This window comes from Adelges cooleyi, unplaced genomic scaffold, assembly GCF_023614345.1.
Source record: "Adelges cooleyi isolate 19-005CV unplaced genomic scaffold, UGA_ACOO_1.1 ACOO_flye_CR_arks_rails_tigmint_CR_PRNA_2, whole genome shotgun sequence".
Classification (NCBI taxonomy): Eukaryota; Metazoa; Arthropoda; class Insecta; order Hemiptera; family Adelgidae; genus Adelges; species Adelges cooleyi.
This window is the reverse complement of record NW_026095860.1, coordinates 1,604,613-2,116,543: the sequence shown is the minus strand read 5'-3', so window position 1 is coordinate 2,116,543 and position 511,931 is coordinate 1,604,613. Positions and strand designations below refer to the sequence as shown.

The 511,931-nt window shown below is 32.4% G+C and overlaps 21 protein-coding genes and 1 pseudogene across 30 annotated transcripts; 12 read left to right on the top strand and 10 right to left on the bottom strand.

Moving 5' to 3' along the window:
* The first annotated feature begins 27,802 nt into the window (after nt 1-27,802).
* Nucleotides 27,803-37,378, top strand: LOC126833978 (phosphoenolpyruvate carboxykinase [GTP]-like). The gene is made up of 9 exons (XM_050565604.1): nt 27,803-28,097; nt 28,885-28,999; nt 30,306-30,451; nt 34,243-34,692; nt 34,771-34,903; nt 34,994-35,406; nt 35,671-36,022; nt 36,794-36,991; nt 37,063-37,378. Exons 1-9 carry the CDS (start codon nt 28,069-28,071, stop codon nt 37,174-37,176), a joined length of 1,950 nt encoding a protein of 649 aa, XP_050421561.1. The 5' UTR covers nt 27,803-28,068; the 3' UTR covers nt 37,177-37,378.
* Nucleotides 37,379-38,714: 1,336 nt separating this feature from the next.
* LOC126833408 (uncharacterized) lies at nt 38,715-55,512 on the top strand. The gene is made up of 11 exons (XM_050564732.1): nt 38,715-38,947; nt 47,474-47,536; nt 48,891-48,977; nt 49,445-49,605; nt 50,365-50,470; nt 52,173-52,261; nt 52,339-52,489; nt 52,653-52,721; nt 52,826-52,944; nt 53,329-53,413; nt 54,496-55,512. The coding sequence occupies exons 1-11, from the start codon at nt 38,830-38,832 to the stop codon at nt 54,609-54,611; spliced, it is 1,164 nt and encodes a 387-aa protein (XP_050420689.1). The 5' UTR covers nt 38,715-38,829; the 3' UTR covers nt 54,612-55,512.
* A 492-nt stretch (nt 55,513-56,004) lies between these two features.
* On the bottom strand, nt 56,005-167,092 carry LOC126833286 (potassium voltage-gated channel protein Shaw). Of its 2 annotated transcripts, XM_050564530.1 has the most exons (7): nt 166,796-167,092; nt 144,172-144,315; nt 89,424-89,843; nt 83,660-83,777; nt 71,582-71,776; nt 66,178-67,186; nt 56,005-57,574 (listed from the first exon to the last, which is right to left on the bottom strand). In XM_050564530.1, the coding sequence occupies exons 3-7, from the start codon at nt 89,687-89,689 to the stop codon at nt 57,474-57,476; spliced, it is 1,689 nt and encodes a 562-aa protein (XP_050420487.1). In that variant the 5' UTR covers nt 89,690-89,843; nt 144,172-144,315; nt 166,796-167,092; the 3' UTR covers nt 56,005-57,473. The 2 variants fall into 2 exon arrangements, with proteins under 2 accessions (XP_050420487.1, XP_050420488.1); XM_050564531.1 differs by lacking the exon at nt 71,582-71,776.
* A 4,565-nt stretch (nt 167,093-171,657) lies between these two features.
* LOC126833350 (potassium voltage-gated channel protein Shaw-like) lies at nt 171,658-297,468 on the bottom strand. 4 transcript variants are annotated; one of them, XM_050564621.1, is made up of 14 exons: nt 297,233-297,468; nt 265,279-265,331; nt 230,044-230,117; nt 219,459-219,579; nt 200,266-200,572; nt 199,366-199,498; nt 197,555-197,734; nt 184,768-185,019; nt 183,758-184,069; nt 182,854-183,063; nt 182,498-182,684; nt 174,884-174,994; nt 174,571-174,683; nt 171,658-173,534 (listed from the first exon to the last, which is right to left on the bottom strand). In XM_050564621.1, the coding sequence occupies exons 5-14, from the start codon at nt 200,457-200,459 to the stop codon at nt 173,418-173,420; spliced, it is 1,809 nt and encodes a 602-aa protein (XP_050420578.1). In that variant the 5' UTR covers nt 200,460-200,572; nt 219,459-219,579; nt 230,044-230,117; nt 265,279-265,331; nt 297,233-297,468; the 3' UTR covers nt 171,658-173,417. The 4 variants fall into 4 exon arrangements, with proteins under 4 accessions (XP_050420578.1, XP_050420577.1, XP_050420579.1 ...); XM_050564620.1 differs by lacking the exon at nt 219,459-219,579; XM_050564622.1 differs by lacking the exons at nt 230,044-230,117; nt 265,279-265,331; nt 297,233-297,468 and adding an exon at nt 225,182-225,277.
* An 897-nt stretch (nt 297,469-298,365) lies between these two features.
* On the bottom strand, nt 298,366-321,905 carry LOC126833927 (mucin-2-like). Its single transcript, XM_050565519.1, is given in 10 exon segments — nt 298,366-298,777; nt 298,877-301,282; nt 301,285-303,403; nt 303,471-303,606; nt 303,936-304,114; nt 304,175-304,351; nt 304,450-304,618; nt 305,074-305,342; nt 316,115-316,183; nt 321,709-321,905. Coding segments are annotated over 9 exon segments (5,679 nt in total). The 5' UTR covers nt 316,163-316,183; nt 321,709-321,905; the 3' UTR covers nt 298,366-298,601.
* A 15,272-nt stretch (nt 321,906-337,177) lies between these two features.
* Nucleotides 337,178-339,950, top strand: LOC126833807 (fatty acyl-CoA reductase 1-like). The gene is made up of 7 exons (XM_050565352.1): nt 337,178-337,405; nt 337,909-338,173; nt 338,661-338,850; nt 338,939-339,060; nt 339,092-339,194; nt 339,501-339,758; nt 339,827-339,950. The coding sequence occupies exons 1-7, from the start codon at nt 337,217-337,219 to the stop codon at nt 339,912-339,914; spliced, it is 1,215 nt and encodes a 404-aa protein (XP_050421309.1). The 5' UTR covers nt 337,178-337,216; the 3' UTR covers nt 339,915-339,950.
* An 8,129-nt stretch (nt 339,951-348,079) lies between these two features.
* On the bottom strand, nt 348,080-358,027 carry LOC126833806 (uncharacterized). Its single transcript, XM_050565350.1, has 8 exons — nt 356,287-358,027; nt 355,842-356,041; nt 354,269-354,379; nt 353,865-354,019; nt 353,583-353,759; nt 351,570-351,723; nt 348,992-349,207; nt 348,080-348,851 (listed from the first exon to the last, which is right to left on the bottom strand). The coding sequence occupies exons 1-8, from the start codon at nt 357,968-357,970 to the stop codon at nt 348,708-348,710; spliced, it is 2,841 nt and encodes a 946-aa protein (XP_050421307.1). The 5' UTR covers nt 357,971-358,027; the 3' UTR covers nt 348,080-348,707.
* An 8,284-nt stretch (nt 358,028-366,311) lies between these two features.
* LOC126833758 (zinc finger protein ZFP2-like) lies at nt 366,312-372,573 on the bottom strand. Of its 2 annotated transcripts, none has more exons than XM_050565273.1 (4): nt 372,370-372,573; nt 370,290-370,501; nt 368,613-368,879; nt 366,312-368,299 (listed from the first exon to the last, which is right to left on the bottom strand). In XM_050565273.1, the coding sequence occupies exons 2-4, from the start codon at nt 370,466-370,468 to the stop codon at nt 366,826-366,828; spliced, it is 1,920 nt and encodes a 639-aa protein (XP_050421230.1). In that variant the 5' UTR covers nt 370,469-370,501; nt 372,370-372,573; the 3' UTR covers nt 366,312-366,825. The 2 variants fall into 2 exon arrangements, with proteins under 2 accessions (XP_050421230.1, XP_050421229.1); XM_050565272.1 differs by lacking the exon at nt 372,370-372,573 and adding an exon at nt 371,376-371,619 and having other exon boundaries at nt 366,313-368,299.
* Nucleotides 371,943-375,389, top strand: LOC126833759 (ring canal kelch homolog). 3 transcript variants are annotated; one of them, XM_050565275.1, is made up of 9 exons: nt 371,944-372,152; nt 372,936-373,040; nt 373,250-373,481; nt 373,563-373,689; nt 373,863-373,948; nt 374,031-374,345; nt 374,431-374,580; nt 374,733-374,976; nt 375,047-375,389. In XM_050565275.1, the coding sequence occupies exons 2-9, from the start codon at nt 372,973-372,975 to the stop codon at nt 375,235-375,237; spliced, it is 1,413 nt and encodes a 470-aa protein (XP_050421232.1). In that variant the 5' UTR covers nt 371,944-372,152; nt 372,936-372,972; the 3' UTR covers nt 375,238-375,389. The 3 variants fall into 3 exon arrangements, with proteins under 3 accessions (XP_050421234.1, XP_050421232.1, XP_050421231.1); XM_050565274.1 differs by having other exon boundaries at nt 372,933-373,040; XM_050565277.1 differs by lacking the exon at nt 375,047-375,389 and having other exon boundaries at nt 371,943-372,152; nt 372,931-373,040; nt 374,431-374,573; nt 374,733-374,969.
* A 1,937-nt stretch (nt 375,390-377,326) lies between these two features.
* Nucleotides 377,327-379,578, top strand: LOC126833637 (uncharacterized). Its single transcript, XM_050565079.1, has 6 exons — nt 377,327-377,488; nt 377,605-377,658; nt 378,456-378,485; nt 378,549-378,581; nt 378,936-378,960; nt 379,221-379,578. The coding sequence occupies exons 1-6, from the start codon at nt 377,425-377,427 to the stop codon at nt 379,342-379,344; spliced, it is 330 nt and encodes a 109-aa protein (XP_050421036.1). The 5' UTR covers nt 377,327-377,424; the 3' UTR covers nt 379,345-379,578.
* A 2,520-nt stretch (nt 379,579-382,098) lies between these two features.
* On the bottom strand, nt 382,099-387,747 carry LOC126833439 (zinc finger protein 160-like). The gene is made up of 2 exons (XM_050564772.1): nt 387,690-387,747; nt 382,099-383,713 (listed from the first exon to the last, which is right to left on the bottom strand). Exon 2 carries the CDS (start codon nt 383,614-383,616, stop codon nt 382,267-382,269), a length of 1,350 nt encoding a protein of 449 aa, XP_050420729.1. The 5' UTR covers nt 383,617-383,713; nt 387,690-387,747; the 3' UTR covers nt 382,099-382,266.
* A 1,727-nt stretch (nt 387,748-389,474) lies between these two features.
* Nucleotides 389,475-403,589, bottom strand: LOC126833778 (kelch-like protein 2). The gene is made up of 17 exons (XM_050565306.1): nt 403,578-403,589; nt 397,392-397,492; nt 396,306-396,537; nt 396,059-396,234; nt 395,878-395,986; nt 395,628-395,781; nt 395,388-395,482; nt 392,904-393,004; nt 392,220-392,451; nt 391,973-392,148; nt 391,790-391,898; nt 391,540-391,693; nt 391,303-391,394; nt 390,883-391,200; nt 390,653-390,802; nt 390,248-390,494; nt 389,475-390,183 (listed from the first exon to the last, which is right to left on the bottom strand). Exons 2-17 carry the CDS (start codon nt 397,439-397,441, stop codon nt 389,996-389,998), a joined length of 2,583 nt encoding a protein of 860 aa, XP_050421263.1. The 5' UTR covers nt 397,442-397,492; nt 403,578-403,589; the 3' UTR covers nt 389,475-389,995.
* A 5,926-nt stretch (nt 403,590-409,515) lies between these two features.
* Nucleotides 409,516-510,818, top strand: LOC126833902 (kelch-like protein 2). 2 transcript variants are annotated; one of them, XM_050565483.1, is made up of 11 exons: nt 409,516-409,866; nt 507,289-507,424; nt 507,974-508,205; nt 508,280-508,455; nt 508,531-508,639; nt 508,728-508,881; nt 509,020-509,111; nt 509,219-509,536; nt 509,606-509,755; nt 509,924-510,170; nt 510,238-510,818. In XM_050565483.1, the coding sequence occupies exons 2-11, from the start codon at nt 507,375-507,377 to the stop codon at nt 510,423-510,425; spliced, it is 1,716 nt and encodes a 571-aa protein (XP_050421440.1). In that variant the 5' UTR covers nt 409,516-409,866; nt 507,289-507,374; the 3' UTR covers nt 510,426-510,818. The 2 variants fall into 2 exon arrangements, with proteins under 2 accessions (XP_050421440.1, XP_050421438.1); XM_050565481.1 differs by lacking the exon at nt 409,516-409,866 and adding an exon at nt 506,562-506,823.
* Nucleotides 412,433-413,826, top strand: LOC126833805 (kelch-like protein 2). The gene is made up of 4 exons (XM_050565349.1): nt 412,433-412,624; nt 412,703-412,852; nt 413,017-413,260; nt 413,324-413,826. The coding sequence occupies exons 1-4, from the start codon at nt 412,433-412,435 to the stop codon at nt 413,509-413,511; spliced, it is 774 nt and encodes a 257-aa protein (XP_050421306.1). The 3' UTR covers nt 413,512-413,826.
* On the bottom strand, nt 414,464-416,239 carry LOC126833906 (uncharacterized). Its single transcript, XM_050565487.1, has 4 exons — nt 416,110-416,239; nt 415,425-415,439; nt 414,931-415,109; nt 414,464-414,553 (listed from the first exon to the last, which is right to left on the bottom strand). The coding sequence occupies exons 1-3, from the start codon at nt 416,174-416,176 to the stop codon at nt 414,943-414,945; spliced, it is 249 nt and encodes an 82-aa protein (XP_050421444.1). The 5' UTR covers nt 416,177-416,239; the 3' UTR covers nt 414,464-414,553; nt 414,931-414,942.
* LOC126833899 (zinc finger protein 883-like) lies at nt 419,411-423,254 on the top strand. The gene is made up of 2 exons (XM_050565478.1): nt 419,411-419,577; nt 420,888-423,254. The coding sequence occupies exon 2, from the start codon at nt 420,926-420,928 to the stop codon at nt 422,831-422,833; it is 1,908 nt and encodes a 635-aa protein (XP_050421435.1). The 5' UTR covers nt 419,411-419,577; nt 420,888-420,925; the 3' UTR covers nt 422,834-423,254.
* LOC126833804 (zinc finger protein 501-like) lies at nt 426,331-430,423 on the bottom strand. Its single transcript, XM_050565348.1, has 4 exons — nt 430,061-430,423; nt 429,323-429,488; nt 427,764-428,252; nt 426,331-427,636 (listed from the first exon to the last, which is right to left on the bottom strand). Exons 2-4 carry the CDS (start codon nt 429,478-429,480, stop codon nt 426,838-426,840), a joined length of 1,446 nt encoding a protein of 481 aa, XP_050421305.1. The 5' UTR covers nt 429,481-429,488; nt 430,061-430,423; the 3' UTR covers nt 426,331-426,837.
* LOC126833905 (uncharacterized) lies at nt 441,057-446,582 on the top strand. Its single transcript, XM_050565486.1, has 7 exons — nt 441,057-441,207; nt 441,290-441,334; nt 445,188-445,217; nt 445,281-445,310; nt 445,372-445,398; nt 445,773-445,797; nt 446,351-446,582. Exons 1-7 carry the CDS (start codon nt 441,141-441,143, stop codon nt 446,487-446,489), a joined length of 363 nt encoding a protein of 120 aa, XP_050421443.1. The 5' UTR covers nt 441,057-441,140; the 3' UTR covers nt 446,490-446,582.
* On the bottom strand, nt 452,598-453,545 carry LOC126833802 (52 kDa repressor of the inhibitor of the protein kinase-like; annotated as a pseudogene).
* On the top strand, nt 462,378-469,840 carry LOC126833801 (zinc finger protein 766-like). Its single transcript, XM_050565347.1, has 5 exons — nt 462,378-463,151; nt 466,912-466,945; nt 467,350-467,425; nt 467,554-467,700; nt 469,002-469,840. Exons 1-5 carry the CDS (start codon nt 462,378-462,380, stop codon nt 469,717-469,719), a joined length of 1,749 nt encoding a protein of 582 aa, XP_050421304.1. The 3' UTR covers nt 469,720-469,840.
* On the top strand, nt 471,989-477,125 carry LOC126833901 (zinc finger protein 782-like). 2 transcript variants are annotated; one of them, XM_050565479.1, is made up of 6 exons: nt 471,989-472,159; nt 472,686-472,853; nt 473,017-473,133; nt 474,138-474,242; nt 474,897-475,043; nt 475,808-477,125. In XM_050565479.1, the coding sequence occupies exons 1-6, from the start codon at nt 471,999-472,001 to the stop codon at nt 477,009-477,011; spliced, it is 1,902 nt and encodes a 633-aa protein (XP_050421436.1). In that variant the 5' UTR covers nt 471,989-471,998; the 3' UTR covers nt 477,012-477,125. The 2 variants fall into 2 exon arrangements, with proteins under 2 accessions (XP_050421436.1, XP_050421437.1); XM_050565480.1 differs by lacking the exon at nt 472,686-472,853.
* Nucleotides 495,693-500,431, top strand: LOC126833800 (uncharacterized). Its single transcript, XM_050565346.1, has 10 exons — nt 495,693-495,822; nt 497,946-498,009; nt 498,103-498,189; nt 498,265-498,294; nt 498,799-498,849; nt 499,081-499,110; nt 499,185-499,214; nt 499,356-499,403; nt 499,899-499,942; nt 500,378-500,431. Exons 2-10 carry the CDS (start codon nt 497,952-497,954, stop codon nt 500,429-500,431), a joined length of 432 nt encoding a protein of 143 aa, XP_050421303.1. The 5' UTR covers nt 495,693-495,822; nt 497,946-497,951.
* Nucleotides 510,819-511,931: the final 1,113 nt, after the last annotated feature.

The following is a 511,931-nucleotide window of genomic DNA, read 5'->3' as shown; positions in this document are numbered from 1 at the left end:
GGCAAAACGCTTTAATGAGCTTTATTAATAACAATTAACACATTCCAGTAGTTTTGGGGCCCCCTTAAAAGCCTCGAGAATTCAGTCTAAAGGTAGATATTGTACAAAGTGGAGCTGTAACATCATATAATAAACAATGTTATGGAACTGTTAAATTTTTATTTAATTTTTTTACAGGTTTTATTGCCTGAAACGTTGGCCGGACTACTTGGTCAAATATTGTGTTATAAAAATATATTTTCTATTATATTTTAATATAATTTATATTGTAGTATTCTATTAAATAGTATGCGTGTATATCTGAAAAATATCTATCTATTTCTGTTTAAACGGTTGGTAAATAATTATTATTATTTTCGCTGCGGTTAGATGTAGTATTATAAAAATATAATAGTATTATAGATAAATATTGGTTTTGTCGAAATGAAAAAAATAAAAAAGACAGACAGAGGTACAATAGCTGATAATAGTGCAATTTTTTTTTTGCAGCAGTATTAAGCACAATACACAGCAAAAAAAAAAAAAATGTATATGTTTCTGATGCTTTCGGTCGGCAGGTCATAGTCCGGCAATTTTCCGTTAATTAAACACACATACTATTATAGAATAAGATAAAAAAAAACCCGGCGTGTATTAGATTAGAATGAAGAAAAAAATAGTTATTAGATGAATATTTGATTTACATATTATGTACAGTTGGGTCAAGCTGACGCTTTAGTACAGTAAGGTTAATTATATTACAATCATTTTAACTGACAACAAAATACTAATGTTGTGATATTATAATTTTGTATTTTTTTTATTTGACAAAACTTATTATTTAAAAGTAAAAAACATAAGAAATCTTATTACGCAGAATGGCTACATAACAATATTTATTTATAAATAAATATTGACTTTATACCACCATTAAAATATGCATTTGTTGAATTTCATTTCTTTTTTTCAGAGGAATGCAATCATGAATGCAAATTGATGGAATTCCAAAAAAAAAAATTCAATTTCAGAGTTATGATCTATTTAATCACAATTCTTACTTGGCCAAAATTTGAGTAGTATCAATATTGCGCTGGTTATCATTTTTATCTATAAACTGATGGACCTCGCGGTTATCAGTTCTTCATTATTGTGTTATCATTCTTATTGATAACATTCTCTGAAGGTTAAAAATAGTAATATTGTTACGAATAATCAATAAATTATTAATAATATTATATTAATTATTATCCATAAAAAGTATGAGTATTACCGCTTCAAAACTGATTATCAACCAGTCAACATTTTTAGTAAAATATTCTTAATTTAAAAAGTTAATGAAATGTAGGTATGCGCTGTCATTTAAGTTTTTAATTTTAATTTTTTTTGCAATGCACCCGGAATGCTTTTCATTTTTTTTTTTTTTTTTAGAATGTGATGGGAATGCATTACTTTTTAAAAGGAATTTTCCAAACACTGCAACTGTATATCATATATTATATTATAATCAAAACAAATGTTTTCGATTAAGATGTACAATACACTCCACAAGGACTTAAAAATCCAAACTGTTGAACAACTAACCAAACAATATTACACTAAATTTCACAAAAAACTACAGAACCACTAAAATCCTCTCATATCCCACCTATCCTCGCTTACACTACCTGACAACCCCCCTCGTCGCCTTAAAAGGCGCTGGTGTCGAGATCTTTTATAAATTATAAAAATCAACAAATTAAATTAATTTAGTCTGAAGGGTCCTATCATTATATTATGTTATTGTTTTGTTGTACATATCATCTCATTTACCTGTTGTGTTAACTAATACAGATTGTTAATTTTCAATAAAAAAAAAAAAAAGAAGATTAACATGTACCTACTAGAGTCTATGGTGCAATCATTGTATACCAAAAATACAGTTTTGTTCTTAAATGTATGACATTATAGTTTATTCGAATAGAAGTTTAAGTGTGTGTATTTTATAAAGAACAAACAAAGAAACCTAGTTATTTTCTCCGGTCCACGGGAAAACATTTAATCGTGGTTATGTTATCTCTTATCACTTATCTCGAATTTCTTATCAGTTAACTCTAACCTCTCATCAGTTAACTGTAATATCTTATCAGTTGACTCTAATCTCTTATCAGTTAACTGAAAGTGAAAGTGTAACGCAAAAATGGTGACATGAAATTATGTGAAATGTTAAAATTAAAACCGTACAACAAATCACTGATCACAGCAACATATCTCAATTGAAAAATAACACCTGTGCATCCGGTTTATTATTACTACAATATAATAATATTACAATATTGATGTACCTGCCTATTGATGAAACCGATAAAATGTAATCAAACGACATTGCTGGCCAGGTAAAGTGGCTTGGGACGAGTCATTTAGTGCCAATAACATGCGCTAATAATAATCATACCAATGAAATTCCCGGTTGTTTTTTTTTCATTAAAAAGTCGTCGTCAGCACTGTTGGCAATATCGAGAAAAAAAAATTCTAAGAACTTAGAACACACCACAGCAATAGATCATGGGAAATGAGAAGGTATTTGTTTTGATAACGATATCTAAGGTCTTATCATCGACACTCGCCGTTTATTAGGCGGGCACTTAACCATAAATCACTCGAAATCAAAATTTTGACATTTAACGACAAAAGCCGACTCGCACAAGAAAAATAAAATGAAATTTTGCTTATAATGTATAAGTATAAAATAATATAATGAAAAATAAATTACCCGACGTTAAATCGGCCGTAAGGTCTGGTCGTAAAAAGTGTTGAGTACAAAATTACAATACAATATTACAATGTTGCAAAAATAATATCATAACTCTATATTATAAAATCGATAAAAAAACGAATAAAAAAAAAAAACATTATTAAATATAAAAATATAGATAGATAAAAAAAGTTTGAAAATGTTGAAAAAAAAAATCACATAAAATCGGATTACAAAAATCGAGATAAAATTATAATACAAACAAATGGGTATTTCTATCAGTTTGGAACTTCACAGAAACTTTGCACAACTGCATTTAAATACCTAATTGAGAAAAAAAAAACAATTTTGCTTAGCTGTTAAATGCATCCTGAACGAATTTCTTTCAGCACAACCTGTTAAATAAACCGCTGTAATGAGTATTTGAATTGGTTTAATTTTTAGGTTAGTAATGATAATTTCCTTGTCGTTGAAAATTGTACTCTCTGCCAAAAAAGGGAGAAATTACCCTTTGAAACATTTTTTATTTTATTTCAATTAATGAGTTAGTTTCTCTGTTTGTTTGATTAAATTTTGCCCAACTCTGACTGTGCGACGTCTCATTTAGAAGACTTGAACTTTCGGTTGAATATTATTATTTCTGACTCGACCCAAGTCTATAAGACGTCTACCGGAAGTACTTTCGACCTCTGGAAGTGAGTTCAACTCTCAGAAGATAAAAAAAAAAAATTACCCGTTTGTTTGCCCAATCGATCAGGTAGGTAAGTAGTGGTTTTTTTTTTTTGCTTAGTTTGCAAAGATAATGAGAATAACATAATATTTTTCTCACACAAATTCAATAACGTTTCGCTGTAGAAATACTCAAAGTAAATACTTGGATATAATCTTGACCTAAAGACCTATCGGGTTTCCGGTTTTTTTTTTTTTAGCCGAGAAGGTATTGTTTTTACAATATTGTGTTTTTATTATTAAAACTTTTTTTTTTTGTGTTTGTTATCTTCTAAGCCACTGAACCGACCACTTCGTGTGGGGACGGACGCTGCAGATCATCAATCTTACCTGTAAGGTAATTTATTGGGCCAAAAATTTAAAACAATTCCACCCATTCCTCTTTATAGTCTAGGAAAACACATGCTCTATAACTTCTGACAAAAACATTGTCGAATTAGTTCCAAATTTGTTTTAGTCAAGTTAAGTATACAATTTAAAATTCTAGTTTATATAAAAAATACATTGCTTCTTGGCTAACTTGCCGGTCCGAGACAAATCGATATTTCAACGTTAAATATTTGTCTAGATTTAGTTTAGTTTATTAACCAACAACAGCATTATACATAAAATAATTTTGTTGGCCTATTCACTAAAGCTGGCTGTGGCTGTGATGTGATGTGAAGGAGTGGGAGGGCAACCGGTTATGCAACTCATATAGCAAAAAAAAAAAATGATATATCATTGTTTTTAATTGTTTGAATATTATTGAAACAAAATTAATATGTGTTGCCAAAAAGCGATTATTAACTATTAACACATTTTTCGACAACGTTATTGTTTCATTGGCTTTGTTGAAAGTTCGAGAAGACTTTATTCATGGTTGTACCTTTGTATTTTTTTTTACTGTAAAAGGCGCAAAAAAATGCCCTATAAAGGATTAAAAAAAACACGCTCCTTTAGGATAGGCAAATTAATATAAATTACAGTACATTAAGTTGCCTACGTCGACCGCCGGCGAATCTTGACTATAATATAAAACGGCCACCGATCATAATATTATTATGTATACATTTTGGTTTTTTTTATGCGTTCCACACAAAACACATATTTGTTCAGTTCGGTAAAAAAATATGTATACTTCCACGCACAAGATGTTCCAAAATGATTAATCGATTTTTAATGTAATAAGACATTCGACGGAACGTCATTTGAAATTTTCATACAACAAAGTAAACCAATCGATAATATTGTAATATCCGTTTATCAATTTGCATTTACATTGTTTGCGGCAGCCGGCGGCATGTCGGAAATAACACAGTGAAATTTGATCAAGTACTGAGACATAAATATGTTGTTGGCCCGGGGCCAGCGTTAAAAATTTATTTGCGAACAATAATTATCATAATGTTTTGAAAACAGTATCACGTTGATTAAATTGGTTGGGTACCCAGGCAGCGTCTGTTGCGGCCAAGACCATTTGTAAAGTTCATTGGCCGATGAGTCTGTCCCCGAGGGTAGCTTTTAACGTTAACAATGTTATCAGGACACTGCCGACCGCCCGTTTGATTACAACATGCATTAGACTAAAGCTTTTCCAAAGGACCCCCGGGGCAAAGGGCCCGACCTATTCGGTTGAAACTTAAAAGTAAATGTGTAATAACAACAGTACAACAGCCACGGACCACGTCTTTGGTCCGATAACATCTACACTCGGCGGATCACACCGCCAGTTAAAAACCGGTATGAGGCCGGATTTAAAGCAACAATAGATTAACGGTGAAGTATAGTTTTAATTTTAGCTTTGATGTACGACCCACCCACGTTTTCTTAACCGGCTGAACCTGTTTATTCGTCCGAATCTTTACAATTATGTTTAAGTCGAATAGGACCAATCCATAATGCATTTTCACGGTTGAAATGCCAAATATTTGATCGACTGGTGGGCCGGGAAAACACTGAAGTGGTCATAACTCGCTCAATTCTTATGCTAGACGGCTCAAACTTATATGAAAAGTCACAGAAAGTTCTATTGCGAGTTGATTAGTAGGCGCGAGTCGTTAATAACATGACTATTTGTGTCCAGACACACGTTTTACGGCAAGTTTCATATTTTATTTACTCCTTTATTCTATTTGATTACCAGCTTGCTCGATTCGTTAGCTCATTTACTCGATTTATTTACTCTTTTTTTCGATTTATTTACTCGTTTACTAAATTTGATTACTCATTAACTATATTTATCTACTCATTTATTCGATTAACTTACTAATATACTCAATTTGCTAATTAATTTACTCGATTTGCTTATTCTTTAATTCGATTTATTTACTCGTTTACTAAAAATTGTTTACTCATCAACTAGATTTATTCGATTAATTTACTAATATACTCAATTTGCCAACTAATTTACTCTTTTTTTAAATTTGTTTACTCATTTACTTGATTGGTGTACTCTTTTATTCTATTAATTTATTCGTTTACTAAATTTGTTTACTCATCAACTAGATTTATTCGTTTAATTTACTAATATACTCAATTTAAAAACGCTTCGACTAGATTCATTTACTCAACTGATGTACTTGTTTACTCGATTCTTTAATTCGTTAAGCTGGTCATTTACTCATTAACTCGATTCGTTACTCGTTTACTAGATTCGTCTGTACATTCACTAGATTAATGTACTCTTAAACTTGATTCGTTTACTTGTCTATTCGATTAATTTACTATTGTACTAAATTTGCTAACTAATTTACTCGACTGATGTACTCTTCTAGTTGATTTATTCACTCGTTTATTGGTTTTTTTTTTTTACTCGTTTATTCGATTTATTACATTGTTTGTTCATCGTAATTTACTCACTAACTAGATTTGCCTACTCAGTTTATATATCCCTTAACTAGATTCGTTCACTCATTTGAGTCTAGTGATTGAAGTCGTACTCGTATACTTGCCACGTTTATTACATTTATTTACTTGATTTAACGACTAGTTCGCTCTTTTTATTTACTAGTCTACTCCAGTTGTTCTTTCGTTTATTTAATTTATTTACTCGCTTACTCGATTTGCCTACCGATTTACTATATTTGTTTACTCGTTCATTTGATTGGTTTACTGAATTTATTTACTTTTTGTATTTACTTACTTTCTCTACTCATTTACTCGATAGGGTGTACCTCGACAAACTAAATAAATATCATTAAACTTCCCCCAGAAGAGTTGGAAACTTCTTCTTCGTTTTTCTTTTTAGGTCTGAGAATAGACCCGATTTCAAGGCCGAATGTGGATCAAATATAAAATTTACTCGAAAATCTGTTGTAAAACTATATAATTTTGTTAAAAACAAAATGGAAAAATCACACTTCAAGACGTGTGACACTTGGCATTCGGAAAATATTTTCATTGTGCTGTTGATTTGCCAATTGGTATCAATGGCGGCGATCAACCCCAATCGTTTCCACCCCCAAAACAGTTGTATGCACATTTCTGCATTAACAACGCTTCTATCGATATTTTATACTCAAAAACATTTATTCGCGCGTTCGTTAAAAAGTAGTTTTATCGCTTTCAGTTTTAATAATTTCCAAGATACGTGACCTGCCCTATCTAAATATATTTGTCTTCAATTCAATTACCCCGCAATTGATTTTAAACACTGAGTGCAGATTGATAATTATAATAATATATACTATTATCGACATTTAGATAAAGCTTTAGATTTGTTTACACACATTACTATAACATTATAATCAGTAGCCCACTTATTATATAAAAAAAAAAAAAAATTATAATTCGATTAAGTATGTTTTTATAATAGAAATTGGTACGAGGTCGTTTACTAAGTAATCTATAATTGCAATTAATCAAATTATAATTACAAACAATTAACGGTGTATTTTTTTTTTCAGCAACGTTTAAAGTAAATTTGTGTTTTTATTATTTTTCTTCTTCTTATAACTCAGACTCAGAGGTTGAGTCACTTTTTTTTAATGATGTAATGTTCGTAAACAATTTCTTATGCTATTTAAAGTAGGTTTTTTTTATATATTCTAAAAACGTTTATCTTTAAAATTAATGTTGATTTATATTAGTTTTTATAATATCTACTATTTGTTTACAAATTGTTTTGGAAAATAAAATCGTTATTATCTAACGATATGACACCAATGTTGTTTGTGGAATGTTAATTGTACATAATATGTACATAATCAAAACCAGCGATGACTACACAATAACTGTTTTAGTATTTTTGCAACTAATACTTTTAGGGCGCAACAGTTTAAATTTTTAACGCGATTAACTAGTAGGCAAATAAAAATTTTAAAAAAATTGTACAAATTCCAAATATTTTTGGAATTAAATAATCTTTCGAGGATAAATGTTGGTGTAAAAACTGATTAATAAGTACACAGGTGTGATTTGTATTATGAAAACGATCCGGTACACCCTTGTGTCATTTATTTATGTGTATGGCTGTATACACATAATAGGCAACCGGTGTCTCGGGAATGTCTTGGCAAAAATAATTGGGGTTCAGCGGATGTCGTTTTGTAAAATTCATACAGATGTCTTGTCCGGTGTGTGTTCTGGGCGGAAGAGCAGAAGGAAACATAGTGGTGGTCCCACGGGTAGAGCTGTGAAATTTCTCGGCATTTTCTATGACAGTTTTTCACTGTCGCCAAAAATACAGCGGAATTGACAAAAATAATATTGTCAACGGACGAGGTCCATTCGGGTCTGTGTCATAAGCTGTTATGTCCACCGTGATAAAAACACCCTTATAAAGTGTACACGTTTTTCTTCTTAAAATTAAGGGGCGCTTTAACTTACCGTCTACTGGCTTCCAAATGTATAATATGGGTCATTTGATCGACTGATGGGCCGGAAAAACACTAAAGTGATCATTACTCGCTCAATTCTTATGCTAAACGGCTTAAACTTATATGAAAAGTCACAGAAAGTTCTATTGTGAGTTGATAAATAGGCGGAACTCGCTAATAACATGACAATTTGTGTCAAGGCACACGTTTTACGTCAAGTTTCGTATTTTATTTACTCTTTTATTATAATTGCTTAGCCGCTTACTCGATTCGTTAGCTCACTTACTCGATTTGTTTACTCTTTTACTAGATTTATTTACTAGTTTACTACATTGGATTACTCATGAACTAGATTTATCTACTCGATTAATTTACCAATATACTCAATTTGCTAATTAATTTACTCGATTGATGTAGGTACTATTTTATTAGATTTGCTTACCGATTTGCTCGAGTTGTTTACTCAACTGATGTACTCGTTTATTCGATTCTTCAATTCGCTGGACTGGTCTATTTACTCATTTACTATATTTGTTTGTTTTATTACAAAATATGTTTCCAAAACCTAAAAAAAGTACCTTGCTTCTAAATTTCTCAAGCCTTAGCTCAAAATCTCTCTAATTTTTTAGATGTAGGTTTAGGACTATTTATTGCCTTTACAATGATTTTTATCGATTTTTGTACCATCTACAGTTTCGCATCGCATTTTATAATTGCCGGCAATTTAAAAAAAAGAAAATCAAATTAATATCGCACAAAATCTCAGCTTAAGTGTTAAACGACGCCTTTCGACTGACAGATGACTGACAGCGTTTGGCAAACGTTTCGATCGTTAAATACACAAACTCATAGTTGATTATTTATTACATAACATTATACTTGCAAATTGGTCGCGCTCTTGATCGCATATAATTAATAATTGTAATACAACTAGGATTTAAGTTAAACGCGGTTAATTGCTAACAACAGGGTCGTAGCTGACTCGAGTCGATCTCGTTTTGAAATATTACAAATATTTTTAAAAACGTAGACAATGTTACAAACCAAGAACGATTATGGTAAAGAAAATACAAACGGTTGAAAATAAAATAAATCGTCTCGCTTGGACTCGTTTATTTGAATTAATTCGACGGAACAACAGTAATTAACCCAAGCGGTTTCTCATTACAGAGATTATAGAATTATTGAGATCAGATACCGGTGTTGGAATTTAATTTGTTTAATAAAAAAAAAAAAAAAATTCAAGAAACCTAACCGCACTATATTGGAAATGATGAAAATAATAATAATTTAATTTATCAGACCGCAGCGGGACAACACCGTCTACAACCCAAAGTTTAAACTCATTTCCAAGTACAACAATATTAATATATTTTAATTTCATGTTTACTCGGTTTATAATATAATACGGTGAAGAATAAATATATAAAACGCCACCGAGCTTTATTAAATCCGCCAGGCCAGCAGCGGGCTCGTCTTGTTTTCGCCCTAAAAAGCATATTTTGTATTATTATCATTATCATTTATTATCATCATCTATTATTATTATTATTACGCTGCTCGGCTCGCTTTTCACCGGGTTTTCTGTAAGGGAATTCGAAAAGGGTTAAGCCGGCCATTAGGCAGGCTCAGCCGGAATTTATCGGAGGCCAACACAAAAATATTGCCTAACGTTTTTCATAAGCCGCTTAATGAATGAAAATTCAAGACAAATGAAAATATTTTCGGTACCTTCGGTCGAGACTATATATATATATATATATATATACTATACAGATAACATTGGCCTAATGTACACTGAAGTACAGTGTTCGAAAATTCGAACGTGGCGGTCGAAAATCAGTAATTTTATGATGATCAAATATATATAAAATGCGAAGTGAAACACAGAAGGGCTAAGATAAAGTCCTTACTGTTATCGTTGATAACAGTATCACCACGATATACTGAACGATATTTTTGTTTCATCTAATGAGACAGACTGACTTTAGTCCTACCGATCGCGTCACATTCAAACAACTATTGCTACCTTATGGTATACCAAAAAAAAAAAAAAAAATACAACGGTATAGACTAAAAGACAACAAACTTATAGATAAGTCAAACATAGCCCAGCCAAATGGAGACTTGGATACCACTAAAGCCAAAAGAGTCTGTGGTGATAAAAAAAAAATCAGAATCTGAATCATGGATTCGTATTCCTCCTCCTCTCCCTGACCTTTCCCACGGTCCATCCATCCTCTTCTTTTCTACCCTCTCTGATCTATTCAACAGTCTTCTCCTTCGTCCTGACCTAAACTTAACATAACCTGAACTATTTAATTCTAATCAAACTCATCTCTTATCAACTGTCTCCCTTCAGGAGCTGTTATCAGATGTCATTAACTTCTTATCACCGATCGCTTATCAGCTATGTCTTATCAGTATCGGTCATTTCACTATAATATTTTTCGATATTGGCATCGAAGCTAAAAAAATCATACAAATGTATTAGGTTTTGATATTCTATAATAAAAGTTGATCTTATTTAAAAAAAAAAAACACCCCAAACCTCCCTTAAAGGAGTTCAAAATTAAAAACTGATGTCAAACCTACTATTTGACCTTTTTCACAATGTAGTCGGGTAAGATTTGATTAATTTTTCGATCGGTTTGTTTCTTTTTATTTGCGTTAATATAAATGTTATTATTATGTTGCGTCGAAAACTTAAACAAACTGCATTAACCGTCTTTGTTGGAAAAATAATATTTTACCAACAACGAGGTGCTTCCGAGTACTCGACGAAATGTAGTTTTCAAGTATAACTTTTCTGTGAATTGCTGATGGAGCAATTTATTTTTGAATGGATACGGTCTTGATTTATCGACCCAGTCGACGTCTTAAAAGATGTTTGGACTTTTTTAAACTATGCTTTTTTATTACAGTTATTATTAAGCCTATAACTTCAATCTAAGCAATTCCATGTGAAGTTATTTTTATATTTTAACAAGTCTAATATCTTCTAAAATACCGACTGGGTCAGTAAGTTGAACGATTGCGATTCGATTACTATATACCAACTCTCCATGTTCTCCAATGGGGAATTTAAATAGTATTTAGATTGTGTGATTGTCATAAAACGGTAAACGGATGTTACATTTTTCATTTATGTACAAAAATGAACTTGTTTTTTCGTTTAACGATATCATATTATCGAAAAAAAGGAAACAAAAATTAAAAAGCAATTAACGTCGCTTGTGCACACCATATTATGCTGTTAATGTACCTAATAATGTTCACAATGGTATCTAATCGTTTTAATAGTTAATACGGCCGTACACACAAACAATACTGCTTCCGAAGAGTTAAAGTCTCAAAAAATATAATAATATATAAAAATAATAATAAATAGTAGTATATATAGTTTATTTGTTTACTTCTTTGGCAGCACAAAAGCGGAGTAGTCGTCCGTTGTGTAATACTATGTTATTATCATAATATATATTCATATAGAATGTACCGCCTGGTTACCAGGCAGAGTTGTTTATTAATTAGTATATATTTTTTTTTTAATAATTTTGGTCGATAATATTTTCAAAATAGACGGTAAATCGTTTTTTAGTTCAAAATGTTTTCAACGTGCACGTCCAGAACGCTGTGCAAGATGCAATTCATTAGGTAAGAATTTCGATATTTGCTTGAAATGTACTACTTACTGCTATAACTACCGGCACTTAAATGGACATATTGTATCATAAGGGATTGCATGCAGTAGATCTAAGGTGGGACTGAAACATGATCATACAATTTTCTTAAAAATCTGTAATCATATTTTGTTCTTTTTTGGTAAAAGGAACATTACACTTTGACCGAAGTGAACTTTTAAGCTGAATCAATGTCAAAATCCAAAAAACAAAATAGTATTAGCTCATTCCCCAATAAGGGTTAGAAACTTTTTCTTTGTTTCCTATTTTTCGAGCAAAGTTTTGTGCCTTTTTGAGGTCTGGAAATTAAACTAAAGGCACATCTAAATTCAAATCTGATTGTCGACCAATCGACATTTTCAGTGGTCTGTTTTTAAAGGAGTTATGTGTAGGCAATATTTAAGAAAAAAACGGTTTTAATAAATTTCGACCATGTCGCATTAATCTAACCGGTTGGTTCGTATAAGCTTCGAGGTACTATTTTTAATTTAAATCATTTTTTTCTATTAGTAAAAGTAATTTTAGTTTATTTTAGACCAAAAAGCCTGACAAAATGTCGACTAGGTACATAAGATGGTTCAATTTCGATTCTATAAATATAATTTTGCTACTTTACTACGTTATGTAGAAAGAAGATTTGCATTGATAAATTTCAGTTTCTTATAATTAAATTTGCAATTTTTAATCTTTTTCCTGCATAACCTAGTAAAGTCAGGCCAAAGAACTAGTATATCTTCACAGAATTGAAATCAGACATATCCTAAGTAGTCAAATCTCAATTTGAGAATTGGCAGAATATCGCCTATACTCTATTCCTCATGTAAATGGGTGAATATTGAGACAATTATTCCCTAGTTAGGTTCTCTCATCGTTGTGTGTCCTTTGGGTGTTCTGACCTCAGTCGGAGAGGTGTTGTGTAATTTTGTGAAATTATACTTCTAGAATTGAATACCTACTCATAATAGTATAATATGGTCGAAGGCCCAGTTTGTTTAAGTCCCAACAACCGTTACACGACTTGGGACACCAACTGTTGGCGTGTAAGTGATAAAAACGTGGCAATGTCACAACGTTTTAACATATCATCAACAATAAACCATAAAACAAAAATTATATTTAGATTTTTTTTTTTTGTATGAGGAGTACAAATATTTGTTCAACCGTGCCTACAATATAATACTGAATACAAATAAATAAAATAATAAAAACAAATAATGAGCACGTGTCCAGATTTTTATTTTTAACTGTCTGAGAAAGATAAAAAAATTAATATCTTTGTGGTAATTGAATAACAAACTTTATCAAATATATCAAATACAGAATAATATAAGACGTCGATAAGGTCGTGGACTTTTATGCGTTAAATTACTGTAAATATTAGGAAAACAACGTTGTGTTATAGAAAGAAGTAGTTTTAAATATTATCAAACAAATGTAATCAAACATTATATAATGATAAACGCTAATATGAGTCACAAATATTATTATATTTTGTTTACATTGTTAAACAATACCTTAAAAAATCTATATTTTAAATTACCTTTAATTTTTTCTTGCATCCACCGTTTCGGTTATTATTATTATTATAAAAAACACAAATTGTTTCAAAAATATAACTGTAAAGTCGGTTGAGGAATACATATTTGCCAGTAGCTTTAAATATTTTATTTTACTTTCTAGGATTAGTAATAGCGAGGTCTATGAACCAGCGTTGAAGTGGAAACTTAACAGACTTCTCACTTTGAAATGGTTTTAAACTTGCGGCTTGCCTAAATTTGATTATTCGGTGGCGATACTTGAGAATTTTAATGTTTTCAGTTTTTTGTCATTGAGTTGTTACTTAAAGGCTTCGACTTATGCTATTTCGGCGTTGATTTACAATATATTGTGGAAATCACATATTATTTTGATATTCAATAATCATGTTTTCAAAAAACGAGCTACTTTTCTGGCACTTAAACAGCAATATACTGGACAAGCTCTTTTTCTGTATTCTTTCTTTCAAATATGGTTTTTGAACGCTCATAACCAGAGTTGGGCACTATTTAGTTAATATTTAATTTAAATGATTATTTTATAATAAATGTTGATTATTCAAACAACTATACGAATAATGGTTTAATTGACTATTACAAGTGATTAATTTCATTTACTCATGACTAATTTAAATATTGTCCACGATTAACTTTTTTAATCATGACTGATTCAATTGTTATCCATGATTACATTTTTCAATCATTATTAAGTTTGTATTCGAAATTAGTAGTTTGTTATTTTATATAATACTCGTTTGATTAGGATAATTAAATTAATTTTCAGTAATCAAGTAGTTTTAGGGCAAACAAAAAAACGTACTTAAGATAATAATGTCTTATTTTTAAATCCGTTTTCTCTATTATTTTTTTAAAAACAAATTGTTATGCTACAAACAAAAATTCCACACAGTTGTTAAAATTTTTGTTTTTCTTTAACATATTTTGTATATTATAGATGGATGGATAATTTTATTTAGCAGTAATAACAATTAAAAAAAAAAAAAATGATTACATTTATTGATATTGCACTGCTTCGTCAATCACTAAGGATAAAATCCTTGTTTCGATGGACGATAGTCTCTAAAATTAATAATAATATTTTAAATAATAAGCACTAAGCAGCATATAATAATAGGCCTAATAGTAATAGTACAAAATTAATAGCAAATAAATTTACGTGTTTCTACAAATTATTAATCAATGATTAGAGAAAAAAAAAATAAGAACATAATAATAACGCTACTAAATAATAATAAAATGAATAATAAATAATTAAAAATATACATGGGTTATAATATTGATATAATTGTTTTATACAACTAGTTTATAGTTAATAGACCACCTCTTTATTTGCAACTTAATGGTAACCAAAATTTTTGATACTTTTTTTATCTGAGTATGGAGCTTTTCGTGCATTCTTAAACCATATTATCAGATGGCTATTGTAATATTTTGAGGTGTTTATTTTGTACATATTACTCAAGTTTAGTTCAGTACAGGCAATAATAAGGTAACTAATAAGTGCATAATTGAACAAACAAAAAACAATTTTTAAATCACCAATAACTTTATTCGTGTGTACCCATAAAAAAGTTAATTTTTCAATCACGACTAATTATTTAAATATTAAAATGTTGTTCATATGAATTTTGTTTATAGTGTTTAAATCGTCACTAGACTACAATAACACAACACTTCTAGTATGACGTTAAGTGAAATCAAGTGCAATAACAATGTTTATTGCGCAGTAAATATTGTCAATTAGGAGTAGACAAAAAAAAAAAAACACCAAATATTTATATTGTAATATACACTATTGGGTGTTTTTTTTTTTAAGGACAAAATCGTCGAACCGTTAATACGTTTACAATGTCAAAAGGTATTAAATTCATCGACTTTACATATTATTGGCCGTGACGACTTACATATGGGAGTTACTGAAAATTCGGTTCTAATAAGCAATTCATTCTATAATAATGAATTCCTTTTGCTTGGATATACCTATTTTTTTTTTTTTTTAATTTAACAGGCTTCAACTCCGGTAAAAAGTTGTTTGCTTATAGCGTTCTTACATATTTTACAGTGTTTCAAAAGCCTAAAGCTCTTTGAACTTTTAGATTACCGCGAAGAACGCGAATAGATTTTTTCATCAGTGACGAGCTTTTTAATACTTAAAAGACACGATATAGCGCAAAATCGCCAAATAACAAAATAGTTTTATAAGTGGTGGCGGACGTGGCTTTGGAAAAAATTATACTCATCTTATATTTTCTCTTAGATCTTTGTCGCCACAATGTGTAACCACGAGTGTCTTGTAGTATAGTATATAATTATGCACGGAATTATATTATTACGTATGACAATTTCGTTCACATAAATTATATTGCATTATCGTTATTATTTTCGAAAAATTAGTTATCTCTACAAAAATCTTTTTTTGGGAAAAATAAACACATTATTTTATCTCCTCCCCGACCTTTCCCACGGATCACCCATCGCCATTCTTTCCAACAGTCTTCTCCTTCTTCCTAACCAGCTAACCTTGTCTATTTAATTCAAATGTAACTTAAACCTAACTGCCACTTACCCGGAGCTATTGTCAGCTGCCCTTTATCAGTAGCTGTTATCAGATGTCTCTTGATACCATTTTCTTATCACCAATTCTCTCTCAGTTTACCTATCCAACAGTCTTCTCCTTCCTGCCAACCTAAACCTAACCTAACTTTACCGATTTAGTCGAAAATCTAACGTAAACCAAACTGATCTCTTATCAATTGTCACTTATCAGGAGCTGTTATCCTCTCTTATCTCTCTTATCAGCAACCATAATCGGCTGTTTACGAAAAACTTGGAAAAAAATTCAAAAGTCGTTTTCGACTTCAAAAGCGTTTTACCATAATATTTGGCTAATCCGACTAGCTTCAAAGTTGTATTTTGGGCGTTTTGAGCAGGCAATAAATATGTATTATTTTTTTTATCCAAAGTAACAAACGTTATCGACGTACAACGTCTTATTCTAATATTAAAAACACAAAAGTATTCTCATACAACGGTTATCGGCGGCGGCATTTTGTGTTTACTCACACAAATATTATATTATAATGCTATTTCAAAAGGTTAACGCCCTACGTAGCAGATCACAATGTAAAAAGTTCATAAAAAAAAATAAACGATGAACAATTAAAATATATATTAACAAAACAAATGATAATAATACAAAAAAAGTATCATTAGCATATATCAAAAGTCAAAACACAGGAACATATTAAGTAGATGTGTGTATTGTTTTTTTTCTTTTCGAAATTTATATGTTTTTAACCGATTTTAAATGTTTGTCACACGCTACTGCGATAGTAATTACTGCATGTGAATATATATATATATATATATATATATATATATATATATATGTATATTATACACCTGCCGGTTTTTATTATTTATTAATTTTTTTTTTTACACAAAAGCAGTTAACAACAAAAAAAAAGTTATTAATTGTTTTCGGGCCGACAGTTAGCTGACATGTCAGTTTTAATTTGAATTTCCATTGTTTTACAGCCGTACAAACGACAAAGAAATAATGAAAATGGAATTTTTTTCCCTGCCAAAGGTGCGCGCTTTATTGTTATCTTGTGGTCTTTATTTTCATACCGGTTTTTATAAATAAATATACATATATATATATTTGACTTTCGAAGGCGACCGAATAGCTTATAAAGGTCTTTTCGTTCACTGAAAACAGTCAGGTTTAAAAAGGTTTACCGAAAAAAAGGTCTATTTCGCCATATGGCCTAAAAGAAAACAAAAAAAAACTCCATCGCAATAATGTCTAATTAAGAAAAATATATTACGTTATCCAATTAAAAAATGTTTCAGTTTATTATTATGTAAACAAAACTACTTGGCAATCGTGTAGTTTAGTTTATGTCTTTTAAAATCTGGTTTTAATGGTCTTTTTTCTGTTTTAATTAAGCCGTTTAAAAAATGGCTCAAACGCACGTTTTGTAGTCTAACAAAGGATGGTCTTATTTTCGTAACAGTTTTAATGTTAGACGTTTGAAGGCGACCAAAGCTTGAGAAGGAAGGTCTTTTCGGTCCCTGAAAATAGTATAATTTATAAAAAAAAACCCTACCGAAAAAATAGTCTAATTGAAAATATATGTACATATACTATTATTTAACCTGTTCAAAAATATTTCATTGTATTTAAACACAACTATACATAGCGTGTACTTAGTTAAGTTTATATGTTTTGAAAATGTGTTTTTAAATACGATTTTAATGATTTTTTTTTGTTACATAAAAACCGTTTGAAAAATGACTCATGATGTTTAAGTGGAAAACAACATGGTTCAAAATAACCAGGAATTAATGAAATCGATAAATATTTTGAAAGCTGCAAACCGAATTGTATTATATTGTTTTATTAAGATATATTAATTAAGTCCATTAATGTACAGGTTACATTCAGTTAGGATAAGACACTCGTTTTCTTTTGAAACTTTTGCTAATTTCGGAGACACTTGAGTTGTCATATTTTACATTATTAGACATTATTCAAATATTTTTTTTTTAATTTATCTCCAAAGCTCTATCACTGCTATATGCCACCATACAGGGTGATCGTTTTATCGTCTACCACTCACACATATTTTTTTTCATACCGTTTAAGTTTTCCGAAGTTGCTATATTACAGTTTCCAATAAAACCCTAAGGAGATATCGAGCGGTTCACGATAAATTGATCACCCTGTAGACGTACCTATAGACATTTAGAGGATTTTTCATACTTTACTTTGTGCACATAAACAACAAAAAGTGATCACCTTAAGGCATAAATTTCCCAGTACGTGGCTGCGGCGGCCGGTTCATAAAATATAATTTAGCCTATATGCAGCTGATGGAGGGATGAAGTTTATCCGTGAAATATTTGTCTGCAGTAAAGTCACCCCCGCCGGAATTCCACAAGTCAAGAGTGGTGCGCGTTATAAATTAATAAAGCATCCGCGTGAAATTTATTTCTATTAAAACACATAAAAAAGAAAGAAAAAAAAGCTCCAGGAGCAAAATGGGATGAATTATTATTATATACACAAGTGTATATACTGTATACAGGGTGATCGTTTTACCGCGAACCACTCAACATATATATATATATACCTTCAATGGTACCTTCTGTTGTTCTGCTAAGTAGATTGTTATGGCACCAAGTATGTGTCCAATTACCTTGGCTCTTCTTGTTTTTGAATGTTTTCATTTTTCTTGCTCTGAAATGCATATTTAGCTCATTTAGCCCATTTAATATATTTTACAATATAAGACAACTGGAGTGTCTCCAAAATTTACGATAATTTCTAAAGAAAACAAGTGTCTTGTTATCATCGAATCGTCGTGTACAAAAGGTTTACTAGTAAAAAATGTCTACCAATAATAAATCTTAATGAAACAAAATATGCAATAGTGTACTGTTATTTTTATCTGCACGCACTCGCCCTGTTTGCCCTGTATATATTGTATATTTTTTTGAAAATTTTTATCAAAAAGCCTCTAAATCGGTATTGTTCCACAGTCCGTTTGAACTAGTTAATTATAATATGCATTGTTTCGACCGGTGTATTAAATATTGTAACAATGATGAAAAAAATTAAAAATACTATAGCCTTTTAAACACAATGAATTACAACAATTATAGTATTATTTTATTGACGTACACATGGAGGTGCGTGGATTGAGCAACGAATCATAGTACAACTATTTTATCTCAAAGATATAGTTTATACTACATTATTATGTTACAGTTTTGAAAATATATAGATAATGCAAAAAAAAAAAATGTTTTTTACAAGCTATGTATTTGAATTCTTAAATAACTTTTCAGTGTTCAATTAGCTTTTGCAATGCGTTTAACGTTGAAAAAAAATCTTCCACCGCTTGCATTTGAAGGAGGTAACGAAAAAAAGATTTTTTTTTTTAGGATAATTTTAAGAGCATGCTCGGAGAGAAATACTTATAAATCGTTTAATCTGACCCTCGTGTTGAGTAAGTGTACGATTTACAGATGTAATCCCACGAGTGCTCTCCGATTGGATTTGTTTGAGCTGATTAAAGTTTATTTGAAGTATTGTTAGCTGAAACAAGACTTATGGGCAAAGCGCGTGGCGTTTACTCGTTAAATAGATTTATTATATTTATGCGATAAATCTTTATGTAGAGCTGATATTTAGCAATAATGATATAATGGGGAATCTATATAATAGTATTATTCATTGTTTTTGAGCTCTTGACGAAACGCTTTCAAGGCGAACAATAAATTTGAAACAAAAGTGGCAGTGTTTTCTTTTTTTTTTTACTTGACCCTGAAATTTAATTTACAATACCTGGGCTAGTATTCTTTCAGTGTACAGCTGAAGTAGGTTCTGCCTCCATCAAATATTTAAAAATATTTTTTTTAGTAATATCATAAACTCTCCGGTTGGGGTTAAGTAACTTTTTTTTTTTGGTAATTTTAATAGAATTTTTTACAAAAAAAAATGTTATCATTAACAACGGTTTTACAAAGCTAAAAAAGTTATTTTTGCATTTAAGGTACTTTATTTTAACCGGTTTAAAATCCGGTTTTCCGTGTCTTTAAATATTTCAAGTCAAAACGAATTTGTACACTTCATCAAATGATCACACTCGAAGAGATATCGCAAACATAAGTTTTGAATAATTTTAAATCCAAAAAGATAAATCCGATCAAGGTTAAGCAGTAGAATTTTGTTTTCAAAAAAAAAATGTATACAAAGTATTTTATTTACTAAAATCTATATTAAAATCATTGCAAACAGTTTTAACCTTTTATATATTGTACACAAGCATTTTTGATCAATACTTAAGATTAACGTACAATAATTTAATGATTTTTTTTTTTATAAATAAACAAGAAAAATTAATATTATTGTTTCTTAATTATATCTTTCAAACTGTTGAATCGATTTTCTCTTGTAAGAAGTTTAAAGATCAGGCCAAGTACCTGAAAGATGAGTTTGTATGGAATATTCATTAGATGTAATACTATAGATAAACGTTAAAAAAATATATCAAAAACCTACCCCCTCCCCCCAGAAGGGGTGGACATTTTTGCTTTATTTCTCTTTTTTTTTTTTTTGTAAAATCTTAATTTGAAGGTTAAAATGTGATGTGCGTTTAATAGTTAATAGTAATAAGGATTTTTTTTTTTAGTTTATTTATATTAGATAAAACACCTATGAAAGGGAAGTTCATATTATGCATTATGCTTTATCTAGATAATGGTCAATCTGATAAATGCTTGGTTTATTGAAAATAACTGTTTTTCACCTACACATTTACAAAATGATACAAATGTTTTTAATTCCTATACTTATTAAAATTTGTGGATACCAATTTTTCATAATTATTTTTTAACCAACAGTAAGGGTTTTAATTGAACGAACTTGACCCTTGTTATTAAAAAAATGAGTTACTCAACAGCTCTTTTCATTCTCACTAAATCATAAACGGGATTGTGTGCAATTGAGTGATTTAAACCAAAACTACTTTACCAATATTATTTTGTTATGACAATATATAAATCAGTTCATACATTTTCCCGACTTCACAGTTTAATTTAGTTTAAGCCTCCAAACGCTATTATTAAAAAAAATTTTCTTATTGTAAAAATGGTGTAATTACCAATTTTCCAAATATCCATATTTTTGCTTTATGCACTAAATGTGACTCTATTAATCTGTTTTCCAAATTTTAGTATTTATTTTTTTTTAAGTGATTTTTGCCACTTTCGGATTTAATAAATCTTCACATTTTTTTATCTCTCCCATTCTAAATTTGCTGGCTTTTTATAATGTATTTTAAATGCGTTTCGCGCACATACTTTTTCTTATATTTCTCTCATTTAAATATGTGTTTTAAATTATTTTTTTTTTTTATACATATAAGGTTGCTCGTGTAAATTTCGAGGACAAGCAAAAGTGATTTTTAATTTTTTTTCCGAGAAAAATAACAACTAGTATATAAGATAATAATAAAATGTAATTAAATATGCGAGTCATGCGTAAACGATACGATACGACCGAAAGTAAACACGGTTCGGTATAAATCAATCGGGCCAAAGTCTGCCGGGCCAAGATCAAAGGTCATAGCAGGGGAGGTAGCTGGGTAAAAGTCCGTTTTTATGAACGCCTAATAAATTTCATAACGCCTAATTTCCCCTTTACCGAGATACTTTTAATGTCCGGGTACAAAAATTAATATTAAACTTTAATTCAAGTTTTTTTTAAAAACTATCTATAATTATCCTAGACCTACAACCGAGTACACGACGCAGTGTAGGGTACACCAAAGTGTCGTTGTATGTGGATTTTATTAATATATAGTTTTGGTAAATTTTCTATTCCTTATATTAACCGCAGTGTATACCTTTCCAACAAGGAGTAACAACAAGTTTCAAAAATTGCTATCAAAAGTACTAATTTGGGGAAAGGGTTGGAACATGGAAATTTGTGGAAAATTGAGATCACATTATATAAAAACAATATGAAAAAATAAAAAAAAATAAAAAATTAAAATTACACCCAGTGAGATATTGAGTGGCTCAAGATCAAAAACGTCACTCTGTATAAGCAACAATACTTAAAAAATAAAATAAAATTTTGTAACTTTGGAAAAACCGACCCAAGAATATTCTACAACAGTAGAAACAGTATTAATGACAATAGTATGCTAAACGGTATTTGTGGTAATGATATTGGTGACGATGAATTTGGTATGTTTAAAAACATAAGGGTGGTTTGGTTAAAAAATGCATTTTTTCTTTTTAGTATTTATTTTCAATCCGGCAACTGTAAAAGCAAATTAAACTACTTAGTAGGTACTTTAAACGAAAAATAAGAAATTTGAAAGAATTGTACAACGTTACCCGAATTTTACTATAACTGATAATACATTTATTCAATAGCTATATTGGACAAACGTTTTTAACAATTTTTTAGACAAATTATTCTCAAAACTTGATGTTGTGTTAAAAAATGTGCGTATTATTTATCGCCAATTGCTTTTGTTTACACAAAGAATAATATTATTGAAATATTTTAACATTAGTCATTAGTCACTTGAAATGATTAAACGGATCAAAATATTAAATCACTATGGGAAACAAGTAATAACAACTTATCCACATGTATATAATATAACCGCATATCTGTGTTTATGTCATTATTTATTCATAAACACCTAACACTCGACGATTTGATAAAATTCGGTAAAAATATCAAAGAGTACCTAAATGTCCATCATTGACCTAATAATGTCTACATATTTATGTATACAAGTAGAAGTCGGTCACTTGCACACATTAAGGGCGACGACACTTAGAAGATATGAACATAATATTTATTATAAACCTATTATTACGGAGAGTTTCAAATTTGAAGTTAAATAAACATTTTTTCAATAAGTTTTAGGGATACAAAATTTATAAGGTAATTTTTTTATGCTCGAGTTGGAAAATTAGTTTTAAATAGTGCAAAAAAAAATGGGTCTCATTAATTTGTAACTGTTAGTTTAAATGTTGAAATGAAATTAAAAAATAACAGAACACTAAAAAAAAAATACCCTAGCAGAAAATGTACCTAAGAATTTAAGTATAACTCTCAAAATGTGTATTTTGTACTTGAGTGTACTTAAAATTTATTTTTTACAACATTTTGGGATGACTGTTGTATTTATTTACTAACACACAAACAGAACCGCTGAGAAAGTAGGTATCGTTTAAGTAATTTTTTTTTTGTGCTGTCATCTCAATTTAAGTATAATGCTTGCAACGTCAGGACAATTGCATACCATTTTTAAAATTTTTTTTTTAGCTGTTAAGCTATATTTTTTTTCTAAAAAAAGGCGACGCCCTTTCTAAATAGAACTAGATTGAGTATTTTTAGAAGACATTTTTTAGCAGCTGCCACAAGTCGTTCGAGCATAAGTGTGTGGTCCGATCGGAGTTATAATAAATTAAAAAATAAATAATGATAATAATAGTCGTGGTATGACCCCAGGACAATTATTGGTATTAACTAGTCTATTACATACAATCGAGGCGCACAATCAGGAGGTCGTCGATTAATGATAATAATAATAATATGGCATCGCGCAATAATTATCCTAAAGACTAATTATTATTCGATTTTTTTTTCCGCATCTTATAAATATTTATCGATAACGGAAGCGACGGATAGGGACTTTGCTTCGGTTATGTTACACACAGAATAATAATAATAATATTATGATGATGATGATGATAACTACAACGGGAATAAGATTATATATTATTGTTAGTATTATTGTCTGCCTCGGTGTAGTAAAAACAAAAACAAAATGGGTTAAAAACCAACACCGCCTATAGGTACATCCCAATTAAAAAAATATATATCAATAAATGGGATTTGTACCTTTCACGGTTAACTTTAAACAATATTAATGTATATCAATTTGTCTGTTTTATAATATATGGCTGTGAATAAGTAAGTAATAAGTTATTATACATACAACCAATCAATCAAATAATTTAGGTATAGTTGACGTACTGAGTAGAATAATTTTCCGGATCTAAAAACTTAAAAGACTTAAGTATATAAAAAAGCAACCGCTAAATCGCGCCACTATCGCGCTACTTTCGTGACGCTATTTTGTGTCGTGTTAGAGCTGGGAGGCCAAGGCTAAAGCATTTGCCGTGCTTAAATAAATACATGTTCTAATATGTGTACAATTATACAAAAGTACACGAGGCATGGGTTTCTCAGTATTTTCAGCGTTGGGGTGGATACGATTGGGGTTGATCGATGGGGTGTGTTTTTTTTGGAAAATTTTGCCCGTTCAAGTATCTCTCAGGTACTGATTTATACATTGGCCACTTGAAGAAATCGGTTCTGCGGTGGATCCAAGATCATATTGTAAAAAACAACACCAAACACAGAAACGTGAATTGTCTTATTATAATATTGTCTTATACATTATATTCTGTCGGTGCACAACGACACGGTCGATTAAATTACATAATACTATTGGGTTGGCTATAAAAATTGATTGGACTAATTATTGAAATATTGCCGTCCAGTAAAAAATAAAATAACAAGCATATTAAAATAGATGTATTGCTATTAAATCTGTTCGGTTAGGTTAGGTTAAGTCGACGACATAAACGTTACAATCGACGGACGATTATGATAATAATATTATTATTAATATATTATAATTTGCTCTGTTCTACTTTGTCCAATGGTTATGTATACTTTGTAACAGCGACGTTAATGTATAATAATTATTAGTGTACAATATCTAATAACTAATATCGTTATGTTGTTATGATTTCCAAGTTTATAAGCAATAAAAATAATCTTTAATTTAATTTAATCGATTGTTTAACGGTTAAATATTTTTTTAATCCGTTTACTATTAAACAGTATGGTTTTTGTCATATTATTTTAATATTGTGTGTGTGTGTGTGTGTGTGTCAAAACCAAGTAATTCCGACAAATATACTTAAAAAAAAAAAAAAAATGGAAAAAAGTACTCCAACTTTTTGGTATAAATATATTATTGTAATTAGATGTACAGTAGAGTTTCGTTGATCCCAATTTCTACATAATATTATAATATGGACTGATTTTCGTTTCTCAAACGATTGTTTACAATATTATTATTTACACAGAACACTGTGGATTTAATTAGGTCCCATGCCATTACTTAATGATAATAAATTAGTATACAATATTATAATATATACTGTACTTTTTTTTTATCACGTGAGAATCGTTTGATAACAACAATAATAAAAATATACTTACACTACGTTTCTGATAATAATTTATTATTTCACAAGTATCACACGAATGCGTTTGAAACAATAATAAATATTGTTTAAGTAGCTCCGAACAAACAAAGACAGAGCTGTCAATTGTGTTTGTGTGTGTTTATCTTAAACTACGCATTATAATGTGTTCACGAGTATAACACTATTGCGATTGCGACATAAGAAAAGAAACTGAGCCAAATCATGCGCTTGTATTGTTGTTGCAGATACCAAGTTGTAGATATTGGGTTTAGTAAGAAATTAAAATTTTTTTTTCATATTGTACTTCTACAATGTGGTCTCACTCGGTTTTTTTTTTATAGCAAATTTGAAACTCGGTTAAAAATTATACTACACTCCACCTTTCCTCTTGCAACTTTAGTAACTTGAAAAATAGTCATCAAAAACATGTTATTTACCAGTCAATATTTTTTTTAAAGTTGAAGCAAAAAATTTGGAAGTGTGGTAAAAAAAAAAAATTTAGATCACATTGTATAAAAATAATAAGAAAAAAAATGAAATGTCTTATTAAACCCTATTGGATATAATGAGTGGTTCACGCTAAAAAATTACCCTTCAAGTACAATTTTTTGAACGATAAAAACTATTTCTCATAATTTATTAACGTAAAGACTTTGTGTGAAGCTTTTATGGCTGTAAAAAAAATAATAATATTTCATTGAAAAAAAAAAAGATGTATCTTAAAATTCTTGCCTTAAGTCTTCTTTTGAAGTCCTCGAAAGTACAGGGTGATTACCAAATCATACCAACTAACTTTCATTGGAGTTTATTGCAAGTTCTAGTGTACTTGTGTAATCACCCTGTACTCTAAAGTTTAAAATGAACGAATAAATTGTATTGTTGTGCATATCTTACCGTTTTTTCTTTTAGTCCAGTTTGTTTTGTACACTTGAAAACGACGACAAGAGATCGGATTTAAATTTAATTAAATTAAAAACAAATCTAAATAACAAATAAATGCCCGTAAATCAATCGGAGTTACAGATTAATATACGCCTATAATTAAAACGTATTGCCCACAGTGTGTCACGTGAAATCGTCACCATTGGCACTATGTTTTTGTAAAGATTATCACGGCTGTATAATATTATTATTGTTTGTCATAACAATTATAAGATTTGATGTCATTAAAAGCAAAAAGAAAAATACATCTTAGATACACAAATATAATACTTATTATTATCTGTTTAAAACTAAATTTTCCAATTCGAGCATAAAAAATTACCTTGTAAATTTTGTACCCCTAGAACTTCTTGAAAAAAATGTTTATTTAACTTCAAATTTGAAACTCTCTGTAATAATAATAGGTTTATAATAAATATTATGTTTATATCTTCCAAGTGTCGTTGCCCTTAATGTGTGCAACTGACCGACTTCTATTTGTATACAATAATTATGCTAAACGGTATTTGTAATGCCAAGAGTGGTTTGGTTAAAAAATTCTTCATTTTTTTTTTTTAGGTATTTATTTTCAATCCGGTAACTGTAAAAATAATTTAAATTATTTATTAGGTACTTTAAACGTAAAATAAGAAAATTTTATAATTTTACACGATTATCTAATAATAAATGTATTACATTATAGCTATATTTTATATGTAGGCATTATTAGGTCAACGATGGACATTAGGTACTCTTTGATATTTTTACCGAATTTTATCAAATCGTCGAGTTTTAGATATTTATGAATAAATAATGACATAAACACAGATATGCGGTTATATATAAACGTGGATAAGTTGTTATCACTTATTTCCCATATTGTTTTAATATTTTGATCCGTTTAATCATTTCAAGTGACTATAATGACTAATGTAAAATTTCCATATTATTATTTTTTGTGTAAACAAAATCCATTGGCAATATATAATATGCACATTTTTATTACACAACATCAAGATTTGAGCAAGCCACAATGTTAAACGTTTGCCTAGCGAACATTATTATGCGTGTTAAATTCTAACGTTTAAAGTACCTAATAAATAATTTAAATTATTTTTACAGTTACCGGATTGAAAATAAATACCTAAAAAAAAAAAATGAAGAATTTTTTAACCAAACCACTCTTGGCATTACAAATACCGTTTAGCATAATTATTGTTGTTCTTGGCCTTGTCAACTTTTCACTGAAATGTTTGACTGGTCGATAACCAGTTTTAAACTTAAATAACTTTGATAATAATTATTATTCACCCGCTGTGCGGTAAAATTCAGTCGTTTTCTTCGAGAAAACCATAATATTATTATTGTGTCTTGTACCCAAAACGGATCGTCTTCGCCATGCACAATACACACACACAAGACAAATGCGGGTATGGCGGTGGGAAAATATGATAGTAACTAATCGGAGCAACAATATTATTATTAGTACAGGGAAGGGGACTCGGTAGTAAATTATTATGTAAACGTCGATTACACACACGCTTGTGTATCGTTCAGGATTTATATATAAAACAAACGGTGCCGTTCATCAGTCATCAGTTTGCTCTGCCAGACCGGTGTGTGTGTGTGTGCGCATATTATATTCAATTCAATATTACCCACCTGTCGACGACCTAATCCAAAGACTGTTGCTGCTGCCGTTGCTTACAAACAACACAAATACGTACCGTATATTTTTTTTAAAACAAATTTTTCATCTCCGTCCACTTTTGTTTAATTCGAATGAACCCATTCGTTTACCCATCCGCGTTCATCTGTTCGTTTGAAGAAGCAGCGAGTCATACAAAATGCCCGATTTCGACGTCGGCGATGCTCAGTAAGTACTTGCCAAGAAGTACAATTATTATACACTTATGGTGACCAGATATAAAAATTAAAAAAAAAAACAGTACATTCCAAAACTTGGCCTACCCGTTTATCCTATGCCATATCCTCTCATAGGGCCGTATCTCCATCCTACATCCGATTACTCTATTATTTCTCTGTATTTATTATCAACTATAGAAACTAACGATTTGCAATAAATATTTTCATCGCAATGTCAACTTATTAGGTGTGTGTCTTTATGGCGAAAATACTTAATGAAACTTGGAATACATTGGGAAATATAAGAAATATTTTCCAATGCATTGAAAAGTATAAAATATATTTAAATTAATTTTTAAAGGTAAAAATACCAAGTATAAAATTGAAATATTACGAGTACAAAACTTTATCAATATATGCTTCTCCTTCGTGATCAAAATATAATTTTAATTGCGTTTTTAATTTTAACATAACAAAAAAGTCAAATATATTTTTGAGATCTATGAACCACTTTTAAGTAACTTAGTATCCGATTTTAAAGTTTTAATAGTTTTTTTTCAATTTATGCCGTTCATTTTATTTATTTATGTCAATAGATAGTTTAAATAAATACATTTTTTTATTAGAAAAACATTTAATGTGATTTTTTTTTGTTCTTATACACTTGGGTATAACCATGGCCTTTAACGTCTTAATCCGTGTGGTCTGTCTTGTCCGATCTGATATAACCTAACCTAACCTGACCTGACCTAACCTTACCTAACCTTACCTAAATGTATTTGTTTCACTGTCCACAGGTACGTGCCCTTGCCCAGGGACTGCTTGCGCCAGTACCAACGCAATTTCGTTCGCATGCAATCGTCTGCGAACGAGACCAAAAAATTGACCGCCGTCTCTCTGCTGCCCGCAAAGGTTGGTAAATCTGAAAAGTATTTATTTAAAATATGCCTACCTTACCTACGTCCAAAGGCCAAAAGAGTACACGGGATAAAAATATATAATCTTACGAAAAAAAAAAAAATGTTCCATAAATCATTCAACGACATTATCTAGAAATCCAAATTATAATATTATTTATTGCTATATTTGAAGCCTTTGACTTAGGTGTAATAACTATAGTTCTGTTTGTATGGGGATATTGTATAAAATGTGGTGTGGTTTGAGAAACAATATTTCAGCACAGTCAATAGTATTGTATTAATTAGACCACAAATCTAATTATAGTAACATTGCAACGACCGGGGAATTTCTTGCAGGAAGCTTGTAAAAATAATTAAATTATAATATAAGGCGTGTCCCGGTTAAAAAGCTCTGAAAACCAAAGCAGGTTTTTTGAGCATTTTTTTCCAAAATTTTCTTGGACATTTTCAATTCTACTTACAATGTTGCCGACACTATGATTATTTTTTCTATTACAGCCGAAGAAATTTACTTATAATTGTCTTTTGCTAATTTAAGGATAAGCAAATCATTATTAAAATTAAAATTAAAACAGCAATATATGTATTTTCTTTAACCGCCAACTATTATAGCTATAATACAGAAGCGGCAAACACATATGCGTTTCTAAAGTAAAAAAAAAAGTCTGTTTTTGTGTAAAAATCCCATTTTTTAATTATTTATTTTTACTATTATTATTGCCTCGTGTCGCCTGTTTAAAACACATGTGCAATTTATTTCCATAACAGAAAATTACAACATTGACTCATCGATCAAGTAATTCATCACATTTAGTCTTTAAATACTTTGGAGTTTTCGTTTTAATACATTTTTCTATCATTACCTTGGTTCAAGTAGTTAAAGGAAAGTATTTAGAAACATTAGTAATAGGTACATTAAAAATTCAAATAAAAAACAATAATGTAGTTGGGAAGAATCCCATTAAAAAAATATACATAAACGAAAATTGTTAAAAAAATTCAGTTTTTTTTTGTACTTTTATCACAAAATATGTTATAATAGAAACTTTGAAAATATTAGCGACCTTTCTTTGTAGTTATCGGTAATTTTTTATTTATCACTATCGTTTAAATCCGTCGAAAAACGGTTGTTAACCTAACCTACATCCCTTGTTCTTATGATTTTTTTTTAAATTCATTTTTTTTAACTAGTTTTTTATTATCAAAAAAAAATTCCATCAAATTGAACACGCCGTAAAATCTTCCTAAAAAATTGTTTGCAACAGCAATTAACTGTTTTTTTTTAACTATTGTTTTAGCTTAGGGAATTTGTCGAAGAGAACGTACGGATCTGTTGTCCGTCTAACGTGCAAGTATGCGACGGTTCGGATGCCGAGAACCAGTTGCTGGTCAACAAGTTGATCGAATCGGGCACAATTGTGTCCTTGCCAAAGTACAAAAACTGGTGAGTGCACAGTAATATACTTAGGTCAAGAAAATACATATTAAAATATTATCTTCAATGCATTTTTTTTGATTGGTAAAATCTTATATCGTGTAGAAAAAACATAAGACAAAATGCAAAATTTGGGTGTGTTTAACATATATTATGTCTTTTGTTTTTTAATGATTTTCAACACTTAAGCGCCTCTTGCATGTTATTTACCGACTTTGTTCGGTATGCAGAACGCCATTGTGGATAAAATATTAACACACGTGTAGATTTGATTTAAAATGTATAAAAAAAATGAATAATCATAATTATCAGCATATGGTAAAATATCATAATCCATCGGCCCAATGCTCAACGTATTTGCGTGCCGCTATTGCTAGTATTAATAATAATGTGTCGTTATAATAATATCATTGTTCCGTTTATTCCAATTATGTGCATGCATTTCAATGTATACTTTGTGTACACCTCCCCTGCTGGTGCCATCGATTCATTGTGGTTATCATACGCTGTTTATTGTATTATTATATTGTCCATCGCCGGCTTTGTCGTTTAAAGCTATGCCCGGCTTGCGATAACAGCACAATGGTGGTAAATAATAATATATACTATAATAATATTATCTTCATTTTAACGCCATTGTTCGTATTAGGCCGTGTTAAAAGGCCATTCGCAATTACTACACCAGTCCAATGTGCGTTGTTTGAGCTTATACAAATAACGCGCTTTTACCTAATTTGCCTTTGTTTCACCATACTACTTTGGGTTAAAAAAAAAAGGTTAGGTTTGGTCGGGTTTGGTTTGGTTAGGTTGGTTAGGTTTGGTTAGGTTTGGTTAGGTTTGGTTAGGTTTGGTTAGGTTTGGTTAGGTTTGGTTAGGTTGGTTAGGTAGTTGGGTGAGTGTTAGGCTATGTTGGGTTAGGTTAGGTTAGAAAGATTTGGTTTTTGACAATGATGGGGTTGTGTTTTTTTTTTTATTGTGTCCGGATATCTCCTGAACAGCTAAACCGCGACATCCTATTGTACGGCTATAGATCAAAAATCGTGGGGGCAAAAACTTCAACAAACCATCCCTTGGAAATTGAGAAAACCGCCCGAAAATGTACATGTTTTTTATTTTAAGTTCCCCTTTACAAATAACCGTAAGAACTTTGGAAAAGAGTGTAGATGCTAAGAGCAAAACGGTCGTAGAAAATAAAAAATTTGGTATCCTTAAAAAGAGTAGAACTTTACCCAGGTTCTCTGGTCGGTACTTTAGAAAACTTGAAATTTTAACTTAAATAAAAGGACTTAAAAAAATGTCAGAATTAAAATATAAATTAGTATTAATAAGTTTGATTATAATAATATAAAAAAAAACGACGAGAGAAAATCCAGATAAAGTTCTTATTATTTTAAATACATAATATTGTGAACATAATGTTGTAAAAATACCTAATATCTTCGATTATTATTTAGTCAATAAAATAGAATAATATGCGTAGCCATGTTTAGATGAAAAAATTACCAAAAAAAAGAGTCCCAATTACCGAACGAATAATTACACATAACACATTACAGTTTAACGTTCAAGTTCAAGTTTGTAAGAAATTGCCTATACTCAACTCCTTTAAATTGGATGGATTGGTGTGTTCTTAGCATGACACGCTCTAATTAAAAAATAAAAAATGATATAGCCGGTTACAAAATTTGATCGGATTATTCTTTAGACGTATACCTAATCGTTATACATTGACAAACCAAGAACCCTCCCCCCCCTTATCAGGGCTGGTTAATTTTACTTTATTGCGGTTTTTTCGAACGTGTGAAGTGTGCAAATTAGATTTAAAATCTAGACAATTGGGGCAATAACATGATAAAATTATAATTATTAAGAGACTTGCACGGGGTCTACTTTTTAGGAGTTTTATAAAGGAAATATTTAAGAAAAAAACGGTTTTGACCGATTAATTTGTATAATTTTCGAGGTAGTATTTTTTGTTTAAATGATTTTTTCTACGAGTAAAAGCCGTGTTGGTTTATTTTAGACAACATTTTTAGTTTCTAGTAATAGAATAAATAAAATTTGCAATTTTCTCAACATTAAAACCAATTTTTTTTTTCATAAAAAATGCAAAAACCCTAACCTAACCTATACAAATATAAGTATTGTATGTGGTTTTCTCAAAAATATTTAGTGAAACCTAACTTAACCCAACCTAACCTCCCCATTGTACTTGGTTTTTGTTTTGTCTTGTTGACCGTTAGAACATATTTTTATCAGCGGTAATTATTTTGCATAAACCTGAGAACATAATGTTATTAACATAATATTACTGCGGTAAACGGGGTGATTGCCAAATACAAATTCATCGTTGTTTGCACCGAGATTGCGTTTAAACAATTTATTTGTTAGCTGTTTAGTTACGCCAGAGGCTTTATAATAATAACAGCATGCAATTCTCGACCGCCTGACGCAAACAAACGGTTTGCAATAGGCGTCGTGAACAACGTCCAAGGCCTGGTTTGTAATATTTTAAAACGACTCTAATTGATGTATGTGTAGTGTGTTTACAAAGTTAAAAATCGTTTAAAAATGCGTATACCATATTATGAGTAGCGCCAATTATAGCTATTTATACTTGTGTGTAATAGCTGTAACTGTTGTAAACACAAAAGTCCTTAAAAACAAAAAAAAACAAAGTGCTATCATAAACAATTAATAAGACAACATGAATTATTTACAAGTCGTTCGGTTATATAATATTATTTACTACAACAATAAATTGTGATGATCAGAATTATTAGTAGGTATGCCAATATTTTGATAGCTTAACCGAGTTTGAATTTGTAGAAAAAAAAAAAGTGAATAAAAAACATTTTGGTGTATTGAATTTCTTCTAAAGGTATTCGTTGTACCTAGTCATAACAAGTTTTGGTAACATTTTCAATCCTCAATTGTATATGTTGAAGTTACTTTGTGTCCGTATTGTATTTTTTAATACAAAAAATATATTAAACGCAGACGAGTAGAAGAGTGTTATTAAATTCTGTAAATGTACTCGTTTGTCAATTGTTTAAACGCTCAGTTAATTAAATACAATTACAATTACAAACGCTGGTATAGTGTTGCTGTTTTAACAATTGCCATCGAATCGACTTGATAATTATACTTAGCAGTTAAAAAAAAAAACCGTTTTTATCTGACCCGATTTAGATGTAAGTAAAAATGAAAAGTAAAAATGCTACGTTACTTTTCCATGATCCTACATATCAGAATGTTAGGTTATGTGATGATAACATGGTGATAACACCTTCAAATATTTGATAAACCATAGAAAATGCACAGATTCATATAATAAACAAGATTGTGTACATGCCACAATTGAACTTACCATTTCCCGCCATCTTGAATTAGAACCATATCACGTGCTTATAACTATTATCACTGTTTAAAACAATTACAAGTATATATATATATAAATATTATTTTATAATACACATAAATCCCATAAAAATGGCCGACGTCGACTTCAATTCTTATCAGTAGTTAGCAATCTAGTGTATTTTGTACATCTGTGTAGAAATGCTAGGTTAGGTGATGGTTCTATGATGATAGCGCGGTCATCTATTTATTATGGCAACCTTCTTTTAGTGGACATTTTCATTTTCAAGCAGTCTACTGTAGGCGATAGGCGTTCCATATTAAATTATTGTGTTCAATGACTTCTAAACATAAAATCTAAAACCTCAGAATTGAATTTTTTTTTCGCTTTTGCTCACAGTCATTACGCGTAAACTGTATGATAATTTTCCGGGCAATAGTTTTCTAGCCAGGAGCAGCGTCAAGGATGTGGCCAGAGTGGAAAGCCGGACGTTCATATGCACCAGGAACCGAAGGGATGCCGTCAACGTTCCCAGGGGATCGGCTCTGGGGCAGATGGGCAACTGGATGTCGCTGGAGCAGGCGGACAAGGCGATTGAAGAGAGATTCGTCGGTTGCATGGCCGGTCGTACCATGTACGTGATACCGTTCAGCATGGGACCGTTGAACTCGCCGTATTCGAAAATCGGCGTGCAGCTGACCGACTCGGCCTATGTGGTTTGTTCCATGAGAATAATGACTCGGGTGGGAACCGAAGTTTTGGAAAAACTCAACTCGGACCAGGACAGTTATTTCGTAAAAGCCTTGCATTCCGTGGGAAGACCCGCTTCCGGTCAGGTGGAACATCCTCATTGGCCGTGCGACCCGGAAAGAACTCTCATTTTGCACAAGTGAATATGACTTTGAATTAATTTCCGTTTTTGTATTGACAGAATAAATGTAATTAAACGTGCCATTATTATTTCTAGACCCGAATTCGATGAAATAGTAAGCTACGGCAGCGGATACGGTGGCAATTCATTGTTGGGAAAGAAGTGTTTCGCCCTCAGAATTGGTTCGACAATCGCTCGTCGCGAAGGATGGCTAGCCGAACACATGCTGGTTAGTACATAATGTGGTTCAGTCATATTAGTTACTAATATCACTAGGATTAGAAGGTATCTAATATTCCGATATTGCTTGTGTTGGCAGATTTTAGGCGTGACCGACCCGAAGGGAAGAAAACGGTACGTGGTGGCGGCTTTTCCCAGTGCTTGCGGCAAGACCAACATGGCGATGATGCGACCGTCCCTGCCGGGATACAAAGTGGAATGCGTGGGCGACGATATCGTGTGGATGAGGTTCGACCAGCACGGACAGCTGAGGGCTATCAATCCGGAGTTTGGCTTCTTCGGCGTGGCCCCGGGAACGTCTGGTTCCACCAACCCCGTGGCCATGGAAACGATTTTCGAAAACACCATATTCACTAACGTGGCTCAGACCAGCGACGGCGGAGTTTACTGGGAAGGCATGGAAGATCCGGCCCCTGGAGTGACGGTTAAGGATTGGCTGGGAGAACCGTGGGTGCCGGGGTCCAGCACGCCCGCCGCTCATCCCAACTCCAGGTAATCGTCTCGGCCAAGACAAGTGCTGGGGGAGGTCAGGATTCAGGCTTATCGTCACGAAATCTGTTGGGCTCAATTTGCGGTAGCCTGGTAGAACCTAGTGACTAGAAGCCTTTGATTGAGGGAAGGGGAGGGAATCGGTGGAATCGAGAGCAACTGGCAAGGGAAAAGAGCGAAACGAGGAAGGAGAGGTCCATTTGTCAAATGCAAAAAGCATATCCAACGTGCAGCAGAAAAAATGTGTGATTTCTCCATTTGTTTCAGGTTTTGCACACCGGCCGACCAATGTCCCATAATCGACGAACACTGGGCATCGCCGGAGGGCGTGCCGATAGACGCTATTCTCTTTGGGGGCCGAAGACCTCAAGGCGTGCCTCTGGTGTACGAGGCGTTCGATTGGAAGCACGGTGTGTTCATCGGTGCTTCCATGAAGTCCGAAGCCACGGCCGCGGCCGAGCACAAGGGCAAAGCCATCATGCACGATCCGTTCGCCATGCGACCGTTTTTCGGTTACAACTTTGGACACTACTTGCAACACTGGTTGTCGATGGCAAACAAGGCCAACGTCAAGTTACCGAAAGTTTACCACGTCAACTGGTTCCGAAAGGACAAGGAGGTATGCCACATTTAATATTTAAAGGTCAAAATCCCAAAAAGGTCGTCATAGAATGGTTATGTTTTAACGTGTATATGTTTTTGGACCGGATACAAGAAATCGTATAACTTTCACGTGATAAGAGATAAGAGATAGAGAGAAGTGATAAGTGATAAGTGTTAAGAGAGAAAATATCAATGTTATTCCGTGGAGCGGAGCAAATAACTAGTTGTTATACTTCATTTAGTCCACTCAACCCATAAGTCTAATTCCAGGGAAGTGAAGCTTAAGGGGAATTGTACAATCCCAACCCTGGCGGTGTATTCAAAACTTGACATGGTAGTGAGGTATGAATGTTGGGGGCACGCTTAAAATGTGATCGCCCTAGTTTACTGATGATTAAATGATAGTTTTTCAAACTAGTCTGTCTGCCACACTATACTAATGTGGCTTTTATCAACCGACCTACCACAATGTCAGTAGTGGTCTTGATAGGGTAAGCCATAAACGATGGGGGCTAGCCAGGAATGTGAGACAATGGCTATTGATTGGTTGTTTCAATTATTTTGTTACCATAAGCATATTGTTAATGATTCTGATTGACACGTTTTGAGTCATTTTTGAGACATGCCAAAAACAATGGCATAATGACTCACGATTTAGGACACTGAAAAGGATATGGGTATGAGATAAGTGTGAATAAGGTTGGCTACGATGGTGGGAAACCGATAATTCTGACTTGTCGAATAATCCCTTTCTTTCAAGGGAATGATAGTTGGTTTTTTGATCCAGGGTAAATTCATGTGGCCGGGATACGGAGAGAACTCTCGTGTCTTGGATTGGATACTGCGCAGGGTAAACGACGAACCGAACACGGCCCAAGTGACTCCCATCGGATACGTGCCGACCAAAGAATCGTTCAACGCAACCGGACTTAACGTGGATTTCGACGGGCTATTCTCTGTGCCCAAAGAGTTTTGGACAGAAGAGGTAAGGTCGACGACGGATGACCGTGTAGATTAGCCGGTTGTGTGTAATGACACAGCTGTTTGTCGTTTCAGGCCAAAGAAGTAGCAAACTTTTTGTACGAGCAAGTAGACCAAGATCTACCGCAAGACATCCAGGACCAAATCAAAAATCTAATTGACCGTTTGAATTCGTATCAGACCAACTGAACGCTTAGTAGCTAATAACTCCGTTGCTTTTAAAAATTATATTACCACCCCTCCCCCTCATTCCCATTACCATTTAAAACGTTTAACAATTATTATTAGACTTTATTATTATTATTATTTGTATTATTATTATTATATATGTATTTAGTGTAAATGTTTATTGCAATCTGTTTAAAAAAATAAACTAAATCAACGACGAATACTGACTGGGTTTTTTCTGGATAAATTTCTTAATAACATACATATATTATATCTATATATATTATGAACCATTAAAAAACATCAAAAGTAATCGCCATGAAAGTGAACCGTTTATGTGGAATATTACATTAATCGTGTCCGTCTAACGGTTTAGAATGTTATTTCCTTTTTATTTAACGTACATTATGTTAAGCAATGCTTATATAGGAATACACATTCGAGTTAACGACCTGGTACTGTGTGGACCGACGACCTTGACCGCGGTTTTGAACAAGTCCGGTTTTCTGTGCGATTAGTTATCGACGATATTATTTCCGGCTATTCTTTGCTTTCTATTTGTCGTGGAACATATTTAAAAAAAAAAAATAATAATAAAAAAAAAGCCAGCACAGTGACGGATCATTTTGGAGTCGGCGAGGCAATCTGCAAACGATGGACATTTGAAACATCTACAAAGTTACATATTTTATAGCAGTAGGGTAGTAAAATGATCAGGGCTGCTCGTCTTTTGATAACAATTCTTCGCCATTTTTACCAATTGGTAGTCAACAGACCCACTCTGCTAATAGACACCCACTCTAGATATGCATTCATTCTAATTTTCTGACCTTAATTGCCGAAAAAGAAAGAAATAAAGAAAAAAAAATTCCACCGTAATAATATGTTTTTTTCCAATATTTTTATACTTAAAACTTCTTACTTCTAACACTTTGATGATACTTGTCTTTAGAAAGCAAAATTTCTCAAAATCTAGGTTAGGTAAGATGTTTTTTTAGCAACTATTATTGTGTTGTATTTAATTGAATTTTTACTTAAGGGAGTATTGCACTTTTTTTGTTTTAGCTTAAACAATTTTTTTTTTTATAAACAAATGTGTGACATAATAAATTGCACTCAACTTGTAAAAAAAAAAACATAATTTGAAAAAATGTTCATCTCGCAGGTCAGTAGTATCTCGGTTATTAGCTGCATAAACTTAGGTCAGTCGATAATATTACTTTAAGTAGGTAAATAATTAAACGTTTGTATTCTTGAGGCGATTTTTCGGGTAATTTTATTTTTTTTGGACGCTTTTTTTTTCCAAATATTTTTTAGTCGTTTTTTGTCGATTTTATGTGCGTTTTGTGCGATTTTCAGGTCATCGAGTCGCCGACCCCGAATTAATGCGTGCTAAACGGGGCGCGTAGACGTTTTGTGTGTACTTTGGCCTAACCATATCGCCAAGACGAATGACTTGAGATGTGCGGGCAGCTGTGTGTGATGGTGTCGGGCAAAAGGAAAAGCATATCCGCAGGAACCGGTATTCCCACCGAGCGGGTTCGCCGAGCCCGTGTCATCGTGTCTCTCAGTTCAGTCCGAGACGACCGTCTGTCACGTGTGGTGTTTTTTTTATTGTCGGTGGTAAAAAACTCATTTCATTTCATAAATAATTCAATGTTAATGTGATAGAAAATGAATACAGGTGTGTTTGCTGCAGTGCTGTTTACGCTGAGCACGTTGACGGCGACCGCCAATTGTTGGCCGTGGCCCAGTTTGTCGTGGCCGGGTTCGTCGAAGAGCACCGGAAAAGGTATGTTAAAACCCATTTGGAAAATAGTTTTCCATCAAAATATATATTGCTAAATCCTTCTAAATTACTATTCAGGGATGTTTCGATTTTGTCACTGCGCTTGTTATTTCCAAAAAAAAACATCTCAATATTATGTTGCTTTTATGCTCAGCTTAGGTTTTCATCTCAATCTATCTCTCAGGACTCGACGACCGCCTGATAATCCTTTAGAAAAACTCCACGAACAAATAATGTTAAATTGACTAAAACGCAATCTTCAATAATATACACAGATTTTTTGAGTATGAAAACACAAGTTGACTTCTTTGGTGCAGCTCTTCCAAAAATTTTCCTGCAGCAAAGTCACTTGTATCGTTTGAAAGCTAAGCAATTTATTTGTGTCACTAGGACTATTTTTTTTCTAAATAAGCTGATCTGAAATTTTGCTTTGTCATAAAAAAATACCCGCAAAAATGAATTAAATGCAATTAAATTGGAACAAAAAAAAAGCTGATTTTGGGATAAATGCCAAGTAAAGGTTGCAACTTTTTAATTTTGAGTTGAGAGAACGGTGAGTTACAAATCAAATTAATACAACTTTAATTAATTTGACATATAACTAAGTGCAACTCTAAGCATTGCATTTGCAAGGCCATGCAATCTAAGACTTACCTAACTTAACCTAACCTAACCATTAAAACGTCTTAATATATTTTACCCTCTTGTCGAGAGAACGCTTTGGAACAAATATAAAGTTGTACAAATATAAATACTTTAAATGTGCTTAGGCGTTTCGTACGGGTGTATAATGTCCATAAATAGGTAAAAAAAAATTAAATTTCCAAATTCATTGTTTTTCTTTTTCTCATAAAATTATTTACTCACAAAATGTGTAAAGTAAAATTGTATACTGTTACAATTGAACGAATACCGCCTATTTAAAAAGTCAACGACTAATTTCTGATGAAAAGAATTTGTTTGGATTTATTTTTTAGATTTTTTTGGCCATAATCATAAAAAGTATTGTTGTTTCTCGACACTTCATTTTTATAACTTTTTTTTACAGTATCTTCGGCTTAAAAATCACTTTTTTATGTAAAATTATCTCAGCTTTCTGGTGATGCTGTTCAAACAAATAAAACACAGCCGAAACGTGTGGCTTGGAGCGAAATTTTTTTTTACCTTCTTCTACACACCGGTTGGTCCGATTTAAACACACTGATCGTTTGCACACACTCCACTCGAAAGGAAGGAAGTACCTTCACGATAATAATAGTAATAATAATAACATGCAATCACTGTGGCTACTGCTGCTGCTGACCCGTCGCGGTACAATGATGATAATAATATGTGGGGCTCGTGCGTGCCCAGCTGCTGTATACAGGTCATTGCCGGTTTACTATTCCACATAGCGGTGTTATGGGTTTTAGTCTCCGACACACTCAGACCTAGCTATATAGCTGCTGTGTCCGAACACCAAAACAAACGCTAACGGGCAACACAATGATACCTAATGAAATGGTAATGAAATAAATACAACCGATAGGTTGTGTAAGTACACAAGTGGCAAGGCCGCTGTTGGTCGATGAAACTCAGTCGTTTATTCTCGGTGCGCGCCGGCCAAGTTCAAGTTCAAGTACAACAGTAATAATTATTATATGATGCGAAAATCTCAAACAATAATAATAATAATAATGTTATCAAAAGATATTAATCGCGAAACACTTGAAAAAAAATTGTACATATACAGGGTGATCCAACTGAAAATAAAAAATTCAAACGCTAACATATTTTTAAAACAATTTTTTCCTACAAATTTATGTAATTAAAAACATGTGTTGCCATTTAAAAAACTCAAAAATCCCCCTTTTTGGCTTATAAAGATTGGCGATAAAAATTTTCAAAATATTGAAAAATGTGTACCTAAAAGTTTAGGGAGAAAAAAATTCTCAAAATATTCATATTTTCAGAGAAAATGAGTGTCGTACGTTAGTCGGATCACCTTGTATATATAAATGGGAATTTGTTAAAAAGGACCTTGGTCACACATACTTGACCAAATAAGTTTTATGGCAAACGATTTATTTGCCGTATAATGTTGTATAATATATGTATATGGTTAGTATTCAAAGTTTGCTATTTATTTTCATTGTTATATTATACTCGATTAGATAATATAATAAATGAAAATGTACTATAACGTTATTTTCAAAGACAATAATTGTATATTGTTTTCAAATTAACAACTATTAGAATTTGTTATAAGTGTTCACTTATGTCACAGAAATTGTTTGGCTATTTAATCGAAATCGTGACAATTGATCTGAATATGAGAATTTATAAACAGCAAAATAGTTTTTCGTTTCTGCTGAAAAGTTACATAATATTATGTTCCTTTTAACAAATTCCCATTCATATAGGGTGAGCAAAAATGTAACGAAAACGATTTCCGGACACCTGTTGATGACTCGGCCACACGATGCGACCTAGAAATGTATTATTATAATTTATGTTATTTATTAGAAAAGTTAAAGTGTAATTCTCATCACACACACACACACACATTTTTTGGGGTTTTTTTCATTAAAATAAATAAATAATCTATGACCTCTTCACAAAGTAAGGCAGTTAGTTTTTCTTTTTGATAATATTATTTTCACTGATGTAATTTTACTACAGTATATTTACCCTTTTACTTTTACCCTATTTATAAACTTGAACGGTATTCACTGAAAACGTTGACTGGTCTCGACAATCGGATTCGAACGACTACTTTTGAACCTATTGAGGTTTAAAATACCTAATTTAGGACAAGAGAAAGGGCGCGGAATGAAGTATTATACTTTTAATCTGCTCGACCGCATAACTTTAAAAGTAAACATCCAAAACTGGTTATCGACCGGACGAAATTAAAAAAAAAAAAATACTTAAGTAATTACGTTCTGGGAAATATTAAAAAAAAGTTCAGTACTTGGTAATTTTCTAGTATTGTTAAACGACAGGAAAAAAAACGTTTGTAAACCTATGTTATGTTTGAAATCAAAATATTAAACTAGTAAAATAAAATAAGCAATTTAAACATGTCTTGAAGTCTATTGGTTTATCTGATTGAAATTCAGAGTTATTCTGTAGTAAGTTATATATCGTATGGGTGACCAGGTATAAAAATCCCCAAAAAAGTACATTTTAAAACTTAGCTCCTCCTCTATCATAATTGGCTGATGTGTATATACTTTTCTACCCGTTTAGCCTATGCCATATCCCCCATAGGTCATCTCCATCTATATAAATTGTTTTTTTTTTTTTTTTAGCCGATTACTCTAATATTTATATTTCTAGTACTGCTCCAATAAAAGCCCCAAACCGTTCTGTAATCGTTTACAGTGATTTCAATTGCGTTGAAAACAACGACCGGAAATTTATGCTTGGCAATGGCTTTACAGCCGAAAGGTATAATATCTTCTTGTGAATGCTATTCTGCCATTGGATTCGGTCGAACAAATGGTACAGAAGAAATGGTACGTTTGTGAAATTATGACCTACACACGAAGAGACACACACACACACACAATGAAGAGTTTGATCTAATAAAGTTTAACGTGGCATTGTCAAAAAATAGGCTTTCTCTTTTTTTTTTTTGTTATTGTCAAGTTCATACACAATTATTACAATAATGTTATTGTCGGCGAATAAAACACAATCAAATATGCAATTGATGTTTTCGATTAAAATAGGTATATAACGCAGCAGATGTATTGTTTGACGAAACCCTGCACAGTATAAACACAGATATCATAATATAGAAAAAAACAAATAAAACACTATTCATAAGTAATATTAGAACTGGGCACAAAGAGTTAGCTGTAGGTGTTAAGAACAAGCATATTACTTTTCGGTAGCGTTAAAGTAAAAAAAAAAAAAAAACTCAAAAATAGCCAGACAAATTAAAAAACTATTTGAACCAAGGACAAATACTTGTGACCGAGTAGCTCGTTAATGCGCTAAAGCGTTTCCTGTGTTTCAAAATTATTAACTGTAAAAGAACAAAAAAAGAAAAAAAAACATTTTTCAATCAAACGAACAATTTTTTAAAAATATTATTTTGCACATAATACACTAATAGTGTCGTTATGTATAATTTAATAAAAACAATTCATCTGAGTGAGCATGGAAATTATTTTATAAAAATTGTTTGCCCTAAAGCATAATTTTTTTACATAAAATATTATAAACGTCTTACTTTATTTATTTTGAAAATTAGTCAATTATCTGATAAACGGGTTGACTATTTAAATAGATACTGATTAATGGCACACTGGTAATATTATCGTTCATATAGCTTTTTACTATAATAATACTACTTGGTGTAAAAATGATAAAATTTAATCACTTTTAGTTATAAAAGTAAACTAAATTAAACATACAATACACTTATAATTCTGTAATATTCTGGCGGGTAAATTGAAAGCAATACAACAAAAGTTTTAATTAAGGACCGAGAAAAGTCTTCAAGATAAATAATTTGGTCGAATTCAATTCCTCAGGAAATAAGTTTAGTAGTGGGCAATTAAAAAAATATTTTAGGACAGATAATTGCATAGGTAATTTACCCAAGTATAGAATAGTTTGCTTTAAACAATTATCTACAAATTAATAAACCTTGAGAATGAGAGTGGTTTTTCTATTTGGAGACACTCAAAGTCCATGTTGTTGTACAATTATTATTAGATAACAGTTAAACATTATCTTTTTTCCAGTGCTCTGTCGATTTTTAAAACTTGATCTCACTTAAAATTACCCTCCTAAGTTTTAAACTTAAAAAACTTTAAAATGAATTACTCAAAACCGGTTATCGACCAGTCGAAATGCAAGTGCTTTTCCATTTAAGTTTCAAAAGTCGACAGAGCTCTGGAAAACCTTCAAAAAAGAGGTAAATATTTATTGATTTTTATAATATTGTAAAAAAAACCACAACAATTTTAATTGATTTAAGAAAAAAAGACTTAGTGAAAACGTTAACACCTTTTGTTAAATTTGTCTAGTTCAAAGTGTAATACTCACATGTTGATCGAACAAAAAAGCCAATTAACCGAATGATTTTAACTTTTTACAAATGATAAATGATATTCTCCAGTCGAGTGTCTAGTCCGGTCGACTCCTAGTGACAAAATGTTAAAATGTAAAAGAATCATCTTGTGTATGGTCGTGAATAGAAAAATTACATTAAGCCATTCTACTTCTACTACAACTATGATAAAAAAAAAAAAAACATAACAAACTAATTTTTCTAATAGATATTTTGACGGGCATGTTTGTTGACCGAAACTGACAGCCCGTCGATTGACAATTTGTGTATTTTTAAAATTATTTTTCCACTTTGTTATAATTTGTCACGCGTGAGAAACGTTTGGGCAAATTAACCATTTATAAAAAAAAAAATATAATAATTTATCGGTTTATTTTTTTTTTTTGTTAATAAAAAACGCGACACGTTAATTAATATTCAGCTTTTGGCATAACCAATGTGATATTTTTATTTTTATCGGCTGGCCGACAATAAACAGAATAAACGCAGTAAAGCGTTTCTGAAATATTTTGTTGTCCATAAGAACGTGCAATTTCTCTGGAAAAAAAAAATAGTTTATAACAAAATAAATACATAAACTATTAGGTAGAATAAAAAGTTACAACAGTATCCTCACTTTATGCAGATAAATCAATACATGGGGATATGTCCTGCAATCTAGTATCTCTAATTTATTATCTCAAATCCACTATCTCTAAATCATCTCCATAATCATCTTCCATATATCCTCCATACTCCTCCATAATGACGTCAGCACTGTGCCATAAGACATATTATTCATGTCAAGTATTTAATTTCTAGAAAAAGCTGTCATCTTTGTCTTTTAAACTTACTCTAAAACAAAATCTACCAAAATTTGATGGTCTAGTTGATGGTTTCTATTCGGTAAGGACATGTTATTAGCAAAAGTGATAAAAACCACTCTCAAAGGGTAAAAATATAAAATACGGCTAAAAAAAAAAACGCTACTTAGGCACACTAAAATTGTGTTTTGAAGCGACGACGGATTTTTCAAATTAAACATTTTTACTGTATACTATTTAAGTATACTCAAGATCCACCTTAAATCTGATTACTAAAAGGCCAAACTAGATAATAGGCAACGTTTATCATTGTGTTTTTGGCTAATGTTTTTACCGAAAAGTCAGTGTGTTAAACAGGAAGAGATGAATTTTTTCAACAACTAGTCTTGCACAAAAAGTAACTTTGGTATACTATTTCTTAGGTTTTCTGTAACCGTGTACACAAAGAAATATTGGTCCATATACCTTTTGAGCTGCGCACCAATGCCAAAAAGAAATAACCTTTTGAACATATGTATGTTATATATTTTTTTTTTCACTATAAGATTTAGCTTTGACCGAACAACTATGTAATCGTTTTGGGATTTTTGTGAAGACATTTCATTTTGTCTTGTGTTATTCTCGACTCGTTCTGTACAATAATTTGTCTTATTGAAAAGAAAATATACCATTTATATTTCTTTAGACCGGAAAACCGCAGTTAGCTTATTGGAAAACATTTTTTTTAAAAATAGGAGTAAAATTGAGCGTGCCTTTTTTTTATTCCTTAAGCGTAGCAAATAATAAATTATCCCAATAAAAAACGTTGTAAACAAGCGGATCGTTATTAAAATAATAATAGCATCCGTTCGATCTCAGTAATAATATTAACTATAGTTAATTAAATGTGTAGCCTTCTCCTATTTTTTTTTGTTTGTTCTACATTCGTTTGTCAATGATAAGAAACTTCGGACAGGAACGGAGTGCGATGGGATTTATAGAAAAACTTTGAACTTTTTAAAACACTTTCTTAGAATTAATTTACAGTATTGCATGTTCATAATGTCCTGTCAGTTTGTAAATAGATTAACAGTACAATACTAACGATAGAAATTTCCGAGAAAGTTCAGAAAAATATTTTTTGACAGTTTTTTGACAAGTCCAAAACCGATTTGAAAAAAATGGGAAAAAAAATTGAGGTAGACATGACTTCTTAGATTGTATTTAACATTAATGAATACCGAACGTTACAGTTTGTCAATAATAATTGTTGATAAGTTGCCAAACTGATTTTTCTGTTAAACGCTACAGATCTAGTGGTTCATTGCAAAAGTGGTGTAACTCGAAATTTTCGAAATATACATATTTTTGCTGAATTCAGTCTTACTTCTTTCATATCTTTCGTTGTGGAAGAGAAGTAACTCCGAAAATAAATAAAAAAACACTGAATGAATATTTGTATAATGTATTGTTTTCCTTCGCATTAGTTCACAAAAAGCTCGTTATTTCCTAATTCAATTACAAGGGGATCATTCACTTTTACAATGAACTTTTGCACTTGTGTAACTTGTTTTCGGCCCCTAACTCAAAAAATGATAATAGAAAAATGATTAGAGACCAGAAATAAATGATAAGTGATAAAAGATAAATGCTAAGACATAATTGATAAGAGATAAAAGAAAAGAGATAATTGGGTAAGAGATGAATTATGAGAGATTAGAGATAAATTATAAGAGATAGGTGCTAAATGATAAGAAATTAGAGATAAATAATTAGAAACAAGAGATAAGAAATAAATAATAAGATATTAGTGGTAAGAGATAAATGATTAGAGACTAGAGGTAAGAAAAAATTGATAAGAGAAGAGTTAGGGGCTGAAAAAGACTGAAAATGATGTGACCCATCTTTTAAGGTGAGTTCTTTGCACTGAATAACAGGGAATAATTTTTTTTTTTAAAGTCATTATTTTTTTACTTAACTGTCGAAATCTTCAATTTTTGACTTGTCGAAAAAATGAAAACGGGGGGCTTATTTGGGGTTCCCCCATATGTCCAATCACCTATTACTTACCTTTCATGCTGGAACACCCTGTATAATACCACTATGACTCGTTGTGGGTTTACTACCTACGTGAAAAAAAAACACTTTTACAAAATGATAACAAATCGGTATAGGACTCTACGGTATTATGTAAACCTATGCTCTGTATACTCTTGGGCCAAGGCGATGCCATCGCATTAGCCATCGACTGGAAAAATAATTATTTAGGTCACTCGAATGAAACGTTCAAAATTAACAAAAAAAAAAATAATACTCAACGCGGTGGCCGATGGATTTTTTTTTGTAAAATAAAGAAATCCGCCCTTATTTTTTTTTCTTTTTGGTGTGCGTGGAGTTAAAATACAGAACCGTGAGAGTAAAAATGAATAATTATTTTATATATATATATATATATATATATACAATATTATGTTTCTTGTAAATTAGTCTGAATAGCGTGTGCTGCCGTTCCAGTGGCATCTAATTACCATGTCGAATCCGGTCCTCTCCACACGCGCTACTCCCACACACCGTAATATTGTGCTGTCGTTAATGTATATGTCCTTTAATATTATTATTTTTTTTTTATCGACGCTATCACCGATGTATTAATCATGTTTTGGAATTTGTTGTTGGCAGTGTTGAACTTCTTTCCAGTGCCCGTAACCGAAGAGTGCTTGTCCGACGATTCCCGGAGAACAGGTAAGCGCTAAAAATTATTATTATTATTTTTTCTCTCTATACTTAAGGGATAAATATAAAAATACAGGAATAAAATATCCCAGTACAAACGTTACACCTTAACCGAAAGTGTAGTAAAGACACTCTCGATAGCTTTTAAAAATAATTGCAGTTTTGTAGGGTTTCTTTTTCAAAATCATTTTTGTGTATGTTATTTTACAATATTATTAAAAAAAAAACACTAAAAGACTTTTGAAATTCATACGGTAATGTATGTATTTCAATTGAGAACAATTTGCTGACAATTGCTAACTGGCCAATAACCAGTAATTAAAATTTAGCTCGACAGTGTGGGTTTTAAACTTTGGCAGTTATCTAAAAATTGGTCGTCGACCGGTCTACGTTTTCGGAATATTATTCTTAATTTTGTTACCATATTTTAAGTTTCAAATGTCCATAGAGCTCTGAAAAATACTAAAAAATGCGAGTATTATTAGTGTTCTTATAATATTAAAAAAGATAAAAATTTGAATATTGTCTAATATCGGAAAACGTGATAAACTCTAAGCGTCTCCAAAAAAGAACAACTACAAAACTGCATTTGTTTTAAGAGAAATCTTGTGTCTAATTAATTATTATCCTTATATTGATAGTAATTAATCCTGAGCTATATACCTACTTTTATGTCCACGCGTATCGACCTTAACTTTATCTGCAATATAATAACATAACTGTTTATAAACTTTATATTTTGTGGATTAATTTTGCCGAACACTTGCTATTTGACAACATTATAAAAATTATCAAACATTTGCCTAAATTACTGAAAACTGATTATCGACCAGTGAAAATGTTCAATAAACTGATTCTTAAATTGAAACGTTAATTAAATATACATTACCAAAGTTTAAACTATAGAGTAGTAATACAAAGAGAACTAACTGTAACGATAGAAAAAACTAAAATCAGTATGACCACACAAAAGGAAAAAAAATGTCTTTGTTGTTGAGCGGTGGGTACTCGATGTGATAATATAAGTTTTTACTTCTTATTTTAAAATATTATTGTTTTTTTTCTCAAGACACTGTTATCATTGATAACCGTATCACCGCGATATTATCACAGATTAAATAACAACAGATAGCGCGCTATAAAAAAAAATTAAAAAATGTAAACAAACTTTAACAACCTCAGGTCAGTGTGACCAAGTGATGAAAAAACATCCGTCCATCTGTTGTACAGTGTGGTCTAAAAAAATATATCAAACATCTCTAATGTTTTCACCATTAACCATCGTTAATCGACTACTTTTTATCAGTTATCGGTTATAAACGGATATTATGTTTATATTTTATGTTTTTTCTTCATATTACAGGGTTGTGTCTGAACGCGTACGAGTGCAGGATTCAAAATGGAGAGTCACGCGGTCCTTGTGCTTTGGGATTCGGCGTGTGCTGCGTTTGTAAGTCTTGTATTTTATGTTAATATTATAATTATTGTTATTTTGTTCGTATTCGATTTCCACTACACACACGAACCGATCGGAGACGTTTAGTTTTTAGTTAAACAAATAAAACAACGCCCTGTATAAGACATAATTGTATAAGATCCGTATTTGACCATATTTTTCAATACTTTAAACATTATCTGAACTTTATAAGACCACTGTGATTCAGTCTAACACGAAGAACGTCTCCAACAACCGTTTACTTCTGCAAAAAAAAAAAACACTCCCCTTCCATCAATGTGGTCTTAAGGCATCGCTCTCTGGGGTGCCACAAAAGCTTCAAACATTTGGACAACACAAGCGTTCCAATCCACACGTCCCCACGCGAAGACCTAAAAGTCGCAACTGCCAAAAAGACAGTGTCTTACATAGGGTGGATCATTCTGTATAATAAAGTGTGGTGTGTGTAATTTTGTTGGCAGTCACATCGTCGTGTAACGCAGAGGTGGCTAATAACGTCACGTACTTTGTCAACCCGAATTTTCCGGGGCTTTTGAACGACGTGGGCGAGTGCACGATCCGCATCAAGAAGGTCTCCGACGACATCAGTCAGATACGCTTGGACTTTGTGCATTTCAATCTGGTAAGTCTGCAAACTGTCAACACGATCAAATCAAAGCAAAAACCGTGTCACGCACTGTCTCAGTCAATATCTCAGAACACGTTACACTGTTTTTAAAATTAACCTTTATTATTATTTTTTTTTTTGAGCAGTAGACAAAAAACTAGTGAAAGCAGTGTGTAGCGGAGATGAGAATGGCAAGGAAGAGGTAGCTTAAGCGAGGCTTGGATAGCGGAAGAAAAAAGGAGAGAAAATAGATTGAGACGGTTTGGAAGAGAGAGGAATCGAAAACAGTAAGAATGTTAATTGAAAATAAACATACACGAAAAAGGGGCAAGAGAATGAGGACTGCTGCTGTATGCAAAGATGATGTGAGAGATCTCAAACAGTTGGGATGAAGGCTAAGGAGGAGAAGAAAATACTTTTATAGCTGATAGTGAACCCCATCCTTTGTGCGGTCAAACCCTTATGAACTTGAGCTTTTCAACTGGTAACGTGTATATTTGTTTAACTTTTTAAGTTGAGAATAGTTTACTGACAGTTTTATAGCATTAAAAATACCTAGCCTAACTTAACTCATAGGGTTTTCGCATAATGTAAGGAATGGGATTATATTGTTGTATCGAATTTAGGCAAACTATTAACTATAAAAGTGTAAAGAAGAATAGTTTGAAAAAGTCTAATAAGTTCTATGTTCTACCTTCTCGGCCTCGTATCTAAGATGAAATAATAGCAATATTTTTCGTTTAACCTAACTTAACTTAACCTAACCGTTTGCAGGCACAGCCCAACAGGAAAACCGGAGTGTGCGAGACCGACACGTTTGTAGTGAGCGGGGCGAGATCGAGCAATTTGAAATTTTGCGGCCTCAACAGTGGTCAGCACGGTATGTATCTACTTGATTTTGTCCATAGAGCCTTTTCGTGGGTTAAAAATGCTTGAAATCCAGTATTGAATTGGGCCGAAACTGCCTATTGCACTAATATTCATTCTGTTTGTTCTACATTTCCTCCAAACCCCAATATAACGTTGACTTTGTCTGGCAGCCAGATTGTTATCATTAAAAATGTGGCTCACTTCACTCTGTCCCGTAAATCACCTAAGTACCTCTAATCACATTCTAAATGTACATCGGAATAAGGCGTTACCTGCCATTAGAGATCCGCAATCCACCACCAGCCGTTGTTGGAGAGCACACGGGTATACAATAGTGCTGTTATATTAGGGTCACCCGTGTATAATATTATCATCAGTTGATTTATGATGCGTCGGTTCTGGAAAACGGTTAAAAAAAACAATACAATATAATAAATAGGACGTGATCAATTGACACACAACGCGCTGACGGTAGAGAGACAAACCATGTCCTCGTATGTACGTTTGTTGCGGGTTGGTTATGTTTTTTTTTCCACCTCATATTTTTTTTTTATGCGCTTTTGATGCGCTCCCCCAAGTTCCGAAATCGATAAACAGAGAAATAAAAAATACATAACACATTATACATTGTGTGTACGAAAACGCAGCAGCGTTAACGATAGATGCAATAATAAGATATATATATATATAGAGATAATAATACACACCTATAAAAAGGAAATCGTCTCTCTCTCTCTTGTATAGCTTTATACACACAAAACGGTCTAATGTAATGGCACTTTGAGTACAGAAGCGTTCCACTAGACAACAGCATAATATACCTATACCTATGTTAAAAAAATATCTCTCCACGTTCAAGTACAGTATATATTATACATATACACATGAGCTATTATTTTTAAAATCCAAAAACAAATACCACTCTATTATTACAGCCCGTTCGCCCGTTAATAGCCGGCCTCCCGTACCACATGTACAGGGTGATCCAGTTGACAAAGTTAATTTTATATATATATATATGAAAAACACCTAAAATACTTGATACATATTTCATTAACTAATGAAATATTTTTAATACACTCCATTGGTTACTTAAATTTGTTTTCCAAAGTCGAATAGGTGATGTTTTTTTTTAATCTTGAACGATTCGATATATTTTGAGACACCTTTGCAAGTAAACAGTTAATTAAGTTTGTACGTTATCGTTTCAAAGGTAAACAAAAAAAAGAACATAAGCAAAGTGATGACTTATCGTGCACCACTGATGATATCTCATTGGGTTTAATTGATAATTGGATTTTTATTTACATAGTGTTTTTTTATATAATGTGATCTCAGTTTCCCACAAATTTTTATGTTCCTATCCCATTTCCCAACTAATAATTTTTACATCAACTTTCGAAACTTAAATGGTAACGCATACATTTAACGAACTTTTGAGAGATTTGTTGAAATAATAATAAATGTAGCACTAATTACAAGTTGTGCTCACCCTGTAAAATCGAAATTTCTTTTAAGAGGTATCGAGAAGTGTCTTACACGTTAAACGGATCATCCTGTACTGCTATATAATAAGTGCAGTGTGGTTTATCTGCCAGGCGACACACGTCGGTTTTCTTCTTTTGTTATCCATTATTGTGGTATTGTTCTTGTGGTATATCTTTTGTGCAACAAGGCAATGTCTAAGACATGCGTTTTTTGATTTACCGCAGTGTACTACGACGTGGACGACGTTAAAGATGCGGTCACGATCAACATCCGACTGACGAAAGCCAACTACAACCGAATGTGGGAAATCAAAGTGAGTGGAAAACCGCAAAAACGTCAACAAAATGTACCTACATTGTGCGCATAATAATTGTGCTGCGTTGTTTTTAGATAACCCAAATAGAGTTTGTCCAAAGGGCGCCGGCCGGATGTCTTCAGTACTTCCAAGGCGTTTCGGGCACGATACAAACGATGAACTACGCCATCAACGGTCGCCATCTGGCCGACCAGGATTATGTCATTTGCATGAGACAAGAACAAAGTAAAAACATTTTTTTAAAATTATAATTAAAAAAATCCAAGTGTGGCCGGGTCCAGGAGGGGAGGATGTGGACCATACAGGAATTATTATTAAATGAAACATTGCCCCCCAATTGAAGCTCCGCTTGTGTGGGTTAAATTTCTTACTAAATATATTTTTCCAGGTATGTGTTCAATAGTGTACGAACCCTGTGACGAGAACTCTTTCAAAATAGGACCGCCCATTACGGAAGGTAAATGCGCTTATGGCAGTGTACTGTGGCTGGCAATCGGTTAGAGATTAAAGGAATAAATTAAGGATTAACATTTTTTTTTTCTTTTCTTAATATTTGTCTAGACAGCTCTGTCGAAGGATCCGGCGACGGCGGCGGTGGCAGCCAAGTGCTTTCTTTAAACGCGTTCAGAGAGTGCAGCGACAGAGTGATGATGCCCTGCGATTCTGAAGAATTCCTGACAGTAAGTATGAATAGCACACACAACCCATGCATAATTATAGTACATAATAATAACAGTAATAATAAGGTGCGCTCTCCACCACAACATTCTTGTCTGTTATCGTTTATGTTTACATTTTAAATATCAGTCAAGTGGTTTTCAACAATCGCAGTGGCGCGTCCAGGAATTTCATAAACCGACGAACGTGATAACACACAGCTAAATTAAAAAAGAATCTAGTTATTTTCTCAGCTTCACAGAAAAAATATTAAATTATGCATATGTTTATTATCTCTTATCACTCAAAACTAATCTCTTAGCTCTTATCACGTATCTCTTATCACTTATCTCGTGTATCTCTCTTCGAATCACTTTGTGACATTCTATTTGATGTTTGTCTTGCAGCCTCAAGGCGGACCTGGAATTTGTGACCTGTTGCATTGCGGAAATACATTTTGCTCGGACAAAGAAACGCCGTGCCGAATCGAAAGTATGTATGGCGGATGTGTAATCATCCGTTTACTTATAGTTATTATCTTCAAACGGCCACGGATTGGTCGACAACACAAATTAAAAAAATAATAAAATATCCTTATCGCATATTACTTTTTACAATTGAAAATGGAACTATTTGAAAACCAAAGATTCCGTTAAAAATATTTCATACTCAAGTCATGGACGTCTTTGAGTTCGTTTTGACTTGATAGAATTTATTTTATCACATATAGTACCAACTGCTAAACAACAAAGACTTTTTATTCATTTGTGTGGTCATACTGGTTTTAGTCCTTCGTTTTACTTCACTACTGTGTTAGAGCTAGTATAATATTTGTTAGTTCATCTCTTTGTATTTCAAACTCTATGGGATGTACAATGAAAAAGTGGCTAAATGTGTAGTAGCCTATGCATTATATTGACCTTGAAAACTGTTATATTTTTTTTGGCATGTTTCAAACTAAAGTAAGGATTTTTGATCAAACTAAAATTTAACCAACAGTGGTAAACTATGCACCCGGTGTCCCGGACGTTCAGGCATGTGTCTCACACAGTGTTACCTCGATCTGATCAGCCACAGTTGTTGAATTTTCCTTGCAACTGCATTCCCTCCAACAGGCAACCATGAGACGTCGACCTTATCTGTGTCGCACCACAGTTCCTCGATCTTCAGTCAGTATTGAATTCCGAGCGTTAAGGCACTAGATAGGGTTAGTTTATGATAACGGTTTGCACTCAACTCACTCACTTGTGAATCATAAGTACACCATTACCTAAATTATTTTATTGTAAATGTACAGGGTGTCTCAAAAACAATGGTGGGGTTTCAAACGGCAGGCGTTCGAAACTTGACAACTCTCTCTTTCATTCAAGCCCTACCAGAGCGCTGTAGGTCCAATATTTCACAGCCGTTTGAAACCCCACTATTCTTTTTGAGACACTCTGTAGATTAGAATAAGCGGTTATCCGTATCATTAAAATTCGAACCTTTTTCGAATTGTGACCATTGATGTGACTAACGGAGAGGATGATTGGAATTTGTTTTTTTTTTTTTTTAATATTTTTATTCGATTACAGGTAGTACGACGCCTTTTGTGATGCGCGTCCAATTCGGACCCGGCAACAGAGAGGAGAACCCCGAAGACAACTTGGGCATGTGCATCAGATACGAACAGCAACAGTGCATGTCGTAGGGAAAAACAATGGTTTTCCACAAAGCGTACGGTGTTGCCAACTGCAGCGGTTACACTTGGCAAAATCGTATGCAACGAATAAAACGCTCTGTCCGTCCGACGACAACAACTGAGCGAAACGACCAAAGATAGTATTCTAAACACAGACACGGCCAGGATCTTACACTAGTATTAAAAGCCCTGAAGAGGGATGTGTTGAGAAAAGAATATATAAAAAAAAAAAATACCAAAAAGTTTGAACGTCAATGGTGTAATAAAAACTTAATAGAGAAATATAACATAATACGAACAACCTTAAAAATCACAACCACGGAACGTAAAATAAACAATAAACAACATTAAAACAAAATAATAGCAATTTCTAAAAAAAAAAAAAAACATACATACATGTAATATTATACGGATAAAAAAGAATTGTTCCAATAAGAACACACCGACGGATGCCGGTACATTTTATACTTACGGCCAAAAAAATGAAAATAAAAAAAATAAGAGTAACTATTCGATTAAGTATAGTACAATGATAATATTAGATAATAGAATTTCCATAATAACACACGTCTCGTATCGATGGTAGGTAATATAACATTATTTTTATTGTATATAATTGTTTAACGTTTATTTTCTAAACGAGTAGGTATAAAATATGTAATTTTAGTACAATATTTGTATTTAAGTGTAATTTTTCAATGCGTTTAGCTCAAATTGTTTTTGTAAATAGGTATATGTATTAAAAACGACGTTTTATAAATATTACGAAGAGAGTATTTTGTTATAACATTTTTTTTTTTTTGTTTTTGTTTTTGTTTTAAACAAAGCGTTGATTGTATAATATTATCTAATCAATTATTTTTCCTTGGTGCTTTCGAAAAAAAAAATGATCGTAACCGACAAGCTATACACGTATAATCTAGCATAATATTTTTATTATGTACAAAAAAAAAAAAAAGTTTTATTAATAAAAATACAATATAATGAAATAAAACAATTATAAATATATAATTATGTATGTATATACTTACTGTTTCTGTTGTTTTAACAATAAATAAAATAAAAATGTATTACCAATATTTTTTTTTTATCAATAAGAAAACTATAATAAACATTAAGTTGTACATAACTGCAGAATAGAAACGAAATGTATAGTATATAATAATATAGTATACGCTGTGCGACACGAGTAGCCTTTTTTATTAATTTTTTTTTTAAAAACATTTTAATTATAGTTAATTTAATCGATAAAGTGAGCAAATTTTTCGCCGTGGAAACAAGTATATTAGTACAAAAGTAGTTATCAAAAAAAAAAAAAAAATGAAAAAAATTGTCTTTAAAAAGTTTTAACGTTTTTTTATTTTTTTATTTTACTATTTGGTCGACGTTATGGCGACCGATAATAATAATAATAATGATATCAGCTATTGTATTGTCAAAAACAGTAACAATAATAATATTATTATAGCTGTATAAAGAAGCTGTCGAAGGACGTACACATTTTTTTTATCTGTTTAAAACTATAAAGGCTCACGTACACCGGAAACACTATGACCTAGGACTATCTAATATCACAACATGAAAGCGACGACTTTCAGTAAAACACAAGTTCCTGCACTGATATTTTTGTTATGTTTGTACCACTGATTTTGTATTATCATTATTAGACAACAACTACGAATTAAGATAACAGGATAGCCAACGGCCCATTTGTAAAGTGTCTCACAAACTGATATTGCAGTTTCACTACAACTTGGGCAAAATTCTTAGTGCCAACCTTAACAACATCTCAGCACAGTGTGACCAAATAACGAAAATAAAAATTATCCTTCTGTTGTATACAAAGTGGTCTAAGAAATGTTATCAAACATCTCTAACGTTATCACCATCGACCGTCGGCAATCAACTACTTGTTATCAGTATTTCTTATCAGTTTACGTTATTATTGCGTTAAGGTGAGGCCAATCAAAAATAGTGATTTTAAAATCTATTGTTTTTCTATGAAGTTCACCATCTTGTTTTATTTAAACCAATAGTAATATGTCATTTCATAGTAACTTGCCACTAGTATGATAGATGGTACTAGGTGCCTTTTGAAAGTTCTTGGATATTAATTTATGGGTCAATACAACGGTATTGGCTAGCCAGCTATCTCAATTCGTCGTCTCAAGTCACTACTACTCGATGGTTACTTCGGTTTAAATCAGCTTATGGAAAATATTATATTGACTCGACAATCTACGTTTATCTACTATTTTAAGGTATCATAATACAATTTGTTTACCATGGTTCTGGTCTGAAACAACGAACAATAATATAGAAACTATTTTACTAACGAAACGACGTTATATTATTATTATTGTTATGTCCGGAAAATGGTAATAATAAAATTTGTTTAAATATTATAACAATTTGGTCATATTTTGAGGTGAATAATTTGTTTGAAGAAAAACATAATATTATGTATTTTGTACACCGTGAAGGAGCGACGGAGCGGAATGAATATATATTATAATAACATGCTGTATTATATTATGTAATGAAGTAATGACTAATTATAAATGTAAGTAATGTAAGTAACGATATTGGAGAAAACAAGTAAATCGGTCAGCTGCAGCGTGAGAAAGAATAATAATATGATAGAAAAAAAAAACATGATCAAAAAACGAAGAAACAAAAAAAAATCGAAAAAGATAAAAGTAACGACGACGACGATTACTCGACGGCAATCGTCTTACGCTAATATCGTTTAGAATAACAAGTTTTCGTTGACTTCCGGTCGTCCGTTTGGAGTTCCGGTCTACTTCCGCCGTGGTCCAATTATTGTTTATTTATTTGAGTAAATATTATCATCAACGGGGTCGTTGAGGTTTACGTTTTGGTAGCCGACTGTTTCCTCGGTCCGCCGGTGGACAAGACGGTCTCGGCTTTGACCCCTACACCGTTCGGATTCAACGTCATCGCTACGCCCACTGAAAAAAAAACAAAAAAAATATTAAGTATATTTTGAAAATTATAAAGTAAAAATATTTCCGTTTAGCGACGGCAAAGTTGTGCCACAAACAATACAACTAAAATTGTAGCACGTGAGAATAAGTCGCCATAACGTTACACAGATATAAAGAAATCCGGGAAGTTCGTTGTAAGTATAGACAGGCGCACGGTTTTGTAAGCCTGAAGTAGTCCTAGAAGTGTAAATTACCGACTGGTATCACAATTGTGATTATGTCTTTTATAACAATATGTTGTATGGTTTAGAAAAAATTAGTTCATATAAATTCAGAATGGAACCAAATGCTTTTAATGGGGAGAAAGCACAATATAGCAGTCCATAGTTCCTTTTTCGTTTTTGTCTCTTGCTCGCACTATTTAGATATTCTTCACTTAAGCAATATTGTGGTTTGAGATACATTTTGAAACATTATGTCTTTAAATGTTAACTGGGCGATAGTGCACATTCAACGGAATAGGTTTGTTTGTGGGGATAGTGTGTGACCGTTTCAGGCCGGGTTCACTATCCGACAATTAAATAACACTATTAATGTTTGCAAGGAACACTTCAATTCAATATGAACAGCGGCGATCCTTTAAAGTGATCTTAAAGTACGGCTAGTTTCGTTGGTCGTTTCGACGATGACCAAAGATCATGTATTTTAATTGTTTCACGGTAACACCTGGTTTACATAAATCACTTTCGTTGATCAGTTTCGGGCAGATGCGCATGTTGCTTGATTTTCGACAAACGTTCAATTCATACATGTTCTGCACTTGGTGCAGTGTCGTTTGATTGATGATTCGTTCAAAGAGTGATTCGTCCAAAGCGTAAACACCATTTACACCGTTCAACAAAAATAGAATACGGTTTTGATGTTCGATGTCGAGTCGTTGGAAGCTGATGGAGTGATTCTATTTTTTACCAACAACAAAATATAAGCTGTTGAAATACATCTATTTGTAAATCCCAGCTGTTTTTTCGTGTATTGTGTGTTTCAAATAGATTTTAAAATACTATTTTGTAATAAACTCTGACGGACAGTGGTTAGTATATTATTAACCACTTTTGTGATGACCCGTTAGGAGCGATAGTTAAAGTAAATAACCACTTAAATATATTATGTTTTTTTAACGTTGGTTAGAAGTGATGATCACATAAAATAGTCAACTAAACACTCCATTGTAGAGCAATGCGGTTACTTATAATTTTGACTTCTCAACTGTACAGTTGTATTTTATATATAATTTTTAACTCAATGGTTTTGCTAATTTTATTATTTTTTTTAACTTGCCCCTCGATGGTTTTTTTTTGTTGTCATTTCTTTCCCCCAAAAGAGTTCGAAATAAATAGGTATTAAAGTCTAACCTCATCGCCGTTAAACCGTTTTAGAAAGATTAACGCTATTAAGAGGATTGTATGCCTACTTCTATTAAGAAGTTTGGTATAAACAAGTTTTCCAAAGGGGGTCAAAACTAAAGTTCACACAATATTGTGTAGCTACATTTTACTTTGTGTACATCTTATAATAATTACAGCTGCAAATGGTCATTGGTTACATATGATGTTTTATATTTATCCGCATAAATATAAACAAGAGTTTTTAATTGTTTAAATATTTTGTTGTATGAATTGGTTATTACTGTGTCAACTGATTTGTGCGACAATTATAATTATTTTATTGGTAATTATTATTATTTTTTTTATTAGACCATAAGTGCGACCATGTTGTTGGGCTTTTTTCATTGTTTTTTTTTCTACTAAAAATTAGCTACGCACATTGCATTTTACATTGCGGTCTGTGTTGGTTTTAGAGCAAAATCTTTGGTGTTTTTGCTGGTTTTATCACTGATAACGAAATAATTGAAACGCGACAAAGGCTTTGAGGAGACACGAATTCGCCGCAAGTTGTCTCCGGCAAGAGCAGTGTACACAAATCGCAAGACGGGCGACAAAAATAATAGCTTAACTATTTTGCTGGGAAACTTCAATAAACAGGACTGAGAAAATCGCGGCGACAACACACATCTTGTGCGAACATAATGGAAATAATTAATGAAAATAGCGCTTGAACGCGACCGACAAAGTCCATAGTATCTCTTATCCCCGTGTATGTACAAACAATGTGCTGCTGATTATAACGTTTTAGGCGAGTTGATGTGAAGGGTTTGAGTGTATATTTTATATATATATATATAGAGAGAGAGAAAGAGGGACAACTCGGAAAGAGACCATTGTCTCTTTAAACGTTGTCGCCAAATGAACCGTCAGCGGCACAAAGGCATCGTATCCTCTTTACCGTCGAGACCACAGAGATTTATTATCCCACGACAAGTTCTCTTTTATTCTCATCTCATCTCATATATATATTTATATGTATTGCTCTCGGTTTTCAACGATTGTCGACCGATAAGGAGAAAGGATCGATTAATAATTTTAAAAAGCGGTACGACGGTTTTAAAAAAAAAAATCCCTATATTATTGAGGTACAGGTCTTATTTGGAAAAAAATACATTAATGTCATTGAGGTTTCTTACATTGTCAAATCGATTTTCGGTATTGGATTTCGCAATTTTGAAAATAGCAAAAAAAAAACAACATAACATATTATTTTTCTTAGCATTTCTGTATATGCGTATGTATGCCAAATGGTCTATGATATAAAATCGAAAGAGGATGACATTATGGAGAAAACGTTATACCAGATTCTTCATAAAAATTATGGCCATCTTTTAGTTTCATAATTGGTGTTTTGCTCTAAAACCAACACAGACCGCAATGTAAAATGCGTAGCTAAGTTTAAGTAGAAAAAAAAACAATGAAAAAAAGCCCAATAACATTATTAATGATCGCAGTTATGGTCTGATAAAAAAAAAAAAAAAAATTACCGATAAAATAATTATAATTGTCGCACAAATCAGTTGACACAGTAATAACCAATTCATACAACAAAATATTTAAACAATTAAAAACTCTTGTTTATATTTATGCGGATAAATATAAAACATCATATGTAACCAATGACCATTTGCAGCTGTAATTATTATAAGATGTACACAAAGTAAAATGTAGCTACACAATATTGTGTGAACTTTAGTTTTGATCCCCTTTGGAAAACTTGTTTATACCGAACTTCTTAATAGAAGGAGCTATACAATCCTCGTAATAGCGTTAATCTTTCTAAAACGGTTTAACGGCGATGAGGTTGGACTTTAATACCTATTTATTTCGAACTCTTTTGGGGGGAAAGAAATGACAACAAAAAAAAACCATCGAGGGGCAAGTTAAAAGAATAATAAAATTAGCAAAACGATTGAATTAAAAAATATAAATAAAATACAACTGTACAGTTGAGAAATCAAAATTATAAGTAATCGCATTGCTCTACAATGGAGTGTTTAGTTGACTATTTTATGTGATCATCACTTCTAATCAACGTTAAAATAACATAATATATTTAAGTGGTTATTTACCTTAACTATCGCTCCTAACGGGTCATCACAAAAGTGGTTAATAATATACTAACCACTGTCCGTCAGAGTTTATTACAAAATAGTATTTTAAAATCTATTTGAAACACACAATACACGAAAAAACAGCTGGGATTTACAAATAGATGTATTTCAACAGCTTATATTTTGTTGTTGGTAAAAAATAGAATCACTCCATCAGCTTCCAACGACTCGACATCGAACATCAAAACCGTATTCTATTTCTGTTGAACGGTGTAAATGGTGTTTACGCTTTGGACGAATCACTCTTTGAACGAATCATCAATCAAACGACACTGCACCAAGTGCAGAACATGTATGAATTGAACGTTTGTCGAAAATCAAGCAACATGCGCATCTGCCCGAAACTGATCAACGAAAGTGATTTATGTAAACCAGGTGTTACCGTGAAACAATTAAAATACATGATCTTTGGTCATCGTCGAAACGATAAACGAAACTAGCCGTACTTTAAGATCACTTTAAACGATCGTCGCTGTTCATATTGAATTGAAGTGTTCCTTGCAAACATTAATAGTGTTATTTAATTGTCGGATAGTGAACCCGGCCTGAAACGGTCACACTCTATCCCCACAAACAAACCTATTCCGTTGAATGTGCACTATCGCCCAGTTAACATTTAAAGACATAATATTTCAAAATGTATCTCTCATACCACAATATTGCTTAAGTGAAGAATATCTAAATAGTGCGAGCAAGAGACAAAAACGATAAAGGAGCTAATGAGTTTTATCTGGTGCTTTCTCCACATGAAAATCATTTGTTTCCGTTGTTTGTCTTAATTCTAAAACATACTTACTCAAGGCAAAAATGTTGCCAGAGACACAACGCAATTAAGTGATTTAGAAACGATTCATTAATCGACTGAACTGAATAAATACGTTTTAAATGTAAACGGTTATTGTTATTAATACGGTATTGTTGTAATACACAACGTGGATCTTCAAAATTGTACATGGCTATACAAATACAGTAGCGGTAACTATAAATGTAATTGGACCTATTTAAATAATATGTATATATTTTTTTTATAGCTCGATTTAAACTTTAATGTATGAATACACACAAGAACAAACCCCCCCCCCTCCCTAGGTTTGGGTAACTGATATAATTGGCTGGATACATGCACAAATAAAAAAACCGCAGTAAAGTTTAACCGTTTAACTGTGTACACATGAAATATCATGAAAATAAATTATAACAATTATTATGTTTTTGGTGGGCAATAAAAAACAAACATCAGAAATGAGTTTTGAGTGTATTTTGCCGGTGAAAATAAACATTTCGCCGTTTTATTATGACGATTTAAATAATATGTATAATATTACTATTGTTCGGTGAACCTTACCGATGAATATTTTAATAATAACGGTTAGCCGTATTCTTTAAGTACACTCATAAACGTCCGAGTTTGGATTTCAATAAACATAGTTGGGACCAATCACTGTGCACGTTTAAATGTGTTTTTTTTATTTAACCATTCGAACAAAGACCGTCAATTGCCCGCGAAAAATATATATCTTATTCATAAAAAAATAATATATTTTAATTGTGTAGTTTTTAGACAGCCTTTTTTTTTTTGTGTGTGTGTGGTCATATCGATTAAACCAGTTAAATGTGTTGCATAAAGCCCCATAATTATTGTTACAATACAGTGGTGATCCATCCAGATCATGGATTAGCCTGTATGCACATATAGCTGGTTAATTATATATTATGTGCCGTGACCTAATTTTTTTTACACGGTTTCGACTTTCAAGTAAGTAAGTTTCAAGTCGTTTTACTATTTGAACGCGTTGAAAATATTTTGTAATAATTACCATGCGCAAGTAGCAACAAAAGGATAAAAGTTACAACACTTAGCAAAGACAGGGGCAATGTCGATAGCTAATTAAAACCTGTACATGCGAATTGAACTTGTCAAAGCATTACTTAGCGTTGTCGTTAATCGTTTTTTCTAACAATAAAAAAGCCCAGCGTTTTTTTTTTCTATTATAAAAAAAGCACCACGTTGCCGACTTATTCTCATATTATTTATGGTACACTTACTTGGGTGTAACACTGTGTTGTGCGCTTTGGCAAAGCCCAATCACACTTACCAGACTACACTCGGTGATTGTACACATCAAATTATAATGTAATAAATAATCACAGTTGTGCGACATATTAGACACGGATGCTTATAAAGTGTTTCTGATGAAACGTCACGTATAATATTATGTGCCATGCAATTGTTTTATTATTGTAATATAATAGTAAAGCTATTGTGATTTGCTAAACAGGAACAATTGAAACGCCCTGAAATACATTTTCAGCGGTCCAGTGCGTTATTGGAGATGGCCAAGCCAATGTGTTGCTGAGATATCTCTACATTTTGTGTTTGCAAAATTTTCCACCAAAAAAACCCATTATAAATTGATTAGTTTTTGGGATTTTTTTTTTTTTTTAATTAAATTTTTTCAAATTATTTACAAAAAGTTACCTTGCGTAACGACATGCTATAATTACAATATTACCATACTGCTGCAAATGGACCCCTTGTTTGGTGTATACATATAAATTGTACGTTGAATCGTGGAATATTATAAAAGGCAATTTCAATGTCATTAATAATAATTTACTCGGCGTCTCCCGAGAATTATCAGAGCCCTCGTTAAAATGTACAAACGAGACAGGCTTATTGTTAAGAATATCGTTTTAACGTCTCGTCCCGTTGGCATTGCGCGTAGCCAAACCCAATTAACATAATAAATATTAATATAATAAGTGAAAAAAAAACCGAAGAGATTTTAAATTAACCACTAATTATAATATGCCCGGAATCGGATGGCTTTTTAAAAAAAAAAAAACCATTTTAATTAGCCAAACGCGCAAAAAACGGATTAACCGAAAATCAAATAACGCAGAGTAGGTATGTATATGTATAATATCCATTATGGGAGTTTGTTCGGTTCGGATTCGTTTAAACGTGCCACAGATCAAAATATAAAACCACATATCGCAAAAACTTTAACAGTATATTTCAAGTCAGCGTGACCATTATATGACAAAAATAATCAACTACCTACTTGTTATCAATATTTCTTATCAGCTTACGTTAAGTTCGGGCCAGTCAAGTTCGGAAACGCCTTTGAAAATAAAGTAAGTAAACAAGCTACATATTGTTATGTAGCCGCTATAAATAATGCACTGTGCTTGAGTGACAAAGTTATAAATTGCAATAATCATACTAATAACGACAAGTACCGTACAAATTGTTGTTGATCTAGTTATAATAATATATAAACCGTGTCGGTAAATTGTATAATATAATAACAATATATTATTATGTAATAATTTATGGTGTTTCTCGGTTAATACTTGTTTTGTAGGGGATTTTTTGTTTTCATTTATATTATGTCCAGAAGATTTATTGTAAGTCTGTTAGTATCTCATGACGGGTTCGGTTTCTGTAAGCATCACACACACACACAACAAGCTTATAATTTATTAGCTGCAACACATTCGGTCGGACTGCCAAACAAGCAAACGTTTCGACACTCTTATAACAAAAATATGGTAATTAAAGCGCAACAGTTTGTGTCGATATCATATTATTATTTTGTTTTTGGCGCGTGTATTTGAGAAAAATGTTTTTTGTTGTTGTTGTGTTTATGGCGGTCGAAACGTGTGCTTAAACTTTGGCCGCCCGATTAGATGATTGATGATGCACAAAGCATTGCGACCGGCAGACCTTTGGAAAATCACACACAGCTGACGTTATCCGACAATAAAGTTTATCGTCTGTGGAAAATGTCGAATTAATCGGCAACGGATATCGCATTGGGGGGAAAATAAACGGTTTTGGTCGAAAACACAAAACCGAAACGGGATGTACTCGTGAAAATGTAACGAAAAGCTAATTTTGCGAACCATATTAATTATTAAAGTTGTTATCTAAACGAGATATCGGGTAATTCGTTAAAATTTTACCTGGATAAAATTATAGATGCCAAATGATTCATTTTATCTGGATAACAGACAAAATTATACTTGGGTACAAAAAAAAAAAAACAGTTGTAATGACAACTTGTAATAACAATTCCTAGAAAACTTAGTAAATATCAATGAATTGTAATTCTGGTAAACAAATCGAGTATACATTATACAAGTAAATACATCTGGTTAACAACTCGAGTAAACAACCGAGTATGCTAGTAAATAAATCGAGAAAAAAAAATAGTAAGTAAGTAAAGAAATTGATTTAATGTGTAAAAATATACCTAGTGAATATATGTAGAAAAACTAAGAAGAGTTACTGAGTTAAAAGAAATTAAGTATACAAGGAAATAAATATAGTTCACAAGTAAAAAACTGAGTAGCCTAGTAAGTAAATCGAGTTAATAAGTAAATTAATCTTGTAACGAGTAAATCGTTATAGTTGACAAATAGAATTAACGGGAAAATAAATTCAGTAAACTAGTAATTGAATCTAATTAATAAGTAAACTAATCTTGTAACGAGTAAATCGTTATAGTTGACAAATAGAATTAACGGGAAAACACGCTGAGTAATTTAGTAAATATATATTGTGTTAATAAGTAAATTAATCTTGTAACGAGTAAATCGTTGTAGTGGATAAATAGAGTTAACGGGAAATTGAATTGAGTAAACTAGAAGACAAATCGAGAAAAAAAATATCAAATAAGTAAATAAATTGATTTAATGAGTGAATATAATATCTAGTAAATGAGTATAGGTAAGTAGAAAAATAATAATAGTAACTGAGTTAATACAAATTGAGTGTACAAGGAAATTAATCTAGTTAAAGAGTAAATTATTAAATAATGAATAGAGTAAACGAGTAAACTAGGCAAGTAAATGAGTAAACCTTGAGTAAAATCCCAGGAATTTTTAGACTCCCATACTGAAAAAATGGTAAATCCATTGGAAAAACCGGTCTGCCGACCGCGCGCACATAATAATACATTATGGAAGCTCGGTAAAAGCTAAAACAAAAACCAAAAGCAGTCGAAAACTCGCGTTGACACATCCGAAGCTTACGACGTATAACAGTGTGGTTGGTTCTTACCGACTTTTGGTCCCATCCCGTCTTTCGGATGATTACTTTTGACTGCGTTCATCCGCCGGTTAACGGCCGGCACGCCGGTCGTGTTGACCGGCGCTCCGGCCACGTTGGGCGGCATGCCGCCCGGGCCACCGGTGCAAGGCCCGTGGCCGCCGCCCGGCTGGTTTATCTGCAGCGGAGGCCCTTGGCCCGGCAGCCTGGGCCCCCTGGGCTGTTCGACGGGCAGCACCCGGCGTCTCTTTTTCGGCAGCTTGGCCCGGGCCTGCGTGTGCGAATAGTACATGGCGAAGTTGGACACGATAACGGGAACGGGCAGCGCGATGGTCAGCACGCCGGCCAGCGCGCACAGCGCACCCACGAACATGCCCACGTACGTTTTGGGCGCCATGTCGCCGTAGCCCACGGTGGTCATGGTGACCAGCGCCCACCACAGGCCCAGCGGTATGCTGTTGAAGTCGTTGTGCGGGTTGGCCTGGATGCGCTCCGCGTAGTACACCAGGCTGGCGAATATCACGATGCCCAGCACCAGGAAGAACACGAGCAGCGTCAGCTCCTTGGCCGACGCCCGGAACGTCTGCATCAGGATCTTCAGGCCGGACGAGTGCCTGGTCAGTTTGAACAGCCGCATGATCCGGATGATCGAGAAGAACTCCAGTATGTCGGCGTTCTCCAGGTGGGCGGCGAACTTCTGCAGGATCAGGTCGATGTAGAAGCTGACGGTGGCTATGTAGTCGATGATGTTGACGGACGCCTTGACGAACTCGCACTTGTTCGGCGACGCAATGAACCGGACGAGTATCTCGAACGTGAACCACGCGTTGCACACGTACTCGATGTAGAAGAACGCCTCGTGCGCGTTCGTCTGCGTCTTGTCCAGCACCCACGCGGTCGTGTTGTGCGACGTGTTCACCGTGATGTTCTTGATGACCGGCACCCGCATGTTCGGATGGGTCTTCAGGCAGAACGACAAGATGGACACGCATATGAAGAACACGGAAACGATGCCGATGATCTGCAAAACAAACAATAACAGTCGTGATTATTACATATTTAAAATATGTAATAATATATAATATATGTCGATATATATCACCCTGTATACATATATATACAGGGTGATCAACTTATCGCGGACCACTCAATATTTCACTGGGTTTAATAAGGAAATTACATTTTATCTTTACATAGTGTTTTTATGCAACGTGATCTCAATTTCTCACAATTTTTTTTAATAGCAACTTTTGAAACATAAAATACATCAATTCGTTACATTTTCAAATTGAGAATAATGTGCTAAAAATTTGGACTGATCGATAACCAGTTTTGGGTAATTATTTTTGAAGTTATTGAAGTTTCAAGTTTAGGGCAGGTTCCAAAGGTGGAGTGTAGTATTATTTTTATCTGCGCGCATTTCCCAACCGCACTTCCCCTCCCATCGTTACTTTCAAAATCTTATTATTACTCGTGAATGATTTTTGAAATTATAATTAAATTAACCTTTTCTGTTACTTGTTATCGCCTTATCCCGTGCAGCAAATGGGGTCGAAATTGGGTTTATATTAACTAATTATTATCCATGATTGATATATTGTAAGCATGATAAATAATTCAACTGTACTTCGCGACTAAGTTTTTGATTAATATATAATAAGTATACCTACATAAGTTATGCACGTTTAAATACTTTAAATGTGTAAGGAACGGAAGCGTCAACAGAATATCGAATAAATAATTCAATTGCACATGTCAAGGGTTGTATATAGGCAATATGTTTGACATTTGTTTTAAACTTTATTTTCAGTGGAATTGATGCTTTAATCGTCGACGCGACTCTTTCGAAGTAATAATATTTAAGAAATACTAATTTTAGACTGGCAGTCAACCAAGAAGGGTTTTGAAATTTTTTGCTAAATACCTAACTTTGTGGCTAAATTTACAAAATTAATAAGCAATACAATAATCTCTCAATAAACAATAGTACGCCTCTAAATTACTAGTTCTGGCTTTACCTAAAAAAAATCTCACTAGGTTTTTGTCCAGTTCGACGGAAAATAAACGAGGGGTGTAAAACAACTTGAAAAAAGCATCGATTTTTTGGGTTTTTTTTTTTTTTAGGGTCAACTCGAGTCAATCGACGTCGGTCCACTCGCAGTCTGGACGACGTGGCTGTCTGCAAATATAATTATTATCAGTTTGCGGCCGTCCAAGAGGAAATGATAAAATGTGAGTTGACAAAAAGTTCGTTTTCCAGCACGAGCAATCAGTTTGGCGAATTCGAAAGCGCCCCGAGAGACCACGTGTGGTCGATTGGCTGCCACTCGTGGGGAGGGTTGTTTTAACACAAACAATTCGGTCGGGAAACTAATAAAAACTTAGGGCCGGAAGGAAATCCTTATTTCGTGCGGGTTACGTTGATTGGGGTTCGTGACAGACGCAGATTTGTTCACACAGTAATGTACATAGAAAATAATGATAATATAACAGCAGTACTACCCCCGGCAGGGAAATTAGTTTTGGCGTTTAAACTCCAAAAAACGATTTATTTTTGTACGCATTTATTTCACTGTATTCGATTATTGCAACCGTTTCGGTAAATAATGGCAAGTAAACGAGATTAGCGGCAAATGTAAAAACTGTTGAAACAAAGGCGACCGAGCGATTTAATGTAAATCCCAACAACACATTGGACGTATCGTTTTTCTTTTAAACCACAAAATATATATTTGATGTACAACCACAATTTAAAAAAGTCAGCACAGTTGAGCCACACCAGCCCTTAAGGGAATGCTTCGAATGATTGTTAAACTGTAACTACAACAATGAGCTTAAAATTGTATTTTAAGTATTAGGGCGGAAACGGTTAGGGTTGTCTTTGATAAGTCGTTGCAATGAACATGGAAATAAATTGTTTTCAGATACTTGTCGATTTATTTACATACAGACCCCCCTCCCCCCGTAGATAACACTGTGTTTGAAAAATGTGCAAAGTTTTGGAAAATATAGTAAAAAATGTGCCCACAACTAGGGGTAGGAAAAAAATACCTTCATAAATGAGTGTCTTACATCAGATGGACTATCCTGTATATTTATGTGACGTTAAACTGGTCCAAATACTGCAGGTTTAAATTTCTGTCGACGAGTTACACATCCACACACCAGCTGTGCACTTTGAATTCATCCGGTAGTTTTTCTAGAATAGCGAATCTCCGCTTGTTAGGCGTTGCGGTACAAAATGATATGGGTTTTATCCGTTTTACGGTTTTATTATACACACACCGCGGGTCAGTCCCGTATATTATAAGCGCTTGTGTATACCTACTCCATCAACATAGCACAGTAGTGTATGTCCATAACATAATAATATACCGCAAAAGAAAAGGCCGTAATCTATTGTGTTCTCGTCCGTTCAATCTGGACGGCGTCTGGAAATCCATTTTAGCCGAGCCGACAACAATGATCGCCGCCGGACCGGAAGGGTTTTTTCTTTTTATGAGATGGATCTTTCCGGTAAAAAAAAAAAATGCCAGAAAAAAACACATTATACACCCGTAAGACGCGTTATCCGGCCTAACCGTATTGATGGCAAGTGATTAGAGATTAGCCACCAATGTAAAAACTGTCGAAACAAAGGCGACCGAGCGATTAAATGTAAATTAGTATTAATTATGATAATAATAAGAAAATAATTTGGCAAAAACCTGGCTATGACACTTTAGACGGTTGCCTCCCCGGTCAAACCCGCCCCTCCCCCCCAAAAAAATACCCTTGTTGAGATTATGTGACATATTTTTTATACTGTAAAAGAGTTTTTATCTAAACACCACGACCATCATCAAATAATATGTAAAAATTATATGAAGTAAATTGTAATATATCACTGCGTAAGAAAGTAAATAAAAGGTTATTTTTGTCCATCTGTTTGCACATTTATCCAATTATTGAACATTTTATTTCGTTATGAACATTGTAATATTATTTTCTGAAACTGAGTTAATATCTTATTTATTATTTTGAGTATTAATTATTGGTTAATCATGCTCAATACTATTTGGTACTAATGGTATGTCCAGTTTCTAAAATATGTTTAGCATATTTATTTGATTGAGGGTTTCATTTATTTAATCTATAGAATAAAAATATAGAGAGCAGCTGTAACATCATGAGTTCCTAAATGAATAAAATTTTTTTAATAATATAAATGTTTCTCCATAAATGTCATAAATTTTATTGTTTGACTTTTAGCCTAATAACATTATCGTGTTAAAATATTATAAAAACAAACCAGGGATGTTTATTTTTTTTGTGTTTAAAGGTTGTTATAAAAGTAACATTTGTGTTTTCAGCAAAATAAAAAACGGAGCACGATTTAGCGTGGAATATCTCCTTTATTGTCGGGGTGTTATCCCTTCGAAAAAGTTGATAAAGTTTTTTAATGCATATGGGGTTGGTGTTTACCACATCCCCATAAGTTTAATAGTGAATTCTCGCACACACAGGGTGATTCGTTTAGGATAAGACACTCGGTTCCTTTTGAAATAGTGGCAGCTTTGTAGTTTTACTTTTCTTGGAGACACTTAAGTTTCCTTGTTATAATTTTACAATTCCAGACAGCATTCGATTTTATTAGTTTTTTATTTCCAGAGCTTTGTCAACTTTTATAACAATAATTGGCTTACATTTCGACTAGTCCATAACCGGCTTTGGATAATCACATTTCAAGATTAGTCTTTGATAAATATTCAAAACTGTCTCTCGACCAGTCAACGTTTACGGCAAATTATCATTATTAAAATTTTTATATTATACATTAATAACATTTATTTTTATTATTAAAAAAGAAAAACTCCAAAATCGCAACTATTTTATAGATATAAAATGATTAGAATAAGGTTTTCCTGGTTTTATATGTTTTGGAAATTTTGTTGATATGATATTTATCCGAAATAATGTTTTGAAAAATAATTACTTAAAAAAAGCAAATTTTTTCATCAAATTTGCTTAATGTACTTACTGTATAGATGGTAAATATATGTTCTGATAATAAAAAAAAAGTGCACTTACAAACTATTTAAATAATAATAATATGTTTGAAAATTACTGGAATCATATTTTATTCGAATAATTATGTTTAGGATTATTTGAATAACACATCTAGATAACACATTTTTATTCAGATAAAGTTTTGTTCGAGTCGTTTTTACTCGAACAATGTGTTATCTAGACAATAATGTGCTATCTAGATAACACATTGTTATTCAGATAACGTTTTGTTCGAGTAAAAGTTATTCGAACAATGTGTTGTCTAGACAATAATGTGCTATCCAGATAACACATTGTTATTCAGATTACATTCGTATTCAAACACCGTATACAGTGTGTGCTATAATTGTGTGGCAACCTATCCTACCTTGGCGGTATTCGACGAGTACGGTTCGTCGAACATGGACCACAGCTGGGGCTTGAACCGCTGCCACCAGGTGAGTCTACCCTGAAAGAAAGCCTCCTCGAAACCGAATTTCCGAGCCATTTCCTCGTCGCTTGGCTTTTCCGTGTCCAAATCCAGCCGGTCCAAGACGGCCAGCGTTTCTTGCGTGTCCCTGTGCTGTGAACAGAAAAAAACCCGGAGGGGCGAAAACATTTATTAAATCAAATTTTAACAATGATTTTCCAGTCGCCCAGTGATGTGACGTGTAGTAGTGTGCAGTTGTACACGTTATTGTACCCCGATAACCCGGCCCGTTTTGCCGGCAACATCTGCGTTTGAAATATTATATTTATTTCCCGCTCGTATCGTTTGTTCGGTCTAATACGCGTTGGGAAATCGTCCGAAAGCGGTTGCAAACAAATTGATCGCAACTTGATATATTGTCGTGCGTACGGTTTTGAAGGCACGGATGATTGCCGTGGTAAACTAGGGGGCTTAGCGCGGGAAATTCGCTGCAAGCGTTTCTCGTCCAACGGGTATTTATTCAATTGTTTGCCCCATGCCATTTCCCCAGCGCATATTTTATGTACATTTAAGAAGAAAAAAAAACCCCGTTTTGTCAACGTTAACGGCCCCCCCCCCCAAATTACATTAATATAGACAATTCCCCGACTTCCCCCGCCACCCCATACGAAAAATAACCGCTTCGATGCTTAAAAGCAATTGCCGTAACGAGGTTGAAATTGTAGTTTTTTAATATCGAGGTGGACACCATTGAGGAGGGGCTACACAGGGTATCCCGCACAAAGATTTGATAAACGCACGGAACCTAATGAAAAACCTTAAAAGTATTCATTAGAGCGAAAAGGTGTTTCATTTTTCAAATCTTTGCGAAACATCCACCCTGTACAGAGTACTTTGTTGTCGATATTACCAATAGGCAAATCGATAACATAATAAAACTATTTTTCAGCCACCCGTTGACTTGTGAAGCGACCATTAGCCCACGCGTAGCCAGAGTTGTGCACCATTCAAATTTAATGTTATCTGAGATAACACACTATTCGAGTAAAAATTATCCGAATAATTTTTAAACGTATTGTTTTTAGCCGTTATAGTTGGCAAGTGTTCATTTAAAGTATTTATATTTTAAATCATTAATTCGTCTAAATTGAACATATTATACTGCATGTACAATTAATATATATACCACAAGTGGTTACACACAAGGAGCCAGACGAGGATTTGTCCTTATCGTTATCTCATAACGAAATTGAAAAGTTTTTAAATGAGGTTAGGTACTATTTTTTTTTTTATTTCCTGGTTCATAATTAAAAAAAAAAAAATAAACAAAATAACATTCCAAGGAACAAAATCCAATTACAGAATATTAATTATAGAGGGAAGGTAGTACATAATGCATAATGCACAAAAACCTATTTAATGTAGGTAGTACAATAATATTGCCAAAAATTCTATTAGGATTACTGTATATTTTACGACGTTGACTTTGCAGCGTCTTGTGTGTAGCTTCCACGCGGCTCCACTTCCCCGACCGGATATCCGCGCAAAGGTGGCCGTATAAGAAACGCGTATAAACTCACCGGTACGGTACGTTAAATATGTATGGTATTTAATGTACAAAAGCGTGTTCTATCTGTTCAAGTAGGTAATTAATATTAATATAATGTTGATCGGTGGTTTGTGCGAGACGGGCGAAATGGTTCGCTTTAATTATTCCAATTAATTTCGGTTCCGGATTTCAAGCGAGTCGTGCACAGATAAACGGTAATCGAATTTCATCTGGGTCACATGTACTAAGTGAAACTTTAGATTAAATTGCATTTCTGATGTGTTATAATAATATTCTGAATGTTTTTTTTAGTTTATCAATTTTGCACATGTTCTCTTCAAATAATTATTGCAAATTGTTCTTTTTGTAGTCACTTTAATTTATGTTGTTTTAAAATAGTAGACTTTTTGGATCTTTTTCTTATTTTTTTTTTCTAGGCCTCTATCAAATCTCAAGACTTAATTGGTAAAGTAACCATTTTATTTCCCTTCCTCAATCTAAGCTACTAGGACAATACTAGGAGGCTATCGACTCAAGTGTCCACGTGAATAAAACATATCGGTGTGTTCAAAATAAGAATGGCAAGATTTAAATATACCTATACACATACCAAACATTTTTTTTTTTTTTCAAGAGACATAAAAGTTTGGTTGGGTGCGATTATCGAGTCAAATTTATTTCGATCTCGGCTTGGACTTGTTAAAACACTTTAAAGCGTCTTGTACGTTGAAGTGATTTTAATATGCACGCCTCGTGGGGTTGACAGGGAGGCCGAGGTCACTGCCTCGGGGGGGGGGCACTATCTCGTGTGACGGTTTTTGTGCGACTGACATGTTGAGCCGATTAGATTTATTATTAGAACCGTACACCGACAATGCAAAATACACTCTCGTCGGGTTTTTACCGGCATAAACGTACATACGGTGGTATACGACATGCGAACTTGGTATTTATTGAATCCCGGGGCGTCTTCGGTAAAGCGAATCCCGTCGCCGTTGTCATAAAGGACGGTGCTCGATAAATTACTGTAAACCCACGTGATCCAATAGGACAGCCTAGCATTTCGGTCGCCGATCGATGAAATCCCATTGTGGAAGGTGCCAAAAGGACGTGTCTTGTTGTAGAGGGTGTATCAAAAACAATGGTGGGGTTTCAAACGGCTGTAGGTTGTGAAGTATTGGACCTACAGCGCTCTGGTAGGGCTCGGATGAAAGAGGAAGTTGTCAAGTCCAATACTTCACGACCTACAGCCGTTTGAAAGCCCATCATTCTATTAGATACACCCTGTATTCCCGATTCGTCCGACTCTTTGATCCCCGAGCACTACTAAGGTTCACGAACCACCTTTTGACTAGACTTAAGTGAATTTCACGAAATCCGGTGCCCGGCTATAGCGCGCCAAGCGGTAAAATCTTGTCAGGGGTTACAAAAATTGAGTATAACAACAAAAAGGGCGGGCGTTGTGTGGGAATTTGCACAAAAAGATGGTCAAAGTCAGTGTGACCATATTCTACCAATGGTTACTCCCAGTCAGAAGAGGTGTTTGGTTTGCTTATGTTTTTGCGAATTACATTGCTCGAATAGGAAGTGCACCGTACGGTTTTATCTAATCTGTGATATTATAATGGCATCACGGAATTTTACATCACTAGGAGCGCGCTGGTCGCTTCAAGATGGCCGCTAGAATCGAGACAGACAAGAGCTAATTGCATGTACAGTGTAGGAAATGATTTATAAAACAATCAATAAAAAAGGTAGAATTTTGTTTGCTACTATAAAGCGCATGACCTTTTATTGCGTCTGATTACATTTGCTGAGTGCACCGACTTTTGAGTTTTGATGTCATTAGAAATGCTACAAAGCAATATATTTTTCTCCCTAATGGAACATACATATTACATTGTTAACAAAAGCCTACATCACGTGTTCGATATGTTATTACTTCTTGCTCTCTAACGGCGGGTATCGTGCCTTTTTCGCCGTTATGACCGTTGAAATGAAAAATAATAATTGTCAATATACTCTTTGCCGGCAGGACCTACTCCCCGGAGACACGTGTGTAGTGTACAGACTATAGAAGTATTGCGACGGTCTCTTATAAATCCAATCATTCTCTAAAGAAAATTGATAGGATCCATTAGATGTATTCGAAACTGTTATAAAAGTAACTAATCGAAAACCGCAAATCCACACAGCTCACCGTTACGCGAAGGGTTCTACAAGACATTTATTTTCCAATTAGCAGATACACATTCAGCCATCTCATCGTAATGCCGTTTTGACGGTGAAAAGTACATTTAAATTGAGGAATGATTTATTTTTTCCAAACGGCCTACGGCTGAACTTTTAATCAGTGTATTGTTGTTTCCCGTTTGATCGGTCCGGGTTCGGGTATATCCCTCGTGGATAGTATCCTCAATTCAATTGGAATACCCCGGGAGAAGATTTTGAATCAATAGCGCACAATGATTTCGTTGTACCTACACTACCGAAGAATACCTTGGGAATGACTTAAGACGGGTCGTCCCGCTGGGGCACAACGTCACGGTCCATTATACCGACTCGTTGTCGGTAAACAGTCTATTTTGGAATCTTGAGTATTGCAAACGCAGAAAAGCACTCTGGAGACCTTTCAAATGACAAAAAAATAATCATCGACCCGAGTGTGGCTGAGGGATATATCGAATTAAATGCGGTTAAGGTACCAACGACAAAATGTCGTTACACAAAGTGGCAAAATATTATGGGATTGGTCTGGGCGTTTTCATCGACCACCTTTGGTTACCATTATGGAAGCTAATACCTTATTTTAAAAGTGCATATTGATGATGTGTTAAAACAAATTGATTTGATGGCAAAAATTATGATAATAAAATAATTCTATGTACAATAACATAAAAAAAAAAATGTTTTTAAAATGACAAAAAAATGAGTGTCTTCAAGTGAAATTGATCACCTGGTGTATGAACGTTTAAATATGGTTTAAAATTATCCAGATTTTTCTAGCTGTCTCGGACCGAGTAAATAAATCGAACAAACGAGTAAAAAAAAAATTTCAATAAAAGCATTTAATTAAAAAAAATAAATAACGCGTGAAATACAGTTTTAATGCGACAGATATGGGCCTGAAAAATAAACATATAGAGTAAACAAATCGAGTAAATAATTAATATAATATAAATATAAATAAACAATAATAATATATATATATATATATATATAGAAAATTTAATAATAAAGCGTGAAGTCGATAAAAGCATAAAAATGTTTTAAAAAGACCTAGTTATTTTCTCCACTCAACGGAAAGACATTAAATCGTTATTATCTTATCACTTATGTTTTGCCTCTTATCTCTAATCTCTATTTTCTTATCTCTTATCACTTATCACTATTTCCTTATCTCTAACTGAAAATGAAAGTGTAATGCAAAACGGTGACATGAAATTCCTTGTAGCCCAAGGATAACATATTATCCATGTGAATAAAGTACAGAACAATATTTTAATGGGAAAGATTTAGGTAGACCTTACTGAAAAGTGTTTACTCAAATTTCGAACTCTCCCCCAGAATGTATGTGAGTTAAAATTAAATTTTTGGGTTCACATTTCAACGGAAAATTAATAATTAAAATATATAATTTGCTAAATGTTAAGTAGACCGAGCTTGTTTTTTGAGAGTTTATGCGAAATCGATAAATGTATTTGGCGACAATGGACTTCAAGACAAAACCGGTGTTTCCAAAGGAATCTTGTTTCAAAAAATCTGCGACAAATGTGAAACCGTCGAAAAGCTGTTGTTCGCTTAATTTTCAGCGCCAAAATAAAGTAATGGTTTTCTGAGAAACCAAAAGACGTCCAACGACGTTTTTCCTTTAAATTAAAATCCTTTTTAATTTTAAGCGAAAGTAACGGTTTAAGTGCGGGGAAGTGAACATTTTTAAGCGTCAGCCTAAATTGAAGTTAAAAGCTTGTACCAGGAAAGCAAGCTATAAATAATATTTTCGTTTGTTGTTGTTTACCAACTCACTGTAAGATTGAACATTAGTCTACTTTATTGTTTTCATAATCTCAAGCATTTTATAATGTGAAAGTTTTTCATATTTTTCAACTTTATTATAATATACAACGATACGTTTTAAAAGATTCATTGTTTGACTTTAAAATATATTGTCTTGAAAATCAAACTTTCTGATTTTTTTTAGGACTATTCAATATAATTTTCAAGTTGCACCAACTGTTGTATAACCTAATAAAAATAATGGCAACATTAGAAATTCTTTACTAAATGTGTAAATATTACTGGTATTTATCTAGTTAGGAATTTCTTTTTGTTATTGCTACCGTTATTCATAATATTATTTTAAGCAATGCCTCTGTACATGTTTTACTCTATTCAAGTAGCCTATTTTAAAGATAAAATTACAGCTGTCAATAATTCTGAGACATTATAATAAAACCATTAAGCTTTCCTTCTTCCCTTGCCCCCTTGCCTATAGGCTCATTACTCATTGGAGTAATTTAAACGTTATACTTCAAAGTTCAAACACATACCTTTTGTACAGTAATATCAGTCAATAGTAAATTCAACAGCAGTTACTACACTCGTGTGAATAATGTATTAATTATTATGGCTATTATGTTGTCATGAAACATTTACTACAGGCTATTGGTTATAATCTATTTGAACATTTGACACTGATTTTCGATAATAACGTCACGCAGTTGATATTACAAACGGTTCGATTACAATGATAAATTATAACGAGGTGTGAAACGCATATAAATCACACACTACAACTTCCTTAAGCTTCGGGTGTTTAGTGGGTAGGACTCATGTCAGCCATCTAAATAGTGATTAATCGCATTACTATTATTATTAATATTATGTTAATAAACACCATAACAATATAGGTCATACGGAATGGCTAATAGTCAAGCTTTCGACAATGTCAATTGGAAAACATCAATTTATTTAACATAATGGCTATAGAACAAAAACTAAAAGAGAAAAGGATAGGAGTAAAGAACAGGAGGTATCCTAATATCGATGATACGATTTACAGATAATCAATCAGACTTCAATTTTTTTTTAATATTTGGGAAGCATAATAAGCACTGAAGGAAGATCAGAAAAGGAGATGAACAGTAGAATAGGGCAAGCAAAAAAGGCATTGCTACTTAAGAGTAAATAACTAACATAAAAAAATGGAGATCTAATAACAAGAAAACGAGCAAGTGAAACATGGAGTTTGAACGAAAAAGATGAAACCACTCTAGAAGCTTTAGCAATGTGGTGTTGGCGAAAAATGGAGAAAATAAATTGGCCGGAAATGAAGACAAACGAAGAAGTGTTTGACGAGTTAGTTAAAGAGCAAAAAAGCCTTGCTAAGTAGTTATTAAGATCAAGGCGATGGCATGTGATAGGGCACACGCTAAGACACAATAAACAACTCCAATGCATCATACTGGTAGTCAAGTAATCAAAGATGCAAGAGTCGATTCGTATAAACATCAACAAGGACAAAGCACAAGATAGGGAATCACGGAGAGGACACTTATTGTAGACCAATCTACGGATTGAATACTAAAAAAGAAAAAAAAAACAGGGTAGTAGGTACTGTCTGAGAGGAAACGGCGTGTTATTTTATTTCAAGCAACAAACGTTGAGTGAATTTTGTACGTGCACTTCATACAATATCATACACACACGTTTGCTCGCAATGCAAGAGGCAGAACGACGTTAAATCTGATTGTTAGGCACACCAGTGCCATCAAATACAAATACACGGTTCAAAACGCAAAAACCGTTAATATATCCAAAACGAGTGGGTCGAGTATGTTCATTTAATTTTGTAAATTATTCATAAATTCATAATCCACTCAGGTTGACGTGTTTAATGTGTTCAACTGTTTTTAATGGCAAATTAAATTTATGTATATATATACAATATTTAACCCTAAACCGTTGTTGAATAATTCGCTCTCAACGAAACTACTACTCGATACTGTTGTTATATATATATATATATATATATATATATATGTTGTGTTGTTTGCAGTAATATTTTATGCTTGTTTTGTACGAAAACTCCAACACTTCAACGACTCAAAAGTACTAATAATGTTACTGAAAATATTTTGCTGGCCAAGAGTGCGCAATTGTTGACTAATTTTTAATATAACTTGTACGCTTACAAAACCAAGTACACGCATGATTTCTTAGCCACAAAATTAGGCATGTTTTCAGGATATATTTTCCAAACAATAGTAGTACTTATCGAGCCACCGTCGACACACGTTAGAAATAATGTCAACCGACATTGTTGACAACCGAATGATTGATACGACAACAATGGTAGTAGTAGTGCATTACCTGTTAACGTGAAAAAAAAAAAAGAGTGTCTTAAAAAAAGAAAACACTTCAAGTTCCATTGAAAGTTATAAACGAGTTGAGACGATTGAACGGTAATCGAATTGCGTTTTCAGTCTGTACGTTTTTTACAGCCCGTCAAAACAAGTACTAATTTTTTTAACGTTTTGTCTTTGGAATTCAGTCGAATATTTTTAATAATTTTGTAACAAGATCAATTTTCCAGTCGGCTGTCAAACTGCTGATTTGAAAAACAGTTGCTAATATTAATCAAATTTTACTGTGTCTCAGTGTGTACTAATACTAATAAAATTTGCACTTTTTAATTTTAAACTTTCTCACAGCTGCCAAAACGCTAATAATCGTTTTTCTTGTTGGTTTTAGTTTTTTATAACATTCACCAATTTCATCTGTTTACTGTACATTGTCGTTTATCGCGCGAATTTCACCCTTAATCTCTATTTAATCTATCACAAAGGGGTTGTTTGTTCGGTTGCTCTCGTCTAGAAAATGCTCCATTCGAAGAATTCTTAAAATACTCTTTCTAAAACTTTGTTAGCATTTCTTCTCTGCGTTGCACTGATTTCTCGAATTCTCGGAAATTATTTTCCTCGAGTTTATAAATTACTTATTTTTACTCGTTTGGGGCTAATCGTTTTTCTCTCTCTCAAAAAAAATTATAATTAGATAGGATTCTAATTAGCTTTATATTTCTTTGTGCTACACTTGATATTTTTTCGAAATCTTAACTGTTAATTGTTGCTCATAATTATTTATGCGAGTATTTAAATACAGAGTTTGTGCCTGAACAACCCATACCCTTTAAGCATAATTAGCTTTAACGTTTTAAGAAAAAAAAATATCCCCAAAAATAAGCTGATTTGGTAGAGGAAAACTCTCGTTTAAAATGCCAGTTAAACTTTTAATTGGAGTTCATAATTATTTTTTTTTTTTTACTTTTTTTATGACCGAGTCTAATATTATATCGTTTCATGGTTAATTGGAAAAGTTGCGATCACCTAATCAACCTTTATACAGTCCATTGATGTCGAATTTATACTTGATACACACCTAGAACGGCTAAAAAATTACGACGAAGTCACATGACCGAAAATGAAATCAGTGTGACCACAGATTCGAGCATAAAATTTCATAATAATAACAATCTATTACAGATTAGAGGAAAATACATTCTGTAACCTGCGGTAATATAGTCAGTTATCATTGAAAACTCATAATTGATAAGGATTTGGTAAAATATCTGCATAATAATTTTGATGCGGCCACACTGATCTCCTCGCGACTGATTAGAGAGTCTTCAAATATCTATTTTCATATAGTATGTGGCTATTATAACATCTTATTTATAATATTGGACTATATTATGTTACTGACTGAACCGATTTCTTTGTATAGCAAGTCGGATGTTCGGAAATCATAATTAAAAGGTATTACATCTATATTTGTATACAAACCGTCCCCCCCCCAATCGGTAGTAAAATTAAACTTAAGTGCTTCCGTCGTCTTTGGGGCCAATAGGTTGTATTATTGGCAAACCCAATATGGCTCTACTTTATTTATTCTGTGAATATTATTATCATTCCGAAATATTATACTTAATATGCGAATAATAAATTATATTGTATAGTATAAAATGTATAATAAAAAAAATAGCTTACAAACTTCAAGTAAAATATAAAATGTGATTTCCCATTCGGGTCGTATCGGCTGATGTAAATCATTGTTGTTGATTTTAAATGATTTTACATAATTGAATCTACATAAAAAACCGGAAATATTTTATTACTTTACATCAACCGTGCAGTTTTTTTTTTCGACAGAACGGATATGAGGAAAGGGTATAGTTTTTTTTTTTGTTTGTATATTGAATAATCTCTTATAATAGTATCCCTGCAGAGATAACATGGTCAAGGAAATTGGACAGTAAGATATATATAGTGGCCTTTTTGCTTTCATATTGAACAGAACTAAAAAAAAAAAAAAATAAACCATCCACTTACAAAACGACAAATGTCATTGATTTTTTTTTTTATAAAGACTTTCCGTCAAACTTAATACTTAAAAACGTAGTGTGTGTTTTAGATTAAAAAAAAAACATGTTTTATTAGGTGATTTACTTAATTTTGAAAATAGGATGTGCTTTCCTTGACAAGACAAATATGTTTTAATGACCAAACGTTAACACACAACGTTCTCAGATTGAAAAAATGCATTTATAAATAGGTAAGTGTTATTTAAGCTAAATTTTCACATTCCTCATCACACTTAAGCCGTTTTCGAAACGACATAGGTCAGTCGAAGAACGTCAATATTGAAAGTCTTATCTGTTCCTTCCGTCCCAAGTTTAAAACTTCAAAAACATTATCAGTGCAAACTTTCTGCAAATTCTTCTTCCTTTAAAAAGCCAACCAAGCATAATAATATGCGGTTCCGTATGATATTCAAAAGTCAATAGCGCCGAGGAAAACACAAAAAGAAAATAACCGAGTAAAAAATTACACATTATAAATACCCTTTTTCAAAATGTGACCCACTAGAACCGTTATGTATGCTGTGAAACCCACGAAACGTTATATTCTTGCTAAACAAAACGTTTTGGGAAAATAAAATCGATGGCTTTTGTATTTTACCGCTTTACTTTTTTTTTTAATTGTAAATATTATAACAGTGTTTTTTAATTTTTCCACTTCTACTCCTTTTGTTTACGTTCAAAAGGCAGCCGATAAAAAATGGTTTACGACCCTTCCAACGGTTTTACCGTGTTGTGTACTTGACGTTGGCAGTGCACCCTTTGGACCGGCACAGCTTATACAACCTTAAATAATTACTTGGATTATATTATTATATAAAATTAAAACGTCCTCGTGGATTTCGGTTTAATGGTGTTTCGTACTGAGAGAGACATTATGGCCGGAGTCGACGACTCAATTAGGTTAAGTTGAAAACGTTTCAAACGAATCAAAGGGAAAACTTTGCAAGTCTCTGCTGATTCGAAATAATTTATGACAACAAAAAAAAAAAGAAAGAAATAAAAACCGTAGAGGTAAAAGTTTAACTTAAGCTTTAAGTGACTTTGCGCAGTGTTTCAAAATAAAAAAAAAAGTGGCCAAAAAAAAAAACGGATAAAACGTAGAAGCTATTATATTTTTTTCATGTTGTTACAACAATACTTGAAGTATAACATTAGAATTCAATTTATTTATTTGAATTCTTATTTATGATCTTTTAAAGTTAGAAAAGTCGAACATACTTTGGTATTTAGCTTATAAACTTTTTTTTTTGTATGAAATAAATTAGCATTTATATATTTTACCACGAATCATATTATGTGATAGTTTTTTCGTTTAGGTTCTACATTTATTTATTATCTTTACTGTGGCTTTAATACCTCTAACTAGACTTGAGCAATTTCATGAGTGTGGATTTTTGTAATAAAAAAACATTTAAACGATAAAAATTCTGATTTTGACCTGTGTGACCACTGGCCACAGATACAAATAAAGTGAATAAACACCCAACAAAGTACCCACCGTCTTAATTTACCGAGCTGACAGTCGGTTCAGGTTAAACGAAGACTGTAAATTCCCAAAGGCTATGGTGTTTCAACCATAGCAATAACATGACCTGTAACCACACTATACTAATAAAACAGTCGACCACTTTAGGGGATCTATGTTACCCATTGTCTACAATGCGGCGGAATACCGACTGAGTTATTATTAAAAAATACAAAATAAATTCAAATACATTATCCGTTTTTGCATAATACCATAACGCTGGCTTACAGAAGAAAAAGAGAATTGCAGACACTGTCTGGGGATCTATCTGGAATTTCGTCATTCATTTTCCAAGACAACGATAAGAAACAGCTGATAAGAGATTAGTAGTGATAAGGACTACTTACAAGAAATTGATGATAGCAATTCAGTGTCAAAAAACTATATTAGGTAACTCGGAATGAAAGGAGACTTGTTTCTCGTGGAAAAATAAAATGGCGAAAAGAAGAAAAGTCACAGAAAGAGTGAGTTTTCTTTGTAATACACTCATATTATCATATTTAATTACACTAGTGTTATGAATCTGGCTGATCAATTTACCTGAGTGTAGGTCATCCAGCAACAGGGCTCTACTTGGTTCGCGTCTAGGCCCCAAAATTCCAATTCTTCTTCGAAAAGCGGCCCGCACACGTCTGTCGGGTAATGTAGTTTGCCGGTCCTGGTAACATAAAAAAAAACAGTTGAGTGTGTAACAATTAAACACAAATCGTTCTGAGCCAACAAAAAAAAGTGTGCATACATGTTTTGTGTTTGAATGTTTGGCGATTAATTAAGATTGAAAAATACTTTTTTTTGAAAATTGCTTAAAACAGTAAAAATAATAGTAACGTTAGTGATGTATTTTGTTTAGTTTTTAAACTTAGATACCTAATACTAAACGCTGTCATGTTGTTTACCATTTCATGGAAAGTAAAAATACTACGTTAATTTTCCATGATAAATATTAAAATGTTAGGTTAGGTAATGATAACATGATGATAACTCCATCATTTGTTTGTTAAATCATAGGAAAACAATAAATATCATGGAAAAACCAATAGCTGTTTACAATAAAGCAGCATATATTGAGTTCAGTTGTTTTGACTGACTAAAATTGTATAATACTCTGAAATGACCAACAATATAAGCTATAATGCGCTTAAAAGTATGTTTTTTTAATATAAGGGCAAAACGATTAGGGTTGATCGTCTGTCTATAAGAAATTGTTACCCAATTAATTCGATGTAACTATTTATCAGATAACTGTTAGTTGACTGGCGATTCACTCCGACACAGTAACCTAGAAATTTACAAAGTGTGACAATCCATTTGTTTTTGGTTTTTCCTTGATAAAATAAAACTGGACAACAGGGTTTTAGGAAAATTATATGTGTTATAGCTCCATTCTACCTCCAGTCTGATTGACTACACTTAAAAGAACCGAAAAAGAGGACTTTAAATAAAAAAAAGAGGAAAGTACACTCGGACCGTATTGAACTTCCAGGCTTCTATGTGTGTATTATTTAACAGTCAACAGGTATCAGGAAAATATGAAATGTTTTCTTAAAATATTTTTATCACGTTGTTGATTTGTCTGTTGTGTTGACATTAACTCTGATCGTATCCACTTTACTACTAAAAACATAATTTTATGCATAAATTTGCCTTTAAAATAACGCCCCTTCTCTCACCTTCCCAATAAGATCTGTTGATCCCACTATGCCCGGTTCCAACCGAGCTGGCTTTTTAAAAAATAAATATTCATCAAGCTATAATATTCAATTATGAACGTTTCAAAAGTTGAAAATTACATTAAAAACATTTCGGCTGTAGACTTTTATTTAGATATTTTATTTTTTAATGTATTATCCGAAACGCGAAGATTCGCCGAATTGAAATAATTTTGTTGAACTTTTGTGTAGACTTGAATGAACAGTAAATGTATCACTTAAAAAGTTCTCGAACCAAAGTAACTTTTGCAAAAGATAAATAAACCTGATTCAGTGGAGTTTCCACTTTATGCACCACCCGAATTAAGGGTGACCAATTATCACTGTAAAAGCGCCACGGAATGGATCAAAACAAATTTGGTGTACTTAAAATAGTACTAAATTTTTTGAGGGGTTCAAGTTTAAGTTAACAGTTTATACGTTGTGCCGTAAAATCGTTATTTATAATGTAAATAGACGACGAGTTGGGAAATATCTGTAGCTGTAACTAGGTACATATTTTTAATTTTATTTGTGAATTTCATAATGTTATGTTTTAGCACATTTTTGTCCTTTGATGTGCATGGTTCATCTTGTAAACTGTATGTAAACATTGGCCTGTTTAAATCAAACGGATAATTATTGTATTATCAAAGGTCATCAATCATTCTAGCTTAGCGTGGAGCTGATAAGGTATTGTTTTCACAATGGTGTATTTTTTTGCGCTAGAGGGTCTGCTTTTACATTTCATATTGGTGTACTAACTAAACAATGATGTTTGAACTTTGAACATAAGTTTTAGATCAATAGGCAAACATTTTTATTTGTGGCTTTCAGTTAAGAAATGACATTTTCATATAACTATCCTAAATAAGTTCAATAATTTGAAAAGTGTAAATAATTTATTAACAGGAACCCTATTGCTTATAATTAATTGAGCTTAAAATTATGTCTAAAGCTTTTTGTGGTTTTGTAAATTCATTTACACCTCTTGTGTTTTATACAAGTAGGTACAATTCTTCGAAAAATAATGGCCAATTTCCTAAAAGACATGATGTTTGTACAGATAAAAAATCCTTTTGACGTCAGTGAAATTATCTAAATTAGTATTGCGTTCTACTTTTGAGTAATAATAATTATAAAAATTGATAATAATAGTTTTATCGACGTATCAGATAGAATAACAAGTAAAATATTACGAAGCAAGCGAAAAGGCGTGCTACAGTGTGATCAGAATGACAGAATTACAGAATGTCACTGGGACATATTTTGAATTTTGTTTCACTATTGCAATCATGTGGTACAAAACATATGATTTCAGACAATCGCTTCAGTCTACAGGCACCAGCGGAGCAAAACAATTTAAATATAAATAGAACTGTAAACTATGTAAATATTTAATTTTTTCTTTTTCTTTTAGGTGCTATGATTTGATTGGAAATCAACGTCTGCAAATGAGGCTAAAGGTTGATCTATAATGGGACTACAAAAATTGCACAATTTTCTCATAAAATTTATGCAACCGAGCAATTTGTAGCTTGGGAAAAAAATTATTATATCCAACGATTAACCGTAATCGTACGCACCCTAATACCTGCTACTATACTATTTGAAGCATATTTTTTCTGAAAGTAATTCCTATAGTGTTCTACGACCTTCCCCGACCCAGTATGCTCGGTTCCCATTATACCCCCGACCCCTCTGTGCCGGCTTTTATTTTTATTACAGTTTGGTCGAGTTGCCGGTGGAGAAAAATTATACAATGTAACCGCCGATTTATCCGCACACGGCGGCGGCAACAACAAAGTACACGGGGTTTTATAGCTTTAGAAAAAAATAATAATATATATATATATATTATATAGAGGGACGACGGTGTGCAACTGCTGTGACTCCGGTGGAAAACAATAAAGCCGGGCAATTTTCGTCGCCCATGTAATGTCGCTAATAATAGTGGAAAAAACGGCTTGGTTTTTATGTAACAGACCGAGATATAAAAATGTCGCGTCTCCCACACACACACACATATGCTGCTTTAGGTTGTACTATTGTTCTTTCTCTGCGATTCCCCCGGGAGTTTTTATCCAGACAACGTCCACCGGTAACCGGGGCCGCCTTGCAACTGCCACCTTTTTTGCCGGGATAAACCCCAAAGTCGGACGATAGCCGTTAAACGTTTTTATACTGGCCAAAAGGACAATTTCAAAGAGACACACACACGAGAAACAACTCACTCCCGCAACTAATCCAGTAGCGGATTTACAAGAGGAAATTAAACACATGGGTATACAACAACTCCCCGCATAACTTTAAGTTTCAAACCTTCTTTTCATGGCAAATCAGATGGTAAATTACAAAATTGGTATAAGATTTTTTCCAACCGTCCTTGTCGCGGTGGAGCAGCTCTTAAGTGAGTCCTCGCTAAGTTGTCCCAGGCGTATAAGCCAGCGCTTACTTTAATTAGTTGGGGTCGGCAGGTTTGATTCACCTGCTAGCATTTAGCAAACGGACCAACCCACGAGAAGGACACTCAAAACCTCTGATCTAACGTAACCTTTGACAAAACCACATGCACACATATTCACCCTATCACCACAATTTTACTGATAAGAAACTGCTTCCCAGACAAAGTCAACGTTAAGCCTTCCCTATACTGACGGTAAATTAAAAAGTTGACATGGAAGTAAGGTACCAATGTTGGGACACACCTGAAATGTGATCCCTATAAGTTCACTGTCGATTGAATGGTATTCCTCCGAAATTTCTGCTTTAGCCAGCAATGCTGTCATAGCAATCCAATGTCGCTCCTTAGTGGTCTATCACAATGTCAGGAGCTGCTTTAATAGGAGTGTCCGGAACTAGCTATTGACTGATTATTTACCTTTATTGTTGAGGCATATTAACGTTATTGATTGACACATTCTTTAGGCTGATTACACTTTGAATGGAAAATGTTTAAGACGTGCAACGATAATATCTAAGGACACAAATGCTCCATTTTCGGCTCAACGACCCTTATACTATTCTAGGCTTATTTTATAATTTATCATGTAGGTATATAATAATCACACGAGGTCGGGGTTCAGTGCGAGTAAGTTGACGTGCCAAACAAATACTAACAAGATTAAAGTAAACGAAGTGAGTATATTATTATTTGAGCGAACGATGAAAGTTTTCGGCAAGATTGATGGAAATTAAAGGGATGTTCCGACAATAGTCTACCTCCTTGCCGCTATAGCGATAAGAACACTAAATTGCTCTGGGCGATGACGTTACCGGATTTGCAATGCAAATAACATTTTCTAAGTCATGCTAAGAAACTGTAATTTTATCATTTATTTTCTAGATAGGTATGTCACCGCCCGAGTGGTGTAGGAAGAATTGGAGTCTGATAAAGCCCGTCGCCCCATTACAGGTTCTAGGCAAAATGGATTAGGACTTAACGGCTAGAATTTTACATTTAATTTGCATGCATTGAAACAATTGACAACTATAACACTGTCAACGACCCAATCGTAAGGCCCGAGGACTGTAAGCAATTAACGGCAGTAATTGTTTAGGATAAAAACGCCAATTGAAAGATCTCTAAGAAATATACTATTAAACTAAATTGCACCATTCTTCGTGTTGTTGCGCAGTGAATGTGTGTAGTAGAAATGTTATTCATTCGAGACGTTTAAAAGGATAATATAATTTAGGACTCGACCACCGTCGCTTAATATTCAAATGTATTTAGGGAAAGCGGATCAACAAACATAAGTCGCACTAACCCTTTTTGCAGCTACGACTAGGGATACAAAGAACAAAGCTCATTATCATACATAAACACATAATGTTTATGAACGATTGTATATTTTTTTTTTTGGACATCAAGTATTGATCATTTGATTTTCATTACCTTTATTTGATTACTATTATAATATTGACTAGATTTTTTTAATTAAATGTATATCTTAAGATTTCATTTTACGAGTGGTCCTGACTTCTGACTGTTGCATAAAATAGTGTAATATTTTATTGAGATTGAGTCTGGCATGACTAACAAATGTACGACCAAACATTTGTTTTTAGAGAATCAGGTAATACCAGTGAGAAGTGGAATAGTATAGGGGTAAGTGTGGATAAGCCGAAATGGTGTGATAATGATAAGGGGAAATGGATAATTGATATGATATTGTCGATAATCATCTGATAAGAGACAGCAAATCAGCTGATTTTAAGACATATTTTAGTCATTTCTCGAAAAGTGCACACTTTCAGTGTTGAAATTGTACACGAAAATTTGAACTTGCTAAATTGTATGTTTGATTATCCTATTTTTTTTTTTTGGCATTCAAAGGATCCCTTTGTCATTGAAGCATAATAATGATTCAAATTGACCTGCGTACAGCCCAAGGCCTAAATGGACAATTGTTGAGACATGCCAAGTAATAATGATAATGACTACTCCAGATTTCCACGTGCTCAAATGTACCCGAGCCCCAACGGCTTTCCTTAGAGGAAAATATTGAATTTTCGCTACTATTTCACTTTGCCCCGTCTCGAACTTCGTTTTACATGCCCATTTCAGCATTCCCCCTCGCGTTCCTTTCACCGCTCTTAGATTATTGAATTACCTGTAGTAGTTGAGGACCTGGGCGAACACACCGGGATGCCTGTCGAAGAAGTATTCGTTGAGCACCGGATCGTAGTTGGCCAACGCTTCGGTCAGCCTACTCAATCGGGTGGCCGGTATCTTCTTGAGGGTGGCCTTGTAGGTCTCGTGTCTTATGCCGCCCACGTTGAGCACCACCCGGTTTTCGGCGTCGACGTTTAGCATGTTCATCATGGTGCCACCGCAGATGGGGCCTCCCTGGTTTTGCTGCTGGTGACTGCCTACCATGTTTACCAGAACGGATTCGTCGTCGCCACTAATTCTGTGCAGTCCGACGGCGACGAGGTCCTCTACCTCAGCATGCCGTCGCGCTCATGACTGACGGCTGGATTGCACCACGACCGCGTACCTCCCGGCCCGTTCGCTGGTATCCAACCCCATTCTGAAAAAAAAAAAAAATAGAAAACACCATGTCAAAATTGGTACAAATGCAGTAGTACTCGATAGATTTGACCCGTTTGTAGCTTTGGCCATCCCCTCGCTCCAGAGCCTCTCCCATCCCATCACCTTGAAAATATACCCATTTTCAAACATTTCTAGTAAATTTGGATATCACTCAGATGCACTCGCTCAGAAACGGACTGGACAGGGTTCTTCGGATTTGTTAATTTTAATCATTCCTGGATCTAAATTATCACAAGAGAAGCTTCTCTAACATGCAATTACCCCTCCGAAAGAGAGTTGGATTATATTATGAAGTTTAGCTCCAAGCCGATTTAAAAATGAAATTTCAACCTCTTGAAGTTCCTCTCTAGAAAAGATCCGCCTACTATTTGACAGTTGCCAGGTTACAAACGCAACTACTTGTCATTCTACCAGTTCCAATTGGACAATGCGCCTGAGTTGAATTTAATTGTGCGCTTTTAGTGTTTCGCACTTGCTCTCACCGTCCCAACGAATTTAGCTGGTTTATTCTAGTTGGGTCATCAAATTTCACAGAGTACTTCTCACCATCGAGGCATAGGCTTGTTTGGAAACAACCTACTGGCGAGTTCTCGACTTTTATGACCGGATTCATAACGGATCATTACATTGGTCTCTGGTGGATGTCAGAACACAGTTTTCTACAGAGGTGAGTTAGATGTGCCTTTAACGACTCGACGTGTCGTCGTCGTCGTCGTCGCTGTGTTTTATGCCTCACGTTTTTATTTTAATTACTATGACCGCGGCCACTCGCATCGACACTCTACGGAGTTTTTCACTTCACATGACAAAAGAGCTTTTAAATAGGTGTTTTCATAGCGCGGCCGGGACAGATGATATTTTATACTCATCTCGGTCATCCCATAAACAAATAGCGCCCCCGCTCTGCTCTCCGGTATATTATTATATAGGCTGAAGAGGTCGGGGAGAACCAGAGGTCGTGTGACTCTTGCACGCTCGATAACGACTCGGTAGTCTCGTCTAGACCCACAGGACATTATATACATGTATATAATATTACGGAAACACGTACTAGCCATATCTCAGTGTACGGAATAGGGGAGCAAAAAAAAAAAAAAAATGGGTAGAAAAAAAAAGGATTTTGAAACTTTCGTCACGTCAAACGACCATCGACGTGGCATATTTTATAATTTCCTTTATCCGGATGTGATCTGATATTCGATTTTACCCTACAAGGGTACGCCGAAAACTTCTTAAAACTATCTTTCCGCTATCTCGGCATCAGCCAGTGAAATAATAATGTAGGGTGAAAAATGGAGAGATTTCACTTCGGGATACAATAGCCGCAACTTTCTTGGCATACACCATACGATTTATTACATTATCCGGTGTTCAAACTTTAATATATTATATTTTATCAATCGCGTTATCCAGAGCGTGACTGCTTTTCGTATCGCAAGTAAATTATTATTATTATTACTACGGTAAGTCCGTCGTCACAATCACAATAACCCCTTGGCAGCCACTATACGTTTGGAATATAAATTGGTTATTGATTTTCCAAATGCAGAAAACCACCTGCCAGCAGTGCGATAACAGACGGATGAAATTTTTTACTAAGCAAATTATAATATATATATACTTAAATATGAAATATTAGTAGTGATTATGTTCAATATCGATTTAACGAACACGGTCTAGCAGGGCGAGGAAGCGGCCACGCCTTGGCTTATATACATGACTGGAAATGCTTTATCAGAACCACAATAACAAAATTAATCACACTCGGTTTGATTTCTATTTAAATTAATTAAATCGGATAGGCCGTATGAAAAAAAACGACAATAAAAGGCGTTGTTCTTACAAAAATTACATTTTGTCCGAAAAAAATGTGGTATAATTTAAAAAAAAAATGTAAGTCATTCAGCCGTTTTCACCAACATTTGTTAAGTATTTAACTTGTTGTTAATTATATTTAACTACTAATAATGAAAATTGGATTTCATCGACATTTTTTAGCCTTAACACATTGTTAAAACGATTGTTAAATTAATAACCCGAAATCGGCTTGTTAAAAAGTTAATCGGAATGTTAAAATGTATTGTAGTACTTATATTATATAATATTTATATTATTATGGTTCAGAAATTGTTTTACAATTTTTGTTGACTGAATATACTAGTAATATATAATAATAAATTACACATTTAATGAGGAACTTCTTTATGTTGAGTATTTAAATTCGATAACCCTTTATTAGCAGAAGTTATTTTATGTAGGTAGATTAGGTAAAAAGGAATGGAACAGACTTATATTATAGGTTCAAATATCATAACTTATTGTGCTTTGTAATTTAGAGTAATATTATTATGTCTTGCCTGTTCTGAGTATAACAATGGAAATAGTTCTTATCACTATCTACTTTTTTTTATGCCTTCAAAATAGCAAAAATTATTTTAATGATCTCGATGACAAAATATTTTTAGAAAAGCATAGACTATCTAAACAATGTGTTAAAAATATTATATATAAATTATTTATAAAAAGTATAAACCGAAACGTTAAAAGAAAGTAAAACAAAATGCCAAATAATAACAAACTGACTAATTAAATAATACAATCACTTATCAGTTATCACATACTTAATAACCAATGAGAACTTTGGAATCGCGGTAACCGCTTTGGTAACCCGACTAACGTTTTGTTAACTTAACAAATAGAATTTATTTATATAAGTGATATTGCTTGTAAAAGTGATATAAGTCAAGTGTGTTTTATTGAACTATTGTCGAAGGTAGACTATTTGCAATTATTAATAATTTTAAACACCAGATCCTAAAAATAACAATAATAAGTTTATTTTCTGGGGTAAACAAATGATTGAGTTAATTTCATCCCAAGTATATGATATAATTTGCTTTTACTGAACTCTTGACTGCCCGGGCGGTATGTGTAATTTCCTTGAACGTTTTACCGTTCGAGCTTCGAAAGTTCTACGGAATGTATCCAAAGTGTTTACGGACAAAATTATACTAATTTGGGTCCGGAAATCTGTAGTAGGGTCAAAGTTAATTACCGGTCCTCGTAAGTACGGAAGTTGAATTAAACAACTTAGGAACAACGCGAGCACCGCCACCGGCCCATGTGTGGACCAGGTTTTGTTTTAAAGCCCAGCAGGACAAATAATGCAGTTAGTGAATATGTGCGCTTGGAAAACAAGTAAGTAAAATTTATTATATCGACATAATATTTTTAAAAAAAAAATAGGCCAAATTTTAATTTTCGTCTCAAGCAATCCGGTAGATTTTAGTTAAATTGCCATATAGAGCAAGGGCATGAACTCAATACAGCTCAAATGATAAAATATATAATTTTCAACTCTGTTTTGCAAGGAAACATGGACGCATTGTGCAATGAACTTAACTAATAGCTAAAACATAATGAAAAATACACGCTTCAGTTAAAATCGTTCAATTATTTTTGTCCACCGGAGAGGCTGGGAAAATTAATTGGTTATTTAAAAACCGTACTGGCCCGTGTAGTTTTATAATTAAAAACGTATTCCCTTGATTTTTTTTTGCATAATCCCTCCTGAAGAATATTATCTTGTTTCGTGGGCAGAATGAGTCAACAAAGGGAAACGTCTAAAACTGGTTTCTTAGATTTAGAAATTAATTGTGTCTAATAACTTTTGTTTTAATTATATTTACTATTCTTATGTTCATTTTTAGGCATGCAGTCGTTCTGGAAAATTCGTTTTTAAGCAATTTAAAAAAGTTTTATATTTATATGCTACTAGAAAGTCAATTCAAAACGTCTCAAACGTCCCAAAAAAATACAATCGGATTTTCATGATTTTGTATGACAGTAAAAAAGTACCAGCGACATATTTTTACATACATATTTATTTTCAGAGCCGTTTTAAAATGGTTCCTGTCTATTTTTTTGGGTCACAAAATTTGTATTTCATTTTTATACTTGTTCACCATTGGCCAATTTTGGAGCTATGAATAATTTTGTGTAAAAAATATTAAATCAGTTCAAACTTTATAGCGTATTAAGCTGACATATTCGTCTTGGTTCTATTACGATCCTTTTCAAAGTGTTTCTCGGTTGGAATTGACAAAACTTCTTGGCTGTCGTTGTTGTCGTTGTATACCTGTCACATTGTGTACCTGTGCACATCTACCGTACGCTATAATATATTATGAGTTTTGTGTGACAATGGAAAGTTTGATTCGCGGCCGACGTTTACCTCGTGCCAGAATGGCCGAGACGAGCACGCAAACCGCGAATTTTAATATTATCTTCGTCGTGTCTATTGTATTGCTCGTCTTATTGTTGTAATATATGTGTGTGCACACGATTATTCGTTTGTTATATTAGGTATAGGGGGTAGCACGGCCCGTCCGCACACGATCATACCTCTCATTATCTCTCTGGTCTTTATTACTTTCCCGTGACGTGCGATTTCCACAAAATAATTCTCAACAGTGTGTGTGTGTGTGTGTCATGTCCTCGGCTAATATCGATCTTACCGCCGTATATCTCGTGTGTATGTGTGTAGTGTATACCTACCTATATTATTATTATATCTATCACACTCTGCCCAAGGATGCAGGCAAACGACGGTGTGTGTGTGTGTGTGTGTGCCGCCTTTATATCGATTCGCGAGTGCTGCCGTCGCCCCTTTGCCGCTACACGCCACCGGCACCCCAGGGAAGAGCTATATGCCTGTATTCCCCTCTTGCACTCCAGACAACACATCCGTCACGTCTCCCTGAGCTTTTGGCGGTCGACGGTCTACGACGGACAAAACCACACGATCGTCACCCCTCGGAATCCGAGTCTGAACGATCCAAATGGGAATATCGCCAACGAGGTGCAAGGAGTCTATGAAATGCTTGTTTTCCTAGAGGTCTCACCACAGATATCCGAGGCGACCGGGTTAAGGTCAATGGGTCAATCCGCAAACTTGACAGGGTAGTGCGAGGTGCCAATGTTGGTACACGTGTTGAATGTGATGAGCAATGGTTAACTGTTGATCGATTGGTATTCCTCGAAAAACAGCTGATAGTGATGTCAGGAGCGGTCTTGAAAAGGTCAGCCACATTGACCTTGGGCAAGCCAGGGTTATGAGGAAATGGCTGTTATTTACGTTTTTACCTTTGTTATTGAAGCATATTAACGATTCTGACTGACACGATTTGTGGATCTGAACACACTCTGATTGGACACTACTCGAGGTGTGTCGATAACAGTAAAAATGGCTCTATGGGCACAATATTGTGCCGCTTTCGATGAAATGACCGCTACACGTCGGTTGGAACGACCGGGATTTGTTTTCAGGGACGCCTCTGAATTACTGTTAGGCCCAGAGCTTAACTGTAAGGGTTTCCCGTCAGTGAATTTTCATACATTATAATCTACACCGACACCGATTCGCTGAACGCATACTCAGCAGCATTCGACTTGGACCGTATGGGGAAAACTCCGGATTTGCCACGACCCTTCCAACCGAAATACAATAGCGTTATACGCGGCAGTTAAAAAAAATAGTTTCGGCGTCCCAGGAGAGTGGTTAAGGCGTTGAAAGCATATTAATATACCTCGTACATGACGTATGGCCGTGTGAAGTGTTTTATTCACTTGAAAAAAAAAACCTAAAACATTTTTCCCAAAGAAGTTAGGTGTATTATAACATACCAGCCCTTCCAAGTTATCCCACTCGTCTATTAAACTTCACGCTGGCCGTGGCGGAGAGGCGCAACAGGCGGTCGTCGTAATGAGAGATCAGGTGCATTTTTTTTTTTGCATTACCTTTTATTCCCAGTTTGAATAAACCAAAATGATTAACGAGCGCCGACGGTAGGAAAAGGCGTTGACGTTTCGAGCGTTCATTAATTGTTGGATCCAAACGACTGGTCAAAACGTACCGCGTAGGCAATGTAATAATAGTATAATATATGCACGGCATTAATTTAACCGTGAAATTCCGGACCTAATATTATATTCCGCCTGTAAACTGACTGGGGGGCAGATAAATCGATTGTTTTTTATTCATAGTCTTGTAGCGACCCTGCTTTATTTCACTTTTCTGGCGGCAGTCGATAAAATCGAATTCTGTATAAAATACAAAATAAATACAGTTTTTTTTTAACACTGGAAAAGTCACGTATTTACTATTCGTTCAAACCCAATCGTCACATACGAGCAAAATATACTAAATAAACTTATAAGCATTATTTTAAAATGGAGTAGGTACAAGGCAGTTCAAAAAAATAAAAAAACAAACAACTTTTTGTCGAATGTGGAGGAGATCCAGTTTGAAATCACAATCCAGACAAAAAAATCGTTGGCCTAAATAGTCTTCTGACATTTTATTGACATGGTTATTGTACTTCAAAATTATAGTTTTTTTTTATGATTTTCGGTTTTGGAATACAATCTTTAAACGGTTTTTAATGGTCACAGTTTAGATTAAATTATAACGGATACTTCTATTGCTTCAAACGTTAACAGAACTTATCTATATACTAAAAAAACCATCAATAATTTTATAACAAAAAAAAAAATCTGGTTGAAAAATTGTTATTCAATTTTATCTTTTACCTTCTTTTTATGGCATTTAATTTAATTATAAGTAAATAACGTTATTTTTTATCTTATAACTCAACCGCACTCCACCTGTCGCCATAAATTTTAAACTTCAATAACACTAAAGTAATTATTCAAAAACTGGTTATCGACCAGTCAACGTTTTCAGCAAACTATTCTTAAATTAAAAAGCTACTTTAAGTACCTAACTTTACCATTTAAAAATCAAATATTTTTGAAACTACCTACGGCAAAACTGAACTATCTTATAACTATAAAAGTTTGATATACACATAATTTTTCAAGTAGGAACGCATGTTTTTAATTCTATAAATATTTTGACAATACATTTAAAAAAAAAAAAGCTAACGTTTCGAATTTCAACTGTCATCAATCTGTCTGTTTGCTATGATGACTTTGTAAATATATTACATTTTCCTTTTTTTTTTTATATATAAAACGGATATTACAAGTACATCATTGAAACGGAAAATAGTTGTTTAAGATTTTTGGCTCGAGTGTACCACACACACACATACCGAAGTCGGGTAGAACGTCCAAAGGTAAAGTTAGAGAAGGGTCTACACGGGTGATTGATGGGCTTGGCGCCGATACGTTTGTGCAGACATTTCCGTCTCATTTGCTTGAGGAATTTCCAAGCAAGTCTCGGGGTCTGACGTTGGTCACGTACATCAGCACCGGGAGAGTCTAGACGGAGAATGCTGGTATCCTTACCATAGTGTGTTGTGAAGTCTTAGGGGACCTACGTAGACGTCACTCGAGACTTTCGTGATTTCGCAAGAGAGTTTTCGGGAATTTCGTCAAACGACATTTTAGCCGTCGGCGAGGTTCTCCCTTTTGTTGTTGAAAACTTCCCAACTCCAAAGTGCTGTTTACCCTTTCGGTTCGGTCGATAGGTATTAAACGGGATTGACATTTTCACCTTTTTATCGACACACACACACACGCGGAAAATTAACACAAAATAACGCCATAAATCAATTTCAAAAGGCGTCCATTGAAACATATAAACATAATATTATTATTCATAAAGCGAGCGGGAAAAATCGAAAACTGACGCCAAAAACGTAGTAGAACTATTTGACCGGTTTTGGAGATTTTCATAGTAAACAATTTCGAAGAAATTTATTTTTAAAAATGTATCAAGCGGTGCTGAGAAGGTATTGGTATTAAAACAAGGTGTTTGTCATGAGTAGAATAAGTCAACTCTTTTACCGCCAAAACCGGAAAGACCCGAAAATAATGTTTTTCAATCCTCAACAGCTATGACTTTCTCTAATTTCTCATGAAAAATTGGTCGGATAGAGTTGGAATTCTTGTAGAACCTTTATAATATATAAATTATAAACCAACATTCTGATAACCAGGGTGGTTGATTTATTTTTATTTTTAGGCATGATTTTAAGGCTTATACTGAAGATAGATCAGCCGATTTTTACCTTTTATGTAAAAAACCATAAAAAGTCATTCAACAACTATAAAATTCGTGGATTTTCAAGCCGACATTAGGTTTAAAAATTAGAAAAATAACCACATAAGTGTACCAATGTATTTTTGGACTGAGGTATAGTCACCCCTCTCGCCTCGACACTCGAATAAGGGGGGGTTCTATCGACGACTTTATTTTTTTATTATATATTTGGCGACCAACACACAGAGCGTTTGGTACGATTTCCCAAGTAACACTTCCCCGTCGATGACGAAACGTTTACCGGGGCGTGGTCGGGGTTAGGTATTTTTTAATACGCTCAATGAAAATATATTGAACCTCTTTTTAATGAACAGTCGGACTCAGGTCCGGTCGCAGGAAATATGCGGCCAACAACAAAGTGCCGGCGACGGGTCACACCCAGAGAACTTTTGACGTTGAAAACCTAAGCGCATTTATTCACCGAACATAAAGCCCTGGCAGTTCGGGAATAACGTTTCATAGAGCAATATTAATGGAATAATAATATTTGCGAGATGTACTTTTAATGAACGCGTTGCGTGTCGGCGGTATTCTAGTAATTTGTTAGAGTGATATTTTAAAATTTCATTTAGTAAGTTTACAGGATGATTCATAGTAAAAATGGACACTCACTGTCTCTTATGATATTTTGGGTAACACCTAAGTCATGTTACTTTATAATCTTGGACTATATATTTTACATTTACATAATACTTTTTGAACTTAAATGAGTACCATTAACTTACATGCATATTTGGTAGAATTTGGTGAAAAATTATAGTTTAATAAGTTTGGCAGGAAGGATAGAGTTTATTTTTGTCTGTTCGCATTAACCAAAACTGTTCAACTGTTATATTCTAAAAAGCAATTACTCAAAACTGGTTCTTGGCCAATCGAATTTGCCAGCAAATTATTATTAATTAAGAAAGCTTGTTAAATTTAAATTGTACCGTTTAAGTTCCATACTGTTAAAGTTTAGAAATATACTAAAAAAAATTAAGTCATTTTTATAGTTTTATTATTGTAAGATAACATATTATTAAACAAAAACGTTTTCAAAAAGGAAAATTTTAAAAAAATCGCTATTATTTTAAGGGAAAATGAGTGTCTCACGTTAAATGTATTGTTCACCTTGTATTTAAAAATTGCATTTAATAAATTTCGATTTCAATAACAACCTGTTTACTGGCCTCTAACCACGTTTTAACAGTGTAACGGTGATATGTTACACTACATTACAATTGAATATTTCATTAAGAGTAGCTGCTTAGTTATAGGCAGAGGTGGGCATTATTGAAACGAAAAGATAATTAATTAGTTAGTAAAATATCACTGATAATTTTAGTAAAAAAAAATGTTATGGTTAGTTTATTGGAATTCGATATACGTTTGGCATAATATTATTACTATTATTTGATTTGCCCGTTTATTAGTTATTGAATTAGTTTCAACCAAGCCCTAACTACTGATTAGGAGTGTTTGGTTTAAGTAATTTTATCGCCAAGGATTTGTTTCTTTCTACTTTATGATCATTATACGATGGATATTTATTTATAGTTTTTCCGATTCGTTTCGTAGCAGTTAAAAGGAGCGAACGAAATAATAATAATAATCGTCGAACGAAACGTTAGAGTTGTATAATATTATTTGGCGATGAATGGGAAACGGAGCCGAGGCGGAATCGCTTTTTTAATATTTCCATATTAATAATAAAAAAAAAAAAAATAATATTCATGCCTGAGTGAACATCCTGAGTGTTTCTTTTGTCGTGTTAAATAATATAATTTTACAGCCTGGCAAAGTGTGTTTTTGTAGTCCATTAATTGTCCATTTTAACTGCACCCTTCGAATCGACATTTTTTATTATTGAAATGTCTTTTATTTCTCCTTCTCCCTCTCACACACTATTAATAGCTCGACCTCGACCCGACCGAAGGACGCTAAGTGAAAATTTGACATTAAAAAAAAAAAATGACCGCATGTGTTGGGGTAGTTTATTCAATTTAGTAAGAAAAATTTTTTATTTGTACTTACATATGTTTTTAGCGTCCCTACTTACAAAATTACATACCTTTTACAGCTGATCAGAGTCGTGATGCTTTGTATGGTTAATTTTTTTTTAGTTTATTAAGATTTCTCATGATGCATAAAGATCTAGAGTATAATAATTTGGGCAATGCTGAATTCAGATTTGATATCTGCTTTGAAATCAACCACTATTTTTAGAAGGTTAGGAGCATTTGCGCAACTAGAGGAGGGGATGGGGAAGTTCAAATCCTTCTAAACTCGTTGACGTTCTAAACAAATGGTTTGTAATTTTTACAGAAGTTCTGAGGGTTTTTTTAAAAGGCTCCGAACTACATTAGCTCCCCCCCCCAATCTAGTTGCGCCAACATAAAATAAAAACCTTTACAATAAACAATGAAGTTTATTTTTAATCGTACATTTCGTGTGAACATTTTCAATATTAATAAGGTGTTTTGCGCTTCAGTTAAGATCTAACAGAAAAAGGCAAAGTTAGTTGAATTTGAATATACTGCAAAATTTGATCAACTCTTTCAATTTTCAACGACATACAATTGTCATTAATCGAACAAATGGGGATAACAAATATTAAAAATCAGCAAACAGCAAGACTAATTGAAAAATAATTCTGCAACTACTCGTCGGCGACACGATAACATGATCAATTGCACATTTTCATGAACACATGCGCAGAAACGATCCGAAAATACAATATCAGTTTTTTACGGTTTTGCTTCAGACAAGTGTCGCGCCGCGTGTCGAGACCGTCTCTTTTTCTCTGCTCCACCTGACACTAATCCTTCGGGATACTCTTCGGGAAACCCATATGGTGCGCCTAACCGAATGAAAACCCACACGGCGAGTTTGGTACTTAAAAATTTAACACAGCCGACGGATTTCCAACGTAACGAGCTCGGTCGTGTGTGCGTGTCTTTGGAACGCCCAAAGTGCTGCACATATTTACAATGTAAATTCTGAGCGCATAAATAATTAATTTGCCCGGCGGTTGCAAAAGCGAGATCTCCACGTTCGCTTGTCTGGTCGGATCGCAGTCCGGCGGCGACAATACCGTCGTTGTATACAATTTTGAATAATTTATACCGATATTATTATCAACCCAATTAAATCTGTCGCCAGCCAGCCGAGTAGTTTGGGGGATTTTTTATTTTTTTATTAAACAGTGCCATTTTCTGGTTATTTAACATCCAAAAACGACAGCGCGATGAAAAGCACTACCGTGAAACACTAACAATACCTCTGTGGATTTACTTAATAATTGAATTTTTTTTTCCATAGTGATTTCATATAACGTGATCTCGATTTTCCACAAATGTTTATGTTCCTACTGTAAAGGACAACGAACAGCTTGACCTACAAACGCGAGTGGATCGTTTCATTGAAAGTGGTAGCAAATCACGAGAGAAGTTATTTTTGGCATGTCTCCAAAATTGTGCGTTTAGGGTGTACACCAAACTTGTCAATCATAACACATTTTAGTAATTTCTTTCACAACCCTGGCTTGTCCTAAGTTCTATGGCTGGTCCTTTCAAAACTGCTCCTGACATACAAGCTTGAAAAATCCATATTGAAATAGTACGGCAACATTGTCAGACTTCTAAAGGATGATTTTTAGAGAAATACCATTCAACTGACAGTAAGCTAACTCCCCTCCCAAACCAAAATTACGCTTGTACCAACTTTTGAAACTTAAATTTCATTAACTTTTTAATTGAGAATGATTTACTAAAAACGTTCACTCGTTCACACGTTTAACCAGTTTTTGAACTTATGAAAGTTTCAAGTTTAGGCCAGGAGGAAAGGTGGTGGAGTGTAGTATTAACAATATCTGCGCTCACCTCCCCACCCATCCTAATTTTTAAACTATTATAACATTAAAAATTGTCGTTCAAAACTGGTTATTGACTAGTCAAAACTTTTGGTAAAATATTCTTTATTTGAAAAGTAAATAAAATCTTATATTGGTATACGTTACCAATAAAGTTTCAAAAGTTGATATAAAAAATAATTTAGTTTTTCCTATACTTTTGTATGTTCATATTTTGGAATACCTTGAAAATGTTCTCCTTTAAATGCAATAGAAGTATGGACTTAAAACATATGTTTTTAATTCCATGAATATTTAGGCAACATATGTTTGATCTTCATTTTTTAAACTTTTACAAAATCTCTGTGCTCTTTACTCTGTCAATGTGTCCTTTGCAAATATTACACATCTATAATGATTATTGTTCTACATTGTAGTAACAGATTGTATAAATAAAAAAAAAAACGTTTAATTGCAAAAACAATATCTTTCCAGATGCACATCGATGCTAAACTTATCCGAACAAGTTGTTGTCATTCAATGTAATGGAAAAACAATATGAGCTCGACGTTTGACAACGGTATAGATACACATAATCTTAGGTTCCTAAGAAGGAAGGATAACTGTTGCCCGACACGAGATAAGCCTTTTCAGATCCAAAGTACAAACATATTATTATACGAATATATGGAAGTGGGCGGTGAGGACTAACGTTAAACGCGGTTAGGTTCCGTTTCGTGTTATATACATTACAAGTAGCTGATATACCATTATACAACAACGTTTACTGTTTTCTGACGGTCGTTACCGGCGTTTCTTAAATTCGTTTGGGTGTGTACAATGTACACCTCCATAACGTCGGAGTTGGATTTGCAATTAATTTGAGATAGGGCGTGTCGCTGGTGTCGAAAAAAAACAATAAATCGTTTTGGCCGGCATTTAAATTTGACACGTCGTTAATATTCCACGCCGCAATTAGTGTTTGAATTCTGAAATATTTCACTAGTTAGTGACATATTTCACTAGCAAATTGTGAAATATTGGATTTTCATTAATTATTTTACTATTTGGCCCTACTGCCTTACAATTAGTAAAAGCTCTCCGTCAATTCATGAGATAATTAAATAGCAGTACTATCATTTTTGAATGTGCAATCACTATCACACCTAAAAGTAATTTATGCCACAAAATAATTACAAAATCCCCTTGGTATACATTCGCTAAAACTGCAGCAATCTTCTACCAATGATTCCACTCCAGACTACAGTCACGTGCAAATAAACTGGTCTCCCAACTTGCATCAAAAACTCTCCCTGAGAATTCTGTAAGGTGACATAAAAATAAACTGGCCCCGAGATCTTCTCAAGAACAACTTAAATTAATGTTCTTTTATCTTATTAGGTGTCTTAACTGTGAGAGTCCTCATATATTATAAGATGTAAGAGCTGATTTTTCTCGCTCCTCAGCTTACGTCCAAAATACTACAGCTTCTATAGATTTTATACTATTCATCAACTCTGGTTCTTTGCCTATTGCTCTTAAAACTTCTCAGTTTGTGGCTTTGCGATAATATGTTGAGGATCCTACGGGAACACCACATCTCAATTGCTTGGATTTCAACATCATAGTTCTTAAATCCAACGGTAGATCTCTGGTCGCCAAAGGTATACAAAAAGTTTAATCACCGTGTCCACGTTTGTCGGTGGAATTAATTGAATTTTCGTTCATGCTGTGACTTGTGGTTAGAGAGAGAGAGAGAGAGAGAGATGGAGTTTTATATATTTTACCATCCAATCGTAGTTATAGCTGATGTGTACATGCGATTTGGTTTGGCGGATGATTAGTGGTGGCTGGCAATAAACGGGACAGGCTTCGGTGAAATCAGATCCGGAAAAACGGCCAATGAAAATCTATCGGAACCGCGTCTCGAGTGAAGTGTGCTCGAGTGGTTAATGGACGGACTAAACAGTCAATTGGTCGTGGTTATTGCGTTTACGGTCGTACGAAAGCCATAAACCGTGCCAAAATCATATTGCCGGGGGGGACATTTATTATACCCTCCCTCGTATCGGCGGTAACCGTATATGTATATGGAGTGTATGGTCAGCGCAGAAAAATCATTTGGAAACGTGCCCGAAGAGACGGCAATGATTTCTGCTCCGGCTATCGGTGTGTATTATTATTGTTGTTGTGACTTTAACGGATTAACCGATGAGCAACGATAGAATAGGCGGCGTCCTAATGGCAATTGAAGCGCATCGTGCACATGACAGCCAACAGCTTAACCTACAAACGTGAATGGATCGTTTCATTGAAAGTAGTAAGCAAATAATGAGAGAAGTTAGCATTGTTTTTGGCACGTCTCCAAAATTGTCCGTTTAGGGAATACACCAAACTTGTCAATCAGAAACAATTTTAACAATTTCCTCTACAACCCTGGCTTGTCCCTGAAAAATCTATACCGGAATAGTATGGCAACACTGTCAGACTTCTAAAGGATGATTTTCAAAGAAAAACCGTTCAATTGACAGTAAACTATGTCAATATCACACTTTGGGTTTGTCCTAACACTAATACATCACTCAATATCCCTCAGTTATCCAGGAATGGATTTTCCTTATCATCATCATCCCATCCGTCAGAAGAGACCGAAAAAGAAATGGGTCGATATGATGAAATATAAAGATTTAGTGTGGATTGGATTACTGATTAGAGAACTTTAATTAGATAATCTTAGCTGATCATAAGACATGATCATCATCCAATGTCTTTCCTTTAGGGGAAATAATGGTTTTTTTATCATTCTAAAATAATTTCGTGTATCCAATACTTTTAGACAACAACGATATGTGAATATTAGTTTCAACGATCTATAAGTGTATCTAAAAATATAAAGAAAATGTAAAACTGTTTTTTGCGATGAATGAGGGGTTTCTATTTTTACAAATTTGTGGACTTATATTTTTGGACTCAAGTATATGTTTTTAAAAACACAACATAACGCTCCCTTGAAAAACTCTCACAACAAACTTGCTTTGTATTTAAATTACATTTCAACGTGTTTATTTAGCTTTATGAAAATATATGTGTATAGAAAACAAGTTTTGTTTTAAAAACAAGAAAAGTGGCTTTAGAAGTTAATCTACAAACTTCGTTGAATAAGGTTCTACTGTTTATGTTTAATAACCATTAGTTATAGACACGGTAACGACAACATATTGTGACTTTAACAGTTCCTGTAGTCGAGTATCTAACCTTTAATTCAAAAATTAAACCAGGAATTGTGTATACAGAGTAGAAATTTACAAACTAAAAAGAGTGTTTTTTTTTATTATTTCTGAAAAGAAACCGTCACCGCGTTTGTAAATAAAGTACAAAGTTTTAAAGAAAAATTATATTTATTAACATAAATAAAAGAAATGAATATTATTAAAACATTTTTATCAGTAGCTTTGTCTATTATTTTTCATATTTCTTATTTTTTTCAGAAAGTTAACAGTTAGAATTTAGTTCAAGTGATTCGAACATAAGGCTTTTTTTCAAAATCAACTAAACCATTTTGATTCAGATGGTTTCGTTTTGTAATTGATTTTTCTTTTTGTATTTTTCGCAATCTAAATATAAGCTGTACACTGTACAATAGACTGTAAAAAATATATTCATTTTTATTCTAAACTGTATATAAATAACAAATTCTTAAATTTCAGGTCCCTTAACTCCAAACCCGTCTAATTTCCTTGTAATTTTTTTTTGGATTTAACGTGGGAAATTTTAGTTTTTTACTTAACATATTCAAAATCGATTACTAATCAACATTTTTGTGTATTTAAAAAGGTATTCACGAGGAAGTACTTAGACTCGAACAAAACAGTCTACTGTACAGTGTCGGATGGCTTTCAATATCAGCAATGAGTATAACATAATGTGAGATAGATATAAATACAATTTAAAATTTGTAAAATAAATATAATATTACATATAATTCACACAACAGGTAGGCTATTTTGAAAGTTCATAGATGACTTTGGGTTTTTATGGTTTGCCGAGTGCTACTAATTAGAATATATATTTGAATCGTCGTTTGAACAGCTCTCGGGAAGCAACACTCGATGATTAAGTCGTTTCCTGCACCTCCTATCTAAGTTTACGATTTACTTCCTGCGCAATATGCAAATAAGATTACCGTGCAAACACTACACGTACATATATTATATATTGTATAATTAAAGCACAGTTGACAACAGTCAACAGCTTGGCCTGGCTACAAACGTATACCAAGTAATGCGATTGAAATATTATTATTAAGTCGCTTTTAAAATAAACGCTAGATTTTTGAACAAATCGCACATGTTCTGGTCCCACGTCTATTTTTTTCCCCCAAAACTAAACAATAAAATTGTATAGTTTTCACCCCTTCTAGGGGGCAAAGGGTGGTCGATTCACACTATTCGTTTGTCAAGGTATATCAACGGTACTACATCCGAGGAATATATTACTTATAGATTTTACAACATGGAGAAATCGGTATGGGCAATATCGAGGGTTCAGACATAAAAATAAAACCACATCGTTGTCGATGAAACTGGAAAATATACTATAAACAAATCCAGAGGTATCTCGTTACAACTGCAACTTTATGGATCGTCATAAGTCATAACGCGGGAAAATTGGCTTTCTTTCCTTTCAGTATTGAAAAAGACCATATTTTCTTGGTTAAAGTACAGAGCTTATCCTGAACCACGAAAATGTAGAAATACAAATTTTTCACGTGACTTGCCATAGTAAAAATAATACCTATATTTATTTTTGTTCAACTTTCACAATTGTATTTTTTTAGAAACGTTCATTCCAAATAAAACTGCTCGCAATGAATTGGAAAGTTTTTCAAGTATACTTACTTGAGAGTTCTAAATAATTTGTTTAAGTACACTAACCAAACTAGTCCAATATGTTTTGACAGTTAAACGGCAGAAAAATATTTTACGGTATGTTTAAAGTTAATATTTTATAAATAGTGTTAACGCGTGAAACGTTTTTTCAATGTTCAACACATTCTAGTAACCTTTCGACACTATACACAGCTGTAAGCAATTTTAATTTAACTAAAAAAACCCGCCTGTTTGTTGATACACTTAAAATCTGTTATTTTTTAGACATTTCTCTGTTGCGCTCACTTTGGATATTTCCAACAGAATATACAAATCAGAACAAAATTGCGCATATTATTATTTTGGAAAATATATCTTTTCGACCTTTGTCAAAACGTTTTTGTTTTTCCAATTTGTATTAAGATAATAACTGCGCCGACGTTGCCCCAGACTCTGGAACCAGTGATTTATTTTGTTTATGTGCGGTCCATTACTCAAAAACTGCAAAAAAAAAAAACCCACTATTGTTCGGTCGTTAAGTAAAAAGCTACGAAGCGAAATCATGAATTACACGAGTAAAATTCAGTTTCACCAATTTCAATTAGAAAGAAAAAGAAAAAAAAAACGCTTTCCGTAATACCGTTTTAAAAGCCGTCGAGCACGTGTGAATTCTTCCGTTAACTGAACTTTACCGTTCACTAAGTATGGTCGAGCACCACAAAGTTCTCCTAATAAGTTAGAAGTATCTGACGCGCTCAAAACGTGCACCTATTAAAATGCTATTAACGGTATCCACGGCCACTACGACTCCCGGTTAAAACATATTATATTCTTTGATGGGAACAATTTATACAGCACAACTCAAAAGGGAGATGTACCGACACGGACAGTGATGGAATATAATATTTTGTTGGAACGCTTTTGTAAATAGCAGATCAAAAAAAGTAAAAAAAAAAACACAGGATTTGTGCTTGATGCAAACTTCATAAGCGAATCGCAAATTTTAACGAGCGCTTTAGGCGGGCACAAAAAGAAAATCACGCTGGTCTTAAAAAGATCATTCATTATAATTTTTTTTATATTTAAACAGAAAATGCCACAAAGACTTTTCAATCAAAAGACATTTGTGCCTCCTTTTGGAGATGAACGTTCAACAAATTTTTTTCCAGGCTCATATATTTATTTAGTTAAAAACAACGCATGGGTCAGTACTATGGGAAAACCCTGAAAGAGGTAGACTGAAATATCTGTACTATATGTAAAAAAAACCCAATTACAAACATTTTTTTTTTTCATTTTTCCTATCTTTTTTTTATTTATAAGTGAAATCGTTTTAAAAATTGCGGCCTTTAAATGAAATTCTGGATTACTAAACAATAATTTGAAATTCTAAGAAATAAAAATGAATATGTCGTAGAAATGATTTATTTTGTTAGTATTATCATTGGTAAAAAAAAATCCTACTAATATTAATTGTTAGCAAGTGTTTAAGAGTTACTCAAAAATGACATATATTTTTCAGGTTAATGTTTTGGTTTTTATCCCTCAAAAATTTGTTCTTTATCAACCCAAAAACCTCAAACATCATATTTTTCTTCTAAAACACTTATACTGTCATAACTTATACCATTTAAAAGAACTATCTGTCTGATTTATATTCGTGCTATCCAAAAAAAAAAAACATTTTCTAATAGACCGTTTTATTTAAAAATTGGCTGAAAAAAAAATGAGATTTCTCTCTCTCTCTCAAAAAAAAAAGGTACTTTAGGCCGACGAAGCTACCATTTGCAGAGTCCATTATTGTCCACGGGCCGACGCTGATCTTTGATTATTTGGATATTGGAATCGTGGCGATATTAAAGTACAGATCCCGTTGTGGTGTTCCAAATACGGTTAACATTGTCAACAATGAAAATAATATAAGGTTGGCGTTTAAAGTCTGCATATTTCACCGACCAGACGGGCTCAGACAGGGATTTCGATTTGGCAGCACGGGATTACAGCGGTCTGCCGGCAGCCAACAATGCCGAGTAAATCAGCGAGGGCCTAAGGGTGGTGGAAGCGGTGGGCAGTAGGGTGTTTCTATGCTGTTCCTTCAGACGGTCGCCCTTCTAGAGAGAATAAACATCTTGCCAGCGGCTGTAAGTCGATCCGATCAGACGTCGCCGACGCTTTGAACGCTCTCGGCCTTAGAAAAATTCGAATTTTCTACTGTGTTTTATTTAAATACAAAACGTAAAACCCGTCCTTTAACCAATTAGTTCGTTTGCCAAAGGACGAACGTATCATTACAAGAAAAAAGTTTCTACTGTGACAGAACGATGAAATCGTTTAACAACATCGGTTAGGTTTTCTAGACTTTTTTATTTTGTTTCATACGCCCAAAATAGCAGAGAGTGTACATTATAAAAATTTGAACAAAAACAGATGACATTATTGAAACTAAATATGTTTTAGTTTAACAACATTATCGTAAAAAAAATCAAAATCAAAATTCATTAACATATTATTACTATAAGTTAATATTCTATTTATGGGGCTACTATTAAGAACATAGTTTTGCTTAGCGATGGGAACGTGATATAATTTATTCTGCCTAGTTCCAACCTGGGGGGCCCATAAACCAATATCAGACAGCAACTCCGGGCAGTCAATCATATAATTTACCAGTTTATTTACGAGGTACAGAACATTAAAATATGCTCGCCTGGACTTTAAAGAAATCAGGTTGCAATGCTTTTCGACTTCATTTATTGGCTGATCGGATATATTTAATTTTAAATTCTAAACGGTTGAATTGTGTGTCGTTATTGTTTATTAAAAAACAAAAAATCCTCATTATAAAAAACAAATAATAATAATTGACTCGTGTTTATTCGGTACGCCCTCGTTTATGTCCCCGCTTAACGTTATAAATACTGTCTGTGCATTTTTAATATATTATGATTGCAATCAACAATTCGCGAAAATACAATATTTTTGGTTTTATAATATAAGTTCATTATAATTATTATTTCTATTTATACGTCCATAATGAACTAACAATAATCAGTTGTTTATATATTTGATAAAAATCACATAAATCCTATTAACGTTTGTCTTTGAGACGAGAGCTAAATCAGTTTTTTTTTTAAATTTTATAACTTTTTAGTTTTTTAGAGTACACTAAACAAATATGTACAACGCAAATAGTTGGCTAAATGTATTTTGTATTTCAGCTGTGTGTTTCATTATAACACACATTGGTAGTTGTGTTGCAACTTGTATTGTAACTATAATTATGCCAATTTCGTTATCACATATTCTTATTATATAATTAGTTCTCAAAAAACGGTTAGTATGCGAACGGCTTCTTTGGGTTATAAGCGATAAAGAAAACAGTTTATCATTTCTTACTGAGTTCACTTTGGTCAGTGTTTACAAATACAAACATGAGACGACTAACTTACTTAATGAATAGTACGTGTGATAGCTTAATACCTAGTCGCAGTAATTTATAACTAGTGTGTATATTTACTTTTTTTTTTTTATTCTTATATCGTTTGAATGATCTGCCGCTGACAAGTGACTGCGTTAAGAACTACGTTACTTTTCGATTGTTCGTCGATATTACTCGTGATAGTCTTTACCTAAAACCAAACAGTGCAACACATTATTAATATTAAATTTTTCGATAAAAACATTATTATTATCACTATTTATAAAATATTTTGTGACATTCGAACTAGTGTAACTATCATATAGATGAAAATATAGAGGAATTTATATCAGGTACAAAACTTTCAAAAACTTTGAACGCATGCATTACGGTCGAACCTAATAATAAATAGGTATCTCATCGTGTGGTGCGAGACAATCAAAGAAATAGTATAGATTTCTAAATGATAAAATCCTCGTCTGTTTTATACTTTGTGTATTTCTTGCGAAATCAACGACGGCTGTACACTTTAGCTAGATGTAGAGTACCAATAAAGGTCGGCCAATAAGCCTACCCTGTTCGGTTAATTGTTCGCCCAAACAAACGTGTATTTAAATTGAAAACAACACGAGGAGTGTTTTTAAATAATGGCGATACGATAAATTACAGCCGGGAAGCGGCCACATAATATATTACACACACGGTTCTCATTGTTTTCAAGTGTATTAAAATGTAAACGTACACGATTTAATGTAATTTATACACATAACTTCGGGTAAACAGCTAATTCAGATCCTTGCCTTGTACTACCCTAGATCGTGTGAAATATATTATGGACCTTTCGGTTGCCCTTCTCGAGCCAAAGACCATAACGACGATAGAGACAAACTAGCTGTACTCAAGCCCTGTTACGCCGAAACTAACGCCATAGTAAATTTCTCTGGTAAATCTCGTTGGCTCGTTATTGTCCAACACCCGAGAAACCTTTTTTTAGGTACCAAATGATCTCTTAGACCCAAACAAACAATTGTGTATAATATGAGCTGTATTTTGGCTCAAAGGACAATTTCGATAGTATAATTATTGGTCTACACAAATCATAAGACGTTTTATGTGGAGCAAAGATTGTTTGGACTGCACCTAACTTTAATAATTTCTTACTGTGCTTGGTTTGGACTTTACTTGTTTAAACATACTAACCACTGATTCGCATCGAAGTGTTTATTTAAAAGTAATTTTATCACTTTTAGTTGTAATAATTTCAGTAAACCTGTGTGGACCTCTCCGTCCTCCCTATTCCCCCAGCCCGCTTTTAAACTACAGCTCTCTATAATACAAAATAAAAGTATGACGTACCAATACCAATACAATAGTAGTGAATAGTTATCATAATCATATTATAAACGACCGAACGTTGAATATGTTTTACTCGAATCGTGATGGATATTTTATTTTCATCAACAAACGACATGCGTTAAGTTGGATTAGTTTTTGTACGGTAATATTATACTTTGTGTCATACTCGTCGTTTACCTATATGTATGTTGTATAACCGTTTTAAGCGGTAAACGTTTACACTATATTATAATAACACACACGCGACGGTTTAGTATAATCGTTTGTTGTCAAAACGAGTCACGTAGTTCATAATATTTCGACATGTACACATGATTGATATACATGGAATTAAAAGGACTAAATTATACAGAGATGCGAATGTAAACTCGGTCTGGTTATTTTGCATAATTTCAAGCACACGAAGGGTGTATATTTTTTGTAAAAAATTTTTGCTGTAACGACAAGGACATCGAGGAAAAAACAAAAAAGGGAAAAATCACATTTTCATCTTATAACTATGGATTGTTTTTCCAGGCAAGAAGTTTTGCAATGATCTGGGGCCAACGACGGGACATGCAAATACTAAACAAGATCCTTTCAGCCCTAGCATACTGCTAGACTAAGAGTATCTATCGATCAGTTGATTTCCCGTCTTTTATCTCTGTTATCCAGGGATGATTGGTTTCCTCTTATCTTAACTGCTGGTTCTTTTATTATTATTCTCTCATCCCCTTACTATTTTTTTTCTTGTTCAAAAATTGACAGTTTCATTTTACCGCCACCCCGTCATCTCTTCCTCCTCCCGAGCTCATTCCCGTCCACACTCAATCGCCAGACAGGTTTTTGGACACAGACTTTCGGCACTTTGGACTGGTAGATGGGTAAGACGACCGGGGTTCTCCTAGAGGGACTTCGAGAACGAGATGCGTTCGAGTGAGGAGTGTGACATATTATAGCGTTTGACAGTAAAGCTGGTAGAGATCTAATCCGGGACCGAGGCGCCCGATTTCCCATAACGACTTAATCGACCGTGTCGGTCTTGCGAAGACCCTAAAAACCGACGGGGAGGGTGTCAGGACGAAGACGTGGGCCACCATTAATTACCGCACGAATACTAATCCCAAACGACCTCCTTTGGCATCCTAGTTAATGCCGTCGATGTCGTTCGGGTTATCTCCGGTAATTTGTCGCCAAAGGATGTCCGCATGGTTTCCGGCTGCCGAGCAGAGAGATAAGACGAAGCCGACAAAGATGGTGTAGAGGCGTGTGGACATTTTCCGGACCGCAAAAATGATATATTTTGTTCGTCCGAGCTTTTAAAATGATTAACACGTCACAGCCTGGACATAGTAAGAGTGCCACGCCGTAGTACCTGTTGTACTATGTTTTTCAGAACAACTTGTCAGTTTTCTCGGTGACCTCATTCGCAGTACAACAGAGAAGAGTTAAACCGTCATTTATGCAACGTGATAAGTCACAGTTTGATTGAAAATTGCTTTTTTTATAAATATATGCTGTGACTATTGACGGATCGTTAATACTTTTGAAAGGAGCCAAATTCGTTGGACGCAAACATATTTAGTCATAACACAATATATCGGCAAAGTAATTTTGGTTAACATCAGTACACAATTTATGATTTAGTAGTTTTATTTATGAATTTTCACAGCGAGCCGGTCAACAAGATTTCTCTTTTCTAACATAGGTGCAGTGTTTGAAAACGCACAAAAAAGATTTGCTGACAGAAACAAAACTTATGGCTTTGACGAAAGATAGGTAGACATAATAGCAAAATCATATTACATACTCTGCTCCAAGTGAGAAGATGATAAATAAGATTGAGCGTGAAAGAGGGCAACCCCCTTGCAAGACCTAAAAGGCAAAGATCTCATTGAATTACCACAGTGAGACTGATCTGAGTGATACATCTAATACAATTTATAATGTAAAATGTATTTTTATTTAATTTTTTTAAATTGTCACGAGGGAATAATCTGCAGCTTGATGGAATATTAGTTTTGTTGTAACGAGAAATCATGTCTAACCCTTCAAGGTTGCAACTCGAAATCAATTTTAACCGAATCAACGCTTTAGTACATAAGACAACTTCGGTCCCAAAGGACTTAACTTTGTGTAATACACGGTATCATAACTGAATTTTGCGGTTTAACAGAGTTGCCGAAGTCAAAGCGCTTTGTATGAATTATTCTGGGAATCCCGACAACAATACCATAATAATATTATTATTATATTGTACTGGGTATAATGTGTTTGCGTCGTGTGAAATTCATCAACAGCAGCTCGTGTAAGATTAATTAGATTATGTGGTTCGATATAATATTGTACACTAGTTGTACTAGTTGATCGTGTTAATGATGGCTAATGGAGAATAACCGAGTTATTTCATTATAGCAAATAGTGATTTCTTTCAGTAATCAAATTTTACACGTAAACTTTTTTGAACAAGTGATACCACCAAAATAAACAATTTTTAAGACATGCCAAAAATAATATTAATGCCTAACGATTTGCTATGGACACAAACATTCCACTTTCGACGGAATGACAACATATTATATAATATATACTGTTTATGTATAATATGTACATAATATAAGCACGCGTGGATATTCTGACGAAAAATGAAACGCACTGAAGAATAATTTAGAACACCTTTTAAAACATTCAGGCGAATAAGTAAATATTACTTTTTGTATAAGACATTTTTCGTAGAAGCCGAATCTGGCTTTGTATTTTGCATACAATCTAAATAAGATCTCTAAAAGATATTTTCCTGTTCATCCGAACTGGTGTCAGAATAAAATATATTCTGACAACGCAAAAGAAAATATTATACAAAATTCCAATTTCGGTTATGCCATACGTGTAATGTGAGTACTGTAAAAATTGAAAAGATTTATTTACAAATCACAGTAAATACATTATTTTATTACTTGAACCTCGAGTACATTTCGATTGTCTTTGTATATAAATAGTTTTTTACAAAACCAACCAATACAATAATATGTAAAAATATTCAAAAATTGTAATCTGAATTTTTATTCTGGTATATTTTATTCAAAATGATCCGTAGTGTACTTTTAGGTGGAGATCGTTAATAAGAAACATTGTAGGCACTAGGTAAAGTGATACTGAAATAATCAGTGTAATTTATATTATGTTACATACAAACTTTTTGTGTTTGATAATAATTAATATATTTCGTGGGGTTCAAAGAAGATTAAACAGAGTTATTATTTGTACTGCAAGTCACACTAGGTCGGACGTTTAAGCAAACCTACATGGATATTCACAGTTATATATAAATAATAAACTAGATTGCTAACTAGTGATAAGAATGAAAGTCGACGTCAGAATCTGTGATTCTGTGTTATCAACTTAACTTATAATTATTGTAAACATATTTTCACGTGTTAAGGTTCTAATTCCCACAAATATGACGGAAAATGGTAGCTTCAACTATTATTTTTATGGCGACGGCGTGTACACTTAGCAATCTATCTTATTATATACAGATATCCGTGTGGATATGTTATCTCTTATCTCTTATCTCTTACTGAAATTGAAAGTGTAAATTGAACATGGCGACATGAAATTTCTTGCATCAAGTATATAACATATCAATGGTAATAGAATATAAACCTATACACAACGTTAATGCATGATCATTTAACAATTTTGTATTATTGTTATGTTAGACTACAGCATATCCGTGTGGATATGTTATCTCTTATCATTTATCACTTAGCACTTATCTCTAACTGAAATTGAAGTTTAACGCGAAAATGGCCACATAAAATGTATTGTATCCAGTTTAATAACATATCAATGGTAATAAAATATATCATTCAACATTTTTATATTATGGTTATGTTAGACTACAGCGTTATAGTAATAAAATATATTGTACCATTTGACTACGATTGCCGTTTTAAAGGAAAAGAAAAAATAAACGACTACAGTACTTTTTTTCCAATATTATCGTTGGTTTATCTTAATGTTTCCAAAAATAGTGTTTGGGATTTGAGAGTGTGTGTGTGTTTTTTTTTTTGCAGAGCTGCACGTAGTCGATACAGTGGATTATGAGAGGTTTTACGGTAAGGATTTCGCCACGTGTTAGGCATGGTTCGAGTTGAGCTTTTTTTTTGGGTTTTTTCGGCGAAAATCCGTCCCGTGGGTGTAGTATTATTTTTCTTTGTTTACACGCTACAATAATATTCCAAGTCCGTCGTACGGCTGTTAAACAGTTGTAAAACGGATGTTCTACAATTTCCCACCTGACGGTTTCTCGGTCTCTCGAAAAGTCCGAATCGTGTGCTAGATAGTTCACAGCCAAAGTGGTTGAATTCGAGTCACGTCGGCCGGAAATTCACAATAATAATAATTGAGAAACGATTTTTTTTTCACCTAACCGAACAATAATTAACGGCAACGTCGCATTTTTGTTTTTAATTGCGTCAGCAATGGCAATTTACTGTGCTCCGGTGAATAAAAAAAAGGCAATTTTAAAAATTTACCCACTATTGTCGTTTAACCGAAAAATAATTCTCTTAAATTGCTGGCCAAACGGTAAGAAGAAAAGGCAGAGAAACGGTAGAGAGAGGAAAATGTATAATATAAATTATTCATGTAGCAGCTTTACATTTTTTTTGGGATAAAGGAGATGCCAAGACAAAGAATAATTTGTCTTATATAGCTAAGATTTTGGTGTCGCCTTTGTGACACAAACGGCAGGGCAAAGAAAGACAAAGGGGAGGGAAATGCACAGTGGTTAGTGTGGATGAGATGGAAATGGGATGGTGATAAAGGGAAACTCATAATAATTCCTGGCTAACTAATAGGTAGGGCCTGGAATTTGATGAACTGAAAATGTACTGAAAAATCGTCAAAAATGTATAAGACGTACGAGTGGAATGAATAGGGAGGATAAAATAAGAAATGAATACATAAGGGGGCGTCTAGGAGTTGCATCAATTGTGGGAAAAATTAGAGGGAATAGGTTGAGTTGGTTCGGTCATGTTAGGAGAAGTGATGTGACAGAAGCAATGAGAGTTGTTATGAATATGAATATAGACGGAAAGAAAGGAAGAGTGATATGAGGATAGCTGGGGTGATCCTACGAGACGTAGGACTAAGGTGGCCAACCCCATGTAGCTGGAAGTGTAAGGCGAGAGGTAAGGAAAAGAAGACTGATACGAGATGACTAAGAGGGACGAACAATTCAGCTGGTCCAATGTGTTTGGTTTGTGGGAGAGATTGAAGATTCTTGTTTGGAAATTGAAAAGCTCGCATTAATCTCTCGCCGTGGATGTTATCGGGACGACACATGAAAAATATATTTCACCACCGCAACAACGGGATGAAAATCCTGCGGGAATTGCCGGCAGAAGCTACGGGCGACGTCGGCTTTGTGTTAACTTAATTGAGGGTAAAATACCGAGCTTATTATCCATAATCAATTCTGACGATGCGGTTTTACCCAAGCCATGGTACACAGTGGCGCAGAGCACCAGCGGTTAGGCGGACTTACCCGGACTCGGGTTGTGTTTCCCGTCGATTATTATTGAAAGAGTAATAGCCATTGCGTCACAATAATAAATGGAATATTCCACCGAAAGTGGTACACATATTTTGTGTCTGCATTTTGTTTGGCACGTTTGAAAAATTGCCACGGACGACAGAATGTGTCAACCAATAACGTTAATATGCTTCAGTAACCAAGGTAACCAAATCAATTAATATTCATTTCCTTACGCCCACTGCTTGTACGCCAAGGTCTATAAAATTGACCTTTTCAAGGCCGCTCCTGACACACATAATGATAGGTCGCTTGAAATGGTATGACGGCATTGTCTGCTAAAGGACGGGGTTTGGAGGAACGCTATTCAATGGACAATAAACTGTGAAGCTCATATTTTAAGTGTCTCCAAAACATCGGTGCCTCACTCTCCCGTCAAGTTTGGAATTTGCCGCCAGGGTAGGTTTGAGAATTATAGAGTTTTAAGGAGTTGGCTACTTCAATGAATTTCCTATAATTTCACAAGCACAGCGCTGACAAAACATGGTTTGTAATTTGCTCTCCTATAAAGTCGTTTCAGAATCGCTTATACCCTCACTTGTACCAATCTTGCTTATACTTGGCAAGGACAGTTTGTTTTTTCTTTTATTAGTCAAGTTAAACACAAATATTTGTAGTCGACCCGGATGGAGTGTAATTCGAGACGGTCCGGGCTTCAACTCAACTTTGCCTCTGCAAAGTAGGTCAGTGTCGTTTTTACAAGATGTGAGTTTCGAGACGGTTTTTTTTTTTTTGTAAAAGCTGTTAAGCTCTCTGAAAAAAATATGACGAAGCCAATCAGCCGTGTACGGGTTTTTCACGTCGTGCTGGCGAAATTCAAAATGATAAAAAAATCCCCTACTGAAACCTGCGCCATTAGGCAATATATTATTATATAATAATAACATAAAGGGCAACATCTGTTCGGACAACTCGGAGCCGACGAAACAAACACGGTCGTCCGTTATAAACCTCTATCCTTTCCGACCTGTGACCATAGAGTTTCCAAGACGGATATTGCATAAAAAAGATTTCAATTTTCTCAGGATAAAGAAAAGAAAATACTGGCCGCCGTCAACACCAGGTTTTCCTACGTAGAGATTTTCCTTTGCCAATCCTCTTTTCACAAGATCAAACTGAAAAAAAAAACTGACCTGGCGTTATATTATTTTCATAGGACATTATATTCAATTTTTGGTAATTCCGAATTCCCTGGATAATTTTACACTTTTGGAAATCAGACTCTCTTGGAAATATACTTACCGAAAGTTTCCAAAAAAAAAAAAATGTGGAAAAATGCTCAAAAAAAACCGTGGAAAATTGAAAAAGAAGTCCCATAAAAATTGTATTAATTATTTGAGTATTATTCAATTGCCTCAAGTCAAGTATGATAATATCAAATGTGAACTCTTAAAAATATTAAAATTACAACCGATATTTGAGTGTTGAACCACTTAAATTGTTTTAACCAAAACATAATATGTAATAAGTTCTACTTCATGATTAAAACTTTGTATAATATATTACATTGTGTTGCGTTAACAATGTTGTTTCCAATGACGGAAATCTTAAAAGAAATTTCTAACAAACAGTAATATTACTTTTTTTTTAAATTATTATTAATTATTGAAACATTTTGTCTATTTACAATCTATACAGAATAATAAGTATAATAAGCAAGTCTGATTACAAAGGCACAGTGACATTATTGTAAAAATAGGAAGGCTCTCAGCAGTACCACCTAACCAGAATAATTCATATTTTATGCATTAAGCAATGTACCTGAGCCATTGCCTTTTTAGTCTTCTAGGAATAAATGAGACAGCAGATAGTTTTTTTAATTAGCGGATTGGAATGGGAGTGTAGTTTTGAGTAAAATTTGGTATAGTGGGATTTGGCCAGTTCGTCGAGGGTTGGTAGTTGCAAGTCTTCGTGGAGGTTTTTGTTCGTTGCATACCAAGGGGCAACAGTATACTCTGTAATATATTTTATAAAAAGTACATTTAAAATTTTATCTGATCTGTTTCACTGAATTCGCGGATAAGTGGCTGACACTTGGGACAGGAACAGTGTAGGTAACCACTCTCTTGTCCGGCAAATAATCAAAACCAATGCGGTATCAATGATGTTCAATTATGAGTTCCACGAAATAATGCAATTTGGCGGTTAACTCGATTTGGTATTTCTATTGATTTATTAGTTTCTATTTGATCGATGACAGAGTGGTAGACATCTAACGTCTAATGTAACGTCCCCTAAGGACTTGGCGAGAACCTCGATTTGTCGGTTAAACCGCGTGGCCTTTGTTTGTGTAAGACCATTGGGGGGGGGGGGGGGTGGACTCTGGGGACTTGTTTATCGAGAAAACTTTGAATCGCCAGCAGAGTGTGGTCAGATGGAATTTCGTCTAAAACAAGCCGGACGTGTAAACTATAAATCTGCACAAACGAACACAACAATTTTGGTATAGTTTTTGCAACTATTTTTTTTTTTTTTTTTGAACAATTTTTAAGGCGTTTCCAAGACAGACCGCATCGGACATATCGTTGATATCTTCCAAAAAAAAGCCGGCACTCCATCACTGCTATACGTCGTTAACCGGAGATAGTCAATGATTTTCACATGCCATCGATAAAGAGATTATTTGCAATTTTCCGACTGTCTCGTAAGTGGGACTTACTCGAGACGAATTCATTTTGTCCAACAAACCCGCGTGGGCGCTCCTAATCTTATCGGACCACTTCACCTCTTGTCACTGTTGTCCTTTCCAAAGATAGTGCATCTGCGGTGTATGTCTTAAACAATTATTTCAACTATTATATGTAATCACATTTATTATACGATGCGAATATCCGCATTGAGTAAAAATATAAAATATCGAAAAAAAGGTTATACCAGTATTATGCTTAAAATTGTTTTTTTTTTTTTACTATTTAGACGAATACTGCTAGAACTGATTATCGGCCTTTAAAAATATTATTATTTGTTATGTTGATACCCAGTAGTGTATAGTAATTAACAATAAACGTTATCGTTGTTTTATTGTTATTTCTAGAAAGTTTCCTAGTCATTTAAAAAAAAAAAAATTATCGATCCTGGTATTTAAAATTGTAAACAACTCTTTAAAAATTATAATAAATACTAAATAGTATCTCTAATACACGTGTTACGTTTTACAATAAAAGTTATCAATATCAAAAGTGGTGTAAATTAATGTAGTCGTTACTGTGAAATTAATATAATATTTAAAGTTATTAGAGTATATTAGAGTTAGATAGTATTATAGGTAGGCTGCTAGAGTTCTAGAGACATCCCAGTGGTTGTATTGACAAGTTTTAATTTTGTGGCAACATTTCTACCATCTAACTGGTCTAAAGCCATGGTTTTCGTGGGAAGATTGAGTTAGAACATAAAATAAGCAGCATTTTTCACTCCAGAATGGGAAGCTACACAACTGTTATTTATTTATTTAAAATAATTGACGCTCCAAGGGCATTTAGAGTTCAGAATAATAATTATGAAATTGATTAGTTAAATATATTCACATTTGAAAACAAAGGGAAAATTTAGAATAAATACATTAAAAAAAAACATTATTTAAAACACTTTTTAACCCGGCTAAAGATAATATAAATAAATCATAATTTTAATATTATTATTATAATTGCCTTATTTGAAGCCATTATCATTTGGCTTACCTAATTAACATATTATTAAGGTTTGGCTTGAAAGTAATTAAAAACATATTTCAATGTTAAACTGTTATTAAATGTATAAAAACAAAAAACAAATTTTTTTTTGTTTTTAGTCTTAGGATGTTTGGGAGAGGGAGAGGGGATGCACGGTAACATCATGATCAGCAAAAAAATTCCAAATGCAAAGGCTTTGAATTAAAAGTCGGTTTTTGTACAATTTATTTTTTCTCAACAATTTTTCCTATTTTCTAGAAAAAGGCAAAATTTTACCGGTCGTTTGATTTTTGATATCATTATGCGGAAAAATGTAGATAAACAATAAGAATTTATACTCACCACGGTAAACCGTATGTGAATATTATATGAATATATATTTTTTTTATATGTCAGCAATTTAGTGTACAAAGCTGTCTATACATTTGCATACATGAAAGTTCAATGAGATGATGTACATGGTTGTTGTCGTTTCCGCTTCTGCAGTTTTTACGCTAACGTTGTACATTGTTGTCTTCTGTGTGTTTTTCATTTGCATAAGAAAATAATTATGCACCGTTTTTATACCAAGAATAAATTAATGGAATATTTATTTTTTTTTTATTAACATCGAATCGGTCGCGTTCGTGTAAATAAAAAAAATAAAAAAGTGCTTGAGTCCGGAACACGGTTAAAAAAGAAAAACTTTTTAACATATTCGAAATATTTAAAAAAATTTGCATAAAACAACGCCTGCGTTGGAAAAATTTGCATTGGGTTCATTTCGGTTTGGCAAATGCGAATTTCGCATAAACACAACAATGAGTCGGTCTAAATTAAAACCGGGAAAACCCTTTCAAGAAAACCGACCTATCAAATACATGGAAACCGTTTGTAGGCTTTTGTCTGAGTTTCTTTTATGGGAGCAGTTGGGCTTTTTCGTCATTTACCGTTCTACCGTTGTATATATATATATATATATATATATATATATATATATATATATTTGTTTTCAATCGACAGACAACCGAATAGATTTATCACTGCGGTTGTAAAGGCAACTCGAGATAGCATGAAATAGAAAAAAAAATCAATTAAAACAGATCATTATTAACGTGAAAAACCCAGTACAGTGGGGACGGAGCATACTGAAGATGGGAGGTCACAGGTCTAAATAATTGATTACAATCGAAAGTGATAAAATCACTTAGAAAATCAATTACACTCTCGATGCGAACCCATTGAAGCCGTTCAATGGAAAAAATGTATTTCTAATAAGTAAAATTTATGTATTTCTAATTGTACCTTTAAAGTACACTATTGGGGCAAAAATTCAAAAAGTTCATCCCTTCTCCGTAGAAATGGAGAAAAACACCAAACAAATTTACATATCGAATCGGTTATGTAGTTTAAATGACGTTGTGGGTTCAGACACCCCCCCCCCAAAAAAAAAAATCACATCATTGTAAAAATAATGTGCATCAAAGTTAAAACGTTAGTCTAAAAATGTATATTATTAACAATTTTAGAGTAGTCACATGGTAGAAGAATGTATGTTATCTTAAGTATACATTTTTGAAAACTATATTTTTTTTCAAACGTAATCAACTGTGGAATTTATAATGAATAAAGTTTCGAAAAATATTATTAATAAGAAACTTCCATCATAAGTCAATACGGCGAATTTAATAAAACCTAAGACGGATTTTTCATTAACCGAAACATTCGCCTCGGCATAAGCGGTCCGATGAGTTTTATTGTAAATAAAATATATTTATTCGGTATAACTCGCTTTGAAGTAATATTTTTAATTAAAGGTAATATTTATAACTTAAGATTTATCTTCAAAGTTTCGTTATCTAACGGATACTTATTAATGTATAATGTATTATTTACTGATGGTTCTTTGAAAGCGATACAATACTGAACAAATACCCTTTTAATTATTACCATAAATTATTATACATATATATTATTCATTAATTTCAAAAGTGTTATTTTGCATGAAATCTGTATGAAATTTTTCTGTATAATACTTTCGATAGTAGAAATTAAAAAAAACTAACATATATTTCAAACCAATTACGGTATAGTTCTGAATAAACCAGCAGAGGTTAAACTAGAACAGTCTGAACCAGCACAGTCCAAGTTCAGTATACATCAGTACAGAGGAGTTCAGCAAAGATGGGTCAAATCAATTTTTAAATCTGAAAGTGATTTCAGATTTTTTTTCTACTTAGCTATATTACATTGAGTTGTCTCGTTTTAACTTACACAATTGTGATGGAACCCATTCTTTACACACACATGCGAAAAAAGCACCACTATAAAACCAATACTTTATCAGCTCAGCATCGAAGCCAAAAGCCATTAAATGAAATCTGGATTTTGTTTCGGCTGTTTCGCATCGTTGATTTAAAAAGGTTTCAAATAAATGTTATTGTTTAACAACCCCTCCGACATATTTTGGCCGAAGAAGCCCGTGGCGTTTATTTTATTGGTATTTTAATAAAACTACCACTTTTTTCTTGTATTTACCGAAACCATAATACAAAAGGGTGACCATAAAAAAAAGCAACGGAAATGCCAATTAACGCATTAAGGGTTCCAAGCGTTTATCGTACTTGAATGACTTTGAATAAACTGAGTTGCCAAAAAAAAAAAAAAATGATTTCCATTTTTACTTCGGCGCCTCTACTAGATTTTATGATCAATTTAAACTTATTCTACAGACCGCATTATATATTTGTTTTCGATAAGTATAAAATCAGAACTTTAAAATATTTTAAAGTATCTCTTACCACTTATATTTTGTCTCTTATCGCTTATCTCTAATCTCTAATCTCTTATCTCAAAGTGAAAGTGTGACGCGAACATGGCGACATACAATATCGTCTATCCAGCCCGATGACACATCCATTGTAAAAATAGAACATCAGCACAGGTATTAATTACAAATAGATAATGTGGTAGTATGAACCAAAACACTGCGTTCCTAGGAATTAAAATTGATGATGATGAAATAAAAATCTAGAAATTATAAAAAGGAAAAATAGAAATTGAAAGTAACTCGTCGATATCGTCGAGATTTTTTTTTAGAGACACGTCGGTGGCAGCCACTTAACTTCGGGACGGACGAGGACCTAAACATCCCTGGAGGGGGGGGGGTTCAGTGTAGTATTTATAGGGGTGCGGGGGCAGTCGTGGCTGCCATCGATCAGCAGGAGCCCGGCAACGTTTGTCGATGGATACCGGAGATTAAAGTTACCGAAGCGTTTTGTGCCTTTGTCGCCCCGGTGGCGAGGCGATGCGAGGCATTAATGAATGTCTTTCCGGCCCTGGTGGCCCGAACACTATACACTGCTATTCGCGCACTAGTAGTGTATTATTATTATTTTTTTTCTTAAAGGCTACAGTCGCTCAGAATGCGGATGCACCGGCGGAATGCTTCGCGCATTCCTCCGTCAGACGGGTGAACGAACAACAATGATGTACTGCGAAGAATGTTAAAAATGGCCGAGATTATTTTTGAGTCGGTAAAACGTCGAAAACTACAATATCCGGGGCACGCGATGAGAAAAGATAAATAGGTTGTTTCGCCAAAAACTGGTACGTTCGTGACGATGGCAAATCATCAAGCTATTAATTGTCATCATTTTTGCCATGTCCCAAAATTGTCCATTTAGATTTTACGGGTCAGCTAAACGTGTCAGTCAGAATCGTTACTATGTTTCAATAAAAAAGGTAAAAAAAGTAAATTAATATCCATTTCCTCACACCCCCGGCTTGTCCCAAGGTCTATGACCGACCCTTTTAAGGCCGCTTGAAAACAGTGACATTGGAGGAATGGTATGGCAGCATTGTTTGCCAATTGATGACTTTTGGAGAAACACAATACTCCAATGACAGTAAACTATAGATCTCCCATTTAAGGTATGTCCCAGCATTAGTACTACCCTGTCGAATTTTCTTAAGGAGTTTGCAATCTTTCTATGTTCACTCCAAAAGCAGCCATAGCTTTGACTTTGTCTGGGAAACAGTTAATTGACAATAAAAACGCTGTGATATGCTGAACTTGTGGACTCACTCCCTTGTCCAGTATAATAGTCACATTATTATTTAATTCTGCCTTAAATGTACATTAGAATAAGGCGTGCAGCGGATCAGCATCGTTAAGATAATACATTTTATCATTCCCAAAACAACCGAGTCAATCACAGTTTTCCAGGAAGGGAACGAGGCACGGCAAAAGGATAAGAGAAAAGGGTCGAACGAAAAAGGTAGAGTATATATATTTAAAATATACCAACCTCCGACAAAAGGTCAACGGTCCCGAATGGCCGAGAAGTTAATTACAACGGCTCTTAGGCGATGATTTTCACCACGGCCGAACGCAAATACTTGTTCAACCGTGTTAGGTTAGGTTTATTAGGCTATTTTAAAGTTTTAAGAGTTTATAAGTTAGGGTGGGCAGGGGAAGTGCGGTTGGAAAGTGCACACAGATAAAATACATACAATACTACACTCCAACTTTCCTCCAGCCTTAAAACTTCAATAACTTCAAAAATAGTTATCCAAAACATTCAAACGAGTATTGTTATATACTTAAATGTTCAATATTGTTACACAACAAATACAATTAGACCGCGGTAAGTTTAATCACACACTCGAAAGCCATTTAATACAATATATTTTAAAGATGCAGTTTATACAGATTGTAATCTTTTAAAATATTGAATATAGTTTTTTAGTGACCTTTTCGATGTGATAAAAATAATGAATAATTACAATTTAATGTTTTCGACTTTTAAGAAGATAAAATATATATATATATATAATTAATAAGACGTTAATGTAATTTCACTTGAGCAAACAAAAGTTATTGTAATGTCTTTGACATTTTCATAACGAATTTACATAATTAAAACAAAAACTTCCAAGTAAAAACCGTTTACCGTTTGAAATTACTTTCATTTTTATACAAACAATAGTTATGCTGTAATATTTCATCCGTTTCATGGCCGGTTATTTTTTTTTTAATTTGCATTTCATTTATTTGTTGTTACTTTTCATCGAAATGTATCAAAATCAGTTCGAAAATTGTTGTGCAAACTCATCATTTGAACGAATAACCCTTTAACGTTCAACCCTAAAATCGTAGTTGCCTTTGATGACGGCAACATAATTTATAGATTATATTCTATTGAACTGCTTCAATATTATAATAATAATAATAATATGTAACCGCCTATTCGTAATGCACCCGTTTGCACGCACACAGCTTGTAATTATTGCGGGAGCTTGGGGAAATAATCCTGCGTAGTGACACCATGTCAAATATAACCTCTGGGGATATGCAGTGTACGACGAACATTGTGCGCGTTTCAGATGTAGTCCCTGTACAAATTCGCCTAAACCGCTTTACGCGGCTTTTAATTAATTCTAACGTCATTTAACGAGACAGCTGATCCGTAAACTTTAAATCCGCGTCTCGACGGCAAGGCGATTATATAGAGAGAATACAGCGATAATTACATTTTCGCCGCCGTAACGGAACCCTTTTTTTTCACTGCACATCTCACACTTCACAGAGCACACAATACGAGCCGCCTAGAGCGATGCGACGACATTTAACCAATCCAAAGCATCATATACGGGTAGTTTCATTGAAATTGCTACATTTGTGTCCGTGGCAAATCACGAGTCATTCATTTTGCCGTGTATTTGAAACATTTTGTCTGGAACACTTTAATCTTGCCTTATCAGCAGCAATGATATGTCAGAAGAAATTAAAAGAAGAATTATGGCTGGCAACCGCGCATACTTTGCCAATATCGCACTCCTCGAATCTAAAGTTACTAAGATGATGCTATTCAAAACCCTTCTTAGACCCGTGGTCTGCTATGGATCTGAAGCTTTGGCATTGTCAAACTGTTGGCATCTGCTTGGACATTGTCAAAAGCAGATGCCAACAGGTTTAAGATATTTGAAAAAAAAAGTGGAATATGGAAAATACGAAGTAAGAGCGAAAACATGCAGATTTCAGAAAATGAAAATATTGTGAAATACATAAAGTCATGCAGGAACATATGGCTAGGTCATGTCGAAAGAATGGATGAGGAATGAATACCCAAACTCGCAACGCTTGCAAGAATGGAAGGAACTAGAAAACAAGTAGTAGATGGCTGGATAAAGTAAAGAAAGATCTACAACAGAAGAGCATACGGAACTGGAGAAATTCTGCTAAAGAACGGGGACGAGTGGAGTGGAATTGTTTTGGAAGCCTAGGGCCACTATGCCCACATTTGTCACAAGGGTATGAATGATTTGAGAAATATTTTTTTAGAGGAGATGTCAATCTTTTGCTACATGCAAACTCCTTTCCCTGTTAAGTCACACTACGTCGGTAATTTTACTTAATGCTATCTGGCAATAGATCCATATCATTAAAAATTATATTTTTTCATTCTCAAAACGACCAAGGCTATCACAGTTTTCACCGAAATGTTCACACCCCAGCAATTGGGCTTACGGGTTTATTGGGGTAAATGCAAAACAAAACGTTTTTACGACGACCTTTTTTTAACTCAAGCCTTTGATCACTTAATCCACTATGGCTGTGTGCGGTTATCGGAACGTTAATCCCCAACACTATCTCTGAACGGTTGGAATATTAATCCTGGACCTAACCAAACCCACGCAGTATGCGATAACACGTCTTCGTGTCGTTAATACATCATTGTGAAATAAGCTGCATGCGATTGTAATATTATGTTGAAGGTTCCAGGAAAATTGAACTTGTTGAATGCACCGCGCTGTGTAAACCTTGCTGTAACGTCACGTGACCTTTTAAGTTTATAACTGAGCATTTTAGGCTGTCAATTCAATATACTAGTATACTCTGTAAGAGCTTATTCATTAAAAAAATATCCATACACCTACACGGTTATAATTATTATTAATCCTATAGACGGTTTTTAATGGCGCTACAGTGAAAATACCAAAGCGCCTATTCCGTCAAACATTGTATACACATAACGTTAACGTCCTTTTAAACCATTAAACACAACGATACAATGTGTAATGCATTGTTTTTTTTTTTTATACATTTATGACACGATAATAATAACGTTATAGTTGTTGTAACGCGTAGTACCTGTTGCGTTTTTATGTAATGACAAAAACTTTTCCATCTTATAATAATACAACCACTGAATGATATACAATATAGCTGTTGTACGTTTATTTCAATAATCGCATAAAAAAATAATTTTTTATTTATTTTAGCGAAATCACAATGGCATTACTACATAAATTATTAATTTGATAAAAAAAAATACAATTAAGGTAATACAAATACCAACTCAGCAATGCTCGTATCTGGTATTCGGAATTATTGTTGTAATAAATTAGGTTGTATATTTTTCCTAATGTACTAAATTGTGTCCAAACAAAACGTATTAAGAGTACTATTTAAGATTATAATTTTAGTTGCGTCATACGGACGAATACCACCCAAATAACCAACACTATACCTATTTGCAAAGGTCTTATTTATGTATAATTTGAGGATTTTAGTACATACTCATCTAGATCATTAACTGCGTTTATTTAAAGTTACATCATTGGTAAAGTGTTACAATATTTGTATTAAACAATAGGCTAAAGAGCAAAGTAAGTTGCGTTTCTGGAGTTATACTTTAGCTGTTCTAGATGGCTAGTGTGAAATTACAGTTTTGCCTTTGTTTCGATTGAAAATGTTTTGTTCGGCATAGGCAAGACGCGTAAGAAAACCATATTATGTCTTAACGTAGTGTTGTACTTTGGTCGTGGTTAATCGAATTTCGGTTTTGCACAAGAAGGTGTCGATTAAGAGTGTTCGTCTTGAATCTTCAACACTAGTGTTTTAATTAAGTTTTGGCCACTCGAGACGATACTACAACAACAACAACAACAACACCGACAACGATATGTTTTTGCTCGTCCGTTTTGGATAAGACCCCTTTGAAGGGTCGCCGGTCGGTATAGTGTCGAGTGACCGATCGGTTTAAACTAACTCGGTGGCCAATTCAAGTGGTCGAACCTAACCGACCGGTGTGTTTATTGTCGGTCGCCGCCGGTCGTTATTAATGGCGACAACCAGGCGAAAAAGGGTCTTGTCTAAGATTAAAGTATATAGAGACTTAAATGGATTAACTGTATCGCCAGGGCCGACGGCCCAAAGTGTAACGATAATAATAATAATAATAATAATATAACGCATTTAGTAGCGACAACATGAAGCGTTTGCCGAACCACACTTATTGTATTTGTTTATCGACTCGACAAGATAAATAGTCGGTATTTCGAAGACGATCAGCTATGAATTATACAGGGCGATTCGTCTGATATACTATTTGTAATTTTCAACTATCTGTTGGTTTGCTATGCCTTTGAAAATATTTGAATTTAAAATCAATACTTGTTGGGCTCTTTAAGACAGTATCACTTCTATTTGCCATTAAAATAATGATAATAATATCGATCCCTATCCATTATATATACTGTCACCGATAATCAGCCATAAAATTCGCTCCAATTTTCTTTTATATTATTTTTTACAATCGATTCTTTGTGTCAGTGTGTACTGTGGTCGATAATATTATTATGATTTTAAATCGAATATAGTAAAATCTAACGGACTCGTGTAGGGGTTCACGCGAGTGGCTTAATAGAAAAGTTGTGTTACACGTGTACACGCGGTGTGATGTCTGCACACTTTAATGTTTTACCTTGATAAATGCGCGACACCGTGGTAATGGATCGAGTGAGCAATAAGTCCACCCGAATAAACACACACATTATCGATTAAAAAAAAAACCACCCCCCCCCCTCAAAAACTATAATCAAGGTCCAAAAGAGCAGCTAGCTTTTTCCTGTTATTTATTTTGACACATTAAATTCGATAGGATTTTTATCCTAACAATCATGTTTTATTAGCTGTAACAGGTATTAGTATAAGCATTTGGTACTCGATCCTAATTTACAAAACGGTTATATAAATGATAATAATAATAAAAAACCAGAATAGTCTAAACCGAGTACAGTCTTGACCAATAATTACAGCATGAGTCAGTGCAGTAAATTAACAATGTTGGATCAAAGAAACTAATAAATCTAAAAGTGATTTGAACACAACCAAAAATGCTCCTACAAATATAATTATAATTGATGATGCTCGACTGATGTAGTTTTTTAGCATATATACATCAAAAAATAATATGGCTATGCTACAAAAAAAAAAAAAACAAGTACAATACAACTTTGAGTCATGTAGCCGTTGGTTTATCATAATTATATAAAATGAAGTTATCCATTTCCACTTTGCAAAGTTTTGCCGTACAAGTACGGTTTTAATTGAAAACTTATAACGAGCCAACTTTAGTTGTATTGTCTTTCGAGTAGCTCTTTAAACATGTTTTGACCGATTATTTCAGGTCCAACGAGAATAGTATCTTAGTTAGAATACTCTTCTTAGTTTTCAATCTGTACTCATGACATTCCTGTATTCGTTGAACCCGCCATTCAGAGATACAGTCTATAAAAATTCACAAGCTAATTTCAACATCAAACAATAGGTTAAAAAATAATGAATGGATTAAAAAAGAGAACACCTATGTTGTTTTCTCTAAAATTGTATCATCTTTCGATTTGATAGCTAGTTTATTTGCTTTAAAACTACTTAATGTTTTACGGTTGTTAAGCTTAACTACGTTTAGCATAGCCATACTTAGCGTAGCTAAACAAACGTTGCCATGGGCACTGTGGTGGTTTGATAAAACAATCAATTACCAATTAATCCATTTACCTAATTGTTTTAGATGTTAATTCATAATTGGCAAACAATTGTCTATACAGTACAGTGTTACAGTGAATAGTCGGTGCCACAAAAAGATATTCATGATTCAAAAGTATATATATTTTTTTAATTTAGCTACTGGGATTCTATTTGATAATTACTTAGTTGAAAACCTCATAAAAATCTTTGGTTTTTTGGAAAGCTAGCGTAGTCTTAAGGAATTGAACATAAGATTGAATTTATGTATACTTTTTTTTCAAGTAGAACTGTTATAATATATTTTTAAAAAAAAACCCAAATGTTACACATTCACTGGGGAATCGATTAAAAAACGTAACGTGTGCTATACTTTTTTTTATTTCAGTTTGTTCCACGCGACTTGTTTGAATATTGTTGTTTTATTTTCAACAGTATAAAGCGGCACCACATTACATTAACAGCTGAAATAAATAAAATATGAACGATATATTCGGTTTTGTTTGTTCTGTACGAATACACAATAATAAAGGAGAGAATAATGTTACACTGCTGATATGGAGAAGCGCGTTTGGTATAAAATTACAAATATTAATGCCCTACTTATAATAATAACGCGTGCACAGCTGATGATTTTGTTCCGTTTCGAATGTAATCCATTTCGGTGGTAAAACCGACTTTGGTTGGTTCAATTTCAATTCTGTACACAAAAAATTACAACTTGTTGGCCTCTTTATTGGGTTATACCGGAAACCGTTTTTCATTTGAAAAAAAAAAATGAAGTTTATTGTAATATATAAATTAAGTACAAAATTTTGAATGATCCACAATCACTTTTGGGTTGCTTTTAATTGGATCCTGGTACTTATCAACAATAATATTATAAGGCTGTTTTATATTCACTTTGGGTTTTTTACATTTTCCAGCTAATACATTAGCTTTGATAGAGAGGAGTGCACCGTCTGGTTAGGTTAGGTTATTATTCCAAATTTTTTTATGGAATATTCTTAGGATAAAGTACTATTGAAAAACGTTTTATTTATTTCTCTTATTTTAGACAAACATTTAGGACTTAAGTCTGGATATTAGACTGTAAATAGATCTAGAGTTGGGCTATGACATTTACGTTTTCCTTTAATATTTGCAATTAGGCCTCTTTTGTTTTTGTGTGTTATTGGGTGAATTAGATATCATTTTTTTGAACCGGTGACCTTTAAATATATATTATTAGTTGCAAGAAAAAAATGTGTTGCTCCGTGTTACCCGTGCAAAACACTGTGATTGGGTTGATCGTTGTAGATCATTTCTGTTGCTTTGGTGACCTCGATAAATACATGGTGATTTTTTTGTAGTGAACCAATCATTGTCTCCGTGGGTTTAATTGATAATTCTATTTTTATACTTCTACCCCCAATTGATTATTTTTTTTATCAACTTTTGAAACTTTAATAGGCGACGCATACATTTCACCAACTGTTTGAATAACGTACTCAAAACATTTTGACTGGAAAATAACCAGAATTGGATCATTATGCCACCGTCGCGTGCCGTAAAGTCTAATAATTTTCGAATTTTGGCGAATTTCGGTCACTCTCATAATTATTATTATTATCGTACACAAAAGCTGATAAGCGGCGGCGATAAAAAGCGACGGGGACACCTTCGTGAGAACCGAAAAACGTGCTGCGAGTAACAGTAATAATTTAAAAAGGCGTTTCGACCCCCCGACGATTAGGTAAGGTCAGACGGCCACAGACAACCTGAGAAAAACGATATAAAAACTCCCTCATATCTCGCTTAATACTGAAGCTTGTCACGGGGAAAGCTTTTTTTCCACCACCGGAAAAGATTTTAGTCATTGGAAAAAAATTGGAAAAGTCACTGTAATGTATTTATGTTCATTAAGTATAACGAAGCGTAACACTGGACAATCGACCATATCTCAGTTGACCTATGGTCTTTATTTTTAAACATAATATAATATTCGCACAAACAACATTCAGCTCGCCAAAACAGCAATTTAGATTGGAAAACATATTTTATCCAAAGATGAATACTTCCATTTAAGTTTTGAAAAAACATTTTAATGCTTCATAACATTTTCAAGGCATCGACTATGGCACAGTTTTACATTCATTTTAAGTTACTTAATTGTTTCTGAAGTTTTAATTTATATAAACTGAACTTATATTAGCTTAACTTAACTGTTCTACTCGGGTAGACAATTTTTTTTTAAAAACTTTATAACTTCTTTTTTTAACATAATAGTCGTTTACTAGTACATACTGGTTTAATATATTTAAATATATAAATAATTATACCTACAATATACCTGTATATTATTGTGTGTTTTCCTCTTAATGGTATCTATACATTACTCCAAAGCGGTTATATCAGTTAACCTATGGTCTATACCTTGAAACATACTATAATATTCGCACAAACAACATTCAACTCGTCAAAACAACAATTTAGATTAGAAAACATTTATCTAAAACGGTCAGTCTTCGGGCAGAACACTTGCGTATACACCGTGTCATATTTTCAACGGGTCTTTTTTTCTCTAACCGACTCTCATATAAAATAACATTATACACTGTTATATACCTAGGTAAGTTATATCATAACAACATCCATGTAATACACCATAATACATGTAGTATAGTCATTAGCCCTCAGTAGGTATACCGAGTGGTTCTTTTAACGCCCTACACTAATATACTCTTAAAATAATTGCAATTTTGTAACGTTTATTTTTGAAAACACATTTTTATTTATGCTATATAATAGATTTTTATACGATGTGATCTCACTTTTTCACAATTGATTTTGTTATTACTCCCCCTCCCCCCCACCATAGTTTTGTTGATACACAAATTAAGGGGACGAAAATGGGACGAACGGAGAAATAAGATTCATTATCCAAATAATGTATACAATTCGTTTTGTTTAAAGAAAAATAACCGTAATATTATTTTGTTTTTATTTCGTTCCAGGATGTTTAACACCAATCGGGATGGACGGCACTTGTGTTAACATAATTAATTGTTCTTTAGACCAGTTGGTGTGGGAACAAGAGAGGAGTGCGTCCTTCGTTAACATGGCAAATTACCTTATGGATTCGCGCAGAAAATGTAAAAACGATCCGAGTTATAAAGGTGTAATTTGCTGTCCGTTAGGATAATATGTAGAATCAAATGAATTCAATGAAGGAAATGACGAGAACAACGTTAGCTAAGCTGTCGCTAAGCACATCACACAAAGTAACGCCACCCAAATCAAGATCGTCGGTGGAGAGGCTGTCGCCGTAGGTTAGACTATTGTTTATAGCATATAGATACAGATAAGCGGTGCTGTACACAATAACGACGACCGATTTAATGCGGGATTCCCGCCTCACTTGTTAGAATTCATCTCTATTGTTATTAAATACAGTTCGTTTAAAATGTCTACCTACAATTTTTTATATTTTATTGTTTTCAACTAAAAACGCATCACGGTCGAGGTGTTAAATTAACAGGGGAAAAAATGTGCAAAAAGTAATAATTTATTATTTGACATTACAATAGTATAAGTTATAGCCTATGTAAAATATCTAAAAGCAATTTTACAATTATTGTTATCGTAATAAGTAGCTATAATTTTTTATTATTATTAAGTATCCAGCTGCGAATGATGAAGACATTTTTAGTTTTTGTTTTTATGTCAGGTAGGTATTTAATATAATTTAATTAATTTCGAGTATAGCCTAACCCACTCGTTTGAGTTAAGTTAGTCAATTATTAGATCGGTCTTTAATAATAATTAGAAAAGCATTCAAGTACAAACGAAAAGTATAGTGTAATTTAACAAAGTAATTAATTGAAACAAACCATCAATAAAAACATCAAAATGTACATTACGGAAAATATACATTTGGAGGTGTAAGGTATATTTTTAAATCAATTAACACGGTCGAATTTTGTGTAAACCTTTTTTCTCTCTCAAATTTTGCCCATATAAAACACCATAGAACAGACCGCAAGCAATCCTCTTAAGTGGCGTCCGCCTTGTACACTAGCATTTATTAAGGCACATTGTAGAGGCGATTTTTGGCCAAAACGTCAAGGGTATAGGGAAAAAACCAGCAAAGTCACTTTTTAAAAATGACAATTTTTTTTTGTCTTAAAATTCGTTTTGATACAAATTGAATCCGATCTTTATTTTATAAGCACGATTATCAACAAAAATTAAATATTTTTTTAAAGTTTTGAGTATTTTTTTAACATTTTAAAACATTTTTTAGCATTACTTAAACACGTTTTTCTTGGATTAGAAAAAAGTGACTTGCTGGTGTTTTCCCTGTACCCTTCAGTCATCAAGTTGAATTTTTTAAAAATGTATACCGTAAGAATAAAAAAAAAGGATCCATTTAGATGTTTCATTTTTTTTTTTTCATGTAGAATTTATTTTCAGTACAAAAACATAATGTTATGTATCTACTTCAAACGCATATGTGTTCTTGATAAATACTTTGATTTAATTAAAACATTCGAAATCGACCGTGGCGGAATTGCTGAAAATTATTTCCGGTTAATATTGATAATAATATATCGATGGAAAAAAAATTGCAATTTTTAAAAATCTATTTAAATTGAAACAAACAATTATTGACAAAGAAGACAAATCGTCGTATAATATTATGCCACGGCCAAATCCGAGTATTTTCAACAAAACGAAAAAAAGTACGATACCTATTTTAATTGAACTAGAATAAAAAAAAAAAAAAAAAAATGCTCACCCCCGTCCAGAGGGAAGGGCAGTGTTCCCTATACCCCGTCCCTTGTTCCAGGCGGGAAGAGAAGAAGACCAAGGAGCCCGCCGCCGCCGCCGCCCCGTCGCGTATTGATTTTACGCCCAGTGCGTGTCCGTGGAAATAATACGCCCGTTGCCGTTGCGTTGGTCGCCGCCGCCGCCGCCAAAGTCCAAAACGATTATTATACATGTATATATATGCATATACACTTGACGCGTACGATAATATACAATATATACCGTCCTACCTAAGTATAACGTGAAAAATATCGCACAAGTATAAAATATAAGCACCCCCCGGGAAAAGGGCGGTACGCCGAGACGGACACCTATACTGGCCGGCGCGCCGGAGTCGACAACCGTCATTTGGCATTCCGTCTGGAAGCCGGGCCGAGCCGAGTGTGTGACTGAATATCCCGTGGGATTCCCCACACGACCGGAAACGATTATGGCCCGGCACTTCCGAATTCGACGTGCTCCCCCCCCCCCTCGCACCCGGAAACCCCGGAGATTTTAAAGATTCGCGGACGAGGCTCCGTGGGAAACGTTGTCTTCTGAGTAGTGGGTTTTTTTTAAATTTTTTTTTATCCAAAACCACCAACAAAGGGTGTTGAAATAATATTGTTTTTTTTTTTAACTAGCCGTCGAGGCTGTTAAAAATCCAGGGACGACTACTTAACTTTCAACAGGCATGCGCTGTTAACGATGAATCCACGCGTGAAGTGTTCAGTTGGGAAAATTAATTTAAAAAATACTAACAACGTGTAATATTATAGGTCTATGGTGTGCACGTAATAGGATAGTAAAGGTGTAAAAATTATAAAACAATTTTAAAATATGAAATTGAAAAATATTATTATTTAACTAACATTAAAAATTATTGTACACCCAATGGATCGTACTGTCTAAGAAAATTAAAAATTTCAATAATAGTACAGTCATTGTTTACAAATTACATTTATTCAATATTTTTTTTGTTTATTCTTAAAACATACTTTTTTCAAAAACTCGTATCTTGAAATCGGTTTATCTTCTTTTTTTTGTCACTTTTCGTTAATAAATTTGTATTTTTGCATTGTTATTTTACTCCGTTGTTATATTATTACACCTTCTTCTGCTTTTCTAATTTTTATTTATGTGTCAACTTGAACTGAGCTGAGAAGGTATTGTACTTACAATGGTGTTTTTAAAATTTTTTTTTTCGTGTCTGGACCCACGATATCTTTTCTGAACCGATTTCTTTGTGTAGCAACTCTATAAATAAAAAATTCCACCTGTAAGGTGCTTTATTGAACTAAAAATTCACCCCTTCAATTTCGAAAATTGAGAAAACGCCGAAAAAATGTACACATTTTTCAACTTTAAACGTAATTACAACGCTCTATAATTTTTTATAAATAGTAGACATAGTTCTAAATATGTTTATGGAATATTATTAAAAAATTTTACTACCGATAACTATATTGACAAACCAAAAAAATACCATAATCCCTAGAATGGATAGAAATAATATATTCTTTATTTAATTTTTCCGAAAGGTAGGTACAATGATTTTATTGATATATTTTTTTTTTATCTGTAAACACTGGACACCCGTGACTTATTTCCAATTCAAATGGACGAGCCTATGTTGACTTTAGACGGCATAATATTTTAATTAACGCGTTACAAACTAAATCAATCGCGCTAAATTAATATTCAATCAACGTCCGAATGCCATCGTCGCATGTCGTTCGTTTTAGTCATTCGGTGGAGATAATTACATTAGACAACAAAACATAGGAACTCGCAAAAAACAACAAAACTCAAGCCACGTTATACGGTCGATATACACAAGCGTTGTTCGAGGATCATCGTACAGGTAGGTATATTAAATGTCTCACCAAATCTGGCGCGTTAATCTTTAATTAAAAATCACTTAATTGGGTTTTTTTTCTTCTCAAATTGCAATTGTTTTATTTTTATTCCTACCACGTTTATAACAGCTAATGTCTTCAAAACAAACAATATATTATTATAGTGTGCTGCGTCCTGCGGAAACTCATAAAACGGGCGTCTGGTTTAAATGCAATAAAGCCGTAGTTATGCCGGAAAAAAATTCAACGAAACAAACACAGTGTGAGTATAAAATTCCAAGAGGTATTGCAGCGCTGTTACCGTGTGGTGAAAAATGTTACTGCGCACAAAATATACAATATTTTAACGTCATTCCAAAGACAAGTTAAACCTTCTTAATGTCAAAATATAATAAATTATGACGTTTTTCAATGTTTGCGCGTAACGATCACTCTATATTATTGTAAGCATAGTAAGCTATCAGTGGGATCAGAAGTGAAACGCAAACACTTTGCCCGAGTCTGTCGGTGAATACAAACACACACAAACAATGTACAATATGATATATTAATGGCGTCGGATCAATTTTTATTTATCATTTTTTTTTTTTGAAACGGTCCTTTGCAATATCGACTCGAATACAAGCCCAGGCTTGTACAAGGTAGGTCGCACAACTTGCATTGGCCCAAACGAAAACGCTTTATTGCGAAATTAAAATATAATTCCAGTGAACATTTTCGTTGTCTTCCAAACTTGGCGGCGTTTCGTTATTGTTTAGCGTTCGATCAATTTGGTTTAAGTTTTCTTATTAACATTTGCACTGGCTTTTTAAACGTTCGAGTTTTAAGTAGCTGAAAAGTAGCAACTAGAGTTGTTCATATTGGTCGAGTCAATTGGAAGTACCTCGATGATATGGCGGGGTTCAGTGATTCCAGAATCACCATGAGTACAGATTAAAAAAAGTAAGAAGAGTACACTATTCTCGCAATACTTGATATAATTGATAAACACTTTTAAAGAGCTACTCGAAAACCATAGCTAAAGTTGGCTCGTTATAAGTTTTTGTAGGTTTTCAATTAAATGCGCGCTTGTACTGAAAAACTTTCCAAGTGGAGATGTATAATTACATTCTGGATGACCCAGAGTTACTTGAAACGTTAAAAAATAAAATGTAATCAAAGCGTTTGATTGTGATAAAGTCGAGTTTAGATTTATCAATTGCTTTGATCCAACCTACTGTACTGACTTGGGCTGTACTCGGTTAAGACTGTACTCGGTTTGGATTATGTTGGTTTTTTTTTAATGTTGTTATAATTTATAAGAACGTTCTGTAAATTGGGACAAGCGAGGCAACCAACTGCTTTTGCTATAAAGTCTACAGGTCTTTTAGTCCGGCTCCGAGGCTTGTCATCGTTTATTCAGTGTATACCCTCGTGTCATATGAAATGTCCAACGCCAACCGTTATCGATTAGAGTGCAAACACAAGGTTGAGAACAAAGAAAAAAAATATATATATATATATAAATATATAGTGCAATTTTTGTCGTTTACTTTGGTAAAAAGTAATTCGAAACGCGATGGATTTATATTTTATACGTACAAGAGTGCATTACCTAATAATAGTGCACCGTGGTGTACACTGTGTGTTGTGTACACACTGTGTGTAATACATATTATTATAAAATTCATAAGCACACCGTATAGTAATAATGTTATAATCAAAGTTTGGTCGGCCCGCTTTGAAACGCGTTGAGGTTTTTTTTGACTCCCAGTCGGATATAGACGATGTAACTTAAGTGAACGTACACGTTATGTGGGTTTTTTAGCAAAAAAAAAAAAATATATATATAAAAATAAAAAAGCAGGAACGTTAAAGCGTGGCACGGTAAACGGCTGTCGCCTCGAGGTTGTTGGACTCTGGGGGAAAAATAAAAATAATAAATAAATCAATGGGTCACGCGATAGTACATGACTGCAACTGTCGATAAGTGGTGAGTGGAAAAAAATAAATTTATTTTTTCGGTGTGCCGCCAAATCGTATACTTAAACAGCTATAAGTACTATAATTTTGGGCTGTTTGCAATGATTTGACGGCGTGCATACAGAGTGATTGACGTGTTACTCGAGAGCACTTTTGTTTTTCTACGAAGGCCGTGTTAGGGTAGGCGAAAACATTTTTGCTGGATACATTTTTCATTTCATAAGTAACACAATGGATTAATATAATAGTATGTTGTATCGAGTCGGAGCTGTTGGTTTTATAATGATGTGTATTTTTTTTTTTTTTTTGGCTTACCTAACCCATCCGAAATCGTACGAGATCAATAGGTCAAAAGTTGAAAGAGTCGACTAGCTACTACTTCACCAACAAAAGAGGAAATAAACCGGAAAAAAATGTTGCCAGCTATTCAACCGTCAACTTTGAGACTTGGTAAAAGTCTTGGAAGTCGGACGTTTAGGATTTTTTAGCTGAAAATAACCCTCAAGATAGATCTAACTTTAATCTAAAACACACAAAAATAACAAACCAAATATAAATACAACCCAACACAGTTTAAACGTAACACACTGTAACATATGATACATATGATAGCATGGGTAGTAAAACCTTACATTTTTTTCATAGAACAATAAACGGTTCGGTAATATTTATATCACAACCTACAACGCCCACAACATATGAATCGCTTCATGCAAAAAGGGCCTTAGTCCTTAGCTTTAAACTGTTGGAAAAATGAAAAAAACTTTTGATATGTTTCAAAATGCATAAACATATAAAGGCTTTATCAAAGTTAATAGATATAAACAGTAAAATTACATTCTGTAAAACAATATTTTTATTTTCAAACGCAGTCCAGATTATTAGCATTTAAATATAGTGGACTTAGACCCTTTTTACAAAAACTGATAATTTTCTTAGTAATTTCTGGTCATGGGACTTATTTTTTTTTTTTTTAACATGAATCGATGCGTCTAAGTAGAGTGATAACGAATCTGTAATAATCACGTTTTTGATCAAATGGTGACTTAGACCCATTTTGCACGAAGCGATTCATATTATGTTGCACGATGCAATCTATCTCTTATCACTTATACAAATTAAAAAAAAAAAATCTAGTTGTTTTCTCAGCACTACGGAAAAACATTGAATCACGGATAATATGTTATCTATTAAAACTTAGTTCTTATCACATCTCTTCTATTATTTATCTCTTCTTCCTTATCGTTTATCGTCTATCACTTATCTTTAATCTCTCATCATTTATCATTTATCACGTGAAAGCCAAAGTGTAAAGCGAAAAGTGGTGACATGAAATTTCTTGTATCCAACATAGATACCAATTTGAATGTCGTCTAATCACAATAATAGTACACTCGGGACAGTCACTGTGTTGTAGCTCCATACACGGTCCCTGTCGGTAGTGGACAGACGACTGTCTAGACAAAGAGCCGGCAAACCCTCCCCTAACAGGGTGTATAATATAGAACTTCAGTGTGTGTGTGGTGTGTGTATACAATACAACGGACAACCCCGAGTGGGCGGCAAGAAAGCAAAAAGGGTATCTCGCCTACATTCGTATGAATATCCGTCATTTTGGTAGTGTGGTAAAAAAAGGGACGGGATCGAGTCCATTAATAACATAACGGCGGCCTCGCGGTCGACTCACGGGATATAAATGTATATATATATATATATATATATATATATATATATATAGGTATATATACTATAAACTACATTAGAAGTATACCCGGTTATTTCGCCACCGCAGTGATCGTTATTACTATTATTATATCTGTCAAAAAAAGTTTTTCCCGAAAGTTTATTCATATTTTTAGACCCACTCGAACATCCCCGACGGGGGACGCGTCAGATTTGCATATTGTATTAACAATGCCCCGAGCGATTGAATTGAAAACGGTGAAACCGCGTGCAATCGAAAATTCAACAATAGAATGTTTAAAAAGTACATCGACGCAACAGTTAAAAAATATTGCAAAAAAAAAAACTTAACAAGTGACACAAGCTTATGATGAAACATAAAATACAAAAGCACCAGTTTGAAAAAAAAGTACATGTTTTACAATTATTTAAAAATACTGCGTATTATAACTATTTTTTATTTAAATAGCCGAATGGGTTCCAAATTTGTGTGTAACATTATTTAGATATAGTATGACTTTAACAAAATATTCAAAAAAAAAAAAGAAACTAGTTATTTTCTCAGCTCTACGAAAAAAACATTGAATCGTGGATATGTTATCTATTATAACTTATCTCTTCTCTCCTATCATTTATTTCTTCTCTCTTATCGTTTATCTATTATCATTTATCACTTATCTCTTATCAAGTGAAAGTGAAAGCGTAACGTGAAAATAGCGACACGAAATTTCTTTTATCCTGCCCAATAACATATTAATGTTAAAAAATGCCATAAATCATCTCCCTCAGAAGCGCTAGAAACATTTTCTAATTTCGGTTTTTTTAGTGTTGTTTTAGAGTTTAATGTCTGAAAATTAGACAGAAGGCAGATCTAATAAATGGGGTTACTACATATTTTATAAATGTCTCAAAAATATGTTTTCAATTACTAATGTTTTGACCGAATCATTTGCGACCACAATGTTTTTCACCCGAAAAATAAAACTACCCCAGACTGGATTCGACTGGTCTTCTACTCTTAACCCGTCAAACGGCCGTAGGGTAAAGGTTATCGAATTTATCGCATCTTTTATATTTTTAACGTCCGGTAATAGAAACGAAAAGCCGGACGTCGATTTGGCTTATTACTACTCGGGCACTCGGGATCGATTTCAACTTTAAAAGCCAAACCCTGGACCACCGAGTCGGACCACTTGAAAGTGGACCGTTTCGCTTTCCGGGTCCCGCGGCAAGAGAGGATGGCAGAGACTATTCAAAAGAAAAGAAAAACTATTAGTATTTCAATTTTGCAGTCAAAACAGAATACTCCAAAGCCGGCCGGGAAACCTCTCTTTAGAAAACCCCTTTACCGAGTACCGTCCGGGTTCGGAATACAAATGGTGAATTTATCTAATGACCGAACGAACGACATGGAATTAGGTCACCGTACGGTTTGAGACTCGAACAGTCGATAAAAAAACATTATTTTCTTTCAAGTGCCCACAAGTGTCCCTCTTTCGACCCTCGAAGAGATAGCGCGACGCAACAGGGTGGAAAAAAAAAATCGAAACCGCTGTTGTTGTTTCGCCCTTTGACCATCAATCGGTTTTGATAATATAATATTATGCACATACATAAACAAGCCGTATAAACCTTATATGTATACTGCGGCGATATATTATCGTAAAATAAACTACTTCAAATGCGATGCAAAGCGGAAAGAAAACAACTTCCGAGAAAAACGCGATAAATATTTATTAAATTCGTGTAAGACCGCCTTTTGAATATGAAAACTTTCATCTATCCGAAAATTGTTTATTCGGCTATTGCCATCCCCGGCCGAGCAAATCCCGGAAGCGCATAATACATTATAATAATAACAATATATGAAATATTATTATAATAGTGAAACCCTATTGGAATTTCGCAGTATATTTTTATTTGTAGATTTTCAACCAGAAAAATAGCCTTCGAATACAGGGTGATCCGTTCGATGTAAGACAATCATTTTACTATATTTTCCAAAACTTAGAAAATGTTTACCTTCATATTTTATACGCTAAATAAAGTATGTAATTCGTTTTGTCACATGGGGAAAATATCATGTTTTTAATTCCATAAACATGTAGATAAAAACATTTAAAAAAACAAACCCAGTTTTGTATTATAGTCATTGTACCATGGACATGTTATCTCTTATCGCTTATCTTATCTCTTATTTCTAATTTATAACCTCTTATCTCAAGTGTTAGGGTAAAGCGATAATAGCGACTTGAAATTTCTTGTATCCAGCCCAATAACGTATGCACGTTAAAATGTTAGCGTTTGAATTTTTAATTTTCAACAATCTGTTCGGTTACTATGACTTTGTGAAAATTTGAATTTAAGATCAATATTTGTACGGTTTTCACAACAGTAATAATAATATAATACTTCCCGTCGATAACACTGCCATCGTCACTGTGTTTGAATAGATAGATAAGGTCCTCCTCTTGTCTATCAGTACCTGAAAACATTTTATTCTAAGCGGTTACCTTGGTCCGTACTACTTTAACGTATAAGGGATAAAGGTAAACATTTGTTATGTATTGAAAACAAGTACAGGAGAAAACTATTTTCAATATATTTATACTTTCTGAGAAACCGAGTGTTTTACATCGGATAGATCACCCGGTATTATTTAATGGACCGACCCGAAACGTATGTACTTACTTTCAAAGGAAATCGTTCTCCGATCATATTTTATGAATACCGCACGGACGGCGATTAAGCGATTTCGATTTAAGATTTTCACATTAACATTGTATTTTATTACCGTCTGGTTGGGCGGATGCCAATTATTATACTAGTAAAATAAAAAACGAAATCTTCTTGGGAACGTGTCATAACGCCAAAAAAAAAAAAAAATGATTTGGCAAGCCTACGTTAAACGGTTTTATGCGCTACACATTGTAAGATTTCCATAATACAATAAAATATCGCTTTATCACTTTACTTTGTGTTTCTTAACGCTTTCATGAAATATTGTTAAGTATATTTTTTTTTAGTGTAAGATATTAGTATACATGTGTGTCCACGGCAAACCATGTGTTGTTATCATTATACTTGGCGTGCTCGAAAATCATCCGTTTAGGGTGTATTCAGGTCGGCAAAATGTGTCAATCAGAAACGTTCATTTGTTTCAATAACAAAGGCGTAAAAATCAAATATAGCCATTTCCGTACACTCCGGGCTCGTGTGTCAATGCCTATGGCTAAACCTTTCAAAGCCGATCCTGACACAGTGACGGGTCGCTTGAAAAAAGAGACATTGGAAAAATTTGACAGCTTTGTCTGCTAAAGGGTAAACTATGACGAAGATCACATTTTTGGTGTCAAGTTTTTAAATTTGCAAATCAACAATAGTTGATTGATTCCGTTTGTTAAAACAACAAAGCTAATGTATACACACCTGTTAGGTCGGTGGTCACTGGCGACGTTCAGCGGTGTCGGTTTTTCACGGCGATGCGAATCGCAGTTCTTAATGCAAGTTCAACCTCGTCCCCGAGGAAGAGTCGACGTGACATGTATATCCTTCTGCGAAATTCCCGGGATCCTATACAACACAAACAAGGTACAACGAGATTAGTTATGATTAGGATAAAGTGCCTGCACATGAATTATACCCGGTGTAATAGTATTAGAGCGCACGAACACTCGCCTCGTGGTGATTTGAAAATATTATTGCAAAGATGTGTTCGTTAGACGAACCGCCAAACAAATTTTGGCTAAAAGAACACCGTCCTGAGAGTCTTTTGCTTACCTAAAATAGTATTTAGCTTGAACAGATTCTATTGAATAAATTTATAATAATCATAACTATCCGCCGGCCAACTTGTCATACACGCGTCCAGTACCGAAACCTCCAAAACCTTCCTCAACTCAGAGTAACCACCGGTGAAAAAAAAATTCTTTATGAGAAATTACTGTTTCCAGTTTTACAACTAAGCATCGCTGATTTTATTGATTGTCGTCACCGATATGTTATAATAATTATTTGATAGCATATTAGCATAGTAAACTATTTTGTACAATACTTTCATTTCTAGAATGTGGTCACACTGATTCCAGAAGGGTTACAGCTATCAGTAAATGTGATATGATATTAAAAAAAATTAATACCATTGAAAGTTGCCATGCATCGAAAACATTATATTATCATGTTAAATTCATGTTATTGGGCTGGATACGAGAAATTTCATGTCGCCATTTTCGCGTTACACTTTCACTTCCCCGTGATAAGTGATAAATGATAAGCGATAATAAATAAACGATAAGAGATAAATGATAAGAGATAAGTTATAAGAGATAAAGTAGCAATGATTTAATGTTTTTTCCGTGGAGCATTTAAAGTAGTTAGTATTTTTTTCGATGCCATAACCGTTTTTCTTTTTCAAATTGGACTGGACTGGTTTTTACACTCAACCGGATACTTGTTGAAGGAACGTGTACCGGCAAAGGATAGGGTAAAGCACGGTAAAATTATATAAAAAAAAACAGCACTGATCCAGTGCGAGTAATATTAATGTGACCTAAATTGTTTCCGTCGTTTACCCGAATATGTGTACATTATTATGCCCGTTGACGAGACACTTTAAGTTGACGGGTGGCGCACGCGAATTATATTCGTTATTTTTTTTATAATATACTATACGCAGTTCGGTGTTGCTACGAGACAGTTTTTTTTTTTTTTTGTATATTTTTTTCGCGTTTTTAACTTTTAAACACAAAAAAAGTGTTCAAAAAGAAAACCATTGAGCCACCGGTGACCTTTGCGGACTTAACGTTATTGTGCTGTAGATTAGTTTGAGTGTGTTTTGTACAGAGTACGGCGAATGAGGTCAAGATGAAAGGTATTATTAAAAAAAAAAAACATTTAAAAACAATTTTTTTATCGTTCCTTTTTTTTTTTTGTCCTTAACGGGCACACGTGACGTTATATGCATATATTTATTTTTTCCAATGCCAACCAAACTTTTATTTTCATTAAAAGCTAAATATTTGATTGAAAACGTTTTCAACGGCCGTAAGCATATCGTAAATTCGATAAAACGGTATTTATTATATGTTTTATTTGCCAATGACGTCAACGGAATTAATGACCGTCGTCAGGGCGAATTTTCCAGTTTTTCATTTGAGTTTTCATTTTCAGAATATACAGACTGACGTAGTGTGACTTATAATAATTGATTGGGAACATGTTTACTGGAGAGAAATTGCTATTAGGATAGGATAAGTACCTAAAATGTGATCTCCGTAGTTTACTGTTGATCGGATAGTTTATCTCCAAAAATCATCCTCTAGCAGATAATCCTACAATCTAATGGCATTTTTTTTTTCAAGTGACCCAACACAATGACAAGAGTGATCTTGCGAGAGTCAGCCATAGACTTTGGAACAAGCCAGGGCTGTGAGAAAATGCCTCACCTTAATTACCTCACCTTTATTATTGGAGCATATTAATTATTCTGATTGACACTCAAAATGGACAAATTTTGAGAAAAATAACGAAAATTAAATGACAATTATGAATACATTCTTCAATTTCTCAAGCCGTTTGTTTGAAACCAAATTGACTTAATTCGTCATGTTAATCGATGGCTTAGGAATAGTGTGGTAAGTGTTGAAAAACTTTGCCTGGCGCAGATGCTAATACGGATCATGTGTTGTAAATAAATTACTGATGTTTACAACAAGACCAAGAGCGAAATGTGTTAATGAAAAGCAAAACAGATCCGGTCAAACACAGATATTATACTAAATTACAACGCAATTAGGTCAAAGATGTAAAAAATATTTAATTTCCATCTACGAAAATTGGCAAGAATTAAAAACGCTTACATGTGGAAAACGTCATATATTCGCATGAGTCATTTGCTAACAGTGATATCATAAAGATCCTTTTACCCATAGCATACATAAAAAACGTAAATATGTTGTCGACAATTTAACTTAAGAATGTTGTATGAAAATCAATGTGTTTGTTTGTAATGTAACAAGACAAATATTAATAAAACAAGTCAAAAACAAATTTTTGAAAATTTTATATTCCATTTCAAATATTTTTGCTAACGAATTTTTTTCGCTAACACTTTATTTTACGAAGAAAGAAAAGAAAAAACCATTTTTTTTTTTTCATTGAAACAATGAAAAATGGAGTTTTTCAGACGAATCTTGGGTGTTCACGCCTAAGGCCAACAACGGCAGTGTCGGTCGAGCAAGTAGGCGATACAGTTATTATTGTTTTATTCTCAAAGTTTCAGTCCTACAACTAAAACCGTATTCGATGAGAAAACTTCAGCTATTGTACATGAACACTAGCTTACACAGCTCACTAGTCGTTATGCCTTCTTTGTGGAAAATGCAATTTGCCGGCACTAATCGACCGAGTTAGGTTATGTATTACAATTTAATACAATATATTATACTCTTATACACGAGCACGACGGCAACCGTCTCGGTTACCTGGAATCGGACAGCTTTACAAAGGCGTCACTACTTTACTGCATCGTCGCCCGAAAACTTCTTCAATCTCGTTAACGAGTCTTTGTGGTAGGTTTTAATGGAGCACGTCTTGTGGTCGGCAAGAGGTGTGAGCACCAGAGTATGGCAATGCAGTCTGTTTCACAACCGTATTATATTCATCGTCCACAAACTATACCAGCTCTCGATTACTCCCCTCGTTAACGCTGTGATCCATTATTGCATTATCTCCTCTGGGTGCGGTTAGCGCGTTGAAAATTCTGGCGCTTTACAAAAGTCGGGAACGACCGTACGACGATACAGCAAACGAATATTGGTAGCAAAAAAATAGGCAACAATTCTCATAAATTAAAATTATGGAACGACTATCGATGCATTTAGGTACGATCTCCTAAACCATTAAGCTAATTGCGTCATGAAGCAAGCCTATGGATTGAAACTCTTAATTAATTTAGAGCCTAATCTGTAGTGTAACGATAGATTCTCTTCGAAACAATTTTGTGCGAATCAAAAACAATGTGCCTTTGAATCGTTATGAAATCACCAAGTTTTCACTGCAAATAGGTAGAGGAAGACTTTATCTAATTTCATCAATCTCAGTTAATAGTCTTCCCACAGTCCTGTGTGGCACCATCACGGCCCTCGCTTAGTTGCTGGTTTGTTTGTTTTTTTAGTTTTAGTTCGACGTACAAACCTGACGTTGACGTTTGACGAATTAAAAAAATAACGCCAAAGGCGAAAATTCAAACAAAGTGAAATTTGATTACCGTCGTAGGTATAACAATATGCCTGTAGTGTTTATTATTCCAGCAAAAGTCAGCCAAAAGATGTGCAGAGAAAACCCGTTTGACAGAGCACAACGATTCGAAATTATTTTTGCATTGAATTTTGATCATTTGTGGAAATTAAAGTCTACCGTGAAGTTTGCCATCGACACAAACGGTACGAAATAACAAGGCAATATTATTGCGTTTCTTATATTTGGAGACAAGGTGAACTCTTAAATTGCATTTCGCTCCAATACAGTCACCGCGTGTCCCGTTTCAAACAGCATATTATTTTTCAACGAAATTGTTATTTGATGCGCATATTTTCGAGGATTTTTTTTTTGAAACCATTAAATTTATATCTATCGAGAATTAAAAACGATTTACGGGAATCTCATTGTTTGAAAATGACACTTGGTTCCAAGTACGCTCCGGGCAGATTTACCAAATGAAATACTATTGTCGTTTGGAAAATTGAAAATGTATGCTTATCAGCTGTTATCGACCAACGAAATATTAAATACAGCATACAAAACGAAATGGAATAAATTTAGAATTTTTTTAAGTTGGTAGGTAACGTACATTTTTTATACAACCAAAATTTTAATCCACAACGTGTACTTTGTGCATTGAAAATTTGAACATTACAATATAAACATGGATAAAATGTTTTAAGCCTGGGTTTTAACCCAACGGTGATTGGAAACAGCTGATTACGGATGATGATAAGAGATAGCGGATAATGTATTAGTGATAAGAGACAGCTGATTGTATGGCTTTTGACAAGAGACAGTTGGTAAAATATCAGTGACAAATTGTGGGTAGAGTAGGATATTGAAGATAGAGGAAGAGGAGAACTTTGTAGATAAAGTGAAGGTAGGATAGGGTGGGAAATACTGATAAAGTGATGAGAGCGGGGTAGGTAGGAAGAAGTAAGGAGGATATTTCACAATGCTATAAGACTTAATTAATTATTTTGAACCATTGTAATTAATAATTTAAAAAAAAAGCCCAAAATGACATCCTGTTATTTAAAATATTAAAACTCGAAAAATTCTATCTTACAAACATTTTTTGGAGAAGTTCTGAGAGGTTATGACAGTGTGTAGTATTTTTGTTTGCGTCCCAACGCATGTGTGCCACACAAAAATAATCTAGTCATAAAAAAAATTAGGTTTTTTTATTCATGTATTATTTTTTTTGCATTATATTACAATATATAAAATGTTTCTAGTTCGCTTGGCTTTACAATTGTAAACCTAGGTAAAGAAATCCTGAAAAAGTTAATTGATGAGTCTATTTTCGACACTTCCATTTTATTTTTAGACCACCGAACGAAGCCTTTTGTCATAAGGTTATTTTTTATTTTTATTTTTACAGTGCAGTAACGCAAGACAAAAAATTTAACTGAATAACAGTAGCTCAACACAGTGTCGACACAATGGTACGGTTTGGAGATCCGATACGGTATTTGTGATGAGCGATGGCGTACCTACGGTTTGGTGCTCTTATCTTCGAAAAGGTTTCATTGTAAAAGACAGTCACGGCAAAAGTGGTCATTAATCTTCGGTTCATACTTATTTGGTTTTAATGAATAGTGTTTCCCGTTGAACATAATCGATGCACCGAAATGGCAACCGTGCGGGGCGTAACGACTAGGGCAATGAATCAATGTCCGTTAAGAAAATTGACAACATATCAGAAAGATGTGAATCATCAATTTATTTTAACTAAAATTCAACATACCTATTAACAAAATATGTTTTAAATATATGTTTATAATAATTACCAAACAAGGTCGCAATAAATAAAATAATATTATGAAGTAAGCGAATTGACTAGCTACAGTGTGACCAGAATGACAAAATTAAAAATCACTCTGGTACATATTATTAATTTGTTTCACTACTGCAACCATGTGATACACAGCACATGACTTATCAGTTGTACGAGATTCGAATTTATCTATTGATTTGTATAGTTGATAAAAATAATTGAATGTGCAGTGTTTAATAATTTGGAAACAAAATCATCGATTTTCACTTAAAGTGGTCACACTGCCGTTCGCCATCTCGATTATCATCGTCATAGATGATCCGTTGATGAGATTACAGTTAGACAAAATAGATTCACTGATTTTAAGTCGTTTTATTTCAATAAAAAACATAACAACTAAACATTTTTTTTCATATACAAATTATCGAAAATTGTTTTTTGTTGTTTTGCCAAAGTTTTTTGGTCAAAAAACAATTTTTAAATCACTCAAGTCAACCGATAAAAGAACCCGTTTTTTAATATACAGTGAATATTTGAAGTTGATTGATTGATCTGTATGAATGTTAGTATGTCAACCGTGAATCAAAGACACCAATAAAGTCTGTACTAAATATATTATGTTAAATGTTTACCACTAATATTTTAAAACAAGAGTAATATCAGCTTTCAAACTTTTTTTTTCCATTTTGAAAAAAAACCTAAAATTATAAACGCATTTTAAAGGCCATATTTTTTAAGTTTTCACTTCAAAACGCTATACCTTCACTAAAATTGGTCATTGCACGTATAATTATTTTTAAAAGTGTACATAAATATTTTAAGGTTATTTTGGTTTATCATAAAACAGTTCAATATTGAGTCACTATCTTAAAAATTAAAGTCTGTAAACACAATTATAATATAACATCAGTAAAATAATAAGCTCAGTAAGAAGATTTTCAAAAGTATTAAATTTTGTTGATCCTTAAGGTACAGCTTTTCTATATTGCTAGACTTTTTTGTTTACTGAGTATTATTTTTTTTTTGAAATTTTTTCCCATATCTCGAGAAACAGAGTAATAATTATTGTTAACAAGGTTTAATTACATTAATCGTGGAGTTTCCTATTCCAAGTACAAAAAGATGAGCACACAACAGCGTGCCAAAAGTTGAAGTATAATTAAAAATATAATTATACAAACTGTAGTTAATCACCCTAATTGTGTTCGCTTAGTAATTCTAGTTAAAATGTATGTCGCGTAACGTCAATTATAAAACAAATAGAACTTGGCACGGTATAAGTTTAACGAAAATTAAACTAAATTATAAGAACTTTAACATTAAAGCATGTTTTGGTATTACATTGCACGTTATAACAGTTTGATTGGACAGTTGATAACGTCTTGTTAATCAATTTTTTATTTTCAACATGGTTATAGTTTTGGGCTGGAGCTCGTTCAATAATATTAGTGTCACAGAATGAGGGGGGAATAAGATTTCCGGTAGTGATAAGAAACAGCTGATTACGGATGCTGATATGGGACAGCTAATAAGAGACAGCTAATATTGGATCCAGATAAGAAACAGTTGATAAGAGATCAGTTAGATTTGGATTAAATAGGTAAAGTTAGGTAAGGATTAAGTCCAAAAGTTTCTAATCCTTCCGATGAAAGGTTTTTTTAAAAATATTTTTCGGTTTTCTAACGTATATTGACATAAACTGTGTACCAAAGACATTTTATGATGAAAAACATGTATTTTTTTTCCCTATGTTAGCCTAATAAAGAATCACTTCGGTAAGATTTCTGATCTATAGACTTTCCAGTTAGTCTATGGAACACAAAATTGTAAAGTCGATGCCTTCTCAGCTCCGCATGGAAACTGACAATTTTTTTGAAACATTTTCCCTGCGGTGACTGACCTTTGTAAGAGGTGAAAAAGTTTAACGCGCAAACCGCCCACGGGGATACAATGCAATAATAGATCATAATTATACTGTCGATGGGGGGTAATCGAGTGGTATAGTTTGTGGAAAATGAAATAGGGTTTAAACAGACTGTAATGCCGCGACCTCGATCAGACCACATGACGTGCTCCATTAAAATCTACTACAAAGGCACGTTAACGAGATTGAATAAGTTTTCGAAAGGTTTCTAATTTGTTCAAACACACATCAATTATATTTCTTAAATATACATCTATTTATAATTTAATATTTTTTTAAAGTAATAGTGAACGAACAGTTTCACTTTCACTTTCACGCGATAATAGAGAGAGATAAGTGGTAACAGATAAATAATAAGCGATAAGAAAAAAGTGATAAGAGACAAGTAATAGGAGATAACATAATATCCATGATTCATTTTTTTCCGCGGAGCGGAGAAAATAGCTAAGTTTTTGTTTTTTTAATGTTTTATCTACTTACTAATGGAATTAAAAACGTATGTTCCTATTTGAAAAAAGCTACTTTGATACTAACGTTTTACATACGATATAATGGGTGAAGATAAAAATGTTCAAAGTATTGAAAAATATGTACCTACAAGTATGAGGAAAAAATAAATCTCAAATTGTTCATGTTTACCGAGAAAATGAGTGTCTTACGTCATCATCATAATAAGAGATAAGTGATAACATAATATTAGCAATGATTTAATATTTTTCCGTAGAGCAAAGAAAATAGCTAAGTTTTTTTTTTTTTCTTAATTAAACATGAGCTGGATTTAACACGACCCCGTTCGAATAGGTGACTGTTGTTGTTGTTGTCTCACGCGAGGTAAACATTTAATGTTTCATCGCCGCGCTTTCCATTGCAACGCCCGGCTAAGGCGGAAGCCGACACGATGGCTTTCCGGAGATTACACCCCACGCTTCCGGCCCACCATATTATATATATATATATATATATATATATATATGTATGTTAGCCTATACTCAGGTACTTACACACTCGGCTTGCCGATAAAAACATCGGCCCCGCAGAATATTATTACAAGTCACATTATACAAGAAGACGTGTTACCGCACCAGTACCATTTGTCATTGCCAATTCGGTCAGCATTCGGTTCGGTATTTTAATCAATCTAACAACCGCAGCTACCCTGTACACGACTTTCGCTGTAAAACGCTTTTTCATGTGGCGGCTTTGTGTTTTGTCTCTCTCTCTCTCTCTCTCTCATTCTCTTATATATCTAGTACACTCGCCTCGCAAAAGTGTGGTACTTTTCAACGAATCAATACAGTACACGTTGTGAATAAATTCTAGACGCTCTCCAGGTTTGTAACGTAAGTAGCCTGTCTAAAGGTCAGAAATTTTACCTCCCTAAAGATAATGAAGATTTTATTGGCGCGGAAATTTAAAACGTTCTCCCACCCCCTTGAAGTATAAAAAGAACCTCTAAAAATTAATTAACTCTAAATAGTTCAATTGAGTTAAAAATCGTATGGAATGTTCCTTAGACACTATTGATATATTATGTTTGAAACCTTTGGAAAACTTCTTCAATCTCGTTAACGAGTCTCCGTAGGAGATTTTAATGGCACACGTCTCGAGGTGGGATCGAACAAAAGCCATTACAGTGTGTTTCTAAATATTTTTCACCGTTCACAGACTATACCCCTCGTTACCATTATGATCTATTTTCGCAAGATCACCTCTGTGCGCGGTGTTCTCGTTAAACCTTTTCACCTCATTCGAAGGTCAGAAACCTTAAAACGAGACAACAACAAAATATTAGACGAAAACTGTATCTTACAAAAACTATTTTAAATTGATTAAATACCATATCTTTTTACTGTTTAATTGTTGAGCCAAATATTTTATAGTAATAAAGGCTATAAAAAAAAAAAAAAATACCATATCATAAATCCAAAGCTTTATTACTTACTGATATTTATTATTTTTAAAAATGTAGGTATTTTTATTTTTATCTAAATAAAAAAGTTTTTGTTTTTTAGCTTCGATGCGGAGCTGAGAAGGTATTGTTTTTACAATGATGTTTTTTTTTTTTTTTGTGTGTCTGGACCCACGATGTCTCGCAAACCGCTGAACCGATTTCTTCGTGTAGCAACTCTATAGATCAGAAATCATACGTGGAAGGTACTTTAGAAGGCCAAACATTAAAAAAAGTCACCCCTTCCCCATCAAAATCGAGAAAAACTCCTAAAAAATGTACAAACTTTTCAACTTAAAATTACGATGCTCTATAACTTTTTTAAAAATAGTCAAAAATGTTCAAAATTTATATGAATTGTTTTTCAAACATAGTACTATCGATAAACATTAACAAACCAAAAAAATATCATAAGCCCTTTCCCTTAGAAGGGATAGAATTTTTTTCTTTATTTCACTTTTCAAGCAAATTTTTAAAGATTTAGGTCTGAAAATTAGACTAAAGGTAGATCTAAAATGGAACTATAACATATACAATTTTCTCAAAAATCTGTAGTCAAATTTTGTTTTTATTAAGGAAAAACCCCGAAAATAGGGTAAATTTACACTTTGGCCGTAGTCAGTTTCTTGGTTGCTATGTGTGTGTGTGAATCAACAGTCAACAGGTAATGAAAATATTTTCATTATATTGTTTATTACGATATATGGCTATGACAGTACATTTTTATAGGCAGACGATCAACCCTTATCGTATCCAACCTGCACAAGACTAAATATTAAATTTTTAGTACATTATTGCTGGTCCCACGATATCTTCTAAACCACTATAACTATGAATGTGTTGAAACTTTCGCGGATTGAAATATCACATAACTGTTTGAACATACTTTCCACAGATTCGCATCGAAGCGTTTATTTAAAAGTGATTTTATCACTTTCAGTTGTAATAAAATCTGTAGACTTGTGACCTCTCCGTCCCCACTATGCCCCGACCCCACTGTACTGGCTTTTTTTTTTATTTGTATTGAGATAAAAATATAACCTTTCGTCTCATTTAGATCATGTTATTTTAATCTGAACCCTACTCTGTAAATTATTATTGTATAGTTTTTCGTAGAGTAATTGTTTTCTTTTATTGAATTTATTATTTCTTTAACGATGAAGAAAGAAATAATAGCTGTAAAAGTAAGCAATAACAATTATCGATTAACCGGCCAGAGTATGATATTTTTTGATATCTGAAACAAACTCAAATATAATAATATAGCGTCTGACTATTTACAAAATGGGCTAATAGCCGTTATTTCTGCGATGCCTTTGTAGATAAAAACAAAAAAAAAAAAACACACAATAAAAGCTTTCCCAAGGACTATAATGACACAAACTGCACGAACTATCATTTCTACTATAAGTGTTCGAATGAAAAGGGGAGTAACTCAATTTGTGATAAAATCGAGTTACTCCCCTATATAAAAGTGTTAAAAAAGAAAGAATTTGGTATAAAGCTGAAACTAAACGCCATTATAACACTTAGGCCAAAGTGCAGTGTCGTCACAAATAAAATAAAAAAAGCGTTGACGCAATTACGAATAAAATGGCACGAATGAATAATAATATATATATATATATATATATATATATATATATTATAGGTATTTCACAAAATGTATATGGGAGTATAATATGTGAACATTATAGTGTCAAATTCCGACGCTAAACATGACAACAAACCATATGTATAATATATTTTTTTGTACACTTTTAATGAAGTTTTACTTGTATTTCATTGACAAATATTTGACCTCTTTTCTGAACAGAAATCGCTTGGAAAAGCTCCTTCACTCAGAAAATGTGGAAACTATCACTCTCCAAATGGTCACAAAGTAATCAGCGACAGTTAGCATTAAATTTTGATGTTACTTCATCCATGTATACATATATTGTTTATAGAAGTCTATCCAGTTTCTGGACGAGGAACTACCGATCAGACTCTTCAGCTGATATTGTTTTTGATTGTACATATTAGTAGACTGTGTATTGTATGAAATTCGGGACTTCTAATGGCCGGACATACTTGAAAATCTATTGACTTGACCGCCTAACCAGATGGAGATGAATGAACATGGAAAAACCTGCACAGGGATTGCGACTGGAAGAGTGTGTAGATAGAAAGGAATATTGAAAAAGTGGAAGCAGACGCCAAACGGGATATAAAAAGCTCAATACTAAAAGCCACCGATTGTTTTGTTGGCCACTTTCAATGCGGCACAAAAGTGATTATTTCCGCCTCTTCTTATAATAATGTCTTATATTTATTTTACCACGCTACCGCCGCGTGGACGTAGTACACAAACAACTCTGTCCAATATTTTAGAGCGTGTAATAATAAACGATGGACATATTTGCTGAAACATGACGCAAATGGTCAACCCGACGACCCCCAGACCTTGAGCCCCGACCTCGTGCACTGAAATATAATATTATGTGTATAAATCTCTCGACTTACTCGGCCCTTGGCACAAAGCAACGAATATTATTAGACTAATTGGACATTTCTTTCAACGAAAATAAACGGTTTTGAATCAATTACATTCTGTATCAATACATTTTTAACAAACCGTAATCACGATATTCGGTTAAATAGAGTTGTAACAATACAACGTCAACGTTTACAATAAGTAATGCTTCTAAGAGAGATAAGTTACGGTGTTGTGGAAAAAATTTCCCTAAAAGACGACACCGGGCAAAAGACGGTTGAATTTTAAATTATTTTTCTTATTTAAGTAACATACGGTCAGGATTTGATGTGTTTTTATACTGCTCGAAAACATCACCCACGCGTAAAAAATATTACATAAAATGCGATAAATAGTTTCATAAAAACTTCCTAAAAAAAAAAAAAAAATGTTTATGGGATATATCTTTTTGGTGTGGTACAAGGGTTTTTTTTATGTGAATTTGATAAAAATAAACGAACGAGCCATAAAATTAGATAGAATGTAGCGGACACGTGCACGTGATTTTTATTCCTATAAAAAAAAAAATACATTGGGCAGGGCTTTATAGAGACGACAAATAGTGTGTATCGGACGAGTTTATTGATATTAACCGGTCATGCGTTTTGGGTGTAGACAGCACAGCCAAGTACACCAGTACGGTATAATAGTTGGCTCGTTTTCAGCATTTTATTGATAACTTCTTTACGCTGTTTACGCACATTTCATTATCACTATGATTAACTATACTGTTTAGCACTTCATTGGTCGTGTTTGCCCAATTCAGTAACTACAATAGCCCCACGATTCAAATGAAAAAGGGCAGAAGAGGTATTGAAAAATAATTTATATATATATATATATATTTTGTTAACATGGATATGTTATGTTATTGGGCTGGATACAATAAAATTTCATGTCACCATTTTCGCGTTACACTTTAACTTTCACGCGATAAGAGATGAGTGACGTGATAAATGATAAGTAATTAGAGATAAGTGATAATAGATGACATATCCACGACTCAATGTTTTTCAGTGGAACGGAGGAAACGACTAGGTTTCCTAGATAATGCACTTGACGGTTGGCTAACGATCGGTTTTGTTATTATTATTATTATTTCTTTATAGTAATCGTGTTGCAATAATTAATGTCGATTGTATACAGTTTAAAACAATACTTTTTTTTTTATAAAATTCCGGTTCCGTTTCCTCACCAACGGGACAAACGTCCCATTTTATTGTACCTAATAGAGATAATTATAATGATAATAATATAGTCCTTGCCAGTATACCGGCACTTTGTGACATAGCGAAAGCATTAAGATTTCAGTAATGCGACAATGAAAATGAAAATTAGTTTCGACTTTTCGACAAAGTTATTTTTCTCTCACAAATTTGTGCTCGGCTGAAGTTTGATAATAATACAATTATATTATTATCAATTAGAACAAAACGAATTACTTTTCCGAGAAAACTTAATTGACGTCACTGCTTATAATTGTACCTATACCAGGAAGAGAAAACAATTCTAGTCTTCAAACACAGAACAAATTGTATTATTAATAAACACACTTGTTATACGAGAAGGATTTGTAGATTACATTCGGATTAAATAGCTTATAATATACTCAGTTTACACTTATATAATACCTTGATAAAAAATATAATCAACTAGAGTTTCTATAGTGAGAATAATATGTTCCATCAATTAGTTACATTAAAACGTACAACGTCTTGGTACTTAATATTACCAAGTGAAAATATTAAATTCTAAAGAAAATATAATCCTTTGAATATACTTTAAGAAACTTAATTTTATCATAGCTAATTATTTTTTTGGTTTTGTTAGAAATTTAAATTTCTAATATTGAATCACAATTAACAAACTTAAGTCATATAAATGAGATTACTTACTAATATACAAATGTAAAACTAACAAGAACTGAAAACGTTTTTATCGTTCCAAAAGGCATATCCTAACAATGATTTATTTCAATTACATTTAAAATTAGTTAAACTATCAAAGTATCATACTATTAATCATCTACTCAACATATTTTGTTGTAGTTATAACGAATGATAATGGCTCGATTACGTTTTCTATCCCTGAAATTTATAAATCAACATTTATGTATCTATGAATTAAATTAAATTTAAAATCTATAAAAAAATAAAAACATACAATTTGTCAGCTGACCTCGGGGCAAGCCAGGGATGCGAGGGCTGATATAACCCAATAAAATCTAAAGTGGCTATCAAATGATTTTCTTGGTTTTTTTTTTATTAAACTATATCAACGATCTGATTGATACATTTTTCACCTGAATACACTTTAAGTGGCAAATTTTTGAGACATAAATAACGACATTGAAGTGACACAATGCATAGTTATTCCAAAACCATAACAAACCATAAACGAGTGGATAAAATCGATTAACAAGTATTAATTTTGAATTCAATTGGCTTGTTTTCCAGTACATTGTAATACGCGCTAAACGTATTAAGGGCATAAAAATCAATTTTGTACAGCGCGTACTCAGATTTATTATACACTTTTGTTTGTTTTTCGGCCGACTTGCGTCCAAACGAAAGTATAATTAATGACGTGCAATGTGCACTCTAGTAAGAAAACGCACCGATACGGTCACATGTTTTATGTAGGTCCCAGCTTTTTTTAACGGTATATCTTGTTTCTTCCAAGTCCAAGTGTGCCGTATACGAGCTGAAGAGCAAATGGCCGAAGAATAAAACATAATGACATTCAGCAGCAAACAGAATAACTGTTGCTATGGTATTACATCGGTGCGCGCATAGGCGGTCTTTATTCGAATTTTATGATCAAATATAAAAAAAGAAGAAAAGATAAAAAACTAAACCCACGATAGAAATTCATAGAACCGCGCATTTAACGGCTGAAGTTCCCAAATGGACGTCCATGACTATTTTGCATAATATTATTAATAGTCATCAGCGGCATTACAATACTGGCTCGTGTCGTTTTGATGGATATATTATTTATATTGTTAAGTTATCCCAAAGACAAATATATAGGTTTGCACTGGGACGACATTTATTACAAAATGTCATTTTTGTCTAAGACGCAGTTTGACAAATACCATACACAGATTAAATAAAACCAAATAGTACGATCTAGAAAAATTGAAAAATTTGAAAAAAAACTCTAACAATCTCAGATCAGTGTGGCGGAAAAATGAAACAAATAATCTTTCTGTTCTACAGCGTGGTCAAGGTGAGTTTATCAGTAATTCTTATCGGTTTACTAGCGTGTACAATATTTTTGGCCTTTGTAATTTGGCCCTACACTGCATTAAGTTAAAACCAGTACTCTGGAGCGCACTACCGGGTTTTATTTAATCTGGGCTAATACTATCTGTTGTCTTCCATCTTCGGATGTGTTGTGTTGTTAAAATCTTACTGTCTTTCAATCCACTACCACTTGTAACACCAAACGCTACTCGTTGGAAGATCCAAGACACTCTTTAGAATCCTTAGCAGACGAGGCGAGCTATGAGAGTGTAATGTCATGAGAGACATGCGTGGTGGTAACACTGAAAAAAAACCTCGTATAATTGTAATACTTCAAACAAGTGTTTTGCATTAGGTTATTTGATTTGCACGACGGTATTACATAATGTTTTTCTTCAAAGTGATCTACGACGACATTAAAAGACCTGTGGCGTTTTCGCTCCAACGAACAGAACGCTTATCTCTTTGGCAAGTTTTCAAATGAAATGCTAAAACGCGAAAATGGAAAAAAAAAAACATAATTCGACAAACCGTTCAAGAGGACTTTTTACGAGGGAGTATTATTGTTATTATTGTATTTTTTTTTTTTTACAAAAGATATTCTAGAAAATATTAATTACAGTCGGACGGAAAAGACGCTGAGGTTGACCAATCGTTATTTTCATTACACTGTTCGGATATTTTATAGGTAAATAAAATAATATGCTGGTTAAATTTAAAATTTAAAAGTGACCCACTTAAACTACCCTTTTAAGTGATATTCCAAACGGTATTTTTGATACTTATTCAGAGTGTTAACGCAGCAGTTTGACGAGCTGTGGCCGCAATTTTAGCAAACTCGTTTAAACAGAATATTACGCCTTTGATGTGTGGAAAAACTACAATGTAGAATGGCACGCTCTAATCGAGGATAATTATCCTGGCTCGTTTAATAGGATGGATGTGTTGAAATTCAGACCGGGTTAATCGTATAATATAATATCTTAGAACGCCGCGAGTTTCTGTTTCTCACATACATTATCTTGATTAACAGTGCTTATTGTATTTCGACTACAATCCTAATGTGGAAGATGAAGGGGGTGCATTCAGACCCTTAACCCTTACAGGCAAACCAAGTGTTACCAAACCCAAATTACCACCGGGGCCATAACCGCAGCTGTGTACAGGGATATTGGAACTACCAAATAAAATATAATATGTAGAACGCCCATGTATACAGGGTTATCCAAATATTCAGGTGTTACAGATATTTTATCAACAAACAAATTGTTAAAGCAAACAGATCTTCAAATAAAATAATTATTTTTTTAAGTTATTAAACATTTGTTTTGTTTGTGTTTAATGTAAAGTACCTAATAGTTTAAAGGACAGCTTTAAATGGCAACTTAAAGAATAACTACAAAACCACTCTACATACACAACTGCTCGAATGTATAAATTAAAAATATATATATATTTTTACAACTAAGTCAATATTACTTCTAAAAAATTATATCTCATAAAAAATCAATTTGCATATTTTTAGAAGAAAACTAAAATACCTACAATATAAATTTAGTAGCCAGTAATTTTGATAGTGAAAATATGATATCAAAAAATAGTAGAAATAAATGTATTAATCAACGTTGAGACTTTTTCAGATATTATATTTTACTAGAATAATAACACACACAAATAAATGATCTTATCTGGATAGTTGTTGTATTAATTTTAATTGTAAGGGTTATATCATAGAAGAAAAATAATTACATTATCTATTACTATTAATCTAATATAATAGTAATAATATGTGCACAACAAAAAAACAACTATTTTATTAACTTATTAAACATAGAATGCTATGTTGTATCGATCACAAGTATATTTTTGTTTTTATAATGAAATTAATAAGCTAGAAAATGTTTTGTTATCTTTTATCTGGATATTATACAATGTATTTATCTATTAATACAATCAATTATATTTATATATATTTTCTACTTGATATTTTTAATTTTCATGTGATATTTTTGGTTAATTTGTTTTTCGCTATTAGGTTGTCGCTGTTTTCAACGCATCGTCCTGTTTTTGGTTACACTTTAAAACACACTTTTTGTTTTTACTCAATAATTTTCGAAATACCAACATACAATAACGTTTTTAGCCGCGCCTTTCTTTTTTTAGCTAACTCGATTTTTTCATGGAAATAATTAGTGTGACATAAAACTCGGATAACCCTGTATCTCAAGCACATTGGGATCCGTCCAAAATAGTTTCCCGTGGCATTTGTGTACGGCGCGGCGGCGGCGGCCGCCATCGGTGGTAATTAATTTAAATTGCATTCTGTCCCTCGGCTAGAACCTTATAGTGTATAACACAACAATAATATGTGCTGCACAACACTAGGAATTTCCGCCGAGAAATCTATAATTAATTTTCACCGACGGTCTATCGATCCGTTCGCCGTGGACGTTATCATCCGTCCAAATCATTTCGACACCTGTCAACCCGCAGCCGTACAGGTGCCCGTCCATAATGGCTTGGACACATGCCAGGTCTGTGCTGTGTGTGTGTGTGTGAGAGCTAAACACACGTGGTCGAATAATAATTTAGAGGCCTAAAAGTCTTTTTCCAACGTAGGACTACTTGCGAGGTTCGTGGAAATCGTCATACGAACCTAACCGAACCGTCCACCTGAAAAACCTCGTCCAACCTAACCTAACCCCAGAGGTAATCCGATTTCCAAACAATTATGTCAGTCTAATGCTATCGGGAACGCAGTTACCATTTTCTCCGCTTCACTGGAAAACATTTAATCGTGGACACGTTATCTCTTATCACTAATCTCTTACCTCTCGTCTCTAGTGTCTTAAATTTTATCTCCAACCTCTTATCACTGACTGAACGTTAGTTTCACTGAAAACACCTAGAGTCGTGGACATGTTATCTCTTATCACTTCTCCCTTATCGCTTTTTATTTATCTATTATCACTTATCTCTAATTACTTATCATTTACCACATTACTTGTATTTTATCACTGACTGAAAGCGAAAGTGGAACGCGAAAATGGTGACACGACATTTCTTGTATCCAGCCCAATAACATATCCAATTTCCATGTCAAATTTAGTGTTTGAATTTTTAATTCAGACACAACAGACAAGTCTTTGAATGAAAAGAAATAAATCAACGTTGTAAAAACAAAAAAAATGCTCTCGAAAATTACGTTTATTCATGAAAAGCATTAGGTCTAATTAAATATTATAATTATTATGATTAGATTTTTAGTTATGATTAAACAGGTCAATAATAAAGTTCTTTACAATGACTTTATTTTATTCATTCAAGTAGTTTTATATTTTGGTGTATCTTATTTTGTATCATTTATTCCGACGAAAAAAATACGTTTGCAATACAAAACAATATGATTTAATTTATTTCAACATAAAACGTTATGTTTTGTCGATCGAAAGAAGAATTTTTTTTTTTGTATATTAAAATAAAAAGATAAAAAAACTATAAAAATGCGTTTGTTTTGTAACGATTATTACTTTGTTTGTGTATCTTTTTTTTTATTTTATAAAATATAAAGTGAGTATTTCATCGAGAATAAGACGTTTGTCTTTTCATAAAATAATTGCAGTTTTGTAGAGAACATTTTTCGTTATTATGTTTTATAATGTCTTACAGTGTTATGAAACTACTAAATATCATACCTCTTTTAGTATTCTCCAGAGGTCTATCAACTTTTAAAACTTATAAATAGTAACGTATACATTTAGTTAAATTTTAAAATTAAGAATAATTTGCTGAAAGTTTTGAGTGGTCGATAACAATTGTTAGATAATATTACTTTTAAAATGATTAAAATTTAATGTCTAAGCTGTAGGAAGAGTGAAGTGTAATATTATTTTTATATACACGATGCGTGTATGAACATAATACATACTTACTATAGGACTCACTTTTTATTGTATTCTATATTAGTTTTGAGTAAATTGTATTACTAGTTTACTTGTTTTTAGTTACGTCATCAATACTTTTATACATATGTTGCTAACTTTTGTTGTCGAAACTGTTTTTTTTTTTTAATAATTGGTTGTACAGATTTAATATTTCAATACTAAATGGGTAAATTGGAAAAAAATTATCTACATTATCTAGTTGATTCGTTTAAACTCTTTTATCTAGGTTTTTAATATTGTTTTATCTATTGAAGTAATCTAGATAAATAACTAAACGATATAAAATTAATAAATTAAAGTTAATTATATTTTATCCTCCTCTAGATAAAGCCAATATGCTATCTGAGTTTAATCCCGAATAATCTATAATACTATTATGATCTATCATAGACATTACAATTATTTTAAGACTTACAACAATATGTAAGCGAACAGGTACAGTTAAATAATTCTCAGACATTTTTTGTTAAATACTTTGAGTTGTTGAGATTTTATTTATTTGTTAATCAAGAATAATCATTTCTATAAACATAATACCTTTCATATTATATTGTATAAAATGATACATTACAGCTTATAAGATTAAACCTAACACAGTAGTCGCCAGTTTAAGTATTATACAAGACAGATATATAAATATGGTACAATTCTCATATTTCCATAAAAGAGTTTTGAGGAAAAACATTCATACATGCAACAACTATTTCGTACAAAAATAGAAAAAGTAAGCGTGACTGCGAATGTTGTAGTATTTTTCATAGCAATATCAGAGAGGAATATTACAATATTATAATACAACAACAAAATACACTAAAGAAATGAAAAATAAAATGAATTTAAACTTCATAAACGATTTTTGGCTTTGTTCTTTTTATGTAAAACGTCAAAGTAAATGCACTGCATAGCGAAAAAAAAAAATACTCAATTTACTTTGACAAAGAAAAACAAGTTTTTGGAAATAATGGCATATTCATAAACGTTTGCTTTGCGACAAAACAAATTATTCGCAAAACGTTATTGCCAATATTTTATTACTCGAGTCGTATACAAGAGACTAATAGTTTTTTTATAGGAAACAATTTTTTTGTTATTTGCCCGTCTATCTTGTATTTGAACAATAATAATGTGAACGTGTGGGACTTCAAGGTCCACGTTAAACCCCTCGATGATGATTAATAAGTGCCAATATTATTTTAGGCCGGTCGATTAGCCGAGTTGTTTTATGTCCATGCAATGATATTTTTTTGTGTTATTCATCAATTGCCCGCTTCTGAGGCGTTTTTCTTTATAGTGCGTTCGGTTAATGTACTTGGTTAAATAATTGAACTATAGGTGGTGCGCAACCGGCGGTAAATATAAAATTGACTCGATATATTATTATTATGTTTTAAGCTTCGATGCAAAGCGAGAAGGTATTGGTTTTACTCTGATGTGTGTTTTTTTTTTATCTGTATACAATGTAACTTCTCGGTGCATAGTGGGGACGGAGCATAGTTGGGTCGGGGCATAGTGGTGACGGGGAGGTCACAGGTTTACAGGAATTTTTAAATCTGAAAGTGATAAAATCACTTTCGAAAAAACGCTTCGATGCAAATCGGTAGTTAGTATTTTCAAGCCAGTACAGTCCAAACCAAGCACAGTATAAACCAGCAAAGTTAGAAAGTTTTAAATGAAGGTTCTGTATTTACAAATGAGCATCAAAGCGTTTATTTGAAAGCTATTTTATTCAATTTTATCACTTTTATTTATAATAATTCTTGTAGACCTGTGACCTCTCCGTTTCCTCATTGCTTTGATTACATTATGCCAATACTCTACTGTACTAGTCCTTTCGGATAAAATCACTTTCAAATTAACGCTTTGATGCTCATTTGTAAATACAGAACCTTCATTTAAAACTTTCTAACTTTGCTGGTTTATACTGTGCTTGGTTTGGACTGTACTGGCTTGAAAATACTAACTACCGATTTGCATCGAAGCGTTTTTTCGAAAGTGATTTTATCACTTTCATATTTAAAAATTCCTGTAAACCTGTGACCTCCCCGTCACCACTATGCCCCGACCCCACTGAATTGGTTTTTTTTTTTTATGGAAGTACCTAAACTTAATAACATAGTGTGCGTACGGCGGGTTAATCCGTGCGTTTTCGGCCGCCAAAACCGGCGATATTATTATAATGCATAGTGTTGTAACGGGGCGAACAGGGAATAAAGATTAGAAATTCCATTTTCAGATAGTGCACGTGACCCTTCGAAATGGCGAACCCGGTCGTTTTAATAATATATTATAGACTTATAATGCGAGCGCGTTTTATTTTATAGTGCACGCGGGCTATTGGCCGGACACGGGTTTTTTTAAAATTTTTTTTTAACCGTGCTGACGCCCTCAGACCGGTGTGTAATGCTACCGTTGTTCTTGAGTAGATAAAAAATAAAATATAAAAAAAAATAAAAAAAAATAACTATTGCACACAAGAACTTGTATACGCAGTTCCAAGTTGGCTCAAATTCGGTATATGTTTCAACGATATTCCATCCACATCCCCTATGTGATACAACCCTTACGACTTAACCCTTTACAGCCCAAGACGGTATAAATTCAAAACAATAATTGTGAAAAGGGATTGGTTTAAGGGTGGATTGGTTTAATGTAGTACAAAAATTTACTTAGTGCGACGTCTAACGTGAATTTCCCGGCTCGTCACAGAACTGTCACATGAGGCTATAAAAGGGTTAAGAGTTAAAAAACCAAGAACAACTTGTTGGAATTTCGAATGATCGATGTAACTAGTTTTGGATAGTCACTTTTGTAGCGATTAGAGTATAAGATCTAGGACGGTAACAAAACGGTGGATACCCATCTTCTGTCCTGGAATTTTTAAACTTTAATAACTCCAAAAAGTGAGTGTCCAAAATCGACCATTGACCAGTTAAAAATTGTCCGAAAATGATTGACAATTTAATAAGTTACAATAACCTACATACAAAGGACGTTTCTATTTAAGTTTCAGAAGTTGTTGGAGCTTCGGGAATTACTGAAAAAGCACAAATACTTATCACAATAAGCAAACGTTTTCTTAAAAAAAAAAAAAGCCACAGAGTTGCAATTTTATTGATCTTGGATTCAAATCTTTACAATGCCGCAGAAGAGATCGATGAAAATTAAAAATTCAAACCTCAACAATAATTTTTTATTTTTTTGTCTACATACTATTATGGCATTTAAAACATAGTCCATATTATACTCCTTTTACGTACAACCGATGAAAATGGAAATTTCCTAACTATTGAAGTACACCCTCTTCCCCCTCCCTCACCCCCAGACATGGACTAGACAAAGTACGGCTCGGTTTTAGCGTAGGAAGAAAGTAAAAAAAAAAAAATATTATAATAATATTATATTCTTAATAATAATATAATATTCCAACGTACTTTGGGTTTACGCATCGTCGCCATGCCGTCTCGGCTTGGCCGCCTTTGACCGTGGGAATTTGCCAAAATTTCAATATAATATCCACAACGACGACCGGAAGTACGATGACCGCCGCCGGGCGGCAAAACGGAAATGCCGGGAAATAAATTAAATTATATTATATTTTCGAAGGAGATAAAATATGTAAATCTATAACGACAACGGCAAATATTATTATTATTGTGTACGGCACGACACGAAGAGGCGAAAAGTCGGTTTTGCGGTAATTAAATAAGTATTAAAAAAAAACCCAAAAAAAAAAAAAAGACACCACCGAAACCAAAAAAAACCCAAACACGGACGCGCTTTTGGCTGGTAAACTACACCAAGCACACACAACACAACACACGAGTGTATAACAATAACGTTGATGTTATAGTACCGCATTCGACGGCGGCTGTAACGGCACTGCGCTCTTGTTGGGACTTGCGCTCGGCTTTCGGGCCAAAAGCACCGACAGCCGCAGCCAACGACGCGCGTAACCGTGGTAACCGGTACCGCGGTACCGGTAACCTCCGGTCGGTCCGTACGATTTGCTAGCGTATTCTTCGGCGACGATCTCCGGATAATTGTCGAAAAGATAATAATAATAATAATCATGGACGAAAACTGTGTTCTAAAATGCACGCCTACGTTTTTAATATTTCCAATAAAGGCTATGAAAAAAAGAAAAAAATACATACAATTTTTTTTAGAAAAACAATCGAATTAGTTCCAAAATTTGCGCCGAGTGTTTTATTAGCTAAGGTACACTTAAACCGTCCCCTTCCAATCGAGACGGTTAGGTTACTTAGAATTTCGTTTTCCAGAGTTGGCAACGTTGCTGGAACGCCGGCACAAAGGTAACATTGACTGCATTTGGCTTATTTCATTTCTTGCTGATATATTTTTTTATCTGCAAGTGTCTTTTCTTTGAAGGTCCTTTAAGAGCCTTGTCTAAGGCGAACCCTATGCTTAGTCATAAACCAAAAAAAATTGACTTTTTTTTAAAGTGAAACAATGGATGTCAATATTTCTAGGTTCCAGAGACAAAATTGAAATTGTTGCAGAGAAAATTGGTGTCTTACGTGAAATGGATCACCCTGTTTAAACAATCAAAACAAATCAAATAACACGTGAATTGAAACAGAGATAGGTATTATGTTATTTTTTTATTCGAACAATTATCATTTGTCAATCGAATAATGTTCGACTATGTAATTGCCATAGTTGGACCTCGGGGTTTAATCTCGGAAGGTTAAGTTATTTTACCCTCAAAAGAACTACATCTAAAATATTTATAGTATTCCCCTAACCCCGCTGATAGAGGTAGCGTATAAATAAATCAGTTCAAAGACCAAAAAAAAAGAAGCCTACCTTTTTTTTTTAGCCTGTAAATAAATAACACCGTAAAAGCAATACTTTTATATATTATGTTTTGCTCGTAGGTTTCATTTTATTTGTCGGCCTGTGAAGTATTTATCGACAAACCTTCATGGCAGCAACACACATATTAAACCGATCTGTGTTGTTGTTACATGACCGCATGGTATTTGGGCAAGTGGCCCGTCGGAATGTGTCCGGATGTTGACCACAATACAGGGTGATCCGTTTAACGCGAGACACTAATTTCCTCTTAAAACTTGTGAGCAGTGCATTTGCTTTGGCGTTTCACATAAAAATAACAGAGTATAATTCACGAGTCGAAAACCGTTCGTGAAGTTTAAATTCGTTTGTATTTTCATTTCTTTACAGTATTTTGTTGTTGTATTATAATATTGTAATATCCCTCTCTGATATTGCTATGAAAAATACTACAACATTCGCAGTCACGCTTACTTTTTCTATTTTTGTACGAAATAGTTATTGCATGTATGAATGTTTTTCCTCAAAACAGTTTTATGGAAATATGAGAATTGTACCATATTTATATATCTGTCTAGTATAACGCTTAAGCTGACGACTACTGTGTTAGGTTTAATCTTATTGGCTGCAATGTATTATTTTATACAATACAATATGAAAGGTATTATGTTTATAGAAATGATTATTCTTGATTAACAAATAAAAAATAAAACTCAAATAAATAAAATCTCAACAACTCAAAGTATTTAACGAAAAAATGTCTGAGAATAATTTAACTGTACCTGTTCGCTTACATATGGTTGTATGTCTTAAAATAATTGTAATGTCTGTGATATATCCTAATAGTATTATAGATTATTCGGGATTAAACTCAGATAGCATATTGGCTTTATCTAAAGAAAGATAAAATATAACTAACTAACATTTATTCATTTTATATCGTTTAGTTATTTATCTAGATTACTTCAATAGATAAAACAATGTTAAAAACCTAGATAAAAAAGTTTAAACGAATTATATAGATGTAGATAAATTGTTTCAAATTTACCCGTTTAGTATTGAAATATTAAATCTATACAACCAATTATTAAAAAAAAACAGTTTCGACCACAAAAGTTAGCAAAATATGTATGAAAGTATTGATGAAGTAACTAAAAACAATAAATTAGAAATATAATTTACTCAAAACTAATATAGAGTACAATAAAAAGTGAGTCCTATAGTAAGTATGTATTATATTCATACACGATGCATGCATATAACAATAATACTACACTCCACTCTTACCCCAGTCTAATGAATAAATTTTAATCATTTTAAATGTAATATAATCCAAAACTTGTTGTCGACCAGTCAAAACTTTCATAAAATGATTCTTAATTTCAAAGTTTAATTAAAATCATACGTTTTGTATAAGTTTCAAAAGTTGATAGACCTCTGGAGAATACTAAAAGAGGTATGATAATTGGTAATTTTATAATAATGTAAAATATTATAAAACATATTAATTACATTGACTTTTGAACTTTTACAATTACACTGTATAACACTACTAGGGTCAGACTTTTCATTAATCAATGAAACTTGATCGTGTGAGCTTCATTTCGGATATGAACAGAACTCTGTGACATTTTATTTGTATTGCTGTTAGTCTGTCTGGAGACAATCATTATTAGTCATATACTAACAGGAGTTGATGCCAAAACGAAACCCAATAAAGATCCCACTTCATCTACGCTGAAAATGAAAAGGAGTATTGTTTTGTCGTTGTAAGCGAGATAACGATAACGGATAAAGAGCTCATTATGTGATGTTGTTATTGTTCAATTTGACATCAAAGTGTGTTCAAACCGAAACTCTATCCCTCTAAAATACCGCTGTCAACGTTCACAAACGAACAAATGTCTTAATGTCTAATAAGAGAATTGTCAAGCCAACATGGCGGATGTAATAAAAAAAAAAAACATTTTGAAGACATTTTAATTTATGTTATTTCACTGTATTATCTATTTGAATTAAGTATCAAAACACATCATTGCAATAACGATACCTTTTCAGCAGCGCTTTGAAGTTATTATGTGTGGCTAGCGAAAATATTAAAATAAACATAATATTGTTGACGGAATTATTAAATTTTTTTTTTTTTTTTATCTGCATGTGCATCTTAGAATAACTTGCTTATGGTATTTTGTACCTGTTGAACTAAAACAACAATGTAACGTGATTAGTATTTACAATGATCGTCATTATTACTCATAATCCCTATGACTATTCATACATATAATATATTCTTATAGATACTTAAATTCTTATATTATATCCTTTGATATAATTATAATTGATATATAATTTGAATATGTTCGTTTGATTTGGCATTCGGATAATATTTCACAATATCAATGTTTAAATTCTGTTCAAAACAGTTTTTTAAGATATTTATGCTATAATTATTGTGGTCTTCAAAGACACCCTCATTCAGGATATGACGATGTAAGCAATTCGTTTAAGATTATGTCATTAAATAAAAGATTTCGATTGCTTAACTTACATTTTTTTATATATATTACTTATTAATCAAATTGATTGTCCTGAACTTGTTGAAAGTTTAAATTTCAAAATCAATTCTTTTAATTCTAGAAATAAATCCCTATTTTACACCTTCATTTCTTCTAATACATACAATATGCACTCTCCTGCAAATAAACCTATGTTGGCTGGTAACTCTGTGTGCAATATTGATTTATTTAATACGCCACTCTTTGAGTTAACAAGTGCATTATAAAAAATATAAATTAAGTATATTTTATCGAATTTTCTTTTCAACTTTATTTTACTTGGACATGTACTTATATACTTGGATTTACAGTTATATATATTTCTTTTTTATGGTTTTTGAAGTTGTTTTAAGTCGACCCGCTCGTATTATTATCACTTCATATTATTTTCTACATTAAAACAAAAACAATGCATTTAATTTTAGGTGTTAACATTGACACAAGTAGGTTTTCTTCGAAAAGTCTAACGCACAAGTATTTTTGTTTGAACTAAATAAATCTTGGCACAAATCACCGGGTTTAGCTTTATATTGAAGTTCGTTGTAATAAATAACCAAGTCAACAATATAGTTGACAAAACAACACCAAGCACATGATCTCTGCTTATTGAGGGGAGCGTCATAATTTAAAAAAACCATAATAATTTGACACACAAAAAAAATGTCAAATTGTTTTTTATACACAACGATTCGGTAAAATAATTTTCATCACATTATATTTATTTACAACATTTCAACTATAACAAAGAAATACAAAGTATTGTACAACGATGAAACTAAAACTAATACATCACGTGTACAATAATTATTTTGTGCTTTAGGCACGAACAAATTTATATAGCGAAAAAATAACTTGAATCATTACATTTTTTTATACTTGTAAAATTGACAAAATTGACAATTTAAAGGGGAACAACGTTGCAAATGCAATGAAACGTAACAACTTTACAGGTAAGAACGATAAACCGTTTATAACTAAAATTATATAGTATAGTTTTAAATGACTTCCCGTTAAATTCTCAAAAATAAATGCGAAATTTAGATTTTTTTTTTTTGATTAATTTTAACAATATACACTTACGATTTAATAGTACAATAATAATGAAAGATATTAAAACGTTAAAATACTACATTTTTCAACTAAATAATTATAATATATTATTAAAAAAGAACATTTTTAAAATATAGGATGCTTAAAAAACTGTTTATAACAATAATAATTTTATACTTGGAAAAAATATCACAGAACATTCAAAGTCAATAATAGTGTGAATCAAACGATGTAGATAAATAATTAACTATACAACAGCTATACGTGGACCACTACATCATTGTAAGCAGGTACTCTTATTGTTCTTGTCCGCTTTATCCACTTTAACCGGATCTTATGTCCATGTACATGATAACTTTATGATTTACAAAAACACAAAATAGCAACTGAATATAGTATTTTATAAGATATACATGTATATTTTTTTTTTTATTTAGAACATTTAAGGTGTTTATCTTCTCAAAGTGTATATTTAACAAGAACAATATTATGGTACTAGTAAAACAGTATAGTATATTATAGATGTATGGTTCAAAACAAAGATGTGGCCTTTAAGCAAATCTGAAGTGGACGTTTTTGAATGTGTTGATTTTTTTATTGAAACATTAGATATAAGGTCATTGAAATCCGTGCCTGTATTGTTTTGCAATAGTTAAGTGTGCCAACAACAAAGGTCTGCCTTGATGAACTCTATTATTATAATAGTGGTTTTATCTAGAGTGTGATGGGACTTTGGTCGTGCGACGTCGCACAGTAGTTCAAAATCAAAAATTATCTGCCAAATTTTTGTTCTCATTTAAAATAATAGAAATTAGAACTGGGGTTTTGCCCAGTTATTTTTGATTTGAAACCAATGCGCGTCGCCATCTAACTTGATCGGGTCGACCTTTTCAGCGGCAAACAGTAACAGGTAGATAGCGTTAAGTGTACAACAAACGGTGCCGACATTTTTTTATTTTGGTGCAATAATAATTGAATAGGTCATTTCAAAATCGACACGAGTGATTGTTTTTACAAAAACGACTTTTTGCAGTTCTGCAGGGTCTGCACTTGTGCTTAAGAAAAACAATTCACGAGGTTGTGCAATAATAGCAATTACATTTCGGTGTTTGTTTTTTCAATTTTTTTCAATTTTTTTTTTACTCTTTGTATTTTTTATTTACCAAAAATCATTGCAGTCAAGCATATGGTAGTCTGCTTACCTACACCAAAGACCGGGCATTGTAGAAGAAATAACGAAGACTAGAATGAAACAGGCTGGACATGTATGGCGCAAGTGTGATGTACCTGATTCTCAATATTATCCACGCGCAGGAAGGTATTTCCTAAGAACAGAGACCTTTGCATTGGGATGGCGAGATAAAGTTAAAAACTAAGAATGTGAAAAACTTAAGTTTGGAGTTGATAGGACAACGTCTGCGACCAACAGCTAGGAGTGGAGAGACTTATGCTTGTCGGGATGGTCTTCATATTGGTCGTTCCTACACCACAAAGGACAAGAAGTAGCTGGCCGTATCTTAAGCATGCATTTAAGAATTAGCGAAAGCGACTTGTGTCGTTTTTGAAATGACCCGTTCAATATTATTGTTATAGTAAAGTACATGCACGAGACATTATCGTGTGAGCAAAACGTTTATGAAGACGAAGGGTTGACCGAGTCGATCCCGGACGAGTTGGGCAGCGACGAAGTCCTCTGCATGACGATGTCGTGAGGTTTGGAGTCTTCGCCCAGAGACACTAATAGACTTGGCTGTGAAAAAAAAAAAAACCATTACCAATTAACGTTATTCATTATACGCCTCGTTGTAAAATACTGCCAAGAAAATGAGTATTTTTTTTTTTTTTTAAGATTTTCACGTATAATTTTCTAAGAAAAAAAAACCTCTCTCCGTTTGATCTGTTCTACACGCCCAACTGACTGAAAATAGTTTTCAAACGTTATTATATGCCTAAAAGTCGTACGCCCATATTTCTACAGAGTGATTCGTGCGACGCAAACCGCGAAAATAGTCACATGTGTAATTTATAATATTAAATGCCACGTCATGCCATCATTTTGTACACGATCAGATTGCTCCTGACAAAATATTAACGCGTTAATTATATTGCAAACACTGTAGCTGGTATATCTGTAGCTATGCAGTACACATTGTACTTGTGCGATTATATCAAATGATAATACACTGACATTGTATTTTTTTGTCGGTCGAAGCTCGAATTAAAATAATATACACTGTTAAGATGGGAGCTGTAGATAACTATTTTGCATTCAAGTCAAATGTGTTGAAAATGCCAAACACGAGTGAAATATTATCACAAGGTATTGTTACCTTAAAAATATATTCCGTTATTCACAAGCATACATTAACCTTTTTTCGGTTGATTTGTTTATAGCCATTTCCTCTATACTTGTGTCAATGTCTATGGTTGATCTTACAATGATTTTGGCATAAAGATAAGTCACTTGAAAAAGCGACATTGGAATATAGTGTTGTATGCTAAATGATGATTTTCGGAGAAATGTCATTTAATCCTCAGTAAGCTACGAGGATCACACTTTGGTGTCTCCCAACATTGATACCTCACTCTTCTGTCAAGTTTTGAGCTCAGACGGGGTAGGAATGATTTGGGAAATATATTTTTAAAGAGTTGACAACCAAGACCAACCATAACGTTGACTTTGTCTGGAAAGCAGTAGTTTATTATTAGTATAAACGATAGGCGATAGAATGAATTTGTGAATGTGGTTTCCAACTACTTTTTACTTGACTCGGTTTTTTTTTTACCTGTAATGGGAGGAAAACCGACTCGATGGTAGCTGCTCGTGGCTGAAGCGGTGCTGGGGCCACTGTTCCACCTCGACCGTTCAACACGCTTCCAGAAAACGTATCTTGTGAACCTGATGTGGAAAATCAAAGATAATTAAACATAATACTGTAATTGAAGTAATTGAGATATTAGAAATTATAGAAATTCATTTATCTCCTCCCGTTGAACTTTGTGTACGAATATATTGTTGTGTTATTTTGGAAATTCGATTAAAACCCAATACATTATTCATTGTGCGACTCGAGTTTATTACAAATAGTAAATACTTGCCCGAAGAGGATTTCGGCGGTGAATTGTACGGCAAAAACGACGGCGAAGGTATGCCCGGAATTTGAGGCGCTTGAAATGCTAGACTCAGTACGTTCATACCGTTCATATTACCTGTTAAATTAAAAAACCGTTGATAAAACATATACAACACTCGACAAAGTAATATAGTACAACAATATATTATGTAAATTCGATAATATGGTTATGACTAACATAGTAAAAATATATAACTTAGTATAAACGCTCTGTACCCTGCAACGAAGTAATCAAGGAGCCCAACGACAGTGTGATCACTTTTAATAATAATAAATAATTTCGTATGCACAGTATTATAATAGATCAATAGATAAGTTTAAATTTACAATGATATTATGATAATGTGATAATATTAATATTGTTGAGTCATGTTATGTTTTGTATCACATTCAGGTTCTAGAAAAATGTAGTTTCGTTTTTCTGGTCACACTGCGGCTCGCCTTTTCGTTCACTTCATAATATAATACTCGGTAAATTGTCTATACGAGACGTTTAATTTAATTCATTCTGGACTCCTGAAAAATAGTACAATACAATTTGAAGAAAAAAACAAACATCTAATAAAAGTTCAACAGAATGATGTCCATTGGTTTTTTATCAGTCAGACTCTGTTCTCGGCTAAGTCTGTTTGGATGAATTGTTTTTTCAATCAAAATGTTTAAGGTATTATTACAAACGAGGATTTTTTCCATTTTAACAGTAACCTGACCAGTATCTTAGCACCAACAGACTATACTGTAGTGAATTTCTCAATGTTCTTAGATATTTTAAATAAATTGGGTATATTAAGTTATTTTCTGCCAAGGTCCAGAATACAACAATACACTAGTGGACCTATCGTTTAGGAAAAAATAATCCTCCATTAAGGAGATAAAACGGATACACAATTTATATTTGTGGAAGTAAAATTGGAAGACCTTCGGCGAACTCATTATAATAACAACGTCCATTATAGAGTACACCGTTTTTGAGCCCAACAAAATAATATGCCTAAGCCGAGCACGTAACAACGAAAATCGATAGGTATATATTTATTTTTAACAGTCGTTAAATGTATAAAACTGCTAACGACAAGCAAAATTGTTGTCTCTTATGCGAATCTGCGGATACTGAACTCACCTGTGGTATTGTCGGTATTATTGAAAACATCTGTTTCGATTAACTACTAGCGCTCCTATCCGTGGATCAAGGTAACAACCAATCGTAATGCGGCATTATTTTGTAACTGTAGTTGTAATCAAAATGTATGTAAATGTTGTCCGCTTGGAACGCCACTAGTCGGTACCTTCGAGATTTCGACATTTTTATCGAATTAACATGGAAAAAACTATTCGCATATTCGCGTCGAATCGTTTGAAGGTGACGAATAGATTAAATTCAACACTTTACCGAGCTTTAACGATTTATACCGGACTCGTTTTAAACTGCACTGTGTCGGGGCTGTATTATGGGGCTCAGTTTTTAATAATAGCCACGCAAAACGAAACGAAGCAAAACCAACACAAAGTTGCTATTGAAATGAAGAAATGAAAAATATTTATACGTATATAATATGTTGAAACATACATCGTGGCTTTTTTATAATTTTTTTTTTTTTTTTGAGAGTTCTCCGAGTGGTTATCTCGAGTGTGATTTTGTCCGGACGGTCGCTTAGACGCATGAATAGTGAAAAGGGTCGTTTAATAAAAATAAAAATAAGGTCGCAAAATCTCCGGTCGAGCTCATCGTCGTCACCCCCGGAAAATAGTGGGAAAATAAAATACACATTGCTTTTAACAGCAATCTCTCTGGGAAATGCCCTAAAGCAATACTCCACAACTGCTGCTTTACTATACACAGTAACAGGCCCGGCGATAATAATATTAATTAATTCTATTTTAATTTCAAAACGAATCTAATCTGCGCCGATGAAACGGTAAAACCGGTAGAGTACTTGGACTTTATGTGAAAACACGATTTTGGTATCAATAAAATATGTAAAATCTCTTTGTGGCTATTCTACAAGATTACCGTTTGTCAGCATAAAAAATTGATGTTGATACAATGCGAAACATTTGAATTTTAAATATTCCAAAATTGATCTGACTTTAAGACGTATAAAACCACAGTATTTTTAACGTGTATCGAGTAGTTGATTATTGTATTACTTTAATGTGTTATTAGAAATGATATTGGATTTAGAAATAAAACAGTTGTTTGTCTCTCCACAACAACAACCGAAATAAGGACACGTGGTACTACCATTTTATCGGCGAATCTGTCCGATTTCTCAAGCTCTTGTTTGTCAAGCAGAGAGAAAATGACAGTTGAAATTTAATGAAAAAAAATATGTTATGTTCATAACACGTTTGTTGACATGATTCATTTTATGTGCGCATGTAAATATTGAAGAAAATGTCTGTACAAACAAACATCATTATTTGTTAGTTGAAAATTGAAATTCGCATATTTTTTTAACGCTACCAAACTTACTGAATAGTTTTGTACGCAATTTTCTGTTTTAAAATTTAACGGAACACACACACCGATATACGATACCTGCATTTTATATTTTGTACAAATTATAGTAATTTCATAATAAGTAGTTACTTGAGTTTTTAACCGTATTCGTGTAGCATTATGATAGATGTTAGTTGGATACATTTGATAATAGTGTAATTATTTAACACCTTTTGGTTATCTCCTCGTTGATATTTGTAGGTACATCTACATGGCATTACAGAGTACTGTTATAATATTTTATTAAGTCAATATGAAATTAAAAATATATTTATGTTTGTTTTGTACACATTTTGTATTAGTGTAAAATAATAACATTAAATACGAATCGGTCAAACAATCCTCTCGAGTCGTATACATTGCATCATCTTAAAGCCTAAGGTTTAAGGGATTAATCAATATCCTGAAGCTTATCGAGGGTTTACCTAACCGTCGCATACATAATATTATGTACAATTATTATTAATTATGTACAGAACAATTAGTTTTGTAAGCGCTTATAAGGTAAGATTAAGACAAATAAAATCGATCGACTAAATTTATTAAAACGTCGGGTATATTATTTTTATTTATTTATTCGGTATAATAAGAGTAAAACAGAGCGATTAATCGACACAATAAAAAATGAAATAAGATTATTATTACATTGAGGCGTTATGCAGATGTCAGCGCTGAAATTTATTCCCAGGTTATCTGAGTAGATAACTTGGGATACCATTAGAAGGTACTACTAAGTGTATATTTCAGAACAACTTCCTGTTATGAACATTAGCGTTTCGGATGTTTTGGCGAAATGTTTTCCTGTTAAGACATAAAATTAATTTTGTTGAACAAAAACAATCTACTGGTATTTGGTTTGCTTGACGTCAGTAATACAATGTAAAAGAATATTACAGTAGAGTTTCAGTCAAAAAGGTTTTAAATAATAATTATTAACGCTCTGTTGCGTGTATTTGCTATTCAGACATTTTATGTTTATTATTCAACCAACCGACTATAAATTATTATTACGCTATCATCGCGTACCAAAACGGCTTAAAACCTTTTCGGTAAGCAATTAAAACGATTAAGAAAAGAAATTGCACAACCATTTAAACGCATTAACATTATACGGATTTATTCGGTGAGAACTTTCTGAAAGAACTATTGCTCCGCTACAATGAAAACCTTGACTGAAACTTGTAATTTACAGTATTTCACGTGACCAGGCGAGTTAACGGTTTCAACCACCGTCTACATTAGTCGAGTCGACGGAAATGAATTACAATCTAATAAGTTACAAGTTAAATAATTAAATTTTCAGTTGATACTCGGTAGTTTCGGTCGGGCTATCTTCGGTCACGCCCACTTACAATGGCAAAAGTTTTCTTTTGTTCAAAGATGACCGTACATCTTCTATAAAACTGTTAAGAATTAGATGCTCCTTAGGTTAATTTTATCATCCGTCCATTGGCCACTTTAAGTTATTACCAATACAAGTACAAACAAAATAGAAAAGGGTGTTTTATTGATTTCGAATTGATCTTGGCCCCTCGCTAGGAGACTAATGCGGAGGCTTGTCACGTTGAGCTCCCATCAGCAAATACATAACGTCAAGTCTCTTGGAGATAATTATGTTGCACACGATAAGGGAACCCGATAAATAAACATACTTATCCTCTTTTCGCGGTTCACTGAGCGAAAATACGTTGTAATGGCAACACTCAAGCTACTACACGTCTTGCATAAACACATTCAAGTCGTTTGGTACATGTCGCAGCCACGCCGGCTTTGTTTTTTTTTTAGTCTTACTACGGATAGAGTTCCACAAGCGATGTTTGTTGTGTGAAAATTACTAAAATAAAACTAAAGTGACAATATAACAGTATTGAGTTTCGATTTGTGCGATTGAGATTAAAATATTCTATTAATAACTATTAAAAAAAATATTTATCTAAAGGGAATCATTTTTAATTTCTAATCATCTTGCTCAGTTGGTTTTACGAAACGGTCGAAATCGCACTAACAAAAAACAAATAGAGAGAATAAAACGAATATTTACCGAACATTAAATCCGTTATTAATATTGTGAAGTAGATGGTAATAAATAAATGAAATGTTTTTCCTTTCCAAACGTATATTATTAAGAAAAAAGTATTTACATATTATTATAGTTGTATGTTTTTATTCCATAAAACACAAACTTTTTTTATTCAAAGCACTCACTTTTACAAGGAATTTAACTGTTAAGGAAGATATTTTTTAAACATCAAACCGAACCGTTAATATTATATTTTCTAAATATGTATTTCGTTGTCAATTATAGTTAGATCCGGTCTAACAAATATGACATTTCAAACGGTTTCATTTCTACATGATGCACACTTGAATTGGATTCCAACAACAAATTGGAGAGTGTCCCTCTTATTCACTGCTGTGACAACATGGGCAATCGATCATTAAGCGATTCCATCTGTCTGGCAAACTACCCTACTTGCTCAAATTAAATTACTCTAGTTAAGAGTTAATTTATTTTTTTAATAATATTTATTGTAGATGATAATATCTGAAAAAAATGGCCGCGTTCCCCCCCCAAAAAAAAATATTAAAAGATAAAATCTAAACAAACAGAAACCGGGATTGATAATAAACTATTTACTTGAAGATTTCAAAGAGAACTCCCAAAAAAAATCTGAAAGCGGTTTTAGTTACTTTGAGAGATTTTATAAAGTTAAAAATGTGTCATTCTGAGATCGCCATGTTGAGTATAAGTTTTATTATCTCTGGTATATTACATATAAATCGGTGACTTGTTTTTTTTTTAAAGTCATGAGCGTTTAGGGTTTATTTTGACCGTTCGGTTTGTTGCTGTACAAATGACTTGTGCAACTTGAATAAAACACGAACCCTATAATTTCTAGCACGTTGACAAGTTTAGTTTAGGCAAATACATTTGACGAGTTAACGGCGCTCATGTGAAATGATTCTCTGTTGGCAAAGGCCTGTGCACGTAATCCGACATGGTCTTGGCACGGTCTGTAATGCGGAAACCCTATTCTTCCTTTGGCAATACCTACCCAATACAAGCCTGGCGGTATTTTCCTTTTAAGGTTTTACATTAACTGGATTAATTCGTGAAATTTAGGGTCAATGTTGTTGAGTGTATAATTATAAAACAAACATTTTAATATGGTACTGGTAACGCGTACCGAAAATGTGAAATTTTATTATCGAGTTTGCCAGGCAGATGGAATTGCTTATGTTGTCACAGTAGCGAATTTGAGGGACACTCTGCTAATTGTTGTTCGAATCCAACTCAATCGCGCATCACGTTTTAATCACTAATGAAACCATTTTGTTCAATATATTTTGTTAGTCATTATATCATCTACCCACGTTACAATCAAAACATATGTTATAAATTAATAATTGTTCATTTTCACACAATTTAAGTCATATTCTAAGTTCTCCTTGAAATCTTCAAGTAAATAGTTCATTACCAATCCCAAATTCTGTTTATTTAGATACTTTTTAGTATTTTTTTTTTCGGGCACACGGCCATTTTTTCCAGATATTATCATCTACAATAAATATTATAAAATAAATAAATTAGCTATTAACTAGAGAGCTTGGTCAGTGGTGGAGAAAATCATTGATAACACATAACCCTATGCTGTATCTACTATCTACCCACGATACAATCCACACATATGTTGGATATACATAAATAATTTTTAATTTTCACATTATTTCAGTCATATTCAAAATTATTAACTAATATGATTTAACTTAATTTGTGCGAGTAGGGTAGTTTGTCAGACAGATGGAATTGCTTTATGATCGTTTGCCCATGTTGTCACAGTAGTGAATAAGAGGGACACTTTCCAATTTGTTGTTGGAATCCAATTTAAGTGCACATAATGTTGCAATAAAACCGTTTAAAATTTCATATTTGTTAGACCTGATCTAACTATAATTAACAACGAAATACAAATTTAGGAAATATAATATTAACGGTTCGTTTTGATGTTCAAAATCATCTTCTTTAACAATTAAACGTCCCTGTAAAAGTGAATGCTTTGAATAAAAAAAATGTGTGTTTTATGGAAGAAAACATATTGTTTTAATAATATGAAAATACTTTCTTCTTAATAATATCCATTTGAAAATGAAAAACATTCCAGTTATTTATTACCATCTACTTTACAATATTAATAACGGATTTAATGTTTGGTAAGTATTCATTTTTTTTCTCTATTTGTTTTTTGTTATTGCGATTTCGACCATTTCGTAAAACCAACTGAGCAAGATAATTAGAAATTAAAAATGATTCCCTTTAGATTAATATATTTTTTAATAGTTATTAATACAATATTTTAATCTGAACCGCACAAATTGAAACTCAATACTGTTGTATTGTTGCTCACTACCGTGGATGGGATATGTAAAATGCTCTATAAATTACCATTACTCTTGTGTACTGCTATGGACAATTCTAGATCAATAAACAATAATATTTTTACTGTGCAGAAAAATAACTAAAAAAAAAATTTTTAATTTATTATTTTCAGTCACGATATACTTTTTTGTTGACTGTTGTCTATTTAAAAAAAACACTTAAATTAATCGTATTAATATAAAATTGAAACAAATCTATACTGGAATTGCAACGTTAAAACTCATAAAATAAAAAATTACATAAAAAAAACATGTATGAAATTCAACCATCGTATAACAGAAATCAGCGTTTTTATAGCATTTTCCACGATTTTATTTTGTAGTTATAAAAAATAATAATAATAAAAGAAGAGTATCCATTATTACGACATGGAAGCAATAACTTTTTACATAATTTAGCCGTCTTCGAGGAACACTCATATTTCTATACAATAACATATTATTATTTTCTCTGCCGAAATTTCATAACTTCTTGTATTCGGAGAAAAGGAAATATACATTTTTATTGTTATTATTATATTTATATTAATATACAAAACGGTATTCATAATAATGTATTCCGTGAGTTTGCCAGAGTTTTGTAATTTCAAGGGTAGCATCGTTGTATAATATGTTGATTTAAGAAAGAAATAAAATTCTCACCCAACTTGGGCGGTGTAAATGTGTCTTTGAGTATGGCGCCCTGAGCGGTGGTCACAGCCATTCTCCTGTTGCCGGGCAATAGTCCAGCAGCACCCATCACTCCTGCGCAAACAGCATCACACCGTTTAGGACGGGGTTGTTCGACCGGAAGCACCCTTCTCCTCTTTTTGGGTAATTTCGAACGAGCCTAGAAGTGTACAAGTTCAAATTAAAAGCGATAAAAATCATTATTCGTGATTTGGGAATCGACGGACTAGAAATGTGGCGTTTAAATGAGAGTTTATGGAATTAATGACTTGGCCGTAAGATGTATGTATTTAGAGCTGTTATACTGTATTTATTTAAGTCCAACGAACCTGCGTGTGCGAGTAGAACATTGAGAAGTTCGACACGATGACAGGAACGGGCAGTGCAATGGTCAGCACGCCGGCCAAGGCGCACAAGGCTCCGACGAACATGCCCATGTAAGTTTTCGGTGCCATATCACCGTATCCCACTGTGGTCATGGTCACGATAGCCCACCACAAGCCCTCGGGAATGCTTTTGAAGTCGTTTTGCGGATTTGCCTAAACGCATGCAAACGGGTGAGTGAGTTTGAAAACATTTGGTTTTTTTGTTTTTACACGGATAAGTTTTTAGCCTGCAACACTTCAAAGAACAATCTCCAAAAATGGTCGTCTACGATACGGATCTATTGTCAGATAACGCCTTGTTTCAATGTGAAATTGGGCAAAATTAATTTCATGATGTGACCTATGATTGACAGCGGAGTGAGTGCCTAAAACCCACATCAACGAATTCACCCTTTCATCATGTTTTTACTGATACTAAGGTGCTTCTCAGACAATGTAAACGTTATGGTTGGTTCTGGACAGAATGCAGCAAGGTTGCAAACTCATTAAAAAATATCCCTACCCCGGCTTTAAATTTAACTTCACACTTTACAGATGAGTGAGGTACTAAAACGAGATCCCTATAGTTTACTGGCGCTTGAATGGTATTCCTCCAAAGTTCATCTTTCAGCAAACAACGCTGCCATACCACACCAATGTCTTTCTTTTCAATGTCAGAAGTGGCCTTAAAAGAATCATGATTAGACTTTGGGACTAGCCGAATGTGCAAGGAAATGGCTATAAGTCAATTGTTTTTGAAGAGTATATTAATGATTTTGATTGGAACATTTTGTTGACCTCAATACATTCTAAAGTGGCACAAATGTGGCTAAAAACATATCCGCGATGCAAGTCCATTGCAGAATACCTGTAACCGTTCGGCGTAATACACCAAGCTGGCAAACACCACAATACCCAGGACCAAGAAAAACACGAGCAGAGTGAGTTCCTTGGCGGACGCTTTAAACGTGTGTATGAGTATCTTGAGTCCCGGCGAATGCCTGGTCAGTTTGAACAACCTCAATATCCTGATGATGGAAAAAAATTCCAATATTTCCGTATTGTCGAAATGTTGGGCTAATGTGTTTTGCAGTATTGTATCGGTGTAGAAACTTAACGTGGCCACGAAATCAATGATGTTCACCGGCGACTTGGCGAAATGCACGAAATTCGGAGTGACCTATAAAATAAAATAACGAGCTGTAATAATAGTCTCCAGCCATATCATCGTTAAACATTAACGTTAAAATGCAAATCATTTTTATTCTATGTTAAGTAGTAAAACTACAGTTTAGATCCCCTATATTTTTACCATAAACCGTTAAACTTCATTTTGGACACTCCTATCATAATTTAAGTACATCAATTTCTTATGATGTCAACAGTTTATAGCTGAACCAAAATATGGTTTTAGATTAAGATTATATTTTATCGTTGGGATGACTGCAGGGAAGGATATGTCCTTTTTGGGCTGTCAATTCAAACTATTTATTTTGAAACATAAGCAAAATTTATTTTTAAATATTAGCTTACATATTGACAACCATAATTCAGACATGCTCATTCATGAGATGGCTGTTGAAAACAAATAGTCAAACAAAGTTGAAACAAGTGAGTGCCGTTAACAAGCCAAATTAATTGATAGTTGACGTGGTTGGAAATGTCGTGAACGATATTAGGAATGAAGATTGGACAAAGATCAAATTCGGATATTTTTGTTTAACCCGGAACCGTTTCACTCTATCTGTAAAACACTTTTTTAGCATATTATTTGAATACGACCTGTCATTATTTGTAACGATATTTTTGCTATGTATACTATTGTCAAACTGTTTTACAAACTCTGCAGAATATTATATTATACATATATGTACTTACAATTGACCTAGCTAAAAGTTCGAAAGTAAACCAAACGTTGCAGACAAGCTCCACGTAGAAAAACGCTTCGTGAGGATCCGTCCGGTCTTTGCTGAGAACCCATTCCAACGGCGGGTTTTTCCCCGGAGCCGGTGGTCGATCTTTGGGCACTGTGACGTTCCTAAGCGTGGCTACCCTCAGGTCCGGATGTGTTTTCAGCGCAAACGACAACACGGAAACGCATATGAAAAATACCGATACAACTGCGACTACCTGTGATAAACAAAAATTAAATCTCATATTAATAATCCCAATTTCAGAAAAAAATTATATCAGGACAATTTTTTTTAGTTATTTTAATTATAGCTAAATTCAAGGTTCACAATTTTATTCATTTAGCGTCCAACCAATATAATACAGGGTGTTCCAAAAAGAATGGTGGGGTTTCAAACGGCTGTAGGTTATGAAGTATTGGACCTACAGCGCTCGGGTAGGGCTTGAATAAAAGAGGAAGTCGTCAAGTTTTGAATGACTGTCACTAGACGTCTCTTATTCAGTTACGACCGTGAAACATCTAGTGTCAGGTACATCTAGTGGCAGTCATTCGAAAATTGACAACTCCCTATTTCGTTCAAGCCCTACCAGAGCGCTGTAGGTCCAATACTTCACAACCTACAGCCGTTCGAAACCCCACCATTATTTTTGGAACACAATCTATTTAGTTTCGATCTGGAGCTGAAAAGGTATTGGTTTTACAAAGGAGTATTTTTATTTTATTTTCGGTGGCTAAATCTACAATGTCTTCTAAGCAGATAAACCCAATATAGAAAGTCTAAGGATGACAAATCGTACCTTAAAGATAATATACAAACAAAAACATCTAAAAAATTATGGTGTGCTATACAATTAGAAAAATGGACGAATTAGTTCCAAATTTATATGGACTACTATGCTTTAGAGATAGTATTATTAATATACGTTAACAAACCAAAAAAAAAAAATATCAAAACCTCTTTCCCCTAGATGGGATGTAAACTTTTTCTTTATTTCACATTCTCAAGTGTAATTTTAGAGTTTAAGGTTTATAAAAATTAAACTGAATAAAATATAAGACACTGTACTTTCTCTTAAAATAATTGTTATTTCATAGTCGTTCTTTTTGGAAACTCTTTAGTTTACAAGACAAGATAACATAAGATGTTATAAATGTATTAAACATAAGAAGTTTTCTTGCAAATCCCTAGTAAACATTTTTTTTTTTATTAATAAAAAATCAAAATTGGGGAATTAAACTTTGATGTTTGTACATTTTTAGGTTATTATTGTGTTGTAGAACACAACTGTTCTTGGTACTCGAAAATATAGTATATGTATAGCACAGATGTTGATTTTCGTGTAATGCTTTGTAAGCCTTTACAGCTCGTCTTTCCCGAAAGTTTAGAGTTTCAAAATAACGACAACAATATTATTATTATTACGCGTGTGGAGTGTTGTGTTTACTAATACTCGTTTTGATTTGCGTTTGTTGCACTCACAGTTGGCCCAACCGTCTTTTTGAAATACGATAGAGAGACACGACAGGGTCCGGACCACACAAACGACAGCTGCGTTAACGAGTACTCTGGGTTTCGGGTTGAATTAGTTAAGCGGAAATCGACGGTGAAAGGTTGTTTGGAAAACATATTTCGCGTGACGGGCGTGTAGTGAAATTGCCTAAGTAAAACGCCGTCCGATCGAAGCTTTCGTGCTAGTCGCTCGAAACGGCTGACGGCTGTTTGTTAACATTTAGAATAAATTCTATTTGATTTGAAAAGCGTTACACATTCACTTCCAGTCGGAGATAAAATATTAGGGATAAGAGATTAGAGATAAGAGATGAGTGATAAGAAATAATACATGAGCGATAAGAGATACGTGATAAGAGTTAAGGGATTAAAGACAAAAGATAAGTGATAAGTGATGAGTGATAAGAGATTAGAAATGAGAGGCAAAATATGGACGATAAGAGATAAATGATAACAGGCAAGTGATAAGAGATAACATATCCACGATTCAATGTTTTTATGTAGAGCGGAGAAAATAACTAGGTTTTTATTTATGCGATTCGTTCGGGTCGTTTTAGCTATAACTTATTATGAATTGGTCAGTGGCACAGAGCGTTGTGTTATGCTGTATCGTTTTTAGTTTCAGTGTCCTTTTAAAGTGGACACGATTTAATTCTACTTCCAATTATACGAATATTATTAGAATCACCTGATCAAGAAAAGGATATAAGTCACAATTTTAACGAAATTGATTTTTCAATAGCAAAACTTTCTGAAGAGTGAGACGAACAAGTTTGTTATACAAATAAAACAAACCAACGCTCTAAAAAATAAACTCACAAAAGTATTTTCGCAATGAGTTATAGCTAAACGTTCCAATAGGTTCCTTACAACTACATTTTATTTATTCGTCCAACTTCTTGGATTTTTTTAAACATTTTTAAAAGTATACAGTTTGATAAATAAATCATTATTAATAATTATTATAATATTAATGGGTGAGCATCATAGATTGTACAGTGCAGATTGAAGTATAACCAAATAGGCTTAGATGATGCATACTTTGATTGTTCTATTAGGTTATGAAACAGTTTGGCTTGGAATATAAGTAACGGGCACTTGTATGATTGTATATCGTTTGATTATTAGATAAATATTTTGATAGTTTATTTAAACGAATAAGTCTGTTATTTCCATCTAAGCGCACCCTTCCTGGATGTAGTAGCATCGAGATTGGAATAAGAACGCTTTATAGTAAAAACAATAATATCTTGCAAAAAATATTCTAGTTCTCTTCCAAACGGATGGTTTGGTTAACGGCTTTGGGTCAATTTCAGCTGACCCCGCCAACCTAATGCTTTCGAAATAAGTTCACGACCCACATTTATATGGAATAAAGGGTGTTGTTATCATCAATAAACAGGCACAGCTTAGCGAAAAGAAACAGTCAGCGATCGAGAGTCGAACCGGGCTTAGACCTTTTTGTCATCGCCGTCACCAACTTAAACAAACTACTTGTCACACTTAAACGGAACAAAGCGACAAATCCCAATATTAACTTTGAGAAAAATCCATTCAAAGCCGAATCACTTGAAAACAAAATAATATATATTTCAGCTTTGTGTACCTCGTATCCCCACAGTAGGTTATGCTTAAACGTCATGCCATAAACACTACATTTTTTTTTTTTGGTTCGTGGTGCTATTTATAAACTTTAAATTCACTATGACAATAGATAATATAATATTTTATTACCATGCCCAACCCTTTCTGAAGACAAAGAAAATATTAATTAGGAAAACACTGCATATTGTGTTCTACATTGTTTCATGCTGTTATATTACGATTATTATTAGATGAAGAAATACAAAAAATATAACGCTAGCTAAAAATTCAAAAATATGTACTTCTGTAACTCTTTAAAAAAGGAATTGAAAAAAAAAAAATTACAAACAAATGACTCTGGTTTTTTTTTTTTGAAACTAAACAAACTATTTATAGTTTTTAACTACACGTCTTACTTTGCTGTTTTAGCAATAACATTAAAAAATTAGTAAACATTCATGTGTTCTATATATGAATCTCGTGTCAATTTTATTTTTTTTAACGTTAGAAAATCTGCTCTCTTACAATAGTTTGGCCAACAAATTTGCTTTAAATGTTTCGCAAACTCCGTTAAAAAAAGTCAAATTTTCACAAAATACAAAGTACCTAACAGAGAATTTTTTTTGGTCAAATATTAATTTGTTGTACTGACAAGTAGACACATTCTACTTCAAACAAATCGTTGAAGACATAATTTTTTCTTTGTCAACATTGTTGGGACAATCGTCATATATCTTACCATTGTTTGTGTAATTGTCTGGCCTGTTACAAAATAGCCGCAACAATTTCAATGGGAAATCTCACTGCTCGGTTATTACAATGTGTAAAATATTCCACTGGGAGACGCCAACCGCACTTACCTTACCTCCCAAGGTACCACTCTGAAATGTTGGCCAGACATTATGTTAACAACAATAATTAATCACGTTATGTTTAACTGTAAGCCGCGACAGTGACTTAACCAGCTGGTTCGCGTGTTTAGCCAAACTTTTAAAGTCTCATTTTTCATGTTTACTCTACTTCTACTCAATGTATTATGGTCGTGCAACGTTTCTCGGTCGACCATCGGAATTTCATTATTTTAAAACGGTACAGCCCTGTCAAACTTGTAGCCGGTTAGCATGCAATCTTTCCACATGTTTACATACTCATATATTATAATATAACCTACATATATGTGATATCTTCTAACGGTACATTATTATTCGTTATTATACTGTTATGGATTTTTGTACTATCCCAATTGTTATAAAAAAATGCACTACTCATGCGTTGATTCTCGAAGGCAAAGATTTCAGTCTCATTTCATTGCTAATACCAAAACTTCCAAGAAGGAACCACACACATAAAAACAACAGGCGTATAGATTGTGTGCCAAAAAGAATGGTGGGGTTTCAAACGGCTGTAGGTTGTGAAGTGTTGGACCTACATCGCTCTGGTAGAACTTAAATAAAAGATGGAGTTGTCAAGTTTTGAATGACTGCTACTATAGATGTCTCTTATTCAGTTACTACTGTGAGACATCTAGTGGCAATCATTAGAAATTTGACAACTCCCTCTTTTATTCAAGCCCTACCAGAGCGCTGTGGGTCCGATTCTTCACAACCTACAGCCGTTTGAAACCCCCCATTCTTAACCCCGCCATTACTTTTGATACACCCTGTATAATATAGCAAATTTGCGATTGACACGTGCGTCCGAGGTCTAAGCCCAACTGTTTCGTAGTAATAATTATGTACATTTTCAACATACAACTCGAGAACCCACTAGTATTTTGACCTTCTCGGTAAATTTATAATTTATGGCAACGTCCGCGGTCCAATATTCGTCAATAAGTAACACGAGTGTATCGATTATGCTAGCCAAAAGCTCGCAAGTGTTGTGCGAACAAATTTTTATTACTATTTTTTTAGATGTTTTATCTACAGCAAGCACGTTATGATTTATGCACGAGAATATCGTAACGCGAGAGAACATAATGAACACAGTCCTCCCGGCGCAGTTGAGTCAACACAAATTTATTAGTGTACTCGGATGAATACACATGTAGGTATGTTATTACTTAGCATATGTTATGCACGAACGTCAGAAATATACCGAGATCGGATGAGACAATTTATATGATATATTATAACTATCGTGATGGACAACACGTTGTTAAAGAAAACAATTCCCCTAATCGCAATATCTATGTTAAAAATAAAATAAACACATTTTTAATACACTCGAGTCATTTCACCGAAAGCGCTACGTTTGTGTCCGCGACAATGAGTCATGAGTCATTAGAATTATTTTTAGCGTCTCTCAAAGATTGTTTATTTAGGATTTATTCGTGTCAACGAAATGTCACGATCAGAACAATTAACATACTTTAATATCAAAAGTAAAATATCGATTTGTGAGCACATCCTTGGCTTGTCCCAAGGTCTTTTGCTGACCCTTTCAAGGCCACTTCTGACATAGTGATAGGTCGCTTAAAAGGAGGGTTTTTGGAGATATACAATTCGACGAACAATGCAATTTGGGGCTTACATTTCAAGGGTCTCCCATTATTGTATCTCACTCTTCAGACAGAACAGCAAAACTCGTTTTGTTAATTTCACCACATATCTTGCTAGTAAATCCCAAAGTTCCCAGGGAATAAGATTAGTACCGCAAGAGTTGCTCCGGTTAATTTTCCACTAACAAACTTCTTTTAAACCCTTTCTGCCCCCTTCGAAAATTAGAACAATAAACTTGTCCATACCAAAAAGTAAAGTACACATTAAACAGTTGGCAGGCTAATTATACACTGATGACTGTTGAAACGTTCTTTAAAAATGTTATTTTAAAAAGCTAAAAAAAACTGAATAAGTAAATACAATTAATTTTAATTTGTTCTAAAAAGGCGGGTATAATACAAAAAAGTTTATGTACAAAATGCGATTAACGGCCATAATTAAGAAAGTCCGAATTCTTTTATAAAATATTATTGTAAAACAAAAAAAAAAATACTTTTTTAAAAGTTCTTGTTTTTTTTTTAACGAAATAAAAATACAAAACTGATGCTTCGTTAAAAGCAAGTTTATATCCAAAAGAAATATTTATCATGAGAACAATAATTATAAAATGTGTAATCAGTGTTATTATTAAAACTAAAAATTTTAACTGAAGGTTGTTCAGAATTTTATACATGTAACACCTCATTCTTTTTAATGACAAATTGAAATTAAAAAAAAAATGTCAGGTAAAACATTAAACAATAACAGTTTAAAGTTTTTGTATTTTTTTTTCAGACAGAATCTAGATTTAGGGAGGAGGGGTTGAATTTTCAAACATCAAAGAGAGTGTATACATTTAATTATTATTTTTTATTTAAAAGACAATTTTTACTGTTCAGTAACCAATTTTGGATCATTGCTTTTAAAGTTTTTGGAGTTTAAAAATATCAGTCAGTTTTTAAGTTAGAAAAATATTTTGGACAAAGGTTTTTCGAAAAATAATAGGTCTTTCCATATCCGGTGTCAAAAAGGGGGTTCTACATGAAACAAAATATGAAACTATGAAATAGCAATAAAAGCTTTCATTTTGTCAGTGAAAAATGTTATATTCCAGAACTTATTTCTTAACTTTTACAAAATGATCTAAATAATATTTACAACTGATGTATATCCAACGTAATGACCCTTAACATCAATAAATATCAAAAAATCTGTTGCTCCAAAACACCCAATAATTTATACTTATTTAATTATAAAATATTCAATCATATATTATCAAACTTCTCATAAATTATAAAAAAAAGCTCTTTCTGTTTTTTGGTATAATTTAACGCAAATGTTGAACAAATTTTAAACATCTCAATTCCTTTAAAATGCCTTTATTATTCTATTATTCGTCCACATCTCGAGTATGTTTGTATTGTTTGGGGAACAAGAACTGTACCAAATTGAGAGAGTACAAAATATATTTTTGGTTTTGCATATAAAGATAATATTTTTAGACTACCTCACTCTGGTTATCATTATATGCTACAAGTATTAAACTTGAGATCTTTTTCTCGTCTCTCATTACTCCAAAAATTATTTATCATATTCCTCTGTACATATTTTTCAATCCACCCCGGTAATACTTTGCGTAATGAACAGTTATTATTTATGTAATTTTTCATTTTATATTCACTTGAATATTACCTCGTCGCTGATACTATTCTGTGCAAATATTTTTCGCAGTATTCAGATTATATTGTTACTATATCAAACAAACTCTTCTACCATAAAATTGTAATTTTACCATTGTTTTCAATTAATGTATTGTAAATTGGACTAACGTTATAATTAATATAAAAATAACTACAAAATTTACAAACTCTAAATTTAAAAAAAAACCCGTTCGGAATTCATTTAACGCATTACTTCAGTATAAATTTTTGCCTTATTTATCATTATTATTTTTGATTTTTTAGGATTCTTGAAATAATTTTAACCTCAAAACCAATGTCTCTACTCATATAGCAAACAATATGTAACAAAACTTTTATTGCAGTCACTTTTGACTGGGAAACACAAGGGAAAATAATTAACTTAATAGTGAAACAATAGATTTTCAAATAACCTTTTCTTTATGGCTTAAACTAAATGCAGTAGGGCCAAATAATAAAAATATTGTACACACGGTTTACGATAACAACGTAAACTGATAAGATATATTGCTTGTCAAATAGTTGTAAACGACGGTTGATGGTGATAACATTAGAGATGTTCGATACAATTTCTTAGACCACGCTGTACAACAGAAGAATAATTTTTTTTCATTATTTGGTCACACTGACCTGAGGTTATCGAAGTTTGTTTACATTTTTCTATTTTTTTTTTTCAGAGTGACAGTGGACATTCGGGTTTATTCCAACGAGGCAAAAAATAGTTTAAATTAACGCATGTATTTTATTGAAATAATGAAAGAAAGAATTTTATAAACTATAGCATATTATATGTTAACATGTTTCAATGAGTTTTATTGAAAATTAAACTGCAATAATGTTTCTTTGTGTACGATTCAACTGACAGACCGATAGCCACTATGCACCAAAGGTAGTCGTTTTATCCGCCGCGTTATAACGGAAACCCATTTCGGTCAAACGATCACTTATGTATTTCGAGTTATCTTCCATTTGTTTCACATACAAACCGTTGACGTGCAAGTAATTTTCACTCTCGCACACATGTAACACTTCCGTCGGATTGAACGGCGCCAGGTACACCGGTCGACAGTGATAGATCAAAAACTCGTGCAAGACACCAGCAGCGCCGTTCATCGAATCTGACATGCCAGGAAAATCCGCTCTTGCCTCTGACCCCGGAAGTGTTCTTCCGATCCAGTCCAGAGCCGTGTGAAACGCATCGAGTTCGGTGTTTCCACCGGCAATGAGTGTCAATGCGCTTTCCACTTGCGCCACAGCGGACAAACCTCTTCGGAGACCCACGTCGGTTTGTTTCCAGCATTCTCCGGTGAGGTCGCTTTGGACATAACGACCGGTAGGACCGCCCAGGGTCTGTTGGTCGTTTTGCGCCGAATAATTGCACCGGTCAATAGCAAGAGCCGCCGCCGAGAAAAACCGATTGAACCTTAGCCCGTAATCGCATCCCATCATCACTGGGATCATTTGCAACTTCTCGGCCGTCTCCAGTCCGGTCGCGCCGAGAATTGCACTCACAGGCATCCAATCTTCTCCGTCGGCGATGGAACCGAACCACATGTCAGGCCAAATCTGTTCTTTAAGTACACCGTTGGCCAGGTCGACTCGATCCGGTATCGGTTCTGCCATCACAGTATGATGTACTCGTGTAAACGAGGCAAACGCGGCCAGTAACGAAACGACCGAACGGCCGGACATTCCAAGTCGTTTGAGAATTTTTTAGAATTTAACGAAAGTCACAACTCGCTCAGTCTACACCGAAAACCAGAATGTCTAAATATCATAAAAAAAAAAAACGCGCAGACGATCAGCTAACCGCACAAAGCACATTCGTTGTTTGCTTAAAGACATGACGCGGCATAACATCTCAGTAAACATCATAAAATAATGAAACGTCGAGGTAGTTAAATATTGCTAAAAATACATTTTTATATAATCGGTGCACAGGGTGAGCCATCTGAAGTAACACACTCATTTTGTGTCTGGTTATCGGTGTACACGTATTATTTTAATGGACTACTTGAATTCAGAAAAACCTAAGACATATCTTCTACGGTGTTGACTGGGTCGGCATTATCGGTCACCCTGGTCTTCAAGTTATTTCTAACGACAAGTAAGAGGGGGTGGGACCACGTTTGAGTAACTTTCACCGACCGACGTGCAGAGTTCAGCAGATAAAAGATATTTCGTTTTGCGTTATGACAAAACCAAAATAAATGTACGGTTACTCGGAAAAGTTGCCACGCTTTTGTGTTTGTCGACTTGTTTGTAAACATTATCCGAGTCGGTGTAAGCGGGTACAGTGATAAGCGTGTGTGTGCGGAAAAACCTGTGCAAAAGATCACAACGCCTGCCAGACGTTTCTAAAGTTCTTGACTCGCTGTACTCGCGCATAATCGTCGGAAAGTTCACCGTGGCCCTGGTGTATAAGAAGTTTATCCGATTAGGTGTTGGTCGTGAGAGATAGACACATACACGCACAAAGGTCGGATGGATAAAGACGGGGTCGACAAAGTTGCGCGGGCAAAAAGGTTCCAAACTTTACCATTCGTCTGAATCCCTCGGATACTACGACAGGGCGGACTGCGGTTCAGCTACTCCGGCAGTCACATTTCACGTTAAATTAATTACGGCGAGACATGCCGAGGCCGCAATAGAGAGAACGTTGTAAGAGTTATAACAGTCCGTTCGCTTTTCCATTCGACTATAAAAATTGGTTATACACAAATTCGAAAGTCCTGGAAGTCGGACGTGACAACTGAAAAGTGATACAGCTTCCTGTGATTTGTACCCGCAGGGTAGGCGCTTAAAAGCATAGAGTTTTTATAAAGCTGTAACATCGTACAACGCCCCAGCACTCAGCAACACAGTAATCAAGAAGGCGGTCGACAGTGTGACCACTTTAAAGTATAATTTATTTTATAAGCTGTTAAACACCGCACAGTAAAATCATCAAGGTCGTAATATTGCAATTGATAAATCGTATATTTTGTTCGGCATACGGTTGCAGAAATGAAATAAAACTACAAAATTGTAACAAAGAAATTTAATTTCTTCATTCTGGCCACACTGCAGCTCGCCTTTTCGCTTACTTCGTAATATTTTACTCATTGCGACCCCTTGCTTAATTAATATTATCCAACCTACTATCAGTACTTGTAGATAAGTAATTTTATACATAATCTATGTACCTAACTGTACTCTGGGTCTAAATAGTATAATATCCATTAAAATTAAACTTGTACGAACATGTTGCCTGACTGGACATGTATATATTTGGATGTAAATGTATTTAGGCCTCGTTTTATTAAGTGTATCGTGTACAAAGCTAAAGGAATTTCGACACAGCTTCGTTACGAAACGAGCTTTAACCAATTAAACTCGATCACAACCCATCCGAATAAATTATACACTGTAATTGACTACACTGTAATATGTTTGTTGACTTTAATCAATTACACGGGTCTAAGTTTTGACTTTAACTGGGACGCTGCACATCAATGAGATGAAAAAACAATTGTGAACATGAGTTGGCAGTTATCGGCGTAGAACTTTGTAAATACACTTGGAAGCGAAATCTATCTGTTGTAAAACGACATAATATGTCATCTTTATCTTAGTTAAACACAGCATGAATTTGGAAAATTTAAATTATGAAAATCCCGAGTATTAAAATAACCTTTTAAGTATACCCGTTACTGTACACGGCCTGTGCCAATTGTATCGACTATAAATTTTGAATATCGATTATTAATGGTCAGAATTCAAAGCACAGAGAGCGATTGTAGATAGGAACGACTGGAATAATGCATGACCCCTGTTATTGCTTGCGGTCGCTGTATTGATATTTACCCTGACCTGTTGGTTGTATTTGTTGTTATTAAATAGCTACAGCTAGACCGAACCGCACGATGATTTATCATATTTTACTTTATCCAAATATAAAATTAATTAAACAGCTGGTGCTATCTTGTCATTATTTATCATATGGTGCATGGTTGATTTTTGTCATCGTAACGGCCAGAATTGGACGAAATTTAATTGAACAACAAATAACTACTAAAATAAAATGTCGAAACGTTTAGAAATTGAAATACAAATTGCTGGTATTTACTATGGTACATTTAAATCAACATTTTTTTGGCAACTCACAATTGTAGGATCACATTGCCCATACAGAGTGGTCCATTTGACGTAAGCGGTAAGACACTTTTACCCTTTTTATAAAAATGAATGAAATTTAGGGTTTCCCTCGGCGAGGATTACCTACCACAGTAGTTGGGTATGGTTTACAATATTTGTTTCACAAAAAAAAATTCCTACTTTCACCGAAAAGACCATCGATCAATATCAGGTTGACGTGGCCGACGGTCGTTAATCGCAATAATCCTCAGCTGTTGTCCTGGTTTCCTGTCGGGAGCGATTTACCCCTCTTGTGCGTTTTGGACGCAAATTAATTAATTAATGCGTTACGTACACCGGAAACCACCGCCGACACCTAGACTTGACCAACACACCCTGTATGGTGTACGGTGTATACAATATTACTATGGGTATACTGCAACGGAAGTGCAGGAAGTACAGCATAATACAATATCACCGACAACGTGACCCCTGGCATCCTGGTTACCATTCAATTTCCAATAGCACTATATATTATCTGTCTTGTGTATTACATCTACAATAATATAAAGGTGATTCGTCTGTTTTGCGAATATTGGTATTAAATTCGAATCCTTACATCGAGTCATAGCAAGCAAACAGACTAAAGAAAATCAACACTACTCGTCTAGTTAAAATAATAATAATACTCGACCGTCTTTCTTGTCCAGCCTTAGCGATAACGAATTCCATTGTCAATCCCCTCCCTATTTTTTATACAATATAACAAGCGACCTAGTTTAACACAACAATAGGACACACACACACGGCGGCTAGCTAATGGCTATTCAAAGGTTTTTATGCACTTTCAAAGAACACAGATAAACCGATTGGGGTTATTTTATTATTTCGTCCACTTACATTTTCCGACTACTTGGTGGTAATTTTTTTGCCCTACACTCTAAATCGGGTCGAATCTTTTATACTTTTACCGCAGCAATGGTTCCCACGACCGTACAGCTTTGCTCCTCTGCTTCCTGATCTTTAGTAACTTATATAAGTTCCAATAAATACTGGTGTCGCTGGTAATTGAAATAAAAAAGTCCCCCTTTTCTACTTAAAAAACGAGAAAAACACCCAAGTATGGACTCGTAACCATCCAGTCCAAATCGAACCCGTTGTGGTGATTAAAAATAAATAATATTTTCGCAGCAATTAAAGTCAAACAGTGTTTCCAATGAAAATGTAAATTTCATTAATCAGCATGGACACTAGATTATATCGATTTTAAACAGGGCACCCTGCGTTGTTATATATGAATAATTGCGTTTCATATTATTATTATTATTATTATGTAAATTCAATAGTTGTGCTGCGCACTCACTTTGGCCGATAACGACGAATGGGGCTCGTTGAACAGCGCCCAGAGTTTCGGCTTGGTCCTTTGCCAACAGGTCAGCGTGCCGGCAAAGTATTCTTCCTCGTACCCGAACATCCTGGCCACTTCCTCTTCGTTGGGTTTCTCCGAGTCGATGTCGAGTTTGTCGAGTATCGCCAGCGTGGCCTAGTTATGGACAAACATCATTATAGTAATCAGTGAGTACACGATTTGGTGTTCGGGAAAGTGAAAGTGAGGGTAGATGCATAGGAAAAGGATAGAAACGAGAATCAGTGTGAAAAAGACTGCTGATAATGGTTGTCATCGATGGTTTTCAATGGTGAAAACATGTTTACACAAAACAGAACAGATAAAAAAAGTTTTTTAAAGTGATTTTAGAGATAAAACAGACCAGATTTCCGAGCAGCGACCCTTGTTGCGTTTTTCCATATTATGCCAATAAGAAATAAAGATTTATGAAAGGTTAAAAAAAATATTTGCATTCATCAATATTACTTAAACGCAATGTAGATAATGCAAAACGCAGACGAGATTCCCTTTGGAAATGTTTCCTATCTTTTTTTATTACGAGTGTATCACTTTTACCTTTTCGTGGTATGCGTGAACATGTTTAGATGATAATACATTTTATAAATACCCGTCAAGGAAACTGCGATAGCCCCGAAAAACGACCAAAAAACAGTCCTAATCAATGAAATAATAATAATTGCACATCACAGTTTAACCTTTAAATTAAGACTTTGCGAAAAATCGCATCACCTAACTCCTTCGTAAGTAGCCTATCCCCTTAGTATGACTTGATCTTAAGGCGCTGTGGGTCTATCTGGAATCAGAGTTGTCATGGCGATACTGGAAATGAAAGTAAGGGCGCAGAAATGAAGAAGCAAACGAAAGTGTGGGCAGGAGAGGAGTAGGGTTAGTGAAATAGTAGAAATAGGGGATGGGCAGGGATATTTTAAAGTATAGCCTTTGTCTTCTGACCCCAAAAACAGATCTACACGATAATATGTTTTTCTGTGTAGCCGAGAAATGAATTCCTATTTTCACCAAAATCTATATCAATGACGGTGTTGCGCCGCGTCGGGTTGGTCTTGTGCAATCTTGGCTTTTGTCAAACGCACACTAGCCAACTCGAACAACGCCCGTGCCATTAATCAGCAACAACACCACGTGTGTATACCGAACTCCCCCCCCCCCCCAAAAAAAAAAAAAAAGAAAAACTTGTCAGTCTCTCGTTGGTCGCTTTTCAAAATTCAACGCTTTGCACGCTTCTCGAGCCATTTCATCAATTTAGCGACACACGTCAAGAGAACGTGACGGAAACGAAAATGAAAAAAAAATGCCCTCGTCCTATACTAATAATTTCCCCGATGAAAGAAGTCAGCTGCTGCTACTGCTATTCAGTGTGAACTGCTCGTTTTTTATTTAAACGGCCTGTGCACGTGTAATACCAACCAAGTAGTAAAACCAAACTATACTACTTAATTGGATCACATAATAATACGCTGTATCTGACGTATTGAGAAATAGACAGTGATGCCAGATACTCAGATACCTCCTTTTTTTAATTTTTCTATGATTCGTGGCTATACTGTTCATTTATTAAATTGCCTACACCGACAACAGCCGGTTCGAAAGTTAATAGCGCTCTGAAAAATACCAATAAAGGCAAATATTTGATAACTGTATTTTATCTTGCAAAAAAATAAACGAAATTTTTTTTATAAAATTAACTACAAAATTGTAGTATTTTCCGTGACAACGAGTGGACCTATGTGCTTTTCGAGTGGGCTTACCTGTGTGTCTCTGTGAATGCTGTACGTGGACCAACAACACGGTTCCACTTGATTCGAGTCCAAACCCCAAAATTCCAATTCGTCCTCGAACAGCGGACCGCAAACGTTTGTCGGATAATGCAGTTTCCCCGTTCTAGTAGATAACATATAAGTACATTAAACTACACCACGTGGGCGTAACAAGGGTTTTTCGTATATTGTTTTTACTTCTTCATCATGTTCTCCTTACACTCCCAACTAGTTGGGGTCGGCCATCCTAGTCTTACACCTTCATAGAGCTCGATGTTCTACATCTCTTTCAATCACCCCAGCTATCCTCACATCGCTCTCTATTCCGTCCGTCCATCTTTGGTCTGCCTTTTCCTTTCTTTCTCTTGAAATTCATTTTTACAACATCTATCACTGCCTCTGCCTCGTCTCTTTTCATAACACAACCAAACTATTTCAACTTATTCTCTTTCGTTTCCCCACAACTGATGCAACTCCTAGACTCTGCCTAAATCAATCCTAGTCACTCCACTCATTATCTGTTCAGTTGTCCTGGCTAGTGCCAAACATTCCGACCCATATAGCATTGCTGGTCTCAGTACCGTCTTATAAAATCTACTTTTCAATCGTATAGGCATCCTTCTGACACACAAAACACCTGAGGCTCCCCTCCACTTCATTCATCCACAATTTATCATACTTTTCACATCCTTCTCATATCCACCATTTTTTTTTTTTTTGCACTACCGATCCTATGTACTCGAACCTGTCAACCTCAGACATTTCATCGTCGCCCATCTGCATTACCTGTCTTGCCCTATAACTCCTTTACTCCTACTAATCCTCGGTCCTTTCTTTCGAGCGTTTCTCTTTCCTCCACTGTTCAAGTTTTGTTGGAAACAAGTTACCTACCTGTAATAATTCAGCACTTGGGCGAACACGCCCGGATGCCGGTCGAAAAAATACTCGTTGAGCACAGGATCGTAGTTGGCCAGAGCCTCGGTGAGTCTGCTGAGCCTCGTGGCCGGTATTTTCTTCAGCGTCGCTTTGTACGTCTCGTACCGGATGCCGCCCACATTCAATATGATCCTGTTCTCGCCATCCATGTCAACTGCAACCTCGGTGGTCACGCATCGTTAGATCGTGAACTGCAACATTCGTTGAAGATGGCCTCGGCGAAATTGTATTGAGCAATCCGCGATAAACCACATTTTTTCCGCTGCACAGAAAAAAAACATTGAATCATAAATATATGCGTTTTCGGCGTGTCTGTGGTGGAGCCCAATGTAGACATATTATGTCTTATAGTACACTTTACACATAGTACCCTGGTACCGACATTCATGAGTTGACAAAATCATGACCTAGATCCTATGACCCGCGAGGTCTAGATCATATTAAGCGAATCAACAACATAATGAAAATTTTTTTCGACCGTCTGTTGACTGTTGATTCGTTGAACACACACAAAGCAATCTGGGAATTTATTGTGCGACCAAAGTTTAATTTCCCTTTGTTTTTTCTCATTAATAAAAAATGTTAAGTACATATGCTTGAGAAAATCATTCATTTTATAACCCTATTATAGATATAATCTTCAGTCCGATTTCCAGAGCTTCAAGTCCTGAGGAAAAGGCCTATTAATCTTTTCTAGGGTTTTTCAATGTATGTCGATAGTAGCATATTATAGGAATGGTCCCATTCAAATTTTGAACAAATTTGAGTATTCTCAAATATAATTAGACTTAACTTAAAACTAACCTAATTTTAATTAGGTTAGGGGGGGGGGACTGTAATGTCATGTTTATAGCCTCACGGACTACTTACCCGCAGGTCGCAGTGTAAACTTAAATAATATATTTTTATTATGTATTTATTAAAAACTGGTTATTGATTAGATAATATTGTTGCTCCGATATCATTCTGCTTTAAAATAGATAATGCAAATGTGTAATTTTCTATTTTATGTTTAACAACAATTACCCTTATAAACTACACTTTAAAATAATATTTTTTTGAGAAATATTAAATGCAATTTTTTTTTAATTTAAATTAAATAAGGATTTATTTCGAAGCTCTTTTAGCTTGCTTAATTTATTATTTCCATGTGGAAAAGTCACTGGAACACAAAATTTCGGATAACCCCGTGTTAAGGTCACTAGCAGTTTGTTTCTTGTGTCTGCTGACCGGTCTAGCAACCAACTCTAATCCCAACCTTCTAAATCCGCTTAAACCGCCTGTCCGGTCCAGCTATTATTATGTTAAACTCGAGTGGAAAAAATCCGAGATGACATTTAAATACTTTCGAAATTTACATTTTATTTTTTTACACGCCGGTATGTATAGGATGATTTTCATAGCAAGGCATTTGAAATAACTTACTATATTTGACTTCAAACAGGTTACACGAAACTGTTACATGTGCAAATGTATTGGAATAAAATATTACTTTAAATTATAAACAATAATCTATTTAAAAATAATTGATTATCTGTTGTCAAGTCTTACTTCATTTTTTTACTAAGCCGATAAGAACGGTCATGAGAGAATGTTTTTGTGGAGAATAAATAGATGTTCTTGAAAATGTTTGTTTTAAAGGGCAGCTGGTCAAAAGGGGGCATAGTAGATGTATACAGAAACGGCCAAAGGGTGACTATTTTTTTTTTTAATGTTTCACATCAACCATCGTTGTTGGTGCCCGGTTGTGTTTACTTGGGCGTTTTTAATGTTATGCAAAATATAGCGTACTCATAAATAACTAATTGCAACTGCGAGGTTTCCGGTAGTCTTTGAACGTTGTACAGGAAATGAGTGAAAACACTTAATATCTCTAAATTACATATTTACAATTTTGTTGTTTTCCTTTTATAAAAAAAATATTGTTTATATTATTTTACAATACAATTCAATTAATAAGCTGATACTAATTTTCTCTGAAATAAATTGCCAATGAAATTATGCCAGCTATTTCGCCGAACACCGACCGGTAACTTTTTCACTAACGAGCTAATTGGCTAATTGATTGGCGAATTGGTTAATTCTCGGTACACGGTGATCTAAAGACAATTTATCAAATGTATCAAAGCTGTATTGTAATTATATTATCCGTAGAAGCGCCACGGTATTAATCAAATAACATCACAATATACAATATTAATACCGCTGTATTAGAATTGGTGATTCAGTTCGTCGATTAAAAACGTTTGCAAAAAAATTGCACTGACGTACCTACACAATATCCAATTATTGTAATGTCAAATACAAAACTAACCATACAGCTTATTCCAAAAGCATAACCAGCTATACTGTACAACGAGAACTAAAACACAATCATTCGTGAGAGCTTTCTTCTTTAAGCGAAATCCTTCTTTAGATTAAATATGGATTTCAAACGCAGAGTAAAAATATAAAAATGTATTAAACGTTCATAATGCTTTGTACTCGGCGCAACAAAGTAATCAAAAAGACTAGCGACAGTGTGACCACTTTAAACGAAAATAAATACATTTTTTTTTTATATGCTGTTAAACACTAGGTACACAATATTATACCCGTCAGCTATAGCTGATTTATCTATTGATCTATATAATCAATAGATAAATTCAAATAATATGATAGATTAGCTGAGAAGTTGTATGTTTTGTATCATATGATTGCAATTTAAAAATGTGTACTAGAGAAATTCAATTTCGTTATTCTGGTCACACTGCAGACGAGCCTTTCGGTTTACTTTTTAATAATAATTACAATGCCCTGATTTTAAATGATTATGTCTACCAAATTCCGAACTCGGCAACTTTATGTCAACTTTTTAACGAAAATACATTAATTCCAAATAATTATGAGAGGATGTGTACTCTTGTGCTGCTAACGTTTTGCTTTAATTCAAATATACTGTAAATTATTTTTAAATTTTAGTAATTGATAATAATCATGTAATCGAATCTAAAGCGAAACGTTTCTGTCCTTTTATTTGCGTTTTTAAATTGTCGTTATCTTTGACTACTTAAGTCGATCAAATTAATTGCGTTATTAGTGGCAAGAGGAAACGAGGCGGTTTTCCGCTTTGGTCTTATAGAAAATAAACCTATGCCTTAGCGGAAGCAAAGCCGGTTAACAGTTTACAGCTGCTATTATTGGAATTCCATGAAAAACCATTTTCTTGGAGAAAGAAAATAATAATAAAAAGCTAAAACTAGTTATTTTTTTTTCTCGTCGCCGTTCGTTTAATAACAGCTAAAAAAGGATAATTATTTTCTCGGTGCTCTATTGTATAGCCGGACAAATATTATATTATTCGGCAAAGAAACTTATCAAATAAATAACTGTTATATATATATATATATATAGTTATAGTATATGAGAGTTGTTCATGTGATATTACAGATTCAATTTCTTTATGCACCGATACAAGTACTTTACTCTCTTTCCACGAGTATTCTCGACAGCAACGATTTCAATAAATAACTGTGATAATATAAATTTATTTTGACATGTATAATATGTTTTATCGCCGGGGGCACTGAACTCAGTATATTACGGAACGCGTATTCAGATTGAAAAATGTCCCCACCTAGGAAGCAGCCATTTTGTGTACAATTTCGTAGAAAGTAAAAATAGAGATAAGTGATTAGAGAGAAAATATAAGAGATTAGAGATTTTAAATAAGAAAAGTACCCAAAAGTACTTCAGGGTATTATACTTGAACATAAAGACATACAAACACGTGCCTATGGATCCGGTTGTAGTGTGGATACTTGTTAGTTTTTTTATTTATATTTACAACGGGTGATCCATTTACGAGAAACGCTCGTTTTTTGTCGGAATATAAAATACTATTTTGCTGTTTTTCTTTTTGAAATTATTTTTCCTTTTTTTTTTTTGTTATTTTCCAGAGCACTATGGACTTTTAAAACTCAAACGTTAACGTACATGTTTAACCTGAATAGTAAGATTAAATTGCTGAACATTTTACCCCCGGTCTATAATCAGTTTGGAACATCTATTTTAAAGTTCTCAAGTTTAAAAATTTAGGACGCGAGAATGTGCAGGGAAAAGTATTATTATTTTTATGTTTTCAAAACGAAAAGCTATAAAATTGTTTTCCCAGAAAACCGGTGTTAAACGGATCACACTGTATATCGACCATTGAAACGGGTTAACACTATATCGACACTGACAGTTTTTATTTTATTTTATATTAATATTGAACACATTATAATATATGATCTAGGTAATTTCTTCTTTTATTTTTTATTTCTTTTTTATTCACATTTGTGTTCTTTAACGTTGATTGAGAGCCTTATAACCCGGTAAATTGTTACAAAAGATTCTTTTTCGTCCCAGGGGATTTCCCAGCGGACTGACAGGCGACGGAACATCATTTATCATCGGAGCACTTGTTATGGGCGAAAATGATAAGAAAAACGAACCTTTGACGCGCGAACACATCCAGCAGAAATAAAATATAAAAAAATGGAGAAAATCAAATAAACAGCAGTAAATAACTTGCGAGAAAACTCTTAGTGGGTTTCTACGTTAAATACTAAAAAATAACATCCTCGAGGGTGTATATATATATATATATTTTTTTTTTTATTACTATTATTTTTTTTTTTTTGACTTGCCATTTCCAATTGAACACACCGCGCACAGTGAATGACTTGTGGCAAAAGAGAGATAATGCGAAAAATAAAAGCGGGCCATGATAAATGAACGAGAACCCGACGAACGACTAACACTGGCTAAGTCCTTTTCGGCCGACGAGCAATTTTCGCGGTACCCCAAACCCTGTACAGGAATTTATTCAATGCAATTTATATTATATTGGACATTCCGCGACCGTGCCCCAAATTAATACAAACTCACAAACTATTTTTGACGATATATTTCATTTCAAACGTCTGGCGGCGCATATCCTGATAATTAATATCCACGGTCCGCCCCGTTTCGCTGTGAACAACGTATGTTAGCTGTTAGTAACGCAATGTAATAATGATAATAATTAAATACTCGAGTATTCGGGTTAAAATTACCATAATTATCAGCATTGAAATTTTACCAGAATGTTTGAATTTGTTTGAACCCATAAGCTAGTTCCAGGCAAGTGCCACTCAGTGGAGTGGGAGTTTCCAAGGAAACTCTGATTGTCACGGTTGCTTTGCGAATGGGAAAAATCGAGTTTTAACGATACCAATTACTGTCGGATAACGCCTAATTCTAATGAACATCTAGGTCAATTTAGTTTCATGATGTGGCTTATGATTGACAGGCTCACCGCTTCCCAGTCGAAGTCGACGTTATGGCTGATTTTGGAGGGAACGTAGCAAGGTCGCTTTTTCCTTAAAAACATATTATCTCGAATACCATCCATACTCTGGAGGCGAATTTAAAACTTGGCAGGGGTGTGAGGTGCCAATGTTGGAATGCACCTGAAATATGATTCCTATGGTTTGACTGTCGATTGAATCTGCAAAAATCGTCATCTACCAGACAACGCTGTCATGCCATTATTATGTCTCTTTTTTTTTCGCAAGCGACCTATCGCTATGTCAGGAGTAGCATTTAAAGGGTCAGCTATAAATCTTGTGACAGGCCAGGAGTGTGACGTAATGGCGTTTAACTGTTTATTTTTACCTTTGTTATTAAATCATAGAATGGACAATTTTTGAGCCACGCCAAAAACAATGACAATGACCACCCCCCCCCCCTCCCACCCTAGATAACAAAAGTTACTGCCCGTTGGGACGATAAGCGGCAAAATTGGAGTAGAATAATTGTGTTAGGCTCAGAGGTTTATGTGGGTAGTAGTTAAGATTTCAATTTTGTAGCTGATTCGACGAAACGATCAATGATAATATATTATAATAACCGTGGTCTGCGGTGCTTTTTGTTCTCCGAACTCGAGACGTCACATCCGCCGTTTAATTATTCCCAGTAACACAGCCCAATGGTTTAATTGATGAAGCTTTCGAGCTCAGAATTAGAATGGCTGATTAATTGCGGGGTTCACTTCAAAGTCAATGGAAATCATTAAGACGCGACGGAACGCCTTGTTTAAATTTCATTTCGTAAACTACGATGTTCGAATAAAATTACAAAAAAAAAATAATAAATAAATAACCGTCGTATTATTATTATTATCTCTGATTGTTTTGTCTTGGTAATATTTTGCTGTAATATACAATTATTATTAGCTTTGATGCGGAGCTGAGAAAGTATTGTCATTTTCGAATTTCCCCTTTGTGCGTTCAAATAACATTAACTGTTCGTAAGTAAATACTTACATATAGAGAATAAAATCCTCTTTGATACAACATAATCTATACACATAATTATATACAAACAAAACCATAAGTTGGCAGTAGGATTAGTCACCGCGAGCTTAATAAATTTCCAGAAAAATCTTATAAAAATAACTATATAATATAACTTTGGCATAATGGCTATATGATAGAAACTTTCGCTATCTATAATTACCACGGATGAATCTATTTGTATTTTTCCCAGGTTAGTTGTTAGCCGTGTGTTTCCCCTAGGACCTAGGCTAGTGTGTCTGCAGAACCTATGTGTTAATCTGCACCTGCGGGTGTCGTATCAATTATAAACTTAAAACCATACTCTGTCGAGTGAATTACTTCCTATATAACGTTATGTATTAAAATAATAAAATAAGACTAATGTAGTTTATTTGCACACGAGCCAGACCCAGATTATTCTAATTATATTTCTCGGAAAATGTTTCAATACCATTTCCGGTAAACAATGAACGCTTACTACATTGTTGTTTCGTTTGCCAATTACACATAAAACGTCATACTTACAATTACTTACGTTTATTTAATTGATCATAAATCGTGCTTAATACCATCGACATAATCGTATAAGCCCATTTGAACGCGACATGCACAACAAATCGTATTATTCATAATTATAAAGCTTACCCGGTAGTTAATGAATATTATGTTCTAACGCGATGATAATAACGCCAGTTATATTTTTATCAGCAAGTATGCAGTACTGAAAAGGTATTATTTTTACAATTATGTGTTTTTTTAAAAATAGTTTTACAATATTCCTACTAGGTCCTGACACCAGAGTTGTACGCCGTTCGAATAAATCAACTAGAATTTTTTTAACTAATCAACTAGATCCGTAGCACATTACTCGTGTAGAAGTCATTGGCATAATTTCCAATTGGATTGTTCGAATAATTATCAAACATATACATTAAGACCGTTTTTTTTAAATAATTATTTTAACATGGATATATTGTTGGGTTGGATACAAGAAATTTCAAGTCGCCATTTTCGCGTTACACTTTCACTTACAGTCAGTGATAAACGATTAGGGATAAGAGATTATAGACAAGTCATAAGAAATAAGTGATAAGTGTTTAGAGATCAGAGACAAGAGATAAGCGGTTTGATATACGAGTAAAAAGATAAATGATAAGAGGTAAGTGCTAAATAATAAGGAATAAGTGTTTAGACATCGGAGACAAGATAATAGGTTAGAGATAAGGGACAAAAGATAATTGATAAGTGATAATATTCCTGATTGAATGTTTTTCCGTGGAGCGGAGAGAGTAACTAGGTTTTTTTTTTTTAATATTATTTTGTAAAAATATATAATATATACCACATTTAAAAGTTATATAAAACATATAGGAAAAAAATTGTTTTATTCGAATAAGAAGAATGTGCTCGCGATTCTGCTCGTGGACTACACCGACATCGCATGCCACGTGTCCACTTGTGATCCTTCAAATGATCAGTAATTAATCTTGTAAACTAGCTATGTACGATAATTTTGGGGATGCTTCAAAAGAACAGTAATTACCCTCGTCTTGGGATAAACTCGATTATAGTTTCCCACTTGTGTGTGTGGTGTGTGTGTCACCTGTCTCCGGAAATTTCCACGGGTAATTGAATCGCTATGGTCGTCTCGGCTGTCATCGCCGTCGGTTCGGTCGACGTTTATTCCATAACTGTTGTGGTTGCCAGACTGTCAGCGTTGTGTCTGGCAGCAAGACGGGATTCCCCATTGTCCGGGAAACTCGGGCGAGGGGCAGGGGGGTGCCTGGGAAAGTTGCCCATTTTGCGTTTGAAGTGATTAATGAACCGCGGATGTCGTTGATTTTTTTTTATTCATCGCCATCGTTTGAGATTCGATCAAAACGGCACATTTTCTTTGGTCCGGGCTAATGGCGAAAACAACATCCGGCCTTGTCGTTAAATGTTCACAATTATTATTAGCGTAATTATTATCATAGCCGACGTGTATTATATTGTCATCAAATATGAAATGGGGTGGCGACGAGCGCGGTACATCCGCCGGACATGCTGCTGCCTCGACCGAACGAAAAGGCTTCGGTTGAAATGGTAAAATGTTTATTCGTTAAGAACACAAGATAGTAATTTTCTGATTAGTGTTCAAAATACACGGTAGACGGTAGAAATGATGGAGTTTAGCATTAGGTACTGACCCATACAGTGGCATACTGTTTAGCAATTCCACAGAAGAGTTATAGTCAACTTTAAAACTGAATTAATTTTTTTAGCTTCGGTGCGGAGCTGAGAAGGTATTGTTTTGTACAATGATGTGTTTTTATTTTTTCCAAGTTAAGGACATGAGGAGTGTTAAACGTTTCTGGAGTTCACTGGATTTCGACACACAATACAAGAGTGAAAGCTCAGTAGTTTATGTTGGGGATAATATGTTATTTTTTTTAGATTTTAAGGAAGGGGAAGGGAGGGGTTACTAAATTTTGATAGAGTTTTTTTTAAATATTTTTAAGTGCTTTAAACGCTGGATTACGAGTTACGTCGAGTTACTGCGTTGGTGTTTTGTATAATTTCTCGACGGAAAACCCATTAAATCATATTCAATGAACCGTTCCCGGGTCCAACGAAGGCACAAGACGTGTTACTCGGGAATTCCCACGGAGTCCAGACAGTTTTTCAGGGAACGCTTGTGCTGTTATGGGACGTGACCGACGACTGATGGAATAAATGAACGCGTCGCCGTTGCACAGATCAGTATATATATATGTAGTTGTTATGAAAATATGTTATTTATGAAAAGTTCTCGCGAGCATGACGCTATGTCTACATCAGCAACTGTCTCGTTATTTCAATAGTTGTGCACATTTCTATAGCCGCGCCACTAGCAAACTTTTGTACGGGTTTTAACTGTCACAATCTGTGCACGCTTATCCGGCCCAAGTTTTAATTATAAACTTTCGAAAACGGGTCACTTTTTTTCACCGCTGCAAACACGAACATTGCATTATACACTCGAACCGAACGAGAGTTCCAAGCGAATTGCGGTTGTGCGACATAAGCCGCACTGTTTACATTGGTACCTCACCGTTTTTTTATTGTGTGTGTGTGTGTAAAAAATTGATAGTAATATTGTTTTGTACACATCACAAAGAACGTCGATTGTAATTCAATAAATATTGTAGCCGACGGCCAATAGCAGTCGGCGTGTACAGTAGAGGCTTACTTGTAATAAAGTATCAGAAAAAAAATTGATTTTTATGTAAAAAAAAAAAACGGTTTTTCTAAGCTTAAAAAATGAAAAAAAAAAAAACAATGACATTTAATATTTTTCGCCGCACAGAACGGATAAAACTTGTTTTTATAGATGTATATATTTTTTTAGGGCAATGTTCACTGTGAATTACAACAATATAATTCAATTGTACTGACACGACGCGAATACAAAAAGTAATAAATAACGATAAAAGCGTGAAACATAGAAAATAATATATTGAACGGCGTTAACGCTCTTGGAAAATATTGTTAAAAACTGGTGTGTCAAACGTTATTTTAACTGTGTTGTTTTAATCCGTTGAACGCGGATTTAGTGTTCGCACGTTTATATTGACAATGTATTTTTACAAAACGAAAATATCGTAAGCTTTACCGGCTGTACTGTATTTGGTAAATCCATAAAGTTTTGTTAATTATTATATTACTATATTACTATTATGGTAATTCAGAAAGTTTGTGTTTACGGACAAAGTAATTGTTAAACAAAATACGGAATTCTCAATATGTGTTTTCATAATAAAACAATTACACACGCCGGCGATATTGTACTACTTAAGCTCTCGGTTGTGTTTGTCGAGCGGCAAAAACTTCTCTTGTACTCGTCGAAACCGTTATTGCCAAAGTTTTGTCGGGAAAACGGAATTTTATTAATGCAAAACTTGGCGCAACTGCTAGCGGCGGGTACAAGACAGCTCATTAGCCGAAAACAATTAACGTGGACCAATCCTATCAGTGGTCTTGACTGCCGTACCGTTGTATGTTATATTTGCTACGGTTTAAGAACTTTTAATAACAATGTGTACTACGCAGCTTCGATGCAAAACTGAGAAATCCAATCTGAGTGCTTAAATGACCACAAACTCTTTTCTGTTTAGGTGGGAACTAACTGTCCATTCGGCTGCGGTATGTCTGACTTCTCTAAGTTTGTGGTCTCTTAGTCTACGCCATTTTGCACGGTTCTGTTCCGTTGATTTATGTAATGTGCTCTTTTGCTAAATCAATAGCTTTACAAATAGCTCTAATCCTTCAGCAGTAAGAATGCTACAGGATGGGTGGATTTTATATTATATTATTTTTATTTGTGTATTAAACAATTTTCTTCTTCGCAATCGACGGGGAGACTACCTCGTTCTTTTGATTTTTTTTTTTGTTTCAACATGTCCAAACGGCATATTAAAACCAGAACATTTAATAAACGCTCAAACTTTGGTGAACAAACACAATATGACAGCTAGAAGTGATCGTTGTAGTATGCCTAAGACGCATTGGGAAAATGTATAAATTCAATTTCGGTATACTTTCTTTGGTAAAGCTGAAAACTTCGGTACAAAAGATATACATGTAGTCACGGTACAAATGTTATGGGCTCGCACTGAAGTTATAATAAGTTATGCCATAGAAGTTACATGTCAAACTTGGCCACCACACATTCGGGTGAAATGTAATACACAATGATCCGTTCCAAGTAATGCACTTTTCTGGGAAAATAATATTACAATTTTGACTAACGTTATGGAACACTCCGTATATCGCCATGATATAAATGTTTTGCCCGTGGATGGTTGCATATTCACTTAATACGTGTAGACTATTGTGTTTGTGTCCTTGTAGACAAACAGACACGATTGTATGGTGTATGCACGTAATATTATGTATAGGAACAGCAAATATTTTTTACCCGTAGTTGCCATCAAAAGCTGTGTAACCGTGTCTGGAGGCGTGTCACGTTTTGGAAATCCAATTTGTTCGCGAGGAAAATAATATATTATAACCGCGTTCTATCTTTGCAGACAAATATTGATTTTTTTTTTCTCAGACATTAAAAAGCAATGTTAACGTTTTCGGATTTAACATAAAATTCCCCTAACATCAAGGCAGAACGAGCAGCTAAAATTAGAGCAACGTGGCGATATGGCAAACTGACACCACGCGTCAACGTCACGTCGGGCCATACAGCGTAGTCTACTGACTTATAGAACACGATTTATGTTCTTACTTGCCAAACGGTCGGATTATGAGTGAATAAACTACACAGAAACGCACAACTGGCGTTTCACAAACATTAATCTATTGTGACTTTTAACGATGGATCCAATCAAAACCGTACGAAAGGGAACATATTTTATTGAGTGCATGTCAAGCCGCCCGAAAGGGTAAGGAATGGCGTTATTTCCACGTCGGCATGTACGCTTTCAAAACGTTTGAATTAAACCAATTGGAACGTTGGGAAGTGATATTTTGTCGTGCATAATAATCATCACGCAAATGCCATTAATTTGTTTCAGATTGTCCGGATGTCGATAAAACGTTGTAGCTCGTAGGCACGTTACCTTGTAATATTTTCTTCGGGTCGCATACGGTGTAATCGTTTACCGAAGGTACATTTTTAAAAGCCCAAATTACCAAAAACCTAACCCTTCGATGCCTATTTTTTAAAATTTTTTTTAAATTTTATATTACAGTATACAATTGTTTTAAACAGATTTAAACTATCAAGAATTAGTGAAAAATAAGTAAAAAATAATACATCTAAAAAATAAAATCCATTAGTAATAATTATGGGGCGCCACATAAATTAAATGCATTTTTTCCATCAAATTAAAATAACATGTTGCATTTCTACTACAACGGGCACTAAAAACAACGCTGTACGGAAAAACATTGATTCGTGGATATGTTATCTCTTATTACTTGTCTTTTATCGCTTATAATATTTTATCTGTTATCACTTATATCTTATCTCTTTATCTTTCTTTCATCTTAAATCTCTTATTTGTTTTATAACTTATCTCTTACAATTTATCGCTTATCGCTTTCTCTTTCTCTTATCTCTTATCAAGTGAGAGTAATAATGTAACGCGAAAATGGCGAATGAAATTTCTTGTATCCAGCCCAACAATATAGCCATGTTAAATCGAGTAAAACACCAACATGGTCGACATTATTTTCTACATAATAATGACACTGATTACTTTGAAACTTATGCGCAGACTACAAAAAATAAACCGGGCTGGCCGGATTTACGGCTAAACTTGTTATCAAAAGTGATTAATATCAATAAAACGTACACTGCCTACTAATGAAAAAATAACATAGTGGGTACCGTCTATCGCAACTGTTTTGATAAGCTTTTCTTAAAAAATATAAAATGAAACTTTTGGTTTATTAGGAAATAAATCAAACCGACTTAACACACACTAAGTATACAGTTCTATTATATTAATTTATTACACTGTTTCATATAATATATATATACTGTTATAAAACAATATTTCACAATACAAACAACAACTTATGTACCGTCTCAGCACAACATAATGTATTTAATAGTTAATACCTAACTGTTTTCATCATGTTATATTATTTTATACAACGTATGCTCTACCGTGAACGGATATTTACTCGAAGTATCAAATATAAAAGCCCGCCGATAAAGCAATTGGTTTTACAGTGAATAGCACATTTTTATATGCTTGGAAGCACTCTTTTATCTGATTCTCGCGATCGAAAGCTTTTATACTAAACCCCTAAAAACCCGGAAACGTGCTCACGTGGTTTTTTGGAGGTGAAAAGTGTATGAAACTTTTCATCTTTTACTTCCCCAATACCACATTATATATATAGAGGAAAACGCTGCATTGTGAGATTATTATATTAGCAATTGTGAAGTTTGCGTTAAAAGATATATATGCATAAATATACCCATGCAAATTAAATATAAGGAACAAATACTCAAAGAAATGTTCGTACATAGCTTTTATTAATTTAGTTTTTATTATTAAAACCATCGCGCTTTTAAAATAAAATATATAAATGTGAATATTGATAAAAAAAATTACAACATAAATAGTAGCTTAATTAATTAAAAATAATTATCTGAAAGTAATTAGTTTTCCAATAGTTTCAGTTGAACATTTCAGTCCACGTTCATAACATTTTAAAGTTTAAGAGTAATTATCCATTTATGGTTATCGACCTGTCAAAACGTTCAGAAAATCTTGCTTAGTTAAAAAAGTTAATGAAATATATAGGTTACCTTTTTTATTAAGTGCTTGAGTTTATACGGGTTTTAATACATAAGAGATGTGGCTATTACATACAAAATACCATTTTTTTTTTTTTTATGAAAATAAAATAATTTTTAAATTTTTAAAAAAGTCCAGTATCTTTTAATCACCCTGTATAATATATTTTAGAGGCATTTCACTTGGCCGACCCGAGGGATCGGTTTAAAGAACGACCCTTTGCGGGATACATTGGAAGCACGGCCGGAAGATAATATAAGCCGGTCGCTGAGGTTAATTCTATTAAGTCCGCGGGTACGGCAATAATTACCGTGCGATGCCCGACCCGAATAATGAATAATTTCATGTATTTAGTTGGCCAAAACAAAACGGACGACAAAATTATATTATAACCATAATACAATTAATATGTCAGCACAGAGTAATGATATAAAACGTTTCACGAAAAAACATTGAATCATGGAATGTTATTATATTTTATCACTTATATGTTGTCTCTAATCTTTTATCACTCGTGTCTAGTCCCTAAACCTTATCAATTAATTCTTGTCCCCGATCCCTCGACTCTTATCATTTATCTCTTATAACTTATCCATTGTTTCTTGTCACTAATCTTTTATCTCTAACTGCAAGTGAAAGTGTAACGCGAAAATGGCGACATTTCTTGTATCCGTGTTAAAACGAAACGACTATTTTGTCGAGACGATATTCAAATAGACTTAGTAAGATAAAACGCGGTTCATAAAAATATAATGTATACATTTTTTTATTGCTCTTTCCGATCGAGAAGTGAGTTTATATAATCCCATAAGTCATTATTTTGCACCCCATTTGGACCAATAATGATTTACAAAACTTTTGTACATTATTTTGGCAGCCGCGGCTTGTTTGCTGATGACTTTCGCGATTTGCGTTTCGTTCGGACGACGTTTTTAAATGCCACACGAATAATTTCCACATTAAAATAACAATTTACATTTACAGTATAATAAGTAGGTATGCCGTTTGAATAAAATAACGCATAATCTCTGGCGAAAATATTTGTACAGAATTTAGCTGGATAAAATTATTATCGTGTGCCGGGGATTTAACGGAAACGCAATTCTATGAAAAAATTTAATTAATTAAACGTCCATGACAAGACGGTTTTATTTGATCCCTTCAGCTACCTAAGGCCTAAGGGTCATGATAACATTTTGTTCAATACATTTAGGTATACCTTTTTTGAAGATCGCTTTTAGAAAGACTGTTTCGGGCGATTAATTGTCCCAAAAGGGTAAAGCAAAAAACTACTAAAAACATAATTACCCCCCAATCATTGATTTTAGTACTTAATATTAAGGATATTATCAATTTTCTTTGTTAGGTATAAACAATATTAACCTGTAATGCTATTAGCAATAAAGTACACACAAAGGATAACGTCCCAAATTGTTGTATTATTGTATAAAATATTATGTTATACATTTTATAATAATTTGAATAAATTAACAACATTATCATAACGTCGAGACAGTCAAACCACGAGTTGACTCTAGGTTAGAAACGAACGTCATGAGTTTGATTAAGTTTTTGAACAATCTTCCAGAAATTACAACTTTAAGCGTGTAAATATCAACGCAGCTCATTCGCTATCTAGAATAATAGATTTTCTATTACACAACTATAATGATAAAAGACTCAATGTTCATGAAGTTTGTAAGCATTAGAAATATAATTTAAGGAGAAAAACATTTTAAAATACCATTTACGGCTGATACTGTGGTCTTTATACAAATCCTATGCATTTTTTCTAATTTAATATTATGTATTAAAATAAGACTGATTATCAGGCTCTAGGTTTTCTACTAAGCTATACGAACAATGTTTGTTGGGCAATTTGCAAATTGGTGTTTTATATGGCATAGGTTTAATGATATTAAATTATTTCTCAGTATATTGTAACGTGGTCGAAAATTTAAATTACTGGAATTATAAAATTTGTATACAAATAAATATGTACGAATAATATTATTGAAAGCATTTCCGTTTATACGGTATGAATAATCTCGGTGACGTTTATACGGCAAAATCCGCAGTGGATTTTAATCTCTTACAATAAACAAACCGGAGCACTCAAATCCGTGTTGTTTTATCGACGATAACGCGAATAATAATATTGCCAGTGAAATGGAATGATATTGGTGTAACGACTTTGTTGTGTAATACTCGACTTCATTTTTTTCTTCTAAAGGTTAAGACGTTATTGAAAAGTAATAGCGCGTTGACGCCAGAAAAAAAAAAAGAAACGCTACCCGGCAGATAATATTATTATATTAAATTTGCATATTCTTATCTTGATCGAGACTGATAGTTTAAAAAAACGGTTAGCGATAATCAGATAACTTAATTACATCTTATTAGGAATCGACTGAAAGTACTTATCCGTAATGAAAAATCTCATCGACAACTATTCCCAAAAGGGGTGAGGACTTTTTCTTTTTAAAGGAGTTTTAGATCGCTTAAGAACAGAAAATTGGATTTAAAGAAAACCCAGTTATTTTCCCCGCTCCACGGAAAAACATTTAATCGTGGTTATGTTGTATCTTATCACTTATCTCTTATCTCCTATATTTTTATCTCATCTCTAATCTCTTATCACTTATCTCTTATCACTTATATTATATTATTTCTTATCAATTATCGCTTATCATTTAAATCTTATAACTTATCACGTATCTCTTATCTATTATTTCTTATCACTAATCTCCAATCCCAAATATTTTATCCCTAATTGGAAGTGAAAGTTTCACTGTGTAACTGTAGCTAGTGGAAACGATTTTGAAATTACCGTAGCACCGTTCTCAGTATATTTCATACGCTTAACGAGGTGATGTTGTATGTGATACGGTGGACACTTAATTCACGACGAGCACTACATGTCAAACGGAGCCAACAGATATTAAACCGAATGATGCGCCTGGGAGTTTACGCTCTGACACTTAGCCGTTTCACCTTTCATCGGTGACGTACCCCCGTCGTCGTTGCCGACCTTCTAATCTCATTTAACGTCTCGGTCGGATTAGGGCGGATGGCGAGGTGCAAAAAGGCGAACAAAACATGCCCCCCCCCCCCCAAGCAAACGTGGGAATTTGGCCGAACTCCTTTTCATTTTTCAACGTCTAACTGTGCGGTGGCTCTCTGGGCGATCGATTTCAGGCGAGACGCTCGTTTTCATTGAAAAAAATTATGGTTCAGTTGTTCTTCTTTTAAGAGATATTGATTATATTCTAATGGAAAATTATAAAAAAATATCGAATATTTACTTTTTTTAGTATTTTCAATAGTTTTAGGTTTTCGATAAAAAAAAAATACTATATTGTAATAATTTTCCAAGAAAATTAATGTCTAGAGATCCTCTAGATACATTTTTTAAACATTAAAAATAATAATTGTCCCTAAAGGGAAAATAAAACTACTAAAAATCGAATTACCCCATTGACAAAGTAATTTCCAAAAAGAATGTTCAAATAAAGTTTTAATGTTCATTTTCTGGAAAAGAACATTAACAGAAGTGTCTCATTTCGTCAACCATTAATATGATTGAGCCGACGTGACAGGACGTTGAAAGCTTAGGGCTAAGATAAGGTTTAGAGTAAATTTGTTCCATTCGGTTATAATTTATAATTACATTTTGGGCAATACGTTTACTTAGAACCTCTTACATAAAATATATCAGGCAAAATTATAATATTTTAATTTAGGTGTATTAGAATTTATGAAGTCCTAATTTTGGTAGTTCCGTTATCTCTCGAGTACGGTTTATACTTAAATATTATTAAGAAGGTAAGTTCATTGTTAAGCTAAATAAAGATAACATACTACGCATTATTTCAATTATTGCTACCATAATATCCTAAATTATAGTTATTACGCTTTATCATCCTGCAAATAAAGATACTCTGTAAGGTATTCATTTTGGTAACCTCCCGATTCCGGCCAATGTGCCATAATATTTATATTGTTTACCTTTGTATGTAATATTAACGTGCAATGTTATCAGTAATAAAACGCATACAAAGGATACCATCCATTGTGCAAAGGTTATACATATACATATAATAATACGAATAAATTAACGATATTGTTATTACACCTAGACAGTTAAACCATGAGTTGGCCCTAGGTTAGGAACGAACGTCATCTTATAAAGATTACTATATTACACAACTTTAAACGTATATTCTCAACACAGTTAATGATAAGATGATGGATTTTTCTTTGGATTAAAATTATTCGGTGTATTATTAATGGACATTGTAGCCATAAAATGATATGTACTATAATATGGAAACGTTATTTTCGGCGGGCGGTATTTATCGATCATCGTTCTATATAATATGTTTGTATAGAATTTAAATTAGCAGCACAACGGTTGGATTTTATATATATATATATATCATACCCAAGTATACCGCAAAACCGAAACGCGGTCGCAAATAAATCAATTGCTCAATGGTACTCGCCGGATAATTAATGATTAGCGTTACGAATAGAGTGTTGTCGCGATTAACATATTTTGCGGTTACCCCAAAATGCCCGCACATTTTACATTCAACGTGCGAATTAACCGAAATAATTTATAGTGTATTCGTGTCTTGGTGGCGGCCTTTTGGCGTCATACAATTTGACTGTAACCGTTGGAGTGCATGATAAGTGCAGTATAGAAGTCGTGTACGGCCATAAGTAATAGGAAAATAAACGGTGGGAAATCCGTGAAAAGTCCGATTTAAATATCTTTGGAAGACTGCAAGACTTTGGATGGAGTCAAAATTTGAAGAAGAAAAAAAATCAATAACCGCTCTGAAAATTGCCCGTTTTCGAACACCCTGTATGTGTTGTTATACACCGTGATTACAAAGCGGTAAAAATTGAAAGTGTCACCGTCAACAAGCTCAGAACTGTCAAACTGAAAGTCCAAAAAACAGAAATAACACTGTGGTTTTGAAAGAACGGACAAAACAATGACCACTCGACCGGGAACACGACATAACCACTTAAAAACGCTTGTGCCTTATCGCTAAAGAGCCTTGACCAACAGAAAACAGAAAACACACTCAAGAAACCAACTTCACCACAACAGGCCCTCGACGAAGAGAACACTGCAAAAGTAATCCGTTCGTTTTCCCATAAAACTTGTGAAAACACTATTGTTGTACGATGCCGGTATGTATTGTACGGGTTAGGTTAGTCTCCCATACAATAAAACAATTTACGAACCTTACATAAGCCGATGTTAAACGGATGTGGAATTATTAACGATGCGATGTCATGACCTCGATGGAAATTCCTGAAATAGTCTTCCACTTAAACACGTTACGCAAGTTTTGAAAATCGGTGTACACTTTTGTTAAAAATATTTCATAACCAACAAAATCAATTTCCTCGTATATAATATTCATGATATTCATGCGGCCAAAATGATTGGATCAGTTTACTCATTTATATTGCACAAAAATAGTATAGTAATAGCAATATGTACCAGCCATTAGAGTCCTAGAATAGTCCTTGTATTGTGTTCAGTATAATTTCCATTGCAAAGACTAAAACGCCCAACAATTTCAGACCTCAATTATTTTGACGGTCACGCTTGCTTTGCCCGACTGTAAAAACAAAAAAATTAATGGCGACACAATCCAAAGAGGTAGTTATGCTAGTGTAAACAAAATATAAATTATTCTGTAATATTTCCTGCAAAAAATCATCTCATAAATTGGTAGGTCACTCAAAACTTTCACGCTTTCAATTTGACAAAAGTGTGAGACTTTGGCTGGTCCAATTTGGATTTTGCCTGCAAAAAGATAAGGAATTGTTGGAGACCGATTTTCATTTAAAAATTCAGCCCGTTGTAATTAAATAAAATAAATAACATAACATAGAAAAGTAGCCTGACGAATCGTAGTCACATCCTACAGAATTTGAATCTGACCATCATTATAAGTAGTCAAAATTTTGACAGGCTTTTGGGGTATTGAAACAGGCCAATTTCAATGGGATAATCTTCATTATTATTAGTTTTTTTTTTTTTTTGCAAAGAGTCATAAAAACATTTTTTATTGTGTAAGTGCAACGACGAACGAGTTGGTATAATACATTTCGGATTTGAAATTTTAGGGAACTTTTTTTTTTTCTTTCTATTTTACCTAAATTATATATAATATTGTCAACGAATGGGCTTATAGTTAATTAATTGATGGGTTCGTGATTTGTGATTTCCAATAGGCAACTTCGAATAGATGATTCAATGTTTGTTTTCCGGGTAATGCGTTAACAGACGTAGCTCATTTTGAAAACCATTAATATGATTGAACCCCGACAGGCCGGGGAGGGTTGAAAGCTTAGGGCTACGATACGGATTAGAGTAAGTTCCCGGCAATGGCATTTTAGGGGATCGATTTCCCGTCTAGTATTATGTTCTATCCGGCTAAAAGTCATAAAATAAATATGACCAAAAAAATATAATAATAATTGGTTATATTGTTTTTTTATTAATAGGAAACTTTCTAAAAAATACAATTTCCGGCTACTCTATTATCTGGACTGCGGCAAAGTATTTATACTTTATAGGTTATTATTCCAAAGGCAGGTTCGAGGCGAATAGATTATACACACAAATGACCCTTCTTGCAAACGAAACAAAGTCAAGCGGTTTGCTTTACAAACGTACCGTATTTGTATATTAGTTATTATTCATCTGCTCTTTGTGTGTAGAAACAATATCAAATGTTATTTGTAAAAAAAGTCTAACATTCATAAGCTCCGTAAATAATAAAAATGTAGTAAAATGTAAAACATTTTTTTTTTAAAGATACTATTCTCCGCCAGTGTAGTTTTTTTATTTTTCCAACGTTAGCCTTTGGCCCCGTGCCTGTAGTGGTTATGAGTTAATTTGACATTGGCAGTCGTTGCATCCAATATAGATCCTAATTGGGTTCTTTCTCATCGAATACTATGCAATAAAACAATATTATAAAACCCATGTAGTCTGTTTGCACACGAGCCAGATCAACCGCCGTAGCCGTTTGTCTTAGGGCCTACGTTATTTGCTCCTAAGCCGGATTATGTACAATGTTTATTGAATAATCTGCAACCGGTGGTTTATTTATAGTCTAGTCACAGGCACAAATGTATCTACTACATGTTATACATGAATGTATTGTGTCCACACGATAGGTTTATATATGCACATTGTGGCCGTTGTGTGAAATAAAAATCACACACAGCCGACAGAACAGTATACTATGGAAATTGTTAAGACTAACCCTGTTTGTTGTGACATATTCCCGTGTTCTTTCTAGTCACTTATTTCATTTGCAAATTCTGTAATCAACTATCCTGTAAACTATCTGTATTTTTTGTATTTTATTCGTATTCCTTCGGTGTCGGACAGAGTCGGTTATCTGGGGCGAAACGATTTCCAGTAAAATGTATTACCATTAATGGCCTATGACAGATGTATTGTGCACATTTCCATTTGCCACGTGCGCGTTTTACCAGCGTAGACACTTCAATCCGACACACACACATATATACAAAGGACAAATAGCTCACACTTGAATGTTGACGGTGACGGAACTATTTAACCGATTTCCATTAGCCGACACACAAGAGGTCGCCAACGTGTCGATACATCACTACACGGACTGACGCTCTTTTCTTATTTTATTTTTTTTTTTTTGCACCGGAAGAAGACACAACGTGCGCCGTTTTTATATGTTATCAATCACTGCGAGACAGGACAATCGGACGAGATTATCCGAGGGTAAAAAGAACAGCAAAAAAAAAAAAAAAACCTAAAGAAAAATGTATCGGACCAGACAAAAGCGCAGGCCCCCGGCCGAACAAGAACAACGTTTAACGGCGCTTTGTACCCGAATCGATTATAATGTTCCAATAGTTAGTGTTTATGTTAGGTTTTTTTTATAGGTAAATTAAAAAACTCCACCCCTCCTCTTCTTACTCCTCCGGAATTGAGAAAAACGCCGAAAAATTAAAAAGGAATTAAGACTCAAACGTTTTGACTTTTAATTATTATAGTATCTACACTGATTATTGTCCAACGATTAGCTGTCATCGACCGCTGTTGATAATCGAGGCGCTCAGAAGCCAAACCGACTATTAACTCTATAAAATGAAATTTTTCAGGACAGGCAGTCAAAGTTATTTGAAACAATGTATGTAAATACAATATTTCCAACGTACTTAGCGCATTCTAGTGGTGACAAATTCAACTATGGAGTTATTTATCTTGGCCACTGAAAATTATACACTTTTGTAATATCAAAAATGCTATTATTCGCAACATGAAATAAAGTTTCAATGTTAATTTTATTTGTTTTGTTGGGCTGTCAGATATAATTACATTTTGTTGAATACTTTGACAATTATTATTAATGATATTTAAATATCTCATTGTTAATATCATACTTTATAAATTACAAATTTTGGTAATTCCATTATCTCTCGAGTACGGTATATATTTTTTCAGTAAATGTCAAAATATTGTAAGAGATGGTCCAATTGTAAAATAGTATAGTACCTACTTGTACATGGTATTTATTTGTCTTTTCAAATAGAGCACAGGGAAAAGTTTGTATTAATTCCAAGATTAAACGTTATCGCCGAAGAACAGAAAAACGAGATTTACAGAATTGTATTATAAAATCGTTGTAAGACCTATTTTTTTTTTATCTCTTAGAATACTACTTAGACTTGTCAAACTTTCGAGTTAAGACCTGAGTCGTATTAAAGACTATTGACTTATCTGGTGTTAATGAACAAAAATTAATAAATCTCATTTCCTAAAATTATAGAACGGATAGCAAAAAGTATGTACATATATTATATACTTTGCTACTCACAAAATGTAATTTAATTTTCAATAGCGTTGCCTATAAAAAAATTAGAATCATAAAAAAATTAGACTGATGTAGTTAACATATTGGTAATTGCAAGTATGGTGTCTATTGAAATGTATAGGACAAGTTGATTGTTAGATTATACACAATAGCATTAACAACAATATCCTATGTGCATAAATTATGGCTTTTTGAAGTCGAACAACTTCAAAAGTGAAACGCTTTGCCTCTATCCGTGTAATGCTAATAGTAGTTAAGTACATAAAGATGATTATAATATCCTCTGTGCTGTAACTACACATAATATTATATACATATATAATATACTTCTGCGCAGTAGCGGTCTGAGCTGAATTAATCATTCTGAACTTATGAAGCTTTATATTAACCTACTAGCAAAACGCAAGATTTTTCCATAACGGTGCCTGATTTTTTTCTATAAGTTGTAAACATAGTTTCTTATTATTTATCTAGGTACCCCATTTTGTTTAATTCACACCTATGACTTGTAAATCCGCTTCTTAGTGTGGCAATTTTATAGATCAGAAATCAAAAAAGAAGTGCTAAAATACTTCATCCGACTAAAGATTAAAAAAAAAAAAAATTACACTAAAAAATGTGAAGTTTTTCAACTTAAAATTGCGGCGCATTTTAACTTTTTAAAAAATAAACTTATTAAATACTACTTTATTTTCATAAGTATTATATATAATTTATCACTTTCTCAATATTTTATCTTTTACCAATTTTTTCAATTTTGCATCTTATATCTTATTACTTATCTAATAATCACTAATCTCTTATCTCTAATCACTGATATCTTATATTTAACTGAAAGTGAAAGTGTAACGCGAAAATAGCGTATAAATGTGTTTAATCTTCTATCACTTGTCTCCTACCCCTAAACCTTATCAATTAACTCTTGTCTCTGATCACTTTACTCTTATCATTTATCTCATATCACTTATCTATTGGCTCTCGTTCCTAATCTTTTATCTCTAACTGCAAGTGAAAGTGTAACGCGAAAACGACATGAAATTTCTCGTATTCAGCCCAATAACAAATCCACGTTAAAATTAATAATATTAGACTCGTTTTCCGAATTAAACGCTCTATTTATTCAGTTCAAATCAAATCAAATGCATCGTTGTATTCGCATACCCTTAACGTTAGCCATTTCCTTGGCACGATCCGGTCGCCTTAATTATTGAGACGAAACTATATTGTCGTTTTTTGGAAAGATTGAACAAGGCTTTGTTGTTACTGTTTCCGGCGACCATAAACGACAGTGTTGAACGTCATTGAACTCTTGCTGCCGCGTAACCCCATTTATCGGGCTGTACAAAACATATAAGATATATATATATATATATATATTACCTGTATTAATAATTTATCGTCTGAACTTTGCGTGGCTCCGAAAGGAACGACGAATTGCTGCTATCGTCCAAGTCGAGCAGGAGGAGAACGTGGTCCCTTTTCGCCCCTTTGAAATCAAACCTTGCTTGTCAGACGCACGCCTACTCTGGCGAAATCCCCGAAACAAATATCGAAACACTACCCCCATATTATGTAACTTCGAATACACACAAAAACACTCTTATAGATTTTATTTGCAATACTTAAACTTGTAGCACGAGTTTTCCCGAGAAAACTTACTTGGCGATATTATAACAGCTCTGGGCCGGCTGTGTCTACGCAACCGTCCACAGATCTTCCCACTGCCAATTCACACAGTTCTCTGTGTCTGTGCATTTTGCAGTTTCAGGAAATTAAGGCACACCGCGCTTCAATATTGTCATGTCGTATTTTATACCAGAACGTTCCGAGAAACGTAAAAAAACGGTTTATTTGATTTTTAAAAATCAATTTTTATATTAAGGGGGGTGGGAAAATACACAACCCGTTGCAAACAATGTTCTGTTCGTTTGTTTTACATGAAATGAGGCGCTCAGATGCCAAACCGATTAACTGCACTTTATCGCGAATAATAGCATAGTTGGGAAATCAATGTACTACTGCTGCAAGAACCGAGCCAACTTTGATCTTAAATTCATATCTTTACTTAAGTCATAGCAGACGAACGGATTGAAGAAAATTCAAAAATTCAAACGTTAAATTTCCCATCAAACTTGTTGTCTACATATTTATGAAATTAACAACTTATGTTTCCACTCGAAAAAGCCGGTGTTCATACTTGTGTTTTACGTTTAAGAGATGAAGGTGAAAATGTTCCAAGTATTGAAAAATACAGAAAATAAGTGTATGAATACCAGTATCAGGTGAATCACTCTCTATATATTATTAATTAGATATAAAATTGTTGTTCTTATAAATACGTACGTACCGATTCGGCGTCGCGACTTGTGTCTGAAGTAAGGTAATATATTTTTTTTTAATGATAAAAGTTTTAGTTAAAAAAACTTGCTCCACGTTTGTCGGATAGTGCGGACACACTGCGGACCGCCGCCCGAGAAATCACATACTGCACACGCCGTAAGAATGTATGGTAATAACATCTCTATACTAATATATGTACAAAAAATATATATATATACATAGATATGTTTTTTTTTCATTTTGCACGAATACACCATGGCGGCTGTCGATGATGATTATTTTTAGATGATATATTTTTCAGTTTGCCGGGTCTATTAAGATTTTTTTTACGATCCAGTCGGTGGTCTACGCGGCGGCGAAATGGCGGCAATGTAAAAAATAAACAGATATATAAATTATAAAATCGTAAAATAAAAAAATAAACACCAAACGGTAATCGAATAAAACCACACACACACACACACGCCAGGCATGTCATAAAATACAGCAACAACAGCTGTTGTTGGCCGCCACCGAAGTCTCGCGTTTTTATTATTATCACCGTCATAGTAATAATATTTAAGTACTCTGAAAACGGCGAACATCATATACAATCGTGTTGTCGATGAAGAGCAATCGTAAAAAACAGAAAAAATATTACTAATAGATAAGTTGAAAGGCTCGTGACGGACTGAAAGAAATGTTAGAACGCAATAGGTCCCAATAGGGCCATTATTATTATTATTTTTTTTTTAAGTCTTCTGCCGGCTTTGACAGCGAGACCTAGGTCGGAGCTGTTGATTAGAATGATAGATTTGACCAGAATGGATAGTTTGACGGTGGAGGTATAGGACCCTGGTACTTTTTGGTACTATCTAATATCGAATGTATTATCTCTAATCTCTTATTTCACCTCCAGCATCCAGCTAGATCATCTCATAACCCTTTTCTCCCTCTTCTAGCCTCTAGCGTCCAGCTGAGCCATCTCTTATCTCTAATCCATTATCTCTATAACTGAAATATATTTTCGGTGACGTTCAGCGTAACAACGTTCACGGATTATACACTCATATGCGATAAGTTTATTGGAAATAGAGATTGAAGAAACTAATAATGCAAACGCTAAGACTTGAAAATAAATTTGTCTACATATTTATGGAACACATTCTGGTTGAAAACACATTTTTTTTTTAATCAATTTTTTTTATTAATGGACATCCACTATTTACGAAGCTCGACCGAAACGTAAACAGCTCTCTTGGCAACGCGATAAAATTTATTTAACAACACAAATCTATTAACGACTACTCGAATAACACATTAGTTTATTGTTTGTAGAGCGAAAAAAAATATTGCTCAATATTGCGCTGTCCCACGCAAAACGGCATTATTGTCTAAACGTTTTGTTGAGATTTGGTGGAAAATATATTTTGTGCCAGACGACAAAACCGTAAAGCGGCGAACAGTTTCCAAATCGGCTAATCTTAGCACATAGAATTGAAACACATTTTGTGAACAGCTTTTGTTGTTTTGTCAATGGTATTTATTGTTTTTTTCTATGATTTATAAAATATATGGCGGAGTTACCGTCATATAATCATCACCTAACCTAACATTTCTATGATTTATCAAATGTATACAAAAAAATCTACGACCATTATGTGACGGATTATTTAGTATTATAATTTATATCTATTCACAACAAATAATAATAATACATAGATTACAGATAAAACATTATAAAACGGTGTAGTCTTAAGATGTTGTCCTGGTTTTATCATCATGTTATTATCACCTAACTTGACATTTTTTAGAATTTTGCATGGATAAGTAACGTAGCATTTTTACATTCCACGAAATTGGAACACAAAATGGCTGCCTCATAGGTCGGGACATTTTTCAATCTGAATTAGCGTTCCATATATTGAGTTCAGTGCTATAAAATGATTAAATATAGTATCATGAGAGACAATTATTTAAGATAAAAAAAATGTATATTTACCTAGTTATTATCTAGAATTAAAATAATGAAGATGTCTAATTTCTATATTTAATTTTTCTTACAAAAGATTTTATAAGTTTTTGTAGGAAATATTTTGCGTATTTCTTATATTTTCTCAAAGAAATCATAATTTTTGATTTTTTAGAAGAAAAAATCAGTGTGTTTTATTGATTTAAAGAACATTGTTCTCTTGCTTGCTAACCGTCGTTTTAACCTTATTTGTTTTGGCAAAAAATTATGTTGCCACTAGTTCATGGCGATGAAAACTTTTAACTTAAAACGGCAGCGTACACGGTTGTGTAATGTAATTGTGTTTTCACATAAACGAGGTAAAAGTTTAAATTGGGCTAAACAGTGGAGTTAATACAAAAACGTTACAACTTGGTTACTTAGTTGTTTGTTATCAACTTAAAAATAGCAACATTAGCTGTGTCTAAAGTTTCTAATCAACAGACGGCGGACTACAGCCATCCGTACGAGTAAGACTTTTGATTATATTATGTTTTTGTTTTTATTTCAAATAAATCACAACAACGCAAATGTATTTAATAGTTTTAACGCTCTTGTTAATTATTATTTTAATTTATATTTATTAAACGCGCTTTTAAATCGTATTAAGGTATAATTATTGTGATCTATACACGACCATATCAAACACTTTGGACATTTTTAAAAATTAAATCGCATTGTGGTAGTACTTTTGGATTCTAACCTAACTAAACCTTACCTTCACCCACGCCTGAAAGTGTACCTTATAAAGGCAAAAGTAGACAATGTTCACCTCTTTTTTCCTACAAACCTTCCAAAATTGTTTGAGGTACTCTCCGGGTAATGTACCTACTTCAGGCGCATTCCCTTGATTTCCTATCTTCGAATTGATCTAAGAAATTTGTAATATTTTTAATATTACTTTCTTGCACATCCTTTCAAGATAGGATAGCGATACCGGCGAAAAATTTCTACATAGATTTGATAGTCTTTGAGTCATTGAAATCATTGAAGTGAGTGAAATCGAGTAGGAATGTTGATTGAAAGCACCTACAAGGTATGGGTTACGGTGTTAGCATATGAAATAAGGAAGCCATCCGTTTACTGTCGAGAAAAAAAAAATGAAATACCGTTAAACTTTTTTCCTCGGGTACTCGAATGATACTTGTATCGAGCAATAGGACGCGACAGACTATGATTTGCTTCTGTCAGAATGTGTAAATCGCAAATTGCCGTACCTACCCTTCATAATATGATAGTGTATATTGCATTTTGTCGACTGGGCTACATTTGGCTGTTCACGACCATAATGTCCATCTATGGCCATCTGGCTTACTTCGGTCGCTACCCGAAGTGTAATGAAATCACGCATTGCCTTCGTGCGTATGGATCCGTCTCCCCGATCGTTCAATTTAAAACGTGACCGTCGGTTTTTATCTCTAATTTTACTATCCTAGACACACTTTCTTTCTATCTATATTTGTTTTCGGCTTTATTTATTTTACTACAAGCTGCTAACAGAGTTGTGCAAGTTCTTATTCGAATAATTAAACGAATAGAAATTGATTCGATTGGAAAATGTATTTGATTTTTTTTTCTTCAATTTATTCAATTGAAAAATTATTGAAAAAAGCACTTTTTAAATGATATTTTTAAAAAATGATTCGAATAAATTGGGAAATAATTATTTGAATAAGTTTTATTCGAATAAATTAAAAAAATTATTCAGATAAATTGAGAAATAATTATTCGTACAACGTTTTATTCGAATGAATTGAAAGCAAATTATTTGAATAAATTGTTATTTGAATAAATTGAGAAATAATTATTCGAATAACGTTTTATTCGAATAAATTGAAAGCAAATTATTTGAATAAATTGAGAAATAATTATTCGAATAATGTGTTATCTAGATGTAATTTAGATAACGTTTTATTCGAATAATGCACAACTCTGGCTGTGCTGTGAATCCAGACCGTTGCAGTTTAGTCGTGTCGGTGGTGGAATTCGAGGAACTATCATTGTTATGACTGTGCGAGACTGATTTCCAAATGTGGAAATCCCACAAGAAAACCGTAATTATTATTAGATTGTTTTCAAAGGTGGATTTCAACGGTTGTCGCGGGAGATTAGTCAAATGATATTCCATAAGTAGAGTTAAATATTTTCGATTATTTTATTTTTATTTTTTCAATAACTGTGTTGTTTTTTTTTATACGAAAACGTTGATTGATACAAAGTTAAAAGCGAGAAAAAATAAATGATTTTTCTCGCGGCCACAATGACTGTTATCAGCTCTTGAGGCCGAGGTTTACTTTAAAGAACATTAGTAAAAGTGATTTTTTTTTTTTTTGATGGATATTTCCACTTTGGTTTATTACCGTTTTCTATGAATTATCATACTGGCGCTATTGTAATAATTATTTATCGTTCGAGTTGTATATTATATTTAATGTAATATGATAACATAAATTTATCCATCACTACTACAAAATACAAAGCCGTTACTTTGCATGTTTTGTAGTCTGATTTGGTTTATTTTGTTCACTTTCAAAAGTCGGTGATCTTTTGAATTACATTTTTCCACACACATTATTCGAGTAATAATTTTCCAAATTATTCGAAAAAAAAAAGTGTTCGAATAAATTTTACTTGAAGAATGTGTCACTTAGATGTGTGCACAACTCTCCACACAACACAAACCTTTATTGATGTCTTGCTATATTTATGTATACTTATTCAAAAGTGTTTATTTTTTTAACAGTTAATGTACTCTACATTATTAATTATGTACGGACTACTCTCGACGGACACCGAACCGCCATACTTAATAATTTAAAGAACCTAATGGAAGCCACTCGTGAATAATTGTGATTTTAAAAACGTTAAATTTTATTTACCTAAGCGGAAAATTCCAAGTCGGTCAGTAGTATGCCGTCCGTTTTATTTTTTCCACGCCGGGTTGTTTCGGGTTCTGAAAAAATATAATAAAAATAATTGAATTAGTTGAAAAAAAAAAGTAAACGTGGTCAACTGCGAAACAGTTTAACGGAATAGTAATATATATATATATATTTTTTTTTATTAAATATTCACACATACAATTTTGCAGGCTTTGTAGATTAATTTAATTAAACAAAACGTTTTATTACATTTTGTAATTTTTTTTTCAGCCTTTGTTTTAACAATATCGCAATTCGAAAATATTAATCAATTTTCAATAAAAAAAAAAAAAAAAAATACATTTTCCACGTTGTCGTTGCCTCGTGTTGTGTGTGTAATATTTTTTACTGGTATTTTATTCCAGGTGTTTTATATTGTTTTTTTTTTTTTTTTGTTAGAGTTGAATTTTTACGGGTTGGTCGATATTACCCGAATCGGTAATTGAATCTAATAATTTTTTTTTTTTTTTTACAATTCTCTCTCTAAACAACAGTCCTATCTAAATAATTAATGTAGTGGATGTTTGTCAATGCGATGCCATTGAAAACAACGCCCACTACCGCAAAACTCTAATCTGATGGTTTTAATTTAACGGCCCTAAACTGTCTAAACCGTTGACGCCTTGAATATTTTATTTTATACCTAGAAAATTATTTTTCATAAAATTACACTTCTTTTAGTTGACAAATAGACAGGATAACAGGAGAGTCTGTACTGATAGATAGTGGACCATTTAATAAATGTATACCTAGCATCCTTCTACGGTCAGCTGAGAAAACTAAATCAAGGTGATTCGCAACAGAAGCGTAGTCATGTGGAGGACATGGATTATGCAAAAAACTTACTCTGGACTTTCTCGAGCTGAAGCAAACCATTGGCGGTGTGTGGGTTCCAAGTTATTGAAGCGTACTGAAAAATAGGTCGAACTAGGGTGCAAAACAATGTCTTAACCGAGCTTTTTAGGGTAAAATCTTTGGCTAATCCCATAATAAACCCAAAAACTTTGAAAGCTTTACAACAAATCATATCAACGTGGGGGCTGGGATCGAAAGAACTGCTGAGCTTAAAGCCAAGATCGACGGGACGTAACCATCGGCACACAGGAGTTCAGAGTCCAAGAGATGAATACGGATATATTATTTGGGGAATCGGCTCCAATTGAATGTCATAATTGAATTTTAAATCAAATCTAATTAATCATTAGATTAGATTCATAGATTCATAGATTAGAAAAAGACATTAGAGATAAAAATGGAGATAATGGATTAGAGATGATAGAGTTTGGGGGGATTATGGAGGTAAATTAATAGAGATAATGGATTAGAGATAAGACACTAGAGGTACTAGATTGCTGGACATATCCATGTATTGATGTATCTGCAAGAAGTGTGGATAGTTTTGTAATAATATAACATGAGGACATTTGTTTTCCACAAGAAACAATAACAAATTGCAATTATTTTAAGGGTATTTTATCGAACCGCCGGTATTTGAATCATTTGCATAACGACTTCTTTATGGCCACAATATTCCCGTGTGTATAAGGTATTTGAAAAATTCGGAAAACCAAAAAAATGTCTCAAAGAATTTCCAGCGAAAAAGCTTTCCCGAATTCCTGGTACAAATGTCTATTAAACATCGTGTCATTCCTTCGACGTTTCCAAGATCAAAGACCTCTGAAATATAATACTTAATATCCGAGCAAAACAAATATTTGTACATTTTACAAGACGTGGTTCTCTTATTGCAATAAACTCTTCTCGTTTTTGAATCACGTTTTTTTTTATTATTATTATTTTTATATGAGACAACGCACGTTTGAAATACAATTCTGTCAAAATACTTATATCTAATATAAGCACTCATGGCCGTGCGGAAACGGCTTTAAGTCGAACTCTGCCATTGCGAAGCGCATAAATCATATTAAAATTTTTTTTTTTTTACTGCGAGTATTCCATGTACTTTATAAAACTATATTTTTTACATATACATCTATACTGCTAATTATAAAGTTTACAAAAAAAAAAAAACAGTCGTTGTGACCCGCAGTAGTTGTAGGAATAAAAAATAATAAACTCATTTCTAAAACTTTTCCATCAATCACAATAATTCTGTACCTGTCGCAGGGGAAATAAAAAACTCACATGCACCTTTATTTAAAAAAAAAAAATCGTTCATTCCCAGCGAACATGGCTTCAAAATATTTTAATACTATATTTCGGTGAAAAATTATTATATTATTTCATCACAGCCGGATTTCATTTACCGGATGATCAATTTTGTAGGTTTTCTTCGTGGAAACGTTTGAACGGGATTCGTTAAATAATCCGTTATCATATTCCAGAGCGATATTATCATTTGAAACGTAGATAGACAATATATTTTAGGGATAAAGTAGTTTTGATAAATTTCGATCATGTCAATCATAACAATCAAAGATCAATATTGGTCGTAACTCGATTCTATAACAATTTACGAAAAGAAACCCAATCATTTTTCGTTAATTAACCGAGTGTTTATCACATAATATTAGCAATCTATAATCGTTTTTACTATTTTATTGGGTATACTATTCGCTTTTAAATCTTTGGATCATTTTGGCTTGTGCGATGAGATTTGGGAGTCATCGCCGTTCCCACATCAGCTTTGGCCACAGCAGAAATTTGTTTTTACTTGCCAAAATAAAACATGTCGAAAAGTTCTCGGTAAGGCGCTTTGTGTAAGTAACAACTTGTTTATCCTTCATTGTACAGCTTGCAGCTATTGTGTACCGGGTACACTATGGTGTTCTCGAAATTGTCGGTTACCGCACTTAAGATTCAAAAGCGTTTTTACTGTAACAGCATGTAGTTGGCGGGGCCGTTTCGAACTTAATGCCATTGTGGGTTTAGTGTTTCTGGGGAAAATGTCGTCATAGTCTTAAGTTTTAGCGGTGACTTGCGGAAGCAAGAAGAATTTCCCGGTAGTTCGGCAGCCAATGAAGGGCTTTCATTGTTACCAACAAACGGTCGACCTTTAATGGCGGCAGTTAAACCCAATCTGTAAACGAGCCAATATAACAAGCACGGTTTTGTTGCAGTCTTGTCGGTTAGGTTCTTAAGCTCGGTGTCTCCAATAAAACCGTTATCAAGTATGTGCAATAGGTCTGACAGAGCTCAGAAGGTGTTTACAACGGTGTGAGTATATGTTCGTTTTACAAAACTGAAGCCACTGAACCGATTTCTTCATGTAGCAAGCATATAGATAAAAAATCGTGCCTGCAACTTACTCCAATTGACAATGTATAAGTTTCACCCCTTTCACTTCCAAATCAAGACAAACGCCTAAGTATACAAATATTCTTAACCCTTCCGCCCAAGAGGAGTGGTCAGTTTTTCTAAATTTTGTTTTTTCACATGCAACTCTTTAAGACTTAAGGTCTGGAAATCAGAATGAAGGCAAGTCCAGAGTTCTCCATATCTAGACTATATAACATGTACACAATATGCAAGTTTTTCAAATATCGGTAGTCAAACAGTCTGTTTTCTATTTACTTGTCCACCACAATATTAAAGATGCAATTTTAAACACTTCTTTGCCTTCACAACCCATTTCAACTATATTATTAATATTCCTGTCATCTAAAGATTCACTTCGGAACGTTATTTTGAAAGTCACCCAAATAACAGCTGATGTTTAAATGCCGAATTGGCGATTTGAACAAAACTAATTAGTCCAACGGCAGAGACACTAGCAGTTGTTGGTTTTTTTTTATTATCAAATGACTGGGTTAACCGAATAACAGCTCAATACGGCGTAGTCAGATACATAAGCTCGGACAACAGTGCGCTTTGATAGAATTGCCTTAATTAATATTGTCCTAGTTCCGAATCCATTAGTAGCCCCATTGGTCCCCTTCGGCAAACTTCTAACTTCCAGCAAGCCATCTAACTTGCGCAGCCAGGTGTGACGCGTTTTGGTTTCTGCGCAAGTACGTTCTCTCGCGGTACGGTAACGTTTTTGAATAAAATACATTATTTATAAGCTTTATAGCGTTCAAATGTTCCCTGTAGTGTACAGTTCGTCTCACATATTGTAATCCACACAATAGGCTCTAATAGTTGTATACACCATACAAATGTACGGAATAATATATTATTATATAGTGCTTGCGGTCAGGCTGGCATTTAATGGCCCGTTGGAAAATGAAAACAAAGCAAAACCCGACACAGTTTTTTTTTTTTTTTGTATGGAAAAAACCGAGTTCACTGAAAGTGAAATAGCGCGTGTTAGAACAACAAGACAAATCGATAACGATTGGATACGAGGAAGTGTCCGTACAAACTACATAATATATAATACAGATTCGGACCGTGTAGGGAAAAGAGGGAAACAAAAAAAAAATCTGCGGTAGCCTTTGCAGCGATAAAAATATAATAAAAGATTCGACCCGATTGATTTTTCTAAGTGTAGGGCAAAATAAAAATATCACTGAGTAGTCGAAAAATGTAAGTGGATGAAAAATAAGTAAAAATAAATAACAAGAATTGGTTTATCTCTCGGTTCTTTGGTGTGCACCGGTGAACGCATCGCGCTGACAGGGTAAAAACGTCGAATAGCCATTAGTACTCGAACCTATTGTTGTGTGATAAACAAGGCAATTATTGTTACACTGTATAAATGGGGGTTTCTGTTGACAAATCGAAAACGGTGTTCGTCCGACGGATATCCGCCGGACGGGATGCTTTGTCGACGAGGCTGATTAATATTGTACCTAATTATTACAGTTTAAATTAGTTTTAAATTTACTCAGTGGCTGCTTGCATGCACGACGGGTCCGTATGACCCTAACGGTTTTATTTGTATGAAGTACATGTCGCACTTCTAAAGTACCAGGGTCCTATGTTGAGTTTGCTATGCATTGCTCAGCAGCTGTTGTGGATGATAATTTATATGAGTCACATACCGTCAAAACAGTTTAACCTATTAACAAGATTGTGAGTTCATAAAAACGTTATGAAAACTAAATTTGTATAGAATAATATAAAAGGCCAAACTTGCCCAAACACACCGCGCTAGAATGTTATTTTGTTAAGAAAAAGTACTAGGGGTCTGTGCATGAAATGTGTGTATACTGTTCTAGAACCCTGGTACCCATATTTATGTCGATGGCGGTGTTTATGTCCATTACATCTTTATCATCTTTATGTCGATTACATAAAGTCGTAACACTAATTTCAGAATGACACCCAGCCCAAAAACATATCCATGTTAAAAAACAATAAAATAAATCTAGCACAGCGGAGAGGTCACGGCGAGCATAAGACACATTTATTTGTGAAAGTAAAATACATTATACCATAAGAGGGGTTTTCATTGATTGAAAAACAATTGCGCAATTATTGGAAATCTAATTGAACTAAATATGTTAGTTTGTTTGCAACTGAGTGAGTAAAGTTAGACTTTGAAAAGCATGTAAACTTATTGAGTGTTTTCACAATTTTGAAGGGATGAACTTTTCGAATTGTTTGCTCAGTGACATTTTTATATTAAAATATTCTTCCTACTTGAAGGAATCGGTTCAGCGGTCTGGAAAATACCGTGGATTTAGACACAAAAAATAAAAGACATTATTTCACCTCTACACGGAAAAACATAGAATAATGGATATGTTTCCCTCTCCCCTCCATGACCTTTCCCACGGTTCTCAAATCCCCTTCTTTCCTCCCGTCTCTGATCTAATCAATATCTATCTTCTCCGTCATTTTAACCAAAACCTTGCCTGACGTTACCTATTTAATCCAAATCTAACCCGAATCTAACGGATCTCTTATCAACTGTCTCTTATTCTCAAATCACTATTCTCCTATCAGGAGCTGTTATCAGATGTTTTTTTTCCCCACAGATATTTATAATAAACTAATAGATTGTCAACTATTGATAAGAATGGAAATCGATGTCCACCATTTTTGTGGGATTTATGTGTGTACAAAATATTATATAGATATATGTGTGATTTTGTGTTGTCAACTTAACTTATAAATATTACAAAAATATTTTCTTTTGATAAAGTTGTAACTCCCACAAAGATGGCGGGAAATGGTAATCTCAATTATCTCTATTGGGAGTATGTACCTACACCAATCAATATAGTTTATTATACATATATTTGTGCTTTTTACTATTTTCTTATTAACTGTCTCTTATCAGGAGCCATTATTAGCTGTCGCAGTGATAAGGTTATCACTGTTTTCTCATCATGAATCTTTAATCAGATGTTTCCCATCACTGTGTTCCTATCAAACACATCCATGTTACAACATATCGTTGTAAAAAACAATACCTTCTCAAGTTCTCATCGAAGCTGAAATAATTATATTTATATATATATTCTATGTTAGGTAATAAGCAACGGCAAATAATCAAGTCTTTGTCCGATAGAAAAACGTAGAATGATTTTGGGCGGAACAATGAACTTTTGGATTATCCGGAAAACAATTATTTATATGGACAAAAGAAACGGTGCACAGCACACCGTTCGGTTTTCTAAAAGTTCCCGGAAAAACGTCTCGTGAGATTTTCCGGTCATTATATAATAATATATTATTGTGTAGTTTAAAAAAAAAGGCAAAAAAATCAAGAACAAAATCAAAACTAGTAAGAAACATGAAAGAAAATAATAATAATAAACTAAGAAAAAAACGCAGACCATTAGAGTGCGGATCGACAAAAACACAAGCCGTTATAGTAGGAATTTCCTCGTTGGAAACCGCGAAAAGCTCTAAACATAAATAAATATAATATATATATATATATATATATATATATATATATATATATATATATATATAGTATATATATATATATATATAAATAGACATATTTTACATGCAGACACAAACCCCTGTGGAAATCCATTAAGCGCCGAATCTGCACTTGAATAATATGCTAGCCGGCAAATAGCCTGTTGGCCATAAAAATAAATAACAAAATAAATAACTCGAGTAATGTATAACGTTTTATTGATAATTTTTTTTTGGAAAGTTACTTAATTTTCCTAAATATCCAAGTACATTATAGTGTACAGGGTGATAATTGTTTTTAGAGTTTTTAAAAGTTTTAAGTATCATACACAAATAAAACTACACTCCACTATTCCTGCCGTCCTAAATAATTTTAATCTCTAATAACTTTACGAGTAATTAAGCAAATTATTCTTATATTGAAAATTGTAAGTCTTAAAACTACACCTAAAAACCCGAAATAAAAATTATATACTTGTTTTGGCTTCCCGTAAGAGTTCCACCGCGAGACGGTGACTTTTTATTTAGCTCTGTTATATACATATACAGGGTGATCCGAATAGCGTAAGACACTAGTTTTCGCGGAAAACATTCATATTTAAAAAAAAAAATGTTTCTATTTTTTATGGTTCATATTTTACTTTATTTTTCAACATTTAGAATATTTTTATCTTCAAACCTTATATTACGTAAAACAATTATTGCATTTGGTATTTTAAATATGGGAACGTATATTTTTAATTTCATAAATCTGTAGACAAAATTTTTAAAAAAATGTTAGCGTTTGAATTTCTAATTTTCATCAATCGGTTCCCTACTTATTACGTGGTGTAAGGACTTGAAATTTTGTTACATATTCATTTGAGATTTCAACACAGGTAGCATATTACTTTCTATTAAATAATATTATCGACCCCGTCTTCCGTTGGTAAAACCGATCACCAGATAATAATAATACTCCTTACTTTTTTTTTATAATATACTGTTATTTATGTCTGATTATCGGTGACAGTATTACCGATAGGGGATCAGTATTATTATTTAATGGCAAATAGAAATGCCACTGTTTTATTTAACCCAACAAAATATATTGATTTTCAATTCAAATCTTTATAACGTCATAGCAAACGAACAGATAGTTGAAAATTAGAAATTCAAACGCTAAAATTGTTTTAAAAATGCTATCTACAGATTTATGAAATTAAAAACATACGTTCCCATTTAAAAAACCAAATACGATACGTCTTGTTTTACATACAAGGATTGAAGATAAAAATATTCTTATTATTGAAAAATGTAGTAACATGTGTACCTAAAAGTTTAGGGAAAAAGAAATTCTCAAAATATTCATATTTTCAGGGAAAATGAGTGTCTTACGCTAGTTGCATCGCCCTGTATAATTTATACAGAGTGTTCCAGCATGTAAGGTAAGTACTAGGTGATTGGACATCTGTGGGACCTCCATATAAGCCCTCCGTTTTCATTTTTTCGATGTGTCAAAAATTGAAGGTTTGGACAGTTGAGTAAAAAAATAATGAACTAAAAAAACAAAAAATGAATCCATGTTATTCAGTGCAAAATGCTCACCTTAAAAGAGGGGTCATATCGTTTTCAGTCTTTTTCAGCCCCTAACTCTTCCTTTATTATTTATTTCTTACCTCTAGTCTCTAATCATTTATCTCTTATCACTAATCATTTATTCCTTATCTCTTGTTTCTAATTATTTATCTTTAATCTCTTATCCCCTATCGCCTTTAGCCCCTATCTCTTATCATTTATCTCTAATCTCTCATTATATTTATCTCTTACCAATTATTCCTTATCAATTATGTCTTAGCATTTATCTTTTATCACTTATCATTTATTTCTGGTCCTAATCATTTTTCTCTTTTCATTTTTTGAGTTAGGGGCCTAAAGGGACTGAAAATGATGTGACCCCTCTTTTAAGGTGAGATTTTTGCACTGAATAACAGGGCATAATATTTTTTTTTTAAGTCATTATTTTTTTAATTAACTGTCGAAATCTTCAAATTTTTACTTATCGAAAAAATGAAAACGGGGGGCTTATTTGGGGGTCCCCAGATGTCCAATCACTTAGTACTTACCTTTCATGCTGGAACACCCTGTATATATTTTTTCTTACAGCCCATGCAAATACACTCATCTCCCACCTCTGTTGACTATTTTCGTATTGCCTTTTTCCAAATGATTCGTGTATGTATGTAATGTAGGTAATGGCTGTATTGCGTTTCGACATTCGAGAAAAATGCATTTTTGCGTGCCGTTTTTTTTTTCTTTTCCATTGAATTCTCTCCTCACTTGGCCGTTATAATAATATACATACATAATAACATTATATACCACCAGCCGGGTAAGCGCATTTTTATTCGATTGGTTTTTTTAATATCGAAATCGTTGACGGAGACGTTCGCTCTGAAACGTTAAACGCGAGACATTTAACAATCAATGTCTTATACTACACAAATCCAATAGCATAAAAACAAATGTCGTTTCGAAATTTCAATTCAAATTAAATATTATGCGCGCTATTGTGATTAGGTTCAACAGTCGTCGCCCTATTCGAATATTTACTTGTACCACTTTAGTTCCAGATTCGTTTTACTACATGACAAGTTATCAAATAATTAAAATGCACAGGCGGTGATCCCTTTAACGTCCTACCCCAGGTTACTTTAAATAATATTTGAATTTTTTAATTTTTGTTCATGTTATATTAACTACACTATTAGACAACACTCAAATGTGTTTACCTTTTCTAGTATTTTCCAGGGTTTTATCGACATTTGAAACTTAATAGGCGACAAAACATAATGCTATTTAATTGACTTTTTAAATTAAGAATAATATTCCGAACATTTTGACCGGTCCATAACCAGTTTAGGATAATTATTACTTTTTGTATATTATAATATTTTATACTTATTCTAATAAATTTAAATGTAATGATTGTTAAAAAAACGGCTGTCGACCAGTCGGAGTTTTAGAACGTTATTTGAACATAATTTAAAAGGAGTATAATTTTTTTTAAATGTAATAAAACTTAGTATCTAACTTTTCCTACTATTATGTTTTCATCGCCCGTTTGCCGTTGAAGGTTCAGCGCCATAAAAATATGTACAGAAGACTATTACAGATAGGACTGATTAATATAATATTTTATGGCTCCATGTTTTATCACTGATAATTCAGAACGGAAATTTATTCATATTGTTAATACTTGTAAAATATTATATGAGGCAATTTGTATATATTTTTTTAATAAAGGTACATTTTTACACCAATAAATTAGACAATTGTTTTTTTTTTTCAGGAAATTAGTGTAAATAAATAACCATTCGGTTTAGTGTATTGTTACATGCAATTGTGATAAATTACACAAATTAAGAATTTTAATGTAAATTTCACTCCAAACGGTTTGGGCAAAAACCGATTTGAGGAACACAATAATACTATGTCGATTGCTATTGGACATTTAAATGTTACCTACCATCGAAAACAGCTCATGTACTCATCAAACAAATATGTTATACCTAAATATTATATATTATAATTTTCCATCATTCAACATCAGAATAATGTTATCCGTTTAATTTTTATACACAAAAATATTTCAGGTCCAAAACAACCGTAACGTGGAATTTTTTAATAATCTTGTATAGGTATAAAAATAATATTATGTTTCCTTTTGTAGGCACTGATATACACAGTATAATATATTTTACAAGGTCGTTATAGCTCAACATATGAAATCCGTTTCTCCCCCCGACATTATTTACTCTATTACCGGGTTAAACGGTAAAACAAACAATAATGGATTTCGTTGGTTTTTTTATTTTTATTTTCAATCTAGACGTCTATTGACGGAGCAAACTGTATATATGATTTTTTTAGACAATATTATTATTGTATAGTAGGCGGTAAAAAACAATTTTCAACATGTACACTGTCAGGGGACTGCCGCCGGTCCTGTAAATAGTGTTTAGACGGCCAAGGCAGTTCGGTAGTTTGTTGTACTTAAGGGAGAGAAAACGGATTTTTTTCGCTTGGCCGTCCGACAGTGTACAAACGAGTGGTTTTTTTTATTATTTTTTTTTTTCTAACAAAACATCTCGAAACCAACATTCTCGGCGTGCCCTAGCTACCTGAACGTAATGCACTTAACCCGACCGTTGTTTTGGGGTTTTTTTTTTTTAGTTTTACCAATGCTTTTAATTTACTCCTCCTTCGTGCATCCGGGAAATGGGGTTTTATAATTGTCCCACTGAAAATAACATACATGTTAGTGATACAGGGTGATTTTTGCTGTCGTGGGCCAGTCAATATCTCACAGAGTTCAATATTAATTATTGAATTAAACACTGTGCAAAAAAAAAAGAAATTCAATATTGAGAGGTTCGTGATAAAAGAATCACCCTGTACAATTAAGTATTTCATCAAATCCGGTGTTACCTGAAATTTGGAACACCCCGTATAACCGAACAGTGTCGTCAAACCGGATGTGAAGACTCATCGTCAACACGTGTTTTCTACAAACTTTATAAAAAGTTTTGCAATGGACTTGACGGCCATTTTAATGAATTTTGCTCATTTTTTAACATTTACTAACCTAACCTAACCTCCCTAATATAAATATCCTTGGAGCTATTTACATTTTTAATGCCAAGTATATTATACACCACATTCACCACAATCGCTTAATATGGACTTACTGAATAGACTGTAAATATATTTTCTGATAAAAAAAAAAAGAAGAAAATAAAGTGGTTTTACTGACTTTGCGCTATGACTAGTATCCAAAAAGTTATTGCCTTTTGATTGTTACTTTTTGTGGTTAAGAGATTTTTTTTTTTTAAATTATATTCCTATTGGAAGTGTCACTAATGAGTGGTTTCTTCCATCAAAATGTATTCATGTAATTTATCTCTACTTTTATCATATATGCTTATTGTGCTCATTGTACAGATTGTATATTTCTGATGTAAAAAAAAAAAATTATATTTTTCCAAGTAGAAAATTGTTAATTACCTTCATCCCTTATACGTAAAATTAGTATGGGCTTGTGTTTTTTTTTTTGCAAATTGAAACATATATTTTTAATTTCATAAATATGTTGCCTAAATTTTTTTAAACATGTAATTGGCGTTTGAATTTTTAATTTTCGTCAATCTATCGCTCTGGAAAATACTGAAAATTATATTAAATATTTAATGTTTTCAAAAAGAAAAAACTGTTAAATCATTTTCCGCGAAAACGAGCGTCTCGCGTTAAATAGATCATTATATTATGTATATTTTATATAAAATATGTAATATTACTCGACGCCGAAATGGATTTTTGACTGTGCGAAGAATTTCCGAAATGATAAGGAAAACGAAAAACAAGATTTACCGTATCCCATTCCAAAGATTCAGCTACAAAACCCTTCTGGTGCAGTACGCCTGTATAATATAATATATTGTATAAACAAGCGCAGAGGATATTTCCTCGTTATAACGGAATCGAAAAACGTGGCATATTTAATATTCAGCTGCAACACTACCATGCTATTGTGTTGGTTATTATTTACATTCAGTTAGGATGTTATTGTAAGTACACGAATAAAATATATTATATTAAATTTTGTTTTTTCAAATAACTATAGTCACCTAAACTTATAAACATTAAAAAAAACCCGAACATTTAATTTTATTGTAAGTATGTTGTACCTGTTATGTTTGAGAGTGTAAAATATTTTTAAACTCGGCTATGATGCTGAGAAATATATAAAAAAATATACTATTTAATTACCGGCCCCGTTATGCTTAAGTCATAATTATTATTTATCCACTGATGTCAGTTTAAAACGAATCCTTCAGCCAAAGAGTTTTCATAAAAATAGGTTTAGTTATCTTAATTTTTTTTTTTTTAACTAAACATTAAACAAAATTATTAAATAATTTTTTTTGGTATGGTTGTTAATTCTGCAAAATAAAAATTATTTATAGTACTGTTATACTGTAAGTTTAAGTACCTAATATACGGTTTAGCCTTAGAAAAAATTATATTATCATTAAAAATAATTGCATGTTGTTTACCTAACTGCGTATAACATACAAACAGCATGACAGTTGAACAAATTTATTTCATATGGAAAATTTACAAATCACAAAATATAGTTCTTGAAATTAGAAACTCAACTAATTCACCACTTGCCTTTCAAAATTTGAGAAAACACCGAAAATATGAACATATTTTTAAAATATGCTCTGATGTAGTTATGTACGAATGAATGTCATTAATCAACAGGTGTCTGAAAAACAGCATTCTCGACAGCGGGTTTAAACATTTATTTTTCATCTAAACGTAGCTGAGCAAAGTGCGTTTTTTTAGGTTCTTATAGCCGCGTTGGAGTAAAATTAACACCTATCATGAAATTGAAAGACGGCGAACAGATTGGAGAGACAATTGAATGGACCATCCTATTTTTACAATCGTTAATTATTACTTAGCTTGATAAAAAAACAGGTATTACAATATTATTGTATACTGTTAACATTTGAGACTTGTTATTGTTATTGGGCTTGATACGAGAAATTTCACGTGACTATTTTCACGTTACGCTAAAAGGTAAGTGATAAGAGATTAGAAAGATAAGAGATAAGTGATGTGTAACTACACGAAATAAACCGCAAAAACATAGCCGTGATTTAATGTTTTATTATTATAACTGAGTGGGTAAACAGTTATTATTATTATTTCCTTCTTAAGCTATTTAAGCTCAACGGAAACGCCGGATGACGTGGCGTTATATGTATTTCCTTTGATCTCGACGGCTGTGTAAGGTTTATTATACAATATTATGTGCTTTATATTAACTTCGTCGGGTTCGCTTTGATTTTCAGCTCGGATTGGCTCGTTTACGTTGTTATGTTTCGCATTTGGAAACAGATTATGCGAGGATGTTTGTTATGCAAGCAAATACTTGTACCTACACTGTGCGCGCTCGTGCATTAATCAAAGAGGTAGCACGGAGAGAGCATCCTTATACCTAAACATGGTAATAATTCCAATTTCCCATGGTAAAATTGAAATTGTACACTTAACCTGTTGCTTTAACCGGCGGAAATAAATAGCACATATTCAAATAAGAATTTTGAACAACTCTGGTCCAATGGTAACACCATTTTGGCAATACCGGGTAGGTTAGGTTAGGATAGGATCTCTTTAACGTGAGACACTAGTTTTCTCAGAAAATAATTATGAATCGGTAATTTTTCTTGTTGAAAACATTTTTATTTTTAATATTGTACAATGTTATATTGTTTGAGTATTTTTCCAGAATCTATCAACTTTTAAAACTTAAATAAAACAATTCTATAACATTGAAATAGTAATTAATTGTATACATTAACTATTTTAACATGGATATATTGTTACTGGGCTAGATACAAGAAATACCATGTCACCATTTTTGCGTTAAACTTTCATTTCCAGTAGGAGATTAGAGATCAGAGATGCGTGATAAGTAATAAGTGATAAGAGTAAATAAGCGATAAAACAGCTGCAACTAGCTATGTAAAGTGATAAGAGATTAAAGATTAGATATAAGTGATAAGAGATAACATAACTATGATTCCATGTTTTTCCGTGGATTGGAGGAATTACATTTTTTTTATATTAAAAATTAAAAAAAATCATTTGAATAAAGTTTCATTATGATACAAATTTTTATTCGACTAAGACTTGGTACAACTATGCACGCTCATTATCCACTATTCGATAAGCTATTATGATAAAGCTGCAGCGCCAAAAGTCATCTCAACAATAATCGATTTTACTATATTCCGAGCTGGGTTGCAACATTCACGTTATTATTATTGTGATTATCGTGGAGCTCTAATATTGTATTACCGACAAAATAACGTATAGATACTAGGTAGTCGTTGTGTTTGTATATTGTTATGTACTTATCTGACGGCTCAGTCATGGTCGATGCGATGATAATATTAATAATGATTTAATATTAATGATTTCGTCTTGGCCGCGCTGTGTACTTCGGCGAAAAGGGCGCTGACGAAAAACGATAACGTTATACCGTCAAAGATAGTTGGAAATAATTCCTGACGGCTTAATATATACTGGATTACACCGAAATAGCTATAATTCGTGAGTTGTGCACACCACCGACTTCCCAAGAGATTAGACTGTACTCAAATAATATTACAGTGTAGTAATAATAATACTAGTCAAAAACGTGGCACTCGACTACGATTGCTTGGCCGTCTTGCTTGGCAAAAATCGAATATTCCACGAGACCATATTCTCCCTTGACATTAACGTTCCTCGAAAACTAACGTCCGGGTCATTTATTTTTATTGTGGCGTTCAAGTATAAATGGTCTCTCAAGGGTTCAAACTTATATAAGGTGGGTAGCTTCGCCACAAAATGGTCACTTGTTTAGTATTAAAATTGTACAAGAAAACATTGGATATGTTATCTGTTATCGCTTATATTTTATCACATATCTTATCACTTTTCTCTTGACGGTAACAGTCATGAAAAAGCTTTTAAAAAACAAGTACAGTGATTGCCCGCTCGACAAGTGAAGAAAGATGTGCAATTTCTATCTCTTCTAGAGAAAAGGGTTTAACTATTTTAAAAAATTATTCCATTGAAATTTGGAACTAACTAATTGGACTATTTTTCGAAAAGTCACAGAGCATCTTAATTTTAAGTTAAAAAATATGTACATTTTTTTGGGTGTTTTTCTCAATTTTGAAGGGGAAGGGGTGACTTTTTTTAATTTTTGTCCCAATGAAATACCTTTAAGTTATGAATTTTAATCAATAGAGTTGCTACGCCAAGAAATCGGTTTATTGGTTTAAAAGATATCGTGAGTCCATAATGCAATAATAAAAACACATCATTTTAAAAAAATTGTATGCATATATAAGTACATGCTTAAATCGCTTTGTGGGTAAGTCGTTGTGGAGACAATTGCGGTCGGAAAAAGCGTCGAAAACCATTTACTCGGAAAACATGCTTATTGACATTACATACCGCATACGCTTTTCGTTTCAGCGAATATCATTTGTATTCACTGTTTGTGAGACTGTTGACGTGCGCCTATACCTGTACGACACGTACAACTTTTCATATCTAGTGAACAGCTAACCGGATCTTTGGGTTCTCAGTGATTCGTTTGTGCGTCGTGTTATAAGTCCGTTCGTGTAGGCCGTTAAATTGAAATTTAAAGCGAAAAATAAATATGACAGCTCGATGCGTTTTAAACGGTTTGGCGTATCTCGTGTTGTGCAACAGTATGCTGCTATTCAAGTACACCGCGGCCAACCCCGTGAACCAGATGACCAAACTCTTTAGTTATCCGGCGTGGCGCGATTTGAGACCCCTGGAAATCCTCGACGACAGTGGACGGTACCGAGGCATAGATGTGCTCGGATTGGGAGATACGGTAACGGTGACAAACGTAGACGCTAAAATCCGGCAAGCCCATCGCTTCCTGAGTTGCCAGTACACTATTGTCTATCGAACGTACGAAAAGTATTTGTACACCCTTGGCAAAACATGCAACGAATTTGACCGTTTAACTAGTGACAAACGGAAATGTCTGCATAAGTTTAAGCAGTTATTCGATCCGGAATTCTTAGTGTCGCGCATGCGAGGTGCACTATTCTTTTTGACTACGTTATCTCCGCAAACCGCTTTCGACGACGACGTTTTTAAATTGCTGACAAGTTTCGGCGAAATGTACGAAAAACTCGAAAAATATGGCGAAACCGAATACGAGTCTCGTTTACAAGCAACATTCAATCATTTGGACGGTCTAAGAACGAGCGCTATTGAATTTTTCCAGACCCGCTGTGGCCCGCAGACGCATTTAAACGAACAGAACTTTGGCAGTTCCACGTACAGTTGGGTCGAAGATATAATAAACCAATTATTTGGAAATCAAACGCACGACAAGGTCTACCAAGTCGAACGATTGTACACTACGGCCTTGTACGCAACAGACGAGTTATTAACATTGAATTACACTGTGCTAGGTTTCGAGTATAGCGCGGAATTAAAAGCTTCCGTATTGATCGGAAATCCTGACTCTGTTAGAGTCGAGCAAATAAACCGGTTGCTGTTAACATACTCCGACGCCTGGTCACGTCACTTGGGCCACTTGACCATTAAGGTCGATTCTAGAGAATACGGCGTCAAAGAACTTATGGCCACGGAAGTCGACGAGGCTAATGTAGACCAGAAAATCCGTCAGGTCTACGGTTTGCTGAGCTGTTTTTACGTTAAAATGCTAAAACAGTTACTGTCGTACAACAAGGCTATAGCACAATTCTTCGATTCGGGCAGCGCCGAGGACAAATTTTTCTTTCTCGAATCATTCGTGCAAACGGTCAAAAAGAGCCGTCCGGTTATAGTGTGCATGAAAGCCAGCTTTTTATATTTTCTACGCATATCCCCGCAGACCTTGGACGTGCACTTCACGAAAATCCTAATCTTCTACAGGAGTTATCTTGACATACTAAATTTCTATGAGGTAGACTTTTGTGTTGAAATGTGCGAAGAGAAAGTGTATGTAGCCGACAGGTTACTCGAGCGAATGTCAATTGTCCTGGACAAGTTATTACAAATTGAAAACGAACTCGACACATACAGTCAGACGTCTTGCGTAGTACGTCCGAAAGCACAAACACAGTGGTCCTCGGAATTTCGCGAGAAGCCATTGAGAATCGACTCGATGGAGATATCAAATGGTTTGTGCACACTGTGTTTCCGGAATTGGGGCTAAGTTTTACAACGTTAGTATAACACGTTTTCAAGCTCGATGACAACAAAGAAGTGCGAAAATTCGTGCTAAAACAATAACTGGAACATGTATAATAATTCATATTTACAATAATAAAATAAAATATTTCAATTCATTCAAATCCGAGAGTAATATAATATTATTGAATTGAACACAATAAAACGATTCTACCATCAAATTCAACAATAATTTGAGTGTATTTATTTTTTTATCATCGATGCGATAGTTGAGAGGTATTGAATTTGTCGAAATTTGTATTTTTTGTGTGTCGTAGCACCTCGAAAGATCCGAAATCGTATGCGGTTGGTACATTAGTCGGTTATAAGTAAAAAAAATACTCCTTTATCTTAAGAACCAAGAAAACCCGAAAAATATAACTGATTGGTAAATAGTTAAGTCGCTGTATCAATTGCAGTTCATTGGTTTTTTCGTGTGTAAATGGACATATATTCAGCTGATAATGTCAATATAAAGTGGATCTAAATAGATAGGAATTGACATAATACTATGCCAGTCATGACCATGACAATTTGTAAAACGGTAACAATTAGTTTCACTTGTTTGGACAAATAAAAGTATATTTAATACTAAGTAGTTCCACGTATAATTCACTTTGTTGTTTTATGATAAATTACACTAAAACCAAAAAGAATCTAAATAAACTGGTAATAAAAACAACTTATATAGGGAAAAAAACTATGATAGTACTTCAAGTTTATTTGCTAGTGATTTATGACATTTGGTTATAATAGCTTTGAATGACTTGTGATCGCTCACCCCCTAATTTGCTCAGACCTCACTAATCTAGCTCATTAAAAAAATTGTATACCTATATATTTTATAAATTTAATTTTATCAAATAAGTACTGACATATGTAATGTTGAATTAACTTTTAAATTAAGCATGCTTGTTTTGAAAAATAGTGGAATTAATTAATATTTATTCCTAAAAGTGATGGAACATTTTTATTTAGGTATTTGTTTTTTTAACGGTAGTTTTTGGAATTAAAATTGGACCTAAAGTAGATGTAACGAAAGTACCGTTAAAATATATTGCATGTAAAATTGGTTTTATATTCTAACAGAAAGATAATTTTCAAGGACAAAAAATACCGTGGAAATTTGAAAACAACAATATGCATAATGTTATAAAGACTAATGTAGTATGTATATCAAACGGAAAAAAAAAATTGTTTTTCTGTGAAACATTTTCATATTTGAAACATTTGTACAAATAAGAACACTTACAACGATTGATAAACCCCAAAATCCAAAAAAACGATAAGCAGTATGGTGTATTGTAAGAAAAGTCAAAATGCTACAAATAAAATATGTTTTTCAACGAATAATAGAGTATATTTTAGTACATCTTTTTTTCTATTAGGATTATAATTTTAAAAAATAATCAATACAACCTATTTAATAATAACGGCCTTCGACGTACAAGAGAACCGGGACTGATAAATTATATTTTAGTCATCATAAAAATATGAAAAACACGATAATAATTATTATATAGCCTTAATAATTGGACACTGCCGTTGGATGGAATAAAAAATAAACCAATACTAAATAAGTGTCGTATATTGTTTCTGTATTATTGTCGTACAGTTGATGGAATTAAAATAAATTTATTACATGACTTTTTTTATGCCCTGCAGTTTTAGACGGTACGGGCACGTTGTTATAAAGCAAGCGTAACGTGGGTATCTCGATAATGTTTACAATATTTTGAACGAGCAAAAAAAAAAAAATGTATGTACATTTTAACGATTACTATTGTTTCATTTATGTAAGCCGTGGAAATGGAAACGCACGATTTAGCACACAAGTGTTTTTCTAAAGTAAAAAAAATTGTGTTTTCTAGTCGAGGCCGAGGGCGAAATTCGGCAAAACAATACTTAAAAAAAAAAAACATTTTTTTAAACTTTCGTTTACTTTGGAACTAGGTATCACTTTTGCAACATGTGCGGTGACGTGCAAAATCATACAAAAGCCTCACTTTCCAACGGTTAAAACAACTTAAACAAAAATACAGGGTGATTGGTTAACTATGAACGGAGATCACGTGTGTCAACGGTACTCGTACACACTTTTATGTAGGTGTTACTGGGAGATATCATAATCACTGTTGGAATATTTACAGAATACATTTTCCAGCCACTGGTCATAAGTTCCATAGTCGCAGGTTCTCTCATAATACCTAACATATCAGGGATAATGTGGCGGATGCATGTACAAGTACAAGTCTTAGACAACAGATTTTTACCTTTAATGTTATACTGCTTAAAGTGACTCCAGGTAATTTAGATAAAATAAATTCTTAGTGAAGAAAGGTTACAATTGTAGGTAAAGGAAACACGTCGTACACGTTTACATGCAGTTGACGCAATACTGCAATTTTTAGTAGTCGTACAAATTGTGAATTTTATTTTATTTAACTTGAAATAATAGTTGCACAATAAATGATGTCGCATAATAATAGTGATCAAGTAGACATGTGAACGTGCAAAAAAAAAAAAATTTGTTAAAAATATATACATAATAGCTGTTGCATGAGTACCACGATTATGGTTACTGCGGTTAAATCGCTATTCAACAGGTATGATACCATATAATTTACGGTCAACCGTCCGAAAGTATGTTTGCATAGCTAGATAAAAACTGCTTATAAGTAATATGACAATAATTGTATGGTGAAAAGTAATATCTTTACCAAGTCATAGCTAACGAACGGGTACATGAAAATAAAACTGTCAAACGCTAATATTTTATTTAATTTCTTCCCTACTAATATAAGGAATAAAAAATAGGCGTTCCGAATTAAAAAAAAAACACATTTACATATTTTTTACGAATAAGGGATGTATTTAAAAATATAGCACAATATGTACTTTGAAGTATTGGAAAAAAATAAATCACCCTGTATATGTATATATATATATTATTAAATCGCTTTGTGGGTAAGTCATCGTGAAGTCAATTGACGAAAAAAAAGTAAAATCGAAAACACGCCGTCGGAAAAAACATATACTCGGAAAACTTGTACATTGACATCACATACCGTATACGCTTTTCGTTTTAGCAAAACGTATCGTTTGTGTTCACATTGATTGACTGATGACGTGCATTTATACCCGTACAGAAATATTAGTATCAGTCCGACACGTACAACTTTTCATACCTAGTAAACAGCTATTGCCAGGTCTTTGTGTTCTCAGTGATTCGTTCGAAAGTGTTTCGTGTAAGCCGTGATTGAAATTTTAAGCGAAAAAAAATAATCATGACTGCTCGATGCGTTTTAAACGGTTTGGCGTTTCTCGTGTTGTGCAACAGTATGCTGCTATTCAAGTACACCGCGGCCAACCCCGTGAACCAGATGACCAAACTGTTTAGTTTTTCGGCGTGGCGCGGTTTGAGACCCCTGGAAATCCTCGACGACAGTGGAGGGTACCGAGGCATAGATGTGCTCGGATTGGGAGATACGGTAACGGTGACAAACGTTGACGCTAAAATCCGGCAAGCCCATCGCTTCCTGAATTGCCAGTACACTATTGTCTATCTAACGTACGAAAAGTATTTGTACACCCTTGGCAAAACATGCAACGGTTTCTTATCTACCGGCAAACGGGATTGTCTGAACAAGTTTAGACGGATATTCGATCCGGAAATCTTAGTGTTGCGCCTGCAAAGTGCGCTATCCTTTTTGACCTCGTTATCTCCGCAAACCACTTTCGACGACGACGTTTTCGATTTGCTGACAATGTTCGGCGAAGCTTACGAACACTTTCGAGAAAATGGCGAAACCGAATACGAATCTCGTTTACAAACAACCTTCACTAAGTTGGATGATGTCGGAACGAGTGCTATTGAATTTTTCAAGAACCACTGTGGTCCGGAGTCGCATTTTAACGAGCAGAAATTCGGCAGTTCCGCGTACAGCTGGGTCAAAGATACAGTAGCCGCAGTACAATCGGAAACGACAATCGCCACCGACCAATTTAACGAAATATACACTATGGCCAATAAAGCGATAGACGAGTTCTTGATATTGGATTACACCCAGCTAGGTTTCCAGTTCATTTCGCGATTAAGCGTTACCGTTTCGATGGGAAATGCGGACTCTGCCGATAGAGTTAAGCAAACAAACCGGTTGCTGTGCACAGACCCTGACGCCTGGTCACGTCATTTGGGCCAATTGAGCATTAACGTCGATTCTAGGGAATACGGCGTCAAAGAACTTTTGGCCACGGAAGTCGACGAGGCTAATGTGGACCGGAAAATCCGTCACGTCTACGATTTGCTGAGCTGTTTTTACGTTAAAATACTAAAACAGTTATTGTCGTACAACAAGGCTATAGCACAACTCTTCGATTCGGGCAGCGCCGAGGACAAATTTTTCTTTCTCGTATCATTCGTGCAAACGGTCAAAAAGAGCCATCCGGTTGTAGTGTACATGAAAGCCGCCGTTTTTTATTTTCAACGGTTATCCCCTCAGACCTCGGACGTGCACATCGCGAAAATTCTGAACTTCTACAAGAGTTCTCTTGAAATACTAAGTGTCTACGAGACAGAATTTTATATTAAAAGGAACAGAGTGAAAGTGTATTTCGACGACAGGTTACTTGAGCGAATGGAAATTATCCAGGACAAGTTGTTAAAAATTGAAAACGAACTCGACACATACAGTCAGACGTCTTGCGTAGTACAAAGCACACAGCCAGTATATATTGAAAATTCGCGGGAAGCAATTGAGAATCAACTCGATGTAAAAATCAAATGGTTTTTGAACACTGTGTTTCCGGAATTGGGACTAATGTTTACAATAGTATAACACGTTTTCAAGCCCGATGACAACAAAGAAGTGCGACAATTCGGGCTAAAACCATAACAGGAAAATGTATAATAATTCATATTTACAATAATAAAATAAAATATTTCAATTCATTCAAATCCGAGAGTAATATAATATTATTGAATTGAACACAATAAAACGATTCTACCATCAAATTCAACAATAATTTGAGTGTATTTATTTTTTTATCATCGATGCGATAGTTGAGAGGTATTGAATTTGTCGAAATTTGTATTTTTTGTGTGTCGTAGCACCTCGAAAGATCCGAAATCGTATGCGGTTGGTACATTAGTCGGTTATAAGTAAAAAAAAACTTCTTTATCTTAAAAACCAAGAAAACCCGAAAAATATAACTGATTGGTAAATAATTAAGTCGCTGTATCAATTGCAGTTCATTGATTTTTTCGTGTTAAAATGGACATATATTCAGCTAATAATGTCAATATAAAGTGGATCTAAATAGATAGGAATTGACATAATACTATGCCAGTCATGACCATGACAATTTGTAAAACGGTAACAATTAGTTTCACTTGTTTGGACAAATAAAAGTATATTTAATGCTAAGTAGTTCCACGTATAATTCACTTTGTTGTTTTATGATAAATTACACTAAAACCAAAAAGAATCTAAATAAACTGGTAATAAAAACAACTTATATAGGGAAAAAAACTATGATAGTACTTCAAGTTTATTTGCTAGTGATTTATGACATTTGGTTATAATAGCTTTGAATGACTTGTGATCTCTTACACCCTAATTTGCTCAGACCTCACTTAGCTAGCTCATTAAACAAATTATATCTATATACTTTATAAATTTAATTTAAAAAAATAAGTACTGACATATGTAATGTTGAATTAACTTTTAAATTAAGCATACACTCACGCTGTGAACGTTGCCCGCATCACACGTGTTAACTTAACTCCGCATTAATGAAACTATCTCAGCTTTTTCTGATTTTTTTGTGTTCTTATGTTGTACTAAAAAAAAATCACCAGACAGTGCTCTTTAAGATACGCTAATCACAACTTTGGTTGGACCATCTTCGATCACATTAAAACAAGTAAACTGGTAATTATAATTACAAATATCAAATACTGCAGCGCGCTGTTTATCGCTAACGACTCTCCTGCTATCGGTCGGCGGCAGTCATCCGTTTATTAAATCCAATAATTTATCCATAACGACTTACAATGTCATATACTTTTAAATCACCAAAAGACCGCACCTCTAATAAGAGTACAACAAAGCCAAACCATATTATCACTTAAAAATGGCCAAAGCAACACTACTTATACAGCTAAACTGTCAAGAATACATGCATACTAAATCCTTCTGTGCACACCCAGCTAGATGCGTCCGTTGCTATATGCCTTATGTAATGAAAATCACCCAGCATCCTATAAAGGCTTTAATGACAAATAATTCTCCAACATCAAAATCACTACTCATACTTCTCTGGAGTGCCAACGGTATAAAAAACCATCTAGTTGAACTACAACAAACCCTTCACGAAAAAAGAATCGACGTAGCTTTAATATCCGAAATACACTTAACTGAATCAATGAAAATTTACATATCAGGCTATGAAATAATCCATACAAATCATCCGGATAACACATCTCACGCTGGTGCAGCAGTTCTTGTCAGATCTTCTTCAATCTGCAACTATATATTTAACATTGGACCACTCCCCTATCACGTTGACCTCCTGTTATTGCCCATCAAAGCATAAAATAACTGTAACCACTAGCGATGAAGAAATCAACCAGTTTTTGCAATCTCCACTGCCCATGGACAGACCACCAAAATGCTTCTCTCCTAGAGAAGTAAAGGCAGTAATGCAGAAATTCCCTCTGGGTAAATCTCCCGGATTCGATCTAATAACAGCCGAAGTAGCTCGAAATCTTCCACCAAAAGCAATCATTCGCCTAACACACTAACTTACTAAACGCAACTCTAAGTTTCTCATACTTTCCAATCTCATGGAAGTTCTCATTAATAATTATTTTTCCAAAGCCCAACAAATCAAGCATCATCTTACAGACCCATGAGTCTCCTACCTTTTTTCTCCAAACTATTCGAAAAACTAATTTTGAAACGATTATATTCAGTTATTAAAGAGAAATAAATTATTCCTGATACCCAATTTGGATTCCGAGAATCACACTAAACAATACATCAAATCCAAAGTATTGCAATTTCCAGCTCGCTGGAAAAGTAGCTTTATACATCTGCATTATTCCTAGATGTCTCGCAAGCGTTCGATAAGATACGGCACCCAGGGCTCTTATATAAATTAAAAACCTTCCTACCGCAACCATATTACGTCTTTTTCAAATCTTATCTCAGCGAAAGACACTTTGCTGACAGATATGGAGCAGAGCGTTCCGATATTTCTAATACAAAACTATGATAACAATTATGCACAATCATTGGCGGCAACAGTTATATTCTGTATTATTTCAGCAATGTGTTGACTAAAAAAAAAAAATTTGTCAAAAATATTTACACAATAGCTGTTGCATGAGCACCACGGTTATCGTTACCGTGGGTAAATCGCTATTGAACAGATATGATACCATATTATTTAAGGTCAATGACCGTCCAATACGACGCATCGAGAGTACGGATAACGACGGTCCGAAAGTATGTTTAAATAGTTAGATAAAAACTACTTACAAGTAATATGACAATTATATGGCGAAAAGTAATATCTTTACCAAGTCATAGCTAACGAACGGATAAATGAAAATGAAACTTTCAAACACCCTGTATATATATATTATTAAATCGCTTTGTGGGTAAGTCATCGTGAAGTCAATTAACGGCAAAAGAGTAAAATCGAAAAACGAAGTCGGAAAAAAAATATACTAATATATACTCGGAAAACTTGTATATTGGCATTACATACCGTATACGCTTTTCGTTTTAGCAAATATCGTTTGTATTCACATTGGTTGACTGATGACGTGCATCTATACAGGTGTATTAGTATCAGTCCGACACGTACAACTTTTCATACTTAGTAAACAGCTATTGCCAGATCTTTGTGTTCTCAGTGATTCGTTCGGAGGTGATTCGTGTAGGCCGTTAAATTGAAATTTAAAGCGAAAAAATAAATATGACAGTTCGATGCATTTTAAACGGTTTGGCGTTTCTCGTGTTGTGCAACAGTATGCTGCTATTCGATTCCACCTCGGCCAACCCCGTGAACCAGATGACCAAACTCTTTAGTTATCCGGCGTGGCGCGGTTTGAGACCCCTGGAAATCCTCGACGACAGTGGACGGTACCAAGGGATAGATGTGCTCGGATTACGGGATACGGTAACGGTGACAAACGTTGACGCTAAAATCCTGCAAGCCCATCGCTTCCTGAGTTGTCAGTACACTACTGTCTATCTAACGTACGAAAATTATTTGTACACCCTTGGCAAAACATGCAATGGATTTGGCCGTTTTAGTACCGGCAAACGGGATTGTCAGCATAAGTTTATGCAGATATTCGATCCGGAAATCTTAGTGTTGCGCATGCAAAGTGCACTATTCTTTTTAACTTCTTTATCTCCGCAAACCGCGTTCAACGGCGTCATTTTTAATTTGCTGACAAGGTTCGGTGAAGTGTACGAAAACCTCGAAAAACATGGCGAAACCAAATCTCGTTTACAAACAACATTCAATAAATTGGACGTTCTCAGAACGAGCGCTATTGGTTTTTTCATGGAGCGCTGTGGTCCGGAGTCGCATTTAAACGAACAGAAATTCGGCAGTTCCACGTACAGCTGGATCAAAGAAATAGTAGCCACAATATGGGAAACGCACAACGTTGCCGACAAATTTAATAAAATATACATTATGGCCAATAAAGCAATAGACGAGTTCTTGATATTGGATTACACCCAGCTAGGTTTCCAGTTCATTTCGCGATTAAGCGTTACCGTTTCGCAGGAAAATACGGACTCTGCCGATAGAGTTAAGCAAACAAACCGGTTGCTGTTAACATACTCTGACGCCTGGTCACGTCACTTGGGCCAACTTGAGCGTTAACGTCGATTCTAGGGAATACGGCGTCAAAGAACTTTTGGCCACAGAAGTCGACAAGGCTAATGTAGACCGGAAAATCCGTCACGTCTACGATTTGATGAGCTGTTTTTACGTTAAAATGCTAAGACAGTTATTGTCGTACAACAAGGCTATAGCACAATTCTTCGATTCGGGCAGCGCCGAGGACAAATTTTTCTTTCTCGAATCATTCGTGCAAACGGTCAAAAAGAGCCATCCGGTTGTAGTGTACATGATAGCCGCCGTTTTTTATTTTCAACGGTTATCCCCTCAGACCTCGGACGTGCACATCGCGAAAATCCTGAACTTCTACAAGAGTTCTCTTGATATACTAAATTTCTATGAGACAGACTTTTATGTTTTAAGGAACAGAGTGAAAGTGTATTTAGACGACGGGTTACTTGAGCGAATGGAAATTGTCCAGGACAAGTTGTTAAAAATTAAAAACGAACTCGACACATACAGTCAGACGTCTTGCTTAGTACAAAGCACACAGCCAGTATATATTGAAAATTCGCGAGCAGCAATTGAGAATCGACTCTATGGAAAAATCGAATGGTTTTTGAACACTGTGCTTCCGGAATTGGGACTAATGTTTACAACGTTAGTGTAACACGTTTTCAAGCTCGATGACAACAAAGAAGTGCGAAAATTCGTGCTAAAACAATAACTGGAACATGTATAATAATTAATATTTACAATAATAAAATAAAATAATTCAATTCATTATAATTCGAGTGTAATATAATATTATTTAATTGAACACATTAAAATGATTTTACCATTAAATTCAACAATAATTTGAGTGTATTTATTTTTTTATCATCGATGCGATAGTTGAGAGGTATTGAATTTGTCGAAATTTGTATTTTTGTGTGTCGTAGCACCTCGAAAGATCCGAAATCGTATGCGGTTGGTACATTGGTCGGTCATACGGAAAGAAAAACTGGTTTATCCTAAGAACCAAGAAAACCCGAAAAATATAACTGATTGGTAAATAATTAAGTCGCTGTACTCAATTGCAGTTCATTGGTTTTTTCGTGTTAAAATGGACATATTATTCATACCATACGTGTAGATATAAAATGGATCCAAACGGATAGAAATTGTCATATTACCATACCAATCATGGAGATGACTATTTGTAAAACGGTAACAGGGAAAAAAACCATGATAAAACTATGATAAACTGTGTACTAAAAATGTTGACTGGTCGATAATGAGTTTCGGATAACTAATTTAAAATTATAAGAATTTTAAAGTTAGGATGGGAGGGGAAGTGCGGTTGGGAAATGCGTGCAGATAAAAATAATACTTCATAATATGTATGTGGTATTAATTAATATTTATTCCTAAGAGTGACGGAACAATTTTCTTTAGGTATTTGTTTCTTTAACCGTAGTTATTTGGAATTAAAATTGTGTGACTAATGTACAGTGAAAATATTTTACAAGTAAAATTGGTTTTATAAATCTTCTAACAGAAATATAGTTTTCAAGGACAACCATGGAAATTTTATAACAGCAATATGCATAATGTTGTAAAAACTAACGTAGTATATCGAACGAAAAAAAATGGTTTTTTAGTGAAATGTTTTCATATTTCAAACATTTGTGCAAACAAGAACACTCACAACTTACTGTAGCAAAATTACAAGTATACAATTTTGATGATAAAACCTTAAGTCCCCAAAAAAATTATAAGTAGTTTGGTACATTGTAAGAAAAATAATAATGTTACAAATAATAGAAAATATTTTAGTACATTTTTTTTTTAATAGGCCCGTAATTTAAAAAAAAATAATCAATACAACCTATTTAATAATAACGGCCTTCGCCTTACAAGAGAACTGGGACTGATAAACTATTTAGTCATCATAAAATTATGATAAACAATATAATACAAATTATTATATGCCTTAATAATTGGACACTGCCGTTGGATAGAATAACAAATAAACCTATGCTAAATAAGTGTCCTATTTTGTTCTGTAAAATTGTCGTACAGTTGATGGAATTAAAACAAATGTATTATATATATATATTTTTTTTTTTTTACTTTAGTCCAATAAGTGTACATTAAAGTGAATAAAAACGGAGAAGAAATTTTAAAGACCCTGTAATTGTAGACGGTTGGTGCACGCTATTATAAAGCAAGCTTAGATACCCATATCTAAATATTGTTTACAATCCTTTGGACGAGCAAAAAAAAAATGTACATAAACGATTACTGTAGGTTCATTTATGTAAACAGTGGAAATGGGAACGCACATCTCAGCACACAAGTGTTTTCCTAAAGTAAAGAAATTGTGTTTTCTAGTCGAGGCCAAGGGCAAAATTCGATAAACAATACTCAATGTATTATATTATTGTTATTGCTCTAAATGTAACATGTTCATCTGACTGCTGGACATCACTGTCTAAGTTACTACATATCAGTTTACCTTGTGCTGCATATATGTGCTACAACGAATTATTAACACAGGACACTGCAGCTAGAAGAAATCAACAAAGTAACCCAAGATAATAATAGTTATATCGTTGGAAATTTCGGAAACACACTAACGCAGTTAAACAAGGTTTTTTATTTTTCATTTTGACCGCTCTTTGAAGTTTAACGAATTAGCTTAGTAAATAAGTTTACCCTTATCAATAAAGCCTACACAGTAAAAAACATAGTAAAAAACGTGCAAACGAGTAAATAAATCTAGTAAATGAGTAACCATATCGAGTAAATGAGTAAACGAACGGAGTAAATCAGTTATTAATTCTAGTGAACAAGTAAGCAGACCTTGTAAACTGATTAATAAAATTGATTTTAATATTTTCCAATATTTTGGTTTTGCGCTATTTTTTAATACATAAACCTTTATCAATCCTCAATACAATACAATAAACTACTTACTAAACACTTAATAAAGTTGTTTATATAATAATAATAATAGATAACGTGACGCCAAAACGTCCAATCAAATATTTTAAGATTGACATTGTTAATAATATTATGTCATGTTTGCATTGCCGTTTCCTTTGCAGTGTCTACTGCAGGTAAGGTAGCCGTCCATATTTTATTCGGTTCAACGATGATTTTTCATTGAAACCCAATTACTTTGTTCGCGTATCAACTATCATATAATGTTCATAACGTACACTGCACTGTGTAAACAACCGTCCCTGTACAATGTAAGTGTTCATAATATATTATTATACTCTTATTGTATACAAAACGACGTGAGCTTTAGTGTAGTTCATCGTGGCATGTACTGTTGTTTGTGATAAAAAATTGTATAATATTACATTAAATATTTGTATTGTAAAATTTGAATTCCTATTATTATGCCCTTTTTATGCGCGATATTTATATGAAAAATCCCTCGAGGGCCACACGGTGTCATGTCGACTGGAAACGTTTTTTTTATCTGTTAGTTTTTTTCTAAAAGAGCCACCTTCGGTTTTTGCAAAAATTTAACTCTCTGTTTAACTTATACATATATATATATTATATATTTTTTTTTTCAGCGTTGGTTAGACGTGTCTATCACTTTTTTTTTTTTGTAGCCATTATTAAACAACATGACTGTTCAGCAATTGCGCATAATAACAAAGTTAACAAATCAATTAAAGATAATAACAAATTAAGAAAATAGTAGTAAATTAAACACACATTTATTTACAAATTGAAAAATGAAATAAATAAGTGCAACCAGCGCTCAGAAAAATATATCCATAACAGCGAAGTTAATTGAAACTTGATTCGCGTTTATTGTTACTTAAACAAAATGTCAATTACTTTCTTCGATGAAATCCAATTTATTTTTCTCAATTGCTGACATAAAAGTTAAAAAAATCGTACCTGCTTAATGTTTTTTTTTTTTTTTTTACAAACATACTCTCTTGAGTAATAGAAAAGAAGTCTTTATGCGAGCTACGTGTACAAACGTTTACCCGAAATCGCCGTTTGCAAAAAACTCGGTTTTAACTGGTTGATAACGATGCTCCACGATAGCAGTGTATAAATTATAACAATAATTGGCCGGATTCCGAGTACCGTTTTGGGAGCCAAATAATGCCGGGGCCGTCATCCTCAGCTTCGGTAATGGTTTATGAAAATCGGTGCAATTGTCTTGGTTTAAGTTAATTAGTTTCCTGGCGCTTTCAATATCAAATAAATAACGTTTTGGTCGACTTGGCCACTACACTATTATACTATTGATTATTTAATGTTGTTTAATATGTGATTTCTATTGTTTTATCAATTGTTAAATCAATCAAATTGTTATGTTTGAAACGTGTCGTTATGGCCACCCACTTGCAGGGCAGTTTGCCTAAAGGTTGTTGCTCTCTTTGAGAAAAAAACAATTACTAGTTTCATCCAACAGAATCATTTGGAAAATAAATCTCTATTGATCATAATATTGTCTATATGACATTAATAATGCCTTTGGCTAAACTTAAAAAATAACAAGAAACAAACTGTTTGTTAGAATTACATGCATTTTTAGGATTTTTACAATTATTTATATTTTATATTATTTTATTCTTGTTCCGTCTTCAATTTGTTAAACGCCTAGCGAGATGTTCTGTTTTCGAGGTGAGGGGAAGTGGGAGAATACATCCAATATAGTTTAAGTGCAAAACCGTACGTGGACGGTTTTGAAACCGAGCAAAAGTTTAGCAGTTAAACGAAATTGCTAAAAAAAAAAAAAACTGCGCTTCAGAAAAAACTAGGTAAATAAAATGGTAAAGCGCAATTTATCGAAATATCGAAATCAATAACCGTTTTAGCCGAAACCATTCCAGTCGACTTCAATAATAGCCCCGTACTTAAGCTATTCAATTTTAAATTATAGTGTACTTGGCGGTAATTTCAAAACGTTTTACATAGTATGAGGCAAATCGAGTGCAGAACGATACAAGTACTTAACATGTATTTTTTTTATTAAATCCAGGTATATATTTGTATAAAGTACTAACGTTGTACACGAATACTATTGAGATTAATAAATCAAACAGCCGTGGTAAGGCAAAAATAAAAAAAGCGTTCTTCGTCAACGTTAATGTTTTCTTTTGCTCGGCTCAAAAAGAACAAAAAAACACCATAAAAAGACTTTTTGAGCTAGAAGAATTGCATTAGCTCGGATGATGTAAATAGGGCGCCGAGTAAAATATTCCATTCAATGTTTTCTGTTCGAATTTTCGGTCTGTGAGTGAATAATAATATATTTTAACATATTCCTTTCTGGAGAGGGCACACGTTAATGGTATTTATTTAATTGACTTTCAACGTCGACTAAATTGATAGGTTTTGCGATAATTTGTTTTCCATGTTCACCGAGGGCAAAACGCTCAGTTTCTTTTAAAATCTTTGCAATGATTTGTCGACCGTTTTAGCTTATATTATTTTAATATATAAGGCAACACGTTCGTTACATTATCATTTCAACGGTTTTCATCTTTTAGATCTTAAACGGTACCGCATATATTTAGTTAACTATATTTAAATTGAAAATAATTTTCGGAAAACATTGACCGGCCGACAACAACATCCAAGTTTTGGACGAGTACTTTTTGAGTTACTAAAGTTTAAAATTTAAAACGGGTGGAAGGGTGGAGGGAAGTATTGTCTTACCTGTGCACATTATACCTAAGTTTTAAACTTTAACAACTACAAAAGGAATTATCCAAAACTAGTTATTGGCCAATCGACATTTTCAGGAAATCATCCTTTGAATTTAAAATGACAATTAAATGTATATATATATCATCATTTTCAAGTTTCAAAAGTCGATAGGTTTCTGGGGATATTATAAGATCTAAAAAAAATTCAATAAAATATTTTATGTTATTGACACTTTGGAGAATTTTTCACATTTCAACAATGCCATCAAACCCGCCGGTTGTATTTGCTTATCTACTTTTCTTTGCACTTGAGAATTTTTTTCCAGACAAGTAAGTAAATAGTTGGCTTTGAAGTAAGATTTAAAACGGCGGAAAACTGAAAGAGAATTTTTTTTTCTAAAGTGATGACAATCAGAGCTTATTGATTTTGTCGCACAAAGGGCAGTTTCGATTGTTTCAACTCGTTTTACAAAAAAAAAAACAGTTCAATCGCACTTCAATATTTTTTAAAAGCTTTACCAACAATTGTACTCTTGTAAGTAGTGCAATTCACGACTCTGGTCTAATCTTGAGTATGTGTTGAATTTTTACTTTGTGATAATAACAATAAGCAAGATATTAAAAACTAGAAAAAAAATAGCCGTTGTCAGAAAAGGCCATCCAGCTGGCGAATTGTCAGAACAATATCAATAAGTTACAAACTCTGTATGTAATAGGTGCTAGTTGAATTTTTAAAAATTTTAAGCTCAACCCAAAATGAAAACAAAAGCTGGTTGTAAATGACTAAATGAAAAGCTCGAACCACGAAGACCCACTAAAACTTTTACAAATATTAAAAAAATAACTTATAATTAATATATGCTGTATTCATCTAGAAATATCATATCAAATGGAATCTCCTTATTGAAGCTCATCATAAAGTAGTCACTATCTAATTGTTTGAATTAATGTTGACAAGAAACTCAAATGGGATTCAAATAGATCTTCAAATGGGATTAATTAATTTGAAAACGTTTTTGCTTAAAATAAATTATGTTAGGTAACTTTGTTTTAATATAACATATCAGTCTTATGCCTAAAAGCTTATGGAATAACATGTGTAATTTCCAAAGTTTCAGAAGATTGGCATCTTTACACAATAATATTATATTAGCCGCTTTCTTGTCGGCCACGGGCAGAACCACAAGTTTCGGTGTGGCCATCATCAAAGTAACTTTTTTTACTAATTAAATTATTGTAACGATTGCGCACACAAAACAAAAAACTCAACACAAACTTACTAGTAAAAAAAAAAACTAGTCAAACGACGTTTTGCACTGACTGTAAAAAATATGATCACTACACAAAATACTGTGCACAATATCTTTTCCAGAATACCTTGCAATATTGGTTTGACGAATCATGTTATTATTTTACTTGTAATAAATAAGGGCGAAACATTGGACTGCGGTGAAAACTTTTACCACTGGCGGTATTGTAAAACTTGGAAAACATTTATGTAATAAAGTCCGTAGGGAGAAAAAAGTCATGACGGATTTCGCGTAACGCGTTAGCTATGATGTTACATAAAACGAATAATAATCCACCGAAACTCTACTCGAAATTGCATTTTTCACATCATTCGTACGCCAACACCTGTTGCGGGGGTGTAATTTTCGAAATTTAATCGACAGCAGAAATAATTTTTCCAGGGCACATCAAAATCAAATTAGTCACCGCCTCGTTCGCTCGATTGAGGAAAACCTATTAAAAAAAAAATCATAACTCTAAAAAAAAAAAAAATACCACGATACAAATCCGCATAAACGATAGAAACGTGGTGTAAACGCAGGTTGACCGTCAGACTGTAAAACTAAAAAAATTGAATCGATATTTTATTGAATGATTTAGACGATACCTATGTTTCAGCACGATTATTGTGGGACAATAATGCGAGCATAATGAATTATGGTACTGTACAATAAAATATTGTGATATCATTAAACATTTAGGTATAGTTTGACATTTTTGTTCTCATCGTGAAATACAACCCAACCTACGACTGAATGAAATAGAGTAAATACAAGGTGATACATCTGGTGTAACTCACTCATTTTCTGGGAAAATATGAATCTTTTGAAAATTATTCAATTTCCTGTACTTGTAGGTACTTTCTGGTACTTTCTAATACCGAATGTTTTATCTCTAATCTCTTACCTATTACCTCACATCCAGCTGGACCATCTCAGCATACAGCTGGATCATCCCTTAACTATAATCTCTTTTCTTTAATCTAGTATCTCTTTTCCATTATCTCTAACTCTTCTCTTATCACTTATCTTTTAATTTTTTTCTTACCTCTAGTCTCTAATCATTTATCTCTTATCACTAATATCTTATTATTTATTTATTATCTCTTGTTTCTATTATTTATCTCTAATCTCTTATCATTTAGCCCCTATCTCTTATCATTATCTCTAATCTCTCATAATTTATCTCTCACCAATTATCTCTTTTCTTTTATCTCTTATCAATTATGTCTTAGCATTTATCTTTTATCACTTATCATTTATTTCTGGTCTCTAATCATTTTTCTCTTATAATTTTTTGAGTTAGGGGCCGAATAGGACTGAAAATGGTCCCTCTTTTAAGGTGAGCTTTATGCACTGAATAACAAGGAATAATTTTTTTTATGTCATTATTTTTTTACTTAACTGTCGAAATCTTCAATTTTTTACTTATCGAAAAAATGAAAACGGGGTGCTCATTTGGGGGTTACCCAGATGTTTAATCACCTATTACTTACCTTTCATGCTGGAACACCCTGTATAATGTATACTCGGTAACGTTCGGCTACTGGTTTTTTTTAAACCAAAGACATATAACATAATTATAAAGTCAAAATATGTAATATCTTTGCAATGCCATAGCCTTTGAACAGACATTTATTAATAATTGAAATTCGAACATTGTCTAGTATTATTATAAACTAAAGTTATACGAGTGTCTAAATAAGTTTTAGCACAAAGCTATCGATTGAATTTGAATCCAAAATACTCACCATCACTCGTCACTCGACTTAACTTGAATAGACACCTTGCTTACATGACTCATCTGAAAATAAACAGACATTAGGTTAGTTTTTTTTCCGCGTTTAAACTGTTATTGTTTAACGCACACACGGTGGAAAATTTGCCAAGCCTTAGCATCATATTAATAATAATAACATTTTGATGTTCTTCAACACAAACATAACATAATATTATTATCATCATAAACTTGTCAGATTTTACGCGCACTTTTTACGATAATAATAATAATAAAAAATATATAATATTATTCATTTTCGAAACTACCCTATCGATACAGCGCATGCACACAATATACATAATATATAATGTCTGATCGCCCGATATTTATTATTCAAGACCCAGCGACGTCGCGTAGAAAGCATAAACGTCAGCCATAAAAGTTTTGTTTTCACACTATATCCATACAAAAACTAAAATACAATAGGTAGGTGCATTACAATAGGCCAAGTGACATTTTAAAAATTTAACGGCTGACCCTAAGTACATAAGTAACGAGCGCGTGTGCCGGGTACACCATAGAGCACACTAGACGCCCTTTGTGTACACTCGAGTTCCGGGGATTTATTTTGAATTCTAAAACAAGCAATACACCATGTATATAATATGCTACTACGTGCTCCAGCAATTTGTTTACAAACAGATTGAATCTACCTACTTGGGTACATTTGAAATGTATGCTTTGAAGAAGAAAAAAAGGATAATTCCAACAGAACGGGGTCGATCAGTGTTCATCGCTAAGGAATATCATCCAAAGAAAAGCACTAAAGATAATATTATATTACTTAGTGTTATTCAAGAGAGGATTTGTCAAAAAAAAAGAGAAATAGGAATATTGATGTAACTCAGTTTGGTTTCAGAAATGGGTTTAAACGTTCCAAATCAACGATGTAGACACTTTCATCATTTTCACGTGTCTATATGTTTTGTAACTTTGAAGAAGAAGCCATCAGGAGACCATGAAAATGCTACACTTACTATTACAATTACTAATGCAGTTCTAGAGAAAATAGAGGCGTTTGGAAGGTGGACGTACGGGCCTAATACTAATGCACAAAGAGAAAGAAGATGTAAAAACAGTAAAAAGTCTGCAAATTTAACAACTTTGGTACAACTGCCACTAACACGATCAACCAATGCCAACTTGATAAAACCATAAAATCCAGGGTTTTTTTTTTTTCTAGCTAGTTATCACGTTTATTTCAGACTTGTAATATTCAACACTGGGTTTCTCAAGACGAAATCGTCTAGGGAATGTATGCACACAGCAATGGAACTTGCAGATGGTTTTAAATATTTATGGTTACGTTGAAAATGCACAGCACGTATCCATGCGCCGCATTGAGAACGATTTGAATAAAACTTTGCTTTTGAAAACTTTTTCTTGTTTATTTTACGCGGATAAACGTTTTAAATTTTCAATTCGCCCCAAACCATCTGGACTTGAGATTTTACAAAAGTCGCAGGTAACGTTCGAATACATACCTCTATAGCTTTTGTGCTGTTTATGATTAAGATAATTATGATTTATACTAACTGTTGGGTGGGTTACATTAGCCGTTACCAAAAATAATTACCACAGTGTTATGGTAAAAAAAGGATTTATTTGTTTTTCTCGTTTAAATGCGCTTCGAGTATGCAAAAATAGGTACTCGCGTGCACGGTATAACGTTTAAGTTTATTTTGTCGGTTAGGTTAGGTTAGACTTCAGCTAAGAAAGCCAAATAAAGAATAAGTGTGTCGTGAGTACAGGCACAAAAGTAAAAACACGCCATTGTACAAATGAATACCTTCTCGGGTCCATTACAAAAACAAAAAATACATGCAAACGAGAAAAATTATAATATGTATTTCATTTTTGTTGTATATTTAAACAATCATAGTATATCTCTTGTGTTTTATACGACACACGTTGTCCCTAACCCAGCCAACGGCCATTGCTTTGTGGTACATAGTAATCGAGGCGTTTATTCGAATACACTTTACTTGGCGGCGAACCGTGTAATATACAATGTTACTATACTATTATAAAATATCGTTTGTACGTGACAAACTCGGATCTACTCAAAACACAACCGACTAAACGGAAAGCCCAGCACTAGGCGCAGCCCGGCAAACGGTATTTTTAAAAAACACATTTTCCCGTCGATAAAAAAAAAAAAAAAGGTGTGCACGTACAAAACATTAAAAGCCTTTGCGGTGTTTAATACTTACAGTAACTGTTATAAAAATAACATTTTTACAACACAAGATTTTTTACTAACCAGACTCGTGTCTTATTGGCTGACATCATTAAATGTATTTGTTTTTTTTTAATATCTACTAAAAAAGTCGACTGGTCGAGAACTAGATTTATGAAAGCATAATTACATGCTAAAAGTTTAGTCTTACACTGGATGAGGTGTAGGGTTTCCTAAATTTGTCTGTGGGTTCATTACTCAACTGTTGTTCTCCCCTTACCTGTTAGTTATTTTACCATTAAACGCAATTAACTCAAAAAGTAATTATTCAAGCCAATTATTATAGATCAGACGACATTTTTGTATAATGCCGTTTTGATCTGAGAAGGCTGCAAATTGTGTAACGTTCAAAAATAGACAAATAACATAAATAAAAAAAAGATTTAAAATAATATTACAAATTATAAAGTAAACTTCACATAAAATTAAAATAAACCTTTCATTTGACTACCAACGTGTGACACTGATCAGTCTGATGTAAGACACTCATTTTCTAAGAAAGCTGACATAATAAAATGTTTTGAGATAACGATAGACAAGCGGTTCTTATCTAGGTACATATAAAATCACAGCCATGGTGACAGTGTTATCGTCACAATATTATTATTTAATGTAAAAATACTAAGCTACTGTTGTAAGAACCGACCATACATTGATCTTAAATTCAACATTTTTCACAAATTCATAGCAAACAACAGATTGATGAAAATTCAAAATTTAAGCTTACATTTTAAATTTAATGTAAGCTTACATTTTTTTTGTCTATGCATTATGTTTTAACTCTATAAATATGTAGACAAAAACTTAACAAAAAACCTAGTTATTTTCCCCGATTTACAAAAAAAAAAAATATCAACCATGGATAAAACGTCATCTCTAATCCCTTGTCACTTATATATTTTCTCTTATCTGTTACAAATTGTTTTTTTTCTCTTATTTATTATCACTTATCATTTATATCTTGTCTCTTATCTTTTATCAATTATCTCTAATATCTTACCTCTCATCATTTATATACTATCTCTTATCTTTAATTTCTAATTACTCCTCTCTGAACTCTTATCTCTAACTGAAAGTAAAAGTAAAAGTAAATTTTGTACCCGAAAACATATCCGTGTTAAACACCTTGTCATATTTTCTTCGCTCCACGGAATCATGGTTATGTTATCTCTTATCGTTTATCTCGTGATTCTTACCGTTTAACTTTTTAGCTCTTATTTCTTATCGCTCGTCCCCAATACCTTATCTCTAGCTGAAAGTGAGAGTGTAGCATGAAAATGGCGTCATGAAATTTGTTGTATCCGGTTAGGACTCGGATATTGCTACAAGAGTTTCGACATTTTCAAAACTGTTACACAAATTCAGCGTTTGACAAAATGAACGAACCGTCAAATATTTACACAGACAATTATTTTCACGACGATGTAAGGTTCGTGCCGATCGCGTGTTGTCCCGTGATAGGTACAGTCAACGTCACTGAACGAAACAAATTATTTGCACTGTACCGAGGTCGGCACCTAAATCAACATAATGGCAAGTCTGTAAGAGTACAGTATTGTTCAGTGTAATGTAATCCATACTTTGCTTTGCTAGATAGATAACTAGTTGAACTCTACTGAAAGTGACTAGCGGAATATTATCTTGCCTACCTAACATCAATTTTTTTTTTTTTTTGTTTCGAAAATGCGGTTCCGTATACTGCCGGTGAACATTGTTCTGTGTTTGGTGATGCTCGTTCGTCGGTCCACACAAGTACAGCATTTGGACACCGGCTACTTGTATGCCGTCGGAGACGAAGGCGATGGCCGCTACTTGAAATGCGCCTTTTGGTACAGCGGAAAAATTCACATGCAATTGACCAAACTACTGTTGAAATTAGACGGGTTGGCTCCTTCGACTTTGGACGTGATTTCCGGTTTCGAAAAGAACACCGTAATACATTTGGCAGTGTTGTACAAGCTGAAATCGGAGCGCATCGGTGCCTTGTGGCTGGTTCATTTGTACGTCAGCAAGGTACAAACTTACTTTGGTTATTTAACTGGCTCAGGCTATTCGCACGCGGATATCGTTGAAAAAATGACAACCGTCCACGATTATATCGTTGAAAAGCTCGAATCCGAGACGGCGGCGTATTGTCCCGAAGGCAACGACCGTTTCGACTGGAGAAAAAGACAGTTTGCCGGAGAGGAAATGACTTTGGACAACGTGAAAGCGATGATCGAGCAAAACACCAAAGAAATGTACGACATTTTAGAAAACAACAACCTAACGCGGCACGGCAACATCGGCCATTTCAAAGTATGTAATATTTTATTGCTAACCACCGAAGTTCGGCAAAGTATTGAGAGAGCACTTACTAGACGCTTCAGCGTTCATGTGGACTGGAGAGCAACCAAACAATTGTTTGCTAATGAATGGTCCAATACTAGGGACCTCGATTTTGCCACGAACGAGCTCAGAAATATAAAGTCATACTTGTTGATGGTATTGGACATATTGAAAGTGATCATCATGCGGATGTCTTGGAAACACTTGGAATGTACTGAACAGGCTACTCTCAAACAAAGGCCTTATTATATGGTAAAATGGATCTATAAACTTAAAGATTTCGCTGCCATTTTTAGCTTACAGGACACGGATACACATATCCAGTACTTGATCGAAGCTTTTGGTCACACAAATATTGGAAATATCGAGTTTATCGTACCTTTGATAAGACACATCAGGGATGAACTGAAAGTATTGTCAGCTCCTCTAGGTTGTGATGCGATCAGACCATTCCCGCGAGTAGTTGGAAATATTGCCAATTATAACCCAGAAAACCCCAACCACGTCGATCAGATGATAAAATTGGACAGTCTGAAAACAGCCAATATGTTTAATGAGTATATAAAAGAAAACATAGTAAAATATAACTTCGGTATCACGCTGGCGCTGTTAAGGTACATTGATGAACCCGAACCGTACAGCCTATTTGAAAATATCAACAACTTGAGAATATCTACATAGTTATTGTTTTTCTATCCACTGTATTGTCTTAAGACGTGTTTCTCTAATTAAAATACATATTTATCGCAATGACATGTATACATATTTATTTTCTATAAAGCGGTTATAGTTAACAACGATGTTATAATGATTGAAATTTGTCCCAACTAATAACTATAACAGTATAAATAAAAAACTGTTAACCAATCACCCGGTATATTAAATTACAGTCTATTTGGTTTTTGTATCCAATGCAGGTGACAAATGATCATAATATACCATTGCATTGCGTTTAATATAATATTACATTTTTTTTTTTTCAAAAGCAAAAAACCGATAAAGCGTACCTACCTACGTTTCATGTACAGTCACGTTAAAAAACGAATATCCACTGTCGAACCGGATCGGTAAACAGATAAACGTAAACATTTTTTTTTTACAATAAATTATTTTTCATCGATAAAGGCATAAACGACTTAGAGGGAAAAGTCGTCGTCAAGACAGTGTCGGGTAGTTTGACTTTTTTCTGTGAGCAATAATATTAAGTATAAAAACTTGCTCAGTTGGGCCAGGGCATAGTGGTACTAATTTTTTTATATTTTGTAAACAACTTTTTTAAAGGCCACGAGTATTCTCAGTAGACATCATATTATGTAAACCAACAAGACAGTTTTATACATGATGGATAATTCAATAGAATCTGGTTTGATATTTTGTAACATAAGCAAACGGATTCATCCCTTTTCTTTCACAATCGATATAAACACCCTAAAAATGTACACATTTTATAATATCTTAAAACTACGGTATGGTCACTTTTAATTTTGAAAGCATAGTAGATACTACCGATATATTATCTTAGCAGACCAAATAAATTATGATAAACCCTTTACTCCAAAAGGATTGAAAACTTTTTCTTCATTTCTTATTTATGAGCATAGTTTCGAGATTGAAAGTCTGAAAATTAGACTAAAAGTAGACCTGGAGTGACACAAAAATTTGAGATAGAGACATGCCTAATCAATGTTCCATAATTAATTATAAAACCAATACCTTCTTAGCAGAATAACTAAATTCGCAAAACAATCAAAATCAGTTTCCATGGAAATGATGTCACCAACGACGGACTTAGATGTGATCGAGCAAAATGATAATTATTAAAAAGAGTTGAAGAATGTGTGACAATCATCCAAAAATTCACCCCATCGTCACGTTTTTACTGATAATTGTTTTCCAGACGAAGTCAAATTATATGGTAAGTTTTTCAAAAGAACGTAGTATGGTTGCCAACTCACTGAACGCTTATTTCTCAAACAATCCCTTACTAAGTGAGGTCACTGTCTGGATCCACCTAGAATATTATCTCTATAGTTTACTAACAATTAAACCGTTTTTCTCCAATAACCATCCTTCGGCAAACAACGCTATTCCAATGGCACTTTTTTCAAGCGACCTATCGCTATGTTAGACGCTGCCTTAAAAAGGTCAGTCATATACCTTGGCACAAGTCATGAGTGTGAAAAAATGGCTGTTCATTTATTTTTTTTTACCTATTCTATGAAAATAAAATAATGATTCTGCCTACATAAAAAATGTCCTATAAATGTATATTTTATTTTATTATCCTCCAACACACAGTATATAATTATAATATAATCGGGTCTTTGCCATTACTCATATTTCCCGTTGGTATTTTGCTGATCGTACATATTTTACTGTTAACGATATTCTTTCAGACATAATATACAGCGAATCAGCATTAGACATTCTCAGGGACATCCTAACGTGTTTGGAAACGATTTGAACACGACGGGAAATAGGTTCAAGCACATCAATCACAGCGTAGACGGCGGTATTGTTGCCATGGATAATTTTTTTTTCGGGCTACACGTTGTTATCACTATCCATCGCAATCTATGTACGGTCATTATTTATTTATTTTTTTCTCTCTCTTCCGTCTCATCAGCAGAGCTTCTCCAAACTACCTGCCCGCGCCCACAACGTCAACGACCAACCAAACACCCCTAGACCGTTTGTCCGTGTCGAAAAACGAAATTGCAATATTACGAGCTGCTGACAATTATTTATTTATTTAATGTCACATAATCTTATAAAAGGGAAGGGGACGGTGAAAGGAATGGAAAGAATGGATCTACATTTTTCCCATCGAGGGAGTTATTCAATGGGTTTTTATTCAATTTATTATAATCATAATATAATTTGTTTTAACGGTAGTTCAGTATTTGTTCCAACGGTTGCTAATCCCCATATCGCACATAAGCAATAACCAACGCAGCTTAGCACTGTTAAAACATAATTTAGTAATATTCAAAATATTTTTTTACAATCGATCGAACACATCATTGTACATATTATATTGGCCAGTTTGGTTTGATCACATTTTGTGTCTCTCGCAATATTTTTAAATCATATTATATTGACAGAAAACCAAATATTAACTAAACAAATTGTTTGAATAATTCATAAAAAATTTTTTGTTATTGAAACTCGTACTTCAATTTAATAAACTGTACTTTAATTTTACCGTTTTCTTAGCTCTCTGATGAATATAACATTTATTTTTGTTATATCGCTATATAAATATGTCGTCGTCTTAATAACGTCTTGTATATAATTTCTCATACGGTTCAAGGGACTTAATCTTTCAAGCAAAGGAATTTCATCTTTCACTCGGCTAACGTCTAAGGTCATAATCTCCTCGCCTTACTCAAGATCTCTAGCCTCTTACCATCCCTTATCGTTCCGTACATAATGAAATTGCCATCAAGTGTATACAAGATTATAATCTCTTATGGTATTTTTTTTCCTCGTTCAAACCGCCCTTTTCTAGTATAGTTGATCTCGACTCAATATTGCGTTTATTATATTATACCAAAAAATTCCAAGGGAGCGACGCCCAAGGGTGGGAGAATTCCCGTGGAAACTGTTATTATGTTATTGTTAACTGTTATCATTAACTACTATTATTAACTGTTTTTACAGTTTTCCAGATAAAGTCAATTTTATGGTAAGTTCTCAAGTGAATTTAAAACTTGACAAGGGAGTAAGGTCACTGTCTGGATCCACCTGGAACATTATCTCCATAGTTAACTAACTGTTTTTCTCAAATAACCATCCTTCGGCAAACAATGCTATTCCAATGGCATTGTTTTTCAAGCGACCTATCACTATGTTAGATGCTGCCCTAAAAATATCAGTCATATACGGATATACCTTGGCACAAGCCAAGATTGTGAGAAAATGGCTATTATTGATTGTTTTACCTTTTTAATTGACACAAAATAATGATTTTGATTGACACATTTTGCTTTGTCCGAATACACCATATAAATAGGTAATTTTTAAGACATGCCAAAATAATGATGATAATGACTCATATAATATTTGCATGGACACAAATGTACTACTATCAGTGAAATGGGTAGTATATAAAATAAAATCAGACTCCTTATTGTACCGCAGGAAACTGCTTGGTGTGATCTGTTGACCCTAAGCCATTCCTATGCTTCAGAAATAATTTGTAACTGAAGTGGTGATAAATAACTGTACAAACGATAATTTCGTTATAATTAAGTTATAATTTTAGTATTATAAAGTTACTCATAACTGATTTCATACGGTTTTTGTGTGTGGAAACAAATTAATGATTCTCAATGAACTGTTAATTTGTATTAACACCCTAAATGTACATTTCTTGCCAAAATGACTTGCCAAAAGTAATGACAATGACTCGTGATTTTCCATAGATACAAATGTACTAATTTCGACAAAACGGTCCAATATTGTAGTATTCAGTAGAAGCGTAATATAGAAAAACTTCTCGAACTTGCACACGAACCATTCGGCCATTCAGGTACACGTGAAATATAAAGGTTTGAATCAGTCTGCACTACTCGTGTCTAATGCCAATTGATCTCTCCATCCCACAACATCCCTTGCGTTTCGGTCAGACCACCCACACGCACATAAAGTGTAGGATAGAAGTTATCGCGTGAAAGATTGAATGTGTTGCGCGTTCCGTCGGTATAATTTCGTGTGTTCCATTCCCATAATGGCAAACACATAACTGTATATACGGCCAGATGTACATCCAGATAGAATTTCGGTAGGTCCCGACGGATTAAATTACAAGAACTTTCGGCCTTACAAAACGCTAACCCCGCGGTCTCGGCCGAATAAAAATTGCGGTTTCCAATAAATTTCTATTAGCGTGACTTTATGCTATGAACATAATTTAATGGCGAAAATTGGTTTATAACACATGTATTTCTAACAAGACACTCTACTAATAACTGTATTCGTTTGTCGTTTGTACTAACCGTGATCGTTTTGAATAAGGTTCAAACGAATTATTCGGTTTGTTGTAAAATAAATTTATTTTTTCTTTAAAACAAGATCTAAACAACAATTGCACCTGTTTTTTTTTAATAACTTATACACAATACGTACAATGAGTTTTCTACCTTTATAGAAGGTAGAAAACTCATGCTTGTGTCGAAGGTAGAGAGTTACAATTTACTTAAAATAATTATATTATTCGTGTCGCTCGTGTAATTATCGAAAAAATATATTCGATTAATTGATGTGCACACAAAGGTTTCCCGAAAAGATAAATTATATATTAGTAATTTGTGTGTTGGTCAGGTTAGGTCTATAGTGCTTTATATATATATATAAACAAAGGGCCAAATCAAATTAAGCCCTAAAATTATTACTTACACACTATTGGTAGATACTAATCGGATTTTCGTTTCCAAGCCGGAATTCACTGGAATTAAAAACCTCTCTCGCAGTTTGACCCAGATTAAATGTGTTATGTCGATGATATAATATTATTTTCATTGCAGATATTATATTATATAACACCAACGCATGGGAATTTTTTTTACAAGCTACGAATATCACACGGTTACCCTAAATATTGTACTGTATAAAAAAAAAAAAATGTCAATGAAAACAATTATTATGCATTTATTTAGTAAAATAAAATTTAAAATAAATCGTACGTGTTCGAAATGTATCTAGTAATGAGTATACTGTATATTGATCAAGGGCCGTTATAGTAACACTTGGCTGGCTGTACATAATTTAGTATAGTACATTTCAACCAGAAATAATTAATAGAACGTACAAGAGTAAGAATTTTTTTTTTTCCTAAACAGTCGGGACGTTTTACAATAATGAAAGAAAAATATTATATTTTATCCCGGAAGTTTATTGCTTGTAAGCATCTTCGCACAACGACTTAATGTCCAATTCATCCGCAAGCATTATGACATTGTACAGTTTGTCTGGTTGCCATTTGTTCTGGATTTCAACACCGCAAGCCCTATCGTTCCTTGGAATACTATTTAATATCCCAGGCACGTGCCATACGAGAACCGACATTTCATAATACGTCATCGCCCTACCCTCGGATTCAAATGGAATAGCATGCCAGAATTGTTTGCCAAAAGATCATATTTTAGGTGTCATTTCAGCTGTTTTGTATTTAGGGTGCATTCAGGTAAAACAAAACGTGCCGATCAGAATCAATATTTTGTTTCAATAGAAAAGGTAAAAAAAAATAATTAATAGCCATTTTCTCACGTTTGTGCCAAGGTATATGACTGACCTTTTCAGGGCAGCATATAACATAGTGATAGGTCACTTGAAAAACGTGCCATTGGAATAATAGCATTGTCTGCCGAAGAATGGTTGTTTGAGCAAAACTGTTTAACTATTAGCAAACTATGGAGATAATATATGGACGCAGACAGTGACCTCACTCTCTTGTCAAGTTTTAAATTCACTTTATAAGAAAAAGGCGTTTAACTGAGGAAAAATAATAATACCGTGAGAGAATATTGTAATAATTACAATAAACATATTAGCAGTTTAATATATTAAAAAAAAAGTACCCTCTTTTCAAAAAAAATTAATGAATGATGTATTTTGTACATCGTTTATTCCAAGTGCATGGCTTAAATTGTGAAAACCCCACAAAATGTTATGTAATAATCTGAATACTTGTGTGATAATAATGTAGTGGACAATAAACGTCGACTTAAATTTACATAAAGATTTTGAACACTTGCTCGGAAGGACTTCTTTCTTTACGTTGACGACAATACACACTTCAATACGAGTACTATAAAAAAAAAATGTATACATTATTTTTTATACTGTTGCAAAATAAAGTTTAACGATTTTTCTCAGAACCGTCGCTATTTAGACTGCGTAAAAACTTTAACGGGTTTAACGTTGTTCAATTGAAAACGTTTATTTATTTGGTTAAACATTCAGCAAAACCGACCTTCGACGAATTCTAGTTATTTTAATACGTTTCTCGACAATTCCTGTTGTTGCTGTTCAGCGATTTGTACACCGAGAGGTAAAAAAATTAGCCGATTTGTATTGTACTTAAAGCATTCGTTGCCGATGCGCGTTAGACAACCGGTGGAGCATAAAATTTTCCATCTTTACACATTCACGATAATTGGCTGTAAAGCTAAGACAATGCACGTTGACGGTTCAGTCAAGTCAAAAATAGTAAGTAATCATTGTCACATCCGTTACGTTTTGGCGGTACATAAATATTTACACGGTATCATCCATTATTCATGTAGGTTGTGCTTCGTGGCTAGTGGAAATTTGTACCTAAAACTATTTATGTAACGAAAATCGAACAAGAGTTTTTACAATGCAGCCAAACACATATTGGAATGTTCCATTAAGACATCCGACTCAACCAACGGTATTATTGTAGTATGGTTAGAATTCTTTTCAATCAAGGTTAAGTGATAAATGTAGATCGTCGGCCTGAAATTGCCACCCTGTGCATACTTGCCTGGATCCCGTTTGGAGATTGGAAAAATAAAATAAACTACATAATAAATATAAACATACCGGTCGAATACTAAAAAGCCTATATTAGTATATACATTATAAAACCATCGTTATTTATTATGACACAGTAGGTACCTAGCGAATGTATTTGCACTTGAATTAGTATTCTCGACTCGTTTCAATGGGGCATTTAGTATTCAGTATGCATATTGTGTACTTCATAACGCTATGAATTACCCCAAATAAGTTCTTAAGAACAGGTAAAATTGATTTTCTTTAAAAATAAAATAAAGATGCCGATAAAATACGTAGGTATAGCGAATGTTTTTCGATTAAGGTTTTTGTAAAACCAATTAGCTAATTTACTTTTTAAATTTAAACCCATTACAAGGCTCGGGATAATCTTGTTATTTCAGAACGAATAAAATAACACCTACGGTAGTTGTGGTAACCATAGATGTAAGACTACTGATGTAAATAATCGTATAATACAATTTTTATAAAACAATAAAATACAAGTGTGGTATAAAATTTAAAAAAAACCACATGATAACTAATATATTATTACAATTTCTTTTTAGACAATGTTGACAATGTTCGCCAATTACCATCCTTTGGCAACCAATGCTATTCCAATGGCGACCTAATTTCAAGCGACCCATCACAGTATCAGAAGATTCCCTTTAAAAGCAAAACCCTTGACTGACATTGGCACAAGGTAGGTGTGGGATGAAATGACTATTAATTGATTATCTTACCTTTTTTTTATTGAAACAAACTAATGATAGCGATTGAACCGTTTTGTAAGACATTCAAAGATCTACAGTTTGAACAAGCCTGCTCGTCAGTGGAGGTGACGATAATTCGGTTTTCGCGCGCAGTACCGTTCTCTGGTGAGACAGAGTATAGCTGCACCTCTGCTACGTTGTTGTGGCCGAAATTAAAAACGTGTGTCAGAATTTTCGCAGTGTACTTTGTGTGAAAAATAAATCAATCTTGAAAGTTTTTGTCGGCGAACTAAACGGTCGGGAAATAAACATTTTGGTGGTTCTCGCGCTGTTTACAGTGTATCGTATATCGCGGCCCAAAGAGTGTGGTGTAAGTTTACAGATGATAATATAACAATGGGGGAAATTCTCCGGGGTGCAAATGTCACGGAGTGGGCTTACTCCGACGAGAAAATGGCTTTTCGACCAAAACTTGTATCGTCTGGAGTAATAATAATAATACATTTTTTTTCCTCGGGATTAACTCGGACCATTAATCGTAAATGATTTGCCTTCCCCGAAGGTGGGGGCGGGAGGGATAAACACTATTAACAGTAATATTATGTTTTCAACGACCATTGTGTTTTTGGGCCTTTAAGCCATTTAGGGGAGGGGGGGGGAAACCGCACATTCAATAGGTTTTTGAATTGACTGGGAAACGATAACTTATCACAGCTGTTTACAGCAGCTCACAATAGCAATTTCGCAGAACAGAAGACATTTATGTAGTGTTACTGCTGTACAGGAGAGTCCATTGAAAATATTCGAGGGAAAAAACGTCAACGTCCTAAAACGGTTCTTGGACTGGTCGGCTGAGAAATAATTCTTATTTTTAATTACCCAACTGGCAGTCGTCAAGTCGACAACGACTATCTCGAATGCAGTTTTAATAATTACCGTCATCTGGCAACGTCTTGCATCAAAATGCCGTCCAAACTAGTGCCACAGATTGGATAAAACCAGAATATCAACTATTAAAGCAATGTAATTGCTAAACATTTAAACAAGTATTTGAATTTTCCTCAAATCAACTGGTTGGATAATCAATTCTTTATGAGAAATTATAATTTCAGAACTGAGCGGCCCTAAACTTTTATAAATTGTTATCACCAATTTATTATAAAAGCTATTTGAAAACATAATATAATGTTCTCTACGATAATTTCATTTCTAGAATGCGGTCACACTTAATTGAGAAATGTTTCAGTTTTCAGTACTTACCTTAAGAATAAACAATGAATATGAAATATTGTCATGTGAGATTTTTAGTGTGCTCCAATATCAAACTATTATTACAAAATCAATAAAACACAGTTTAACACACTGTAGATTTTTATTACATTTAACTAATACATTTAAAAATATTTATTAAAATAAATTTTAATTATTGAAAAACAAAATGTAAAACGAACTATACTTCATAAATCATAAGTACTAACAGAGTAACACATTAACATGACACATTTAACGCATTGGATTACAATTTTTAAACGAGTTAAAAATAATATTATATTAAAAAAAAAATGATGTATAAATTGTTATCTTATCTGTGTTTTAGTATTGCTGAATTTACAGTGTATTAGTCACTTTCTATAGGAGTAGTATAGTACATTTTCCCTTTGGGCGCGTTCCAACGAAAACCAAGGTTGACCAAGTGATTGTCTATGTACGTTATGAAAGAATTCAATCTGTCTACGAAAAATTCGTAGAGATATGTTGTTTGGTTTGCATGTTGTTCTATTAGGTTTTCCTCGATGAAAAATTGGATTTCTGGCTGACAGTTAGCGTTGAAAATTTCACTCAAGGCATTAGCGAGAATCATGATTTGCCTTGGCTCGTCCAATACTCCTTCACTGGAACTCAGACGAGGCTCATATGCGTTGAGAAAATGTCGAATCGACGACAGAATTCCGTAGTATGGACTTGGCGTTATACTTTTGTCAGAAGAATGTATCAGATCAAGCGTGCGCATCAGTTTGGTTACAGTGCCCGCACAATTTTCAATACTAGCTTTGAGCTCACTCCAACAACCGGCAGCGCCTGTCGATTGTCTTTTACACTCATCGCCTGTAATAATTGTCAACCAAAGAAAGTCAAACAATTCTTGTCCGTAGCCGCACTGCATCATGTATGGTAAAAATTTCAACTTATCTTCTGGAAGTCTACGCGGCATAGTAATCTTCTTTGCACAGCCCGTTTCGCATTTGACCGCATCGAACCGCATGTTTTGCCAATGTTTACCTTCACATATATAGTCGACGTGATTATAGTAGAGGACATCAGAGAGATTGTCGTTGCTCTTGGCCTCGTGTCTTATGCACATGACAACTAACACAATTAAAAGCTTAAGGGTAAACGGGTTTTTCATAATAAACCGTGCAGACATTACGATTTTCACTGCGAAAACGAAAACGTCTAAATTAATTAGATTCGTGCCGCGTAATGTGGTTCAGTATTGCTCGCACTAGTAAATAGACACGTACCTACACGTTGTTTGCCCGAGACAGTTGTTTTTTTTTTTTTGGAAAAAACAAATGTCATACTGTCACGGATTTAATGTACTCACGTGCCACTTGTAACGCTTATGAAAATTCACACGAGCCACACGGTATATAATAACTAGATATTATAAAAAAAAAAAAAAACAGCACAGTGGATTCAAGGCATAGCGGGAAATAAGCACAAAGGGAACGGCCGAGTCATAGGTCTCTAAGAACCTATTAAAACTAAAAGGGATAAAAGTCACTTTTTTTCAGTCCTAACTAAATAATTAGTTTGGTATTTCTAAATAAAATTGTGTAGTCGGCGCAACCATATTATTATAGCAGGGGGTCCAACTAGAACAATATGCTTTCCAATTATTTACTACAGCCAAAGTATTTTTTCCAGTGTGGTAAAATGTTTTTTTTTATACTAAATCGTGTGGACATCACTGTAGTTTTCACTTGACAAAATTAATATGACCCGTCTAGTCGATGACAAAAGCCAAAATGTCCAAACTAATTATTCAGAACTATATCTTCAGAACTGCAAACTTTGAACTCAGACATTTTTTTTAACTACAACAGTGTGGTTTTGGTGAAAGTAGTAAAACATGCAAATGATTTTATTCATCTGGAAGGGAAGAGGGTGTACTGTTTAAATACGATGATATTTTTTAAAGTTTGTAAAATAAGACCAAGCAATATTTGAAGTATGCTTGTGAATTGCATTGCTATCAAACAATTCAATGCGATGTTTTTAAATGTGCCTAACCCTAAAATATGATTACCTCTTGAGAAATTATAAAATCAATAAAACACAGTTTATACGTTACACTGTAACACTGTGGATTTTTATTATTACAATTATTAAATACATTAAACTAATATATTTAAAACATAATCGTTTAGATAAATTTTACTTATAGCAAAAAAAATCCGACTGGATATGCTCGACTTGGTCACGTAGCCTGATTCACAGTGGAACGAGTCGAATCGCATCTCAAGCCAATGGTGATCTTCGCACATATAGTTCACATGATTCGCTAGATCCACAGGGAGTGCGTCGTCACTGTCGGTCCCGTGATTTAGGCATACGACCACCGTGGCGATTAAAAGCTTAAAGGTAAAAATATGTTTTTTCATACTGAACCCTGTAGACGTGTCATCGTTTTTACTGCGAAAACCAATACCATCTGCCCAGTCGACCACGAAAAGCAAAATGTACAAAATAATTAGATTTAGGCTGCACAATGTGTGTGTGTGTGTGTGACAGTATTCGGCGACATAACAAATGAACGCCTACACGTTGTTTGCCTAAGACGGTTGTTTTAATTTAAGAGCCGTTTAAACGTCAAATGGCATAAAAAAAAAAGTGTACACGTGCAACACAAATATTGTCCAAAATGTGTATAAATTAGATATTATTTTTAAAAAAAATACAGCTCATTTGGGGACGGCAAGTCATAGAAATTATTAAAAAAAAAAATTATAATAAAAACGCTTTGCAATAAACATTTCGATGCGAATGTTGAATAGATAAAAGATTTTTCAATATAATAATTATCCTAAATAATTGTATTTTTACATTATTTAAGTGGATACTAATAGGGTCGATTGTCTGTCTGGTAATAATATTTTGTCGCCTTTGGTACCCAAGCGATACCTTGCACACTTTGAAATTTTGGCTTAAGAATTTTGAAGAAGCCTTGAGTGTTATAGCCCCACACTGCAGATCAGTAATTTATAAACCTTAAGTTCTGACAACTACTTAAAAAAAGAGAAGTATAGGGTTTTAAAGTTAAGTGAAAGTTTGAATCTGTTCGGATAGGAGTATCATAGTATATAGAGCTTAAACTCAACAAATTTTTACTTTATAAGAAATTTCAAAATCAATAAATCCACAGTTTCTATTTAACACGCTGTTGATTTTATTGCATTTATTAAATGCGTTAAACTAATTTATCTAAACACAGTTGTAAACATTCATTTTACTTATTGCCAAAAAAAAAACGAATTATACTTCATAAGTTATAGCACAAGTTAACAAGACACATTTAATGGATTTTATTACACTTTTGATACTGGTTACAATTTTTGTATTAACAAAAATAACAAATTACAATTGTTATTTTATCTGTGCCAGTATTGCTGGATTTAGTTAGTGTTATTCACTTTGAGTAGGAGTAGTGTAGTACATTTGCTCTTTGGATGCGTTCCAATGAAAACCGAGTTCCTCCTAGTGCATCCGTCTCTGAACTTCCTACGAGGGTCGCGAGATATCTCGTGAGAAAACTTCGAGTCGACGACAGAATTCCGTAGTGTGGACTTTGGGTTACTTGACCCACTATTGTCATAAGAACGTATCAGATCCGGTGTTCGCATCTGTTGGAATAATGTAAACTCACCGTAATCGAGAGTAATTCATAGCGAACTCCAACAGTCGTCAACGTAGAACTGTTCCGATTGTCTTCTACACTCCTCGCCTGTAATAATTGTTAACCGAAGAAAGTCACACAACACTTGTCCGTAACCGCACTGCATCGTGTAAGGCAACGTTTTCAACTTATCCGTTGCACTTGCACTAGATACATTAATCTTCTTGATACCGGCCAATTCGCATTCGACCGCATCGAATCGCATCTCATGCCAATGTTCATCTTTGCAAATATAGACGACATGATCCGGTAGAGCATGTGCAGTGAGCTGGTCGTCATTACTTTTCGCCTCGTGTCTTTCATGCACATGACAACTAACACAATTATTACAAATTTAACGGTTTTTTCATACTAAATCGTGTGGGCATCATGATTTTCACTGAGAAAACGAATACGACCTGCCTGGTCGTTAACGAACACCAAAGTGTCTAAAATAATTAGATTTGTGTCGCCTAATTCCTCGCACTAATAAACAGACACGTACACATTGTTTGTCCAAGACAGTGGTTTTTTGTAAGAATAACATTTTCATACTGCCTCGAATTTGACGTACTCACGTGGCACTTTTAACGATTATAATAATTCACACGAGCCACACAATATACTATATATTATTGTGGAGTCGAGGCATAGCGGGGAATAAGCATAAAGGGAACGGCCTAGGTATTTAAGAATCTGTTAAAACTAAATGGGATAATGGTCGCTTTCCAATAAACAAGCGTATTGATTTCGACTTTTTCAATCCTAACTAAATAATTAGCTTGGTGTTTCTAAATAAAATTGTGTAATAGGCGCAACTATATTATTATGGTAGGATGTCCAACTAGAATAATATACTTTCCAATTATTTACTACAGCCAAATTATTTTTTCCAGGTAGTAAAATGTTTTTTTTATACTAAATCGTGTAGAAATCATAGTTTTCACTTGACAAAAGTAATATGACCGATCAAGTCGTTGCCAAAAGCTAACATGTCTAAATTAATTAGATTCGCACCGCGTAGTGTGCGCACGCAATGTTTAACAAGACAGCTGTTTTAATTAAAAGTCTTTTAATAGTAAAATAAAATCATACTGCCACAAACTTTATGTACACTTAAAAAAAAGGTACCTACACGTGCCACACGATTATTACACACAAGATGTACAAAATAAATACTTTTAAAAAAAAATAAGCGGTGGACTTTTTACATTTTTAGCCCAGACAAATGCCTAAAAAAACGTTCTACAAATTTTGTTTTTGTGTGTGTATGTACTCCTGATAAAATATAACTCAATATTATAATAATTTTAATATTAAAAAATCCATTGTCATAATGAATCTTTGATTGGTATAAATGTGTACGCAGATGTTTTAATGTATTTCTTAGCTTCGAACCGATTTTTTTGTGTGGCATTTCTATAGATCAGAAATTGCACCTGTAACGGGCCAACAATTAAAAAAAAAAAAAATCCTATCCCTAAAAAATTATCGAATTAGTTCCAAATTTGTATGGGATATTCTTTAAACATAATATAAGAAGTAAGATAGGTAAATAAAAGAGACATTTGACATTGGATAGCCATTTTAGGAAGTCGGGATTTGGCTGAACTAACAGACTTGCCTGTAATGTATCATATGGCAATAAACAATATTAATACCAAGTGACTCGTATAGGGTCTAGCACGATGTATTGAGTACCTAATTAACAACTAAGATGGTGTTAGCATAAAGTAATAGAACAGGCGCGGCCGTTTCCAATCTCAAATGGATTTTAATTATGGAGGGTGCAAACTCATCATGTTCTAACGGCTGGAAATCTCAATTTACATTATGTAAATCGGTGCAGCAAAAGTCCCGTGCTTGGTCTGACGTCGTCAAGAGTACATTATTACATAGGGTTCACTAACCAAGTCACCTGTTAAGCGCCTGTTTTGTACTACTACGGTGTGATCAATTTTAAAAATAACACTAGACTTTCCCATTGTACCCAACGTTAATAACTGTTCATATAATAAATGGTAAAATTAAATCAATCGAAGAGATTTTGCAAAATATTTTCCAAGCTAAAATATGTCATAATAAGACTAATATAACCAATATTTGACAATCGGTATATTGTCAATAAGATTTCAATCTACTATATCTATAATTTCATTTCAAAAAAGTTGAAACTTCATCATTATACTCATTTTTAAATTTGTAAAACTCAGCAGACTGTTAACACTTACAATTTCTTGTTGGTTTGTTCAAAAGTCATTTCAGCACTTTTAATTCGACCGTCGATAAATTGTTTTGAAAAAATAGGCAAAGTAGTAAATAATATTTTGTATGTTAATTAAACATGAATGTATTATTTATGTGTATTTAATATTCTCCAGTGTATACGAAACCTAAATCTAAATAGTAATTGTACATAGTGTTTTCAACGAGCTCTTGAATTTGCATTGCAAATGCATACATCATATCCTTTCTTTCTTTCTTTGGAAATTCATTTTTAAATATCCTTAATCGTTTTTTGATTTTTTGGCTGTCTTTCGTTGGAAGTATGCAATGTTTACATACAAACGGCTTCAACTTGTAGCGATTTCTGCGTTTAATGGCAACGGACAATTGATAGGAAAACTGACAAACTTTCGACACGTTGTCAACATCGTATTCACCGGTGTATTCTGGAAGAAGGAGTTTTAAATTCTTATATATGTCTTTGTACCACTTTACTAACTCCAATAATTTTTTCATGTCTAGCGTGTTAGGATACAAAACAAATTCCGGTAGCTGAATTAAGCTGTACAAATAAACTAACGCGTCGTACATGTACTCAAACATCGGTTGACTATCCAATAGTTGTCGATACGTTAAATTAAAAATGTCCCAAGAACTTTCATAGGCAACTAAATGGTCTGAAAGCGGTACACCATAATTTTCTTCGTCGTGTGGTTCATCATGTTGCACTTTGGATTTCGATCTCTTACTTTGCGTTTGTTTTCGAGCCGTATTTTCCATAGGGGTTTTAGCAGATATTCTCCTGGACTTTTTACATTTATATAATACTCTCTTTCGCGATAATTCTCTCTCGTTATAATTTAAATCTATAAGGTCATTAATGAACTTTGTAAATGCATCTGTCACGTGCGCGTATGCACATGCTAACAATTGAGTGACCATGTAGTGTTTTTTACACACATTATCCACACAAACATTAGAATTTACAGTGTTTTTCGCACGAGAATACAAACCTCTGTAAATGAATAAATCCTTTCCTGAATACGATACGAACTCGTTTGGAAAATCTGGATGTTTGGCTTTTACATCGTTCATCAGTGCCCATTGCGGATGGGCTAATAGTGCGTAAAGTACGTCAGACGCATTTTGTTTTACCGGGTTAGATGCTAATGTCGGTTCACCGTTATAGGTTATTGCGCAAAAAACGAAAAACCCGATTAACACTTTGGCCGACATTTTGTTTGGGCAAAAACTGTGTACTGAAATTTAAAATGTATATACCAACGGGAATTCAGGCGCTTACGCTTGCATACTGTTCAAAGCGCTAGTTTGTGTAAAGAATACCGTATTAAGCACTCTGCCGTACAGCCATACGAAGTATTGCAGAACACTCGTTTATAAAAATCAATAAAACAACAACATCATAATATAATGTAATATCATAGTGTTTTTTGTTTTCAATAGATTTTGCAACTTCAAACATTTCACGAGCAGGTATGGTGACGTCCTTTACAAAAATCACAGAATTTACTCAAATAATATCTAATGAGTAATTTGTATATCAAAATCTTAATTAATAACGATTGATGAACACATTTCTTTATCAATAACATTACAATCTAAATAATCTCTATCTGACTCTGTAAATTCCGAAGTAGATCTTATATTTACACTTTGGTTATAAAAATAGTATTACGAAGTATAGAATCATCTTTTTCGGTTTTCTTTTTTTTTTTTTATTAGTTGTTATTGTACTACTGACAATAATTATTTATACTGCATATTATCATGCTTAGCTACAACCGTTTGAAAAATAGCATATATTATGTTATTTCTATATTTTGTTATCAGCTAACTGACGAAAATAACTATTTTGTATACTCTTTGGATTTTTTTTCCAATTATTAGTTTAAACCCCATTTTTGTCGAATATATTCCTTAATTTTCGGTCGTTTTGAACTTTACTTTTAGCTGCTAATAAAACACATAGTAGCTATTGGTAAATAAAAAAAAAATGTTTAGCAGAAAAAATATGTTTTTGAACCCGCTAGTTATTGATTAAAAAAAAAACATTCAATCTTTTTACATGGTTGGCACACATTATACGGCGTTGGTTTTTTTTGTGGTTACCCGTCGTCGAATAAAATATGTACATAACATAGCGATGACATAAACCAAAGGCACGACTCTTGCAAATGAAAATAAATGTACTAGGTATTTTCCTTCTTTTTTTTTTGTTGTTGCAAGGTCTAGCTGGGAATGTCATCAATGTTATTTATATGCTTGTCTAACATAAAACAGGTACGTTTGTGTAAAAAAAAAAAAAGGTGTCCTTTGAGAATATATTTTCTGGTAAGCGAATAAAGGATTTTATTTTCTTGTCATTCCTATTTTTGCTATTATAAATATTTGTTTTAACGAGTTTAAATATTTTTACAGAAATAAAATCCGTTCAATCTAAGTAGGCGTAATTTTATCAGGCATTTAGGTCTACGTCGGTTTCTTGTAGGATCATTTTAACATTAGTTGTTCATGGTGTACTTAAGGCCATAACATAATAATGTGTTTTTACAGTGGTCTGGGAAGCGTTAAAGAGGGTGTAAATAAAAGATAAGTTAATTTTTACAAATAATATATCAATTTATTAAAAATTCAATTTAAAATTTTCCTGATTAGTGCTTAATGTAATACTATTAAAAACTGGTCGACTACCAGTCAACATTTTTAGCAAATTATTCTTAATTTGTCTCTACAATTTTCCCCCGAAAAAGATGAAAAATTTGTCAACTTTTTTGTTGTCAAGTAACGTCAACTAAAATGTGTTTAACTTTATAATAAAAATACAAATTGTTGAAATCAGTTCGGTAGACACTTGAGAAAGTTTATATTGGTTTGTATAAAACGTGGGGCTTTGCGTTTCCCTCAATCTGTACTTTATTGAATAATAATTATTATTTTTCAAACATTCGTTCGGGGTAAAACAAAGTTACAAACAAAAATACTCAGCTGCGGTGAAAGAAGAGACTTTGGTTTCGATAACGTTAAATAAATTATTGGGTTTCAACTCGGTTGGTCGTCCAAAACTAATATTATTGTTTGTCCGTCTCTAATAAAATCCTCTGCGGTGTTAATTAATGACTGTCGAAAAACCTTGGCCGAGGTGTTGCTTTTCGTGAGACCATATACGGCATGATCAACAGAGACGCTCATTTTGTCTTGAGATAATATTATTGCGGTTTTGTAGTTTTTCCAGAGCACTGTCGACTGACTTTAAAACCTCAACGGTAACGGATATATGTGTATAATTACATTTTTAAATTAAGAATGTTTTGCAATAATTAGTACAAATATATTCTCGTCTTTGTTCCACAGAAAAAAAATTGAATTATGGATATTATGTTTACTGTAATCAGTCGTCTTTTGTCTTTTATTCTTTATCTCTTATCGCTTATCACTTATATCTTATCACTTATCTCTTATCTCTAGCTGAAAGTGAATGTGTAACGCGAAAATGGCGACATGAAATTTCTTGTATCCAGCCCAATAACATAATATCCATGTTAAAGTAAAATAAATCAAACCTCTAAAACACTCTAAACATGTGCGCTGCCTTATTTAGAGTGAAATTAAAACGTTTTGGTTGATAATTTAGGTATTATCTAAATCGTGTACTTTAGAGAAATCTAAAGTCAACATAGGCTCGTTCATTTTAATCATTAAATATATAATAAATAAATAAACAAAATTAATAACGACTACCGGATAATGATTGATATTATTCCGCAACATTGTTCATCCGACCAAATCAACGAATTTTCCTAATTAAACGCTATATGTTTTAATCAACCCGGTCAACCTTTGACAGCGATGTATTCTTAATTTAAATAAAGTCAGTTAAATATAATATACGTCCCCCTCCCCTTTCGATATGTGATAAGGCTCTGGAAAATGTTTATAGTATTTTTCAACATCATAAACAAACATGTTTTCAAAACACAAAAACTACAAAATCGTTCTAGGTTACAAAGTTCTGGGTCACGCTCGGCACGTGGTTTAAACCAATAACCGAAAATAGCACATCCGATTGGCTATGAATAAACAGGTATACAAATTTATATGTATGTATTTGGTTTTCATCCGAACACGTTTTCCCTTTGATGATTGAATCAATATTTTCTATTTCAGAAGCCTGTACTTCTATTTCGGTATGGTCGCAACAAACGCATTTATAGGCGAAAATAATTTCACTGCCTTGGATAGCTAAGTATACTGTATATTATATATATGTATAAATATAGATATTCACAATAGTTTTATTGTCCACGGAAAGTGCTTTTAATAGCAGTCCATAAAAATGTATTGTTTATATTTCTCGTTTGCCAGTCGAGAAGTCCGCATTGTCCACTTTCGAGTGAGTTTACAATAATAGTAATATTATTTCCTTTTAATCCGTAAATGGTTTTCGGTTTATGTTTTCACAAAACGTGGTCAAACTGGGGGTTTATCATAGTTTTGGATCTCAACGAAAACGCGGTTCATATAACAGCCCATCAGATAAGATAACAATCATAAAGTACCATTTTCCAGACAAAGGAATATACCACCCGAGTTTACCGTTTTAGCGTATAATTTCAATTTTATATAACTTTTAATAAGTAACTTACTGATATAATTTAAAAAAAAAAACACCAAAAGTATATTATAACTTCTTCACAGTAAAGAAAAGAGTAGGTGTGTAAAATTGGATTTTTAACGGAGTGGCTCGGCACGTGGCAAGATGTATACATAACATTAAAAACCGAAATAAATTTCAATTATAATATAAAATACTAAAACTTTTTGTTCGTTATGGCTTAAGCAATGGAAATTTTATAGCCAAACGAAAAACATAATAATATAATCAAAATCTTCTCGGATAGTAGTAAACAAACGAACACAATAGATAATAATGAAAAGTTAAAAGCACCGTTGCTGTATGGATGTCAAACTAAAAAACAAAACACACTATTCAAAACTATTATCCGACGATACTGTTTTTTGGGAGCCATAACATAAATTTCAATTAGTCTAAATATTAGCGTTACAGTATCTAGTCCGCTTTTATATTTATGTAGTTCATTTTGCAGAATTAAAACGCTCAATTTAGGTAATAAATATTTAGCCTTTTCGCGATAACAATGCCCAAGTGAAAAGTGTATTTTTTTGAAAACTGTATTTTTTTACTAAAAAAAAAAAAAAAAAGGACCATAAATATAATTTTGTAAACATAAAAAGCGGCCGTATGACCGTTTAAGTGTAATTTACATGACCGTTTATGCCATAAACTTATGCCGGACGAACGTTAAAACGTCGAGATAAGCTTAATTTTGGAGTTATTTAAATTAAAAATTCATACATTTATTATGTAATAGATGGCGCTATTATTTGTTGTTTTTTATTACGTTATTAGGTTTTCGGTTTAATTTTTTTTTTTTTATGAAATAAAGTGTTCTGAACTTCACTGGACCGCAGTTCTGGTGTTTACCAATAATAAACGCGTTATTAAATTATTATTTTCTACAAAAACAAGTACACACATGTGTGCAATGGTATTAACTGTATGTCTGCGTTGTGCATAAATATTTTATTACTCGCGGAAGGGGTTGGTTATGACCCTCTAAACTATTCAGATTAGCCTCTAATGGCCGTCGCTGCTTACTCGTTCATAATTGAATTAAAAATGTTCTGTTACCCGTGAAAAATGTTATTTTTCGACCTGATTTCAGTGTGACCTTTTCGAAAAGTCAAGTAGACTATGTAAAACTATGCACTATTAAAAACCAGAGAGGCGCGAAAAATTTCTAAAGTAATTAAACCGTTCGCGGTTAGTGTTTGTATTCAGTTTTATTTAATATCTTCGGATCCAGTGATTTCATACTTATAGCTGGCATGGTTTTCCCAATTTGTATTATTATTTATACTATTTTGGGTAAACACTTAACACGGTCACGCGGTAGATACAATAGATATTAATAAAATATAACCCTACCGGTGTTTGCACGGCCATTGTAACGGCAGAAGCACTCTTGTCGGGTGTTACTACCTTCCGCGATAACCGAACAAATACTAGAAAACGACGATTTAACAATTCCTCTGGAACTACTCGTCGACTCCAACGCAATTTGTTGTAAGTAGTTTGCTTTTGAAAAACACTTATCCGAATTTCGGGTTTTTTGCGCGCCGAACGAGTGGTTTGTTTTTAACCTAACCGTGTTTTTGTGACTATGAAATTATTATTTCGCAGTAATATTGTCAACAAACAAGGAACATGTAAAATATGAATCACTTATTCCACGAAGGGAGTATTATATTCTCATCGAAAAATCTAAAATGTTGGGACACACAATAACACATTTTTTCTGCCAAACACCAACGTTTAAAACTCTTTCCCAAAATTATTTGGTACTCATTATGAGTCTATTTTAGGGACTCGCAGCTGGCAGAACAGAAATTAAAAGGCTTCAACCGATCAAAAACGGTTCATTTGCCTAATAGTACACCCTTAAAAAAAAATAGAAAAAATTGTAATCGTAAAGAACATCACTATTGACACACAACTTTAAGTAGGTATAATTATAACTAATTGCTAATAGATTTTTTAAAGCATATTTTATAGGATTTACAGCGTTGACTTGTAAAATTTGATTGCCTCACTCTCTCCCCATAAATGGTGAATAAAGTGAATCTAGAATAAGTAATTCTAATGCAATGTTGTAAAATTTTAATATTGAATACGTTTGACAGGAAGCTGTTAAAACATTTTAAAGTTTTAAGTCATTTCTAAAAAAAAAACCCTGCATTTCCATTGGCCCCTTTTGTTTACAGTTAACTTAATTTTACCTTAAACGAACGACTAATTAAATATAATGTTATTTTTATTCGAGGCTTGAATTTAATAAATTTACTTTTGTTTCGAAAAAGTAAAAGTAAAGTATTATATTAAGTATTATTTTAAAACGGCTTCGTTTTTAAATTACAACGAACCTAAGCTATAACGCGACAATAAAAAATAAATGACCCGTTATTTTTTACACCGTTAAAATAATTAAAAATAATTGTACACTATAAAACAAGTATAGCTGACATTTACTAAAACATTTTTGAATGTAACAAGTGCTGGGCTTAACTTTTACATAATTTTCGGTAGTCCACTATTATAAGCGGTAATGGTTGCATTAGTATGATCCGTTTCGACTGAACAGAATAAGAAAACTGTCTTATGCTTTCAAACAATTAATTATAAGACGTATTTTGAGCAATAACCAAATTAAAATGTGATATCAGTCAAAAAACTTTTCTACAAAGCTAAAAAACAATCAGCAAAAGCGGAAGGACCAATATACCACAATTTTGGCACCAGATGTATACTTAATAATACTATTACCTCACAGCATTTCCCACACAGTCTTCTTTAATAGCCTCCCTAACGTATTATAGTATACTTATTCAAATTGAAATACATTTAAAATTAATCTGACTAGTTTGCTCAAGTCGCTTTTACTCTGCGCAGCCTCGAATTAAATCTTTCCCACAGCAAAGTTAAGTATCTCGGCCTTACTTATGTCAAAACACTCACTTGGGGCCTACATCTAAAACTTAACCTTAAACAGTCAACTCTCGGTTTTATCTCCTCAGGCCACTCGTTTAACCATAAGCTTTCTCCCTACAATAAACTAATCTTAAACAAACCCATAATCTGTCCAATCTGGTCCTATGGCATACAACTCTGGGGCGCATCCAAACCTTCAAACACCAAAACTATTTAGACTTTTCAGTTTATCTGCTTGCGACTAACAACCTCTGTCTCTTGGTATATATCACTAATAAAAATGTACACAAAAACCTACACTCGACCAGATAGCTGAAACTGGCTACTCATATTTTCATTCTAATCTAAGCTATCATTTTCATCCCCTAATGAAGCAACAGCTATCCTCGGCCTCACTTCCTGATAATGCTCCCAGAAGATTCAAAATATAATGGCCTGGAAACATTTTAAATTGATTTATTTAATAAAATAAAAAAAACCATGAATTTCCCAGTTGGGTGATACTGCTGGCCATAAACGCTATTCCAACTGCCATGTTACACTTTTATTCTTGTATATACTTTATGAAAAACTAGTACATATTAGTTTTAGCTAATTATAATTTATGTTTTTAAAGGATTAAATGAATTATGATAACTCAAATATATTTAGTTATCATAATTCATTTAATAAAAGGTTATGTATGAAACAAAATTTTTATATGAAATAAAAACTCTCGGAAATTATTATTTTTTATTTTTCGAAACGGCTATAAAAACCACAAGGGTTGTAATACATATGAATAACATTTTTATTTTTTTTTTGTGTTAACCATCGACGTTCCTATGTATTTTCACGAGCAGTCGTTTAAATTTATCGAGCGTGAATCCTATTTTTTATTCTTTTAGAACCATTTTTGAGTTTCCAACGAAAAGCGTATAAATCATAGTCTAGCGTCGCGAAACCGGCCAATCAATTTGTATGCAAAACTCGCGAATAGCGTGTCGGTACTTTGTTCGTCCCCGGCTACACTGGATGAGACCATTTTCCACACCCAACGGCTCCCAGTGGAATTTCTGAAATGCATACATTGTTCAAATATATATATATGTATATCGAGGGAAATCAGTAATGAAATATGTTGCGGACCTATTTGGAATGTGTTTGAAAAATTACAACAAAAAAAAAAGGAAAAATTGAAAAATAAAATCCAAAGAGAATAATAATACTTAATATGACCACAATGAAAGTGTAACACTTTGAAATGAACAGAATAATGTTATCTCTTATCACTTGTATCTAATCACTTATCTCTTGTCTCTTATCTCTAACTGGAAGTGGATGTATATAGCGAAAATGGCGACATGCAATTTCTTGTATCCAGTCCAATAACATATCCATGTTAATATGTACAGTAAATACTACAAGACTTGTACTAAAACAATTTATAACTTTTAACTTTTAAATATCATCATACATTTATTGTGTTCCTGTTTTATTATCTTTTACTTGTAAATTATTTTGGTAGACAATTTGTTTAATATATTACATTGTAACGCGACAATGTTATAATTTCTAATGTCATGTAGCCTAAAAGGTATTTTGTAATATTAATTTTATTGATTTATTGTTGTATTTCTAGCGTGTTAGCCAATTAATTAAAAATAAGTATTTTCCCATAACCAAAAACTGTTAAAAACTTATCATTTATACCTATTTGATATTTTATACGACTTAAAATGATAACAAAATATGTTACTCAATAGAATCGCACATCTAACAATAATAGCTAAATATATTATGAATATTATGTAAAATAATGTTTTCAATGTTGTCAAATTGAAAATAGTTATAAATAAAATGAACCCAATTTATTCATTTTTTCTTATTTTGGAGAAAACGTTTTTTCTTTACCAGATTAGGCAATTTTTAGGAAAATTTTCAATCTCGACAAACTGTTGTGCCGGGCACAATATAATATTATGTAAACACAACATGATATATTGTTCCAACAAACCCATCCTGTTGTAAAAGGCTCGGTATTGTCCGCGGCTGTAACAACAATATAGTTTCGTTACACGACCCCACAGGTGTCCGATAAGAATATTATGTACCGCTCTTTTGTCCTGAAATCGTATCCCTCTGAGCTGCTAAAATGTAATGTGTCCATCAGAATCATTAATTTGTCTCAAAAATAAATCAGTAAGAAAATCAATTAATATCCAGACCGCTTAAGGCATAAGGATAGGTCACTTGAAAAAAGGGAATTTAAAATAGTATTGTCTGCTAAAAGATGATTTTTCAAGAAATACCATTCTATTTACAGTGAACTATGAGGATCACATTTTTGGCGTCTCCTCCAACATTCGACCTCACTCCCCTGTCAAGTTTTGGACTTATCGCCAAGATTTTATTTATTAGTTGGAAACCTTCCTGTTCACCCTCCAAAACCAACCACATCGTTGCCTTGTCTGGGAATCAGTTAAGTATCCGTAAAAACGTGGCGATAACACAGATTAGATAAAACTAGATTGTTTACTTCGTCATATTTTACTGATAACTGAAACCCTCCTAAACTTGTGACCACTTTCTAGAAATTCAACTATTATACAAAACGTTTTACTATAAAATGTTATCAAATAATTTGCATAACGTTTCCATGATAACAATGTATTTAACAATCTAAATTCAACGATGCTCAATTCTGAAATTATAATTGCTCATAAAGGGTTTTCTTTTCTACCAGTAGTTTCTCTGGGTTGAAGAGGGTTTTGGTTTGTTTACATTTTCAGCGATTGCACTGCTTTAAATGGGAATGCACTATCTGATTTTGTTTAATCTGTGGTGATAGGGTAAATTTGTGGATGTGGTTTTCACTTGCCTCACTCCCCTGACAGTCATAAGTGAAGTTAGTAATTTTATTCTATGTATACATTGGAATGAGCCGCTATCCGGCAGTGAATCGGTATCTTTAAAGTTAATTTTTTCCATTCACAATACAACAAAGATAATCACAGTTTTCGTGGAAATTCTCTCACATCTCTGAGCCTTACACCCCTGGAATTGAGCTTTATGAGTTTATTGGGTAAAGGACGACCTTTTCGTGGAGTTTTAGTCCCCAGAGCGTAAAGAAAGAAGAAGTTTGAAAACAATTTTTTAAAAAAGGAACAATATTGTTCGATGAATTTCAATCACTGAAAGTGATCTCTAATGTTTGCACGGTAACTATAATTATGGTAGGGGATTTTCATTTTGAAACCGATCATTAGACAAAGCGTCCAGATAAATTTAGACCGAAAATCCAATTCGAACGGGACAGTTCCAAATCTTTGAGACTTAGTGTAGGTACAGATTTATCCGGCACCGGTCCGCAGAGACAGCAACGTCGCATGAAGTTTAGTCCCCAAGTCCCAAATTGGAATTTCCAGCCGATTCAATTATCGAGACCCACTTGTAGAGCATACCGTTGAAATGTCAACAACAACGCGCAGATAGACAATTCATCCGGGACATTAGGTAGGTAATATGTTTAACTAATATTCTATGTGTGTGTACCTAGTGGCCCGTGAACGAAAAGACAATATTTTCCCGAACTCGGTGGTTTATTTAAACGAATATAAGGTTACAAGAAATGGTGAGATAATGTCATCCCGCGGTATAACTTTGGCAAAAATAGTCTAATTACTTTCAAACTTGTGTGAGATATTCTTTAGCCGATTTAGGTATTAACGGTGTACGGTGAAAATCCAAGAAAATATCATTAACATTGTTTCCCGCGAGGGATAAAACTTTTCCTTTATTACCCTTTTTGGAGCGCGGTTTAGAACTTGCGGTCTGAAAATTAGACTGAAGGGGTAAATCTCAAGTGTGGCCATAACAAGATGAAATATTAAAATATTATGATTTTGTGGAACTTGCTTTTTATTTAAAAAATAAGAGGGAGTGGGAAATAATTGAACGAAGCAACAGTCGACGGATATGTAAAAAATACAGTTTCATTATACCTGTTGTTATGAGTTATGGGTTAAAACAGTAACAAATTATACCCTTAGAGGAAATCCACCCCCCCCCCTAAAAAAAGGAGGGAATGTGTAATACTTTGACCGTAGTAAAATGATTTGTCGCTATGCGAGTATGAATTAACAAACAACAAGTTTATGAAATATAGTATATTATTTATGTTGTTAATTGATAGATGGATAAGTTACTATAGTTTTTTTTTTTAAAATCAACCCTAACCGTATATCAACGTGAAAATACAATAGTGATTATAACCGCGTTACAACGCTCAACAGTGCGTTTTTTCGAAAGTGAGCCCATCACTTTTAGTATGCCCCGACACGACTGGAATTTTTTTTCAAAAATATTTTCAAATGCGGTCTATGTACTTACCCTTGGACGTATCCCAAACAGCCGTACAATGAGTTCAAACGCGTATCCGGAACGTTTTGTTTGATCCGTGTGTTACTCTACATTAGCGGTAAATTACAACAACTAAACGCATTTTTAAAAAAAAAATTTTTTATGTATAGTTATTTTCTTACACACACCACTTCAGGGGATCGCACTTTGGCCGCGCGTACTTAACTTTGGAAACTTAAATAACGCAAGCCGTTGCTTCGGCCTGCCGTATCCGTACGGTACTGACACACGGAGAAGTCCGCGAGGACCGCCAACGCTCTCGTGGTCCAATCGTTCGGACCGCGGTTACCATGGTAACGTGGTCGACGTGACCGCCGCCGACGCCGGTTTACGATGTCTTTGGCACCGGCAGTGTGGTATATGTCGCGGGCTAAGGGTTCTAAAGTGCATTTATAATTGAAATTATAAAAAATTAGCTTATTAATTAGGAAGATACAAAAATACTGGTCGGGTAACCCCGAGACGTAAATTCAACTCCTTTTGACAGTCAATGAATTAGAGAAACGAAATGTGCCTCGTCAAAATTATTTCACCGACGACACAATAACATAATATGTTTCATGTTTTTAGTCTCAAAACGTTCCAAACACCGTACGCCTAAAAATGTCGTTAACAGATAGAAAGGTTAGGAACTTATTGGTTTGACAAACAATTAATACCTCATCATACATTATGACATTCTGGATTTAATGGCATAATACAAACAAATAAAATCCATTCGGTGAAAGTATGAAATAAATGTAATCAAATATTAAAAAAGATCTCCTGAACAATTGTTTAAAGTCGATGTAGGACCCTTCTAGTTTCCAAGCCCACGATATGTTGTCGGTTATTGGTGACTTAACTCGACGGGTTATATATAATTCAGATTTCAGAGACACATCTAATTATGCATTATTTAGATAATGCAAAATACAAGTTTTAGATAGCCGTAGTATTAAGTTGAAAAATATGTAAATTGTTTGGGTACATTTTTTGGATTTTGAAGAAAAGTGGATGAAAATATTATATCCTGAGTGATATTACACATGTATATGTAAATTTAATTCGATATCAGACAATATTTGACCGAATGAAGTCTAAAATAATAGTAATAGAAGTATGTTTAGTTTAATAAATACAAAGTATCGTTTAATATTACAATAAAAAAACGTATAAAAATGAATGCATACCTTACGCACATAATGTTAATACTTAGTGGTAACAAATGATGGTAACGAAATTTTGTCAAATACATTTTGAGCAATTAAAATTAACTAAGCATTTTTACAAATTACGAATAAAACATAACCACATTTTTGTAGACAAGCAAATCACAATCTCTAGACACTACATTTGATTAGGATGACCGTTTCTTATTAAAATTCGGTTGCTGTTGTAACTCGAACAATAAATCATCTTCTAAGTTGTCAAGAGCAGCCAAGTTCTCATTTCCGATTTCATTTCTTAATTCGTACTTTAGATGTTCAAATCCAGAAGAAATGTCTCGCCTTTGTACATTGTATCCAATGAGTGCTAAAACAGTTGTATTCATTCGTTAGTTAAATTTACTCTCGTTTAAAAAAGAAATACATTTAAAACATAAATCACTAAGACATTAATACACAATAGTACCTTGATTGAAAAGATCTAGTTGATTTTGACCGGAGTTTTCATCTGAGGCCGAATAAGATGTATATTGTGTCGTTATTTCTTGATTATATTGAGGTTGTTGGTTTTGCTCTTGTAATTGTGATAGCTGTTCTTGTGTTGCATCTGACTCTAGGGGTGGCAAATATGTAGGTGGTTGTTGAGTAGATGACGGATACTGAGGACACCTTGGATCTGGGGAGCCCGGATAACAAACAGGAGGTGGTTGAGTAGGAGGAGGAGTTGGTTTTGGACATCGAGGATCGTTAGAACCTGGATAACAAACAGACGGGGGCTGAGTAGGAGGAGGAGTTGGTTTTGGGCATCGAGGATCGTTAGAACCTGGATAACAAACAGGCGGGGGCTGAGTAGGAGGAGGTGACGGTTGCGGACATCGTGGGTCTGTAGATCCAGGGTAGCATACTGGTGCTGGAGTTGTAGGTGGCAATGTTGGGGGAGGTTTCGGACAACGTGGGTCATTAGAACCTGGATAACAAACAGGCGGGGGCTGAGTAGGAGGAGGTGTTGGTTTTGGGCATCGAGGATCTGTAGACCCCGGGTAACAAATAGGAGGTGGTTGAGTAGGTTGAGGGGTTGGTTTTGGGCATCGAGGATCGTTAGAGCCCGGATAACAAACTGGTGCTGGACTCGTTGGTGGTTGAGTAGGAGGAGGTGTTGGTTTTGGGCATCGTAGATCAGTAGATCCAGGATAACATATAGGAGGTGTAATAGGTCTTGGTGTTGTTTGATTACAGATACATACAAAAGGTGTTTGCGTAAGTGGGATTTGTGTAGGAGGTTCAGTGGGTTTTGGACACCTAAAATCAGTAGATCCTGGGAAACACTGCGGAGGAGGTGGTGATGGATATGTTGTTGGCGGGGGGGATGGTTTTGGACACCTTGGATCGTTAGAACCAGGGTAACATACAGGTGCTGGAGTAGTAGGTGGTGGAGTCGGAGATGGTTTAGGACATCTAGGGTCACTTGATCCGGGATAGCATATTGGTCCAGATGGAGTTGGCGGTAAATATGTAGGATAAGTTGGAGAGGGTGATGGTTTAGGACATCGAGGATCATTTGAACCAGGGTAACATACTGGTGCTGGAGTACTAGGTGGCAAAGTAGGTTGAGGTTTAGGGCAACGTGGATCATTAGAACCAGGGAAACAAACAGGTGGGGGCTGAGTAGGAGGTGGTGTTGGTTTTGGACAACGCGGATCAGTAGATCCTGGATAACAAACAGGTGGTGGTTGAGTAGGTGGAGGTGTTGGTTTTGGGCATCGTGGATCATTAGATCCCGGATAACAAACAGGTGGTGGTTGAGTGGGTGGAGGAGTTGGTTTTGGGCATCGTGGATCATTAGATCCCGGATAACAAACAGGTGGTGGTTGAGTGGGTGGAGGAGTTGGTTTTGGGCATCGTGGATCATTAGATCCCGGATAACAAACAGGTGGTGGTTGAGTAGGAGGTGGTGTTGGTTTTGGGCATCGGGGATCTGTAGAACCAGGGTAACATACTGGTGGTGGTTGAGTAGGTGGAGGGGTTGGTTTTGGGCAACGTGGATCATTAGATCCTTGATAGCAAACAGGTGGTGGTTGAGTAGGTGGAGGTGTTGGTTTTGGGCATCGTGGATCATTAGATCCCGGATAACAAACAGGTGGTGGTTGAGTGGGTGGAGGAGTTGGTTTTGGGCATCGTGGATCATTAGATCCCGGATAACAAACAGGTGGTGGTTGAGTAGGAGGTGGTGTTGGTTTTGGGCATCGGGGATCTGTAGAACCAGGGTAACATACTGGTGGTGGTTGAGTAGGTGGAGGGGTTGGTTTTGGGCAACGTGGATCATTAGATCCTTGATAGCAAACAGGTGGTGGTTGAGTAGGTGGAGGTGTTGGTTTTGGGCATCGTGGATCATTAGATCCCGGATAACAAACAGGTGGTGGTTGAGTGGGTGGAGGAGTTGGTTTTGGGCATCGTGGATCATTAGATCCCGGATAACAAACAGGTGGTGGTTGAGTAGGAGGTGGTGTTGGTTTTGGGCATCGGGGATCTGTAGAACCAGGGTAGCATACTGGTGCTGGTGTGGTAGGTGGAGGACTTGGAGATGGTTTTGGACATCTAGGGTCACTTGATCCGGGATAACATATTGGTCCAGAAGTAGTTGGGGGTAAATAAGTAGGATAAGTTGGAGGGGGTGATGGTTTAGGACAACGAGGATCATTTGAACCGGGGTAACATACTGGTGCTGGAGTTGTAGGTGGCAATGACGGGGTAGGTTTTGGACAACGTGGGTCATTAGAACCTGGATAACAAATAGGCGGGGGCTGAGTAGGAGGAGGTGTTGGTTTTGGGCATCGAGGATCTGTAGACCCCGGGTAACAAATAGGAGGTGGTAGGGGGGGGTTGGTTTTGGACATCTTGGATTATTGGAACCTGGGTAGCACACTGGTGCTGGAGTTGTTGGTGGCAATGTTGGAGGAGGTTTCGGACAACGTGGGTCATTGGAACCTGGATAACATACAGGTGCTGGAGTAGTAGGAGGTGGTGTTGGAGACGGTTTTGGACAACGTGGATCACTAGATCCCGGATAGCAAATCGGAGGTGGTTGAGTAGGTGGAGGAGTCGGTTTTGGGCATCGAGGATCTGTAGAGCCCGGATAACAGACAGGTGGTGGTTGAGTAGGTGGGGGGGTTGGTTTTGGACATCTTGGATCATAGGAACCTGGGTAGCACACTGGTGCTGGAGTTGTTGGTGGCAATGTTGGGGGAGGTTTCGGACAACGTGGGTCATTGGAACCTGGATAACAAACGGGCGGGGGCTGAGTAGGCGGAGGAGTTGGTTTCGGGCATCGCGGATCATTAGATCCTGGATAACACACTGGACTAGGAGTAGTTGGAGGTAAATAAGTAGGGTAAGTTGGAGTGGGAGAAGGTTTAGGGCATCGTGGATCGTTAGAACCTGGGTAACATACAGGTGCTGGAGTAGTAGGAGGTGGTGTTGGAGACGGTTTTGGGCAACGTGGATCACTAGATCCCGGATAGCAAATCGGAGGCGGTTGAGAGGGTGAAGGGGTCGGTTTTGGGCATCGAGGATCTGTAGAACCCGGATAACAAATAGGAGGTGGTTGAGTAGGTGGAGGTGTTGGTTTTGGGCATCGAGGATCTGTTGAGCCCGGGTAACATATAGGGGGGGGTTGAGTGGAAGGAGGTTTAGGGCAACGTGGGTCGTAAGAGCCAGGATAACAGACCGGTACTAGTGTAGTTGGTGGTTCAGTTGGTGGTTCAGTAGGTGGTTCAGTTGGCGGTTCAGTTGGCGGCTCAGTTGGAGGGAGAGTTGGTTTAGGACATCGTGGATCGTCTGAGCCTGGATAACAGAATGGTATTTGTGGTGTGGATTGTGGAGGGTATGGTGTAGGACATCGAGGATCAGTAGTACCTGGATAACACTGAGGAGTTGATGGTGATGGATATGTTGTTGGAGGAGGTGATGGTTTTGGACATCTTGGATCATTGGAACCTGGGTAGCATACTGGTGCAGGAGTTGTAGGTGGCAATGTTGGGGGAGGTTTCGGACAACGCGGGTCATTAGATCCAGGGAAACAGACGGGTGCTGGTGTAGTTGGTGGTTGTGTAGGAGGTGGTTTTGGACATCGAGGATCATTAGATCCTGGGTAACAAATAGGAGGCGGTTGAGTAGGAGGTGGTGTGGGTTTCGGGCATCGAGGATCGTTAGAGCCCGGGTAACAAATAGGTGGTGGTTGAGTGGGAGGTGGTGTTGGTTTTGGGCATCGAGGATCGTTAGATCCCGGGTAACAAATAGGTGGTGGTTGAGTAGGAGGTGGTTTTGGTTTTGGGCATCGTGGATCGTTTGAACCTGGATAGCAGACCGGTGCTTGTGTAGTTGGTGGTTGAGTGGGCGGTGGAGTTGGTTTAGGACATCGTGGATCGTCTGAACCGGGATAACAGAATGGAATTTGTGGTGTGGATTGTGGAGGGTATGGGGTAGGACATCGAGGATCAGTTGTACCTGGATAACATTGAGGTGTTGATGGTGACGGATATGTTGTTGGAGGAGGTGATGGTTTTGGACATCTTGGGTCGGTTGAGCCTGGATAACATTGTGGTGGCGATGGTGAAGGGAATGATGTCGGCGGTGGAGTAGATGGCTTTGGACATCTTGGGTCGGGTGAGCCTGGATAACATTGGGGTGGCGATGGTGAAGGGAATGATGTTGGCGGCGGAATAGATGGCTTTGGACATCTTGGATCGGAAGAGCCTGGATAACATTGAGGTGGCGATGGTGAAGGGAATGATGTCGGCGGTGGAATAGACGGCTTTGGACATCTTGGATCCGGTGAGCCTGGATAACATTGAGGCGGATATGTCGTAGGGAATGGTGTTGGTGGTGGACAACGTGGGTCTCTTGAACCAGGATAACAATCTGGTTCAGGTAATATTACTCCAGGTGATGGTAATGACGCTTGACATTGTTCTTCAGGACAACTGCCCAAACATAGCTAAAATTTGACTTAGTATAAGAAAATATGTGTTTATAAATATTCAATAAATAAAAATAAAATTTACCTCTACATTACATGTGAGAAAAACTTGATGTTTGTCAGGGAACTTAAAGGCAGTAACATTAGTATATCCAATTGTAGTTATTCCATTTTCATCTACATTTTGCTGTTTCTTCCAACTTGATATTAACTTTTTTCTCCTTGAATATAAAATATTTAATATTAATAAATGAAGACATTATGTGATAAGAGCACATAAATTCAGATTTTACAAAAAAAAATGTACCATTAACTATTTATACCATATAAATTCTAAGCATAAGTAAAATATGTAGGTATGTATCTAAATAAAAAATGTTATAAGAAAAGAAGGAATCCTTATTTTTGGATCATGATATTTTCACTGAATATAAATATTTATTTTGTATTGTTATGTTATAAACTAGGTAATTTAGGTAATCAGTTTTTATTTATTATTTTGTTATAAACAATATAATGTGTTTATTTTTTAAAATAGTGTTAAACTTACTTTGGACATCCATTAGAATCGGTTAACTGTATATTTGTAGTAGTTGGTGCTTCATAGTTATCGTTGTCATAAGCCCAACATTCTTTGACTTTAACATCGTATGGTTCGTCTGTACTTTTCACATAAACTAATAACGATAGTTGTTCGCCAATTTTGATTATTTTATCTACCGGTGTCGTCTAAAAACATACGTTTCTTAGTGTTTTAATTGTTTGCTTTTTAAATAATAATTTACCCACATTTGGATACTGGCCTCGCTGTATGTCCATCCAACATTGTAAGGTTCCTTGATTGCCGGACGGAACAGACACTACTTCCAACATGTCGACTACAATGGGCTTAAAGCGTACTCTTTTGCCAGCACCTGGTTTGGTCTCTGACGGACATGACACTTTTCTGGCCAAGTCCCACGCTTCCTGTAATAATGCATTTGCATTGACATTAAAATACGAACACGAATAGCCGAGTGTATATTTTTATTTGTTTTAATATGATTCAGTTAACCACTGTTTACCTGGATTGCATCATCTGTTTGAATAATTATTGTGTTTTCTATAGAACCCAAATCACAATTTCCACTGTCTTCACTTGACGAACCGCATGAAGTATCGACAGGCGGACGGCAACCTTCTACAGGTATTGAAAACTGGAACACGTTGTTTCCAGAATTGCTTTCCACAAACCTGTGAACGATACAAAACTGTCCAGTTAACGAAGTATATTAAGCAATATATTAACTGATAATAATGAACATAATTATAGTTATAGTAAAAATAAAAAATCAATTAACGAAAGTGTACGAGTTGGTTGGCTTCTTCATTATGTAATTTTCTAAGGTTTTTTGGTCTAAAATGAAAACCGAATAATTGAATAATTTGGCATAGAAAAAACTCTAACCAGCTCAACTTTCCTTCAATTTCTGTCTACCTCACCCCAGTTGGGGGTTACGTTAGTCTCTAAACACTCACGACCCGAGAGGTATTTATCCAAAGCAGTCATAATTATTCTACTTCTCATAGGTAAATCTAGTATAATACGATGGTGCTTTTGGATCAACGAGGATTTCAAACGAAACTTTTTCTGCTGCAACGTTAAATCCGAATAATCCTGTCTATTGTGAATATTACATACTGCTCACCTGCATTTTGGGTCATCGTGACGGCCCTTGCTGTATATGACACCGTAAAACGGCTCAAGGAATTCGATTTCTACAAAAATGGCATTGTCCGAGGACACAGCGCCGCAGTCCACACGGATGCCTTTGAGCAGCACCTTGTGATCCACGCCGTTGTCGTGATCGTGACCGTCTTGGCGCACAAACCGATTAGCCATGGCCACAGACGACGGGTTCATCATGACTACCCCGGATTCATCTGAATCGTTGCCGCTTATAATGACTCTGCCGGCCTGAAATCAAAAAACATATTAAATATAATATTTAACTGTCGGTATTTTAGCTTTTTTGTCATGTCTCAAACGTTGTCCGTTCAGAATATTTAAATCGCTCAACACCAAAGGAAAAATAACCAATTAATAGCCGTCCCTCACACCCCTGGCTTGTCTTGGGGTCTATATAATACGAGAATATTGTACATTGTTTTTTTTTTATGGTTTTAACAGCTGTCGTTTTATCATTGAAATGTTATTAGACTGAATACAAGAAATTTCGTGTCACCGTTGTCGCGTTACACTTCCACTTTAACGTGATAAGAGGTAAGAGATAATAAATAAGTGATAAGATACTAGATAAAAATGATAATAGATAAGAGAGAAGCGGTAACAGATAAGAAATAAGCGATACGATATAAATGACAAGATATTATAGTAATAACAATCTAGAATATTTCAAGATATATAGCGTTACAAATTGTTGAGTTCTAGGAGTAATTTTTTTTTGTAATTGTACTACAAATTGGCTACCTAAACAAATCGGTTCAACAGCTTAGGAGACACAAACATAGAGAAAACAGACATAGTGGAAACGGAGCATATTGGGGTGGAGGGGGGGAGGTCACGGGTCTACAGGATTTATAACGACTGAAAATGATGAAATCGGTAGGGTGAATACGTTTAGGATTGAACGCCTGTTTTTTAATGATTTGAAGCCGTTGTTTTCAAACATCTGTTGGTTCGCTTACACATGTAACGACTTAGAAATTGATTACGGTAAAAAAGTTAGAAAATTGTGACAGTACCTACAGACTGATTTTCAGATCTCAAGAGTTCCAAAGCAACGCCTAAAAACGCGCAATAAAGACAAGGTGGGTCCGGACACAAAACCAAAAAAGACATATTCTTGTAAAAAAAAAAAAAAAAAAACAATGCATTACCGTCGAAACTAACAGTACTTACGGTGATAATAATATTATTGTTATGTTGTCGCTGTACAGTTTGTCGACGACCGGATTACATGGCACTAGTGCAATAGTGGACGTGCCTATTGTGTTTGGTCACGACGTAGGCAACCGCGGCCGTGCCCTCCCGTGTACCTACACAATATAACCTTGGTGCCAACCGCACGTTTAGAGATCTATATTACGATCCAAATGATGATCTATATTCGGATCGAGCGCGCTATTGTTTCCGGTCGCCCGGAGAGAAAGTGACGGCGGAACCGATCAAAGGCGCGCAAAGTTGTGTTACATGAACGTTGTTAGACGTTTCCGCTAGCCGTCGCCTGCGAACGGGTCAAAGGTCGTGTGCAGATAGACCGTGTGAAAGGTATAATATACACGGCAAACACGACCGTGTATAATATACCTCTTCACTTGTACGGTGTCTTGTCGCGATTATTATTATTCTGTGTAAACGCTGGAGATAATGCTAGAGTATCATGAATATTATCATAGCCCATAGGCCAGCCCGCTGAACATTATTCGCCACTTTGTTTACTCGCCTGTTGCATCAAAGCTAAACGAATTTTTTCTCATTTATTACAAAACCGAAAAATAATTCTAGTGGAAATTAAAAAAAAAATATATACAAGGACTGTTTTTATTTTTTATCCCCTTTGGAGGTATCATTATGGTCATTGTCAACAATTTATCTGATTTTCGCGCCATATTATGTTTGTTATATTATTATATCTTCATTTTTCGGACTGATTTTCAACACATTTTATTTGCAGTTCAAAACCAAATATTATTGTATTTAATTCGGCTGCTGCAATCTGAACGTGTACTTGTAAATATTGTGTTAATGTTAAAATAAATCCAATCACATATTTAGTTATTATCAAAAATATAAAATGTAATTACAGAATATACTATGTACAGGCTAACCTGTTCATTTCACACTTGTAAAAACTTCTAAGCGATTCTTAATTACCTAAAATTGACGAGAATATTATAATATTGAGCCCAGATGTTGTTTCCAGGAATTCATGATAACAGTCCAGCCGAAATTATATTTTATATATGAGTAATATTTAACAAAATCATACTAATTTAAAAAAAAAAACGACCACTATAAGATATATGTTCCGCGGTTCGTTGCGCAATAAACTTTGGATTTTGCACGATTTCTATTTTCAAATACTTCTTTTTTTTTTAATTAAACTGTTTTGGCGAAATAAAAAGTATAAAAAAAAAACAATTATTTCGTCCGCCCAAAATTGCTTTTCAGTCAGCTACGCGAATGAGACTTAAACGACAGAGGAGAAAAATATTATGCAATCCGGTTAGGTACAATATCGGTTAGAGACGATCGTCCATATAAATTTATAGCTACTTATTATGAAATAAAAGAAATATATAGTATTTTGAAAACCGGTTTTTTATTTTTTTTTTACACTTCAACGGTGAAGATGATACTTTGACCTCCGTTCGGTGAATGTGGGATGAATAAAAAAATAAAAAACAGGTATAATAATGATTGATGGAGAGGACGAACGGTGTACAGCATGTATAATAATATAATATGTAAAAATATATCCACTGCACTGCGGTAGACGTCTGAACAGGTGTAAAACGTTATCGGTATTACATTTTCGTTTTTGTTTTTAACATCTACAAATCGTTAAACCTAAAAAAAAAAAACTACAATACACTAGGTACTCTGTAATTACTGTGAGTGGGTTATGCAAGTATAATATCAAGCATTACAGGTAAGCCGAGCGGCCAGGACCTGACCTAACCCAATCGCCAATGACCCATGTACAATACACAACTACTGCAAATTGAGTCGTTTAGACGGCATTATCCTTTTTGTAAAATCATCCAACATAACAGCTCTGATAGGAGGTACATAATAGTAATATGTATTATACAACGAGGCCGTGTTTGGTAGTGCTGAAAGGTATTGGAAAGGTTTTTTTTTTAATTTGCTGTACAGCTGGAAAAAGAATCTTTATATAAGTACACACAAGTCGAGATGATTATAATATGTCACTTTTATCCGAAAATATCGAGATGATACAATAATATTATTAAAGTGTTTACTTCTAGTGCAATTATGTTGCAATAATTATATTCCTTATGGATAAGTACCAGCAATTAATAGCTGAACCAAAACTGTATTTTTTTATTAATATAATATACATGCCAACAGGATGGATAGAAAGACATATTGTTATCTTTTTTTAACATCAGATCAAGTTATTTATTTTGACACACTGGCAAAGTGTATTTTAAAATATTTAGCCAAACTCAGAAATATAATATTAGTTCCCTCGCCTTCCCATTGGAAATCGAGTAAGATAACAAACTAATTAAAATGTGTTTCAACTTGAAATTACTTAAATATAATTTGTTTTAAATTTGCCGAAAATGTGTTCACAAATCTTGGTACAGGAATTATTATTGGTGCAAGATTGTGCTACAACTCAAAATACATAGTTTTGAGGAAAGTCAATTTTGGGATTGAAACTGTTCCAAAATGATTTGGTTTAAAAAAACCTTTGATTTTAATACTTTGCAATTATTTATGTTGCCCGTTGTTTGTTATTTTTATTTTTAGGCCACTTAGTTAAATCTAAACCAGACACCAGAAATTGAGGTTATGGCGATTTAGCAAAACTATTTATTACTAAAGTAGCAAGCAGTATTAATTAGTATTATTATTTTTATAAATTCATGACAAGTTGATACTTGTTTTTTGTAGTAATTTTGTATTAGAAGTGATATAGTGTAAAATGTTTTTAAATGTCCATACTATATTGTTGTTAATTAGTTAATTAGTTCATTTGAGTTTACAAACGAAATACCTAACGTCTAATACTAATCGATTTATTGAAAGCTTGAAATTAAATTAAATTTAAACAGATAAACGGAGTGAACAAATATAAAAATAAAGTGATTATTTAAAATCCAATATTTACTGCACTGAAGACTGATGTGTTATGCGTGCAACTACTATTACCAAAAAGTCTTCCCGTTCTCGTATAATTTGTTTTGCGCATATATTATAATATCATTGTATTACTGTGTATTTTTTCGTCCAAGTAAAAAACAATCGCCTCGGGGCCTTATCCCCGGATGGGTGACCTAACCGAGCCCAACTGCAAGTACAGAGACACATCGTTTGGTCACAACAACACTCAAGACAGCACTGACAATCTCGACCCGTTCATCTAGCCCCTCTGGCTATTTCTATAAAGACAACCACCAACCGTTTAACGGAGTTACTCATTTTTTTTTTATACTTATTTTTTCACACCGTGTCTGTTAGATCGTTAAACCGTCGTCGGTGCACGCCAACCGTTTTTTGGGCGAAGACGTTTTATTTGAAAGTGAAACCACTTTGTTTGCCGCGCACTTTCCCGTTCTTAACGACTTTGGCTTTAGCGTCACACCTCTGCAACCGCTGCTGTTGGTTTTGCCAAGAAAAGCCCTCTCCTAAGGCGGATTGTTAGTATGACATAACGCATGACAGTCCCTTCGCGCAATTGTCCCCTCAGCCTAATGTACTGTTGTGAGATTTGAGGGTGCAGTTTCGCCGTTGTTCTGTTTAAATATCAACCGATAAGAAGATTATTAAGGGTCGCTGTTTCAAAAAATAGTAGTCGACACCAAAAAAAAAACAAATTGCCATTCTACCTTTTATTTTGAAAAAAATAGATTCTGAATAAAAAAAAAAAATGAATCGGTCATCTCATAGAAACTAAACAGTCACAAAACCGAAATTTTACACTAACCATAATACATATAACTTTAGAAATTAATCTTATTTTTTTTTAGCTTTCGCCTATTTTTAAAATTCGTATTTAAATTATAATTAAACGTACATTGAAATTATTAATTTGGTAATAACAATTATTCCTAATTTTGAGCAATTTAAAATATAAGTATAAGTTATTTTGTGTGTGTTTTTTTTTAAAGAAACAGCAATTTAGTATAAACGAATATTTAAACTAATACAACATAACGCAGACATATTATGATGTATACATTTGCACAAACATGTGAATTTTTTTACAAAATAATTATAAAGTGGCTTTGATAAGTGACAAACTGAAAAACGAATAAATATAGCGCTAAGCAAACACAGACAATATGTTTTTAATATAATTGCACAAACATCAAAATTAAGTGTACTGCATAATATAACACTTTGCTTAAAATCCTATCTTAACCATCTTACAAAATTTTTAATAATTATTTTATCTATAATAATATATAATTTGACCCAATTATTATAGTCTCACAAAACTGTGTAGGTATTTCATTAAAATAATAATTTTAATTTAAAACGTACAAATTGTATAAATTTAACATTTTCATTTCTTATGAATGTATTTTTTTTTACATTTTCTACAACAAGCACAATTTCTGATTATTAGATGACTAGTTTTAACACGAAACTTATTCATTTAAATTGAAGCGAGACGTTTATTGTTTTAGTTGTCTGTAAATGTATTTGCAATTAAATTAATGTGATATTAATTACAAAAGTACAGAAAAATCCATCAAAATATTTGTATTTTACAGTTTTTATTTGATGAAGTATAAACTACCAACTTTAAAATATCAATCCAGACGCCTTGGCCGCATTCTAAATAGATTGAGAATTAATCGCGCAAAAGATCATTGAATACTATGATTTTATTGCTTTTAGCAGTTGTTTATTACTTCATTTTTTCTATAAATAAATAAAAACCGATTTCCTGTCGTTTATATTCAAACCATTTGGCAGAATTACAAGTCGGTAGGTACAGTAGACACATTATGGGATATTAATTATTATTATTGTTGGACACACTCAATGTTACCTACTCGAGTGTATTACCAATAACGAAAAAAAAAACTTGCCATGACACAGTTTGAGCCAAACTTTGCAATCTTAATGTAAATGTTATCGAAAATTGATTTCACTCTCCTGTGAATCTGCCAACGGATTTTCAATAACGCCGCTCTGAGATGATACTATAACCAGTTTGTTTAGGTTGTCCAGCAACTTTTTCTAACCCGCAATTACTATTTACCGCGATTAAATTATGCTGAATTCGATAAAACTTGTTTGGGAAAAATTGCAAACGCTTCTGTTTACACCAGACTAATGTCCTCATAACACATATTGTGTCTGTCGGCGGTTATGTTTGTGTCGGACAACTCAACAAGGTCAACCTTGTCTCTGAATGAAATGATATAATATGTTTGTGAAAATATATTACATTAAAAAAAAAATAATGATAATAAATTACCGATAAATGCAAAATACGTCGATTCGTATCGTTTGTGAGCAAATCAATTATAATGTGTGTTTGAATTGTTATTATTGTAATGGACGAGCCGTTTAAGTTGTTTCTTAATTGGTAAATTTCTAAACTCGGCTACCATTTGGCAATATTGTAATTTTATTCATGAATTCGATGGCAACTCAAAAATAAAAAATACAAATAATAATAACAAAATATGTGCTGTAGCTTTGTCGGTTTTAGTTTATAACGCGCGCCGCTCTTTTTTTTTATATTTTGTCTTTGTATACTATATCACGTTGTACCCATAAAAACAAAAACAAAAATCTAATAATAAAAAAAAGTTATAAAAACTTTTAAAAGTAACAACAAACGCAGAGGCGAACAAATGGTTTTTGGATTTTCAATAATACATTTTTGCCCAAAGCGAAAGAGACGCTTGCACACTTATTTATTGCGACCACAAAAACAAAAAATAATTTCACCCTCATTATTTTTTCTGTATTGATTTTTAAATATTTTTTTTCAAAACTTTCATATTTCTCTTTCTTTTATTTATCAAAAAAAAAAAAAATGTAATTACTAAAAATATCCTTTCGCGGTGGAAGTTTTCACAATTTAATTTTCCCGGTGCGTTTGATAGACTTGTTTTGTTTTTAAATATAATATATAACAGATTGAGAAGTTTCAGCCAACGAGCTAAATTTTATAAGTATTTCTTAACTGTCTCGTTCGGTACAGTTCATACGTATAAAATTCGAATTAGAAAACTACTTCCAAATCAAATGAGTGCTAAGCGTGATTTGTCTACACAAAATTGTGTATCAACACACAATTACATGGTACAAAATTATATTTAAAATCCTTGTAATTAATATTATTTACCTCTAATAATATTATTCGAAGAGTGTAATTTGAAATTTTTGAATATTGTACCGTTTTTAAGTAAAGGCAAAAATTGTATTATAATAAAAGTACCTACAGGTCAGAAATTTTTTCAAAAAAATCTAAAAATAACTATCAAAATTTTGAGTATAAAACTACCATTGATGGTGATTTAGAATTTTCTCATCGGACAGTAGTTTTAACTCATAAAATGGATGCCCGTTTTCACACAGAACAAGGATGACCTTGCCAGCCCGTTTACCATTACATAATTCGTGTAGTTCACGGACCGATTCAATGTGACTTTCACGATTCCTCCGATAGAATAACAACAAAGTCAATATAGCACACACCGGAAGAGTTGTTCAAACGTGACCCTCGAGGCGAAGTCTGAGAAGTTAATAGTTTTAGAAATGATGTATCTTTTTTTTAAATTTTTGTATCTTAACCAAATCCCTTGAACCGTTTTACACGTCTATAGATAAGAAATCGTACATGAAAGGAATTTTATTGGGCCGACAGTTCAAGAAGTCCACCCACTCCCTTTCAAAATTGACAAAATAATCCAAAAAAATGTGTGAATGAATCAACAGTCGACTGGGTCTAGAAATATATTCTCAACTGTCAACTAGTTGATAGTGACAATGGCTTTTATATTGTGATATGCACCCAGAATTTTTTTTTTTTTCCAGTTTGTCCATCATAGATGTGCACAAAGTTTGGTTGAAACTGCTCCAAGCGTTCCAGCGTTGTACGCTTAGACTTCCTCGCATACATACATATCTATTAACAAAGTTCTAAATTTTTTAGATACTCCCCTGATCCATAGCTTATACTCCATACTCCCCCATATCTCCCTCATACCCATCCCTCACCAACACCAAATTGAAAAGCTCTCGAATCGCTGTTCATTTATAACTCAACTGCAATTTTTTGTCTAATTTTTGCATCCTGGCTGTCAGTTGTGATAACAGTTTATTGTAACTGTCCCGAGACTACACCGAGTTCACTATGGTCCGTCCCCGTTATGCCTCGACTGCATTAAGCTGTTTTTTTCAACATGGACATGTCTTTGGGGCTGGATACAAGAAATTTCATGCCGCCATTTTCGTGTTACAATTTCACTTTCAGTTAAAGATGAGAGGTAAGTGATAAGATATAAGGGATAAGAGATAATGATAAAAGATAAGGGATAAGAGATAACGGTAAGTGATAAGAGATTAGAGATAACAATCCATGATTAAATGTTTTTCGGTAAAGCTGAGAAAACAGTTAGGGTTTTTCGGTCTGAGTGTAATTTTTCATAATATTATTTTGGTCAACAGCTGCTGCTGGGTTCGATGATTAAAACAGTTTGTAAAATACAATAACAATATGATACAAATGACGGTGACGAACCGATTGACGACGACACGGCACGCATACGAAATCGCCGTGACATTTACAAACGTATTGAATTATTATTAACAGAGGATTTTGCAATAGCCATTATATTTTTTACTCAAACTCGCCGAAGACGAGTCAAATGTCACCCGACTGTCTTTCTGCGCCAATCCCGGTGGCGAGCCGACGGCCTTGGTCGATAACAGTATTATCATCACTAAAATATCATAATATTAAAACGGGCACTCTGTTAATAACCGTTCGGTCCATCCATCTGCGTGGAATGCAATATCCCCAATAATCGGCGTGACGCAAGACCGTGGTCGGTTTTGGCCGGATCCGTCAATAGGCCAGCTAAAATTATTACAGTGTTATTGTGCAACGGTCTTGTCTTGAATGATTAATGCGTAGACCGGCGGCGGGATAGCGGATACGACTCTAAGGCAAGTTCGGTTTCCGGTCCTGGGCAGGACTCTAAAGAAGTTATTAGCCCCTATCCTATTGAATTCGGGACTTTGTCGTTGTAAAACTAATTACACTCTACCGGCATTTTAATCATTGTCGTCCGCGGATTTTTATAAAGCTATCGCGCGTCGCAGCTAAAAAGTTTGATGTTGATAAAATGAAGAGTTTTCTTTTGAATGGGAAAAAAAAGCAAAATGCTACACACTAACAATGAGATTAATATAAGATAATATACGCGTAGATCGGATTGCATACACATCTTATAAAGGCTCAAATTTCTATTAAACTACAAGAGACAGAAAGTTGATTCCAAGAGCCCATTAGAAAGAGCTTGCCATAAAAAATACAAAATATGAATTGGAAAAAATGTGTTCGTTTCCTTTAAGGAGTAACCTCGTTTGTGATAATTAATGTTAACAACCTTCTAGCGACATCATTTCTGACAAAATAATTATAATGTCCGGTTGAAAATGCTACAAACGAAATAAGCAAGAAACCACCGGGAGTTTTGACAAGAAAACGCCTTCGGTTCGATTTGTACCGTACTATATTAAAGTATAAATTATGAAGTTCGGAGAAATATAGAAATATATTTAGCGAGACGATATTTTTAACGTAAAACCAAAACATTAATATTGAATTTTGGGGTTATGTTTTACCACGTGTGCATAATAATTAAAATAGTGTTGTTACCGACTATATTATTAATATTATTATACACTATACAGAAGTGTATCGGGGCGTGCATTGTGACGGAAAAGCGAAAGCAAAGAGGTAGGTATTTTTTTTTTAATAACAACAATTAGTACCAACAATCGTACAAAACGTCTTCGGATACGCTTTGTACAATACAATGCAATGTACCTATCAATCGTTGTGTAACACGTGCCGTTAGAGTCGTTGATATCGTTATGTGTTTTGGGTTTTTTTACGATGGTAATCGACTCTCGTTAACGCGCCAATAAAGGCACGGAGAGGTCATCGAGTTAAGCCAGAAAAAAAAAACACAGAGCGCCCAACAATAGAGCGGAGATTATTTCGCCAAGTAAATTGTAGAAATCGGCTAAAGGTTTGCATTTTTAGTAAACGGCATTGTGAAGTAGTGGACATTTCCTAAAAGGAAGAGAGATAGGTGAATTATGTACCGATTTTGTAAATTACTTATTAAGAAATTCACAGACCGCGTTAGTGTGTTTGTTTAATGGAGTTTTACAGGTTAGCAAAACGCTGTTTATATTTTAGTTTTGCACACAAGTACATATTTTTATTTGCTCGCAGAACTTATTGTCGGTATTTTTTTTTTTCATAATGTATTTTATCCGAACGAGTACAATAACAGAATACTCTGAAAAAAAAAATGAACTTTCCGTTTGACGTTCGATTGTTTTCAAATATTGACAAACGGATAAGCTCGCAAGACATTTCCGCTCTTACGAAATGAATTTTTAAACAGAACTTGCACAAAAACATTCCAACCAAAATATAATAAAGCAAAGTTTAACATTCGTACTTAAACCGTGACCGACTCGTCCTCTACTGTTTCCTTGGATAACCGTTATTGATATCGACGAGGAATATAATTTTGTTATTGAACAAACGTGACTACTATCGCTTTATCAATAAAAATAAAAAACGGTCGGCAAAAGCTTTTAATATCTAAAAACCTTTATAAAATTCTTTTATGTTGTCGATGTTCAGTTTTCAACTATAACCATTAATCGCAAGACATATTATATTTAAGATTTTCGTTTTAAAAGCAAAAACACTACCCTTTTAAACTAATGCTATGCTAATGTACCGCATATTGACTTACCTGCACGAAAGCCGCCAGAAAACAAACGGGCAACCATTTCCACAACATTGTGGACGTTTTGAATGTCGCCTGGAAAAAAAAAATGGGGAAAAAAAGTTAATAACGTCACCTTTGTAAAAATGTATTGTTATTCGAAAGACAGCACAGGAATAAAATCACTTAAAAATAAACGCTTCCATGACAGTCTGTTCAATGGTTTAAATATAAAATATCAATAAAAGCGTTGTAAAGGCAAAAAACGTGTGAAAAATTAGAGAAAACTGCAATTTTAAAAACGACTTAAATTTAGGGGGGGGGGGTGCGATAATTTCAAGATGGAAAAATTGTACATTTTTCCTCTCGGTTTTAAATGGGAAGGGATGATTTTTTTGGAATTTTTTTTTATCTAAAGACACATCATTTTTAAAACAACACCTCCTCGGCTCCACATCGACTCAACCTAAACGGTGGCCTTCGACAGACATGTTGTTGGCAGCTCTGACCCAACAAACGAGTATCGGAGCTCCGAAAACGGTATTGGGCTTGATAAATATTTCCATTTGATCTTATCGAAGGCGGCGGTGGATAAACTGCAAATTGTTTCCGCTCAGCGGTCTAGCCATTGTTGTCGGGCACTGTTGCTACCGGTTAAATCGTTTGTGTGCTTTACCTGCGCCTCGACTAGTTTGCTTTGGCATTTAACCACAGCCAACCGCGGGGGGTTTGTGTATACGACATGCAGCGCGGCCATTACAACATAATGTTTACCAAACACCTGTTATAGCACCTGCTAGAATATATATATATATACATATCCACTAGGTATATTATCTAGATATATTGTTATTATCCATAACGGTAGCCGGGAAAAAAAAATAATCAAAATTCCAAGTTCTAATTCGTCGGTTTTTTCAAATGTACCCACAGATAAACCGTGCTGTACACAAAAACGGCGGCCACAATTATGCGGGATTCCCGCCGTCAACAGAGGTGCCCTCGTCATGGTTTATGGACGGGCGGATGGTAAACTACGGCGAGGGTACCTCCGTCGAAGGCGGGAATCCCGCATAAAATCCGCCGCCGTTCTAGTGAATACCGTGACTCGTCTGTATGGTAGATTTCAAACCGACGGTCAGGTCTACAGCATAGAGAGTAATAATATAAAGAGATGAACTAACATAATAGTGTACCAGCTTGTGTGCGATAATGAAGTAAATAGCACGACTATAACCAGTATGGCCACACAAAAAAAAAAAAAATTCCACATTGTGAAAAAAGTTGTTACCCTTATCTTAAAATATTTTTTGTTTTCTTCTAACTGGACAGACCGACTTTAGTCCTATACAGACAAAGGAGAAGTATATAAAAAAAAACCTATTTAATCTGATCCCGCTAAAAAAAAAAATGGGGGGAACTTATTTTTAATGTTTTTTTTTTTTTAGCTTAATGGTACGTAACGCATTATAACAATAGGGATCTAGTTTGTGAGTGCTGGCGGTTAACTGGCACAACAATTGAAAACGATAAGTATGCATTCGTATGCAATTTGTGCCGTTGAATTACATTACCATATAAAGCGAACCGCCCTCGAATGTACACGTTTTAAGTACGGATAAATCGGTTGAACGCTTTATGCACACACATTGCTTTGAAAATTACTCGAGACAGTTTTGCGATGGTGACGGCACAGGACGATTCATTAATAAGATAACACACCAATTATTGTCTAACATTCTTAATTTAAAAAGTTGAAATAATATATAGGTTACCACCGGTAATACTATATACAATATATTATTATACCTACTACTGTTTACTACCATTTAAAAGTCTTAAGTTCATCGTTGGCGTTCAGCAGATCTAGGGGATTGGGTTGTATAGTAAAACAAATATAATATCAAATTCCAACTAGCTAACAACTGTGAACTAAATATTGTAAACACTGTCGTTATACCCTGTATACTATATATATATATATATATGTGGCAATTATGTCTTTTGACAAAATGCAACAATGAGAAGACTTTGAACACACAGCCGCTTGAAACCCCGCCATTATTTTTGAGACACCCTGTATAGTAACATTAAAAAATCGTCCAAATATCGAGAAACCAGGAACGAATATTGTTCACACGTTTACCCGTACAAGGAAACCGTTACAAGGAGAATAACATATTCGACCATTCTGTTGGCGAACAATTAGATATTCTAATTATATGTTATTCTAATATGTAGCCGATTCACTGCGACTGTCGCGGTCGAACGACGACCAACAATCGCTTTGGAACACAAACATGACAATCCAATTAGAATAAGTTTTGATGTTGTCTGGAATAATAATAATAATCATTGTTTGATCAATACGCCTAAACAGGAAGAAATGCGAATATCGTTTTCGACGGTACACTCGGTGTAAAATATAAATAACAAAATATAATAAAATAAGACCTCATTTAACAATATTGACCCAAAGGTTTTGTTTTTTTATTAAATCATTCATTGTTGACGTTATTTACGGTCTTGCGGTTATGTCAGATAAAGGCAAAAACGGAGTACAATGAACTCTAAAGGAAAAAGTCGTAGAAAACGTCAAGTTGAAATTCAGCAAAAAAAAAAAAAACAAACAAACAAATCTGTTTATTTAAAAAGATTCGAGCGAGCGATTAGTGTTTTGTTTCGGGTTCGAATCACCCCGGGATGTTTATTTTATTTTTTCTTTATGTCAAAATCAGATATGACCCGCGTGAGCATGAAATCTTGGACATAAGAAGTCAAAGAGAAAAAGGTCAAAGCCTTAATTTATGTTTTTCTACGTGGAGTGTATTCGTTCCCAAAAACTCCCAAAGACTGAGGAATTTACAGTATTCTAACCTTTTGGACCGAAACCAGCGCCGTATAGATTTTTCACAGAGTCCGAAACGCAACAGTGTGCCGGTTAGGTTAGGTTAAAATAATAATTTAAACATACAAAATAATACAATAGCCGTCTGTGCGGGTGGTTGGTCTAAATTAAATAGTTGTACACATCAACTTACAACAGCGTTATCTTTTTCGGAATGAGGATACGAACGAGGACCACAAAAAGTCGGTCAGAACTCGAATTCACACACACGACTTTTCGACAATGATAGTGTGTGTAATTAGCTGTCTACAATAATTGTGAACACAACAAGCGCGCTCGCATAATCAGGTGGTTAATTTTTTTTAATTTATTATTTTTAATTAACCGTGTGAACTGCGGACTAGTTACGTGCACGCGAATATGGCCCGTTGAGTATAATAAAAAATATTGTATCACAGCCGAAAATCCGGTAAAGAAAACAACAAGTAAAATGGCAATCCGATAACACGTTTTTGATGTCGATTTCAAAACTATGAGAAAATCTTTTTACAGCAGCGGCCGCCTGTAATATCTAGGTGGAAATTTTTAAATATTTACCAACACCGAGAAACTAGGTAGGTACACCAAAAAAAAAAAAAAAAAAATACACACAAATGCATGTCAAAGCAATTCGCTGTCGAGAACTGCATAAGACTATTGCAGTTAAGTAATACCGTATGATGGTACAGGTGGATCACCAGCTGTTGTCAAACACTCACTTTGGGAGAGGAGAGGGACAGTATAAATATTTTGAAAGTTATTTATTTTCTCATAGGTACATGATGCACCACCCTTTAGTGTGTACAATGACTTGTTACTAAAAACCTTTTTGAGTTTAAAAAAAAAAGGGGGGGGGCCAAATTTTAAACTGAGAGTTATTGCAAAGACTGAGTGATATAATTTTGGATCTTAGCCGATGACGGTTTTCGAAGATGGACACCGCACTGGAGAAAACGTATAGTACATCTAATACTCTAATAATTGCAAGGCGAACGGAATTTAAACGAAAATTATTATATTAATTAATTAATTACACTTTTTTTCACGTAATAACATGTTCAATTAGACCGAACGTCGTGACTTAAAAAAAATAACAATCATAACATTACCGCAAGTTAGATAACAGTCTTCTTCTTTATTTTTTTTCATTAAATTATTTTTGCCCAACACGACCGTTTTAATAAAAATCAGCCACTCGATGGTTATTATGTTTGCAAATACAAATTTCAAAACAAATCCGCCATGTTTTATCGCCAAAATTGACAAATTTCACTTCAAATTTTGTGTTTATGTTATAAATTGTTATTATAACAATGTTTTGTTTTATTTAAAAAATCGTGTATAAACGGCTGAGAGGTACGCCTCGATATTTAGAAAAACTACTTTGATGCAAAATTTGTTTTTTTATAAAAAAAAATGTTCTCTTAATAAAGGTCAATCTTTTTACAAAAAATAAAACGTTAACTATTATTTGTATAAACATTTTTCAAGTCGTTTAGGTTCGCCCGAAAGAGATTGTTGTACTATAGTTAAACGTTAACGAAAAAATGTCAAAAGGCAGCCAGTACAGCTGTTTCCTTTAATCATTTTTTAATTAAAATTCCCCTTTAAGTTTAAAATACGAAAAATTATTAGACGGTGGCCATTTTTTATGGCCCTCAAAAGCTAACAAAAATACCAAATAACATTTCAGAGGTTTGTCTTTTTAATATTATTAATGAGAAGTAATATAATTTCTTCTTACACCAACGCCTCCCCTTAATTTCCAAAATATTTGTGGCTGAATTCGAATTTCTCGTTTTCCATTTTAATATAAATATGATAATTTAAAAGTATGTGTATACGTTTTTTTTCCTCTTTAGTTTCCATCGAAAATATGAATTACAATATAAATATATTGTAAAATTTCATTAAGATTGATTTTAAGTTTGGACCGCAAAGGATTTTCAAAATGTACCAACCTATAATATTTTAAAAGCTTGCCACAGTTGCACATGTACACTAGACCGACAAAATTTTTTTTTTAACCCAAAAAATCATTGACTTGTCAAAATTTGAACTTGATCGGATAATCTTTTATAGAGTTAAGTCAAAGCTATTTGGTCCGTTTGATTAATACGTGCGAAGATGATTGATATTTTGTTCTTTTGACTATATTATCTTCTTTCATTTTGAAGCTACCGTTGGAAAAAAAAAACTTTAAACAAAAAATATAATGAAAAAAACAGAATATCAAATATTTTCCTTAAATTTTTTTTGAAGTTTGTTGAAAATATCAACTTTACACGTGTCAATCATAAAATAATAAGAAAAAATAACTTCAGAACTTTAAAATCTTTACCTTAAATTAATTGTTTTCTGGTAAACAAAAAAAAAAAATCTTTTTTCGGTCGGTTTAATTTACATCCCATGTTTAACCGTTTCGGGATGGCCAATTATTGTTCTTCTTGGCTTTTTTTTTTTTATTTTGTCTTGAAAATAAACCAAATTATCGCACCGGTCTTTGGTGTACACACAAATTAGGCAGTACCCGTTGAGAAGAGAATATTGAAAACAAAGCCAACCGAGCTTAGAGCCTCGATTGCCGGAACGGCTATAGTTTTTTGAACGGATTTAACGCCTTTAAAGGTTTTTTTGTTTTTCAAACGATTCACAACTCGGTCGATTTTAAGTACAGTCACTTTTTTGTTTTTACTATACAATAATATCATGAATAAACCCTTTTTTTACTAACCTTTCGTCCGGACGCTCCGAATGGTGGCTGGCCGATTCGCGATTTTTTTTTTTAATTAATAATAAAAAACGATTTTTTTTCTTCTTCTAAAAAACCCCCAAAAAAATATACAATACTATCAATACCACGGGCGGCACATCACAGACAGATTCGCGGTACACGTGCACTTCGGACGGCCGAACGCACATAGAAGACGGTCCGGACCGGACGGTGAAAGTTTATATATACCGCGGGCGCAAGATGAGAGCAACACACGGTATACGGTTTTTTTTTATTTTTATTACTATTTTTTTTTTATTATCATATTCGTCTTCTGTGGTGGAAGGTGGTATACCCACCGATACAATACCGTGTTCGCCAATATTCCACACTGTCGCTTCCCTACCCACGACTATAAAACCGAAAAAAAATCACTCGAATAATAAACAACATATACACACGAATCGATCGCCGTCGATCGGTTTTATAGCATTATTATTAATCGTTCTGCACACGCGGTCGACGGATTCGGTTAACACCGCATAATAAACCTCACGGAGAAAAAATGTAACCCCCCCCCCCCCCAAAAGACTAGGAATTTTTTAGAATTATTTTTGATGAATAAAAATTAGGCCCACCGCCAAGTTCACGTTTAATGGCGTTAATGCGCTTAAAAATTTAATTTTCCAACAAGGGTGGCGACACGGTTGGGGTTGATTGTCTGTCCATAATAATTGATTACCATAATAATAAGACGTTCCTAGCTAGTGCTGTCTACTTTGGCTGAGGATATACTAGATGCAGTTTTAAATGTTTAAAACATGATATTATTACAACAATAATAATAATTTAAAAAAAAAATAAGATAATAATAAATAATACAAGGCAACCGAGTGGTTATGATTTACCCTGATTGACAATAATAAAATACAAACATTTTCAAATACTTGTTCACTCACGCTTAGCGACCTATAGAAATCGACTATGGCCAAAGTGTAATTTCCCCCCTCCCCCTTTTTTTTGGTGGTGAGTGGGGGGGGGGTTAACCTAAATAAAAATAACGTTAAACTACATGTGTACACCTACCTTTGGTTTAATTTCCAGACCTTCAACCCTAAAGCTACACATAAAAAAGCGAAATAAAGAAAAAATGTCCACCCCTTCTAGATGTAAGGGTTTATGGTATATTTTGTTTTTTTGTTTTTCAAGATATATATAAATAAATTAAAACACATAATTGCAAAATCAATACCTTCTCGGCCACGCGAAGCTAATATTGTGTGTGTTTTTATTTTAACAAAGATTCAAAAACCAAAGGGGGTTGGATCAAACGAGGCGGGGTCGGTTTGGTCGTAGGACTTCCGAAGTGGCCGGGAACCTCGTTAAGAGTAGCCCAAGTCAAGTTCAACCGTTAGCACGGTTGTGTGGAATTTATATTTTTTTTTCATAATACGCTTTTGTCCGTTTTTAAATGTAGTTTCTGTCCGCTGTGGACTATGAGAGTTGTTTTCAACTGTCAGCGTTGAAAATCACTTTCAAACAAATAAGGAAAACATTTTTTTTAGTAGACTCCAAACACGTATGGTCACTGCACTTGCACCCTCCACCCCCACCTCCCTAAAAATTTGTTTTAAAAAAATTAATTATTCAACACACAAACTGTTTGAGACGACAAAAATTATACAAATGTGATTGGAACATATCTCGACTCGTGCGGTATAACATACAAAATATTTTTTAACTTGGCCGTGTACACCGGTAGTAGTATATTTTTATTTTAAAATAAATAAATTTTTAAGTACCTAATTCTTTTTATGTTTTTTTTTCTTTTTTTGCATTCCGTGACACTGAAGGATCGTTCACATAGTTTTATAAGGTTTTTTTTCCGTTTCGGACGTTTTTTTCGTTGAATTAAAAAAAAAAACGATAATTTATCGTATGGCGAATCGATCATTTAAGATTTACAAAAATTAAAATCAAACACATTGTGTACGTCATCTTAACATAGGTCTTGGCCACTACAAGCACTGTGCAATTCATTCAACATACTTTGACGTGCAATAGAAATATGTAAATAAGTTACAAGACTACGTTTGTCATACAACACAGGTGTGTAAGTTTTTTTTTTTTTTTGTGACATCATACAAATTATAAAATCATCGTAAGTAGACAGCTGATATAATTAAAAGGTCATACTTTTTTTTGAAATTTACATGAGGAATATAAAAAAATGTTGAACGATCAACGGTCCATTTGTGTGTGTGTGTGTGTGTAGTTTTTACCAATCAATCTCTTACAAGGATTTATGATTTTTACCCAACGATGACTGTTAATAAAATAAAATATAACGTATTGCCGCATAATCGTAGAAAACTTGATAATATCTCTGACGGTATTAATATTCACAAGTGATCAATTATAATATTATATTATATTGTTTAGGATTTCGTAGCCCAAGAAAAATAAATAGTCATCAATCAATTATTATTATTAAAAACTATAATGCTTTGCTGTACTTTGAAAATGGCAACCCACAAAGTCCGTCGACAACGCGAACCATTTATAAATAATTTTTTTCAACCACAATGAACGCGTTTTGTCGGAAATAAAATATATATAAAAACAACTTGTGACTTAAATTGTGTGCCTTTAAAGTCGTCACTGCAATTTGACCTGTGACCGCCAAGCATAAAAAGTCATGGGCTTTCTCGGTTGTTACTAACGTTGGGTTAACCATACAATCAATAACAAAGGGGGTCGTCCCACGTAGGTAAATAAAAAAAATATATATATATATTAATATGCTACAATACAATTTAACTGTGTTCAAATTATAACACCGATATCCATTGTGAATGGATAGCTCGACAGCTCGTTGACAATATATGTTAATCTCGAAGCCGTGTAAGGAGATTGAAAGCCGGTAATAGCAATAATTACTATGAGGCGAGTATTGAACCGTGAACTAGTTGGTAAAATTGTTTTGATGATTATATTGTTTTACATAATCACACGACGGATGATCTAACATGGAGAATTTCTATTCAATGTAAATTTACTGGTTTTTTTTTCTTGCCTGCATTCATTGCTTACATTTACATATATATATATATACATTTTTTTTTTGAATACATTAAATTGAACGGGGAAAAAAAGGTAAGCTTTAATTAAATCTTATTTGGCGACGACATCAATGCGATTGTGTTATCATGAAAACTTAGCCGAATGTATGGTTATTATTTTATAGTGATACGAAATGTACATATTATAATATACAAGTCGGTAACCGTAAAATTAGTATTTAGGTGTTACACTAACAGACACGCTAATAATGTTCAAAAGTTAACGCCAAGTAAATTTAATAATAACTATATTTTGTTGAGTCAATGGTCTTTAGTTAAAAAAATATGCATTACATATTTTTTGTTTAATAATTATGGTTTGTGTCACTCGACAAAGACCTTGCCGGTACTAAAATAACATGGTACAATGGCAATACAATTATGTGCGTTAGTTAATATTATTACAGTTACGGTTTAACGTCGATTCAGTTATATTATATGAAATCCACAAATTCTCTGTAAGTAGCTGTTGTGACTAAAAAAATTATTGTGTCATTATGTTGACCTCGAATATTGTGGTACCGAGTTGACTATAATATTGCGGGAAATGTATTTAGTATTTACTTAGCTCAATTAAATGGTAACATGGTAACGGGCACGTGCAAAAGTGTGGTACTAAGCGGTTTACATATTATTATGGTCTGGTTTGGCTTTGAATCATTTAACTACAAAACGTTTGGGTGCCTAAACTATTTAGTTAACGAAATAGTTTCTAGTGTATTTTGATGTTAAGTTTCACGTCTGATTCGTGCGCGCACTTGTATACACATTAAATTCCTATAGCGCTTCTAGTTCTCAGAACGAAACTGTACAGAACCGACCAATTTGGATTAGCACTGTAATTTATAATTATTTAGTATTAACCGTGAATATAAAATTATGGTAGAGTTTGTCCATTCGGGGTGTGTTCGGGTCAGCAAAAATGTGTTAATCACAAGCATTGTTATGCTTGAACGACTAAGGTGAAAAAAATCAAAATAATTGCCATTTCCTCACATCCCCGGCTTGTCTCAAGGACCATTGTCAAAGCCACTCGGTCAATTGTAAACAGCTACGAGGATCATATTTTTGCCACCAGTATAGGGATAATTTGAAGAATGTTTTTTTTTTAAGGATTAGCTATTTAAACGCGGTGATCAGTCATATAATAGTCATACATATTAAGTGACGTTGACTTGAAATACGACGTACATTCGAACATGGTCATTACAAAACAAGTAAAATAATCACAGCTTTTGATGGAAATTCTCAGACCCGTGGATTTTGGACCTTTGCGGCCACAAGGAAGACACTGGCAGCGAGCACTTTTCGCGAAATGACCCGAGCGGGTCGTGTAAAAAATAATTAAGGGCCCTAGGTATCGCCGTCGGAGAAAACAACGGACTCCGGCGAAAATAAGAAAGACAGCGGGAGAGGCTGAGAACAAGAAAAGAATACACACACGGTTAATGTGGCCGAGCGTAGGTCGCATATTGTTCTCCGGTTGCTTTCACGAGATGATTATACTGTACATACAACGAGGCTTTTATGGCGGCGTCATCCGAGATAATTGACGGTGGTTCCTACCAAGGGATTGTGTTCGGACGAGGGCACAACAATCGTGAAAAATAATAACACCAAGCCGACACACACGCTATACGTATACATACGTCGCATCTTGCAAACAGATCCTATTATCGAACGCTAGCCGGTTGGACTTAAGACCGGTGCAAACTTACTAGCGACTTGCTAGCTGTCAGCAAGTTAATTAACTGTGACGACTCGACACAGTCACGACCCTAGATCGAAAAAAAAAATAACCAACGACCTCTATGCAACAACCGCATGACACTTGTTGTGTTCTCGAGAATAAGACAAGTGGAATTGTTTGCTCGTTAAAAACAATTTGTAACGTTCGAATAGACTTTGAGTGGCGACTTTTAAAGAGAAAAATTACCATATTGCTACTCAAAGGCCGGTATTTAAATTTTTATCAAACACATATCGAGTGTCAATTTACGTTGAGTGAAAAGAAAAAAGGAAAGTTCTCTTCGAACAGCCTTGTGTTAAAATGGCCTTTAAAAACCACCCCTAAAACGCGGTACTATTTATTTTAACGATTCACCGTCAATTTTATCTACTAAACCACAACATATATTTTTTTTCCAATGCTCTTTTTTCGGATGTACCGCACAAAGTGCAAACGTTTAGAACTCATTGGCGTAGAGGTGTAGCGAAAAGTCGATTTATAGGGTTGCGATTCAACAGCAAAATAAAACAGACGTATAAATCACAGTTATACACATAACACACAACATTGTGTCCGTTAAAGTGAAACAATGCAGCAACCAAATAAATGGGCCACTATATTGCTATTTTTACACCTTAGGTAGAAAACAAAAGAGAACCTTATAATAACAAATCGAGAACAGCTCTAGGGCTCTAGCTGTTTCGTTTTAAAATAATATTACTCTGTGAGAATGAATCGAAGATCAAAAGGTATCTGAAAAAAACAACATTACATTGATTCATTTGAGTGGTAAGCTTACAATTCAGTAATAACTTCACCAAAAATGTAAAAAGTTCACCCCTTCCCCTTGGAAGTATATAAAAACACTCTCCATCTGTTCTCAATTATTGTTTTTTAAAACATTGGCACTACACAAAACATCATGTTAAGCGGTAGAAATCATAGTAGACATTTATATGTTCAACTATAGCAAATCGTTTCATAACGAGCGTCATCAAGCATAGTATATAATATGTAAGTAAACCGTTAATCGACGGATTTCACTTTGGCCGTTTATTTTTGGTCGCTCTAATGAAAAAGACACACCCACACTAATCGACAAGATTATCTGTAAACTAATATATTATGTACACAATATGTATTTCCAATGCAATCGATGAGTTGGTAAAATTTGACGGTAAAACGGTATACCTATTATTGTATATTCCAAGGATTTCAGTTATAGGTGTCACTATGTTAAATCATCAACCTTTTTTCGACCATTTACTATTATAACGATATAACTCTTTGTTTGCCGTCGCAAACACATATGCCCGTTGATAGAGTTATAAATTATGCAAGCCCTTAAAGCTCTTGAAGTGTTAGGTTAATCAGTGTTTTTAAATTCGGCGCCGACTTAAAAATTAATCTCAAAATTATTATAATAAATATTTTCTATGTGCATAAATTTTAACATCTCATTAATTTCATACGATTCGCCGTTGCACAAACTCGATGCATTCGGATGTAGCTGTAATAATAATATAATGTAAGTTCATAATATTCTACTTTCACTGTGTCAACTCGATACATAATATTGTAATGATGCGGCCGTCCTGAATAAAGATAAGCTTGTCGAATTGTATGTACACACCAAGGTAATAATATCATATCTGCAAAACCATAAATTATCCCTTTTTTATATTATTATTGTGTAGGTACGCCAAACAACCGTCTCATCAATAAACGCCCGCGTTCAATCGGCCACTTTCGTTTTTATTATTTTTTTTTTTTTATTATTATTATAAAACATTCAGCTAATCTAAATGATGACATTCGACCAACGTCGCCGGCTGTGCGAATACAACATTTTTATTGGCACTAAAGCTGTAACTATTAGTTTTGAATAGCCGTTACAGAGCTATCATTCGGAAAAGGAAATAATATGCTCGGAAAACGATTGCGAAACGAACCGTTGCATTCGAATTAGATACTACTCAGAGCAATAAAAATATGATATGATGGAAAACCTACACGCATTGGTCACGGTATGAATATGTTTTTTTGCCAAGTTTTATTTATAACGTAAAATAAAATTATAAAAAAAGCTATGTGAAATTTATCGCCAACTTAATACTATTATTGACATAATAATATGGGCTCGGTTGATAGCAGTCGAAGTACCCACTAATAAAGAAATTTAGCAATAAAAAATACTGTAATAATATGTTAAAGTTTAATACACATCAGGCGATAAATTATTACATATTTTATAGAATATAAATTTTACTTATATAATAAACTTAATCTGTACAACTACTCCAACCGTAACCGTGAATGGGTAGTTAATGTAACGACCACGGCTGATTCTACATCACCTGAACAGCCTGAAATTAATATCAAGTTAAAACAGATATTTAATGTTAGTATAAATACTATTACAAATTAAAATCCTTCTAGTTGTCTCGACCATAACAATGTACGGTTGTGCGAACGGTGCCTTTTTTTTTGTATCCGATAAATAAAATAATAATAATAAATTAAAGCCAAGTAAATTTAATAGTTATACTTTGTTGAGTCAAAAATCGTCTTTAGTTAAGACACGTGTATAACGATTTTCGTTTCATACATGTAGTTATGGTTTGTGTTACTCAACAAAGACTAAACCGGTACTAAAATATGGTACAACCACAATGGAATTATTTGCACTAGTTAATATTATTACAGTTACGGTTCAACGTCGATTCAGTTGTGTATAAAATCCACAAATTGTTGTTGTGACTGTAAAATTATTATGTCATTATGTAGATCTCGAAAATTGTGGTACCGAGTCGACTATAACATAGCGGGCAATGTATTTACTTAGCTTGATGAAATGGTAACATGGTAAGTGGTACGTGCAAAAGTGTGGTACTAAGCGGTTAACATATTATTATGGTCTGGTTTGGCTTTGAATCATTTAACTACAAATCGTGTGGGTGTCTTAACTATTTAGTTAGCGAAATAATTTCTAATGTATTTTGATGTTAAGTTTCACGTCTGATTCATATGTGCGTTTGTACAACAGCTATACACATTAAATTCCTATAGCGCTTCTAGTTCTCAGAACGAAACTGTACAGAACCGACTAATTCGGTTTAGCACTGTAATTCGTTATTTAGTGTTTACCGAAAATATAAAATAAAATTAGTGTCGAGTTGAACAAGTTGACAGCTGTGTGTAGTGTGTAGATAATACATGGTTGGCGTATACACTTGCAAGTTATAACGTGGTACTAAGCGGATTATCTTGTTTAGTATTTACGTTAAATAAATTATACACAAAAATTATAATATGTTTAAACATACCCGAATGAAAAATATAGCCGAAGCTTCGCACTTACGGGTGTCATACTATTATAAACAATAATACCTTACTTGGCTCCTACGCAGGATTTATTATTATAATACCATATTACGATTATTGTTTAACTCTGTTATAATACCATTAAAAATAATAATTGCACCCTCGGATTTATGTAATTTACCACGTGTGTCAAATTATTAATAATCCTGTACTTATACAATATATATATATATACATATTCTCAATAGGTCATACTTGATAGCATTAATATAATTTCACCGTGTACCACGACGCATGTTTCTGTGAAATACCTCTTTCTCAAAAAACCGCAGTCATTTCCTAACCCGTTGAAATGAAAAAATAAATATTAATGTTAAAAACGGAAATGTTCCTGTGGGAAATTCCCAATCCCATCATATTAGATTTCAAACAACAAAAATGTTAATATATTTTTTAAAAATGTTTAACTATTACTATAACACTGCAAATACTTTGATAGGGCAAAAAAAAAAAATGGTAATTATATTTAAGTCTAAAATGAATAGACAATATAAATCGTACACATCCGAAAGGAACGCTTCACCCGATGGGTTCAAAACCTTGAAACGGAATTTAAATTTCAAAATACAGATTTCAAAAGTAAGATAGATTCTGCCGGCCTTGAAGACGTCCGGTGTTAATGTCAAACGCGTCACTAAAAATATATATTATCACAAAAAAAAAAAAAAAATATACAGAAACGAATATTTTTGTCCGAAAGCAACGCCCAAAGCGAGTGATGTTGGATATTTTTATGTTCAGACACAACGCGGTCAGACGAAACGACGGCACCGAAGTCATATAAAAGCCAATTAAAATATGGCAAAAACAAACAACGGTTATGTTAGGACAAAACAAAGTAATTGAAAATAGAAAATATTGGCTTCGGCAAGTATACGGCGAACGACGGTAGTAAATAACAGCAAAGACTTGAAATAACAATTATCGTGGAAACGGTGAAGTCAACGGTTCTAACTTGAATAATTGTATGAAAATAGGTCATGCGAACACAATTTGAAGAAAAAAAAACCCTTAATAATGCTCCGTTCCAAACGGTCGAATGCGTTTCAATAAAAGCAAATTGCAATTCCGGACAACTTAAGTAAATATAACAACATTTTTAATTTAATTTCAAAGGTGAAACTCATACCAATACAATATAGTATAATATTCGACTTTGAAAATACTTTGGGTTTGAATTATCTTGCGAAAAATATTTAACGACTTTGTGTACTTTTTGGTTTTAATTAATACTTGGTTTTGTGTCTAACTGTCAACGTTTACAATAATATGAACTTGAAAATTACAATAATGACTCTACTTTATTTTTTTTACCATTTTTAGGTTGCATTTAAGCAATTAATACAATTATTGCTTTTATTTACAATAGCTATTAGTTGATACATAGATAAAGAATAAAAGACCATATTATTCAAAAAGCTTTTTCCGACTATTTTCCGGATAATCCGGAATAATAAAGATTTAGGTTTTCATAAATAATACATTATTATAAAATATATTGAAAGTATTTCAGAAAACAAGAGTTAGGTTGACCTCTTGACCAACTACCCAAAAACAATGTTTAAACTTCAACATACACTTGTAATAATTATTGGCGCATAAACCCATTATTACTTTTCTGTGCATAAATGATTTCTCCAAGATCAAAAAATAATCTCGTTTATTTACATAATAAACGGTATTTATTATGGGGGGAAAAAAATTGAAAAAAAATAATCTTAAAAAAAAATAATAAAAGGTTCTATCAATTCGATTGTTCGCAACGCTTTTCAATTAAATTTTAAAAGTATTTTTGTGCTTGAAATAGTTTCAAAGAAAAAGTAATGGTTTTTTTTTTATTCGTTTGAATTTATTAATTTAACAAATCTTATCGATCGTTGTAAAACATAATATAGCTATATAATAATATAATATATTGAAAACAACTACTTCAGTTTAACAAGGTGTAGAAAAACTTACTTAAATTAAGCTGACCCGAACGACTCTGACAACCACACTTGGGTTTTTCGAGGCAAATCTAGTTTAACTGTTTTAAGTACAATTTTCTGATTTTTTTTTTTTTTTTTTTGATAGCTCCTGAACCTGACACAAGCCAGCTACAGTAAAACTACAGCCGAACAAAATAAAATAATTTTAACGTTACTCACTTGCTTGGGGGTGTCGACGAACGCCTCGGCTGAAAATGTCACTCGCGAATAAAAAAAAAACTTATTACTAAAAAAACTTATTTAAAATTTAAAAAAAACCTATACCGACAACAACACCACGACAAGCGCCTTCGACGTTTTGGGTTTACCAATTGACTGTTTTGTTTTTTCATCGAAAATGTGTTACTGTTTGCGGCCACGGCGTTATGTGTGTACTGCTAATGCGATTATTTCTCCATAATTATCATTTCGGCATTCACGGATAATAATACCAATAATATTCCGTTATAAAACGCCCTTGTCCGGTCATGTTGTACTCTGTTGGACTATCGACAATAATGACTGGTGTAGTGTGTAGCTGATCTACAGTAGGTAGAGGTACCCAATTGTTGAACTTCCAACGACCCGAGATGATGTAGCATGTTAATACCTATATATGTATCTAAATTAAAAAAAAAAAAAAATCTTCATTTAAAACTCCAATAAGACATTACAAAGATGATACTACCGTCCAAACCTCTTAATCTCACATATAGATAAAATATCTTAAATGCTAAAAGCCCAAAATGACAAAACTCAAGTTTATGAGATTACTGCTTAAGACTTTGCACGTTATTTGCATGCCTATCCATTGACCGGACTAGGGTGGGCCATATTATAATGTTCAAAAGTTTAGCTGTTTAATGCCAAGGTCGTATGTTACACCACACGTGACGTAACGTGAGAACAGATATAAAATAATTTTAAAAAAATAAAATAAAATTTCAAGTTTGTAAATCTTATAGGTACACATACCGCAGTCGGATCTACCTTTAGTCAAGCTGTTTCGACTTTTGACCCACCAAAGTACCAATGGGATACAATTATTTAAAATCAATTGACATGATCAGCTTGATGGCTGATGCCAGACGAGTAAACCGGTCAAACAAGGGAAAAAATATTATAGTGACCATTCAAAGTTTAAAAAAAAACACATCATCGTCATTATTAAACCAATACCTTCTCAACTAAACGATTTTTCAAGACCATCAGAATACGGTTGATGATAATATTATCATAACACAGTGTGTACATTATTGTGTTATGTATTATTAATATTTAATAATATTATAATAGCCCACAAATCTTCTTTATACGTAATGGATTTGCCAACCGTTTTGAAAGTAATAATAATTCTAATTACTCATTTTTTCATACAGTGTAAACGTTTCTTTTATTACGTTGGGTAATTATTAAAAATTAAATTTATTCGATCGAGTAGTCGTGCCGTTTTTAAGTACGTATTTAACGAATCAGTTTTTTGTCAATTCACAATAAGCCGAGTAGAATAGATTCAAAATAAAATCAATGAGATTTCTAAATAATGATAAATTCAATTAAAACCAAAGACATTTTCTCATTTCAACGTTTTTTCCAAGATGAGTAGTAAGTATGTTGTTTCATGTTTGTGTGTACAATAAGAATTTTAAACTTCGAAATGATCGACAAAAATGATAAATAAAAACAATCATTTCCTCTTCTCCGGGGAGAAATATGTACAACATGAGTATGTTTTATGGCACTCACCCACTCCTTAGCTTGACTGTACATCTTACACAATTGAAATGGTTCTCTTTGTCCAGGAACCAGTAAACAAATTGAGTAAACGAATGAATGAATTGAGTAAATAAATCGAATAAGCGAGTAAATTAGTTGAGTAACTGAGAAAATTAACGTATAATTAACTGTTCATCAAATCAAGTATATTAATCAAATAGACGAGTAAATGATTTGATTTAACAAGAGAGAGAATCGAAATTACAAGAGTAAATAAATATAATAAACCAATCTTAGACTTAAATTGAGCAAACGAGTAAACAAATCTAGTAAACGTGTAAATAAATTGAGAAAATAAGTGAATAAACCAGTAAATAAATCTAATGAATAAATAAATCGTACAAATGAGTGAATCAATTAGGGAAACGAGTAAATAAAACTTATAAATGAGTGAACCAATAGAATCAATAATTCTAATGAATAAATCGAGTAAATGAGTAAACAAATCTAATGAATAAATCGAGTAAACGAGTAAATAAATTGAGTTAACGAGTAATAAAATCCAACGAATGAGTGAACAAATAAAAATAATGAATAAATAAATCGTATAAATGAGTGAATCGATTAAGGAAACGAGTAAATAAAACTTATAAATGAGTGAACCAATAGAGTAAATAAATATAATAAACTAATAAACGAATCTAAGATTTAAATTGAGCAAACGAGTAAACAAATATAGTAAACAAGTAAATAAATTGAGTAAACGAGAAATAAAATCCAACGAATGAGTGAACAAATAAAAACAATGAATAAATAAATCGTATAAATGAGCGAATCGATTAAGGAAACGAGTAAATAAAACTTATAAATGAGTGAACCAATAGGGTAAATAAATCTAATGAATAAATCGTATAAATGAGTGAACAAATCTAATGAAAAAATATAACGTTAATGTTTTGTCAATGGTATAATTTTTTTATCTTACTGAAAAGCCTTACACCATTTCTAACCCCCCCCCCCCTATCCCTCCTCGCAATAAAACGTATACTCGGTGATTATGATTGTCACTCTCTGCCAGTGCATACTCTTAAAGTATCTTTACACCAGTAATTATTTTCAGTTTAAATACTTGTAATTATTATTAACATGTTTTACGGTTCGACACGACGCGTACAAGGGCGCTGCTCCCGTGCTTGTGATACTGAAAAAGGACATAGCAAAATCGATTTCCCATGCAATATCGGCGATAGAGTGATCGGTTTGGTAGCCGGAGGGTATTTTTGTTTTTTGTTTTTATCAGATCCAAGACCTCTTTCGACCCCAACTCGAGGTTATTTCCGTTAGCGGTCTAAGAATATTGCCGTTCGGCCCAGACCTTTCACTGAAAACACTCTGCTGAAGTTGTACAGCAATGATAAAATACATTAGGTACTTACTTATAGAAAAAAGTATGAAAAATATTTACGCTTTTAACTTCAAACGTAAAATTATACATTATTCAAATCGTTTTAGTCGCACTAGAACAATGCAAAGCCAAACGCATTAGTGTTTATAATGTTGGTCGACATAGCATAGTACCTACCTCTATTATGTATAGTTGGGACGATTTAAATTAACATTGTTGAAACGACATTGGCACGATTATATATGCAAAAATTAAAAACATGTATTTTGCATTTAGGGACAGGCATAGATTTGCATACATTACAAGGTTGTATGTTAACAGCCATCAAATGATCCCATTATAATATGTAAACTGAACTTTTGTAATAAAACTAAATAACTACATTTTACTATTTTTTATTTTTTATGTACACTAGTGGCATTCAAGTAAATTTGTTATCGTCCTATTAATTCCCAGTTAATATAGCCGCTGGATAGGATCTAAGTATCAGCTCTAAAAGTATTTAATGAGCAAGATGCAAATTTATTTGATGTTTTCTACTTGACGGGTAAAAAACCTTGAAAAACTATAATACTTACCGACAATGAACGGTATTATATCGTTTTTATTGTATAGCTGTAAAATGTCATAATAATATTTCCTCCTACTTGAATACATTTAAAACAAATAAAATTCATTTATTATGTGTATTTGCACAGTCATCCCTGTTATGTTTAGGCAAAAAAAAAATAGAAAACAGTTACACTCCTTAAATCCTCCTACGCATAAGGAAATTACTAAAAAAATAAAGCAAGTGTAATAAATAAACACACTAATATCGTTTATGATCCCAAAAAACCGAACGCTCTTCAAAATAGAGATATTTATTGTGGAAAATTAATTTAGATTTTCCAATACATACTACATACGATTGATTATTATGTACTTTGGATATTTTATTACTGTCAGTTAATATTCCAAACCAAAAACAGTATGTAATCCAAAACGCTTCATTCAATTTTACACCAGTCCAGTGGTTTATATATTGCATAAAACCCTTTTAACATTAATAAATATTAATTAGCCACCTTTATTACTATTTTTTTTTTATCGCCCAACAGTTTTGTTTTTAATATCGTTTTTGTTTGACCTGTATTATTGATTGAAATCAAAATATGGTTGCCGCTATTTAAAATACCTATATCGTGTAATAAACTATACCGTAATGCACTTTTTTTTTGCAGTATCATTTGTTTAACAAAACTAGATTGTATGTGGATGTCACTTTTTTTGCCAAATCAATTTATTTGTACGTCAAATAATAAAGCAACAGAATTTCTGTTACGCCAAATTGGATTTCTATATGACACGAATTCCGGCCGAACTGGTTATCTGTTAAACTTCAATGCGAAGAGCGATTTTCAAGTCACGAGCTATGCCCGAACATGTTGAGTTGGGTCGATTTTCATAATCGTTTTTGTCAGGAGTAAATATGCAATTATTTAAGTAAGTAAGTAAGTAAGTGTTAAATACCAAATTCGATAGTAGTTGCTCGTCCGACGTTTAAAACCTAAAAAACGGGGAAAGTCGATCGGTTTGGAAACAAATTGCTTTCGTCTGCACGAAAATCGTTCAGAAATCATAATAATAATTATAATAAAGAAAGGTTCGTTGCAGAAAAAAAAAAATTTCTCTTAAATTTGATTATGGCAGATTCATGATTATTTGAATCTGTCATATCTGATTGATAGATTTGCTAATTGTAATCGAGTAGGCGAAATTTTAGGAGTTTAAAATCCTCCCCTTTTACAGTTTGATCATGTTTACCTTCCTGGGAGAAGTCAAGTGATACTAATTAAACGATAATTGTTCTGAATCCGTTCAGGTGTACCTCGATGAGGACATAACATGTAATACTCGACTATTATTTTTATTATGTTGATTGGATCTTAAACAAAAATAATAATAATAATTTGTTGCTTTAACAATAATTGCTATTCGAAGGAATCGGTTCAAAAAAAGTTCACACCATTGTAAAATCAATACCATGTCAGTTCCGCATTGATGTGAGAAAACTTAAAAATACCCAACCTTGAATATTATAGTGAGGATGTTATATATCTACGAGAGTTGTATTCATTGTGTTCAAAACGTGGGTAGTAGCTGTTTAACCCTAGCACTACTAAAATAACATAAAAAAAGTTTTTATTTTTTTTTAAATCACAAAATGGGATCGAATATTGTCGATATGTTTAATGGCGGTACGGTTTTAATAACCGGAAGCACAGGATTTCTAGGAAAACTTCTTACGGAAAAGTTATTGCGGTCCTGCGAAAAAACAAATATTGCTATTATAGTAAGAAGTAAAAAGGGTTTGACGGCTGAACAAAGGACTACAAAAATGTACAACGAAAATGTAAGTATACAGTCTACATTGTATGATAATATTTTCTTAATTGCCTCAGCGCTCTCCTTAAAACGATACAAATAGTTCTTCGATGAAAAAATATTATTAAAAAAACAAACCCCCGTCATTGTAAAATGAGTATGAATGTTCGCACATTCAACTATTCAAGTTGTACTTATAACAAATAATAAAAATAAATTAAGTTTTTACCACCTACTGTAATTTTGTAATTTTTACGCATAACGGCGGTTCTCATAATGACAATAGTAGTTTTGTAATTAATTATTTTAGCACAATCACTCCTTAATTTTAGTTTACCTACCTAACCTAACCTAACCAAACCTAACCAAACCTAACCAAACCTAACCAAACCTAACCAAACCTAACCAAACCTAACCAAACTTAACCAAACCTAACCAAACTAAATCAAACCTAACCTAACCTTAAGGGTATTTTAGTCGAGCCAAATTTTCGGTTTTACAAAAACACTTGTCCGGGTGCTTAACTTACAGCTGTTCGATCGGTTACGAAAAGAAAGGCCAGGCTTCATGAATTATATTAACGTTATTGTTGGAGATTTGACGGAATCACCGTTGGGTTTATCGACCGTTGATCGTGACTGGATTGTGAGAAACGTTAATTATATTTTTCATTGTGCTGCCACTATAAGATTCGACGAACCTATTGAAATTGCAACTAAAATTAACATTGAAGGAACAGAACAACTTTTGAACATGGCCACACAAATGGAAGCGCTGAATCCTCTTACCACATGGCGTTAGTATGATAAAACCAGTGGGTGTTAAAAATTATTTTATCTATAGAATTATACTTAATAAATATCACCTATTCAGCTATGGTTTCAATTTTTTTCAACCTAATCAACAGTACACACAGCTCATTTTGGTCATAAATATTTCGTCCGGTGATGACATTGCTATTATGTGGTGGTTAAATCAAAGGAAGAAGATAAATTGAAAACGCAGGAATTTTTTAATTTGATATAATAATATAATAATACTAAATAATAATAGTAAAGATATATGAAATAGTAATAATAATAGTATAGTAATTATGAATAACAATTCAAAATATTCAACATTATTATTAACATAAAATAACAATATGATATTAAATAATTAATGTTAAAAACAATTAACATATGAGAGGATGTTTGGCCTTTGACAGAGTCTCTGTAATTCGGGTTTATGTCTCCTTTCAGACCGATATAATTAAGACATTTTTCCCGAATTTGTTCTTTTAGTTTGCAGCACATATTTGGAACCGGACCCTGGGCACTTGGAAAACATGAACGGCCCAACAGGGATACTTGCTGGATATATAGTAGGATTTCTCAGAGTAGTCCCGAACAGAAGAGATAAAATAACAGATTTAATACCCGCGGACTACACAGTGAATGCTTTGATATCGACCATGTGGGATACAGTGAACAGGTAATTATTACTACTGAGGGTTCATCTATCATAGGTGATGTAATAATTTGTATTATCCGTAATTTAAAATTGATTTTTGACTTTTTAGGTTTAAAATGTCATACCCGGAGAAGCCGAAAATATTCAATTTTGTGTCGTCTGTTGAAAGCCCGTTAGTATGGCAACAGTTTATGACTGTAGTGTTTAATTCCTACAAAGCTGCACCGCCATGTAGTGCCACGTGGTATGCGAGTTTGGCTACTTACACGCATAGATTGGTTTGGAATCATATTGAGGGTACTTTTACATCGTATACCCGCTATAGTCTTTGATTTCTTACTTATTTTGACGTTAAACGAACCGAAGTAAGTTTAGCTTCTCAATAATCACAATAGATTTTTTTTTAACATGTTTTCGGGATGGGGGTCATTCTGAAATTCGTGTTACGATTTCGTGTAATGGACCTAAAGATGTAATCGACATAAAGACCGTCATCGACATAAAGACCGAGATTATATTTTATTGAATGATAAATATGGGTACAGGGGTTCTAGAACACACACGTGTTCAATTAGTTTTAGTTAAATTTATTTTGGAAAAAAAAAACCAAGCATTATCTATAGTGTATGCCCAATGCCGGTAACTAAATTTTAGTATTGGACTTATTTTAGATTTTGGAAACTCTACGACAAAGTCGGGAAGTTAATACACTTGCTTAGACCATTTACCCTGAACGAGTGGAAATTTAATAATAACAATACACGAAAATCGTGGTGTTCGCTGAGCCGGGAGGACCAACAATTATTTCCGTTTAGTATGCACTACTTTGATTGGAATCAATATATAAATGTGTTTTACCACGGGATCCGCAAACATATTCTCCACGAAGAAACCGATAACATTCCTATGGCTTTGAGAAAAAATCAAATGTATGTAATCATGTTTTACCGTCCAACTATACAAGTATCTTTAAAATATGTATTTACTAATTTTTCAGACTGTTCCGGTTGAATCAAGTTTTCATATTTTCAAATGCCTACATTGTGTTGAGAATACTTTGGAATCGATTGTTTATGTCAAAATGAGTTTTATATTTTGTTTTAATATTAATAATAAAAAAAGGGTTTACTACATTTTTTATCACTTGTATCCACAAGAATAATGTCTTATTTGATTATTATAATAAATCTATATTCCCTAGAAGGGTTTCTAGGGGAAAGGGCTTGCGATATTTGTTTGTTTTGTCAATGTTAGGTCCCACGTGTACTATTACTACATGCTATTTGTTATAAACACTGTTGACTGCTCGCTTTCCTACACATGGCAGTGTTGCTTAACCGTCGGAAATAAGTAAATTAGTTTTTCTTAGTCGGAGGAAACAAAGCGGACAGTGTTGTTTTACAACATTGGTGGCATACGAGTGAATAATCGAAAAACGACTGGTATCTGGTACATAATAATAATATTATGGTGCATAGTAATATTATCGTTTCAATGCAAACGATACGATCATAACGCCTGGTAATTATAATTGAGTAGTTTTACCGGGTGAAAAAAAAAAATATTACCATCAACGACTAATAATAATTTATCATTTATACCGCAGTGATCGATTTAAACGAGCGTTAACAATTAACTACACGACTACCGGACACCGAATATAATATATAAGTCTCGTTAGTAGTCGCAGTAGGCAAGAGCCGTTAATGATTCATTTATAATATGTATAAACCAAATGACCACACACACACACACACACACGTCTTGTTGCATAAACTCTTATAAAACCAACAAACTAAAAAAAAATCGTAGATTGTGAACAAATTATTTAATCGTTTAAGAACCAGCATGAAAAATAATATTATACAAACGCGTTATGTACCGCTATTAGAAGCAGGCAGGCGAAAATAGTACATAAGTGAGCGTTATAGACAAGTATTGACAGTAAATATCATATTTTCAAGACAAACTATAAAAAATTGTTTATGAATAACCATAACAAAAAAAAAACCAGCACAGTTGTAGTGCTCGGCTCGGCTCGAGCTGTATGTGTTACAATTAAAAAAATTGTTTAAAAAACTTAAGCGGTTCATAATTCATGGTCTATTTTTGCAGACATCACATTATTATAGCTTGTCTCCATTCAGGACGGACGCATCATTATAATAATATTCAAGTGGCCGACTCGGTGAAAGTCGGTGATTATTGTGAACTTACATTATACACAATCGAATTTGTACATACACTTAGAAAATAATATCTATTCTACTTGTTCGATAAATTATAAATTACACCACCAAACCGAATAGTCGGTTCTGTACAGTTTCGTTCTGAGCTTCTAGAAGAAGCGTTCTTGGAATTGAATGTGTACAGTTATACCAATGCACACACAATGTGAAACTTAACACATGCCAATACACGAGAAATGATTTTATTAACTCAATATTGTAAACACACGGGCACGTTTTGTAGTTAAACGATTTTAAGCGACACTTAATAAAATATGTAAACCGCTTATTGTTGTTACCACACTTTGCACGTGGCCGTTTAACCGTGTTACCGTTTCAAACCATTGGTAGTCAAATCGATACCACAGTATTCGAGGTGAAAACATAATTTAATGACACAATAATATTGTACTTGTAGTCAACAACAGCTACTCATAGAGCATTTGTGGATGTCGTACACAACTGAATCGACATTAAACCGTACCTGTGTAATAATAATATTGACCAATGCAAATGCCTTTAAACCGCCAACAACAGTAAAACTAAAACCGGTATACCAATAGTTAAAAACGATTGACTCATCAAAGTGTATTTATTACATTTTTTGGTGTGAATAAATTATATCGAAAAAAAAAAAAAAAAAGGTACGTTCGACCATATCACTACAGTATTTACAATTATTATTATTTATTTTTGCCAACGCCAAATAGTTTTTTATCCATCTACTCTAATACCTACCTTGCTAATTAAACGGCTTGGTCTTTTTGCCAAAACGCTGTCCCCTTTTTTGCGTGACACTTGTCAACGTCGACCCTTAAGGCTTAAGGGCACTAAATGATTTTCACTGGACCGTATACAGCCGACCCGCCACTTTCTACAGCTTTTAGGCTGTTATTCCATTTACAAATGGGATTATATATATATATATATATATTGTTTTTTTATAACATTAGACCAATGAATTACCCAAGTACGTTACGCGCACTTAATTGAAATGTCCGTTTTATAGTTTTTTTTTTTTTTACCCGTCGAGTGCCAACTTTTACTTTTATTATACATATTTATAAGTATATATATATTACTATAATTTAATAACTAAAATAATTATCGCCGTTCGCCAACGCGTTACGCGCACACCTTAATCGCGGTAATAAGGCGGTGTAAAATGCATATTAGACGCAATAAGGTGATAAAAATTTGAAGACACAAAAAAAAATTGCCGATGTTCGCGATGAGTTCCATTAGGTATTATAGTTTTGCAATCCTATTTAGGCTATGCGACTGGAACGGTTGCAATTTATACACAACAAATACCTGTTTTATTTATGACAAACAAAAAAATCATCTAAAATTACACAAAATTCTCCTCCGAATTGATAACTGGTCGTTTGGTGGTATAACCGGTTTTAAATAAAATATACACTATTCGGGTTACAGGTCTTGTGTAGGTATTGTTTCGATGAGTAAATTCAAGCGGATAAAAAAAGGTATTGCACCCAACAGAGGGGCCTAAACTGTGAGTATAATATATAATATATTATTTTATAATTAAAATATTTCCATTTTTAAATCCGTAGAAACTAATTGCACATAATATTCAAAACGATAATTATTAGACTCGTGTTCAACAAATCGAGCAATTGTTATTCCTTAATTTATTTAAGTGAAAATTACAATTAGTATAAAATGCGTTCCTCGCATGGCGCCTTGTACAGTTACATTCGGACGGTTCTGACTACTAAACCAATTACATAATTAACAGCAAGCACAAAAACCAGAGACCGAAAAAATAGCGAAAAATAAACAGTCGAAAATTATATTATTTAAAAAAATTTAGCTATACAGAATGATTTTGATTTAGCCTTTTATTTAATTGGGTTTTAAAATTTAGAATAATTTGCAGAAAAATCTGACTGGTCGATGATCGGTTTTCAAAATAACAGGATATCCTTTAAAAAATGTATATTGAACAGTTATTTTTAGTAACTATTTTTGTTTCCTTAGATAATTTCCATATATTTTATTTATCATCTGTGCACTGAAGTATTTAAATTTAAACTTTAAAAGTAATTATTAACTATACTAGGCCACTCAAATCGTTCAGCGGGTTATTGTTAATTTAAAAAAGTCAAGAAAATATTAAGTTCATAGGGTCATAACACTTAAGGACCGGGTGCTTATATCGGTGCTAACCAATAGTCGCTAAAGTATGTGAAATGATCTCTCATCTCTAATCTCTTATCACCCTTTCACTTATCAGATAAATCAGCTGATATTTTCGTTATGATAAGAAATTAAAAAAACTTGTCGATTTTCCGTGTGCGTACCAAAGCAAAGACATAAAAATATCAAAAGAATAATAATTTTAAAAAACAGTCTTAATATTTCTAAACATATCGATTGGGTCACATCGGTTACAGCTGTACAGCGCCTTAAACACGAGCATTGGATATAGGTATTTTCCTTTTGCTTTCAATATAGTATTTTGTTTCAAGGGCAAATATTGTTATTATGTCGGAAAAATTAAGCCGTTATTAAGTCTACAAAAATGTAAACGATTGGTTGAAAACGTCTTGACGACAATACACGCGGTTCGAGGATTGGCCTCGTTTGGGATTTCTGTTTACAAAACATTATCATCATTATTATTTGCACAAGCTCCTTAGCTTAGTACGATAAAATATCGGCGATGGCGTGTGTTCGAAGATGAACTGCACAAGACATAAGACATTATTATTATTATTATCGTGCCGTCGGGTTTTGGCGTGCCTTTGACGGGCGAGAGTGTTTAATAATAATAATGGTAAACATATTATCTCTGCGACTTGTTATTCGACTACTCTTGCAGTCGGTTTTCTTTATTAATGCGTTATAATATATCAAAGGAAACCAGAGGCTTAAACATATTGTGTGAGGTCGAGACAACGATCGTTAAACATACTATAGAGTCCTACCCATGGAGTCCCCCAACTGTTGCATCACGGGTCAACGTTGAATACCCGCTATTTAGTACACCCGACCATTATAATAATATCTAATATATTATTATTATAATAATTTATACACGCCGTCGTTTATCATTAATGTTATATTACCATTTTTTTTTTTTGCTGTTGTTTGTTTCGGAAAACGTTTTAAGTAATCGCGGTCAGAAACGCCTGTAAACCTAGGCCGGAGATGTTCTCTGCAAACGGTCAACATATTGCACAAAACGATTAATCCCAGCCGGCATATTATTATACTTGATCGCAGTCCATTAAAAGGCCAAGGTTTCCAGAGATCTGATATACCGGGTGATTGTTTTAACGCTCTTTCAATTTTTATTCTTCTTTGGAAACATTTTTGTTTAATATGTTATACAGTACAATGAGTACTTGAGTATCAATTTTTGACATGGGTATTATGTCTTATGGCTGGAGGTCATTCTGAAAATTTGTCCGTCACGTTTTGTGTCACAGTGCTGACGTCATTATGGAGGTGAATTAATAGAGATAGTGGATTAGAGATAAGATATTAGAAATGCTAGACTGCAGGACATATCCATGTATTGATGAGTCTGCATGAATAGTGTGGGTGATCTTATTTTTTTTCTCCTACTTCTACTTTTTCTTCGATTCCATTATTTAAATAACACCTCGAAGCCTCATACAAATCGACCGAAAGTTTAATTGGCATTGGTCGAAATTGATTAAAACCATCTTTTTCTCAAACGTTGCTTGTATAAAGCTCCTTATTAAACCGACCGCTTCCAATCCTCTTTAGGATACAAAGCAACATTTGATTACTATTGCATTGATAAAAAATGTATAATTTTTAGCTCCTATCCTAGTTACCAAATTTTCCTTGTGCATCCTATCTAAAATAAAAAAGGTACCCCGTCTTTCGACGGCCATCGTTTCTAAAAAAAATTACCTGGTTTAAATGGTAGTCAGGCTTATAATTTACACAGTCGTGAAAGAATCCATTAGGTATTATGTGGGGTAACGACTGCCAGTTGTCTTATTTCCTTCAAATGCTATTTATACTTCTAAACCAGACGGTCTCTAATGGTGGTCCAACTCCGTTATACTTACCCTTTTATTATTATGTTGGTTTATAAAGGAGCCACACGATTAGAGAATGGTTCCTATTTACAGAATCTTTTGTCATGCATTTAGCTGTATAGAATTAGCTTATTCAGTTCTTCTAGACCTATGTGATTTAGAGGTAGTAATAAAATTTACATTGGAGAAAACGCTTCTGTGGATACTAGACTCCACTTTGGCAATTTCTTACTGTGCTGGTTTGGACTGGGCTGAACTTTGCTAACTGTTTGGCTCGGTTAAACTGTACCGGTAAATACTGTCTATGGTTTTTGATGTTCGCAGTTAAACTAATGAACGGAGTGTCATCACCCTGTATGGCGTTGTGTCGGCGGATCGTTCGCATAGCTCACCGGTCCTGCATAAGCACTGCAGCGGGCCATTAAACGGATATGTACACAGTTAGTCGGTACAAAACGGCGGATAATCGCCAAACGCTCTGTGGCCATAACGATAATATCATTATCTACATTTTTACATTTTTTTTTTTTTTTTTTTGCCATCATCATCGTCCACGTATTATATTGTATAATAAAGCATGCGAAACCTTATTGCATCATTGCCGCAATTACCCACCATAATCCGACACACGACCGGCGTTATAGCCCGGATTCACACGCAGAGCAAGATCATAATAGGTAGTATTATAATATGCATATTATTATTATAATTCAGTGTAGTCCGTGCACACAGCGTGGTTGGCAAACAGCTGTAATATGGTCTGTTTTAAAAAAATATTAGACTATTTTCAGTACATTTTCTTCATGCCGTTTGTAGGTGCCATTAGTTGGTTCAAATTTGAGTTTATCTTTATAAATACAACCAATTTACAATACAACCCCGTCCTTAATGTGTAAATCCTTATACTGTGAACTTGAGATTTTAAAATGGTAACATGTATATTATTATTGATTGTTAACGATTACTTGTGAAGTTGTCAAAACTTAAATTCAAATACTATAGTGTATAGATAATAAATAAATACGGGAATGATCTAAGTTGATATTTTAACATCCCGTATCCAACAACAGACTGTCCCATTCAACGCAAGACACTCTCAATATCTCTTGAAATAATTGCATTTTTATAGTTTTTATTTTTGGTAAAATGTTTAGTTTATGTTATTTTACACAGTTAAGACTAAACAATTGTATATTTTTTTAGTATTTTCCCAGAACCCCGTCGAATTTTTAAAACTTAAACGATAACGCACATATTTAATTGAATTTTTAAATTAAAAATAATTTGCCGAAAATGTTGACTTGCTGCTATGGAGAATCGGTTTTGAAAAATCACTTTTAAAGTTATTAGAATTTAAAATTTGTCGCCAAGGAAGATAAAATAATGATATTACACCTTTTACGCACAATTACTTAAACAATTGTGTGTTAAAAAGTAAATGAGTGTTACCGCTTGCGTTAAACGGATCACCCTGTATAATACAGATGTACCGGTGTCTGTGTACGCGCACTTTATGTATATATATACATTTTTTTTTCCTTTTTTATAAACAGTAATTTGTTTTATACTTTTATTTCGGTGAAAAAAAAAATACCACCTCGAGCTATACGGTTGTGGCCGTTATAGACGTGCCGGGAGATCTAAGGAGAAACTGCGGTTGACAAACACACGTAATATTAGTGTCCAACAGCTAACACACACACACACAGTAAGGTACACAATAATGCACTGTGTAATGTACACTAGCAGCTTTTATGACGATCGTGCGCCGGCATTGTTACAATGAATAACGATAATATTGTTATAATATCCGAGCCGACGGCTAAAATCGTCTCGCCCAGAAGAACGTCACGTGCTTCTGTAATACCGAAAAGATATAATATAACGCCCGACTTACTCGATTGATAAACTCGATGAAATAAGAAAGATTTGCTGAACATTTCTATTGGCCGACAACCAGTTTGGGATAATTAGGTACATATATCGCCATTATTTTAAGGGAAAAAAAACCAAGTTATTTTCTCCGTTCTAATCATGGATATGTTATCTCTTATCACTTATATCTTATCACTCATTTTTTTATCAATTGTCTCTTATCTCTTATCACATATCTATTGATCACTTATCCCTTATCTCTAACTGAACGTGAATTTCTTGTATCCAGCCCAATAACGTATCCATGTTAAAACTAGTGTATTGCCTTTAATGGATCACCCTGTATCAGGATCGGTATGGTCATAGACCAATAAATGGATGTTCAGGAATATATTGTAATAACATTAAAAGTGATAAATTTTACAGGCCTCAGTTTTTAACTTTGTTGAACTTTAATAATTGAAAGGAAATAAAATTGACGTTGATAACTTTAAGAGCTTATTGCGAATAGGAAAAAACACAAAACGCTACATGCTAGTGATGAGAAGATAATTAATATTTGTCTAAGCTTTAATATAAGACAATATACAGGTTGATCGGATTTCATAACCATGCGGTATAATGAATTGAATTTGAAAAAAGCCTGTGCCTTACATCTTTTAAACGCTTAATTTTCTTTTAAACTATAACAGATAAAACGTTGATTCCAAGCTCATCAGAAAGAACTTGTCGAAAAGATACAAAATATGAATTAAATAAACTATTTAATATTTTTACTATTTATAAAATTCTAAGCTTTTAATTAAATATTTTCTTTAGTCACACAGAACTCTGATACCGATGAACGGATTTTGCTGATGAACTGCAGTTTCAGACTTGAGAACTACATTTGCAAATTATTCAAACAATATTATGTTTAAATAGTTTCCCATTGAATTACCTAGATGATTGTTTAGATAACGTTTTAGTCGGTATATAAGACATGATATACACGCTATTAAACAATACATTAATATTGTAATTTTAAAACTAAAATAACAACAACATTAGTTTCGACGCTGAACGATATTATATATTTTATAAAATAACAAATTTAAGCTCGACAATATTTTAACGTAGTACTATATTCTTGTCGCGGGTTATTATTTTTAAGAGTGTACACTAGATTTCCAACAAGTGAACAAAGTAAACTTGTTAATTTGGCAAAATGCGTTGCCCTCACAAATATTACAAGGGAAACACGAGTAAAATAATATAGTAGCGTTGGCTAAATAAATATTTACCAGACTCCGGTGTTAACATCAACGGGCTACAGCTGTATATTAAGTGCGCGAGCCGGTCGAAAATCAACAAAGAAAACTAACGTGTAAAATATCAAATACACCTCAAGTAGTGCCTATGCCGTTTGTACGTTGGAAAGCGATAACGATAACGTTGTAGTCTGACGATGGACATAAAAAAAAGTTCTCTTGGCCGCTGTTAAAAACCGCGATTGATGTTTGCCCAATCATTTACTCAACTCGTGTAACGTTTACTTTTGCAGTCACTGTGCTCTGTCGCAGCCGTCACAGGCGATCTGTGTTTATTTAAATGTTTGATATTATATAACTGTGATTGAACACAAACGATTTCCTTCGAGCACTAATATTGTTCGGTTGGATAACAATAAAAAAAATGATATCGTTATCGAACCCCGGTACCCTTCTCGGGAATCCCGACGGATTGCCAAAGACTATGTCCGTCCGGCCAGCTTGTCGTCGACAGATGTGTTGTCGAATTCGGCACCGAGTCTGTTGGACAAAAAATCGTGGTGTTTCTCAGCCAAACGTTCCATGTAATCCGCATGGTCGGTCAGACGGAAATCGTCCACGGAGCCCTGTAACAATGTGCGACCACGCTTTAGACATGAAATTATTTCGCTGCAATACGCTATCGAAGGGTCTCCGCGTACCCCCTCCCCCATAACTGTGCTGTGGGTTTTCCCTCTATTTGTCTGCAGTTCAAAAAGTTTCATACCTGGATAACGGTTTCGCGAAAACCGTCCCGGCCGAAAGCCTCCAACCACCGACGTTTCTGCGCCGCGGCCAAACAGATGAAAAAATACGCCCTATACTCGGCCGGGTACATGGCGACCAGGCAGAGCCATCTACACACTTCGGGCCATGGCAAACGGCCCAAGAAACAGTCGACCGTCCATCCGGAACACAAGAGCCACCACGAAACGCCCGACATCTGTAAACACGCCCGACATTGTATACTATTAGTGTACTTCTGGAAAACAAATACTTAATTTTAGGCATCTTTGTCCAGTCAAAGTATAAGTTGTCAATTTTCTAGCTGAATACAATTGCTATTCCTATTTGAAAATCGTTTAACCAATGCGGCTACCGCCGTGCTTCTTCGGACGGTCTTTATTTTGGTGGATACACTTCTAAGTTAGCTCAAAATGTATAACTGATTCATTTTCATGCTGGCCAATATTTGTCTCGTCCCAGTACTGTATTTTCTTTGTCGATTCATTCGACCCAATCGAGAGGATGACAAAAGAGGGCAACAAGTTAATACGATTTGATTGAAAAACATAATATATTATTAATTATCAATATAGTTGTGTATTTTATATTTATTTTATTTTTTGTTCTCTTCATACCTCACCCGTCATCACGTCTATCTATTAATTATATAACCGTTTCTAATAATTTCATTCACATAATATATGTACTGTACTTGATGCTCATAGGCGTTAATATATTTGTTTTATTGGTGATTTGGGCGCGGAACAGCGTGTGTTTTATAACGATTGCAATGTAATACAATCAAAGGCGAGTCGAAAGTGAAAAAAAAAAATAATATTATTATTATTATTATCGCTCAAGAGTCGTCCTAGGATTACGGCATTGTTGACGGCATGTGACCTCCTCTGTCTGGTCTTGGAGTACTTTCTTCTATCATAATATGCTTTCGTGCTCCCACGCCGAAATTCGATACGAAAAACAAAAACCCATTAACTAAATTAACTAGTTGGACGTGACAAGCCACGCGAGTCCCCTGCACGTCTCAGTCTTAATCACTGTCGTACACCGTGAACCGTCCAAACGATAAATTATCAAAGGCACAAAAACCAGATAAGCGCAATGCCACGACCTTTAAGCTTTCGTCGACCTCTTACCGACGAACATCTCGCCCTCTAGAAATCACAATGAAAAACAACAGCTGTCTCCCCAATTTTATCTGTTCAAACTACTAATACATAATATTGACAATACAAAGCTGTGTAAATCGGTAACTGTAAAAGTCTTGTTGGTTTATGCTATTCTTGGAAATAAATAAACGTCTAAATTAATACCGGAAAACGGTAGTAAAATTTGTTATGCAATAATTATTGTATTACATAATCACAAAACAAAAACATTACACAACAATACAGTCTACTGTATTTGTCTTATTTTTTTATAATTGGTATTAATTTTTTCTTAATTGTTCATTATCGCCTAGAATTCTCGGTAGGTATGTTTTCTAGTACTGTAGTAACTGTTTTTAATTATTGTGGGCTTTATACAAGAGTTTTATAATAGCAAATTAGGAGTCTTGGTCCGATAGTTCAAAGCAAGTGTTTATTTGTGGGGTTTTTTTTTTTAACTTAGATATGCTATTGGACTGGATACAAGAAATTTCATGTCACCATTTTCGCGTTACTCTTTCACTACCAGTTAGAGATAAGAGATAAGAGACAAAATATAAGTGATAAGAGATAATATATTCACGATTCAATGGATTTGTCAAATCGGCTTAAGTATAATATAAACCGATAATGCATAATACGAACGCGTTAACGTTATTGAAATTTGAATAACACGTTAGATTTGAATAGTAATATTATTACACGGTTAAATTAGTGGCTGTTGCAAAACGCGTATCCGTCTTGTACAATAATTTATCGCCACCACAGCTGTTATTATGCTATAATTATCAAAAATAATATAACGTTATAATCGTTTTGGCCGACATTACGACGAAATTAACATTACCGCCGTCGAAGCAGACCGCATTGGCAATCTGTTTCTAATAGTAATTAGTATCGCCCCCGTCGTACCCTACATGTGGCGCCCCTGTCAATTATGTAGATAAATAGATTCAAATTTAAATTTCATATGATAACGTGATAGTATGATAACGGATAAGTCATATGTTTCGCATCACAACGATGGTGCAGTAGGAACAATTTTGAAAATATTATTTACCAGAGAAATTATTTCTCTCTTAATTTCGTTATTCTGGTCATACTGCAGCTCACTTTTTTGCTTACTTCGTGAAATGTTATTTATGTCACCTCTGGGTTAGGGGTCAGGTGCCCTGTCCAAGTTCTTAGGAACGTTATAACCCCTCTCGTTTTAGCTAAATTGCGCCTCCTAACCTAACCTAACCAAACCAAATCTAACCAAACCTAACCAAACCTAACCTAACCAAACCTAACCAAACCTAACCAAACCTAACCAAACCTAACCAAACCTAACCTAACCTAACCTAAGTCAAGTCCGTTTTTGGATGTGGCGCACTTGTTAAGAACACAGCTCTTGCACTGTCTCGCACCTACCTTGAACGCGTTGTACACTTCCGGTTGTTCTTTTTGCAAAAGCCCTTCGAGCAAATGCCCGGAAATCGACTTCTCGTCTTCGTCCTCTGCCGGCGGCCAAAATCCTTTGCTCGATTCGACGGTTTTCGCTAAAACTGCACACGCTTCGAGGCACCTGAAACGATCCACAAGCTATTCATAATATATTAACATCTTCAACAACGTCTTGTGTCTTATGTAGGTACAGTTCATATTTATGTATCCGAAACACTACCCGAACGGCTCTGTATTAGATCAAAAATTTAAAAAAAAATTCAACCCAACGCAGTAGTTATGTTTTTCCATCTTAAACAAAAAAAAAATAGTCCAGTTACTACTTGTATGAGATATTATAGTGCTAACAAAATACAAAAAAAAACCTGGCAAAAACTTAAAAAAAAAAAAATATATCATTAACCCTTTCCGCCAAAAGGGATGAAAAAACAATTCCTTTATTTCTCTATTTTAAAACTTAACAGAAAACTGGATTGAATTATTTCAACTGTATTTATCTGAATTTGGGCCCAATACTGTTTAAAAATAAAGTAAAACTGTTTGCTAAAAAATACATAATGTCATGACGAAGCAAGGAAATAATAAAACCATGAGAGAAATTTAACAACATTCTTTTATATATACTATATAGAAATGATAACTATTTTGTTTATACTTTATTTAAATTATCGATGTAAAAAACATCCCACGATTAAAATGTTTTATTTAAAATTAAAAGTTGTAGATTGTTTTTATATAAACAAAAGTAAAAGACTCTTTTCAGTAAAAGAAAATATGTTATAATAATAATGCCTTAAAGAACATTTTTCTATAAACTTACTTTTAGTAAAAAAACTTTTGTCCAAAAAAAAAAATTGTATAAAAGCTTTTATGTAAAAATGATTGAATAACCGTTAAAAAAAAGTTCCAGCATTGTTTCATGTCTTGATATATTTTACAATAAACTTATTAGCATCGAGCAAACCCCAAAAGGTATTGGTTTATGATTGTAACGATGGACTATGACAGTGTGCTTGGTTTGTATTGTATTTTGGTTTATTAAAAATTGCATCACATATATTTTTATCGGGTACACACATCCTAACACTTACGTCATGCAATAATAATTATAAATGAACATAAAATGATCTAACAAGTTGAGTAGGCACTATTTGAATACCAAATGTGGTAAGCTAGTATTGATATGATACTTACTCAAAACGTCAGACACTAAATTGTTGTTCTGGCAGTCAACTTGTCAAAACTTGAACGAAAATTATTTACAAAAAAAGGCCAGAAAAAATATAATATATTTTATTTATAAAATAAATTGGTTAGACAATTTATCGGCTAATTTAAATTATTTATTTTTATTTTCTGCGACTGAGTGAAGTGAAAAGTACGGTCTCGCCCAATTTTATTGGTTTCCCGTTTGCCACAAATTTATCTACCGACACTTTACAGTTATTGTGGTAATTTATTTTTGTTTATACAGTTCAGATAGCAACCGGGATTCCATTATTGTATCATTTCATTACACTGACCGACAATATATATATATATATATATAAACAAATAATATTTTCTGGCGCCAACAAACTATTTTTTTTTTTCAAGAAAACCTCTTTTAAATTGACCTTAAATTCAAATCTCCACAATGTCATAGCAAACGAACGAATTGATGACAATGAAAAAACTTTAACCCTAACGATTTTTTGACTACACAATGGAATTAAATACATGTTATGTACTCATATGGAAAAAAATTTAAGTCCATACTTCTTTTGAGTACAAGCGGTAAAGGTGAACGTTTTCTGAGTATTGAAAAATATAGTAAAATATATACGGCTAAAAGTAGAGGAGAAAAATTATTTCTCAAAATATTCATATTTTCCGGGAAAATTAGTGTCCGACGTCAGATGGATCACCCTGTATACTTATAAACACCTAACCTAACCTAAGCGGATCACCCTGTATGAACAACGGTACAATGGGACTGACTCTTTTTCGGATCCTCGAGCCGCCAAGAACAGAGCGTAAACGGCGGCGTAACCCAACGACGACCCGGCTGGGCCTGGACACCGACGCCTAGCCGCGCGACCGTAGACCCGTCGGAATCGCCTTTCCACGGCCTCCTCGTCGCGCTCTTCCGGCAGCAACCGCAAACCGACGGTCGACCTGAACGCAAAAAATAAAAAATAAATGCACAGCCGTCACTACTACAACGAGTTGTCGTAACGCGGCGCAACCCGCGACGACGACGTTTTTTTGTTTTTTTGTAACCTCAGCGCCGAACGTATTCCGTCGACCTCGGGTCCGGTCTGTCGCGGCAATAATAGCTCTTCGTCGTCGTCGTCGTCGTCGTCGTGGCCGTCCGTGAACGATTCCCCAAAACGAAGCCTGCCGTAAGCCATTATCGATTCGACGGTTTCGCGTTCCTGCGGTAAAAAAAAAACCACCACGGCTTATTATGTCGTTATGATAATAATAATAATAATAATAATAATCGATAATTGGTCGTTAACGACGTTATCGCCACAACCACTCACGGTAATCCGTTCGGTTCGCGTTATCGTATCGCGCGCGACCCGCGACAAATCGCCGCCGACCTCCCGGCCGTGTCGGCCGACCTCCGACGCCGGCGGCGCGGCCGTCTCGGTCCGTGTCCGATCCGGTGCGCGGCCCACGGGCCAGTCGACGGGCCTCCGCCGCAGTCGACGAATCAACTCTGTCGATTCGTCGACAACGGCCGCGCCGTCTTCGGTGCGACTCTCCGAACACAGTTTCGACAGGGTGTCCTGTTAGGGGGAAAAAAACCAATAAAATATGTTGAGCTTTAGTCAGCAAAATAATATTATGTAAAGGCATGGTCGAGAAGGGTGACCATTTTAGACTGTGTCCACATGATTGAAGTATACAAATACGCAATTCTATTTCTAAACGTAAATTATCTCTTATCAGGACCTGTTATCAATTGTCACTCTTCACCACAGATTTATATAGATGTAGTAAACTAGATTGCTCACTAGAATTCAACGTCGGCCATTTATGTGGGATTTGTGTGTGTGTGTGTGTGTATAAAGTAATATTTTAATAATCTGTGCTGTGCCACATAACTTATAATTATTGTTATAAAGATTTTATAAGGTTCTAATTCCCACAAAGATGGCGGAAAATGGTAACTTTTATTATCTCTATTGGCGGCATGACGTACACTTGGCAATCTAGTTCATTATATTTATATATCTGTGCTTTACACTGATCTCTTATCATATTTATTTTGTTAAAAGCTGTCTGTTATCCCTAATCCTTTATCGTCTGTCTCTCATCACTAGGTATTGGAAAAGTCGTCAGTGAGAGCTGTCAAAAGAAATACTTTTAAATGTCATTTTTTAGGGTTATTAAATATATTATATAAAAAAAAATGTAGAGGTCTTTTCTTAGAGTTCGGACAACATTGTTTGTCCCGTTATTATTTTAAAAATGAAATGCAACTTAATTAACCTATGGCGGATTTAGGCGTTGTTAAAATATAAATCAAGAAGAGAGTGTTATTCTTTATTTTTGAAACATTACTTGCACACACTTAGAGTGATGGGGAAAATGTCTGAAAACATAATCACGTTGTCAAAAAAATCGTATACGTTTTGAAATTTCCATTACAACCTAGTTCGAAACGCAAACAACGAACGTTAATTAAACGCTTTACAGTGAATAATATTGTTATTATTATTATGTGATTATGACAGGTGAACCCGACCGAGCAGGTCACCATGTGTGTGTGTGTGTGTGTGATCTATCTACCGCTCGGTTCAAATAATAATAATATGATTGCACAACCGGAGAGGAAAAAGAAGAATAACATAATATATTAAACGTTTAATATTGACTTTCTCTGCTTGCCGTTTAGGTTTGGTTAGGTTGGCCCGAGGCCGAGACGATCGTTATGAAAAATGACGATTCCTTCGGAGATACTTAATGAGTATCATAATCGATAACCATAATAATAATAATAATATGCAATTGTTTTGCCATAAACGATTAACGTGCCCAACGACGGCGACAAGAAACATTACAAGGGTTCGATCAAGAGGGTTCATTGCGCCCGTAACAAGCCTCGGCCGTTTGTCATTTGTCTCAAGTTGTAATGGAGCTTTTAATTTCCAGAAGAAAGTTGATTCTACGCTCATTAGACTAAGAGCTTGCCAAGAAGATACAAAATATGTATTAAAACAATAAATAATCAACCGTTAAACGTACTTGATAGCGTAACTGCGATTCCGCAAAAGCCTCCGACACAAACGAGTGTGTGGCAGCTTGTATTAAACGCAGCCACAGCGCTACCAGAACTTCTCTCGACGCAGTGTACTTATCGAAGTCCTCGTAAGTCAACAAGTAAATTTCCGACAGTCTCGTGACGGCCCCTTGACTTCCACCGTCGGCCAATATGAACTGTAAACCTGCAAACGGCAAACCGGTATCGTTACAAGGCGACTCGTTAAAGACAAGACGTGTGTCTTATCCTTAACGATTCATTTCTTTTCAAAGAAATCGCTGCCAATCAGATGTCATAAACTTAATTTTTTACAAATGTATACTTTTTCCCCTCAATTTAATCTTTAAAAATTTGGCTTTAAAGGGATCGATAACGGTAAACTTCGTTCCCAATTGATAATTTAAACAGCTGTTTAATACATTTGCTTACCTTCGGTGGTGGCACAAATCGATTGAGCCACGCGAACAATTGAATCGATCGTTTTGCCGTCGTCGTCCGGTTCGAACAAGTTTTCCGTCGCCTCGGTCCATCGAGCCTCCACAAATCCGTCGACGGAATCCAGTAGACCCGTTCGCATCGCCCACCGCCTGCCCCGGTCGGTGCTGCAGATCACGCTCAGCGCCAACGTTTGTTCCGGGTCCGTCCAGTCGACACCGTCTGTCGGGACGTCCGCGCGCAGGCCATAAACGGACGAAGCCAACGGCGTGCACAGTATATTACGCATTAGCTGACGCGCCGCTTGCTTGTCGGCGACGGCTTCCAGAAACTTGCTCTTCCTCGTCGCCAGCCACCAAACGCCTTCGCTGCGGCCGCTTATCGCCGTCGCTATTGTCGTCAGCGCCTCCGCGGTTCTTTCTACCCGCCAGTGTTTTTTCTTGAACAGTCCGTCCAGCTGGTCGATGCCGTCATCGCCGCGGTCTAACAACGCGCTGAGCGCTTCCGGCCAGCGCGCCGCCACTTCCGCTAGTATGCCGGCCGCGTGCTCGGACCCGTTCTCGGCGACGGCCCGCACGATTTCCGGGTGAAACGCCGCCAGCACGGCGACCAGTCGGCGCAGGCCGACGGCCAACGTGGACGTCCCGTGGTCGCGGACGGCCGACAAAAAGCCGAGACAACAGTTGGCCACGGCGGCCGGTCGCACTCGGGCCGTCTTGGACGCCTTGACCGGAAACAGAGCTCTGGCCGGCTTGTACGCGTACATCTTGGCCAACAAGTACACGGCGTGCACGCAACCCGCGTACTTGGTGGCGTCCACGCCCCTCCCGTCGGCTGTGGTTTTGGGTATTATCGGTTCGGCCATCCAACCGAAAAAGCCGGACACCAGCGTTTTCAAGAACCGCCGGTCGCTGCGCAAACACTCGAAAAACGCCGTCCTGGTAAGGCTACTTCTGGACAAGTGATCGAACCACCGGGCTGTCGGGTCGGCCCGGCACAGAATGCCGTACACGCCGCCGTTGTCGTGCCCGTGGTCGTAGGTCACGGCGGCCACGAACTCCACCACGGCCGGTTTGACGCTCTTGCAACTGGCGCCCCGGCGGCACACCACGGCCAGACACCGGAGCATCAGACACACCGCAGTAATGGTGTTGTCGGCGTCCGGCGCGGGTCGGCGGCGACACCTGAGATGCGCGGCCTCGCACAGCGAAGCGAAACTCTCGACCGCCGTCTCGCAGTCCGGAGCGGCGTCCACCAGTTTGGCGTACACGTGGGCCGCGGGCTCGAAGAGCGCGTCCACCGAGACGCATTGCTCCAGCCCTTTGGTGAGTCTCTGGAAGTAAGGGCCCGCGTACGTGTCGTACGTGAACGGCAACCGGCAGAGCGCGCTCAGGTTACGCGCGGTCTGCCTGGGGCCCGACTCGAAGTCCAGCAAATCGGGCCACCGTCCGTCGGCCGACTGGCCGATCAGCTGGACCTTGGCGTCCCGCACCAAAGCGTCCAGACGTCCGTCGATGTCGTCGGCGTTCAACTCGAGCAGACGCTCGGCGATCTCGCGGGCGTCGCTGTCCTCCAAGTCGGCGGCCGTCACCGACGACTTGACCACCGAATCTATTACCGTGTGCATCTCGTTCAACACGCCGCTGTCCAACAGAAACTCGTGTAACCCGTCGTCCATATTGTTCTACGCGTTGCGCGTCCACAACGTAGCACAACGCAGTTTAATAAACGTAAACGGCGCGGCGTTCACCACTCTAGACAGACTATAATATTATTATAGTTATTACACGTTTGTGATGCGTGTTTTTGTTTACACCGTCGGCCGTTACTAGGACTCGCAATCGATAGTCGGTGCCCAAACATTGCGTAACGGGAACCAATACGAGCACAGCGCGGTTACTAGTTTTAATGGTCTCCAAAAAACACATTGAGCTCACACGGTATTACCTCAAAAATACAATTTTAACACTGTAAAATTAATATATTTCAACAAATAAAACGGGTTGGCCTAAATATTATTATAATATTTAATTACGCCTAATTTAAATTTAAAAAAAAAACATGTGTTAAATCCACCAAAGAAAAAAAACTATTCTGAGCTTAAACTATAAACGTTCAAGCATCAATATGTTTTTTGGCTTAACGAAAAAAACAGTTCTCGCGTTAATTAAAATATCAATATATTTTAAATAAAATTAAAAAACATTTTATTTATTGCAGTTTTAAATGTATTAATTATAACAATAGAAGTAGCAGTTGACATTTTTAAAATTAAAAGTTGATATCGAGTTTTCGTGTTACACGAAAGAGTATTGATATATTCTAAGTTAGTATTTACAAAAAAGATATTAAATCATTTATTCTTGTTTGTTTAATTTTTATCTATGCAGTCTCTGTTACAATGCAGAACAATAAGCTGATGTAGTATATTTACAAAGCTAAGATTGACAGAGTGAAGAGGCATCTCAGTGAAGGAACTTCGACAGAATTAATGATATTATTTACATATTTTTTGGTTTGCCATTGAACTAGCCGGTCACGACACAATTGACGTCTAATCTTTTTTTTTTGTGGGTAACCAAGAATAGCTGTTATTGATGAGAGATCAGAGAGAGGGGATTATGACAGTCCCAGTTGGCAGTTCTAGCCACGGTGGAAATTTTTAAGTATTTGTGAATGGAGTGATTAGAAATACAAATATAGTACTTAGCACTTTGGATTGGAATCTCTGGATACGGTACTTAGTGTTGGGAACATATATTTTGATATCTGGCTTTCGACTGAGGATTGTAAATGTTGAACCGAGGCAATGGGCCGAACCTGTTGCAGTGCTGTCATAATAAATATAATTATTTTAATACAAAACCCGAAAGAAGATGCGAGTATTATATTTCTTGTACGGTATTACACATAAAGTAATAAAAGTTTATAATAACCATGTTATGTCGAGATACAAGCCTTGGTCCTACGCAAAGAAAAATTATGCCAATCGACAACAACCAACGTTAGTTTCAAATTGCCAATTCAAAAAAATGGGTAATAACATTGATTTTTATCGCAAGTCCAGAGTTAAACTTAAAATTACAAATTAAATACACTCAAGATATATTGCTATACCGGCAATATATAAGGAACAATTATTACTATTATTATTATTATTATTATTACTACTATTACTACAACAGGAGAAAATATTAAACGGTTTAAGGTTATGTTATGTCGGTTCGAACGCCTGTCGTTTTATTATTTTATATTCTACTTGTCTTTCGGCCAATTCTATTGCATAACTTTGGCTTTACACAACAGTTAGGAACGGATGTATTTTTACGATGGCAGTTTATATTTTAAAAGCAAAAGACGATTTTCCACTGTAGCTAGTAGCAGTGTTATTATATGAATAACTTATATGGTGGTCATTTATCTAGTGTAGTATATGTTGTCGGGAAATTATAAAACATTTTCAATTTAAAGGCGTGGTTATAAATTTTAAACTATAAACATTTTTTTGTTAAAACAAAAACCCTAGCTCGTTTATACGCTTAACGGAAAAACATTAAATCATGGATATGTTATCTATTATCTCTTATCACTTATCTCTTATCTCAAAGTGATACTAATAATGATAAAAAGAAACAAAGCAATATTTACAAAATGCCGGTCTTATTCCTTATTTTACTCGATGTGCACGTCTATGGTTAAAACGATAAACAAAGAAATTGAATTGAAATTAAATCAAACAAACCGAGGTATAAATTAATGTTGCCCGTTGTATATATATAACATATTAAGTACCTACTATATATTATATAGTATTGCCGGCGTTTGATAATAATTAATGGACGCGTTTCGGTTAAACCGTTTCCGGTCTAAGCCGAAAAACAAGGGAATAACTCACCGGAACGGAAAACATACCCGTATAATATTATAATGGAGTGCATATTATTTTTTTTTTTTTTTGTGGCGCCTAATTGCAGTCTCATATTTTATAATAAACGTCCGACTGCCGACTTTTATAAAATATATTTCGGGTTCAAACGCCGGAAATCGAAATCCTAATTTATAAAATTATTCCACATCTGTATTGTTTGCCCAAAAACCGAGCGAACGTCCAGACCATAGAGTAAAAAAAAATATATATAGCTGTAACATTTTATAACATAATTGCATGTACTCAGCAACGAAGTAATTAAGAAGGCAAGCGACAGTGTGACCACTTTAAATAATAGTAAATATTGTTTTTATATTGTTATAATTACAACACTGCACAGTATAATCCTTATCAATAGATAAATTCAAATTTCATACTATAATATGATAATGTGCTAATATTACAACCACAGACATATTATTAATAAACTAGATTGCTTAGAAGTGTACATGCCGCTAATAGAGATAATTAAAGTTACCATTTTCCACCATCTTTGTGGGAATTAGAACCTTATCACATGTTTATAACAGTTACACGTTAAGTTGATAGCACAGAATCACAGACATAATATTATGTATTATTTTATACACACACAAGTCCCACGAAAATGGCCGACGTCGACTTCAATTGTTATCACTAGTTAGCAATGTAGTTTATTTTACATACTTGTGATTGTAACTGATAAATACTATATGTTTTGTATCACACGGTTGCAGTAGTGAAACAAATTAAAACTATGTACCAGAGAAATATAATTTCGTCATTCCGGTCACACTGCAGCTCGCCTTTTCGCTTACTTCATAATATTTGACCTATTGCGACCCTCTGTGGTCTAGACTATCGCCAAATATTTGATGAGAAGTTAATTCAGACTACACTATTGTTTTAAATAACTAGCTTGTTACGATAATGACGAGAAAAAAAATATATGAATATAATATGATTAGGTGTACTTTTAATATTTAACTCGAGCAAAAAAAAACAAAAAATAACAATAAAAATTAGGTCAATCGTTTAGCGGTTGCTATTAACTTAATATGTTGCGTTATAACTGAGTAATATTTTACTTAATTGCGCGAGTACCATATTATAATATGAATAGCTGTAATTGTCTTATCACTTGCGTTATGATAAAACTAATTTTTGCCAAAGTGTACTTAAGCACACCCGTCGACCACAAACCGTACACTGGAAGGTATCATATCCGTACAAACCTACTTCCGATCATTCATTTGCATTGGAGATGATAATTTACACAATTTCTGCATTAAGATCGTACGTCGAGTGAGATTGACTAAATTAGAGTGTGTGTGTGTTCGATACGAGGCGGATAAGCCGTTATATTATTATTGCGGCTGTGGGACGTCAAAGTAAACTCTAATGGGATTCGCCGTATCTTGGTCGACCATAATATTATTATTATACATAGTATTATAATGATTCCGTCTCGATTTCGTATACACGTAACGAACGGCTTAACAGCCAAAACGGAACGCCATAATAGTGGTTATTACCAAAAATGTCAATTACCTTAATTAGACGTGGGTGTGTGTGTAAACAATGGTGTGAGCCGTCTTCGAGCTAATTGGCTTACCAGGTCTGCAGTGGTATTTCGTCACGACTCACGTCCAAAACGATTCAAACTCCGAAATGCCGAATCATCCGGTCCAACGGCCAAGTCGAGATAGTGGATGAGCATAGGCGAAACTATAAGGAGGAGAGGTCAATTGCACCCTCAATAAATTTGTTAGACGTCTCAGTTGGCCGTTCGTTAAGGATTAGCACATAATATATCGTCGCTTGAAGATCTCAACTTTAATGGAGAGCAAAAAAAACCATTCCTTCGGTCAATTATAGTGTTATCTATTGACTTGTTATCATAAATCTGTCGATTCACCGCGAAAATTTGAAGAAACAAAACAGTGTGGCCAACTTGATTTGGCCAAAAAATGAGATAAGAGCGAGGTGTTGCCATCCGACATTTTAAAAATAATTTTTCTTTTTACAAATTTCATTTAAATGGACACCGGCTGATGAAAAACAATGGGCTACTAGTTTTTAGAAGTGTTTGGTGTTTTTGAACTGAACATTTTTTTAGAGTTGGCCTATATGCAAAATATAAAACCCCTTTTAGTACACCCCTGTGGATAGAGTAATGTTATTAAGATTCAATGGACGAACGGCCGTTGATTTTTTTCAATTTGTGTAATATGCCAGTCATACAAGTTTCTACCTACTCACGCGTGATCGCCGTCCGGGAAGCACTCTGCGAAAGAGCTGGATAAACCTACATTGTAATCGATAAACGCCCGAGTGCATTACAAATAAAGCAGCTACTAGCTAGCGAGTTAAATCGTCATTAGACAATATTATACCTACATTTACCTACACGGCCAGAATACCAAGAAGAAAGTCTTAAACCGTTACCGTATTGAAAGCACTCGGGGTCCGCGTTGTAACAATATCCAAATCAAAAGCGCATTGTTGCCAGCGACATAAACGGTACGCATAAGTATAATATTTTATTTACCTATTACAGGAGACTATACTAACCGATCATGTCGGTCGTACAACAACACATCGGCCAAGTGTACATTGTGCTGTGTTTACTGATCATACGAAATACATTTTACAATAATTTTAAACGTACAAAATAGAGAAAGAGAAAGAAGACCCAGGGCGGTCTTGCATAATATTATCCGAGTAGGCATCCGGCTAATTGATACTGCACACGTTTCATTCACACACATTCAAATCCAAAGACTTCACAGAAATAAAAGAATACCTGCTGCGTTTTTTTTTTTTAAAGATATTGAAAACGTTAGTAAAATATATACACAAGAACAAGACGAAAATCGTTAATTTTGTAACGTTTAAATCACTTAATTAAGAATATATTTTTTAAAATTGACAATTCACTTAAGCGAAGCTGAAAGTTTGATTTTTTTTTTTTTTATTACTACTTATATTACATTTTTACAGCAAGCAGATGGTTTTAATGTAGTAACTAGTACGTTAGTCCATATTAGGTATTTTTTTGTTCACCATCATAACAATATTCTAGAAGGAAAACTGCTTTACCCACAGTGCTATCTTGGAATACACTAGGACCTAAATTTGCTCATCCCGATGGTAATGAGTACACTAATGTAAAACGTTAAAGGTGCGAATGCGGATTACATGAGATATGGGGAAAAAATAACATTGTTCTTGCCCGAGCTTTATTTTGCGTGGCTGATATCATCAGATGCAGACTGGGCATAAGAAATGGACGAAAAGAAATAAATTCAAACGAAAATAAAAAAAAAACTAATCGTCAAGAGTAAAAAAAAGTTTTACCGTTAATATTTTACACCCGCTGTCCGGCATTTTAGCCGCAGAATTAGCAGACATAAATTCCCCCCTTTTAAAAGACCCTGCCTACAATAATTAGAGAGTAAAAAAAAACAACACTAATCATGATGGCAGACAACCGCCACTTTTACACAAACGACAAGAGAAGGTAAGTTTAAAAAAAAAAAAAAATAGTCGCTTTTTATCGCCCATTTGTTCGTTTTAAACCCGAGACAGATACAGTACAAAAGCGAAAAATCCCAATAAAAAGCGTTTTAAAATGCAATATATTACATACATATAACATATATATTTTGTGGTCAACAAAGAAGTAATAATTGCTATTGATGAAATGTCAGTCATTTAATTACACTCAGACAATCAATAGTCAATAAGGATAATTAATAGTATTTTATTTGATTTCCATTTCAATCAAATGCCTACTATTTTTCCCCCACAACCATTAATACTAATAAACCATAACAATAGTTCTCCGTTAACAGAATGTATGGTCCATCTGGCGACGGGTAAAGTATTTGTTTTTAATCATGTCTTTGAAAATGTTAGTAATAATTGACATAATGATAATTGCTATTTTAAATACAAATATTGTTTACTACATATGTAATATTGTTTGTTTAGAAATCATACACTTCCTACCTTTCACTATGCTTGCCTTAAACCTGACGATAAAAAATACATCTTATAATTTATTTATTAAACAATTTTCAAATCTAAAATAATAGGTTACAAAATAACACACTCTTGATTTTAAAAAGCACGCTGTTCGTATAAAAAATCTGTATTGACCTCTGCCCGTTGACATTTAAAAACAATATAATTTTCTTCAAGGCGAATCATATAAATATCAAATAATATATTATCTTTTACGACAGCAACCCACTCCTTATCTTAACTGAACATTTCGTACGATTCAAATGTTTCTCCTCGTCGAGGAACTATTTTTATATTAAATTAATCGATAAAAGCATAGTACACAATATTTGAATGAGACAGATTTTGATCTTACTGAAACAAAAAGTGATCTTACGCTTCCATTGAAATAACCCTCAGCCATAAAAAAATAGTCGTGACTTAAAATACATCTCGTGATCTTTGCATTTTACATTTAGCATATTATTGCACCTGTTTCGTCGTAACAAGCATTAAAATGTATAAGAAAATGGAGCTCTACAATTTCACACTAAAATGGATTTATTATTTTATACCTAACACACGGTTAGATGGGTCATTTATTGTTAGTATAAATCTCTCTATACATATATTATGATATAAAAACGTTTTGCTACATAATAATATGCTACCTATATACCTAATATTACAAACGTTTTACATGAGACAAACGTAACGTCTTGACCTTATGAAATCTTTTGCTTTTTTTCAATTGCCTGAGGCTTGGTATAATAACAGTGATTTTAATAGCCAACATAAGTTTTATTTCAGAATTTTCAGAATCCGATGGAGATTGTGTAAATGATTGAAATTGCTAAATTAGTAATGACAAACTGTTTCAATTAATTCATCAATATTTCATCATTTTTATTAATAGGCTGTCAAACAATTTTTTTCTAATATTACTATATTTTAAGTATTAACTCGGAACCCAAAATTCTTTTAATTCCACTCTTTAAAAATGCTTAACAAAACAGTAATATCAATAACTAACATTTTCTCAATCAATTGTATTACTATAATATAATAACTCATTATACTACCATGTTGCTGTACAATTTATAACTGTTCAGATTTCGAATTAGTTTTGCCTATGCTATAATAATAATATGTTACTGTGATGACGGACTTGCCTGATCTGTCGTTGGTTCTAAAATAAATAATTTCCCAATTTCAATGACCTAAACGGTGTGTACCTACCTAATCGTTCAAACGACCATAACGACACCGATCGCATTAAATCGTACCGATAAATCATTATGGAAATATTATGCTGGCGAACAGCCGATGATATATTATTATAATGGAATGGAAACCGAACAATCGGCGTGTATACCTAATAATTCATATTTAGGATATATTATTTACTTATAATAATATACAGGAAGTCCGAGTGTTTTCGGAGGACTCGTGTTTGACATTTTATTACACTACAATGTAATTATTTGCAACAAAATATAGCGCAAAAAACGTCAATTATATTTCCGTCATCAAAATGTATTTCAATCAGTGCTCTAAGTATACATAATAATTATATATATTATATATTGGTCCGAAATAGAAGACCTTAATTTTTTTTTGAAATGTTCATCGCTCATATTTACTATAATAACAGTGTTAACCAGTGGCGTATTTAAGGGGGGAGGGGTATAGGAGTTATATCCCTCCCCCCCGAGTTCTGTCAGTACACAAAAATATAACAGTCACACCTGATGAAGTACTCAATATTCTTTCGCAGTCCTCAAGAAAATTAGACTTTTTTTTGTAGTTAAGAATCCAAATTTTTGTTTACATGCAACACTTGCATTTATAATGATATGAATATATGTTTATTGTTTTTATTGAATAGGTATAGATGTTAAAATCTGTATATCCCCCCCATGAAAAAATCATAGATACACTACTGGTGTTAACTTCATTACTTATTATAAATTAAAAATAACTTATTTATTTGTACAGAGTAAACATTAAACATTCAACTGAAAAGTTGCAAGCAAGTGTTATGAAAAATATGTATAAATTAAAAATATTTTTTAAAAATACAGATGTCAGGTGTCATTACTCCTCTTTTTTTTTAGTGCTACTGTTAAAATACAAATTAAATTCGACGAAATATGTAGTTATTTAAAAAAAACTGATTTTTAATAATAATAATAAATCAATAATATAAAACATGTCAATCAATCACAAAAAGTTCACTTAAAAAAATGAGGCAAGTCAACTTAATATTACGTCATAAGTCTAACTTTTTTTTTTGAACATTAAATCGACTTATCATCGGTTAGTCAAAGTTTTTCAATTAAAATTAAACAATATTTATAATAACTTTAGCAGTTACACGTACACTATTAAATTACAAGTGCTCTACACTTACAATCTGGTAGTTAAAAAGTAAAATAAACAAACCATTTAAATATTTTATTATATTAAAATATATAACTACATGTGTTGATTCACAACAAGACAACAATTTTTTCTTAGATTATTTTTATAAATGATTGACTGAGCTTTTCACTATGGCATGCCTTTGTGTTGTGTGAGTGCTGACTTATGAGAAAAATACCTTAGACATAGGTACATCATACTCTTATGTAATCAGTGTGCACGCGTTTGTGTGTTATGAGGTTTGATATTTGAGAAAATGTCTTGAGGCATACAGTACAAATGTAGGGCTTTTCACCGGTGTGTACGCGTTTGTGAGTTGTAAGGGAGCATTTTGCAGAAAATGACTTTGTGCATACATCACATTTGTAGGGCTTTTCGCCAGTATGCACGCGTTTGTGTTGTGTCAGATTTGATTTTCCAACAAATGCCTTAAGACACACATCACATTTATAGAGATTTTCACCAGTGTGCATGCGTTTGTGTAGTGCAAGACTGGCTTGTCTAGAAAAATACTTACAACACACAGTACACTTGTAAGGCTTTCCGCCAGTGTGCACGCGCTCATGACATGTGAGTTGGGCTTTTCGAGGAAAACACCTGAGGCACACAGTACATTTGTAGGGGTTTTCTCCAGTGTGCACGCGTATGTGCTGTGTGAGTAATGATTTTTTAGTAAATGTCTTAAGACACATATCACATTTGTAGGGCTCTTCCCTGGTGTGCAAGCGTTCATGATTTGTGAGGTGGGCTTTTCGAGAAAAACACCTGAAGCACACAGCACATTTGTAAGGCTTTTCTCCAGTGTGCACGCGTATGTGTTGGATGAGTTTTGATTTTTCAGAAAATGCCCTAGGACACAAATCACATTTGTAAGGCTTTTTACCAGTGTGCGTGCGTTCGTGTTTTGTGAGGTCGCATTTTTGAGCAAACGACTTTACGCACGCTGCACATTTGTAGGGCTTTTCTCCAGTGTGCACACGTTCATGAGTTGTGAGGGCGAATTTTCTTGAAAACGATTTTAAACATACATCACATTGGTGAGGTTTTTCACCAGTGTGCACACGTGTATGACGTGTAAGATGGTGTTTTATAGAAAATGATTTTAGGCACACTTCACATTTGTAGGGCTTTTCTCCAGTGTGCACGCGTATGTGTTTTGTGAGTTTTGAATTTTCAGAAAATGCCCTAGGACACAAACCACATTTGTAAGGCTTTTCCCCGGTGTGCACGCGTATGTGTTTTAAGACGTCACATTTGTGAGCAAACGACTTTACGCACATTGCACACTTGTAGGGTTTTTCGCCAGTGTGCATTCGTTTATGTAGTGTGAGTTGGCATTTGAAAATGAAATTCTTAAAACACACATCACATTTGTAGGGTCGGCTTATATTTTTGATTAATCTCTCAGTATACTTATTGCGATTTAGAGTGTTGATTTTTCGGGGAGCGCGTTCGGTAATTGAACTTTTGTGAGAGTTTTTTAAATGAAAAGTTATTTGCTTTTTAGTGTTGTACGACTTTTGACATAAATCACATTGGAATAACCGTCGTTCTTCTATATTTTTCTTCATATTCTTCGGTACTTTTTGGTTTTTTTTATCTTTCTTTATCCAAGACTCAAAAAAAAAATCAACTTCCTTATTCGCCGCATTAGTCGTATCATTTACACTACAACAAATATAGCCGAACAATAAATAACAACATTTTAAAAATATGAATTCTTCTCACAATTTTATATTATAATTATATATTCTATTTTGAATTAAGTAAATGTACTGATTTTGGGAAACGTCCAGCTTAGTAAATTTGAGTCAATTGATTAGAGGTAATGACAAATGGGTTATATAAAGGAATATTCAGATAAATATATATATATCAAATATACATTTTTGGATACCTATTAGACAGTACCTACAATATAACACTTAATGAACGTATTTTAACAATATTTTTTGTATTTAATAATAACAATTTGACTTACCTGCATGTATTTTTGACAACTTGTTTTCCTGTGATATTCTGAGTAACTGAGTGTACATTATGTGATTGAGTTATATGTCGAGCCACTCTCCTTTTGGTTGCAAATGACTCATTACAAATGTCACAGATAAATGTCAATTCGTCCAAATCGTGATTCGTCGTTTGCATGAACTGGTTTTTTTCAATTTCAATTACAGACTCAAAACGATATCCAGCTACCTCATCTACTTCAAATTTGACTATCGTTCCAATACTTGTTTCCCTTACACTAAAATAAAAAAATACATAAATATTAAAACTCAAATATAGAATATAAAATATTTACCAAGAGTAATGTAGATTTTCTACAAATTATATTTAATCAATATATCTTATATTCTACAAAATATATAGATTAAATGTTTAAAATAAACACGCGTTGCACACTTGAGAGTTAGGTTATTTAGAGGTACGATCGCCTGTTAAGCTCCTCAGGCGATATAGCAAATATACAAAGGAGACTTTAGGGATATTTAAGAGTAGATACGGCCTAGCCATCCGTCCAGTCTTCGGGTCCACTAATTTAACCCTATTGACTATCGTTTCGGCCTAGCTTAGCCAACTAGCTAAACAGCCACGTTACAAAGGTAACGCTTTTGCATTGAAAATCAACAAAATTCAACTAACAAATTAATAGTGATTTTATTTATAAGCAAAATTGTTAGATTAGTATATAATGTACTTATATATAAATATATATATTAAGGGTATGTATATTAATGTTTTCGCAAATTTTACATTCTAAGGCCTAAATTAGTTGGAAAGTAGTTTTTTTTGTAAAAAAAAAAAATACTGGTTTATGTCTCTTTTTCTAACGATGATTTTATATAAAAGCAACATTTGTTTAAAATTGATATTTATACCTCAAAAAAATTAAAAACTAAAAAATTTTTTTGGAAAACTGATGCTTGCAACATCTAAAAATAATTTTAAAAATCTGAAAGAAATAGGGAAATATTATTTTACCCCCAAGGTACATAACGCCAATAGAAGAACAAAACAAAAAAAAACAAAGAACATTTTTTTTGGTCCACCCTAATATACCTATATAAGTATGTTGTAAATAGGGACATAGTAATGTTTAATTTAAGACTACAAGAAACCATGGTACAAGCAACATTGCACCACAGCCCAGCATTCTGAAATGTTAGCAGACTAGTCAAGTGAGAGTGACCGCAAGATAATAAAATTGGGACAATGTTAAATAATATGCTTAGTGTTTAATTTTAGATATCAACCGGTTTCTTAATAAAAAATTTTATTAAATAATCTAGATTATAATTTGCATAAAATATGTTAAGAACAACACGATGCAATAAACATAATGTTTATAAAATAAAAATAATGTTTTATGATACAAGGTGTGCAACCATACAACTTTACATTAGTGTAACTAAAAAAATCTTGTTTTATGCAAAATTATTTTGAAAACATAACTAATGTTCCTACCTAACTTACCTACGGACTGAAGGAAACTTAAGGATACATGAAGTTACAAAGGCAGGATAAATATAACTGTTAATAAATATTTTTTTATCTATTTAAGAAAAATCAAAAATGCCTAGTAATTCGTTTTGAAATGCCTATTCATATGTTTATCGTAATAATATTATTTGTTATAAATAAACTGTCACATTACTTGTATGCATCTCCATGGATTGTATTTTGAGGATTGTTGTGGGGCGTCGGATAGCTATTATATGATTTTTCAATGGCATTTTGTTTCGCTTTTGACACTAAAGCTTCAGTAAAATTCTCTTTCATAATCTCATCGTCTTCCTCTATTTTGATCGCAGTAACGTGGCTATAATTATCCATTTCAATTTTGATTCTTTTCTTACTACTTAATCTCTAAAAAATAAAGCATATTTTCAAAATTTAGTTCAAGACTCATTACAATCACACATTTAAATGAAACCTGAGCGGAGACTGATTTTTTGGCAAAATATAGTTTAAAAAAAAGCCTTGAGATTCTACCAGAGAATTGCATATCTCTGAGCAATTCTCCACTTATTATTAAATAATCCTAACAGTCAAAATTTAACCAGTAAAAAAAGTGAATATTCTTTAAAAAATGAAATACTAGTTGAACTAACACAAATAATTAATCCAAATATAATAGTCAAAATAGTTTTCTTTCAAAATGTAAAATACTATTTTCCTTTGGCACAAAAAAAAAATTAAATTAGAAACTGCTCTCTTTTTTGGCAAACATTGACTATGTTTGTTGATAAAGAAAATATAGTTGTAGCCGTATAAACAATGAATACTAAATAATAATAACAACTTTACAATGATAAATAAGTAAGAGATAATAACTTTAATAAACCATTGCTACTATAAAAAAATGTGCTTTTGCTATCGCATCAACTGGTACTGTACTTCTATTGGTAAAATATAAAAACGTGAAGTTAACAAATTTGATAAAAAGATATCACATTATGGATAGTTAAACTAGAGAAATTATAAGACAACAATTTCAATTGTATTTCGAAAATATATTGTTCTTATTTAATTGTAAAAAGAGCTCAGAATAACAACTTTGATAGATACCTACGGTGTTTTACCTATTATCAATAATTATTGTACCTACAGCCGTTGATAGCGCTTCAACTCGGTACGTAATTCAATTTGTTTAAACTATAACGATCCATAGCAAAACCACTAACTGTGAACTACTAATTAATCTATTAAAGTATATAAAACGTATCAATAATAATGTTACTTTGTAAATTGCTATTAAACAGCTCTGGCGAAACCACTGGAAGCTGGTTAGGGCTCTAATCCCTCTAGACGTGAAGGCTGAACGGAGAGATGAATACACAGCAGGTAAGAAATCACATTAGTTATCCAATTTTTTTTAAATATAAAATTATGTAAAGTAAACACAAAACGACATTTATTTCCAAATAAATCGTAGTCACTTGAGGCGAGATATAACGTTATGAACTGTGCCCTATGAACTGTAAGCAAACGCTACCGGCTACTGCCTACTATTTGATAAAAATGTGCGCGCATGTACAACAGGTGATAATATTTTCCCGCCAAAAATGATTTCCTTCGCGGTTTAAATTATATGCATAATATAAGTACTAGGTATTATAATCATGTTTGGCGTACTTGACACTTCGCTTTCAATATTTTGCACTTCTTGATTTAGGTATTTGAAATTTGAAAAAATGTTGTCTTATATCCTTCAGAAAACGCAGAATAACCAAGGACCACGAATACTTGGGAGTTGGAACCTCCTTGGAAATATCTTATCACGGCTTTATAAAATCATATCAGTGGCTAATACAGCTAAATGCGAAGCGATAACTTAAATCATAATTTGGACATTAGACATTGGATTATTATCCGTTGGAGTTTGCTTTGGACAGCACTCAAAAGAATTACCGAACTTGTTAAATTACGCAGTCGACTTTTTTAGACGTAAACAGTTGACTTTTTATACAAAACTGAAAAATTAAACAATTAAGTCGTTGCACAGTTAGTGTAATTTGTAAGTATTGACTATGACGTTGGAAAAATATTAGTAAATTTACATTTTGTTTCGAATAAACGACACTCTCGTTTATTTAAATTTAAATGACATTGTTAACAGGTTAAACGTTTATTTTGATGTATTTAAAAAATTATTTTAATTTTTGTTCACTGGGTCATAAGAATTTTAACAATTTAGCAGAAAATATTATTTTTAGTGGTATAAATATACATACTTTGATCACAGCAAATAATAACAATTTTGGCTGGATAGGTTCCCGCACCTCTGACCACAACAATACGATTTACTTTACGTATAGTTTATTAAGTTTTTTTATTTGTAGTTAATATAACGTTATTAATCGATACAAGTTGTTCCAATCGTGCTTTAATTGTAAGTAATAATGCATTTTATATAACAAAACTCTATTAATGAAAAGTGGTGGTTTGGGATACTTTGCACATCCTCAGCGTCTCACCGTTTACTATTAACTATAAATATTATCTTGTGGTATATGACGCATCAGAACCGGAAAGCTATACTTATCTAATCTTTATTATACCGGCGTTGTCGAAGAAATATTTGTGGAGTTGATATTATTTTTGACTCATAATTTTAACACTGATAAAATTTACATGTTTTAAGTATTTCAATTGTTATTATTTATGCCCCAGCTTTGAGTACCTAACTGATATGTTTATAATATTGTAGTATTAGAAATTATATATTATAAAAAACCTTCAATTTCTCCACTTTTTTTTATAGGAAAATTAATTTTTTTTATAATATGTTTTAGAGAAGACTATTTTTACAATTACTGAACAAACCAATTGCAAATATGTCAAGTAAAATAACTAAGGAGGTCATTATGGCAGAACACTTTAAACAATTTTATCGATTCTTCCAGTAAGTTATAAATTAATTTGTATTAATTAGTACAATCGCACAGACATTTATTACTTAAATTTTTAGTTCCGACATTTCGGTACATTGCATATTTTAATATTGCATTTCAGAAAATGTTTATCAATAGTTTAATCTTATTGAATAATTATTTAATGTTTATAACTATTAAATGCAAATTACTACATTAAAATGGATACATTTTTTTCTAGGGAAAAAACATTTTGTGATATAACCTTAGTCAGTAATGAAGGCTTAAAAATTGCAGCCCACAAAATTGTGTTAGCTTCTGCGAGCCGTGTGTTTTATAAAATGTTCATTGGACCATTGAAAGCAAACGAAGAAAATGAGATTCCTGTGAAGGAAATGGATTTCGAAGTTTTAGATATTATAGTCAAATTTGCTTACACTACTAAACTTGATATTAAAGAGCGTACTGTAAAGGTATTAAACACACAATATGTTCAATTTAACAAACATATATTGTAATTACTCTATTGTTAAATAACCATTATAATTTTTTAGAAATTGTTGATTGCTGCCAATTTGTATGAACTGAGCTATGTAAAAGAATTGTGTTCTGAATATATTAATGAAACTTTAAGTGCTACAAATTGCGTTAGTTCAATGAAGACAAATATAGACGAAGATAGTAAGTATACATTTTTGGTCCAATCAGAGTATGCATTTGTTGGCCATCACTTGTAAATACAATAGCCTATTATTATATATATATGTAGTGTGTCTTAAAAAAAAAAAATTGGCTGTTTTATGAATTGTTGTACTAACTTGTATTCACAGTTTTTATATTATTACCCGTTTTAGGTTCTACTCACTTGTTAAAAGAAACGATCAACTTAGATACAAAACCTTCATGTGCGTCAGCAAGAAATACTTCAGTTGGGTCAAATGTATGTAGTGAAAATGTATTACTCAATTTTTTTTTATATTCTGTATTTTTATTGCCTGACATTTGTATGAATTTGTATTCAGATTATTTTTGCAATTACCGGTCATTCGAGCAGTGGCGATTGCTGTGTGAAGTATATGGATATTAGAAACGAGGATGACCTAAAATGGAAATCGAGCGATTGTTTATTTTTCTCTCCTCCCCGCAAAGAAACAACGATGGTGGTCTCCGAAAATGGGATAATACTAGCGATTGGCGGTAGGGAAGAATCGGGTTCGGTCAACCTTGTGGATGAACTAGATCTCAATTCAATGTTAAAACAATGGGTTCCCACGACGCAACTGCATCGACACCGAAGAGGTTTTGCCGTCTGTACCGACAAGCAATACATATATGTCGTGCGTTTTAATTTGATTGTAGTTTACACGACAAGGTGAACAAGCGCACTTTGTTTTTACAAGAAACGTATTTTTTTTTTTTTAGGTTGGAGGCTATGATTACTCGGGTAAGGATTATTTGGATTCCGTGGAATACTATGATACAAATTCAAAAGAATGGATGAAGATTCCTGAACCAATGCCAACTGCTCGAGACTCGTGCAGTGCTACAATTTATAATAATCGATTGTACGTTGTAAGTAAATAATAATTCACCAAAATAACCATGTCTAGCTACTTAAAAAGTTTCCGCTTATGTATTATAAATTTGTGTGTTAAAATAATTGAAAAATATTCATTTACCTTGAGTCAATATGAGTTTTAATCAAGTTTTATTGTTTTATGCAGTTTGGTGGATATAATGGTGACATTCTTGCAACTGTGGAGTGCTACGATTTTGAAAAGAAACATTGGAAAAAACTCGATCCTATGCCGATTAGTAATTACGACATGGGCATATCTAGAATAGAAAACGTCATTTATCTCATCGGTGGCAATAATGCGTTACAACGGGTTTATAAATTCGACTTACGTAATTTCAAATGGAATAAAATGCCTAACATGCGGGTGAAAATACATAACGCAAAATCAAGTCTGTATATTATAATATTTATATCGATTTATATATTGTACGTTATTTTATTTATAATTTTAAAATGCAGGCATCATCGAGCAAAATGACCTATTCTTGTTTGTGAATAATGATGGAGAACTTCTTTGCGATAGATATGACACGGATAAAAAACAATGGAAATTGGTTGACCGGGCAAAAGAGCTATCAAAAGATTATGGACATATTCTTTGTTTTAATGATGTTACTCTGTATTCGTATGGTATTAATTATTACTACTAATATTATTTTACTATTATCACAATCTTCTTGTTTATTTGATTTAATATAAAATTACTTAATCATACTTTTTTTTTTTAATTGTGAATACAAACTATGTTTTGTTAGTTTCGACTGTGTTGTACTTCTAATTTGTGATAATTTGTCTTTATTATATGTTAAAAGGATACAAAAAGAGTTATATTATACTATAGGAAAAATTATATATATATATATACATATAATATTATAGTAAATATCATTTACTACCCTTAAAACAATTTTTTTTTTTTTTACAGTTTGATACAATTTTCATTTTAGGTATTGACAATATTGTTTGTGTTTAGCAACATTGAATTTATGATTAATATACCATTGTATAATGTATAATACAGTTAATTTAACCCACTTCCCAATGTCATAGAAGGCTGAAAATTGATCCAGACACTCAGTTCGAATAAAAATACAACGTTCCCTCATAATATTGAGGGACTCGTTTCCTTTAAAATTACATGTTTTTTGAAGAAAAAAAATGCCTTAACTATTTAAAGCACTGTAACTACTAAGTAATCTATTCACTATCATTAAATGTCTACATTTAAATAAGACTAAAAAGTAAAAAATTAACAAATAAAACATTTAATTAAAAAAATAAAATGCTTTTCTAAGAAAATTATAGAAAAATAATTGACTTAAAAATAAGAAATAATTTTTTTACAAGTTTTTTGTCAAAAATTTAAGATGTTTAACATTATTAAAAATTGTAGTTATTTTTTATTGTTTTCAAAGTAACTGGTACGTTTTAATAAATGTGCTACAATTGATTGGTAAATTGTTCTTGTAAAAAAATTATTTTTTACTTTTTAGTTCAATTTTTTTTTCATAATTTTTTTAGAAAAGTATGTTTTTTTTAAAAAAATTATATTAATTATTCTTTTACTTGAAAATTACATGTACTGTATTATATAGACCCCGCTATATAAATCGAGTCAATACTATGACATTTACATAATACTATGAGCTTAATTATAGTTATGGTAAACATAGCTTTTATGCGTATTGGTTATTGTACAGCAATTTTTAAACATTTTTAATGATTTTTATAATACCATTAAAAAACAAAATAAAAAATGTACTTTTATCGATACGTTATTATTATATAGTAATTGCCCAGATCTAAAAACTTCAAAGACTTGCCCCAAGACATTTTATTTAACCGTTTAGGATTGTAATTCGGACATGCTATTTCCGACAACTTATTTAAAATATTTTTCCCGCGTATTCAGGTTGCTAAGCCAGTTGGAATATTTAGAACCTCCTTGGAAATATCTTATCACTTGTTTGGCTAATACACCGGCATATCGATAACAATATAAGGCACTAATGTATAATTAATAGATATAAATTTAAAACTAGCATTTAAATTTTTTTTGGGATTTTCCGTGTTGTACAAAAACCAAGGTTTCGGGTTTTTGCATTAAATACAACACCTTTTTACAATGCCAACTGAAATGTACACAAATATTTAAAAACAACCTTTATTTTTGAATTTAATAAAAATTTGGCCATCCCTATAATGTACCTATGTAGGTAACAATAGAGCAATATCATACAAAACAGTTTTTTTAAACAATTAAAAAAACACAAAAACGTATAATATACGTTTTACAATGATTATTAATTGCTATTAATTTTGTTGTAAGCGGTGATAGTGTTAGTTTACAGAATACATTTTAAACTGTTGGTTATAAATAATGATCAGTTGCATCAGTATAGGTTCGGGGGTGTTAATTTATTACCTTGTTTGTTTTTACATTTCGTCATGAATTTTCGGTACACAGCTAAACTAGGTATGTTAATTATAGTCTGTGTCAATGACTGTGCACGATATTTATTCAATTTAACCGATTTACTATACGATTTATCGTTTGTCTGGCCTCCATTCTGCAAATAAAATACCGAAGGGCCGCGCAAATCGTTTGCAAATATGTTATATTTGTGTTGGTAGATATATTTTCAAAACGTACCTATTATTTTTGAATCATTATCGGTATTTTTTGTTCTGTATGATCAGGTGAAATTTCAAAAAAAATTTTTATGGACCCGACTTCGGTATTTTAGTGGATAATTTCATTCGTTACATTCAATCACGATTCTACAGTTGTTCTCCACGTTTAACCTTCACCGCAGTATACTGTTATTCGCATCGTTATGGCAAACATCTGTTTTAGCCTAATTGTTTTATCTGTCTGTGTTGCCTGTACGTTTGCGACTGGTATGTATTTATCGTTCGACCAGAATCCACAGATTAAAATATATTATTATACACCTACAGTGTATACTTACTCAATGTATGACTTATTGTTGTTATTTTTTTTTTTTTTTTTTTAGGTACACCTTCGTTCTTAAAAAATGACATAATTGTATACGGTCAACGTGATCACAGTAATTATACTAATGTTTATCTTAAATATACTCATAATATTATGTAAATGTCGTATTATTATAATAACGATACCTAGGCGAATATATTACACAAGCCCAAATTGATGGGGCTAATGCCTCACGTGTCCATGTCCCTAAGTCTTTCTATAATATCAATACCAGACTAACAATCCATTTAAATGCATTTTAGCATAATACATACAAAATATACATAGTGTACTTAATATATAGAGTATGACTGTCGAGTGCTACGATTTTTAAATATCAGTTTTACATCAGGCTGTCTATAATATAAATAAGGTAAAAAATAACAGCAAGGAATATTTCGGAGTTGTTAATGTAACTTAAAAATAATGACTTGTTTTTCAATTTAGCTTGTATTATTATATTTTACAACGCTGTTTTTTTTTATTTTAACTGTCTTGTTCTTAACACTTTAGATCAGAATTTATATACTATAAAAACTGATTAAAAGTTAAAATATATAGTTACCGCATTCTCATTAACGTAAAATTAAGACGGGCGATTATACTGAAGAATATTATTTATGGAGCACAAAAATGTTCACAAAATTTAACTAAGGTTTTCCCCACCGCATTGCGGTAAAGTGTATCAACGTTTTTTTCTGAAACTGTGTATTTTTATTTTTATTGGTTGAAATTGAAATCTAATGTATTTTATTAAAATTAAATAAGGAATATAATACAATACGAATATTTTAATATTAATTAGAATTGTAGTCGTGTGGTAATCGTATAATTACAATTTATTTGATAATGTTTTTTTTTTTATTCCAGGAATGGGCGGTGTCATGTTTGTAGAAAAAGGTAAAAGTATAAATAATATACCTAGGTTTGTTAGATAACATTTTAATTATATTTTCTTTGCAGATGGTGCAAATCCGATGGGTGAGGGTAATTTAGGTAACGTATGGAATTTTTTAATATAGATTAAAATATTATATAATAAGATCAACACCAAGTATAACAGTTTATTAAAAAACAATTATTGATTTATATTTGATTGAAAACATTTAGTCTTTAATTTTGTTTACTTAGTTAATAACTCTATTGCTATACAATTTGTTTTCAAAAAATTTACCTAAACATGAAATTTAACCTTAAACCAATTTATGGGGGAGGGGGGGGATGCCCACCCTTTGCTACACCTATGACAAAATATTAAAACACAGACATTTTACTATTGTTAGGTAAAACCATAATATAATAGGTATATGTATGTTGTACTTATAATAAAATAACTTTTCTGCTTTACAGATTTGTTGTTCACTATAAAACCCACGTGAGTATTGTTATACCATATCAACGCTTTCGGTTGGAAAAACATTATTGACTTGGTATTTATTCATTTTGTTTTTTACAAGTTCAAAATCAGTCAACACATCGTATCACTAATAATTTTAATCAACGTTTGCGGGGGGCTATAATAAATAAAGTAAATTTTAGCTAGGTAAAGTTTTCCAATCGTCGGTTTTTAGGATTTCTGTTTTAATTTTTATTGGAACGGGTAAATTGTTGACAATATAAAATTATTGGTTTCAGTAAAGCTGCCTACAATGATGTTCTCCGAAAGCTTAAAGACAATGGATTGAATGGTCCTGAGTACGGCGAATTATTTACTTTTACAGTAACTGACTTACAAATTACACCACTTACTAAGGTGTAATTATTAACTTATAAACATTTATAGATGCCGATATTGTTATGATTATAATATTATTTTTGTTACCATCATTCAAACTCGATACTTCTTCAAATTAAAAAAAAAAAAGATAAACTTATTCTAAAAAGTATGAATGAAACTAACATAATGTAATCATGATTGTCGAAATAATAATACATTTTATTTTGAATTTTAAATCAACAAATATATATATAATAAAACCCTTACAACATTTTACAAGTTAAATCTTATAAGGTATCAGCTTGTAAGGTTTTATTTGATATAAATTCAAAATTCAAAATAAAATGTACTACTATTTCGACAAAACTATGATTATAAATATATGATTTCCAATGAAATATAATTATGTTTTTTTTTCGCTGTAATTATGCCTTAGAACTTCTTTATTACCTTTGCAACCTATAACATAAATTGGTCATACATTTAGTCCTTCTAATTTTATTTATAAAGGTTTTTTAACACAATTTTTCGTCTTATACGTTTTGTGTTATTTAAAAAAAAACTTAGTTGAGATTTAAAATGTGTTAATTAGGTGTTTTTATAGAACAGCTGAACAGGTAGAAATTTAATATAATTTTATTTGGTGCTCAGTTTAAAAAAAATCAACATTACTACTTATTTGAGCCCATTTAAGATCCAAAATAAATATCATACTATTTTATAGTACCTAAGGCACATAAAAATTAAAATAATAACCGTTTGCATAAATTACAAGGAAATAAAACAAACCTAGTACAAAATGAATATATTCTTGCACAAATATCTATAAATACAATCGATTATAATAAATCAACTTGATTTTTTTTTCATTATTTAGTGTAGAAAAATTCCTATTAGTATGATATATTATTTATTTTCGATTCGTCGTATGTTGTTGAATTGAAACAGTTTTTTTTTTTTTAATAGATCTTATGATCTCTGTGGTTACCCTTAGTTACCAATTGCACACACCTAAAATAAATATATTATTTTGTCAACATGTATACCTAAGGAACAACTCAAACACATAAATAACATTATTTTTAAACTTGAATGACCGCGATGAAGCTATATAATGTGATCATTTTAAAACTAGGGATTGTAAAACAATGCTTAGTATGGTTATCGTTATCGAACTTGAACACTTGATGCAACAAGACGAAGCAATAATACCTGTACACAAATAATATTGTTTTTCAAAAATAATCATACATGTGCACGACGAAGGTAAGTTTTGAAATATGCATATTATAATTGTACAAATTTAAATATCTATCGTATACAGAAGTAGTTGAAACAAAAAATGTTTACACCTATCATTTGAATTTTCATAGCAAGTTCTAGCACTAAGGGTTTCTCGCCGGTATGTATCCTGAATAGTGATTATTTCTGAACTATAATCCCCTTTTATGATGATGCGGTTATAATTATTATTTTTTTACTAGTTACTTAATAATAAACATAAATTTAGAAGTAGGTATATTTTGACGACTAGCTCAAATGACATTTATTAATATCGGTATCAAAAAAAAAAATTAATTAAGTGAATATCTTATGACTTAAGAATATTATCATTAAAATGAATCATATATGTAATTTTTTTTTTAACTTGGTTAAATCTTTCACAATGAGTTTAAAAACTAAAAACAACCTTACCTAAGAATTGGTAATAGTTTTAGTTAACTTAGTTTAATAACTTTGTGCGTTAAATGAACCAGAGTCATTTGCAAATTTCAGTATTTCTATTGCTCCAATATCTTTGATTTCATTATTCCCAAGGAAAGGTTTACCAAAAGTAATTTGCCTTTAAGTACAGAATTGGTAATACCTACGAAATACATTTATGGACTGTTACTACCGACATATCGTTTCTTATACCTAATTACACCACAGTTTTATTTTTTATTTTTACAAACATTGATACTAAAACAAATCATAGTTTTTTGAACATGACTGTGGTCCTAAATTAACACTTATCTTGAACCTTGTGGACCTATTGTCATAACCAAAAAGTCGACATCGACAATTTTGTAATATGAATTTAACTGTATAATAGGCATTTAGCATTTGAAAAAATTATAAACTATGCTATTGGTGGTATTTTATTAATTGTATTTAAATACTCATGTAATGATTTTTTTTTAAATATCTGTAACCTTTTTTAGTACAACAGTATTTCAAAATGTGTTATATTTATTCCTTAAACGCTCCTTTTCAATTTAATGACATCTTGCACACTACAGACCATCAATTGCGTTTTTTTACTATACTAAAAAAGTAGCAAAATGAATCGAATATACAAATTTTTGCCTAGGAAAAACAACAAACTTAATAAATTCATATTTTAAACAAAATAAAACAGTTTACAACTATTATTTCGTATAAGTAAATTATTATTAAACAAAATATAAAAGTAGCACAATGAATCAAATACACTGTACACACTCATACAGTGGACATAATAAATTTAAAATAAGTAAAATAAAACGTAATTTTCATAACCATATTTAGTTAAGTACAAATAAATACATGCTTCAAATTTAAAACCAATTAAAAAATATAAACTTACACATACCTTCATAATAATTTCTCTTTAAAACCGCATCAGTCCTTTTATTATGAACGGTTATTATAATATTTTAACGATAGTAACAATATTATCTCCTATTGTTCATGTGTAAATTATGGAATTAAAAAATTATATAAAAACTAAATAATAATAATCGTCAAAATAATAATCAAATACAAAACGTAAAGTAATGTTAGTGATCAGTTGAACGGCAGTAAACATTGAAAAACTATGAAGTATACACGTATATCATGAGTACGAATTAAATCATAAGTAAAAAAAAAAAAAAGAAAAACAACACAAAGTTGTAACTTAAAGTATTTTAAATCTGTTAGTCACGAGAGGTATATGAGGCTTTAGTCGTGTGCTTTTGCTTTATGTTTATTGAGATAAATTTGGCGACCATACGATTTGTCACAGACTGAGCATTTATATCGTACCCTATCAACATGTATGCGTTCATGAGTTTTGAGGTTAGATATTTGACCAAATCTTTTTTCGCAGACATCGCATTTATAGGGTTTCTCGCCGGTGTGTATCCTTTCATGTTTTTTAAGTGAATCCTGTAGACTGAATGTTTTTTCACAGACATCGCATCTAAAGGGTTTCTCGCCAGTGTGTATCCTTTCATGTCTTTTGAGGTTAGATATTACACCAAATCTTTTTTCGCAGACATCACATTTAAAGGGTTTCTCCCCGGTGTGTATGTTTTCATGTGGTTTGAGATATGATTGGTGTCTGAATGTTTTTTCACAGACATAGCATCTAAAGGGTTTCTCGCCAGTGTGTATCCTTTCATGAGTTTTGAGGTGTGATTGTCTACCAAATGTTTTTTCACAGATATTGCATCTAAAGGGTTTCTCTCCGGCATGTACTACCCTTTCGTGTCTGTTCAAGGAAGACTGATCACCAAATGTTTTTTTACAGACATTGCATCTAACAAGCTTCTCTCCGGTATGTACCCTTCCGTGTTTTTTCAAGGAAGACTGATCACCAAATGTTTTTTCACAGACATAACATCTAACAAGTTTCTCTCCGGTATGTACCCTTGCATGTCTTTTGTGGTTTGCCCGATAAGCAAATGTTTTTCCACAGACATTGCATTTAAATGGCTTTTCACCGGTATGTATGCGTTCATGAGTCTTGAGGGAAGATTGTCCACTGAATGTTTTTTCACAGACATTGCATCTAAAGGGTTTCTCGCCAGTGTGTATCCTTTCATGAGTTTTGAGGGATGACTGATGACCAAATGTTTTTTTACAGACATAACATCTAAAAAGTTTCTCTCCGGTATGTACCCTTTCATGTCTTTTGAGGTTTGCCTGATAAGCAAATGTTTTTCCACAGACATCGCATTTAAATGGTTTTTCACCGGTATGTATACGTGCATGGTTCTTGAGAATAAATTGTAGCCTGAAGGATTTTTCACACACATCGCATTTATAGGGTTTCTCGCCGGTATGAACGCGCCAATGTGTTTTTAGGCGTGATTTCGATGAAAACCCCCTTAAACATATACCACAATTAAATGTGCGATTTTTTTTTTGAGTATCCATGTTGCTTTTTCTGTTTCGATTGATAACTTTATTTTTTCGAGGCACTTTCTTTGCCTTGGAAGTATTGGAATGCGATTCCGTAATATGCCGGATTATATTACTTTTGGTTGCAAACCTCTTTTGACATTTATTGCAGTCGAACTGACGCATTTTTTCTATATTTTTTTCTGAAGTTTGTGTTTTAGTTTCAATAATGTTGGTGTTTGTATTTTTTGTGGTATCGGTTGCTTTACACGAAAAATGATTACTGCAACACGTATATAACAAAATATGTTAATTTAAGATCAATATTTTGTAATTTACACAGAAAATATTAATTTTACTGATGTACAATGTGTACAATGCATCACACACGCATAATTTTAATAATTTACTTTAATTGATTTTAGATGAAATATAGTTATCTACCATTTAAATCAATTTATATTTGATTAAATTGCCTAAATTTATTAAACAAAATAAAAATATGCTAGAACCGTACGTTACTTAAGGAGAACATGTTTCAAAACATTAATAACAAACGCCCGAATGTCATAAATCATAATACTTGGAACCTAAAAGTTTTATGCAACCTTTAGTTTATTTTCACATATTAATGATTACCTAATGACTGGGTTCTTTTAATTATAGTCTATAATGATGTATTGTGGGAATATTTTCAAAAGGAAAATAAATATATTTTCTATTATAACTAAAAACATAACTTTGCAAAAACTGGGAATTTATCGTCTAAAAACTACAATATATAACACTAGTGCTATAATTTTTGATAAATAAAGCCATAAAAGCTAATTAGTGTGATAGACTAGCACTATAATGTGGTTAAAAATAGACATTATTGTGGTACCTAATTGGACAAAAAGACATTGTATCAAATGGCAATATTTGAATTCCTGAAGATTTACTTTAATTAATTTTAGATAAAATATAGTTATCTACTATTTAAATCAATTTTTATTTGATTAAATTGCATACATTTTTTAAACAAAATAAAAATAAGCTAGAACCATACATTACTATAGTATTTAAAATTAACTAGAACGAATAACACTTTTTTTTGTTATATATAAAATTACCTAACCCAAAATTAATTCTTTTAATTTAATTTACAATAATAATAATAGGCCCAATTTTGTCTTTTGTCCGGGGCTTCAAAAATTCTAAATCAGGCTCTGGACAAAACCCGAACTATTATGTTACTTTATATTCATGATTTCATTTAAAAATAGACCAATAAATTGGTTTGTTGTGTATGCATAGAATACAAAAGGTATATTAGCTAAAAGGAGAATAAAATGATAAGCGCGTGTCTTCTTATTGTTAGTTTGTTTATAGAGATTTTAAATTTTGGATTTCTTTATAATTCACAATAAAACCATACAAATGTAACAGGTCGATAACAAGTTTGAAATAAACTCTAATGTTTAATATAATAAAAAAACCTAATGATTTATTATAGTTTGGATTAAGTTACACAAGGAAATTTCATATTTCTCTTTACCACTTATACCTAACGTCAAAATAATTGTTCAAACAATATTATCAACACCATTATTATACAACATTATTTTTAAAATAAATTAAGAAATCATTAATTATATATTTTTTTAAATATCACAAAATAATAAGAAACGTTATATCATGGCTAATGACCTAGATGTCAAAGATTTATCATTTTATGAATAAAAAAAAAAAGTTAGATTAGTAAGATTCTATTTCATTCAAATTTTCTGTTTAGCATAAAATACATTTTTAATGATTAAAAATATGTATTTTTATAAAAATAAAACAATCCCCAAGGCTTTATATATTATTTATTTATATAACTGTTAAAATACAGATTTTACAATAACACTTGTTCACATTTTTTGTCTGTTTTATAAAAAAAAAAGTATGAATGTTTTATATATAGCACGGTAAGTCTTGTGCGAACGTACACTAACATTAAACATTAGTTGTATTTCTGTGTCAAAAGTGCAGAGAGGATTACATAGGACGACTTAATTACTCAATTTTAACTATTTTATTTAGTAACAGTTATAGTAATAATAATGATATAATAAAAAATAATTTAGTTTACATTATTTAAAATACAAAAACCAACAAAATTTTGAGTGGTATATTTTATTTTTTTTAAACATTTAAAATTAAATTTTAGTTTACTTTAAATTAGATGAATAACACAAAACTACAAGTATGACTTGTAGGTAAGAAGCTAACACGGTAAAGATTAAAGCTAGACGATAGACCAATTTGCCGACTAGAAAAATTTAAAGTAGCGTTTATCTCGTACTACTCGACTCAACTCGGAGTAAATAACATGCAATAAACAAACTTCTATAGATTATGATTCTATTTATTCACGAGCAGTATTCTAAGTCAACGGCAGACAGAAAACCTGGCAATAATGTAAACAAATTAGAAATACAAAACAGTAGGTACTCACACAACGTAAGACCGTAAACCGCTGTTTAATAGAACGACTTATTCATTTCAACAATGAATTACAGGCAAGACAAAACTCAATAACGAAACACGACGCAAAACGTTAGGTATTAATAACAGATATTGACCAAGTTATTATGATTAAAGATTTTCACGAATCGGACGCGTAGCAACAATAATGTAAACAAATTGTTCCTACGGCGCTAAATCTAATTAAACTAGTAATAATTCACAGAAATTCAGAGTGTATAAAAAAGAAATCTCAATTATTAAAAACAACAAAACTTGTGTTTAATGTAGGTTTTTAACGCAAACTGCAGGAAAACTAACGACTAGATTAATTTAAAGTGGCATTGTTCTCGTATCACTCGTCTTAACTCCGAGTAAATAGTAAGTAATAAACAAACGTCTATAGATTAAGATTCTAATTATTCACGAGCAGTATTCTAAGTCAATAAATTAAAGACAGAAAACATGGCAATAATGTATATAAATTAGAAGTACAAAACAGTAGGTACTCACACAACGTAAGACCGTAAACTGCTGTCCAAGGCTTCTACTAAAAACTTATAATAAATGATACACAGGCAAGACAAAACTCAATTGTAACGAAATGACGAAACACGACGCAATACGTTAGTTATTAATATAATTCAACCAAGTTATTATGATTGAAATACAGATATTTACTCGAATCGGACCCGTGGCAACAATAATGATAACAAATTGTTTCTATGGCGGTAAATCGAATATTTAACTAGTTATAATTCACAGAAATTCAGAGTGTACAAAAAAAAATCTCACTTATTAACAACAAATTAAATAATAATTCAATATTTACTGTAGATTTTTTAACGCAAACTACAGCACCGAGTAAACATTGTTAGACAGATTTATGATAGTGTGCGTGTGATAACGAGTGATCGCCACAGGTGTGTTTGTTCCAAAAATTTAAAGATTTCTTTCCGTCGTCTAAATAGAATCTATAAAACTAGTATTATTTTAAAAAGGTAATATTCGCAGTAAATACTTACAACAATATAATTACTGGCTTCTATTTTTAACCATTTTATTTAATTAATATTTAGAATTTAGATTTTGTTTGCAATAAAAAAATTAATGAAGCCTCTCAGTCGTATAATATAATTTTATACGACAAAAAAGCAAGTAAAAAAGGCTCTTAAATGTATCATTTCTTAGTAAAATGCCAAACGTGAAGTTACATATTATACGCCGTAAAAAAAAAAATTAACAGCCTATAACTTCTTAGGACTTGAATTAATAATAAAAAGATGTTATACGTAGCTCCAAAATACGAAATTTGAAGTTCTTACAGCTCATAATAAAAATAAGTCTCCATTACCAGACTTTTACCAGATGTTCTACGTTACATTATGTACATATTAGTACATTTTCAGAATTTCTAGTTCAATCCCGAACAAGTAAGAGGCTCTTAAATACAGCACTTTTTAGTAAAAGGCCTTTAGATGTATTATATAAGTATACTTGTAGCATATATCAGCTGTGGTGTCATTTTGCGCGTTTAGAATCTTTAATTAGATTTTTTTTTTTTTTTTAATTTTTAATTACATCTAAAACAAACCTATCTAAAACCGTATGAATGAAAAACGACAAAATCTTACGTGAAATTATAAGCAATGCCAATGAAACCGTACGTCGAAAATTCAAACGTTGTATGTTTCTCGATGAAGTGTATACGAATAAATTAACCGAAAATAAAAAACAATCGCATGTAAATAGAAGAAAAAAAAACTCACTTCAGCAAATAATATGAAAGGCGTAGTGAAAGACCTGGTGGATGTATGCTTCGCAACTGGCGACTGACACGGTAGGTACCTCATGTCCTTATCCTCGTGCCTAATGCTACCAGTAACCAGCCACTTGTTGCCGGCCCCTAGGACAACTGCTGCAGTGGTGGGGTACTACAATTCAATAAAAAAAATACGAAATACTGGACCCAAATAAACGGTTCACGGGTATAATACCTTGTAGAGAGACCTTAAGCCAGTACAGGTAGGGTGTAAACGTTTGGAAAGCGACTGTGGCGGCTGTCGTTCGAGGTCAATTCCTTCCACACTCGCCGGATATGTTATTTGCTATTTTATAAACCATATTTGTAGAATTCCTGTCACCATTATTTATATTACATTAGGCACCCGCTTTGTTGTTGCGGGATTTCTGTAGCCAATGTAAATTACCTTTATACATTATTGTAGGATCTCTGACGCCAGCACCAAACGCCCATTGTAGGATTTCAGGCACCGCGCCTCTCGTGTTTTTGTCAATTTAACTTTATTTGACTATATTTTCATAATAAATACTAGAGAAATCCGTATAGGGGGTGTGTGAAACCGCTGATATACACCACACACACACACACGGGACAGGTAACAAGATCCCTTGTGGAGCCTATTTTTTTTTTTTTTTAACAACATGCGCTTAATCTAGACAAATACTATGGATAATCTCCAATATTTTTTGTAGTTCGACTGCTAATAATAAGACATGCCTAAACTATGTAACACATATCCCTGAATTAACCTGAAAATATTATAAGTACTTTTTTTCTGATGTACATGAAGGCCGGCAAACGGAAGGCCCGGGACCGAGTGTCGATCCGGCGAAGGAATATTTATATCTTAAAAATATCAAGTTCGTTAAAATATAATAAAATACTCCTGCCGTAATCAGATCCATTTTTAAAGACCGGCATTGTACTCCGGATAATTATATAGATTTGTTTTTATTAGAATATTTATCGCTCACCAAGACAATATTTATTTGTAATAAACGAATTTTCTCAACATTTGAAAAATTATAAAGAATAATATTTAAAGCATTTTTTTTAGTAATTTTTTATTTTGTTTGTAACACTATGAATTTTTAAAGAGTTTAAGGAATCCATATAAAAAGACATTATTTAAAAATTTAATCCAAGCATAAAGGGGACGGAGAGGTCACAGGTCTACAGGAATTATTATAAATAAAGTGATAAAATTTAATAAAATATCTATGTTTGTGATTGTGTTAGAATATATAGGCCCCACGCTTGAAAAATTAATATTTGATATAATAATAACAAAAAAAAAAAAAAATAGGGGTTTAAGAAAACCAGTACGTGATAAAAACACTTTTAAATAAACGCTTTGATGCGAATCGGTGGATAGTAAATCCAAACCAGTACAGTCCAACAAGTATAAACAGAAAATGAAAATATTTTCTGAAAAAGTGTCCACATCAATTGATGTTAATCAAGGACAACCTTTGGTTAAATCAAAAAACAGTCATTGCATTCCGTCAGACAACGAACAAATGTATAGGTAATATCGAAGTAGTATAAATGTATAGCCATTAACTGTAAAGCAGTCAAATTGAATACACATTGTTCACTGATCATTTGGTAATTAAATTAAACTATTATCGTTATACGTTATCACACATAAAAAAAAAAATCTTACCTTTATCATATCATTATTGTTCTAATAAATATATTTAAGATATAATAACAAATTGAGACTTTTGTCGACGTATACAATTTACTTGTAGGTAAGTGATATTTGCACAAATGTTATTTACTATAAAATGATGAAAAATATAACTTTCTTTTGTATCTTCTAGTTAATTTATAATTAAAACTGAATAATTAGAGGTACTACACAGCAGAAGCTAACCAAGGGATTTCCCTCCACCTGTTCCAACATATTTGCAACCACTAACGTTACACAAATAAAATTTAGTTTGCAATTGAAATTAAAGGCCAAAAAAATAAATAATTTTAAAACTAATTTTTACTCACAGCATTTAATTAATAAATAGTAAAATTATAAGTGAACACAATATAATATGATTTCAGAGTAACAACATTAAAAGCAAAATAGTAACAAAAACGTTTGATGTCTCTTCTGCCCTGGCAACCAGATGCCATGTTTTCTTTGTGTAATATATTTACAATGAATTTCTACCAAAGTATAACCAAATACAAATATATCATCAACAAAAAAATGTGTAAATCATTTTAAGACTAAATTGAATTCACAATATGTTATTATTAAAAAAAATAGTATTATAATTGAATACCATAGGATTTAAGAGTAATATTATTGAATGGAAATATATAACCTAATATTAACCATGAACCACCGATCCTGTCAACCAATTGCCATTGCATTTTTCCTCTGTCATATTTTTCACAATGAAGTTCTCCATTAATATTCCCAAACACGAATAAGTCGTTTTTCATGAAAACAACAACTGCATTTTATAATATTAATGAGTAAAAAAAATGTATTATATACTTGATTAAATATATACAGACTTGAGCAATATCCACTATAATTCATGTTCATTTTAGGCATTTCATCCCATTTGAAATTTTGTAAATCGAATTTAAAAATTCGTTGAGGTGCAGCACCACCACCAATGAGATAAACGACGTTGTCTCTTCTTGACACACCCATGTCAAAATTACATATCGGCATAGGATCGAGTTTTTCCCAATGTTTCATTTCAAAATCATAACACTCTACAGTGTCAAGATATATAATATTCTCACAACCACCAAACTGCACAAACCAATAAAACTTGATTAAAATACTTACAAACTATAATAGCTTGTTTAATTAATACTTTACTGTTTTTCTGTAATACAAATTAACAAAAATAAGTAGAAACTTGTTTCCTACTTAGGCATGGTATTTATGGCTAAATTGTGGTTACTTACAACATATAATTTATTTTTAAATATTGTAGCACTGCACTGGATTCGAGCAGTGGGCATCGGTTCAGTAATTTCGGTCCATACTTTTGAGTTTGTATTATAGTATTCTACAGAATTCAATAAGCGGTTAGATGAGATATCTTGGCCTCCAACCTAAATAAAAAAAAATTAAAATAAATTTCTTGTTAACAATGTGTACTTGTTATGTTAACTACAATCAAATTAATACTTACGACATATATGTACTGCTTGTATGTACAAACAGCAAAACTTGTTCGTGGTTGTTTCAATGTCCTTGTAGAAACCCATTGTTTTGATTTTGACTTAAGATCAAGCTCGTCAACAAGGTTGACATAACCGCGACCCTTAATATCACCACCAATGGCAAGTATTATCCCGTTATCGGAGACTACCACCGTTGAGAAAAAGCGGCGAGGAAAAAAAAATTTTTGTTTGCTTGGTTTCCATTTTAATTGATAATAGTTTCTTATATCCATATAATACACATAGTAACAAAACAGGTCAGGATCACCAGCAATTCCAAAAATAATCTGAATACACATATATACAAATGTCAGGTGATACAACCTAGTACAATTACTGTGTACCTATAACATGTAAAAATCTAGTTGAAAAATATTAAATGTACATACATTTGACGAATCAATTTGACTACATCTTCCAAGAGTATATGATGGTTTTGAGCTGTTGTAAGTAATCATGTTATGTAACATGCTTGTCTTAACTAAACAATCGTAACAATAATAATATTTATTAAAAGATACATTATTATTATATTTCACCTATTGCGGCGCTACTGTATGTATAATAAATGGCAACAATTTAGATAGGATGCAGTCTCGATTAGAATATTAACAATATATACTCACCGTCATTATTATTTACCACTAATGGTTCGTTATAAATCCTTTGTAGTCCTTCTTTTGAAATTAAAGGCAAACGTAAATATTTCATAAGAATCGGTAACAAATCATTACGTTCATCTTCGTTATAGCGTATCCAACCAATGATAAAATCAAATATCTAAAATAAACTCATAAATTATTATTAAATAATTGTAATACAACCAAAGATTAAAAAAGTAATTTTTTATTTCTTTTTAAATTACAATAATTATACCTTTTCCTCGGAATCAATTGCTAAATCATCACGTGCAATAAACTCGACAACATCATACAACTCATAGCCATAAAGTGTTTCTAATGCTTGATCCGAATTCACAATTGTACTAAAAAACTCTTTGTTTTATTATTTGATTATTTAAAGAAATATTGCGATCATTTGTCGCATTAGATTACTCACGTGAAATGGGTTAAAACATATGACCAACAAAAATTGTAAATCTTTTTGTCTGGTATTACTTTTGAAGTTTTCATAAAACTCAAACAGTTTGTAGGATTTATATTTTCTTTAATATAATCAAAACATAACTCTTCTGTATATTTTAGACGATACATATCAGCAGCCATCAAAAGTTTCTAAAAAAATTAATAACAAGTAATTAAAAATAGAGTAATATTTATTAAACTGTATATCCTATTGCATCTACCTCACAATTTTTTTCTTTAATATCCAATTTACAAGTATATGCATATTTGACAAATAATTCTAAAATTTCAGAATCTATTTCTTTTATATGAATCTCTTTTTCGTTTCTTTCTCTCAAATAATCACTGAACATTCTATAAAATACATGACTCGCAGAGGCCAATATATTTCTGTGTGCTTCTATTTTTAAGCCTTCATCGGTAACCAAGATTATATCACAAAATTCTTTGTTCCTAGACAAAATGTTTCCGTATAAATGTATATATTTTCATTAGTTAGTTATAAATGGGTATAAGATTCAATTATCAAAAACATTTCCTGAAAAGCAATATAAAAATATGCAATACAAATAATGGAATAAAAACCTTATTTTTTTAAAGAATTGCCTAAAATATTTTATTGTTAATTAAAATAATTAAATAAATATTATATGTTAAGAGAGGAGTAAAAACAAAAAAACAAAATATGTAAAAAAACTGAGATGAAATTGTATAAAAACATTATGAAAAAAAAAATTAAATTTCTTATCAAACCCTATGATATATTGAGTGCTTCACGAAAAATTGATCACACATTATATATTAAAGTAATAAGTGCATGCCTACACACCAGAGCACATTAAAAATACAAAACATTAATCGGTATTAAATATTAATTTTACAAAACTTATCAATTAATGACTTACTCATAGAATTCATACATTTTTTCGAAGTGTTCTTGCATAATAACTTCCATAATAGTTTTGCTTGTATTACAGTATAGATTATAAATGTACCTTTTATGTGTCTGAAATTGTAAAATTAGTTTATCTAAAATTAAGATAAAATACAATTCATTTTCTATTAAAAAGGCAAGGTAAAATAAAAAATTTACAATCAAACACAACAAATCCCCCATTTTAATAAAACCAAATCTCAAATGGCTCACAAGTAAAAAAAACGTCTTGTTTGAAATTAAAAATCATGAAATAGGTTGATGAAATTGTTTGGCATGGTCGTTTAATGGTCACAATGGTTAATATATAATATGCCTGAAACAAACTTTTAGAAAATCTAAGGTCATAAAAAATATAATTTAAATATTAAAACCCGATGAGTTGAGTTTTAGTTTAACAGTTTAACCCGATTTCAGTTGTAGTTCTAAGTACACTACTTGTATATAACTATTTGTTTTCCAGTATGAAAACAGCAGTGTTTTCAGAATCATCTCCTGGGACTAAAAATACTAGTCCAAACAAATTCTTAACCTATTATTAACTATGGTTTTTATCTAATAATCTACAGCTAAACAAAATTGTTGAATTGCTTAAATCATTAGGGTTTATAAGACTGTAAATTATTTTGAAATATAATAAAGTTTTCCTCATTCACAGATTAGTTATTTTAATGAGCCCTAAAGTAAGTATTAGAACTTATTAGATTAGTATGACAGTTAAAGTGCTATAAGAACCAGTGGATTTTATTTATTTACTATATTTTGACTTAAGATCAAGCTCGTCAACAACATTGACATAATTGCCAGAACTATTATTACCACCAATGGCAAGTATTTGCCAAAAGCAAAATTGTACTAATCCCTAAAAAAGGAAATTCCACAGAATGCAAAAATTACAGAACAATAAGTCTATTAACACATGCGTTCAAGATACTTTTTATCATCATAAAAAATAAGATAAGGAAGAAAACCGAAGAAGAGCTCGATGAAGATCAATTCGGGTTTAGACAGGGAATTGGCACAAGAGAAGCAATTTTAGCTTTAAGGGTACTCTCGGAAAGAAGACTAAATGTAAATAGAAATACATTTATAACTTTTATTGATTGAGAAAAAGCCTTTGACACAGTTAACTGGGCTTTATTGATGAGCTCTATAAAAAAAACACGAATAGATTGGAGGGACAGACGAGTAATAATGTTACTAGAAATGTTCTATATACAAGAAACAAGAGACCTTAATAGAGGTAGGAGAACATAGTACTAAAGTAAAAATTAGAAGAGGGGTAAGACAAGGTTGTTCCTTATCTCCTTATCTGTTCAATTTATTTGCAGAAGAAATCATAGACAAGTATAAGAGAAACTCTAAAGGAATAAGCATAAATGGGGAAAAGATCCACTGTATACGATTTGCAGATGATATTGCTTTAGTGTCTGAATTGGAAAAAGACATGCAAAAATATCTAACCACCCTCACTAAGATATTGCAGGAATATCAAATGAAAATAAATGCAAATGAAACAAAAACAACGGTGGTGACTAAAGCAAAAGAAATTCCTTTAGTGAATTTGGAAATAAATAATAACTTAATAGAACAAGTCCAATAATTCAAGTACCTAGGAAGTACGATTACAAGCGATGGTAGATGCTCAATAGAAATTAGACAAAGAATAGCTATGGCAAAGAGAGCATTTATGCAAAAACGGCAGCTACTTACAAACGAAAAACTTAATATAAAGATGAGAAAATTGTTTATCAAATGCTATGTATGGAGCGTATTATTATATGGCTGTGAAACACGGACCATCAATGGACGAGACAAGAAGAAGTTGGAAGCCATGGAAATGTGGACATGGAGAAGATTGCTGAAAGTCAGCTGGACAGAAACGAAAAGTAACGTAGATGTATTAAACCAAGTAGGGGAAAAACGACATCTGTTGAATACCATAAAAGAAAAAAGTGGAAAAACGTTCGGTCACCTACTTAGACATAATTCGTTTATGAGAAATATATTTGAAGGACGAATAAATGGACACAAAGGTAGAGGCAGACCGAGGAAGGCATACATAGGAGAAATGATAAGATAAGCTGACTGTAGTCGATACATGGACATGGAAAGACTGGCTTTTAACAAAGAAGAATGGAGAACCAGATTTGCAACGACAAGGCCTTTACTAAAGAAGAAGAAGGCAACTATTATCCCGTTTTCGGCGACTACCATCGTTGTGAAATGGCGGCGAGGAAAAAAAAATTAAATGTTTGCTTGATTTCCATTTCAAGTGATTATCGTTTCTGATATCCATATAATTTACATAGTAACATAACCTGTATGAATCACCAGCAATTCCAAAAATACTCTGAATACACATATATACAAATGTCAGGTGATACAACCTAGTACAATTACTGTGTACCTATAACATGTAAAAATCTAGTTTAAAAATATTAAATGTACATACATTTGACGAATCAGTTTGAGTACATCTTCCAAGAGTATGTGATGGTTTTGAGCTGTTGTAAGTAGTAATCATGTTATGTAACATGCTTGTCTTAACTAAACAATCGTAACAATAATAATATTTATTAAAAGATACATTATTATTATATTTCACCTATTGCGGCGCTACTGTGTGTATAATAAATGGCAACAATTTAGATAGGATGCAGTCTCGATTAGAATATTAACAATATATACTCACCGTCATTATTATTTACCACTAATGGTTCGTTATAAATCCTTTGTAGTCCTTTTTTTGAAATTAAAGGCAAACGTAAATATTTCATAAGAATCGGTAACAAATCATTACGTTCATCTTCGTTATAGCGTATCCAACCAATGATAAAATCAAATATCTAAAATAAACTCATAAATTATTATTAAATAATTGTAATACAACCAAAGATTAAAAAAGTAATTTTTTATTTCTTTTTAAATTACAATAATTATACCTTTTCCTCAGAATCAATTGCTAAATCATCACGTGCAATAAACTCGACAACATCATCCAACTCATAGTCATAAAGTGTTTCTAATGCTTGATCCGAATTCACAATTGTACTAAAAAACTCTTTGTTTTATTATTTGATTGTTTAAAAATATTGCAATCATATGTCTCATTAGATTACTCACGTGAAATGGGTTAAAACATATGACCAACAAAAATTGTAAATCTTTTTGTCTGATATTACTTTTGAAGTTTTCATAAAACTCAAACAGTTTGTAGGGTTTATATTTTCTTTAATATAATCAAAACATAACTCTTCTATATATTTTAGACGATACATATCAGCAGCCATCAACAGTTTCTAAAAAAATTAATAACAAGTAATTAAAAATAGAGTAATATTTATTAAATTGTATATCCTATTGCATCTACCTCGCAATTTTTTTCTTTAACATCCAATTTACAAGTATATGCATATTTGACAAATAATTCTAAAACTTCAGAATCTATTTCTTTTATATGAATCTCTTTTTCGTTTCTTTCTTTAAAATAATCACTGAACATTCTATAAAATACATGACTCGCAGAGGCCAATATATTTCTGTGTGCTTCTATTTTTAAGCCTTCATCGGTAACCAAGACTATATCACAAAATTCTTTGTTCCTAGACAAAATGTTTCCGTATTAATGTATTTATTTTCATTAGTTAGATATAATTGGGTATAAGATTCAATTATCAAAAACATTTCCTGAAAAGCAATATAAAAATATGCAATACAAATAATGGAATAAAAACCTTATTTTTTTAATGAATTGCCTAAAATATTTTATTGTTAATTAAAATAATTAAATAAATATTAATTTAAGTTCATATCCGTTTCGGATATTGGAAACTATATTAAATATTGCTTTTCTTTCTAACGATGAACGAAATAGTTCAATTGTTGTTGTACTAAACCAGTCCCGAAGTTTTTTTTAACCAAGATATCCTTCGTCTACCCACACTTCTCCTGCATATTTCAAACATCTTTTTTCAAATAAAGTTCATTTTTAATTATCGTTTCACCTAATGTAATAATGGTAAAAGTATTTTTCTCAAAAGTTAAAATTTTTTTTTATATATGTAAATTTAAATTACTGGTAACTTTAAAAATAGTAATCCAAAACTGGTTATCGACCAGCCAAAAACTGTAGTCCATTGTTCTCAATTTAAAAAGTTAATGATACGTATGCATTACCATTTCAGTTTCAAAATTCGCTATCGTGTTAAGAGAGAAGTAAAAACAAAAAAACAAAATATGTAAAAAAACTGAGATGAAATTGTATAAAAACATTATGAAAAAAAAAATTAAATTTCTTATCAAACCCTATGAGATATTGAGTGCTTCACGAAAAATTGATCACACTTTATATATTAAAGTAATAAGTGCATGCCGACACACCAGAGCACATTAAAAATACAAAACATTAATCGGTATTAAGTATTAATTTTACAAAACTTATCAATTAATGACTTACTCATAGAATTCATACATTTTTTCGAAGTGTTCTTGCACAATAACTTCCATAATGGTTTTGCTTGTATTACAGTATAGATTATAAATGTACCTTTTATGTGTCTGAAATTGTAAAATTGGTTTATCTAAAATTAAGATAAAATACAATTTATTTTCTATTAAAAAGGCAAGGTAAAATAAAAAATTTACAATCAAACACAACAAATCCCCAATATTAATAAAACCAAATCTCAAATGGCTCACAAGTAAAAAAAAACATCATGTTTGAAATTAAAAATCATGAAATAGGTTGATGAAATTGTTTGGCATGGTCGTTTAATGGTCACAATGGTTAATATATAGTATGCCTGAAACAAACTTTTAGAAAATCTAAGGTCATGAAAAATATAATTTAAATATTAAAACCCAATGAGTTAAGGTTTAAGTTTTAGTTCTAAGTACACTAATTGTATATAACTGTTTATTTTCAAGTATGAAATTGTTAATACGTAATTGTAGTGTTTTCAGAATCATCTCCTGGGTCTTAAAATACTAATCCAAACAAATTCTTAACCTATTATTAACTATGGTTTCTATCTAATAATCTACAACTAAACAAAATTGTTTAATTGCTTATATCATTTGGGCTTATAAAATTGTAAATTAGTTTTAAATATAATAAAGTTTTCCTCATTCACAGATTAGCTATTTTAAAGAGCCGTAAGGTAAGTATTAGAACTTATTAGATTAGTATGACAGTCAAAATGGTTGACCCTAGAAGCTATTACAAGCAATTCAGTGAAATTTGCAATCGTCCGTTATGTAAAATTAAAAAAAAAAAAAACCAACACATGAATCTAGCATTTTGACATTGTTTTATTTTGTTATTGTTACTTAATCATTCAGTAAATTACTCGGTATTAAAAAAATAATTCTATATTTTCAAAAAAAAAAAAACCAATTAGGTGTAACGCAACAATAGAAATTGTTTTAATTGGATAATGAAAAAAAAAAGAAAATGAATATACTGTATATATGTTGTGTTTAAATCAAAACATTTATAATTTATGAAAATATTTTAAACTCCATTGTTTATATTTCAAACTATAATAATTGTGCCACCACATCTAATTTGTCTATTTTCTAGTAATCTTAAAAATCCAACCACGTAATTTACCAAACGATAGCTATCTTACACAATTCATAATATTACAAATGAAACAAAAACTAGGATTATTATAATAACAATTTTAAGTTACATAATGTTCCAAATGAGTAAAATGTAAAGTGTTCTTCAACTATTTTATATTTATTTTAACGTTATTTTTGAATGGTATTTTTTTTATAAGCTGTTTTTTTTTTTAAATTTAAAACAACATTTTAATTTACTGAAATTAGATAAGTAACACAAAACTATAAGTATGACTTGTACGTAAGAAGTTAAGACGATAAAGATTAATGCTAGACGATAACCCATTTGACCGAATAGATTAATTTATGGGGGCCTTGATTCTGTGTCATTCAACCGAACTCCGAGTAAATAATAAGTAATAAACAAACACATATAGCTTATGATTCTATTTTTTCACAAGCAGTGTTCTAAGTTAATGGAAGACAGAAAACACGGCAATAATGTAAATAAATTGGAAATACAAAACGGTAGGTATACTCACACGACGTAGAACCGTAAACCGCTGTCCAGGGCTGCTAATAAAACCTTATTAAAATTAACTAACAGGCAAGACTAAATTCAATTGTAACGCAAATTGAAACAAAATAGTTTTAGCTGAATCCTAGATCTACCTTAGGTCTAATTTCCAGACCCTAAGCTCTGAAAATTCAACTGAAAAACCGAAGTGAAGAAAAAAGGTTCCATTCCTTCTAGGAAAAATGGTTTATGATATATTTTTTTGTTTTACAATTATTGCTCAAAAGTTATGGGTGTTTTTCTCGATTTTCACCAGAAGGGGTGGAATTTTTAAACTTTTGGGCCAATAATGTCGCTTTCAGTTACGATTTCTGGTCCATAGAGTTGGTACACTAAAAAACCGACGTCAAGCGGCTTAGATGACATCATGGGTGGAAAAAACAAAACAACATCCATACTGTAAAAACGATACGTTTTCAGCTACGCATCGAAGCCAAGGTAATTAATTCATCGATAAACTATATGGTCTACAATTTTTTTAATACTTGTTAATGCTACATAGTAGGTTGTATTATGTTTAAAAATTACCTGGAAACTGACAACAGGTGTTTGTTTGTTCGGAAATTTCTTTGCCAATTCCCAGCCCGACGTTCCTCCGGCTGCAACTGCTCAAAAGTCACTTGAGCCTCAGCGATTCAAATTGTATAGGGTGTACGGATCGAATTTAAGAGTAGCGTACTACCCTAACAAGTGCAAACTGCACAATGCGTTCGCCGCCACCGATGGTCTGGCTGGCCTAATGCACATTAATCAATAGTCCATCCGGTAGGTGTGCAATGGTGGGAGGGGGGGGGCAAAGGGGTGCAATGCAATGCTAATACTGTGATGCGCTTTGTCGCCTTTGCAAAGTTCACCTGGACCGGTAGCTGGGACTTTCCGGCCGTCGCAATACACATTGATCGATAATCCGCCCGGGCAGGCCTGAAGGGATGCGTTTGTAAACTGTGCAACGATGCAATAGCTGTGAAACTGCAGTCGGTACACCTTTTGTTGCGTTCAAAATTGAGACATTTTTTTGTACACTCGAAATTTGTTGTGCATTATTACTAGTTAATATAGATTTAGCGCCGTAGAAACAATTTGTTTTCAGTATTGTTGCCGCGGATCCGATTCGTGAAAATCTCTGGCTTTTAGTCATAACAACTGTGGTCGAATTCTGCGATAAATACCTAACGTATTGGCGTCGCGTTTCGTTATTGACATTTTTATTTCTTTGCTATGGCACACACACACACACACGGAAAACCGACACCGACACCGGTTGTTATAACGAAAAATAACAGCTGATTTATCTAATAAGAGCGATAAGGGATAGGGGGTGAGAGATGATGGTTGGGGTTGGGGTGGGGTAGGTGGGTGGGAGCATATATGTTGTATTCACAACGTTCAAAATATAAATGAATAATAACATCAACAATCACTTAAGGGGCCAAATTCTCTGTGAATTGTTTTGGGCCAGATATTATGAAAACACTAAAATATTAGCCAGAAATTTGATATATTTACTAGCCACCTTAGATACATAAAAATGTATCCCGCGGTGTTGCGGACTCGTACGCAATCTGTTAAAATATAATATGTAATACCTATATGAAAACCTTTAATAGAGCCTTTGTAATAGCTATAGTCATACTTCTTGTTTATTGTAGGAAATGCAAAAAAAAAAATGGAAAAATTACACTTTGACCGTAGTACATTTCTAGGTTAACATATTGTGTGAGTGAATCAACAGTCAATAACTATTTGAAAATATTTGTTGAGTTGAATTAACTCATATAGACCTGTTACCTCCCCGTCTCAATATTCTCTGTCACCACCATGCCCCGACCTCAATTTTTTTGGCTTTTTATTTTTAGTTATATTTTAAATAAAATTGTAAATCGCATAATTTATTGATGAATTACCTTGGCTTCGATGCGTAGCTGAAAACGTATCGTTTTTACAGTATGGATGTTGTTTTGTTTTTTCCACCCATGATGTCATGTAAGTCGCATGACGTCGGTTTTTTAGTGTACCAACTCTATAGACCAGAAATCGTAACTGAAAGGGACATTATTGGCCCAAAATTTAAAAAATTCCACCCCTTCTAGTGAAAATCGAGAAAAACACCCATAACTTTTGATCAATAATTGTAAACCAAAAAATATATCATAAACCATTTTTCCTAGAAGGAATGATATACTTTCAAAATAATTATTGATTAATTTTTAAAAATGTTTTGTTGTAGTGCAAATGGGAATACTAATGAAGCGAATAAAATAAAGAATGGTTGTTCTGTCAAGTTATAGGCGGAAACAGATAAAAAAAATGAAAGAGCACCGAAGAATAACAATGAAGATATAGGAGAACGGCGGTCAATCCAATGTAGTTTATGTCATACAACGTTTATCACTAAAAAACAAATAACTTTACATATCATAAAATCTCACAAAAAGTCAACTAACAAACGCTCTCCCCAAAAATTTATCATTTTTAATCGCAATATGTATACTGAGGGATTAATCAAAAATATAAGCCGACCCTGCAAATGCCATGTGTGCTTTAAGTCATTTACTAAAAAACACCATCTGGCATATCACGAACGCGTGCACACCGGCGAAAAGCCCCATGAATGTGCGGTGTGTTTTACTTTAGTCATTCGCTCAAAACTCTGACCTCACAAAACATAAACGCATGCGCACTGGTGAAAAGCCCTACAAATGTACTGCGTGTTTTAAGTCATTCGCTCGAAAAGACCCACTCGCTGTTCACCAGCGCGTGCACACCGGGGAAAAGCGCTACAAGTGCACTGTGTGTTTGAAGTCATTCGGTTATTGTTTTAGGTGTGTCGTAAAACTTTATTTGAAAAAAAAAACCATTTTTCAGGCTAGTCTGCAACAACGAAAGAGCATTATCATGTCTTGTCAAGCTAGTATCAAAGGTGGCTAGTATATTAAAACATATCAAGTTTCTGGCTTATATTTTAGGGTTTTCATAAAATCTGGCCTAAAACAATTGGTAGGGAATATGACCTGTTAAATGATTGAATTTATTTTTCAGTTTTAGTTTGGTCGTTGACCAAACATATATACGTACTACTCTAGCCATCATTACTCAAGAGCCTATGGAATCGAAATTAAACATCCCCCCCCTCCCATCTTCATCATTTGGGGTTTTATCGATTCCGCCGGCTATCGACTCTGCCAGATATTTGTATATCATGTCCAATAAACTCGACAACATCATCAAACTCAAAGTCATAAAGTGTTCCTAATGCTTTATCCGATTGCACAATTATACTAAAAAATCTCTTTGTTTTATTATTTGATTATTTTAAAAAATGTTGCGATCAAATGTCGCAACCGACTACTCACGTGAAATGGGTTAAAAAATATGACCAACAAAAACTGTAAATCTTTTCGTTTGATATTAATTTGGAAGTTTTCACAAAACTCACACAGTTTGTAGGATTTATGTTTTCTTTAATATATTCAAAACATAACTCTTCTATATATTTTAGACGATACATATCAGCAGCCATCAACAGTTTCTAAAAAAATTAATGGCAAGTAATTAAAAATTGTGTAATATTTATTAAATTGTATATCCTACCTAACAATTGTTTGTTTTGATATCTGATTTACAAGTATATGCAAATTTGACAACTAATTCTAAAATGTCAGAATCTATTTCTTTTATAAGAATCTCTTTATTGTTTCTTTCTAGAAACTGTCCACTGAACATTGTATAAAATACATGACTCGCAGAGGCCAATATATTACTGTGTGCTTCAATTTTTAAGCCTTCATCTGTAACTAAGGTTACATCACAAAATTCTTTTTCCCTAGAAAGAAGTATTCGTATTAGTGTATTTATTTGCAATAGTATCTATAAATGACTATAAGATTAATATTTTAATAAAACGTTTTCTGAAAAGTAATGTCAAAATATGCAATAAGTATACTCATAAATGTGGAAGAAAAACCTTTTTTTTTTAGAAAATTATCTTAAAATACTGCAAAAATACGTTATTGATAATTAAAAAGATTATTTAAATATGGATAATAATGTTTAAAAACCTTTTTTTTCTTGTTTTTTCGTAGTATAAACTAAAAAAAATGAATTAGATAAAGTTCATGAAATAGCCAAAATATAAGTTTTGATACTTGGATTATGTAAAAACATGATATACCATTTTTAAATGAAAAATTTGAATTATAAGATTGTGTGATACACCCCAGAACTCCGCTATATTATTTAAAAGAGCACAATAAAAGTAAAAACATTTATCGGTAGTAAATAATACTTGTACAAAAACTTATCAATGACTTACTCATAGAATTGATAAATTTTTTCAAGGTGTTCTTGCATAATAACTTCCATAATTGTTTAGCTTGTATTACAGTATATGTTATAGATGTACCTTTTATGTGTCTGAAATTGTAAAATTAGTTTATCTAAAATTAAGATAAAATACAATTTATTTTCTATTAAAAAGGCAAGGTAAAATAAAAAATTTACAATCAAACACAACAAATCCCCAATATTATTGGGGACTTAACAACTATTTGTAAAGTCAGCTTTTCTAAAATTGTTTCTATGACGCTAAATTTAATTGAACCAGTTATAATTCATAGAATGCAGGGACTACAAAAATAAAAGTCTCAACTATTAACAACAATAAAAATTGTATATTTTGTTAATAATTTTGATTTGAATGCAAATTGCACGACAACGATGGAATTTCAAGACAGATTTGTGATAGTGTGTGTGTTTGTGTGATAACGAGTGATTGCAACAGGTGGAGGTACACCGCAGCGTGGGGGTAAATTGTCGCGCGTTTTTTAAGGCAAACAGATGAAATTCCCAACTCCGGTAGGACATTTTTCGCGATGTGTTCAAACTATAGTGTATAACAATAATATTAAGTAGGAACTAAGTCCTAAAGTAATGAGTAAATTTAGTGTGTACCTAATATTTTTTAACACATATGTGATAGTCACCACTAATTAATTTTTTTTTTCCGGAAAATTATACAAAATAATAATTAAGTAACAATAATTTTGAAAAGGAAATTGATATATGTTGTAATTTATTGTTTTTGTATGAGGACTTGTATTGCTGAAATTGGTCGCATGACAATTACTTTGAATCACTCAATTTTATTATACTTACGCATTTTTGAGTATAGTTTTTGGGCTTATGCCCCAAACCCACTGTACTGTTTTTTTTATTTTTTAAATTCCTTTAAAACCTTTTGGAAATATTTTATAGTTCTATCATCGTTATTATTATTGTGTATTTATTTTCTAACACGGAAACTTACTCAAAACATTAATGTAAGTTGTGTCATTTATTTGTCTTGTGCTATTAAAACTGTCTATTGAAATAAGAAAAAAAATGGACCCTGATGATATTGTGACGTTTAGTGTACTTTTTCAAACAGTCGCCTATTGTAAACACAATTTTATGTAAAAAAAAATATGCATCTAAAAACCAAAACAACATCATTTAATTTGATTTTAAAAATTCATTAATTAAATAAAATTTCGGACAAATAAAAAAAAATATATATATCTAAAATGAAACAAATACATTTTACAGACTCCGACCAATTGATTTAAATGAAATACATACCGGTACAATAAAATAAAATGTTAAATTATAATTATCAATGATCAAAATTAGGATTTAATGTTAAGCAGAGAAAATTACTTGCTAATAAAAAAAAAATATTTCGCTATTTATAAATCATAAATAAAAGTATAAATTTTGTACATAAATCATTTTGTTTATAGGAATTTTTTTTTTTTAATTTGGAGTAATTTTATTTACTAGTGCACCCGGTTGTTAACTTTACAACCAATAAATTAGCAATAACCTAACCAATGAATATAATACGTTTATAAGTCATAAGTAAAATTTTGACCAATGTGTTAGAATTACATCAGAAATATCAAACCATGATTTTGCCTTTTTTCAATCAATTTTCAAAGCACAGCACAAATAAATATTACAACTTATGTGTTTTGAATACGTTTCCGTGTTAAAAAACAAACATCACATCGAACCATATTTTTTCTTACTTCAATAAATTGATTTAAAAGCTCAAAACAAATAAATAACACAATCCTTGTGTTTTAATACGTTTCCGTGTTGGAAAACAAACATCTCATTAATCCATTTTTTTCTTATTTCAATAATTTCTATTAAAAGCACAAGACAAATAATAAATACCTACCACGTGTATTTTAAATATGTTTTCGTGTTAGAACACAAATTTAGTCTTATTTAAAAAAAATAATAATAACAATGGCAAAACGTCATATTTCCTATAATAAATCAGTATTCCCAACTATGATTTCTTAAAATGTTTATATTGTGATATTTTGCGTACATTTTAATGTAAATCAATAATGTCCTGATCATAGTATGGGATTTTAGTCAGCACATAAGGCAAGTTGTTTCATTTATTTGTCTTGTGACATTAAAACTAAAACAAACTATGTCTTTTGAATACGTTTCCGTGATGGAAAACAAACATCACATCAAAAATATCTTTCTTTTCTTATTTCAATAAGTAAAAGCACAACAAGTATAAATCTAACAGCTTATGTGTTTTTAATATGTTTCCGCGTTAGAAAACAAACAACGCATCAAACCATATTTTTCCTATTTCAATAAACTGTTTTAAAAGCCCAAGAAAAATAAATAATATAACTTCTTTGTTTTGAATACGTTTCCGTGTTAGAAAAAACAGATCACATCAATCTATAATTTTCTTTATTTCAATAAATTATTCTAACAGCCCAAGTCAAATAAATAACAAACCCATGTGTTTTAAGAAAAACGTTTCCGTGTTAGAAAACAAACATTTCACCAATTAATTTTTTTTCCTTTTTTAAAAAATTGTTTTGAAAGCACAAGACAAATAATAAATAACACAATTTTGTGCAGCACATTTATATGTATATAACGTAAGCAATTGTTTTGTTGCTCTAGTAAAGTATATACTAAGATATTACTAAGTACATTTTTAAGATATTTTTTAACAATATGAATTTCAAAAGTGTAATTCTGATTATAACAACTGTGTTATACATAATCATATCTATTGCTAAAGGTAGGTACATAAAAGACATTTAGTTTACAAATGTAACAATAATGAGGTTGTGTTAAAATTAAATGTTTTTCCATAGGAGTAAAATATTTTTAGCATGACATCTGAGGATTTTTTTAGAAAAATAAATTCAGCACTATATATAGTCATTAAGTTATTTATATTATACAAATCTATTTTTAATGTTTCAAAGTGTTAATGAATTATATATATAAAAAAAAAAAAAAATCGTTCCATTGTTTTTCGCTGATTTGATTTCAATGACTGATATAACTTTTTTTTTCGATAAAGTATAATAGCAGTTTTAAAATACTTCATATACCTTTATAATAATATTTAAGTAAACCCGTATTGTTGACCCATATTAAATAGGAAGTTGAAAACCACATATTTAGGAATGTTTGTTAGATACTGTTAATAAATAAATAAATACAAATTACTTTTTTTTGTAGCTCCTCTAGTAAAAGTTATTACAGTCGTATATAAAATTATATGGTCATTAGTAATATTATATAATTTTCTATATCCAGTAATAAAATTATTTTACATATAACTTATACGTGAAACATATTATTATACATGGCTATAATAAAACTAAACGCTTTTGGATTAAAATTTAAAATATATAATTTATACACAAGGATAAAAAAAAAATATTTAAGTAATTTTTTTTTTCAATATTTTAGGTCACCCGGGAGGAAGTAAGTTAATGGATAATATCAGTTTATGTGCTTTACAAAATATATACTAGCAGTTTTCATTTGTTTTCAATAAAGCTTAAAATGTGTATAAAATGCTACAAATGCCTTAAATTATCGAAAATAAGAATACGTTTGCCAAGTTCATAAGCACATTGTATAATTTTGTATATCCAGTTATAATATTATTTTAAGAATATTACATGTGGCTATAATAAAATTAAAGCTTTTGGATTACAATTAAAGTATATAATTTATACACAAGGCTAAAAAGAAATATTAAAGTAATTTTTTTTTTCTCAAAATTTCAGGTACCCGCCCCGTTGGTAAGTTAATTGATAATATCGGTTTATATGCTTTACACATTTACTAGCAGTTTCAAAATTGTTTTCAATAAAGCTTAAAATGTGTATAAAATGCTACAAATGCCTTAAATTGTGGAAAACAAGAATACGTTTGCCATGTTCATAAACATATTGTATAATTTTGCATATCCAGTTATAATATTATTTTAAGAATATTACATGTGGCTACAAGAAAATTAAATGGTTTTGGATCAAAATAAATATAAATCATTTAGACGAATAATGCACTAGGATAAAATAAAATATTTAAATAATTTTTTTTTTGATTTTTCAGTGAGCGAACAATGTAGAATTAACAGACCATTCTTGGTGGTGGTACCACTAGCACAAATTCCACCACCACCACCACAAAATCCAGCACAACAACCACCACCACCACAAAATCCAGCACAACAACACCACCACCACAAAATCCAGCACCACGACCATAAATGTATAATACAATATGTATTTTTATCATTCGTTTTTCAAAACGACTAAAATTAATGCTGAAAATGTTTAATTATTATATTTAAATTTTTTTATAAACGATTATTTTACACATATAATTTTTTGATATTTTAAAATCACAATTATTTCGAAACTAAAACAATGGATACTAGTAAATCCTAAGATTTTAGTTAAAATGGAAACGCCTCGTACTTCGTAATAATTTATAAAGAAGCCTAACTTAATTTAAATTAAAATCCATGTGTAAGCTTATTTTAAATAAACGATTTTTTTAAACAATATATTAATATTTTTTTTTTTTAGCTGAAAACTTACCCTTGCTAACGACAGTTAAATTTACAAACAAAACGGCAGTATCCAAAATCGGTGTCGCATTCTGAAAATTCATATGCTCACTATATATGTATTGTATACTGTAAAATGTTCATCTTTGTTTATCATAATTGTGTATCAAACTTCAGATTTATCTAATAACAATGTAAACCAAATAACATATATTTTGTTACCTATCGTGTAAATGATATTATGTCTATTACTTGTACCAATAAAAATAATATTCACCGAATAGGTAAATTTGTGTTTTATTGTTACGGACCCACCCTTTTCAGGGCTAATAGATACATATATATATATATATATATGTAAAATAATGTCGAATAATATTTTATTTGAATAATAATTTTTTTTAAATATAAACAAGTAAGTAGCTGTTTCATTACTCTAGTTTCTAATTTAGTAATTTTTATTTACATAATTTGACTAGCGGATTTTACCGATTTTTTTTCCTCCAAATTATCCACCAAAGCAATATAAAATAAAATTGTATTAATCTGTTAGAAATAATGTTTTTTTTTAAATGGGTGAATCATTTAACAAGTATAGAAAAGTCTTTATCTGTTTTCAAACTATTGTCGGATCAAAGTAAAGTTTTTTTTTCGTAGAATGAAAATTATTGTATAATGTAAAATATATAAGATGAAATTTTAAAATATTTACACCTAAACATATTACATACAAATAAAAGTTGATAACTTTTTTAAAAGTTTGTTTTAAAAGATAACCCTTACAAGAAAGCTTAATGTGATCATCAAAGTCTTGTAAAAAAACAATATTAAAAGAAGTACGCAATTAAAAAAAAATTCCCATATTTTCAAAACGTATTACTCTTAAAGCGTTCAATATACTGTTTAATTTAAAACCATGATGTACTTTGTGTTTTATAGTGTAAAAAACTATTAATCAAAAATCCAAGATCCAAAAGTCGTTTCGCACGGCGTAAAATTTGACATGGAACTGATGTATTATTATTTTAGAAAAGGCTAATATTATAATTACTAAACAAACGCAGAAAAAGTACATTTATACAGCAATACAAGTAAAACAACTATGGATGATAATATGCAAGAATATTTCAAAAACTTCTATCTATTCTTCAAGTAAGTCATAAGTGAGCTGTTATTATTTAATGCGCTCCGTACAATTATTATTATCGATTAATGTTTTCATTTTGATGCGCCTTTTCAAGTAGCGTACCCGGTCTCCATGGTGTATGCACTTTTTCCCTAATATTGTACTTATTAATTATTTAAACTATTTGGGGCAAATTACAACAATTTCCTGTTAAATATTAGAAAATCAATATTATAATAAAAACAATAGTTGATTATTACAAAAACCAGTACAGTTGTGTTTGATCTGTTTGCCTTCTTGAAAACCCGCGACAGTTTACCTCCATGCTGCGATGTACCTCCACCTGTGGCATTCGCTCCTTATCACACACTTTATATCACAAATCTGTCTAGAAAATGTTTGCGTAATGCGTGCACTACGTTGTTGTGTAGTTTGCATTAAAATCACAATTATTATTAAATTATCAAATACAAATATTGTTGGTGTTATTAATTGAGATTTCTTTTTGTACTCTCACCTTTCTTTAGTTAAATTAGATTTAGCGTCGTAAGTACAATTTGTTTTCATTAGTGTTGCTACCTACGGGTTCGATTCGTGAAAATCTCTAGATTTTTATTCATAATAACTTTCTAAATTCTGTGGTAAATACCTAACGTGTTGCGTTGTGTTTCGTTGTTTCGTTTCAATTTAGTTTTGTATTACCTGTTAATCATTTATTAAACATTTTTAGTAGCAGCCCTGGACAGCGGTTTACGGTTCTACGTTGCGTGAGTACCTACCGTTTTGTATTTTTAATTTATTTACATCATAGCCGTATTTTCTGTCTTCAATTGAATTAGAATACTGCTTGTGAATAAATAGAATCATGATTTATATGTGTTTGTTTATTACTTATTATTTACTCTGAGTTCAGTTGAATGACACAGGATCAATGCCACTATCAATTGTTCAAGTTGGCAAGATTTTTTTTTCGTAAAGCATTTGAGATACAGTTTTATTTAAATTTAGGCACTTAGATGTGTTTGCTAGTAATTTTTTATTTAACCTTGTCTTTATAATTAAAAACTAATTGTTTTGTGTATCTTAAATATGTTTTAGGTAAGCTAACTTTACAATTAGTTAACAATCAAACACAGAAAAGTTACATCTATAACATATACTGTAATACAAGCTAAACAATTATGGAAGTTATTATGCAAGAACACTTTGAAAAAATGTATCAATTCTATGAGTAAGTCATTAACTGATAAGCTTTTGTACAAGTATAATTTATTACCGACTAATGTTTGTATTTTTATGGTGCCCTTTCAAATAATATAGCAGAGTCCTGGGGTGTACCACATTTTTATCGTGAACTAGTCAATATTACTTAGAGTTTAATAAGAAATTTAATTTTTTATTTTTTTTTTGTTTGTTATGGGGATGGGCTGATACCACTTTTTACCAATACCCGAAATTCTGATATATACTTATTCCGTAAATACTTTAACTTCTTTTTTATTATGTAAAACAATAATTAAAAATGTACTTCATTTGTAAATGAAAATACAAATGGTGTTAATTGAATTTTAAAATCTTATAGTTCAACTTTTCATTTAAAAATTATGTGTCATTTATTTTACATAATCCAAATATCAAAACTTATATTTTGGCTATTTCAAGAGCATTACCTAATTAATTTTTTTTAGTTTATGCTACGAATAAACGAGGAGAAAAAAGGTTTTTAAACATTATTATCAATATTTAAATAATCTTTTTAATTATCAATAACATATTTTTGCAGTATTTTAAGATAATTTTGTAAAAAAAAAAAGGTTTTTCTTCCACATTTATGTATACTTATTGCATATTTTGATATTGCTTTTCAGAAAACGTTTTATTAAAATATTAATCTTATAGTCATTTATAGATACTATTGCAAATAAATACGTTAATACGAATACTTTTTTCTAGGGAAAAAGAATTTTGTGATGTAACATTAGTTACAGACGAAGGCTTAAAAATAGAAGCACACAGAAATATATTGGCCTCTGCGAGTTATGTATTTTATACAATGTTCAGTGGACAGTTTCTAGAAAGAAACAATAAAGAGATTCTTATAAAAGATATAGATTCTGAAATTTTAGAATTAGTTGTCAAATTTGCATATACTTGTAAATTGGATATTAAAGAAAAAAATTGTGAGGTAGATGCATAAGGATATACAATTTAATAAATATTACTCTATTTTTAATTACTTGTTATTAATTTTTTTAGAAACTGTTGATGGCTGCTGATATGTATCGTCTAAAATATATAGAAGAGTTATGTTTTAAATATATTAAAGAAAACGTAAATCCTACAAATTGTGTTAGTTTTATGAAAACTTCCAAATTAATATCAGACAAAAAGACTTACAATTTTTGTTGGTCATATTTTTTAAACCATTTCACGTGAGTAATCAGTTTCGACGTATTATGATCGCAACATTTTTTTTAAATAATCGAATAATAAAACAAATTTTTCAGTACAATTGTGAATTCGGATCAAGCATTAGAAACACTTTATGACTTTGAGTTTGATGATGTTGTCGAGTTTATAAGATGTGATGATTTAGTAATCGATTCTGAGGAAAAGGTATAATTATTGTTACTTAAAAAGAAAGAAAAAAAATTACTTGTTTTAATGTTGGTTCTGTTGCAATTATTTATGAGTTTTATTTTAGATATTCGATTTTATCATTGGTTGGATACGCTATAACACAGATGAACGTTATGACTTGTTACCGGATGTTATGAAATATTTACGGTTGCCTTTATTTTCAAAAGAAGGACTACAAAAGATTTATAATGAACCATTAGTGATAAATAATAATGACGGTAAGTATATATAGTTGCTATTCCAATCAGGGTAGCATTCAATCTAAATGGTGCCCTTTATTTTGTACATGCAATAGCGCCTATAGGTGAAATATATATTATTGATGTGTCTTTTAATAAATATTATTATTGTTATGCTTTTTTAGTTATGAGAGGAATGTTAGAAAATATAATTTCTTACGACAACCCAAAACCATTATATACTCTAGGAAGATCTACTCAAATTGAATCAAACGTATGTAGACATTTTTAAACTAGATTTTTACATGTTATAGGTACACAATAATTGTACTAATTATGTGCTTGTATCAACTGACATTTTTATATATGCTTATGCAGATTATTTTTGCAATTACTGGTCATACAAACAGTAGTAGATAGTAATGTAAATTACATGGATATCAGAAACGATAATAACTTAAAATGGAAATCAAGCGATCATTTATTTTTTTTGCCTCCCCGTATATACACAACGATGGTATCCTCTGAAAATGGAATAATACTTGCCATTGGTGGTTTAAGTTTGTCTGGTGATGATGTTAATGATAAAAATCTTGTAGACGAGCTTGATCTTAAGTCAGAATCAAAACGATGGGTTTCTACAAGGCCATTGAACCAACCACGACAAACGTTTGCTGTTTGTACTTACAAGCAAAACATATATGTTGTAAGTTTTAATTTGATTGCAGTTAATATAACAAATACACATTGTTTACAAGAAATTTTTTTTAATTTTTTTATTAAGGTTGGAGGCAAAGATCTAACATCTAACCGTTTTTTGTATTCTGTAGAATACTATAATACAAATTCAAAAGTATGGACCAAAATTACTGAACCAATGCCCACGGCGCGAGAATCCTGCAGTGCTACAATATTTAACAATAAATTATATGTTGTAAGTAAACACAATTGAACCTTAAATACCATGCCTAACTACTAAACAAGTTTCTACTTATATTTTATTATATTGCATTACAAAATAATTGTAAAATATTTATTTAACAAGCATATTTATTATGGTTTATAAGCATTTTAATAAAGTTTCATTGTTTTGTGTAGTTTGGTGGATGTAATGATCGTGGTCCTCTTGCAACTGTAGAGTACTATGATTTTGAAAAAAAACACTGGAAACAACTAGATCCTATGCCGATTCGTAATTATAACATGATTATATTAAGAAAAGAAAACGTCATTTATCTAATTGGTGGTGATGAAGAATTTCGATTTTTTAAATTCGATTTGCAATATTTTAAATGGGATGAAATGCCTAACATGAACAAAGAATGTGAAAGTTATTACTCAAGTCTGTATATAATTAATCAAGTATATAATACATTTTTTTACTAACAAATATTATAACATGCAGGTATTGTTATCATGAGAAACGACTTCTTCGAGTTTAAAAATATTGGAGGAGAACTTACTTGTGAAAAATATGACAGAGTAATAAATCAGTGGCAGTTGGTTGACAAGGCAGGAGACTTAATATCCCAAACAGAGAATATCATTACTTTCAATGATATTACTCTTAAATCCTATGGTATTCAATTATAATACTTTTTTTTTTAAATACCTTTTTGTGAATTCAATTTAGTCTTAAAATTATTTACACATTTTGTTGTTGATGATTTATTTATATTTGTTAATACTTTTGGATAACTTCTGTGTGAAAGATATGACACAAAGCAACCATGACATCTGGGTCAGGGCAGAAGAGACATCAAATGTTTTTGTTATAATATTTCTTTTAGTGTTGTTACTCTGAAATCATACTATGTTATTCACTTATAATATTACTTTTTATTTAATTAAATCATGTGAGTAAAAATTAGTTTTAAAATTATTTATTTTTTTGGCCTTTACTTTCGATTACAAACTATGTATTATAACGTAAGAGGTTGCAATATATTGGAACAGGTGGATAGGAATTCGTTGGTTAGCTCCTACTGCGTAGTACCTCTAATTTATTTTTCATTTGTAATTATTAATTATCCAGACTATAAAACCTAAAACTTCACCTAAAAAAGCGAAATAAAGAAAAAGTTTCCATTCCGCTTAGGGGAAATGGTTAATGGTATTTTTTTGATTTGTCGCCGTTTATCGGTAATTCTATGTATAAAGAATATTTCATTGAAATATGGTACTAATTTTACTTTTTTTAAGAAAGTAATAAAACGCCGTAATGTTAAGTTGTAAATTAAGTACATTTCTTTGGATTTTTTTCCTCGATTTTGATGGAAAAGGGATGAACTGTAGACTATCGTGACAAAAAAAAAATCCACATCAAAGCTAATAAACCTTGCGTTGATAGAATAGATTAGACAATAAAACACAAATTTACTTATTCGGTGAATATTATTTTTATTGGTACAAGTAATAGACATAATATCATTTATACGATAGGTAACAAAATATATGTTATTTGGTTTACATTGTTATTAGAAAAAATCTGAAGTTTGAAACACAATTATGATAAACAAAGATGACATTTACAACATTATTAGTAAGCATGTGAATTTTCAGAATGTGACACGGATTTTGGATACTGCCGCTTTGTTTGTAAATTTAACTGTCGTTAGCAGGGGTAAGTTTTCAGCTAAAAAAAAAAAATATTAAAATATTGTGTAAAAAAATCGTTTATTTAAAATTAGCTTACACGTGGATTTTAATTTAAATTAAGTTAGTCTTCTTTATAAATTATTACAAAGTACAAGGCGTTTCCGTTTTAACTGAAATCTTAGGATTTACTAGTATCCATTGTTTTAGTTTCGAAATAATTGTGATTTTAAAACGTCAAACTATTATATGTGTAAAATAATCGTTTATAAAAAAAATTTAAATATAATAATTAAACATTTTCAGCTTTATTGAAAATAATTTTAAAACAGAAACTTATACTATCATCCAACTTACAGTCATTGAATTACAACCTCTTATAACCTATATAAGTTTTATAAAATCACAAAAACTTACCAGGCGGTTAGGTTACCGTCGTGGTGGTGGTGGTGGTGGTGGTCCTGGAGGACGTGTTGGCTGTGGTCCTCGTCCTGGAGATGGTAGAGGTGGTTGTGATGTTCCTGGATATCGTGGTGATGGTGGTCCTGGATGTAGTGGTGGTAGTCCACCAGGACCACCTGAGGGGGGCTTGTTACCTGAAAAATCGAAAAAAATTACTTGAATATTTTTTTTAGTGTATCCTAGTGTCTAAACTATATATTATATTTATTTTGATCCAAAACCATTTTTTTTTATTATAGCCACATGTAATAATCTTAAAAAAAAATTATTATAAATGGATAATATTATGCAAAATAATACAGTAGGTATATGTTCATGAACATGGCTAACGTTTTCTTATTTTCGACAATTTAAGGCATTTTATACGCATGTTAGGCTTTCTTGAATATAATATTAATACTACTGGTATTTTTGTAAGGCACATAAACTGATATTATCCATTAACTTACCTCCTCCCGGGTGACCTAAAATATTGAAAAAAAAAATTACTTGAATATTTTTTTTTTATTCTTGTGTATAAAGTATCATTTATAAATTATATATATATATACATTTTTATCCAAAAGCGTTTAGTTTTATTAAAGCCATATATAAGTTTCACGCATAAGTTATAAATGTAAAATAATTTTATTACTGGATAAAGAAAATTATATAATATTGCTAATGACCATATAATTTTATATACTACTGTAATAATTTTTATCAGAAGAGCCACAAAAAAATAATTTATATTTATTTAGTTATCAACAGTACCTAACAAACATTCCTAAATTTGTGGTTTTCAATTTCCTATTTAATATGGGTTAACAATTGTTTACTTAAATATTATTATAAAGGTATATGATGTATTTTAAAACTGCTATTATACTTTATCGAAAAAAAAAGTTATATCAGTCATTGAAATTAGATCAGCCGAAAAACAATAGAACAATTTTTTTTTTTTAATATTCCATTGACACGCGAAACATTAAAAATAGATTTGTATAATATGAATTTAAGTGTTGAATAAATTTTTCTAAAAAAAAATCAGAATATGTTATACTAAAAATATTTTACTCATATGGAAAAACATTAAATTTAAACACAACCTCATTATTGTTACATTTGTAAAATAAATGTATTTTATGTACCTACCTTTAGCAATAGATATGATAATGCATAACACGGTTGTTATAATCAGAATTACACTTTTGAAATTCATATTGTTGAAAAATATCTTAAAAATGTACTTGGTAAAATCATAGTATATACAATACTACAGCAACAGTACAATTGCTTACATTATATACAGATAAATGTGCTGCACAAAATTGTGTTATTTATTATTTGTCTTGTGCTTTTAAAACAATTTATTGAAATGAGAAAAAAAATGAATTGATGAGATGTTTGTTTTCTAACACGGAAACGTTTTTCTTAAAACACATAGGTTTGTTATTTATTTGATTTGGGCTATAAGAATAATTTATTGAAATAAGGAAAATTATAGTTGGAAGTGATGTTTGTTTTCTAACACGGAAACGTATTCAAAACAAAGAAGTTATATTATTTTTTTTTCTTGGGCTTTTAAAACAGTTTATTGAAATAGGAAAAAATATGGTTTGATGCGTTGTTTGTTTTCTAACGCGGAAACATATTAAAAACACATAAGCTGTTAGATTTATATTTGTTGTGCTTTTACTTATTGAAATAAGAAAGGAAAGATATTTTTGATGTGATGTTTGTTTTCCATCACGGAAACGTATTCAAAAAATATAGGTTGTGTTAGTTTTAATGTCACAAGACAAATAAATGACACAACTTACCATATGTGCTGACTAAAATCCCATACTATGATCAGGACCTTATTGATTTACATTAAAATGTACACAAAATGCCACAATATAAACATTTTAAGAAATCATAGTTGGGAATACTGATTTATTATATTTATTAGAGAAAATATTATGATGTTTTGCCATTGTTATTATTATTTTTTTTTAAATAAGACTAAATTTGTATTCTAACACGGAAACATATTCAAAATACATGTGGTAGGTATTTATTATTTGTCTTGTGCTTTTAAAACAATTTATTTGAAATAAGAAAAAATATGGTTTCATGTGATGTTTGTTTTCTAACACGGACACGTATTCAAAACACATAAGCTGTAATATTTATTTGTGCTGTGCTTTGAAAATTTATTGAAAAAAGGAAAATCATGGTTTGATGTGATATTTCTGATGTAATTCTAATACATTGGTCAACATTTTACTTATGACTTTTAAACGTATCATATTCATTGGTTAGGTTATTGTTAATGTATTGGTAGTGACTAGTAAAGCTAACAACCAGGTGCTCTAGTAAATAAAATTACTCCAAATTAAAAAAAAAAACATTTCCCATAAAAACAATGATTTATGTACAAAAATTATACTTTACAGGTTACAGATCGTTTTCTAAAAATCATTACACATATTAAATACCACCAAAAGCATATACAGTTAAATTTATAATACCAAATTCTCAAAGTCGACTTTTTGTTTTTACCAATAGGTTAACGAGGTTCAATATATAGGTGTTAATTTGGGTCCACAGTCATGTTCAAAAATATATGATTTGTTTGTATTATCAATGTTCGTAAAAAATCTATCATTACAAATACAACTTTCATAACCATTACATCTTCTAATATAATCTCGATAGATAGTATAGTTGGGGTACTTGTTTAAATGTAAAATACTAAATAGTTAATTTTGTTTGCGCTTGATTTAAAAACAATAAGTTTTTTTTAAAACATTCAATATCAATAACATTATTTGCTTAGGTATAAGAAACGATGTCTCATCGATGGATTTAGTAGTTATTAACAATTTGTAAGTTATTTTTAGTTTTCGAAAAATAAAAACTATCTATTTGCAATTTTATTCTTTTAAAGGTATACAATTTTTTTTTTTTGAAAAAAATATAATTAATCGAAATTGGATAATTTTTTATATTTTTTAGTAGGCACTACTAGCTAAATTTTTAATTGAATTAAGTTTTGAACCACTCATGGTAAGCAATTTCAATGTTAAACCTAATCGTACACTGTCTTAGCTGTAGTACACATACTTTTTGTCTAATCAACAATATAAATTGTTTTGTGTAGCATAATAATATGCGTTTTATCAAAATCGTTGTGGACATGTATTTTTCTATCACATACATAATAGTTGTTTAAACGATATTGGTTAATTTAAATTACTATCAATAACTGTTTTACATAAAAAATATTATGTATATTTCTAATATACTCATCTTACAAATAGTACTCCATTTCTAACCAAGCCAGCATCGGTAATTTTTTTACTGTGATGGAAATTTTTGGTTGGATGAGGTGGGAAGAGGCAGGAAGGAATATTCAAAACTGTACAGAACTATATGTATAGTGAGGCCGCCAAATAAAAATATGAATACATCATTTGAGTACATTGATCGTAGACAATTTTCAGGTTGCTATGTGAGAGTGAATAAACAATCAACAGATATTATTTTTAATATTATTTGGAGCTAAAATAGTAGCTTGGTTAAGTATAGAGCAGTTAACGACTACCAGCTACCTACTGGAAGTAATGTGTTTATACTATAATTATTGTAGTTAGACATTAATAATTCAAATAATTAATTTCTATAATATTTACTATTATAAAAGTAAATTTGTAAAATTTTGCATTGTTGTTTGCACCTTATTGGTTTGTCTATTTCTACACGAACCTTTATCAACGGCCTAGCTAGATCATCAGCTTTGATGTCTTTAATCTTAATTATGTTGGTTGTACACATAGAGATAGGTACTATAATATATTAAAAAAAATATTTTACAAATACTACTCTTTTAATTGAGTCGGCGTGTAATTTTAGCAAGCTTTTTAGTAATCTCAATATGATGATGTATAAAATGTGAGCCTTGTTTTTATTATGGTATTATCTGCTAAAACAATATTATTTTTCACTGCTTGTATGACGACATAATTTATAGATTTTCATGATAATGGCTGTGGTTTTTTTTTGGTTTGAATTTTTTCAATACCTCGATATAGCACAATTAATTCTTAGATATATGTATTACAATGCACATTAAACGACCCTACTTAGATTGATCAGTCTATTCACGCCTATACGGTGGTATAACATACAATATATTCAAACTTACAGGGTCGGTTTTTGTGTGTAATATGCAATCATAAATTTAAGGGCGTCATTTCATAAGAGTGGATTCAGTTTTAAATTTTGGACTTGTTCGAAATATTTTAATATTAAAAACACCAAATACCTACGGTATTACCTACCTGTTAAAAACAAACCTTGCCTAACCGGTTTTCCACCTGCCGTTTTTTGTAAAATACACTGTGCCCTTCTGACCGTATACATACATGTTTTTATAATGGTAAAATACCAATCTATGGGTTTGGTCTTTTTGTACGAGGCAGACCTTGGAACCTCGGTTCACTTTACTTCTTCACTGCTATAGTATGACATTCGGATTTTGTTAACATTCTAATAAATTGTATACATTTTTTTTTTTTTTACCCTTGTTCGTATTGTGCGACCCGACTGCTTCAATTCATTTTCCCTACGACGTCTGTGAGTACGAATTTTAATTATTTTATGTACAGCTTCTAGAGTGGCCTTTAAAAACTGCACTTGTCGCTATGACTTTTCTGTTGGTCAACCCACAAATTGACGGATGTGTAACCTTTGAATGTAAAATGTTTTTCTATCATAGTATTCTACGCGTTAACATAGATTAGGAGAAAAACTTTTTTTTAATCCAATAAAGAAGTATTTTAATTTTTTTTTTTTGAGGTTTATATATTTTATTACTATATTTACAGCGATTTTATCGACAGATCAGAACTAGCCGACAATAAAACATATAATATGTTTTTGGTCCTCTTAAAATATTCTGTTCAGAGGTTAAACTGCCATAATATTGTGTGTTGACGATATTAGAAAAGTTGTAGCGTCATGTTCAGCTTTTTTTTTTTTTTTGAAAATGACTTTTAACTCGACTTTAAAGGCCACGGGGGCATGGGTTAAAGTTGACGAAAAGGTCTCAAATTTTGTATAGCTCATTTTTATGAGAACTAAAACCGATTTTGTGAGTGCCACAAAAAAAAATGTTGTGTGTTCAATAAGCTGATTGAACAACGTGTCATTTTTTATATTATAAAAAACTATATTTGAACCGTTAAAAAATAATTAATTTATTAAGTACTGGGGATTGTTTGATTTTTATCAAATACAATTTTTTACTGTCGAAAATGTATTTTAAGTTAAATATAAAAATTTAATGAAATAGACTATAAGTAATCTAACTTATATATATATATATATATATATTTTTTTTTTTTAATAAACTTGTTATTTTTCAACATTGAATAATATCTACCAATATAGTTAAAACCTTTTTCGATGCTTTTCAGTACATAAATACCTCAATAACGTCTCTTTTTGCACCTCAATATCGTATTATGATATCACACTAATTATGTTTTATGACTTTATTTATTGAAACCTACAGCACTAATGTTATATATTGTAGTTTTTAGAACTAAAGATTGAATGTCATTTTTAGGTTCCAAATCTTATGACATCGGTCGTTTGTTATCAATGTTTAAAAACATGTAAATGTTCTAACTATTTAATGTACGATTTCAACATATTTCTATTTTCTTCAATAAACACAATCAAATACAAATCAATTCAAAACTTAGATAATTATATTTTATCTAAAACCAATAAAAATAATTCTTTAAAATTATGCGTGTTTGATGTATTGTACATTTACCTGATGTTAGATTAACATATAACATCAGTAAAACTACTATTTTCTGTGTAAAATATAAAATATTGATCTCAAATTGATATATTTTGTGTTATACGTGTTGCAGTATTCATTTTCCGCGATACCTCAAAAAACACAAAAACCATGGATTCTAATTTTATTGAGACTATAAAAAATAATTCTAAGAAAAATATATACAAAATACGTCGGTTCGACTGCAATATATGTCAAAGGAGGTTTACAAACAAAAGTAATATAATTCGGCATATTGCAAAATCACACTCCAGTAATTCCGTGGAAAAGAAAGCGCCTCAAAAAAATAAAGCCAATCGTCAAAACGTCAGAATCAGAAAGTATACTCGAAACAAAGATGGCCAATTTAATTGTGGTATTTGTTTGAAAAGTGTTTCGTCAATATCAAGCTTGAGAAGACATTGGCGCATTCATACGGACCAAAAACCCTTTAAATGCGATGCCTGTGCAAAAACATTTAGTCAAAAAACAAATCTCGAGGCACATGCAAGTACGCATACCGGCGAGAAACCCTTTAAATGCGATGTCTGTGAAAAAACATTTGGTCTACAATCACACCTCATAAGACATAAAAGGGTACACACCGGAGAGAAACCCTATAAATGCAAAGTGTGTGCAAAAACATTCAGTCAACACTCTTCCCTCAAAACTCATGAACGCATACATACCGGCGAGAACCCCTATAAATGCGATGTCTGTGAAAAAACATTCAGGCAACAAAATAATCTTAAAACTCATGAAAGGGTACACACCGGAGAGAAACCCTATAAATGCGACATCTGTGAAAAAACATTTGGTTATCAGTCTACCCTCAAAACTCATGAAAGGGCACATACCAGCGAGAAACCCTTTAAATGCGATGTGTGTAAAAAAACATTTAGTCAACAATCACACCTCATAAGACATAAAAGGGTACACACCGGCGAGAAACCCTTTAAATGCGATGTTTGTGAAAAAACATTTAGTCAAATGCATCATCTTAAGACTCATGAAAGGATACATACCGGCGAGAAACTATTCAAATGCTGTGTGTGTAAAAAATGTTTTTATACACAATCTAACCTCAAAAAACATGAAAGGATACATACCGGAGAGAAACCCTTTAAATGCTGTGTGTGTGAAAGAACATTTGGTTGTCAGAGCTCCCTCAAAAAACATGAAAGGATACATACCGGCGAAAAGCCATTTAAATGCAATGTCTGTGAAAAAACGTTCAGTCAACAAGGTAATCTCAGGATACATGAAAGGATACATACCGGCGAGAAACCCTTTAGATGCGATGTCTGTGAAAAAACATTCAGCCGACAAGTTATTCTCAAAACTCATGAAAGAGTACATGCCGGCGAGAAACCCTATAAATGCGATGTCTGTGAAAAAACATTCAGCCACCAAAGTAGTCTCGAGATACATGGACGCATACACACCGGCGAGAAACCCTTTAAATGCGATGTCTGTGAAAAAAACTTTAATAACCAACCTGGTCTTAAGAGACATGCACGTATACATACCGGCGAGAAACTATTCAAATGCGATGTCTGTAAAAAAACCTTCATTGAACACTCTGATCTTAAGAATCATGCACGTATACATACCGGCGAGAAACCCTTTAAATGCCGTGTATGTGACATATTTTTTGGTTTCCAATCTAGCCGGAAATATCACGAAAGGATACATACCGGAGAGAAACCTTTTAAATGCGATATTTGTGAAAAAACATTTGGTATTCAGACTTCCCTCAAAACCATGAAAGAATACATACCGGAGAGAAACCCTTTAGATGCGATGTCTGTGAAAAAACATTTGGTAGACAACATCACCTCAAAAACCATGAACTCATGCATACCGGAGAGAAACCTTTTAGATGCGATATCTGTGAAAAAACATTCGGTAGAACAACATCACCTCAAAAACCATGAACGCATACATACCGGAGAGAAACCCTATAAATGCGATGTCTGTGAAAAAACATTTCGTAGTTCGTCTCAACTCAAAAGTCATGAACGCATACATATTGGTTGAGTAAGTTACAAATGCGCAGCTTGTGGTAAATCATATGGTCGCCAAAATACTCTCAAAAGTCATCAAGCAAAAGCACACGGCTCATAGCTTGATAAAGCTCACGTGACTATTTGGCAGTTTTAATATCGTTTTTTTAGAATCTATTTGTTATTATTTTGCTTTTTTTTTTCTTACCATTTAATTAATTTTTATTAGTTTTCTTTTAATTTTTTTATTATTAATATCGTTAAACTCATTAATATAACTAAGACATTTTCCATGTAAATTGTTCGACGGGTCACGTGAATTAATTAGTCTTTATATTTTTACAATGTAATTGTTAAATTGCATTATTTACACATGCGTTATAGAAAGAAAAAAATGTTAATTTTCTTATTTTTTATTATAAAATGCCAGTAGTCTTTTATAATCACTGTTGGCTTTGAGGAGAAATTATTTATAAAATATGTAAGTTTACATTTGAAAGCTCATTTTTAATTTAAAATATATATTTATTTTTATGCAACGAATCATGTAATGGAAATTATTTTTTATCTTTCAATTTATCGTGTTACTTTTAAATTGTATTACATTTTTTGTTGGATTAATTACACATTTAAAACATGTATAGTAGGCAACATATTTTCTATTGTTTATTGAAACATGTTCAAAATCCACTATAGTAACTGTGGATAATAATTTTAAAATATTATTTTTTTTTTATATATTTTTGTTTTTAAATAAATATTAAAATTACAATATTTTTTACTATATTCATTTCTAATTAATCATATATGAGTAGAAAATTAACACAGTCTTTAACAAGTTAACACATAATAATATAATATACAAATGCACTTGCACAAACGCATTAAGTCAAACCAATGTGTTTTATACATTATAAAATAGTGTTTAGTGTGTACTCAACATGTTATATAATTTGGAAGTTTAGTTGTACTGTTAAATTAAGTAACTTAAGATTTTACAAGAATCACCAACAGAATACATGTGTATGTAATTAGTAGGTGTGTTAGTTAGTAGAAACAAATGTACCCATATAAATTGACTTTTAATTCTTAAACTAAAATGAACAAACATGTACTTAAATCGAAGTGGAAAATAATATTACCTATACTGTATACTTATATGTTTAATACCATAATATTAATATTATTTAACACAATATAAACGATTTAGGCGTTTCATAAAATTCATTTAAAAAAAATAACCTAGTATTACTTTAGGCTCTTCTTTGCAGACAATATTTACTGTTTGTAATAATTTCTATAATTATTATGTTTTGTGTACTTTCTACAGCTCACAACTATATAAATCATTTCAAAATTATTTCAAACCACTAGTGCATTATTCAGATAGTTTCTCGTTTAGGTATTCTTACATGCTTAATAAAATTAATGATTACTAATTAATGAATTTAACTAATTTAAAAAATAGTATAAAAATTTCGTTATTAATGATTTTTTCGTGTCTGTTAAACTTTGGGAGAACTTCACAGTGAAATATTTTACAGAGAAAAAAACAGAGCATCTAGTTGACAAGTAGAGCCATTAAATTATTTTTGTCATAATATAATGAATATTAATGATGTTACTCCGAAATTATATGGTATTCACTTATAATGTTATTTTTTATCAATTAAATCTTGTAAGTTAAGAATTCTACATAATATTACACAACTCCAGCTGTGTAGCACCTCTAATTTGTTACAATTTGTTATCAATTTTATTGATAAGTTTACTAAAGGATACAATGAAAGCTTTACTTTTCACCTTATAACACCTAAATAACAAAAAATAATATGTTTAATGCAACTTTTTTTTGTTAATTTGTGCTTAATGTTTATTTGGAAAATATAGAATAAAATTAAGTATGAGCTTAAAGTAGTCAATTCGATGTTAATCTATGGTAGGACAATATTTCTAGAACAAAATTATAATTAAAATGTATAATTTTATTTGTTGGCTTGCCGAGATGTATACGAAAGGCAGAAAATGAATAGATTTTACAATATTATTTGTGTTTTGTTTTGCATTCGAGTATAAACAATGGTTTTATTTATTTTTCGTTTGGCTTACTCGTGTAGTAGTTTTATCGTTCAGATTTGTTACTATTTGTTGTATTGGTTCTGTCTTATTTCATAGTAAATAAAATGTGTTTTTTCACTAAAATAAATTTAATAAATTTAATGTGATGACTGAAGTGAAAAATAAATGATTGTGTTTCTCATACAATTTTATAGCAGAGGTAATGCTAATTGAATATAATAAGTATAAACACTGATTGTCATAAAAAAACAATAAAAGATTATGATTTGTATTTTATACTCGTTCGGCTTTTTCGAATACGAGTTTAATTAAAATTGGCTTTTTGGAAGATTTTTAAATGTAAGGTTTTTTACCAAACAAATTGGTAGATGTGTTAAACAATAAACATTTAATGAGTTTAGAATCGAAATGTTTCGTAGAAAATATTATGTAAGACTAGTAGAAACTGTTCAACAGCTAACAGTAGTAGACATGCAGATGGCCGACGTTACATTATCAGTGAGTCATTTAAGTAAGTCTTTACCGCCAATAAACAATCCATTTATGTTTAATATGGTCGTATAATTTATCCATTTACATAAATCATATAAATTTACAATGTTAAAGTAATTGTTCAAAAAGTTAATTTTTAAAAAAAAAAAATTCAATTAAAAACACACGGTTTCTTTTTCCGTTTTTGCAATGCAATATTCTTAAAACTAAATGGCCTAAACTAAATAACTGATAGCTTGGTGATTTCCAAAGCTGTTGTTAGTTGAAGCCTGTGATAAAAATACGGTAACCGCGTTTTATGATTAACAAAAACAATTTATTTATAGTACAAATAATTTTAAGATTTATTTTAAATTATAATCACTAATGTAATAACTCTCAAACACGATGTGTTTTATTGAAAACGAACCGCTAGAATTAATAAAAAAAAGTTACAGTGCTTTGGCCAGCTGGCTCCTGGATAGTGCTAATTTCTGATCTATAATCTCCTTGCGATTTATGACGATAGGATAGACTTAATTATCACATGTGTTCTGGTCAAACAAAAAATAATCTTGTTGCCTAGTTATTGCGCTACTTTAGTATCGCAACGTAGTGTCGTTTTCGGGCTGAGGGGCCAAGGCTAAAGCATGTTCCATGTTAAAACATTTTTCAATAAGGACCACAATATTTCCTAAATGACTGAACCAATATGAGACTATAAGTCCAACATTCACATTATAAATTGAAAACGCTAAGAATATATTTTTTTTACTTTTTACTCTTATGGTAAGAAGTTAACGAATAGCCATTTGTTTTCTTGGTTGACGAATCTTTCACAACGAGTTTGTCTAAAATTGTTCACAAACACGAATTGTTCATTTTTCTCGATAAGAACGTGTGCATTTTATAATGATGAGTAAAACAATGTTGTAACTATAACACGGTGTAATGTAATTTCAACACAAAACAAAACAAGCATTTAGTGATATTTAATTTAAAATGTTTAAAAGTTTAATTAACTTATATACAGTAGGTTAATAAATCGATAGATCGAATGTATACAAAACTGTGACCGTACAAAAATCACGAAAGAATATTACAAGCAGTATTACTAGGTATTACATTAATTACTGCACAATGGAATATTTTTTAAAAATTAAAAATACATAGTAAAATCGACAAAACTGACGGGAAAAGTTAAAATAAAATCTTACTAAACAAGAATAATACACGCTTTTTTCGGTTATGTGCCAGAGCTAAGACATGAAAATGTCAAAAAAATCACAATAATACAAAATTGTTAGTAAAACTATTTTAAAACTGTCAAATATTCACGAGAGGAATATGATGAGGCGTCTAGTGCTTTTGCTTTATGGCTATTGAGAAACCTTTGGCGACCATATATAAGCATGTGCATTTATGAGTTTTCAGGTTAGATTGGTCACAAAAAGACATGTCACAGACATTGAGTCTAAAAGATTTCTCTCAGGTATGTATGCGTTCATGGTTTTTGAGGTGATGTTTTCTACCAAATGTTTTTTCACAGATATCACATTTAAAAGGTTTCTCTCCGGTATGCATGAGTTCATGGATTTTGAGGTGATGTTGTCTACCAAATGTTTTTTCACAGATATCGCATCTGAAGGGTTTTTCTCCGGTATGTATACGTGAATGTTTCTTAAGATCACTTTGTTGACTAAAGTTTTTTTCACAGACATCGCATCTAAAGGGTTTCTCTCCGGTATGTATTCTTTCATGAGTTTTGAGGGAAGACTGAACACCAAATGTTTTTTCACAGACATTGCATTTAAAAGGTTTCTCTCCGGTATGTATGCGTTCATGGATTTTGAGGTGATGTTGTCTACCAAATGTTTTTTCACAGATATCACATTTAAAAGGTTTTTCTCCGGTATGTATCCTTTGATGACTTTTTAGGCTAGATTGGAAACAAAAAGATATGTCACATACGCGGCATTGAAAGGGTTTCTCGCCGGTATGTATTCTTTCATGTTTTTTGAGATCACTTTGTTGGCTGAATGTTTTTTCACAGACATCGCATTGAAAGGGTTTCTCGCCGGTATGTATTCTTTCATGTTTTTTGAGATCACTTTGTTGGCTGAATGTTTTTTCACAGACATCGCATCTAAAGGGTTTCTCGCCGGTATGTATTCTTTCATGTTTTTTGAGATTAACTTGTTGGCTGAATGTTTTTTCACAGACATTGCATCTAAAAGGTTTCTCTCCGGTATGTGTGCGTTCATGAGTTTTGAGGACAGAGTGTAGCCTGAATGTTTTTTCACAGACATTGCATCTAAAGGGTTTCTCTCCGGTATGTACCCTTTCATGAGTTTTGAGGTATGATTGGCTACCGAATGTTTTTTCACAGACATCGCATTCAAAGGGTTTCTCGCCGGTGTGTCTTTTCATGAGTTTGAGGGTGACGGTTGACTGAATGTTTTTTCACAGACATTGCATTTAAAGGGCTTTTCGCCGGTATGTACACGTACATGATGTTGAGATGAGACTGAACACCAAATGTTTTTTCACAGACATCGCATTTAAACGGCTTTATGTCCGTATGAATGCGCCAATGTATTCTGAGGTTTGATTTTGATGAAAACTTTTTTAAACAAATACCACAATTAAATGGGCCGTCTTTATTTCGAGTATACTCTCTGACTCTGTTGTTTCGATGCGGGATTTTATTTTTTTGAGGTGCTTTCTTTTCCACGGATGTACTGGAATGCGATTTTGCAATATGCCGGATTATGTTACTTTTGTTTGTAAACCTCATTTGACATATATTGCAGTCGAACCGACGTATTTTGTATATATTTTCCTCGGAATTGATTTTCTTTGTACTATTTGAGGTATCTGTCGCTTTACACGGAAAATGAATACTGCAACACGTATAAAACAAAATAGATTTATCTAAGATCAATATATTTTAATTTTATTCAGCAATATTACTAATGTTAAATGTACAATGCATCAAACACCTATAATTTTTAAGAAATAATTTTATTGATTTTTGATGATGTACAAAGATCTAATATTAACTCAATTTTTATTTGATTGTATTGTTAAACTTATTCAACAAAATACAATTTTAAATTTTAATTTTTTAGAATATTGATAATAATAACGTCCGAATGCCATAAGATATGTAACTTGAAAATTCTACTGTGTTTTAAGTCCACTTTTACATTGAGAGTACCTTGAGACATTTTAATGACCGAGATTTTTAATTCTAGACTTGTCAGAAATAAAAAACTCAAATGAGATGATTTAACTGTGTTTTTGACATGAATATGTACTGAGGGAAATTGCGTGGTCATCATACCCACAAATAGATGTTTACAATTTTTTTTTTTTTTTTTGTTATTTTGATTTAACATTATATTGATAAGTGGAAGATATAGTTTTAAAATAATCTATTACTATTATATGAACAAGTGGTTCCTAATATAAATTTAATGGTAGCGAAACGCTAACATCGATACCAACGACGGCCGATAGGTTTATAGAGGAGGACAAAAGTTTCATTTTTTTTGCAGATAAAAATATAAATTACATATGTGTTACATATAAAACTTTTAAAATAGTATTTACCAGATAATTATTTTAAAATAGTATATATTTTACTAAAAAATTTGCATGATTAATAACATATTTTAAATAAACTCTAATGTTTAATATAATATAAACCATTGTGATTTATAATAGCTAAGAACAAGCTAAGTATAGAAGAAGTTAATGATAAGTGGATTAAGTTACTCAATGAAAGTACATATTTAGCTTTAGTTCTTATAACGTCGAAAATAATTAAACAGCATTATTAATAATATTTTGAAAATTAATTAGGACATCATTAATTATATATTTTCTTTTAACTACGGAAAACAATTTAACTACTAAAGCTTAACTGTCTAGTTTATTTTTTCAAAAATGGTAATGAAAATTGCCTTACTCATAAGTATTGTCGACTTCATTCTTTACCAAATAGTCCTCTATTGTAGAAATTTCATTGTTTTTGAACTGCGCATCTAACGGTTTAGGTGCAATGACTTCAGAGGAGTGTTGTTCTGTTTCATCATTTTCAAGTTTAATTTTCAACATATTATACATCTTCCAAACTATATAATATACATTTAACATTAGTTGTATTTCTGTGCCATAAATGCATAGAGATTTTAATAGGACGACTGAATTACACAGTTTTAACAATTTTATTTCATAAGAAATATATGTAATTATAACGATAAAATATATAAGACAACTAATGGCCTAAATTGTCGAAGCTTGAATACAATAAAAAAAAAATTAAAGAATAATTTAGTTTACATTATTAGAAAAATAAAAATCAACCAAGTTTGCAGTGGTATATTTTTTTTTTTTAACATTTAACACTGAATTTGAATTTACTGAAATTAAATGAATAACACAAAACTACAAGTATAACTTGTAGGTAAGAAGCTAACACGATAAAGATTAAAGTTAGGCGGTAGACCATTTTGCCGACTAGAATAATTTAAAGTGGCGTTGATGCCCTGATCACTCGATTCAACTACGAGTAAACAATAAGTTATAAACAAACACCTATGTATTATGATTTTATTTATTCACAAGCAGTAATTTAAAGCAATGGAAGACAGAAAACACAACAATAGTGTAAATAAATTACAAATACAAAATAGTAGGTACTCACACAATGTAGAACCGTAAACTGTTGTCCAGGGCTGCGACTATAAACTTATAATAATCGATTAACAGGCAAGAAAATACTTAATTGTAACGCAAATTAAAACGAATTAAGGAAACACGACCAGTTATTATGATAAAAAACCTATGATTCTATGAATCGAACCCGTGGCAACAATGCTGAAAAAAAATTGTTCCTATGTCGCAAAATCTAAATAAACTAGAAAGAAATCTCAATTGTTAACAATAATAAAACTTGTATTTACTGTAGGTTTTTGAACGCAAACCGCAGGACAACGCACACATTTTCTAGGTAGATTTGTGATAGTGTGTGTTTGGGTCACGGACTATAATACAGGACTGGAAACGACACTCATACCAATGGAACCGAAGTACAACGTTTGCTAGTACAAAGACGCCCTTAACGCCATCTATAGATCAGTCAGTAATTGCACACAAAAACACTAAACAAAACACGTTTAATACTATGTAATTTTCACTATTATACATTATATTCAAAGTAACTAATTTTGCTAATTTTTTCCTCTTCGAATTAATTTTGCTTAGGTTTTTATTTTGTATGTTTGTCAACTGTCTCATCCTTGTAGTAATAGGTATAATATTTACGAATGAACATCAATACTTCATTCTTATGTTCATCACAAGGTCATGTAAGTACACTGGCGTTATTGTTTAACACATCATCAAATGTGTCTTGAAAGACACCTCTAGCCTCCGTACAATGTTTTAAAAAAGAGTTTTCTATTGTAGTTGTTAATTTATGAAAATGTTCGTTTATTAATTGCCCCTGGATTTTAAATTGGTGAACGCAGCTTCGGATTTGCTTGAATGAGTCTTTCCTAAAAATATTAATTTACACTAAATCGTCAGGTAAAAAAATGATTTTGACACACAAAATTTGGAAATATTTTTTTCCTTGGGGCATTTAAATAGAGTGCATTTTATTGTTTTAAAACAACACTTTTACATAAATGCACGCTACATTTGCGAGGCATTTTCGAAAATGTATAAAAATATTACTAAATTTTCTCATTTTTGTCGGCCCTATTCCCGCCAATTCCGTATTAGGTTAGGTGAGTCCACGGATCTTAATATTCTATTAAATTAAAATACCACTGGTTATAATAGTTAATTTATTGAACTATTGAAAACGTTTTATTTAAATTATTTAGCAATAGATGGCGCACAAGGCGCGATTGAACCGGGAAGCGTTGTACAATGGGGCCACACCCCGCACTCCGCCGACCCGTCCGTTTCCAGTCCTGTATTATAGTCCGTGGTTTGGGTATAATGAGCTGATAAGCCTTCCACCTAGACCAGTGTGACCATATTAGCCGGAACGAAATTATCGGACTTGTATTCACCACAGATTATATGATTATTTCATACAAGATCTGCTCCTATATCATTATCTCAAAACATTTCATTGTGTCTGGTTATTAGTGGTCTCGTCTATCGGGTAATGCAATTATTTATATACATATATATATGAATTTTATAGGCTTCTGGATTTTGGAAAGCCGAAGACACATTAAATTAATTGAAGACCTTGGGGCAACAACCAGACATGTCCTTTTTTCAAAACGTTTTGTTCCAAAAAAAATTGTTTTCAAAAAATTCTAAACATTTTTTTTTTGGACTAAAATGTTTTGAAAAAAAAATATTTTTTGGAAAAAAGGACATGTTTGGTTGTTGCCCCAAGGTCTTCAATTATAAGGAAAAATTTACAGTCATAGCAAACGGACAGATTGATGAACAATAAATATTAAATTACTAACATTGTTTAAACAGTTTTAAAGGAATTCATTTTCTGAGAAAATCAATGTCTTACATTAGACGAATCACACTGTAGTTTATACAATGTGATCTTTACCGTAGAAAACCGTTTATTGTACCATATGAAAGACCAGCATTTTTTCTACGTGTCTATAGAGAGTTTTTTACGATAACTTTATTGACATTGGTTCTATTAACGTTTGGAAAAATTATTTTTGAAAATACTATAAGTAAAATTTTTTTTTATATGGTCCTATATATGGCTCTATACGCACATAGTAGACATCCCAAGCTTTCTTTTGGTGTACTTAGATTTATTCTACGACTAATAGTTTCTGAGTACTATTGGAAGTCCGAAGCGGTGTTTTAGTACTCGAAACAGCGTTGGTGTGGCGTCCTAATCTAATAAGCAAACTATAATCAAGTTGATGAATGTCCAAACCGTCAGCCACCAACATAAATAAAAAAACAATCTCAAATCACAGAAACGTAAAATATATAAAATTGTTAAGTAGTTATTAAGCTACCTTTCTCTCTCTCTCCCTGAATAAATACCGCATCATTGCTGCTGGTACCTTGGCAAGACTGCGATGGTACGAGACCTGTGCAGTACCAAATCGATGACATTGATACAGTGTAATAAGATAAGCTGTATGCAGTGTGGGCTACTCGCAAGCTGTCATCCTCCACACACACACACAATTACCTAATGACTAAATGGAAACTGTAATATTCTCCATTATGTGAAGACGACGGAATGATACAAACGATGAGCCACATAGTTGAACATGGTACATCTCATTCTTTACCTGGAGGCATACCTAAGGCTCTCTATTAGAAGGAAACGCAGTACGGTGGTTATCGGAATTGAGAGTAGAGCTTTAATCACTAAGTCTTTGAACCGTACTTACACCTTGCTGTTACTATTTAATGTCTAATACTTATTAATATTTTTTGTTATTACTTATTTTGTAAATGTTACATTTTTTTTGTTGATACCATACGAATAAATAAACAATTTTTTTTTTGTAATTATAATATTAAATACCGACTTTTCAAGTCGGCGAAAGCTGTTTCCATAACGAATAAAAAATTAGGTAAACGTATATTAATACATGTTACAGGATGTCGATGAAGGCAAATTTACAATAAGCTTTGAAACCAGAGTTGGCCATTTGATCTGTTTGCCTCCATAAATGCGCGACAGTTTACCTCCACCTGAGGCAATCACTCGTTATCATACAAACACACACTATCACAAATCAGTCAAGAAAATTTCAGCGTTGTCGTGCAGTTTGCATTAAAATCACAATTATTATTAAATTCAAGTTTGGTTTTCGTAAATAATTAAGATTTCTTTTTTGCTCTCTCTTTTCTGTGAAGTATTAATAGTTAAATTAGATTTAGCGCCATAGTAACAGTTTGTTTTCATTATTGTTGCTACGGGTCCGATTCGCGAGAATCTCTAGATTTTATTCATAATAACTTGGTCGAATTCTGTGATAATTACTTAACGTATTTGTGTTACAATTGAATTTTGTCTTGCCTGTAATTCATTTAGTATAAATTAATAGTAGCAGCCCGGGTCACAGCGGTTTACGGTTCTTTATTGTGTGAGTACCTACCGTTTTGTATTTCTAATTTATTTACACTATTGTTGTTTTTTCTGTCTTCCATTGACTTAAAATACTGCTTAGAATATTGCTTGTGAATAAATAAAATCATAATACATAGGTGTTTGTTTATTCCTTATTGTTTACTCGTAGTTGAATCGAGTGATACGGCATCAACGCCACTTTAAGTTATTCTAGTCGGCAAAATGGTCTATCGCCTAGCTTTATTCTTTTAGTGTTAGCTTCTTACCTACAAGTTATACTTGTAGTTTTGTGTTATTTATCTAATTTAAGTATATAAAATGTAGTTTTAAATGTTTAAAAAAAAACAAAATATACCACTCCAAATTTTGCTGGTTTTTATATTTTAAATAATGTAAACAAAATCATTCTTTATTAAATCATTATTATTACTAAATTTGCTACTAAATAAAATAGTAAAATTGTGTAATTTGGGCCTCAAAGAGCCTTAATGTCAATTATGTGGTTGAAAATGAATTTTTAAATTAAGGGTGGATATAATTAGGGTTACATTTGTTACATTTTTGTTCTAAATGTATTTACTTTTTGTTATCTCTGGTGAAACCAGTTGACATTGACTATTTAATAAAAAATTTCAATTAAACAATTTTTAGTCGTTAGATAAAACCACTCTATTCTATATTGGAATCTACAATGTAAGAGCTACTAAAAAATTAAATGCTCTCAGTTTGTTAGTTGTACATTCACTGATTACATACTTAACATACTACAATACATTTAAATGGCAATTACACATAGGGCTTTACACATTAAAGTACTTGCTTCCACAAGGAGTTGAACAAAAGTAAAAACGAAAGCAGAGTTTAAACATTATTACAATCTTTATAAATTAGTCACAAATATAAAATAGGTTTATTTACTATCTACAAATTACAAAGCAATAAATATTTACAATGTGCATTATTTTTTTGCAAGCTTTAGAGGAACTCATCGATTGATATGTCATCATATATAATATAACTATACTGTTTATTTAATGCACTAAATGATCGCTCTGAAGAGCAGTTTGATGTACGGGACAACATAGATACATTCTCAGAGCAATATTTACATAAGGGTTTGGAGGGTCTTCATTTTTAAGTGTCAGGCACATCTCTGTAATTGATTCACTAACAGAAAATGAGCTATGTACAAAGCTGATGGCGCCTCTAAAAAATTGCCACACAGAGCGATCGCCCCCCCCCCTCGTCTTAAATACTTTACTGTCGTCTCGCTATATAAATGTATTGCTATACTAACCCATATATATATATATATATCGTTGTTAACAATATAATGAAATATTTTCATTGCCTATTTACTCACTCACACATAGTAACCTAGAAATTGACTACGGTCAACGTGTAATTTTTCCCTTTTTTTTGGGGGGGGGGGGTGGTGGGGTTCCTTAAAAAAAATAAGTTTGATCACAGATTTTTTCGAGAAAATTGTATATGTTATAGTTCCATTCTAGATAATATACTTGAAGTCTAATTTCCCCGACTTAAATCCCTAAAACTTTGCTTCGAAAAGTGAAATAATGAAAAAAATTCTAGCTTTTCTATTGGAAACGGTTTAAATTCCACACAAATTTGGAATTCGTTTTTGACTTGGTAGTTGTTAAATCTTAAAATTGCGCCAACCAAATTTTTTAAAACTTTCAGCCTTTTTCCCAGGCGGAGGGAGGGTTGTTGAAATTTCGGGGTTTTCCTTGTGCGGTTTTGTCGTTGAAACTTTTTACATAGAAAATGCTAAGGTTGTAAGAAATCGAAAATATTTTCGAAAAAAATACACTTGTGCACACATGAGAATGTTTTAGTCATTATTTTTGCCATCGATAAATTTTCATACATTTTAAGCAGAAAAATACGTAGATCGAACGACAAAAACATAATATAAAATTGTCAATGTTCGAATTTCTCATTTTTTTTTGTGCGCAAAATTCGAAAATTCGAAGGTCATAGCAAATTGTCTAAACTTGAAAATGTTATCGAATCGGATATACTAAACTTAAGTATGGCTATCGACAGGTATTCTCAAAGGAAAAATCCATTACAATTTAGGTCGGGACTCGAGTTGGGCAGAGCTGATTGAATGTGATAAATTCACTTTTTAAAAAATTAATTAAAACCTTAAACTGGTACTTGAGCACTCAAAACTTACTGGGGCCACTCTAAGGAGTATCCATAAAAATATTGGAATGATTTGATAATTTTTTTTTTAAGATTTAACATGTTATGTGTACATAAGAGTTCTAAATCCAGACAAATTTTCAACTAAAAGGTCCTAAAAACCCAAAAAACAACTTGTATCCCGCCGCAAGGGGTGGGAAATGGGTCTAACTTAAATTTAAATCTCAAGTAAATATTCTTCTCTAGAAATTTCAACTCGATTCGACCATTTTTCTCGAAATTATAGCCAGTAAAATTTGAAACTTAAAAACTAGTATGGTATTTTTTAAAATTTTAAATGTAAAGAAGTGAACTTTTTTAATTTTTACTCCCTTAAAGTTGCCAACTAGATAATATTTGCAATTTATAGAGTTGCTACTCGAAGGAATTGATTCAGTACTAAAAAAGTTACAATGTATACACAGACACAAAAAAAACCTACATCATAATGCAAATATATTTCAGATACCAGCTGTTGACCCTTAGTATCACTTTGTCCTAAATTTTGTTTTTTGCGGTTTGATAATCAAACAAACCAAATACTGTTACATTTAAAATGTCCATAGTGTTTAAAAAATTTTTTTAAATAGCAACAATTGTGGTAAAAAATAATAAGGATTAGAGGAAAGAAAACCGGAAGAATTAAAAACAATAGCATTATTCCAGTCACTAAAGCTCATTCACAGTGCAAACTAATCACAAAAACAATTCCTGGTTGATAAAATCACTTTGGGGAAAAATGCATAAAATTGTTAATGTGATATTACCGCCGATAGTACATTTTATATGTTAAAAATATAAATAGGTAATGATAAAAGGACTGTGATGACAATGCACTTAAAATTAACCTATAACTATTGCATATAATTAGTAGGACCGTTGGAGCAAGACTGCCACAACTCAAGTTCTGAGGAAATACAACTTAAAGATTGAACCTGCTCACAAATGGTTAATTTTAACTTTGAAAGCTTTAATCGTAATACTTTTCAATTATATGTTTGTTACCCGGTGCTTGTTATTTTAATTTCAAGCTACTTAGTTAAATCTCAGCCAGACACCACAATTTGAGGTTACGGCTATTTAGCAATAGGTTTTAACAAACCAAACTGCCAATTTTGTTTTTCTCTTTAGATAATTAATACATTGCTACAAGACAAAATGTGGCAGTTTGTTATTATTTCACCAGTGTCATCTGGTTAAGAACTACTATCAAGTTGAAAGTTAAAACGCCTCAAATCGAAATGAGACAGTCTTGATTTACTATGCTTAAGTATAAAAAACTGTAGCAGTATTATATTTTTTTTTACCGAAAAAACCAAGAAATTTTTTACAGAAACGTTGGTTGGGTTAAACGTCAATTCATGTCTGACCATGAACATTTTATACCCTTAGGAAAAGTTTTATGCCTTTCCGGTCGTTATTTTGCTAAATTCGTTTCTTATGGCTACTTTTTTGCACATCGATAAAGAAAACAAAATGATAAATCGTTGTAAAGCAAACACCCAATATTAATACACATGTACCTTCAAGTACATTACAAAAATATGTTATTCTACTATTTTCGATAAATAAAAATACACTAGAAAATTGATCAATTCGTTAAGGACAGGACACTAGTTTTCTCTTAAAATAATAACATTCTTGTAGTTTTTATAATAATTGGAGACACTTAAGTTGGTGTTATTTTACAATATTATAAAACTATTACTAAACATTTACCTTTTCTAATTTTTTTTTTCACAGCTCAGTATTTTTACAGAAGCGTAGTGCCAGCAGAAAAAATAATATTTCACTCCACCCTTCCTCCCGTCCTAATTTTTAATGTTGAATAACTCACAAAGTAATTAGCCAAAACTGGTTACCGACCGGTATACTATTCAGAAAATAATTCTCAGTTTGAATAGTAAATTAAATATGTACACAAGTTGCTATTTAAGTTTTTAAAAGTTGATAGGCTTATGGAAAATAATTTTAAAAAAAGATTAATGTTTAGTATTTTTATAATATTGTAAGATATGATAACCAAAAATGTTTTCAAAAAAGAAATACTACAATTCCATCTTCAAACCATGACGTTTAAACATTCGGTTTGAGTTCAATAAAATCGTTTTTTATCAATTTTCAAAAATTGCTGCTTTGAGTTCCGCTCAATTTGAAAATATTTAAAACGGCAGAGACCATAAAAGATGGTGGACAATTTTCAACAAATTAGGGGTTCCGTTTTAGGCCAATACGAGCCAATAAGTCATTAATGATAAGACCATTGGTTAGGTGTATAAATATTGTATCTAAATTGTTAGAGAGTGAGGATTTTGTATAATTTCGCACATTGTCGCATGTGTTCCAAAAGTTACACCGAGTTCAAAAGTAAATAAAAATTTATATGTACGATTTTCTATGGAAGTATTATTTAGCGAATTCTCGCCTAAGCTCTAACTTGAAAACACAATTTTTCTACTATAGAAAAACACTTGGGTTGTTCGATATGCGTTCCCATTTCCACAGTTTACATAAATTGAAATATACGAATCGACAAATTCAAGGTCTTAAGAAATTCATGGCCAACCCGATTTATTGACGATTTTCTAGAATAATAAAAAAAAAAACAATTTACGTGAATTGTTTTTGGGTTATTTTTTGTAATACAATGTTATTTCAAGGTCATTGTAATTTTTCCCCCTTCGATAAGAGGATTTTAGGGAAGGGTGATTTTGCAATATACTTATAGCAACTTGTATGGATAATAAATTTAGACATTTATGTTAATCTGTTTTTTAGTAAAATAGAATTTTATTGGACTTTGAAGTTTACAATATATCTTAAAAGATAATACATAAATAGTCGCGTTTGCATCAATCGAAGTAATTGTTCAGACTTAAACGCCAAAACGGTTCACTAAACTGCCATAATTTACTATGCAAGGTTCCACTCTAAACTCAATGGTCATCCGAACCAGCTCGTTTACAACCTCCCTACTAGTAAACACAATATTATGATACCGACCGTTGGGTCCTAACCTAACCTAACACGGGTACCAACCGACATTTTTAAGATTTTAGGGGTTTTTGTTAAAATGTACGGAATCTGCGAAAAACACAACTTTCCGGAAATTAAAGAAAAACTGTAGTGCCAAATTTGTTTTCCGTTTAATATGTTTTGGATACATATGAGTTCTAACTACTGGCAAATTTTCAACTAAAAGGTCTTAAAATTACGGCTAAAAACCCCAAAAAACAAAAAAACTTGTACCCCCCTTAGGAGGGTAGGAAATGGGTATAATTTAAATTTGATATCAACTGACGTGTGCGAGTATACCAAATAAATATTCCTCATAAAATTCAACTCAACTTAATTCAAATAAAATAAACTTGGGTTAGCAACACTAGCTGATAGGCGTATTTCTGCTAGTCAAGACTTTTTGAGAAGATCGGACTCTTTTTTTCGAAATTATAGTCAGTAAAAGTTCTAACTTAAAAACTCATACGGTTTTTTTTTTTGTTTTTTTCAAATTTCGACTGTGAAGAAGTAAATTTTTTTAACTTTTACCCCCTTCCCAAAGTACCAAATAGATGAATTTTGTGATTTTTAGAGTTTCTGCTCAAAGGAATTGGTCCAGTATTATATAAGTTACAGTGTATACAGATAAAAAAAAAACCTCATATCAGAGTAAAACCAATACCTTTGCCGCTCTGCATCGGAGCTAAGATATCTTTTCTAAAGAAATTTTAATACACTCAGTGATTTGTTATTTGAGTATTAGTTTTTGAATAATTATTTTCGTTTTTTGATTGCGATAAAATTATTTCATTGTCGTTAAAGACACATTTGTACAAAGCTCTCGTTTACGTTCAGTTTAATATGATTTTTACGAGGCTATTCTCTATGAATAAATTATACCAAGTATTGCCTAATTTTCAGAAAACGTACATGTCTTATCTAAGTATAATTTGATAATGGGAAAACATTACAAATATAATAAAATTGTTAAATACATAAGACCGAGCTATATAATGTCAAGTATTTTGCATAGGTATTATTTTGCTAAGTCGGACAAGTACTTTGAAAGTTACAGCTACCTATTACAATATAATATTTTCAATATGCACATTATATTGTCTGGCTAAAAATATTTGTTGTTACCCATATAGTATTGAACAGGGTTCAAGGTAAAAAACACATTTTATTTTATTTTTACCTTAAAATCGTAAAGGTAGGGTAATACGTTTTTTAAAGGGCGCTTCTTTTGTTTTTTTGTACTCGATTTTATCAAGTTTACTCTTAAATCTAACATTGACATTTTCTTTGTACTCTGTAGTATGGATATAAAAAACCCATTTTATTTGATTTTTAGCTTGCGTGCCTAGTTCAAGGTGTAATACGATTCGCAATGATTTATTATGTTGTTTTTTTTTCGAAAAAAACTGCTTAACCATTGTATTATGTTACACGTGCGAACAACTTTTCACTTTTTATTGTATGTATAGAAAATGTTTTTCTCGAATTCGACAATACCTTACGCCAGATGTTTACTCCTTACTCATCGGTTGGTTTTGTTTAATTCGCAATTGGATATAGAGAAAGAATATTATAGCATAAGATTGAAGTGCCAGATTTGGCCACTATACCAATTATACAAAGGTATTATAATAACGTGTAATGTGAATACACTATTTTAAACAGGACAGTAAAAAATATTGAAATTTTTACTTTCCAGTACCTATTTTTTTTATGAATTAACTGGGTAAACTTTTTTAACGACCATCTAACTAAACTGTATATTCCATGTATGCTTTGTGATCTATAGACTTGCTAAATGACGAAATCGTTTAAAAAATACTACAAATAATGCCCAGGTTTGGTCTACAGCTAAACTACGACACGATTCAAGTAGAATGTGTTGTTTCCGACCAAAAATATGCACGCGAAGAGGCCCCTTAAGGTGATCCAAAAAAAAAAAAACCGTGAAACTAAACTTTGAGCCTTTTTCACATTTTTCTAGGTCGCTTATATTGACCTAATCGAATGTGAAAAATATTTATTCAACTCAAACGCTTTCTTATATGTTTTACCTGCTTTCTGCGCAAACTAAAAACCTAAGGCCCCGCAAATCGTTGGCACATACATTACATTTGGGTTGGTATTTTTGTTTTTTAATGTAGGGGGAGTCCGGGACTGAGTGTTGCCACATTGGTGAATATATTGCGTGGTAAGGCACGTTTTGATTCAACTGCCGTCTCGATAACGCGAAATTTAAAAAAAGGTGGTTCATGTCTACTCCCTGTTCACTATCCCCGACTCCCCCTGCCTATTTTTTTAAAATTATTGTTGTTTTCTCTGTATGATCAGGTGAAATACCTATATTTTTTTGTAAAAAGGGCCGACATAGGTGACCCGACCTTCATTCGTTAGATTCCATCACAATCCTACAGTTGTCCTTAACGTTTGAAATTCTCGTTTACCCGAATATACTCTTATCCGCATCACAATGGCATCTATCAGTTACTATTTTATTGTTTTATCTGTCTGTGTTGTCTGTACGTTTGCATCTGTTGGTACGTATAATGAATATTTCAGTGTTTAACCAGAATCCACAATTTAAAATATATACAAAACATTTATAATTTTTTTTTACAGGCAAATTTGATAGAGATGACTTACTTATCTATAAAGAAACTGATGGTAAGTATAATTGTGTTTACCTTAACTATAATGAAGCTCATAGTATTATGTAAATGTCATAGTATTAAAACTAGATTTATATGGCCGGGTCTATATATTATAGTACATGTAATTTTCAAGTAAAAGAATAATTAATACAATTTAAAAAAAAAAACATACTTTTCTAAAAAACGGTAAAAAAAAATTGAACTAAAAAGTAAAAAATAATTTTTTTACAAGAACAATTGACCAATCAATTGTAGCACATTTATTAAAACGTACCAGCACTTTGTTTTTTTTTTAAATGTTTTATTTATTTTTTACAATTTAGTGTTATTTAAAGGTAGGTATTTAATGATAGTGAATAGATAACTTAGTTGTTACAGTGCTATTTAAATAGTTAAAGCATTTTTTTTTTAAAAACATGTAATTTGAAAGGAAATGAATTTCAATATTATAAGGGAACATTGTGTTTTTATCCGAACTGAGTGTCTAGACCAATTTCTAGCCCTCTGTGTCATTGGGAAGTGGGTTGAATTAATTTTGTGAGATTTGAAAAATATCTTTATAATTATACATACTAAACTGGTCCAAAACAATTTTTTTTCATCTCCACAATGAAAAATGGGTACATCTCAGATAAAAAGTGTCTAAAAAAAAAAAAAATGTCAGATTTTTTTTGGCCAGTCGCAATGGCATTATTTATCTCTCATTTAAAAATATACTAGTTTTTTTTTAATTACGCATAACTTTGTCATTTTTTTAAGACACCCGGTTCTAACATACGGCATTTAAAAGCTTGTAAAAAGCTCTTCAAGCTTTATTATAACTATAATTGAGTTTTGACAAGTAGTTTAGACGATAAAATCTCTGAATATTGTATACATTTTTTTTTTTTTAATTGTGATTTTGAATCACAGTATAGGGTGGTGAAGTCGGTCCTCGGTCATTATTGGTGCCTTTTTTTCTTATTTATTTTTAATTTTTTACTTTTATTCTTAAATTTAAAATCTCTTTATTCATGTTGGATAGTCCCACTATTCGAATATTATAAAAAATATTATTATTTTATTGATATTTTGTGAGTGTATACAAAAAAAGATAATGCCAATAAGAGCTAAAATAATATAACCGATTGGATATTTGCAATAAAATTTGTTTTTTTTGTTACAATATTCCGAGGGTTTTATCGGCTAAACTACTTGTCAAAATAGAATTAGTTATAATCAATCCTGAAGAGATTTTTATAAGCTCTTAAACGCCGTATGTTTGAATAGTGTGTCTTAAAAATTGACAAAGTTACGCATAATTTAAAAAAACTAGTATATATTGTGGGATAGTATATATATATAATTGCCTAAGGGCATTTTTATTTAAACGATTAAAAAATGTTTATAAATATAAATCAAAAGGGTATTAATACATACGTACGAGTAGAATATATATATATATATATATATATACATATACAAAACATGTGTGGGGTTCTGCTTCCATTGAAGTAGTCCCATTCTTAATCTAATAATTAGACTAAGTCGAATGGCTTCGGTCGTTTGAGTCGTCGATCGATACATACAGGAGACGTTTGCTGGTCAGGTCTAGCTCGGAGTGTCGCCCAACTAGCCGGTACAGTTTGCGCATTTTTTTCTTTGATTTTCACGGTGCATTGCCAGATATTTTGCTGAATCATTTTGTGGGATTATCTGTTGATTTAGCTTGACCGGGATATATGCGGTTTTACGTAGCGTGTAGTTGGCGTGCACCGACTTGGCACTATTGATTTTTATTTTCCAACGCTTTGTCCAGTAGTAAACGTTGTCTGTTTGTCACTTGTAGGATCTCAGTCGCAGCTTGTTGGTCCTTATTGGTTGACAGTGTTGCCGTGTCATCGGCAAACATGGCTGTCGTTGTGTCGTCGTCAGTTGGAATATCAGCTGTATAGAGTAGGTACAAAATAGGTCCGAGGACACTACCTTGAGGTGTACTCTTCCAGTCAGTGGTCGCTTCTTTGTATCTAACACGAAACTGTGATCTCGTCGTATCCAGGTGCCTTTTTCGTGTTGATGTTGGTATCATGATTCATGGGCTACTTCAAGTGGTGTAAAGCGCAGTATGATTTCTCTTATGGTAATGAGTGGCTGACATTTAGTTCAGCAAAGTTCAGAAATCATGTCGTTTGGCTGAAATACACGTTCGAGATGATGTCCGTATACTTCAGCTTTATCTTGTTCACTGCGCGCCCAAGTGCCATCTTCCTTTCGGATGGGTGGTGTATGATTAAATGTTGTATATTTTGAACACCACAAGCCGTAATCGGTGGCGGTTGGTATATTTTGGGCACAGTTTTGACAGAAGTGCTGAAGACCTGAGCTAGAACCCGTTTTGTCATGTAACTCTACATGACTAGAATTTTTTATTTGTATTAGTATTGTTTATTTTACTCACTTGGAGGTCTAACAATTGGCTGTGCAGTTGTGCGATATTCGCGTGTAGATCTAATAACATTTTTTTAAAAAAAATTCATACAATATTTATTAAACACAACGCGCGAATTCGGCACACGAAAGCGGAACATCAGTGTTACTCGTTCGATAAACAAAACGCAACTATAGTATATTGGTTGCATACTTTCTTAGTTAAAAGCAAAACAGAACAAAGTAGAACACGGTTTGTTCACAATGTGATAACCGAAATGTCTTTGTTTAGCTGCGACGCTTACCGGCAATTTTTGCGTATTGGGTATTTTGAGTTATTATATTTTGGTGTTGTTTCAGTCTGTGCCAAAATATTAGCACACTAAACGTACAAGTTTTTATCATACTCATAATAATTATATTATAATTATAAAATAAAATAAAATGAATAAGTAGGTTGGGAGTAGAGCACTGCGATTTTTACTAAAGATTATACGTCAGGCTACTATAAAATCATATTAAAATGTATGCTTTTTTTTTATTTTCGTTTTAATAGTCAAAATAAATTTGAAACCTACCTCTTATTATTATTTTTCATATTAAAAAAATGTTTTTTTAAGCATAATAATCAGTAAAAGCGTAATATGTCAATTTTTTCTAAAACCTCTAATTGATTGAGCTGATTTATTTAAACGTTATGAAAATATTTTTTAAATGACAATAATATATGTAGAAAACATTTCCATTTTTTGGCTGTCTAAATAAGGTAAAAAAATGGCAACAATAACAATTTAGGAGTCGTTAAAGTAACGGTTTACAAAATTAATGAAATGTTCCTTACTAAGTTAATGTTTTATTTGTTAAAATATTGTATATTATATTTATAAGTTCCATACTTGCTTAAAATAAAGAAAAATAGTTTTATATTAAATAAATTAACTGTATTGCACATAATTTAATATATCAATAAGATACATTAATATTGAAAATATTGTTGAAGTAGATTTGAATAAAAATAAAGATTTATTTATTAATGGCATAATTATAAATTATAAATTACTTGATTGGTGAGGTTGGAATAGTACTATAATGTGTATAGTACATTAAACTACAAGTTTAAACTCTCAAACTTGAAATTCGCCACAAAATAAAATTATGAAAATAATAATATGATTTTCATTCAAATCTAATTCCATCCTTCTCTATTAATTATGAAGTACAACATTTTTTTCCAAATTTGACTAAGACAACCATTAGATTTGCCGTAATATAACCAATGAAAATGTTTGATTTTTTAAAATAAACTTTAGTCGTTGATTAAAATTAGAGTCTATTGTTTTCTTATCAAAATCAAACAAGAATATTACCGAATATTTTAATATTAACTAGTATTGTAGTCGGTTAATAATCGAGTAGTTAATTCATTTGTTAAATTCCAATAATATCTTTTTTTATTGCAGATGAGGCTTTTATGATGTTTGCAGAACAAGGTAAAACTTCTAGCAAAATGGGCTCTTAGATAACATTTTATTTTATAAAAATTTTCCTTGCAGATAATGTAAATCCACAACATAAAGATACAAGTAAATATGGAATTTTTTTAATTTAGTTTCAAGTAAAATTATGTTAATATTTTCATTGCAGAAATATATAAGCATCACGTCAATCTAGGTAGGTATTATGAATTTTTTTAATTTTCATTTAAGTAATAATAGATATATATTAGTTTTTCTTTTTGGAAATATTTGTGTTTATGCTTCATTACAATATTTTGTTATTTATAATTTTAAATAATACGTTTTCAAAATTATTATACTGTTGTATCAACTATATTTGATTTAAGTTTTCTTACTGTGCTTAGTTTTTTTTTTTTTAAATTTAGTTAAAACTGTAATTTAAACTTACATTAATTTGTAGGTAGGGGAAGGGGGTGCCCACCATTTGCTACACTTATGGCAAAATATTTGAACACAAATATTTTACAATTATGTAAAACATTTTATATAATGTATTATATTTTTCTAAAAACCTGTTCTGCTTTACAGATCCGTTCTTAGTTATAAAACCAGAGTGAGTATTAATATTCTTAACAACGCTATACTTGAAAAAACCAAAAATTGTCAACTTATTTTTTTACAAGGTCAAAATCAGTTAAGCTTCCAGACTATCATACTAACAATAATTCTAATAAAATTTGTATGCGTTATAACAAATAAAGTAGTTTTTAGCTTAGCACGTTTTCAATCGCTGATAATTAGGATATATATTTTTTTTAATTTAAAGGAAAAAGGGACATTTTTTAATTGTTGACATTACCTCAAGTGAACGACTTCCAATTTACAGATTGGCTATAATGAACACGATTTCACCATTATACAGCGTGTTTCACGTGGCCAATCCAAATAGGTATCTCCTATAGGGAAATTGATGTATTTTTTTTTTTTGTTCTTCTTTGTCTTCGAAATTTTTTATGATGATGTCTCCTAAAAAACATATTTCAAATAGATATTTAATACAATCGAGAGCAAGTGGCCTCTTACGTTTTTTAAGCAATACCTACGCAATTGTTCAGGATATTTAAAAAATTAAGTTATATAACTATTTTATTTTACTTTCCTATTAGTTTCGAGTCTCTTGCCTACGTTGATGTTATCTATAAGCTTCATGAACTCAAGATACTTGGTGATGAAAAGTTCGGAAAACAAATTGTATTTAATACATCTGGACTGCTCTTTGACAATATATTTATCAAAGAAGAATGATACTTTTTGGAATACAAAAAAAAAAACTTTTTATTGTAAGAACCATGAATAAAATAATAAACCTAATCACAATTATTGTCGAATAACGATACATATTTTTGAATTTTAAATAAACATGAAATTATAATAGTTTTGTTTTTAACAACAATATAATGTCATAATAATTAATTACACAAAATATTTCAATCAACATGCCTGTATATACATGTGTTTTTGATACCTACCTCATTCGCCTTAAAAACTTCTTTATAGCTATTGCAAACTATAACATAATAGATTCTCAACCAAACAGGTGCTAATTTTATAATTATAACTGAAAATTAATTAGAGGTACAACACAACAGGAGCTAACTAAGGGATTCCCCTCCACCTGTTCCAGCATATTGCAACCTCTAATATTACATAAATAATACATAGTTTGTACTTTGTAACCGAAAAAAAATTAATAATTTTAAAACTAATTTTTACTCACAGGATATAACAAGTAATATTATAAGTTAATACCGTAATATGATTTCAAAGTAACATCATTAAAAACAATATTACAACAAAAACGTTTGGTATCTCTTCTGCCGTGACAACCAGACGCCATGATTTCATTGTGTAATATATTTAAAAATGAAGTTCTCCCGAAGTATTAACGAATATAAATAAAAAATCAACAACAAAAAGTGTAAATAATTTCAAGACTAAATTGAATTCACAAATGTTATAAAGTGTACCTAATATGATTGAAAGTAATGATATGACTTGTTAGAGATAATAACTTTTTACCAGCCCTTTCAACCAATTGCCATCGATTTTTTCCTCTGTCATATCTTTCACAATGAAGTTTTCCTCTATTATTCACAAACACAAATAGGTCGTTTTTCATGATACCAACACCTGCATTTTATAATATTTATGAGTAAAAATATGTATTGTATACTTGATTAAATATATACAGACCGAAGCAAAATCCATCACAATCTATGTTCATAACGTTTATACATTGGTATAAAGGTATATAAATATAAAAAGTGGTATCGGCCCATCCCCAATAACAAACAATAAAAAAAAATTCAAAATTAAATTTCTTATTTAACTCTAAGAGATATTGAGTGGTTCACGATAAAAGTGTTGTACACCCCAGGACTCTGCTAAATTATTTAAAAGGACAATATAAAAACAAACATCCATCGGTAATAAATAACACTTGTACTTAATACACTCGTCAGGGGTAATTAAAATTTTTTTTTTTTTTCAGAAAGCTGAAATAATTTTACAAAATAAACTACGGTGTATTAACCTTGTGTTAATTTTTTTTTTATGGCCGATGATACTAAAACGATAAATAAGACGTGTCAAGAATAAACATACCATATATACTTATCGTTAACCCTTCAATATCGCATTGGTTTTAATTAATAATTACATTTTTTTTTCATGATGTTTTTATACAATGTGACTTCAATTAAACAGAAAAACATTAAAATTTGTGGTAAATTGAGATTACATTACATAAAAACACTGTAAATTTAGTATTTTATGTATAAGTACTTTTAAGTTTTGAGTTGGGGTGAGATCTCTAGCGGGCCAAATATTTTAACGTAATTGTATTATTAACATATAATAGAATGTCTTAATATGTCGTATACAAAATTTTAATTCAAAAATCAATAACAAAATATACCAAACAAAACTTGGTTAGTCATTAATTTTCAGAAAATGTAAACTAAATTATTCTTTATTAAAATGATTATTATTTATTACTATGTTTGTCACTAAATAAAATATTTAATATTGTGTCGCAATCGAATGTTTAAATGCTAGAGCAAATCTTCCCAAAGCAATGATAACTGATAACTCATTACAGTAGAGTACATTCCGTTGTTCTTTCATAACGTCTGTGCGTGCAGCGTTAATTCTATTGTTAGCTTGATTTTAAGCCACTATAAATCATTGGGGTTTATGTTGTATTAAACATTAAAGTTTAATTAAATCTTGTTATCGATCAGTCAAAATTTTCAGTAAAATATATACTGTTTATGGTATAATAGTGAATCAAATATAAATAATTAATATAAAGAAATCCAAAATTTTGCTACTCTTTTTAGCTAATAGACCTTCTATGCTTACACAAAAGGCCAATTTATTGATATATGTCTAGATAAAAGCCTGAATATACAGTAGAGTAATATCTTGGGTTTTGTTAATTACTGAGTCAATGAGCATTAAAATGTACCCAACAATAAACACGAAACTGACGAATTATAAAATAAAAAATAGTTTAAAATCAAAACATCTAAGTAATTTATTAATATTAAAAAAAAGCCAATCACTTTTTTAATTATTAAAGTACAAAATCTCATGTATCCTTAAAGGTAGGTACTATGTACTATCCAGTGTACTTCATACACTGGATTTGAGTTGAGTCGAGTGATACGGGATCAACACCACTTTAAATAATTCTAGTCGGCATAATGGTCTATTGTCTAGCTTTAATCTTTAGTGTCTTAGCTTCTTACCCACAAGTCATACTTGCACTTATACTTAGCAGCACACTTGTGTTATCAATATAATTTAAGTAAATTAAAATTTAGTTTTACAAGTGTACAAAAACAAAATATACCTACCACGCAAAACTTTGTTGGTTTTTTATTTTTCAAATCATGTCAACTAAATTATTCTTTATTATATTATTGTTATAACTATATTTGTTAATAAATAAAATTGTTAAAATTGTTAAATTAAGTCGCCCTATTAAAACCTTTATGCATATAGACTATAAGTAATCTAATTTATAACTAAGCCATAAACTAACTTTTATTGGATATAACTAGATAAACACTTTTACCTTAGTTGCACTTCTCTAACTGGATTTATTGGTTGTATCCAAAAAGATACAATGCTCTGATAGTAAAACTTTTTAAAAATAATTATAATAAGATACATTTTTTCTAATAGGTATTTGTTATTTTTATTGCGTAGTTAAAACGCTTTACTGATACCAGTATTCTACTAAACTATTTCATAACTCATTTAAAAGTAAAGGTCGTCAGTCGAATAATATTGTATTTTTTTATTTTTTTAAATGCTTCGAACTGTATCTAAGAAGTTTTTTGTTTAAAGATAAAACCAAAAAATTGGATATTTGACTATGACCGTTGTGAATTTCTACGTGACTAGGAAATATTTTTTTATGTTTATGATAATTATGGTATCAGGGAAACAATATTACTATTATAGACAGACGATCATTCCTATTTGTATTGACTCTAAATTAAAAATATAATTTTAAGCACATTGGACGGTGAAAATATTTTAACGTAAGGCAGTGTTTTTTTGCTGCATAATCAGTTTTTGTCAGATGATTACAGTTAATTTTAGATAATTTAGCCTATACTTGGATTACTATGTCTCATAAAACAATTATGTTTTTTAGTAATATTATCAAAATGTTTTAGATTATATCCTGTAATGAAATCAAATAGTTAGTAATAGTGGTGTCAGATATTATGTTCTTTTAAAAAAAAATTCCCAATTTTTGATAAGGTACCTTTGTTTTCAATAAAAGTTATATAAAACAAAATTATTATTATCTATTTAGCAATAATCATATACACGACTAAATGTTTAAAAGCTCATCCGTTAGTTACCTACTGAAAAAACAAAACATTAACTTAAAACCTAATATAATTTAAGTTTTATATCTTATAAATTTAACATCAGTATTCTAAAAATCTAATTTTTTGCCTATTTCTCAATATCTGTTTTTTTAAAATTGTATATTTTTTTAAAAACTTTAATACAATAATATAAAGTTTTAAAATTTTGTTCGTTGTAGTTTTAGCTGCAATAACGACGATTTGAATATAAAAATTGAAAAAGAACGCTTCGACGACTGTGTTTTTGAATCAGAAATAGAAATCGTTAGGCATGAACTGTTTGATGCTGAAGAAGAGCCAACACCGTCGTTTGACTGCAATTACTGCCAAAAATCGTTTAAAACAAAACAGAAAATTAAAAAGCACATTTTAAGGTAACCACGAGCATAATAAAGAAAAATAGCATTTAAGCATAAATTAACATTTTAAGTAAACGTTGATTTACGGTTAGGTGATTACCTGTTAACTTAAATTATTAAAAGACTATTGCATGTCACGAATAACTGTCAACAACTAACAGGCAGGGTTTGGGTACTAGCTGTAAGCATGAGTTACTTTCAAGGCAGCCCCTAAGGGATATTCTGGTGTAGGCACTATATTTTAAGTTATTTTAAATGGTACGCACAATGTAGTAAAAATTAAACAATCCTATTATATAATAATTATTGTTTATTTACATACATAATATGCATGTTCTTTACTCTTTATATTTTTATTTTTTAACTATTATTAACGCTAATTTACTTATAGTTTTCGATGGGATGAATATTTAATTCTATAATTCTGTTGCACTTTTCTACTTCTTCAGCCCCTCTTAATTTTATTGTTTTGTTCTTAAAAATAATATTCAGAAAATCCCTATTATATCCCTACTATAATAGTAGTATGCTATAATATTTTTTATACAATATTAACACATTCACCCATTTTATATTCTTTAAATTTATTAAACAGTTAGGTAGACTGATTGTTACCATTTTATATTTGAAATATTATAATACTTACGAAGTCATTTAAAATACAAAATTTAGCGCATTGTAAACAAGTTAAATAGGTAAATATTTTCTCGTCTCTATATTTAAATATGTTTTAACATTTAATTTCCAACTGTTTTAGTAATTTAGTGTCATATACATATGTAATTAAGGCCCCTGGATACCGACCTTTTTTTTTCAGTCATAACATATCGTTTTTTGTCCATCGCACAGGCCGAACCATTTATCCGATAAGCAATCTAAAAACAGATATGAATTCTTCATGAAGCTTACTTGAGATTGGTCAGAGCACTTTTTTCAAATTTTTAATTTTAACCCTTTCCAAATTTGATTTTAAAATTTTATAAAATGTTCAAACGTGTTTTATGCGTAGTAGAAATAAGATATCAACAAAAGTACGCTGACCGATCTCAAGTAAACTTCATGACAAATTTAAATCGGTTTTCAGATTACTTATCGGATCACTGGTTCAGCCTGTGAACTAAAATGGCTCTTACTCATAGAAAAAATGATTTAAATTATAAACAATACCATTAAGCTTAAACAAATTAACCGGTAAATAAATTAACATGTTCGAAATTTATTAAAACCACTATTTTCTTAAATATTGCCTATACAAAACTCCTTAAAATGGTCGGCATCCAGGGGCTCTAAATTCAGATATTGAATACAATTTTATTAGTTTTCTTATAATATTTTAATTATTACTAACGTTTAACCGATCATTAACATAATTATGACGTTTTCAATTAAATTATTTTTTTTTATTTCATAATTTTCTAATTTAATTTTTAAATTACCATAAATTACACATGCATTATAGTAAAAAATGTTGTTACTATTCTTGTTTTGTATTATAAAATGTTAGTAGTCTTTTATAATTACTGTTGGCTTTGAATAGAAATTATTTAAAAAATATGTAAGTTTATATTTTAAATTTGACTATTAATTAAACACTTTTATTGAAATCCGACATATATTGTTTATGGAAATTTTTTATCTTTTAATTATTTTGTTATTTTAAATTTTCCTTTTTTCCTTTGTATGACGGTTTATCTGATTCATTGTACTACTTATATATTGTATTTATTTTTTGTTGCATTACTTACGCATGGAAAACAATAGGTAGGTGCTATGGGTATTATAATATATTAAAATACGGGGGCGTATTTAGATATTTTTTTTGGGGGGAAGGGGGGCTAAGGCATTGAGTAAAAGAGCTGTGTAAAGAGTTATTTCTAAATTCTGATCCAGAAATGAACCTTAAAAATTTGGCCAAACTTACCCATTTCTCAACCTATTAAAAACAAGACTTCGAAATTAAGTGTAAAATGTTAATATTATAATTCTGATATAATTATTATTAGTTACAAAATCTCAAGTCTTATAAAATATTATATAATAAAATAGAAATTATAATTCTTATTAATACTTATTAATACTAATTATAATAATAGTAAAACAAATTATATTAAATTCAAATTTCTCTCTTTACCACTGTTGGCAAATTTGTCTAATACTATATCATCATTTACTTTAATGTCTCGGTGAATGGATAAAAGTGCTAGTCCTACTAGTCTGGACTCAGAAGTTGTATTTTTTAAATATGTTTTAAGTCTTTTAATAGTCGAAAAGCTGCGTTCAGCCGTAGCGGTGGATACTGGAATTATAGCTAGTATTTTTAGTAATTCAAATATGTTAGGGTACATTAAACGATCACAGGCTCTTAGAGCTTCTATAGCAGTTGCAGGTCTTAAGTTTTCTTCAATATTTTTCCATTTAGCCTGCCAAATTTCATACTCTGCTTCTATAATGTCGTTTAGCCCAGGTAAATCACTTTTATAAAATTCGACAGCTTTTTTTAAATTAAAAAATTGTTTTTCAACTATGATACGAGGTAAGACAAATTGTAATGAAATTATAGTTTCATTATGAGGTAAAAATCTTTTATTTGATGCCATTATTAAATCGTCCAGTTACGGTATAAAAATAGTTTTTTTGTAAAAATCTTCAATATTATTAAACGGGACATTGCTTCTATTTTTTTGATTGCTGCATGTTCGAGGTATTTTTGGTTCAACATTTAACTTTATAGCAATATCTTGGGCGCCTTTATAAATATCGTTAAATTTTAAATCAACGTTTTCTCTTATGGAATTTAACACAGAAACCACTTGGGTTTCCACTTGTTTAAGAGCGTTAAAAAGATCGATATTTTTACTTTGTAAATATTTAGATAAATTATAAGTATAACTTAATAATTTACTAGATACGCAAACAGATATTAAAAAATTAAAATTACAAATACAATGTAAAAGACTATTAGTCCTTATTGAAGAATCCGTTCCAGAACATTCATTCTGCAGTTGTTCTGATGCAGCAAGAATGGGTTCTAAAAATTCTTTAAAAAGCATAACTGCTTCATGGCGTAATACCCATCGAGTTTCACATAAAGATTTTAATTTTAGTGGATTGTGAATTTGGTTTAATTTCTAGTATTTTATTTTTAAGGACTGTAGTTCGTTTTGCCGACCAGTTCAAAAATGAGCAACATTCACTTATTATACCAAAAGCATTTCGAATATCTAGAGATTTAGACGCATCTGATAAGCAAAGATTTAATGAATGAGCTACACAGTGTGTGTATAATGCTTTTGGGTACATATCTTTATACACACGTTATTAGTAAAATATACTACGAATTCGATAATATTTCTTGGCAAGCCAAACCCCCCAATTCTTAACATACCATACAAAAAACAAATAAAAACATTTCGTTTTTGCTTTATTTTTATATAACATAAATATTATTCTATTATTTCTATAACATCTGCGATTAGTTCGATTTGTTATTGATATAAGTAGGTATATGTGTATACAGGCTATAGCAATCTTTTTTTTTTATCGTTGACATTTTTTCCCCAATATAAAATATACTACTTATGTTTAATTGTTTGTATTTATTTATAATAGCTCTACAATAGTAGTGTACACTGCATGTATCGCGAAATAAACCGAAATAATATGACGATGATCACTCCTACGCTTTGCCACAAGACTGAAGACAATTGGCGCCCGTAAATCAGCCGCCCAAAATATAATAATAACAACATCAGTCGTTGTGTTATAAAAATAAAATCATAAATAGCAATTTATTATTTTTAAAACAACTATACTGAACTTCTACAATATTTATATCCTATAGATAAAGGCTCATGCCGCTTAGGCAGACTTAAAAAAAATGTCCTGAAATTTCGGGGGGGCTGAAACCCCCTCAGCCCCCCCCCCCCATAAATACGCCCCTGAATATGCTATTAGTCTACTATCATAACTGTTGATTTCAATAATACTTTTTTTAGCTTTGTTGCGAAGCTGAGAATATATTGTATTTATATTCTCTTTTTATTTAAGTACATATTATGTTTTCATCAACAGTGGATCAATACCTAACAGATACACTCGTGTGTAGTAATTGTATGTTTAAGCAGTGTACAGTTTAAGTCATAAATTTAATATTAAAATAAATCGAATACAAAGTTAATAGTCAACGTTTTTACTTAAATGAATATACATTTATACTGCTTCGATATTACCTATACATTTGTTTGTTGTCTGACAGAATGCAATGACTGTTTTTTAATTTAACCAAACGTTTTCCTTGATTAACATCAATTCATGTGGAAACTTTTTCAGAAAATATTTTCATTTTCTGTTTATCAAAGCGTTCGTTTAAAAGTGTTTTTATCGCGTACTGGCTTTCTTATACCCCTATTTTTGTTGTTATTATTATATTAAATATTCATTTTACAAGCGTGGGGCCTACATATTCTAGCACAATCACAAACATAGACATTGTATTCAATTTTATAACTTTTATAATAATTCCTGTAGACCTGTGACCTCTCCGTCTCCTCTATACTTTGATTCCATAATGCCTATACTCTACCGTACTAGTCCTCTCGGATAAAATCACTTTGAAATTAACGCTTTGATGCATATTTGTAAATACAGCACCTCAATTTAATATTTTCTAACTTTGCTGGTTTACACTGTGCATGGTTTGGACTGTACTGGCTTGAAAATACTAACTACTGATTTGCATCGAAGCGTTTATTCGTAAGTGATTTTATCACTTTCAGACTAAAAAATTCCTGTTAACCTGTGACCTACCCGCCCTTACTATGCCCTTACCCCACTGTACTGGGTTTTTTCAACTAAAATTCCAAAACGCAATTAATGCAATTATTAGTTAAATGTGCATGTTTTTTCCTAACAATAATAGGTCAAATATAGTATTACACATTTTATGAAAGCTAAACCCAATTATCTAATTTGAATATACATATAACTATTTCTAAACAGGGCACTAACTTTAACTTTAAATGTTGACATCTTTGAAACAGACTGTGTTTTTAACATTTCTGTTTTGAAAATAATTATTTCTTAACAGAATATCTCGAAAAATATAGGAGTTGCCTTGCAAACATTTTTTTTCTTATGATATATATATATATATATATATATATATATATATATATATTGTTTGTAGAATATCCGACAGATACTTAAACTTGCTACAGCTATTGTAAACTATTATGTTGTATACGTAAAAAAAAAATTGAACATTTGGTTTAGTAAAAAGCTGCTCTAAAATTATTTTGTGTGGCCTTCGAATTTTAAACCGAACATTTTCGTATAATAGTGATTTAGACAAGAATCACCCTGTATACACATTTAATATTCGCTTGAGTTCTAAACGACATTTAGATGTTTCTTATACTATATTCGCTTTATGCGATTTTGTATTATATTTTACATACTGAAGTCATTTAAAAAATAGCTGGCCGTTTTATGCGATACCATGAATTTGTTATAAATAATAAAATCCCCATTTTTATATAAAGATTAGAATCATAAAAAAAAAATCTTTTGTTGCTTCATTAAAAAGAAACCATTCAATTTCAATAATCTATCATATTTTAAAGAAGTTTAAGAGGTTAAAACAATTTGTTCATTTGAATTAATTTTTTCCTTAAGGATTTTTTTAAGTTAATTAAAATTTGTATTTTACACTTTTTTATAGACGAAAAAGACACAACCTCAAATAGTAGAGATTTTAATTCGAGTTAATAGTTTTGATGCATTTATTATGGCAAATTGCTTTTATAGAAATCTATCAGGTATGACTTTAAGAGTTTTATAATTTATAGACGTTGAATTTATTTTTTATTCGAACATATTCGAACGGCTGTATCTTGCTGAACCTACAGAGGTCGTAGTGCGTTAACAGCTCATCCCTTGCCCCTACAGACTAATCAACCAGACTACAATACGGATTTATAAAGAGCTTGATATAGGTACGGTGCGCATCACTTCCATCGGGAGAATCTAATTTATAAAATATCATATAATATAAATAAAAAATAAAAATTAAGTCTAATTTAGTCAGATTTTCGTTGGAAAGAAGAATATGCTTTAGTGTCTTTACATATTAGTGTCTTAAGGTGTTACCAATGGGTGGCTTTCTCACACGCCAATTCAAGCCATGCAAATAATTATACGAAAACCAAACTTAATGTAAATATACTCGTATATGCACAGATTGTTTTAATTAGAAATATATATATATATATATTTATTTATATATGTCTTAAGCAAATAATGCATGTCGGTTGGTTTTTGCGACGAGTATTGCGACTACTATACAACAGATATCTAACAAATTTAGACGTTTTAATTTTTGATAAAGACTACGATGGCCATACAAGTTTTATCGAGTAAAACATTTAAAGTTATTAACGGTTTAGCATGAGAAAACATTTCGTCGGTAAGATTTTTTTTGCGTTGGCCGTAATATGCTTGAAAAAATGCAGAAGAAAATAACAAGATGATCATGATCATCATGTGATGGTTTAGTCAAGATAATTTCGTCATTGCTAAAATTAAATTTTAAATATTTAAATACAATTTTGGTTCTAAATAAAACATGCAAGAAATAAATTGTTCGCTAAAAAAACTGTAATATGCCTGTAAATCGACACAACGAACAAAGTTAACAGTGAAGACACGTGTGCAGGTGTTAAAATACAGAAAATTCAGTTAGGTGGACAAATTATTTCTTGATATTTAATAGAATATATCTTAGGCACATGATGAATTCGTTAAAATACAGAAAATTCAGTTGGGTGGACAAATTATTTCTTGATATTTAATAGAATATATCTGAGGCACATAATACAATTTTTATTCCGAATAAAACATGCAAGAAATAAATTGTTCGCTAAAAAAACTGTAATATGCCTGTAAATCGACACAACGAACAAAGTTAACCGTGAAGACACGTGTGCAGGTGTTAAAATACAGAAAATTCAGTTAGTTGGACGAATAATATGTTTATATTTAATAGAATATATCTTAGGCACATATATTGAATTCGTGTCGGTTGGTTTTTGCAATGAGTATTTGTTTCTAATACTCGTACACAACAGATATCTAATAAATTCAGACATTTTAGTTTTGCTACAGACAAAGTTGGTCACGTTCGATTTTTTTTTTGTAACAAAATCTTAATAATCTATACGGGAATCATCATGGGAAAAAGTCTTATCGTGCAGATTTTATTTGCATTAGTCTTGATTCGCATAGAAAACTGTACAAGCGACACCAAGTTGGACGAAATCGACCATTTTTGGCAAGCGAAACACTGGGATCAGATGACGTGGTTCGTTAGCATAATATCACCACCCATCAAGACGAAAACACGCGTGGGAGAAGTGAAGGATAAAAATCAATTATGGTCCATGGCTACTATCTCGTTAATCAACAAGCTGAAATCAATCGCTTTATTAATGGAGTGCGGCTACGGAAAACCATTGATCGACTTCCTCTGGATATCGACCTACACAGTACAACAGTGCGGCGAATTGTTAAGTCACGGTGACAGTAACGCAGTGGATTGTTGGCTAAAACTTGATTATAGTCTCAAAAGAGGCGCAATTATTGCGTATAAATTGTTTGCCATGAATGATCATGTTAATAAATTACACAAAAGGACTGTCGTCGACAACGGTTATTACAAAATTCTGCTGCAGATCCATGAAATGTTTAAGGGACAACAACGCGATCTCACAGAAACGGCGCCCGAAAATTTATACAAAGATATCGAAAGTTTAGCTACGCGCTTAGTAATCCAATGGAATGACAGCTGTCAACCGTCATACTCTGTCATCGGCGAAGAGGAGATACAGAGGAAAGATAAACGTCCCAAATCAAACGATAAACCGAATCTCCTTTATGATTTATACGTGGACAAATTGATTTCTACCATTAACTCCGTAAACGAACTTACGGAAAAAATTGGTTTTCAATACAAGTCACCCAACAAAAAAGTTACTTTTTCTATTCCTCCCGAAACAGATGGAAGTTCATCCAGTCACCAGAAAATTAATTAAACGGGGAAACAGACGGGATAATAATTGTTCTTGCCATATAAAAATTGTAACCAGTTTAAACATTTTAATAAAATCCATAGGGTATGTCATGTTTTTGTGTTATAACTCTTAAGGTATACCTACCAAATTTTACATTGTAATTCAATAGAAAAAAATTCTATTTAATAATTAATTTTTGATTTGTTAATTTCGACGTATATAATAAATATAAATTATGAATAATACTATAATGATGAATAAATGTGTAATATTATCAAATATAATAAAACATAATGAATAACAATATTACATATAAAGTGTTCAATATCTCAAACAGTTATTAAATTAAAACTAAAATAAATGGTTGTTAATAAACTATTCAATTATCTTAAAAAGTATGGAAAAATAAAAATAGAAATGGTAAAAATATTTTCAAGTCAAGAAGTGTTATAGAATGATTATGAACATCAACCTCGCATTGGAAATGCAGTTGCAATACCTACCCTCTACGATTTGTATATGTAGGCCAATTGCATTATTCCGTGGATTTCATAACGGATCATTTGCACAATATTGGTTTTCATATTATTATATTTAGAATGAAATGTGTATATATTATGTCTTCGGCAAGCAGATTCCATATACGACCGTGCATTGGTTCGATAAAGATAATATGTAATCAAGATGATACAGTGGTAACGTGTTTATTAATATTGATGAATAATTGTCACAAAATTATGAAAAGTAATAATATAAAAAACCAGTACAGTGGGGTCGGGGCATAGAGGGGACGGGTAGGTCACAGGTCTACAGGAATTATTAAAAATAAAAGTCATAAAATTGAATAAAATAAAATAATATCTATAACACCTATGTCGTATCCAATAACGTAGCCAGAAATGTGTGGGTCCCAGTTTTAAAATTGTATTAAGTATTTTTTATTTTGTTAACAAAACAGAATACGTTAAAAAAAACAACTTATTTTCAATAAACAACAAATCATATTGGTAACACCTAAACTGCAAGATACTGCAGACACGTGTGACATTCTGAAAATAAATTTACTTACTAATTTGTGTACAATTGTATGTATATTGTAAAATTGTCATCTTCATATGTTTATCTTAATTGTGTTTGAACCTTTAGATTTTTCTAACAACAATAAATTCCAAATAACATATTTTGTTACCTACGAAATATATAAATGTCCATTACATATACCTTACTCGCAATAAAAATAATATTCACTGTATAAGTAAAATTTATATTCTATTATCTAATCTATTCCGACTATTTGCTTTTAATTCTGATTCCAACGTTTTTTTTTTATATCTTTATTATAAAATGTCTATAAAGATGTGTATTTCAAGTTAATTATTGAAATTTATTTATTGTAACAAATTTACAATTATAAACATGTAACTTCTTTATATTATTTACTATCTATACTTTATAGAAAATATCGTGGTACTTTAATAACTGAGAGTCTGTCGTGAACGCTGAAGATGACAACATTGTTGCCGAAATACGACGTATTCGCGGAGAGTATATAATTTGTATGGTTAAGGGTTTTTATTATTATTTTATTCTATGTTATTATGTGTTATTCATTGTTCTATTATTATATTAGTGTATTAAAAAAACCAGTACAGTGGGGTCGGGGCATAGTGGGGACGGGGAGGTCACGGGTTTACAATAATTTTTATATCTAAAAGTGATAAAATCACTTTCGAAGAAACGCTTCGATGCAAATCGGTAGTTAGTATTTTTAAGCCAGTACAGTCCAAACCAAGCACAGTGTGACCGATAAAATTACAAAATAAAAGCATCAAAGCGTAATTTGAAAGTGATTTCATCCGAGAGGCCTAGTACAGTAGAATGTAGGCATAATGAAATCACAGCAACGAGGCGACGGAGATGTTCATACAATGAATTATTTTACACAAAATCAGAGCTACAAGTTGATAAACTAAAAAATAAAAATTAGCACGAAGCAGATTATCTTCTAATGGAAAATTTAAAGCGTGAATCTCTTGAAATGAATAACAGTATAACAATATGCAAAACATTAGTGTTCCTTTAAAAAAAATTGTGTAATATAAAATACATTTTGGAGCGGTAGACTGCATAAGAACCAACACTTAATCTGGATCCAATAAACAACAATCCTCTTCATAATTTTGCAGGTAATTGGACATAATATACTCATAGTTGACCTTCGGTACGGTCGGCCGCGGGCGATAAAATAACGAGATAACGACGGTGGTTTTGCCGTACCAAAACGATTAAGTTTCTTAATAAGTAGACGGATCAGTTTTTTTCCAGAATAAATCTTGTGTCTACTGTATTCAGATATACGATTTAGTAGTCTGTAATATCATGTAAAAAACACAATATTATGATACCGACCGTTAGGACCTAACCTAACCTAACACCGGTCGATGTTACCAACCGACAGTTATTAGTGTCTGTTCGTTTCTCATATCTGGTAAACCGTGTTTGTAGTTTGATAAAAAAAATGTTTAAGATTTTAGGTGTTTTTGTTAAAATATACGCAACCTTTTGCGTTTTTCTCTTCGGTAGGATTAAGGGTTTTGGGTGGATTATGGGTTTCCCCAGGGGTAACTTTTGAAGTATTGAAAGATTTCTAAAGGGGTTCGTTAAATTCATGTTCAATAGTATCTTAATGTCTTTGTAGTTCATATCTAACCAGGTAGTTTGTGTACATCTTTATTATTATTATATTATTTTAATATAGTTTTAACTTTAATGACCAATTGTGTTTTTTAAATTAATCGAGAAGTGGTATGTTTTTCATAATCATTAAAAAGGGCGGTATCATTAATACAAAAAAAAAAAGAGAAAACAGCCTTTAAATAAATTACCGATAAACTATTCCTCAGTCACCAAGCTATAAAAAAAAAATCATCATTATATCATTTTAATATCCAACCTTTTCAGCTACTAATAAAGCTAAGAAATTCCGATAAATAGGGTTTTTTGAACAAAAAAAGTTGTTGTACATAAAACAAATCTAATCTTAAGTTTAGTTTTTTTTCATTCAGTAAATTTTAATATACAAACAAGACGTTTTTCATTTTCGGCGTAAGCTATACGATAAAACAGCCTGACAAATACTGTTCTGTTTACATTAGACAGCTGAAAATAAGAGCCGTAAAATAAAAACTAACTTTAGTACGTTTAATACATTCGAAAATGGCATGCAATAGTACTACTATTTGGATGATCACGATTCTGGTAATCGTTGGATTATCGAGTGCAGTACACACATTCGACGACAAGGACTCGCTTAAACAAACATTACTCGACAGATATGAAACTGGATCAACGAGTGTTGCACCCACAGACAACGAGATAGATTTATACAATAAAATATTAAATGATGAATTTGATTCCGGGTCACCGAGTGCAAAACCCACAAGCAGCGAGATATACTTATATAAACTAAAATTATTAGATGAATATAATTATCTTCAAGCGCTCAACCGAGGAAGTTTCGCAAGTCCCCAAATAAATGTAACGATAATTGACAGACTTGATAAAGTAAGAGATATTTTAAATCGAATTTTAGAAGAACTTAATTATAATTATACGTACGATGCTTTAGTTTTTATGAAGTTAATGACTTCAGAAAACTACGCGAATGTGGAATTATGTAAACAGGTTGACTATGCATGCCCAAATTGGGCTCAGCACATGCTGAACTCTATAATTAATAGTGGTTTCCCGTTAAGGAGATTTCCGTACACTTTTTGGATGTTTTTTCTTTACACGAAAAAAATGAAAATGTTCGCAATGCGTGACGCAGAAAAAGAAATGAATAATCTTACCGGTTACATGATGACGCATTTTAAACACCAAATGGAACATTCTAAATATTTGTGGCCTAAAAACTATAATTATGATTCATACGATGCCGAACTAAATAGCTTACACCCAAATTCAGCATTTGAAAAGGTAACAGAAGCATGTACATATCTCAGCACGATGTCTGAAAGCAAACTGAACTTTAATCTGGATATTGATTCAACCTTATATATCAATAACGTGGTGGAAGACACTATATTTATAAATACTTTGGTTACGAGTTTCGGAGGTTTACACGGCAGTCGGTTTCTTCTAAGTGAATTAAATAGTTCAATAAATGCAGCTAAGAATCCTGCGTCATCGCTTTCCGATTGGATCCATTCACTTCATGATGTCCATTATTATTTTTTGCGCATTGTGAAAACTATAATGTTACGTGTATGGTGGGCATTTTTAAAGAATTTGAAAACGATGAAAAACTATCAGTCAGCGGAACAATTGGAAACACTATTATACAAACAACATTTGAATGATTTTGTTAGCTTGCTTAAATTACACAAGAAAGACGATTTCATGAAACTCCTTAATTTAAACGAGGAGGAGGATGAGGAGGATTTTAGAGAACTCCCTTACGACACTTTACCGCGGTCTTCTTGTAAAACTGAAAGGAAAATGAGAAAGATTTTACGATTACTGACTAAATACGAAAAAGAGAATGCCAGATTCGTTTTTGAAATCGACGAACCTGTGATCCTAAAAAAAGTTGATTGCCAAAAATCTACACTAGTTGATATCGCAAACGGTATTGGCCATAAGATTAGTATACCCCGATCCCCGATACGAGAGAGTATTCTGTGTGCGGAAGTTTTTGTGGAATATTTAAAAAACAAATTGTCTAAGGTAAATTTTGTCATTTTGCAATCATTTCATATACTTGACCAGTGGGTTCGAAAGAAGTCATTTGTGTGGTAAATTTTAATTTAGTGAGATTATATAACTAAAATACACTTGATAAATATTAATTAAAATCAACCTTTTTTCAATTTTAATATTATATAGAAGGAAAAAACCTATGTTATCAAATTCCCCTTCTCGATTATATACTCTTTAGTTTCATATTGTTGACGTTACTGTATAATGTTAAAAAATATTTTTAAATAGCTAACGTGATATTTTATTTATTGTTAAAATATGATTTCAAATATTGTATTTACATATAATACATACAATTATAATTTTAAATAAATGTTTGCTGTGCTGTAAATTGTATTAAAAAATTATTTTAAAATTCACTGAAAAGTATATCGTTGAGCGTTTTTTTTTTTTTTTAATGCATTTATTAAGCATTATGTGTTAAAGATAATGGTTATTTAGACTAATTTGATTGTCTGAAATGATGATGGTATAATTATTTTAAAAAGCATTTGTCGGGAATTGAAACCTTATCTGATGGTCTCGGTTTGCCTCCACTGATGAAGTAGAACAATTTAATGTGCAATAGTATTGTTCAAATATTGAAAAATATGATAGAGAAAGTTTTGAAACGATTTACTAAAACAACTCATTTTAAGTTACATAAAACAATTGGAAGTACCAAATTTAACAATTTTCCCATTGCTCATATTTTCACCTAAGACGTATCATTTTGTATGTTTGCAGTGGCAGCCATCGCAGCTGTTGCAAAAAAAAAAAAAAGACCATCGCCAAAAGTATAGTTTACCGTCAACTAACGTCATCGATTGTTCGACTGCGTTAATAAAAAAATTCACTATTTTTCACAATTATTATAAAAAGAATCAAATTATCAATCTTAGAAAATGCTCTAAATTTCCAGAAAAAATATATTATAGTCATTAAAATGTATTACTGTTATTTTAGAAATCATATTTTTAAAAGAAATTTGTATACGGCTCTTTTGATTGATGTCATAAACTTGAAAGTTCAAACAAATTTTATTTCCCTACCGATGTTTGAAAAAAATAGCTTAACATGCATATCTTAATTATTGTACAGTTTTCTATAAGAGTTTCCTGTGTCACCACTAAGTATTGTTACCGAAGGGAAAAAAATTGCAATGAAAATAATATCATTGTATGATAAAAACCAAAAAAGTTTCCCAAAGGTAGTTTTTTTATAATTTTAGAAAAAGTCAAGTGGGCCATTAAATTCTATATAACCTGTATCAGTTGACATTAGGTGTATATTGTTTTATTATATGCAAACTTAATAAGGTTATCTAAAATATGTTCAAAACATTTTGAATTTGTAAATTTTTTTTTAATATAAGGGAGTACAGTATCTGAACTCCGTATAGTTGGAATCAAACGTACATCAAATCACATATTTTTCTCTAGTACTACAAGTTTGTTTTCGAGTTTCCCTACCTAGGTATGAACTAAATAAACATTACTTAAAAAAAACGTATTGCAAAATATGTGTTTACCTTTAGATTCAGTACTACTTTTGAAACACATGTGCAGAAGTGCGAGTTTTTACAAAACCTCACTTGCTTTACAATGGAATGACGTTTTTCAGTTTTCGATGGATCACATGAATTCTTTAGGTTTTATATTTGTATAATGTAATTTTTTAATTGCATAATTTACACATGCGTTATAGTAAAAATAATTGTTACTATTCTTATTTTTTACTATTAAATGTTAGTAGTCTTTTATTATTACTGTTGGCTTTGGGGAGAAATTGTTTATAGAGTATGTAAGTTTACATTTTAAAATTTTATTTTTAATTTAAAATATTTAATTATTTTTATGCAACGAATCATGTATTGGAAATTATTTTTTATCTTTTTCGTGCTTCTTTTAAATTGTGTTAAATTTTTGTTGGATAAATTTTACATTTAAAATAATAAATAGCTAATCTAGTTTCTATACTTTATTGAATCATGTTCATAATTCACTGTAATTACTGTGGAATTAAAAAATACAGTTTTTTGGCATTTCCATGTCTTAGCTCTGGCACATAACCGAAAAAAGCGTTATTAAAAAAGCGTTACCACAAGGAGATGGTGTAGGGGGTGGGAATGGGGATGAAGATGGGGTTGGGGGTGGAAGATAGGGGTGAGAGATAGGGGTAGGAGATTAGGGTAAGATATAAGAGATAAGAGATATGTTGTACGTTCAAATTAGAACTAAATGATAAATTCAAAATAGTTTAAGGACCCAAATTCTCTATGAATTGTTTTAAGCCAGATATTAAACACTACAATTTTAGCCAGAAACTTGATGTTTTAATGTACTAGCTTGTCACTGCTTCTTAATATACTATATCATTATCTATAATTCCACCACTACTCTAAATTTATTCGGTACTTCAACGAGTCATGAAAATGCTCTTTCGTGGTTGCAGACTCGGCTGAAAAACTTTTTTTGTTATATATTTCTGTTTTTAAATAAGTAATGAGATTACGATTCTTATACAACATTAGTTTATATTAAATCGTATATGAATAGAACATTAAAATAGTCTTTAAAAAGTTTAACATATAATACAAATACACTTGCACAAACGCATTTAGTCAAACCAATGTGTTTTATACATTATAAAACAGTGTTTGGCGTGTATTCAATATGTTATATAATTTATCAGTTTAGTTGTACTATTAAATAAGGCAACTTAAGATTGTACGAGAATCTCCAACAGAATACATGTGCATGTATTTAGTATTTATGTTAGTTTGTAGAACATATATCCCATATAAATTGACTTTTTATTCTCGACTAAAATGAAGAAACATGTACTTTAATCGAAGTGTGTAGAAAAGAAAACTACTTATTACTGTTATATGGCACCGGTGGCCGCAAGACCCCCGGTGCCAACTTTTTTCATAGAAACGAATTTTTAGACATTTTAGTAAGCTTTAGATTGGTATAATCAAATTGAGGGGACCTCTTCCGGAACATTGTCAAAAATTGACATAACTGCCGCCGGTTTCGGTCGGCGGTCGGCCGCTTTTTTATTGCTGGGTTGGGTTCGGCGGCCGCAAAACCCCAAGTGCCATTTTTTTAAGTTAAATAATATACTCTTACTGTTTTGTCGATAATTATAATATATTTTAATTAATTAAGTCGATATCGTATAATAATAATCGTCGGTGTATGGGGATATATGGACTGCCCCTTAGAATAATAAGTGTATTGGCAACACAACATACACCAACGCCATGACACTTTCTGTTATCAAATATTGCTGACTCGTTTATGGCTAACTTCACATTCGTTATTGTTTTTTATTAATAACTGAGATTTCTTTTCGTACACTCTGAATTTCTATGAATTATAACTAGTTAAATTAGATTTAGCGCTATAGGTACAATTTGTTTTCAGTGTTGTTGCCACGGTTCCGGTTCGTGAAAATCTCTACATTTTAATCAATAATCATTATAACAGTTGAATTCTATGATAAATACCGAACGTATTGCGTCGTGTTTTGTTATTTCGTTTCAATTTGCATTACAATTGAGTTTTGTCTTGCCTGTGTATCATTTATTATAAGTTTTTAGTAGCAGCTTTGGATAGCGGTTTACGGTTCTACGTTGTGTAAGTACCTACTGTTTTGTATTTCTACATTATTAACATTATTGATAAGTTTCCTGTCTTCCATTGACTTAGAACACTGCTTGTGAATAAATAGAATCATAATCTATAGGTAATCTGTTTTACTTACTATTTTCTCCGAGTCCCGTTGAATGACACAGGATCAATGCCATTTCAATTAGTCAAGTCGTCCAAAATGGTCTATCGCCTAGCTTCTATCTTTATCTCTATGTATGGTAGTACTAAGTTATACTTTTAATTTTATATTATTGGTTTTATTTAAGTATAATAGAATTTAGTTTTAAATGTTTAAAAAAAACAAAGTATACCACTCAAAATGTTGCTGGTTTTTGTATTTTAAATAATGTAAACTAAATTATTCTTTAATATATCATTATTATTACTAGATGTGCAGTTCAAAAACGATGAAATTTCTATAATAGAAGAGTATTTAGTAAAGAATGAAGGCGACAATACTTATGAGTAAGGCTACTTTATTACAAATATTTGTTACTAAATAAAATAGTTAAAATTGTGTAATTAAGTCTTCCTATTGAATGTCTATGCATATATGGTACAGAAATACAACTAACATTAAATGTCCATTATAGAGTTTTGGAGCGGTATAATGTGTTGAAAATTAAACATGAAAATGATGAAACTGAAGAACCTAAACCGTTAGATGTGCAGTTCATAAAGAATGAAATTTCTACAACAGAGGAGTATTTGGTAAAAAATGAAGTGGACAATACTTATGAGTAAGGCATTTTTATTACCTTTTTTTTCTAAATAAAACAATCAAGTTTTTTTAATGATCTCGTCCTCCTCTATAAACCTCTATTTACTTCAGTTGTACTTCTCTAACTGGAATTATTGGTTGTATTTAAAAAGATACAATGCCGTAATAGTAAAATACTTAAAACGTTATAAATATTATTAATAATTAGATAATTGTTTTTCTAATAGGTATTTATTTTATTATTGCGCAATTAAAATGTCTATTTTTTAAATTCTGGTGCATTTTAAACTTTTATTTTTAAGAAATTTAATAAAAACAGTTTTTCTTAATTAATACAAATAAACATACTTATATATATATATATATATATATATATATATAGTTCAACAAATTATACCTACTCTACGTAAATCATAAACTATTGAAATTGCTTTATTGTTTTTTTATCTTAATGAGTCAATGAAGTAGTGTATATTTAAAGATACAAATATCAAATAATCTCCACGTTGCAGTGTATCTTTATCATCTATTAAATTATTCAATGAGGTGGTGTATCTTTAAAGATACATGCTATTATAGAAAGCTGTTCATTAAAAATGTGAAAAATTAACTCCACGGGTCCTAATTAGTAAAAAAAACTATTAATATCCACGCTATAAGCAGATACATCGGCACATGGATAATATGTTTCTTTTCTTATTTCTAATATTTTATATCTAATATCTTATCTCGAATCTTTGGCCAGAACATTATAAATTATTTATCAGGTCTTTCATTCACAAAAAAACCGCTATACAGCACCACAACGCACAAATTGTTTTATTGTCCCCGAGCCAATAGACATATCTATGTCAAACACATAGTTTGGTCATTTCATGTGAGTTTTTTATTGCTGCCAAGTTTAGAGTTAAAAGACCTCGGTCATTAAAATGTCTCAAGGTACTAAATGTAAAAATGGACTTAAAACAGAGTAGAATTTTTAAGTTTCAAATCTCATGGCATTCGGACGTTTATTATCAATATTCCAAAAAATGTAAACGTTGCATTGTATTTTGTTGGATAAGTTTAGGAAACACAACCAAATAAAAATTGCATTGTACATTTAACATTAGTTATATCATTAATTATGTAATAGACAGATAGCCCATAGCATAGGAGTATTCAGCGACTAACATCATGCTTATGCCGATTCTCGATAGATAACGTTGGGAGATTGTGAACTCCGTCTATTACATAATCAATGGTTATATTAATACTTGCTGTATAACATGAAAAAAAAATTCTCTTAGATAAATCTATTTGTTTTTATACGTGTTGCAGTATTCATTTTCCGTGTAAAGCGACCAATACCTCAAGTAATACAAAGAAAATCAATCATCGAAACAGCAGAACCATAGGGTCTACTCGAAACAAAGATGGCCTATTTAATTGTGGTGTTTGTTTAAAAAGTGTTTCGTCAATATCAAGCTTGAGAAGACATTGTCGTATTACTCATACGGACGTAAAACCCTTTAAATGCGATGTTTGTGAAAAAACATTCAGTCTACTGCATCATCTTAAGACTCATGAAAGGAAACATACCGGTGAAAAGCCATTTAAATGTAATGTCTGTAAAAAAACATTTGGTGATCAGTCTTCCTTTAAAAGACATGAAAGGGTACATACCGGAGAGAAGCTTGTTAGATGCAATGTCTGTGAAAAAACATTTGGTTATCAGACTAACCTCAAAACTCATGAAAGGATACACACTGGCGAGAAACCTTTTAAACGCAAAGTGTGTGCAAAATCATTCAGTCATCAGGCAAACCTCAAAAGACATGAAAGGATACATACCGGCGAGAACCCTATAAATGCGATGTCTGTGAAAAAACATTTGGTGATCAGTCTTCCTTTAAAAGACATGAAAGGGTACATACCGGAAAGAAACCTTTTATATGCGATGTCTGTGAACAATCGTTTCGTTGCCAATATACTCTCAAAAGACATCAAGCAAAAGCACACGGCTCATAAACCTCGCGTGACTATTTGGCAGTTTTAAAATAGTTTTTTAATATATATCTGTTATTTGAAATTTTTTTTTTCACTTACGATTTAATTTAGATTTATCATGAATTATTTAGTTTTTATATTTGTATAATGTAATTTTTAAATTGCATAATTTGCACATGCATTAAAGAAAAAAATCTTACTATTTTTTTTTTTTTATTATAAAATGTTAGTAGTCTTTTATAATTACTGTTGGGTTTGAAGAGAAATTATTTATAAAATATGTAAGTTTACATTTTAAAATTTATCTTAAATTTTAAAATATTTATTTATTTTTATGCAACGAATTATATAATAGAAATCTTTTAATTTATTGCGCTACTTTTAAATTGTGTTTAATTTTTTTTGGATTAATTATACATTGAAAATAATTAGTAGGTAATATAGTTTTTTTTCTTTATTAAAATATGTTCATAATCCACCATGATAACTGTCGAATTTAAGAAGACTATTTTTGTTATATATTTCTGTTTTTAAAAAAACAATAAGAGATTATGATTTGTATATTATACTCGTTCGACCTTTTTTATTACGAGTTTAATTAAAATTGGCTGTTTGGAAAAATTTTATAAGTATAAAGTTTTTTACCAAAAAAATTGGTCGATGTGTTAAACAATAAACCTTTAATGGTTTTATAATTCCAAGCTTTTCGTAAAAAATAAGAACATAATTGTCATTGGGTGCAATGCTCTTATCGATATTTTTCTTATTATCTCACTTACTACCTACTAGTCATTTACGTATAATACTTTTTTATTGTAATTTTATTGTTATGCTAATATACTGTGCTTGGTTCGGACTGTACTGGTTTGGATTTACTGTCCAACGATTCGCAACAAAGCGTTTATTAAAAAGTAATTTTATCACATTGAGTTATAATCATTCCTGTAGACCTGTGACCTCCCCGTCACCACTGTTCTGGCTTTTTTTAACATATTTTTTTTTTTTTATTATTATGTTAAATATTAATTTCACAAGTGTGGGAACTATCCGCCTGTGTATTCTAACACAATTAGCGAAAGGTGTTTCCATAACGGATAAAGACTTAGGTAAACGCATTAATACATTCTATATAAGATGTCGATGAAGGTAAATTTACTACAAGCTTTGAAACCGGTGTTGGGAATTTGATCCGTTTGCCTCATAGAACGCGCTACAGTTTACCTCCACTCGTTATTACCACTTTTACCTACCACTACCACGGTTATGTAGATAACAGTGGTTACCACACACACACAAAACACACGCTATCACAAATCTGTCAAGACAATGTTAGCATTAAAACCACAATCATTATTAAATACAAGTTTTGACTTTTGTTGTTGTCAACAATTGAGATTTCTTCTTGCAAACTCTTCTTTTTGTGAATTATTACTAGTTAAACTAGATTTAGCGCTACAGGACCAATTTGTTTTCATTATTGTTGCTACGGGTCCGATTCGAGATAATCATTAGACTTTAATCAAAATAATTTGACCGAATTCTGTGATAAATACCGAACGTATTGCGTCGTGTTTTGTTATTTCGTTTCAATTTGCATTACAATTGAGTTTTGTCTTGCCTGTTTATCATTTATTATAAGTTTTTAGTAGCAGCTTTGGATAGCGTTGGTTTACGGTTCTACGTTGTGTGAGTACCTACTGTTTTGTATTTCTAACATTATTGCCAAGTTTCCTGTCTTCCATTGACTTAGAATACTGCTTGTGAATAAATAGAATCATAATCTACAGGTAAACTGTATTACTTACTGTTTTCTCGGAGTCCCGTTGAATGACCCAGGATCAATGCCATTTTCAATTAGTCAAGTCGTCAAAATGGTCTATCGCCTAGCTTTTATCTTTATCGTATTAGCGTCTTACCTACAAGTCATACTTGTAATTTTGTATTATTATATAGGTTTTTATTTAATACTTATTATTTACTCGGAGTTAGATTGAATGAAACAGGATTGACGCCACTTTAAATTAATCTAGTTGGTCAAATGAGCTATCGTCTAGCAATAATCTTTATCATGTTAGCTTCTTACCTACAAGTTATACTTATACAAAAGACACCAAATATATCACTGTAAACTTGGTTGGTTTTTTATTTTTCAAATCATGTAAACTAAATTTTACATTATTATATCATTATTATTACTATACTTATTACTGAATAAAATAGTAAAAATTGTGTAATTAAGTCGTACTAATAATTCTCTATGCATGTATGGCACAAAAATATGTACAACTTATGTCAAACGTTCGTTAGAGAGTTGGGAAACTGTTTAATATGTTGAAAATTAAAAATGAAAATGATGAAACCGAAGAACGCTCCTTTGAAGGATCGTTTGAAGTCATCGAGACTAAACCGTTAGATGTGGAGTTCAAAAACGATGAAATTTCTACAACAGAGGAGTATTTAGTAAAGAATGAAGGCGACAATACTTATGAGTAAGGCTATTTTATTACTTTTTTTTTACTATACAAAACAATTAAGTTTTTGTAATTTTGTCGCCCTCCGTAATTTAAAAAAAATCACTCATTTACTTATATAAGTATAAAATCTCATGTATCCTAAAAGATAAGTACTATGCTTCGTACACCGCAGTCGAGTGATACGGGATGAACATCACTTTAAATTAATCTAGTCAGCAAAATGATCTATCGTCTAACATTAATCTTTATCGTTTACGCTTCTTACCTACAAGTCATGCTTGTAGTTTTGTGTTATTCATCTAATTTAAGTTGATTAAAATTTAGTTTTAATGTTAAAAAAAACAAAGTGTATCGCTTAAAATTTGGTCGATTTTTATTTTTCAAACAGTGTCAACTAAATTATTCTTTATTTATTTTTATTTTATTCAAGCTTCGGCAACTAAGGACAATAGCTGTCTTCTTTATTATATCATTATTGTTACTATATTTGTCTATGCATATATGGTACAGAAATACAACTAACATTAAATGTCCATTATAGAGTTTTGAAGCGGTATAATGTGTTAAAAATTAAACATGAGAATGATGAAACCGAAGAACGCTCTTTTGAAGTAATTGAAACTAAACCTTTAGATGGACAGCTCAAAAACAATGAAATTTCTACAACAGAGGAGTATTTAGTAAAAAATGAAGGCGACAATACTTATGAGTAAGGCAATTTTTATTACCTTTTCTTTTGCTAAATAAAACGATCAAGTTTTTTTAATGATCTCGTCCTTCTCTATAAACCTGTCGTTGGTATCAATGTTAGCCTTTCGCTGTCATTTAACTAATATTAGGAACCACACACTAAATAAAATAATTAAAATTAGGTTTGAAGGATCGTTTGAAGTCATCGAGACTAAACCGTTAGACGTGCAGCTCAAAAACGATGAAATTTCTACAACAGAGGAGTATATAGTAAAGAATGAAGGCGACAATACTCATGAGTAAGGCTATTTTATTACTTTTTTTTACTAAACAAAACAATTAAGTTTTTGTAATGATGTCCTCCATAATTTTATAAAAAAATTAATTAATGATACTAGTAATAATAATATTGTTTAAGCAATTATTTTTGACGTTATAAGAAGTAAAGCGAAGTATGAACTTTTCTTGAATAACTTAATGCATAAAATCATAAGGGTTTATGTGATATTAAACATTATAATTTAGTTAAAACTTGTTATCGAGCAGACAAATTTTTCAGTAAAATATATACTATTTTAAAATAATTGTTTGGTAAATACTGTTTGATAAGTTATATATTTAATACATGAGTAATTTCAATTTTTATTTCCAAAAAAGTGTAACTGTTTATGTTATAATAGTGAATTATACAGAAATCTAAAATTGTATATTTAAACTTGTTTTGTTAATTACCGAGTTGATAAGCATTATAATGTATCCAACAAAAAACAAGATATTGACATATTGGTAAATGAAACACAGTATAAAACCAAAATATATTTAATTCAGCTGTTGGAAACAGATCATGTACATCTAAATAATTTATTAATATAAAAGAAAAGCCAATCACTTATTTTAGTATAAAATCTCATACATCTTAAAAGATAGGTACTATCCATTGTACACAGGTATGAGTTGTGTCGAGTGATGAATGATCAACGCCACTTTAAATCAATCTAGTCAGTAAAACGGTCTATCATCTAGCTTTAATCTTTATCATCATATCATCTTACCTACAAGTTATACTTGTAATATTTTGTTATTTATCTAATTAAAGTAAATTAAAATTTAATTTTTAAATGTTTAAAAAAACAAAATATACCACTGAAACTTGGTTGGTTTTTATTTTTCAAATAATGTAAATTAAATTGTTTTTTATTTTGTTAAATATATCCAAGCTTTGTCAACATAGGCCTTTAGCTGTCTTCTTTATTATATCATTATTATTACAAATATTTGTTACTAAAAAAATAATTACAATTAGGTTTGAAGTCATTGAACCTAAACCGTTAGATGTACAACTCATAAACAATGAAATTTCTACAATCGAAGAGTATTTGATAAAGAACGAAGTCGACAATACTTATGAGTAAGGCATTTTTTATTAGAATTTTTTTTTTACTATTAAACAATTAAGCTTTTGTAATTTTGTCGCCCTCCGTAATTTAAAAAAAAATTTAATTAATTATGTCTTAATTTCTTTGTAAAACAGTAATAATATAATTTAAACAGTTGTTTTCGACGTTATAAGAAGTAGCGAGTAACATTAACTTTCCTTGAGTAACTTAATCCCCTTAACTTTACCTTCTTCCATACTTATCTGTTTTATAAACTATTATAAGTCATTAGGGCTTTTATTATATTAAATATTAGACTTTATGTCTAATATTATCTCGTCCTCCTCTATAAACCTGTCGTTGGTATCAATGCTAGCGTTTCGCTGACACTTAACTAATATTAGGAATTAGTCACTTCTTCGTATAATAAATAATTGTTTTAAAACTACATCTACCTCTTATCAATATAATGTTAAATCAAAATACAAAAAAAAAAAAATTTGTAAACATCTATTTACTGGTTTTTGTATTTTATATAATGTAAGCTAAATTATTTTTTATTATATCATTATTATTACTATATTTGTTACTAAATAAAATAGTTAAAATTGTGTTATTAAGTCGTCCTATTAAACCACTATGCATATTGACACAGAAATACAACTAATGTTAAATGTCAATTATAGAGTTTTGAAGCGGTATAATGTGTTGAAAATTAAAGAAGAAAATGATGAAACTGAAGAACCTAAACCGTTAGATGTGCAGTGCATAAAGAATGAAATTTCTACAACGAAGGAGTTTTTGGTAAAGAATGAAGTGGACAATACTTATGGGTAAGGCTCTTTTTATAACCATTTTATCCTAATAAAACATTAATCTTTTGTTATTATGTCATCCTCCTCTATAAACCCGTCGTTGGTATAAATTTAGTTAATTGTTTACCACAAAGCAATTATAATTTTTTTTATAATATGATACAAAGCCTTTTTGTACAAATACCTCAATAATGTCACTTTTTTAACCTCATTATTGTATTTTTATATCACACTTATTAGCTTTTATTACTTTATTTATTGATAATTATAGCACTAATGTTATATATTGTAGTTTTTAGAAGATAAATTCCTAGTTTTTGCAAAGGTGTGTTTGGTAAGAATGCAAAATATATTTATTTCCCCTTTGAAAATATTCCCAATGCACGTAAATATGGACTATAATTAAAATAACCAAACCAATAGGTACTAATTATAATGCAAAAATGAACTAAAGATTGAATAAAATGTTGAGATTCAAAATATTATTATATTCTGACGTTTGTTATCAATGTTTTGAAACGTGTAAGTGTTCTAATTAAATAATGTACAATTCCAGCATGTTTTTATTCTGTTTAATAAGTTGAGGCAACACAATCACAAATAAAAATTGATATAAATAGTAAATAATTATTTTTCGTTTAAAATCAATAATAGTAATTCGTTTATGCAATTTATGCTTGTTTGATGCATTGTACATTTCACATCAGTAAAATTAATATTTTCCGTGTAAAATATAAAAGATTAAACTTAAATTAACATATTTTGTTATATACTTGTTGCAGTAATAGTTTTCCGTGTGCTGAGACCGATTCCTCAAAAAATACAAACACCGTGAATTGCAATATTATTGAAACTAAAAACAAAAAATCAGAAAAAAATATAGGCAAAATACGTCAGTTCGACTGCAATACATGTCAAAGGAGGTTTACAACAAAAAGTAATATAATCCGGCATATTACGAAATTGCATTCCAGTACTTCCATGGAAAAAAAAGCTCCTCGAAAAAATAAAGTCAGTCACGGAAACAGCAAAACCATAGGGTATACTCAAAACAAAGATGGCCTATTTAATTGTGGTATTTGTTTAAAAAGTGTTTCGTCCATATCAAGCTTGAGAAGACATTGTCGTATTATTCATACGGACGTAAAACCCTTTAAATGCGATGTTTGTGAAAAAACATTCAGTCTACTGTATCATCTTAAGACTCATGAAAGGAAACATACCGGTGAAAAGCCATTTAAATGTAATGTCTGTAAAAAAACATTTGGTGATCAGTCTTCCCTCAAAATTCACAGAAGGACACATACCGGCGAAAACCCCTTTAATTGCGATATCTGTAAAAAAACATTTTTTTACCAGACGTCCCTCAGAACTCATGAAAGAACACACACCGGCAAGAAGATCTATAAATGCGATATCTGCGAAAAAACCTTTTTTTACCAGAGTTCCCTCCGAGCTCATGAAAGCACACATACCGGCGAGAAGCTCTTTAGTTGCAGTGTCTGTGAAAAAACATTCAGTCAACAGTGTAACCTTAAAACTCATGAAATGATACATACCGGCAAGAAACCCTTCAAATGCAATGTGTGTGCAAAAACATTCAGTCTACTAAATAACTTAAAAATTCACGAAAGGGTACACACCGGAGTGAAACCTTATAAATGCGATGTCTGTGAGAAAACATTTGGTTACCAGTCTGATTTCAAGAGACATACGCGTATACATACCGGCAAAAAACCCTTCACGTGCGATGTCTGTGAAAAAACATTCACTCGACATTGTTACCTTAAGACTCATCAAAAGATGCATACCGGCGAGAATCTCTTTACATGCGACATCTGCGAAAAAACATTCGGCCTACGATCTAACCTCAAAACTCATGAACGCATTCATATGGATAGGGTACGATATGAATGCTCCGCCTGTGAAAAATCGTATAGTCGCCAAGATAGTCTCAAAAGGCATCAAGCAAAAGCACACGACTAAAGCCTCGTTTATCTCTCGTGACTATCTTTTATTGTATTTAAAATGTCACGTTGATTTCTGGCAGATTAACCGGGCAGTTTATGATTATATATAAAATATTAATCAATATATATATATATAAGCGTTTTTTTCTGCTGATTCTAAAACTGATTTTAAAAAAAAAAGTACAGCAAACCATCTGTGTGTACAAATGCCAAAATAGTGTGTTAAAGAATATTGTCGACTTGAGATTAATTGGATTTTTTAATATTAAAACTTATTTATATCTACGGTACATATTAAAAATTAATGTGTTTCTTGTGTACATTTCCGAGCGCGACGTGTGCGTATATTTGATTCGTGGCATTATAAAATATGTTGATGTTTACTTTATGGCCTTTAAATTAAAACAAACGTGGTAGGCAAACAATGTGTGCGTGTCATGTTGGTTACAGAGAGGAGTACGATTAGCCACTACGTGGAACCAATGTGCCCGATTTAAACATTTTTGGTTTTTGCTGTAGAATAAACAGGTAGGTCGTATTCGCTTTGTCGAGTAAAAATTCTGGTGTCTACGCGGTTGAACATGGGAAAACAACCATTGATCGTTAAGTTAATCGTGGCGTCAATCGTTGTATGCACAAAACACGAGACGAGCAGTAACGGAGCACTCTCTGTTGACCTGACCAATCATGTGGAGTATATTTTCAAAGACGAACACTGGAGTGGAATGCGGTTCAATGCGCTCAACTGCGAATTTGGCTGGCTGTTTAAACGTTATGTAATGACCAACAGAATTGTCGTCGCTACGAGTGCAATCGACAAGTTGAAAATTTTCCCTTACATAATGGGATGCGCTTACGGACAAGAGCTGTACGATTTTCTCTGGTTAACAGTCCATACGGGTGACGTGTGCAAAAGTCTATCGCGAACGGTCGACGCTGACGATTGTTGGAGTAAGCTCCAAGCTACGCTCATATACGGCTCGTTCACGGTGCTTGAACTGTTACTTACACTACTCCTATTCAAAGTGACTGATACCAGCAACGATACGATAACGATTTAAATGTTTTTGTTTTGTTCGTATAAACATTTTTTTAATAAAATGCATTAAATGCGTCGTGCTGCGTTATAATTGATGAAGTAAAATTAGTTTTACATTTTTTTTAGTGTTATTCATTTCAGTGTACTAAAAAAAATGCAATAAAAATACTGTGTTTTGAAAATAAACTGTGTTTTTATTGATTTCGTACTTTCTTATGAAGTGTTAATCATTTTAGGGTAAGCGCAATCAAAAATGTAAGTAACGCCTTTGAAATAGTTTCTTTAATTTTAAATAAAATTAAATTGCATTGAAGGGTCCGTACTCTGGATGCTTACAAACGTTGCTTAGGCATACCTCACAATCTTTAAAAAAGAGGCTATTTCTCTTAAAATCAAGAAATACAAAATAAAAATTTGATAATTTTTTGAAATAACCGAAATTGTACGGAATATTTATTAGATTTAAAACGTGTAGAAAGTTTTTTTTATATATTTATTATAAGTTTGGTAATTGGACTTGACGTTTGAAAGCCAGACTGATCTATAAAGTAAGGCTATAGCCTATAACATGCTAATATGCTCATGTATTTATACATTAGTCGTTATTAATATATAGTAAAATGAGTATATAATATATATAGTATTTTAAACCTATAAACGTTCAAAAATGTTTGTTTTATGATTTTTGCATTATTAAAATGATTTCTTATTAAGGTCATATGTATAATAGGAAAAACATTAAAATAAAAAAACTTATAACCGTTGTACCTGTATGGTCAGTCAAAGGCATTAACCCATTAAAATTGGGTCAAATATAATTTTAAGTACATTATTTCTCTTAAAACGCTTTTATCGATATTAATATTACCAACATCGTCCAAATTCATTGAGTTAAGTATTATGATATGTATATGTCATTTAAATTACAAAAGAACTTGCAATATAAAACATTATCTGATAAATGTATTTGGGACTTTGTTGAATAGGGCCCACGCTTTTCTTTTTGGTAAAAAATTAAAAATGATTAACATTATTTAAAACTGTAGTTAATTTTCGGTTGTTTTCAAAGTAATTGACATTTTAAATAAAATATGCTACAATTCATTGGTAAATTGATCTTGTAATAAAATTATTTTTTACTTTTTAGTTCACTTTTTACTATTATTTTTTTTTTTTTAGAAAAACATGTTTTTAAAAAAGTTTTTTTTTTTTTACTTTTTAGTCTTATTAAAGGTATTTCATATTTGCTGAATAGACTAGTAAATTAATTTTGGTAGTTTTGGAAAAAAAATGAAATTTTAGTGAAATGACCCCCACATTTGACATTGTATGCGGCGACTTGGATGTCCGAGTCCCAATATGATTACAGGATATTGTATTGTCATCTAAGTGACAATTTAAAAAATGAAAAGGATTCTGCTACAAAAATCGCACCAGGTACAGAATTAAAATGTGTCAACAAAAAATCGGCAACAATAAAGCTTCGATGTAGAGCAAAAAAGTTATTACGTTGTATTTTTATTCTTCTAATTTTCGAATAGTTGAATTAGTTCAAACTTATGAGAGATATTCTTAAGCAGTTAAAAAAAATAATCAAAATTTGTAATAATAAATTTAATATAATGAAAAAAATTACCAAATGAGCAGCAACAAAATAGAGAATAAATTTAAAAAAAAAGAAACATGTGTCTAATAATAAAAAAATTATTTATAATATAAATAATATATGTCAAAAAATCACTAATATAACGTTTGCAATTTAATATTACATAAAACTCACAATTTAGTTCAAGTTAAACAATATTGATTATAACATTAACAGTTGCAACAAAACCCATTGTTACAGTTATCCTACTTCGTCTTATTTATTTACAAACTGAAAATAAATTTAAACATTGAGTTACTGAGTAGTTAAAGGTCAGATTTTTAAGAAAATATTTTAATCGCACCTATATCACGCGAAGGGCTTTTTTTTACCAGTGTGCACGCATCTGTGTTTTATGGGATTGTTTTGCGAGAAAAACATTTTAAACAAAAATCACATTAATTGGGCTTTTCTCCAGTACGTACGCGTTTGTGTTTGTTGAAATTTGATCTTGCGGAAAAAGACCTTGAGCATACCTCACATTTGTAGGGCTTTTCACCTGTGTGCAAGCGTTTGTGAATTGTGAGGTTGGGTTTTTGAGAAAACAATTTAAAGCATACATCACATTTGTAGGGCTTTTCTCCAGTGTGAACTCGTCCGTATTTTGTAGGGTCAGATTTGTCAGAAAAAGACTTAGAGCATAAGTTACATTTGTAGGGCTTATCTCCAGTGTGCACGCGTTCATGTTTAGTGAGATTGTATTTTACAGCGAATGACTTTTAACACACCGTACACTTATAGGGCTTTTCTCCAGTGTGTACTCGTTTGTGTATTGTGAGGTTGGGTTTAGAAGGAAAATTCTTAAAACACACAGCACATTTATAAGGTTGTCTGATGTTTTTGGTAAATCCCTCAGTATACATTGTGTTGTTGAGTGAGCTCTTTGTAACTGAATAATGTGTTGCCCCAGTTGTTGTTCCTCGATTTCTATTACAGACTCAAAACAATATCCATCCACTAAATCTCGTTCGACTTTAACAATGGTTTTGCTGCAAGCTTTCCCGATACTATAAACGAAAAAATATATATTTTTAACGATAGAGTAATAAGGATGCATACATAATATTAGATTTAACCGAAATGTCTCATATTCTCATATTAGTAGTGCTAAAAACAATACAACTCTAATAAACTTTTTTGATACTATTTTTTATTAATAATATCAACAATAATTTTACAACATAAACCATATTTATGCAGCATTAAAAAAACAGTTAAAAAAATAACTAGCGAGTCAAAAATTTTTAAAAGACAAAATAAGCAATCTCGCAACTAAATACTATTTTTTTTTTTTAAACAAAATTAAAATATAATATCTGTAAAATTTAAGCCTTAAGTTGTACCTGTATATAAATGCTAACTATTAGTTAGAGCTTAAAGAAATTATTAGATTGCATAAACTATTAAATTTGTGTAAAAAAATGTGTGTTACTAGTACGCACAGATGAAGTGAAACTTCTTTCAGAGTCATTCAACCGATAAAATATTAGCTTTGTATTGGAATAAAATTTATAAATACATCTAAAAGTGTTATTTTCAATTGAAATTAATTAAATTAATTATTATTATACCTAGGTTTTAATAACCAGTTTTTTTTGGCTGATACAACCTATTATCGGCGCGGCGGCTTCAATAGTGATTATTTTTTTCCACCAGCGCATAAGTGAAATTTTTTATTATTTCATTAATTTTTTTAATATGAGTGGCTACTAATATATTTCCATAAAAATATAGAATCTATAGTTAGTGTCAATTAACAAAATTAAATATATTTAAAGTAAAGTAGCTTTATTATTTGAACCTGTCTTTACGAATTCTAATGCTGAACGTCAAGCTATTTAGTTAGTTCTTGTTCATATACTCTCAAAAACATATTTATTAATTATTTTAATTTAATATAAATTACATCACGCAGGGCCCTCTAAAACAAAAAAAAAATTGCAGTATGACACACACAATTAAGTTATTCAAGCCAAAGGTTAGTTTATTAACAATAATAAAATAAAGTAATACAATAGAAAATATCGAGAATGACGTAGTGCAGAAATCAACCAGTGAAAAACAGAATCCTGACAACGAAATCTACAACAAATTACTAAATTAATACCAGATTACCGACTGAGTGAGAATTGTTCAAATTTAGATATGATACAAAAGATATGCCACAACATAACAATTTTATTTTATATTAATAAATTGTTGTATTTGTTTTAGATATGAAAGAGATCTTACATACACGTAAACGAAGCACAAAACTCAACACTTACATCAATTTTCAAGTACATAAATTTGCTCACAAACACTAACGATAATTTTACAAATAATCTGTTCAAGCACGCTTGCTCTATCTGAAATAGACTTTGGGTTCAAAAAGATTCAAAGAAACAAACCATGCGAACCATGTAACACAATATGAGACAACATGCATGTGCAACTAAAAACTGTTACAAATGCCGACCGTCACAGCCGATAATCTTTTTTTTTTTCGTACGCTCTGTAAGGAAGTTTTACTTCAAAAAATGTACTATAGATTTAAATTACAAAATGTTATTGTAATGTTTCTAAAAAATCACATTACTTATATGTATCTTAGAAAAGACTTTTGTATAACCTTATGTGTTATAGAAAAGACTTTTTCGACGTTTTTAAAAATGATATAGCATCGGTTGCATTAGGTATATCGAAAAAAAATGGATGCTGGAGCATAGATAATTTTGTCATACATAGTATTTTTGGATTTCTTTCCTTAACTATGTATGAGAAAAATTAATCCGCGTAAAACTCAACTCGAAAGAATTTTTTTTTTAAATCGCTGTCAAGGATGCTGTGATAGCCCGAAAAATAATTTAACTACTAAAAAAAAGTCCTACCAACTTAACTAATAATTACACATCACTGTTTAACCTAAAAGTTAAGATTTTGTAAAAAATTGCCTATACTTTACTCCTTAAAAATGGGCGGTGTATTTACTGTTTTGTAGTTTTTCTTAAAAAAAAAAATTTGTCTATGTTTTACATGTAAATTATTAATATACTTAATGGCCTTTTAAAATTAAGAATAATTTGCTGAAACTGGTTGATAAACAGTATTGAAAAAGTTTAAGCAAATTATTAGTATTTACCTAACCCTACCATTCTTCCTGTCCTAAATTTATATTCAGCATGTGCACAGTGGTAAGTGATAACAGTGGTTGTGTTGACCGTATATTTATGTTATATTAACATGAACCGTGGGCTAGTGTAGATTAAACGTGGTTAACCTCCATCTATGGCAATCATTCGTTATCACATACACACTATCACAAATCTGTCTAGAAAATTTCAGCGTTGTCGTGCAGCGTGCAGTATACATTAAAAAGCCTACAGCAAATGCAAGTTTGGTAGTTTGGAAAATGATGAAACAGTAGAACACTCCTTTGACAAAATCATTTGAAGTCATTCAACTTAAACCGTTAGATGTGCAGTTCATAAACAATGAAATTTCTACAACAGAAGAGTATTTGATATAGAATGAATTCGACAACACTTATGAGTAAGGCAATTTTATTACCATTTATTTTTTTTTACTAAAAAAACAATTAAGTTTTTGTTATTATGTCGTCTTCTGTAGTATATAAAAAAAAAATGTAAATAATAATTATCCTAATTCATTTTTAAAATAGTATTAATAATGTTCTTTAAACAATTATTTTCGACGTTATAAGAAGTATGAACTTTCCTTGAGTAACTTAATCCACCTATCTTTACCTTTTTCTATACTGGGCTTGTTTTTAAGCTATTATAAATCATAAGGATTTATATTATATTAAACATTTGAGTTTATTTAAAACTTGTTATCGATCAGTAAAATTTTTCAATAAAATATATACTCTTTAAAAGTAGTTGTCTAGTAAATACTATTTTAAAAGTTTTATATGTAATACATGAGTAATTTCTTTTTTTATCTGCAAAAAAATAAAACTGTTGTCCTCCTCTATAAACCCGTCGTTGGTATCAATGTTAGTGTTTAACTAACATTAAATTTCTATTAGAAACCACTTGTTCATATTATAAAAGATTGTTTTAAAACTACATCGTCCACTTATCAATATAATTTTAAATCAAAATAACAAAAAAATAAAATTGGAAACATCTATTTTGGTGTATGATGACCGGTCAAAGTCTGCAGTAGCGCATTATGTCAGCTTAAGTTTGCACAAGACTTACCGTGTTGTGTGTATAAATATATAGAAAACATTCATACATTTTGTATTCAATCTTTTATAAAATAGACAAAAAATGTGAACAAGTGTCATTTGTTATTATAAAAACTATATTTTGACAATTGTAAAAAAAAAAAAATAGTATAATATGTACTGGGGATTGTTTTGATACTTTTTTTTACAATCAAAATGTATTTTAAATTAAGTAGACAATTTTAATGAAATAGACTGTAAGGAATCTAACTTTTTTTCTATTATTCATAAAATGAATTATTTTCAATGCGTCTTAAATAAATCTATTTCGTTTTATACGTGTTGCAGTATTCATTTTCCGTGTAAAGCGACCAATACCTCAAATAATACAAAAACCGTGGATTGCAATTTTATTGAAACTACTATAAAAAATAATTCTGAGAAAAATATATACAAAATATGTCGGTTCAACTGCAATATATGTCAAAGGAGGTTTACAGCCAAAAGTAATATAAATTCGGCATATTGCAAAATCGCATTCCAGTACTTCCGTGGAAAAGAAAGCGCCTCAAAAAAATAAAGCCAATCATCGAAACAGCAGAATCAGAGGGTTTACTCGAAACAAAGATGGCCTATGTAATTGTGTTTTATTTTTAAAAAGAGTTTCGTCAATATCAAACCTAAAAAGACATTGGCGCAATCATACGGACGAAAACCCCTTTAAATGCGATGTCTGTAAAAAAAACATTCAGTCAACACTCTTCCCTTCATATTTTTTTTATTACGTCTCGTATTTAAACTTCTAAGAATCATAGTATTATTATTAAGTATTATTTAGTATTATTAAGCCCAACTATTATCATTGTTAATACCGGCACGGTTACCCAGGTCAACAAAGTTACCTCGATTACGTATACTTTTTATTAGTTTTCTTATAATTTTATATTACTTATTATTATTATTATTATATTATTATTTTATATTACTCAACATGTTACATAATTTGGCAGTTTAGTTGTACTCTTAAGTTCAGTAACTTAAGATTGTACAAGAATCTCCAAAGGAATACATGTGCATGTATTTAGTATTTATGTTAGTTTGTAGAACATATATCCCATATAAATTGACTTTTTATTCTTGACTAAAATGAAGAAACATGTACTTTAATCGAAGTGTGTAAAAAAGAAAATTATTTATTACTGTTATATGTTTAATAGTATAATATTAATATTATTTAACACAATATAATCGATTTAGGTGAACCTTTATTTGAAAGAAATAACCTTCTTCTATTATTTTAAGTGGTTCTTTGCAGACAATATTTAGTGTTTGTAATGTTTTCTACAAAAATTATGTATTTTGTTTATTTTCTACACCTCGCAGCTATAAAACATTCAAACATTATTTCAGAACACTACTGCATAGTTAGGGTCTTTTCTCGTTTAAGCATTCTTAATTAATTAATTAAATTAATTACTAATAAGTAATAACGAATAATTATTTTAAGAAAACTTCATAGTGGAATATTTGACAAAGATAAAAACAGAGCATCTGGTTGACAAGGAGAATCATTAAATTATTTTTGTCATAATATGATATCAATGATGTTTCTCTGAAATTATATAGTATTCACGTCTTATAATGTTATTTTTCATTAATTAAATCTTGTATGTTAAAAGTTTTACATAATATTGCACAACTCCAGCTGTGTAGTTCCTCTAATTTACTACACTCAACTTTAATTATAAGTTAACTGGAGGATACAAAGAAAGCATTACTTTTCATCTTATTATAGTAAATAACAAAAAACCAGTACAGTGGGGTCGGTGCATAGTGGGGACGGAACATAGTTGGGTCGGGGCATATTGGGGATGGGGAGGTCACAGGTTTACAGGAATTTTTAAATCTGAAAGTGATAAAATCACTTTCGAAAAAACGCTTCGATGGAAATCGGTAGTTAGTATTTTCAAGCCAGTACAGTCCAAACCAGCAAAGTTAGAAAGTTTTAAATGAAGGTTCTGTATTTACAAATGAGCATCAAAGCGTTAATTTGAAAGTGATTTTATTTGAGAGGACTAGTACAGTAGAGTATTGGCATAATGTAATCAAAGCAATGAGGAAACGGAGAGGTCACAGGTCTACAAGAATTATTATAAATAAAAGTGATAAAATTGAATAAAATCGCTTTCAAATAAACGCTTTGATGCTCATTTGTAAATACAGAACCTTCATTTAAAACTTTCTAACTTTGCTGGTTTATACTGTGCTTGGTTTGGACTGTACTGGCTTGAAAATACTAACTACCGATTTGCATCGAAGCGTTTTTTCGAAAGTGATTTTATCACTTTCAGATTTAAAAATTCCTGTAAACCTGTGACCTCCCCATCCCCAATATGCCCCGACCCAACTATGTTCCGTCCCCACTATGCACCGACCCCACTGTACTGGTTTTTTTTTTGCAAAAACTTAGTGGACCAAATAACACATGTACAATGTCTTGTTATATTTTGTTGGAATGGTCGACGATTCATGTTCCAATCGTTTGTACTCCATAGTTTAAATTATAATCGCTTATTCTCAATAAAATTAATATTTACGTATTATATACTTCCATTAAAGCAATCTCACACAAACTATTTATACTTCATAGATTATATTATTTCAAAGCTATATTATACTTCTATTTTACTAGATTGACAATGTACAAAATAAAATGCAACTAAAAAAACCTTTTCATAGATACTTAAAATGTAAAGGGTGGGATAGTGAAACGAGTTTTACCATTTAAATACATTAGAAAATCGCCGTTTTACTGCCTCATCCTGTTTATTAATTTCTTGTTATTTTCTAAAGAAAAATTGATTTTCTTACATTTAAATTAAAATAAATCGTATACTGGTACTGTGATGGAGAAAACAATAAATTTTACCTACATATATTACTTATTAGTTAAATATTACTAACGTGTATAGCCACTAGCGGTCGGCTGTTGCCTGTTATTTAACAATAACCTTTTATGGAGATTTTAAAAATTTTGTTTTTTTAATAATAGCATAGGAGCAGTATCATGATGTTCACGAGATTTGGTCTAGTCATAAAATAAAATATTATCATTTATGACTTAATTATTATTAAAATTTATCCTAATAGTAATAGTACATAGTAATAAAATAATGAAATATTTTATACAAAATTAGAGCTACAAGTTGATAAACTAAAAAATTAAAATTAGCACGAATCAGATTATCTAATATTAGACAATTCAAACAATCAAGCGTGAATCTCTTTAAATGAATAACAGTATAACAATATACAAAACATTAGTTTTCCTTACTAAACCAACACTTAATCTGAATCCAAAAAACAACAGTCCTCTTCATAATTTGCAGGTAGTTGGACCTTATATACTCATAGTTGACCTTCGGTACGGTAATATAACGCAGGCTATAAAATAACGAGATATCGACAGTGGTTTTGTCGTATCGTTTTTTTCCAAATAAATCGAGTGTCTACTATAATCAGTTACACGATTTAGTCGCCTGTGATATCATGTAATAAACACAATGTTATGATACCGATCATTGGGCCCTAACCTAATCTAACACGGATAGACGTTACCAACTGATAGTTTTTAGTGTCTGTTCGTTTCTCACATCTGGTACACTGGGTTTTTAGTAAAAAAAAAAAAATTGAATTTGTGTAAATTTAAAGTCAAAAGTGGTACTTGAGCACAAAACCTAATAGTATCATTCTGCATAGATATAAATAAATTGTTTTAATGATTTGATCAATTTTTTTTAAAGATTTTAGGTGTTTTTGTTAAAATATACGAAGTCTGCGAAAACACAGTTTCCCGGCAATTAAAAAAAAACTGTAGTGCCGAATTTTTTTCCCGTTTAATATGTTATGGGTACATATGAGTTCCAACTACTGCCAAATTTTCAACCCAAAATTTTTAAAATTACCGCTAAATACCCGGAAAAACAAAAAAAATTGTACCCCCCTAGGGGGGTGGGAAATGGGTATAGTTTATGTTTGACACAACTGACGTGTGCGGGCATACCAAATAATTATTTCTTATACATTTCAACTCGATCCGACTCTTTTCCTCGAAATTATAGCCAGTAAAAGTTCTAACTTAAAAACTCGTACGGTTTTTTTTTTTGTTTTTTCAACTTTCGTCTGTGAAGAATTAAACTTTTTCTACTTTTACCCCCCCAAAGTACCAACTAGATGAAAATTGCGATTTATAGAGTTGCTATTCGAAAGAATTGGTCCAGTATTAAAGAAGTTACAGTGTATACAGATAAAAAAAAAACACACATCAGAGTAAAACCAATACCTTCTCGCTTTGCATCGAAGCTAAAAATTATATGAAGCTATATTATTAAAGCTTAAAATAATCAATTCGATGTTAATCTAGGTATGATGTAGAGAATATTTCTAGAACAAAATTATAATTAAAATTTATAAATTTATTTGTTGACTTAACGAGATGTATACGAAAGGCAGAAAATGAATAGATTTTACAATATGATTTGTGTTTTTTTTTTTGCATTCGAGTATAAACAATGGTTTTATTTATTTTTCGTTTGGCTTACTCGTGTAGTAGTTTTATCGTTCAGATTTGTTACTATTTGTTGTATTGTTTCTGTCTTGTTTCATAGTAAATATAATGTGTTTTTTCACTAAAATTAATTTAATAAATTTAATGTGATGACTGAAGTAAAAAATAATTTATTATTTTGTTTCTCATAGAATTTTATAGTAGAGGTGGAATGTTAATTAAATATAACAAGTATAAACACTGATTGTCATAAAAAAAAAACAATAAAAGATTATGATTTGTATTTTATACACGTTTGACTTTTTTGAATACGAGTAATTAAAATTGGCTTTTTGGAAGAATTTTATATGTAAGGTTTTTTACCAAACAACCTGTTGATGTGTTAAACAATAAACATTTAATAGGTTTAGAATTAAAATGTTTCGTAAAGAATATGATGTAAAACTAGTAGAAACTGTTCAACAGCTATGATAATAATATGGTAGATGATAATTCTAAAAGGTGGGTTCGCAGAAGGCAAATTAAGGCACCGTTAAAACTCAATTTATAATTTATGGTAATTTTGATTTTTTTATATATTTATATTATGTTTTGTTTTAAAAGAAAAGGAAGATTTATTATTTTGTTTTCTTCATCTTAAACTCATCTTTAAGTTTTAAACTTAACTGGTAACATGTGCAAATGATTAAATTTTTAAATAAACTATATATTTCAGAAAATTTAGAGCATTTTCTAAAATTGATATTTCGATTCTTTTAACAATAATTGTGAAAAACAGTGATACTTTTGTAAAGGGTGTCAAAAAATCGGTTTTGTTGGTTGACGGTTAGTAAACTTAGTAAACAATACTATTTTTGACGGTCTTTTTTTTTTTTTTTGCAACAGCTGCGATGGCTGACAACGCACACATGAAAAAGTCAAACGTCTTGGGGGCAAAGAAATGTAATGAACAAATTGTGAAATTTTGTACCTACGTTTTTATTATGTAGCTGAAAAAAAGTTGTTACAGTAAATCGTTTCAAAATGTTCTCTATCGTAATTTGATATAAATTCTGACAAAAAAAGAAAAGGGAATAGGTAAAATATTCCGAAATAATGGTGGGGGGGGGGGGCGGGAAACTATTTTCAAAATAACCATTAGGGGTACAGTACTGTTGAACTTTTCAAATAGGTAAAATTTGATAGTCTCCGGAAAATATTTGTTTTAGCAGTAAACACCGGTGTGTCGATTTAACAAAAATATAATACACCCGCATAGGTAGGTACTTGGCGAATGGTGACGATTCCAATTGACTCTTCGAATAATAGTTTCTGAAGTTCACTTACCCTTGGAGATTAAATTATCCTTATTAACGTCGTTCTGGTTAAATTGTTTTTGCAAATCCTCTTTTCATTAATATTTTTATTACACTTTTATATAGATATCAAAATTGGCCTCATTAGAGAAATATTTTTTCATATAACCTACAGAAAGCGTACGGCCGCACACATCGCACGGGCAGCCAAGGTGCGTTTGTGGATAGATATTACCTTATAACATGTCCATTTGGTTGATAGAGAATCTGCACATTCTTCCAAAATACCATAAACGGTTTGGTACCGTTGTACTTACATAAAATGAAACCAAAAAACCTTTTTGTCATTGAAATGCCTAATTAGAACTCGCGTATGATAGGATTTTCTCCACACAAATGTCTAACAACCGAGAAATATATACTCCTTCAAAAGTGCCATTCAATGATATTTTGTTTAGTACAGATTGCAGAAGCGGTCATTTAATGTTTTGATAGCCAAAATCAAGGCAAAGATACAATTTACACGGACAAATAATAACAGAATATACTATGGAAACAGAAAATAAATTAAAGACCGAAAAAGAAATAAAAGATTGTTTTTAGATAACAACTGTCAAGACAATTGTATTCAAGTATCAAGAAAAAACACGAGTAACATGTATAATATTTTAGTACAATATTTGAAACTATATTTTAGCAAGAAATAATTGTATGGTAATGATTTAAAAATATTTTTTAACATTATAGAGCAATGTAACATTCTGTATGGTATTAAAACATAAAAGGTTTATCTCACGTTATTTGACTTTACGACGTAAAAGCTCTTTCCAAAACACCTCTGTCAAATTCCTGGAATGATTGCAAAATATCAAAACGTACACCACTCAATATATTTTTTAAATATTCTACAAAAACTTCCGCGCATAGAACCATTTCTCGTACCGAAGATAGTATGTTAAAATTATAGCCAATGCGATTTGCTATATCCACTAGTGTGGATGTTTGACAATCAACCGTTTGTAGGATCATAGGTGTATGGTTGGGAAACAATAACAATACATCCTTCTCTGTATCGTATATTTTCAGTAAACGCATGATCTCGATCATTTTTGCTTCTATTGCCATAGAACTAGGTGAAATTTCAGCAACGAGTTTCATCAAATCGTCCTCCTCGTTCAATTTGAACAAAATGGCAAAATCGTTTAAATGTTGTTTGTATAATAATGTCTGCACCTGTTCTACTACCTGAAGGTGGTCCAACGATTTCAGATTATTCAATAATGCCCAACATATTCGCAGCATTATAGTTTTTACCATCCGCATAAAATAATCATGGACATCTCCAAGCGAATGGATAGAAGTGGAAAGCAATGACGACGGGGACTTTGTTACACACATAGCTTCACGCAGGATCTCTACAACTTTATCTCTCCCGTTTAAACCTCCAAACCCGGAAACCAAAGTGTTCATAATTGCAGTATTTTCCACAACGTTTTTAATGTATAAGCTTGAATCAAGATCCAGATTAAAGTGGAGTTTGCTTTCAGACATCTGGTTGAGACGTGTACATGTCTCTATGATCTTTTGTAATTTTGAGTTTTGGTTAAAGCTTTCTAATTGTTTAAGGTAAAAATCATATTTGTGACTTTTAGGCCACAAATATGTACATTTATGCATTTCCCATTTAAAATGCCACTCCATGTTACCGTGAAGGTTTTTAATGTGTGTTTTTTTGTCATGTGTTTTGAACATTTTCATTCGTTTCGTATACAAATAATACATCCACAAAGTGTATGGGAATTCTCTTAAAGGAAACCCACTATTGATTCTTGCGTTCAACATATGCTGTGCCCAATTTGAACACGCATTATCAACACTATTATATAATGTCTCATTCGTGTAATTTTCCGGAGTCATTAATTTCATAAAAAATATCATATCATAAGTAAAATTACAATCAATTTCTCGTATAGCTCTAGGTAGAATATCTCCTACCTTATAAAATATGTCAAATTCTTTTATTTTAGGACTGGCAAATGTTCCTCTGTTGATCGTTTGAACATAATTGAATTCATCTTTTATCTTTAGTTTCGATAAGTCCGATTCGTTGTCCGTGGGTACTGCACTCGTTGATCCAGATTCATATTCACCTAATAATTGTTGTTTAAGTGGGTCCTTCTTGTCGGCTGTGAATACTGCACTTGATATTCCAAAAATTACCAGAATCGTGACCATCCAAATAAAAGTATTATAGTGTGCCATTTTGTGAATGTATGAACCGCGTATTGACTAACGTTATTTGTGTTTTACGGGTCTAATTTTTTTGCAGGAGACTCAATATCGGTACAATAATTTTTAACTGTCTATTTCTTAAGTAAACACAACAGTATTTGTCAGGCTGACTACTGTATTTTATCGCTCTTTGTTCTGCAGGAGACATAAACTCGGTACAATAGTAATATTCAACTGTCACTTTTTTTTTGTAAACGCAATAAAACAAATAAAATGTTTTATTTTAGATTTATTAATTTCAGTGTTTTAAGAAATTGTAATAAAAATCAAGTGTGTTAATTATAAACTGTGTTTTTATTGGTTTTGTAATTTTGTCATGAGGTATTAATAATAGAAGCGCCCTATTTTTTTTAAGTATTACTAAGGCTTCAGACTTTTTAAAATCTATTTTATCTTTATAAATCTATAAAGTTATACAGATTATGTGCCATGTTTCTACTAATATAGTACCTATATTATGACTGAACTTCAGGAGCAGAATGAATTGGTCAAATTAAATGATCGAATCAGTTAAAACTGATTACCCCTATAATATCATTAAATTAAGGGAGCACTTAGTGTAAGAATCATAAAATAAGGCAAAATTAACATGCCAAGAAAATATTAATATTTGGGAGTGTTGCAAAACACACAATATAAGTTTATTTTTCGAAATGGGTATGCAGAATGATAATATACAATTTGCGTGTCAACAATTAATAAATATGTATGATTTAATCTCCGATCACTGTACGGCAAAATTACATTATAAATAGCCATTTAAAAAAAAATTGCCCATTTTGTACAGTGCTTATTTTGATGATTAATAAGTTTTATTTATTTTATTTTAGTTATTTTAAAGAATTATCCGTTTTTACTAAACTATATGAAAACGTTATGTGATATCCATCTATTCTTAAAAAAAAAAAAACAATAATCATACTACGTTTTGTAATTGCTAAAATAATTATAAATAAAATAAATGTTAACATATAAATCATGACATAAGGAATTAAATTCTTTACTTATCAAATTATTGCATATTTGCATGTGAAATTCTGTTGACATATTTATTTGTTATTATACATTCGTTTGCTATCTAATTTTTTTAAAATTTTTATTTCATGCATCAACAGAATAAATACTGATTTTGAAAATTTCAGTTACATTTATTTGATTGGGCTAGATCGGTAGAATCGGAGCGAGAATATGTTTAAGTACTAACTTAACATTATTCTACATCGCTAAAAGTAGGAATTACAGTCTAATTTAAAATGTACATTATTATACAACTATTGGAATATTCGAATTTAAAATATATATATATATATGACAATACACCAAATGGAAATATATAATAATTAAATCATATTATATATATGATATGTATAGTATATCGTTAATAAATACTTAACAACCATTACAATTTCATTCAAATTTTATCAATGAACATTCTGTTTTACTTTTTATAAAACGTGTAAGTATGTTTTGAAAAATAGTTTTTCTTTACAAACTCAGTAGACAATTTATTGCACCACAGATCTGCATCTAAGTTTAATCAAATTCACTACTTATTTGTTAATAGGTAATAATCATAATAAAAAAATATAAAAAAAAGAATAATACATTTTACTGATTTTTGAAATGAATGGTTAATGTTAAGTGGGACCTAATTCGATTTTTCGGCTGACTTTAACTTAACGTATAATAATAATAATGATAATTAAAACTCAATATTTAAAAAAATATAATAAGATTAATTAAAACATTTTAATATAAAAATGTCGCTATCGGGTATTATCATATTACTATTTCTCTATGATAATATTATTTCTTCCATGACGAACCTAACAACTCTCTCTCTGTCTCTTTTTAACGATGTCGATATTCGGACCTCTCTCTCTACTATCAGTCCATTTCTTTATAGGTCTATGCAACTAATATCAGCTGTAGCTATAACATTTTGGTAGTTGGAATAAAAATCGAAATTTTGACACTAAAAAATTGCTGCAATTACTCTTCGGTCTTAGGCGCATAGATTATCTCTTAAAAAAAGTATCACAAAAGCGGCTATAATTTATATTAAAAATGTTATGAGTTTATAAATAGAACTACTAAAGCAACTACAATTATAAAACCTACAACTTGGTTGCAGTGTTTAAAAATAGCTATAAAAATATGTTTTTTCCACCCTTAAGTGATTTAGCTACATGTAGAGGGCTCTTATGTGTTTAATCAACAATCGTATACATTTGACTACATGAAAATGCAGATTTTTTACAATGACTGTTGAAGTGTAAACAAATGACTAATAACTGTTGGCATACATTTTAAAGTAGAGTTCTACTTTGAAGGCTTTTTTGTTAAAACATATAAAGACAAATAACAAAAAAATAAACCGTTCCAAAAAATAACTGTATATCTGAGAAAATATGTAAACAGTGAAAAAAAAACCTCCAATCGTACCTATGACTCACAGGCTATGAGGCAGGTGTTATTGAAATTTGGATCAGAGGCTCAACGAAAAATAATGTTATTTCGAAATAAAAATGTAAATTAATTTCATAAATACATTATTCCTACTGACCCCATAAATGTTTTATCGGCATTATAACAAAACAAAATTGTAAAAATTGAATCAACTTCCCACCCGCACTTCCCTTCTCGTTAAAACTTTCAAGCTCTTATAACTTTAAGTGAAACAATATGAAATGAATGAAAACTGGTTATCAACCGGTCAACATTTTGAGTGTTGTTCTTAATTTAAAAAGTTTCAAAAATATGTACGTTACCATTTAAGTTTCAAAAGTTGCCATCGAAAAAACTAGTTCGGGAGAGAGGTAGAAACATAATAATTTGTGGAAAATTGAGATCACATTATGTAAAAATACTATGAAAAAAAAAAATGTTATTATTAATTAAACCCAGTGAGAGTGGCCCATGATAAAAAAATCACTCTGTAGCAGGTAGTATGAGTAACAGTGAAGGCGGGGTGCGCTATGTACTCAATACTAAACTGTTTGACAGTGTGGTGTTTATTCTTTCGTTGAAGGTTCTATTTTCTAGAAAGGATTTAATGAACAGGTAGTATATGGTGTCGGGAGGAAACCTTTTATTTTATAAAGTAAGCCATCGAACCAAACTGCATCAAATGCCTGTGCTACGTCCAAAGAATTCACCAGAGCAATATTTTTTTTTCGTTCCAAGAGACTCAGCCATGTGATCAATTCTACTCGATTAAGTCGATGGTATGTGGAGTGTCTGGATCTAAAGCCGAACTGGAAGTCGGGTTTGATAATTTAGTTGATTGATAATAGGTAGGATTGTTTGCAAGATGATTTTTCCCAAGATCTTCTTCCCAAGGGCAGTTTTCCAAGCGGTTGGAAAATATGAAAGACGAAGCGTGGAATTATAGATATATGACAGTAGAATAATAGTTTTTGGCGGAATATTTTTTAGCGGTTTGTTATTTATTTTGTCATGGCCGGGAGACTTTTTGTTTTTAAGATTTCTGATTATTGCAAGTATTTCATCAGGTGAGGTGTGTTTAGCTGGTAGTGCCGTTGGAAGTGGAGAGTTATTAAATTGATTTATTTTGTCTAGGTGTAGACAAAATAAATAGCTGCAATATTATACTCTACTGGGTGTTATGCTTCAGAATAAAATAAATATGTTATTCATTACTAATGTTGCTTATGTTAACAAATTCGCATAAACAATTCCGCAAAATACACATTGGATTTTATCGTTTCGGTCGACAAAATATAAGCCATTCCATAAGTCGTAAGCAAACCGTTGAAGCAGTCAGTACAACTATCATTGCAGCAATTATTTAAGTAAGTAATATACGAAATTGTTTTCTTATATTTACTGGTTTTATATATTTTCTAAATGTAGAATGTATTAAATGATGTATACGAAATAATATTTTTAAATATAATTACTTTAAAAAATCAACTATAGACTATTTAAATGATTTTTTAAAAATCATTCGAATACCCACATTTTTAAACGAAGAACTTTTATTTGAATAATTTGTTGTATACAACGTTATGATATTTTATTGTATTTATAATCGAATTGTTTTTTAGCATTGTAATGTAGGGTTTTCAACACTTGTTTAGTTGTATACCATATTATACTTATATGATCGTCCTCCGGGTGCAGTAACTCTAATATGTCTAACATATTAAACACAAAAAAATATGTATTTTTTAAACAAGTGTTTCGCACTTACTGAACAACATCACCAGGAATTATTGGGTACTCATATTATTATTATGTATGTACTTCAAAAATAATATTATCCAAAACTTGTGTTATCGACCAGTCAAAATGTTTAGTACATTATTCGCAATTTAAATACATGCTCTTTTAAAAAATAGTAAAAAAAGTGAACTAAAAAGTAAAAAATAATTTTACTACAAGAACAATTTACCAATCAATTGTAGCACATTTAATTTAAAATAGCAGTGAAAACAACCGAAAATGTTCAGCCAAGTCCCTAATAAGTTTATCAGTTAACATTTCAGATGATGTTTTATACTGTAGATTTTTTTGTAATTTAAATTTGGTTTAATATTACTGTGTGACGCATACATTTCATAATACTTAACTCGATGAATTGAGACTTTGTTGAATAGGGCCAACGGTTTTTTTTTAGTCAAAAATTAAAGATGTTTAACGGTTGTTTTCAAAGTAAATGACATTTTAAATAAAATGTTCTACAATATTGATTGGTAAATTGTTGTTGTAGTAAAATTTATTTTTCCTTTTTAGTTCAATTTTTTACTATTTTTTAGAAAAGCATGTTTTTAAAAGAGTTTTTTTTAAATGTATTTATTTTAATTTACTTTTTAGTCCTATTAAAGATACTTGATAATTGCTGAATAGATTATTAAATTCATTTTGGATGATTTGAAAAACATGAAGTTTTAGTGAAATGTCAAATGACCCTCACAATGACACTGTGTAGACTACTAACCTAACCTAACCTGGTTGTCCAAGTCCCAATTTTATTACAGGATATTGTAATGCCATCCGAGATGAGTCTCTGTGCGAATATTACATTATTAATTAAACTAAGTGAGATATTGAGTGGCCTATGATAAAATAATCACACTGTATATGTATATGTACTGTAATGTATGAAAACCATTGTACCAAATAACTATTTTATAAACTTATTAAGCGAAAATATTTTTCTAATAAATTGTCCTAGTGTGAACATTTACATTTCTTACGTGTTATTATATTTAATTTGGTTTTATAGGAAATGTTTAACGATACTATTTTTCTTAACTGCGAAACATTAATGAATGAAGAGGAATTTTATTTATTTATTAACATATCGGAAATTATGAACACGGTACCTAATAAAAAATGTGTTAACTAGGCTACACGACATACTTAGGTCAAAAAACTATTTGTTTAAGTGTTGTTATTGGTGGTTTTAATACAAAATTTGTGTTCATATAATATATGTAACAATCAGTCTGAAAACCATTTGTTTTTCATAAAAAAAAAAAAATAATAGTAAAACTTTAAAAATTTGTGATGCCAAACAGTCATTTGTCTACATTACTTCGAGTTCTTAGGCTACCAGAATAAATACATGTAACGTGTTTAATGTAACCAAACATAATCCGTCTTGACATAATTAAGATGCCTCTACACCTGTGTAGCTTCTATCGAAAAACAACTCTATTCAAGTCAACCGTACTCTGAAACGTCAATAATTTTGAAAACTAGTATACATTTGTCAATAATTGTTTTTCAATATTGAGTTTAAACTACATGCGCCAAAGCAATGTAAGTAAGTGAACACAATGAGAAAGAAATAATCCTGCTTGGAGTTAAAAAATGTACATAAAGGGAACTGTGCAATAAATGTTTAGATTTTATTGTAAGTATACCTCCGTCTAATATGACATGATTTAATTTGCATTATTATTTGCAGACAAAAATGAAAGTTCTTTATGTACTACTGTGCTGTGCGTTTTTAAATGTAATCGCCCATATTGGTATGTAATTCGTTTTTACAAGTACCCGCTCAAGGTATTTGGTTTAGGTATAAATAAATATAAAAAAAAAATTCAATATTCAACTTTTTACAGATTACGAATTCGTTGAAGAATCCGAAATGATAGCCCAAATAGAAAGAGAGGCCGAATTAAATGCAAGAAAAAGGCTTGAAACTACAAGTCAGTACATTTTTTGTTCACAAAATACTTATTTAAGTTTTAAGACTTACAGTTTTTATACATAATTTATTACAGACATACTCATTCGGGAACATATTGATAGAAGTAAGACACACTTAAAATTATTAATACTATAAATTTAATGGTTTTGTTGTAGTTGCCATTTGCCTGACTATAAGGTGATTTATACTTATGAACTATAATCTCTAGTAAAAAAAAAATGTTTCCAATTATTGGCTTGTGTGTGTATTGTATTTTTAAAAAAATGTTTTTTACCGAAGAACTCCAGGAATTATCAACATCGGTGAAGTCGAGGTTTGTTGAGGACAATAAGCTGAAATAATGCAATTTGTATGTTTCTCAAAAGAGTCTCCCACACGAATAATATATTATTATATTATAATTCAGTTTGTACAATATTATCGATGATCTGGAATATATATTATAGAATAATTGTGTAATAAAATTCCCATACGGTTTATCGCTTGTTAAATTGGCCACATTTAACCCAAAGTGTACTTCTAATCAGAACATTTTTCTACATATTATGTCGCATTAAAATTTCATTTGATTTTTTTTTTTACTCGATCAATTATTTATTTATTTCAGACACCATTGTGGGCAAAATAATAGAAGTTGTTGAAAATGAGGTCTTAATGGGTAACTATTATTCTACAACAAAACCGATTAACTATGCTAGCAGAAGAAATGTTTTGGAATTGATACAATAATTATTGCAGTTTATTTATATATTTATTTGTAAATTTAACTTGCATTATGATTATTAAATGTGTATTTTATATCTTGACTTTCTTCTTTAAATTTATAATTGTACATGAAATTAAGTCTACTATCGTTTTGAAAATAAATATTTTGTAATCATAATTTCAGAGAAATTGACTTTTATGTTTGCACTACCTGGTAATAATTGAAAATATTTCTATACAGTTGTTGTGGTTATTCACAAGTATAAAGTGTTTTCGTTTTAATTTCAGAACAAGACTATCAACAAGACTGTCATCTCCGTAATTCATATTTCATGTTAATAATACATCACACACGGATTTTACATTAGTTTTTTAAATTATGAGAACAATCATATTATGCATATTAATTTTGCCGTAACAATAGACGTGTATAAAAATGTTTTTTGTTTTTAATTTTAGAAGACTTAATGGAGCTTAATCTGCAACTGGTAATGGTCGAAGGCTCAGGTAATTATAAAATTCAACCTATTTTCACAAACACATTACAAAACTGACAGTTAAAATTCAACTGTACTTAAAAACTTTCGGTTTGAAATCGTAGTCATAAGCTAAATATTTTCAACTTGGTGTTAATGATCTGATTTGATATCATTCCGTTGATTTCTTTTACTCAAAAGCGGCTATACCTACTAGATATTATTTCAAGTGTTCTAAATCGAATCGATCGTTTATGGGAGGGGTTTGATCCAAAATGTTAAACTTAATGGGAAATTAAAAATAACTGTGTTTCACATACAACTTGACTTAAAAAAAATCTGGGTTTCTGGTACTGTGGCCAACAAAATCGAGACTATTGATCTTTCACACATAAACGACCAATTTAATTAATTGGCCTAAGTAGTCTTATATTTTAAAGTTACCGTTATACGTACCGTCTAATAAAATACTTATTTCCAATAGCCGTACAATTATTTATTGCATATTTTCATGTTTTTGTTACAGGCTTAACTAAGGTCCGGGCTGAAGCTCTTGGTAATTCGACAGTCGTAAATATATATATCTACCATAAGTACAAATATTAAACAACAAGAATTAGTCTTTTTTTTTTTTTTTAATTATTTTAATAAACAGTAATATTAGCTAGTAGAATGGCTCGTATTCACTAGCCGAAACTTTTGTGTGCGATATTTATTTCTATTGGCATTTAAATATTGTCAGTGAAAAATTATGCCAGTAATTGTAGTTGTCGCACATCTTCTTGCTTTAATGAAATATCCCAAAAAGTGTTTGACATTGTTCAAACTACTATTCATATTGAAGTTTCTACTTTTTCTTCATTTTGGTTACTGTTGTTTTTCGAATAATGTAATTTGGAATTTTGGAATTTCACCGTGTCTACCGAGGTTACAAAATTGCCATAATAAAAACACTTTACCGTTATTTATTTATACTTTGTTTAACACAATTGTTGAATTTTTCAGCTAGTGGTGCAAAAAGTATCAATGCTCTTGGAGCTGAGCGAAGAGCTATGTTAATACCAGTTTTATCATCGTTATTAGGTACTGGAAATTATATATAGTAAATAATAAACTAATAAAAAAACTAGTAGTTACACGGAAAAAATACATATTCGGATCAACAAACATTACAGTTAACACATTACATTTATAGTTGAAATAACTACATAAATAAATCGTCCCACTAATTTTCTAGTTAAAGAAACTGCAAACTTAGTTCAACAAGTTATTTTATTTTTCTCTCTCCTGTAAAATTTACATGTAATTTTGTGACTCAATACACTTTTTTCCTCACGGACGAGTACCTATGTAAGATTAGCCTTAATTTTAGTTTGTCCAACTGTATATTTTTTTTGTCAGTGCAGCTAGCTAAATTTGGCCAACTTTTTTTTTAGGCCCAAGCAACCACATTAGTGATTTTACCCACAAATGTCTAATCCTAGGATTGTTCTGGAGTACAACAAATCCAACATCATACACAACACTTGCTTATGTTACACATGGCGATATGTGTGTCATACGTCATGGAACGAGAGTCGTGAACATTACTCAAATGGTGCTAGGGCAGAGCTTAGTTTAGTATAAATAATTTTTATTCCCTCAGGTTTATTATTTAATAAATAATACATAAAGTATAAAGTACTACTGTTAATAAATTTAAATATTTTTTTGCGTGTCACGCTGATAGAAAAATTGTCAAATAATTGTTTGTACTGCATAATAAAAACTCTTTGCTCGCTGTTATAAGATAATTTCATTACTTTCAATCATAATTTGTGTTGGCTTAATATACAGGCCATTTAGGTCCTTTGTCGGGACCATTACTCCTCTCCGTCCATCCAATATGTCGACATTGCTTCACCGTTATTATTTAATTTTATTAAGTTTAAACCCTAACATTTTTTTTTTTTTTTTTACAAAAAATTAAAAGAAGTGAGAAAAATAATATCGATAGCTGTGGTATGAAGTGTATTGATCAGTAATACGTTAAAAGTTTTCATTTGAGTCTTGTCGTTTTAAACGTTTATTTATTTCATATTTTCTAATTCTATTATTACATGTATGTACTACGTTTATTAAAACTGAGATGGACTCGCAGTTTAGATAATTAACTTTGTTCGAAGAAAAAATGTTCGTTTGAAACTACCCTATAGTTATGGTTCTCCCATACAAATATTTAAACCGCCGCCAATCATTAACGGAGCCAAGAGAGTAAGTTCAAGAATCGGGTGGTCACATTGTCATAACTCCCTGTGAGAAGCTCGGCAAAAATATATAAATGTTTTTATCGATTTACTTTTCTGATTATATACAGTAGTATATTATTATTATTATAAACTAGTTTTTTTCAAAAATAAAAACATTACAATTACAATAGTGAAGCTATAATAATTTAACATAAGAATGTATAATATGCTAGTATTATGTAAGTTTATTTTTGAAACTTGATTTTTAATTTAAATTATTTATTAATTTTTATGGAATCTATTTTTATCTTTGAATTATTTTAATTTTATGTTTTCTTCTGTATGAATATTTTTTTGATTAAATTTGCTACTTTTATATTTTAATAATTTGTTTGATGCATTAATTACACGTTAAATAATATAGATATGTTTACATATTATTGATTCTATTATTTATTTAAATACTAAATAATTAATTTTGGTTTCGCTTGATTTAAAACAATAAGGTATTTTCACATTTAATAACGTTATTTGTTTAGGTATAAAAAACAATGTCTCATCAACAGTTCATCAATGGATTTAGTAGTTATTACCAATTTGTAGATAATGTTCTTTTTGCAAAAATGTCTGTCATTTTTTATTTCCAATTTAAACGTTTTTACCACGATAACTAACGGGAGCATAAAGCTATCATAATATACCTAGGTAATGTAAGTAAAACGATTAAAAATTGTAGTGTAAATATTAGTTACTGAGAAATTTGGTAATAAGCTTTTAACCGTTGTTTTAACTTCAGTTGAATATGTTTTATAATAACTTTTTACTTGCTCGAGTTAATTATTTTTATAATTTAAGAATGTAGCTTAAAACACTTCAACTGGTTAAAAACAAGTATCTTTGTCCAACAGTGCCTAACAATAAACAGTCAAAAAGCAGCGGAAACAAGGAAAGAAATGTTTTAAATTAAATTTAAAAATTTTAATTTTTTGTCGGTTACCTTTAAATTTTAATCTTTTTTTATATATCACGCTTTGTCGACACATCGCCATTTTTTTATTAAATTTAAATCAAGTACTTATCTAGAAAAATATATTATTAAATACCACTTGAGAAATAATTTAACTTATAATATGTTTTTAAAAGTTAAAACAAGATTGTATGAAAAACGGATAATGTATAGTATTAACTATTAAATAGATAAATTTAATAAATACTTTCTTCGTGCTAAATGCACCAGTATGTCTCTTATTTGACAAAGAATATAGTATTAAGAGCAAAATAAATAAACTTGCGTACCATGTAACGGAAAAGCCAGTTTATTGATTGATTTTAAATACTAATTAAGTTTATACACATTGCACATAATATCTGATTGGTGTATTTCTGAGGTGGAAAAATATGAGTTGAAAATTCATTAGTTAATAATGCAACAATTGAATACAATCGAAATAACATTAAATATCTAAACGATCCATATTAAATATTACATGAGATAATAGATTCAACATTGATGGACTTCTATAGAGATTAAAAAACAATAAAATTGTTTAAATATAACTGTGCTCAACAAAGATCAAACGTGATAGTTTGAGTAAGAAAAAACGCACAGTTGATCAATACACTGTATTTTCATTAGCATTTATAATACAACTCAAGAGAATATTTAAATTTAATTACTAAAAAAAAAAAATGTAAACTGTTTAGAAGGGATTGTTTTTTTTTTTAGTACGAAGAAAAACTACCAATTCACATGTAGGTATTTTAAACGGACAATACGTGTCAGCTTTAAGAATCTTTTTTAAATTTAAAAAATAAATGTGTTGAAGACGATTTTTAAAAAACGTATAAATTAACGGGCAAAAATATGAGTTGTCCGAGAAGGCTGATATTTTGATGTGGGCTCTCCGCGGCACGGGTATCTGAAATTTTGAGCTGTCGGAAGGGGTATGCTGGTTTCAATTTTTAATTTTAACCGTTTCCAAATTTGATTTTAAAATTTAAAACTTTATAAACTGTTCAAACGTGTTTTATGCGTAGTAGGAATAAGATATCAAAAAAGTACGCTGACCGATCTCAAGTAAACTTCACGACGAATTCAAATCTGTTTTCGGATTACTTATCGGATCACTGGTTCAGCCTGTGCGATGGACAAAAAACGTACTATTATATAAACTAAAATGGCTTTCACTCATAGACAAAATTATTTAAATTAAAAACAATACCATGAAGCTATATATAAATTAACCGATAAATTAATTAACATGGTCGAAATTTAATAAAACCACTTTTTCTTAAATATTGCCTATACAAAACTTCTTAAAAATGGTCGGTATCCAGGGGCCTTAACGTTGTCAAGTAATTACTTGCCAACATTACTTGGAACGATTTTATTAGTAATAATATATATATTCTATCTATATCTATATATATATATATAAAATTCTCGTGTCCACAGCGTTTGTAACAAAACTCCTCCGAAACGGCTTGACCGATTCTTATGAAATTTTGTATGTATATTCAGTAGGTCTGAGAATAGGTCGTAAACTATTTTTCATACCCCTAAGTGATAAGACGGGACAGCTTGTATAGTTATAAAATTTGCCGCCAAAAAAAAATCATTCGCCTTTAGGACTTCTATCTGGAAGTCAGCGGTTATTATTTCAATTTTAAAACCTGACAAACCTCCAGAAAAATCGGTGTCATACAGACCAATTAGCCTCTTAGACCTGTTCTTGGGAAAATCCTCGAAAAACTTATTCTCAAGGGACTTTTGCCAATAGCTCTGGCATTGTCAATACTTCATTTTTGATTTTTTTTTTGGAACTAATTGGACTATTTTGAAAAAATATATGGAGCGCCGTAATTTTTAGTTGAATAAAATGTAAACTCTTCAGGTGTTTTTCAAATTTTTAGTCTAATAATGTACCTTACTGGTGCGATTTCAAACAGAAAAAAATCGGTTCAGTGGTTTAAAAGATACTGTGGGTACAAACCCAATAAGATAAAATATTGTAAGTAGGTAGAGGTAGATTGTATTTTTGAACATAGTATGGGCTTATTGCATTTAGGAGCGGAAAGGTCAAGTTAAATGAGTTTTTGAGGCTTCAGCTGTTTCTGAACGTTGAAATATAAATAAAAACAAAAAAAAAAATACAAAACAATTTGTAACAACATTGGGTCGAACCCGCAACCTCTTAGTCGGGGGCTATGGTGTAACCCAGTAGATTTGTTCCCAATGTCTAACATTCAGTTAATTGTTTGCTACTTAAAAACCAATACGTTTTAACTAATAACTTGACGTAGTTCTGTCAAATAAGATTTTGTAAAAAATTGCCTAAACTTTACTCCTTAAAAATGGGCGGTGTGGCGTCCTCTTAAAAATTGTTGTCGACAACCAAATTTGAGTTTCGGTTTGGTGCATATTTATAGGTGAACATTAGTTTTATGTTATGCGAAGAAAGTAATTTTTCACCACCAAAACAACTTGGCTAATGTAAAAACAAATCTCTTTAGTTCTAGCACACTATTGAACTTTGTATCTATAGAATGGGTTTTTTGCCGTCAATAGGTTATGTTAGGGTATCATCTTAACAATTTTAAAAAAACACAACCGGTATCATATTTTAAAAGTTATAACTTCTTTCCATACAACCAGCTGTTTCAGTTTAAAAAAAAAAACCAGTACGGTGGGGTCAAAGCATATTGGGGCGGGAAAAGTCACAGATCTATATGAATTATTCCAACTGAAAGTGACGTAATGACTTTCAAGTAAATGCTTCGATGTGAACTTATGTAACGGTAGAAATACAAATATCTATAAAGCATTGCCTAATAAAAATAATTTAATTAAAATGTATTTCTAGTATTAGAGTGGACATGATTTGGATTGATCATCGGTTTATAATAATTTATTATTGCTCACACTCTTACCCCCCTAGACGAGGTAACATCCATTTCGACGATTCAGAAATCTGGACAGCTAACTCTACATTAGGTAAAAATTATTACACTTTGAAACTTTACATTTAAAAATACGGAAACCATACATTAAAACTGAAGAATTATATTTTTTATCAATTTTAAATTTATTAAATACCCGTCTACCGCTTTTATGTGGTTCAGCTGTACAGCTTTATGATAATTAATATAGAAACCATAGATTTTTTCAACTATTACTCGCGTAAAGTAACTATATATTATTTGGATACGGTTTAATGTAGTAAATATATAGTGGTGAAGGTAAAAAATTGTACCACCGGTTTAAAAGCCTTTCACCATAACAACGCTTCCGATTTATGTGATAACTTTAAAATGGACACTATCTTGAATTTGAATAAAGCAGAAACGTTCGTGTTCAAAAGTTAGACCTCTTTAAAGACACATAATAAATGAACTGAATGAATAAAGTGATTTGGATGTGTTGAAAGAATTTGTTTTTGTTTTACGCACACAATTATCATTGGAAACTGACAAACAAAGGTGTGGATACCCGAAACTAATTAACGAGAAATGGAAAAGTTTACCAGGAAATTTATATTTGATTAAAAGTAAAAAACTTATAATAATTTTAGTGTCGGCTAGTTATAAATCAGAATGATCACGTTCCCCGAATAATTTTAAAACCGTACCGTATAGTACCTTATATTAGTTATTACATTGTATACAAAAATAACACATGCCATTTTTTTTGTTGTAATGCAATTACAATATTAAACACAAATTTTACAAGTCAGCGAATGGTGTTGGGAATTCGATTTGTATGCCTTCTAAAACCCGCGAAAGTTTACCTCCATGCTGCGGTGTACCTCCACCTGTGGCAATCATTTGTTATCACCCAAACACACACTATCACAAATCTGTCTACACAAATTTCTTTGTCGTCGTGCAGTTTGCATTAAATTCACAAATCACAATTGTTATGAAAAACAATTTTGTTTTTGTTAATAATTGAGATATTTTCTTTTTACACACTCTCCTTTCTGTTAATTATAACTAGTTAAACTCGATTTAGCGCCATACAAACGATTTGTTTTCATTATTGTTGCTACGGGTCCGATTCGTGAGAATATCTCTAAATTTTAATTATAATAACTTTGTTAAAGTTTATGATAAATACCTAACGTATTGCGCCGTGTTTCGTTATTGAGTTTTCGCTTGCCTGTAATTTATTTACTATACATATAAAGTAACAGCCCTGGACAGCGGTTTACGGTTCTACGTTGCGTGAGTACCTACTGTTTTGTATTTCTAATTTATTTACACTATTGCTGTGTTTTCTGTTATTCATTGACTTAGAACACTGCCTGTGAATAAACAGAATCCTAATTTATATGTGTTTGTTTATTATAAATTATTTACTCGGATGTCAGTTGAATGACATGGGATCGACGCCACTTTAAATTAAAATAGTCGGTCAAATGCGCTATCGTCTAGCTCTAATCTTTACCGTCTTTGCTTCTTACCTAAAACAATATATACCACTCAAAACTTTGTCGGTTTTTATTTTTCAAACTATTTCAGCAGCCTATTTTATAATTTTTAATTTCAAACATGATTTTTTTTTTCTTGTTAAGTATTCGAAATAAAGTTTTGTTTAAATACAGGCTATTTGTTGACTTTGATTGTAAACTTTTTATTTTACCTTATCTTTGAAAATCACTTGAGTTTTGTATGTTGTATATGTTTTAGGCAGTCTAATTTTTCAATTAGTTAACAATTAAACACAGAAAAGATACATCTATAATATATACTGTAAAACAAGCAAAACAACAATAATGGAAGTTATTATGCAAGAACACTTTGATAAAATGTATCAATTCTATGAGTAAGTCAATTGATAATGATTTTTACATAAATTATTTATGACCGATCAATGTAAGTATTTTTATATTGCCCTTTTAAATAATATAGCAGAGTCCTGGGGTGTAGGTATGCACTTTTTTTTTTAATATAAACAGGTGATTATTTTATTACAAACCACTCAATATCTTTTAGGGTTTTATAAGAAATTCAATTTTTTATTTTCATATTGTTGTTATTAGGGATGGGCCGATACCACTTTTTACCGATAGCCGTTATTTCAATATATGTTGCCGATATATAAAAGATGTGTTTCCAAAAACCATGAATTGATATTAAAAAAAAAGGCTGATACCCAAAAAAACCAATATTACATAAAACCTACCATTGATATTATGGTCCAAATATCAGTTTCCAAAAAAAAACCGATACCACTAATATTGTCCAATATCGAGTATGGGTTTTAAAATTGGCCTACCCCTAGTTTTTATGCAATGTGATCAAAATTTTTCATTTTATGACTATGACTACTAACGAAAATAAATACATTAATACGGATACTTTTTTTTTTTAGGGACAAAGAATTTTGTGATGTAACCTTGGTTACCGACGAAGGCTTAAAAATAGAAGCACACAGAAATATATTGGCTTCTGCGAGTGATGTATTTTACACTATGTTCAGCGGACAGTTTAAAGAAAGTAACAAAAAAGAGATTCTTGTAAAAGAAATAGATTCTGAAATTTTAGAATTGGTAGTCAAATTTGCATATACTTGTAAATTGGATATTAAAAAAAACAATTGTGTGGTAGGAAATATGCAATACGATACAATTTATAAAATATTACTCCATTTTTAATTACTTGTTATTAATTTTTTTAGAAACTGTTGATGGCTGCTGATATGTATCGTCTAAAATATATAAAAGAGTTATGTTTTCAAAATATTAAAGAAAACATAAATCCTTCAAATTGTGTGAGTTTTATGAAAAATTCCAAATTAATATCAGATGAAAAGATTTACAATTTTTGTTGGTCATATTTTTTAAACAATTTCGCGTGAGTAATCAGGTGCGATAATGATCGCAACGTTTTTTTAAATTATCGACTAATAAAACAAATATTTTTTTTTAGTACAATTGTGAATTCGGATCAATCATTAGAAACACTTTATGACTTTGAGTTTGATGATGTTGTCGAGTTTATTGCACGTGATGATTTAGTAATCGACTCTGAGGAAAAGGTAAAATTATTGTGACTTAAGAAAAGATAAAAAATTACTTGATTTTAATTTTGGTTCTATTACAGTTATTTATTAATATTTATTTTAGATATTTGATTTTATCATTGGTTGGATACGCTATAACACAGATGAACGTAATGACTTCTTACCGGTTCTTATGAAATATTTACGTTTGCCTTTAATTTCAAAAGAAGGACTACTAAGGATTTATGATCATCCATTAGTGGGAAATAATACTAAAGGTAAGTATATATTGATATTTCAATCGAGGCTGCATTCGATCTAAATTGTGCTCTTTATTTATACGTACAAAAACGCCTATAGGTGAACATAGAATTGATGTATTTTAAATAAATATCATTATTGTTATGGTTTTTTAGTTAAGACAAGCATGTTAGAAAATTACAGTACTTACGACAGCTCCAAACCATCATATATTTTAAGAAGATATATTGGAATTGAATCATCAAATGTATGTAGACGTTTTAAAACTAGATTTTTACATATTATAGGTACACATCAATTTTACTAGTTATGTGATTGTATCGCCTGACATTTGTATATAATATGTGTATTCAGATTGTTTTTGCAATTACTGGTCATTCAAACGGTGCCAGTTCCTGTGTAAAGTATATGGATATTAGAAATGACAACGACTTAAGATGGAAATCAAGCGATCATTCATTTTTTTTGCCTCCCCGTAAAGGCTCAAAGATGGTAGTCTCTGAAAATGGGATAATACTAGCCATTGGTGGTTTAAACGAGACTGGTAGATTGGTCAATCTTGTAGACGAGCTTGATCTTAAGTTAAAATCAAAACAATGGGTTTCTACGAGGCCAATGAATCGATCACGAATAGAATTTTCTGTTTGTACTTACAATCAGTACATATATGTCGTATGTATTAATTGAATTATAGTTAAAATAATGTATACAAAACCCGTTTTTCTTTTTTTCATGATACAGGTTGGAGGCTATGATTTATCAAATAAGAATCGTTTGAATTCTGTAGAATACTATGATGTAAATTCGAAAGTATGGACGGAAATCACTAAACCAATGCCTACTGCTCGATCCTATTGCAGTGCTGCAGTATTTAATAATAAATTATATGTAGTAAGTAAATGCAATTCAACCATAATAAACCATGTCTAATTATTAAACAAGTTTCTGCCTATTTTTTTTTATTCATTTGTATTACAAAATAATTGTAAAATAATAATTCAACTATTATGCTATTATGGTTTGTAAATATTTTAATCAAATTTTAATTGTTTTGTGTAGTTTGGTGGATTTAATAATCGGGTTTCTCTTGCAACTGTAGAGTACTATAATTTTGAAAAGAAACACTGGAAACAACTCGATCCTATGCCGATTTGTAATTTTGACATGGGTGTGTCAAGAATAGGTAACGTCATTTATCTCATTGGTGGTTCTTGTGCACCTCGACGAGTTTCTAAATTCGATTTACAACATTTCACATGGGATGAAATGCCTGACATGAACACGTATTGTAAAGGAGATTGCTCAAGTCTGTATATATTTAATCAAGTATAATATAATACATTTTTTTTACTCATAATTATTTTTAATTTCAGGTGTTTTTATCGTGAAAAATGACCTGTTCGTGTTTGTGAATAGTGGAGGAAAACTTTATTGTGAAAGATATGACGGAGAAAAAAATCAATGGCAATTGGTTGACGTGACAGGAAAGTACTTAGGCCGAACGTTTCATTTGTTTACTTTTAATGATATTACTCTTACATCCTATGGTATTCAATTATAGTACTATTTTTTTAATCATACCTTTTTGTGAATTCAATTTAGTCTTGAAACTATTTACACATTTTGTTGTTGATAATTAATTTTTATTTGTTAATACTTTGGGAAAACTTCACTGTAAATTATATTACACAAATAAAACACGCCATCTAGTTGTCAGGGTAAAAGATTCATCAAACGTTTACATGTTTATTAGAACTGAAAAGATGATAAAGGCAATATGCTTTTGGTTTTTGTTCATTGTCTATTTGGAAAATATAAAATAAAGCCAAGTGTAAGTTTAAAATAATCAAATTGGTGTTAATCTGTGATAGACGAATCAATTCTAGAATAACACTATTAGACAAAATAATAAATAAATATATAATTTTTATTTGAAACTTGACGAGATCTATATGGAAAGCTGAAAATGTATCTGTTTAACAATATTATTTGTGGCTTTTTTGGAGGATAATATCGGTGGATAGTAAATCCAAACCAGTACAGTATAAACAGAAAATGAAAATATTTTTAGAGAAAGTGCCCAGATCAATTGATATTAATCGAGGAAAACCTTTGGTTAAATTTAAAAAAAACAAGCATTCCATTCTGTCAGACCACGTTCACAAGTCGAACAGTTGTATAGGAAATATCATATAGTATCGTGGTAATATAAATGCATATTCATTCAATTAAAAACGTTAAATATTAACTTTGTATTCGATTTATTTTAAAATTTAAATTTACGACTTAATACGTACAATGCTTAAACATACAATTACTACACACAAGTGTATCTGTTATTGTTCCACAGTTGATTCGCATAATATGTACTTTTATGTGTTGTCTTAAGGCAAAATTAATAGAGCGATACCTGACCATTGTTATTAAGGACAAAAGTAAAATTAATTTTTCGTAAAATCTTAATTTAGCGTTAAAACTATAATGTATAACTACATTAATAGGTACAACAATGAGGATCCGGTAGTTTTCGTCATAATACCACTGTAGGTAAAAATGAAAATAAAAACAAAATAATAAAAAAATTGTTACTAAAACTACTTAAAAAACTGCCAAAAGGTCACGAGAGGTACACAAGGCTTTAGTCGTGTGCTTTTGCATAATGTCTATTGAGAGTGTCTTGGCGGCTATACGATTTTCGACAGAGGGAGCAGTTATATCGTGCCCTGCCAATATGATGTATGCGTTCATGGGTTATAAGGTGAGATTGTTGACTGAAGTTTTTTTCGCAGACATTGCATTTATACGGTTTCTCTCCGGTGTGTATACGTTCATGAAGTTTGAAGGCAAGTGGTAGTCTGAATGTTTTTTCACAGACATCGCATTTATATGGTTTCTCGCCGGTATGTATCCTTTTGTGAGTTTTCAGGTGAGATTGTGTGTTTAAACATTTGTTACAGACGTCGCATTCGAATAGTTTTTCACCGGCGTGTAGCCTTTTATGAGCCGCGAGGTTACACCGTTGACTGAATGTTTTTCCACACTCATCGCATTTATAGTGGTTCTCGCC

Excerpts from the sequence above, each read along its gene's own strand:
- LOC126833350 (XM_050564621.1), bottom strand. The coding sequence starts at position 200,459 with ATGGATGGCGAGAACAGGATCATATTGAATGTGGGCGGCATCCGGTAC. Across the intron at positions 197,735-199,365 it reads GCATTCACAGAGACACACAG|GCCACGCTGGCGATACTCGA; the intron begins GTAAGCCCACTC and ends GTCCATAACTAG. Across the intron at positions 183,064-183,757 it reads ATTACGCCGAACGGTTACAG|GCAAATCCGCAAAACGACTT; the intron begins GTATTCTGCAAT and ends GCATGCGTTTAG.
- LOC126833902 (XM_050565483.1), top strand. The coding sequence starts at position 507,375 with ATGGAAGTTATTATGCAAGAACACTTTGATAAAATGTATCAATTCTAT. Across the intron at positions 508,882-509,019 it reads AGTGGGAAATAATACTAAAG|TTAAGACAAGCATGTTAGAA; the intron begins GTAAGTATATAT and ends ATGGTTTTTTAG. Across the intron at positions 509,112-509,218 it reads TTGGAATTGAATCATCAAAT|ATTGTTTTTGCAATTACTGG; the intron begins GTATGTAGACGT and ends ATGTGTATTCAG.
- LOC126833801 (XM_050565347.1), top strand. The coding sequence starts at position 462,378 with ATGCGTGACGCAGAAAAAGAAATGAATAATCTTACCGGTTACATGATG. Across the intron at positions 463,152-466,911 it reads AACCTGTGATCCTAAAAAAA|CAGCTTTGGATAGCGGTTTA; the intron begins GTTGATTGCCAA and ends AGTTTTTAGTAG. Across the intron at positions 467,426-467,553 it reads GAAGGCGACAATACTTATGA|AGTTTTGGAGCGGTATAATG; the intron begins GTAAGGCTACTT and ends TGTCCATTATAG.
- LOC126833637 (XM_050565079.1), top strand. The coding sequence starts at position 377,425 with ATGGCAAACATCTGTTTTAGCCTAATTGTTTTATCTGTCTGTGTTGCC. Across the intron at positions 378,486-378,548 it reads TGTCATGTTTGTAGAAAAAG|ATGGTGCAAATCCGATGGGT; the intron begins GTAAAAGTATAA and ends TTTTCTTTGCAG. Across the intron at positions 378,961-379,220 it reads TTGTTCACTATAAAACCCAC|TAAAGCTGCCTACAATGATG; the intron begins GTGAGTATTGTT and ends TATTGGTTTCAG.
- LOC126833901 (XM_050565479.1), top strand. The coding sequence starts at position 471,999 with ATGTTGAAAATTAAAAATGAAAATGATGAAACCGAAGAACGCTCCTTT. Across the intron at positions 472,854-473,016 it reads GAAGGCGACAATACTTATGA|GTTTGAAGGATCGTTTGAAG; the intron begins GTAAGGCAATTT and ends AATTAAAATTAG. Across the intron at positions 474,243-474,896 it reads GAAGTCGACAATACTTATGA|AGTTTTGAAGCGGTATAATG; the intron begins GTAAGGCATTTT and ends TGTCAATTATAG.
- LOC126833905 (XM_050565486.1), top strand. The coding sequence starts at position 441,141 with ATGGCATCTATCAGTTACTATTTTATTGTTTTATCTGTCTGTGTTGTC. Across the intron at positions 441,335-445,187 it reads TATCTATAAAGAAACTGATG|ATGAGGCTTTTATGATGTTT; the intron begins GTAAGTATAATT and ends TTTTTATTGCAG. Across the intron at positions 445,218-445,280 it reads TATGATGTTTGCAGAACAAG|ATAATGTAAATCCACAACAT; the intron begins GTAAAACTTCTA and ends TTTTCCTTGCAG.
- LOC126833800 (XM_050565346.1), top strand. The coding sequence starts at position 497,952 with ATGAAAGTTCTTTATGTACTACTGTGCTGTGCGTTTTTAAATGTAATC. Across the intron at positions 498,295-498,798 it reads TCGGGAACATATTGATAGAA|ACACCATTGTGGGCAAAATA; the intron begins GTAAGACACACT and ends TATTTATTTCAG. Across the intron at positions 499,215-499,355 it reads TCAACAAGACTGTCATCTCC|AAGACTTAATGGAGCTTAAT; the intron begins GTAATTCATATT and ends TTTTAATTTTAG.
- LOC126833906 (XM_050565487.1), bottom strand. The coding sequence starts at position 416,176 with ATGAATTTCAAAAGTGTAATTCTGATTATAACAACCGTGTTATGCATT.
- LOC126833408 (XM_050564732.1), top strand. The coding sequence starts at position 38,830 with ATGAATACAGGTGTGTTTGCTGCAGTGCTGTTTACGCTGAGCACGTTG. Across the intron at positions 38,948-47,473 it reads GTCGAAGAGCACCGGAAAAG|TGTTGAACTTCTTTCCAGTG; the intron begins GTATGTTAAAAC and ends TGTTGTTGGCAG. Across the intron at positions 49,606-50,364 it reads ACTTTGTGCATTTCAATCTG|GCACAGCCCAACAGGAAAAC; the intron begins GTAAGTCTGCAA and ends AACCGTTTGCAG.
- LOC126833778 (XM_050565306.1), bottom strand. The coding sequence starts at position 397,441 with ATGGAAGTTATTGTGCAAGAACACTTCGAAAAAATGTATGAATTCTAT. Across the intron at positions 396,538-397,391 it reads AAAATGTATGAATTCTATGA|GAACAAAGAATTTTGTGATA; the intron begins GTAAGTCATTAA and ends CATTTTGTCTAG. Across the intron at positions 390,803-390,882 it reads ACAAGCAGTACATATATGTC|GTTGGAGGCCAAGATATCTC; the intron begins GTAAGTATTAAT and ends TTTTTTATTTAG.
- LOC126833807 (XM_050565352.1), top strand. The coding sequence starts at position 337,217 with ATGGGATCGAATATTGTCGATATGTTTAATGGCGGTACGGTTTTAATA. Across the intron at positions 338,174-338,660 it reads GAATCCTCTTACCACATGGC|TTTGCAGCACATATTTGGAA; the intron begins GTTAGTATGATA and ends TTGTTCTTTTAG. Across the intron at positions 338,851-338,938 it reads ATGTGGGATACAGTGAACAG|GTTTAAAATGTCATACCCGG; the intron begins GTAATTATTACT and ends TTGACTTTTTAG.
- LOC126833286 (XM_050564530.1), bottom strand. The coding sequence starts at position 89,689 with ATGGTAGGCAGTCACCAGCAGCAAAACCAGGGAGGCCCCATCTGCGGT. Across the intron at positions 83,778-89,423 it reads CAGGTCCTCAACTACTACAG|GACCGGCAAACTACATTACC; the intron begins GTAATTCAATAA and ends TTATGTTACCAG. Across the intron at positions 71,777-83,659 it reads GCTGGATGACCTACACTCAG|CACAGGGACACGCAAGAAAC; the intron begins GTAAATTGATCA and ends TTCTGTTCACAG.
- LOC126833805 (XM_050565349.1), top strand. The coding sequence starts at position 412,433 with ATGGTATCCTCTGAAAATGGAATAATACTTGCCATTGGTGGTTTAAGT. Across the intron at positions 412,625-412,702 it reads ACAAGCAAAACATATATGTT|GTTGGAGGCAAAGATCTAAC; the intron begins GTAAGTTTTAAT and ends TTTTTTATTAAG. Across the intron at positions 413,261-413,323 it reads ATGTGAAAGTTATTACTCAA|GTATTGTTATCATGAGAAAC; the intron begins GTCTGTATATAA and ends TATAACATGCAG.
- LOC126833804 (XM_050565348.1), bottom strand. The coding sequence starts at position 429,480 with ATGTATAATATGTTGAAAATTAAACTTGAAAATGATGAAACAGAACAA. Across the intron at positions 428,253-429,322 it reads GAAGTCGACAATACTTATGA|TATTCATTTTCCGTGTAAAG; the intron begins GTAAGGCAATTT and ends TACGTGTTGCAG. Across the intron at positions 427,637-427,763 it reads ACTCATGAAAAGACACACCG|GCTACACTCTGTCCTCAAAA; the intron begins GCGAGAAACCCT and ends AAAAACATTCAG.
- LOC126833806 (XM_050565350.1), bottom strand. The coding sequence starts at position 357,970 with ATGGACGACGGGTTACACGAGTTTCTGTTGGACAGCGGCGTGTTGAAC. Across the intron at positions 354,380-355,841 it reads AATCGCAGTTACGCTATCAA|GACACCCTGTCGAAACTGTG; the intron begins GTACGTTTAACG and ends TCCCCCTAACAG. Across the intron at positions 354,020-354,268 it reads GGAGGCCCGTCGACTGGCCC|GAACGCGAAACCGTCGAATC; the intron begins GTGGGCCGCGCA and ends TTTTTACCGCAG.
- LOC126833759 (XM_050565275.1), top strand. The coding sequence starts at position 372,973 with ATGTCAAGTAAAATAACTAAGGAGGTCATTATGGCAGAACACTTTAAA. Across the intron at positions 373,041-373,249 it reads CAATTTTATCGATTCTTCCA|GGAAAAAACATTTTGTGATA; the intron begins GTAAGTTATAAA and ends ATTTTTTTCTAG. Across the intron at positions 374,346-374,430 it reads ACAAGCAATACATATATGTC|GTTGGAGGCTATGATTACTC; the intron begins GTGCGTTTTAAT and ends TTTTTTTTTTAG.
- LOC126833439 (XM_050564772.1), bottom strand. The coding sequence starts at position 383,616 with ATGCGTCAGTTCGACTGCAATAAATGTCAAAAGAGGTTTGCAACCAAA.
- LOC126833758 (XM_050565273.1), bottom strand. The coding sequence starts at position 370,468 with ATGGATAATTATAGCCACGTTACTGCGATCAAAATAGAGGAAGACGAT. Across the intron at positions 368,880-370,289 it reads ATCCATGGAGATGCATACAA|TGTAAGGGAAACAAGTATTG; the intron begins GTAATGTGACAG and ends TTTTTATTTTAG. Across the intron at positions 368,300-368,612 it reads GTTGTCAAAAATACATGCAG|TGTAAATGATACGACTAATG; the intron begins GTAAGTCAAATT and ends TATTTGTTGTAG.
- LOC126833899 (XM_050565478.1), top strand. The coding sequence starts at position 420,926 with ATGGATTCTAATTTTATTGAGACTATAAAAAATAATTCTAAGAAAAAT.
- LOC126833978 (XM_050565604.1), top strand. The coding sequence starts at position 28,069 with ATGCCCGATTTCGACGTCGGCGATGCTCA. Across the intron at positions 28,098-28,884 it reads TTCGACGTCGGCGATGCTCA|GTACGTGCCCTTGCCCAGGG; the intron begins GTAAGTACTTGC and ends CACTGTCCACAG. Across the intron at positions 30,452-34,242 it reads TTGCCAAAGTACAAAAACTG|TTTTCTAGCCAGGAGCAGCG; the intron begins GTGAGTGCACAG and ends TCCGGGCAATAG.